Source organism: Podarcis muralis, chromosome 2 (genome assembly GCF_964188315.1).
Source record: "Podarcis muralis chromosome 2, rPodMur119.hap1.1, whole genome shotgun sequence".
Taxonomy (NCBI): domain Eukaryota; kingdom Metazoa; phylum Chordata; class Lepidosauria; order Squamata; family Lacertidae; genus Podarcis; species Podarcis muralis.
Genome location: NC_135656.1, coordinates 112,024,686 through 112,489,274, shown reverse-complemented (window position 1 = coordinate 112,489,274; position 464,589 = coordinate 112,024,686). Strand labels below are relative to the sequence as shown.

At 48.2% G+C, this 464,589-nt stretch overlaps 16 protein-coding genes, 1 long non-coding RNA gene, 2 other non-coding genes and 1 pseudogene across 41 annotated transcripts; 10 read left to right on the top strand and 10 right to left on the bottom strand.

The window, feature by feature from the left end:
• Nucleotides 1-5,641: 5,641 nt before the first annotated feature.
• Nucleotides 5,642-46,731, bottom strand: EHMT2 (euchromatic histone lysine methyltransferase 2). 4 transcript variants are annotated; one of them, XM_028719924.2, is made up of 28 exons: nucleotides 46,625-46,719; nucleotides 44,514-44,562; nucleotides 42,781-43,020; nucleotides 41,774-42,060; nucleotides 40,080-40,152; nucleotides 39,085-39,185; nucleotides 38,152-38,295; nucleotides 36,233-36,385; nucleotides 32,312-32,426; nucleotides 31,434-31,535; nucleotides 29,212-29,357; nucleotides 27,576-27,719; nucleotides 25,510-25,739; nucleotides 24,582-24,770; nucleotides 23,009-23,091; nucleotides 21,367-21,473; nucleotides 19,286-19,408; nucleotides 18,813-18,914; nucleotides 17,672-17,776; nucleotides 14,945-15,099; nucleotides 14,666-14,833; nucleotides 13,899-14,043; nucleotides 13,104-13,181; nucleotides 11,301-11,416; nucleotides 11,077-11,163; nucleotides 10,772-10,850; nucleotides 8,879-9,054; nucleotides 5,642-7,123 (listed from the first exon to the last, which is right to left on the bottom strand). In XM_028719924.2, the coding sequence occupies exons 1-28, from the start codon at nucleotides 46,652-46,654 to the stop codon at nucleotides 6,943-6,945; spliced, it is 3,708 nt and encodes a 1,235-aa protein (XP_028575757.2). In that variant the 5' UTR covers nucleotides 46,655-46,719; the 3' UTR covers nucleotides 5,642-6,942. The 4 variants fall into 4 exon arrangements, with proteins under 4 accessions (XP_028575757.2, XP_028575756.2, XP_028575758.2 ...); XM_028719923.2 differs by having other exon boundaries at nucleotides 21,367-21,494; nucleotides 46,625-46,718; XM_028719925.2 differs by lacking the exon at nucleotides 42,781-43,020 and having other exon boundaries at nucleotides 21,367-21,494; nucleotides 46,625-46,731.
• A 6,594-nt stretch (nucleotides 46,732-53,325) lies between these two features.
• On the bottom strand, nucleotides 53,326-64,172 carry ZBTB12 (zinc finger and BTB domain containing 12). Of its 2 annotated transcripts, none has more exons than XM_077922085.1 (3): nucleotides 63,881-64,172; nucleotides 59,515-60,106; nucleotides 53,326-58,200 (listed from the first exon to the last, which is right to left on the bottom strand). In XM_077922085.1, the coding sequence occupies exons 2-3, from the start codon at nucleotides 60,009-60,011 to the stop codon at nucleotides 57,183-57,185; spliced, it is 1,515 nt and encodes a 504-aa protein (XP_077778211.1). In that variant the 5' UTR covers nucleotides 60,012-60,106; nucleotides 63,881-64,172; the 3' UTR covers nucleotides 53,326-57,182. The 2 variants fall into 2 exon arrangements, with proteins under 2 accessions (XP_077778211.1, XP_077778215.1); XM_077922089.1 differs by lacking the exon at nucleotides 63,881-64,172 and adding an exon at nucleotides 63,761-63,842.
• LOC144326613 (uncharacterized) lies at nucleotides 53,326-241,323 on the bottom strand. The gene is made up of 2 exons (XR_013391630.1): nucleotides 241,283-241,323; nucleotides 53,326-54,086 (listed from the first exon to the last, which is right to left on the bottom strand). It is a non-coding gene; the product is annotated as an uncharacterized LOC144326613 (long non-coding RNA).
• On the top strand, nucleotides 72,496-157,331 carry CFB (complement factor B). Its single transcript, XM_077925261.1, has 36 exons — nucleotides 72,496-72,648; nucleotides 75,180-75,416; nucleotides 78,070-78,255; nucleotides 80,864-81,037; nucleotides 81,740-81,853; nucleotides 85,390-85,526; nucleotides 88,701-88,842; nucleotides 89,660-89,791; nucleotides 92,866-92,955; nucleotides 99,132-99,272; nucleotides 100,698-100,795; nucleotides 100,909-101,026; nucleotides 104,155-104,308; nucleotides 105,264-105,340; nucleotides 109,887-109,978; nucleotides 112,198-112,330; nucleotides 113,899-113,948; nucleotides 115,401-115,598; nucleotides 122,694-122,841; nucleotides 126,888-127,094; nucleotides 128,026-128,211; nucleotides 129,324-129,497; nucleotides 130,713-130,808; nucleotides 133,383-133,519; nucleotides 135,709-135,847; nucleotides 137,312-137,464; nucleotides 138,782-138,877; nucleotides 141,471-141,608; nucleotides 142,245-142,342; nucleotides 144,910-145,027; nucleotides 145,543-145,693; nucleotides 147,187-147,266; nucleotides 149,500-149,618; nucleotides 152,901-153,033; nucleotides 154,926-154,975; nucleotides 156,991-157,331. The coding sequence occupies exons 1-36, from the start codon at nucleotides 72,603-72,605 to the stop codon at nucleotides 157,171-157,173; spliced, it is 4,725 nt and encodes a 1,574-aa protein (XP_077781387.1). The 5' UTR covers nucleotides 72,496-72,602; the 3' UTR covers nucleotides 157,174-157,331.
• Nucleotides 158,310-175,061, bottom strand: NELFE (negative elongation factor complex member E). Its single transcript, XM_028719921.2, has 11 exons — nucleotides 174,921-175,061; nucleotides 172,904-173,000; nucleotides 171,444-171,516; nucleotides 171,193-171,338; nucleotides 170,066-170,140; nucleotides 168,730-168,764; nucleotides 164,947-165,179; nucleotides 162,660-162,804; nucleotides 160,909-160,963; nucleotides 158,861-158,963; nucleotides 158,310-158,493 (listed from the first exon to the last, which is right to left on the bottom strand). The coding sequence occupies exons 2-11, from the start codon at nucleotides 172,976-172,978 to the stop codon at nucleotides 158,420-158,422; spliced, it is 1,014 nt and encodes a 337-aa protein (XP_028575754.1). The 5' UTR covers nucleotides 172,979-173,000; nucleotides 174,921-175,061; the 3' UTR covers nucleotides 158,310-158,419.
• SKIC2 (SKI2 subunit of superkiller complex) lies at nucleotides 175,260-219,318 on the top strand. Its single transcript, XM_028719919.2, has 29 exons — nucleotides 175,260-175,575; nucleotides 177,571-177,692; nucleotides 179,010-179,119; nucleotides 179,325-179,442; nucleotides 181,238-181,352; nucleotides 182,351-182,425; nucleotides 183,454-183,507; nucleotides 184,773-184,990; nucleotides 186,118-186,267; nucleotides 186,729-186,874; nucleotides 187,822-187,968; nucleotides 188,849-188,933; nucleotides 189,591-189,697; nucleotides 192,651-192,797; nucleotides 193,975-194,074; nucleotides 195,666-195,878; nucleotides 197,633-197,743; nucleotides 199,019-199,130; nucleotides 201,440-201,558; nucleotides 203,171-203,308; nucleotides 205,791-205,928; nucleotides 207,738-207,842; nucleotides 209,833-209,995; nucleotides 211,896-212,022; nucleotides 214,067-214,277; nucleotides 215,378-215,488; nucleotides 217,062-217,280; nucleotides 217,417-217,557; nucleotides 218,998-219,318. Exons 1-29 carry the CDS (start codon nucleotides 175,557-175,559, stop codon nucleotides 219,196-219,198), a joined length of 3,822 nt encoding a protein of 1,273 aa, XP_028575752.2. The 5' UTR covers nucleotides 175,260-175,556; the 3' UTR covers nucleotides 219,199-219,318.
• LOC114593085 (U2 spliceosomal RNA) lies at nucleotides 196,138-196,254 on the top strand (annotated as a pseudogene).
• On the bottom strand, nucleotides 221,476-234,609 carry DXO (decapping exoribonuclease). Of its 2 annotated transcripts, none has more exons than XM_028719915.2 (7): nucleotides 234,389-234,609; nucleotides 230,950-231,344; nucleotides 228,960-229,189; nucleotides 226,496-226,715; nucleotides 223,520-223,655; nucleotides 222,922-223,016; nucleotides 221,476-221,862 (listed from the first exon to the last, which is right to left on the bottom strand). In XM_028719915.2, exons 1-7 carry the CDS (start codon nucleotides 234,401-234,403, stop codon nucleotides 221,721-221,723), a joined length of 1,233 nt encoding a protein of 410 aa, XP_028575748.2. In that variant the 5' UTR covers nucleotides 234,404-234,609; the 3' UTR covers nucleotides 221,476-221,720. The 2 variants fall into 2 exon arrangements, with proteins under 2 accessions (XP_028575748.2, XP_028575749.2); XM_028719916.2 differs by lacking the exon at nucleotides 234,389-234,609 and adding an exon at nucleotides 234,095-234,326.
• On the top strand, nucleotides 234,891-240,828 carry WHR1 (winged helix repair factor 1). 3 transcript variants are annotated; one of them, XM_028719918.2, is made up of 8 exons: nucleotides 234,891-235,040; nucleotides 236,704-236,805; nucleotides 236,989-237,131; nucleotides 237,454-237,549; nucleotides 237,640-237,779; nucleotides 238,947-239,044; nucleotides 239,160-239,307; nucleotides 240,287-240,828. In XM_028719918.2, exons 2-8 carry the CDS (start codon nucleotides 236,721-236,723, stop codon nucleotides 240,330-240,332), a joined length of 756 nt encoding a protein of 251 aa, XP_028575751.2. In that variant the 5' UTR covers nucleotides 234,891-235,040; nucleotides 236,704-236,720; the 3' UTR covers nucleotides 240,333-240,828. The 3 variants fall into 3 exon arrangements, with proteins under 3 accessions (XP_028575751.2, XP_077778894.1, XP_028575750.2); XM_028719917.2 differs by having other exon boundaries at nucleotides 234,892-235,040; nucleotides 236,986-237,131; XM_077922768.1 differs by lacking the exon at nucleotides 239,160-239,307 and having other exon boundaries at nucleotides 236,986-237,131.
• A 2,936-nt stretch (nucleotides 241,324-244,259) lies between the features above and the next one.
• On the top strand, nucleotides 244,260-261,094 carry NEU1 (neuraminidase 1). Its single transcript, XM_077922494.1, has 6 exons — nucleotides 244,260-244,515; nucleotides 252,617-252,809; nucleotides 255,124-255,386; nucleotides 256,679-256,864; nucleotides 257,949-258,168; nucleotides 260,388-261,094. The coding sequence occupies exons 1-6, from the start codon at nucleotides 244,390-244,392 to the stop codon at nucleotides 260,606-260,608; spliced, it is 1,209 nt and encodes a 402-aa protein (XP_077778620.1). The 5' UTR covers nucleotides 244,260-244,389; the 3' UTR covers nucleotides 260,609-261,094.
• Nucleotides 261,095-264,700: 3,606 nt separating this feature from the next.
• On the top strand, nucleotides 264,701-267,998 carry ATP6V1G2 (ATPase H+ transporting V1 subunit G2). The gene is made up of 3 exons (XM_028719914.2): nucleotides 264,701-264,898; nucleotides 265,160-265,260; nucleotides 266,303-267,998. The coding sequence occupies exons 1-3, from the start codon at nucleotides 264,817-264,819 to the stop codon at nucleotides 266,474-266,476; spliced, it is 357 nt and encodes a 118-aa protein (XP_028575747.1). The 5' UTR covers nucleotides 264,701-264,816; the 3' UTR covers nucleotides 266,477-267,998.
• A 3,351-nt stretch (nucleotides 267,999-271,349) lies between these two features.
• DDX39B (DExD-box helicase 39B) lies at nucleotides 271,350-282,717 on the top strand. 3 transcript variants are annotated; one of them, XM_077922440.1, is made up of 12 exons: nucleotides 271,350-271,481; nucleotides 272,572-272,687; nucleotides 274,801-275,031; nucleotides 275,162-275,289; nucleotides 275,451-275,543; nucleotides 276,100-276,283; nucleotides 277,086-277,204; nucleotides 278,937-279,068; nucleotides 279,476-279,585; nucleotides 280,474-280,618; nucleotides 281,147-281,294; nucleotides 281,876-282,717. In XM_077922440.1, the coding sequence occupies exons 3-12, from the start codon at nucleotides 274,821-274,823 to the stop codon at nucleotides 281,890-281,892; spliced, it is 1,287 nt and encodes a 428-aa protein (XP_077778566.1). In that variant the 5' UTR covers nucleotides 271,350-271,481; nucleotides 272,572-272,687; nucleotides 274,801-274,820; the 3' UTR covers nucleotides 281,893-282,717. The 3 variants fall into 3 exon arrangements, with proteins under 3 accessions (XP_077778566.1, XP_077778576.1, XP_077778570.1); XM_077922444.1 differs by lacking the exon at nucleotides 271,350-271,481 and adding an exon at nucleotides 271,500-271,582; XM_077922450.1 differs by lacking the exon at nucleotides 272,572-272,687 and having other exon boundaries at nucleotides 271,462-271,481.
• Nucleotides 280,705-280,770, top strand: LOC114593112 (small nucleolar RNA SNORD52). The gene has a single exon (XR_003705606.2). It is a non-coding gene; the product is annotated as a small nucleolar RNA SNORD52 (small nucleolar RNA).
• Nucleotides 282,718-289,071: 6,354 nt separating the features above from the next.
• On the top strand, nucleotides 289,072-300,656 carry C2H6orf47 (chromosome 2 C6orf47 homolog). The gene is made up of 2 exons (XM_028719908.2): nucleotides 289,072-289,470; nucleotides 294,148-300,656. The coding sequence occupies exon 2, from the start codon at nucleotides 294,753-294,755 to the stop codon at nucleotides 295,386-295,388; it is 636 nt and encodes a 211-aa protein (XP_028575741.2). The 5' UTR covers nucleotides 289,072-289,470; nucleotides 294,148-294,752; the 3' UTR covers nucleotides 295,389-300,656.
• Nucleotides 300,657-301,842: 1,186 nt separating this feature from the next.
• On the bottom strand, nucleotides 301,843-315,243 carry APOM (apolipoprotein M). Its single transcript, XM_028719904.2, has 7 exons — nucleotides 315,056-315,243; nucleotides 312,292-312,434; nucleotides 309,663-309,736; nucleotides 306,479-306,577; nucleotides 305,201-305,299; nucleotides 303,832-303,872; nucleotides 301,843-301,960 (listed from the first exon to the last, which is right to left on the bottom strand). The coding sequence occupies exons 1-6, from the start codon at nucleotides 315,164-315,166 to the stop codon at nucleotides 303,847-303,849; spliced, it is 552 nt and encodes a 183-aa protein (XP_028575737.2). The 5' UTR covers nucleotides 315,167-315,243; the 3' UTR covers nucleotides 301,843-301,960; nucleotides 303,832-303,846.
• A 4,192-nt stretch (nucleotides 315,244-319,435) lies between these two features.
• BAG6 (BAG cochaperone 6) lies at nucleotides 319,436-351,134 on the top strand. Of its 7 annotated transcripts, none has more exons than XM_077921021.1 (26): nucleotides 319,436-319,895; nucleotides 324,791-324,899; nucleotides 327,075-327,192; nucleotides 327,998-328,221; nucleotides 330,116-330,169; nucleotides 332,179-332,253; nucleotides 333,160-333,335; nucleotides 333,601-333,730; nucleotides 334,614-334,811; nucleotides 334,975-335,251; nucleotides 336,343-336,429; nucleotides 336,554-336,661; nucleotides 337,826-337,938; nucleotides 338,030-338,114; nucleotides 339,357-339,616; nucleotides 340,990-341,323; nucleotides 343,101-343,270; nucleotides 343,379-343,432; nucleotides 343,615-343,717; nucleotides 343,823-343,947; nucleotides 345,860-346,006; nucleotides 347,026-347,085; nucleotides 347,692-347,835; nucleotides 347,953-348,060; nucleotides 349,939-350,085; nucleotides 350,799-351,134. In XM_077921021.1, the coding sequence occupies exons 2-26, from the start codon at nucleotides 324,822-324,824 to the stop codon at nucleotides 350,895-350,897; spliced, it is 3,474 nt and encodes a 1,157-aa protein (XP_077777147.1). In that variant the 5' UTR covers nucleotides 319,436-319,895; nucleotides 324,791-324,821; the 3' UTR covers nucleotides 350,898-351,134. The 7 variants fall into 7 exon arrangements, with proteins under 7 accessions (XP_077777147.1, XP_077777139.1, XP_028575736.2 ...); XM_077921013.1 differs by having other exon boundaries at nucleotides 324,789-324,899; nucleotides 339,237-339,616; XM_028719903.2 differs by having other exon boundaries at nucleotides 319,437-319,895; nucleotides 327,998-328,188; nucleotides 339,237-339,616.
• Nucleotides 351,135-354,694: 3,560 nt separating this feature from the next.
• Nucleotides 354,695-396,050, bottom strand: PRRC2A (proline rich coiled-coil 2A). 7 transcript variants are annotated; one of them, XM_028719899.2, is made up of 32 exons: nucleotides 395,861-396,050; nucleotides 380,405-380,573; nucleotides 379,917-380,094; nucleotides 379,703-379,802; nucleotides 377,745-377,817; nucleotides 377,254-377,397; nucleotides 376,283-376,419; nucleotides 376,076-376,155; nucleotides 374,533-374,672; nucleotides 374,334-374,424; nucleotides 373,809-374,037; nucleotides 372,596-373,028; nucleotides 371,567-371,784; nucleotides 370,903-371,275; nucleotides 370,567-370,777; nucleotides 368,166-370,253; nucleotides 366,659-366,909; nucleotides 365,868-365,995; nucleotides 365,061-365,190; nucleotides 364,818-364,903; nucleotides 364,039-364,293; nucleotides 362,301-362,492; nucleotides 362,129-362,206; nucleotides 360,595-360,817; nucleotides 360,447-360,502; nucleotides 360,227-360,315; nucleotides 358,393-358,651; nucleotides 356,824-356,922; nucleotides 356,491-356,715; nucleotides 356,309-356,397; nucleotides 355,570-355,663; nucleotides 354,695-355,444 (listed from the first exon to the last, which is right to left on the bottom strand). In XM_028719899.2, exons 2-32 carry the CDS (start codon nucleotides 380,514-380,516, stop codon nucleotides 355,307-355,309), a joined length of 6,999 nt encoding a protein of 2,332 aa, XP_028575732.2. In that variant the 5' UTR covers nucleotides 380,517-380,573; nucleotides 395,861-396,050; the 3' UTR covers nucleotides 354,695-355,306. The 7 variants fall into 7 exon arrangements, with proteins under 7 accessions (XP_028575732.2, XP_077777021.1, XP_077777027.1 ...); XM_077920895.1 differs by having other exon boundaries at nucleotides 360,447-360,499; nucleotides 395,861-396,049; XM_077920901.1 differs by having other exon boundaries at nucleotides 360,595-360,757; nucleotides 395,861-396,049.
• Nucleotides 371,396-371,460, bottom strand: LOC114593111 (small nucleolar RNA SNORD52). The gene has a single exon (XR_003705605.1). It is a non-coding gene; the product is annotated as a small nucleolar RNA SNORD52 (small nucleolar RNA).
• A 1,688-nt stretch (nucleotides 396,051-397,738) lies between the features above and the next one.
• Nucleotides 397,739-411,528, bottom strand: AIF1 (allograft inflammatory factor 1). Its single transcript, XM_028719893.2, has 6 exons — nucleotides 411,311-411,528; nucleotides 408,275-408,336; nucleotides 404,309-404,375; nucleotides 401,146-401,187; nucleotides 400,114-400,276; nucleotides 397,739-398,074 (listed from the first exon to the last, which is right to left on the bottom strand). Exons 1-6 carry the CDS (start codon nucleotides 411,321-411,323, stop codon nucleotides 397,987-397,989), a joined length of 435 nt encoding a protein of 144 aa, XP_028575726.2. The 5' UTR covers nucleotides 411,324-411,528; the 3' UTR covers nucleotides 397,739-397,986.
• A 4,585-nt stretch (nucleotides 411,529-416,113) lies between these two features.
• Nucleotides 416,114-460,801, bottom strand: LOC114592058 (von Willebrand factor A domain-containing protein 7-like). 2 transcript variants are annotated; one of them, XM_077921125.1, is made up of 17 exons: nucleotides 460,413-460,800; nucleotides 458,272-458,394; nucleotides 454,016-454,195; nucleotides 452,848-452,923; nucleotides 449,291-449,379; nucleotides 446,324-446,488; nucleotides 444,274-444,483; nucleotides 441,875-442,013; nucleotides 440,485-440,621; nucleotides 433,925-434,203; nucleotides 427,502-427,717; nucleotides 424,413-424,585; nucleotides 422,394-422,508; nucleotides 421,358-421,562; nucleotides 420,872-420,953; nucleotides 419,475-419,698; nucleotides 416,114-416,806 (listed from the first exon to the last, which is right to left on the bottom strand). In XM_077921125.1, the coding sequence occupies exons 1-17, from the start codon at nucleotides 460,693-460,695 to the stop codon at nucleotides 416,701-416,703; spliced, it is 2,802 nt and encodes a 933-aa protein (XP_077777251.1). In that variant the 5' UTR covers nucleotides 460,696-460,800; the 3' UTR covers nucleotides 416,114-416,700. The 2 variants fall into 2 exon arrangements, with proteins under 2 accessions (XP_077777251.1, XP_077777256.1); XM_077921130.1 differs by lacking the exon at nucleotides 419,475-419,698 and having other exon boundaries at nucleotides 460,413-460,801.
• Nucleotides 460,802-464,589: the final 3,788 nt, after the last annotated feature.

Sequence of the window (464,589 nt, the reverse complement as noted above, 5' to 3'; positions counted from 1 at the left end):
AATCCCATGGACTGCAAGAAGATCAAACCTATCCATTCTGAAGGAAATCAGCCCTGAGTGCTCACTGGAAGGACAGATCCTGAAGCTGAGGCTCCAATACTTTGGCCACCTCATGAAGAAGAAGAAGAAGAAGAAGAAGAAGAAGAAGAAGAAGAAGAAGAAGAAGAAGAAGAAGAGTTTGGATTTGATATCCCGCCTTTCACTCCCTTTAAGGAGTCTCAAAGCGGCTAACATTCTCCTTTCCCTTCCTCCCCCACAACGAACACTCTGTGAGGTGAGTGGGGCTGAGGGACTTCAAAGAAGTGTGACTGGCCCAAGGTCACCCAGCAGCTGCATGTGGAGGAGCGGAGACGCGAACCCGGTTCCCCAGATTACGAGACTACCGCTCTTAACCACTACACCACACTGGCTCCCTGGAAAAGACCCTGATGTTGGGAAAGATGGAGGGCACAAGGAGAAGGTGCCGGCAGAGGACGAGATGGTTGGACAGTGTTCTCAAAGCTACCAGCATGAGTTTGACTAAACTGCGGGAGGCAGTGGAAGACAGGAGTGCCTGGCGTGCTCTGGTCCATGGGGTCACGAAGAGTTGGACATGACTAAACAACTAAACAACAACAACAACAACAATAATATGGGCACTGTCCATCTGACCTCAAATGGGAGTTCCAAAAATTGGGCCCATCCACACACAACTCCTGATGGATACAAGCCCTAATAGTGATTCCCCCGAAGGGCCACATAGCTCAGTCAGTAGAGCACGAGACTTTTAATCGTGGGGTCGTGGGTTCGAGCCCAATGTTGGGCGAAAGATTCCCGCCTGCATTGTAGGGGGTTGGACTAAATGACCCATGTGGTCCCTTCTATTAAAGCTTCCGTGATCAGGCAGGGATTAAAGGAATCGCTAAGTATCCCCGACCCTAGTTGTTAAAAGGCCATGCAAATCAACACAAGGACTTTGAACCTGGCCTGGTAGCATATGGGCAGTTGGTGCAAACTTTGGAGCATAACCTGAATTATGTGCAGACAACAGTCTGTCCGCATCAACAGTCTAGCTGTTTTGCACCCGTTGAAGCCTCTGGACAAAGCCCAAGAGTAGCTGCAGGTAGTTGTTCTTGTTGTTTAGTCATTTAGTTGTGTCCGACTCTTCATGACCCCATGGACCAGAGCACGCCAGGCACTCCTATCTTCCACTGCCTCCTGCCTCCCGCAGTTTAGTCAAACTCATACTGGTAGCTTCGAGAACACTATCCATCTTTTGTCCCTGGAAGCTCAGCGTGCCTTTTACTCAAGAGACACCCTTCTTGGGAGAAAAGCAATGACAAACCTAGACAGCATCTTAAAAAGCAGAGACATCACCTTGCCAACAAAGGTCCGTATAGTTGAAGCTATGGTTTTCCAAGTAGTGATGTATAGAAGTGAGAGCTGGACCATAAAGAAGGCTGATTGCTGAAGAATTGATGCTTTTGAATTATGGTGCTGGGGGAGACTCTTGAGAGTCCCATGGACTGCAAGAAGCTATCCATTCTGAATGAAATCAGCCCTGAGTGCTCACTGGAAGGACAGATCCTGAAGCTGAGGCTCCAATACTTTGGCCACCTCATGAGAAGAGAAGTCTCCCTGGAAAAGACCCTGATGTTGGGAAAGATGGAGGGCACAAGGAGAAGGGGACGACAGAGGACGAGATGGTTGGACAGTGTTCTCGAAGCTACCAGCATGAGTTTGACCAAACTGCGGGAGGCAGTGGAAGACAGGAGTGCCTGGTGTGCTCTGGTCCAGGGGGTCACGAAGAGTCAGACATGACTAAACGACTAAACAACAACAGGCACCATGTAGGAAGGGCTGGGCTAGCCTTTGTTCTGCAACCCAAGATGGCTGTCCATGTAGACTGCACTGAGCTAAATGGACCAGTGGCGTGACTCTGAAGAAGTCTAGCTTCTACAGTGCTTTTTCATATTGTCATCTTATGTTGTGAACCGTCCAGAGATCTACAGGGGATAGGGCAGCATGCAAATTTAATAAATAATACCAATACATTCTTATGAAGGGAATATGGAGTCAGCAACCTGTGAAAATGGCTCACAGCCACAGGTTCTACATATCAGAACACTAAATACCTGTGAGATCACGTACACATACATACACGTGGACCTGCTTCCCTGCAAATTTCCTTTCTTCCTCTGAGAGGCAGGTCTGGATTTTATTCTGTGAAGAGTCTACCTCTTTTATAACCTTTGCTATGTTTCTGTATCATTTGGAATATAGTGCTGTCATGCAATGGGTTGCTGGTTATATTGCTTTCGGCCTGCAATGGCATTGGAATGTACTGTATATTGTATCTGTCATTCATTGATACCTTTTAATGATTTACAGTTTGTTTCAGGATGACGACTTTGAAATGCCTAACGTACATATAATCAAATTATTTGCTAATCAAATTATTTGCTAAGTTGTATTACAATTTTAAATTATTTTGTGTTTGATTGCTAGTGTAATGATGTGCAGATTTTCATTTCTGATGTGTTGTGAAATGCTTTGAGCATATTTACATGCAAATGTGGGACGCAAATTCAAATAAATAAATCCAGCCAACATTTAGGGCTTATCTGGCCTCCCAGGCTGACACCGTACCTCGCCAGAGTGGTGCATGCTCTAGTTATCTCTCACTTGGACTACTGCAATACGCTCTACGTGGGGCTACCTTTGAAGGTGACCCGGAAACTACAACTAATCCAGAATGCAGCAGCTAGACTGGTGACTGGGAGCGGCCGCCGGGACCACATAACACTGGTCCTGAGAGATCTTCATTGGCTCCCAGTACGTTTCCAAGCACAATTCAAAGTGTTGGTGCTGACCTTTAAAGCCCTAAACGGCCTCGGTCCAGTATACCTGAAGGAGCGTCTCCACCCCCATCATTCTGCCCGGACGCTGAGGTCCAGCGCCGAGGGCCTTCTGGCGGTTCCCTCACTGCAAGAAGCCGAGTTACAGGGAACCAGGCAGAGGGCCTTCTCAGTAGTGGCGCCCACCCTGTGGAACGCCCTCCCATCAGATGTCAAGGAAATAAACTATCTTATTTTTAAAAGACATCTGAAGGCAGCCCTGTTTAAGGAAGTTTTTAATATTTAATGCTGTATTGTTTTTAACACTTGATTGGGAGCCGCCCCGAGTGGCTGGGGAAACTCAGCCAGATGGGAGGGGTATAAATAATAATAATAATAATAATAATAATAATAATAATAATAATAATAATGCACTGTGATGTACCTCAACCATTGTTTCTATAAATGGAGACACCGGCAAAGGCCTCTTTCTCCTCTCCCCCTACTCAAAACCACACAGACATGCAGAGCAAGAATGGCTTTAGCAAAGGCTTCCCTTCTAATTTTGCCCCTCACCTCTTCTCTGCCATTTAGCTCTGCCTTGGCTGGTGCCAGGACCAGCAGAGATGCTTCGTGTGAGAGCCAGTTCTTCCTGTCAAAGCCTCTCTTGCTCTTCCCGTTGTGGGATGGGGCTTTGAGGAGTCCTTTGCCCACCTCTAGCTTCCTGCAGGAGGGAGTCAGTGGACAGGGCCAATGCTTGCTGCCCCCTTTTCAAATGAAACTAGGGCCCTCTGTTAAAACTGGGTTGCAGGCACTCCACCTTGGCAGGCCAAAAAATGACGTCCTCTTCCGTCAACACAAGAGACCTAATGGATGAGGCTGCAAAGGCCTATCTAGACCAACAGCCCTCTCCCCAACTCGTGACTCCTAGCAACTAATTTGTTGTTTGTGTTGTTGTTTAGCCGTTTAGTCGTGTCCGACTCTTCGTGACCCCATGGACCAGAGCACGCCAGGCACCTCTGTCCTCCACTACTTCCCGCAGTTTGGTCAGACTCATGCTGGTAACCTCGAAAACACTATCCAACCATCTCGTCCTCTGTCATCCCCTTCTCCTTGTGCCCTCCATCTTTCCCAGCATCAGTGTCTTCTCCAGGGAGTCTTCTCTTCTCATGAGGTGGCCAAAGTACTGGAGCCTCAGCTTCACGATCTGTCCTTCCAGTGAGCACTCAGGGCTGATTTCCTTAAGAATGGATGCGTTTGATCTTCTTGCAGTCCATGGGACTCTCAAGAGTCTTCTCCAGCACCATAATTCAAAAGCATCAATTCTTCGGCGATCAGCCTTCTTGATGGTCCAGCTCTCACTTCCATACATCACTACTGGGAAAACCATGGCTTTAACTATACGGACCTTTGTTGGCAAGGTGACGTCTCTACTTCTCAAGATGCTGCAACTAATATTCAGAGGCAAACTGCTTTGAACAGTGGAGGGAGAAAATAGCATCTGTGACTAGTAGCCACTGACCGCCTGATCTGCCACAAATTTGTCTACTTGTAAAGCCATTCAGGCTAACGGATATTGCTACTGTCCATTCCATTATGTGCCGTGGGGGGGGGGAGTAGTTTCTTTTTATCTGCTTTGAACCTTCCAAACTTCTGCTTCATTGAAAGGCCCTGAGTTCTGGAATTGTAATAAAAAAATTAAGGTCTTATATATATTATATATATGTTGATAAATGTACCAACCAAGCACGTACATAGATATGTGGACCACATGTTTGGAGCAGCACAGGAAGACCGAACTGAAACCATTTTGAAACCAAACTGACCAAATGTTTTCTCTGCAAGGAGGGAGGGGGGTGAGGGAACCTTCCTATTGTCTCAGGAATTGGGAAATCACCATCTCAAAGGAAGGGCCAGACTACCAGGAAAGGCAATAAGATAAGGCATTATCAGATAACCTGGCAGACAGGAAAAACAACATTCAAATTTCTGTTGTAGACCGCCTTTCCTGTAATGTAGGTATGATGTTTGTGGGGGGTGGTCTTGGGTTACACCCCTTCTGTGATGTATGGAGAGGTGGTCTTGAGCTCCAGGGCAGGGAATTTTAAATGTCTATACAGTGGTACCTTGGGTTAAGTACTTAATTCGTTCCGGAGGTCTGTACTTAACCTGAAACTGTTTTTAACCTGAAGCACCACTTTAGCTAATGGGGCCTCCTGCTGCTGCCGCGCCGCCGAAGCCCGATTTCTGTTCTTAACCTGAAGCACAATTTCTGGCTTAGTGGAGTATGTAACCTGAAGCACATGTAACTTGAAGCATATGTAACCCGAGGTACCACTGTATAAGGGCAGGCACACCTGAGTTCTGGGTCCTCCTCCTTTCCTGTGTGTGAGGGGAGCACCCTGTTGCAACAGTTCAATAAAGATCAGGCTTACTAGCTGCTTTGCTTTTCAATATTCTCTGGTTGGCCTCTGTTATTTTCTCCAACCGATGGAGAACCTACGATGGACTCTATAAAAGGCTCTTGTGTCCCCCATAAGGGAAGATTTTGTTTATTACAGAATCCTCCAAGGAACTTTGAGGGATGGGTGGGGATCTTGCTGAGCTCCTGGGATTTTCAGAGGACGTCTGCAAGGTCGTGTAACTACACAGACAAGGCCCTGTCCTCCCCCCCCCCCTGCCAAAAAAAATAATAATAAAAAAAAAAATTCCAGAGAGGTACAAAAGACCTGCAAACTAGCATTCAGATGCCTCTTATCCACACAGTCCTCAGCCAGGAATGAGTTGAGAAGGGAAAAAACACACCATTGCGGCTTTGCTTTAAGTTTGTATCAAAAAATTGCCAGATGCCAACGTTTATTGGTTTTGATGGCCCCAGAAAATTACAGTTTAAAAAACAAAATTGTGAAAACCCATAGAAAAGAGAGAAGATAGAGAGGGAGAAAGAGAGAAAGATAAGGCTGGCCCCTCCAAACTGAATCAATGCTTCTGCTGTTCCAGAGGTTGAAAGGAGATACAGCTATGGGACCGTCACGGGCATCACCGAGCTTGGAAAAACCTCGGCTCCAGTTCGAAACTGAAACTTGTGTCACACGCACACAACACACGCACAAAAGGTAAACATTAACTTGGCCCCCAAAAGAGAAAAAGGCCACTAAAAAACACCCCTCCCTTCAGCTGACAAGGCGCATCAGACAGGAAGCAGGATAGGGACACGCACATACACCATCCCACCAGGAGGAGGCGTTATCTCTGAACGCAACCCTCAGGCTCCTCACTGCTTGATGTCGGCTTGTCCTCCATCAACAACCACACTGCAACATGGGGGTCTGATCCCCCAGAGTCTTTCCTCACAAACAGGCGCCTGTTTGGCGGGCCTGTCCGTGAGCCAGCGTCAGGCGAATATTTGCAGCGTGTGGTTGTTGAAGGAAGAAGACCACTGGCCCCAGGCGTAGGGCTCAGAGTGTGACCCCGCTTTGGTGCCTGCGCACAAGCAACGAGAGCACCCTGGCCCGGCACGAGAGGAAAGTCATGTGTTCAAAGGTTTCACCGGTTGGCAACGAAGGATGCAAAAGTGTGGGTGGCTCGGGAGTTATACTGGCCTGGCTATGTGCCCAAGGCCTCCAGGTGCGCACATGACCTTTGACCTCTGCCCTCTGTATGCCAAAGATGGGGAAGCTGCAGCCTCCCAGGCGTCGCTGGACCCCCAGGCCCCACAGCGAGAGATGCAACACAGCCATCTCTGGAAGGCCACCCATTGCTCTGTCCAAGGCGCTGGGCACTTTTCGGCCCTCCAGATGTGGCCGGACTACAACTCCCATCATCCCTTGCCATTGGCCATGCTGGCTGGGGCTGATGGGGGCTGTAGTCCAATTGTGTCTGGAAAGGTTCCGCACCAAGCACAGAGGCTCCCCTCGCTTTCACCTCCCTGGAACAGGAGACAGTTTTTCTCCTTCGCCAGCCGGACTGTTTCTTTCCAGGCAAACTCTTCCTCTTCGTGGAGGGGGTTGGGGGGAAAGGAGAAACTCCTGCGCTTCCATCTCGCTTGCCGTAGGAGAGCAGGCCGCAGCCGGCTGGAGAAGGAGGGGAGGGGTCCCGACGCCCGGGTCTGGCAGCTGGGCCCGGCTCAGGCCTGCGTGGCAGGGAGGTTGCTGCTGTCGGGCAGGCCGTCCTGGTGCGCCTCCAGGCGGGCGAGGCGGCTTTGCTCCAGGGCGATGGCCTCGGCCGAATGCTTGCACTTCTCTGAGCCGCACTGGCATGTAAAGTATTTGCTCTTGATGTCCCAGAAGCGGTCACCGTAGTCAAACCTGGGTGGCAGAGCAGGGGAAGAGGGAAAGGAGGAAGAAGAGGAGAAGAAGAAGAAGAGTTTGGATTTGATCTCCCGCTTCATCACTACCCTAAGGAGTCTCAAAGCGGCTAACAATCTCCTTTCCCTTCCTCCCCCACAACAAATACTCTGTGAGGTGAGTGGGGCTGAGAGACTTCAGAGAAGTGTGACTGGCCCAAGGTCACCCAGCAGCTGCATGTGGAGGAGCGGGGAAGCGAACCAGGTTCACCAGATTACGAGGCTACCGCTCTTAACCACTACACCACAGGGTGAAGCTTGGGTGGGGGCAGACAGGAGCCTCACCTCGTGACAGCAGGCACTGACTCTGCACTGGTGTATCCAAGTACAGTCATACCTCGGGTTACAGACGCTTCAGGTTGCGTTTTTTCGGGTTACGGAAGCGCCGAAACCCAGAAGTACCGGAACGGGTTACTTCCAGGTTTCGGCGGCCGCACATGCGCAGAAGTGCTAAATTGCGCTTTGCGCATAAGCGCTGAATCGCAACCCACGCATGCACAGACGCGCCGCTGCTGGTTGCGAATGTGCCTCCCGCACGGATCACATTGGCAACCCGAGCGTCCACTGTAGCTGGAAGCAAGGGGTTGCCAACCTTTTCGTGACAGCCGTGGACACGTTTGCAGGCCACAGAAATCAGCAACATGGGGGTGGTGTTAGCCACAGTGGCTACGTTCCACCTCGGTGGATGGAGGTGGAACATACCAAGTCGCCAAGTAGGGAGAGTGGGTACTATATATGTGCCAGGACTCCCCCTACTTGTGAGCCCTACCCGCTGGAATTGCCCCGGAGCTGCAATATAGGCTTGGGGAAAACCCACTCATATTGGCTAATGAAAGTTTCTTTCAAGCCTAATTCCAGAAGGGGGGATGGGGGACAATTTCGTGTAAGGTAAAGGTAAAGGGACCCCTGACCATTAGGTCCAGTCATGACCGACTCTGGGGTTGTGACGCTCATCTCGCTTTATTGGCCGAAGGAGCCGGCGTACAGCTTCCGGGTCATGTGCCCAGCATGACTAAGCCGCTTCTGGTGAACCAGAGCAGCGCACGGAAATGCCGTTTAACTTCCCGCCAGAGGGGTACCTATTTATTTACTTGCCACTTTGACGTGCTTTCGAACTGCTAGGTTGGCAGGAGCAGGAACCGAGCAACGGGAGCTCACCCCCTCGCGGGGATTCGAACTGCCGACCTTCTGATCAGCAAGTCCTAGGCTCTGTGGTTTAACCCACAGCGCCACCTGCGTCCCTTACAGGTGCCTGTAGAGGCCAGGAATAACCTCCAAAGGCACATGCATACCCATGGGTACCATGCTGAAAGTGGTGTGTGTGTGTGTGTGTCTGCATACCTGCATACTTTTGACACAGCTGCCATTGGTAGGTAGCCCTTGGAAGAGGTGGTCAACCCTCAGTCAGGCCCTTGTGCTAAAACAGGGTTAGAATGACTGATGGAGAGGGGAGGAACTGCTCTTCATCAAGGGAAACACAGCCAGAACCCCCACCGAGGTCGGCATTAACTGTTAACTCTTGACAACCTGTGCCTGAGCTCGTGTTTTCCTCTTCCCTCCTCTTCCTATTTCCTCATGTGTCGTATCTTCTTTTTTTTTAAGATTGTGAATCTGAGGGAAGGACTGTCTTGGTGCCGATTTTTTTTCTTGCAAGCCTTTTTTGGCTAAAGGGTGGAGGGGGGAAATGGCTCAATCAATGTCTCTTATCTCCACTGACCCTAGCTCTTCGCCGGTCTGAATGTCCCGGCTGCTGAAGAAGGCAATGCGGGGAAAACGCAGGTCTTGGTGAAGCATGAAGACCCGCACGGGGATGATGTTGGGGTCGCACAGGTGGTTGATGAAGCGGCTGACGTTCCCGTAATAACGTGCGTCGATGCAGTAAACCTCACCGTCCTGCAAGGTGTAGAGGGAGGGAGGGAGGGGAGATCAGACATAGGAGGAATCTGGGCAGTTTCCAGGGCCTTACGACCATCCAAGACCAAGGAGACCTTGGGCGTCCATGAGAAAGGGTGGGTGGGGACAGTGGCGTAGCGTGGGTTGTCAGCACCCGGGGCAAGGCAAGTAATTTGCGCCCCCTAACCTGTGGATTTGTGCCCCCTAGCCCTGTGGATTTGCGCCCCCTAACCCGTGGATTTGCGCCCCCTAACCCATGGATTTGCGCCCCCTAACTCCCAGATGTTGCAGCCGGTGCGGCCGGCCCCCCCCTGCACCCCCCATGCTACGCCACTGGGTGGGGAGTCCCTCTACCAATGAATTATAATCCCCAGATTCCTAGATTTTCTTTTTATTTTCTATTTATTTATTTATTATTTATTTATTTATTTATTATTTATTTATTTATACCCCGCCCATCTGGCTGAGTTTCCCCAGCCACTCTGGGCGGCTCCCAATCAAATGTTAAAAACAATACAGCATTAAATATTAAAAACTTCCCTAAACAGGGCTGCCTTCAGATGTCTTTTAAAGATAGGATAGCTGCTTATTTCCTTCACATCTGAAGGGAGGGCATTCCACAGGGCGGGTGCCACTACCGAGAAGGCCCTCTGCCTGGTTCCCTGTAACCTCACTTCTCGCAATGAGGGAACCACCAGAAGGCCCTTGGCACTGGATCTCAATGTCTGGGCTGAACGATGGGGCGTGGAGATGCTCAGACACTGAGCAGGTATACAGGACTGAGGCCGTTTTTAAGAAAAAAAAGGAAGTTTCTAGCATTTGTAGAAGCTGAGATCCAGGGCAAAATGTGCAAGCACTCGTCTTCTCATTTTGGGGGTGAGAAACTAGCCTGCTCCCCCACTCCAGTGTTTTATGCCACCACCTTCCTGGAAATTTCCTGCTGATGACCCTGAATAATATTTTTATTATTATTATTATTATTATTATTATTATTGTTGTTGTTGTTGTTGTTGTTGTTGTTGTTGTTGTTTTGTTGTTGTTGTTATTTATTATTGTTGTTGTTGTTGTTGTTGTTATTGTTGTTATTATTATTATTATTGTTGTTGTTGTTGTTGTTGTTGTTATTATTATTATTATTATTATTATTATTATTATTATTATTATTACTACTACTACTATTTTTAAACCCCCCCCCCACTCTGGGCAGCTCCCCACAGAATATTTAAACCACGATAAAACATCAAACATTAAAAGCTTCCCTGAACAGGGCTGCTTTCAGATGTCTTCCAAAAGTCAGGTAGTTATTTATTTCCTTGCCACTACGGAGAAGACCCTCTGCCTGGTTCCCTGTGACCCCACATCTTGCAGTGAGGGAATCCAGCTTGTAAGACCTAGCACTTTTAATTCCTAAACATTGACCAATTTAACTCAGGTTCACCCTGATCTGCTTCCCTGAGCTGGGGCCCTTCCTTTTTAAGAGAGGATCCCTCTCTTCAGGCACCCAACTCCCACCCAGGCAAACCAGGGACTCAGCTATATAGCTGCAAACAATGAGGCTTTAAGTGGTCTTTAAGTGCATTATGCAAATGTGACACTAGATGGCGATGGTGAGCTTATGAGAAATTCACTATATTTTTCAAAACTTTTTTTTTTTAAAGCATTTCCACAGTGTTTTTATGTGTGTCTAGATTCCACCCAGGAGCCTGGATAGTCTCACCTTATTGTCCAGATCAAACAGGTACGAGTCGTCTTCCCTGACATCAGCTTCTGCATCAGAAATCAGTTCCCCCACATACCTTCAGGCAGGAAAACGTGGGAGATGTGAGAGAGGGGCTTGCTGGGCAGCTGCTCCTTGAAGCAGGCAAAGTCTAGTACCGAAACCCCAAAGTTTGGAGAGGAGGGCCTCTCTGCCTCCCTCCCTCCTTCCCACCCACCCACCCATCACAACGCCTCTCCAGATGTAGCTGGAGCTTTGGGGACGGGGGAAAGGGAAAGACAAGCTTTCCTCCAGCACCAACTCACTCGCATATAAAGGTTCCTTGGGGAATCGTCTGCAATGCCCGGACACCCCATCCCATCTTGGCCGTGCGGTAGAGCTGCAGGCGGACCCTGAGGTGAAGGGAGAACAGAAGGGCACTGGTTTCCAGCAGGCTAGAGAGACATGCAGAGACTTGTGGTGGGGCCTGCATCCCCTTTCCATGGTTTTGGAGGTTCTGAACGCAGCAGCAGCAACAAAAAGAACTCACTTGATGCCGCTCTGCACCACGCGGTTCTTGCAGTTTCTCCAGCAGGTGCAGGCCTGGTTGCATTCGAAGATCAGGGGCGGCTCGATCTTGTTGAACTCTTGCAGCAAACGGCCATCCTGCAAGGGGGGGGGAGAACAGGAAGGAGAGGGTAAGGAAGTTATCGGGGCAGAGGAAGAAGAGTTTGGATTTGATCTCCCGCTTTATCACTACCCGAAGGAGTCTCAAAGCGGCTAACATTCTCCTTTCCCTTCCTCTCCCACAACAAACACCCTGTGAGGTGAGTGGGGCTGAGAGACTTCAAAGAAGTGTGACTGGCCCAAGGTCACCCAGCAGCTGCATGTGGAGGAGCGGGGAAGCGAACCCGGTTCACCAGATTACGAGTCTACCGCTCTTAACCACTACAGCACACTGGCTGCTGTTTCCCAATTGCCTTTCGAATCTATAGCCAGAGATTAAAATAGGGCTTGCCTGAGATGTTGAGATTTCCCTGTCAGCATGTGTGGACAAAATGTGCAAAATGGAAATTCTGCCCATAGGACAGTGGTCTGCTATCTTCAGGGAACTGTTTCCTGTTGACGTGTCTGCAGAGGAGCTCTGCAAGTACACCTTAAAACCCGTTTGCCCTGCAAAGGGTTCCCTGATGTTCTCCAGGGCCTGGTCATTTCACAGTGGCCAGGCACTGATCAGATGAGAGTTGACGCCAGGGACCCCCCTGGTGCACATCTGGCCCAATCTTGCCCACCCACTCCTGGCTCTGCCTACCAAAATCACCAGCACCCAGTTGACTTTTCCCATGGGTCAACAGACCTGCAAAGAAAAGGAAGGTTCCTCACCTTCGCCTTAGACCAGGGGTTGAGGAGCCTTTTTGGGCCAGAACTTTCTCTCACACTGCTGGCCAACATTTTGAAACAGGTGGGCAGGAGAAACCTACCTGTCACTCACCCGACACCATGACAAATCAGGTAGACAATCCTGCCCACCTGCCAAAGGTGATCCATGGGGGGGGGGGAGGGGTGCGCTTTGCTAGTGTGTTCCCCAAACTCCAAGTACCCAGGAGGGAAGAGTTTAATTTTACTCAATGTATATACATCACTTCCTACTATATAAATATATAAAAGTGATTCACAACCAAGGTAAACAAATATGATACACACACAATAACATTGTGAAGAACAGTTTTAACCATGTCACATCATAATATTGGTGCTGTTCAAATGAACAAGAAATTAAAAACCCTTTTAGCTGCTGCTAAAAGGCCTCTTGGCGCTGTGGGTTAAACCATAGAGCCTAGGGCTTGCCGATCAGAAGGTTGGCGGTTCGAATCCTTGTGACAGGGTGAGCTCCCATTGTTCGGTCCCTGCTCCTGCCAACCTAGCAGTTCGAAAGCATGTCAAAGTGCAAGCAGATAAATAGCTACCACTCCAGCAAGAAGGTAAATGGCGTTTCCGTGTGCTGCTCTGGTTTGCCAGAAGCGGCTTAGTCATGCTGGCCACATGACCCGGAAGCTGTACGCCGGCTCCCTCGGCCAATAAAGCGAGATGAGCGCCGCAACCCCAGAGTTGGCCACGACTGGACCTAATGGTCAGGGGTCCCTTTACCCTTTACCTTAAAAGGCCTCTTTGGGGAGAAAATTCCACAAATGAAGCTAAGCACCAAAGCCACCTTCCAGTTCAACCAAATGAAGACCATACCCCACTCTGACAAAAAAAAGGGGTGCCAGTTTATATACTCCAATTACTATGTTTCCTGACATTTCAATGTTTCCACCTTTCTGGAGCCACTTATACTCCCTCAGTCACTCACCTTGTCATACCAGCAGCGGATGCTGAGCTGCCCACATAAGCAGTTGCTGGAGGAACAGTCATCCTGGCAGGTGCAATGCTGGGAATGTGAAAAGACAAGGTGTGAGATGGATGCCACACAAGGGGAGAGAGAGGGAGAGGTACCAGCCCCCACCTGGGGCAAAGCCAGTGTGGTGTAGTGGTTAAGAGCAGTAGTCTCGTAATCTGGGGAACCGGGTTCACTTCCCCGCTCCTCCACATGCAGCTGCTGGGTGACCTTGGGCTAGTCACACTTCTCTGACGTCTCTCAGTCTCTCAGCCCCACTCACCTCACAGAGTGTTTGTTGTGGGGGAGGAAGGGAAAGGAGAATGTTAGCCGCTTTGAGACTCCTTCGGGTAGTGATAAAGCGGGATATCAAATCCAAACTCTACCTGCAGCCCACAGGCAGGCCAACCCAGGTGCACTGCCTTGCCAACTTGGGGAGGGAAAGGAGGAGGGTGGAGCCGGCACTACAAGAGGGGTTTTGCCACTGTGGCGCCTTTGAGATCTTCTTCCCCTGGGCTCCTGCAAAGCCTCCCCTGACCCCCCCCTCCTCCAACACTGGCCCCTTAAACACAAGGTACTGGGGACGGTTAACACTGGCCCCCTTAAGAAAGCAGATGTCCAATTCCAGATTAACACAGCGATAGCCTTTTCCGGCTCCTTGCTAAAAGTGTTTCGTTCTTTAAAACTGTCCCTTTTCGTCTCAGAAACTGTTTTCATTTTTGGAAGGAGGGCAGTGGCTACAAAGCCCAGGTTGCCAGGCAATGGAAGTACCTGCAAATGGGTGATGTTGCGGTCGATGTTCATGGTGGAAGTCTCACAGTTTTCCGAGATGTATTTGTAATCCTCTGGGCAGGGCTCGTCGTCCACGGAGTTGACACAGGGAATGGGGACGTTCTCGTAGCCACGGGCCACGTCCCTGGAAAGAGAGAGAGACAGCTTTAAAGGTATGTCGTGTGTGCAGCCAAAGTGATGTCTTTTTGAGTACAGTGGTACCTCAGGTTACATACGCTTCGGGTTACAGACTCCGCTAACCCAGAAATAGTGCTTCAGGTTAAGAACTTTGCTTCAGGATGAGAACAGAAATCGTGCTCTGGCGGCGTGGCGGCAGCAGGAGGCTAAAGTGGTGCTTCAAGTTGTGCGTTTTCAGGTTGCGTCCCGCAGTGACCCAGAAGTAACGGAAAAGGTTACTTCCAGGTTTCGCCGCTCACGCATGTACAGACACGCAAAATGATGTCACACGCATGCACAGAAGCGGCAAATCGCGACCCGTGCGTGCGCAGACGTGGGTTGCATTCTTTTCAGGTTGCGAATGGGCCTCCGGAACGGATCCCGTCCGCAACCAGAGGTACCACTGAAAATCAATAAAAACAACTGCTATAGCACACTCTCTCTCTCTACATTATTATTACTGGTGAGACAGAATGGATGCAATTCTCTGCTAGGTCCACACAGAGACAGCCACACAAGCACCACCTCGTCCAGCAGGGAGGAGTTGAGGCAGCCCCCTTCCCTCATGCAGACACGACCTCAAACCGCACCTGCTAATGATGCGCTCGGTGCGCACAGAGCGGTTCATAATCCCTTGGCGGATCTTGCGGTTCAGCTGCAAGGCAAACCACACCTCCGAGTTCTCCAAGGTCAGGTCCAAGGGAGTGTCCCCTTCTTTGTTCCGCACTTCAGTGTCGGCCCCCCGGGACAGAAAGAGGCTGCTCGGGGGGTAGGGGGGAAGGAAGAGAGGGTTAGAGCCGAAGGTGTCGTGGCGCCCAACCAGCTCCAACCCCCCATGCAATGCAGAAGAGAACCCTGGCCGGTCTTACAGGACACACTCGTGGTAGCTCTCCCGCGCAGCTATGTGCAGAGGCGTGTCTCCGTGGAAATTGACCGCGTGGAGGTCGCACTGGGCGTTCAGCAGGACTTCCGCAATCTCCGCGCTCCCCGTGAAGGAGGCCCAGTGCAGGCAAATGTTCTCTTCCTGGTTGGGAGAAGAGGGAAGGAGTTACAGGAGGATATGATTCTGTCTGGGGGGCGGGGTACTATTATTGCAAGGGAGGAAAAGCAGCATAAAGGAACATAGCAAAGAGAACACTACTAGGAGAGACTTTTGATCGTAGCTCTACGCGTTCAGCAGGAGTGCTGAGAGAATGGAGATTCCTTCTGCTGCTTTTTCAAGCTATAGTTTCTTGAGTTAAAAACAGTTTCTCTAAATTTTAAGAACGTGCATGCTTGCCTAACGTAAAGTAGATCAGTTGGGAGTCATTCTGGAGTGAATATTTTGAATAATTTATTTTATGTAACTGACAAGAATTAAAATCAGAAGTCCTTTTTATTTTTCTTCTATTTTTTGGTGTTCCTTTGGCATTTTCTTTTCTCTCTCTCTCTGGTTTTGTTTTTATTTAGACTGGTCTCTTTTATCTTCTTTTGTTATGAAAAAGCTTTAATAAAATCTTATTTTTGAAACGCATGGAGCTGCAATAAAAAGTCTTACAGCAGTGAGCTCCAGAGCCCAATTCTCCTCTTTGCTCTGTTTTACAAACAGCTACTAAGTCACGATGGATATGCATTTCTTCCATGCAGATTTATGCAAGCTGAACTGATTATTCCACTCGTTAGAAAGCAATGGGCTTCAGGGTCAAAACCACACGTGCAGCAGAAGGGGGTGACAGAACGTTGAGGTGACTGGATGGACTGTACCACTCAAGGCTTCAAGTGGGATGGGGGTCACATTTATGGAATGCTCACCCACATTAAAAACAACAGAAAACCAGCACATTAAGAGGTAGGATAGAACATTTCCAGTGCTTTCTATTGGCAGAGAGTTGTGTGCTTTTTAAAAACGTGAATGCACATTTTCTTTAAAAAAATAATATTATCTGATAAATTTGATAAGTGAAGGTCCTGTGTGAGTGTCTGGAGGCGGTTGGAGGATGGATGGCGGCTAACAGATTGAGGTTGAATCCTGACAAGACAGAAGTACTGTTTTTGGGGGACAGGAGATGGGCGGGTGTGGAGGATTCCCTGGTCCTGAATGGGGTAACTGTGCCCCTAAAGGACCAGGTGCGTAGCCTGGGAGTCATTTTGGACTCACAGCTGTCCATGGAGGCGCAGGTTAACTCTGTGTCCAGGGCAGCTGTCTACCAGCTCCACCTGGTACGCAGGCTAAGACCCTACCTGCCCGCGAACTGTCTCGCCAGAGTGGTGCATGCTCTAGTTATCTCACGCTTGGACTACTGCAACGCGCTCTACGTGGGGCTACCTTTGAAGGTGACCCGGAAACTGCAATTAATCCAGAATGCGGCAGCTAGACTGGTGACTGGGAGTGGCCGCCGGGACCATATAACACCGGTTCTGAGAGACCTGCATTGGCTCCCAGTACGTTTCCGAGCACGATTCAAAGTGTTGGTGCTGACCTTTAAAGCCCTAAACGGCCTCGGTCCTGTATACCTGAAGGAGCGTCTCCACCCCCATCATTCAGCCCGGACACTGAGATCCAGCGCCGAGGGCCTTCTGGCGGTTCCCTCATTGCGAGAAGTGAGGCTACAGGGAACCAGACAGAGGGCCTTCTCGGTAGTGGCGCCCGCCCTGTGGAACGCCCTCCCATTAGATGTCAAAGAGATAAATAATTACCTGATATTCAGAAGACATCTTAAGGCAGCCCTGTTCAGGGAAGTTTTTAATATGTAATGCTGTACTGTTTTTAACACTGATTGGGAGCCGCCCAGAGTGGCTGGGGAAACTCAGCCAGATGGGCGGGGTATAAATAATAAATTATTATTATTATTATTATGACTGGGAGCAGCCGCCGAGACCATATAACACCGGTCTTGAAAGACCTACACTGGCTCCCAGTACGTTTCCAAGCACAATTCAAAGTGTTGGTGCTGACCTTTAAAGCCCTAAACGGCCTTGGCCCAGTATACCTGAAGGAGCGTCTCCACCCCCATCATTCTGCCTGGACACTGAGGTCCAGCGCCGAGGGCCTTCTGGCGGTTTCCTCGCTGCGAGAAGCCAAGTTACAGGGAACCAGGCAGAGGGCCTTCTCGGTAGTGGCACCCGCCCTGTGGAACGCCCTCCCACCAGATGTCAAAGAGAAAAATAACTACCAGACTTTTAGAAGACATCTAAAGGCAGCCCTGTTTAGGGAAGCTTTTAATGTTGAATAGGTTATTGTATTTTAGTGTTTTGTTGGAAGCCACCCATAGTGGCTGGGGAAACCCAGCCAGATGGGCGGGTTATAAATAATAAACTATTATTATTACTACTGCCCTTCATCCAAAGGTATCAAGAGTGGTTCACAGCACAAAAATGAAAAATTAAAAACACAAAATACATGATACAATCACAAATAAAAACAAAACAACCCCATAACCCCTCTCCCCACCTGCGGGCCAAAGTGGTACAGTCCATTTGGCCCCCTCGTTTCTGAGCACGTGCAGACGCAACCTCTAGTTAATCTAGAGCAAGCCCCACCCCACTTTTCTTTTGAGCCAGCTTTGCAGGCCTGAGCTCATCCTGCACGGGAGCCAGGGGACCAAAAACTCACATACATTGTCAGTCAACGTGACGTCGGCTCCACGGGTGAGAAGCATGCGGATCACCTCAATGTGCTTATGCTCAGCAGCCCAGATAATGGGGGTCCAACCGCCGCTATCCTAAACAAGGGAAAAGAGAAAGAGAGGAAGCTTGTGTGATGGAAACAGAAGGCCTGTGGCTCAAAAGGCGGTTGTGTGCTATGGGAGAATTGCACTGCCTGCCAATTAGCTGCTGGGGCAAGTTCAAGGTCAAGGTCCCAGAGTGGGCATCTTGCAGACACCGTCCTATCAAGAGGACTTTCCCTTCACCTGCCCCTTGATTCTTTGAACTGGAAATGCTGGGAATTGGACCTCCAGTGCAAGAACAAACCAAATCTCTCCCAAATAAATAATTATAATGCCTATTATGACATGAGCCATTGCTTTAGACACTTACAGAACACCTTTATTCAGTGAGGGTGGCTACCCAAACATGATTTAGTTACCAATATTCATTTTGTTTGTTTTTAATTTAATTTTATTTTTTGTTCTCAACAATGATGGTTTTAGGCACATATGTCTCTTAAACTAGTTTGTGGATTTTATCCATGCTTTAGTTACAATTTCATTTCTGTACCGCATGAAGAGCTCTTTGACCAAGCAGTTTACAAACCACCTAAATAATTCATTTTAAGCATTGCTGTATTTCAGTGTGTGTTTTCCCAAAAAATGGTTGTAGAGCTGCTGTTTTCAATACAGTGGTACCTCGGGTTACATACGCTTCAAGTTACATATGCTTCAGGTTACAGACTCCGCTAACCCAGAAATAGTGCTTCAGGTGAAGAACTTTGCTTCAGGATGAGAACAGAAATTGTGCTCCGGCGGCGCAGCGGCAGCAGCAGGCCCCATTAGCTAAAGTGGTGCTTCAGGTTAAGAACAGTTTCAGGTTAAGTACGGACCTCCGGAACGTGTTAAGTACTTAACCCGAGGTACCACTGTAAATCGGTTTCAAATATTTTTGCTCCCTGATACACAGCTTCGACTACTTGCACGCAGATATGTGTGAGTGTGCAAGTGCCACAAAATAATAAACATGCACAAACCAAGATGTGGAGGGGAGGAGGGGGAACAATGCAAGTCCGCCCCAATACCCACTTGCAACGAGCCCCTTACTCACCTGGGCGTTGACGTCCACCTGCCCTGTGGAGAGCAGCAAGCTGACCATCTCCACGTTTCCATTCTTGGCAGCGTGATGGAGACAGGTAGAGCCATCATCCTCCTGCAGTGGCACCACCGGGATGATAAAAACCAGCAGAAATTTATTTATTGCGGTTTATTTATTCCTTCCTCCTGAAGGAGTCCGAGGTAGCAAACACATTGATTCAGTGGTACCAGTGGCACCGATCCCTCTCGCTCTCCTGGCTTCAGCGAAAGCAACGTGAAGCCATGGAACTTGCATTCGCTCCATAAGACGCACACACACTTCCCCTTACTTTTTAGGAGGGGGAAAGTGCGTCTTATAGAGCGAAAAATACGGTAAATGGCATCTCTGCCCCTACAATGAAACCCTCTCACAAACAGCCCAAATATCCCTCTAAGAGGGGTGCCTCCCCCACTCTCATCTACACAAATAGTAAGTCTCCTCTTGACCTTAGTGTAAACGCAGCCGCCCCTTTTGACCAGGTAACGCGCCAACTCCACATGGTTGTTTGCGACAGCCTCCATCAGCGGGGTCCGGCGTAACTTGTCCACCGTGTTTATATTGGCACCAGCCTGGGGGAAGAAGAAAAGTTAAACAGGGCTTGTATATTCCCCACTGTGCAAGCCCAAACCTAGCTCACATGTCACACTAAACAGTTTAAGGTAAAGGGACCCCTGACCATTAGGTCCAGTCGTGGCCAACTCTGGGGTTGCGGCGCTCATCTCGCTTTATTGGCCGAGGGAGCTGGCGTACAGCTTCCGGGTCATGTGGCCAGCATGACTAAGCCGCTTCTGGCGAACCAGAACAATCCACGGAAACGCCGTTTACCTTCCCGCTGGAGCGGTACCTATTTATCTACTTGCACTGGCGTGCTTTCAAACTGCTAGGTTGACAGGAGCAGGGACCGAGCAACGGGAGCTCACCCCGTCGCGGGGATTCGAACTGCCGACCTTCTGATCGGCAAGTCCTAGGCTCTGTGGTTTAACCCACAGCGCCACCCGCGTCCCTTCTAAACAGTTTAGCCAGACACTAAATTGACTAAGTCAACCAGGAGAGGCTCACCTAGTTCATAGGATAGGCCTAGTTTGTAGGAAAGGCCTAGTTTAATCAACCAACAAAGATAGGCCTAATTTGTATGTCATCAAGGCTGGGCAGAGATATTAGAAACAAGGGGAAGTTTGAGTGGCTGAAGGTGGCAGAGTTGGTGAAGGGAAGGCTAAAGAATATACGAAGAAAAAAGATTGGGAAGATAAGATGGGGCAAAACTGCAGACAGTTATATAGATCTAACGGATGGAATATTCTTGCCAATGACAGCTGGCCATGGAGTTTTGTTTGTTGTTACTTTTTGCAGTCATGATGTTTATTTCAGGGTGGGTAAAAATCAATGGTTTTAAATAAATAAAATCGACTTTTTTTTATTTATTTAAATCAGAATTTTTTATATTTAAATGGGATTTTAAAAATAAAATGCATTTGGAGGAAAAACCTTTCTAAAGATTGTTTTCTATTTAAGATACATTATAGTCCAAAGACTATTCATCAGGAAATAAGGATTTGTTTTAAGTTTTTCATGTGTGCTAAAACACAGTCTACGGTTGTTGTTGTTTTAAAAAATTGTTTAACCACATCAGTTAGCAAACACGGATACATATGCTATAATGTTATTGTTTCAGTTAAATAAATTGTTTAAATTGCTATTAAGGAAATGATTATTTTTCTCCTTCCAGCAGAAAAATTGTCCAGATATAAACAGTTAACTTATTAAACCTCACAATAATTTCATAATCATTGGTCCTTGTATTTTTAATAGTAAAACAAAATCAGTAATTTTTTATATAACTTTAAAAACTACTCTGAAAATTTATTATTTCAAAGATGAAACCTTCATCTGGTTGTAAATATTAAGACTGTACCAGCAGGAATGAGTCTTTCTGTTAAAAATTTTTTAAAATCAAGTCTTACTGACTAGTGATTTCAACCGTGATTTGAATCAATTTGATTTAAATCAAATCCACCCTGGTTTAATTTTCTTTCTTTCTTTCCTGTTCCAATTGCAAATTGTGGGGAATGGGGAGTTCAGGGCAAAGAGTTCAGCTTGTATTCAGGAGAGGATAGAAAGGCAGCAGAGGCCCAAATGTGTTGGTTTCTGTTTCCCTCACTGAGCAAGTGCTGGTAGTCACAGGACTATGTTTTCATTCCACAGTCCAGATACTGTTGGATTCCCAGGGGAAAGGGAGACGGGATGTGACGTTACTGGTTTCCTGTTTCCTTTGTACTGTCGTTTTGTTGTTGGAGTTGCTCTCTGCTTCTCACAGAGACAAGATGTCTATTTGTATGCTCTCTGCATAGCTTAGAAATAAAGCTTAGCAATGTAGCCATACCTGCCTCATCCTTCTGTTGCGGACTCTGGGTGTTTTATACTCTGCTGGGCTCAAGTGAAGATGAGCCGTATCAGCTCGGAGGACCGGAGCTGAATTTTACTAACAAAATGCACAAACACACGACACAAACACACACACGTGTCGCACCTGCAGCAGGACATGGCAGATTTCCAGGAAGCCCTTCTGCGCCGCGGCATGCAGTGGGAATCGCTTGCTCTGCTGCTCGCTCTGGAAATTGGGGTCCAAGCTGTCCACTGGAAAGGAAGGGCAGACGTCTGGGAGCCGAGAGAGATAAAGCAACTCGCTAAGCAGGACGCCTCAGGGCTACTTCCCAAGCGCATGCAGAAGCGGCTGTAAAAAGCAAGTCACCAACCTCCCTAACACGGATTTCACTCCTTGGGCATGAAGAGGCATTGAAAGACTGGGAAAGAAACCTGTCTTTTCACTGCTCCCTTCACAAGGCTCTCCTTGAAACCATCAGGGGTCTGTGCGCATTCCGTTTGAGAGCTCGCAAAACCCCAAGGGAACAGAGGAGGCTGCTTTATACAGAGTCAGACCATTGGGTCCACTGCCCACTAAGCTGCGGCCCTTCCCCATGCAAGAGGGGTTTTGCATGCACTCATGGGTCCCCAATGCTTGTGCCCTAGCCGTCTTCGTACGCTGCTTACTGAAGTTGATGGATGCCGAGACACAGTTTGCAAAAACACATACAGTGGTACCTCGGGTTACAGACGCTCCAGGTTACGCGTTTTCAGGTTGCGCACCGCGCCGAACCCGGAAGTACCGGAACGGGTTTCGGCGCTCGCACATGCACAGAAGCACCAAATCACGCTTTGCGCATAATAATAATTTATTATTTATACCCCACCCATCTGGCTGGGCTTCCCCAGCCACTCTGGGCAGCTTCCAACCAAATATTAAAATGCATCAAACATTAAAAGCTTCCCTAAACAGGGCTGCCTTCAGATGCAGAAGCACCGAATCGCGACCCGTGCATGCGCAGACGCGGTACTGTGGCTTGCGAACGTGCCTCCCGCACGAATCACGTTCGCAACCCGAGGTTCCAATGTAGAAACGTTTTAAAGCATGCAGCCCACAGCAGCATTCCCAAACCACCTCTTAGCCATATTATGACGATACTCTGTAGAATATTGGTTTCATACCAATGTAGAAACGTTTTAAAGCATGCAGCCCACAGCAGCATTCCCAAACCACCTCTTAGCCATATTATGACGATACTCTGTTAATTAATTAATTAATTAATTAATTAATTTTTATTTAATTTGTATATTGCCCTATACCCACAGGTCTCAGGGTGGTTACAACATAAAAACACAATATAAAAACACATAAGAAAAACAATAAACAACCCCAACACATTTTAAAAGGGCGTTGGCTATCAATCAGCCAAAGGCCTGGTTTAGGAGGAATGTTTTTGCCTGGCGCCTAAAGGTGTATAATGAAGGCACCAGGCGAGCTTCCCTGGGGAGAGCATTCCACAGACAGGGAGCCACTGCAGAAAAGGCACTGTTCTCATGTTGCCACCCTCCAGACCTCTTGTGGGGGGGGCACACGAAGAAGGGGCCTCCGATGATCTCAGGGTCCAGGCAGGTTCATATGGAAAGAGGTGGTCCGGGGGGTACTGAAGTCCTGAGCCATTAAAGGCTTTAGAGGTCAAAACCAGGACTTTTTTTCATTTTTTAAAGTAGGCTTGTTTTTGCCACTGGCCTCCCCATCTGAATGTCTACAACGCAGAGGATGAGAGAAAAGGATGCTCAGAGGAACTTACGCAACATCAGGACCACTTTCTGGAGCTCCCCTTGCTTGACTGAGAGATAGAGCTGGCGGGGGTGAAAACGCAGTTTCTTGCGCCTGAGAGAGATCACAAAGGAGCCAGTGTGTTGTGGCGGTTAGAGGGTCGGGCTACGGCCTGGGAGACCACGGTCTGAACCCCTACTTGGCCAGAAAGCTCACTGGGTGACGTTGGGCCAGTGACTTGTTCTCAGCTTAACCTACTTCACGGGGTTGTTGGGGGGGGTTAAATGATCCAGTGGAGAACCATGCAAGCCTCCTTGAGCTCCATGAAGAAAAAGGTGGGATATAAATGCAACCGATATATGACAAAATAAATAAGAGGAAGTTTTCTCGCTGGCCAATGCCTTTGCCTCATCTGCTTTACTGTAAAACCCCACGACACTGCTTGACGATAATAAATATTCACCAATATAATAAAAACAGTAATAAATGTAAAGGTAAAGGACCCCTGGACGGTTAAGGCCAGTCAAAGGCGACTATGGGGTTAATAATAATAAATAAATTTTTATTTATATTCCGCCCTCCCCAGCCAAGACCGGGCTCAGGGCGGCTAACAACCAATAATAAAAACAAGTTGATTAAAATACAATTTAAAAGATTAAGATACAGCATTAAAACAATTAGGGAGCACTCTCTTCATAGGAGGAGAAAGGAAAAAGAAAGAGGGGGAGGGAATCAAATGGGCTCCAAGCCAAAGGCCAGGCGGAACAACTCTATCTTACAGGCCCTGCGGAAAGAAATCAGATCCTGGAGGGCCCTGGTCTCATGAGGCAGAGTGTTCTACCAGGCCAGAGCCAGTGTTGAAAAGGCCCTGGCTCTGGTTGAAGCTAATCTAACTTCCTTAGGGCCCGGAACCTCTAGGGTGTTGCTATTTATGGACCTTGAGGCTCTCTGTGGGGAATACCGGGAGAGGTGGTCCCATAGGTACGAGGGTCCTAGGCCGTGAAGGACTTTAAAAGTCAAAACCAGCACCTTGAACCTGACCCTGTACTCCACCGGGAGCCAGTGCAGCTGGAAAAACACTGGGTGAATATGCTCCCATGGCAGAGACCCTGTGAGGAGCCGCGCTGCAGCATTCTGCACCCGCTGGAGTTTCTGGGACAGCTTCAAGGGCAGCCCTACATAGAGCGAAATACAGTAGTCAAGCCTGCAGGTGCTCATCTAGCTTCAGGCCGAGGGAGGGCACATGAACCAAATAATGGTGGCCTTTGTTCACAGACAGCTTTCCGAGTCATGTGGCCAGCATGATTAAACCGCTTCTGGCACAATGGAACAGCGTGATGGAAACCAGAGTGCACAGAAACGCCTTTTACGTTCCCGCCGGAGCGGTACCTATTTATCTACTTGGGCCGGCGTGCTTTCAAACTGCTAGGTTGGCAGAAGCTGGGACAGAGAAACAAGAGCTCACCCCGTCGTGGGGATTTGAACTGCCGACCTTCTGATCAGCAATCCCAAGAGGCTCAGTGGCTTAGATCCCAGCACCACCCATGTCCCAATAATGGCCAGTCTTGCTTCCATGAAAAGCAGAGAGAGAACGCTTCACTTACCGCTCGGATTCCTGTACCACCAGGGCCCGCTCCAATTGTTCCCGGCCAGGCCCTGGAGGCAGGCCCTGAGCGGACAGCACCGCCCCATTTGGTAGGGTCAGCCGTGGCCCCGCGCTGTCGATCCCTGGGCCGAGACCCGCCATATCGTCCTGCGGGGGCTCTACGCTTGAGCCCCCCCGCATCCGAGCACTGAGGAAAGGAGATTACACAGACCTGTGAAATAATCTTGTATACACTATACAGTGGTACATATGCTTCATGTTACATACGCTTCAGGTTACAGACTCAGCTAACCCAGAAATAGTACCTCGGGTTAAGAACTTTGCTTCAGGATGAAAACAGAAATCGTGCTCCGGCGGCACGGCGGCAGGAGGAGGCCCCATTAGCTAAAGTGGTGCTTGAGGTTAAGAACAGTTTCTGGTTAAGAACGGACCTCCAGAACAAATTAAGTTCTTAACCCGAGGTACCACTGTACATTTAAAGCGCAATGACACCCCTGTAACAGACTTGGTCCCCCCCCAAAAAAATTCTTGGGAACTGTAGTTTTCTATTGGTGCTATTAGGAGAACCCTCACAGAGCTCCAATTCCCAGAGTGGTTTAACAATCCCTCTTCCCTGGGAATCGTAGCTCTGCTACAATTATGCATTGTTTATGGTAAATATTTTTCTATTGTCTAATCTTTCTTTTTTCTTTCTTTTTCCTTCTTTTCTAAACACTGCTACAAATATGTAAATAATTATGTATATATGCATATGATTGAAATTGAGTTTTTTTACATTCTTATATTATTTAATAAAATTAATTAAAAAAATTAAAAATACAATTATGCATTTATTTCTCAACGTAAGTCACCAAGGAAAAGCCTGCACTATTCCTTTTCTGAGGAGCCAGTGGTCCTGGTTCCTAGCTGGCCAGCATTGGTCTCACCTGGGCTGGGTAGTGTCAGCACGGCCTGTGCTCTCAGAGGCTCCCTGGCCGTGAGAAGGTGGAATGGGGACAGGAGTGGAGGTGTCCGCCTTGGCTATTGTGATCTCCTGGGCCTCGGAAGCATCTTCCCCACAGTGCGGACAGAAGATCATGCCGTTCAGCTGCGACACGCAGGCCTTGTGGAAGCGATGGGCCACGCGGAAGTCAGGGTGGCACTCCAAAAAGGTGCCCTGGGGCAGGAAAACAGGCCATGAAGGTTCGGAAAAGGGGCAAGGGAAATTATTAATAATAATAATAATAATAATAATAATAATAATAATAATAATAAATTTTATTTCTACCCCGCCCTCCCCAGCCAAGACCGGGCTCAGGGCGGCTAACGCCAAATATAAAAACAATTGATTAGAATACAGCTTAAAAAACAAAATTAAAATACATTAAAACATTAAAATGCAGCCTCATTTCAAATGGAACTCAATCAAAAACTTTTGGGGGGATAAAAATGTCAAGTCTTCACCAAGGCCAACTATCCAGACTGGTCCTACGTGGGCCAGAAAAAAGCCAGGGAAGTCCCCAAATAGGAGTTCCAACACAGGAGGAGAAAGGAAAAAAGAAGGAGGGGGAGGGAATCAAGTTGATTCCAAGCCAAAAGCCAGGCAGAACAACTCTGTCTTACAGGCCCTGCCGAAAGAAATCAGATCCTGCAGGGCCCTGGTCTCATGAGGCAGAGCGTTCCACCAGGCCGGAGCCAGTGCTGAGAAGGCCCTGCTCTGGTTGAGGCTAATCTGACTTCCTTAGGGCCCGGGACCTCTAGGGTGTTGCTATTTATGGACCTTAAGGTCCTCTGTGGGGCATATCGGGAGAGAAGGGACCGTAGGTACGAGGGTCCTCAAGAAACTCTTGCGCTCAATGGCCGAGCTTTCAGAGGTGTCCCAGAGCCCTCTCCAGACAAAGGCATCAAACCAGGATGGGAAGCAAAGGCAACTGTCAAGCAGTAAGAAACCTCTCTGGGTTGACTGGGCCTGGTGTAAATATTGGAAGACTGGCCCTTCCTGCTGCAGTTCAGACCTGAGCCTCAACAACAGGCCTCAAGGGACCTTGGCCTGCCCCTGGTCTGGCTCCAAGTATTAAACTGCGGAACTCGCTGCCCCAAGATGCCAAGATGGGCACTCTAAGAAGATTAGATAAATTCATGGGAAGATAAGGCTGGATCAGTGACTAGCTATGGTAGTTCTACCTCCCCTGTCAAAGGCAGCATGCCTCTGAATATTATTATTGATTAAATTTGTATATCGCCCTATACCCATCGATCTCAGGGCGGTTCACAACATGAATACCTGTTGGTGGGACTCGCAAGTTGGGCACCTGCTTATAGTCTTCCCAGAGGCATCTGGTTGGCCGCTATGAAATCAGGATGCTGGCTTTGGCCTCATCCAGCTTCAGGGCTTTTCCTATGTTCTCATCTACACCTTTATTCCCTCAGCCCTAAAAAACAACAACTGCCAGCAACATTTATATTCCACGTTTCTTTCATCATGGGATTCTCAAAGGATCATCCATCTAGGCACAGATCAGACCCAGACCTGTTTAGCTTTGAGATCTGCAGGTCTGGGTGGTACACAAATTTAAATAATAATAATAATAATAATAATAATAATAATAATACATGTGGTGGCTTCATCTGCTTTGAGACCATACTACAGTGGTACCTCAGGTTACATATGCTTCAGGTTACAGACTCTGCTAACCCAGAAATAGTGCTTCAGGTTAAGCACTTTGCTTCAGGATGAGAACAGAAATCGTGTGGCGGCAGCAGGAGGCCCCATTAGCTAAAGTGGTGCTTCAGGTTAAGAACAGTTTCAGGTTAAGTACAGACCTCCGGAATGAATTAAGTACTTAACCTGAGGTACCACTGTATGTTTTTTCGCCAGGGCCCAGCACAGACAGGCGCAATCTGGAATCACAATCTTCCTCTCTGACGCCTCATGAGTTCTGGTGACGCCTCCCCAGTCGTGACTTGCTAGCAAGCCCTGCAAACCAAACACCCAAAGCTTTCCTTTCCTCACCGCAGTGCAGAAGTAGCCACACCCAGGGCAGCAGTGGTGCTTCACCATCCTGGCTCGGTGGGCCTCGCACAGGACCATCAGGGGAACGCGGCTAGAGGGACGCATCGTCTCCCGCTTCAAGATGCTGCTGCTGCAGCCGTTCAGCTGTGAATAAGCAAGCAAGATGGTCGCTCTCTTGCTCTCTCCGGCCTACGGCTCACAGTGAGGCAGGGCAGTACTGCTTTAGACTGCTCACATGCCCAAATGCTCCTCTCTCTCTCTCTCTCTCAATCAATCAATCAATCAATCTGCGTCTGTGTCTCTGTGTGCATGCACAACACCTATCAGAGACATTTTGTCACTCTTCTTCCATTTAACCTTCAGTCCCAGAGAGAGAGAGATGTCTCATGATAGGCTGAATCTGATGAATGACACGCACAGGTAATAACGATTATGATGGCGATAATAACAATAGTAATCACTTTCACCACCATCACTAGTAATTATTATGCTTAACCATTAGAACCTGGAACAAAATGTTGCAGTGTATCCTTTTCCTAACAGAGCACTCCCATTCAGGGTTCTAGACAGCTGTTTTTTTAATTACTGTATTTTTCGCTCTATAACACGCACCTGACCATAACACGCACATAGTTTTTAGAGGAGGAAAACAAGAAAAAAAATATTCTAAATGAAACAGTGGATGTATGATTTTTGTGGTTCATGCTGTGGCCACAGACATGTGATCTGACGGTGAGTTTGGGGTAGCCCAATGCAAAAATCCTGAGGATCCATGTGGATCCATGCTTTGTAACCACGTTTTTGCACCAATGCGGCCCCAGGCAACAGTGGGTGCGTGATTTTTTTGGTGTAAGATGTAGCCATGGACATGCTATGTGATCTGATGGTGAATTTGGGGTGACCCAGTGCCAAAATCCTGAGGATTCATGTGGATCCGTGCTTTACACTCGTGTAAGCGGCTCCTCTCCTCTCCCGCTTTGTTCCTTTAAAGAAGCAGGCTCTCTGTCTCTCCTCCCCACTCAGCGGCTCTTCTCCCACTTTGCTGTTTCAAAGTGAGCCACGGAGGAGTGAAGGAAGGGGAACCATGGATCTTCTGCTCACGACTGCAGCAGATCCCCCCCGCCTCCCACAGGCATTCCCTCCATAACACGCACAGACATTTCCCCTTACTTTCTAGGAGGAAAAAAGTGAGTGTTATGGTGCAAAAAATACGGTAATTAAAAGCATTCCTGGCCTGCTGGCCACTGGAAACAATTTCCTCCAGACAAGATCATTCCACTCTTCCACAAACACCCTCTTGGTTTTCTTTTGCTGCTGAATCTCTGCATTCTGTAACAACTGAGAATAAGTCGTCCTCACTGGGCTGCTGATGGATCTGTTTGTTTGTTCTGTCCCCTTAAGGTTTAGTTGTTTCTATCATCCATCTATCATCTATCTATCTATCTATCTATCTATCTATCTATCTATCTATATCTCGTCACCTGAGTGTGCTGCTAAAAGGAAAAACGATGATGCTTTATAATAAATGAAGGGCCTGCAATGGATCTCTGGGGTTGTAAAGGGACAAAAGGAGGAGGAGGCGGCCTCTAATATATGTTCAATAACAGCTTGCTCCAGATTCCCCCTCTTTTCTTACCTCTCCATCCGCACTCTCAGTTGCCATGCACTGATTTCCAGCTTGCTGGCTGAGGCGCTCAATGGTTGGAGCTTCCATGCGGCAGGAGCAGAGGGGCAACTCCTCAAAGCGCTCCGTCTCCAGAGAACTCGTCTCATTCGACACCCCTGTGGCGGGAAAGGAAAAGGGGAGGAAATAGGACGCGGAAATGGCTGCTTTTCACAAAACGAAACCCTGCCTCTATTGCATAGCCATCTCCCTTGATGCTGCAACCATCCCCCAGTCTCACAAGTTGCACCCAAAACCCTCCTCTACTAACCCTTTACAGAAATGGCGCTTGGCACTTGAGGCAGAAAACACTTTTAAGCTAGCTATTTATGTTCGTGGAGCGATCTTAATGCACGTGAGCCCCAAAGTTTTAAAATGGCATCTTCACTGCATTTAATCCAGAATGCGGCCGCTAGACTGGTGACTGGGAGTGGCCGCCGGGACCACATAACACCAGTTCTGAGAGATCTGCATTGGCTCCCAGTACGTTTCCAAGCACAATTCAAAGTGTTGGTGCTGACCTTTAAAGCTCTAAACGGCCTCGGTCCAGTATATCTGAAGGAGCGTCTCCACCCCCATCGTTCAGCCCGGACACTGAGATCCAGCGCCGAGGGCCTTCTGGCGGTTCCCTCATTGCGAGAAGTAAGGTTACAGGGAACCAGGCAGAGGGCCTTCTCGGTAGTGGCTCCTGCCCTGTGGAACGCCCTCCCAGCAGATGTCAAAGCAATAAACAACTCTTTTACTTTTAAAAGTCATCTGAAGGCAGCCCTCTTTAGGGAAGTTTTTAATGTTTGATGCTGTACTGTTTTTAATATTCAGTTGGAAGCCGCCTAGAGTGGCTGGGGAAACCCAGCCAGATGGGCGGGGTATAAATAATAAATTATTATTATTATTATTATTGCATTCCAATCAATTTAATCCTCTTAAATACTTAATATGTACATTACAGGAAATATAATACGGTTCTCGTTAAAAGGAGATGCAGCTTTAAAAATATTCAGAGGGCCTTCTCGGTAGTGGCGCCCGCCCTGTGGAACACCCTCCCATCAGATGTCAAGGAAATAAACAACTATCTGACTTTTAGAAGACACCTGAAGGCAGCCCTGTTTAGGGAAGTTTTCGATGTTTGATGTTTTATCGCATTATTATTATTATTATTATTATTATTATTCTGTTGGGAGTCATCCCGAGTGGCTGGGGAAACCCAGCCAGATGGGCAGGGTAATAATAATAATAATAATAATAATAATAATAATAATAATAATAATATATCCTTTTAACGTGAACTGTATTTGAATACCGCTTGGGGTGGGGTTTTTTTTAAAAAAAAGCCTCCTCAGTTTGTCAGAGTAACAGTACCAAGCTATAGAACAGAACAGTTCTCATTAAAAGGACAGACATCTTAAATAATTATATCTTTTTAACTTCATTTGAATTCTGCTTGGTTGTTGTTGTTTTTAAGTCTCCTCAGTTTGTGAAAATAACAGTATCAATACAAAAAAATGACAATTAGTGACTTTTCAAAATGAATCTTGAGGCAGAAGCAGTAAAATCCGACACCTGAGGCAAACCACCTCAACTTGCCTAACGGTAAAGAGCTTTGCCCTGATGTCTCCTATTTATAGCCAATGGATGTGAATAATATTCAAAGAATTTTTTAAAACAATTCTCCTTGCCTTCTATTCTGGGGCGACCTAAGCTGTCAAGATTGCTTTCAAAGACAAATTAAAACTAGTTGCACATAAACACAGAGCGACTAGACGAGTCAGTTTTAAAAAACTTGGGTATGGGTGTGCATGGAGACATCGCAACTCCGAAATGAAGTCTACTGGATATCCAGACTCTGGTTGGGTTGAGGAGCAAGGAGACTTCATTCTGCATTTGCTATCAGTGGTCAAGATCTTCCTGTCTCCTACTAAGAAGGGGCCTGTGGCCACCATCGCTTCCTGATCACCAGCCTGCCCAGTATTAAAAGAGGTTCTTTTAAACTGAGGCAAAGTCACGCAAGCTCCATCCACTGAGGACACAGGCATGAAGACTTCTCTTAGGTCAACCTCCTGCGGCCTTCAGATGTTTTGGACTACAACTCCCATCAGTCCCAGCGAGCGCAAGAGGTGAACAAGGAAGTAGTGAACAAGGCTTGCTCAAAGCCACCCAACCCACAAATTCATAGCTGGGTTTGGGTTTGGACGCACCGGCATTGTTGGGGGACAGCGCCCCCTGGTTGGGCAGCTCCAAGCAGCCAAGAGGCACCTCCGTGTACTCGCTCTGTGTGGTTGCTGGGCCACCATTCAGTCCTGGAGAGGGAGAAAGAGAAAAAGGAATGTCCGAAGGGAAGGGAAAACAACCATTCCAGCCTCTGCACTTCGTCTTTTTAAAAATTCATGCCAAATTCCACTGCAAGGATGTTGAACCTCACGGAGGCCCTACAAATATCGTTGGACTACGAATCCCATCATCCATTACCATTGGCCATGCTGCCTAGAACTTCTGGGAAATGGCGGTTTAACATCGTCTGGGGCTGCAGACAGAGCAGTACAGCTTCTGTCTGTAAGTGCTGTGAGGATACACTGGACGGGGCTGGCCAATATACAACACGCCACATCATGGGTTTTGTATTACTTAGCACTACAAGAGGGGGAAGTGGGGAAAGCTGTGGCCCTCCAGATGTTGTGAGATCACAGCTTCCATCGTCCCTGGCCATGCCGACTGGGGCTGATGGGAGTTGGAGTCCAGCAACATCTGGAGGTTCCCCAACCACGTCTTACTGGTACAGTGGTACCTCGGGTTTTGTACTTAATTCGTTCTGGGGGTCCGTTCTTAACCTGAGGTACCACTTTAGCTAATGGGGCCTCCTGCTGCTGCTGCATGATTTCTGTTCTCATCCTGAGGTAAAGTTCTTAACCTGAGGTACTATTTCTGGGTTAGCGGAGTCTGTAACCTGAAGCGTCCTTAACCTGAAGCGTCTGTAACCCGAGGTACCACTGTACTGCTCTCATTGTGGCTTCCTCTTCCCAACTTCCTCCCTCCCATCCCAGGTCTCGGCTCTGGAGCCATCAAGACAAGCAATCACCTCTGGCATCCTTGGGGTTTGGTTCTTTGCGCTTCCGTTTGCGCATCGGCTTGACCCAGGGGCTGTCGTTCCGCCACCGCTTCCTGGCCTTTCGTTTGGAGCTGGAGGCTGCGCTCTGGAGCAGGAAAAGGGGCAAGGTGAGAAAACGAAGTCTGAGGAAGATGCTGTCGTTCGATCGGAAGGCCTCAAGTTCCACCTCTGGCTTCTCCACTTAGGAACATATAAGGAGCTCCCTTATACTGAAGGACCAGGTGCGCAGCCTGGACTCACAGCTGTCCATGGAGGCACAGGTCAATTCTGTGTCCAGGGCGGCTGTCTACCAGCTCCTTCTGGTATGCAAGATGAGACCTTACCTGCCTGTGCACTGTGTCGCCAGAGTGGTGCATGCTCTGGTTATCTCTCGCTTGGACTACTGCAATGCGCTCTATGTGGGGCTACCTTTGAAGGTGACCCGGAAACTACAACTAATCCAGAATGCGGCAGCTAGACTGGTGACTGGGGGCGGCCGCCGAGACCACATAACACCGGTCTTGAAAGACCTACACTGGCTCCTAGTACGTTTCCGAGCACAATTCAAAGTGTTGGTGCTGACCTTTAAACGGCCTCAGTCCAGTATACCTGAAGAAGCGTCTCCACCCCAATCGTTCTACCCGGACACTAAGATCCAGCGCCGAGGGCCTTATTGCGGATCCCTCGCTGCGAGAAGCCAAGTTACAGGGAACTAGGTAAAGGGCCTTCTCGGTAGTGGCACCCACCCTGTGGAACGCCCTCCCACCAGATGTCAAAGAGAACAACAACTGCCAGACTTTTAGAAGACATCTGAAGGCAGCCATGTTTAGGGAAGCTTTTAATGCTTAACAGATTATTGTATTTTAATATTTTGGTGGAAGCAGCCTAGAGTGATGGAAAGAATACTTTTATTTATGAAAGTGATGATATATGGAAACCATCTCGACATGATGATTGGACGAACGGAAAAATTCACCCAGGATTATAACTGGTGTTTACTTGCTTAAGGAGATTATCAGAAGAGATCATAAAGAAAAAAAGAAAAATATACGAACAAGATGAGATGTGGAAACAGCAAGATAGGACTGGATAGGATTATGAACATTATTTGGACAGATTTGTGGATATTAACACAGCAGCAAGAAGATGATTGGAATCCCCTTCGGAACTTGAAATATGGGTCCCCCCAAGAAAGAATTTAAAATTCGGCTTTGTAATTCGGAATTTATGTGATGTGATTGGATTGGATTGGTCGGTTAATAAAAATTATTTTTTTTTAAAAAAAGGAAGCAGCCTAGAGTGGCTGGGGAAACCCAGTCAGATGGGCGGGGTACAAATAATTTTTTATTATTATTATTATTATTATTATTATTATTATTATTATTATTATTATTATGAGGCCACAATCACCCCACACGGTTGAAACTGAGTAACCCCAAAGAAGGCTCAGAGCCTGGGGAGCAGTGGTGAGACGACAATGAGTGGTCAGAGGGAGAAGATTGGGAGGAGGAGGTGTGGGAAGCTGAGGAGATCACAGGGCAAAGTGAGCAGGAAGAAGCTGAGGAAGAGAAAGTCCAGAATCAGAGGCGGAAGCTGAAGCAGGAGGCGAGGGGGGCCAAGAGGCAGAGCTGAGTCAGGCTGGTGAAGAAGTCAAAGCGTCTCCCCCTCCTGCTGCGACCAGTTCCCCTCCGCCTTGGTCTCCCAGGACCAGAAGAGGTATGAAGAGGGAGGAGCAGAGACAGGTGTGCAACAGAGTCCCAGATCGCTTGGGAAGGACCCAGGGGAGGAGGAGACTTAGGCAGCGGTGGGAAGGCAAGGACCTTCAGTCCCCACAACTGCCTCACAGGAGCAGACTTGCTGTACTCATTAGGCCTGGCACCCTTGAGCCGACCTTGTTTCTTCTAATAAAGAGTTAACTTCCTTTACATCCCGTGATTTATTGCTGGCTGGCTCCTGACAACTCTGATACCACTTTAAACAGCCGTGGCTTCTCCCAAGGAATCCTGGGAACTACAGTTTGTTAAAGGTGCTAAGAGTTGTTAGGAGACCTCCCCGCTATTCCCTTGTCCCAGAGAGGGTTAACAATCAATCAGGCTTGCATCAAGCAAGCCGACTGCATGTCTGTTCAGGGTTTAAGCTTCCACAGAGTTTCATGGGACTTACTCACAGGTAGGTACACACAGGACTGTAACTGGAAAAGGAGTGAAGAATGTGAATGCAGAAGAAAAAATTATAGAGGAAAGGGAAGAAAAATGGGGGGGGGGAGGCAAGAAGAGGTTAAAAAGAAAAACGAATGGAATGAAATGTACCGTATTTTCCCCTCTATAACACGCAGATTTTTTCTCCTAAAAAGGGAGGGGAAATGTCTGTGCGTGTTATTGAGCGAATGTGTGGGCCCTGGAGCCGACTGGGGCAAAAAAAATCAGGCAAAAATCAAATCGCGCCTCTCGGAGAAGGGAAGCCTGAAAAGAGGAAGCGGCTGCTTTCCTGCATTCTGCCTCAGGGTCTTACTGCCCACCCTCCTCTGTTTCCTTGCTGTGTTTGCTCAAACGGAACAAAGAGCAGGGAAAGCCCCTCCCCTCCAGGCAAGCAGAGGGGAAAGAGAGCGTCCTTCATTCTAATTCCTCTCCGTGAAAACATGCAGCAGGGAGAGAGAGAGAGCGCGCGAGCTGGCTGGCTTGGGTGGGTGAGTGGGGGAAAACTTTTGCCTTTCTTTCCTCCCTCCCGTTATACCCCTCTCCTGCATTCTTGGCCAGCTGCTTCTCTGCACACCCCTCTCAGTGCTCCTTTTCCCTTCTGTGTTTTTCCTTCCCTCCCCACTTAAAATGTGGTTACAAAGCATGGATCCACATGGATCCTCAGGATCTTTGCATTGGGTCAGCCCAAATTCACCATCAGAGCACATAGCATGTCCATGGCTACAGCCTGCCCCCCAAAAATCACGCACCCACTGTTGCCTGGGGCTGCAATGGTGCAAAAATGTGGTTAAAAACCATGGATCCACATGGATCCTCAGGATCTTTGCATTGGGCCACCCCAAATTCACCATCAGATCACATAGCATGTCCATGGCTACAGCCTGCCCCCCCAAAATCAAGCACCCACTGTTGCCTGGGGCTGCAATGGTGCAAAAATGTGGTTAAAAAGCATGGATCCACATGGATCCTCAGGATCTTTGCATTGGGTCATCCCAAATTCACCATCAGATCACATAGCATGTCCATGGCTACAGCCTGCCCCCCCAAAATCACGCACCCACTGTTGCCTGGGGCTGCAATGGTGCAAAAACGTGGTTACAAAGCATGAATCCACAGGGATTCTCAGGATTTTTGCATTGGGTCACCCCAAATTCACCATCAGATCACATGTCTGTGGCCACAGCATGAAGCAGAAAAATGATACATCCACTGTTTCATTCAGAATGTTTTTTCCCTTGTTTTCCTCCTCTAAAAACGATGTGCGTGTTATGGTCAGGTGCGTGTTATAGAGCGAAAAATACGGTATAGTGTGGGGGATGACAACAAGGGGGGAATAAAATTTAGAATGCAATGAAAGACATCTAAAGGCAGCCCTGTTTAGGGAAGCTTTTAATGTTTAATAGCTTATTGTATTTTAGTGTTTTGTTGGAAGACGCCCAGAGTGGCTGGGGTACCCAGCCAGATGGGCAGGGTATAAATAATAAATAATAAATTGTTATTATTATTATTATGAAAGAGAAAACAAGTTTCCCCTGCCCTTTAGCTGCCCAGAAGTTGTTGGACTACAACTCCCTTGATCCTTGACCATTAGCTCTCCTGGCTGGGGCTGATGGGAGTTGTAGTCCAAAACATCTGGAGGACACCTGGTTGAGGAAGACTGGTTAAAAGGAGAAAGAGAGAATTTAAAAACATGGAAAGGCAAGCCTCAACCTACCCTGTCAGAGAGGTTACCCGACTCTTCGTCTTCATCTTCTTCCTCGTCATCATCTTCGTCGTCCTCTTCCTCCTCCTCCTCTTCTTCCTCCTCTTCCTCTTCCTCCTCTTCTTCCTCCTCACTCATATGCTCTCCAGCAACATCTGCATCAGACTGTCAGCAAAAAAGGGGGGGTGCGACAGCGTGAATTAAGAAATCCATGCTTTTGACTCTGAACAGGAGACAGCTACAACAGTCAAGAGGGAGAAGGGCACATGTCATTCACTGTGGAAACAACTACAGGACGGGCTCACACAGCCCTAATGGTCCTTTGCTACCTTAGTCCTAGGAAAACCAGCGGTCAGTTTCTCAGGGCAAATATTCTGAACATTTGGGTGTCTTATGTGTATCCAGAAGGGGCATCCTTTTTCTGTGAAGCCACAGAGCATCTATACCTCAGGCAATCCAGACTTGGGATGAGGAACATTTCTCCACCAGAGGGCCAAATTCCCTTGCAGGCAAATTTCTTCGTCTTCTTTTTTTAGCAGGCAAATTTCTGAAGGCCGCCTGACCAGAGGGGCACGACCAGAGGCAAAAGTGATCAGAACAGATGTAGCTCTTAGACCAGGGTTTCCCAAACCTGGGTCTCCAGCTGTTTTTGGACTACAATTTTTGGTTTGGGGCCTTCTGGCGGTTCCCTCAGTGTGAGAAGTGAGGTTACAGGGAACCAGGCAGAGGGCCTTCTCGGTAGTGGCACCCGCCCTGTGGAACGCCCTCCCATCAGATGTCAAGGAAATAAACAACTATCTGACTTTTAGAAGACATCTGAAGGCAGCCCTGTTTAGGGAAATTTTAAATGTCTGATGTTTTATTGTGTTTTTAATATTCTGTTGGAAGCCACCCAGAGTGGCTGGGGAGGCCCGGCCAGACTGGTGGGGTATAAGTAACAAATTTACTATTACTACTATTGTTGTTGTTGTTGTTATTGTTGTTGCTGTTATTACACTTCTCAATGTCTCTGACCACTGATCCTGTCAGTCAGGGATGATGGGAGTTGTGCTCCAAAAACAGCGGGAAACCCAAGTTTGGGAAATCCTTCCTTATACAATAGGATACAGTCAAGCCACACAAAAGGCAGAGGCTTCTATAGTCAGGCACCTGCATCTCTCAGGTATTAAGGCCTGCAGCTGAGCGGAAGAGCATCTGCTTTGCATGCAGAAGGTGGCAGGTTCGATCCCCACCATCTCCCTGCCTGAAATCTCAGAAAGCTGCTGCCAGCCAGTGTAGGCAACACTGAGCTAAATGGGCTTCCTACGCCCTTATCTCTCCATTCAGATAAGCCAGAGTTCAAGGGCACATTCCAGCAAGGCAAGTGTTCAAAGAAGTAGCACAAAGTGGGTCTGGTGAAGGGCCTTACAGGGTGAGAGCCCTGAGGGACTCCATGAAGTGAGAACAGGACTAGATAAGCCTTTTGCCTGATGCGGCAAGGCTCTACTTATGTTCTTACCTACCACTCAGCCCTATGAAAGGTAAAAGGTAAAGGGCCCCTGGACGATTAAGTCCAGTCAAAGGCAACTATGGGGTTGCGGCACTCATCTTGCTTTCAGGCCGAAGGAGCCGGTGTTTGTCCACAGACAGCTTTCCAGGTCATGTGGCCAGGATAACTAAACCGCTCCTGGCCCAATGGGACACTGTGACGGAAACCAGAGCGCACGGAAACGCCGTTTACCTTCCTGCTGCAGTGGTACCTATTTATCTACTTGCACTGGTGTGCTTTCGAACTGTTAGGTTGGCAGGAGCTGGGACAGAACAACGGGAGGTACCCTGTCGCGCAGATTTGAACCGCCGACCTTCTGATCGGCAAGCCCAAGAGGTTCAGTGGTTTAAACCACAGCACCACTCGCCCTATGAGAGACAAGCCCCACCTTGCTTGGCATTACCTTGCTGTCGGAATCAACATGGCCGTCGACAGAGTAGCTGTCGTAGAAGAGGCTGAAGTCATCCCCCACCTCAGTCTCCCATTCCTGACTCCTCTCCTCCTGTGAGGCAGTCGCTGGAGCAGTCATCTCTTCTGTCACAGTGATCTGGGAAGGAAGAAATGTTTATGCGCTGGTGGTAATAGTTAGTCACTCGTTAACCATAGTGCTCAGAGCGGCTTATGCACGGCAAAAGCTCCGGAATACCAAATAAAAGCAACAGTTTAAAAGATACCACGGGTTACAAATTAGCAAGTTAAAAAAGGCAGGGACAAATTATAGAGGCCCACTCCACTCAGGCACCATAAAATAAAATAAAATAATAAAATAAAATAAAATAAAATAAAATAAATCTCCAGAACAAAACACAGTGGCCAGAAAAATCTTTCAGGAAGGGAATTCCAAAGGCTGGTTTCACAACCAAGGCCCCATCTGCAATATCTATTTAAAGCATGATTGTGCCATTTTAAACAGTCATGGCTTCCCCACCAAAATCATGGGAACTGTAGTTTGTTAAGGGTGCTGAGAATTCTTAGGGCGCCCTCTCCTCCCTTCACAGAGCTACGTTTCTCAGAGTTCCCTAAAGCACTCTGGGAGGGAACCGCAGGGTCTTCTCAGTGTGGGCCTCTGGCTGAAAAAGGTATCAAATCAATCGACTACGGGTGTGATCCTATGTACACAACAACTTGGGAGCAAGTCTCATTCAATTCAATGGGACTTTTGAGTAGTCATGAAAGGATTGCCCTGCAGATGCACCACAAATGGTCAGATTGACCAGCTAAGGTTTCTCTACTCTATAGATAGAGAGCCCCGATCGGAACCTGACATAATCTGAATGTTTATTTTTACAATGTATAAACCTTTGAAGAAAAGCAAAGAAGGGGAAAAGAGTCATACCTCAGTTGTGGCTCTGGGACTTGACCGCTGAAGAGAGAGGGGCATCCTCTTGTGTAGGGCATCAGCCATATAATCATATTTTCTACGCTTGGCAGGTTCCTCTTTGGAAGGAAAAGCAGAGGAAATGGAAATATAATTCTGACAGACTCCAGAAGCTTAGGATTACAATATCATCATTATTTAATATTAGTTCCTTTATCTTGCTCAGGGCGACGGAAAGTGCCTTATAACCCAAAATCCCCACATAGATTAAAGGTAAAGGGACCCCTGACCATTAGGTCCAGTCGCGGACGACTTTGGGGTTGCAGCACTCATCTCGCTTTACTGGCCGAGGGAGCCGGCGTACAGCTTCCGGGTCATGTGGCCAGCATGACTAAGCCGCTTCTGGCGAACCAGAGCAGCGCACGGAAATGCTGTTTACTTTCCCGCAAGAGCGGTACCTATTTATCTACTTGCACTTTGACGTGCTTTCGAACTGCTAGGTTGGCAGGAGCAGGGACAGAGCAACGGGAGCTCACCCCGTCGCAGGTATTCGAACCGCCGACCTTCTGATCGGCAAGTCCTAGGCTCTGTGGTTTAAGCCACAGCGCTACCCACGTCCCTTCCCACATAGATTAGGGTTGTCATATTTCCAACAGTGAAAATCTGGACAAAAGTTGTTGAGCTGCCATATGTCCAGACGTTCCTGGACATATGGCAACCCTACACATAGCTACATTAAAACCAAGAGGAAAGACAAATACATTTCACTCATCCTTCCCACTTCTAAAACGCCACAGATAGTTAAAGGCCAAAGGCCTGGTTACAGAGGAAAGGCCTGCCACCTAAAACTATATAACAATGCCACCAGACAAGCCTCCCTAGGAAGAGCATTCCACAAGCAGGGGGCCACCACAGAAAAGGCCCATGCTTGTGTTGCCACCCTCCAGAACTTGCAGTCGAAAATATCTGAAGAGCACCAGATAAATGTTGATTGACCATCGCCAAGACCATACCTGGTTCTTCAATGCTCCTGAGGTCATCGGAGACTCGGAAATGCAGCATCTCAGAGACTCGCTTTTCGGGGACCTTCGGAAAGAAAAGTTACACCCAAGATTAGGTTTTTTAATCTTTCTGCATTCGGCAACTTCACACAGGGTAGATTGGTATTTACAGGGCAATTGAAGAGAACAATGTTATTGGGTGACCCAATGTAAATGTGACTTGGATGACACTGTGGCTGTATTCAACTAACTTTTACTCTAATGGGCAACCTAAGAACCATAATGGACCATATAATGCTGTTCTTAAAGGATCTTCACTGGGTCCCTGTATGTTTCCGGGCACAATTCAAAGTGTTGGTGCAGCCTCAGTCCAGTACAGTGGTACCTCGGGTTACATACGCTTCAGGTTACATACGCTTCAGGTTACAGACTCCGCTAACCCAGAAATATTACCTCAGGTTAAGAATTTTGCTTCAGGATAAGAACAGAAATTGGGTGAACCTGAAACTGTTCTTAACCTGAAGCACCACTTTAGCTAATGGGGCCTCCTGCTGCTGCCGCGCCGCCAGAGCACGATTTCTGTTCTCATCCTGAAGCAAAGTTCTTAACCTGAGGTAATATTTCTGGGTTAGCGGAGTCTGTAACCTGAAGCATCTGTAACCCAAGGTAAAGGTAAAGGGACCCCTGACCATTAGGTCCAGTCGTGGCTGACTCTGGGGTTGCGGCGCTCATCTCGCTTTATTGGCCGAGGGAGCCGGCGTACAGCTTCCAGGTCATGTGGCCAGCATGACTAAGCCGCTTCTGGCGAACCAGAGCAGCGCACAGAAACGCAGTTTACCTTCCCGCCGGAGCGGTACCTATTTATCTACGTGCTTTCGAACTGCTAGGTTGACAGGAGCAGGGACCGAGCAACGGGAGCTCACCCCGTCACGGGGATTCGAACCGCCAACCTTCTGATCGGCAATCCTAGGCTCTGTGGTTTAACCCACAGCGCCACCCGCGTCCCTTGGAACCCGAGGTCCCACTGTATAAAAACCAGAATAAATCCTAAAAAACGCATCTCCAATACATGTAAACGGAGAGATCTAAACCCACCTTGCTAAACAGATGAGGAAGAAAGAGGTGACAAATAACTCGAACACCCGTTGGGTTAAGGGCCAAACGCTTGGGTATACATTGAGGTTTCTGTCTGGTAAAAAGCAGAGACATCACCTTGCCGACAAAGGCCCATATAGTTAAAGCTATCGTTTTCTCAGTAGCGATGTATGGAAGTGACAGATGGACCATAAAGAAGGCTGATCGCCAAAGAATGGATGCTTTTGAATTCTGGTGCTGGAGGAGACTCTTGAGAGTCCCATGGACTGCAAGAAGATCAAACACACCCATTCTTAAGGAAATCAGCCCTGAGTGCTCACTGGAAGGACAGATCCTGAAGCTGAGGCTCCAATACTTTGGCCACCTCATGAGAAGAGAAGACTCCCTGGAAAAGACCCTGATGCTGGGAAAGATGGAGGGCACAAGGAGAAGGGGACGACAGAGGACGAGATGGTTGGATAGTGTTCTCGAAGCTACCAGCATGAGTTTGACCAAACTGCGGGAAGCAGTGGAGGACAGAAGTGCCTGGCGTGCTCTGGTCCATGGGGTCACGAAGAGTCCGACATGACTAAACAATAACAACAAAGCAAGAAGGTAGCGGTGCTCCCTACCTGTCCACTGTTGGGTTTGGGCATGGTTTTCCGGGCCCGGTGAACCTTTGGCTTGGCCTCTTCCACGGTCGGGGCTGGAGGCTGAGCAGGGGCCGGTGTCGGGGCTGCGGCTTCTGCTGCGGGAGTCCCTGCATCCCCAGGAAGTCGCGACCCAGGCATACTCAGCAGACGCATGGCCAAGCTTTGGATAGACGTTGGTGACTTGCTAGTTCCGGTGAGGGACATCTTTGCCCGGCTGGTCCCACCTGCTTTGCTAGGCGACGATGGGAAGGTCTTGGCGGCGTGTCCTGAAACGGAGGAAGAGAAGCGAGCGGCCTTTAACCGTTTTGCTTGGTTTTATTCATTTATCTATCTATCAGATTTATATACGCTGCAAGGTCTCAGGGCGGTTCGCAAGACAAAAACACAAGACAAAAGCACAAACACACAGTCCAAACAGGGTCCCAACGAAAGAAAAACGGCTTATGAAGTTGATGGAATGGCTAGACTGCGAGAATTAAAAGAACAGAATGAAGAAAAGTTTCCCGAAGAACGGAAATATTTTGTAGAACATGTTAAAACGTACGCAGGGTGTGAAGTACAGGAGCAGATGAGATGTGGTAGTTTTATAATTCATAATTAACGTATAAATGGGTAAAACAGAAGCAACATAGAAGCATTTTAAGGGAGGAAAAGAAAAACATGGAACGGTGGGTGGGAAGTCAACAGAGATGAATGTTCTGGCGGTTGTTTGAAAGAATTTGAAAAATTTGAAAAGCTAATTTTAAATTTCGTTTTTAAAAAATAGCTAAAACAGAGTGCCTGGGGCAACCCACTCAGATGGGTGGGGTACAAGTCATAAACAGTAATAATAATAATAATAATAATAATAATAATAATAATAATAATGGCAGGCCTTGGGGGTTCTGAGGTCCTGAGCCATGCAAAAAGCTTTATGGCTCAAAACCAGCAGTTTAAAGCAGGTCCTGCTGCCACACACCCCAGCTCCCTGCTTCCTTCCACCTCACCTGGCAGGCCTTTATTCCCTGGACTAGGGCTGGTGTTTGGGCCAGCAGAGACACCCCCCGATTCGGGCGACATCCTGCCCATTTCCTTACTGCTCCCGGTCATCTGCGCTCGCGCTCCCTCTTCACCATTCCTGCTGGAGCCCAGCGGGTTATCTCCCGCTCCCCCCAAGCTACTTTTGGGTTTCCGAGGAGACAAGGACCCCGGAGAGGGATCGGGGCCATCTCTGGACGACACCACGCCTGGAGCAGGAGACACACACATACACACAGGCGCTTAGCTGAGCAGCAGAGAAACTGCCTCGCATGCAGAAAGAGTCCTTGCTTGGAGCGCTGCTGCCTGCCAGTGCAGACAATACGACATGCAGACAGTACTAGGTATAAGACAGCTCCATGCATTACAGTGGCACCTCGGGTTAAGTACTTAATTCGTTCTGGAGGTCTGTTCTTAACCTGAAACTGTTCTTAACCTGAAGCACCACTTTAGCTAATGGGGCCTCCTGCTGCCGCCGCGCTGCCGGAGCCCGATTTCTGTTCTTATCCTGAAGCACCATTTCTGGCTTAGTGGAGTGTGTAACCTGAAGCGTAAGTAACCCGAGGTACCACTGTATTCCAATGCCCTACCACCATAGCTCAGTGGCAGAGCAGCCACACTGCATGCAGATCATGTTATTTATCTACAGTGGAACCTTGGGTTAAGTACTTAATTCGTTCCGGAGGTCCGTTCTTAACCTGAAACTGTTCTTAAGCTGAAGCACCACTTTAGCTAATGGGGCCTCCCACTGCCGCCGTGCAATTTCTGTTCACATCCTGAAGCAAAGTTCTTAACCTGAGGTAATATTTCTGGTTTTGCGGAGTCTGTAACCTGAAGCGTATGTAACCCAAGGTACCACTGTATTCCTAAAAAATACTTGTCCACCGCATTTCGTTAAAATGTATCAGAGAGCCTGACAACCATGACACAATAAAACCGCGTGGAAATTTAAAACCACAGATCTTCAGCTGACTGTTCCAGAATGCTGCTCTCCTAGTTGTCTACAGAAGCTGGCAGCGTAGAAAATTTTTCAGCAAATGGATAAAGGTTAAAATAGAAGGAGACTGCTGAATTCCACCAGAGCAGGCTGACGACGCTAACCGTCACGTTAATGTCAAATGAGCCTCGCAATTTCAAGGGGAGGCCGACGCTGCTCTTGAATATGATCTCGGTGATCCAGCTGGGATCAGGTGGTCCCCAGGGTACCCTGGAGCAGTTCATAGCTTTGTAAATGAACACAAGGACCTTGATCCTTGCTCTCTACAGTGGCACCTCGGGTTAAGTACTTAATTCGTTCCGGAGGTCCGAACTTAACCTGAAACCGTTCTTAACCTGAAGAACCACTTTAGCTAATGGGGCCTCCCGCTGCCGCCGTGCCGCCAGAGCACGATTTCTGTTCTTATCCTGAAGCAAAGTTCTTAACCTGAAGCACTATTTCTGGGTTAGCGGAGTCTGTAACCTGAAGCGTATGTAACCCGAGGTACCACTGTATTTCAGTTCCTGGGGGAAAGACCCCTGCCCTGAACAGCTGCCAGTCAGCGTATAGAAAATATGGAGCTACATGGATCATACACAGTAGCTTCCTATGTCCCAAGCTCTAGGATGGCTCTGGGGTCAGCAGGCTTCAAATGTGGGTGGGCTGTTTGGAAGAAAACCAGGAGACCCCCCCCCCTCCCCAAGGCAGGCCGGCACAAAAACCTACCTATTTCGTCCGGTCTCACTTCCACCAGCGACGCCGCCCCTGTCGCAGCCTGGGAGGAGGGGGCGAAAGCAGAGATTAAAAACTCAGTCTGAATTCCATTTGATTAGTAACCCCGAGAACTGTAGTTTGTTAAGAGCGCTGAGGGTTGTTAAGAGAGCCTTATTCTCCTCAGAGAGCTACAAATCCCAGAGTTCTCTGGGGAAAGGGATTTGACTGTTAAAGCATGATGGGTATTATAATAAAAAACCTAATAGTAATAATAATACCTTTATTGTCAATGTACAACCTGCGTACGATGAAATTAACCGAAACTCCCTCCCCCACACACAAACACTCAATCTCGTGTGCTTGTCACACAACACACCAACCCCGAAAGTCAGTTGCACTATATTATTTTCCGTTCAGCAGCCTAACAGCCCACGGATAGAAACTGTTTTTTAGCCTGTTGGTACGACTGGTTATACTTCTATATCTCCTGCCCGAAAGTAGAAGATTAAAGAGGTGCTGGCCGGGGTGTGATTCGTCCCTGATCATTTTTCTCGCTCTCCTAAGGCATCGATCCCTTGCGATGTCATCTAGTGGGCTCAGGGGACAGCCCATGATATCACGATAAGAACGTGCGTTTGATTGTTTTAAACAAGGGTCCCTCCAGATTATGTACGATTATCTTTTTTTTTTTGCAAACATTTTATTAGTTTTTACAATATCAATGACAAACAAAAACATAAAACAAACAAAACATAACAAACATAAATCATAAACTTATTGAAAATAACAGTTATTTACTTTGTAAAACGACTTCCTCGTTTCCCCTTAGTTGAATTTCATTGCATATCCTTATAACGGTTTTCCAAATCCCAATTTTAATACCCTTTAAATTAAACATTAACATCTTTAAATCTTCTCCTCCTTGTATTAAACATATTATTTTATCAGTTAACATAAAATACAATCCTAAGCCCATTAAGTATCTGGATGCTATTTCCAGTTATTTTAGCTTAACAAATTTAGCTAAATAATCATTAAATTTCTTCCATTCTCAGATTATGTACGATTATCTGTGCTCATGATGGTTATATGTGATCTCACTTTCAATACTGTTTGTGGCTGCAAGTTTCAGGGCAGAGAATTTATTTTCCCATCTGTGCATGTCCCATAGCTTCCTGCTGAAACCCTGTAACTTTGCATTCCGCAAATGTTTCGGGGTTGTTTTGCTTTTGTCCTCATTTTGGTAGCAGTAAAGTTCACAGAGAGCCCTTCCAGGTGGCAACAATGATATAAGGGAAGCATTGCAGAGCGACTGATTAAATAAAACCATCTGTGTGGACAGTGCAGCGCAAATCCACACTGGATGTACTGTTGCTATATACTGGGAAGAAAATGTCCAGTCTGCAGGTTCCCTCACTTTCTCATGAAATAGGATCTCTCTGCGAAATTAAGCCCCCAACAAAGAGAGGACTGAATCTATCCAAACTCTTCAAGTTAGAGGGTTGGAGGAGAGGGGGGCGTTTGGGGGAGGATAGTTGGGATCTGTTTGAAAGCCACGAGTTGCAACGTGGGGTAGGTTGCAAATGCGGGCATAGGTCAGACGGGAAGGAAATAAGGGAGCATATGCCGAGAAGGGATGGCTCAGAAGTCAAAGAAGGACGAAAGCCCGTCCTTCCCGCCCCCGCCCCCCGACGGATCCCTACTCTCCTCTCCCCCGCCCCGAAATAATCCTTCCTCACCCTTTCCCTTCCTCGTTGAAAGAGAGAGACGGCGGCTGCTCCGAACCAGCGCGATCGCCCCCCACCTCCCCATTGCAAATCACGACCACTCCTCCCGGGATCGGATCGGGTGGGGAACGACGCCCCGCGCCCGCCACGCCGCGCTCCGGATCAATGCAACATTTGGGTTTTTTGCTTTTTTGCATTTCCGAATGTGAAGGAAGCCCCTCCCAGTTTGCAATGGGGAGCAAAAAAAAAAAAAAAAAAAAGGAGGCCACGAGTGATGGGAGGCCGGTGGCAATCGGAAAACCTTCCCGCTCTCCTGATATTTAGAAAGAAATATTTTTGCAAAGAACCCCCCCCCGCGCGCCCCCCGTCTCCCGCCCCGCCATCCGCGTCCCCAACCTGCGCGGGTCCCGCTCCCGCAGCCTCCATGGCCTCGCGCCGTAGCAGCAGCAGCAGCAGGAGAGCCGGCCCCGCACTGACGTCACGGGCGCGGGGAGAGTGAAAGGGGAGGGGGAGGGAACCCCTTAAAGGGGCAGCGCCTTCTCTCGGCTCAGCCCAGACAAAGAGGGAAGGAGGGAGGGAGGGGGCGATGGCGCGCAGATGAAGCCCCTGCCTCTCTCCACTCCATAGCTGTCAACTTACAGATTTGAAAATAAGGGATCGGCAGCCAAAACAAGGGATTTTGGCTTAGTTTATACAGAAATCCGGCACTGATGGAGCCATGCTGCTTTGGCTGCCAATGACTGTGTTTTGCAGGGGGGGTTGGACTAGATGATCCTAAGGGTCTACAACTCCCACCAAAGAAGAGGGGCAGACAAAACTGATGAACGACGTCGAGATGGCAAAGCTTACAGGCAGAATTAGAAACCAGGAAGAGGACTGCTTTAATAAAGAATGAGGAAAGTTTATAATTTAGTTGAAAAGCTGTCGTAAAGAAATACATACATTGGTAGGATTGACAGAAAACCTGTAGTAAAAATTTGAAGTATGGATGGACAAATGATTTATAAAAAGAGAGTTATGAAAGGGATGCAGAGGGGGAAATCATTACAGTGGTACCTCAGGTTACATACACTTCAGGTTACATATGCTTCAGGTTACAGACTCCGCTAACCCAGAAATAGTGCTTCAGGTTAAGAACTTTGCTTCAGGATGAGAACAGAAATCGTGCTCCGGCGGCGCGGTGGCAGCAGGAGGCCCCATTAGCTAAAGTGGTGCTTCAGGTTAAAAACAGTTTCAGGTTAAGAACGGACCTCCGGAACGAATTAAGTACTTAACCCGAGGTACCACTGTACATTAAGATGCTGCACTGGTTGGAGGGTATGCTAAGCAGCACGGACGTCTTGCAAGAGAGGGGCTGCCTGCCTGCCCGCCCGCCGCCACCCGTCTCCTCATGACGCGCTCCTGAGGGGGAAAAGGGAGAGACAGAGACACAGCAGCTCATGCGCACGCACGCTTTCGCACGGCGGAGGACCCCGAGCCGCTGCTTCCCTCCTGAGCCGGGCGAGCATGAACCTGGGAAATTTAAGGGACATCATCAATAAGGGACAGCAGCGGGACACAGCGCTGGGATAAGGGAGTTTCCCACCAAATAAGGAACGGTTGACAGCTATGCTCCTCTCACGGGAGGGATCTGAGGGTGGTGGGGTGCGGGGTTGTTATTTAAAAATATTCCGAACCAACCTTCATCATATTAGGCGAGGGGTTCCCAAGGGTCATCTAGTCCAACCCCCTGCAATGCAGGAATTTTATTTATTTTTTTTCACCCAACGTGGGGCTCGAACCCACGCTGGCCGTGAGATTAAGAATCTCTCCCACTACCGACATCGGGTGAAGCTGAATGTTGTAAGACGATTCAAGGCAGAGGAAAAGGAAGGACTTCTTTATGCAGCACATGGTGGATCTGTGGAACTCGCTGCCACAAGAGGGAATAAAACAGAATCGACAGCAAGGAATTGCAGAAACCCACACTGGGGCCATTAGCTTCTTAGGCCAACCCAAATGCTACTGTGCAATAGCTGACAGTGCTTAGCTTGTGTGTGGTTTTCCAGCAGCTATTCTGTTAATGTTGTTAGTATTGTTTTAGAGATTATGAACGCCGTACTGAGTTGTCAATCATAGGACTTTGCTGTAATTGCAATGTTTGGCTTATTTTTCAATTGCTGCTTTGTTTGTGGTGTTACACAGATTGCAACGGGTGCAACTGATGATTTATTCATTATTCAGTGTGGTACACTGGTTTGACATCAACTGATAGGAAGTGCCTACAGAGGGTGGTGAATACAGCACAATATATTATGGGCTGTCCCGTGAATCCGCTGGATGACATTGAGGGCCTCAGGAGAGTGAGGAAAATTCTCAGGGATGATTCATACCCTGGCCGGCACTTTCTTGATCTCCTGCCCTTGTGGGGCAGAAGATATAGAACAGGGGTCAGCAAACTTATTCAGCAGGGGGCTGGCCCACTGTCCCTCAGACCTTGTGGGGAGCCGGACTATATTTTGAAGAAAAATAATGGACAAATTCCTATGCCCCACAAATAACCCAGAGATGCATTTTAAATAAAAGCACACATCACATTCTAGTCATGTCAAAACACCAGGCAGGCCCCACAAATAACCCAGAGATGCATTTTAAATAAAAGGACACATTCTACTCATGTAAAAACACGCTGATTCCCGGACCACCCGCGGGCCAGATTTAGAAGGCGATTGGGGCGGATCCGGCCCCCGGGCCTTAGTTTGCCTCCCCATGATATAGAAGCATGAATAGTCGCACCAACAGGGTAAAGAACAGCTTCTATCCGTGGGCTGTTAGGCTGCTGAATGAGAAGATAATAACAGGGCAAATGACTTTTGGGTATGGTGGGTGTGCATCAGTAAACAGAGGAATTAAGACTAAGAGAGCTGAGTGGGGGGGTGCTCATGTAATTATACAAGTGACAATAAAGTATTTCAATTCAATTTCAATTACAATTTTACATGATTATGTTGTGTTTGTGACAGTCTATTATGTTTTATTATTTATTATGTTGTTATTTATTGTTTGTAAGCCGCTTTGGGATTCAACTGAAATGCAATAAATCAAACCAATTCTTCATCTGGGTACATAGTGAACAACAGCGGCGGAGGGGGGCGGGTTTGTAGAATGTTGGTTGATGTCTAACACTGCAATCAAGGCTACTGAATTCAATGGGATCTATCTACTCCCAGGTCAGTGGGATTATGATTTGCGTTCATTTTATATCAGCATAGGAACATAAAATGAGCCTGCTGGATTAGGCCAATGGATCCGTTCAGCATCCTGTTCTCACAGCGGTCAATCAAGATTCCTGTGAGAAACCTGTGGAACAATGAGGTGGGTTTCAGTTCTAATTTCAGAGACGGACAGCCCTTCAGATATTATTCCATTTACAGTGGTACCTCAGGTTAAGAACTTAATTCGTTCCGGAGGTCCGTTCTTAACCTGAAACTGTTCTTAACCTGAGGTACCACTTTAGCTAATGGGGCCTCTCGCTGCTGCCGCGCTGCCGGAGCACGATTTCTGTTCTCATCCTGAAGCAGAGTTCTTAACCTGAAGCACTATTTCTGGGTTAGCCGAGTCTGTAACCTGAAGCGTATGTAACCTGAGGTACCACTGTATATCCTCAGGGTGGCACACTGGGTTCTCCCCATTTTATCCTCACAATAACCCTGAGAGGTGGGTCAAGAGTGAGAGGCAGCGAGTGACATGCAGTAGACACACCATACAGATTCTCCTCGTCCTAATTTGTTTAGGGTTTTATAAGCCATTGTCGATGCCATGGATTTGGCTCCACTCTCCACATGCATTTAAAACACGATCATACCTCTTTCAACAGTCATGAAGGACCCTGGGAACTGCAGTTTGAGGGGGCTGGGAGTTGTAGCTCTGTCAGGTCAACACACCTAACAAGCTAGTTACCAAGGTTCTCCTTGATGGCTAAAGAGGTTGCTTTAAAGACTTGACATTTTCATCCCCAAAAAAGTTTTTGAGTTTCCATTGAAATGAGGCTGTATTTTAATGTTTTAATGTTGTATTTTAATCTTGTTTTAAAGTTGTATTTCAATCAAATTGTTTTTATATCGGGTGTTAGCCGCCCTGAGGCCGGTCTTGGCTGGGGAGGGCGGGGTATAAATAGAATTTATTATTATTATTTATTATTAAATGTATGGTGTGTGTGCAACCCAAATGACAGATTCATAGGAAGGGACCCAGGGGTCATCTAGTCCAACCCCCCTGCAATGCAGGAATCTGAACTCAAAGCATCCATGACAAATGCCCATCCAACCTCTGCTTCAAAACCTTCAAGGAAAGAGAGTCCACAGCCTCCCAAGGGAGTCCATCCCACGGAAAGTTATTCTTGACGTTTAGCCAGAATCTCCTATCTTGTAACATGAAGCCATTGATTCAGGTCCTTCCCTCCAGAACAGGAGAAAACAAGCTTGTTCCCTCTTCCACGTGACAGCCCTTGAGATATTTGAAGATGTCTTATCATATCTCCTCTCAGTCTCCTCTTTTCCAGGCAAAACATACCCAGCTCCTTCAACCATTCCTCACAAGGCCCTTGATCATCTTGGTTGCCCTCCTCTGCACACGTTCCAGCTTGTCAACATCCTTCCTAAATTGTGGTGCCCAGAACTGGACACAGTATTCTAGGTGTGGCCTGACCAAGGCAGAATATTAATGGTACTATTACTTCTCTTGAGCTGGGCACTGTGGTTCTGTCGATACAGCATTAGCTCTCTTTTTTATTTTATTTTTTGCTGCAGCAAATTGTTAGCCTGTGCAGTTCTCTCAAGACCAGAGCGATAACACTGCATTATCAGCTAGCATTTTGCACTAGCTGAAGCTTTCAAACCATTCTCAAGGGCAACCCCACATAAAAGTATGTTCTAGTAATCCAGTCAGGAGATTACCAGGGCATGATAGGCGCCTTTGTTAGGTCTGCCTTACGTCCGGACTTTCCAGAATTGACGTCTGGGGTGAATTTTGTGAAAGGCAGAGCTTCGTCTTGAATCTTAGGCAACTGAAAAACTGTGGGTTTTGGCTCAACAACTGGGGGGGGGGTCCTAAAAAAAGCTCAACAGGTTTCAGGGTGTCCTGGCTTTTACTTTTTGAAATGCGGCAACCCTAGAGGAATGACAACTTTATCTGGTGAACCAGCTGTAGCTATGAAAAAGACACTCCTTGATGCTGAAGTTGCTTGTGCCTCAGGTAACAGCAGTTTCAGACTACACACCTTTACTTTCAAGCGGAGGGCTATCCCCCCATCAAGAACTGGGTGTCCAACTCCTGGGTCACCAGTACAGAGCGCCTCCATTTTGAAGGATTCAGTTGTGGCCTACTGAATCTCACCCAGCCCATCAGCGCATTCAAGCACTGGTCTACTTTTGTCAAAGCCTTGCTTGATTTCAGCGATAGAGACAAAAGAGCTGGCATTATCCACAGGCTGGTGGCATCCAGCTCCAAAACCTCTGATGACCTCACCACACAGCTTCATGCAGATATTCAACAGCATGAGGGGCAAGATGGATGCTGGGTGAACCCCACAACTCAAGCACCATGGAGCTGAGCTGGCAGCAGTCCCCCCACCCATACCAGCTTCTCATACTGATCCTGCAGGTAACGGTGACATACCGTATTTTTCGCTCTATAAGACGCACCAGACCACAAGACGCACCTAGTTTTTGGAGGAGGAAAACAAGAAAAAAATATTCTGAATCTCAGAAGCCAGAACAGCAAGAGGGATCGCTGCGCAGTGAAAGCAGCAATCCCTCTTGCTGTTCTGGCTTCTGAGATAGCTGCGCAGCCTGCATTCACTCCATAAGATGCACACACATTTCCCCTTAATTTTTAGGAGGGAAAAAGTGAGTCTTATAGAGCAAAAAATACGGTAATTTTAACATGGTGCCTCCAAGTACTAGCAGCTGGAGTCAGTCCAACAAGAGACCAATAGTCCCTTTTGCAATACAGATCATCTGTCAGAGTGGCCGAGTTTATTTCAGTTCCAATCTACGGTAGTAACCAAACTGAAATGGACCGAGATTATCTATTTCCTCAAAGATTGTCTGAAGTTAAACAGCCACCACCTTCTCAGGAACCCGGCCTACGGAGGGGATATTTGCACCCAGGAGGTAGTTCGTCATTTTCTTTTGGGCCCAGGTGGATTTTTTAAAGAGTTGCCTCACTGCTGCCTCTTTACCGGCTGATAAAAGAAAGCCGCCCCATTCAGGCCCTGCTTATAAGCTTTCTACAGGAATTTGGCAGGGATAAATGCACCTTCTAATACAGTCGTACCCTGGATTCCAAAAGCCTTGCGGGTCAAATGTTTTGGCTCCTGAACGCCGCAAACCCAGAAGTGTTCCGGTTTGCAAACGTTCTTTGGAACCCGAACGTCCAACACGGCTTCCGCAGCTTCCAATTGGCTGCAGGAGCTTCCTGCAGCCAATCGGGAGCCGCACCTTGGTTTCCGAACGTTTTGGAAGTCAAACAGACTTCCGGAACAGATTCCATTTGACTTCCAAGGTACGACTGTACCTTATAGAATTGTAGAATTGAAAGGGAATCCAACCCCGCTTTTCTTCACATCTTTCCCAAGTCCCTCCTCCCTGACGCATACATACACCCTAGGTAAAGGGGTAAAGGGATCCCTGACCATTAGGTCCAGTCGCGGACGACTCTGGGGTTGCGACGCTCATCTCACTTTATTGGCCGAGGGAGCTGGTGTACAGCTTCCGGATCATGTGGCCAGCATGACTAAGCCGCTTCTGGCGAACCAGAGCAGTGCACGGAAACGGTGTTTACCTTCACTATTTATCTACTTGCACTTTGACGTGCTTTCGAACTGCTAGGTTGGCAGGAGCAGGGACCGAGCAACGGGAGCTCACCCTGTCGCGGAGATTCGAACCGCCGACCTTCTGATCGGCAAGTCCTAGGCTCTGTGGTTTAACTCACGGTGCCACCCACGTCCCTCTATACATACACCCTAATGCACCCTGAATTTAGTAATTTGTGCTTTTCGTCTTCTTTTTTACAATTAGGGCTTCCTGCCCTCCGCTGAAACAGGTAACAACAACAACAAAATTATAGTTTCTTTTATTGATTTATTTTTAGAAAAAAAAAGTTTTAATGAGAAAAAAGACACTAGTTAAGGGTCTTGGACATCAGAGCCATTACCACCTCAAGGAGATAATTCACCACCCCCCATTGCCTCTGGGACAGATTGAAGAACCGCTGAGTATCCCGTGTGCGCAACTTGGCATTTTGGTACCATGTACAGAATTCAGTGTCCTGAGAATTTCAGTTCCTGTTACGGGTTTCGAAAAAGGAAAGTTTCTAGTCCTTAGAGCTGTGACATGCTTGAAAGTGAACAGTGTTGCCGATACCTCAGAAACCAGAGCAGCAGTTTGGCAGGATTCCTTGTGGGAAGCGCTTAAGGATTCGGTATCGGGCTCCAGACCCAACAATCCCCACCCCAAGTTATTCATTAGCAGAATGAATGGTCAAATATAAGCAGTGATACCCATGCACATCCCATACAGGTTGCAAGATCCAGCTTTCCACGGCTCAGAATTTTGATATTATATATACACACACATGTGTGTATATAATTTAGCACAAAGCACATGCAGGGTGGAATAGTGCTCCCTAGAAGTGGAAACAAAGAATGGCCACATCTGAGTTGCAGAATATCTGCTTGGCAGTTCAATCTCAGGCATCTCCAGATAGGGAAAATAACATCCTCTGTCAACTTTCCTGGCAAACAAACAACAGTCAATGTTGATAGTACAGTGGTACCTCAGGTCAAGTACTTAATTCGTTCCAGAGGTCCGTTCTTAACCTGAAACTGTTCTTAACCTGAAGCACCACTTTAGCTAATGGGGCCTCCTGCTGCCGCCGCGCCACTAGAGCACGATTTCTGTTCTCATCCTGAAGCAAAGTTCTTAACCCGAGGTAATATTTCTGGGTTAGCGGAGTCTGTAACCTGAAGCGTATGTAACCTGAAGCGTATGTAACCCGAGGTACCACTGTATTGAGATTGGTGAACCAGGAGTCTCACTTGGTATAAGGCAACGTCCTATGTATTCAGGGCCAGCCCTACCGTTAGACAGTGAGGCAGCAAACTTCAGGTGTCAGGAAAAGCTAACAGGTTGTTATCAACTGACCTCATTACCGTTGGGTTTTTTTTACTGCCAAGGAGGAGGGAGATGCACGGGGGATGATTTTCAGCCTCAAAATGCCAAAATAACTTGGCTGGTGGCCTTGGGTATTATGTACCTTTATTTGGGGGTGAGGGGTAGCACCCTATGCTGCTTTGCCTCAGGCAGCAAAATGTATTGGCCTGGCCTTGGAAGGACACCTATAAATGTGCCTTGCTTGCCCTTTTCTGGACCAAATAACAGTATCTTTGCATTTATTTGGCACTTGTTCTTTCTTAGTATTCAGCATGACTCGCCTCCACAAAAGCTACCAGCCTGAAAAATGTTTTACTAGCCTGGCAGGGGCAGACTTTGGTCACCTTTCATAAAATTTGGCACCCCCAAGATGCATCTTCTCAGTTATGGATCTTCAGCTCGGTGCCCTGTGCAGGGGAACCACCTGCAATGCCCTAAAATTCAGGGGTCAGCAAACCTTTACAGCAGGGGGCCGGCCCACTGTCCCACAGACCTTGTGGGGGGCCGGACTATATTTTTTTTGGGGGGGAAATGAACAAATTCCTATGCCCCACAAATAACCCAGAGATGCATTTTAAATAAAAGGACACATTCTACTCATGTAAAAACACGCTGGTTCCGGGACCATCCGTGGGCCGGATTGAGAAGGCGATTGGGCCAAATCTGGCCCCCGGGCCTTAATTCGCCTACCCATGCCCTAAATCTTGAGACAGACAGCTCTGTTCCTCCCATTGCATTTTTATAAAGGACTCTTAGAAGGAGTAAGGAGGGATTCTGGCAACGCACTTGTATACGCAAGTCATTGTATCCCAATTTATGGCTCATGGGGGACAGCATGTAGTTGGCCACTGTGAGAGGAGGATGCGGAGGCAGATGGGTCATTGGTCTGATCCAGGAGGGATCTTTGTACGTTCCTAACTGGCTTCTTGATCAGATCCACTATTTTGCATCTGGCTCTGGTCAGTGGGCTTTGGGATCCTACCTCCTTTTTTAAAAAAGATCCCACAAGCCTCAAGTTTCCCCATCCCTGCATTAGCCAATACAGTCGTAACTTGGAAGTCGAATGGAATGCGTTCCGGAAGTCCGTTCGACTTCCAAATCGCAGCTTCTGATTGGCTGCAGGAAGCACCTGCAGCCAATCAGAAGCCGCGGAAGCCCCCATTGGACGTTCAGCTTCCAAAAATAGTTTGCAAACTTTGAATAGTCACTTCTGGGTTTCGATTGTTCGGGAGCCAAAACATTCGAGAACTAGGCTGTTTGAAAACTAAGGCACGGCTGTATCTCACATTGGGTTTCTAAAGGTTTCCTTCTTTGCAACGTTATGTCTATTCCCTGTGCTTTGAAAAAAGAAGTTGCGGTCAATCCACATTTTGCACCAAGGAAAGCAAGACCTTGTGACCTGAGCAGACTTATACAAAGTAAAGGGCTTCACTGGTTTATTTTTGTGTCAATCATTTTTTTGCTGCTGCTAATCGGAAGGAGCGAGGAGGTCTGCCCCGGAAGTCCCCTCTCTGATCAGAGGAAGTCCTGCCTCCTGGTGCTCTCCCAGCTTCCTGTCACTGCTGCTATCAGATTCCAAACATATGTTCACAGCCATAAAGACTAGTCACTTCCTTGTTTGTTTAAAGTATTGAACGTTGAGATTCCATACTTTCACGATGCAGAATATGCTCAAGCCATGCTATCCCGCCCCCCTCTGGCAGTTACTCACAGAATTACAGTGGTACCCCGGGTTAAGTACTTAATTCGTTCCAGAGGTCCGTTCTTAACCTGAAACTGTTCTTAACCTGAAGCACCACTTTAGCTAATGGGGCCTCCTGCTGCCGCCGCGCCGCTGGAGCACGATTTCTGTTCTCATCCTGAAGCAAAGTTCTTAACCCGAGGCACTATTTCTGCGTTAGCGGAGTCTATAACCTGAAGTGTCTGTAACCTGAAGCATATGTAACCCGACGTACCACTGTATTTGGATCAAAATGTGCCTCAAGACTAACCGGTTTCTGAAGTCAAACTACACAGTAGAGACTTTTGTGTGTGCGTGTGTAAGTGTGTAGGGGTCTGGCTCACGCGGCGAATTGACATGGGAAAACAAGATCACTGCCAACTTCCCTGTCACAGCTACGGTCACCGGGGGGCTTAGGGCCACATCTGGCTCCCCTCTGCAGGCTCCTGGGTGAATTTGCACCCACCCAGCTCTGTGTAGTTACTGGAGGACAAAGGGGGACAGGCTTAGGGCAGTGCTTTCTGTCTCTTGATGCAATTCACCCTCCCTACAGACACCGTGTTGTTTCTTCAATGGCCTTTTAAAGTAGTTCTTTGGCTGCTGAGATAGGTCCGGGCTATAAAAGAGGTAGTGGTTTCTGGTAACTGGGCACAAAGGACAGAGGGATGGGGCACTGCGGAAGAAGAGAACAGATCCAAACAATCCGGTATCCTCACAGCTCCCTCCCCTGACTAACTAGACCCCCTCCCCACACCTCCCAGACAACCCAGGAGCAAACGCTTCCCACGTGATTTACGCTTCTCTAATCCTCTATCCCTGCCCACCCTCATTCCCTTCCGAATAATCCAGGAATTCCATCCCTCTAGCAAACTAAGACACTAAACCTAGTCCCTACCCCAAAAAAACAACCCTCAAGGGGTTCCTGGCTCCCAGCCCCCACATTCTAACCGCTACACCCCCACTTCCCTCCCTTGGAGCTCAGGAGTCCCCTCCCTTTCCACTTCCTGCCGCCACGACTCCGCCTCTTCCTCTTCCTCCTCCCTCAGCGAATGAGGACGTTGATCTCGGTCACGTTGGCCTCCATGACGTTCTCGGCCGTGGTCTTCCCGTGCTGCTCCTTGAGGTGGCGCCGTATGGCGGGTTTGTGGGCGAAGCGGACGTCGCAGTAGGAGCAGCGGTACGGCCTCTCGCCGCTGTGGAGGTTCATGTGGTCGTGCAGCGTGGACTTCTGGGTGAAGCACTTGCCGCAGATGGTGCACGAGTGCGACTTGACGCCGCGGTGGACGTTCATGTGCCGGTTGAGGTTGCTGCTGTGGTTGAACTGCTTGCCGCAGCGGGGGCACATGAAGATGAAGTGGTGCGCCCGCATGTGGAAGACCAGCTTCTCCACCCCCTGGAACACCTCCTCGCACTTGGTGCAGCGGATTATCCGCGAGCCGCCGCCGCCACCCCCCGGCGTCCCCGAACCACCGCCTCTCCCTGCCGAAGGGAAGGTGGAGAAAGGCCGCCCGCTCAGTCCGGCCAGCACCAGCCCCATCCCTCCGCCGCTGCTCTGGCATTCTGCTGCAACGGCTGCCGCCTCGCTGGTCTCCTCCAAGTAGCCTCCGCCGGGGATGATGAGAAGGCCTTCGCCCTCAGCGTCCTCCGAGAGGCTGTAGGAAGCCTTCACCACCCCCTGCTGGGATTTCTCCGGTGTCGACTCTGGAGGGGAGCCCATGGCCTCCGCCACCGTCGAGTTGACCTGAGGTTCTTCCTGGTCTCCGGACGCGTCCTCGCTCCAGCCGGGTGGCGGAGAAGACTCTTTGCCCCAAGTTTGCTGGGGAGAAGGCTCTTTGCTCCAGCTCTGCTGAGGGGACATATCTTTGCTCCACGTGGTGCCGGCCTGCTGCTTCTTCTGCCGCTGCGCCACCTCCAGGGCGGACTCCACTTTCACAATGCAGATGTCGGAGACGGCGTCGTCGTCCCCGTAGTCGTCGTCTTGCTCCTCGTCCTCATCCTCTGCCTTCATCTCCAGATCTTCCTCCATCGGGAACTCCAGCTTGATGGGCCGCGGCATGGACCTGACAGCCACAAAGACACAAATTAGTGCAATGGTGACAGAGAATCATCACGAGGAATCCCTTATACAGTCGTACCTCGGAAGTCGAATGGAATCTGTTCCGGAATTCCATCCGACTTCCAAAACGTTCGGAAACCAAAGCACAGCTTCTGATTGGTTGCAGGTAGCTCCTGCAGCCAATCAGAAGCTGTGGAAGCCCCGTCGGACGTTCAGCTTCCAAAAATAGCTCGCAAACCGGAACACTCACTTCTGGGTTTGCGGCATTCGGGAGCCAAAACATTCCAGAACTAAGCTGTTTGAAAACCAAGGTACGAATGTACATGCATTGGACTGTTGGCTGATCTAGGCCAGGGTGGGGAACCTCTGGCCCTTCAGATGTTGCTGGGACTATTAACTCTCATCAGGCACAGTTTGCCAGGCATGGTACAGTCAGAGGGATTCGAGGCCAATGGTTCTGATTGGCTGCATTTCTCTTTTTAAAATCAATTTTTATCATGAATTTTCAACACAACAGGAAAGAAGCAAGAATAAACAAGAGAATAAAGAATGAGAAGAATAAAAAACAAACACCAGGACCTCTGTTGCAACTATATCTTAATCCTTATTCCACACACAGAAAAGTGAACCCTCCCAGCTCTTATCTGGGAGCTTCCCCCTCTTCTTCCAGCCTCACCACCTGGGAGAACCTCCCTAACCTGCCACTCACTCAGGGCCCTTCACCTTCCACTAATTGGCTGCATTTCTCCAAGGTCTTGGGCAGAGGACAATTCCCAGCACTAATTCTAGGTCAAGAAGTCAGGTCACTGAATGCAAAACCTCCCACACAGAAAAACCGTGCTCCACCGCTGAGCTACCGACCATCTCCCATATCTATAGGTTAGAATTAGCGCACTGGAAAACTTGCCCGCTTACTACTGGCGATCCTGAGGAGGTGAACAGGTGTTTGTTTAGTCAGAACATGTTAATTAGCTCAGATTAATTGAAAATTAAAGCAGATGGTGTGCTTCTTTCACTGGCTACCAGAAAATGGTGCTATTGCCTTACTTACCCAAAGCATTCCTTACTGCACATTTAAACAAACATTATCACTAAACCGCTTGCCTTGGTCACCTGTGGTGAGCAAGATATCACCTCCAGGCGACCAGGCGGGGAACCTTCCCCAAAAGTCGGGTTTTCTTTTTTATTTTATTTTATTTCTTCTTTCAGGAAGGAACTTGATTAAGGTGGGTAATGTGAGCTCAGGTGGACCGATTATTTTTGTGGACTTTTTTTGGGGGGGGGCAAGGATCAGATGAAAGCAGATTCTTCAGCAAACCTCTTGCGTGAATGTTCTTTGCGGGACGAGGTGGAGCAGCCCACTACGCTGGGGGACTTGGACCTCCGGTGGCCTCCGAACTTCACCGAGTCTTCCTTGAGGCTGATTTTGGGCTCGATGAACTGGGAGAGGGCATTCCGGCACTTCTCCACCACGTGCTCCATCTGCAGGTAGCTGGCGGCGGTCAGGTAGTTGACGATATCTCTGACGGCAAACTCCAGGGCGCCGGTGTAGCAGGAGAGGAGCAGGTCAGCCACGATCTTGGCGCTGTGCATAAGGGAGACCTGGAGCTCAGAGGAAGGGTTGAGGAGGAACTGGTCCCTCAGGAAAGGGGAGCAGGCAGCCAGGATGACCTTGTGGCCCCGGAACTTGAGGCTGTCAGCCACGATGGTGACATCGCAGAAGCGCTCCTCCGAGCGGAGCTGGTTCATGTTGCGAAGGGTGGCCGCCTCGTGGCCGGGGAGCTGGAAGCGAAGAAGCTCGACGCCAGATGCCATCAGTCCTCACGGGAAGGAGAAGAGGGTCAGGCTTTGCGTGGAGAGGGAAGGAAGATGCGGAAGAGGCAAGCCCAGGTGGGCAGGAGGCTGAGACACTGAAAACAAAGAGAGGGAAATGTAGTGCTGCAGTATTGAAGGATCAACAGCCTTTGGGCCGAGAGGCAATTAGGAACATTAGAAGAGCCCGCAGGATCAGGCCATTGGCCCTTCTAGTCCAGCATCCTGTTCTCGCAGTGGCTGAACAGATAATAATAATAGTAATAAATAATAAATTTTATTTATACCCCGCCCTCCCCAGTCAAGACGGCTCAGGGCCCCAGCTCAGGGCGGCTAACAACCAATAATAAAAACAAGTTTGAAATACAACTTAAAAAACAAGATTAAAATACAGTGGTACCTCAGGTTAAGTACTTAATTCGTTCCGGAGGTCCGTTCTTAACCTGAAACTGTTCTTAACCTGAAGCACCACTTTAGCTAATGGGGCCTCCCGCTGCTGCCGCGCCGCCGGAGCACGATTTCTGTTCTTATCCTGAAGCAAAGTTCTTAACCCGAAGTACTATTTCTGGGTTAGCGGAGTCTGTAACCTGAAGCGTATGTAACCTGAGGTACCGCTGTACAACATTAAAACATTAAAATGCAGCCTTATCACAGGAGGAGAAAGGAAAAAAGAAAGGGGGGGAGAGAATCAAATTGATTCCAAGCCAAAGGCCAGGCGGAACAACTCTGTCTTACAGGCCCTGCCGAAAGAAATCAGATCCCGCAGGGCCCTGGTCTCATGAGGCAGACGTTCCACCAGGCCGGAGCCAGTGTTGAGAAGGCCCTGGCCCTGGTTGAGGCTGATCTGACTGCCTTAGAGCCCGGGACCTCTAAGGTTTTGCTATATATGGACCTTAAGGTCCTCCGTGGGGCACACCGGGAGAGGCGGTCCCGTGGGAAACCAGCAAGAAAGACCTGAGCACAACAGTCACTCTCCCCTCCTGCAATTCCCAGCAACTGGCAGCAATTGATATCATGTTAACAAGGATAGCCAACAGGGTAACCTTCGGATGCTGTGGATACTCCAACTCCCATCAGCCTCAGCCAGGGTGGCCAACCATCAAGGATGATGGGAGTTGTAGTCTGGCAAGATCTGGAGAGAATGGTTACACACACCCTGATATATTGATATATTGTGAGGTACCTATACCAATAGGGACAAGGGTGGCACTGTGGGCTAAACCACAGAGCCTAGGACTTGCCGATCAGAAGGTTGGTGGTTCGAATCCCCGTGACGGGGTGAGCTCCCGTTGCTCAGTCCCTGCTCCTGCCAACCTAGCAGTTCGAAAGCACGTCAAAGTGCAAGTAGATAAATAGGTACCACTCCGGCGGGAAGGTAAACGGCGTTTCTGTGCGCTGCTCTGGTTCATCAGAAGCGGCTTAGTCATGCTGGCCACATGATCCGGAAGCTGTACACCGGCTCCCTCGGCCAATAAAGCGAAATGAGAGCCGCAACCCCAGAATCGGTCACGACTGGACCTAATGGTCAGGGGTCCCTTTACCTTTACCAATCAGGGAGCAAGGTTTGGGCAAAAGCCTGCTCCAGGCTACATCAGCCAAATGACAGCAATGGGTTTGGGGTGCAGCAGATCCTGGGCCAGCTCAGCTCCTGCCAGTGCTGTAGGACACCCTATTTTACGGCTTGCCGTGAGCAGCAGGTGGTTGGGAAGTTGGACAATTCTACAATCTGGAAAAGGCAGTACAACGGACCAAGATGCAGGCAACTCTTCAGATAACCTGGGTCCCAAACCATTTAGAGCTTTAAAGGGAACCACCAGCACTTTCAACTGGGCCTGGAAAGACCAGTACAGAATTTGTGCTATATGCTCCAATCGACTGGCCTGCCAAGCAGCCAGGTGATGCTTGAATTTTCAAGCCGCCTTTAATAGCAGCCTCGCGCAGAGCACATGAAGTAGTCTAATCTGGATTGCCAACAAAGGTCTGTATAGTAAAAGCTATGGTTTTCCCAGTAGTGATGTATGGAAGTAAGAGCTGGACCATAAAGAAGGCTGATTGCCGAAGAATTGATGCTTTTGAATTATGGTGCTGGAGGAGACTCTTGAGAGTCCCATGGACTGCAAGAAGATCAAACACAACCATTCTGAAGGAAATCAGACCTGAGCGCTCCCTGGAAGGACAGATCCTGAAGCTGAGGCTCCAATACTTTGGCCACCTCATGAGAAGAGAAGACTCGCTGGAAAAGACCCTGATGTTGGGAAAGATGGAGGGCACAAGGAGAAGGGGACGACAGAGGACGAGATGGTTGGACAGTGTTCTGGAAGCTACCAGCATGAGTTTGACCAAACTGCGGGAGGCAGTGGAAGACAGGAGTGCCTGGCGTGCTCTGGTCCATGGGGTCACAAAGAGTCAGACAGAACTAAATGACTAAACAACAACAATCTGGATGTAACCAGGGTGAAAACGAATGAGGCCAGATCTGTTTTCTCCAGATAACCTCTCAGCTAGCAAATCAGCTGAAGCTGACAAAAGAGGCAGTTCTGTATATGAAGATATTCATCATTTTCTTTAACTTCCTCTTTTGAGATAGGCGCACCAGTACAGTAACACCCATTTATCTGGCCTCCCTTTCCAAATCTTAGTTCACACGTTACACTGAAAAAGAGAGGCGCAGGTGTAGGTCTGTCGCCACTGTGATTTCGAAAACTTACGCTTACACTTCCATCTCATCTTTCAGCCTGTAAGATGGCTGAACCGTGTGTTCAGAGAGAGTTCATTTGCTGGGAACCAGCAGCTGAACCGGGCTTTCCAGCACATGAATGCATTGTGAAATAGATGCACGTGCAAGCAGAGAGATGCAATTAACTCCACAAATGTTGTTTTGAGAAAAATGCTGTTGGCTGCATTCAAGTTTTGCACAGAGAAAGCACGTGAGCGATTGGGGGGTTTAGAGAGAAAGTGATTAAACTCTATGAGGTTCGTTATGTGGGTGGGTGCGTTTCTCCAAAGCCGAGGCACCTGCAAGCAAACGCTGGGAAATCTCCTACATGCAACATGAAACGGCCTGCCAACCTTCCCCAACCGCCCCCCCCCCCAGCAGCTCTCCCATTCACACCCATCCAGCAAGCTAAGGCGACTGAGGCGCACCAACGCTGCTCCTTCCTTTGCACCCCGGTGGTGGTTTTTTGGCAAGGAATAAAGCTTCCCACGCTCCCGCGTGCGGCATCGCGCGATAATACAGTGGTACCTCGGGTTAAGTACTTAATTCGTTCCGGAGGTCCGTACTTAACCTGAAACTGTTCTTAACCTGAAGCACCACTTTAGCTCATGGGGCCTCCTGCTGCTGCCGCGCCGCCGGAGCACGATTTCTGTCCTCATCCTGAAGCAAAGTTCTTAACCTGAAGCACTATTTCTGAGTTAGCGGAGTCTGCAACCTGAAGCGTCTGTAACCTGAAGCGTCTGTAACCCGAGGTACCACTGTACAAGCAGCGCGTGCGTTTTCTCCTATTTAAAATTTCCCCAAAAAGAGAGAGAGAAAAGCGCCTTTCTGCAAGGTTTTCGAAACGCCCACCGCCCGCCCTTTTCACACACCCCCTTTGCTAGCAAGCAAGTGCAAAGGAGCTCTTTCTTTTTCTCTTTCACCCCCACCCCCGCCCCCTCTCACCCCTTTTTTTTGCAAGTCTTCCCCACTTCCCATTCACAGCCGGGAGCAGACAATACCATCCCCACCCTCCTCCTCCTCCTCTTTGGCTTACCCTCCTCTGCCCCCTTTTGCACACTCCTTTCTTCCTCGCGAGCAAGCGGCAAAGAGGCACCCTTGCCCCCCCCACCTCTGAGTTCCCCAGCCCCCCCTCCTTCCCCTTCCCCCTCCTCACCTTGCAGCCTTGCTCCCCCTCTCTTGGAGGAGAAGGGGTGGGCCCCGAATGGCCAAACAAGGAGGCACGAGCCAGAGAAAGGAATTAAAGGGGCCTCCTTAAAGGGCCAGGCGGCCGGGGAAAGGGGAGGAATATTCGTCCTCCACATAGGGAAGGGGAAAAAAATAAAAAAGCCAGTGAGGGGCGGCGTGTTGGGGGAGGGGAAGAAGCGAAAGAAACTACTTGGCTGCACGGTGGGACAAGTTGCTAATAATCCCCTGCGCGGGCGCTTTAAGAGAAGGGAGGGGGGAATCCTCGCCCTCTTCCCCTTTAAGGCCCGTGGCGTCATAAACGCGCGACGCCGCGAAAGGAGGCTGGCGGGAGGAGCGAGGTTCCGGCCGCCCCCCCAGTCACCTTGGCAACCAATCCCCGCCCTCCTCTGGAAACGGGAAGCTTCGCGGCTTCTCGGGAGCGGCGCTTGAGCCACGTTGCCGCCTCCTATAAGCGGCCCCGGATGCCGCTCCTCGCCCCGACGGGCTTTCGTTATAGTCTATCGCTTAGGAACTTCCGATAATGTTTTGCTTTTATTTTAGGGTTTGAGCAGTTTCTCAAAGCGCAAACTTATTCTTATTATTATTATTAGTAGTAGTATTGAATAATAATGATAATGATAATAATAGCTTGCATTGCGACTATGGCAAAAAGAGACAAAATTTACAGCCTGCTACACAATAAAAGAAAATTTCATGAAAATGTTGCACAGGTGGTACTTGACCCCCAGTAAATTAGCTAAGATCAGGGGTCAGCAAGCAAGTTATTTATTGTGTGTTAAAAAGATAACAAAGGTAAACAACACAATGGAAAGGGAAAATAGGATAGAAGAAGCTGCAATAAGGTGGTGAGAAATCACTGGTGAAAAAACATGGATATTGTTTGGATTATACACACGCACAATATATATGTTAAAATAGGGACTGGAATATATAACTGTAACTAATGAAAATCTACCAAAAAAGCATTAAAAAAATAATAGCTTGCTGTGTAACTAGTGAAAATCTAATAAAAAGCATTTTTAAAAAAATAGTAATAGTTTGCATTGCATCAGTGCTTGTCCTGAAGGAATTAGGGGCGAAAGGGTGGAAAGTCCCCTCAAATAATAGATCTTTTGATATGCCCAAGATGGAAACTTTGGAGACACTTGAATTTTAACAGCACATTACGCAAGATTCTCGGGAATGGATCTGTGTGCTGCAACATTTTCTTTTGCACTCGAGAAAGATAATTGAACGTTGCTGCATTACTTGTTGCAATTTAAAATAAATTCATGTTTTACCATTTTCATTACTTTTTTTCCTGACAAGGAGCCTGTTTCGGAAAATTGCAGTTAGCATTATTTATTTATTTTTAGTGGGGTGTAAGTAGTTAACCTGGTCTAGGACACAAAATAGCCTGGCACCAGCACAGGTTGGTGAGGAGAGAGAATTCTACCAGTGATCATTGAATTGTAGAGTTGGAAGGGACCCCCAGGGTCATCTAGTCCAACCCCCTGCAATGCAACATGGGGCTCAAACCCACAACCCTGAGATTAAGAGTCTCATGCTCTACCAACTGAGCCATGCTAGCAACTTATCCAACCCAATGGCCAAATCAGGAAGTCCTACAGCATCCCTGCTAGGTGTGACCTTCCAGGCTCTGCTTACAAACCTAGTGGAAGAAAGTCCACCACCAGCCTGCTTCTCATTGTTGAATAGCCCATACTGTCAGGAAGTTTAGTTGAAATCCTTTTTCTTTTGATTTCAACCCATTAGTTTGGGCCCTCACCCCAAGGGAACATAAAACAAATTTGCTCCATCGTTGTGCAACAGCCCTTCAGATATTTGAAGGTGACTCTCATATCGCCTGTTAATTGTCTCTTGTCCGGCCAAAGCAATGCCTGGCTCCTTCCATTTTCCCCCCTCTACTGGACATGTTGCAGTTTGTCAGTCTCCTTAAACTGCAATTCCTACAAGTGGACAAACTGTTCCAAGTGCCTCAATATGTAAATATTCCCAGAAATTACTATTTAGTAAGGAGGAGGAGGAGTTTTGATATCCCGCTTTATCACTACCCAAAGGAGTCTCAAAGCGGCTAACGTTCTCCTTTCCCTTCCTTCCCCACAACAAACACTCTGTGAGGTGAGTGGGGCTGAGAGACTTCAGAGAAGTTTGACTAGCCCAAGGTCACCCAGCAGCTGCATGTGGAGGAGCAGGGAAGCGAACCCGGTTCACCAGATTATGAGTCTACCACTCTTAAGCACTACACCACACTGGGGAAGTCTGGCTTCTTATGCTTGGTAAAGGTAAAGGTGTCAGAATCTCCGCTGGGCCAAGCCGATAAGGCCTCATCTTCCTCCCAGCTGAGCCTTTGAAATCGCCTCCGACGTGTTTAATGACCTGAGCCTTTGATAAGGCCTCAAGCACAATCTATCCAGCAGGGTTCCCAGCACAGGGAAGAGACGAGAGGTTTGGCTACATTGTAAAGAGTTTTATTTCTAAACTACGCAGAACAGAAAAGACATCCTCTCTCTATGAAAGCAGAGAGCAACCAAACAAAGGAACAAAGGAAACAGGAAACCACTAACGTCACATCCCGTCTCCCTTTCCCGTGAGACTGCAGGGTCTCTGGAATGTAAACAGAGTCCTGTGACTCCACGCAGCTGCTCAGTGAGAAACAGAAACCAACAAAAGGGACCCCTAACCATTAAGTCCAGCAACCCCAACTCTGGGGTTGCGGTGCTCATCTTGCTTTATTGGCTGAGGTACCCGGCGTACAGCTTCCGGGTCATGTGGCCAGCATGACTAAGCTGCTTTTGGCGAACCAGAGCAGCGCACTGGAACGTTTACCTTCCCGCCGGAGCGATACCTATTTATCTACTTGCACTTTGACGTGCTTTCGAACTGCTAGGTTGGCAGGAGCAGGGACCGAGCAATTGGAGCTCACCCCGTCACAGGGATTCGAACCGCCGACCTTCCAATCATCAAGTCCTAGGCTCTGTGGTTTAACCCACAGCGCCACCAAATAGTGGCTGTGTGCACGTGACACACCCCAAATAATCCTGCAAACTATGCCCCTCACAGAGCTACAATTCCCAGCACACTTAAACTTCAGTTCCTGTGTGCTTTAAATATATGGTGTGTGTTTAGTCATTGTGGAAAAGCTTACTGGCAACGACTCCTGAGCGACTCTCCCCTTCCTCAGGTCCAAGGTTTGATAGTCTTTTGCTTCCAAGTCAATTTCCCCTGCCTGGTCTTTCAGGGTCAATTTTGGGGGAGTCCTTGCACAGGGCCATTTGTCATGTGCCACAGCTCCTTGCTGGTTCGTGACCTGTTTCCAATTCTAATTAAAATGTAAAACAGTGGTATTGGATATCCCTGAATATACTTTGGTTGCAATAAGCCATTGACATCTTTCTTTCTTTCTTTCTTTCTTTCTTTCTTTCTTTCTTTCTTTCTTTCTTTCTTTCTCAATCAACACAGCTGAATTGTGAGCCTATCCGTCATTTATTTCTTTGTATCTTCATCTGAAGATCTCAGGGCATAAAATGCAGAATAAAACCACAAAGTACATTTAAAAGATGTCAACATCTCAAACTTTCATTTTTGCCTAACTAGAATGGGAAGGGCCAATGGTTTTACCCGGGTGGGAAGATCCTGGACCTTTGAAAGATTAGATATGCTGGGAAGGCTGGGACAGAGCCTTGACCCCTGCCTTAGTAAACTTGCAAAAATAACACAGATTTACGGGAAATCAAAGTGAGGGGGTTGTTTGCAGAGGGCATGTTTTGCCATCACAGCAGCATACCTCATGCCAGCTGCACAAGGCAAAAAGTGCCAGACTAGGCTGCCTTTAGGTACCAGTGTCTCCACACACACACATTCCTTGCTAGCAGCGTTGGTTCCAAGTTTTGGAGGAGCTTTGGGCAAGATAGCCTCCATATGGCTCCATCCCTGCCTCCTCACTGTAGCAAGTCCAGGGAGGCTCTTGCCACTAGGCTTTGGTTGTGGGTGGGCATTCAGCTCACCCACATGCCAACCCTTGATGCCAAGCTAACAGCAGCTTGGGGAGTGGTAATAATAATAATAATAATAATAATAATAATAATAATAATAATAATTTATACCCCGTCCTCCCTGGCCAGAGCCGGACTCGGGGCGGCTAACACCAGTAAAATTACAGTAAAAACATAATAGGGGGGAAAACCCAATTTAAAATACGTACAGTGGTACCTCAGGTTACATACCCTTCAGGTTACATACGCTTCAGGTTACAGACTCCGCTAACCCAGAAATAGTGTTTCAGGTTAAGAACTTTACTTCAGGATGAGAACAGAAATCGGGCTCTGGCAGCGCGGTGGCAGCAGGAGGCCCCATTAACTAAAGTGGTGCTTCAGGTTAAGAACAGTTTCAGGTTAAGTACGGACCTCCTGAACGAATTAAGTACTGTACTTAACCTGAGGTACCACTGTACAGGTTAAAATGCAATTTAAAATGCAGCATCATTTTTAAAGTAGCCCATAGATCAAAACCATAAGGGGAGGGAAACATAAGGGTCAGACTGAATCCAAACCAAAGGCCAGGCGGAACAGCTCTGTCTTTCAGGCCCTGCGGAAAGATGTCAAGTCCCATGGGCCCTGGTCTCTTGTTACAGAGCATTCCACAAAGTCGGGGCCAGTACTGAAAAGGCCCTGGCCCTAGTTGAGGCCAATCTAACCACCTTGCAACCTGGGACCTCCAAAATGTTGTCATTTGTGGACCTTAATGTCCTCCGCGGGGCATACCAGGAGAGGCAGTCCCATAGGGGGATAAGGGAGCCTGAGATCCGGAAAATTGCCTGGGGAGGATGTTAAACACCTCCTCCTTCAGCATCACTACCCTGGTCTATTTTTTATCCCCTGCTGTGTGATATTAGACTTTACAGAGGACAATCCTCTATTGTTGGAATGGCTGCCTGGTCTAAATCTCATTTAAAAACCCAAAGCCCTAAAGCTGCCCCTCAACAGCTTCTTCTCCTCTTCTTCTTTGGCGATCACTTGTATCCACGTAAGATTGTCTTCCATGAACACGGTTTTAACCGAGTGTCCGTAAATGACGGTGGAGGCCAATTCTCGATCCACACGTCCTTCCACAGTGGGGACCTAGGTTTCCGGACGGGAGTTGATCACAGTGAGGGTTTGCCAATCGTGCCTTCCTCCTAGCACGTTTCTCCGTTGTGTCCTGAGTTTGAGTGTCTTCAAACCCCATGACACCTTTGGTAGAGGTGTTCTCCAATTGGAGCACTCTCAGGCCAGTGTTTCCCAGTTGCTGGTGTTTATACCACTTTTTCCCTCCAACAGCAACTCCTAGACTGGAGAATGAACTGGCACAGAGATCACCTGGTTGTAGTCTTCTGCGTTAGGCTGAGTTGTACTGTATTTCTATCTAAATTACCATAAAAAGGTAAAGGGACCCCTGACCATTAGGTCCAGTCGCGGATGACTCTGGGGTTGTGGCGCTCATCTCGCTTTATTGGCTGAGGGAGCCGGCGTACAGCTTCCGGTCATGTGGCCAGCATGACTAAGCCGCTTCTGGCGAACCAGAGCAGTGCACGGAAACACTGTTTACCTTCCCACCAGAGTGGTATCTATTTATCTACTTGCACTGGTGTGCTTTCGAACTGCTAGGTTGGCAGGAGCAGGGACTGAGCAACGGGAGCTCACCCTGTTCCGGGGATTCGAACCACCAACCTTCCGATCGGCAAGCCCTAGGCTCTGTGGTTTAACCCACAGCGCCACCCGCGTCCCTCTAAATTACCATAAGGTAAAGGTAAAGGTACCCCTGCCCGTACGGGCCAGTCTTGACAGACTCCAGGGTTGTGCGCCCATCTCACTCAAGAGGCCGGGGGCCAGCGCTGTCCAGAGACACTTCCGGGTCACGTGGCCAGCGTGACAAAGCTGCATCTGGCGAGCCAGAGCCGCACACGGAAACACCATTTACCTTCCCGCTAGTAAGCGGTCCCTATTTATCTACTTGCACCCGGGAGTGCTTTCGAACTGCTAGGTTGGCAGGCGCTGGGACCGAACAATGGGAGCGCACCCTGCCGCGGGGATTCGAACCGCCGACCTTTCGATCGGCAAGCCCTAGGCGCTGAGGCTTTTACCCACAGCGCCACCCGCGTCCCAACTAAATTACCATAGTTATTCCTAAATTTCTAAATTTGCACACATATAGGGGACACCCAATTAAACTTTGCCACACATGGGACAAATAAGCATCACCGTGAGGAGGAATTGCGGATCAGCTATTTTTACTTATTGGACTTTCCATGGGCGTAGCCGGGGGGGGGCAGGGAGGGACAGCTGCCCCCCTCAAATCAATAAAAATACATTGGTAACTGAGGTTCTGCCCCCCCACAAAAGCCTGCCCCCCTAACAGAAATCCTGGCTTACACCCATAGGACTTTCCAAGTTAAGAGGGAAATTTGGTGTAAATTGTTTTGTGGGGGGAGCAGAAGTACAGGCCGCCATTTTAATACATATAGGTGAGTAGAACTGATTCCACAATAGACTTCTTTCAGTTATGTGCTGCCCCCAAGGAAGGGGAATCTCAGGCCCACTGAGGCAAATGCGGCCCTCCAGGCCCCTCTGTCTGGCCCTTGAGACACTCTGCAGACCATGCCCTCCTTGAGTGGTTTCGCCAGTCCAGAACGCATCCTTGAACTCTGGCAATGCCCATTGCTTGCCTGGACGGAGGACAGAGACGGAAGTGTATAGAACCAAGCCAAAGTAAAATTGACATTCGTTGCTCCTTCCGGTTTTCCTTCTGGACCCACCACCGCTGTCCTCTCTCCTGCTGTCCCTCAGAAAGGTTGTCCGGAACGGAATTCAACCCTTGAGGTGAAAATATTACTCAGCCCTGTGCCTGTTTGCTGGTCCAACTTTGACCACTAGGGTGTGATAACAGAACATTTGGAATATCCCTGCAGCAATCTGAAGAGAAACTGAGACTCCTGGGCTGCATACATACCGCACATCCCAACCCCAGCCCACCCATAATCCTGGCTACTGTAGTTTACCACTCACAGAGCTACAGTTCCCGGCACCCTTAACAAGGAAGTGGGCTGTGCTTTAAAGGTATGGAGTAGGCTGCTTCTGCAGTTTAACCCTGAACGCTTATTCACACTGAGCATGAGAGGAGCCCTGGGCTGGATCAGGCCAATGGCCCATCTAGTCCAGCATCCTTTTCTCACAGTGACCAACAGCATGCCTGTGGGAAACCCGCAAGCAGGTTTAAAACCCTCTTTTAAAACCACCCCAGTCACTGCATCCAGTGGCAGTGAGTTCCATAGTTCAACGATGCACAGCCCTTGATGAGATGCTCCGGTGCAGCAACAACCACTTTACCATGGGGGAGCCCTGTCTGCGTTGTGCTGGCCAGGGGAAGCCAACATTGGCCCCTCCAGGTATTACGGGACTGCAACTCCCTGACCACCCTCCCCCCTTGCACAAATTAGGGTTGCCATCGCTCCCCGTCTCTTTCAGCCAGGGTCCTGCATCTTCCAAAATGCTAACGCTGGCAGAAACAGAACAGGGCATGGCACCTTCGTCTCTGAACCATCCCACAGAAAAAGCTACACCTGTTGGATTTACACCTGTCAAGCACTTATTTAGGGGCACAGAAACACTGCTGCCAGGAGGAAAGAAGAGGACAATGCCTTTGCATTTAGGGCAACTGTATTCTGAAGGCAGCCCTGTATAGGGAAGTTTTTAATGTTTAATGCTTTATTATGCTTTCATATACGTTGGAAGCTTCCCAGAGTGGCTGGGGCAACCCAGTCAGAGGAATGGGATGCAAATAATAAAATTATTTTAGGGTTGCCATATTTCAAAAAGTGAAAATCCGAAGAGTTGTTGAACTTTTTTTGGACAAAATCTCAATGAACTCTGATTTTCCTGGGAATATCAGCGATTTCTGCCAGACCCTGTTTCTGAAGGCCGAATCCCAGCGATGTCTGACCCCAGTGTTTTTGTTTTTTCTTCTTACAAAATGTTTAGGGGTACTCTCATTATGACTCAAGAAAATCACCATTTTATAGTTCAAATCGGGGGAAACAAATACAGCAAATGGACAAAAGTACAAAGATTCACAAAATGTTTAGGGGTATGTGCACCCCTGCGTCCCTCCAGAAAAAAAGAGGCACTGTCTGACCCTATATATAACCTTGGCAACCCTATATCATAGCTGTCAACTTTTCCCTTTACTTGCGAGGAATCCTATTCGGAATAAGGGAATTTCCCTTTAAAAAAGGGAAACGTTGACAGCTATGCCTTATAATAATAACCTTGATGTTTTTGTGAGTTTGCGAATTATGGGCTTTAGCTACTATAGAAAATGTGCCGGCAGGTTTGCGCCTGTTTGTTTCCTGGCCTTGAGCGTCGTTAGGAACAGCAGCGGCATATAAGTATAAACCTGAAGGCGGCGATGGAGAACGAGGAAGAGGAATCGAGCCAACCCCAGGCATTGCGATCGCGGCCGGGAGTAGCAGCTTTCGGCGATCTTGCTCAATCCCCTTTCTCCTCACTCTGAAGGCGGGTCCGAAAGTGACCGGGACGTTTCCTGACAGCAACAGCAGCAGCAGGAGCGTTTGAGCACCAGCGGGGATTTCCCGATCTGCAGCGCTTGCCTGGGAGGCAGGAGGGGACGCCGGGCTCCTCGGACGCGGCTGCACCATGACGGCGCCTCGCCTCCTCGTCGCCCTCCTCGCCCTCTTGCCAGGTAGGGGGGGCACTGGCAATGGGGCGCGGGAGGGAGAAAGAGACGGGGGTCAGAGGCTGTCGCTCACCCCCCGCATTTCTGTCTTCTTTAAAAGAATTCCCCATTTTTTAAACCTGGGGTTTCCCCTAAAACATCTTTTTTATCCCATATGTCCTGATGTTCTTTCCTTTAAAAGCTCTCTTTCTCCAAAGGCTTAAAATATATTCCATGCTTTCACATTCTTTAACTGTTTTTGTTCATTGCGGTGCTTTAAAAAAGGTAAAGGGACCCCTGACCATTAGGTCCAGTCGTGCCTGACTCTGGGGTTGCAGCGCTCATCTCGCTTTATTGACCGAGGGAGCCGGCGTACAGCTTCCGGGTCATGTGGCCAGCATGACTAAGCCGCTTCTGGTGAACCAGAGCAGCGCACGGAAACGCCGTTTACCTTCCCGCTGGAGTGGTACCTATTTATCTACTTGCACTTTGACGTGCTTTTGAACTGCTAGGTTGGCAGGAGCAGGGACGGAGCAACGGGAGCTCACCCCATCGCGGGGATTCGAACCACCGACCTTCTGATCGGCAAGTCCTAGGCTCTGTGGTTTAACCCACAGCACCATCCATGTCCCACTGTGGTGCTTTAAGAGGCGATTAATAAATCAACAACAATAAAAGCTCTTTTCTCTTTCGAGCGTCTTTTATTCCTTGCTGCCCCTGCTTTTCGAATGGACTTTGGCTCCTTTTGGTTTCTCTTCCTTTTCCACTCTTTCTTTCTTTTTACAATGCAAATCTCCCTTTATTTGCTCTGAAGCCTCCCTCCCCCTGAATTCAATGGCACTTCGGTGGTGACTATACCTTTAAAGCTCATTCAAAGCACACTCTTTCCCTCAAAGAATTCTGGGCATCGTAATTCACCCCTGGCAGAGGTACAGTTGAATTCCCAGCAACCCTTAAATCAACAAACTACAGAGCCCATAATGCTTTGAGGGCAGAAATGTGCTTTGAAGTTATACCTGAAGGAGCGTCTCCACCCCCATCGTTCAGCCCAGACACTGAGGTCCTCCACCAAGGGTCTTCTGGAGGTTCCCTCACTTTGAGAAGTGAAGTTATAGGGAACCAAGCAGAGGGCCTTCTTGGTAGTGGCACCCGCCCTGTGGAACGCCCTCCCACCAGATGTCAAGGAGATAAAGAACTACATCTTATAGAAGACATCTGCAGGCAACCCTGTATCGGGAAGTTTTTAATGTTAGATGTTTTACTATGTTTTATATATGCTGAAAGCCACCCAGAGTGGGTGGGGTATAAATAATAAGATGATGATGATTGGTAGAATTAGATTTAGACAGTGTGCACACTATACATTTAAATCACATATCCTTCCCCAATGAATCCTGGGAACTGCAGTTTGTCCTTCACAGAACTACAATTCCCAGGACCCTTAATAAACTATAGACCCCAGGATTCTTTGGGGGGGGGATGTGCTTTAAATGTGTGGTGTGTGCACAGCCCAAGTCTGACCAGTAAATATGTTTCCTTTACTGAAAAGAGAGCCACAACAACAGGGCAACCCAAAAGTGGCACCGTCAATTCTTTTTTATTTGTTTGTTTTTGCAGATCATTTCAAATGCACTGTTCTAGGCGATCAAAAGTCTAGTACTGCCCGAATCGGCAAACTAATTTTTTCAGTACATCAAACTGTCAAAAAACCCCACAAACCCCTGTTGTTACTGGCATCTGTCTGTCTCGAGAGACGATAGAAGAGTGCACCATCGATTGGCAAACTAATATTCTTGGTACATCAAATTGTCAAAAAAACTAAAATTTGATACATAAACATGAAACTACTAAGCTTTTAAGGTCGAGTTAGCTTTGACAAAACAGGTGCCTCTTTTCCACTGTGGACAAAGTCCACAAAGATCTGGGAATGGTAGTCAATTAGGCTGGTCCTTGGGCTTGCTGATCAGAAGGTCGGCGGTTTGAATCCCCTCGACGGGGTGAGCTCCCGTTGCTCGGTCCCTGCTCCTCTCAACCTAGCAGTTTGAAAGCACGAAGTGCAAGTAGATCAATAGGTACCACTCCGGCGGGAAGGTAAACGGTGTTTCTGTGCGCTGCTCTGGTTCGCCAGAAGCGGCTTAGTCATGCTGGCCCCATGACCCGGAAGCTGTACGCCGGCTACCTCGGCCCGTAAAGCGAGATGAGTGCCGCAACCCCAGAGTCGGCCACAACTGGACCTAACAGTCAGGGGTCCCTTTACCTTATGCCTGTAGCAGAACTAGTGGCAAAATGTATTGAGCTGCACTTCACTTCTCTGCAGAATCACTTCTCTGAATGCTCCCTTCTGTCAAAACAATAGCAGGAATATCCCTATAAGCCTGGGGGACCTGTGTGTTTTGATCTGAGGCAGAGCTCTTCCTAACAGCTTTGTAGGCTGAAGCCCAACGCGAAAAATCAGCAGCAATACTGACTCCAGGTTCAAAGTGCGTCCTGACGGAGGGTCGGAATCCTAAAGCGGTTTTAAATCCAGGCAGCTGACGCCCATTTCCTATTCTTCACAGCTGTAGCTACACAAGAAGCGGCCCTCGATGCAACTCCATCGTGCCCGGAGTCTGTGTCTATCCGAGGTGGCACCGTGTCACTCTCAGATGGGTTTCGCCCAGGAAGCATCCTCACCTATTCCTGCCCAGATGGCAGCTATCCGTATCCAACCCGAAGCCGGATCTGCCAATCGGATGGGAAGTGGACTCCGATGCGTTCCCCAGGAAAAAGCCCCCTCAGCCAAGCACTGTGTCGAAGTAAGTGAGCGTTGCTGGCTACTTTGGGGTTTTCTGGAGGGCTTATGCAGTACAGTGGTACCTCAGATTACATACGCTTCAGGTTACAGACTCCGTTAACCCAGAAATAGTGCTTCAAGTTAAGAACTTTGCTTCAGGATGAGAACAGAAATCGTGCTCCGGCGGCGCGGCAGCAGCAGGAGGCCCCATTAGCTAAAGTGGTGCTTCAGGTTAAGAACAGTTTCAGGTTAAGAACGGACCTCTGGAACAAATTAAGTACTTAACCTGAGGTACCACTGTAATCAGATAGAAGTATGTGTTATTGCCTCTTACTGAGGGCTGCATTTCCTTGGACTTAATCTGCTGGGAACTGGGTGCTAGTGTATGGGGTTGGAGAAGGTGGCGGATCAGTCCAGAACCCAAATATAGGGACACCTCACATCTTATTTTTCACTATTATACCGCTTTAAACAGGCTCCCCACCCCAAAAAACCCCCTGGAACTGTCATTTGTTAAGGGTGTTTGGAATTGTAGCACTCTGTGAGAGGTAAACAACAGTTTCCAGGATGCTCTGGGGAAGCCATGACTGTTAAAGTCGCTTGAGCGAGAGATGGCATTTCCTGAGGTATCCCAGAATGCATCACCCAGGAATTGTCATGGGGCAAAGGGAGACACAGGCCCCACATTACTCCTTTTTGGAAGCGTTGGTGAAAGGAGAGGGGATATCTCCAGCGATCAGTGCCCATATTGTGATGTTGGTGTTGATGACGATGATCAATGCCAAAATCCAGCATCGCCTGAGCTTTGTGAGTGCAGCTTTCTCCTGACTGAAGTGCAGAGTGTTTGAGGACCGTGACATTCGCAGGGAAACCAAAATGCTTGTTTACAAAATTATTCTACTACCAACCTTACTGTATGCCTGTGAAACATAGACCACATATAAACGCCATCTCCAACTGCTTGAAAGATTCCATCAACGGTGTCTCCGAAAATTTGTACACATCACTTGGGAAGACAGGCGAACTAATACCAGTGTACTGGAAGAAGCAAAGATCACCAGTGTCGAAGCAATGATTCTTCAACTTCAGCTTCGTTGGATTGGTCATGTTGTTTGGATGCCTGATTACCATCTATTCCAAACTTAAGAATGGGAAGCGAAATATTGGCGGAAAACAAAATATTTAAAAATGTAGTACAGTGGTACCTCTGGTTACATACGCTTCAGGTTACAGACTCCACTAACCCAGAAATATTACCTCGGGTTAAGAACTTTGCTTCAGGATAAGAACAGAAATCGTGCAGCAGCGGCACAGCAGCAGCGGCAGGCCACATTAGCTAAAGTGGTGCTTCAGGTTAAGAACAGTTTCAGGTTAAGAACAGACCTCCAGAACGAATTAAGTACTTAACCAGAGGTACCACTGTATAAGCACTGATAACTGGGAAAGACTGGCCTGCGAGCGCTCTAATTGGAGAATAGCCTCGACGAAAGGTGTCATGGACTTCGAAGAACGCAGGGAGAAAGGAAGAAGCAAGCTGCGAGGAAGACATGTTTGGCAAACCCTCACCGTGATCAACTCCCGCTTGGAAACCTATGTCCATGCTGTGGAAGGACGTATGGATCCAGAATTGGCCTCCACAGTCACTTAAGGACATACCATTAAGACCGTGTTCATGGAAGACAATCTTACTTGGCTACAAGTGATCGTCAAAGAATAATAATAAATATGATGATGGCATCTGTCTGTCTTGGGAGACAATTCAGCACTAGCAAAATAGTGCTGTGTTGTTAAGAAAAAGAAAGGTTGAAGGGGGACACACACACACTGGTAATTTCCTCCTCCCCAAACAGAGAACAGAAGCGGACTCATAAAGTGCAGTTCACCACTAATCTCCCACTGTGTTGAAAAGGGAAGCAACAAAATGGGCATATCCTGAAAGAGGAAACTTGTAATTAATGCTGAATAGGACTTAAATACTGAGTACACATCATAGAAGGATCCTGGCTATGAAGAAGGGCTTTGCAGGAGCATGAAAGCTTGATACAGTGGTACCTCAGGTTACGAACTTAATTCGTTCTGGAGGTCCATTCTTAACCTGAAACTGTTCTTAACCTGAGGTACCACTTTAGCTAATGGGGCCTCCCGCTGCTGCCGCATGATTTCCATTCTCATCCTGAGGTAAAGTTCTTAACCCGAGGTACTATTTCTGGGTTAACAGATTCTGTAACCTGAAGCGTCTGTAACTTGAGGTACCACTGTACAGTCCTACCTCATGTTACGTCTGCTTCATGTTACATTCTTTCAGGTTACGTCCCGCGGCGACCCGGAAGTACCGGAAAGGGTTACTTCCGGGTTTCGCGCATGCGCAGAAGTGCAAAATGATGTCACGTGCATGCGCAGAAGCTGCAAATTGCAACCCGTGTGTGCGCAGATGCGCCATTGCGGGTCGCGTTCTTTTCATGTTGCAAACGGGCCTCCGGAACAGATCCCGTTCGCAACCAGAGGTACCACTGTATTAAGTATTGTGTGGAACAGCAGTTTTAATTCTGCTTCCTGGTAATTGCAAAAGGATAATTGACGCTAATGTGGACTCTGCCTGCTCTGGCATTATTTTGGATTCTGGGCCTCGACAGCCTTGTTCCATGTGCTCTGTCTTTGTCCTTCCTCGTTTGCAGAGATAAGCTGTCCTCCGCAGAGGTACTTTGAAAATGGCTCCTTTGGCCCACGGCGAAGCTTGCATCCTGTGGGTGCCGTCCTCAGCTTTGAGTGTTCGGATGGATACCAGCTCCTGGGTTCCTCCAGGCGGCACTGCCTGTCCAATGGACGCTGGAACGGAACTTCTCCAGTTTGTGACGATGGAGGTATATCCCTAAATACTCCTCTCCCACCTCGACCACACGCACACATGCACATGTACCATTCACACACCTTCTGCGCTAAATAGCCTAATTCAGTGTTTCCCAACCGGTGTTCCGCGGCACACTAGTGTGCCGCGAGACGTTGCCTGGTGTGCCGCGGGAAAAATTAAAAAATTCGAAAGATATCCGGAGAGGCGGCCTTCAGGCGAGTTTTAATTTTAATTTTCCTTCTCCCACTTAATGCCCCACGCTCGCCCGAGCAGCTTGCAGTCCTCGGTAACCACGGCGACCCGAGGGAGGGGAGGGAACAGGGAAGTCGAGGGCGGCGGCGAGCCGCGATGACGTCAGTGGGCCGCGCCGCCTCGCCCTGGCACGGTGTGAGAGCCCCGGCTAGTGGCGCGAGCTTCAGAATAAGTGGGATCCGCGTGCGCGAGACCGAGATCGCGGGTAAGGAGCTCAGCCCTGGGCAGGAGGAAGCGGGGCCGCGCGTGCGGGCCACATCCCCACAGAGAGCGAGCCTCCCCCGGCCCACCACTCCGGGCAGGTCCACTCGCATGAGGGGGCGGCGATGGCGACGGCCGGCAGCTTGCCTGCAATGCCACCCCTCGAGCAGGCGAGGAGCCCGGAGGCTACCAGATGCGAGTCCTCTTTCCCACCCTGCTCGGGAGTCCAGAGCACTTGGTCGCATTCAGGATCTAGAGTGGGGAAGCGGGGCTTGTGTCTGGGCTGGACACATTGGGCTGCCTGTGCCGCTCGACCTGCAGGGAGAAATCAGGGTGGGAGTCACGACCGTGAGGCAGGGCTGCCAAGTGTGGCAGAAGAGGACACGGCCGTCGCACCTGTCCTTAGGTAGGAGCTTCTTCCGTGTCGACCTGCTGCCCTAAAGTCTTGGCTTTTTTCTTGGCTTTTTGGCGGTTGGCACAGAAGGAAGGCAAGGGGGAGGGGAAAAATTGAAACTTACACTTTCGTGCGTCCCTCCCGGCGTGACGCTGCGCGCTGACGTCACGGGGCTGTAATGGTGGTGTGCCTCGAGATTTTTTTCATGAAACAAGTGTGCCTTTGCCCAAAAAAGGTTGGGAAACACTGGCCTAATTTATGCAAGTTGCAGAATTGAGCTTTGCACATATATATATATATATATACGCCTTGTTCATTTTGCGTCATTAGAGAACTGAATTAGTTCAGATGTTTGGGATTTTCTGTTTGCTTGGAATGCAGTGCCTTGGTTGCAGATATAAGTAGAAAAAAATGAAATATGGTGTACACACTGATGACCAAATTCTTCATTTCAAGTTCAAAAATCTGGCCCGGCCCAGCCCATCCACATGTTTTTGAGAGGTGCAAAGAACATTTCTCACGAGATGTATACTCCCTACTAGATGTCTTTAGGATGACAACACTAGGGTCAAGCTACATGTTACGTTTTTCACACCATTTGCCCTTGAGTACAATATATTTCTTTGACAAAAATCCAGTGACCCAGTTGGGAAGCCTAGCATGAATATAGGTGGGCTTTAACCCTTTGCCCCCTGCTATAGCCTCAATCCACACTGCCCCCCCCCCCCCGCGCCTTCTGTTTGTAGGCAGGGGTGCTCCTCTTGGAGCAAATGGACAATTCCCACCCCAAATGTGCAAATAGCCAGCATGGGGTCTCTCTCTGGATTGGGACCACAGTGGGTTAAAAAACCCTTTCTCCTACACAATAGGTAAAGGAACCCCTGGTCCAGTCGTGACTGACTCTGGGGTTGCGGCGCTCATCTCGCTTTATTGGCCGAAGGAGCCGGTGTACAGCTTCCGGGTCATGTGGCCAGCATGACCAAGCCGCTTCTGGCGAACCAGAGCAGCGCACGGAAACGCCATTTACCTTCCCGCTGGAGCAGTACCTATTTATCTACTTGCACTTTGATGTGCTTTCGAACTGCTAGGTTGGCATGAGCAGGGACCGAGCAATGGGAGCTCACCCCGTCGCGGGGATTCGAACTGCCGACCTTCTGATCGGCAAGTCCTAGGCTCTGTGGTTTAACCCACAGCGCCACCCACGTCCTACACAATGCTCCCCTGTAATAACTTTAGGGCAAACAGTGTGATTAACATAACAGGTAGTTTGGCTCATACAGTGGTGCCTCACAAGACGAAATTAATTCGTTCCGCGAGTTTTGTCGTCTTGCGATTTTTTTCGTCTTGCGAAGCACTGTGTCGGGAAAGTTTTGGAAAAGCCTCAAAAATCACCAAAGTCTTTAAAAACCTCAAAAAAGGCTACCACACCGCGTTCTATGAGTTGCTCCTCGAAGTCAAGTCGCAACTGTATTAACGGTGTTAAGAAAAAGGAAACAAACTTACAAGACATTTCCATCTTGCAAAGCAAGCCCATAGGGAAAATCGTCTTGCGAAGCAGCTCTAAAAACAAAAAACCCTTTCGTCTAGCGAGTTTTTTGTCTTGCGAGGCATTCGTCTTGCGAGGTACCACTGTAGTTGCTTTCGGGCCATGGAATTTGCTGCAATGTGCAGTTGGAGATGTGCTTTGCTTGTGGTTGGTGGTACTTGCCATATGATATATAACTCCACATATCCTGCGTTTCTGCCCTCATTTATGCACATGTCCTCTCTGCAGCGGGGCACTGCCCAAGCGTTGCCATCCCGCCAGGGGCAATTGCTACTGGGGGGCGCAACCATCTTGGTGACCGGGTCTCCTTCCAGTGTCAGAGTGGCCTGGACTTGGTGGGGTCTTCCCAGCGGGTCTGCACTCCAGAGGGTGAATGGTCAGGAGCTGAGCCAAGTTGTAGAGGTAAGCATCACAAACACACACACACCATCCTCTGTCTCCCCTGGCTTCCTGTATCCTTTTTCTCTTGCTCTTCTCTCATATGTCCCTTCCTTTAATCTTTTTCTTGTTTTGTTAAACCTTTAATGCTACCTAGTTTTTGGATATTCCCTCTGAAGTGTAGGTGGGATCCCCTAAGGCAAGACACAGCGATAACAGAAAGAACCTTTATTGAACTACATACCTGGAAAACAGGGGCAATGCAACTGCTTATATACATTTCTGAAAGCCAGGGCCACTCCCAACGTGATTGGCTGTCTAAACTCCCAAGCTGCGAATCAAGACTCAGAGTTTAAGGGCCAATGGCAGAGGCCCAAATCCTGAAATGTTTTGTGATTGGATATCATGTATCGAATCAGAACACAGGAGCTCAGAATCCTTAGTCCAGACAAACACAGACCACTGAATACATAGCAGCCTCCACTTCATCTTCCGCAGGGGAAGCCACAGGGGAGCTGCAGAAAGAATGTGGTTGGTCAAGGGAACTGTGGACTCGGAAAGGTTGAAAGCCACCGGTCTAATTCATTATAACGTGATTTCTATGCTCTTTCTATATCACTTACACTCCACCCCACCTCCCCTTGGGAGAACAAGTCTTGAGACCTTTGTTGACTTGTCTCATGGTGGCAGAAAGCACCCCCAAACCCTTTTTCTCTTTCCTTACAGCCCCCTATTCTTACGATAGGGCTGAAGACGTCAGAGCTGAATTTGGAGCCTCGTTTACTGAAGTTTTGAGCGACGTGTCTTCTTCTGGTCCTGACCCGTCTGAGACCACTGCAGGCGAGTCTGAGCCCCCATGTAGTTTCTGTAGGCCAAGCTGGGACTCGGAGCAGAGACAGAGAGTCACATATTATTTTAAAGGGGTGCTTTCCATGGGTTTATTTCCATCAGCCTTCTCAATCCTTCTTGGCTACTTTGTTAAGAATTGCAAGCTTGGTGGATTAGGGGAAAGTTGTGGGCATAATGTATCTTGATTTCAGTATGGCTTTTGACAAAGTTCCCCACGATATTCTCCCCATGATATACTTTGGTGTGAAACAGGTAGGAAGCCGTGTTGGTCTGACGCAGTAGAAATATATAAAATTAAAATTTAAAAAATTGTCCAGTAGCACCTTAGAGACCAAGTAAGTTTGTTATTGGTATGAGCTTTCGTGTGCATGCTACTGGACAATTTTTTAATTTTTTTTAAATATAGGTGAAACTTGGAAAATAATAATAATAATAATAATAATAATAATAATAATAATAATAATAATAATAATAATTTATTATTTGTACCCCGCCCATCTGGCTGGGTTTCCCCAGCCACTCTGGGCGGCTTCCAACAAAGATGAAAAATAAACTAAAATGTCACATATTAAAAACTTCCCTGAACAGGGCTGCCTTCAGATGTCTTCTGAATGTCAGGTAGTTGTTTATCGCTTTGACATCTGATGGGAGGGCGTTCCACAGGGCGGGCGCCACTACCGAGAAGGCCCTCTGCCTGGTTCCCTGTAACTTGGCCTCTCGCAGTGAGGGAACCACCAGAAGGCCCTCGGAACTGGACCTCAGTGTCCGGGCAGAACGATGGGGGAGGAGACGCTCCTTCAGATATACTGGACCGAGGCCGTTTAGGGCTTTAAAGGTCAGCACCAACACTTTGAATTGTGCTCGGAAACGTACTGGGAGCCAATGTAGGTCTTTCAAGACTGGTGTTATATGGTCTCGGTGGCCGCTCCCAGTCACCAGTCTAGCTGCTGCATTCTGGATTAGTTGTAGTTTCCAGGTCACCTTCAAAGGTAGCCCCACATAGAGTGCATTGCAGTAGTCCAAGCGGGAGATAATCAGAGCATGCACCACTCTGGTGAGACAGTCCGCAGGCAGATAGGGTCTCAGCCTACGTACCAGATGGAGCTGGTAAACAGCTGCCCTGGATACATGAAGAATATCATGAAGTTAATGAAGCACAGTGGAGCAACACCAGCTGATGACATGGCTCCCCAAATCTCTTTTCTGCTGAGAGCAGCTTTTGCATCTCATTTGGAAACCAAGGACCCAGAGTCTGGAGGAAGAATGGGGAGGCACACAATGCCAAATGGTTGAAGTCCAGTGTGAAGTTTCCACAGTCTGTGTTGATTTGGGGAGCCATGTCATCAGCTGGTGTTGGTCCACTATGCTTCATTAAGTCCAGGGTCAATGCAGCCGTCTACCAGAAAATTTTGGAGCACTTCATGCTTCCTTCCACAGATGAGCTTTATGGGGATGCTGACTTCATTTTCCAGCAGGACTTTGGCACCTGCCCACACTGCCAAAAGTACCAAAACCTGGTTCAGTGCCCATGGGATTACTGTTTTTGATTGGCCAGCAAACTCACCTGACCTGAACCCCATAGAGAATCTATGAGGCATTGCCAAAAGAAAGATGAGAGACATGAGACTGAGCAATGCAGAAGAGCTGAAGGCTGCTATTGAAGCATCCTAGTCTTCCATAACACCTCAGCAGTGCCACAGGCTGATAGCATCCATGCCATGCCGCATTGAGGCAGTAATTGATGCAAAAGGGGCCCAAACCAAGTACTGAGTACGTATGCATGCTTCTACTTCTCAGAGGTCCAATATTGCTCTATTTGCAGTCCTTGTTTTGCTGATTTCATTTAATATACTAATTTTCTGAGATTGTTAATTTGGGGTTTTCATCAGCTGTACATCACAATTATAACAAATAAAGGCTTGACATAATAATAATAATAATAATAATAATAATAATAATAATTTATTATTTGTACCCCGCCCATCTGGCTGGGTTTCCCTAGCCACTCTGGGCGGCTTCCAACAAAGATAAAAAATACACTGAAATGTCACATATTAAAAACTTCCCTTCAGATGTCTTCTGAATGTTAGGTAGTTGTTTATCGCTTTGACATCTGATGGGAGGGCGTTCCACAGGGCGGGTGCCACTACCGAGAAGGCCCTCTGCCTGGTTCCCTGTAACTTGGCCTCTCGCAGTGACTTGGCCTCTCGCTTTGCATGTCATGAGTCTATCTCATATATTAGTTTCACCTTTTAAGTTGAATTACTGAAATAAATGAACTTTTCCACGATATTCTAATTTCCCGAGTTTCACCTGTATATTTTTGGTGTGAAACGTCACCACTATGCTGATGACACGCAGCGGCATTCCTCCATTTCATCCAAGTCAGGAGAAGTTGTGCAGGTCTGATTTGTGCAATTGTACTCCAGCTGGCTTTATTTTTAGCAGAAAGCAAGCTAGAAACCTTCCGAATAAAAGAAACGTAGCATCATTTTATGGCGAGCCTCTGCTTGCGTCTGGGGTTCATTTTTGCCAGGAGAGGCATCATCAGGACTTCATTTGAATTTACGCCAGGCGCATTAACCCCAAACTTACTTTCAGGGCCAAACTGCAAATCCTATTACATGCATCTTTGCATTCTTACAGCTGTGTGTGTTTTAAAATATCAGCCATGGGAGCCCCAGATTCGGATCGAAACTACAGCTTGGAAAGAAGAGTAAACTCCCCTTTGCCAGGGCCATGGACCCCGTCTGGATAAGCGGGTCATAGCTGTCAACCGTCCCTTATTTGGCGGGAAAGTCCCTTATCCCAGCGCTGTGTCCCGCTGCTGTCCCTTATTGATGATGTCCCTTAAATTTCCCAGGTTTCAAAGGAAGCAGCTCCTCTCCCTCCCTCCCTCCCTGCCGGCCAGGGAGGAGGGAGGCTCCAACTGTGTTGCTTGGCTGCGTTGCGCACCCAATAAGGAGTCAAAGAACGACTTGGGGGTGGAGCTTGCATGCCTTGTGCCAATCAAATTGGCCGCGCTGCCTGGGTACTCGCCTTTGCTCAGCGCTTCCCAGCGGAGAGGAGACGGTGGTTTTCCTTGCTGCATCCCCTTTGCCGGGTTGCTGCGCTGTGGGAACCACCGCTTGAGGCTTCGTTTGGCTGCTGGCTGGGCTTTCTGCCTTTGGCTTGGAGGGGCTCAGAAGTCGAACATACCTGTGCCTGGGAAATCCCTTATTTTGGCTGCTGATCCCTTATTTTCGAGGCTGCAGGTCCCTTATTTTCAAATCTGTAAGTTGACAGCTATGAAGCGGGTTCTCGCAGCTGCTATTAAACAAAAACGAAAACCTACCAATGTGACGATGCATTTAAAGCATGTGTAGTTTGTCTCTCAGCTCAGGAATGCGAAATAATGTTGGCAGAGGGGGTGTTGTGTTTCTCATGTGAGAAGCTGCTTACAAACTGAATAAGCATAACCAACTGATCTGCGGTGAGGGGTTCCAAAATTTTTAATGGTTTTGATGGTTTCTCTTTCCCCATACTAGCTCCTTCATTAGGACGACGGCTTATTCTCTCCAAAGACAGCTTCCTATATGTCTACTTCCTTGTGGATGCATCTCACAGCGTAACTGAACCCAACTTCAACATCTCTAAGCAGTGTCTGGAGGTCATAATCACCAGGGTAGGTTTGTATGAATGCGACTTTGTACTTTAAAAAAAAAATCAGTTTTCAATTACAATAATCCAATAATAGCCTCATTATATCAATGCCAAATTAAAATTCCCAATATCAATCATTCAAATACCAAATTACCTAATTTAGGTGCTAGAATTGATGGTTTGATGATTTACTTTATTTCTGCATTCCAAAATCTTACTAATTTCAGTTACTTTCCTGTCATAATAGTGATCCCTTATACAACAGCTGCAATATTTATAACTTCTAATCGTATTGACTCATTTAATGATTTGTTTGTCTACAAGTGAAGATCTCATACATCCTTGTTCCTCCTGTGTGTGACATTTATTCTGTCCATGTTGTTTCTTCCTGTCCTTGAAAAATATTATGTCTATCTTTACTGGTTGTTGCTGCTATCCGTCATGCCTTGCGCGGAGCTGATATCCTGATTTATTCCAAAGGTTTCTCCCTCAGTCTCGTGCTTCTTTGCTTTTGCAACTTTTAATGATAGCTGCAAAAGTTTCGACTTTGTACTTTTAGGTCCATTTGCTAGTACAATGTTGATTTCTAGTTCCCCTCGAGCCCATTTACGCAGGGTGTGCATGCAAAGTATAATAATAATAATAATAATAATAATAATAATAATAATAATAATAATAATAATAATAGATGGTACTATCCTGTCAGAGCCTGTCTACTTCTTAATCTAATCATCAGAGGCCTTGTAGGCCAAGCCCACGTGGGAATTGGGCAAATCTGTCCGTTTCAATTTCTCTTAGCTTCACCCTGGTTTTAATTTCAGTTTTCCACATCAGCTTGTGGCATGTTAGTCGCCATGAAAAAGCTGTCAACGTTTTAGCGCCATTTCCGCCTAAACTTCACCTTTTTGCAACACAATTTCCCCCCGATGTCATTTTCACCGACAACACACGTTTTCCTCCACACGTACATACATTTGTGTACAGTGGTACCTCGGGTTAAGAACTTAATTCGTTCCGGAGGTCCGTACTTAACCTGAAACTGTTCTTAACCTGAAGCACCACTTTAGCTAACGGGGTCTCCCACTGCCACCGCGCCACCTCTGCGCGATTTCTGTTCTCATCCTGCAGCAAAGTTTTTAACCTGAAGCAATATTTCTGGGTTAGCCGAGTCTGTAACCTGAAGCGTATGTAACCTAAAGTGTATGTAACCCAAGGTAGCACTGTACTTGTCATTTAGCTGAAGAAGCACATTGGAAAAAAATGGGAAAAGTGTGGATTTGGGAAGATGGCGGTGTTTTAGAAAATGGGCAATGAGGTAGAGTCGCCTTTAAATGTTGATAGAATAAAATTTATCCCACACCCATAAGCCTACATTTAGTTTGGGCAATGGTGTTGCCAGAAAATGGGGGGGCTCGCTCAGGGCCAGACCCCCTTAATCTGAGTCACTGTTGCTGAAGACTAGGTTCCTTGGTCAGAGCAGGAAGGAAAGAGAAGGCAACCAGCCAAAAATACAAACTAGGCTGTTAAGCCTTTGGTTGTTTTATTTGTTGTGGCAAAGTTTCAGCCTCTCTAAAAGCAAAGAAAGGGCCTTCTCTGTTGCCACATCCAGACTTTGGATCTCATATACCTGGGAAGGTTGGCCTTGCCCTGTTTTGCTGACATTTTTCTGCAGCGTTAAGAACTTCCTACTTAAAATGCCCCTTTGGCATTTAGCAACTCTGCCTGCCCCTTTGTTATCACCATCTACTACCCTTATGTGCAATCCTTCTATTTTCCCTTCTATCTAGCTTTAATTAATATTGTGTGTGAGAGTTTTTGTTTTTTTTACTGCTGTTTGTTTTTACTCTGGTGTCTCTTATCTTGGGTTGTTTTTGTTTTTTTAAAAAACTGCTGTTTGCTTTTAACCTGTTTTACTGCTAGTTTCGATTCTGCTCCTCCTTTTATATATAGTTCCGTTTACACAGCGTTGTGTTTTACCGGGGTTTTTTTGTAAGCTGCCTTGAACTATGAGGGCAAGGCAGGGGTATGTAGTTTTTTAAAAAATAAATATCCAGTTCATTAAGAGTCTTCTTTCAAGGCACTCTGGGTAATGATAATCCTTTCATAACTACAATTTGTAGGCGTTCTGTTATGTACTGAGTTGAATAGGATCCAAAAGGCAGCAGTCTGATTGGTCCTACAACAATAGGATTCAGAATGCAGCAGTCTGATTGGTCCTAGAACAATAGGGTCCAGAATGCAGCAGTCTGATTGGTCCACAGGAACCACCCAATCCAGCTCCAGGTGGAAGTGAATCCGCAACCTGATTGGCCTATAGGTGAATCCCGGAATTAGCCAATCATGTGGGGCCCATTGTGTAAATAATGTATATAAAGCAGACATTCTGGGGGGACTTCCATTCCTCCTCACCATTATGAGCTGAATAAAGAGCATGAAATCCACTCTCGACTCAGAGTATATTTCAAGTTCCTTGAGAGGAAACTCCAGCAGTCATGTAAACCTGCCTTTATTTATATATTTACAAATATATAAATGTACACTGAGGTCCTCCGCCAAGGGTCTTCTGCTGGTTCCCTCATTGCGAGAAGCAAAGTTACAGGGAACCAGGCAGAAGGCCTTCTCGGTGGTGGCGCCCGCCCTGTGGAACACCCTCCCATCAGATGTCAAGGAGAGCAAAAACTATATAACTTTTCAAAGACATCTGCAGGCAGCCCTGTATTGGGAAGTTTTTAATGTTTGATGTTCTACCAAGTTTTATATATGCTGCAAGCCAGCCAGATGGGCGGAGTATAATTAATAAAATTATCATCATCATCATTATTATTACATTTATGCCATTATTCCTCCAAGGAGCTCAAGGGCTCAACCCCATTTTAGTTTGACACGCTAACCGCTACACCAGACCAGAAATGGTGGATTTTTCTCCAGAAGACAAGTAAAAAGATTCTCCCTGAAAGGAAATGAATATATATTATCAGTCACTGAAATACACTTTTGGTGGTAATTTAAGTTGTTTCAAGCTGTTTTTAATATTGTGTTTTCATTATTGCAACTCACCTCGGACCTTAGGCTGAAGGCCATGATAAAAATAATAATAATATCTTTAATCACATGAACCACATTTTTACCTCCTCTGCCCCTCTTTCTCCTTCTTCCTCTGTTTTCCTGTTTCTTCTTTCTTTCCTCCCCTTCCCAGATTGCCAGCTTTGATGTTCCCATCAGGTTCTCCGTCATCTCTTACGCCAGCCGGCCCAAGACCATCGTCGACATCCAGGACGATATAGCTGAAGATACAGAAATCGTTATTGAGAAGATTCAAGATGAGATGAACTACAAAGGTGCTGAGAGGGATTCCCACCCCCCGTTTTTGAGCAGCTGCGCATTAAAACGTGTTTTCTGAAACTCGGGGCCCAGCGAATGTGTCAGGTCTTTCTCACGGGGAGTAGAAATGTGTCTTCAAGGCACATGTGACTCAGGGCCGTCTTTAGCATAAGTGGCGCCAGGGGTGCAAAGATCCGTCCAGTGCCCTCAAATGTTCATCTTGCCGCTGCCTACTCCCGAGTAGTAATAAATGCTACTTTCACTGAGGGAAGCCTGGGGTGTGGAGTGAGGGAGGCATGGGAAGGAAGCTGCACGCCAGCCAGCCATATACAGTGGTACCTCGGGTTACAGACGCTTCAGGGTACAGACTCTGCTAACCCAGAAATAGTACCTCAGGTTAAGAACTTGGCTTCAGGATGAGAACAGAAATCGCGCAGCGGCGACGGCGGGAGGCCCCATTAGCTAAAGTGGTACCTCAGGTTAAGAACAGTTTCAGGTTAAGAACGGACGTCCAGAACGAATTAAGTTCTTAACCCGAGGTACCACTGGTGGCGCTGTGGGTTAAACCACAGAGCCTAGGACTTGCCGATCAGAAGGTCGGTGGTTCGAATCCCCACGACGGGATGAACTTCCCCGCTCCTCCACATGCAGCTGCTGGGTGACCTTGGGCCAGTCACACTTCTGTGAAGTCTCTCAGCCCCACTCACCTCACAGAGTGTTTGTTGTGGGGGAGGAAGGGAAAGGAGAATGTTAGCCGCATTGAGACTCCTTCGGGTAGCTATAAAGCGGGAGATCAAATCCAAACTCTTCCTCTTCTTCTTCATCCTCTTGCAGACCACGGCAACGCAACAGGAACCAACATTCAAGATGCCCTCGACTCCGTGTACCAGATGATGATTAATGAGAAGGAGTTTACCAAAGTGCCGTGGGACAAAATCCGTCACGCCATCATCCTGTTCACAGACGGTGAGGAGAAATGGGGAGATACCTTCTCCCTCCCTCCCCATAATAGGAGGACGGTTGCACAGAAACCAGAGAGTTCAGTCCCTCTACCTACCATGAGACTAGGACCCTTCAGGATTTATTTATTTATTTTTAAAAAGATTTTTATTAAAGTTTTCAAAATGTTACAAAAAGAAAAAATACAAAGTAGAAACAGTTAAAAACTATTCAATCTTTCCGTGTCTTATCTTTCATTCGCTTGTTCCCCAGACCTCCTCACACCTCCCTTTTTTGTATCCAGTTCAATTAGTTGGTTCAGCAAATCCTTTCCCTCTTTGTTTTTATCCTAATCTTTAATCTTAATATATTATAACTTTAGATTATCCCCTGTTAACAATCCATTTTTACACATCTTTATAACATTACTGCTGAAAACCACTTAACTTCAATCCAACTTCATTCTAACATTCATTAATTTTGCAGCATTTCTGTAAATAGTCTTTAAATTTCTTCCAATCTTCTTCCACCGACTCTTCTCCCTGGTCTCGGATTCTGCCGGTCATTTCCGCCAGTTCCATATAGTCCATCACCTTCATCTGCCATTCTTCCAGGGTTGGTAGATCTTGTGTCTTTCAATACTTTGCGATAAGTATTCTTGCTGCTGTTGTGGCATACCTAAAGAAAGTGGACCCTTCAGGATTTAACCTCCTTCCGTTGGGCCCGTAAGACAGCTATTCCACCTGGCCTTTAATTTGAATTCAGCCTGATCTTTTATTTCCCTTCTCTTCCCTCCCCTTTTATGAAGATTACCCGATCTGAGAACCCCACAGCTAATTCTCCCCTGGCCGCCTCACTGGCCCAAGTAGGACTAATTCAGCCAGCTAGCCCTGGGGATTATCTAATGCTTATTAGATGGATTTCCCCTAAATTCATTTCTGAACTTTGAATTTTATTGTTATTCATGTTTTTATACTGTGTTTTATGCTGCTTTTACAACTAAGCATTTTAAATTTGTTGTTAGCCGCCCTGAGCCCAGTTTTTTAATTGGGAAGGGTGGGGGATAAATAAAAAATTATTATTATTATTATTATTTCCTGCGAATAACTAGGTGATCATTGTGGCCCCAAGTAGAGACTAGGAAGAAACTGGATTCAGTTCACATTTAAAGGTGGATCTACCCAATTTGCAAATTTCTGAAACAATATGCAAACTGAGACACAACCATTTTGTGGTTCTGCAGCAGAGTAACTTGCTCACAGATGCATATACATGGCTAAAGTGTCATCTGTGTGCATGAATTGCAGAAAACAACCGTCCAAAAATGCATTATGCAAGGGGAAATGGCTCCGCAAAAGCTTGCATATTCCGCAAAACCTCACACAAAAACTGGGAGAAATTCTCACCAAAATGGTGAGGGGTTTTCGCAAGGACTATCAAAATGGCCGCTTGATGCGGAAATGTCGAGAACTGAAGTTAAGAAAAAATGAGAAACGGAGAGAAATCTCAGTGCACAGAGTCACCCATCCCTCCTAGCCTCCCCTACACCTGACTGCACCCCAGTGCCCCAGTTCATCACTGCCTCCGCAGTGGTGAAAGGCATAAAATGTGCAAATGGAGTCCCCCATCCTAGGACTGCAGCACGCATGGGAAGGGGAGGACCTCTAGCAAGGGCTCAATCCTTGGCACCTCAAGGTAAGATTGGGAATCTCCCTGCCTTCAAACCCTGGAGAGCTGTTGCCAGTCAGTGTAGACAATGCTGAAATAGATAGACTTGTGGCCTGGGTTGGGATAAGGCAGCTTCCTGCTCTCTGCTCCTGTCTGTAGCATTTCTAAAGGTCGGCATCACCATCTCTGTCCAGGAGCAGTGCTGCCCCTCTCTTCTCTTGATAGCCTATGTAGGACTGCATCTCCCTCCCTCCCTCCCTCCCCCTCCCCCTTTCTTTTAATTTAATTTCTTTATTTATCCCCTCTTTTCTTCTGCAAGGAGCTCCAGGTGGTGTTCACGGTCCACCCCTCCTCACTGAATCCCCACAACAATCCTGCAGTGATGTAGTGTGGTGAATCCAGTGTGGTGTAGTGGTTAAGAGCGGTAGCCTCGTAATCTGGGGAACCGGGTTCGCGTCCCCGCTCCTCCACATGCAGCTGCTGGGTGACCTTGGGCCAGTCACACTTCTCTGAAGTCTCTCAGCCCCACTCACCTCACAGAGTGTTTGTTGTGGGGGAGGAAGGGAAAGGAGAATGTTAGCCGCTTTGAGACTCCTTCGGGTAGTGATAAAGCGGGATATCGAATCCAAACTCCTCCTCCTCTGCAGAGTAGGCTAGGCTGAGAGGCTGTGACTAACTCCTATGGCAGGGTCAAACGAAGGCTAACCGACACCCGGGGCAGGACAAACCGCCGGCTGCGCACACAGTGTGCCGCTACGTAGGGCGCATGTGTGTCGTTGCTATGTACAGTGCATGTGTGCGACACCACGCATGCACTGTACATAGCGGTTTGCTGCCGGCACTGCCCAAGCGCCGTATGGACGTTGGCGGGATCTTCTGCTCACGGCTGCAGCTGCGAATGGAGGATCCTCTACATGTGGCTGCTGCAGCGCGATGGCTGTTCGCGCCGCCGCGCCCGGGGTGGCAGGACGAGCACCCCATGGGGTGCCTTCTTGTCACCCCCCCAGACATGGCACCCAGGGTGAACCGTCCCCCCCCCTTGCGACGCCACTGTCCCAAGGTCACCCTGTAAGCTTATGGCCAAGCAGAGATTTGAATCCTGCTCTTCCAGTTCCTAGTCTGACACACCACGCTGGCTTTCCTTCTGCATTTATTTAGAATGTACAGCTTCAGCCAGTGCCATAGCTGTCACACTTCCCTTTTTTTGCCGGAAATTCCCTTATTCCAGCGCCGTTTCCTGCTGCTATCCCGGACTGTTAGATATCCCGTAGACTGTCCCCAGGACAGGTGAGGCTGCTGATCCCTTATTTTCAAATTTGAAAGTTGACAGCTATGGACAGTGAACACTGGAGCCTTTTAATGATTTCTCGTCCAGCAGGTAATGTGGGAATCGCTGCCTGATTTTGTTTGTGTGGTTTTGTTTGTCCTCTTAGGGAAGTCCAATATGGGAGGTTCCCCCACAAAGGCCGTGCGCAGCATAGAAGACTTTTTGAACGTGAGAGCAAACAGGAAAGACTACCTGGGTAAGTCACATAAACCTACTTCACTTGAGTGGTGGTTAAAAGGAGGGTGCCCGGTCCACCTGATAAGATAGCACCTTGGCAGGCTGAAGCTCTTTTCCAGATCCCAAATGTCACGATGACAACGATGCTCCCTTTCCAATCAGTGCCTATCCGAGAGCAAGTGTGGTGTAGTGGTTAAGAGCGGTGGACTTGTAATCTGGTGAACCGGGTTCGCTTCCCTGCTCCTCCAGATGCAGCTGCTGGGTGACCTTGGGCCAGTCACACTTCTTTGAAGTCTCTCAGCCCCACTCACCTCACAGAGTGTTTGTTTTGGGGGAACAAAAAAAATTCCTTCCAGTAGCACCTTAAAGACCAACTAAGTTGGTTCTTGGTATGAGCTTTCGTGTGCATGCACACTTCTTCAGATACACTGAAACAGAAGTTGCCAGATCCTTCTATATAGTGAGAAGGTGGGGAGGGGTATTACTCAGAAGGGTGGTGGGAATGGGTGATTGGCAGATAGCTGTGATGAGCCTGTTGACGACTCTTAACGACTGCAATAGGTCTTACAGGAAAAAGCAAGGGGTGAGAAGGTGAAAAATGGCTTTGTCATGTATAATGAGATAAGAATCCAATGTCTTTGTTCAGACCAGGTCTCTCCATGGTTTTAAGTTTGGTAATGAGTTGCAATTCAGCAGCTTCTCTTTCCAGTCTATTTCTGAAATTCCTTTGTAGTAAAACAGCTACTTTGAGATCTTGTATAGAATGTCCTGGGAGATTGAAGTGTTCTCCTACTGGTTTCTCTGTCTTGTGATTCTTGATGTCAGATTTATGTCCATTTATTCTTTGGCGTAAGGTTTGGCCTGTTTGTCCAATATAGAGAGCTGAAGGACACTGTTGGCATTTGATGGCATACACAATGTTAGACGATGAGCAATTAAATAGTCCCGAGATGGTATGTGTGATGTTGTTGGGGCCAGTAATGGTGTTGTCCGGGTGTATGTGGCAGCAAAGTTGGCATCTGGGTTTATTGCAGGCTCTGGTGCCAGTGTCCGTGTTAAGTCTGGTTGTAGTATTATTGTGGGTTAGGAGTTGTTTAAGATTGGGTGGCTGTTTTGGGGGAGGAAGGGAAAGGAGGATGTGAGCCGCTTTGAGACTCCTTCGGGTAGTGATAAAGCGGGATATCAAATCCAAACTCTTCTTCTTCTCTTCTACTGCCTGCTCAAATTCCAAAACCTTTTATTCCGCAAGCGTTCTGGTTTAAGTTGCATGCACACCATCCATTTAAAGCATGTTTCACCCCACACCAGAACGCTGGGAACTTAGTTTACTTCACACAAATGCTTCCTGACAGTAAGAGCTTTTTGGCAGTGGAACAGACACCCATGAGAGGTTGTGGACTCTCCTTCCTTGGAGGTTTTTAAGCAGAGGTTGGAGGCCCATCTGTCATGGATGCTTTAGCTAAGATTCCGGCATTGCAGGGGGTTGGACTAGATGACCCCTGGGTCCCTTCCAGCTCTACGATTCTATTATTCCATTGCAGAGCTATAGTTTCCAGCACCCGTAACAAACTGCAGTTCCCAGCATTTTTTGTGGTGTGTGTAGAAATGTGCTTTAAATGTATGCTGTGTATGCAACCTCATTTTTGTCCTGATTTTATTGCACTCTAGCCCCTGCAGATATGCACTGGAGAAGCAACACAGAACTAATCATAAAGCAGAATAAATTCACCACCAATACACTAATAATAATAATAATAATAATAATAATAATAATAATAATAATAAATTGTATTTATACCCCGCCCTCCCCAGCCAGAGCCGGGCTCAGGGCGGCTAACACCAGTAAAATTACAGTAAAAACATAATAGGGGGGGGGAACCCAATTTAAAATACAGGTTAAAATGCAATTTAAAATGCAGCCTCATTTTAAAAGTAGCCCATAGATCAAAACCATAAGGGGAGGGAAACATAAGGGTCACACTGAGCCCAAACCGAAGGCCAGGCGGAACAGCTCTGTCTTGCAAGCCCTGTGGAAAGATGTCAAGTCCAGCAGGGCCCTAGTCTCTTGTGACAGAGTGTTCCACCAAGTTGGGGCCAGTATTGAAAAGGCCCTGGCCCTAGTTGAGACCAATCTAACCACCTTGCGACTTGGGACCTCCAAAGTGTTGTTATTTGTGGACCTTAGGGTCCTCCGTGGGGCATACCAGGAGAGGCGGTCCCGTAGGTACGAGGGTCCTAGGCTGCATAGGGCTTTAAAGGTCAAAACCAGCCCCTTAAACCTGACCCTGTACTCCACTGGGAGCCAGTGCAGGATATTGTGTCAAGATACACCCGCAGGAAAACACCCATCGTGCTATGCAGTGGTTGACAAACTCTCTACAGGCAACTCCCTGTTTGCACGGGACTTGTGTTAGGGTCATTGCATGAGTCATTCCGCAATATGGTTTCCTAATACTTATGATGTCCAAGCTGTGAACCTTAGTGCTTATGCAGCTAAAAAGAAGAAGAAGAAGAAGAAGTCACTATGACGACTCTCATTTTAAATACAGTGGTACCTCAGGTTACATACGCTTCAGGTTATAGACTCCGCTAACCCAGAAAAAGTGCTTCAGGTTAAGAACTTTGCTTCAGGATGAGAACAGAAATCATGCTCCATCGGCACGGCGGCAGCAGGAGGCCCCATTAGCTAAAGTGGTGCTTCAGGTTGAGAACAGTTTCCGGTTAAGAACGGACCTCCGGAACGAATTAAGTACTTAACCTGAGGTACCACTGTAGGCTATAGAAGCTGTGATATATTGCTGAGGCAGGCAGGAGAAGAGAAGAGGAAAGCAAGTCTTCAACCACCTTTCTGGAGGAGTCTATGTCTCCTCCAGAAGGTATAGTCAGAGACATTTTGGCAAATTTTAAAAAATCTACCCGGGCAGAAATTCTAACCTCTCAAAAAGAGGACATGTCCCAGAAAAAAAGAGGACACATGGCCACCCTAGTAACAGGGGTCATGGGGTGGGAGTCCCGGCCTAGAACATGCTCAGTGGCCCCAGAATGCTGACTTGCTGGGGGTTGGGTGTGTGTGATGAATGGAAGTGGCTTGAATCCTGCACTGCAGTACTTCACACTTGCACCATTTTGTAATAAGTCCGGCTTGTAAATGCTAATGTCAGAAGCGATGAATGAACCTGAAATAAAAAAAATTAAGGTCTTATATATATAGTGGTACCTCGAGTTACACACGCTTCAGGTTACATACGCTTCAGGTTACTGACTCCGCTAACCCAGAAATAGTGCTTCAGGTTAAGAACTTTGTTTCAGGATAAGAACAGATATCGTGTTCCGGCACGTCAGCAGCGAGAGGCCCCATTAGCTAAAGTGGTGCTTCAGGTTAAGAACAGTTTCAGGTTAAGAACGGACCTCCGGAACGAATTAAGTACCTAACCCGAGGTACCACTGTATAATAAATGTTCATAAAATGTACCAACCAAACACGCACATAGATATGTGGACCACATGTCTGGAGCAGCACAGGAAGACCGCTCTGAAACCATTTTGACTCCCAGACTGACCAAATGTTTTCTCTGCAAGGAGGGAGGGGGTGAGGGAACCTTCCCATTGTCTCAGGAATTGGGAAATCACCATCTCAAAGGAAGGGCCAGACTACCAGGAAAAGCAGTCAGATAAGGCATTATCAGATAACCTGGCAGACAGGAAAAACAACAACATTCAAATTTCTGTTGTAGACCGCCTTTTCTGTGATGTTTGGTATGATGTTTGTGGGTGGTGGTCTTGGGCTACACCCCTTCTGTGATGTATGTATGATGTATGGAGGGCTGGTCTTGAGCTCCAGGGCAGGGAATTAAAAATGTCTATATAAGGGCAGGCACACCTTGGTTCTGGGTCCTCCTCTGTTCTCCTGCGTGAGGGGGGAGCACCCTGTTGCAACAGTTCAATAAAGATCAGGCTTACTAGCTGCTTTGCTTCTCAATATTCTCTGGTTGGCCTCTGTTATTTTCTCCTACCGATAGAGAACCTAAAAAAGGACTCTATAAGGGCTCTTGTGTTCCCCATAAGGGAATAAGGGCAGATTTTTGTTTATTACAAACCAAATACAATGGTGCCCCAATTCCTTACTAATACACATTTCCGGTGTACTCTGCATCTCCCACGGAATCCTTACATATTTTTGAGGAGAAGTCGGGGTGCCAACTTGTGAAGGCCGAGCCCTTTTGGGCCCCCCAATATTTTGGATAGAGGGCCGGGGCCCCATATTGTCCCCAAAAATCAGGGGGTGGAGGAGGCTGAGTGCAGAGACAAGCGCAGTGTGGCTGCAGTGACCAGCTCCTTTTCTTCCTCCTGCCACTGAGGGGAAGAAACGTCAAAACCAGGGGTAGGCAAACTAAGGCCCCGGGGGCCGGATGCGGCCCAATCGCCTTCTCAATCTGGCCCGCGGACAGTCCAGGAATCAGTGTGTTTTTACATGAGTAGAATGTGTCCTTTTACTGTGGTACCTCGGATTAAGAACTTAATTCGTTCTGGAGGTCCGTTCTTAACCTGAAACCATTCTTAACCTGAAGCACCACTTTAGCTAATGGGGCCTCCCGCTGCTGCTGCTGCACCACTGCATGTGGTGTTCTCATCCTGAAGCAAAGTTCTTAACCCAAGGTGCTATTTCTGGGTTAGCGGAGTCTGTAACCTAAAGCGTCTGTAACCTGAAGCATCTGTAACCCTATCTACCACTGTATTTAAAATGCATCTCTGTGTTATTTGTGGGGCCTGCCTGGTGTTTTTACATGAGTAGAATGTGTGCTTTTATTTAAAATGCATCTCTGGGTTATTTGTGGGGCATAGGAATTTGTTCATTCCCCCCCCCCCAAAAAAAAATATAGTCCGGCCCACCACATGGTCTGAGGGACGGTGGGCCGGCCCATGGCTGAAAAAGGTTTCTGACCCCTGGTCAAAACAGCCCCACACTTATGGTGGCAGCAGAAGGCGCCACCGGCCATTGAAAGAGCGCTGCTGCTGCGTATGGCTCCAGCCCAACTCCTCCCGACATCACACAAGTGATGTCACACGCACCGCACCACACGCAACATTGCCCCCCTTCCACAATTGCCCTCGCCCACGCTCCTGGGATAAGTTGTTGAGCAGGGAGGAATCTGTCGTGCGGTTTTGGTTGGCATGCTTTCAGGAAAGCTTATCTGCCTGAATCCTGATTAGATTCTGAGGAAACCCAGCTGTGTTTCCTGAGAACACGCTTTAGAAAGAACCGCTAGAATGTTCCTGGTCCTCTGGAATTCCCCTCAACAAGGAAGTTTGAGGTGGCGCCGTGAGGGAAGGGAAATTAGGGCCGATGTCCAAGGGGCTTCACTCAGCAGAATGAGCTCAAGTATGTTGCCCATTGCAGCCTCAATGATACACATTGTCGTAAAGGCAGCAGAGAGCAGAAGACTGTTAAGTCCAGAGTCTAAAACGGCCTAACTGCACCACAGCTTGATGCCCAGGTTTAACAATACTTGGAAGGACAGTTGGCACATTATACGTAGTTACAATTAACTTACAAGGACAAGGATCTAGAGATCACGCAAAGGGTGGCCAAATTCTGTGCGACTGCCATAAAACTTAGGGAACAAGCTGTACTACCAAAATGATTTAGGTTTTAAATGACAATTTTAGGTTATATTTTAGTGATCAAGATTTAATATATATTTTTAATTGCTGCTATATCTGAATTGTCTCTGTTATACCCAACTGCAATTCAATGTATCCCTGTTGTGTTTTATGATTTTCCTGATATTGTAAGTGAGCCGGAACTGGTCTGTGACCGTAATAATAAAATTCAATTCGATACTTATGAATTGCCTTCTGAATCACCATCTCAAGGCGTATTACAAATAAAATCATAGAATCATAGATTTGTAGAGTTGGAAGGGACCCTGAAGATCATCCAGTCCAACCCCTGCAATGCAGGAATATGCAGCTGCCCCAGCTGGGGATCGAACCTGCAACCTTGGCATTATCAGCACCACGCACTAACCAACTGAGCCATCATCTGCGCTAATTAAAAACAGTTTAAAACACAAAAACAACTCGTGGCTGGTGGCATGAATTTTTGAGAGTTAAGCTCCACCGGTGATGGGATTTTGGACTTTGCTTCCGGGATGTTCAGCAATGCTTTCTGTCTCTTTCCCCTCTTTTGTTCAGATATCTATGCATTTGGAGTTGGAACGGTTGACGTAGATTGGAGCGCCATGAATGAGATAGCATCCAAAAAACCGGGCGAGAGGCACGCCTTCAAGTTGAATGACCTTAAGGAATTGAAGGCAGCCTTTGAAGATGTCCTGGGTGTGTATGTTCTCTGGCACTCAACAAAGATGGGGTCCAACCTTGGAAGCGAAACAGGGTCAGGCCTGGTTAATACTTAGGTGGGAGACTGCCTGGGGATGCCGGGTCTGCAGGCTTTAAACACTAAACAAAGGTACGGCCATTGAAAGAGGAAGGGCAGAGTGAGGAAGCATGCTGTGTTCGATGAGCATGCCCAGTGGTCAAACTTGTTTCCAAAGGCTACTGCAAACCCCAGTTCTTACCTCCTGGACCTCATGCTGAAGATATGCACACTTCCTAGCTTCCACATCTAAAGAACCCGTTCTCCTCCTGGTATTAAACAATGGGACATCACCCATTGTAATCCAAAAGTAGCCAGCTTCTGTATTCCTGGATTGCCACTTCCAGTCAGGCCCAGTGCCGGCATGTGACATCCTTGAGCAACCAATGAGCAGGGGTTAAAGCCTGCTCCGTTTTGCTGGATTCCATTCACACCCCTTCCTGGTGGAAGGACTTTGCCTGGAATTGCCTGCTAAAATGGAGAAGGGGGGCAAAAAACCTTTGCTTTAGCAGCACCTTGCCAGGTGCTTTGAAGTCCCAACTTCAGGATTTCAAAGCTCCTTTCTGCTGACTTCAGGTGATTGACAGGTGGCCGGCCCCATCCACCTGCCAGATTTAATCCAGAAAGGTTCACTCAGCCCTGGTGTGGACATTACTGAACTAAATGGACCTGGTGCTGTTGCTTGGTTTAAGTAGTTTCTGTGGGAATGTTGTAGGTAGCAGGAGAGGATATATTGATTAAATATTATGTTTCCTAACTCACGTTAGTGAGTTTATTCATACAGTAGAGTACATTCCCCTCTTTGCACAGCTGGAAGCTAGTTGCAGATTCGTTAGAATCTCTTAAGTTCTATTATTCCTGGTAAGACCCTTTTGATTCCCTCCTAAAAGAATAAAGACACAACAGTCTTCTTTTAAAAGTAATAATAAGCTTACTCACATTCAGTTCACAGTTGGATCCCTGAAGGCAGACTTTAGCTTATAGTTACAGAGACAGTGTGGCTTAGGTCCTCGTAAGGATGGGCCCATGTGCTGCTGACTGAGAGGCAGCAGTGCAGTCCATGAGGAGAAAAGGCATCAAAAGAGGAAGGTGGCTGCGTGACTGGACCTTTTGTGGGGTCTGGAAGGGTCACGGCCACCTACCTGGTCACACGCAAAGGAAGGATGCTCCAGACCAGGTGTAACAGGAAGTTCAAGTGGCTGGACCAACATTCCCCTGCGTGTCCACTCTAGGCAAACAGGAAATGTTGTATTTGACTGCTAATGTTACACCCCACAGTTTCCTATGCTATTATGAGAAAGTCTGAAAAAGCAGAGTAAGAAAATGAGGTGAGCATGTTGAAAATGACTGGGTTTTCTTTCTCCTTCCCTTTCCAATGCTCCCAGATCCCAGAGATCTTCATGATATATGTGGCTTGGCGAACAACTCTGACAGCGCTAGCTGGGAGCAGAAGAACCCATGGCACGTGCTCCTCCAATACAATGTGAGTAGAGGCTGCTCTCTGTCCACACACACACCCCTTTATGATATTGTTAATCCCTAACGCTGGGAGTGTCTGACCTGGATGAAACCAACCTTATCCACTCTTCATTGTAGACACTGACAGAACCTTCTTGTCGGGGCGCCCTGATTTCAAAGACATGGGTCTTAACGTCCGCTCACTGCTTCAGCAAATTCATCAACACAGCAGGATGGACCGTCATTCTGGAAAAAGGTGCAAAAGGAAAAGCAGAACGTGTTTTTAACTCTGCATTTCTGCTCTAGGGGAGCCATTGTGGTGTAGTGGTTAAGAGCGGTAGACTCGTAATCTGGTGAACTGGATTCGCTTCCCCACTCCTCCACATGCAGCTGCTGGGTGACCTTGGGCCAGTCACACTTCTCTGAAGTCTCTCAGCCCCACTCACCTCACAGAGTGTTTGTTGTGGGGGAGGAAGGGAAAGGAGAATGTGAGCCGCTTTGAGACTCCTTCGGGTAGTGATAAAGCGGGATATCAAATCCAAACTCCTCTTCTTCTTCTTCTCTGGAGACAGGGCCGGCCCTTCCATTAAAGGGCAGAGTGAGTGAGCCGTTTGGGGCAGCTGATTTGGGGTGGCGTCAAAGGGCAGCAGTTTGCTAGGTATTTAATTAATTATTGTTGTACTTTTGCTGCCAAGGAGGAGGAGAGGCACTCCTACCTGCCTCAGGTCTCAGTCTCAGGCAGCAAAAATGCAATTGGCTGGCTGTGTAAAGCAAGGAAGACCCCCTTGGCTTGTACAGAAAGAATCAAAACTCAGCCTATGAGAGTATGGTTGCTTTCAGCGTGCAAGGGTAGCAAGCAGGTGCGGCTGCCCCTAATGTGTATATATGTGTGTGTGTGTGTGTAGCTAGATATGTGGTAAGAATTCGATTTTACTTTTATAATTAATTTTACAACATACAAAAATTCAAAAAACTTGAAAAGCGAACAGCTGATCATATATATCTTATTTCGACTCCCTTCCCCTTCTTTCTGCAGTTCCTGGTTCTCATAATATTTTACTGCATTTCCAAATTAAACCAATTTATTATTTATCCGCAATGTTCCATATAGATTTTGAAAAGCGAACAGCTGATCATATATATCTTATTTTGACTCCCTTCCCCTTCTTTCTGCGGTTCCTGGTTCTCATAATATTTTACTGCATTTCCAAATTAAACCAATTTATTATTTATCCCCTATGTTCTGTATAGATTCTTTTTAACCACTGCATGTTTTCATATTAAGCCTGCTAACGTATTAATTTGTTTACAATAATTTTGTACATACTCTGTAAATGACTGGAAATATAAATGATTTCAAGAAATCATTTCTATAAATGATTTTAAGAAATCATTCTTTCTTAAAAACTCGATCACTTTGATTTCGTATTCTTCTGGTTGGTTTTGCCGGAATACCCCAAGAATTCAAATTCGACACCACCTTGCCTGTTACCCAGGCGAGAAACCACCTTTTAAATAATCCATGGAACCAAGGAACGTATTTTCAAGTCCAGCATCCGTTTAGGGACCCAATGTTTATTTCTATTGCAAGAAAATAAAGCTCAGCTCGTGTGCCAGTTAAGAAGAGCAAAAGCGTATACAGTGGTACTTCGGGTTACATACACTTCAGGTTACATACGCTTCAGTTTACAGACTCCGCTAACCCAGAAATAGAAAGAACTTTGCTTCAGGATGAGAACAGAAATCGTGCAGCAGCGGCGCAGCGACAGCAGGAGGCCCCATTAGCTAAAGTGGTGCTTCAGGTTAAGAACAGTTTCAGGTTAAGAACGGACCTCCGGAACGAATTAAGTACTTCACCCGAGGTACCACTGTATAGCACACAAAGTTAGTCATGAAACATTCTTAAACATAAAGCACTCCCTTTTTGTCTGTCAAGAAAGGTCACAGGTCATTAGGTAGAAAACATGTATGGCATCTTCCTGCTGTCAACTCCCCCCCCCCCATTACCTTGGGATTCCCACAAGTGCCTAGGTCATTTGACCATCTTTGGTCACGGATGACACATGTTGCTGTGGTAACCAAGCGTGTGAACAGACCTGTTTCCATTCTCTCTCTCTCTCTCACTCCTTCACCCCTTCCATTTGTCCCTGAGCCTACAGGAAGTCTCAAAAAGAGATTGGGCTCACATTCCAATGTTAACGAAAACAAGCTTGGAAAAACATTAGCAACGGCTGTTTGTACCACTTTCAAGGTTAGATAGGATTTCTTGTTTATGGCCTAGAGAGCACAGCGGTTGTAAGGTATAGTCACAGAGGAACTAGACATAAAACTACTCAGCGAAGCGTTCTATCGTTCTAACAGGTTAAATGCAATTCATATTTGAAACGTAATCAAATCAAAATCTACACCCTGGGTCTCTGATTCTTACATCAGATAGACGACTGTCCACATTCATGGTTCTTTAGGAATACAAGAGGATAGTACTCAGCGGACTTTGAATCTAAAACTCAACAGAAGCAAAGGGGAAATAGTAGAGGAGGTAAACGGGGAAAGAATATGTGGTTGTTTCTGTTATGCGTGCTACAGCTGTGATCCTATACCCAGAAGAAAGTCCCATCGATTGCTCTGTTGGCAGCAAGGCGTGGTAACTAGAGGACAACTGATCTGGTCGAAACCTGAACCACTTCAGGAAGATTTGAGACAGATCCAGATTGGATCAAGAAAGCTCTGGATTCAGTTCACATCAGGTCAAGAGCGATCTGGGGCTCAAAGTGCTCTCTGAGAAAGACAGGCAGGCAGGCTTGTCTCCAATGTGCGGCGATGATTTATTGCAACGCTCTATAAAGAAAAGGGACGCGGGTGGCGCTGTGGGTAAAACCTCAGCACCTAGGACTTGCCGATCGCATGGTCGGCAGTTCGAATCCCTGCGGCGGGGTGCGCTCCCGTCGTTCGGTCCCAGTGCCTGCCAACCTAGCAGTTCGAAAGCACCCCCGGGTGCAAGTAGATAAATAGGGACCGCTTACCGGCGGGAAGGTAAACGGCGTTCCGTGTGCTGCGCTGGCTCGCCAGATGCAGCTTTGTCACGCTGGCCATGTGACCCGGAAGTGTCTGTGGACAGCGCTGGCTCCCGGCCTATAGAGTGAGATGAGCGCACAACCCTAGAGTCTGGCAAGACTGGCCCATACGGGCAGGGGTACCTTTACCTTTACCTATAAAGAAAACACAATAGCAAAGAGGGGGTGGGGATGGGAAATGGAGTTCGCTCATATTCAAAATCAAGGCTACGGAATCTCACCCAATACTCTCCAGCCACGGCGTTGGGGAAGAGGGGCGTGCTTTGGGGTGAAGATAGACACTAAAGAGGTTTCACTCTTCTCTCCCTAGCTAGAGGAGGGACCAAACTGCGGATAAAGAGGCGGATCGACCACGAATTGTTCAACGTGAAAGCCAAGGTGGCTCAGGGGATCCAGGAATTCTACGACTATGATCTCTCCTTACTCGAGCTGGAGAAACCCGTGCAGTTTGGCGGGAGGATCAGGTAATGTGCCGTATCAGGGCAGATCAGGCAGACGAAGGGCTCCGTTACTGATTGGAAACAAAGCAGTGTGACCACCCAAAAACCACTTCAGGCACAAACAGTATTAAAAGCGGGAATCAGAGTTGTAGGGGACCCCCAAAGGCCACCTGGTCGTACCCTCTGCAGGATGATCAGTACTACAGAATTCCTGCTAGGCGGCCATCCAGCCTCTGCTTAAAAACCTTCACCAAAGGAGGGAATATAGAAGGAAGAGATGCAGTTCTGTTGTCCTTTAAGATCACATCCACACCATAGATGTCTAGCGGTCTTTGTGCAGTTTTAACAGTCATGGAGAATTCTGGGCATTGTAGTTTGTGAAGGGCGCCGGGAATTGTAGCTCTGTGAGCTTGGCACCCTTAAGAAGCTACAGTTCCCAGGATAAAGCATAAGAGTGCTTTAAATGTATGCTGTGGATGTGACCTAAGCCATGCTTAGGCTCTCAATCTTGTGGGGATCACAATCTCCCTGAACCAGTACTGTATTGTAGCTTGCATTTAAAAAGCAAGAGTTTACACTGAGTGACTAAGTGATCTCAGAACATAACCAGGATTACATTATTACAAGTTGATGCTCTCCTGGAAGATGATGATGATGATTTATTTATACCCCACCCATCTGGCTGGGTTTCCCCAGCCACTCAAGAACCCAAGTGTGTGGCCAATTCATGCTGAAGTCCAGCAAAGATCCCATCCTATAAAAAGTGCTGAGCAGTCTGCCAGAAATTGGCCCCTGGGTGCTATTTTTCCTATTTCTGCTTTGGCCAGTCATGGGGAAAGTTGGCCGGGAGGACCATGCCATCTCCACCGTTTTGATGTTGTCCTTGCTGGGGGTCCTTTCAGTCCCCCTCTCCCCCTTCCACATCTCTTTTGAGGGTTTAAGCTCCCAAGTCGGTGGCAAATATTTGTCTTCTCTGCAGGCCAATCTGTCTTCCTTGCACGGAAGGTGCCAACAGAGCCCTGAAGATGAAGCCAGGTGCCACATGCAAGGACCACGGTGAGTGTCTCCCCCAGCGGCTGCCCATTTGGGGGAAGAGTCAAGGCTCAGAGGTAAGGCTTGCCACTGTGAGAACAGGATGCTGGACTAGGTGGGCCATTGGCCAGATCTAGCAAGCCGTCTTATCTCCTTACTAGTTGGTCCCTTACCTTTCCCGCTCCGACCTGGCCACAGTGATCCATGCGACGGTCACCTCCAGGCTTGACTACTGTAATTCGCTCTACGCGGGGCTGCCCTTGAAGCTGTCCCAGAAACTCCAGCGGGTGCAGAATGCTGCAGTGAAGCTCCTCACGGGGTCTCTGCCATGGGAGCATATTCACCCAGTGCTTTTCAAACTGCACTGGCTCCCGGTAGAGTACAGGGTCAGATTTAAGGTGCTGCTTTTGAACTTTAAAGCCCTTCACAGCCTAGGACCCTCATACCTACAGGACCGCCGCTCCTGGTATGCTCCACGGAGAGCCTCAAAGTCCATAAATAGCAACACCCTAGTGGTCCCGGGCCCTAAGGAAGTTAGATTAGCCTTTTCAACACTGGCTCTGGCCTGGTGGAACACTCTGCCTCATGAGACCAGGGCCCTGCAGGATCTGATTTCTTTCCGCAGGGCCTGTAAGACAGAGTTGTTCCACCTGGCCTTTGGCTTGGAGCCAATTTGATTCCCTCCCCCTCTTTCTTTTTCCTTTCTCCTCCTGTGATGAGGCTGCATTTTAATATTTTAATGTTGTCTTTTAATCTTGTTTTTAAGTTGTATTCATTCAACTTGTTTTTATTATTGCTTGCTAGCTGCCCTGAGCCCGGCCTTGGCTGGGGAGGGCGGGGTATAAATAAAAATTATTATTATTATTACCGTATTTTTCGCCCTATAGGACGCACTTTTTCCCCTCCAAAAATGAAGGGGAAATGTGTGTGCGTCCTACAGGGCGAATGCAGGCTTTCGCTGAAGCCTGGAGAGCGAAAGGGGTCGATGCGCACCAACCCCTCTCGCTCTCCAGGCTTCAGGAGAGCCCCACCGCCAGCCCCACAAGCTCGGGGGACAGCGGGGATGCGGAATGCCACCATTCCGCTGTCCCCCGACCTGGTTTGGAGCCCTGCAAGCTCGGGGGACAGCGGGGAGGCGCAGTGCGCCATCCCACTGTCTCCCGATGTGGTTTGGAAGCTGGGGCGGACTTCCCCCGCCCCCAGCCCCACAAGCTCCCAGAGCGATTGCGAAGCTGCGTGCAGCTTCGGGATCGCTCTGGGACCCGTTCTGGAGGCTGGGGACAGGGGAAGCTTGGGCTTCCCCCGCCCCCAGCCCCGCAAGCTCCCAGAGCGGGCTTCGCGCAGCTCTCCGCAAGCTGTGGGAGCCCGGCGCGACTTCGCGCTGGCCTCCAACGGCTTGCGGAGAGCTGCCTGTTCTGGGGGCTGGGGTGGGGGAAGCTTGGACTTCTCCCGCCCCAGCCCCGTGCCGGGGGGGGGGGTAATTTTTTTCCCCTTTATTCCCCCCCCCCCAAATCTAGGTGCGTCCTATGGGCCGGTGCGTCCTATAGGGCGAAAAATACGGTATTATTACCAAGAGAACTGAACCATGGAGGAAGCAGCTATTGACACAGGTTGATAGCCCAGCTCCTCCCAACCACACAAACAATATAATAAAATAATAAATTTTTATTTATACCCTGCCCTTCCCGGTTCAAAAACCGGGCCCAGGGCAGCTAACAACAAATTTAAAACGCTTTAAAACACTTAATTATAAAGGCAGCATAAAATACAGTATGAAAACATGAATAACAATAAAAATCAAAAATCAAAAATCAATTAGATAATCCCCAGGGCTAGCTGGCTGAATTAGTCCTACTTGGGCTAGCGAAGAGACCAGGGGAGAATTAGCTGTGGGGTCTCAGAGTGGGTGATCTTCATAAAAGGGGAGGGGGAGGGTAGAGAAGGAAAATAAAAGATCAGGCTGAATTCAAATTAAAGGCCAGGCGGAATAGCTCTGTCTTACAGGCCCGACCAAAGGAGGTTAAATCCTGAAGGGCCCTGGTCTCATGGGACAGAGCATTCCACCAGGTCGGGGCCATCACTGAAAAGACCCTGGCCCTGGTGGAGGATAGTCGGACTTCCTTAGGGCCCAGGACCTCTAAACTATGGTTATTCATGGACCTTAAGGTCCTCTGCGGGGCATACCAGGAGAGGCGGTCCTGTAGATACGAGGGCCCTAAGCCACAAAGGGCTTTAAAGGTCAAGACCAGCACCTTGAATCTGACCCGATACTCCACCGGGAACCAGTGCAACTGGTAAAGTACTGGTTGAATATGCTCCCATGGCAGGGACCCCGTGAGGAGCCTCGCTGCAGCAATCTGCACCCGCTGGAGTTTGTGGGACAGTTTCAAGGGCAGCCCCGTGTAGAGCGAATTACAGTAGTCAAGCCTGGAGGCGCCCGTCACATGGATCACTGTGGCAAGGTCAGGGCAGGAAAGGGAAGGGACCAACTGCTTAATGCGGCGAAGGTGGAAAAATGTCGCCTTGACTGTTGCTGTAACATGCGCCTCCATGGAAAGGGAGGCGTCAAGGATTACACCCAAACTCTTAACAGAAGGCACTGGCACTAATTGGGCCCCCGCAAGAGAAGGGAGTTGGTCCCTCATCCCCATGCCATCCCAACCCAGCCAGAGGACCGCTGTCTTTGAAGGATTTAGTTTCAATCTGCTCCCATGAAACCATCAAACAATGAACAACCACGCCCAGTTTTGCAAAAACAGAAATGAGGAAGAGGCTGTGATCTCCTCTGCTGTTAAGTCAAGTTCCTCCTTCCACCAGCTGTTACCTTATGGGAGCCATGCTATGACGACTTTGGCTCTTTGATTGTATTCCGCCATTGTTTCCATCTCTCACCTGTTCATTAGAAGAACTTAGAGTTGATACCTGAGATTGCGGGTGGGGGAGAATTTCAATTCCGTTTGCACTTAAAGGCAAACTGACCTAACAGGCAACAATACGTGAACCAAGCACAGCTACGCTTCAAAATTTGCGCTTCTCTGGATTTTGCAAATGCAGTTCTACGGACAAGTCGTGTGTACAAGCGTTAATATGCTAGGGTGAAGCGTGTGCATATAAATGCATATGTTGGTGAAAAGGACATACAAAAATGCGTTAGATCAGGGGAAATTGCTTTGTGAAAATGTGTATATTAGAAATAACTGCATACAAAAAAATGGGTGAATTTGCACCAAAACTCAGGAATTTTCACAAGGACTTAAAATATCGCTAACTAATGTGGAGAACCAAACTTAAGATTGGGGAAAAAATGAGGAATTGAGAGCAACTGAAATGGACATATTTGCCCAGCCCTACTTGATGCTGCGTTTTTCCTCCTCCGCCGCGATCCCTTTTCCTTTTGTGTCGGAACTCTGCCTTACACAGAGTCAGACCATTGGTCCCTCTTGCTCAGCATTGTCAACCCTGATTGGCAGTGTCTCTTTAGGGTTTCGAAGTCTTCCCCAGCTGTAGCCGGTGTCACCGGGGATTGCACTCAAAACACACGCTCTTCCACTGAGCCCCCTCCTTTTCAGAGTGGCTCAAAAGCATCAGTATTGCACAGGAAAGATTCTTGCACATACTAGGGAAGTTAAGGTTTCTGCAATTACACTGAAAGTCACAAAGCAATCCCCTTTGTAAAAAGAATTGGGAGCTTTTGCAGTTTGGAAACGGGGGGGGGGGGGGTGCATTGAAAATTCCCAGAGTTCCCTGGGAAAAAGGACTGATTGCTAAACCACTCTAGGAATGGGGGGGGTGATAGGGGTCCCCTAACTACTTTCAGCATAACTACATTCCCCAGGATTCTTTGAGGAAAGCCACGAGTGTTTTAAGGTGGTATAATACTGCTTTACATCTGTGGTGCAGACGTGGCCTTTGATAACGCTGGTGTTACGTCCCATTGCCTGTCCTTGGATCCCAGGAGTTGCTCTCTTGCCTAACAATGCGCATGACCCACTTGATCTCTGCCATATACCGTATTTTCCGCTCTATAGGACGCACTTTTCCCCCTCCAGAAATTAAGGGGAAATGTGTGTGCGTCTTATGGAGCGAATGCAGGCTCCATGGCTTCAGCGATAGCAACACGAAGCCTCCAAAGTACAGTGGGAGCACTCCCGCCGCGCTCCGGAGGCTTCCCGTTGGATTTGCTAAAGCCTGGAGAGCGAGAGGGGTCGGTGCGCACCGATCCCTCTTGCTCTCCTGGCTTTGCTTCACTGGAGAGCCGCTGCGCAGCTTTCCATCTCTGCGCAGCGCCCCTTCAGCAAAGCGGGAGGAGAAATGGAAGGAGCTCCGTTTTTCCTGCCGCTTCGCTGAAGGGGCGCTGCGCAGAGAGGGAGAGAATTTTTTTTCTTGTTCTCCCCCTCTAAAACTAGGTGTGTCCTATGGTCAGGTGCGCCCTATAGAGCGAAAAATACGGAAATTTGATTCTAGGTCACCTTTCCCTCCTGTAACCAAGTAGGTGGCTGGGCCTCGCTCCCCAGGCAGAAAACTCAGGCGTTTTCAAGCACACAGTCACACAAACCTTCATACCTTGCAGAGCTGCAGTTGCTGAGTTTGGAGGAAGTGGATGCCCAGTTCATATCCTTGGACAACAAGAGGATGGGAGTTCAGATCAAGACAAGGAGAAGTGTAAGCATGGCATTTCCTGCCCATGGAATTCTGGGTAAAAAATGGAGATGGGAAAGCCAATTGAAGATGGGAAGTGTGAGCTGGGGGGAGGTGCATTATTTCTGAGGGTCTGGGTGTGTACACTCTTGAAGTATACTTCTAAAAGCAATATTTCAAGATTGATATGGTCACAGGCAGTTCACGCTGCTTCGACTCTGTCGAGAGCCAAGTTTCACAGCTGCTAGTGATGGCAGTATTGCAACACTCTTAGAACTTGATGTTTCTCAAAGAAAACTTTCAAACATTGCATCATACCGGACTTTTTGGGCATTAGGTCCAGCAGTGCAATCTGTCTGCCAAGAGCATTTTTTCTCCTAAAACTGAGGCTGCGTATGCACCATATTCATGTTTTTGGAAATTCTACATTTCTACATAGGTTTTATGGATTGCATCCTAGGTAGATTTTTATTATTTCAGCCTAATAATAATAATAATAATAATAATAATAATAATAAATTTTATTTATATCCCGCCCTCCCCAGCCGAAGCCGGGCTCAGGGCGGCTAACAACAATAAAATAATGCAACATTCTAAAAACATTTCATTATAAAAATTAATTAAAATCAAATTGATGGCAACCATTAAGCAAAAATTCTGTGCAGATTGCCAAAGGAGGGAGTCAGGCTGCGCCCTGACCAAAGGCCTGGTGGAACAGCTCTGTCTTGCAGGCCCTGCAGAAAGATGTCAAGTCCTGCAGGGCCCTAGTCTCTTGTGACAGAGCGTTCCACCAGACTGGAGCCGTAGCCGAGAAAGCCCTGGCTCTAGTTGAGGCCAGCTTAACCTCTCTGAGGCCTGGGACCTTCAGGATGTTTTCATTTGAAGGCCGTAAGTTCCTCTGTGGGACATACCAGGCACCAAAGATGATGATTAGAATGTCAAAAACTACAAACACGGGAGGCTGTTATCTGGGACCGTTTCAAGTTTGACTTTCCACGACAAAGAAATAAAGAAAGAAGCATAGAAGTATTTGCTTCCTGCTGTGCAGCCTCTCTGCATGATACTGCAGCAAGTGAGGCTAATGCAATCATTGCTGGAAGGGAAGTAGTGAGAGGGGTTTTTTCTTTCTGTCCAAAGCAGATGTTGCCGGGAGGCTGAATTCAGATCAGGTGTGGTTTATACAAAGAAGTTGAATTATGAAATGGGGGCAGAAAGAAATTCTGAATCAGAATCTCTTTTGGGAAGAGTAAAATTGGGCAAGCATATGGGAATAGAAAGTGAACACACTGTGCCGTAGAGCATGAAATTGTTCAGTCTTAATTATGAGAAAACCAATGGAAAATCTTAGCTTTCAACTGGAGGGAAATCCCTAGCAAGAATGCTTTAAGATCAGCCCAAGAAAGTACAGCATTTGTTGTTGTTTAGTCGTTTAGTCGTGTCTGACTCTTCGTGACCCCATGGACCAGAGCACGCCAGGCACTCCTGTCTTCCACACTGCCTCCCGCAGTTTGGTCAAACTCATGCTGGTAGCTTCAAGAACACTGTCCAACCATCTCGTCCTCTGTCGTCCCCTTCTCCTTGTGCGCTCCATCTTTCCCAACATCAGGGTCTTTTCCAGAGAGTCTTCTCTTCTCATGAGGTGGCCAAAGTATTGGAGCCTCAGCTTCAGGATCTGTCCTTCCAATGAGCACTCAGGGCTGATTTCCTTAAGAATGGATGCATTTGATCTTCTTGCAGTCCATGGGACTCTCAAGAGTCTCCTCCAGCACCAGAATTCAAAAGCATCAATTCTTTGGCGATCAGCCTTCTTTATGGCGGAGCTCTCACTTCCATACATCACTACTGGGAAAACCATAGGCAGGGATACTGGAGTGGCTCGCTGGTTGCTACTCTAGGTGGATCACGTTTGGTCAAAACTCTCCACTATGACCTGTCCATCTTGGGTGGCCCTGCTCATAGCTTCTCTGAGTTATTCAAGCCCCTTCGCCACGGCAAGGCTGTGATCCATGAAGGATCGTAAAAAGTACAGCATTACTATGAACTAAATTAATAATGTCTGTGTATGGATTTAATCTGGATTAATTCATCCAGAGTACTTCAGATAAGACCTGTCTCAAAGGAAGACGAGACAATTCATTGTCTCTTTGCTGATTGCATGCAGATTATCAAAGCACCGGAAGTGAACTATTATGGCCTGGGTAGCAATTCCGCCATTAAATCGATTCATTCATTGCTTCCCACAGCGCCCAACGTGCATTTCCGCAGCTCTTCAAGACAAGAAAATGTTTTCCGAAGGAACTGATGCCTCTGAAGTGGTGACAGACAGATTCCTGTGTAGTGGAGGAGGGAGAGCTGTCGAGGCTGCCACTTGCAAAGGTCATTTTGCTTACAGTGTGGTGTAGTGGTTAAGAGCAGTAGTCTCGTAATCTGGTGAATTGGGTTTGCTTCCCCGCTCCTCCACATGCAGCTGCTGGGTGACCTTGGGCCAGTCACACTTCTCTGAAGTCTCTCAGCCCCACTCACCTCACAGAGTGTTTGTTGTGGGGGAGGAAGGGAAAGGAGATTGTTAGCCGCTTTGAGACTCCTAAGGGTAGTGATAAAGCGAGATATCAAATCCAAACTCTTCTTCTTCTTCTCTACATGGGGAGGGTGAAGAATCCCTGGTTAAGCAGAGCAGGGAGAGAGTAAGGCCTCGTCCACACTTCTGCTTCTTCTGGGTACGAGGTTTCTCTTTTGCCTCACTGCTTTCCCTGGGATAACCCGCTGTTTACCCCACAGAATCATAACAAATGTCCATCAGGTTTTCTGCAGAAGACACAGGATGAGCAGAAATGTGGGGAACCCTTAAGAGAAGTTTTCAATAAGCTCCTTCATCTGAATCGGGGACTGGAAACCTCAGTCCAAATGTGGTCCTCCAAGCCTCTCTGTCTGGCACCCCTGGGCCACCGGTTTCCCACCCTACTTAAGAGCTTTTGCCTGACTGGAAAGTGTCCTTGAACTTTTGTTTGTCTGGATGGAGGAAAAAGTGTTGTAAGAGCAGAGGCGCCAGGTAGCCCCTAATATTGAGTGGGCGTGGGGCGCAGGCTGGCTTAGCTTTCTGCTAGGCTGCACCAGTCCCCATGGCGTCTTCCACACTGCACAGGCCAGGGCAGCCTTCTGTGACGTCATGTCCTTTGTGCGCACTGGACCCCCTCAACACTGAGGGCCTCTTCAAACAAATATCAAGGGGCCCAAGACACCTTGGCTCCCTACAGTTGGCACTATAGGGAGCATGAATGTGTAGAAGCTATCCCAATGTATAAAGGTTAAAATTTGCATCTGTTGCTCCACCCTCTTTTCCCTCTGGTCCCGTTTACCACTGAAATATGGCCCAAAAATATGGTCCAAAAGGTTGTCCAAGAGGGAATGTGGCTTTCAGGGTAAAAAAGGTTCCCCTGATCTTAATGAAGCTGGCAACCTTGGCTATGTGCATCCTTCGTAAGTACAGGATTCTCTTTCCAGTATTAGAATCCAGTAGCTGACATTGTGACAACTTCCATTCAAAGCAGAGATTCCCAAATCGTGTCCCACGAACCACGTGGCCTGCAAGCTTTATTCAGGTGGTCCATGGCGTTTTTGCGGTTGAATAGGGTTGCTATGCGTCCGAAATTTCCCAGACATAGCCGGGATTTGGCTGTTGGAGACAGTGTCTGGGCAGAAATCGCTTGGATGTCTGGGGAAATCTGGACATATGGCCCCCCATGTTGGAAGTGTGGATTTTGGCAAATTTCCTTAAGAATAGCTCAAAAGCTTCATTTCGGGGGCGGGGGGGGAGCTCAACAAAACTTTTAAAACTTTGGCTTTGTGAAATATGGCAACCCATATTTGAAGAAATGTGAACTTTCTCTTCTGTCTAGAGATAGTGGAGCTTCTGTCAGCTTTTAATCCTTTTGTCCTTTTTTCAGGTGAATCCGGAGGATCATTATTCGTGGAACGGAGGGAAAGACTCTTCCAAGTAAGTGAACCTCTAAATGTATCCCGACCCTGCCGTTTTTCTTGAGAGCTAGTGTGGGGGAGTGGTTTTAAAAATCTGACACACAATCCATCGCATAAGCTTTTCACTTGCGTGTCGAGACCCCGCAGCCACCCCCTCGTTGGAAATAACTCACACAAGGACACGGATATTAGGTTTATGTTATTGGGCAAATTTTGGCCACAACTTTATTTAAATTACAGAATGTGTGTGGTATTGGCTTAGGCATTGATTGGACCTGACTATATCTGACTCCTGCCCATTGTGCAGGAAGTCCAGTAAGGTAAGCCACCGGTAGGGGAAGCCCTGTCAATGCAAACCAAATCAAGCTCCCCCTGGTGTTCCCGTCGGGGTGGTGTCAAGGCCTTAGCCCCCCAGCCAGGCTATAGACTAGATCAAGACCCCTGGGTTCCTTTAACAGAATACCCTTAAGCATGGAGGGGCAGGTGATGGCCACACCTCCCCTCCCCCACACAAGGTCAAACAATGCCTAACCACAACCCTAACAAAGTTGTGACGATTGCTACGAGGTAGGCGAAAACCAAGTGGCCAGCGCCAATTTGCCATGTGGAAAAATTCCTACCAGGCCCCTCGGACAACCAAGGCGACCAACCAAAGTCCATAGCAAAGCCATTGCCTAACCTGCAAAATAGGGAGGTAGGGCGGGTGATTGAGGAAGCGAGCCAAAGAGGAAGTCCTCTGGCTCGCTCCTCCATTTAAATGGCCCTGGCCACGCCCCCCCAAGCCAGCGGATTGGCTGGCCAGGCTCTGACGTGGCCAGGGTCCCCCAGGCAACGGGGGACAAAGTCCCCCGCCCCCGGTGGGGAGTGGGTGGCCACGCGGTCCACTGCAACTCCTCCCCACTGGGAAGTGGAGCGGATTTTGCAGACTAGAGCCCACAGCAGCAGATGTAAATGTCTCTAACCCATGAAAGGTGTCAGAATCCAGCCTGACCACAACTTACTATCATTTACTTATTATTAGGGACCAGTAGCTTGCCTTTAAATATTTAAAAACCACACATTTTCAAGATGCTACACCACAATCTCATATCCCTTGTGTTTTGTAAAACTGCCGCTGAACCTTGCTTATTTGCTGCTTATTGTTTCTTGCTTGGGCCTAGAACACTGACATTTCGCTCGGGCACGGGTGCGAGTCTCCCTTTTAATCGGAGTCCCAATGGAAAACCGACATTTTCTCTCCCTCTCCACCTCACCTTGCTGACCTATCTCTTCCCTTCGCCCTGCCCCAATTGATTTAAGCAAGATCCAGAGATCTACCAAGAAATAGATCCCAGCCTACTTCCTGCCCGCCCCTTTCATAGGGGGCTGTTGTAGTGTTTTGGGTCGCAATAAGCTTTTGTATCTTTGCCACTGTGAATTGCATATTTGCCGTTCTGTCTTTTGACCCAGTTTGCTTCCCTCTCCTGATCAGGTGGGCGTGATCAGCTGGGGCACGTATAACCCTTGTGAAAAGAAGAGGAAGAAGAAGAAAGATGGGGAGACACGGGAAACAGTTCGGGATCCCCCTCCAGCGAACCATAATCCACGAGATTTCTACATTAGTCTCTTTGGTGTGCAGGACTGGCTGAGACTACACCTGGGCCAATCCTTGAGGTTTATCCCGAAGGAATGAGCCACCAAGACAAACTCACTGCTGCCCAGGAGTGTTTGCTAAGATGTCAGTCCCTGGGACGCTTATTATAAAATTATCTTGATTATGTGTGGTATGTTTGTGTTGTTTAAGCCCCTGGCTGTGGGATCAGAACTTAATTTGTGGCAGGGCTCATCAGTTTGTCGCCTTGAGTTGCGGATTCCATGGGCACTGCTATTTCACGTTCTTCTAAAAATAGATTAAACCAGTGATTCTTCATAGCACTTAATGCAATGCTCCTCGCCAGTGTTATTTTTCTAGAAAAAGAGGTGCCGGGACTCACCATGAACACCTCCCTTGTTCTCTTAGAATGGCAATGGTGCCCATCAGAGAAGTGCTGGAACTGAGTTCTGGCTGAAAAAAAGCCCTGCTCCTTGCCAATGTAAAAATCACCTCTTATGTTTAGTCAAGTAACAGTGGTACCTCGGGTTACATACGCTTCAGGTTACATACGCTTCAGGTTACAGACTCTGCTAACACAGAAATAGTACCTCAGGTTAAGAACTTTACCTCAGGATGAGAACAGAAATCGTGTGGCGGCAGTGGGAGGCCCCATTAGCTAAAGTGGTGCTTCAGGTTAAGAACAGTTTCAAGTTAAGAACGGACCTCCGGAACGAATTAAGTACTTAACCCGAGGTACCACTGTATTCTCACTCAGTAAAGAGCCCTTGAGCACACAACCCTAGAGTCTGGCAAGACTGGCCCATACGGGCAGGGGTACCTTTACCTTTAAAGAGCCCTTCCAATGTGAATTAAAATCTTCCTGCTTGTTTGTTCTGCCCCTTTTGTTGCTTCCTGTTGCATAGTACGGCGTCATTACTGATGAACAGCCTGCTTATTGTCCCTTGAATAGCGATTCTTATTTGTCCCTGATATCAGTTCTTGCTCTCACAATACATATTCCTGTGCATCCTTCAGTTACTGACTTCCTCTCATTTTTCCTCCTTTCATTGCTTATAAAGCAAAAACTTGGCTATATATTATAAAACTATTTCACTGTAGCACAACTAAAAAGAAAGAGATGGGAGGAGATCATAGTTCATAAATCGATGAATTAAGGGTTTATTTGTAAGTAATTCCATCGCCATGTTCCACAGGAAGCAATCCCAGGGACACGGGTGGCGCTGTGGGTTAAACCACAGAGCCTAGGACTTGCTGATCAGAAGGTCGGCGGTTCGAATCCCCGCGATGGGGTGAGCTCCGGTTGCTCGGTCCCTGCTCCTGCCAACCTAGCAGTTCGAAAGCACGTCAAAGTGCAAGTAGATAAATAGGTACCGCTCCAGCGGGAAGGTAAACGCCGTCTCCGTGCACTGCTCTGGTTCGCCAGTTGGTCACGACTGGACCTTTACCTTTACAGGAAGCAATAGAAGGGCCTGAATCTGCAAAGAGAGAGCTTTTAATTAAAGGGAATTGTAGCTCTGAAAACTCTCATTGCCAGTCCACTGTGGAAAATATTCCCACTTCTCCGCCCATTTCAGCTTGTTCAAGAGCAGTTGGAAAAGGCTTTATAGGTGATTTTCCTTACCCCAATGCAACACAATTAAACTGGTTAATATGGGGGGGGGTGCATATTACTATTTCCGTAACCTCCTTTGAGACAGACCAGCCTTGTATACCAGACTGGTACATCACTACTCCCCATTCCCTATGTTGAGATAATATGCTTATTATGTCTCTTATTATAAAGATAAAACCTTGAAGTGGCCCGTCTTAATAAAAACACATTTATAGCTTAGTAAAACAAGTCGTGTTCACAGCGAAAGCTGTTTTTCACACTAATACTTTCAGTATGTTCAAATGTGAACCAAACACTTTCCTGTATTATTTAGGTTTAGATAATATGTCCACATCGCTTCTATCCCCGACATGCTTCTTTAAAAAATAGCAGTTGTTTGTTTTTGATGTAGTTCTGTCAGATGTTGCTAAAATTATTTTGGTTTGAGTTTAAATAATAGTTGCAATGTATTTTGGTTGTTTGATTTCTCAAATCCGTTAATGAAGTTGGATATTTTGTGGAATGCGGTCTTGTTTTTCTTTAAAAAGTGAGAAACGTTAGAAACATTTCACTCATTTGAAGGGGGGGGAATGAACATAAATCAATTGCTCTTTCATGGTGAGGGGCTCATGCCTTTTGTTTGGTTCCCAATTCTAGTCTTGCTGATTCAAGTAATTCCGACTTAATTGGGGTTTCTCAACTCTGCATCAATAATCAATATTTTAGAATTGTAATGCTAGTATTTTATAAGGTTTTCATGCTATTAACCTTAATTCAAATAAAAGAAATTTATTTCCTGTGTGCCTGAAGACTAGGTTTTCTGTGTGCTTATATGAAGGGGGACTAATTCCCCACTTAACATGGCAGTAGTCGCAGAATTTCCTAAATCAACAATTAAAATACAACAGAAAGAGCTGCCCATAGATGAACAGCCGGCTGATTTGATACCTGATTTTATTTTATCATTTTATATGTGCCACCCAACCAGATGGGCAGGGTATTAAATATATATATATATATATTATTACTATCATCATTATCATTAGAATGAACTAAGGTGAAAAACTGAATTGTCAGGCTCAGTTTCTGCTATATAGAAATCAGCCTCAGACTTACCCACTGAACAAAATAACGTCTCGCCACTTTGTGCAAACAACCGCTGGAGTTGCAATTGACATTTTAAAAATATCACCAGAAAGCGGATCCGGGAGAAAAACAAACAGACCGGAGGACATCACAGAAAACACAGAAGCAGTCATAGGACCATAGGGAGTATACAGAGTCAGGCCATAGGTTCATACGACTCAGTATTGTCTACACTGACGTGAGGGAATATTTTTTAACTCTACCAAGTGATGCCAGGGATTGAATCGGGATATTCTGCATTCAGAGCCGATGGTCTACCACTGAGCCATTTGTTAAGTGTCAACTCCAGATCAAACTACAGTGGTACCTCAGGTTACATACACTTCAGGTTACATACGCTTCAGGTTACAGACTCTGCTAACCCAGAAATAGTGCTTCAGGTTAAAAACGTTGCTTCAGGATGAGAACAGAAATCGTGCTCCGGTGGTGCGGCAGCAGCAGGAGGCCCCATTAGCTAAAGTGGTGCTTCAGGTTAAGAACAGTTTCAGGTTAAGAATGGACCTCCGGAACGAATTAAGTACTTAACCCGAGGTACCACTGTAGTGTAAAAGCAGCCTTGGAATCTGCTTTCAGTGCCTGGGTGCACCTCTAATGTACGTGAAACCAAAAGAGTGAGGGCACCTCAGCATTCGCCATGCCAACCATTGCTGGGATCAGAGGTGAAGGCCCTCAAAGCCTGAGGCTATAGTTTGATGGCAGACTTACAGCCCTGGCAACTCTCATTTTAGAAGTAAAGCACCCCCAACACCTTGCCAGTGCTGGGATACACCCCACCACCACCACTGCAGCGCCACCTCCTTCCCCCTTCAGGTTTCCTCATCTTTCAATGCCTTCCTTTGATGATGTGGCTGTGGCAGGTAGGAGGGATTTGAAAGTGTGTGTGTGTCAAAAACTACACAGGATAGCAGAAGGTTATTAACCTCACTGTTCAAATATGCATGGGTATTTCGACTAAGACTAGGAATATTCGGGATACTAAAAGGTGTAAAGGACACCTGGACAGTTAAGTCCAGTCAAAGGCGACTGGGGTGGCATCGCTCATCTCATTTTCAGGCCGAGGGAGCCGGCATTTGTCCACAGACAGTTTTCCGGGTCATGTGGCCAGCAGGACTAAACCGCTTCTGGCGCAACGGAACACCGTAACGGAAACCAGAGCGCACGGAAATGGCGTTTACCTTCCTGCTGTGGCGGTATCTATTTATCCATTTGCACTGCAGTGCTTTCGAACTGCTAGGTTGACAGGAGCTGGGACGGAGCAACGGGAGCTCACTCCGTCGCAAGGATTTGAACCACCGACCTTCTGATCGGCAAGCCCAAGAGGCTCAGTGGTGTAGACCACATCGCCACCCCATAGCTGTCAACCTTCCCTTTTTTGCACGAAATTCCCTTATTCCAGAGCCGTTTCCCGCTGCTATCCCAGATTGTTAGATATCCCGTAGACTGCCCCCGGGACAGGTGAGGCTGCAGATCCCTTATTTTCAAGGCTGCTGATCCCTTATTTTCAAATCTGAAAGTCGACAGCTATGCGCCACCCACATCCCTCACTAAAAGGTGTAGGGCTACAGAGCAACGTATCTTCTGTCTCTCATTCTTAGAGACATTGTTGATTGCCATCACAAATTCATGGAATCAAAACAATTACAAACAAGACACACGCAGTAAGAAAAGTTCTTTAATGAGAGAGGTGTTGTTGTTTTTAAAAAAGAAACAATAATATTTATAATGGGAAAATCCCAAGGTAAAGTCTGCCCCTGCAAGCAATGTTTTCCATTACAAATAATCTTCTGCTATGTGGCCAGTAAAAATTCTGAGGGAAAATAGGATAACTTGCATCTAGCAGATGATAACATAAAATGGTGGGCCTCAGTGAGTACCTGTTATGCAGCAGAGGTGTTATGTATTGAAATTCTCACCCTGGTTACCTGGAGTATCATGTATATAGTTTTCACTCAGGTCCATGTCAGTTAATTTAGGCGGGAAACCCTGGGGTGTTGTTGTTACAATGTTGACAGCTGGCTGCCTATAAAAGCAGGCCAGCTGAGCTGTTTGCTGTTCAGTTCAGTTCCAGCTTACTATAAAGAACCACTTGCAGAAATCTCTGTGTCGTCTGTTATGTCCACCCACTACTTAATAAGAGACATGTTGCTGTTTCTGTGGATGAGGAAGTTGATTAAGAGCACCCTTCACGACTTGGGTATCAGTGGGTTTGAGTAGGAATAACACTGGATACAAGCCCACATGTTCTATAAGGTAAAGGTAAAGGTACCCCTGACCATTAGGTCCAGTCGTGACCGACTCTGGGGTTGTGGTGCTCATCTCGCTTTATTGGCTAAGGGAGCCGACGTAGAGCTTCCGGGTCATGTGGCCAGCATGACTTAGCCGCTTCTGGCGAACCAGAGCAGCGCACGGAAACGCCGTTTACCTTCCTGCCAGAGTGGTACCTATTTATCTACTTGCACTTTGACGTGCTTTCAATTTGCTAGGTTGGCAGGAGCAGGGACCGAGCAACGGGAGCTCACTCCGTCGCAGGGATTCGAACCGCCAACCTTCTGATCGGCAAGCCCTAGGCTCTGTGGTTTAACCCACAGCAGTGGGTAGATCTGGCATCAAATGCTATATTGAAGGAGGCTTGGATTCTCTAGGAGGGAAGTGGGTTTCGCACCGGTGGGATCAGGAAACCAGGATTTCTTTATAGCATTCTTGAGGGATTGTGGGGCTGGGATTCTGAACACCTGCTAGCCACAATGGTTATGCTCCACCTCTACTGTCAGAGGCAATATACCTCTGAAATTCCAGTTACTGGGAACCACCGTGCTGTTGCACCCAGGTCCACCTTGCAGGCTTCCCAGAGGTATCTTGTTGACCACTGTAAGAATAGGTAGCTGGACTAGGTGGGTCATTGGCCTGATCCAGGATGCGCCTCTTAAGTTCTTATGCACCTTCAGCAGCGGTTTGATGTGCAGCAGTTAGCAAGGACAGCGTTTCACTCTACACCAGGGTTTCCCAAACTTGGGTCTCTACCTGTTTTCAGACTACAATTCCCATCATCCCTGACCACAAGGATGGGAGTTGTAGTCCAAAAAAACAGCTAGAGACCCAGGTTTAGGAAACCCTGCTCTACGCAATGAAGAGCTGCTGTGCCTGCTAATTAACCTGCTATAAGCTCAACATGAAAAAAACGAAGATCATGGCCACTGGTCCCATCACCTCCTGGCAAGCGGAAGGGGAAGAAATGGAGGCAGTGAGAGATTTTACTTTCCTGGGCTCCATGATCACTCCAGATGGTAACAGCAGCCACAAAATTAAAAGACGCCTGCTTCTTGGGAGAAAAGCATCTTAAAAAGCAGAGACATCACCTTGCCGACAAAGGTCTGTATAGTTAAAGCTATGGTTTTCTCAGTAGTGATGTATGGAAGTGAGAGCTGGACCATATAGAAGGCTGATCGCCGAAGAATGGATGCTTTTGAATTATGGTGCTGGAGGAAACTCTTGAGAGTCCCATGGACTGCAAGAAGATCAAACCTATCCATTCTGAAGGAAATCAGCCTTGAGTGCTCACTGGAAGGACAGATCCTGAAGCTGAGGCTCCAATACTTTGGCTACCTCATGAGAAGAGAAGACTTCCTGGGAAAGACCCTGATGTTGGGAAAGATGGAGGGCACAAGGAGAAGGGGACAGCAGAGGACGAGATGGTTGGACAGTGTTCTTGAAGCTACCAGCATGAGTTTGACCAAACTGTGGGAGGCAGTGGAAGACAGGAGTGCCTGGCGTGCTCTGGTCCATGGGGTCACGAAGAGTCGGACACGACTAAACGACTAAACAACAACATTCTATTCATTTCTGACCTGGAGCAGGTCAGACTATATTTCCCCTCTTCTTGTGGCCACCTGGCAACCCTAGCAGAAATCTGGGAGTTACATATTTACCCTGATTCGAAAGAATCGAAACTCCACACCCATCGCTGCCCACTTCCTTCATGCAGCCGCTTAATAGAGATAGGCCTCTTTAGCAATCTTTTCCCATTCTTTTGCACCAAAAAAACGAGGAAGTTTAGAAGTGGGTAAATATTGCAGTGTCTGAAAATGCAAATACAGGGGGAGGAGCAGGAATTGGATCATGACGGTGGGGGGAAATCTCATCGCCTAGCAATGCTGGGGACCTGGCCTAACTCCAGCCCCCAGTAATCCCCTGGAATGTCCACATTCTGAAAGTCTCCTATTGTGTTCAAGCTGGGAATTCCCCTAGTTGGCTTTACTCCCTTCCTGACTTCAAGACGATTCTGGCTTTCCCCCATCTGGATTCCTGTCCACCTGCAGCCACAACATATTCTTGCCTCTCCCCGCCTTGGAGTTGCTTCATGGACTTTCCCCAAACTCAGCTGCTTTCTCGGGGTGGGGCTAGAGACCAGCATCTAGCAAGTGGATCTAGCCTAAAATTTCACAAGTAGCTGGACGGCAGCGGTGCTGCCCAAACAGAAGCTGCTAGGAGGCAGAAAGACAACAGACCAGGGAGAACCAGAAATGCAGGTTTTTTTGGACCAGCTGTTCTGCATTCTCATTGCCCTCGGGGCATTTTATACAGGTAAGCTGTCACAGCCAGGCACAAATTGCTTATGAGAGCTGTGAATTTCACACAGTGCCTAATTGTAGCCAGTGGTGCCTTGAGGCCAGAACTCCTTCAGCCTCAACCAAGAGACCTGTGGCACCTTAAAGACTAACGCATGTATTTATTTACGATGGTTAAGAATTGGGGGGGGGGGGTATTTGATTGAGTCATCATTTAAAGGCAAGGCTACCTAATTCAGAGTTTCTGAATATGCAACTAGAAACAGCCATCCTTCAGAATCGCGCTTCTCAAAATTTTGCAGTGTAAAATGTAACTACAGTGGTACCTCAGGTTAAGTACTTAATTCGTTCTGGAGGTCCGTACTTAACCTGAAACTGTTCTTAACCTGAAGCACCACTTTAGCTAATGGGGCCTCCTGCTGCCACCGCGCCACCAGAGCACGATTTCTGTTCTCATCCAGAAGCAAATTTCTTAACCTGAAGCACTATTTCTGGGTTAGCGGAGTCTGTAACCTGAAGCGTATGTAACCTGAGGTACCACTGTATACAAAAATGCATTAAGTCAGGGATAATTGATTTGTAAAATGGTGTACACAAAAAACGTGAGAGAGATGCATTAAAATGCTGATCAATTTTCATGGGGACTTTGAAAAACAAAATAACGACAGAAGCTTTGGTGGACTAAACACACTTTGTTGGATGCAGCTGGTGAGATGGACTTTAGTACTCAAAACTTCGTGACATCGTCATAGAGAAATGTGTTTATATGTTGGTTTTGCTGCTACGGACTAACACTGACCCTCTTACCTGGAAATTTCTCTTTGAGATAATGCCGTTCGGGATAATTCATTCAGGATATTTGCTTTGATACAGAGCAACTAAAAAGAATTCAAAGCCCTTTTTGAAATCCTATGATGAATGCTGATGCTAAATATTTGCCAGATATTTTCTGAATACTCATTTCCCCAATGTCGACAATTTATGTGATTTTTGAAAGTATTGAGTCTCTGGAAGCATTTGGTAGCTGGCGTTCAATGCTACTCATTATCCAGCAATTTGTCTGATTTCACATATGAAGCTTGGCAAAATAATCAAGGGGTTGTTGGGTGGAACGCTCAGATTTTGCATGTATTTAGCCTGTTTTTATTTTTGAAATTTGAATCCAAAGCTTCACACTTAAATTTTGAGGGGCAAAATTGGAAAAGCAGGAAATCTGCAAGCGTACATTTTAGCTCCACTCATGCCTCAGAGCCACTTCAAATGTTACAAAATTCCTGCAGGGGAGCATTTGGGTGTAGAAACTTGGAATGTAACCCACCTGTCTGGGATGATAAAATACCTGCCTGATTTATGTGTCTGTGTCCTGGGGAGGTTTGTACTCCGTGCATATTTGACACGCATTGTGAGTTGTAGTTTAATTCCTGCATCAAAGTGCTTTTGGCGTACGATTTTTGTAGCTTTTGCAGCAGGTTTACCAAAAATTCATAGAGGATCAGGTTACCAATGGCTTCCTAGCCACAATGGCTATGTTATACCTCCGCTGAATAGCAGTTGAATCACATGGAAAGAGGAGCTCTTGAACTCAGGACCTGCTTGTAGGCTTCCCAGAAGAAGCTGGTTGGTCACTGTGAGAACAGGAGGCTGGACCAGATGGGCCACTGGTTTGATCCAGCAAAGATTCCCTAATATTGTTATGTTTTGTCTTATGTTGTGGTCCAGTGAAGATTTCCTTTCAGCTGGGGCATAAAGAGACTACAGTGGTGCCCCGCAAGACGAATGCCTCGCAAGACGGAAAACCCGCTAGACGAAAGGGTTTTCCGTTTCTGAGCTGCTTTGGAGGCGATTTTCCCTACGGGCTTGCTTCGCAAGACGAAACGTCTTGCTAGTCTTGCGATTTCCCCCCCGCTCCCCCCCCCTTTTTCAAAGCCGCTAATAGCCTTTTAGCAGCTTAGCCGCTAATCCTTTAATAGCCGCTAAGCCGCTAAACCACTAATAGCACTAATCCGCTTAGCTGCTAATAGGGTTGCTTCGCAAGACGAAAAAACCGCTAGACGAAGAGAATCGCGGAACGGATTCTTTTCGTCTTGCGAGGCACCACTGTAGTTCTCATTGAGGCGATAAACTTATATGTGGCCACAGCACCTCAGATTGCAAGTGGAAGCTTAGATGCTTGAATTGGTAAAGGTAAAGGGACCCCTGACCATTAGGTCCAGTTGTGGCCGACTCTGGGGTTGCGGCGCTCATCTTGCTTTATTGGCCGAGGGAGCTGGCGTACAGCTTCCGGGCCATGTGGCCAGCATGACTAAGCCGCTTCTGGCGAACCAGAGCAGCGCACGGAAACGCCATTTACCTTCCCGCTGGAGCGGTATCTATTTATCTACTTGCACTTTGACGTGCTTTCGAACTGCTAGGTTGGCAGGAGCAGGGACCGAGCAACGGGAGCTCACACTGTTGCGGGGATTCGAACCGCTGACCTTCTGATCGGCAAGTCCTAGGCTCTGTGGTTTAACCCACAGCGCCACCTGCATCCCAGATGCTTGACTACTCTCCCATAAATGCAATTCCCTCCGTGGAAAATGCAAGATGTCAGGGAGAGAGGTTCTAGCTTAGGCTCTTTGCTGTTATGCTGCTTATCTGTGCACATGGATTCTGGAGTGGTGCAGCTTAGCCGTAAGGGTTACAAATGCCGTAAAAACCATGTTTCTTTTTTCGGCTTTACAATTTTAAAATAGAGAAGGTAGTTCCAGGCGATGTTTCGGCTTGGGGGCGGGATAACTGACTTCAGGAAATGTGTCTGTATAAACAGAGTCTTAGATTAGCCATTATACTAAATACACTAAACTGTACGGTCAGGGACCAAAAGCGGAGCTCTTGCGATTCTTGCGAATTTCCCAACGAGAAGAATAAATCAACATTGCACCATCTGAGTCTTTGTGTGCCTGCTTGCGTTTGGTAGATAGCAGAATGGTGAATTCAGATTTGGGAAGGGCAGGATCCTGTGGTTTCCTCAGCTATGAAGCATGCTGGGAGGCCGGGGACAAGGCCTGGGCCTGTTTCTCCTCACGTTCCCTCATGTATAGTGACTGATTGATCTAAAAAGCTGTCACCTCTTATATTTCCATATCATTTATGGTGTCTTATAAACTGGTGAGAATGTTGATGCTTATATATTTCCAGATGGAGGCAGCAACTATGTGTGTAGCTCCAAAGCTTTTGTGGCACCAGGGGAAAACCTCAAGGGCACCTTTGTGCCCATGGGCACCAGGTTGGCTCCCAGTATGTTTCCCAGCACAATTCAAAGTGTTGGCGCTGACCTTTAAAGCCCTAAATGGCCTCAGCCCAGTATACCTGAAGGAGCATCTCCACACCCATCGTTCAGCCCCATGAGGTCCAGCTCCGAGGGCCTTCTGGCAGTTCCCTCATTGCGAGAAGTGAGGTTACAGGGAAGCAGACAGAGGGCCTTCCTGGTAGTGGTCCCCACCCTGTGGAATGCCCTCCCATCAGATGTCAAGGAAATAAACATCTATCTGACTTTTAGAAGACATCTGAAGGCAGCCCTTATTAGGAAGCTTTTAATGTTTGATGTTTTATTGTATTATTATTATTATTATTATTATTATTATTATTATTATTATTATTATGTTGGGAGCCACCCAGAGTGGCTGGGGAAACCCAGCAAGATGGGTGGGGTATAAATAATAAATTTATTATTATTATTATTATTATTATTATTATTATTATTATTTATAGCAACCCCAGAAGCATAGCTGTCAACTTTTCCCTTTTCTTGCGAGGAATCCTATTCGGAATAAGGGAATTTCCCTTTAAAAAAGGGGAAAGTTGACAGGTATGCCCAGAAGTAAAATAATGGCAGATACCATAGGCAGGCTCCAAAGCACAATCTGGCCACTTATGTCTGTCTCTTTTTGGCATGTTAAGAAATCTCAGTCAGCTGGAGCAATGTCTGCACTTTGATGCGCACAAGCAGGTTGCGTGGGCTGTCAGTGGTGATCTGAACCTTTTCCTTCTTTTTAACTTTCTGCTTTTTTCCTTTTCCCTCAGATGCAGCTGATAATGCCTGTGACCCCCAAACCGCTGAGATTGCTGGGGGACAGTATACAGTACTGGAAAACGGCACTGTGCTGAAATATGAGTGCCCAGATGGGAAATACCCATACCCTACAGACTACCGGTTTTGCCAGTACGATGGGACATGGAGCCCCATGCAGAATGCACTGAAAAGCCGCGTCTCCAAGGCCAGTTGCCGAAGTACGATAGAGCGCTCAAATATGCCAATTTATTGTTAATCTAGACATTTGTAGGGCAAATGCATCATAGCTGGCTCTGTTCTCGCTTTCTGTTTTTGCCAGAGCTAGTCCTCCACAAATATTACCTTTATCTATTATTTTCATATGGTGAATATTAATCTTTGCCAACTGATCGGGGGACATAGACCTTGGCCTGCTCCTGTGTCTTTTAACAGCACCTGATTCTGCCAAACGCAGCAACGACAGGGAAACATTTCTCTGATGTGGAGATATGCATTGCAGCGCCTGCTAATATCTACAGTTCAAGCTGCAGTTAAAGACTTAGGACTGTAGGCTGCTATAAAAGTTGGCACATCTGATAAGATCTGGCGGCTCCTCCAAACAACTTATTTATTAAGCATTCCTCTTGGCTTGCTTGCACAAAGCTTACAGGGTGGTTAGAGTATATCCAGTCTTTATTGAGGTTTCATTCTGATTTGCTTACACATCTTCCCGTTTATCGCTTGTTTATCTCACAATCTTTAATACATTTCACCGTCACTTACCAAACTGCAAAAAGCCCACTTCTTTTAATAAGTGGATTTGTTGTGCTACAACAACAGAGCCTTTTGATCCACTTTGAATTGTGCAAACCTCAAGTTCTGGTATGTCCCTCCTGATGTCTGGAGGCACCCTTAGTTTTTACTGGTGTCCCGATGGCCTTTGACTTCGATGTAGCGCAACAGACGTCGCTGTGAGAATTGCAACTTGAGCATTCTCCAACTTTTCAAATAGCATTTGGGGCTGGAACAGCCTCAGAGGACCAGGACAGGATTAGCTTCATATGGCAGAATCTGAGGATTGTATGGGGGGTGGGGAGGAGATGTTTGATTGGTCAGAGGATGCAGACCAATTACTAGATCCTACTTACTGACATTTGCTATTCCTTCCAGACATCACCTGCTCCAGGCCTCTGGATTTCGAAAATGGCCTATATGAGCCCCGCCAGAGGTCCTACAATGTAGGCCAGGAACTGAGGTTTGAGTGCTACCAGGGTTACACACTGCGAGGGTCACGTAATCGCACCTGCCTCCCCAATGGGAAATGGAGTGGAGAGACAACCATATGCGATGATGGAGGTGAGTTTAGCGTGCATTTACTGGCAGGCTCTGCCAGTTTCTCCTTTTGGGGAGAGAGGGGTTTCATTTTTCTTCGCTTCCATCTTTCAATTCTATCCATCTGGCACCTTCTGTGTGGTCAGTCAAGACCTGAGTCACTATATGAAACCAATGCAACTTGCACAAACTCTGCTCCTCTACAAGGCGCAATTGGTAAGGTAAGCCCTTGCAAGAAAGTGAATCTCTAGATAGAGATCCTTGCAAAGAATGCAACTTTGCTGCAGGTCACACTATTTTTCACAAGAGGTCGACTGCAAATCTGTTTAAAAGCGTTCAGCTGCTTTTAGCTTTTATAATATTGAACAGTGGCCTGGCGGCACTGGCTTACTTTGCTGCATGCTGAATATGAGGATTCCTGAAATAACAGGCACTGTGAATAACTAGGGAAGGGGGAGTCTACATCTTTGGGAGAGTTTTGGGCATTGGCAGATAGCTGTTGCATGCATACAGCAGTTCCGAGACACAAAAACATGTTGTTGTTTAGTCGTTTAGTCATGTCCAACTCTTCGTGACCCCATGGAGCAGAGCACGCCAGGCACTCCTGTCTTCCACTGCCTCCCGCAGCTTGGTCAAACTCATGCTGGTAGCTTCGAGAACACTGTCCACCCATCTCGTCCTCTGTTGTCCCCTTCTCCTTGTGCCCTCCATCTTTCCCAACATCAGGGTCTTTTCCAGGAAGTCTTCTCTTCTCATGAGGTGGCTAAAGTATTGGAGCCTCAGCTTCAGGATCTGTCCTTCCAGTGAGCACTCAGGGCTGATTTCCTTCAGAATGGATAGGTTTGTTCTTCTTGCAGTCCATGGGACTCTCAAGAGTCTCCCCCAGCACCATAATTCAAAAGCATCAGTTCTTTGGCAATCAGCCTTCTTTATGGTCCAGCTCTCACTTCCATACATCACTACTGGGAAAACCATAGCTTTAACTATATGGACCTTTGTTGGCAAGGTGATGTCTCTGCTTTTTAAGATGCTGTCTAGGTTTGTTATTGCTTTTCTCCCAAGAAGCAGGCGTCTTTTAATTTCATGGCTGCTTTATAGCAACAGCTACATAACTGTGATTCTGTTCTCCTACCTAGCGGGCCACTGCCCCAACCCTGGCATCCCCATCGGTGCCCAAAAAGATGGCACCCAATATCGAATTGAAGATCGAGTCCACTACAGTTGTGACAGAGGACTCTCTTTTGTGGGATCCAAAGAGCGGATTTGCCAAGAATCAGGAGCCTGGAGTGGATCGGAACCGGAATGTAGAAGTGAGCTGGGGGAAAAATATGTGGTCTGGAATTGGAGGTTAAATCCTGGAGGAGTGGACCAAGAACTGTGACCAGGGATACCATACATCTGGAATTTCCAGGACAATGCTGGGATTTGGTTGCCAAAAGTCACATCCAGGCGGAATTTCCGTCAGCTGATTTAAATGTCTGGGAAAACCTGGACGTATGGCAACCTATTGTGGAAGTGTGGTTTTTTGCCGAATTTTTCAAAAAATAATAATCAAAAACTGGTATTTTGGGGGGAGATTTTGCAAAAACAAAACAAAACACCTCAACAACTGACCCAAAACAAAAGTTTCTACTTCCTGAAATATGGCAACCCAAGTTTACCAAAAATAAATTATCCTGGGGAATAACCAGCTTTCACTTCAGATTTGTTCATGCATTGAAGGTTGACATGGATCGCATGTAATGGCCAGTCATGAATGTGCTTCAGGCTCATGTGCTCTGACTTCCCTCTTACCCTCATGCAAGTCTAATTTCCTTCCTCCCTTCCTGGTTTTGAGCAAACTGTAGTTTACCATGAAACCCAAATCCAACAAACTGCAGTTTGCATCCACATCAGAACTGGAATCCCATTTCAAACTGTGTTTCTAGTTCCATTTTGCAAATGCAAGGGAATGATGTTTTGGGGTAACTATCAGTTGTCTGGGGACGCAGGTGGCGCTGTGGGTTAAACCACATAGCCTAGGACTTGCGGATCAGAAGGTCAGCGGTTTGAATCCTTGCAACGGGGTGAGCTCCCGTTGCTCTGTCCCTGCTCCTGCCAGCCTAGCAGTTTGAAAGCACGTCAAAGTGCAAGTAGATAAACAGGTACCACTCCGGCGGGAAGGTAAATGGCATTTCCGTGCGCTGCTCTGGTTCGCCAGAAGTGGCTTAGTCATGCTGACCACATGACCCGGAAGCTGTACGCCGGCTCCCTTGGCCAATAAAGTGAGATGAGCGCCACAACCCCAGAGTCGGTCACGACTGGACCTAATGGTCAGGGGTCCCTTTACCTTTACCTATCAGTTGTCTGATTCATGGGATGGGGTGGGGGGAAGCCAACCATATCTGGCGAGATCAGAGGCCCCCATCCTTTGACCTTCATCCTTTATATCAAGTTTGCTCAAGCTGGCTTCAGAATCTTCTTGCGCGAACAAGTTCTTAACACTCCAGATTGCTAATTCCCTGTCTCCCCCTTTTCCTCCCCAGACCCTTTCACCTTTGACACTCCAGAAGAGGTCTCCTCCAAGTTCATCTCATCCCTCACTGAAGTGGTCGAGTCTGCAGATTCCAACAGAAATATTTGTAAGTTTCTGGGAGCAAAGTGGGGTTTTGTGCAAGGATACCCATGGTCCAATTTGCAGGTGTGGGACAACCACATTGTGAGATGCTCCCCATTTTCCTGAGTGGCAAGATAACCCAGGAAGGGGCTACCAAATTTCCTTTGGAGCAAACCGCACTAGGAACATTGCTTATTTTTGAGATGGTACTCCTTTCCTCTAGGATTAGGTGTGTTTGCAATGGTTTCTTTTTGACAAATATATAAGCAGGGTGTGAGCTGAGCGAAGGCAAACAGCAGTACAGTCTTACCTCGGGTTACAGCCGCTTCAGGTTGCGTTTTTTTGGGTTGCGGACCGCCAAAACCCGGAAGTACTGGAATGGGTTACTTTCGGGTTTCAGCGGTTGTGCTTTGCACATGCGCAGAAGTGCCGAATCGCAACCCTCACGTGCACAGATGCGGGTTGCGAACGTGCATCCTGCACAGCTCACATTCGCAACCCGAGCATCCACTACTCCTGTGAGGCAGAAGATCCCACCTAGGGAGTGTTGTAGAATTCAACCAAAAAGGGGAAATGGGAGCAGAAATTTTCAATGTTTACTTACTTATCCTATGCCCTGAATGGAGCTCAATTCAGCCAACATGATCTTCTTGTTGTTGCTGCTGCTGCTGCTTTCAGTTTGGAAATGATACATTATTTATTTGGGGGTTTTATCCACTTGTATTGTGTTTCCTTTGCATTGAAACGAATGGGATGGAATAATATAATCACAATGTAACTTACTTAATTGACACAATTGTGTAATTAATTACGTAAGTTACCTCATTTCTTCACGGTGGACAGGAAGAGGAGTTGCAGCGGAACAAAAACAGTGATGCACATGGCAAATTCTTTCCCCCCTCTTTAATATTTCCCTGTACCTTTGCAAACCTTGGGAGTTATTATTGGGTGTGGATGGTGTTGCCTGACCCACGTAAGCAGCAACCCTAATGTCTGAAGGCTTACTATCCATTTAGGTTCTACTAAAGAGTAGGCCCATTGCCTCTCTCACCACCAAAGGAACACAAGTGAACAGCAGAGAACCTGCACAAGCAACGCTGACACAAAAACCCACATATCATAGCTGTCAACTTTTCCCTTTTCTTGTGAGGAATCCTATTCGGAATAAGTAATAATAATAATAATAATTTATTATTTGTACCCCGCCCATCTGGCTGGGTTTCCCCAGCCACTCTGGGCGGCTTCCATAGAAACCAAAAACCCCACTAAAATATCATACATTAAAAACTTCCCTGAACAGGGCTGCCTTAAGATGTCTTCTGAATGTCAGGTAGTTGTTTATCGTTTTGACATCTGATGGGAGGGCATTCCACAGGGCAGGCGCCACTACCGAAAAGGCCCTCTGCCTGGTTCCCTGTAGCTTTGCTTCTCGCAATGAGGGAACCGCCAGAAGGCCCTCGGAGCTGGACCTCGGCGTCCGGGCAGAACGATGGGGGTGGAGACGCTCCTTCAGGTATACTGGGCCGAGGCCATTTAGGGCTTTAAAGGTCAACACCAACACCAACACCAACACCAACACCAACAACCAATAAGGGAATTTCCCTTTAAAAAAAAGGGAAACGTTGACAGCTATGCCACATATATTAAGTAAAACAGAAACATCACCACCTGACCCACCCCTACTCATCTTTCCCCCCCTCCACCTCTTTCCCCCTATTCTTCCTAATGTCTCAACAAATGAAACTGATTTGTAAAAAAAAAAAAAAAGTTACATGGGGGGGGGAATACGAGAGAGAGATATTGCACATACCTTTGTAAATCAAGAAAATCTTTAATAAAAATACATTTTAAAAAAAGAGTAGGTAAAGGTAAAGGGACCCCTGACTATTAGGTCCAGTCGTGGCCGACTCTAGGGTTGTGGCGCTCATCTCGCTTTATTGGCTGAGGGAGCCAGCGTACAGCTTCCGGGTCATGTGGCCAGCATGACTAAGCCGCTTCTGGCGAACCAGAGCAGCGCACGGAAACGCCGTTTACCTTCCCGCCGGAGCGGTACCTATTTATCTACTTGCACTTTGACGTGCTTTCAAACTGCTACGTTGGCAGGAGCAGGGACCGAGCAACGGGAGCTCACCCCTTCACCGGGGATTCGAACCGCCAACCTTCTGATCGGCAAGCCCTAGGCTCTGTGGTTTAACCCACAGCGCCACCCGCATCCTCCCCCCCCCTAAAAAAGACTAGGCCCATTGAAATCCATGAACCTAAGTTAGCAGTGTCTATTATCCTCAATGGATTCCCTCTGAGTAGGACCAAGACAGCTCAGAGGAAACAAGGGGGACGACCTGCAACAAAATGTAGTCTGGAGTGCTGTTGTTCAGGATTTCAGTTACTTGTTTCTATTCTCCCTCCCTGCCTTTCCAGTTTTCTCTCTCTCACACACACACACACCCCTTGCATCAAACATTTGGCATCCCATGACCACTGAGCATGTTCAGTCCTCAGTGGGCTGTTTGGTTGGTTCCTTCCCACTAATTTTTTTTTGGGGGGGGGGTTGCTAACCTTTGCTGATACCTCCCCTCTTGTGTCTCTTTCCTCCCCACAGCTGCTACAGGGAAGCGTAAAATCAAGATTGAGGTTGATGGCTCAATGAATATCTACATTGTCCTTGACGCCTCCCGGAGTATTGGTCAGCCAACATTTCGCAAAGCTCGGGATGCAATCATCAAGTTCATCGAGAAGGTGTGGTAGGCTGAGAAACTTTCTGTGTTCTCCCTTTCCCCAAGAAGAGCAGCATGGGATCAGTGTAGAAGCAGAGGTCTGCTGTAAAGCCCCTACTCTATTGACTAGGATCATCATAAAAAGTTGTCAGATCTGGGTGGAAACCTTGGTGGGGAGCAAAGCTGAATGGGAAGGAGGAAGGGAACCAAGCTCCAGGCATCTGGGTTCTGAGTCTTGGAGGAGGAGCTGACAGTTAGTCCAAATAGGCCAAAAGTCAGAGTAGGTGAGTGGTTCGTAACAGGGGGGTGAGTTCCAGGGCAAAGGGCCCAGAAGAGGATATATAGTCAGTTGGAGAGAGGTTTGGAAGAGAGATTGTTACTGTTTTGTAGCAGCATTAGCACAATTGCAGTTGCTCCAAGCACATTAAAACTTGGTTAGATTTACATCTGCCCTCATCCACCTTTAAACAGACATATCCCATGAAAATACTTAGGCTAGAATAAATCACAGAACTTAGCTTTGCAAATAAGTGAAGATTTTACTCAGAGTTTTGGTAGTTATAGCAAACAAGCCTACATCCATTAGTAGTAAAAGTAAAGAATAAAAAGAGTTCCAAACAACATAAAAAGAAAGAACTTGGTTTCCTTAAAAAATAATCATGCAGAAGATGCAGGCAGTGAAAATCTATTTTAGAGAGATTCATTTATTTGCAGGATCAGTTGAGCTGGGAGCCATGCTGCAGCTCCAGTGTTTTTTTCCAGGAAAGGCTGAGGGAGAGAGAGGCAGATGCTTTCTCAAGAGACAATGCTCTTGTACTGAGGGGAGTAGCTTCTGAGGCTAGGGCTTTATAGGGCCGGGTGGGCAGGGATTGGCCATTGGGATCAGCTGACCAAGTAAGCACTCAGACATGCTGCTAATGCAAGCTAGATGATGCTCTCAATGCACAAATTTTAGTCTGCTAAACTTGCTGTGGTAACAGACATGGGGCAGGAAGGCAGACACTGGAATCTGACTGTTGGGATTTCCAGGAGAAGAAACCAGAATCCTGCCACCTTGCAAGCAGAACCCAACAGTTTGAGGAGGTGAACAGAGTGAGACCCTAGTAATTTCCAGGTTTGGAAGGAACGCAGCACAAAGTAACACCCCCTAACCCTGTAATTTCTACACTGAGGTAGAATATGGTTAACTGAGTTCATCCCTCCCTCTCCTGAAATGGTTTCTGGTTGTCCTCAGAGATGGAACTCACCACGAAAGCTGTCTGCCGACCTGAAGTGTGCAAAACAACAGCAAACCTATGGTTACGTGAAACATATTCAATAAACACACGAGACGTAACCGGCTGTACTTTTGAATAAAGTACTGTTCATTGTATCAAATTGTAGATTTCAACAGCTACTACTATGCTATAAGATCCACTGTCTTGTGATATCATATATGAGCTTGTACTACTGATGAGAGGGACGCGGGTGGCGCTGTGGGTTAAACCACAGAGCCTAGGACTTGCCGATCAGAAGGTCGGCGGTTCGAATCCCCGTGAGGGGGTGAGCTCCTGTTGCTCGGTCCCTGCTCCTGCCAACCTAGCAGTTCGAAAGCATGTCAAAGTGCAAGTAGATAAAGAGGTACCGCTCCAGCGGAAAGGTAAACGGCATTTCCGTGCGCTGCTCTGGTTCGCCAGAAGCGGCTTAGTCATGCTGGCCACATGACCCGGAAGCTGTCTGTGGACAAATGCCGGCTCCCTCGGCCAATAAAGCGAGATGAGCGCCGCAACCCCAGAGTCGGCCACGACTGGACCTAATGGTCAGGGGTCCCTTTACCTTTACCTTTACTACTGATGAAGCCCAGGACGGCGAAACAAGGCTAATATTCCGGAAATCCTTGTCTTAGACTCTGTGAAACTGTAACAACCTTTCATGTGGATTGTTGGACTTTATGAACAGACAGGTGGAATAGACACTTACACATATATGGACCTTATGCATGAACTGATTAGAGAATGAACTGATCCACTGGGTCTTCTGCTTTTTTAGTTGAACTTTATGAGCTACCTCTGTTGAAATCTACAATTAGATACAGTATACCTTATTTATTCAAAAGTATAGCCGGTTACGTCTTGTGTGTTTATTGACCTAAAGTGTGCAGCTTGAAAAAATAATAATAACTATTGCCATGAATGTTCCTCTTTCTCTTGACTCTCTGTCCTCTCAATATAGATATCCAGCTATGACACTTTCCCTCGCTACGGCATCGTCACCTTTGCCACCCACAGCAAAGAGGTTTTGAGTACGACCAACCCAAAGAGCAATGATGCCTCCTGGGTGATTGAACAGCTGGAGGCCCTGAAATATAATGGTAAGCTGCATTCCTGACCTCTGCTAGGGAGGTGGTTAGGGGGCTGGGCAAGAGAATTGGGGGGGGGTGCACTGTTGGAAGGTTTATATTATGTACTGAAGTTCTCACCCTGGGCCAGCAGGGGAATACTGTAGATAGTTCAGGTCCACATATGCAAATAAGGGATCGAAAGTGACGTTCAGTGATTGGATAGTTACAGAAAGTTGTTACAGTTACGTTGTACTGGAGCTCTATATAAGCAGGCTGGCTGAACCCTTCAGTTCAGTTCTGTTCTGGCTTGTGAATAAACAAGAGCTGTTTGAAGAATCGCTGTGTCGTCTGATATGTTCACCCACAACTTAACAGTTTACTGTACCTTTGGGGGACAAATAGCAGCCTGGAGGGGGAATATTTGGCAAGTGAATTTAGCAAATGACTCCAGAGTGCTTCAGCGTCCCACAACTGCTTTTCTATCAAAACAGAAGCAGCCTGTTTGACTGAATTTTGGCTCAGTTCACAAGGCAAACCTCAGTTCACAAGGCAAGGTTTGCGCTTCCGAGAAACACACACAAACCAAGGCACAGCCGCCCTTTGAAATTCATACTTCTCTAGGATAGCTCAGTTGGTAGAGCATAAGGTAAAGGGACCCCTGACCATTAGGTCCAGTCGTGACCGACTCTGGGATTGCGGCGCTCATCTCGCTTTACTGGCCGAGGGAGCCAGCGTACAGCTTGTGGGTCATGTGGCCAGCATGACTAAGCCGCTTCTGGCGAACCAGATTCATGCATGGAAATGCCGTTGACCTTGCCGCCGGAGTGGTACCTATTTATCTACTTGCACTTTAATGTGCTTTTGAACTGATAGGTTGGCAGGAGCAGGGACCGAGCAACGGGAGCTCACCCCGTCGCGGGGATTTGAACTGCCGACCTTCTGATTGGCAAGTCCTAGGCTCTGTGGTTTAACCGACAGCGCCACCCGTGTCCCTACGGCATAAGACGCTTATGCATAAGACACAGAGTTGTGGGTTTGAGTCCTACATTGGACAAGGATTCCTGCATTGCATGGACCAGATGACCCTTGTGGTCCTTTCCAACTCTACAATTCTATAAATAATCTCTGAATTTTGCAGTGCAGTTCTCTGGCCAAGTAGCATGTCCAATAGGTCATTTGCTAGGGCCAATTTTGCTTATAAATGCGTCTTTCTTCATGAAAACAATGTACAGCAATGCATTATAATGGGGGAAACGGCTTTGCAAAGAGAAAGTATGAATTTTTAGGGGATTTTCCATGAAGTGATGTGGAAACGTGGAAAACTGAAGCCTGGAAAAATGAGAAACCCAAATTGGCACATTTGCCCATCGCTAATTGTAGAGGCCTGGTTTTTCCCCCCTACAAGGAAGCCCCTGAGGCCTACTGAAGCTTTCCTCAGCTGTCCACCTAGTGGGTTGTTTGCCATGAGCTGAATCATTCTTCTTCTTCCTGCAGAACACAAGCTAAAGCCTGGAACCAACATTTACAAAGGTCTGGATGCTGTCTATAAGATGATGATCAACCAGCAAGAGGACCAACTGAGGGAGGGGTTGGATCCTGCTCCTATTGCCACCACCACCCGCCATGTTATCCTCCTCTTGACTGACGGTGAGACCGTAGGGAAGGGGGAATGTTACCTGCATCGCCACCTCTCCTCCTCCTTTTAAAAAGAATTATTAGAACAATGATTTCAGAAATTGCTTTGTTTATTTTGAATTTCTGTCCCATCCTTCCTCCCAAAGAAGCCCAGTTCCCAGCAAACACATACATGATAAAATGTCTTTTAAAAACAGTTCCGGTACAGGTGCAAGCTGGGAAATACCTCTACTTAAAAGGCTTGCTGCCTTTCCTTCTTTTTACCCATAATGGGTCCACAAAAATTGCCTCTGAGCATGTGTGCTATTCTATTCCTAGGTGACTGCAACATGAGTGGATGGCAAGGGGGCGGGGCGGGGGCTTACCCCAAATCCTGTCTTTGAGAAAATCTCTCTATCCAGGGACCAATGTTTTTGGCCTGTTTTTAAAGGATAAGGTAAGGGACGCAGGTGGTGCTGTGTGTCAAACCACAGAGCCTAGGGCTTGCCAATCAGAAGGTCGGCGGTTTGAATCCCCATGACGGGGTGAGCTCCCGTTGTTCGGTCCCTGCTCCTGCCAACCTAGCAGTTCGAAAGCACGTCAAAGTGCAAGTAGATAAGTAGGTACCGCTCCAGAGGGAAGGTAAACGGTGTTTCCGTGTGCTGCTCTGGTTCGCCAGAAGCGGCTTAGTCATGCTGACCACATGACCAGGAAGCTGTACGCCGGCTCCCTCGGCCAATAAAGTGAGATGAGCGCCACAACCCCAGAGTTGGTCACGACTGGACCTAATGGTCAGGGGTCCCTTTACCTTTACCTTTTAAGGGTAAGGTGTCCCCGATAATGTGCAAAGCATCTTTCCTCTCTGGAGAGACTGTTGGCCAAGACTCCCTTCAAAACGGTTCCAAACAATGGCATTTAGCAGAACTTCCAGCTTAACAGGGACCCTCTTCCTCTGAGTACAGTGGTACCTCAGGTTACATACGCTTCAGGTTACATATGCTTCAGGTTACAGACTTCGCTAACCCCGAAATAGTGCTTCAGGTTAAGAACTTTGCTTCAGGTTGAGAACAGAAATCATGCTCCTGCGGCGCGGCAGCAGCAGGAGGCCCCATTAGCTAAAGTGGTGCTTCAGGTTAAGAACAGTTTCAGGTTAAGTACAGACCTCCGGAACGAATTGTGGGCTTCCTAGGGGCCTGCCAGAAACACAAGACTGTTAAAAGTGGAGTTTTGTTTGCTCCAATGGGGCTCCCTTAATTATGGCCTTGTAGTCTTTCCCTCCCAAAGCTGGAGGGCATTCCAGTACCATCTCTTCTATGCTCACCAAATTCTCTCCCTTTCCCCTCGTCCCAGGAGACTACAACATGGGAGGGACCCCTGTTCCTGTCATTGGAAGAATCAAGGAGTTCCTCAATATTCCTGGCCAGCCCACTCGTAATGACTTCTTGGGTAAGACACGTCACGTAACAATGATGCATGCTGGGCTTTGGGGGGGGGGATGGGGGTGGGGACGGGAATAGTAAAGGGCTGTAATGACCTAGACCACCATTAGAGAATGGTTTCATAGAATTCCAGAGTTGCATGGCGAGTTCCTGCCTCCCCTCAGTGGAAATAAAAACACATGACACAATTATTTAGGTTAATGGGCAAAAAATGGCCACAACTTTATTGGTTACAGGTGATGAGCGGTATTGGCTTAGGCATTGGTGCTAACCGACTATCCGGCTTCAGCCAGCCTGCTTGAAGTCTGGGAAGGGTTAACCACCAGTAGGGGGAGTCCTATTGGCAAAAGCTATTTGGTGTTTCGCAACTTTCTGACTACTTGCAGGACCTTAGCCAGACCTAGCAGAGTAAACGCAGAATCCACGGAAGCAATTGGCAACTTGGCTGCAGACAGGATAGACAAAGCAGGAACCAGGACTTGTAGTTGGGTGTTTATTATATACAGTGGACTATTTACAGGAACAGAACACGGATCTTTTGCTAGCTCTCTCTGACACGACTCACAACTCCTACACTGACACACAGAACTCTGAACTTCTGAACTAACACATTCCAGTTAGTAGGCCATTAATTATGACTCCCTTGAGAGAGCTTGACCAATCAAAGAGCTCTCTCCATGTCTCTGTTATCACCAGGCAGACCTACTCCTTCAGATTGCCTTCTGGCTGTCTGCCAAACCTTAATTGACTCTGTGTGAGTAGCTGCACTTACACAGTTTCCCAACAAGAAGTCCTGCTGATGCACATCAACTAGGAGCTTCCCTGGGGTCACCGCTCAGGGCCGTGCCTTAGGCCCTCACCTCCATAGGCTTCGGACAGGGCCACGCCCCCCGGAATCCTTTATCGGGCTACCCTTCAATATGCGGGGCAGGTGATGGTGCTTCTTCCCCCCTCTCATCTACATAACAATACCCTTACCAATCCCTAACCGCCAATGCTGAAGAAGTTGTAACGATTAGCTACGAGGTAGGCGAAAAACCAAGTGGCTGGAGCCAATTTGCCAAGTGGAAAAATTCCTACCAGGCCCCTTAACGGCGACCAACTGAGGTCCATAGCAACGTCAGAAAGAAAAACCTAAAGGGCAGGAGGATGGGAAATCGGAGCAGCTGAAGCAGCCAAAAGAGGAAGATCCCCGACCCGCCAGCACTAAATAGTGCAGGCCACACCCCCAGGCCAGCCGATTGGCTGGCCAGGGGATGACGCGGTCGGGGATTCCCTCAATCGCACGGAGGCTGAGAGCCAGCCCCCCGCTCACGTGGAGGGGGCATGAAGCCCGCAACCCCGCCCCTCCAGCTTGGAAGTGGCTTTGTCCAACCTTGTCCAACCCCCTGCAATGCAGGAATCTTTAGCCCAATGTGGGGCTCAAACCCACGACCCAGAGATTAAGAATCTCATGCTCTACCGGCTGAGCCACTCACGGCTACTTTTCATCTTGACTCATTTTACCTTCCAAATCTACAATTCCAGGATATTTCATTCTTGCTATGATATATCTTGCCTGTACATTAGCTTCGGTCATTCCCACTACTAGCATTTAAGGTGATTTTTTTTTGTCAAGCAAATGTTTAGGCACCAAATGTGGATGGCAAGCTGCATTTATCCTGTATACCATATAAAACAATATAATGTAATAATAATAATAATAATAATAATAATAATAATAATAATAATAATAATTTATTTATTTATTTATGTATTTATACCCCGCCCATCTGGCTGGGCTTCCCCAGCCACTCTGGGCGGCTTCCAAAAAAATATTTAAATACTGTAATACACCAAACATTAAAAGCTTCCCTAAACAGGGCTGCCTTCAGATGTCTTCTAAAAGTCAGGTAGTTGTTTATCTCTTTGACATCTGGTGGGAGGGCGTTCCACAGGGTGGGTGCCACTATCGAGAAGGCCCTCTGCCTGGTTCCCTGTAGCTTTGCTTCTTGCAATAAGGGAACCGCTAGAAGGCCCTCGGAGCTGGACCTCAGTGTCCGGGTAGATTGATGGGGGTGGAGATGCTCCTTCAGATATACTGGACCAAGGCTGTATAACTGGGTGTGCATGTGTACACATATGTACACACACACACACACACACACACACACACAGCATAACAGTTGGCATAAATCAATTCACGGTCTACAGCACCACAAAGAGGGCAAGGCTGAAGAACACTGCTCTATGAATCCATGGAGCGACAATGTTTGGCGAGACGTTATCCCTTTGACTTGTTACCATGTGTCCTCGGCTGCATATGCTGGTTTTCACATGCGCAGGAGGAACAAATACTTTGCATCTGTAGTTCAGGGTCACAGTCCGCTAGGGGATGAATTTATACTTTTGCAAGGGGATCATAAGTCGTACTACGAAAAGGGCATAGAATCAAAGAGCCTGTCTTATTTCAGAGGTACTTATTCCATGAACTACTGTGGCACAGGAAGGCCTTTTGCCCTCTGTCGCATTCTGGTTGTTGTTGGTTTTTTCCTTTTCTTCATGTGGGAGCCTTAGAAATTCTTGACTCACCCTTGCCTTCCACCCCCACTTGTGCCTAGACGTTTACATCTTTGGTATCGGGTCCATGGTCGCCATAGAGAATGTGAACGCCTTGGCGTCTCAGAAGCCCGGCGAAAGGCACGTCTTCAAGCTCAAAGACTACGATGAAGTGCGGGATGCCTTTGAAGAAATGATTGGTAAGGCGAACCTCCATTTCAGGGATTTCGGCACTCCCCCGACTTGTCCTTCAACATTTCCTTTCCCAGAAATATCTGACTCTCAGCCTCCTCTCTATTCCTCATCCTTGGTATCTATGACACAGCAAAGATAAGTTCCTCAAAGGCCAACTAAAATGCCCATTTTCCACATCAGCTTTTCTCTCATTGCAGAGGATTCTGGGAAATGTTTGAGAGCAGCTACACGACACTGGCCACTCCTACAGGTCTTAGTGCTACTCAGCTTGAACAGAAAGTGCCATAACTGCCAGTAGCTTGAGTGGATTAGAACCATACGTGAAAAATATTAGCCATGATGGCTACATGAAACTAGGGAACTTGGCCTTCCAGAGAAGCACCTGGCTGGCTGTTGTAGAAAGCAGCATGTCAGGCCCTTGGCCTCATCCAGTACTTCTTGTGCCCTTTAGCAGCCCCTCAACACTGGCTCAATGTATAACCAAGAAACTGGTGCTCTCAGCTGCCTCCTCCTGTCACTCCCCGCCCACTTCCTTTCCCAGAGGAACCTAGGAGTCCTGACCCTTTTGGCTCCTTCTCAACCCATGAGGCCCCTCTCTCCTTTCCTGAGAAGCTGAAGGTGACATCCCTTTCTCTTTTCAGATGAGAGTCAGGTTCTGTCCATGTGTGGCTTGGCCAAGGAGCACACGCAAGCGAGGGACCAAGAGAAGAATCCCTGGCACGTCACAATCAGCATCCGGGTGAGAGCGGAACAAATGAGAAGGAGACAAGGGTTTTCTGCAGTAGCAATCTGATGGAGATCTGGTTCTTTAGTGGCGGTCTGGTGGATATCTGGTTTGGGTTCATGGCTTCTGGAGCCTCTCAGTAGACAGAGAATGTTCGACCCAAGCGTAGTGCCAGCTATGGCATCCCCTGGCACCCCCACCGCTAAGGAGGGTTCTTGTGAAACTTGCTGGGTGGAAGTATGGTGTGGTTGCTTAGCAACCACAGGGCCTGCTTTCTAGCCACCTCCTGCACAGCACCTCTTTGTCCAAATACAGCAGACCCTCCAAGTCCCCCTATTTTCCAGGGACAGTCCCTGATTTAGACGCCGTCCTGATATCTTATTTGATCCTGGAATGTCCCGCTTTTCCTTAGGCCATTCCTATTTTTGTTAGAGAAATGTTGGAGGGTATGTTAGGATGTCTCTAATTTCATCGGAGAAATGTTGGAGCGTATAGAATAAAAAGGTAAAGGACCCCTGACAGTTAACTCCAGTCGCGAACGACTCTGGGGTCGCGGCGCTCATCTCGCTTTACTGGCCGAGGGGGCTGACGTTTGTCCGCAGACAGTTTTTCTGGGTCATGTGGCCAGCATGACCAAGGTGCTTCTGGCAAAACCAGAGCAGCACACAGAAACGCCGTTTACCTTCCCGCCAGAGTGGTACCTATTTATCTACTTGCACTTTGACGTGCTTTTGAACTGCTAGGTTGGCAGGAGCAGGGACCGAGCAATGGGAGCTCACCCCATCGCGGGGATTTGAACCACCGACCTTCCGATCGGCAAGCCCAAGAGGCTCAGTGGTTTAGACCACAACACCACCCGCATCCCTCACAGCGCCCCCAAAGAATAGGATTTTTTTTATCCGAGAAGTGATGAAGGGGACGTCCCTATTTTCATCAGAGAAATGTCGGAGGGGATTCCTACAGTATTATGCAGAATGAGGTAATAGGAAGAGATGGTAGAATTCTGGACTGTACCACTTCAGACAGAACAGGGGTGAGGAATCTGTGGCCTAACCACGAGGAAACAACATAATATCCAAGCCCTAGCCTTGTGCAAGATACAGTGTGGTGGTGGTGGGGGTGCACCAGGATTCATTTTCACCCCAGGTGGGCATATAGAGCTCACGTTATCCAGCAAGCCAAGTCTAGGATTGCCACATATTTTCCATGGGGCTGGTCCTCTGTTCCTTAAACTGCTGACAGAAATTCAATAGCTATAGTTTCCCCATCCCTAAGATAGAGATCAGGTCCACCTGTTGAATTTTGGCCTTAAATGCTTTTTTCTTGGCTGGACTTGTGACAGCCTACTTGAAGTTGTCTACGGTTGCAATCCTGTGCACCCTTCCAGAAAATATAAGCTCCATGGAACCCAGTGGGAGTTGCTTCCACGTAAACATGCATAGGATTGTGCCATGGGTTGTCTGGGTGTTGCTCTTTTTTATTATTATTATTTCATTTGCTCAACACACAACAAAAAAAGGACAAAATGAACCATAGTGAAAGTACCATCAGTCGCGCCTTACATAGAGTGTTAATATAAGTTTCATAATCAATGAACTGTAATGGTCTCTTCTTTATAAACCCGACTTCCCATCTACTCCATAAATCAAATTACCGTATTTTCCGGCGTATAAGACGACTGGGCGTATAAGACGACCCCCCAACTTTTCCAGTTAAAATATAGAGTTTGGGATATACTCGCCATATAAGAATACCCCTCTTCCAACGCACACCAAATAAAAATTTTAAAAACCAGTCTCCAGTCCGGCTCGGAAATCTGCTCCACTTCCCAGTGGCCGCGGGCTTCTGGAGCCAATTTTCAAGCGTATTTCTGCTTCATCTAGAGAGTTTGGTGTCCTCTGATTTAATTTGCTGTCATTTTATCCTTTGGTGGGGAGTTGCTGCAGGAGCTGCTGCTGTAGCCGGCGTATAAGACGACCCCCGACTTTTGAGAAGATTTTCCTGGGTTAAAAAGTAGTCTTATATGCCAGAAAATACAGTACTATTCTTTACTGCCCATGCATGTTATTACTGTCATCTCACATCACATTCAAAATATGTTAAATCGAACGATATTGCTGGAGTTATTCAAATGCCACTACGGCTTCTAGGTCAGTATTATTAATTTTCAAATATATTTTAAATACTTCCCATCCCATTTTGAAATGAAATCTTTCCTTGGTTTGTTCTTTGATTTTTCGGATTAACTATCTAATTCAGCATAATCGATCATTTTATGGACCTCCTCTTGTCTTGAGGGAACTTTTCCACTTTCCCACATTGTAGCTATAAGAACCCTCGCTGCCACCGTTGCACAGAGAAAAATATCATTAATTTTTTTAGGAAAATCCCTATCAAATAATACCCAGTAAATATGCCTCTCAGTAAATATGTTAAAGGAGATTCTTAACATCTTTTCGAGTTCTAAATGGATATCTTCCCAGAACGTTTTGGTTTTATTGCATTGGCACCATACATGATAGAAGGATCCGTCTGGGTATTGTTCTTACCTGTCTGTTCTGCTTTCCTCTTTCAAATCAAAGCGCACTGGAAGGGGATTTGAACACTGCAAAGGAGCCCTTGTCTCCGAGTATTACGTCTTGACAGCGGCCCACTGCTTCACCATAGTTGACAGAGCTGAGGAGATCCAAGTCACGTTAGGTAAGCCAAATTCTCCCAAGCTGGGAAGGACCAGAGTTCCCAGAGAGGGGGTGTGTGAGAGGGAAAACGTGTTGTGGTTTCCTCTTGTGCCTTTTTTACAGGAACCGGGTGAGCAGAAATCAGAGGGCATGTTTTTGATCACTGAAATATACTCAGAGTCGAGAGTGGATTTCATGCTCTTTATTCAGCTCATAGTGGTGAGGAGGAATGAATGTCCCCTCAAAGTATCTGCTTTATATGCATTATTTACACAATGGGCTGCAAGTGATTAGTTAATTCCGGAATTCTCCTGTAGGCTAATCAGGTTGTGGATTCACTTCCATCTGGAGCCGGATTGGGTAGCTCCTGCAGACCAATCATACTGCTGCATTCTGAATCCTATTGTTCTAGGACCAATCAGACTGCTGCATTTTGGATCCTATTCAACTCAGTACATAACAATCACCTGGTGACAAGCACTGCAGGCAGAAGCGTTTACTGGAACTCTGCATTTAATTCTCACCTTCTCCGTCTAGGTGAGAATCAGCGCTTTGAAGTGGCTGCAGTCCGATCGCACCCATTGTACCAGATTGGGAAGCTAAAAGATCGTGGAATCCCTGAATTCTATGATTATGATGTCGCCCTGGTGAAACTCTCCAAAAAAGTCATACCCTCCGTTTCTGCAAGGTGAGGTGGAGAGGGAGAGAAAATGTCGGTTTTCCATTGGGACTCCGATTAAAAGGGAGACTCGCACCCGTGCCCGAGCGAAATGTCAGTGTTCTAGGCCCAAGCAAGAAACAATAAGCAGCAAATAAGCAAGGTTCAGCTGCAGTTTTACAAAACACAAGGGATATGAGATTGTGGTGTAGCATCTTGAAAATGTGTGGTTTTCAAATATTTAAAAGCAAGCTATTGCTCCTTAATAATAAGTAAATGATAGTAAGTTGTGGTCAGGCTGGATTCTGACACCTTTCATGGGTTAGAGACCTTTACATCTGCTGCTGTGGGCTCTAGTCTGCAAAATCCGCTCCACTTCCCAGTGGGGAGGAGTTGCGGTGGACTGCGTGGCCACCCACTCCTCACTGGGGGCGGGGGACTTTGTTAGAGCGGGTTAGAGCCCGGCCAGCCAATCCGCTGGCCGGGGGCATGGCCGGGGCCGTTAAAATGGAGGAGCGAGCCAGAGGACTTCCTCTTTGGCTCGCATCCTCAATCACCCGCCCTCCCTCCCTATTTTGCAGGTTAGGCTACGGCCTTGCTATGGACTTCGGTTGGTCACCTTGGTTGTCCGAGGGGCCTGGTAGGAATTTTTCCACTTGGCAAATTGGCGCTGGCCACTTGGTTTTCGCCTACCTCGTAGCAATCGTCACAACTTTGTTAGAGTTGCGGTTAGGCATTGTTTGACCTTGTGATGGGGGAGGGGAGGTGTGGCCATCACCTGCCCTCCATGCTTAAGGGTATTCCGTTAAAGGAATCCGGGGGTGTTGATCTAGTCTGAAGCCTGGCTGGGGGGCTAAGGCCTTGACACGACCCCGATGGGAACACCAGGGGGAGCTTGAGTTGGTTCGCATTGACAGGGCTCCCCCTACACCGGTGGCTTACCCTTACTGGACAATGGGCAGGAGTCAGATACAGTCAGGTCCAATCAATGCCTAAGCCAATACCGCTCACTTTCTGTAATTCAATAAGGTTGTGGCCAAAATATGCCCAATAACATAAACCTAATATCTGTGTCCTTGGGTGAGTTATTTTCAACGAGGGGGTGGCTGCGGGGTCTCGACACGCAACTTGGGCCATAATAATTTTCTCGTTGTTAAGCTTCTGCAGCCTTCCTTGCTGTTGTTATTTTGTAGTGAGGGAAATGCACTCTGCACCACCTCAGGAACACTTTTGTCTATTTGCACGTTATGGCTGATCCCCGACATTACCTGCCGATGTCCTATCAACTCTCTGAGGTCTGAGCTCTGGTGCAAATTTAATCCTTGGTTGTGAAGTGGGGTATGTCCCACGACGGGCAGGCATTTGGTTTTAGGGAAGAGGTGAGGCAGTGACCAAAGGGAAACAATAGGAAGCTTTTACACTGCCGGAGCAAACTGCTCCTGATAAGGAGGAAAGTTCTAGGTCCTTCTCCAGGGCTGGGGCCGGTGCTCTGCTAACTTTTCTCTGGTGATTCCTCTCCACAGGCCAATCTGCCTCCCATGTACGGCTGGGACCACCCGGGCTCTTAGGAAGCCCCACCCACAGACCACCTGCAGGAATCATGGTAAGAAGAGCTGGCTTGGTTGTGTGAATGGCCAACCTACTGCAGAGGTGCCACAGAGGTGGTACAAGCAGCAGACTTTGTGGCATGCCTAGCAAAGAGGGCGTGAGCTGGCTTCTGGGGGACAGAGTCAGACCTACACTTGTGTCTCTTTCTCCAGCACTGCATTGTTGTCTTCCCTCCAGCTCAGTAGACTAGAGCCAAACCCATCCTAATAACCCAGGGTTGTGTGTGCACACTTATAATGTAGTGTGGTACACACAGCAGAAGTGACCTGGAAACTGCAACTAATCCAGAATGCGGCAGCCAGACTGGTGACTGGGAGCGGCCGCTGAGACCACATAACACCGGTCCTGAAATACCTACATTGGCTCCCAGTACGTTTCCGACCACAATTCAAAGTGTAGGTGCTGACCTTTAAAGCCCTAAACGGCCTCGGTCCAGTATATCTGAAGGAGTGTCTCCACCCCCATCGTTCAGCCCAGACACTGAGGTCCAGCTCCAAGGGCCTTCTGGTGGTTCCCTCAGTGCGAGAAGTGAGGTTACAGGGAACCAGGCAGAGGGCCTTCTCGGTAGTGGCACCCGCCCTGTGGAACTCCCTCCCATCAGATGTCAAGGAAATAAACATCTGAAGGCAGCCCTGTATAGGAAAGTTTTTAATGTTTTATGGTTTATTGTTTTTTAATATTCTGTTCTGAACTGCCCAGAGCGGCTGGGGCAACCTAGCCACATGGGTGGGGTATAAATTATTACAGTGGTACCTCAGGTTACATACGCTGTAGGTTACATACGCCTCAGGTTTCAGACTCCGCTAACCCAGAAATAGTGCTTCAGTTTAAGAACTTTGCTTCAGGATGAGAACAGAAATCGTGTGGCAGCGACAGCAGGAGGCCCCATTAGCTAAAGTGTTGCTTCAGGTTAAGAACAGTTTCAGGTTAAGAACGGACATCCAGAACAAATTAAGTACAGTGGTGCCCCGCAAGACGAATGCCTCGCAAGACAAAAAACCCGCTAGACAAAAGGGTTTTCCGTTTTTGAGTTGCTTCGCAAGACAAATTTCCCTATGCGCTTGCTTCGCAAGACGAAAACGTCTTGCGAGTCTTGCGATTTTTTTCGCTCCCCCCCCTTTTTTCTAAGCCGCTAAGCCGCTAATAGCCTTTTAGCCGCTAAGCCTTTAATAGCCGCTAAACCGCTAATAGCGCTAATCCGCTAAGCTGTCAATGGGCTTGCTTCGCAAGACGAAAAAACCGCTAGACGAAGAGACTCGCGGAACGGATTATTTTCGTCTTGCGAGGCACCACTGTACTTACCTCGGGTTAAGTACTTACAGTGGTGCCCCGCAAGACGAAATTAATTCGTTCCGCAATTTTTGTCGTCTAGCGAATTTTTTGTCTTGCGAAGCACGAAATCCCATAGGAATGCATTGAAAATCAATTAATGCGTTCCTATGGTCAAAAAAAGTCCAAACAAAGCCAAATTTGGTACAACAACAGTTTATTAACTGCTCTTTAAAGTCACACATACTGTAAAGAGCAGTTCAAAAATTGAAGGGAAAATAAATTAACTTTATAAACAAAACATGTCTTTGTTTTTAGACAAAGAAAACAAAGTCGCGAGACGTTTTCGTCTTGCGAAGCAAGCCCATAGGGGAAATTCGTCTTGCGAGGCAAATCGAAAACGGAAAAACCTTTCGTCTTGCGAGTTTTTTGTCTTGCGAGGCATTCGTCTTGCGAGGTACCACTGTAATTTGTTCCGGAGGTCCTTTCTTAACCTGAAACTGTTCTTAACCTGAAGCACCACTTTAGCTAATGGGGCCTCCTGCTGCCGCTGCGCGATTTCTGTTCTCATCCTGAAGCAAGGTTCTTAACCCAAGGTACTATTTCTGGGTTAGCGGAATCTGTAACCTGAAGCATATGTAACCTGAAGCATATGTAACCTGAGGTACCACTATATTATTATTATTATTATTATTATATTCTGTCTCATCCTTGATTTGCCTGGACTTGTGGCAGACTTGCCCCAAAGGTTGGCCACCCATGATCCTGACCCTTGCCGGGTTCTCTCTCTTTTTCCCCTTTCCCCCACCCACCCACCCACCCACCCACCCACAGTTTCTAGCCTTCCCAGTATACCTCCATCATGTTAAGAGGAGCCCCACTGGATCAAGCCGCCGGGCCCATCTTCTCCTCTTTCAACAGCAGGACCCAACCTCTTTGTGCTCTTTTGTTTCCCCCAGAGGAATTGCTCCTGACCATTGGAAACGTCCCGTCGTTTTTTGTGACCGACTGTAAACACAAGGACCAACAGGCCAAGGGGCTGTTTCGCAGGACAGTGAAAATCAGGAATAGTGAAAAGGTGAGAAGGGAGAACTGCGCCAGGATACCCCTTTTTGACCACTAGCAATATTCAGGCGTCTTATAAAAAATATGCAAGAGCAGGAACCCAAGTGATGACTCTCATTTATCCTCAGTACAGAGGTAGCCAATGTTGTCCTCTCCAGACCTTGTTGGACTCCCAACTCCCATCAGCCGGCATAATGGTCGGGTGGTTGGAGTTGTGGTCCGCCAACATCAGGAAGCCACCAGATTGGCAACTCCTGCTGTAAGACTCTCCACTTCTGCCATGTGGAATTGCCTCCCTGGAGAGACTCATTGCTGCTTGCCTGTTTTATCTCAACAGGCTTCCTCTGGTTGCAATTTTTAATCGCTGCTGGTTTGCTACGCTTTGTTATTTTAGCCTTGAGTACGGATGTTTTTCTGGGACGCAGGAGGCGCTGTGGGTTAAACCACAGAGCCTAGGACTTGCTGATCAGAAGGTCGGCAGTTCGAATCCCCGCGATGGGGTGAGCTCCCGTTTCTCGGTCCCTGCTCCTGCCAACCTAGCAGTTCGAAAGCACGTCAAAGTGCAAGTAGATAAATAAGTACTGCTCCGGCGGGAAGGTAAATGGCGTTTCCGTGCGCTGCTTGGTTCGCCAGAAGCAGCTTAGACATGCTGGCCACATGACCCAGAAGCTGTACGCCGGCTCCCTCGGCCAACCCCAGAGTCGTCCACGACTGGACCTAATGGTCAGGGATCCCTTTACCTTTACCTTTACGGATGTTTTTGTTGATATTTTTGCTGGGCAAAAAAAGCAAAAAAGCAGCGCTGAGCTAGAGCACTTTGAAGCACAGACCCGTGCCTCGAGACACAAAAAGGATTAATGGACTATGCAGAATTGGATAAGATGACAGTAAGGATTTGAAACCGGAGGGATCAGAGATTCTCAGAAGACTGGAGTAAATATGTGAACTATTTAAAAAGCAACTGTAATCAACAGATTACGCTAGCAGGATTGCAATAAGTTTTGTAAGGAGGACTATGCGAAATATTGCAGAGACAATTTAGGGATAGAAATTATTCGTTAAGGATTAGTAAAAAGTAATAGTGAAATTAATGAAATGCAGATTAAGTGACAAAATTGAAAAATCTTCTGATGTAGTTGATGGAAGTCCAAAATATCGTATAAGATAAGAATATATGTTATATGATCTTTGGAAATTATATGCAAAATTTAATTAAAAATTATTTATAAAAAACACACACACAAAAAGGAGGTCTGGATGAGCCCTAAGCACCAGTGAGCAGAATTTAATTTTGCTTTCTCTCCAATGTGCTGGTTGCCTTTGGCCTTAAGAAAAAATTATTATGGAGAAACATAATGTAATCGGACTGTTGGTGGGGGAAAAGAAGCATAGTGAGAGCTGGGTGCTAGAGATAATTTGGTGTCCGGAGTCCTTGATGTCTCCTCTAGGTTGCTTCACTTTGTCCCCACTTCCACGTGCCTAGAAAGGAGGGCCCCAAGTGTTTCCCCCTTGCTCTGCTCCTTTGAGAGAAAACCTGCCCTTTAGCAAAAGATCGGGAAAACCCAAGTTGCCATTTGCTCTGGTTGAGCGCTAAAGAGCAGTTTCCTCCAAAGGAAAGCCGCAGGACCAGAGGAAATGTGGGAAAGCCCTTGGAATTTTAGCACCTACAATTCCTAATAGAAAAAGCATCTGGTTTTTTTAAAGATAAAAGTTATAACTTTTATAACTTTAAAATAATTTCAAGGGAGCAGAAAAGACTTTTAATATACCGTATTTTTTGCCCCATAGGGTGCACCGGCCCATAGGGCGCACCTGGGTTTTTTGGGGGGGGAATAAAAAAATTATTTCCCCCCCAGCTTCCCCCGACCCCAGCTCCCAGAACAGGCTGCTATCCGCAAACCGTGGGAGCCCGGCGCGATGTCGCGCCGGTCTCCCCAGGCTTGCGGAGAGCTGCCTGAAGCCCAGGGTGTGCTCCACTGCGCGCCCCAGGCTTCGGGAAGCAGGCAGCTCTCTGCAAGCCTAGGGAGCCCGGCGCGACTTCCCGCTGGGCTCCCACGGCTTGTGGATAGCTTCCTGAAGCCTGGAGAGCGAGAGGGGTTGGTGCGCACCGACCCCTCTCGCTCTCCAGGCTTCAGCGAAAGCCTGCATTCGCCCCATAGGACGCACACACATTTCCCCTTCATTTTTGGAGGGGGGAAGTGCATCCTATAGGGCGAAAAATACGGTATGTGACGACAGGTGCACGAATGTTGTTAGCCCAGGGATGGAAAGAAGATAAAGTTCCTACCAGAGAAGAATGGCTAATTAAATTGTTGGACTATGCCAAAATGGCAAAACCGACCGGAAAGCTCAGGAACTAGGAAGACCAAAACTTTAATAAGGAATGGGAAAAACTTTAAATTTACCTTGAAGACCACTGTAAGCAGTTGAAAACACTAGCAAGACTGCAGTAACACTTGTAAATGAAACAAGAACTATGGACATCGTGGAGTTATAAAAAACTTGAATTATTGAAAAAAGATGCAGTAGAAATAATAATAATAACCTTTCACTTATACTCTGCCCTTCCCGGTTCAGAAAACTGGGCTCAGGGCGGCTAACAACAAATTTAAAACACTTAATTGTAAAAGCAGCATAAAATACAGTATAAAAACATGAATAACAATAAAATTCAAACTTCAGAAATCAATTTAGGGGAAAATCCATCTAATAAGCATTAGATAGTCACCAGGGCTAGCTGGCTGAATTAGTCCTACTTGGGCCAGCGAGGAGGCCAGGGGAGAATTAGCTGTGGGGTCTCAGAGCAGGTGATCTTCATAAAAAGGGGGAGGGAAGAGAGGGAAATAAAAGATCAGGCTGAATTCAAATCAAAGGCCAGGAGGAATAGCTCTGTCTTACAGGCCCAGCGGAAGGAGGTTATATCCTGCAGGGCCCTAGTCTCATGAGACAGAGCATTCCACCAGGTCGGAGCCATCACTGAGAAGGCCCTGGCCCTGGTGGAGGATAGTCTGACTTCCTTAGGGCCCGGGACCTCTAAACTATGGTTGTTCATGGACCTTAAGGTCCTCTGCGGGGCAGACCAGGAGAGGCGGTCCTGTAAATACGAGGTAGAAAATGTTTAACAACAGAATGCAAGGAGGGGAAGCTGGGAAGTCCAGAGATTTGGAGGAATCTTATAACTGTGGGTGTGTTGTGGTATTATTTTAATTTTAAATTCGTAAAACCAAATAATTTTTGGGGGGGTGTGTGGATAAGCCCTACTAGCAGTAAACCCACCTTTCCTCCTCTCCCTCAGAAAATTGGTTGCGAAGAGGACGCCAAGAAAGCCTCCCAGTATGTGAACGTCACGGACGTCTCCCAGGTGGTGACTGAACGCTTCTTATGCACAGGGGGCGCTGACCCTGAAGTGGACCCCAACACTTGCAAAGGTGAGGAACAGCACCTCCTCCTAGGACACCCCAGGAACCACAGCCGGGGCTGCCTGTGCGGACTTGCTTCGAATTTCACACTAAGGCTGCGTTCGCAGAAAAATGCAGTGAATCGCTTTTAGGGGGACAGTTCAGGACTTGAACGTGCTTGCTTCTTTCCCCAGAGAGTAAAGTCCAGTAAGGATACCCCTCTAGTCGTCTGGGCTCTGCTTCCTCTTGCAGAAGTCGTCTTCTTCTTTGGCGATCACTCGTAGCCGAGTAAGATTGTCTTCCATAAACACGGTTTTAACAGTGAGTCCGTAAGTGACTGTGGAGGCCAATTCTGGATCCACACGTCCTTCCACAGTGGGGACATTGGTTTCCGGGTGGGAGTTGATCACGGTGTGGATTTGCCAAGCGTGCCTTCCTCTTAGCACGTTTCTCTCTTGCGTCCTGAGTTCGAGTGTCTTCAAAGCCCATGACCCCTTTGGTAAAGGCTGTTTTCCAACTGGAGCGCTCGCAGGCCAGTGTTTCACGGTTGTCAGTGTTTATACTATATATTTTTTTAAGATTTGCCTTGAGAGAGTCTTTGAACCTCTTTTGTTGACCACCAGCATTACGCTTTCCATTTTTAAGTTTGGAATAGAGTAGTTACTTTGGAAGACGATAATCAGGCATCTGCACAACATGACCAGTCTAACGAAGTTGATGTTGAAGAATCATTGCTTTGACACTGGTGATCTTTGCTTCTTCCAGTACGCTGGCATTAGTTCGCCTGTCTTCCCAGGTGATGTGTAAAACTGTTCATAGACACCGTTGATGGTCTTGCGGAAGCAGACAGCTGCCCATGTATATGTTGGGAGAAGCTGCCCCATTGCCCACGTTGAAGTAAGAGCACATGTCTAAAGCACCGTGACATCACTTAACACACTGGTGGCTTCTCCGGAACCCAAAGGGTGCTGAGAGTTACAATGAATCCTGTATTCTCCTCAGAGCGCTAAACTTCTCAGTGGTTTAAGTCAATCCTTTTTCCCAGTCACCCAGGGTGGCTGGGGTAACTCAGTCAGATGAGCGGCATATAAATAATAAATTACAGTGGTACCTCGGGTTAAGTACTTAATTCGTTCCGGAGGTCCGTTCTTAACCTGAAGCGTATGTAACCTGAAGCATATGTAACCCGAGGTACCACTGTATTGTGATTGCTTCATATAATGGAGCGGCATTTTTAGTGCTGCTTCATTTTCCCTTGTAAAATCCACCAGAGCATGTAGCATTGTGATATAGATTTTCTGTGGAGTATAAAAAAATCGGCAGATTTGCATGCACTTTTGTCATCAATAGATACAGCATCATGGATCTTGAAGTATTTGTGGAACTGGCAAAGATGTAGGATGGCTTTTGGAATAAGTTATAAAGTAGATGAGAATTTAGAGTTTTGAGGGGAAAGTGCTTCTGCTTCTACTGGAATTATAGAAAAGGGTTAGATATAAAGGGTTAATTTGAGAATGTTTTTTTAAATATAAAAGTATATACAGTGGTAACTCGGGTTAAGAACTTAATTCGTTCCGGAGGTCCGTTCTTAACCTGAAACTGTTCTTAACCTGAAGCACCACTTTAGCTAATGGGGCCTCCTGCTGCCGCCGCATGATTTCTGTTCTCACCCTGAAGCAAAGTTCTTAACCTGAGGTACTATTTCTGGGTTAGCGGAGTCTGTAACCTGAAGCCTCTGTAACCCGAGGTACCACTGTATTATTATTCCCAGGGGACTCTGGGAATTGTAGCTCTGGGAGGGGAGGAGGGTCTCCTTAACTACAGTCCCCTCATTGAGTAGAACTGGAACTCTGGTACATGTATATAGCTTCAGACTTGAACATCACACACCCTCTGATAATTCCCTTTCCTTTGGCTTCCAGGCGACTCTGGTGGTCCCCTCATCATTCCTAAAAGGCAACGTTATATCCAGGTAAGTGTGGACTCCAACCGGCACCAGGCTTCTCCGCTGGACCCCAAGCCATGATGCCACCACTTCCAAATGACATGCCAGTTCCCGGTGTTCTTTATAGGCACGGCTTTGTGTTCCCCAATTCTACAGCTGCACCACACAAGTGTGGCATTGGGGGGGGGGGCAGAAGAAAAGTAATCACAAGGCTTGGTTCTCTCCGATAGCACACTCTGAAGGTCAAAGCAAGCTGCACATTCAGCTGTTTCGCTTTATCCCATTAGTAGCCTTCCCTTTCTCCCAAAGGAACCCGCTGACGCCAAAGCAGTTAAAAGGCCTAAAAACAATTCCAATACAGATAAAAGGTAAAGGTAAAGGTACCCCTGCCCATACGGGCCAGTCTTGACAGACTCTAGGGTTGTGCGCCCATCTCACTTAAGAGGCCGGGGGCCAGCGCTGTCCGGAGACACTTCCGGGTCACGTGGCCAGCGTGACATCGCTGCTCTGGCAAGCCAGCACAGCACACGGAACGCCGTTTACCTTCCCGCTAGTAAGCGGTCCCTATTTATCTACTTGCACCCGGGGGTGCTTTCGAACTGCTAGGTTGGCAGGCGCTGGGACCGAACGACGGGAGCGCACCCCGCCGCGGGGATTCGAACCGCCGACCTTTCGATCGGCAAGTCCTAGGCGCTGAGGCTTTAACCCACAGCGCCACCCGCGTCCCAGCAATACAGATACAGAACAGCAAAGATCTTTGCTTAGAAGGCTTTCAGTGTGTGCTGAAAAGACAAGAGAGAGCTCCTGTCTAATACCGTACTGGCCCAAATATAAGCCACACTTCCCCCCCAAAATTCCGACTGTGAAAAGTTAAAGTGGGGCTTATATTTGTGGATATTTCGCCCCTCCCATTGCAAGAATCTCATGATGTTTTCAGAAAGGAGGGGGCGGAATCTGCTCATTGCTTCCTCCAGCCTGACTCTGTGGGAGTCTGAGTGTTATCTGTGTAAAGATAAGATGACTGCATAACGATCTAACACTCAAGCAGCCCAGAAGCCTTTAGTTCATAGTTTATTTTAGTTTGCAGTAGCTGTAAAAGAATAAAGTTAAGCTTCAGAGCTGTTGTTGGTGTGATTCATACTCTGCTGTGCTCTGCTGACTTTGGTGCTCACAGCTCTGAGTTGTGAGTCCGTTGGACTTGGACCTGCTCTCCCACAGTGGAAGGTCTCTGGAAGTGCTTCCCAGCTCGCCTGGCCCAGTCGAGGCAGAAGAGGTTGAGCCCAGTCGTTGGCACCGGGTCAAAGGCAAAGCCGACAATATTCGCAACATTACAAAAAGCCCAATATTGCTGCTGAAAGAGACATACAGTGAACCCCACTCTTAACTCCCGCTGGAGCCCTGGTGAGCGGGGGTGGCAAGTGGGCGGCCACTGGTGCTGCCACTTCACGCTTCCTGCGTGCTCCTCCACTATCATGGGGGGGGGTTCCCGCCCGCTGCCGAGAGAGGCAGCCGGGGGGCGCGTGCCGCCGGGGGCTGCCACGGGGAGAGGCGGCTGGGGGGTGAGTGCCGCCGGGGGCTGCCACGGCGGCGCTGCCATGCGATCCCCCTCTGCCTGCCTCGCCACTGTTAATGGAGTGGGGGGCACCCGCCTGGCACAGTGAGGCGAGCTATGCGCCCCCTGCAGAATGTCTCTTCTTGCCCAGCAACTGTTGCGGTGGCAGGTATTGTGTTTTTTTTCTGTCCCCCCCCCCTTGAATTTTAAAGGTGCGGCTTATATTCAGGCCAATACAGTGGTACCTCAGGTTAAGAACTTAATTCGTTCTAAAGGTCTGAAACTGTTCTTAACCTGAGGTACCACTTTAGCTAATGGGCCTCCCTCTGCCGCCGTGCAATTTCTGTTCTCATCCTGAGGTAAATTTCTTAACCCGAGGTAATTTTTCTGGGTTAGCGGAGTCTGTAACCTGAAGCGTCTGTAACCCGAGGTACCACTGTACGGTATGCCTGGTGGTCTCACTCCAGCCTCTTCTTTTCCCCCCCTGCAGGTGGGCGTGATCAGCTGGGGCGTGGTTGACGTTTGTAGAAACAGGAAACTGCCTGTCTGCGAAACTGGCAGTAATCGCCACGAGGGGTCCCCTGCCTATGCCAGGGATTTTCACATCAATCTCTTCAAGGTCTTGCCTTGGCTCAAGGAAGAGCTCCGGGACGAGGGACTGGATTTCCTGTAGACTCTTCTCCCCGATTCCCCCACCCTCCACCTCGTACCTGGGATGGTTTGTGTAAATAGAACGCATATCTTGAAATCCTGTAAAGTGAATGCAGTTTTAACAATTGTGTATTAAATTCCATTGTACGAAGAAAATGGATAAATAGCTCTCTTCTGTGATACTGGTGTCTTTCGGGTAGCTGTGAGTATTCCACCCCAGTTAGGAGTTGATATCCGGCGTAGACTTCAGCAATCTCACAATCCCAAGCTTCCATTTTCCCTCCCCCTTTCTCAAGTAAGTTTTTAGATCAAACAAAGAGATGAAATTGAAGACATCAAAACATGTTTTGTTTCCCTTTTTTAAAGGGAAATTCCCTTATTCCGAATAGGATTCCTCACAAGAAAAGGGGAAAGTTGCCGGCTATGCCGATAGGTCTTTGTTGTCGTTTAGTCGTATAGTCGTGTCCGACTCTTCATGACCCCATGGACCAGAGCACGCCAGGCACTCCTGTCTTCCACTGCCTCCCGCAGTTTGGTCAGACTCATGTTTGTGGCTTCGAGAACACTGTCCAACCATCTCGTCCTCTGTCGTCCCCTTCTCCTTGTGCCCTCCATCTTTCCCAACATCAGGATCTTTTCCAGGGAGTCCTTTCTTCTCATGAGGTGGCCAAAGTACTGGAGCCTCAGCTTCACAATCTGTCCTTCCAGTGAGCACTCAGGGCTAATTTCCTTAAGAATGGATGCGTTTGATTTTCTTGCAGTCCCTGGGACTCTCAAGAGTCTCCTCCAGCACCATAATTCAAAGGCATCAATTCTTCGGCGATCAGCCTTCTTTATGGTCCAGCTCTCACTTCCATACATCACTACCGGGAAAACCATGGCTTTAACTATACGTTTCCCTTTTTTTAAGGGAAACTCCCTTATTCCGAATAGGATTCCTCGCAAGAAAAGGGAAAAGTTGACGGCTATGCTGATAGGTCTACCCTACATAAATCTGCCTAATAATCTTTGAGCATCATCTAAGATGTGGCCATCATAATTGTTCTCTTACTACACCTTGCCTTCCTGATCCCGTGGCAAGGTGCATTATAGAACAAGGCTTTCCCCCCACGGGCTCAGGTGCATTTTGAGGTACAGACTTTGAGAGAAGCGATACGGTGCTTTTTCGAAGACACAGGCAATGTTTATTTCCACATCTTAACAACAACAACAAAAGCAAACATTTAAGAAACACCCCACCGCTCGAAATGGGGATTGTCCCACAGGCCTCAGAAGATGTCTTCGTTGTAAACGACCTGGGATCGCTTGTCCCGGTGAGAGCCTTTGGTGCTATTCTTCACAGCTGGGAAAGAGAGAGAAGGGAGGGACATCTAGGATCACAACAAGGCAAAGGTGACCAGCTTCTCTCATGCTACCCAGCTGAACCTCTGAAGACGATAAAAGAAGCAGATTCTGGGGCAACTGGTGGTGGACACCCAGGCCCCACAAACCCTTTTAAGCGAGTGGGATATATTATTGGCAGACTGAAAGTTGCTGGTTGCTTTCTCTGGGAATCTGACCCCACTTACCTCTCCGATTCCTCTCATCAAAACACAGGAGCTTGGGAGATCCCTGAGTTCCATATCCCCACCAAAACTCAAACCACTTCCCATCGTCTTGGAACTTGGTTCCTGCCTCCCCATTCCAGACCCCTCTCCTCCGGCACTTACCCAAAGACCCCCAGACCGATTTGCCGGTGGCTGCGTCCAGCATGGGCTGCTTGCGGGCAATGCTGACTTTCAGCTGCACATCCTCCACCACCTTTCCGTTGAGCTGTTAAGGAGGCAAGGGAGTGGGGTGCCTTAATCCATTTCTACGGAAATTGCTCCACGCCCCAGAGAGCCCTGAAGCACCGTAAAGATCAATAGAATAATAATAATAATAATAATAATAATAATAATAATAATAATAATAATAATAATAATTGATTTATACTCCGCCCATCTGGCTGAGTTTCCCCAGCCACTCTGGGCGGCTGCCAATCAAGTGTTAAAAACAGTACAGTGTTAAATATTAAAAACTTCCCTGAACAGGGCTGCCTTCAGATGTCTTTTAAAGATAGGATAGCTACTTATTCCCTTCACATCTGAAGGGAGGGTGTTCCACAGGGTGGGCGCCACTACCGAGAAGGCCCTCTGTCTGGTTCCCTGTAACCTCACTTCTCGCAATGAGGGAACCGCCAGAAGGCCCTCGGCGCTGGATCTGAACGATGGGGGTGGAGACGCTCCTTCAGGTATACAGGACCGAGGCCGTTTAGGGCTTTAAAGGTCAGCACTAACACTTGGAAATGTACTGGGACCCAATGCAGATCTCTCAGAACCGGTGTTATGTGGTCCCCGCGGCCACTCCCAGTCACCAGTCTAGCTGCCGCATTCTGGATTAATTGCAGTTTCCGGGTCACCTTCAAAGGTAGCCCCACATAGAGCGTGTTGCAGTAGTCCAAGCGAGAGATAACTAGAGCATGCACCACTCTGGCGAGACAGTCTGCGGGCAGGTAGAGTCTCAGCCTGCGTACCAGATGGAGTTGGTAGACAGCTGCCCTGGACACAAAATTAACCTGCGCCTCCATGGACAGCTGTGAGTCCAAAATGACTCCCAGGCTGCGCACCTGGTCTTTCAGGGGCACAGTTACCTCATTCAGGACCAGGGAATCCCCCACACCCGCCCGCCCCCTGTCCCCCAAAAACAGTACTTCTGTCTTGTCAGGATTCAACCTCAATCTGTTAGCTGCCATCCATCCTCCAACTGCCTCCAGACACTCACACAGGACCTTCACCGCCTTCACTGGTTCTGATTTAAAGGAGAGGTAGAGCTGGGTGTCATCTGCATACTGGGTGTCATGAACACCCAGCCCAAACCCCCTGATGATCTCTCCCAGCGGCTTCATATAGATATTAAAAAGCATAGGAGAGAGGATGGAAACCTGAGGCACCCCGCAAGTGAGAGCCCAGGGGTCTGAACACTCATCCCCCAACACCACTTTCTGGACATGGCCCAGGAGGAAGGAGCGGAACCACCGTATAACCATATAGAACCAAGAAGTCTGCCTCATCTTTGCCTCCTCCCCTGCCTCCAAGTCTCGCCCGCTCTCTGTCACAACCTCTTCCTGCTCACGAAACCCTGTTGCCTCTTCTGCTCCCGACACCTCCTCCTCCCAGTCCTCTCTCTCTTCTCCCTCTGATCACGTGTCATCGACCCACCACCAATCCCCAGGCTCTGAGCCTACGCTGTCTCCCATCACTCCTCTGTATCCAGGGCAGACTCATGAAAACCCATGGACTTAATTCTAATGACTAATGTTGGGTATCAGGGACTGGGGTGGTGACTGGACCTATGGTCAGGGGTCCCTTTACCTTTACTTTAATGTTGGGTATCATTATTATTATTATTTATTATTATTATTATTTATACCCCGCCCATCTGGCTGGGCTTCCCCAGCCACTCTGGGCGGCTTCCAAAAAAATAGTAAAATACCGTAACGCATCAAACATTAAAAGCTTCCCTAAACAGGGCTGCCTTCAGATGTCTTCTAAAAGTCTGGTAGTTGTTGTTCTCTTTGACATCTGGTGGGAGGGTGTTCCACAGGGCGGGCGCCACTACCGAGAAGGCCCTCTGCCTGGTTCCCTGTAACTTGACTTCTCGCAGTGAGGGAACCGCCAGAAGGCCCTCGGCGCTGGACATTTCAGGAAACTCGAAGGGGAATAGCAATGGCAGTTACCTCAGCAATGGCTTGGTCTGCAGACTCCATCTTCTCATAGGTGACAAAAGCACAGCTGAGGGTGGAGAGAGAAAAGGGTTAACGGCAGCTCTCTGGAGAAAGGCATTGTCTTCTTGGCTGTCTTACCTTACCAGCAGTGTCAGAAACTCAAATATGTAAGCTAGGCATCAAATGGCTCCTTAGCCAAGGTTGCGGTCACTGAAACAGAATGCCTAGCTGCCATTTTTTTGGCAGGACGGCTCTAACGTCTTTATTTTTCAAATGAGAGACGTGACTGCGATTCTCAGTTACACCTACGGTTAGTTCAGATGACAATCTTGATCTAGGCTGAGCTTTGAGAACTTAAAGAAGAAGATTCGCTTTATCCAGGGACAGTCCACATATATATTGGCCTATTCCTACCTATTTTTCTTAATGGTGACACGGTGACAGTAGTAGTTTTGGCAGGACAGGGGGCGGGCTGGTGTGGGGGACTCCCTGGTCCTGAATGGGGTAACTGTGCCCCTGAAGGACCAGGTGCACAGCCTGGGAGTCATTCTGGACTCACAGCTGTCCATGGAGGCACAGGTCAATTCTGTGTCCAGGGCAGCTGTCTACCAGCTCCATCTGGTATGCAAGCTGAGACCCTACCTGCCTGCGCACTATCTCACCAGAGTGATGCATGCTCTAGTTATCTCCCACTTGGACTACTGCAATGCGCTCTACGTGGGGCTACCGTGACCCGGAAACTGCAACTAATCCAGAATGCGGCAGCTAGACTGCTAACTGGGAGTGGCCGCCAAGACCACATAACACCGGTCCTGAAAGATCTACACTGGCTCCCGGTACGTTTCCGAGCACAATTCAAAGTGTTGGTGCTGACCTTTAAAGCCCTAAACGGCCTCGGCTCAGTATACCTGAAGGAGTGTCTGCACCCCCATCATTCAGCCACTGAGGTCCAGCTCCGAGGGCCTTCTGGCAGTTCCTTCACTGCGAGAAGTGAGGTTACAGGGAACGAGTCAGAGGGCCTTCTCGGTAGTGGCACTCACCCTGGGGAACGCCCTCCCATCAGATGTCAAGGAAATAAACTACTATCTGACTTTTAGAAGACACCTGAAGGCAGCCCTGTATAGGGAAGTTTTTAATGTTTTATGGTGTTTTAATATTCTGCTGGGAGCTGCCTAGAGTGGCTGGAGAAACCTGGCCAGATGGGCAGGGTATAAATAATTTATTATTATTAATTATTATTATTATTAACCATTCATAACTTAAGAATATTCTTCACAACCGTGAGCAGGGCAGTGAGGTGGGGTAAGTGAAGACAAGCAACAACATTTAAGTATAATATTGATCGCTGCTCCTGCACAGGCTACACAGAAAAGGCATTTTGGCTCCTGAAATTCATTCTGATTGTGCAGATAAAATATAACTGATACAGGATGTGGCATCAGTGCGAGAAAACAGTCCAGATCCAATGTTTCCCAGGAATGCAACTCCAGATGGTGGAGATGTCAGGCGCCAGCCTACCTGGTAATTCCAGGCATTGAACCTGCAACCTTCTGCATGCAAAGCACTGCTCTGCCCCCAATATATTAGTAGTAGTAGTAGTAGTAGTAGTACCCTCCCCATCTAACTGGGTTGTTCCAGTCCCCCTGGGTGGCTTTCCTGGTAGACGTCCATATGGGAATGAGGTGTTGTTTGCATGTTTCCCCCCGTAGATCTGGCCCAAGTTTGCCTCTTGGGCCAACCTTGCCTTCCTTCCCACCACTCACTTGCGGGGATTGTCCATGGAGAGATCAATGATGTTCCCGAAGGCCGAGAAAGCGGTGCGCAGCATGCTCTGCTTCATGTCCGCCCCGTAGACGTACACCGTGTTCCCTTTGCGCGGAGCACGTCGGTCGGGGAAAGAATCTGAACCTGGGTTAGGAAAGGAAGATTGACAGGTCAGAAAACACTCCTGTCGCCCCAAGGCCCTCTTAAACCTAGCCAAAAACCCTTTGAAACCTTGCCTACCCTTCCTGGGGACTCTATGTATCCTAGTTCACAACTGGCTCACGTGATACAGTGGTACCTCAGGTTACATACGCTTCAGGTTACATACGCTTCAGGTTACAGACTCCGCTAACCCAGAAATAGTACCTTGGGTTAAGAAATTTGCTTCAGGATGAGAACAGAAATGGCACGGCGGCAGCGGGAGGCCCCATTAGCTAAAGTGATACCTCAGGTTAAGAACGGTTTCAGGTTAAGAACGGAACTCCAGAACGATTTAAGTTCGTAACCAGAGGTACCATTGTATTCGAAGCCTGATGCCAGCCGCTCCGTGAGATCGTAATATCCAGGGCCACATCCACACCCTACATTTAAAGCTCTATGAGAGCACTTTGAACAGAAATGGCATCCCCCAAAGAATTCTGGGAGCTGTAGTTTCTTAAGGGTCGTTAGGGGGGTCGTTAAGAGGAGAGCGCAAAATATGGTCTGAAGCTCAATATAAAAAAAAAACGAAGATCATGGCCACTGGTCCCATCACATCCTGGCAAATAGAAGGGGAAGAAATGGAGGTAGTGAGAGATTTTACTTTCTTGGGCTCCAAGATCACTGCAGATGGTGACAGCAGCCACGAAATTAAAAGACGCCTGCTTCTTGGGAGGAAAGCAACGACACACCTAGACAGCATCTTAAAAACCAGAGACATCACCTTGCCAACAAAGGTCCATATAGTTAAAGCAGTGTTTCCCAACCTTTTTTGGGCAAAGGCACACTTGTTTGATGAAAAAAATCTTGAGGCACACCACCATTACAGCCCCGTGACGTCAGCGCGCAGCGTCACGCCGTGAGGGAAGGGCGCCGGGGCGCTGCTGCTGCTGCTGCCGCCGCTCCCGGCAGGCATGGGCCCAGCTGAGGCGGCGGCGGCTGTTGTGGTGGTGGCGGCGATAGCGGGCGGAGGAGGGGGCGGCGGCGGGGCCGAGGTGGCCGGCGGCGGCGGGGGAGGCGGCAGCGGGTGGAGCAGGAGGGCGGCCGAGGCTGGTGAGGGAGTAGGGTTGCCCGGGGCTTGAGGAGCCGTCGCCGGGAGTTGCTGCTGCTGCTGTTGTTGCTGCTGCTGCCCAGACATGCCGGCCTCCTCCTCGTCCGCTGTCTCGCGCTCCTCCCTTTTGCGCGCGCTGCCCCGCCGCCGCCCCATTGGCCGGGTCCTGTCAGCTGATCCTGTGTTATTTCCTGTGTGTGTGTGTGAGGGGAGAATGGAGAGAGAAACCTCGGCACCACCACCGCGGAGCCGCCCCCGACTCGACGCGGATCCTCGCCGCCGCCGCCCCGCCTCTCGCCGCCCGACTCGCCCGCCTCCCTCCCACGGCACACCAGGCAACGTCTCGCGGCACACTAGTGTGCCGCGGAATACCGGTTGGGAAACACTGAGTTAAAGCTATGGTTTTCCCAGTAGTGATGTATGGTAGTGAGAGCTGGACCATAAAGAAGGCTGATAATAATCACTTGCCTTAATAACAATTTATTTAACTAAAACAATATCATTATAGCATATGTATCCATGTTCGTTAACTGATGTGGTTAAACTTTTTTTTTTTAACTTAGACATGAAATCTTAAAACAAATCCTTATTTCCTGATGAATAGCCTTTGGGCTATAATGTAACTTAAATAGAAAACTATCTTTAGCAAGATTTTCCCTCCAAAAGCATTTTACAGTGGTACCTCAGGTTAAGTACTTAATTCATTCCGGAGGTCTGTTCTTAACCTGAAACTGTTCTTAACCTGAAGCACCACTTTTGCTAATGAGGCCTCCTGCTGCCGCCGCGCCACCGGAGCATGATTTCTGTTCTCATCCTGAGGTAAAGTTCTTAACCTGAGGTACTATTTCTGGGTTAGCGGAGTCTGTAATCTGAAGCATATGTAACCTGATGCGTATGTAACCTGAGGTACTATTGTATTTTTAAAATCCGATTTACATTTTTTTTAAAAAAACCATTTAAAATTTGAAAAATCTGATTTTATTTATTTATTTAAAAACCATTGATTTTTATCCACCCTGCCCCCAAAGAGTCCTTACGGCGGAAGCTGCCCTCTCTGTCTCGGTCCCTGTCTCGGTCACGATCCCGGTCCCTGTCCCGGTCTCGATCCCGGTCTCTGTCGCGCTCTCTGCTCCGGTCCCGGCTGCGATCACGGTCATAGTCCCACTCGAAATTGCGGAGGTTCTCCCCCTGGTCTGGCTCTTTGTCCGGATCCCTGCCCACTTCTGGATCCTTCTCTGGATCCCGCAGGCGATCGCTGGAGCTCACAAAGCTGGGAAAGAGCATGGAACGGGAGAGGCGTCATTTATACCCATTTTTCTTTCACTCTGAAGGCAGCATCTAAAGAACGTGCGCCGTCAAATCACAATTTCAATAATACAATGTGATTTGTAAACCGCAGGTTACTAGTAATAAATAATAATAATTTATTATTTATACCCCACCCATCTGGCTGGGTTTCCCCAGCCACTCTGGGCGGCTTCCAACAAAACACTAAAATACAATGACCTATTAAACATTTAAAGCTTCCCTAAACAGGGCTGCCTTCAGATGTCTTCTATAAGTTTGGTAGTTACCGTAAATTTCGCTCTATAACACGCAGATTTTTTCTCCTAAAAAGTAAGGTGAAATGTCTGTGCGTGTTATTGAGCGAATGTGTGGTCCCTGGAGCTGACTCTCCGGAGCTAAGGGGCAAAATAGGCAAAAATCAGGCAAAAATAAGATTGGGCGGGCGGGCGGAGGGAAGAGGGAAGGCGGAAGCTGTTGCTTTCCTGCATTCTGCCTCAGGGTCTTACTGCCCACCCGCTTCTGTTGCTGCGTTTGCTCAAACTCAACAAAGAGCAGGGAATCCCCTGCCCTCCTGGCAAGCAGAGGGTTAAGGAAATGATCGAGTCCTTCTAATTCTTTCCTAGTCACACTGCGTGCAGGCTCCAGCCCACCACCTCCTCCTCTCCGTGCTCTAGGGACTCGCAGGCAGCCGAAAAACACACAAGTGGGAGAGGGAGAGAGAGAGAGAGAGAGAGAGAGAGAGAGGGCTGGCTTGGGTGGGGTGGAGGGGACTTTTGCTTTACAATGGTAGGTTTCTCATTTCTTTTCCAAAAGCAGAGAGCCCTGCCCCCAGGCCCCCTCCAAATTACAGCTTCTCCAAGCAATGTACTGCTGGAGGGAGACAGTATCCTTGTTTGGAAGAGAAACCCTGCTTCCCTGCTCGTAAGTAACAGCAGGCTAGATTGCAGAGTGAGACATGGAAATCTCTGGATTTATATGCTGTATATCAAATATCTTAATCTATACTTTCTAAAGCGGCAGGTAAATCAGAATCTCCTGAGCCAGGAGGATTACAGCATCTCTCCTCTCCCCTTCATTAAAAGCCTAATACTCTTCTTTGAAGAAGTATAACGTGAGAATGTTTTTTATATATATATTTTTAAAGTTCATTTCCTCATTGTGTGCTATACACTGATAATTGCTGCCACAATAACAATTGATTGAAAATGGAATTTAGTCCCCCCCCCCCCATAGAGAGCTGTTCTTCAAACGTTTAGCCTTAATACAGTGGCTGATGTAATACCCTTCTGCTTCACTAGGCATTTTATATAGGGACATTAAAATTGATTTTCTACATCTTGGCAGATGAAAAAAAGTGTGTTACATGCCCTATTGCCCAAAAGTGTGCAAGCACAGAGCAAAGGTTGCAGTGACAGAGGTGGCCAAAAAAGAAATACCGCAAATAAAAAAGAAATCATACTTCGTATATCCTGTCTGTTTTATCCTTAATAGGGACTTTTATAAGCATGGATCCACAGGATCTTTGCATTGGGTCACCCCAAATTCACCATCAGATAACATAGCATGTCCATGGGTACAGCCTGCACCAAAAAAATCACGCACCCACTGTTGCCTAGGGTCGCAGTGGTGCAAAAACGTGGTTACAAAGCATGGATCCACATGGATCCTCAGGATTTTTGCATTGGGCTACTCCAAACTCACTGTCAGATCACATGTCTGTGGCCACAGCATGAACCACAAAAAGCATACATCCACTGTTTCATTTAGAATATTTTTTTTCTTGTTTTCCTCCTCTAAAAACTATGTGCGTGTTATGGTCTGGTGCGTGTTATAGAGCGAAAAATACGGTATTTTTCTCTTTGACATCTGGTGGGAGGGCATTCCACAGGGCGGGCGCCACTACCGAGAAGGCCCTCTGCCTGGTTCCCTGTAACTTGGCTTCTCGTAGCGAGGGAACCGCCAGAAGGCCCTCGGCACTGGACCTCAGTGTCCGGGTAGAACGATGGAGGTGGAGATTCTCCTTCAGGAATAATAATAATAATAATAATAATAATAATAATTATTATTATTATTATTTATTATTTGTACCCCGCCCATCTGGCTGGGTTTCCCCAGCCACTCTGGGCGGCTTCCAACAAAGATGAAAGATACACTAAAATGTCACATATTAAAAACTTCCCTGAACAGGGCTGCCTTCAGATGTCTTCTGAATGTCAGGTAGTTGTTTATCGCTTTGACATCTGATGGGAGGGCGTTCCACAGGGCGGGCGCCACTACCGAGAAGGCCCTCTGCCTGGTTCCCTGTAACTTGGCCTCTCGCAGTGAGGGAACCGCCAGAAAGCCCTCGGAGCTGGACCTCAGTGTCTGGGCAGAACGGTATACTGGACCAAGGCCGTTTAGGGCTTTAAAGGTCAGCACCAACACTTTGAATTGTGCTTGGAAACGTACTGGGAGCCAGTGTAGGTCTTTCAAGACTGGTGTTATATGATCTTGGCGGCCGCTTCCAGTCACCAAATACCAAACATTTCAAAACAGAGATATAGTCTCTTGTTACATCCGGTTCAGGTTACGTCTTTTCAGGTTGCATCCCGCGGCAGCCCGAAAGTACTGGAAAGGGTTACTTCTGGGTTTTGCTGCTCGCGCATGCACAGACGCTCAAAATGACATCACGCGCATGTGCAGAAGTGGTGACCCGCGCGTGCGCAGACATGGGTTGCGTTCCTTTCAGGTTGTGAACGAGGCTCCGGAACGGATCCCATTCGCAACCAGAGATACCACTGTAATCATTTTTAAAAACACATTTCGAAACCATCGCCAGTGCCAAAAATTACCTGCCCTTAATAAATAATTTGAAAATGCACTTTGAACCAGCACAACAAGCAACCTAAAAGCTGAGAAACCAGCAGCGTAATTAGTGAAATAATCCTTATTATGTGTCATTTGGGGACGTGGGTGGCGCTGTGGGTAAAAGCCTCAGCGCCTAGGGCTTGCCGATCGAAAGGTCGGCGGTTCGAATCCCCGCGGCGGGGTGCACTCCCGTTGCTCGGTCCCAACGCCTGCCAACCTAGCAGTTCGAAAGCACATCAGAGTGCAAGTATATAAATAGGGACCGCTTACTAGCGGGAAAGTAAACAGCGTTTCTGTGTGCGGCTCTGGCTCGCCAGAGCAGCGATGTCACGCTGGCCACGTGACCCGGAAGTGTCTCCGGACAGCGCTGGCCCCCGGCCTCTAGAGTGAGATGGGCGCACAACCCTAGAGTCTGTCAAGACTGGCCCGTATGGGCAGGGGTACCTTTACCTTTACCTATGTGTCATTTGAAACAAATAGATTTTCAAAGGCCTAAGCTGATAAGGCCATTTATCCCTTCAGAAGGGATCAACAGATCAGAGCAGGAGTGGGGAGCCTCATAATTATTAAACTGCCTCAACCCAAACACTGTTTGCTGGAGTTCTTTGGGATTTGGCCTGATCCTACAGGGCAAAACAAATATCGAAAGGTCAAATCATCTAGATTTTATTATGAACAGAACCAACCTTTCATAGAGAGACTTCCTCTGGGGACGCCGTGACTGAAACAAAACATTTTTTTTAAAAAAAGACATCAGACATCGTATTAAAATTAGCAGCTAGTAGCCCTGGGCTGAAACAAGAAACTTTGGGTAGCTAAAAACAAACACCCCTGCTCTCTCTTTTGCCACCTCAGAGATCTTTAGGGATCTGGTTCCCCCTTGTTTCATTGGTTCCACGATGTCACGTGGCAGCTACAAGCATGGATGACTGGCTGAACTGTGGCTTAACAGGGGTTGGAGTAGAGCTCATGGAGAGCTCAAAACAGTGTCCTTGCTTTCTTCAGCGTCGATCCCTTTGGCAACATCCTGGGGACGTGAGAACAGCCCTGCTGGATCAGACCAAATACCCCATCTAGCCCAACGATCTGCTCTCCCAGTCATAGCTGTCATCTTTCAGATTTGGAAAATAAGGGATCAGCAGCCTCACCTGTCCCGGGGACAGTCTACGGGATATCTAACAATCCGGAAACGGCGCTGGAATAAGGGAACTTCCCGCAAAAAAAGGGAAGGTTGACAGCTACGCTCCCAGTTGGCCAACCAATTGTCTAAGGCAGCTGTTCCCAATTCCCTAAGTATCCTGCAGCCCTTGTTTTTCAAAAGGCAAGCCATGGACCTCCTACTTTTGAAAATGTTGACATCTCTATGGTAGTTACTGTTCTGCGGGAACACTGGCCTAAGGGAAAATTGCAATCAGGATCTGAGCATGAGAGCACCTTCCTCTCCTGATATTTCCAGCAACTGGCAATCATACTGCCTCTGACGGTGTGGAAAGTAGAACCTGGAGGCAGGGAGCTTGATTTGAGCTCTCCTGGATACTTGTGGGTCTTCCAGTTGCAGCTCTGAGCATACTTGGACCACATGGCCCCCTCCCACTAAGAACAGCGGCTGGCATCCATCACAGAACCTTGGCCTCCTGTCTGAAGGTGTGCCCACAGCACCAGCAATTCCCATGGACCCATCCTTGCATGTTGGGGAAAAGGCTACAGCTCCATGGGAGAGCATGTTTTGCATGCAGACGGCCCCACGTCCGATCCTCCAGACTCCTTGCCTGAAACCCTGGCGAGCTGCTGCCAACCAGTGTGGACAATACTGAGCTAGGTGGGCCAACGGGTCTGCGTCAGTAAAAGGCCTCCATGTGCATCAGCTGAACATGGGAGCTCCATAAAGGATGCAGAAACAATTTAGGCTGCCCTGGGGCACCCCCATGAACCAGCGAAGGCGGGGGAGCAAGCAGGGTTGCCTAGTTCTCCACCAACCCACCCCATTTCCCTCGCTTAGCTGGGAACTCAAATGCCAGGTACCTCTTGAGAATCGTCGTCTGCAGAGATGCTGCGCTGAAAAGGTTGGAAAGTCGTGACTGGTCCTTTCTCGGGATCCTAAAGACAAGCAAGATGTTAAGGCCCTGCTGAGGACAACCCTGCTCCCCTTTCCCACAGTCTCTGTTAGGGCTGGGGGAATATATTGATATATCGTCCAAAACTGGTTTGAAGTCCGTATTGTGATATCGGTTCATAATTTTTGACCTTCTTTTTTTAAAAAACAACACTTTATTAAAGGTAGATAAGGACAAGATGAAATTATACAATTGAATATAAATATAGATGGGCAACGGCTATGTATAATGAATACTTATCTACTTTTAAAAATTTTCACCTATAATCTTTTTCTTTTACTTCTTTATTTTTTCTTTGTTCTTCCCCCCCTTTTTTCCTGATATCTTATCTTTCATTTCACTCCTTTACAGTGGTGCCCCGCAAGACGAATGCCTCGCAAGACGAAAAACTCGCTAGACGAAAGGGTTTTCCGTTTTTTGAGTCGTTCCGCAAGACGAATTTCCCTATGGGCTTGCTTTGCAAGACGAAACGCCTTGCGAGTTCTTGCGAGTTTGTTTCCTTTTTCTTAAAGCCGCTAAGCCGTTAATAGCCGCTAAGCCGTTAATAGCCGCTAATAGCCGCTAAGCCGCTAATAGCCGTGCTTCGCATGACGAAAAAACCGCAAGACGAAGAGACTCGCGGAATGGATTAATTTCGTCTTGCGAGGCACCACTGTATTGTGAATAGCATTTTATAGAGGTATAAATAAGTGTAAATATGAAAAGAAACAAAGTATTCTCTAATTGTTTTCCTTGGTTATATGTATTTTTTTTCTTTTGTATTTTCTTTTGTTGTAAATATGTATGTTTTCTAATTTGTACTTAATAAAAATTTAAAATTAGAAAAAAAAGGAATCATAATTTTTGACCTGGCAAAATATAACACAAACCATGATGTGTGCACGTGTGTGTGTGTGCGCGTGTGATGCAGAAAAACCGTGAAGACTGCCAATGCCTTTGTCTTATTTCAGACACTGTGATACGCTGGTGATATATCGCAACGTTGACAACCAGACATCCCCCAGCCCTAGTCTCCACCCACTTAGCTCCCCTTACTTTCAGCTTCCCTTCCAGCGTGCGAGAGCGCTTGAACCCCGAGTTCTTGTTTTCTGCTTTGATAGCACTGATGGCCCCCGTTTTCACGAGCATCTTGGCTTGCTCCGTGGCTGTGGCCGTGTCCACGACCGGCTGGTCAGAGATGGCTGCAAAGCGGGCGGAAGAAATGCAAGTGAGTGTCCCAAGTGTTGGCGGACCCAGGCGCACCCTACTCCACTCCACCCACCTCCCTTGGTGGAAGTCCGACTTACAGCGTTTAATTCCTCCCTGGCTGGCTTGGCTGGTTGAACTCTGCTGCTTCTTCAAGGCCATGAGGGCCTTTTTCTGGGGAGGAACAACAACAACCATATTTAACATGTCATCTCCAAACCTATTTCCCTCCCTTCCCTTCCTTTCAACCCCGTCTTCTTCTGTCGTCATCTACCAACAGGTGACCCTGTGGTTCTCAAGAAGTTGCTGGGCTACAACTCCAATTTATCCCAGAGGCATGTCTCATGAGACCAGGGCCCTGCGGGATCTGATTTCTTTCTGCAGGGCCTGTAAGACGGAGTTGTTCCGCCTGGCCTTTGGCTTAGAATCAATTTGATTCCCTCCCTCCCCCTCTTTCTTTTTTCCTTTCTCCTCCTGTGATGAGGCTGCATTTTAATGTTTTAATGTTGTATTTTAATCTTGTTTTTAAAGTTGTATTTCAATCAACTTGTTTTTATTATTGGTTGTTAGCCGCCCTGAGCCCGGTCTTGGCTGGGGAGGGTGGAGTATAAATAAAATTTATTATTATTATCATTATTATTACTATCAGGTTATCCACTGTGAGAACAGAATGCTGGACTAGATGGGCCCCGTGACACGCAAGAAGGAACAAGCTTGTTTTCTCCTGCTCTGGAGGGTAGGACTTGAACCAGTGGCTTCCAGCTACAAGAAAGGAGATTCTGACTGCACATCAGGAAAAAATTTCTGGCAGCAAGTGAAACAATCTCCCTTGGGAGGTTGTGGGCTCTCCTTCCTCTGAGGTTTTTAAGCAGAGGTTGGATGGCCATCTGTCATGCCTGTGTTTGTTTAGATTCCTACATAGATGACCCTGTTAAAATTCCTGCTCCATGATTGCAGTCACGGGATTGTTGTCTATCCCATGACGGTATGTGTTTTGACTCCACAGAGTGGGAAGTGACGGAGACAGGATGTTTGTGTTACTGTGTTCCGTGAAGTGGGACTGTTGTCCTTTGTTCTTTTTCTCTTTGCTGTCTGATGCTAGAGAGAGAGGGAGCCATGTTGCAGTGCTCCGTGTGTGTTTATATGTAAATAAAGTAGATTAGCCAAAATGCTGAGTTGCTGAGGTCTGTTACGCAACTGCGCAAACTCTGCGGATCCCTAAGTGTGCCGGTGTCGGTTGGCATCAGTCGCTGTGATGTTCGGGCAGAAGAAAGCTTTTGAAGCTCCCGAACGAAAGACCAGGAGGGAGAGAACATGCCAGTCGGGCATGTGTCTCTACCAGGGCCCTATTCGAGTGTAGGCTGAACTCCTGACAGACCATCTGACTCTACGATTCTATTATATGACCCAGAAACCTTCTTTCTATTCTTGTATCTGATTGTTGGCAACGCTAGCTGGGACTGGGAGGACCAAAGGCCTTGAACAGCCAACAACAGCTTGATTCGGCCTGGCCTGCCTAGGGTGGAATCTACCCCTCGGCATCGACAAAAAGGAGTCTGACCTTTTTCTTGAGTTTGGCAAACTTCTTCTGCAGAGCCTCCTCTTCATCTGTCAGTCCCGGGGGTAAGACAATCATGGCTGATAAGCAAAGTCACCGTCTGGAAAGGGAAGGCAACAAAATAGTCAGCGGCAGCTTGTGGGTTGGTCAACCAACCTGGGTCCATAGTGCAACATGGCTTCTTCCTCCAACACCTTTAATGGTTGTGGAGCAAAGGGGATGGCAGGTAGGGTCTCCATATCAGCAAGAAGAAATAACGCCACCTAAAAAGGTTCTGCTAAATCAGGCTGATAGATAGCCCATCTAGCCCAGAATTCTGATGAGCACCATGTGAAAACAGGATGTTGGACTAGATGGGCTGTCAGCTGATCCAGCAGGTTCACAATATTTTAAAAAAATATTTAAAACTGATAGCAGCCTAGAGAAAAGGGCAGGTCCAAAAAAAGTTGCATTTCAAGTGTCAAAAGCATGTGTGTCTTCAGCAGTCAGCAAAAACTGCATAACGAAGGCGCCAGTTTCACCTCTGGCGGGGAGGGAATCCCACACCTTATTCCAGCTGCCATATTCCACTAGAAGACAAATTTAAGTGCAGAAGTTGGGTCATGCCAACTACAGTGGTACCTTCAGGTTACAGACGCTTCAGGTTACAGACTCCGCTAACCCAGAAATAGTACCTGGGGTTAAGAACTTTGCTTTAGAATGAGAACAGAAATTGCGTGGCAGCGGGAGGCCCCATTAGCTAAAGTGGTAGCTCAGGTTCAGAACAGTTTCAGGTTAAGAACGGACCTCTGGAACGAATTAAGTTCTTAACCAGAGGTACCACTGTACAAGCACATTTGCAGCTTGGCTTTGCACGAATATCCCACCTTTGGCAGAGTCATAGCTACGGGAGGTGGCTAGCCAGGGTTTGCTTGCCCCAGGGTGAAGCTTCCAGAGGGGTGCCATTGATGCTCCCAGCCTGTGTGTGTGCGCGCGCATATGCACAGGTTGGTTCTTTTTTGCCAAACTAAGTCTTTGACCCAGGTGCCCCTGCCTTTGGTTTCTAGTGGCAGTAGACATTGGGTAAGCCTTACGTTTTGCAACAAGGAGAGGTTGCAGCCTCTGCATGCAAAAGGGTATCCCAATAAAGGGACCCAGTAAGAGTTGAAATAGGAACCCCTGGTGGGGGGGTTACCCCTTTGGCTCGGAGCCAATTTGATTCCCTCCCCCTCTCTCTTTTTCCTCCTGTGATGAGGCTGCATTTTAATATTTTAATGTTTCAATATTTTAATGCTGTATTTTAATCTTGTTTTTAAGTTGCATTCATTCAACTTGTTTTCATTATTACAAACGTTATAATAAAAACAAGTTGAATGAATGCAACTTAAAAACAAGATTAAAATACAGCATTAAAATATTGAAAGGTTTGTAGGTTTGCAAAAGGCTCTGTGAAAATAATATTAGAAATATTGTAAAAAAGGGAATAAGAGGGAGGAGGTTTTTAATAAAAGGCAATACTAGATTAAGAAATGCGGAAGAAGGACTAAAACGGAGGATTTGCAGAAGAGCTGAGGGAACTCCAAAAAATGTATTTGTGAAAAATTGTGGTATGTGTTTTTATATTTTTGTGTTGTAAAATGAATAAAAAATAATTTAAAAAAAACCCTTGTTTTTATTATTGCTTGTTAGCCGCCCAGAGCCCGGCCTTGGCTGGGGAGAGCAGGGTATAAATAAAAATTAATTATTATTATTATCATTATTATTATTATTATTATTATTATTATTTGTCGTCAGCCATAGCACTCTCACCCACCCACCCACCCCCAGGTTCGGTTGACCCTAAAAGGCACTCCCAGCAGAAGGGCTGGAGTTGAAAATGGTATACCCTATAACGCCTAAGCATCTGTAACCAATAAAAGTTGTGGCCTATTCGACCCTTTCTTCCCTTACACTCGTTTTCCTGCCTGCTTATTTACTGGGGAGACCTTGCAATGCAACGCACTTTGCACCAATCACATCCCTCCTCCGGCCTCCCACTCACCAGCTGCTCCCGCGTCCTCTCCCTGTCGCGCGAGCCTTCTCTCCCGGCACGCTCTAGACACGCCTCTGGGGACAAGCCACGCAGCGGGAGGAAGTCTCTACGTATATTTGCATAAGCCACCCGGCAACGCGAAGCCCATTGGCTGATTGGCGGCCGCGATGATAGGACAGCGCTCGCGCGTGTTTAAGGACCGATTTACATATCGGCAGCTCATTGGCTGAATTGCGCAGGCAGGGCGGAAACGTTCGAAACGCGAACACTTTGAGCATGCGTGCGACGCAGCGGCGAGACGTTTGCAATTTGCATGTCGCGCCGCCATTGGACAACAGTGAGCGGGCACCGCCTGCGTTGGAAATGGAACCAAGCGGACCCCGGCTGCTCTTCCAACGGCTGCTTCCGCTTTCTTCCAACCGGGCGTTCCGCCTCTGACTGGATTTCGACCAATCCCGTGTCAGCGTCGTCGCTCGCTTCCGCTTTTCAGCGGCTTCCGCCCGGCTGAGTAGCGACGAATCCTCCCTGGCTTTGGAGTCGCTATCTGCTGTGTGGCCGAAGCTTCCGCCCTCACCAGGTTGGGCTTGAAGGAGCATTTCCGGGTTAGGGGTTCGCCACGCCCCTGGGCGAGCTGTGGAAGTGGCGATGGAGATGGAGAGGATAGGTGAGAGAACTTTGGCAGCGCCTCCCCTTTGGAACTCCCTGCCACTTGAGATCAAACAGGCGCCTTCGAAGGGATCTTTTCGGAGGCTGCTGGAAACAGTTCTGTTTAGATCAAGCCTTGCCCAGATGCTTACAAAGCTGGAGCAATTTTAGCCTCTTTTTTTAGTATTTCAGCTTTCGTATGTTTTAAAGGAGGGTTGTGAATTTCCCCTCAATATTACTGTAAACCTGAAGAGAGTTGTTGTTTTTTAACAGTCAAGTGGTGTGTAATTTTTATGAAATGAATTGTTGGCATCCGTCTGTCTCAAGAGACAGTGGCGTGCATTCAAACCTCTGGAGAATCACAGCGCCCGCTGTGGCTGCAGAGACCGGGAACTCATAACTGCTACCTTCAACGTTGTTTTTGCTGCAATTGCAGCACCAAAGTGACCTCCCTGGGGCGCCAGCCTGGGCAGTGTGAATGGAGGTCCTGGGTTGCCCAGACGACAAGGCTCCCCCCCCCCCCGGCCTTACTGATGTGGTCTAAAGGAAAGTAGAGCAGAAAAATAAGTAATAAAATTAGCTTTGTGCTGTACACAGATTTAAAACAAAGATGGTTCTTTCCATGCAGCCTTACAACATAAAAAAGACACAGCACAGAAGGGGAAACTGAGCAAGCTCAGGCACCAGGTCTTGAAAGCTACATAGCCGACTGAAAATGGGGAAAAGTTGAGGGAAAGTAAAAATTAGTTCTATTTGCTCATGCTTATATAAGGCCACTATTAATTTACACATTTTTTTGAGAGAGAAAACAAAGAATATTTTAAGTAATGTGAATAAAGTAATAATGATCAATAAAACACAGATAAAAGCAAAGTTATGAAAATCTAGTTATCTAGTACGGACAATCTTCGTTTTGTGCCAGGGTTCCGTTCTTGACCCCTTTGTGCATTGGCAGAACAAGCATATGCCCATTTTGCTCAGTTCTGCCCCCTCCTGCCCTGGTCTGCCCCTTTTCATAATGCCTTTCACCCTGAGAGGTGCACTCCATTCATAGCTGTCAACGTTTCCCTTTTTTTCAGGGAAATCCCCTTATTCCAAATAGGATTCTTCGCAAGAAAAGGGAAAAGTTGACAGCTATGACTCCATTGTCTCTCAAGAGAGATAGATGCCAACAACAACAACAGATCACCAGGGATGTTTATAATAGGTCATAAAACAGTAAGCCAGACAATAAAACAGATAATAATAAGATACTATTATATGGTTTTGTTGAAATATTGTATGTCCTAATGGGCTTTTATTGCTGCGAGATGCTTCTCAGCTTGCTTGGAAAAGTGGCACACATATTTTGACCTTTGCATCAGTAAACTTTGCATTTCCTGGAAGTAATTTAAGCAAGTGGGACGCGGGTGGCGCTGTGGGTAAAAGCCTCAGCGCCTAGGACTTGCCAATCAAAAGGTCGGCGGTTCGAATCCCCGCGGCGGGGTATGCTCCCGCTGCTCGGTCCCAGCGCCTGCCAACCTAGCAGTTCGAAAGCACGTCAAAGTGCAAGTAGATAAATAGGGACCGCTTACTGGCGAGAAGGTAAACAGCATTCCGTGTGCTGCGCTGGCTCGCCAGATGCAGCTTTGTCACGCTGGCCACGTGACCCGGAAGTGTCTCCGGACAGCGCTGGCCCCCGGCCTCTTGAGTGAGATGGGCGCACAGCCCCAGAGTGTGGCAAGACTGGCCCGTACGGGCAGGGGTACCTTTACCTTTACCTTTAATTTAAGCAAAGGATGGATAGCCATAATTCAGGGTCCTGTAGTTGCATTCTTTTTTTGGGGGGGGTGAAAATATATTTATTGATATTTCATAATAATACGAAGTAATTAAGTTGCATTCGGCGCCAATGACCTCTGAGGTCCCTTTCAGCCTTACAGTTCTTTGAAAGTTACACTGGGGTCAGTGGGGGTAGCGACTGAAAATGGGATGGTGAATTTCAAAATGTCCTTATCTCCTTGTTCCCTGCTAGTCCTGCCCCCCAGGGGGCCTCTGGAGTTACCCCTCTCCATTCTGGAGGTTGGATGTGCCGGCCGTTTTGAGCTCATCACCCAAGAGGAAGGGCCTCATGGAGACAGATTCCCGCTAACCACGGTAAGCCCCTTTCCAACCCTGGAACGAGGGATGAATTTTCTTAATGGTAATACATCACCTTGCCAACAAAGGTCCGTATAGTTAAAGCCATGGTTTTCCCAGTAGTGATGTCTGGAAGTGAGAGCTGGACCATAAAGAAGGCTGATCGCCGAAGAATGGATGCTTTTGAATTATGGTGCTGGAGGAGACTCTGGAGAGTCCCATGGACTGCAAGAAGATCAAACCTATCCATTCTTAAGGAAATCAGCCCTGAGTGCTCACTGGAAGGACAGATCCTGAAGCTGAGGCTCCAATACTTTGGCCACCTCATGAGAAGAGAAGACTCCCTGGAGAAGACCCTGATGTTGGGAAAGATGGAGGGCACAAGGAGAAGGGGACGACAGAGGATGAGATGGTTGGACAGTGTTCTCAGAGCTACCAGCACGAGTTTGACCAAACTGCAGGAAGCAGTGGAAGACAGAAGTGCCTGGCGTGCTCTGGTCCATGGGGTCACGAAGAGTCGGACACGACTAAACAACAACAACAACAATAAGCAGCCACCAGCTGCACGTCTTGAAATTCTGGAAAACCATTAAAAAAATTTTTTTTAAGCAGCCACTGGCTCCTGCATGTGAGGCAGCCAAAGTAGGCCCAGGTCTGGTCAGTAACTGGATGAGTGGCCTCCTGGGAACCTCATGCTATGAATAAAAGTGGGATCCAAATGCAAGAAGTTGAATTCATAGAATTGTAGAATTATAGAGTTGGAGAGGACCCCCGAGGGTCATCTAGTCCAACCCCCTGCAATGCAGGAATCTCAGCTAGATCATACACGACAGGTGGCCATGCAACCTCTGCTTAAAAACCTCCAAAGGAGGAAAGTCCACAATCTCCCGAGGGAGACTGTTCCACTGTCAGAAAGCTCTTGCTGTCAGAAGGTTCTTCTTACGTTGAGTTGGAATCTCCCTTCTTGTAACTTGAATTCTAGCATTTTGGTTTGTTGCATTGTTTCCGCTCTTCGTTTCTTCATTTGCTCAGTGGAGGCTGGTCAATTACGGCAACCAACCAATCAAGTGAAACGTCAAACTTTTTTAAAAAAAAGTTTAATCCCCCTCCATATATACCTGTCTCTTTTCTCTCCCTCCTGCCCATCTTTTCAATGGCATTTTGTGACTTAAAACATCTGACCAGTCTTTGAGAGCATAATCGTGGTGGCTGCAAGGATACGACCTGTTTTACATCAGGATGTGACCCATTTGGGGACTGCAGGGTACCTTGGCTTCATAGACGCTGGTATCTAGGAATGACACCTGCACCTTTTTCCCCCATCCCACCTTGCAGCTGCCTCACGGGTTGCCCCCTCACGCTGAGGATCTGGCCTCTGAACTGGAGCAGCGCTTCCTCAGCAGCCCAGACTGGCTTCCCATCCACCACTTCGAAAGGTCTCACAGGTGGGGTTCTCGGCGGCCGCGGAGCCATCTCTCCCTTGTGTTAAACTGAGGTCTCTCCTTCCAGAAAGGAGCAAAAGAGGACACAGTTACTCGTGTGTTCTCTGGTTGGGGCGGCAGATTTGGTGGTGTGGGATCTGGGAATGTTATTGGTGGTGTTATTTTTTTCAAAAAACCCCCCAAAATCCTGCCTGCTTTCTCGAGGAAGGTTCTGGCCCCGCGAGAAAGACATCCAGTCGCTCTTTGAGGTGGACGTCACCCCCGTGCATTCGACGCTTCAGGCTGAGCGCAACCCCACCACAGGAGAGCTGCTGGGCTTCAGAGAGGTGAGGAATGGTCTTCCCCCCGGAATATCATTTTGTCAGGCAAGGGTGGGGAGTCGTAGGGCTAGGGACTCAATGTGGCCTTCCGGCACTCTCTGCCTGGCCTGCAGAACTTTCCCCACACCCCCTAACTAGCCCCACTTTGCACCACCCTGACTGTTTTCACCTGGCTGGAATTGGTTCTTAAACTCTTGCCCGCGAGAAGGCTAGAGAAGGGCATGTGAGCCATGTGTGAAAACTAGCCTGCTGTAGGAAGATCAAAGGCACACTCATTGCTCCACCCTCTTTTTTACCTGGCCCCAACCACTGCGTTGTCCTGAAGTGAGCGTGTCCCTTGGGCAGAAAGGGGTTTCCCGCCTTGTTGGGGCAGGTGGGTGGTTCAATATGCTTCAGCCAACCAGGGCTAACATACCTGGTGGAAGGCGGGTGTGGGTAGTTTGGGGAAAGCAGTCTTGCGGGCCAAATTGGGGACCTGTGCCAAGCCACATGTTCCCCCCACCCTTGTGCTAAATCTCTGGACACCTCCATGGTAGCAGCCAGGCTCTGGTACATGTCCCCTTCTGCTGCCCACCATGGCCCCCGGTTGCTCCAAGCAAGGATTGCAAGCTTTAACGACCGCTTGAGCATTTTGCTCCTCTTGCAGCTAGATACAGGCGCTGTGGTCTAAACCACTGAGCCTCTTGGGCTTGCCGATCAGAAGATCGGTGGTTCTAATCCCAGCGACAGGGTGAGCGCCCATTGCTTTGTCCCAGCTCCTGCCAACCTAGCAGTTCGAAAGCACACCAGTGCAAGTAGATAAATAGGTACCGCTGCAGCGGGAAGGTAAATGGCATTTTCATGCGCTCTGGTTTCCATCACGGTGTTCCATTGCGCCAGAAGCGGTTTAGTTTTGCTGGCCACATGACCCAGAAAGCTGTCTGTGGACAAACGGTGGCTCCCCCGGCCTGAAAAGCGAGATGAGCACCGCAACCCTATAGTCGCCTTTGACTGGACTTAACCATCCAGAGGTCCTTTACCTTTTACCTTTAACCCCCGCCCCCCATGACCGGGTATGTGCGGCACTGGGAAATAAATAGATAGATTCAAGTCAGGAAATGATGAGAGAGAGCTGGAGAGTCCTTGTGGCATCCTTGTGACGTCAGTGATGATGGAGGAAACCCCAATGAGACCAGAGGTGTAGCAGGGCTTTGTTTCAGTGGTTCAGCCTTCCCGCCAAACAGGTGACAAAAGCAGGAGAAAACCGGCATTTTAGGGGCTGTTTAGAGGGTGCTTCGTCATGGGTGGCGCTGTGGGTTAAACCACAGAGCCTAGGACTTGCCGATCAGAAGGTGAGCTCCCGTTGCTCAGTCCCTGCTCCTGCCAACCTAGCAGTTCGAAAGCACGTCAAAGTGCAAGTAGATAAATAGATACCACTCCAGCGGGAAGGTAAACAGCGTTTCCGTGCGCTGTTCTGGTTCGCAAGAAGCGGCTTAGTCATGCTGGCCACATGACCCGGAAGCTGTACGCCGGCTCCCTCGGCCAATAAAGCGAGATGAGCGCCGCAACCCCAGAGTCGGCCACGACGGGACCTAATGGTCAGGGGTCCCTTTACCTTTACCTCCCACCTAATGCCATTTTCACTTATGCGCATGGGGCCCCGGAACATAACCCTCTGCATAAGGGGGGGGGGGGGACACCTGTATACTTGCTGTCTTGAATTGAGAATACAGTCTATAGGAATTTAAAAACTGTTGGGAGAGCGGGGAACTAGCCGTGCACCTTTTGGTCTTGATTGACACCGCTCCCCCTTCCATTTCAGGCACTTGTGGACAACATGGGCTTATCGGCAAAAAATTCTCTTTCCTTCCAACGAGCACCCGGCCCTCCAGTCGAGGCTCTCCGAGGCAGCGCTACCAATTACCCCTTCTGGCCAGGTATGGGTCTCCTGTTCGCACTGCCTGGTCTGGGGAATTGGCGCTACAGTCTTACGCCAGGGCTTGGAATCTTGTTAGGACTCCAGCTCCCATCAGCCCCAGCCAGCAAGGCCAGTGGGTCAGAGATGATGGGAGGAGGGTCCGTCCCCCGTCCCCCCCGCATCATGATTTTTGCCAGCGCCTGCTCTTGTGGTTGTCAGGAGTTCAGCCTACACTCAGGTAGGACCCTGGCAGAGACACATGCACGACTGGCATGTTCTCTCCCTCCTGGTCTTTCGTTCGGGAGCTTCAAAAGCTTTCTTCAGCCCAAACATCACAGCAACCAATGCCAACAGACATCGACACACTTAGGGACCCGTAGATTGCGTAACAGACCTCAGCAACTCAACATTTTGGCCAATCTACTTTATTTACATAAAAACACACACGGAGCACTGCAACATGGCTCCCTCTCTCTCTAGCATCAGACAGCAAAGAGGAAAAGAACAAAGGACAATAGTCCCACTTCACGGAACACAGTAACACAAATATCCTGTCTCCATCACTTCCCACTCTGTGGAGTCAAAACATACACCGCCGTGTGATAGACGACAATCCTATGACTGCAACCACGGAGCAGGAATTCTAACAGTGATTCGCTATTCTGTGTAGGAGTCAGGAGAGAGCTGTGCCAGCAGACTTGACAGGAACTACAGGAATCGAGAGAAACATTGGCTGGTTTCCCCCGCATTTTGATTTTTGCATAGCACACACACACACACACACACACACACACACACAGTCATGATTTGCAGTATATTGCTGGGTGAAAAATTATGTAAGCACCATCACAATATGGACTTCAAACCAGTTTTTGGTGATATATCAATATATCACCCAGCCCTACTGTGCAATTCAGTTGCAGAATTCTGAGTCTTCTGACTGCAGAATTATTGCCATGCATGCAGCTTTGCTCTTAATTGTCCGCAGTGCATTGTTTTAACTCAACCTCTCTCTAGGTGGGATGGACGAACCCAGCCTTGAACAGATCAAGACTCAAGAAGACCAGGAAGAGGACATTGATTTTGAGAACGGTACTTGGCAATAGATGGTGCACCTTCTCTTAAGATCCCAGCCAGTTCTGGGTTGCTGTTGTTAATGCCATGTGTCCACTGCAGCAGCCTTGGTGAGGCTTGAAGACGTTGCCCTATTTATGTAGGGTGGGGAGATAAGGAGAGAACATGGTGGGCTATGGGGTTGCCTCTTCTTGAAATCACAACCGGGTGGCCTTTGATAGCAAAAAACATCACCCTAGTAAGGCTAGAAGGGACGCCGGTGGTGCTGTGGATTAAACCACAGAGCCTAGGACTTGCCGATCAGAAGGTTGGTGACGGGGGTGAGCTCACATTGCTCGGTCCCTGCTCCTGCCAACCTAGCAGTTCGAAAGCATGTCAAAGTGCAAGTAGATAAATAGGTACCACTCCGGCGGGAAGGTAAACAGCGTTTCCGTGCGCTGCTCTGGTTCGCCAGAAGTGGCTTAGTCATGCTGGCCACATGACTCGGAAGCTGTGACTCCCTCGGCCAATAAAGTGAGATGAGCGCCGCAACCCCAGAGTCGGTCACGACTGGACCTCATGGTGAGGGGTCCTTTATCTTTACTTTTAGTAAGGCTAGAGTGATGAAATAACAGGCACCGAGTGTGAATTATGATGTGTTGAAGTCGTTTTTTTAAGCCCACTCTTCAGATGGAAAGGCCAGCAGCACAGTTGACATCAATAAAAATAAGGACAATCCCTGCAGATTCTGGGACCTCTCTCCTCTCTCAGGGCTCACTGCTGATACGTGGCCTGGGCCTCTGAGCAGGTGCAGGGAAGCTGCCCTACGGTACCATGACTTTGGGACATTGTGGGAAATTTCAAAGGGTGGCTGGACACAGCTGTCCTTGACAGCTGCCTCTGCAGCCAGGTATCCCACTGGCATGAGGAGGTTAGGCCCATCAGAGGATCCTCTGACTGGGGCCTCCTCGTACCTCGGGCTGCCCCCTGCTTTGAGGCCACGGACCCTTCTCTTTCCTTCCGTCTTCAAGCCCGTGTCCCTTCCTGCTTTTTCTTTCTTCCCTCAGATTTGCTGACGGTCCCACCAGGCTGGAAGAAGGGAGTGGAGTTCACCAGACAAGGTAACCTCATTTCTGGTAGAGAGATGATTAGGACTGGTGAGGAGGCTGGCTTGGGGGCTGGGAGACAGTGTGGTGTAGTGGTTAGAACAAGGGCAGCTAGCATGGCGCTCTCTGGGTGTTGTTGGACTCCCAGTTCCCATCAGCCCCTTCTGGTATGGCCCAATGGTCAGAGATGATGATAACTGTTGTCTAGCAGCTTCTGTAAGGCTACCCTGGGGCAAGACCACCTCTCTCCATGTGAACCTACCCAGACCCTGAGAACATCAACTGAGGTCCTTTTTCGTGTGCCTCCTCCACATGAGGTCTGGAAGTTGGCAACATGAGGAAGGGCCTTTTCTGTGGTGGCTCCCTGGTGCCTTCATTATACACCTTTAGGCTCCAGGCGAAAATGTTCCTTTTCAACGAGGTCTCTGGCTAAACATCCTGTATATCCTTTTATACAAATTTGGGGAAGGGGTTTATTGTTTTGTTTTGTTTTTGTTATGTGTTTTATATTTATATACTGTATGCTGTGACGCGGGTGGCGCTGTGGGTAAAAGCCTCAGCGCCTAGGGCTTGCCGATCGAAAGGTCGGCGGTTCGAATCCCCGCGGCGGGGTGCGCTCCTGTTGCTCGGTCCCAGCGCCTGCCAACCTAGCAGTTCAAAAGCACCCCCGGGTGCAAGTAGATAAATAGGGACCGCTTACTAGCGGGAAGGTAAACGGCGTTTCCGTGTGCGGCTCTGGCTCGCCAGATGCAGCTTGTCACGCTGGCCACGTGACCCGGAAGTGTCTGCGGACAGCGCTGGCTCCCGGCCTCTAGAGTGAGATGGGCACACAACCCTAGAGTCTGTCAAGACTGGCCCGTACGGGCAGGGGTACCTTTACCTTTAGAGAACAGAGCCTTTACCTTTACCTTTACCTTTACCTTTACCTTATGCTGTGAACCACCCTGAGATCTTTGGATAAAGGGCGATATACAAAGAAACATAAGCAATAAGAGCATTGAGCTAGGACCTTGGAGATCTGGGTTCAAATCCCCCATCTGCCTTGGAGCTTGGCCCAGTCACTGTCTCTGCCCTAACATGAGCTGAAAGACCATAGCAAGCCTTGTAGAGAGGTTTGAAACACACATTTCCACAGCATATTTTCAACTGAGCCAGTTGCAAACTCTTCCTTGGATCACTGAGCCCAAAAGCTGCTCTCTCCACGCCTGCCCTCCTGCCCTCAAAGGGGATTCCTAAGTGGAGAAACCTATCTTGCTTGTGTGTGTCACCCCCCACTTCAGAGCTCAAGGCCTCCCCAGGGTTGCTGAACTTGACCCACCTGCTGGGGGCCCTGGACACCTTTGAGCTGGGAGCCTCCAGCGACGAAGAAGAGAAGGAGAAGGCTGAGGAAGGGAGGAAGAGGACGAAGAAGGGGAAAGGGGCGAAGGCAGAGGAGGCGCCCCCGGCAGAACCAGCGCCGCTGCAGAGGGCAAGCAGCCTGGAGGAGCTGGTGCTTAAGGTAGGGCCACCTGCGTGCAGAGAGGGTGAGGCGTTCTCAAAGTAAAGGAAGGATTGAACTCTGATTAATAAGAATACACACAGAGGCTTGAACCAGCAAGACTCTGGGAAGGGTGCGTATAATAATCTGTCTCTCCACCCCCTGGCCCAGGTCATTTTATTCACAAAAGAACTTCTTACAGAGAGTTTGTAAGAACCAATCAGATTTCTTCTGAGCCTTTCAACAAACTCCACGTGAGGACAAAGTCAGATCAAAAGAAATTCTTTTAACTACACAGACACAGGAGTAAACAGGAGAGGATGGAAGGATGGCAAGGAGATAGGCATCCTTATCACCTTCTGGTTCGCCAGAAGCGGCTTAGTCATGCTGGCCACATGACCCGGAAGCTGTACGCCGGCTCCCTCAGCCAATAAAGCGAGATGAGCACCGCAACCCCAGAGTCGGTCACGACTGGACCTGATGGTCAGGGGTCCCTTTACCTTTAAGATCAACATCCTGAGATTAACATATCGGAAAGGCTACTTCAAAGAAGCTGCCCACTATCTTTCACAGCCCAGGATGCATGCCTGGTGAAGCAGCTGGCAACTGGGCTGTGTACGTGACTCGTCAAGCAGAGAGAAAAGGACAGTAGAGGAAATGGCCAGAGATGCAGAGGGTTGTGGGATTTGATCAGAAATTATTGTCAATGAAACCCAGTCAACGCCATGCTTTCACATGGCTTGATGCATATTTTATAATTCCTCATAGTAGTCCCACCTGACCCCACACTCTGAATATTTGCACTCCTACAGAGGGACGGAAGGATCTTGGGGCGATGTTGGCAGGTGCCCAAGCAGGTGGCAGGTGGGTTTCTCTGTCTATAGAGGTGAGGGAAGACTGGCGGAAGATGCGGCAGGCTTCTGGCCTGGGAAAGAACTGCGAAGGGCGCTGCCCCCCAGGAGCCAAAGCTGCTCTAGCCAAATTCAGACAAAAGGAAGGACAAGGCTACTAGATATGGTGGCTCTGACTAGAACCAGCATTGGTACACAACCCTCCCTTTTTATTGGGTCTGTGGGTGGGTGGCGGATTCCCTTTCCCCATCCCTGGCTTCCTTTACGCTGCCTGTCTCCTCTTTGCCTTCCTCTCAGGAGGTGACGCCCACCCCTAAATCAGCCCCACAGGCCGCCCCGGCCCCTGCTGTGGCTTCCGAGCCCCCCAAAGAGCAGTGGGCCATCCCAGTGGATGTCAGCTCTCCCGTGGACGACTTCTACAAGCGAATTCCTGATCCAGCTTTCAAGGTACGATGGCAGCTCAGAGGGCCGAGTGGGGAGAGGAAAGGTAGGGGTTAATAATAATAATAATAGTAATAATAATAAATTTATTATTTATACCCCGCCCATCTGGCTGAGTTTCCCCAGCCACTCTGGGCAGCTCCCAATCAAGTGTTAAAAACAATACAGCATTACATATTAAAAACTTCCCTAAACAGGGCTGCCTTCAGATGTCTTTTAAAGAGAAGATAGCTGCTTATTTCCTTCACATCTGAAGGGAGGGCATTCCACAGGGCGGGTGCCACTACCGAGAAGGCCCTCTGCCTGGTTCCCTGTAACCTCACTTCTCGCAATGAGGGAACCACCAGAAGGCCCTCAGCGTTGGATCTCAGTGTCCGGGCTGAACGATGGGGGGTGGGGCCAAGGACTGATGACGCTAAACTTCATCCCCCTGTGTGACTTCCTCTCTCTTTCTCCCCACTCCTCAGTGGCCTTTTGAGCCAGACGTTTTCCAGAAGCAGGCGATTCTCCACTTGGAGAAGCACGACTCTGTGTTTGTGGCTGCCCACACCTCTGCCGGAAAGACCGTGGTGGCGGAATATGCCATTGCTCTGTCCCAGAAGCACATGACACGGTGAGAGTGCATGTTATGAATGATAATAATTAACATTTGTACCCCACCGTTCCTCCAAGAAGCTCAAGGAGGAGAAGTATGTAGTTTTCCTCACAACAACCCTGTGAGGTAGGTCAGGTGGAGAGGTAGCGACTGGCCCGTGGTTGCTCAGCGAGCTCCATGGCAGAGGGGGGATTTGAACCCTGGTCTCCCAGGTCGTAGTCTTGACACTAACCACTATACCACAGTAGCTCTTACAGTGTTTAGCTGCCCTCCATGCCCAAATGAACACTGTTATGTAAAATACAGTGGTACCTCAGGTTAAGAACTTAATTCGTTCCAGAGGTCTGTTCTTAACCTGAAACTGTTCTTAACCTGAAGCACCACTTTAGCTAATGGGGCCTCCTGCTGCCGCTGTGCCGCTGGAGCACAATTTCTGTTCTCATCCTGAAGCAAAGTTCTTAACCTGAAGCACTATTTGTGGGTTAGCGGAGTCTGTAACCTGAAGCGTATGTAACCTGAAGCGTGTGTAACCCGAGGTACCACTGTATTGAACCTGCTAGGGTTGAGCCTGTGAGGCCTTGGTCAGATAAGAACTAGGACGACAAAATATCCGTTTTTATTGACTCATGTATGGAGGGAAAATAGTAAAACAGACTCCTGTCCCAAGCAATTGCCTATGATTACCTAGTAAAAGTAAAGGTAAAGGGACCCCTGATCATTAGGTCCAGTTGTGGACGACTCTGGGGTTGCGGCACTCATCTCGCTTTATTGGCTGAGGGAGCCAGCGTACAGCTTCCGGGTCATGTGGCCAGCATGACTAAGCCGCTTCTGGCGAACCAGAGCAGCGCACGGAAACGCCGTTTACCTTCCCGTCGGAATGGTACCTATTGGGTATGCTGGAGTCCAGAGTCCCCTCCTTTTGAACTTCTAAAACTCTTTATTTTCTTCCCTGGCTCTTTCTGCAGCACCATCTACACTTCTCCAATCAAAGCTCTTTCCAACCAGAAGTTTCGGGATTTCAAGAACACCTTTGGGGACGTGGGGTTGTTGACGGGGGACGTTCAGCTCCATCCGGATGCCTCGTGCCTCATCATGACGACGGAGATCCTTCGGTGAGGATTTGGGGTATAAATGGGGAGGGGTTTCTAAATGTGCCCCGAAATGCTGGCAATCCTTGGTTTAAAAGGAGCTCTTGGAAAAGACAAATGTCACTCTTTAAATCTATCCTATTATTCTTATTATTTATTCTTATTTATTCTTATTGTTTATTATTATTATTTATTATTTATACCCCGCCCATCTGGCTGGGTTTCTCCAGCCACTCTGGGCGGCTTCCAACAAAATATTAAAATACAGTGGTCTGTTAAACATTAAAAGCTTCCCTAAACAGGGCTGCCTTCAGATGTCTTCTAAAAGTCTGGTAGTTGTTGTTCTCTTTGACATCTGGTGAAAGGGCATTCCACAGGGCGAGTGCCACTGTCGAGAAGGCCCTCTGCCTGGTTCCCTGTAACTTGGCTTCTCTCAGCGAGGGAACCACCAGAAGGGCCTCGGCGCTGGACCTCAGCGTCCGGGCAGAACGATGGGGGTGGAGACGCTCCTTCAGGTATACTGGACCGAGGCCGTTTAGGGCTTTAAAGGTCAGCACCAACACTTTGAATTGTGCTCGGAAACATATGATTACCATTGTCATTAAATATCAACCATTTTCTGCCTTTTTCTAATGGTGCCCAAAATATGGTCCGTGGAATGAGCTTCCCTCGGGAGGCTGTGGACTCTCCTTCCTTGGAGATTTTTAAGCGGAGGTTGCATGGTCGTTCATCAGGGATGCTTGAGTTGAGATTCTTGCATTGCAGGTGGTTGGACCCCCTCGGGGGGTCCTTTCCAATGCTACCATTCTATGATTCTACGGTCCGGCCAGCCCTTGTTCTGCTGTTGATCAGGGTAAAGAGTCCCGGCCTTACAATATCCCCTTCTCTTTCCAAAAACCCTCAGGTCAATGCTCTATAATGGCTCAGATGTCCTCAGAGACTTGGAGTGGGTGATCTTTGACGAGGTGCATTACATCAACGACTCAGAGGTGAGGAAATGTGCACACCAAGGGGAGCAGGGCTTGGATCCGCCACGTATCAAGTCGAGGCAGTATTGTCTGCACAGGCTGGCAGCAGCTTTCCCGGGTCTTAGATCTTTCCTAGCCCTGCCTGCAGATGCCAGGAACTGAACCTGAGACCTGCTACCAGGGACTGCATTCTGCATGCCAATCAGAGCCTACAGCACCTCTCCCCATCCGCAGCCTTCCTAGAAACATAGGTAGCTGCCTTGTTCTTCCGGATCATGTGGCCAGCATGACTAAGCCGCTTCTGGCGAACCAGAGCAGCGCATGGAAACGCTGTTTACCTTCCCGCCAGAGCGGTACCTATTTATCTACTTGCACTTTGACGTGCTTTCGAACTGCTAGGTGGGCAGGAGCTGGGGCAGAGCAATGGGAGCTCACCCCGTCACGGGGATTCAAACCGCCGACCTTCTGATCGGCAAGTCCTAGGCTGTGTGGTTTAACCCACAGCACCACCCGCGTCCCACTCTGAACTGGTACAGTCCAGAATAGAGATGGTGAAGGCCTGGACGAAACCTGGGAAAATGGGGGGAGGGGGGAATCTTGTTGTTGTACTCAGGTCCTTCTGGCGGCCATGGGCCTGACATAGCAGAGGTCTTCTTAATTTCTTCCGTTCCCTTGCAGCGTGGGGTTGTCTGGGAGGAGGTTCTCATCATGCTGCCAGACCACGTGAACATAATTTTGCTGAGTGCCACCGTCCCCAACACCCTGGAGTTTGCTGACTGGATAGGGTAAGAAGTGGTGCAGTCGGAAATGAAAATCGTGGTGCTGCGATTCCTGCGTTTCAGGGGGTTGGACTAGATGGCCCTTGGGGGTCCCTTCCAACTCTGCAGTTCTATGGTTCTAGGAAGAGGGAGGGATGAGGGATGGAGGGGACTGGGCTGGGGAGGGAATAAAGGAGCATAGTGCTTTTATGGGATGTGAAAACCCTAATGAACTGCCAATTAAAGAATAGTAATAATAAATAATAATAAAATTTCATTTATACCCCGCCGTTCCCGGTTCAGAAAACCGGGCTCAGGGCAGCTAACAACAAATTTAAAACACTTAATTGTGATACAACAAAAAACAGCATAAAACTTGAATAACAATAAATTCAGAATTCAAAAATCAATTTAGGGGGGAAATCCATCCAATAAACATTAGATGATCACCAGGGCTAGCTGGCTAAATTAGTCCTATCTGGGCCAGCGAGGAGACCGGGGGAGAATTAGCTGTGGGATCCCAGAGCGGGTAATCTTCATAAAAAGGGGAGGGGGAGGGAAGGAAGGGGACTAAAAGATCAGGCTAAGTTCAAATTGAAAGCCAGGCGGAATAGCTCTGTCTTACAGGCTGCGGAAGAAAGTTAAGTCCTGCAGGGCCCTGGCCTCATGGGACAGAGCATTCCACCAGGTCGGAGCCATCACTGAAAAGGCCCTGGCCCTGGTGGAGGATAATCTGACTTAGGGCCTGGGACCTCTAAATTATGATTATTCATGGACTTTAAGGTCCTCTGCGGGGCATACCAGGAGAGTAAAGGTAAAGAGACCCCTGACCATTAGGTCCAGTCGTGGCCGACTCTGGGGTTGCGGCGCTCATCTCGTTTTATTGGCCAAGGGAGCCGGCATACAGCTTCCGGGTCATGTGGCCAGCAGGACTAAGCTGCTTCTGGCGAACCAGAACAGCGCACAGAAACGCCATTGACCTTCCCGCTGGAGCGGTACCAATTGATCTACTTGCACTTTGACGTGCTTTTGAGCTGCTAGGTGGGCAGGAGCTGGGACTGAGCAACGGGAGCTCACCCCATCGCGGGGATTTGAACCGACGACCTTCTGATCGGCAAGTCCTAGGCTCTGTGGTTTAACCCACAGCGCCACCCGCGTCCCTATACCAGGAGAGGCGATCCCGTAAGTAGTAAGTGCTACAGCCAATGTCATGTTTGGTTGGGCGCAGAGGATTGGTGGGAGGGAGCAGCTGGGGAACCCCCAAAGGAAGAAGGCTCAGAGGCCGGGGAGTGGTGGTGGGACGACAACACTTGGCAGAAGGCGAAGAGGGACAAGACTGAGAGGATGGTTGGGAGCTGAAGAGGTAAGAGGGCTTGGTGTGAGCTAGGAGAGTTGTGGCGGAGAGAAGCCCAGAATCAAGCACAGAAGCTGAAACAGGAGAGGAGGGGGCCAAGAGGCAGAGATGAGGCAGGCTGCTGACGAGGCTCAGGTGTCTCCCCTTCCTACTACAACAAGCTCCCCTCCCCACTGGTGTCCCAGGACCAGAAGAGGCATGAAAAGGGCGGAGGAGACGTTGGCGACATGCAGTCTCAGATTGCTTGGGGAGAACCCTAAAGAGGGGAGACATAGGCAGCTGTGGGGAAGCGGAGCCCTGTAGTCTCAGCAACTGCTTCATAGGGGCAAGACCTACCAAAGATGATAAGACCTACCAAAGATGAGAGCCAGTGTGGTGTAGTGGTTAAGAGCGGTAGTCTCGTAATCTGGGGAACCAGGTTCGTGTCTCCGCTCCTCCACATGCAGCTGCTGAGTTACCTTGGGCTAGTCACACTTCTCTGAAGTCTCTCAGCCCCACTCACCTCACAGAGTGTTTGTTGTGGGGGAGGAAGGGAAAGGAGAATGTTAGCTGCTTTGAGACTCCTTAGAGGGAGTGAAAGGCGGGGCATCAACTTCAGCAGCAGCAGCAGCAGCCTAGGGACTTTTCACAGGCCCCACCCCCTCACCAGGTCCCACCCTTGATGGGAGCGGCTCCACACCCTCCTTAAGTGCTTCTCGCTGGCTGGGATGTGGCCTTAAACTCTGTCAATAATAATAATAATAATAATTTTTATTTATACCCCGCCCTCCCCAGCCAAGGCTGGGCTCAGGGCGGCTAACAAGCAATAATAAAAACAAGTTGAATGAATACAACTTAAAGACAAAATTAAAATACAACATTAAAATATTAAAATGTAGCCTCAGCGCAGGAGGAGAAAGGAAAAAGAAAGAGGGGGAGGGAATCAAATGGGCTCCAAGCCAAAGGCCAGGCGGAACAACTCTGTCTTACAGGCCCTGCGGAAAGAAATCAGATCCTGCAGGGCCCTGGTCTCATGAGGCAAAGCGTTCCACCAGTGTTGAAAAGGCCCTGGCTCTGGTTGAAGCTAATCTGACTTCCTTAGGGCCCGGGACCACTAGGGTATTGCTATTTATGGACCTTGAGGCTCTCTGTGGGGAATACCGGGAGAGGTGGTCCCGTAGGTACGAGGGTCCTAGGCCGTGAAGGACTTTATAGGTCAAAACCAGCACCTTAAATCTGACCCTATACTCCACCGGGAGCCAGTGCAGCTGGAAAAGCACTGGGTGAATATGCTCCCATGGCAGAGACCCCGTGAGGAGCCTCGCTGCAGCATTCTGCACCTGCTGGAGTTTCTGGGACAGCTCTTGCTTGCCTGTATGGAAGACAGAGAGGGGTGTCTGTGAGCACATCTAGAAGCCAGCTGATTGTACAAATGCAAAATTTGTTGCCCCGCCCACCCCTGGCTTGCCTGTCTCCCATTGGAAGGTGGCCCAGAAGGGATAAAGAAGGGCTCCTCCCCCTTGCAGTACCATCATATCTATCACGCCAGCATCTGCCGTGTAGAGGTGTGCCTTGGGTGAGCTGGGGGAAACAGGAGAGTCCGCAAGCCTGCAACTCAGCCATGCTGGGCGTCCTTCTTCTTTGCAGGAGGATCAAGAGGAAGAAAATCTACGTGATCAGCACCCTGAAGCGCCCCGTCCCGCTGGAACATTACCTGTACACAGGCAACAGCCAGAAAACGCAGAACGAGCTCTTCCTGCTGGTCGACGCCCGCGGCACGTTCCTGACCAAGGGGTGAGGCCCGATGCGCTGGCAGAGCATCTCAGCGGTTGGTGGGAGGCCAAATGGCAGCCCCCACCCCACCTTGGTGGCCAAAAGTGTAATAAGCCCAATAATTGCACTTTAATGGTGCCCCAGATCTTTTCTCCAGAAGCAACTCACTTAGTCCATCTAAATGGCAGGGGCATGGCCTTGTAAAACAGTTAGGGCAGGGAAGGGAAGCTGGTGTGGCCGACGGCTGAGGATGATGGGAGTTGTAGTCCAGGAAGGTCAGGAGGGCATGGCATTGGCTACCGCTGGCATCAGGTTGGCTTGTTAACCATGCCTTAGGTTTACTCCAACCCCGGCCCAAGACACACTCTTCCTGCCTGAGACAAGCCGAAAATGGCACCCCATCCCCTTTCCTCCTTTTTTCTCTTTTTTTACTTGTAGTCCGTGGAATAATGTCTTATCCACCCTTTGCTTACGTACATAAAGTGAGAAATATTATTATTATTATTAATAATAATAATAATAATAATAATAATGGATCAGACTCTTACTGTCCAACCAGATTCCTATTGGTATCTTGGATACCTGAGCACAAAAGCCGCTTTCCCCACTTGCGAGTCCCAACAACTCTGGTATTTTACCCTTGATGTTGGCTTGTGATATATAGCCATCATGATGAGTAGCCATTGGTAGCTGTGGCTGCTCTCCATTAGTTTGTCCAAAACCCCTAAACTTTGTGTGCTTTATGAATGAATCCTTCCTTTGGCTGGCCTGAACCCTCCATGGGGCCGGCCCTGCCAGTGGGCCGAGTGAAGCAGTTGCCTCAAGCGGCAGATGCTCAGGGATGGTTGGGGGAATAGTGGCAAGGCATCGGAAGGGCAGAGCTGGCATGTGCCACTCACAGCCTGTCCTGAGCGAACTTGCTCCCCATGGATGTGGTGGGGTGGGGAATGCTGTCCTGTTGCCAATATTGAAGTAAAATTCAGGATTGAGCTATGGAACTGGGAGTGGCGGCCATCTTGTCCTTTGCCTCAGGCAGCAAAAAAAAGTTGACCGTCCAATGCTCAGCTCCACTAGATGGCTTGGAGTATTTCTGAGAGAAAAAAACCTCCGTCTCCTTTCCCCAACACCATGTGTAACTTTATACGCCTTGGTCGTGTTTCCTCTCGCCCCTTTCTCCCCGTCCAAACGAATCCTCCAGGTATTACGATGCTGTGGATGCCAAGAAGGAGCGGGCCAGCAAGCATTCCCAGACCTTCGGGGCCAAGCAGCCCATGCACCCAGGGGCTGGGGCAGGCCAGGTACGCTGGGCCAGGTTCATTGCAGACCTGGGAGGGAGGGGGTTTGATGCTGGCCTGTTGGGAATCTGTGTACGTGCAGCAACTCACACAGAGTCAATTAAGGTTTGGCAGACAGCCAGAAGGCAATCTGAAGGAGTAAGTCTGCCTGGTGATAACAGAGACATGGAGACAGCTCCCTGATTGGTCAAGCTCTCTCAAGGGAGTGATAATTAATGGCCTACTAACTGGAATGTGTGAGTTCAGAGGTTCAGAGTTCTGCGTGTCAGTGTAGGAGTTGTGAGTCGTGTCAGAGAGAGCTAGCATAAGATCCGTGTTCTGTTCCTGTAAATAGTCCACTGTATATAATAAACACCCAACTACAAGTTCCTGGTTCCTGCTTCGTCTATCCTGTCTGCAGCCAAGTTGCCAATTGCTTCCATGGATTCTGCGTTTACTCTGCTAGGTCTGGCTAAGGTCCTGCAACTAGTCAGAAAGTTGCGAAACACCAAATAGGTCCCCCCCCCCCCCGCCCGGCATCAATAAATACATAAAATGACCCAGTGCTGCTGTGTGTTGTAACGAGAAGGGCAAAGGAGAATGGGTTCATTAGGACCTAATGTCACCACTTCCCCTTTGGCATAGCTTTTTTAAAACAAGGGTGGGGGCGCCTTTGGGCGTGTGGGATCCTTGATAGGTGAGTGTGGCCTATGGGCAATAGACTTTGGGCACAATATAGAATATGATGCATGGGTCAAACTTTGGAATGAGAATTTAAAATTTACTGCATGCTCTACTTTAAAAGAGAACGTAATGAAAATGGTTTATCACTGGTATCTTACTCCCACCAAACTAGCAAAAATGGATAGGATGAGTAGCAAAATCTGTTGGAAATGTAAAGAAAAAGACAGTGATTTTTACCACATGTGGTGGACATGTGACAAAATGAAAGAGTTTTGGGAATTGATCTATAATGAATTAAAAAAGATGTTTAAATATACTTTCCCAAAAAAGCCTGAAGAACTACTACTAGGTTTGATAGGAGAGGATATTAAGACGGCGGACCAAAGATTATATTTGTATGCTACGACAGCAGCCAGAGTTCTGATAGCCTAAAAATGGAAAACACAGGAGATACCGACTGTAAAGGAGTGGCAGACAAAGTTGGTCGAGTACGCGGAACTAGCAAAACTGACCCATAGGATTCGCAGACAGGAGGAGACAAAGTACCAAAAAGAATGGAGTAAATTTATGGTCTATATAAGTGAGAACTGTAGAAATTTGAAGACGTTAGCAGGACTGAAATAAATCTTATGTCATGGTTTAGTCTTTTACTAATGAAACTGTGAATTAAAGATTGGAATCAGAAAACCTGCGGAAGGGAAGGAGGGAAGTCAGTGGCTCTATGGAGCACAAAATAAGATACATGTAAAAAGACTTGACATTTTTGTTTGTTGATGTTGGTGTATTTAAAATGAAAACTTAATAAAAAACATATTTTTTTTTTTAAAAAAAGATAGGTGAGTGTGGCCATGGTGGCGGAGGCTGATGGGACTTGTAGTCCAGGATGTCGGCCTAGGCCCCAAGCCAAGTTAACCTGTGGCGTTCCCCTCAGGACAAGAACATCTGGCTCTCCCTCATCGACATGCTGCGCAAGAAGGACCAGCTCCCCGTGGTGGCCTTCACCTTCTCCCGCAACCGCTGCGACGACAACGCCTCCATGCTCACCACCGTCAACCTGACCACAACGAATGAGAAGAGCGAGATCCACGTCTTCTTCCAGAAGTGCATCTCCCGCCTGAAGGGCACAGACCGCCAGCTGCCTCAGGTCAGAGAGTGGGGCAGCGAGTGGTTGGCTTCTCGGCGAGACGCACAGGGCGCTGGGCCTCTTGGCATGAAGGTGTCTCTTCAGTTTTAGGGTTGCTCAGGGGAACCAGGCCTCCAAACAGCTTCGCTGCCCAGGGAGGAAAAGCCATGCCTTGGAACAACTTGACTGCTAGATAGCGGTGTCAGTAGTATTTATTCATTGCCTTCCACATGTGTCCCAAGTAGATGTACAATATAGAATTTTTAAAAGCTGGTTTCATATTGCTTCTTGGCTTTTTGGCTAAGATCAAGTGTAGCACCTGTTCTTATCAGTTTAATATCTGATATGTCATCTGAGAACTATACAGTGGTACCTTGGTTGTTGAACTTAATCCGTTCCAGGAGTCTGTTCAACTCCCGAAACCATTCGAAAACCAAGGTGCACTCAATCAGAAGCTACAGAAGCCACATCGGACGTTCGGCTTCCAAAACACGTTCACAAACCAGAACACTGACTTCCAGGTTTGCGGCATTCAGGAGCCGATTTATTCAACGACTAAGCCATTCGGAAACCAAGGTACCACTGTTTATTAAACGGATCTTTGGTGCCGGGAGATGGAATAGGGGCTTGCCCCATCCACTCCATACATCAGCCAGGTATTGCAGTACCTCCAAGAACTGTGCTCTTCCCTTCTTGGGAGAAAGTTACTTCTTGAAACATAATAATGAAAAAGAGCCTTTTAACAACAACAGTACAAAAAATGATGGGAAGTTGTGTTTAAAACACACACATACGCAAAATTGACACCTATAGCAGAGACCTATTGAGAAAGCTTGTTGGAACGAAAATGTTTTCTTTCCAGAAAATGCAGATAGTGAATGCCTGCTGTTATGTCAAGAGGCTGTCCCGTCTCATCAGGACTGCAAGGCAGAGTAGAGCATTGTGGCCTCTTTGTGTTAAGAGCGGCTTAACACAAAGGGACTGGGTGTGGAAAACATGGCTTCCAAGAGGTGGAGTAGATAGGTTGCATCCAATTCAGTTCCTCTCAGGGTAGAGCCATTGAAATGAAGAAACCAAAGTGAGCCATCGCCCTTAATTTCACCGGCTCTTCTCTGAGTAGAACTAACATTGGAGACCACCCTTTGTCTTTGCCAGCGTGAGGCACAGGGTATTATTATTTTGTTTTATTATTTTATTATTTTGTTACGGGCTTTATACGTTAGTACAGTGGTACATCGGGTTACAGGTGCTTCAGGTTACAGACACTTCAGGTTACAGACTCCGCTAACCCAGAAATAGTACCTCAGGTTAAGAACTTTGCTTCAGGATGAGAACAGAAATCACACAGTGGCGGCGAGGGGCAGCGGGAGGCCCCATTAGCTAAAGTGGTACCTCAGGTTAAGAACAGTTTCAGGTTAAGAACGGACCTCCAGAACGAATTAAGTTCTTAACCCGAGGTACCACTGTACCAGCACCTTGGACTTGGCCCAGTAGCAGATTGGCAGCAGATTGGAGTGGATTTCAACAGCCACCGCCCCTCCAAGGCCTGGGTTAAGACTTCAAAATGGCCGCCACTCCCAAGTTGTCTCGCAAGCCTAAGCATCAACATGGCCGCCAGAGTTGTATAGACGTTATTTCCAATGAGTTTCTTGACAGCCTCTTTCAGTAGAGAAATCCAAGATGGTGACGAGCTTCCTGGAAGCAATAGGGAAGGGGCTGCTGGGCTTTGTCTTTTTTTTAACAGCGTTTTAACAGCCCAGTTGCTGTTCTTCCAGGTCCTTCATATGGTGGATCTCTTGAAGCGAGGCATTGGGGTGCACCACAGTGGCATCCTGCCCATCCTAAAGGAAGTGGTGGAGATGCTGTTCAGCAAAGGCCTCGTCAAGGTGAGTCCTCTGAGCTTATACTTTGGAGAGGCACCGCCGTGTGGCTGTTAAGAGTGCTAGACTCAGACTGGGGTCACATCCGCACTCTTATGCCGCTTTTAGCAGTCATGGCTTCCCCCCAAAGAATCCCAGGAGCTGTAGTTTGTGGAGGGTGTGGCTCTGTGAGCGAGTCTCCCAACAACGCTCTGCACCCTTAACATTTCCCAGGATTCTTTGGGGGGGGGGGAAGCCATGACGGTTTAAAGTGTGGATGTGACCTGAAGTGGACACAGGTTCCTGTTCCCGCTTGGCACGAGCGTCTCCACCCCCATCATCTAGCCCGGACACTGAGGTCCATCTCCAAGGGCCTTCTGGTGGTTCCCTCACTGTGAGAAGTGAAGCTACAGGGAATCATGCAGAGGGCCTTCTCAGTGGTGGCGCCTGCCCTGTGGAACGCCCTCCCACCAGATGTCAAGGAAATAAACAACTATCTGACTTTTAGAAGACACCTGAAGGCAGCTCTGTATTGGGAATTTTTTAATGTCTGATGTTTTATTGTGTTTTTAATATTCTGTTGGGAGCTGCCCAAAGTGACTGGAGAAACCCAGCCAGATGGGTGGGGCAATAATAATAATAATAATAATAATAATAATAATAATAATAATAATAATGCCCACAAGGTGAGGATGAAAGGGCGGAGACCTCCTACGTGCTACCTTGAGTTCCTTGGAGGAAAACCGAGATGAAAATGTAAAAAATAATAATTAAAAGAAACTGAACGGTTGGGGGTGGGGGTGGATATTTCACCCCTCCCGTTGCAAGAATCTCCTGACAATGTTTTCAGAAAGGAGGGGGCGGAATCTGCTCATTGCTTCTTCTGCTCCAGCCTGACTCTGTGGGAGTCTGAGTGTTCTCTGTGTAGAGATAAGATGGCTGCTTCAGCAGCTGTAACATTCATGCAGTCCAGTGTTTAGTTTCTAGTTTATTTTTCAGTTTGCAGTAGCTGTAAAAGAATAAAGAATTTATGCTTCAGAGCCGTTGTTCGTGCGATTCATACTCTGCTGTGCTCTGCTGGCTTTGGTGCTCACAGCTCAAAGTTGTGAGTCCGTTGCACTTAGACCTGCTTCTCTGCAGCGGAAGGTCTCTGGAAGTGCTTTCCCAGCTCGCGTGGCCCAGTCGGGGCTGAAGAGGCTGAGCCCAGTCATTGGCACCGGCTCAAAGGCGGAGCCGACAGTGGGCGGGGGACAAACATAAGGAGCAACTTGACAACATTTTCCTCCATTGTTCTTGATTCAGATCCTCTTTGCCACTGAGACTTTCGCCATGGGAGTGAACATGCCGGCAAGGACTGTGGTCTTTGATTCGATCCGCAAACACGACGGCACAAACTTCCGGGATCTGGTGCCAGGTAACAGGGATAGCGGAGGGAGGGCAGGCAACTTTTCCCTGGCCTTAATGCTTGCTTTCCTTCCATATTTAATCATTTCCTTGCCCCCCCCCCCCGTTCCTCTGTGGGTTTTTCTACCCACGTTTTATTCTCTAGCTTCTTAAAGAATTGTAGAGTTGGAAGGCACCCTGAGGGTCATCTGGCCAGACTTCACCTGGAGTACTGTGTCCAGTTCTGGGCACCACAGTTCAAGAAGGACACTGACAAACTGGAACGTGTCCAGAGGAGGGCAACCAAAATGGTCAAAGGCCTGGAAACGATGCCTTATGAGGAACGGCTAAGGGAGCTGGGCATGTTTAGCCTGGAGAAGAGGAGGTTAAGGGGTGATATGATAGCCATGTTCAAATATGTAAAAGGATGTCACATAGAGGAGGGAGAAAGGCTGTTTTCTGCTGCTCCAGAGAAGCGGACACGGAGCAATGGATCCAAACTACAAGAAAGAAGATTCCACCTAAACATTAGGAAGAACTTCCTGACAGTAAGAGCTGTTCGACAGTGGAATTTGCTGCCAAGGAGTGTGGTGGAGTCTCCTTCTTTGGAGGTCTTTAAGCAGAGGCTTGACAACCATATGTCAGGAGTGCTCTGATGGTGTTTCCTGCTTGGCAGGGGGTTGGACTCGATGGCCCTTGTGGTCTATTCCAACTCTATGATTCTGTGATTCTATGATCCAACCCTCTACAATGCAGGAATCTCAACTGAAGCATCCAGAACAGCTGGCCACCCAACCTCTGCTTAAAAACCTCCAGTGAAGGAGAGTTTCCAAGGGAGTCTGTTCCACTGTTGAACAAGCTCTTCTTCTTTTTTAAAATCATTTTTATTTATTTTCCAATAAAAAACATCCAATTAATATCAATCCAATCATAATGCTCCCAATTAAAATAAAAAACTAAAATAAAAAAAGACCAAATTATAATTATTAATTTTTCGAGCTCCCCACGGTCTGGATCTCTGAAGCATATCTCCACATCTCAGTCCTGCCTCTCCTCGTTGTTTCCATATTTTCCACATCTCAATTTTGACGCTTTATAATTCCGTTCCCTGAGTCCACGATTCGCAATCGTGTCAAACATCATATACTTTCATCCGTCGAATACTGCTTTGTTAGTACAGTGGTACCTCGGGTTACATACGCTTCAGGTTACGTATGCTTCGGGTTACAGACTCCGCTAACCCAGAAATAGTACCTCAGGTTAAGAACTTTACCTCAGGATGAGAACAGAAATGGTGCGGCGGCAGCAGAAGGCCCCATTAGCTAAAGTGGTGCTTCAGGTTAAGAACAGTTTCAGCTTAAGAACAGACCTCCGGAACGAATTAAGTTCTTAACCCGAGGTACCACTTTATATATTTTTCCAACTGTCTTTTTCTCAGCGCAGCTTCATCTGACTCCATTCCAATCTGGGATGAACACGCTCTTCTTGATAGCTTTCATGGTGGACACCCAAGCAGCGATAGCTTGGCTGTATTGCTGCAGGAGAAAGAGGAGTGAGGCCAGATGTGTGGTGGCTGCTCATATTCCTTTCTGGCCAAATGTTAAGACTGGGGATGTGCGTGCAATGTTGTTCCTCCCCTCCTGCAATAAATTACAAAGCTCCCAGCTGCAGGTCTCACCTTACAAGCGGCAAGCCTAGTTGCAGCAGCAAGATACGGACATGGTGCTGCTCAGTGATTCACCTGGTAGCAAGCTGCCATTCACCCCAGGTGCTGAGGCAGGAACTGTTGTCCGCCTGGATAGATTCCTAGTTGGCAACCATTACTTACTGAAGAGCCCCTTTTGACCGCAGTGCCAACCATCTAATGACAGGAGCTCGTCCTACTCTCGAGTAGGACCCTGGTAGAGACACATGCCCGACTGGCATGTTATCTCCCTCCTGGTTGTTCATTCAGGAGCCTCAAAAGCTTCCTTCTGCCTGAACATCACAGCGACCGATGCCAACCGACACTGGCACACTTAGGGATCTGCAGAGTCTGCGCAATTTGTGTGACAGACCTCAGCAACTCAGCATTTTGGCTAATCTACTTTATTTACATATAAACACACACAGAGCACTGCAACATGGCTCCCTCTCTCTCTAGCATCAGACAGCAAAGAGAAAAAGAGCAAAGGACAATAGTCCCACTTCACGGAACACAGTAACACAAACATCCTGTCTCCGTCACTTCCCACTCTGTGGAGTCAAAACATATACCGTCATGGGGTAGACAACAATCCCATGACTGCAATCACGGAGCAGGAATTCTAACATCGAAGTGCATGTTTCTTTCTCGCACAGCTGAGTACATCCAGATGGCAGGCCGAGCTGGACGCCGAGGTCTCGACACCACGGGGATGGTGATCATCTTGTGCAAAAACCAAGCACCTGAGATGGCTGATCTTCACCGGATGATGTTGGTGAGTTAGGCACACAAATGCACACAAACCGTTTCCCATCCCTGTTGCACCAGATTATTCTGCAATGGGGTGTCCTTTAAAGTGTCAGGGCTGAAATAACGTATTGTAAGAGCTTTCCTTCTGGGTCAAGCCTAAATGTAATCCAGAGCTTGCAAGGAGGGCAGGACCACCAGAATCTCTTTGGTCTTGGCAACTGGTATTTCGAGGCTTCTGACCTTAGAAGTTGCTCTCAGTCAAAACTACCTTACAGGGTTCTTGTGAGGATCAAATGGGGAGGAGGAGGAGGACTATGTGCTCCTCCTTGACCTCCTTGGAGGAAAGGGTGAGATATAAATGCAATAAGTAAATACAGTGGTACCTCGGGTTACATACGCTTCAGGTTACATACGCTTCAGGTTACAGACTCCGCAAACCTAGTAATAGTGCTCCAGGTTAAGAACTTTGCTTCAGGATAAGAACAGAAATCGTGCTCTGGCGGCGCGGCGGCAGCAGGAGGCCCCATTAGCTAAAGTGGTGCTTCAGGTTAAGAACAGTTTCAGGTTAAGAACGGACCTCCGGAACAAATTTAGTACTTAACCTGAGGTACCACTGTAGTTTATTTAGCACAATCCATTTTTAAAAGCCATTTCTATGCTTGTGTGAATTTTCTGCGAGGTGAGTAAATCTGTATTGCTTTCACTCTGCGTAAATTCTGCCGATTTTTACCATTTGGCATACCAAGACCGATTTGAGTCTTCTCGCAATCATCCTCATTTAGCCAAAGTTTATGCACAACACAAGGGACGCGGGTGGCGCTGAGGGTTAAACCACAGAGCCTCGGACTTGCTGATCAGAAGGTTGGTGGTTCGAATCCCCGCGACGGTCCCTGCTCCTGCCAACCTAGCAGTTCAAAAGCACGTCAAAGTGCAAGTAGATAAATAGGTACCGTTCCAGTGGGAAGGTAAATGGCGTTTCCATGCGCTGCTCTGGTTCGCCAGAAGTGGCTTAGTCATGTTGGCCACATGACCCGGAAGCTGTACGCCGGCTCCCTCGTCCAGTAAACCGAGATGAGCACTGCAACCCCAGAGTCGGCCACGACTGGACCTAATGGTCAGGGGTTTCTTTTCCTTTTCCTTTACCTATGCACAACACAAGAGAAAGAAATTGGCATCAGTGTCTTGCTCTTGTGCCCTAGAAGCATCGGCCAGCCATCTCTCTCTAGCTTTGGAGATAGTAGCAGGCATTGCTTCCATTCAGCCATAAGAGCTAGAAACTTGGTTTCTGCTCTTAAACAGATTCTCCAGAAGCTGAATTCACTTCTCCCAGTGCCATTTTCTGTGCACCTGCAAAACCGCAATGGAGACACAGCCAGATGGATTTCTACAGCCAGATGGGCAGGGTAGAAATAATAAATTATTATTATTATTAATTTTATTATTACTGCTTGTTGGTATATAGGTTTCCTAGAAGGGCCTTAAGGTCATGAAGAAGAACCCTGTAGCTGGTTCAGGCAAATGCCCCGCCTGGTCCAGCAAGGCAGAGGCCCCCGATGCGAAACCTGTGAAAGCAGAGGCATTTGGGGAAAACAGCTTTGCTGCCTTCCTCTCCCAGCTCTCCTCCTCTGTCCCTCCAGGGCAAACCCACCCAGTTGCAGTCCCAGTTCCGCCTCACCTACACCATGATCCTCAACCTGCTGAGAGTAGAAGCCCTTCGCGTGGAGGACATGATGAAGAGGAGCTTCTCCGAGTTCCACACCCGGAAGGACAGCAAGGTAGGTCTCTGGAGAGAGCGGGTGTCAGAAGCGAGCCGGCAGCTAGTCACACCACGCCGTGCAAGTTGGAGTTAAATCTTTATTAACAAAATTATGTTCCGCACAGGAGTGTCAAGCCTAATGAGCACAGTAACTCATCTCTAGTAGGTCTTGCTCTCATCAAACAGGTGCTGGGACTGAAGGACCCCACAGCTGCCTAAGTGGCCACCCCCACCCCAGTTTATTTCCCAGCAATCTGAGACTTTGCCTGTGCATCACCAATCTCTCCTCTGCCCTTTTCATGCCTCTACTTGTTCTGGGAGACAAGCATGGAGGGGAGACACCCGTGCCTCTTCCCCAGCCAGACTCATTGCGCACACCCCTCCTCTCCAGCCTCTACTGATTCTGGACTTCTCTCTGCCGCAGACTCCTCTCAGCTCACGAAGCCTTGTTACCCCTTTAGCTTCCAACCCGCCTCTTCCCAGTCTGCGCCCTCTTCTCTGCCTGACCACGCATGGTTGTCCCACCACCACCACCACTCCCTGGGCACTGTGCCACCTTCTTCCCTTCAGGGTTCCCCAGCTGGGGTCTCCCACCATTCCTCTGTGGCCAACCAGTATGTGGCTCCCTGGGGAAAAGAAGAAAGGGCAGGTGTCGTAACCAGATCTGACTTGAGGACACTTGGAAAGTCCAGGGCATGAGTTGGGCAGCAGCCAGAACTCCTGTCATGTAAGGATCTTAAACACTGTTGTAAACAAAAATTGCCCTTTTCCCTTATGGGGGACACAAGAGCCCATATAGAGTCCTTAAGTGGGTTCCCTATTGGTAGGAGAAAATAACAGAGGCCAACCAGAGAATATTGAGAAGCAAAGCAGCTAGTAAGCCTGATCTTTATTGATCTGTTGCAACAGTGTCCTCACTCACCAGACGAAGGAGGGAGGAGGAACCCAGAACAATGGTGCACAAGGTCTTACAAAGACTTTTGAAATTGCCACCCTGTAGATCAAGACCAAGGGACGCGGGTGGCGCTGTGGGTTAAAGCCTCAGTGCCTAGAACTTGCCGATCGAAAGGTCGGCGGTTCGAATCCCCGCGGCGGGGTGAGCTCCCGTTGCTCGGTCCCAGCGCCTGCCAACCTAGCAGTTCGAAAGCACCTTCGGGTGCAAGTAGATAAATAGGGACCGCTTACTAGCGGGAAGGTAAACGGCGTTCCGTGTGCTGTGCTGGCTCACCAGATGCAGCTTGTCACGCTGGCCACGTGACCCGGAAGTGTCTGTGGACAGCGCTGGCCCCCGGCCTATAGAGTGAGATGGGCGCACAACCCTAGAGTCTGTCAAGACTGGCCCGTATGGGCAGGGGTACCTTTACCTTTACCTTAGATCAAGACCACCCCCAGAAACATCATACATACATCACAGAAGGGGTGTAACCTAAGACCACCTCCCAGATACCTACATCACAGAAAAGGCAGTCTAAAACAGAAATTTGAATGTTGTTTTTCCTATTTGCCAGGTTATCTGCTTGCCTTTCCTGATTGTCTTTCCTGATAGTCTGTCACCCATTAAAATGCTGATTACTCAATTCCTGAGACAATGGGAAGGCTCCCTGACCCCCCTCCCTCCTTGCAGGGAAAACATTTGGTCAGTTTGGGAATCAAAATGGTTCCAGGTCGGTCTTCCTGTGCTGATCTATGTACGTGCTTGGTTGGTACACTTATGAACACTACCATGTATTTAAGACCTCAAAATTCCTATCACAACACACACAAACACACACACACACCTTACAGGTCCAAGGCTGTATGGGAGAAGCAAAGGAATAAGAGGGGAATTGTAGATCAGGGCTAGGAATTTATGCCTCCCTGGATGTTTCTGGACAACTCCCATAATTCCTGGTCAGCTATCCTGGCTGATGGGAGGCTTGGGAGTCCAATAACGTTTGCAGGGCTGCAGGCTCCCCTTCCATGTTTGATGGAGGTCAGCATGCAAATATGTAAGAAGCCAAATAATAATAATAAATTTTATTTATACCCCGCCCTCCCTGGCCAGAGCTAGGCTCAGGGCGGCTAACACCAATAAAATCACAGTAAAAACATAATAGGGGGGAAAGAGGGGGGGGGGGGACAAATTTAAAATACAGGTTAAAATGCAATTTAAAATTCAGCCTCATTTTAAAGTAGCTGATAAATCAAGACCATAATGGGAGGCAAACATAAGGGTCAGACTGAGTCGGGAACGTGGGGAAGAAACAGCTGATTGAAGATCAGCATGGTGTACACATGAGAATTTTAGAAGTGGATCAGGCAATTAGTCCATTTAGCCCAGTGTTGTCTGCCTGCTGCCAGGGAATTAAGCTAGAAGCATTCTGTTTGCCAAGAACGCGTCCTCCGCTAACCTGCGGGTGCTGTCTGTCCAGGCTCCCTTATGTCTTGCGCGCCCCCTCTCTCTAGGAGAGTCTGGGGCTTTCCCTCTTCACATCACCTTCCCTGACCCCCTTCCCTCCTAGGTCCACGAACACAGGATTGGCCAGCTGAGCTGCATCTTGGCCAACATGGAAGCCTCAGATCTGTCAGGACAGCTTGGCGACTTAGAGGAGTATTATCACGTGGTCCGAGAGCTACAGGAGACCCGGGAACTCGTACAGGTGCCGATTTCGGGGGGGGGGGAGATCTGGGGAATGGTGGTGCAGAGCTCTGCCCTCTCGGAGAGTGGCTGTAGTTTTGGAGTTGACTGACCCATGGGCTAGACAGTATCGCCCAGTGCCTCTAGGTGGCGCTGTTGGTGCGTCTGCCCAAGGTAGAGTGCTCAGGCTGCAGCGTTCTCCATGAGACGCTCTGGGATAGGATGGCTTGCTTTGTTCAATGAGAGGGATCAGCTGTGGGCATTCAGGCAGCCTCATGCCCTGGCTCTCATTGGAACAGGAAGGGAAAGAAGAATGTGTTGGTGCTTCTCGACTTGGAGTTTTCGAGTCTCATCTAGGAGGAGAGACACTTGAGGATCAGGAGGTGTTGACAAGAGGGATAATCTCTTCCCCCTTTTTTCAGGAGGCACAAGCTTAAACCTGCGCACAAGGCTGTAGTGTGAGTGCTCACTGTGCCAGCCATGTCAGCCAGGCCCTTCTCAAGATACTCCATTCCGTTTCTCCTCTCCCACCTGAGTTTTCTCCCATCCACCCCAAAATGCCCACAGTCTGCCAGTATTCCATGGCTACAGAGCGTTCTTGGTCTCCATTGGGCTGTTTTGGGTCTTGTGGGTGTCCCTATGAAGGTTTGTTTGCTTGTTTTTACTAAAGTCCCTTTGTTCTTCAAACAAACCCGAAGCCTGATATAATAATTTTTATTTATTTATACATACATACATACATACATACATACATACATACCCTGCCCATCTGGCTGGGTTTCCCCAGCCACTCTGGGCGGCTTCCACTGAATATTAAAAACAATACAGCATCAGACATTAAAAACTTTCGTAAACAGGGCCGCCTTCAGTTGTCTTTTAAAAGTAAAATAGTTGTTTATTGCCTTGACATCTGCTGGGAGGGCGTTCCACAGGGTAGGCGCCACTACCGAGAAGGCCCTCTGCCTGGTTCCCTGTAACCTCGCAGCGAGGGAACCGCCAGAAGGCCCTCAGCGCTGGACCTCAGTGTCTCCCTCTTTGGCATAAACAATGCCATGTAAGCAACGGCTCTTACACCTGGACATGGGGAAATAGAGAGAACAACCCGTGGGAACTTTGCCCCCTTTGCCAAAAGGGCCCAAAGAAGAATGGCAACTTAAGCTGATGAAATACGCCCAGCTTGCAGACTTAACGTATGGAATAAGAGAACAAGAAGAACGTATGGTGAAAGAAGATTGGAAAATGTTTACTGAATATATGGGGGGAAATTGTGTACACTTGAAAATGATGGCAGCATTAAGGTAAATTCAACAGTGTAAATAAGTTTTGATGGCTGTAACAATGGTTTAGTTCATGTAAAGTATGCAGGGGTTTATCGTATGCAAAATGAACCACAGAAAGAGAAGGGAAGTCACTGATAATGTAAGGTTGCTTAAATGAGTATTTTAAATTGTAAAACAGAAAATCTAATTATATATATATATAATTGAAATGAAGTTGCTGTTGCACATTCACCTCCACAACCAAGAAGACTACAGTTTGCTTCTGTTCTGAACGTTCGCCAAAGGTCTCAAGATTTAAAAGCATCTTGAGGCGAGAGGGACCATGGGTTGCCTTCCTCTGACTTCGCTTATGTCTATAGGAAGGAGAAAGACTTTTTGGAGCAGGGAGGGGTTTGGATCCAGCATCTTTCCTGCTCCTCAAAGTTGTGGATACAGGACTGGCTACTTTGGAAGAAAACTTGGAAGCAGAGCACGAGATCTTTCTGTTTTAGAATTCCAGTTAAGTGTGCTGTTTGCGTGTGTCCCATCCTCTAGCTGTTTCTCACTTTCAGAGGCGAGTCATGGAGTCAATGAACGGACTGAAGGCCCTTTCCGTGGGACGGGTGATCGTGGTGAAAAATCAAGAGCACCGAAATGCCCTGGGGGTGATCTTGCAGGTAAGTGGGGGGGGGGGGTTCTTCAGCTCCATGTGCTAAAGCACCCCAAATTCAGTGCTCACAGGTGTAGACTGATCGATTTAATAACATTTCTTTACCGCTTGATTGTAAAAACAAAAAACAAAAACCCACCTCTAAGCTTTTTACAAGAAGAAAGATAAATGAGACATGCTGTTGTGTATAGGTTGGTTGGTTTGTTTTGCTCATGGATAGATTTGGGCTTGGAAAAGTCAAGGATCTGAAGATGATATGTAGGGCATTGAGACTCATGACTGAGTCTTGTTCAGTCCCTGCACCCAAAAGCCTAGACTTTTTGTTTCTGGGACTTGAATAACCCTGGCATGTAAATTGTCTCTTCAAGCATGAGAACTAGATTCTTGGTTTTCCATACAGAAGCTGTTCTCTATCGCTCAAGCAATTCATTCTCTCTCTCTCTCTCTCTCTCTCTCACACACACACACACACACACACACACACATATATATAAAGGTAAAGGTACCCCTGCCCGTACGGGCCAGTCTTGCCAGACTCTGGGGTTGTGCGCCCATCTCACTCAAGAGGCCAGGGGCCAGCGCTGTCCGAAGACACTTCCAGGTCACGTGGCCAGCATGACATCGCTGCTCTGGCGAGCCAGAGCTGCACACGGAAACGCTGTTTACCTTCCCGCTAGAAAGCGGTCCCTATTTATCTACTTGCACCCGGGGGTGCTTTCGAACTGCTAGGTTGGCAGGCACTGGGACCGAACGACGGGAGCGCACCCCGCCGCGGGGATTCGAACCGCCGACCTTTCGATTGGCAAGCCCTAGGCGCTGAGGCTTTTTACCCACAGCGCCACCTGCGTCCCACCTCACACACATATATATACACATACGTATATATAGAGAGAGAGAGAGAGAGTTAGGAAGACTTATAGACCACTTAATCATAAAACTCTCTAAGAAGTGCAAGCATAAGAAAATTGTTGATAAAATGCTGCTAAAATCCCCAAAACTGTTCAGAAAAGTATATGCAAGACAAAATCAACAAAACCTTTAAATCATAGACTAAATTGTATGTCTGTGTAGGCTTGCTGTAATAATAATTTTTTTAAAGTTTTCAGCAGGTATCTAAACAACACAGTGCCTACAGATGGATTGACAAATTCACTAAGGCAGGATCTAACTTTCTTTAACAGAAGAGGAAGGAAGCAACACTGAGCTATTTAGAGGGGGGGGGGGCAATTTCCAGTTGGGGACTCAATGTTAGCTGGTATTAGGACCAGCCCAAATGTCACAAAAGTTCTCCAAAACTCTTCCAGCAGAATTTGGAGGTGAGGCGGCTAGAAAGCTGGTTTGATGCTGAAGTCAGTCTGCATTTAATCAGCATTGTGGTAGAACATGGGTAGGGAAACTAAGGCCCGGGGGCGATATCCGACCCAATCACCTTCTCAATCTGGCCCGTGGACGGTCCAGGAATCAGCATGTATTTACATGAGTAGAATGTGTCCTTTTATTTAAAATGCATCTCTGGGTTATTTGTGGGGCATAGGAATTTGTTCATTCCCCCCCCCCCATATAGTCCGGCCCCCCACAAGGTCCGAGGACAGTGGACTGGCCCCCTACTGAAAAAGTTTGCTGACCCCTGTGGTAGAATAAAAGAAGAGGAGACTATAGGGATGAGGAATCAGTGTTGCTGCTGGACTACAGTTCCCATCATTCCCAACTGTTGGCCATGCTAGTTGGGACTGATGGGTGATGGAGTCTAACAGCATTTGTAGCTTTCCTCCACGGATCTCCTTAGCACTCTGCAGAACTTGGGCCGCATTTAAGCTACCTTAAGCGGTGTCAGATCTGATGCAGTTGCTCTCTGTCTCTGGCCCACTTTTGCCAAGGGATGCACTACCTCAATTGTGACGGCCCCATGGATGGTTGTTTAGGCTGGAGGCCGGACGAGGAAAAGGTAGCCTGTTTACTCCCCTTTGCAAATCACGTTCCCGGGCTCTTGACTTCAGGTTTCCTCTGACGCGGCCAACCGATCCTTCAGCACTTTGGTGATGTGCGAGAAAAAGCTGTCAGAGGGGGACGCGGCTGCTTGCAAGGAGGCCAGTCTCCCTTCCCCTCCAGAGGTGCCTCTTCCTGATGACCTTCTGCACACCAAGCTCTTCCTTCCAGAGGGTAAGGCGAAATAGGGGTTGATTTTTGGGGAAACGAGGTTTGTGGTTTTATATTACAGGGCAGATTCTGCATCTTCTTTTTTTTACTAAGAACCCTGAGACATCACCTTGCCAACAAAGGTCCATATAGTTAAAGCTATGGTTTTCCCAGTAGCGATGTATGGAAGTGAGAGCTGGGCCATAAAGAAGGCTGATCGCCGAAGAATTGATGCTATTGAATTATGGTGCTGGAGGAGACTCTTGAGAGTCCCATGGACTGCAAGAAGATCAAACCTCTCCATTCTGAAGGAAATCAGCCCTGAGTGCTCACGGGAAGGACAGATCCTGAAGCTGAGGCTCCAATACTTTGGCCAGAAGAGAAGACTCCCTGGAAAAGACCCTGATGTTGGGAAAGATGGAGGGCCCAAGGAGAAGGGGACGACAGAGGACGAGATGGTTGGATAGTGTTTTCGAAGCTACCAGCATGAGTCTGACCAAACTGCGGGAGGCAGTGGAAGACAGGAGTGCCTGGCGTGCTCTGGTCCATGGGGTCACAAAGAGTCGGACACGACTAAACGACTAAACAACAACAACAATACCAGAACTAAATTTGCAGCTGTTTCACACACAAGATCACTCCTGGTCTTCCCCTTACCCATAGCAGATTTCTTCATCTCAGCAGCCTAACTTACAAGGAAGGGAAAACCTTTTGTTGTCGCTGCTAAAAAAATAAGATAACACAGAGGGAGTTGTAAATCCTTGCTGATCTACTGCAAGTTTCCCAGACTAGATCCTGATCTCCTTTTTGCTGACCTTTAAATAAGAGGGGTGGGAGCCAAGCATCATTTTTGCCTGTTGTGAACAGATCTGCTTGCGTTCCCACAAGGAACTCAAAGTGAGATGGATGAATGAATGAATTTTATTATTTCGGTCACAGACCAGTTCCAGCCCACATACAATATCAAGAAAGTCATAAAACACGATAGGGATACATTTGAAATTGCAGTTAGGTATAGCAGGGACAATACAGATATAGCAACAGTTTAAATATATATAAATTAAAACTTAGTCACTAACATGTAACCTAAAATTATCATTTAAAACCTTAATCATTATGATAGCACAGCTTGTTCCCTAAGTTTTATGGCAATCGCACAGAATTTGTCTACCCTTAATGTGATCTCAGGGTCCTTGTCCTCTACCAGGGATTTTAGACATTGAAGTTCGGATTCATTTGGAGAGTTTTGCATAGCAGGGGTAATAAATACCGAGCGTGAGATAACATTCCAAGTTGTGTGTGCAGCTTAAGCATTCCAAATACCATATTTTTTGCTCTATAAGACGCACTTTTTCCCTCCTAAAAAGTAAGGGGAAATGTGTGTGCGCCTTATGGAGCAAATGCAGGCTGCGCAGCTATCCCAGAAGCCAGAACAGCTGAGCACAGCCTCTTCCGGGCAGGGGGAGCCTTCATCCCACTGCCCGGGAGAGGCTGTGCGTGGCTGTCCCAGAAGCCAGAACAGCAAGAGGCTATCCCAGAAGCCAGATCCCTCTTGCTGTTCTGGCTTCTGGGATTCAGAATATTTTTTTTCTTGTTTTCCTCATCCAAAATCTAGGTACGTCTTATCGTCTGGTGCGTCTTATAGAGCAAAAAATACAGTAACTCTTTTCAAACTAGCAGGAGAAAAGGAGGAGGGCTTGATAGGAGGAGACAGCCTTTTTCAAATGTCACTGGCAATAATTTAGTTCAAGAGAACCAGAAACTTGTTTTTTAAAAGAAGTTGGCTAGGACATAAGCAATGCATCTAGGAATCCATAATTGTGCAAATGGTTGGTTTTGGCCCTGTGTTCTGGGTTGGGACAGCCGATGGAGGCTTGCAATATATGTATGTATATATTTATATATATTTCTCCACCCCACGCAGGGCCTTGCGGACATACTATAAAGAAACTGGGCCCATCAGACATTTTCGGTATCACAAACAAAACTCTGCGGGTCAATGCTGAGCGCATCCTGGAAGATTTCAAGAAGCGCCAGATGCCCAGGTTCAGGTGAGACAGGAGCCCGGCCAGCGGGTGAGGAGGGTGGGAGCTGGAGGTCAGCAACACCTGGATTGCTGCAGGTTCCCCATCCCTTGTGTCTAAGGTGATAATGCACAGTGTTGGAGGGTGGCAGAGAGTGAGTCCTCGCAGCTGTAGCAGAACTGCGTAAAGTACTTTGGGTGGGTGCGGGGGGCAGAAATAGGAGAGCTTGTTGCTCTCCAGGAAGCGTCTCGTGTCTCCTCATCTTCCCCTGCCCACCCTCCTCCCACACTTCCAAATCTCATGATCTGGCCTCAGGAGAAGAGGCAGAGACATCCATCCCTCTACAGTCTGTGTTTTGAGTCTGGATGTCAGAAGCTTTGGCCCAGCCCTCTGCATTCTAGCCCTACAAGGACAAAGTGTTCCTTACACATAACAGTGCCTTTAAACAAAACAAAAAAATGCATTTTTGTGGTTATTTTTAATTTTTTTTAAAGAATATGTTTTATTCCTTTTTTGCATATGCTATTATTATTATTTTATGATTTTCACTTTTTATACATTTACAATCATTTTAACATTTCAAAACGCGACTTCCTTCCCCCTCTTTCTGCGGTTCCTTAAATTTATTTTTTATATTTTCTGCATACAGTGGTACCTTGGTTCTCGAACGTAATCCATTCTGGGAGTCCGTTTTATTCCCGAAACTGTTTGAAAACCAAAGCCTAGTTTCCAGTTGGCTTCAGAAGCTTCCTGCAGCCAATCGGAAGACGCGTAAGTCGCGTCGGACGTTCGGCTTCTGAAAAACGTTCACAAAGCGGAACACTCACTTCTGGTTCATTCAGGAACCAAGGTGCCACTGTGTCCCAAATTAACTTAATTTACTCATTTATTCATCTGCTTTAAATACATACTCTTATAAAAACTGCAGGTTAATTTTTTCGCACACGACAAACACGAGACAGCAAAAATACCAGCTGGCCTATCATTTATTGGAAAGTTTGTGCTTTTACGTATTGTATTTTTATGATGTGTAAGCTGCCCTGAGATCTTCAGCTAAAAGGGCAGTAGTGTATGCAGATTTAATTTATTGATTGATTACAGGTAATGGCAGCTATGGCAACCCTCATGCTGCCGCTCACAGGACAGGGGACTTATAAGCCCACGTTAGTGGTTCATGCTCAGGTTTTATTTTTATGTATATTGGGGGGGGGGGGCGAGGGGAAGGAAGAGCAAACTGGACATTTATGGGGAGGCCCTTAGACCATAAGAGCTCCAGAGACACTCGGTGGGTTTAGTGTTTGTTGCAACAAGGAGAGATCAGGCAGAATAATATGTTCCATGCCTTCCCCCCCCTCTCTCTTTTGTTGGAATAATGGAGACAACAGGAGGTTGGATGCAGATGAGCTGTGGAGAAGCACACTGGCAAGCATGCTCCAAACAAGCTGCCGGCTAGCTCTGTAGAGGCTCCTTTTATTAGCAGATGTCAACAATTGGAAACCATAGTGAAACCACCCCAAACTTTACGTATTTCCATCTAAGCACATTTCCAGCATTAGGAAATACACGTGTCAGCAGGTGCTTCCCTAAAATGTTCCCCCCAATACAGTGGTACCTCGGGTTACATACGCTTCAGGTTACATACGCTTCAGCTTACAGACTCCGCTAACCCAGAAATAGTACCTCAGGTTAAAAACTTTGCTTCAGGATGAGAACAGAAATCGTGCTCCGGTGGTGCAGCGGCAGCGGGAGGCCCCATTAGCTAAAGTGGTGCTTCCGGTTAAGAACAGTTTCAGGTTAAGAACGGACCTCCGGAACGAATTAAGTACTTAACCCGAGGTATCACTGTACTTGATTACGTCTGCATTCCCGGTCATGCTCCAGCCAAGCGATATGTCCAACAAAAAAATTGTGAGAGGACAAAAGATCAGGGGGGAAACCCTGTTTTTTTTAGCTAAGAAGGCAAAAGGTCAGGGAGAGCAGGCGTAACGCTCCTTGACACACAGTTGCATGTCCGGTGCAAGGTTTGTCTTCACAAAGCGGAGCGTTACCTCCACACTCTCTCTCCCTGCAGGAACGATCCGCCTGGGCCATCAGCTGCCACAGCCACCCAGGAGCTGCTGCGCTTGGCCGAGGGCTCTCCTGAGGGCCCCCCCCTCTTGGATCCTGTGAACGACCTTCAGCTGAAGGACCTGGAGGTGGTGGAAGGGGTGGTGAAGGCACGTCGCCTGGAGGAAGCGCTGCTGGAGTTCCAGTGCGTGCACAGCCCCTGTTTCCACACGGAGGTCAGTCGCGGAGTCGGGGCAGGAGCGGGAACCAATGGAGCAGGGCTGGGGTGGCAGGAAGGGGGAGGTTAAGGCGGCCCCTGACCCTCCCCAGTCCCCAAGGATGCCGCGTCTTCCAGGATTCCACACGAGCGCAGGAGAAACATGGCATGTGGCCATAGGCGCAGAAATAAAGGGTGTGTGTGCAAGAACTTCTAGTCTTTGTGATCGCAAAGAGCTTGGGAATATCTTCTCGCTTTTCTTGGAATGCAGGCAGGCGGTAAATGAAGTCCGTGGAGGAATCATAGAATCGTATACAGTGGTGCCTACATACGCTTCAGGTTACATACGCTTCAGATTACAGGCTCCGCTAACCCAGAAATAGTACCTCAGGTTAAGAACTTTGCTTCAGGATGAGAACAGAAATTGTGCTCCAGCGGCACGGCAGCAGCAGGAGGCCCCATTAGCTAAAGTGGTGCTTCAGGTTAAGAACAGTTTCAGGTTAAGAACGGACTTCCGGAACGAATTAAGTTCTTAACCCAAGGTACCACTGTAAAGGATTTCAAAATGGGGGGGGGGGGAGGAGAGAGAGTACCTCAACCCCAGTTCAACTTGCATCATTTTCACAAATCCCAGGAATACCTCAGTTGGTAGAACATGAGACTCTTGATTTCAGGGTTGTGGGTTCGAGTCCCACGTTGGGCAAAAGATTCTTGCATTGCAGAGGGTCAGGCTAGATGACCCTCAGGGTCTCTTCCAATTCTGTGATTCTTAAGCCACAGAACGTGGGAGAGTGGGCAGAGCCCAGCATGGTTTTCTTTCATTTCTTTTTTAAAAAAAGAACTGCAGCAGACAACCGCAGCGCTGCACACACGGTTCTTGAGCTCTTTTTCTCTGCCCACATCCAGAGGCAGCGAAGAAACGGAGGTGGGGAGGATGCTTGGCCTTCTAAGTGCGGCAAGACTACAACTCCCAGCCCGTCTGAGTGTTGGCTATGTCAGCAGGGGGCTGATGGGAATTGGAGTCCCAGCGGCAGCAATGCAAGTGCCATAAGTTCCCTTTCCCAGCATTAGATGAGGCTTGATCTCCTCTCTCTCTCTCTGTTTCCTCTTCCCTTCTAGTTTGTGCGATTCAGGGAGCGCCAGCAGGTGTTGGATGAGCTGGAACAGCTGCGCTTCCTGCTCTCTGACCAGTCCCTCCTGCTGCTACCCGAGTATCACCAGCGGGTCCAGGTAAGAGCTTCTCTCTCATGGAGGCTCCAAGAAGGATGCGATCACGATAATCTTTATTGTCATTGTCCCATACAGAACAACGAAATTGAAAATATAAATAAAAATCTACATAAGACATTCAGAAACCAACAAGCCTGCTGTCAGGGGCTCAGGGGCAGAGCCACAGGGGAAAGAGGAATTGGAGAGCGAAGGGGAAGAATCTGAGGGGAGCTTAGGAGGGTATGACAGTGACCCGAGAGATTCCATGAGTCTCTCCAGTGAATCAGAAGATTCCCAGAAAGAGGCGCCCAGGGTCAGGGCAAGGGGGGCCAGCGGTGAGTCCCCAAGCGGCAGCTGGAGATCAGGGCCAGCTTCCCCGCCAGAGCGTAAGGGGGGGGAAGAAGCCCACAGATCAGAACCAGCGTCTTCTCCAGCAGGGAGAGAGAGTGAGGCAGAACTGACCACGCCTCCGTCGGAGAGTGGAGGGGCGGAGCGGAGGTCAGTTCCAACCAGCCCCCCCCGAAGGGGGAAGCAGTGACAGGAGCAGTGTAGCCGTTAGGAGGAAAGTGGCTGGCTGGGCGCGCGCGCCAAGTTCAAATGTGCAGGCGCGTGGGTCAGCAGAAAATCCGGATTGGGAGCCAGGTCCCAAAGCCCGCCAGAGACAGGGGGAGGAGTCAGAGGAATCAGCCTCCGAAGAGTCCAGGAAGGGTGGGGCCCCAGAGGGCAGGAGGACCCAGAGGAGAAAAGAGCAGAGGTAGAAGAGGAAGAGGTGGAGCAAAGCTCGGGTGTTAAACTGGTGTAGGGGCGGGGAAGAGTCAGACGGAGCTTCGACGGTCTAGAGTTACAGACGTAGGGTTGCGCGCCACGGATGTAAAACCAACAATGAACTGCAATAAAGACTTTTGTATATAAAGAGACACTGGCGTTGGTCCTTTGTGAGCTGGGACCTGAGGCACCCCTGACACCTGCTATCCCAGCTACCCCAACCTTGTTAGCCCCCTACATCTCGCTTTATTGGCCGAGGGAGCCGGCGTACAGCTTCCGGGTCATGTGACCAGCATGACTAAGCCGCTTCTGGCGAACCAGAGCAGCGCACGGAAACGCCCTTTACCTTCCCGCCGGAGCGGTACCTATTAATCTAATTGCACTTTGAGGTGCTTTCAAACTGCTAGTTTGGCAGGAGAAGGGGCCGAGCAATGGGAGCTCACCCCGTCGTGGGGATTCGAACCGCTGACCTTCTGATCGGCAAGTCCTAGGCTCTGTGGTTTAACCCACAGCGCCACTCCTTACACAGCGTTTAAAACCAAAATCGCATTTGGATAGAAACTGTTTCTCAGGCGGCTAGTCCTCGTCTTTATAACCCTGTACCTTCTTCCAGAAGGCAGAAGCTGAAAGAGATCATTTCCGGGGTGCACACTATCTCTGCAGCTTTCTTATAGCACCTGGAAGCATAGATTTGATGCAAGGACTTCCACCAGTGACTCAGAGATGCCCCTGGTTGTGTTCAAAATAGATGGGGGGGTGTCTGCCCCACCCTGTGCTGCTGTTTCCTCCTCCCCCCCTCGGTCACCTTGTGCCCCGACTGCCCCCCCAGGTCCTGCGCTCCCTGGGCTACATCAACGAAGGCGGTGCCGTGGAGCTGAAAGGCAGCGTGGCCCGCCAGATCAGCAACCACGAGCTGCTGCTCACCCAGCTGCTGCTGGACAACGCCCTGACGGACCTGCGGCCCGAGGAGATTGTGGCCTTGCTCAGCTGCACCGTCTGCCAGGTCCGCACCAGGGTGGAGCCCCAGCTGCCCTCCGTCCTGCAAAAGGTGAGCCGGGGGGGAAGGGGCAGCGGGGAGGAGAAGCCGCAGCCCCATAGAGCCAGCCAGGGGCGTGGACGTAAATGTGGGGGCCTGGCAGCAGCTCCCAGAGTCCGGCTCTCATGACCCACACTTCCCCCTACAGGGCATAGAGCACATCCGGTCGGTGGCCGAGGAGATCGCCCTGCTGCAGCGCAAGTGCGGCCTCCAGGAGTCAGTGGAGGACTTTGTGGAGCAGTACAAATTTGGGCTGGTGGAGGTGGTCTACGAATGGGCCCGCGGCATGGTAAGGCGTCAGCCTCTGTCCCCAACCACCTGAGAGCACCTGGCAGGGGTTTGAGGCAAAGTGAATATTAATGCAGGGCAAGAGGAGGGAGCCTGTGGCCAGAGGAGGTGGCTGTGGTGGTTTTATTAATTGGATTTTATTTTAATTCATGAATAGTCTTCCACATGAGTCTTAGTGCGATTTAAAAATACAATGGTACCTTGGTGGTCGAATGCCTTTGTTGTCAAACAAATCGGCTCCCAAACACCGCAAACCTGGAAGTGAGCGTTCCGGTTTGCAAACGTTTTTTGGAAGCTGAACATTCAACACTGCTTCTGATTGAGGTTCAGGGAGCTCCTGCAGCCAATCGGAAGCGGCGCCTTGGTTCTTGAACGGAATCCCGGAACGAATTAAGTTGGAAGATCAAGGTTCCACTTTATACAACCAACTAAAAATGGTCTCTTAAAAACAGTTCAAAGATTTAAAACTGACTTCCAGTTAATCTCACTGTACTTTGTCTATCCATTACTTTATACCACACAGTTACACATTTCTTATATAATTTCTTTTTACCTCCCTACAAACTTATAGTTATACAATACAGGGATCAGTCTAATTCTGCCAAGATGTTTCCTTTTATTCCATAGCTTTCTAAATATTCTTTAAAGATTCTCCAATCCTTACAGACTTTTTGTTTTGGTTGGCCAAACTAAAGAGCTTTGCCAGCATCAACAGACTACAACCAAGGCAGAGACCGTTTCACCCAGCTATAAGATTATGGCTCCCACCATTGGTCATGCTGGCTGTGGCTGATGGGAGTTGTAGTCCAACAAACCTTCGGAGGCCTACAGGGTTCGCCAGCCCTTACAGATGAATTTATTGCTGTTGCTGTTTATTATATTTATTACCCACCCTTCACCAGCAGGGCTCAGGGCGGGTTACGGCAACTAAAAATTCAGAGAGTTTAAAAATATATATATAATCACAAGGATTGGGTGAACCCTGAATGCCAACATGGTGCCTAGGCCCTGGGAGGAGGGGTGTGGCAAATGCACTGCGGACAACCTGCTGCTTCAGAAGACAGAAAGTACAAATCCAGCTCTTGTTCCATCTGCTTCCCAGCCAACCATTTGAACCTGGAGGTGAGAAGGAACATCCCTCCCATAGCTCAGTGCTTTGCATGCAGAACATCCCCGGTACAATCCGCCATCTCTAGGTCAGGGCTAGAAGAAACCCCCTGTAATCCCAGGGAGCCACTGCTGAGTCATAAGCTAGATCAGGGGTCTGCAAACTATGGCCCCATGAATTCGTTCATATTTTTTTTCAAAATCTAGTCCGGCCCCCCACAAGGTCTGAGGGACAGGGGACCGGCCCCCTGCTGAAAAAGTTTGCTGCCCCCTGCAGTAGGCTAACCCCCTGCAAGGCAAGAGCCGCAACTTCCTTCCTTTCCTCCCTCGCCAGCCGTTTGCCGAGATCGCCCGCCTGACAGACGTGCAGGAAGGGATCATCGTCCGCTGCATCCAGCGCCTGGACGAGACCTGCCGAGAGATGCGCAACGCGGCCCGCGTCACCGGGGAGCCGACGCTCCACGCCAAGATGGAGGCCGCCTCCAACATGATCAAGAGGGACATCGTCTTTGCTGCCAGCCTCTATACCCAGTGAGGGAGGGGGGGCACCTTCGGCTCTTCCCACCCCCCTCAAAATGCAGCTCTCTGTTCCTGGTGTCTGAAAAGTTGTAATGCGTCTTGCAGGTATATGCAATAAAATATTATTTTTTGCTGACTTAAGGGGAGTGGGTAATTTCCTTCTGACACATGCGAAGGGTGAGGCTGTGTTGGGTTAGGGTCTGTTGATGACAGAGGCCCTTCCAGAGCACAGGTGACTCTCAACTTGCACAGAGGCTGCATTCTGGGGATCGCTCCCAACAGAATATTTAAAACACGATAAAACATCAAAGATTAAATACTTCCCTAAACAGGGTTGCCTTCAGATGTCTTCTAAAAGGTAGTAGTTTATTTCCTTGACATCCACAGGGCGGGTGCCACCACCGAGAAGGCCCTCTGCCTGGTTCCCTGCAACCTCGCTTCTCGCAGTGAGGGAACTGTCAGAAGGCCCTTGGCGCTGGACCTCAGTGTCCGGGCTGAACGATGGGGGTGGAAACGCTCCTTCAGGTATACTGGGCCGAGGCCATTTAGGGCAGGCATAGGCAAACTCAGCCCTCCAGATGTTTTGCGACTACAACTCCCATCATCCCTAGCTAACAGGACCAGTGGTCAGGGATGATGGGAATTGCAGTCCCAAAACATCTGGAGGGCCGGGTATCCCTATGCCTGATTTAGGGCTTTAAAGGTCAGACTAAAGCCAAAATCACATACAGTCAAAACACATTGGGTTCAAGGGTGGGTGGGATTGCCAAATTCTTTTTTTCCAGACGCCCAACCCCTTCTATCCATCTATCTTTTTTTAAAAAATTGCCAAAGCTGAATGCACACGTTAAATGCGTGGAAGATGTGAGTTTCCTGCTCTTCCTCTTCCTGGGCTTCCATGGCTATCAGGTCCCAGGTGGCTTATAAAAAGGCCACAGCTCTGTTTCTTCCCAACACCAACCAAAAAACAGAAGTTCCTCATTTAGGGAAAATGCAATGAATAATTTCAAAGAGAGAGAGAATACAGCTTCAGGATGTGGGGCTTCGTAATAACCTGGCTTGGCGGCAGCACTTCATTTTATTTTTTAAAGGATCTCTACCTTGCAAAGTCTGTTGCAAGCTCCCATCAGATGTCAAGGAAATAAAAAACTCTCTGACATATGAAGGCAGCCCTGTTTAGGGAAGTTTGGTGGGACGCGGGTGTTGTTGGTGGGACACAGGTGGCTCTGTGGTTTAACCCACAGCTTCCCAATCAGAAGGTCAGTGGTTCGAATCCCTGTGACGGGGTGAGCTCCCGTTGTTTGGTCCCTGCTCCTGCCCACCTAGCAGTTCAAACGCACGTCAAAGTGCAAGTAGATAAAGAGGTACCACTCCGGCGGGAAGGTAAACGGCGTTTCTGTGCGCTGCTCTGGTTTGCCAGAAGCGGCTAAGTCATGCTGGCCACATGACCTGGAAGCTGTACGCCGGCTCCCTCGGCCAATAAAGCGAGATGAGCGCCGCAACCCCAGAGTGGGTCACGACTGGACCTAATGGTCAGGGGTCCCTTTACCTAATATTCTGTTGGGAGCCACCCAGAGTGGCTGGGGAATAAATTATTTTTATTATATTATTATTATTGTTACTACAAGCTGGACAGCACTCAAAAAAGGTGGATGTGATTTGAGGCTGCATTAACAGAAGCGAGTGCTTCACTCTTATCCTGCACTACTCAGACCTTGTCTGGAGCCTCATTGGGTCCACTGCTGGAGATGCTACTTTAAAAAAGGAGGATGTGGACAAGTTGGGTTCATGGGAGGGCAATAAAGACAATTTTATGGACAGGAAGCCCTGTGAGAAAAGGTTGAAGGGCATGTTTAACCTGGAGAAGGCTGAGGGGGAAGAAGGAATACTGCTTTTTAAATATCTGAAGACTGTTGTGTGGAACCAGGCAAAGGCTTCTTCCCTTATGTGAGCTGCCACGGATCAAACCTACTTACAGTGGTACCTCGGGTTAAGAAGTTAATTCGTTCTGGAGGTCCGTTCTTAACCTGAAGCTGTTCTTAACCTGAGGTACCACTTTAGCTAATGGGTTCTCCTGCTGCCACGATGCAATTTCTGTTCTCACCCTGAAGCAAAGTTCTTAACCCGAGTTACTATTTCTGGGTTAGCAGAGTCTGTAACCTGAAGCGTCTGTAACCCAAGATACCACTGTATTGACAAACCACCTCCCTCTATCCCCGCTATCCTTAAAGAAGCCCTTGCCGATAAACCAGAGAGAGGCGCAATCCCCTTCACTAAGCACTGCTAGGAGACGTTTGTGTTTACGATAATAGTTTATTGCCCTGTCCCTCCTTCACTGTGATGATGGGGGGGGGGTGTAGGGAGCCCTCCCAGGCATGTCCCTGACTTTCTGAGCGCCAGGTGCCAGCCTCCTTCTGTCTGCTGTGTGTGTGTGTGTGTGTGTGTGTGTGTGTGTGTGTGTGTGTGTTTAACCGCCCACCCTGCGTTGCCCACTCAAGATACACCAAAAATCCAGCTTCTCCCTCCAGCTGCGGCCCATCAGTCTGGGATGTGGGGAGTCGAGGGCTTCTCGCTGCTCAGCGCCTCCACGTACCAGTCGGGCAGGAAGGTGTGCTCGGAGTCCCGGTGCACCGTGAAGGAGACAGGGTGGCCCGGCTCCCAGGCAAAGAGGTGGACTAACCTGGACAAAGGAGAAAACAGCAGGTACAACGTGAGGTTCCTCAGAAAGGGAGACTAATAATAAATTTTTATTTATACCCCGCCCTTCCCTGTTCAAAAACCGGGCTCAGGGCGGCTAACAACAAATTTAAAACACTTAATTGTCAAAGCAGCATAAAATACAGTGTAAAAACTTGAATACAGTGGTACCTCGGGTTAAGTACTTAATTCGTTCTGGAGGTCCGTTCTTAACCTGAAACTTTTCTTAACCTGAAGCACCACTTTAGCTAATGGGGCCTCCCGCTGCTGCTGCACGATTTCTGTTCTCATCCTGAAGCAAAGTTCTTAACCTGAGGTACTATTTCTGGGTTAGCGGAGTCTGTAACCTGAAGCGAATGTAACCTGAAGCGTATGTAACCCGAGGTACCACTGTAACAATATAATTCAAAGTTCAGAAATCAATTTAGGGGAAATCCATCTAATAAGCATTAGATAATCACCCGGGCTAGCTGGCTGAATTGGTCCTACTTGGGCCAGCGAGGAGGCCAGGGGAGAATTAGCTGTGGGATCCCAGAGTGGGTAATCTTCATAAAAGGGGAGGGGGAGGGAAGAGAAGGGAAATACAGTCATACTTTGGACTGAATGCGCTTCGGGTTGAGCTCGTTCGAGTTGCGCTCCGCGGCAACCTGGAAGTAACGGAGCGCATTACTTCCGGGTTTCGCCGCTTGCGCATGCGCAAACGCTCAAAATGACATCACACACATGCGCAGAAGCGGCAAAAGGTGACGTGCGCATGCACAGACGTGCCATCGCTAGTTACGTTTGCTTCTAGATGCGAACGAGGCTCCGGAACGGATCCCATTCATATCTAGAGGTACCACTGTAAAAGATCAGGCTGAATTCAAATTAAAGGCCAGGCAGAATAGCCAAGAAGTTGCTCTCCCTTGCTAGGAGCCCCACGTTCACTCTAGTCTTCCCATTTCGTTTTCCTCCTCTACTTAACCGGCCGTCATCAGCCTGCTCCCCGTAAAGGTGTTTGGATTGCAAACTCCCACTGGCCTCGGCCACCATGACTACTTACTTCGGATTGTCTTCGGTCACCACTTTCTTCACAAAGCCGAGGAACGCCGCGCAAAAGTTCATGCACACCGCCGGCTTCCAGCAGCCCGGGTCCTCCTGCCCAGGAGGAAGAAGGGAGGTTATTTTAGGGATGATACAACCTGGGACTGCCTTAGGCAGAGTCTGGCTCATTGGTCCATCTAGTTCAGCCTTCCTCAAACACAGCTCTGGTGCTGAAAGCCAATGCCTGAGAGGAACAGGTGTGTGTGTTTTCAGTTCTGAAGTGCGCACCTGACCACCTGTGCTTCCGTACCTAAACTACTGTTTTGCCCCAGCGTACCTTGGGAGTTCTGGTGAACAAGCAATTCATCAAGCCTGAAGTCTGCCGGCTGACTGGCTCTTCCAGCAACCTCTGTGGAAGATGCACTTTCACTCTGAGCACAGCTTCACAGGGGTTCCCTGTAACCACCGATCACCTGTTGAACCCTTATAGAGAGCCGCTCTGGAGGAAGAATTAGTGCACCAACACCCACCCACCCCTTTTCCCTTGGAGCTGGGAGAGGTTAGGACGAAAGGGGGGAATCTAAGATCTCAGCCTGGCTGGACTGGGCTGGACTCACCCTAATGAGCTGGAATATCTTCATCGTCTCAAACGTCTCCAGTTCCACGATGGAGCCATCTGGCCCCCGGTACCCGGCCACGATCCGAGACACTCCGGGCAGAAAAGACTGAGCCCACCACTTGATCATCTTGTGCCTGGGAGGAAGAGAGAAGCTGGCTCATTCATTCCCTCTGCCCGACGTCCGCTTTGGCTGCCCTCCCTGAGATCTGACGAGTGCTTGGCCGTCTTCCTCCCCAAGTACTGATTCTATGCTCAGAGACAGACATGAGGCCTATCTTGGGGTGGGGTTGCGTCCAACAAAGTCAACAACTTCCTTCCCTTTGCCTCATGTGCCACACCCCCCCCCCCAAAAAAAAATCGGTTCTGGGGATTTCCCCCCAACCTCTTAAAGTGGATGGAGGGGGGAGGAGAGGTTTTTTTGGGGGGGGGGGAGGAAGTCCTGCTGCAAAGGCGGAAGTTCTTTGTAGGATACAACCCCTTAAGGCCCGCCAGATGTTGCTGGACTCCAGCTCCCATCAGCCCCATGCACAATGGCCAATGGCCAGGGATGGCAGGAGTTGTAGTCCAGTAACACCTAGCAGGCCACTGGTTCCTTGCTCATTTAGGCCATCATCCTATTAAGGCTGGGTGATATATTGTCCCAAACCGGTTTGAAGTCCATATTGTGCTATCGGCTTCATAATTTTGGACCTGGCAATATATTGCGAATCATGGTTGTGTTGTGCAAGAATCAAGAAGAAGGGAAAACTGTGAAGCCAGACAGTGCCTCTACATAGCTCCATTCGTACAACAGACATCATGATATATACCTGGTGATATATCTGGGCAGCTGCTAACAGAATATTAAAAACACGATAAAACATCAAACATTAAAAACTTCTCTAAACAGGGCTGCCTTGAGATGCCTTCTAAAAGTCAGATAGTTGTCTATTTCCTTGACATCTGATGGGAGGGCGTTCTACAGGGCGGGTGCCACTACTGAGAAGGCCCTCTGTCTGGTTCCCTGTAACCTCGCAGTGAGGGAACCACTAGAAGGCCCTCAGTGCTGGACCTCAGTGTCCGAGCAGAACGATGGGGGTGGAGACGCTCCTTCAGGTATACTGATCCGAGGCCACTTAGGGCTTTAAAGTCCAGCACCAACACTTTGAATTGTGCTCAGAAACATACTGGGAGCCAATGTAGATCTTTCAAGACCAGTGTTATATGGTCTCAGCAGCTGCTCCCAGTCACAGTCTAGCTGCCGCATTCTGGATTAGCTGTAGTTTCTGGGTCACCTTCAAAGGTAGCCCCACATAGAGCGCATTGCAGCAGTCCAAGCGAGAGATAACCAGAGCATGCACCACTCTGGCGTGACAGTCCACAGGTAGGTAGGGTCTCAGCCTGCGTACCAGATGGAGCTGGTAGACAGCTGCCCTGGACACAGAATTGACCTGCGCCTCCATGGACAGCTGTGAGTCCAAAATGACTCCCAGGCTGCGCACCTGGTCCTTCAGGGGCACAGTTACCCCATTCAGGACCAGGGAGTCTTCCACATCTGCCCGCCTCCTGTCCCCCCAAAACAGGACTTCTGTCTTGTCAGGATTCAACCTCAATCTGTTAGCTGCCATCTATCCTCCAACCGCCTCCAGACACTCACACAGGACCTTCACTGGTTCTGATTTGAAAGAGAGGTAGAGCTGGGTATCATCTGCATACTGAAGGACACCCAGCCCAAACCCCCTGACTGTGTTATATGGTCTTGGTGGCCACTCCGAGATACCACCCAGACCTACCTCCTTTTCCCCAGCACGGTCAGGCAGCTGCCTGCATGAAGGCTGCAAGACCGGCCCTCTGCTAACAACAAAGAGTAAGAGATCCAGTCCCCTGACTGAGAAAGTGGTTAAAACTTGGAAGACATCTTCCAGGGTAGGAAGTTACTAAGGGTGAGAGAGCCATCAGCAAGCACACATTTTTTAAAAATCCTAGTAGGATCCCCTGCACTTTGTTGTAGAGACAGGCTGGGACTCTCATGCACCTTATTCTGAGTCTTAGAAAGAGGAGTTGAGAAATGGTAGATTTGCATTCCGGAAAAATGGCCTGGGTGGCATTATGGCTAGGCTGGTTGAAGGCAGAAGCCTGTTTAAGGCGAGGGTGGAGAATCCCTGAACTTCCAGGCGATACCAAACTCCAACTTCCATCAGAACCTAGGCAGCATGGACAATAGTCATGACTACTGTAATTCGCTCTACACGGGGCTGCCCTTGAAGCTGTCCCAGAAACTCCAGTGGGTGCAGAATGCTGCAGCGAGGCTCCTCACGGGGTCTCTGCCATGGGAGCATATTCACCCAGTGCTTTTCCAGCTGCACTGGCTCCCGGTGGAGTACAGGGTCAGATTTAAGGTGCTGGTTTTGACCTTTAAAGCCCTTCACGGCCTAGGACCATTGTACCTACGGGACCGCCTCTCCTGGTATGCCCCATGGAGGACCTTAAGGTCCATATATAGCAACACCCTAGAGGTCCCGGGCCCTAAGGAAGTCAGATTAGCCTCAACCGGAGCCAGGGCCTTCTCAACACTGGCTCTGGCCTGGTGGAACACTCTGCCTCATGAGACCAGGGCCCTGCAGGATCTGATTTCTTTCCGCAGGGCCTGTGAGACAGAGTTGTTCCACCTGGCCTTTAGCTTAGAATCAGTTTGATTCCCTCCCCCTCTTTCTTTTTCCTTTCTCCTCCTGTGAAGAGGCTGCATCCTAATGTTTTAATGTTGTATTCTAATCTTTTTTAAATTGTATTTTAATCAACTTGTTTTTATTATTGGTTGTTAGCCGCCCTGAGCCCGGGCTTGGCTGGGGAGGGTGGGGTATAAATAAAAAATTATGATGATGATGATGGGAGTTGTAGTTCTGGAACGCCTTTGCAGTACCTGGGGTTTTGTTTTTTTGTGGAAAGGGAGAAGACTCCATAGTTTCCCTGTTTTCCATCTCCCCGCCCACCTCACCTGTAAAAACTCTTCCTCTGAGCTGGGCTATGCATGACTTTGCTGGTCTTCAGCTCCACGTAACAGCTTGGAGGGTCAGGCCAGGGGCTCCGGGGGTCCGTGCAGTCCACCTCTCCCGAGAACAGCAGCGAGTGGGTTCCCAGGCGGGTCCGGATCACGATGCAGAAAGCCTCGTTTGTGTTCACCACCCCCGTCGGATCCGGAGTCCCGTCTGGAGTATCTGGAGCAGAAGAAGAAGAAGAGTTTGGATTTGATCTCCCGCTTTATCACTACCCTAAGGAGCCTCAAAGCGGCTAACAATCTCCTTTCCCTTCCTCTCCCACAACAAACACTCTGTGAGGTGAGTGAGGCTGAGAGACTTCAGAGAAGTGTGACCGGCCCAAGGTCACCCAGCAGCTGCATGTGGAGGAGCGGGGAAGCGAACCCGGTTCACCAGATTACGAGACTACCGCTCTTAACCACTACACCACACTGGCTCTCACAAGGAGACATTTACTCCCATCTTCGCATTCGAGAAAGGGGAAAAAACTCCCTAGCGAAAGACACAGCACACAACTTCCGACACCTCAACAGGTTAGAAGTATATTTTAAGCTCATTAATTGGTTCTTGGATTTGTTCAGGGCCGCGTAACCCTTTTGAGGACCGCGCTTGAGAGTGAGTGTTCTCCAGAGGCAAAAGAGGCACAAAGTGTCTGATCTTTTAAAGCCATCCAAGTTGGCAGCCATCACTGCATCTTGCAACAGTGAGTTCCATAGTTCAAGTATGCGCTAAAGAACTCCTTTCCTTTGTTTATCCTGAGTCTCTCACCCTTAGGCTTAAAGGGGATGAACCTGAAGATCTGATTATTATGAAAAAGGCACATCCACTTTTCCAACCCAGGCAGCCTTTTTCTACCCGTCTTATGCCCCCTACTGCAACTTATTATCTAATACTTATTAACCCTGAATTGATTTTTGAATTTTGAATTTGTTTGTTATTCATGTTTTTATACTGTGTTTTATGCTGCTTTTACAATTAAGTGTTTTAAATTTGTTGTTGGCCACCTTGAGCCCGGTTTTTGAACCGGGAAGAGCGGGGTATAAATAAAATTTTTATTATATTATTATTATTATTATTATTATTATTATTATTATTATTATTATTATTATTCAACTTTACTCTAAAACAGTGGTTCTCAAAGGGTATGGCAGCAGAGGATAATAATAATAATAACAATAATAATAATAATAATAATAATAATAATAATAATAAAAAAATTTATTTATATCCCGCCCTCCCCAGCCGAAGCCAGGCTCAGGGCGGCTAACAACAATAAAACAGTACAAAAGTACAGCATAAACAACACTCTAAAATCATTCATTATAAAATTAATGGTAAGCATGGTGGGGAAATTCAAGGACCATCAAACATTTAAACATTTCAATGTAGTACAGTATAGAAATAATCGTTTTTATTTGCAAAATATGGATATCGCTTCAAAATGAGAGCATAAATTGAAGCCGAGGACAATCCTAGCTGTGTTTTCCAATGTATTTCTTAATCGCTTAAAAATTTGCCGTGGCACGAGCAAATTTCTATTCTGAAAGTGTGGCCCAGAGGGAAAATGTTTAAGAACCGCGGCCCGAAACTGAAAAGCTCTGATTTTGATTCATTTATTACATCTCTATCCTCCACGGGGCTCAAGACGGCGTACGTGGTTATCTCCATTTCATCCTCCCAACATCCCTGTAAGGTAGGCCGAGACAGAGTGACTTGCCCCAGGGTCACCTCACGAGTTTTGTGGCCGAGTGGGGGCTTGAACCCTGGTCTCTCAGATCCTAGTCCAACATGCTAACCACTACACCACACTGGCTCTCAATAGTGAGATCAACATCGCTGCCCAGAACCGAGCCGTATGGTCAGACCAGGGTTTAGAGCATAGCTGTCAACTTACAGATTTGAAAATAAGGGGCCAGCAGCCTCGAAAATAAGGGATCAGCAGCCAAAATATGGGATTTTCCAGGCACAGGTATGTTCAGCTTCTGAGCCCCTCCGAGCCAAAGGCAGAAAGCCCAGCCAGCAGCTCAAACGAAGCCTCAAGCGGTGGTTCCCACAGCGCAGCAACCCGGCAAAGGGGATGCAGCAAGGAAAACCACCGTCGCCTCTCCGCTGGGAAGCGCTGAGCAAAGGCGAGTCCCCAGGCAACGCGGCCGATTTGATCGGCACAAGGCATGCGAGCTCCACCCCCAGTCGTTCTTAGACTCCTTACTGGGTGAGCAACGCAGCCAAGAAACACAGTTGGAGCCTCCCTCCTCCCTGGCCGGCAGGGAGGGAGGGAGAGGAGCTGCTTCCTTTGAAACCCGGGAAATTTAAGGGACATCATCAATAAGGGACAGCAGCGGGACACGGCGCTGGGATAAGGGACTTTCCCACCAAATAAGGGATGGTTGACAGCTATGTTTTAGAGGCCTCTGGCATCCTTACCAGAGCACATGTACTGCTCAAACTTGTAGCCCATGTACATGAGCTCCTTCAGCAGGTCCGTGCGCTGCTCCCGCTGCCTCCGGGCGGCCTCCGTCTCGACTTCGCTGATGTACAGAGTCCCGCGGAAGAGGCTCACCGCCAGCAGCCAACCGTCCTGATTTTCGTAGGGCGTGGTCAGCACTTTGGTGAGATGCCCCCGCCACGTCACAAAGTCAGCATTCAGCGGCCGCCTGCAAAGCGGGGAGAGAAAAAACCGTTAAAAAGAGCAAAGCACGAGCTGCTGGGGCCGTTCCTCTGTATTCTAAGGCCGCCAAAGTCAATCTCTGGTAAAAGCAGGGATCACCAACGCAGCCCTAATGGGCACATAGGAACCTGCAGACACCTCTCTGCATATGGTTTTAAAAAGACACCTGAAGGCTGCCCTGCTCAAAGAAGTTTTCAGCGTGTGCTGTCGTATCATGCTTTTACTAATTTTTTTGTTGGGAGCCACTGGGGCAACCCAGGCAGATGGGTGACAATAGGGACGTGGGTGGCGCTGTGGTCTAAACCACTGAGCCTCTTGGGGCTTGCTGATTGAAGGTTCGAATCCCTGCGATGGAGTGAGCTCCCGTTGCTCTGTCCCAGCTTCTGCCAACCTAGCAGTTCAAAAGCACGCCAGTACAGACTATGAAAAGCACTAGAGATACGAGATGATCAGAGCCCCCCCCCCGAACTTGAAGCATGGGAAGTCCCAATAAAATTTTTATAATTTGGCAGAATATTTGGAATATTTGATATGTATATGTATAATTTGGAATATTTAATGTGATTTGATTGGATTGTTGAAATGGAAAACTTAATAAAAATAGTTTTTTTAAAAAAGCACACCAGTACAAGTAGATAAATAGGTACCGCTGTGGCGGAAAGATAAATGGCATTTCCATGCGCTCTGGTTTCCGTCACGGTGTCCTGTTGCACCAGACTTAGTCATTCTGGCCACATGACCCGGAAGCTGTACGCCGGCTCCCTCGGCCTGAAAGCAAGATGAGCGCCGCAACCCCAGAGTCACCTTTGACTGGACTTAACCATCCAGGGGTCCTTTACCTTTTTAATCTTGTTTTTACTATTTTTTTGTTGGGACTCACCCAGAGTGGCTGGGGCAACCCAGTCAGATGGGTGGCATTTATTATTATTATTATTATTATTATTATTATTATTATTATTATTATTATTATTATAATATGGATAGTGGCGACACAGGAATGGGCCTTTTCTGCAGCGGCTCCCCATTTGCAGAGTGCTCTCCCCAGGGAGGCTCACCTGGTGTCTTCCTTGCACACCTTTAGGCACCAGGTAAAACACAGAGGGAAAGATCATCGCTCAATGAGGCAGCGCTCGCATTACAAGCGCATGGTCCCCAGTCCGAACGTCGACCTCCCGATTTAAAAGGACCAAGTGGATTGGCCCTAGATCCTGGGGAGCCATTTCCACTCAAGGCAAGGCAATGCCATATTAGATGGTCTGACTCATGTGTGGGTTTTTAAAAAAACAACACAAAACAAAACACCCCTGTTTTTTATTATTTGTGCTTTTATATTGCATTTTTATGCTGTGAACCGCCCAGAGATCTATGGATAATCATAAATATTAATAATAATTTATTATTTATACCCTGCCCATCTGGCCGAGTTTCCCCAGCCACTCCGGGCGGCTCCCAATCGAGTGTTAAAAACAACACAGCCTTAAATATTAAAAACTTCCCTAAACAGGGCTGCCTTCAGATGTCTTTTAAAGAGAAGATAGCTGCTTATTTCGTTGAAGGGCAAATTTAATAAATAAAAATAAATAAAATAAGCAGCAGCTTCCTAGCAACATAGCAGAGCACTGCCGGAATGGCAGAGGCAAAACATAGTCCATATGTATATACTAGCTCCCGATAACCTGATGCTCCATTAACCCTTCCTTTCTCTTATGCGGGGAGAGACAGACCGAGAATCGTGCCCTTCCTCACCCTTTGTCCTCAGTCTGCAGCTGCTTCCGGTTCTGGGTGATCCACCTCAGCAAGTGCTCCAGCCCCTCGCGGACGGTCTCATCCTGCTTCACATAGCGGTCGCGGTAGCCGTCGCGCAGGTCGAAGCCGGGGGAGGGGCCCTCGACAGGGGGCGGGGCATAGTAGCGCAGGCGGCGAGCGTCCCCGTGGTAACAGCGCTGGGCGTCCAGGGAAAAGTGTCCCAGCTGAGCCGGCCGCCGGTAAAAGGGGAAAGGGGCATCGTAGCGAGACGGCGTGACGGGAAGAGTGAGGGGAGCCTTGGCGTCGCTCTTCTGGCGCTTGGCGCTGCAGTCTCTAGGAGCGTCGTCCTCCCGGTCATGAGTCCTGGTAGCGTCGATAGCGGTCTTCATCAGGGACTGCAATCGACAAGGGAAAGAGATAGTAAAACACTCCGAAAAAGACGCCCTTGCGTGGTCAGATAACCTTTCTTTAATGCTCTGCTTACCCCTCTCAACAAGAACATGCGCTCATCCTTCAGCACTTATAAGTCGCACCCACAAACAGTGCGTTTGGGAATCCCCTTTCTGCTCTCAAGGCACATATTAAATGGTCAGGGGAGAAGGGGACTTTCAAACTGTGGGGCTTTTGCTATTCAATTCACAGAGTTGCCAAGTTGGAAGGGACCATGAGGATCATCTACCGTATTTTTCGCTCTATAAGACGCACTTTTTCCCTCCTAAAAAGTACAGTGGTACCTCGGGATGCGAACGGGGTCCGTTCCGGAGCACCATTCGCATCCTGAATGCAACGTAAGACATGACGGTGCATCTGCACGTCACGTTTTGCCGCTTCTGCGCATGCGCGTGATGTCATTTTGAGCGTCTGTGCATGCCCGAGCGGCGAAACCCGGAAGTAACGCGCTCCGTTACTTCCGGGTTGCCGCGGAGTGCAACTCGAACGCGCTCAACCCGAAGCACATTCAACCCAAGGTATGACTGTAAGGGGAAATATGTGTGTGTCTTATGGAGCAAATGCAGGCAGCGCAGCTATCCCAGAAGCCAGAACAGCAAGAGGGATCGCTGCGCAGCGATCCCTCTCGCTGTTCTGGCTTCTGGGATTTTTCTTGTTTTCCTCCTCCAAAAACTATGGTCTGGTGTGTCTTAGAGAGTGAAAAATACGGTAGCTCAGACTTTCCCAAACTTGTGTCTGCAACTCCCATCATCCTTAGCTAGCAAGACCAGTGGTCATGTCCCACCTGCTGGACTGTAGGAATCTTTTCCCCAACATGGGACTCAAACTCTGAGATTAAAGAGTCTCATGAGCTATCAAATATGCGCGCATGCGCACGCGCACACTCACGCACAGGTATTCTCCTAAGGAGCTTTTTATTAAATGCTTCACTTTTTATTTTTTATTTTCAAATTCTTACATTATGCCTTTCAAGGCAAAGCCCACCCACAGCAGCTTACAAAAATAAAAGCTAACACTATTTTACATACATGTCCACTGGAAACCGGGGGGGGGGGGGACAAGATTCACAGAAATAAAAACAGACTCTGAGTTCCAACAACAGGGAGCGAACTCAGCCTCGTTATATCATAGAATCACAGAGTTGGAAGGGATCCCCCAGGGTCATCTAGCCTGACCCCCTGCAATGCAGCAATCTTTTGCCCAACATGGGGCTCAAATCCATGACCCTGAGACAGAGTGGATAGCTCTGTCGGTAGACCAGGGGACTCTGTCTCAGGGTCCCTGTGGGAACATCTCTGATGCCCTTACAACAATCCTTTCTGGCAGGCCAGTCGCAATGCTGGGCTGCTTTATAAGGGGCGCTTTCTCCCAGTAGCAGAGAAGTATCGTTTGATAAGCAGGAAATAAGCAGCTATCTTATTTTTAAACGACATCTGAAGGCAGCTCTGTTTAGGGAAGTTTTTAATATTTATTGCTGTATTGTTTTTAACACTCGATTGGGAGTGGCTGGGGAAACTCAGCCAGATGAGCAAGGTATAAATATATTATTATTATTATTATTATTATTATTATTATTATTATTATTATTATTACAGTGGTACCTGGGGTTAAGTTCTTAATTCGTTCCAGAGGTCCGTTCTTAACCTGAAACTGTTCTTAACCTGAAGCACCACTTTAGCTAGGCCTCCTGCTGCCGCCGTGCCGCCGGAGCATCCTGCGGCCATTCTGTTCTCATCCTGAAGCAAAGTTCTTAACCCGAGGTAATATTTTTGGGTTAGTGGAGTCTGTAACCTGAACCATCTGTGTTTGTAACCCAAGGTAAGGTAAAGGGACTACCTGACCATTAGGTCCAGTCATGGCCGACTCTGGAGTTGCTGCGCTCATCTCACTTTATTGGCCAAGGGAGCCGGCGTACAGCTTCCGGGTCATGTTGCCAGCATGACTAAGCCGCTTCTGGCGAACCAGAGCAGTGCACAGAAATGCCCTTTACCTTCCCACTGGAGCAGTTCCTATTTATCTACTTGCACTTTGACGTGCTTTCGAACTGCTAGGTTGGCAGGAGCAGGGACTGAGCAACAGCTCACCCCGTCGCGGGGATTTGAACCGCCGACCTTCTGATCGGCAAGCCCTAGGCTCTGTGGTTTAACCCACAGCGCAACCCGAGGTACCACTGTATTATTATTATTAGATAAGGCTGTCAATTAGATCCTGAAGCTGAGGCTCCAATACTTTGGCCACCTCATGAGAAGAGAAGACTCCCTGGAAAAGACCCTGATGTTGGGAAAGATGGAGGGCACAAGGAGAAGGGGACGGCAGAGGATGAGATGGTTGGACAGTGTTCTTGAAGCTACCAGCATGAGTTTGACTAAACTGCGGGAGGCAGTGGAAGACAGGAGTGCCTGGCGGGCTCTGGTCCAGGGGGTCACGAAGAGTTGGACACGACTAAACGACTAAACAACAACAACAACAAGGCTGTTGATGGATGCTGATGGTCATGCAGCCACTCCTCCATCCAGGTCAGGAACTGCCTGCAACACGGACTTGTTGAACCCCCGGACCTCCTTGCATGCAAATCAGACGCGAAGGCTTGGCGGTGCAGCCAGCAACCCAAGCGGAGGCTGCTTCCGTCCCTCGTTTCCCGCCATTTCTTCTTTCCCATTCAAGTTTCCACCATATCCTCCGAATGTCAGCTCACCTCTCCTCCTCCTTCTTCCCCGCAGTCTTCAGCCGCAAAACCTAGGCGCGCTCCCCCCGGGAGAATGCGCGCGGCACATTCAGGCGCTCATGCACACGCACTTTCCTCTTGTGCAAGGGACCCAGGAGTCCTGGTCACACCAGCACCCACTTGGGGGAGATGCCCAAAGATGCTTTTGGACCTCTCCCTCTCCCTCCTCCTCTTGCAGCCAATCAGTCAGGGAAAGACACCCCCCCCCTCCATAAATAAATAAATCAGCCTTTCATTTTGAGCCCTCCCGGCTCCCGTACTTACCTTCTGTGACGTCATCGCAGGACACTGCCGATTCGCGCTGCCGCGGAGAGAGAGGAAGGGACGCAGCTCGCGCGTCTCCTTTGTGTCACCAGCCAAACAAGACCCGGGCGCCCGACATCTTGCTCAAAACAATCGCTGCGTTCCGTTCCTTCGGCTCGTAAGGCCGCGCGGCGATGGCGTCATCACAGGGCGCCAGTCGGGAGGCGAAGTCAACGCCCTTCCCATTTCCTGCCCACACACACACACATACACAAAACACCCCAGGAGGTGCCACGCAAAGCGCGGCCGGCAGGTGGCGATCGCGGCCCGCCTCCTGCGGATAAAGCAGTTTTCCTTCCCATGTCCAAAATGGCCGCCAGTTCGGCTTCGTTCCCTGTTTCTCGATGGAGATGGCGGCTTTAGGCCAGCGTCGGTCAGAGGTAGCTTCGTCCCGACCGGAATAAAGATGGCGGGCAGCCGGCGAGCGTGTCAAAGGGGCGGGGTTGGAGGGAGTGACGTCATCTTCCGGAGGCGGCCAGCAAGGAGCTTTGCGGACTCGGGTGGGGACTTGGAGTGGCTTGTTTTGGAGAGGAAGCGGCAGCTGCGGCGGCGTCATCAGAGGCAGCTCTGGTCGGAAGCGGGGACTGGCAGGCGAGACTACGAGGGTCTCTTTGTGAGTCGGGGGCGCTTTAAATGGAGGAGGGGATCCAGGGGGTGGGAAAGAAGGACTCAAGGAAATCAATTGGCATCACTAACTTAGAGCTATTTGGTTCAATGGGTCTCCTCTTGAGCGGGTCTTGGATGCAACTCGTGGCGTTTCAGAAGATTTTGCTTCCATAATTCGCTAGTCTATTTACATCTTCACTTTTGAAACTACAGTACAGTGGTACCTCGGGTTACATACGCCTCAGGTTACATACGCTTCAGGTCACAGACTCCGCTAACCCAGATATATTACCTCGGGTTAAGAACTTTGCTTCAGGATGAGAACAGAAATTGCGCAGTGAGAACAGACCTCCAGAACGAATTAAGTACGTAACCAGAGGTACCACTGTACTTTTCCTCTTATGCAAGAGGAGTGGGTTTGCACAATAATAATAATGTGTTTGTGGGGGCGGTGTTTCTGGGTTGTTGTTTTTTAAATGTGTTTTGGTTTCCCATTTTGTGTTTTTATGTTGTGAACTGCCCTGTGATACAGCTACTACTAATAAAGTGGACTCTGCTCCCAAGAAAGCAATTGTGTTGTAATAAATTTATCCAAGGTTATCACAGAATATCGTGTTTTCAAAACAGACAGATGTGCCATGGAAATACATTATCTTTTAAAGATATTTGTAAATTTTGATAATAACGTTTTTAAAAAGAAAATATTAATTGTTTGGTTGTGGCATTAGCTTGCATGGGGCAGAGCCTGCTTTGCTGTAGCCCTCTAACTGGGTTGGTGTGTGGGGATACACACACATACAGTACTGATGAAGGGGGGAGGGGAAACTGATGCTACAGGTGGGTACTGTTAATATAAAGCCATTTATCACACTGCATACAGAGAAGACGACAATAACATTCAAAGGCAAAATTGAAGCCAGATGATGAAGCCAGGCTAGAAAAAGCAGAAACCTGAATCACTCATATGCAAAGCATACAGCATCCAGTTGGATGAGCAGACTATTTGATCAGCATAGGTGTGATCCACACCCAACTTGTTTTACTTCCCCTGTGCTTTTGAAGTTGCTTGACATGCAGATATTAAGCAACTGAAGTTCTTCAGGGCATGGCAGGGAAGTGATGAGGGGAGAGCTTTGCCTCCTTAATTTCCGCATGCCAGCCAGTACTTAATAATACAGGAGACAGGGCCTGCCAGTATGAATGCCGTCAGCCTTATACTGAGGTGCCAGGGCAGTGAAAGTTGTGGATTGTGTGCAATCTGCAGCATCAAGGGTGTTCTGAGGACAATAGGATTGTGAGATATTGACCAGAATGAACGCCGAGGGACCTTCTGGGGTGGATTAGAGATGGGGGTTGTAGCTCATTGCAGAGCACCCAGAAAGATATTGGAAGAAGGGGAGGACCATTATGACTAAAAGGCTGAGAAGGAGGAAGACACTGGTCTCTGAAATGGCCCTCAGTATTGAAGGGGGGTGAGGCTGGGGAATGAAGGCTAGCAAGGGTCTGTGGCAGGTGTGAGGAACCTGTGGCCCTCTAAATGTTGCTGGACTACAACTTCCATCATCCCTGGGCTGTGGCTGATGGAAGTTGTAGTTCCACAGCATCTAGAAGACCAGAGAGTTCTGCACACCTGGAGCAGGTAGCATAATGACTCTGCCTCCCATCTTTAGCCCTCACCTCCAGCCCCATGAAGCGGAAGCATCAGCTCATCTCGGATACATTCCAGGCGAAAAAACGACGACTGGTTCTCGGATCGGAGCCTCTCGAACAGGGTAAGAATGGAGGAATAAGTGTTGTGTGGTGAGGCGTCAGAGTTCTCTCTCTGCATGGGGAGGTGCGTGTGAGAGGACTTATGGGGGGATGATGAGTGAGAGGTGAGTGCCATCAGTTCTGGATGGCATGAGGCAGAGTGCTGCAGAAATATGCCAGCTTCTTATGTTCCCCCCCTCCAGAAGGCCCCGAGGCAGTAGAATCTGCACTCCAGTTCTTGGCCTCTCTCTTCCCCCGCAAATTATTTGAAGATTTTCTGCCACCCTTGATTCTGAGACACCAGATCTACAGCCTCGTCAAAGACCGAACGACCGTCGACAGGCACTTGGTAGGTGATTCCTTCCTCAGTTCAGAGGTCAGGTAGAGGAATCTGGAGGGCTGAATTTGCCCCCCACTCCCCCGGACCTGAGGTTCCCCAGGATATGGGGTGTTTGAAGAACCAAAGGATCCTATGGGAAACCTATAAACCACCTCCTCCTCTCATGCACACATGCACACACCCTACCATGATTTCAATAAAATGAGGTGTGTGTCTATAGATAGACAAATCTCTCTTCCTTCTGCCTCCAATTCTCCACCTTCAGAGTTTGCATTGAAATAGACTGGTTAAAATAAATAAAACCTCCTCCTCCCTCTGTGTCTTTCTCCAGAGCCAGCTGAAAGATGAGGGCCGGATCCGGATGTTCCAGCATGGTTTCGATGCAGACACTTTCGTTGTGGCGTTCACAGACAACTATAAATCTAAGGTCTTGTGTCTTTTGTGTGTGTGTGTATGTGGTGAGTTGAGGGGCAGTGCAGAAGCAGGGGAGAGATTGTGACGGCTCTTTCTCCCACAGGTGCTAGAGTTTACGTCTGGGAAGGACTTTGACAGGACTGTTAGGAAATTCCTGGATTCTGTCCTCAGCTCCTGCCCTGACATCAGTTTCGACAAAAGAAGGATGCTGAGAGAGTTTGGCTTCAGTGATGCGGAAATCACGTGAGTAAAGTTTTCCCCAGAGTGGAATCAGAGTAGAGGGTGTTCTGAGGGCCGGGTATGAAGCTCGGGCTTCCTCTTTGAGGTTTTGCTGTGTCCGGGTATAATGAATCTTAGTAAATCAATTGAATTCGTTCTGATTGGTTTAAATCTGCATAATTTTGTATGGAGTTCAACAACCCAGTTCCCTGGGGGCAAGGGGAAGTATTCTGTGACATGACTGCACATGCCAAAGCAGGCACTCTTTAAGAATATAGTAATGTACTGTTTATAAGCTCCTGCCAACCTAGCAGTTCGAAAGCACGTCAAAGTGCAAGTAGATAAATAGGTACCGCTCCAGCGGGAAGGTAAACGGCATTTCCGTGCGCTGCTCTGGTTCGCCAGAAGCGGCTTAGTCATGCTGGCCACATGACCCGGAAGCTGTACGCCGGCTCCCTCGGCCAATAAAGCGAGATAAGCGCCGCAACCCCAGTGTCGGCCACGACTGGACCTAATGGTCAGGGGTCACTTTACCTTTTACTGTTTATAAGAGCATAAGACTCTTAATCTCAGGGTTGTGGGTTCGAGTTACACACTGGGTAGAAAGATTCCCGTAATGCAGGAGGTTAGATGAAACGACCCTTGGGGTCCCTTCCAAGTGTACAGTTCTATGACTACAATTGTACAAACAAAAACAAAAGCCCTCAAAGCTGTTTACAAAAAGAATAACACAAAGGGCTTGGACCATCATACCTGACTGTTAACTTGCATGGAGATTGTTGAGTAACAGGTAGTGACTTGCCCAGAGCTGAGATCCAGGCATCTCAGAAGAAGAAACAGTGGCTCATACCGGGATCCTCAGACACACTTAGTGGTGCGGTTTGGTTATTTTGAACTCTGGACTTCGTTGTCTTACATCTCCTGGCCTCTCCATAATGGGAAGTATGTTACTTCAAAAGGCAGTAAGCCAGCTCTGCTGCGTTTGGAGACACTCCTTCTCATTTTACTGAACAGGACCCTGGACCTTTTCCCTGAAGTCCTGTCTTGATAGCACCACTGAGCAACACTTTCCTTAGACTCCCGTTATCTCTGGCTTTCCACAGTCCCAGAAGCGGCTGCATCTTGGTACAAAAGGGGCAAGTCGTAATGGGGGGATTACATTTCTCTCCCATTCCTGTGTTTCATGTTCAGGCAGCTGGTGAATGCCGGAGTCCTGACTGTCCGTGACGCAGGGAGCTGGTGGCTGGCAGTGCCTGGAGCAGGTCGTTTTGTCAAATGCTTCATCAAAGGTTAGTTCACTTCCCCGCCCCGCATGTGGAATCCCTTGCTCCAGGCAAAAGCTGGGACACCTCTGACAGCAGCAACCTAGTGATCTGTGTTGTGTGTGTCTCTCGGTCTTCCCAGGGAGGAAAGCTGTGCTGAGCATGATCCAGAAGGCCAAATACAAGGAGGTTTTGCTGTCTGACCTGCAGAACCGCCGAGCTCCAAGCGCCGTGAAGCTGGGCCTTCCTTACCACATCCACGACCTTATTGGAGCTCAGCTGGTTGACTGGTACTAGATTTCTGCTCTCGCTCCCACCTGTGAAAAACCAAATGTTGCCTTGGATTTCAGCCTGTTGCTGTTAAGTTTGATCCTTGCCCTTGGGCCGCCAACTAAGGCTATAATCCTACATACCGGGGAGTGGGTCATTTTCTGGGCTGGTGACTTGGATCCCAACCTCTCTTACCCCCAGGGGCCCACCTGCCAATCACCTGATGTCATCAGAGGGGGTCTCCGTCATCAGCAGGGACAGCAAGCCCTGCTTGCAAAGGAATGCTTGGGAGCTGCTTTCACTTGGGAGCAGATTTGCTCTTCTGCAGCTGCGTCCTTACCTGGTTACAGGGAATCAGGCAGAGGGCATTCTCGGTAGTGGCACCCGCCCTGTGGAACACCCTCCCTCCAGATGTCAAAGAGAAAAACAACTACCAGACTTTTAGAAGACATCTGAAGGTAGACTTGTATACCCATGTAGTATCTGAAACCAAAGGGGCACATTGGTTGCCAGATGTGAAATACATGGGTGTTATTTTCATCTCTCCTATCCCACTAGAATATGGGTGGCGCTGTGGGTTAAACCACAGAACCTAGGGCTTGCCGATCAGAAGGTCGGAGGTTCGAATCCCCGCGACGGGGTGAGCTCCCGTTGCTCAGTCCCTGCTCCTGCCAACCTAGCAGTTCAAAAGCACGTCAGAGGGAAGGTAAACGACGTTTCCGTGCGCTGCTCTGGTTCGCCAGAAGCGGCTTAGTCATGCTGGCCACATGACCCGGAAGCTGTACGCCGGCTCCCTCGGCCAGTAAAGCGAGATAAGCGCCGCAACCCCAGAGTCGTTTGCTACTGGACTTAACGGTCAGGGGTCCCTTTACCTTTTTACCCCACTAGAACGGGATGCTAGACTTGATGGGCCCTGGCCTGATCCAGCTGGGGCTCTTCTTATGCTTTTCTTATTCTGTCCTGCTTTTAACCTGACCACCTCATTCTCGCTTCCTCTAGCGTGCCCACGACCTCCGGCACCCTCCTCCGACTGGCTGATGATTAAGGACGTGCCACTTGTCTGCCACCAAACCAACAGCTGTGCCTAAAATGAATGGATGCTGCTTAGGGCTCTCGCCACGGGAGACAGGATGCCTACCTGAGCCACCAGCATCGTTGTGAACAAACAGCACCTTTTCCAGCAAAAAACAATTTTTTAATTATTATTTATGAAACAGATTTATATTTTGCACTTAATATGGGCCCAATGTGCGAGAGCATCTTAGCAGGACCCCTGACTGACATGATGTGACTGACGGGAGGCCGTGGATAAGAGAGGAGGGAACCGTTTGTGCAATCTCTTGGCTTGATCTCTGGATGCCGGACGACCGTCAGAAACCTGCGCATCTAAGAACAGCCAGGGCCAAGATGTTCCCACAAGGAATTCATTCCTGGCAGTGTGTGTGTGGCCGTGTATGTATGAGTGTTGATTTCTTAGATGACACCAGTGTCTTAAAAAATTACATTGGAGCTTGATTAAAAGCATTTCTTCTTGGCTCGCCGATATGTTCTGAAGACAATACGTTTTGGGGACAAGATGCTGGCTAAACAGGGATGCATCTCACAACAGCTTAGTTCTACTTTGTTCTTTGGTGATCGCTCGTAGCCAAGTAAGATTGTGTTCCATAAACACAGTCTTAACAGTGAGTCTGTGAGTGACTGTGGAGGCCAATTCTGGATCCACACGTCCTTCCACAGTGGGGACATAGGTTTCTGGGCGGGAGTTGATCACGGTGTGGATTTGCCAAGCGTGCCTTCCTCTTAGCGCGTTTCTCCCTTGCGTCCTGAGTTTGAGTGTCTTCAAAGCCCATGACCCCTTTGGTAAAGGCTGTTCTCCAACTGGAGCACTCACAGGCTGGTGTTTCCCATTTGTCAGTGTTGTCAGTACAGTGGTACCTCGGGTTAAGTACTTAATTCGTTCCGGAGGTCCGTTCTTAACCTGAAACTGTTCTTAACCTGAAGCACCACTTTAGCTAATGGGGCCTCCTGCTGCTGCCGTGCCGCCTGAGCACAATTTCTGTTCTCATCCTGAAGCAAAGTTCTTAACCCGAGGTACTATTTCTGGGTTAGCGGAGTCTGTAACCTGAAGCGTATGTAACCTGAAGTGTATGTAACCCGAGGTACTACATTTTTTTTAGATTTGCCTTGACAGCGTCTTTGAACCTCTTTTGTGGACTACCAGCATTACGCTTTCCATTTTTAAGTTCAGAATAGAGCAGTGTCTTTGGAAGACAATAATCAGGCATCCGTCCAACATGACCAGTCCAACAAAGTTGATGTTGAGGAATAATTGCTTTGACACTGGTGATCTTTGCTTCTTCCAGTACCCTGGAATTAGTTCACTTTGTACAGTGCAAGCAGCTATCCCTTCTGCCCAGAGGAGCCCAAGAACTTCTGTCAGGCAGGAAGTGGTCTCCTGTTTGGTCAGACGACTTGTCTTTTGAGCCCAGTATTTATATACTCACTCTCCCCTGCAATGGACTAGATGCCTCTTGGGTCCCTTCCAACTCTATGATTCTGTTGGTGGCTCTCTAGCCCGCCAGTGGAAGGTCTTCCACTTCACAACGGACCTGCTCCTTGTAGGGGGAGATGCCACTGCCCAAATCTGGGGTGTTCAGCCTGTACCCTGTAACCAAGCTAAAATAAGACTTTTCACACATGGAAACCGACCCCAAAACTCTGTCTGATTAGATGTTCCGCCTGGTCCCTTCTGCTTCAACGTAGATTGTGTCTCTCTTTGCATATCTACAGCACATACATACGGAATCAGGATTCAAAATGACCTTAACAGATGGGGCAACTGGGACCAAACTAAGAAAATGAATGTCAATAGGAAGAAGAAGAAGAGTTTGGATTTGATATCCTGCTTTATCACTACCCAAAGGAGTCTCAAAGCGGCTAACATTCTCCTTTCCCTTCCTCCCCCACAACAAACACTCTGTGAGGTGAGTGGGGCTGAGAGACTTCAGAGAAGTGTGACTGGCCCAAGGTCACCCAGCAGCTGCATGTGGAGGAGCGGAGATGCGAACCCGGTTCCCCAGATTACGAGACAACCGCTCTTAACCACTACACCACAAATAGGTTCTGCACCTAGGCAGGAAGAACCAGCTGCACAAATATAAGATGAGGAACACGTGGATGGCCAGTAGTGCATGTGAAAAGGATCTATGGGCCTTGGTGGAGCACAAGCTCAACATGAGTCGAGATGCAGCAGCAAAAAAAGCCAATGGCATTCTGGGCTGCATCAACCAAATTACAGCGTCCAGATCGAGGGGATAAAGGCAATTATATTCCAGGAACATTTGCAGCGCCACATGTTCCTGTCTTTACGGCCTGATCCTACACATGTTTTATACCATGGGTAGGCAAACTAGAGCCCGGGGGCCGGATCCAGACCAATCGCCTTCTAAATCCGGCCTGTGGACGGTTCAGGAATCAGCGTGTTTTTACAGAAGTAGAATGTGTCCATTTAATAAAAATGCATCTCTGGGTTATTTGTGGGGCATAGGAATTTGTTCACCCCCCCAAAAAAAAATATAGTCCAGCCCCCCACAAGGTCTGAGGGACAGTGGACCGGCCCCTGGCTGAAAAAATTTGCTGACCCCTGTTTTATATTCAGAAGTACCACAAATTCAGCTGGTAATTCCAAACAGAAATGCAGGCAAGAATGCCACCTTGATTTTCTGATTACAATATGCTGTTGTATTTAAGAGTCTTGCTGCATCAGGTTCAAGGGCGGGTCCTACTCTGGAAACTGATCTCTAGTAACAGCTGTCCAGAATGAATTCGGGAAGCATGCAGGCCAGGTGCAAAGGAAACTTGCCTCCTGTGCTGTCTGCGCTGGCCATCAGAGGTATACTGGAGCTGGAGCTGGAGGTTCCACTTAGCCGTCAGACCTAATATGTTGTTGTTTAGTCGTGTCCGACTGTTCATGACCCCATGGACCAGAGCATGCCAGGCACTCCTGTCTTCCATTGCCTCCCACAGTTTGGTCAAACTCATGCTGGTAGCTTCAAGAACACTATCCAACCATCTTGTCCTCTGTTGTCCCCTTCTCCTTGTGCCTTCCATCTTTCCCAGCATCAGGGTCTTTGCCAGGGAGTCTTCTCTTCTCATGAGGTGGCCAAAGTATTGGAGCCTCAGCTTCACGATCTGTCCTTCCAGTGAGCACTCAGGGCTGATTTCCTTCAGAATGGATAGGTTGGATCTTCTTGCAGTCCATGGGACTCTCAAGAGTCTCCTCCAGCACCAGAATTCAAAAGCACCAATTATTGGGCGATCAGCCTTCTTTATGGTCCAGCTCTCACTTCCATACATCACTACTGGGAAAACCATAGCTTTAAGTATACGGACCTTTGTTGGCAAGGTGATGTTTCTACTTTTTAAGATGCTGTCTAGGTTTGTCATTGCTTTTCTCCCAAGAAGCAGGCGTCTTTTAATTTTGGGACTGCTGTTCACCATCTGCAGTGACCATGGATCCCAAGAAAGTAAAATCTCTCACTGCCTCCATTTCTTCCCCTTCTATTTGCCAGGAGGTGATGGGCCCAGTGGCCATGATCCTAGTTTGTTTGTTTTTTAACTTCACACCTAATATAGCTGCCCGCAATGAATATGCTTCCTTTCCCCTTAACCGCAAACCATTTCTCAGAACATGCATTTGGGACGTTTCGGTTCCTCGATCCTCTCCCGCACCGCCTCGCTTGAGCTCACTTCCTCTCCTTTTAGTCCTGTCCCTTTAAGAAGCCGGCAAGTGGGCGGAGCTAGAATCCCTATTTTTTTTTTTTAATAAATATGTTTGTTTTCTGAAAAAGTAGAATGGGCGTCTCTAACTTGGCTTCCCTCCCTATCTCTACGGTATTTAAGGTCATGGCATGGTCACGTGCTGCCTTTGAAGCCGGCCTTCCGCGTTCCATTCTCCAAAGCCAGCCAATCAGAGGGCGGCTGGCGGCCCGGGAGTTCCCTCGGCTTGCTACTGTTTAAACCCAACATTCGGTCCCAGCGGCGCCCTTAAAGGGGAAGCGGCCCTGGTGGATGCGGAAGAGGGGATCCTGACGGCCGAAGCAATGGGTTCTAGACGTGATCCCTGGAGGAGATCCCACCCTTGGGCCAGGCCGGGTTTCTGCCTACGGCCGCTGCTGTTTCTGGGGCTCTGCTGCTGGGAAACGCGCGGGGTGGCCACCCCTGATCAGGTACGATTGGAAATGTCCCGGGGGGGTGTCTTTGTTTTGTCCTCCCCCCAATCTGCTCCCCAGCCTCATTGCCCCACAGAACTGGAAGGTTTAGCTGGGGCAAGTCGTTGGGCCCTCAGACCCACTGAACCCAACCGGTCCGGCCACGTATTGTGCCTCTCTCCTTTCCCCCCGGTCCGGACCGGATGGAAATCTTTGAAGGCCCTAAACACTTAAAAAAAAAAAAAAAGATTATGGTGTGTCTCCACCCTATATGGAAATAAAAAATAAAATAAAATCAGTGCCAGAAACGGGGGAGGGGGAAATGTGGAGTATAAGGAAGTTCTGATTTCCCACCCTCCTGCTACTTCAATGCCTTTTCTGAAATATCAAGTGTCTAATTCTTTCCAAAAGAAATATATATATATATATATATATATATATATATATATATATATATAGCATGCCCCTGCTTTGCTGATGCCCTAAGCACATGCTTATTCTGCCTTTTGGGTAGTGGTGGTGGTTGTCAAATATTTATTTATCCCCTGCCTTTTCCCCCGATGGAGACTCAGGATGACTTACAGATAAAATAAGAACAGCTAAAATCATAAAGGGGCGGCGGCAATACTTTAAAACAATTAATAGAATTAAAACTCTGTGTATTAGTTTTCTGCGGTGGTTCCCCATTTTTGGAATGCTTTTCCCAAGGATGCCTTTATTATGAAAACATTCCTGTAGAACCAGGCCTTTGGATAATTAAACAACCTATGGCCTTTTTTGTTTGTTTGTTACTATGTTCTGCATTTCCAAGTTTTTATATTGTAAACGGCCCGGTGATCCTTGAATGTGATCTGTTGCGTTGAGATTCCTGCATTGCAGGGGATTGGACTGAATGACCATCTGTGTCCCTTCCAGCTCTCCAGTTCTATGATTATTAAAAACATTAAAAACATTCAGACGATCAGAATAAAAACAGCACAGCGGCAGCCCCCTCCCCCCAATTAACAGCAGTCAGTAGTCCAGCTCTTCCCCCTGCATATAGCCAGTTAAGGTGAAAGCAACAGCCGGGACTGTAATGGCATCTTTGTGTCCCTCAATATTGGACTTAGATTCCCCACCCCTGAATCAAGACATTTGATGGTGCCAGATGCTATCTACGGTATTTTTGTTTCCGCATTTATAAACCGTGTTTCCTCCCAGGAGCTCAAAGCAGCATACAGTGGTACCTCGGGTTACATACGCTTCAGGTTACAGACTCCGCTAACCCAGAAATAGTGCTTCAGGTTAAGAACTTTGCTTCAGGATGAGAACAGAAATTGGGCTCCGGCGGCAGGAGGCCCCATTAGCTAAAGTGGTGCTTCAGGTTAAGAACAGTTTCAGGTTAAGAAAGGACCTCCGGAACGAATTAAGTACTTAACCCGAGGTACCACTGTACACGGTTCTTCTCCTGCTGTCCCTCCCCTAAGTTTATCTTGCAAAGTAGGCTAGGCTGAGAGAGAGTGACTCGATAAACACACAAGACGTAACCGGCTGTGTTCTTAGATAAATAAGGTATACTGTTCCTTGTATCAAATCATAAATTTCAACAGAAGTAACTCATAAATTTCAACAAACGAACAAAGCAGAAGACCCAGTGGATCACATCATTCTCTAGTCAGTTCATACATAAGGTCCATCAGTGTAATAGTGTCTATTCCACCTGTCTGTTCACAAGGTCCAAACAATCCACATGAAAGGTTGTTACAGTTCCACAGAATCCTTTCGCAGAGTCGAAAGACAAGGATTTCCGGAATATTGGCCTTGTTTCGCCATCCTGGGCTTCATTGGTAGTTAAAGCTCATATGTGATATTACAGGACAGTGGATCTTATGGCATAGTAGTAGCTGCGGTCTTATGAACTGGGTTCCACACAGTCACAAAAACAAATTAACCGAAAAAGCTTCAAAAACAAAAACACAAAATAAATTGCGAAAACAAAAGCGCAAAACTTAGTCCGTTCCGGATGTCCGTTTGACTTCCGAAATGTTCGAAAACCAAGGCGCAGCTTCTGATTGGTGCAGGTGCCCCGGAAACAATAGCTGACAGCCACATTGGACATTCGGCTTCTGAGAAATGTTCGAAAACCAGAACACTTACTTCCTGGTTTTTTCAGGGGTATAAGTAATAAATTATTATTATTATTATTATTATTATTATTATTATTATTATTATTTCTGGTGCCTTCTCAGGAGAAGGCAGCAGGCGGTTTCTCCCTGGTTGCACCTCTTGGCAATGTGGCTGTTCTGCTTGCCCTCCTCCTCAATTTGTCAACATACCTGCCCTTCCTTCCTATGTTTTGTGGGAGGGAAATGTCGAGCTGACCCCAGCCTTGGCTGCACTGCTCCCCAGGTACGTTGGCAGTCTTCTGAAGTGCCAAACAGATGTCAGAGCAGTGCCACGTAGATGTTCCCAGTTACTGCAACTTTTAAACAAGCTGTGGCTTAGCAATGAGACTGGGGTGGGCAGATTTCCAAAATTAAAACCTAAACAAACAACACACCGTTGCTGCAGACTTTGTCGTTCCTCTTCCCCTGCTTTCTCGGCAACAAATAGGATATGAGTCTGCAACAAAATGTTGCTGTATACGGAGTGCTTCTCTTCAGGGTTCCACACGCAACGGCCCTGTCTGCACTAGACACTCAAACCAGTATCATACCACTTTAAACTGTCATGGCTTCCCTCAAGGAATTCTGGGAAGTGTAGTTCATTAAGAGGGACGTGGGTGGCGCCGTGGGTTAAACCACAGAGCCTAGGACTTGCCGATCAGAAGTTCGGCGGTTCGAATCCCCGTGACGGGGTGAGCTCTGGTTGCTTGGTCCCTGCTCCTGTCAACCTAGCAGTTCGAAAGCACGTCAAAGTGCAAGTAGATAAATAGGTACCGCTCTGGCGGGAAGGTAAACAGCGTTTCCGTGCGCTGCTCTGGTTCGCCAGAAGCGGCTTAGTCATGCTGGCCCCATGACCCGGAAGCTGTACGCCGGCTCCCTCGGCCAATATAGCGAGATGAGCGCTGCAACCCCAGAGTTGGCCACGACTGGACCTAATGGTCAGGGGTCCCTTTACCTTTACCTTTATACCATAAACCGCCCTTTGATCCACAGATGAAGGGACTGCCTATGAATTTAGTTAATTAATGAATTAGCATAATGCACATCTCAGTTCCAGTGACTTTTGCATGAGAACGGTTAACCGCGTGCCTAGCTTGGCAGCCCAGCAGATCGGGATCACAGACAAGAATCTGGGCTGTGAAATCAAATCACTCTTATGTGCCGCTTGCCTTATCAGGCTTCTGTCAAAGAAAGCTATTCAGCCAAGGCACAAAGCATTGAGGAATAACTTGTTTATGCCAGTTAGATTTAATGTGGCTTAAAAAATTGGAATTCGAGTGTGCTATCATAAGGCAATAGGCGTGGGAATGGGGATGAATAACTTTTTTAAAAAAAACATATTGGAAGGCAAATTCTGTCCTTCAACGAAGCATGGAAGCCCTTCTGTGTTTTCTGGGGTGGTCAATACCTTTGTTGTAAACATACAAAAACTTGGTTAGGATCCAGCCACAGTAAAGGATCTGATTTCTTTCCGCAGGGCCTGTAAGACAGAGTTGTTCCGCCTGGCCTTTGGCTTGGAATCAACAAGATCCCCTCCCCCTCTTTCCTTTTTCTTTTCTCTTCCTGTGATGGAACTCCTATTTGGGGACTTCCCTGGCTTTTTTCTGGCCCACGTAGGACCAGTCTGGATAGTTGGCCTTGGTGAAGATTTGACGTTTTCATCCCCCAAAAGTTTTTGATTTGAGTTTCTACTGAAATGAGGCAGTTGTATTTTAATCTTGTTTTTAAGTTGCATGTTAACCAATTGTTTTTATACCTGGTGTTAGCCGCCCTGAGCCCGGTCTTGGATGGGGAGGGCGGGGTATAAATAAAATGTATTATTATTATATCATTAAAGCATTTTGAAGCCCCACTGATGCCGAACAGGAAAATCACGGGTTTAACTTGCTCCTATCAGCAACCGCAGGATGCACATGTGCTGAGTGTTGGCTAGACATCTCATCGAAATATCTGGAGCTGTCTTATACAAAGAGTCAGACCATTGTTCCATGTAACTCAGTATTTCCTACTCGGACTGGCAGCAGCTCTCCAGGGTTTCAGGCAGGGAGTCTGAGCCTGGACTGAACCTGAGACCTTCTGCACACCATCACTACCCGGAAGCTACAGCTCCTCCCGCCTAATGCTGCCCTTTCAGATTTCCCAGAAGGGAAATCAGAGGGCAGGGCTGCAAAACGGCAATATTTTCAAGGTTCAAAGGTCCGTCTGTCAAGAAGGCAGTTCTGCACGTGCTGCAGAGGGAGGCGAAGGGCAGAGCGGGCTCACCAGCCTGGGAAAGAGAACTCTAGCCCTTGTAAAAAACAAAAATCTGCCCTTATTCCCTTATGGGGAACACAAGAGCCCTTATAGAGTCCTTTGTGTGTTTTTTTTTAAAAGATATTTATTAGAGTTTAACAGATACAGAAAAAAGAAAAGCACACAATAAAAAATTACAAAGTTTCAAAAATAAATGAAAAAAGAAAAAATACATTTAAAAAACAACAACGTCAACAGTACATCAAAACATTAAAAAAGAAAAAAGAAAAACATTTAAGAGGCAAAAACATTTAAAAAAGCAAAAAAGCAACCAGTATTTTCATGTCCTTATCTTTCATTTACTTATTTCCTTGACTTCCTCACACCTCCCTTTTTTGTATTCTAGTTCAATTAGTTGTTTCAGCAAGTCCTTTCCCTCTTTCTCAAATTTAGCTCCATAATTTGTCTTAATGCAATTTAGCTTTGCATTTTACACCTTTACCCATTATCAATCTATACTTACTTAATTCTTTATAGCATTTCTGCTAAAGCCATATAACTTCATTCCAGCATCCTTCTAGCATTCATTAATTTTACAATGTTTCTGTAAATATACTTTAAATTTTTTCCAATCTTCTTCCACCAACTCTTCTCCCTGGTCTCGGATTCTGCCAGTCATTTCCGCCAGTTCCATGTAGTCCATCAGCTTCATCTGCCATCCCTTATAGAGTCCTTTGTAGGTTCTCCATCGGTCGGAGAAAATAACAGAGGCCAACCAGAGACTATTGAGAAGCAAAGCAGCTTGTAAGCTTGATCTTGATTGAACTGTTGCAACAGGGTGCTCCCCTCACACGCAGGAAAGGAGAACAACCCCGAACCAAGGTGTGCACACCCTTATATAGACATTTTAAATTGCCCGCCCTGGAGTCCAAGACCACCCCCAGAAACATCATACATACATCACAGAAAGGGCAGTCTACAACAGAAATCTGAGTGCCTTGTTTATCTCCTGTCTGGCAGGCTACCTGTTAATGGTCACTTGATTGGATACCCTGGGGAGCCTGGCCAGTCTTTTGTCATGACAAATACTTAGTTCCTGAGCCAGGTCACAGGCTACCTCTATTCATACACAGACATACCCTTAAGACAGGATTTGTGAAGGAGGAGACAATGGGGAGGCTTTTCCATTTTCCTTCGGCCTTGCAGAGAAATATTTGAGGTCCATTTGGGAGGGACAAAATGGTTTCAGGACTTTTTCTGTGAGCTTTCAGGCATGTGGTTCATATATGCAGTTATGAACATTTATCTTTAAATTTTTTATTTCACCCTAAACCTCCACTCCCCTTCATGGATCACTGCCTTCACCTTGCCAACAAAGGTCCGTATAGTAAAAGCTATGGTTTTCGAAGTAGTGATGTATGGAAGTGAGAGCTGGACCGTAAAGAAGGCTGATCGCCGAAGAATTGATGCTTTTGAATTCTGGTGCTGGAGGAGACTCTTGAGAGTCCCATGGACTGCAAGAAGATTCAACCTCTCCATTCTGAAGGAAATCAGCCCTGAGTGCTCACTGGAAGGACAGCTCCTGAAGCTGAGGCTCCAATACTTTGGCCACCTCATGAGAAGAGAAGACTCCCTGGAAAAGACCCTGATGTTGGGAAAGATGGAGGGCACAAGGAGAAGGGGACGACAGAGGACGAGATGGGTGGACAGTGTTCTCGAAGCTACCAGCATGAGTCTGACCAAACTGCGGGAGGCAGTGGAAGACAGAAGTGCCTGGCATGCTCTGGTCCATGGGGTCACGAAGAGTCGGACACGACTAAACGACAACATCAAAACCTCCACTGCCTTGTGGGAGATCTTTGGGAGAAGAAAAGACTTAAGGAGTAAACCTTACACAAATCCAGAGGGGAGGCGCCTTGTACGCCTCCTTCCAGCAACTCCTGCAGCTAAGCGTCTTGCTTTCCTTTCCTTTGGACCACATCAGCGAGGCCGAGAGCTGGGTCTTGTCCTGTGGGCAGCCCAGGACCTCCATACTTGTGCCCAGGGAGGTCCCTTTGGTCCTGGGAATGTAGTGGTTTGACTTCACCCCCGGAGGCACACTCCATTGTGTCTTGAGACAGATGAATGCCCTCGCTCTCTGCTCCTCCCTTGAAAAGCATGTCAGGGGAACAGGCTTATCAAGAACTCTCTCCCCTGACATTGAACTTGACACCTTCCAGGTTCAGGCAGGGAAGAGGCCGATTTAGTCAAAGGACACACACACACACACAGAGACGTGGGCTCACTTGGAGCGTGACAATCAAGGACGCAGAGCGCTTGCCTCCTAGCTTCACTGCCGATGACTCATCGGCACCTCTGATCACATGCCTGGCAGAAAACAGCAATTGTGGGGTGGAAAATAGCAGGGAAATGGCACAGGAAGTGTCAGAAGGCGTGGAAAGCTTCACATTTGCTAGCACACTGTACCCTCGGCTAAAGCAAGTGGTGCTTTGCTCTACATTTTAAAACGTGCGTTGATGTTGTAATAGATAATAAAAATAAATTTTATTTATACCCCACCCTCCCCAGCCAAGACCAGGCTCTACATTTTAAAATGTGCATTGATGTTATAATAGATAATAATAATAAAAAAAATTTATACCCTGCCCTCCCCAGCCCTCAGGGCGGCTAACACCAATTGATTAACATACACCTTAAAAACTAGATTAAAATACAACATTAAAATGCAGCCTCATTTCAGTAGAAACTCAAATCAATATATATATATATATATATATATATATCCATGGATATATATCCATCGGTAGTATTCCTAATAGAAAAAGTTCTGGGGTTTTTTTAGAAATGTAAATTTGAATAATTTTTTAAAATTTGCTGTAAACAAATTCTCGCTTTGATTGGGCAAATCTTACATGGGTCAAAAGCTGCGCCGTGCACCGAGCCCTCGCTTTTGCAAATGGCTGTGTTGTTGTGTGGTAGGAATTTTGAGGTCTTAGGTATATGGTAATGTTCATAAGCGTACCAACCAAGCACATACATAGATCAGCACAGGAAGACCGACCGGGAACCATTTTGATTCCTAAACGGAGCAAATGTTTTCTCTGCAAGGTCAGAGTGGGAAACCACCCCATTGTCTCTTTCCTCACAAATCCTGTCTTAAGGGTATGTCTGTGTTTGAATAGGGTGTGAGCCTGTGACCTGGCCCAGGAACTAAGTATTTGTATCATTACAAAAGACTGGCCAGGCTCCCCAGGCAATCCAATCAAGTAACCTGCCAGACAGGAGATAAACAACATTCAAATGCTCTGTTTTAGACCGCCTTTTCTGTGATGTAGGTGTGATGTATCTGAGGGGTGGTCTTAGGTTACACCCCTTCTGTGATGTATGTATGATGTTTCTGGGGGTGGTCTTGATCTACAGGGTGGCAATTTCAAAAGTCTTTATAAGGCCTTGCGCGCCATTGTTCTGGGTTCCTCCTCCTCTCCTGCAGGTGAGGGGAGCACCCTGTTGCAACAGATCAATAAAGATCAGGCTTACTAGCTGCTTTGCTTCTCAATATTCTCTGGTTGGCCTCTGTCATGTTCTCCTACCAATAGGGAACCTATGTAAGGACTCTATACGGGCTCTTGGATACCCCATAAGGGAAAAGGGCAATTTTTGTATACAACAGTCGGTTCTTGCAGGGGACGTTGGAAAAGCCTGTTCTCCCTCGAAAGTCCCTTCTGCGTTTTGTGTCTCGGCAGGTGAAGCCCATGATCACGATGGAGCAGCTCCTATGGGTGAGCGGCAGCGTCATTGGGGAGGTGAACACCTTCAGAGTCCCCCTCATCGCGGCGACGCCACAGGGCACCCTCTTAGCCTTCTCCGAAGCCAGGAAGCACTCTGCCTCCGACACCGGGGCAAAGTTTATAGCCCTCCGCAGGTCGCTGGACAAAGGTTTGAGGGGAGCAAGGCCTGTGGGGAGGGGGTTGGAAGAAAAGGGTGTCCGCAGACCCCTGAGGAGCTGAAAGTGCTGCAGCACAATTTCAGGGGTGGGTTCCTTAGTCTTTTGTGTGTGTTTTAAGGGAAGCCACCTGCTTTTAATTTTTTTTGAAAACATTACTGCATTTATATCCCACTTTTTCCCTCCAAAAACAGCATAACCAGTGCTCCCCTCCTCTGTTAATCGTTGTTGTTGTTGTTCTTGTTGTTACAGTGGATACTTGGGTTACATTACCTTCGGGTAACGTAACTTTCGGGTTGCGAACCTGGCAAACCCAGACGTGTATACTTCCGAGTTTCGCTGTGCATGCGAAGAAGAAGAAGAAGAAGAACAACAACAACAACAACAAGAAGAAGAACAAGAACAAAACAACACAACAACAACAACAACAACAACAACAACAACAACAACAACAACAACAACAACAACAACAACTTATTTATACCCCGCCCATCTGGCTGGGTTTCCCCAGCCACTCTGGGCGGCTTCCAACAGAGTATTAAAATACAATAACCTATTAAACATTAAAAGCTTCCCTAAACGGGGCTGCCTTCAGATGTCTTCTAAATGTCAGGTAGCTGTTGTTCTCTTTGACATCTGGTGGGAGGGCGTTCCACAGGGCAGGCGCCACTACCGAGAAGGCCCTCTGCCTGGTTCCCTGTAACTTGGTTTCTCGCAGCGAGGGAACCGCCAGAATGGCGCTGGACCTCAGTGTCCGGGCAAAAGCGCTCTATTGCGCTGCGCATGTGCAGAAGCGGCGTCGCATATTGTGGACTTTTCAGGGTACATAAGGACCCCCAGAATGAATTAAGTTCATATCCGGAGGGTGCACTGTATTATTTTATCTATTGAATTCATATACCGCCCTATACCTGGGGGTTTCAGGGCGGTTCACAGAATAAAATCAAGATATAAAACTACAAAATACATAATAAAAATGAAAACAACAACCCAATAGCCCCCCCCCCCAAGAAAAAAACATTTTACAAGGGCATAGGATGTCAATCAAATCAAACAAAGGTTAGAAAAGAACGTTTTTGCCTGGCGCCTAAAGGTGTATAATGAAGGCACCAGGCAAACTTCCCTTGGGAGAGCGTTCCACAGATGGGGAGCCACTGCAGAGAAGGCCCCGTTGTGTTGCCACCCTCTGGACCTCTCAAGAAGGAGGCACATGAAGAAAGGCCTCAGATGATGATTGCAGGGTCCAGGTAGGTTCATATGGAAAGAGGCGGTCCTTGAGGTATTGCGGTCCTGAACCATTTAAGACTTTATAGGTCAAAATTAGCACTTTGAATTGGGCCTGGAAACTAATTGGTAGCCAGTGCAGTCGAACCAGGATCAGTATACCTGAAGGAGCATCTCCACCCCCATCGTTCTGCCCGGACGCTGAGGGCCTTCTGGCGGTTCCCTCACTGCGAGAAGCCAAGTTACAGGGAACCAGGCAGAGGGCCTTCTCGGTAGTGGCACCCACCCTGTGGAACGCCTTCCCACCAGATGTCAAAGAGAAGAACAACTACCAGACTTTTAGAAGGTATCTGAAGACAGCCCTGTTTAGGGAAGCTTTTAATGTTTAACAGACCACTGTATTTTACTATTTTGTTGGAATCCGCCCAGAGTGGCTGGGGAGACCCAACCAGATGGGCAGGGTATAAATAATATATTATTATTATTATTATTATTATTATTATTATTATTATTATTATTTATTTGCTCAAACCGTCTTGCTCCCTACAATGACCCTGTGAGGTAGGTTAAGAGGCAGCGACTGGCTCAAGGTCACCCAGTGAGCTTCATAGCAAAGCGGGGATTCGAACCCTGATCTCCCAGGTCCTCAGAGTCACAGCCTCTTAACCCACCTCACAGGGTCGTTGTAAGGATTAGTGGGGGGACGGTGAACCATGTACTCCTTGGAGAAACAGCTGGGATATAAATGCAGCAAATAAGCCCTTCTGCTTAGCTGCTTAAGAAAGCTGGAGGGCCAAGCCGGATGGAGAAATCAGAGATCTCCACATGGTCACAATTGGGCCTACGTTTGTCGCTAAATGCGCTCGGCTAATTTCTAGCACTGCTGTGAAAGCTTATGCCAGTGTCTGCCAACCTGGCGCCGCTCAGGGGCTTTGCACTACAACTCCCACCAGCACCCAGCCTGCACGGAAACTTCTGGAAGGCGCCAAGTTAGCGAAGGCAGGCTCACGCCTCACGTCTGCCAGAGTCTTGTGCGGCGCCTCAGGCGTGTTTCTCATAATAATGCTGGCCTGTCTCTTCCAGGCGCTACCTGGACGCCGACTTCCTTCATAGTTGACGACGGTTCCCTTCAGGATGGCCTCAACTTGGGGGCGGTGGTGGTGGACTCTGAACAGGACATGGTGTTCCTGGTTTATACGCTCTGCGCTCACTACAACAAATGCCCCACGGCCAGCACCATGATCATTCGCAGCCGCGACGACGGCGTCACCTGGAGCATCCCCCGAAACCTCTCTGAGGACATTGGCACAACCATGTTTGCCCCGGGACCAGGCTATGGCATTCAGGTAAGCGGCCTTTAAAGCCCTAAACGGCCTCTTCCCAGTATACCTGAAGGAGCGTCTCCACCCAAGTTGTTCTGCCCAGACACCGAGGTCCAACTCTGAGGGCCTTCTGGCGGTTCCCTCACTGAGAGAAGTGAAATTACAGGGAACCAGGCAGAGGGCCTTCTTGGTGGTGGCACCCTCCCATCAGATGTCAAGGAAATAAACATCTATCTGACTTTTAGAAGCCATCTAGGAAAATTTTTGAGGGACGCGGGTGGCGCTGTGGGTAAAAGCCTCAGCGCCTAGGGCTTGCCGATCGAAAGGTCGGCGGTTCGAATCCCCGCGGCGGGGTGCGCTCCCGTTGTTCGGTCCCAACGCCCGCCAACCTAGCAGTTCGAAAGCACTCCCGGGTGCAAGTAGATAAATAGGGACCGCTTACTAGCGGGAAGGTAAATGGCGTTTCCATGTGCTGCGCTGGCTCGCCAGAGCAGCAATGTCACGCTGGCCACGTGACCCAGAAGTGTCTCCGGACAGCGCTGGCCCCCGGCCTCTTGAGTGAGATGGGCGCACAACCCTAGAGTCTGTCAAGACTGGCCCATACGGGCAGGGGTACCTTTACCTTTAGGAAAGTTTTTAAGGTTTGATGTCTCACTGTTTTTAAGGTTTGATGTCTCATTGCGCATGCGCAACCGCCAAAACCCAGAAGTAACCTGTTCCTGTACTTCTGGGTTTCGGCGGGTCCGTAACCCGAAAAAATGCAACCTGAAGCATCTGTAACCCGAGGTATGACTGTAGTTAGTTAGTTAGTTAGTTAGTTAGTTAGTTAGTTAGTTAGTTTAGTTTAGTTTAATAACCATGGTTGTGTGTCTTCCATGATTCGACAGGTACGGAGTGTGCTTTATCCAACAGTTTAATTTAGGCTGTAAACCACGTTGAGATTTTCCCTTTTTTTAAAAAAAAAAGTACACACTGGCACAGAGACAATTTAAATTAATTAAATAAATACTAAATGTTCAACTTCTGGAGAATCTCAACTTCCGTTTAACAAAAGGGCAAGTTCCTGGACCTCATTGCTGCTGGAGATATGCTCAACAGCCCATGGCAAGGCTTGCTAAAATCTTAGGAGCCTGGAAGGTGGCAGGGGTTGGGTCAGTTTGTGGCTACGTGTTGCTGCTTCCACTCAGCGCTACCGCTGGTAGCCAGGAAACAAGGCTATAGAAACCTCATCCAGAGGGCTGAAGCAGTGCCGTGTGCATGCAAGGATAACGGCAGGGAATGGGCCTAACTCCCACTCGGTCACCTCTGCCTTTCAGAAACGTTATGAGCCCAAGAAGGGGCGTTTGATCGTTTGTGGCCACGGGACGCTTTTGCGGGACGGGATCTCGTGCCTCCTCAGCGACGACCACGGCTTAAACTGGCGATACGGGCGGCAGCCCTTGCATGGGATACCTTATGGCAAGGTGAAGCTGCCCAGCGACTTCAATCCCGATGAGTGCCAGGTGGGTGTGATCCTAAACTTGAGGGGTTGCTACAATCCTGCAAGCAGCAGGGAAGAAACAAGCAGCGTTGTTTGGAAGCCCTGGCTGTGGTAAACAGAATCGTGGAATTGTATAGTTGGAAGGGACCCCCAGAGTCATCTAGTCCCAACCCCCTGGAAAAAGCCTGGAATCGATTCACAACCACAATAAAAGTGTGGCAACATACCTTCTCTCAGTGTTCTCTTTCCAAAGCTAAGCATATCCAGTTTTAGCATCTGTTTTTAATATGTTAGACAGTGTGAAGGAAGCGTTCCTAAGAACCTTCCCTGGAGATCTTTGGATAAAGGGTGGTATGTAAAATGGCGTATAAATAAAGTAATTAATTAATAATTACTGCAATGCGCTCTATGTAGGGCTACCTTTGAAGGTGGCCCGGAAACTACAACTAATCCAGAAAGCGGCAGCTAGACTGGTGACTGGGAGCAGCTGCCGAGACCACATAACACCGGTCTTGAAAGACCTACATTGGCTCCCAGTACATTTCCGAGCACAATTCAAAGTGTTGGTGCTGACCTTTAAACGGCCTCAGTCCAGTATACCTGAAGAAGCGTCTCCACCCCAATCGTTCTACCCGGACACTAAGATCCAGCGCCGAGGGCCTTATTGCGGATCCCTCGCTGCGAGAAGCCAAGTTACAGGGAACCAGGCAGAGCGCCTTCTTGGTAGTGGCACCCGCCCTGTGGAACGCCCTCCCACCAGATGTCAAAGAGAACAACAACTACCAGACTTTTAGAAGGCATCTGAAGGCAGCCCTGTTTAGGGAAGCTTTTAATGTTTGATGGACTACTGTATTTTAATATTTTGTTGGAAGCTGCCCAGAATGGCTGGAGAAACCCAGCCAGATGGGCGGGGAATAAATTAATAATAATAATAATAATAATAATAATAATAATAATAATAATAATAATAAAAAATTAATAATAAATTATTAATAGGGGAGTGGAGCACTTGGAACAGAGCCCTCAGAACAGAGCTAGGAAACGTTCTGATACCCTTCAAAATCTGCCCCCTTCTCACCTTCCCTCCTCAAATTACCTCCTTGCAGCCCTACGAACTTCCTGACGGCTCCGTGGTGATCAACGCCAGGAACCAGAACTTTTACCACTGCAGTTGCCGCATTGTGATTCGCAGCTACGACGCCTGCGACACCCTCCCTCTGGAGAACGTGACGTTTGATGACACCTTGGTGGACCCTGCAGTGGCTGCCGGAGCCCTTGTCAAATCCGGCCTTGTCTTCTTCAGCAACCCGGCCCATGAAAAGCGCCGTGAGTGAGGGGGAATCTGTGTGTCACAGGGGGAGAATGGGCTCCATGTGGCTGGAAGAGGGGTGGCTTCCGGCAGACAACACGGCAGACTCAGTTCCTGGGCCGGGACAAATGTTTCCAGCCTCTGCTACAAAGCTGGTGATGCAACTAGGCCTCCCAGGTTGAGTCTCTTGGGCTTGCCAATCAGAAGGTCGGCGGTTCGAATCCCCGTGATGGAGTGACCTCCCGTTGCTCAGTCCCAGCTCCTGTCCACCTAGCAGTTTGAAAGCACGTCAAAGTGCAAGTAGATAAAATAGGTACAGGTGAGGCAGGAAGGTAAACGGCATTTCTGGTTTCCGTCACGGTGTCCTGTTGCGCCAGAATCAGTTTAGTCCTGCTGGCCACGTGACCCGGAAAGCTGTCTGTGGACAAACGCCGGCTCCCTCGGCCTGAAGGTGGAGATGAGCACTGCAACCCCATAGTCGCCTTTGACTGGGCTTAACCGACCTTTACGTTTACCTTCTAACTGCTGCACTTCTAAATTGAAGAATCCTCTTTGTTGTAAGGTGTTGCCAAAGAGAGAGGAAAGAATGCAAGGTGTGAAAGAGCCAAGAAAACAAAAGCCACCGCAGCCCTTTTATTATTGTTATTTGTATACCGCACTTCATCCGTAGATCTCAGGGCGGTTCACAATGTAAAATCACAATACAGTGGTACCTCAGGTTAAGAACTTAATTCATTCTGGAGGTCCATTCTTCACCTGAAACCATTCTTAAACTGAGGTACCACTTTAGCTAATGGGGCCTCCCACTGCCGCCTCACGATTTCTGTTCTCATCCTGAGGTAAAGTTCTTAACCTGAGGTACTATTCTGGGTTAGTGGAGTCTGTAACCTGAAGCATCTGTAACCTGAGGTACCACTGTATAAAAAACACAAAATACAAAAACAAAACAACTAATCCCCCCCCCCCCCATTCCCGGAACACATTTAAAAGGTCACTTGATTTTTGCCATGCATTTTTTAAAAAAATCAAATCATTATTTTTATTTTTGATTATTTTTATTCAGTGGATTTCCAATAATAAAAATAATTTTATTATTTGTATACTGCCCATCTGTCTGGGTTGCCCCGGCTACTCTGGGCAGCTCCCAACAGAATATTAAGAACCCGATAAAACCAAAGCCATTTCACTGCAATGGTATGTTTTGTGTGTTCAGTTAACTTGTTGTGTAGTTGAATAGCTGCTATCATTGCAGTGCCGTCAGCGTGCACATGTTACTTTGCTCCTTTAGTTTTTCATAAAGAGTTAGGTGCCTGACTCCAAGGCACTTGAAATCTAATATAAGGAGGAACATAATGAAGGGTAGGACAGGAGTGAGGAAATCTTACTGTAGCACGGCCAATACATTCTTGTATTGTTTATACATTTTATGCCTTAGTATTGGCTGTGATTGTGGTTAAACAAAATAGCTCTGTGTGTTCTCCCATATAGCTTGGAGCAGGGTTTCCCAAACTTGGGTCTCCAGCTGTTGTTGGACTACAGCTCCCATCATCCCTAGCTATCAGGAATGATGGGAACTGTAGTCCAAAAAACAGCTGCAAACCCAAATTTGGGACACCTTGGCTTGGAGAGCTCAAGCCTTCCAACCTCATGGGAATAAGAGGTTGAGGGCCTGTCGTGTGAGAGGTTGTTTACTGGCATGCTTTACTTTTGTTTATTATATATTTTGTGTCTTCCTTTTGTATTTTTATGTTGCGAACTGCCCTGTGATCTCTAGATGAAGAGTGTCGTACAAACATAATGGATAAATAAGCAAAAGAATGATGATAATAATAAATAACTTGTTATTTGTGCCCTGCCAACCAGGCTGGGTTTCCCCAGCCATTCTGGGCAGCTCCCAACAGAATATTAAAAACATTAAAAACTTCCCTAAACAGGGCTGCCTTCAGATGCCTTCTAAAAGTCAGATGCTTGTTTTTTTCTTGACATCTGATGGGAGGGCGTTCCACAGGGCGGGTGCCACCACCGAAAAGGCCCTCTGCCTGGTTCCCTGTAACCTCACTTCTCGTAGTGAGGGAACCGCCAGAAGGCCCTCGGCGCTGGACCTCAGTGTCCGGGCTGAATGATGGGGGTGGAGATCCTCCTTCAGGTATACAAAATCAGCCCGAGGCCTGGTTGAGGAGTTACTTTTTTGTCAGGTGAACACGACCTTACGTTCTCTTTCTCCCCTCTGGCCTAGGGGTGAACATGACGCTACGTTGGAGCTTCACCAACGGTTCTTCGTGGTGGAAGGAGCCCCTGCAGATCTGGAGCGGCGCCAGCGGTTATTCCTCGATGACTTCCCTGGACGGGGCTGCCCCGGAAGATGCTCACAGCCTCTTCATCATTTACGAGAAGGGGCGCCTCCAATCCACTGAAAGCGTCTCCGTGGTCAAGATCAGCATCAACGGGGAGCTCTGACCGCACTTTCGGGCCCTCGGCCGTCCCCTCTCCCCATGTGCCTTGTAGTCACACTTGAAGCTCTGCGACTGCTGGGTTAGGATAGAAGGGAATTTGTGGGGAGAAATCAGCAACATTGGGTGGGAGGGCTCGGGGCAGCGATTCGAAGGGCATTTGGCAGAAAAATACTCTCTACAAGACTTCCTAGTGGGCAGTACAGGCCCAAGCCATTCCTTTCCCCACAGTGACATTGGGGCTGCCGTTCTACCTCAGAAACACTCCTGATTTCAGATGCTGCTATTGAATTTCTGGGCGGGTGGAGGTTGCAAAGGCGAGGGGTGGGGATGGGGTGGGTTGGAGAGAGGAAGACTTGATGACGACGAAAGTAGACTGATGAAGAAGCACATGGTTAATATACATTGGTTTGTTTTCTAAGTGGGATCAAGCGGAAAGAGGAAAGCCGGGAAGTTTTGAGACAAATTAATAAATTAATTGATGCACCTTTAACCTATCGTCTCCGTCAAATTTTAAAAACTTGTTTCTAGTGAGAAGGAGCACCCAAAAACTGGATGTAAACGGCCAGGCAGATACCCCTGGAAAGTTCATAAGCTGGCCACTTCTTGTTGTTCATCCCCAGCATCCATAACTTGAAACCTGGGCCTCCCATTTATCCATCGGAACATACAGTGGTACCTTGGTTTACAACCATAATCCGTGCCGGAGGTCTGGTTGTAAACCAAAACAGGTTGTAACCCAAGGCGTGCTTTCGCCAATGGGGCCTCCAAAAAAGGGGGTGGGTTGTAATCCCCCCCCCCCAAAAAAAATGGGTTGTAATCCAAAAAAAAGGACACGCACTTCCAGGTTTGACGTGGTTGTAATTGGAAATGGTTGTAATCCGAAACGGTTGCAAACCAAGGTAAAGGTAAAGGGACCCCTGACCATTAGGTCCACTCGTGACTGACTCTGGGGTTGTGGCGCTCATCTCGCTTTATTGGCCGAGGGAGCCGGCGTACAGCTTCCGGGTCATGTGGCCAGCATGACTAAGCCGCTTCTGGCGAACCAGAGCAGTGCACAGAAATGCCATTTACCTTCCCGCCGGAGCGGTACCTATTTATCTACTTGCACTGATGTGCTTTCAAACTGCTAGGTTGGCAGGAGCTGGGGCAGAGCAACGGGAGCTCACCCCGTCACGGGGATTTGAACTGCGGACCTTCTGATCGGCAAGTCCTAGGCTCTGTGGTTGAACCCACAACCAAGGTACCACTGTATAATAAAACAGAGCAATCAATCCGTTCTGTGGTAAACTGCCTCTGACCATGGAACCTCGTGGTGTATGGCCACAGAAAGACCGATAGATACGTTTATCGAGTCTAATCCCTTTACAAAAGCCATCTAAGCTACATTGCCAAGATCAAACCAGCATGACATAGCACCTGGTGTTATTTTACTGATGATGTCAATTACAGGGCCTCCGTACAGCAGGCTGGCACTCCTCACTATCCCTTGAAGCAGGTAAATGTGTAACCTTGCCTGCAGAACAGGTAAGGGGAGGTATGGCAGGGTAGTTAAGCATTAACTGTTTCCTGAGCTCTTTTCAAGAATCTTGATTTACGTCATCGAGGCCGATTCCTGGAACAAAGGCAACAAGCCAACCAGAACACACTGTCCTCCGGGTGCCTCACGCTTTAATCAGCAGCTATGTCGATTTTAAAGTTTTAACTGATTTTACCGAATCAGCTAGTTTTAACCGGTTGAATTGCCGTGAAGCACACTTGCATTTTTTAAATTTTTGTTTTGTTTTGGTGTACAGTGGTACCTCCGGTTACGTACTTAATTCGTTCCGGAGGTCCGTTCTTAACCTAAAGCACCACTGTTCTTAACCTGAAGCACCACTTTAGCTAATGGGGCTTCCCACTGCCACCGCGCCGCTGCCGTGTGATTTCTGTTCTCATCCTGAAGCAAAGTTCTTAACCCAAGGTACTATTTCTGGGTTAGTGGAGTCTGTAATCTGAAGCGTATGTAACCCGAGGTACCACTGTATTAATATAACAAGACATTGTGGACGTCCAACAATTCTGAATAATTCAGTACAGAGGAACTGGAAGTGCTTCCATAATTATGGTAAACTATGGAACTCATTTCCACAGGACATAGCCATGGCCACAAACCTGGGCGGCTTTCAAAGAGGATTACCAAATTGTTTATTAAATAGAAATGGGCACCTACAATTCTGATACCTTGCTGAAAACCTTTCGGTTTTGCCACCTGGTTGTTTTAGAGGAGTCGTTTGGTTCTGTGTTGTTCCTTTGTCCTGCGTTTTATGATTTTATAACTGAACGACGTTTTCATTTTTTATTGGACGCCGCCATTAATAGATTTACGAGCTGGCAGTTTATGAGTACTCTTAAGAAATAAATACAATAAATAAACTTTTCTATCGGACTTCCTTCTGATCCTACAACTTAAGTGGATGAGCAGGCAGCGTTGGGCAAAGGTCAGTCTTGCAGTCCTCGGAGATGACGAGGCGGCAGTTTCAGGCGCCCTGTTTATCGAGACTGCGCCTTTCTCGATTTGTGCTTCAGCAGGCGCTGTGGGTTAAACCACAGAGCCTAGGACTTGCCGATCAGAAGGTCGACAGTTCGAATCCCCGTGAGCTCCCGTTGCTCGGTCCCTGCTCCTGCCAACCTAGCAGTTCGAAAGCACATCAAAGTGCAAGTAGATAAATAGGTACCGCTCCATCGGGAAGGTAAACGGCGTTTCCGTGCGCTGCTCTGGTTCGCCAGAAGCGGCTTAGTCATGCTGGCCACATGACCCGGAAGCTGTACGCCGGCTCCCTCGGCCAGTAAAGCGAGATGAGCGCCGCAACCCCAGAGTCGGTCACGACTGGACCTAATGGTCAGGGGTCCCTTTACCTTTACCTAGCAGAGATCTAGGTTGCTCTCTTAAGGAGACAAGGCAATGGTGCTTTATTTGATGGATTGATTTCATACTATCACACCCTTTCTTTCCTCAAGGGAGCACCAAGCAAAGTGCAAGCTGCTCTCCTCCTTTTAAGTTCACAGCAACCCAGCAAGGCAGGAGAGGCAGAGTGGCAGTGACCAGCCAAGGCCCCCTAGTGAGCTTTTTGGCAGTGCAGGGATCTGACGCTGGCTCTCCCTGCTCCGGCAAGCTGCCTAAGGTGGGGGTTGCTTCCAAATAACCTGTTTGTCAACCACACCCCACCCAATTTGTTGGTACAAGGTTTGCGAGGAAGTTAGGCAACATCAGATATTTATCTGGCATTCCTTCTGATTTGCTTGTGAAGAGGTCACATCAAGGCATGTGTCAAGGGTTGGGATAGATGACCCACAGGGTCCCTTCCAACCTTGCAATTCTGTGACTCATCCCACACTTCCCACTGCAATTGCCCTTGGCTTTCCTCACTGCAAAAAAAGTCTGATATTTTAGTTTGTGGTGCGAAACCTCCCAACTGACTATAATTGCACAAACTTGAATTGACCGGGAACATGATTGAATCCCGCTCAAAAATAGTAACCAACAATAATAATAATAATAATAATAATAATAATAATAATAATAATAATTTATTATTTATACCCTGCCCATCTGGCTGAGTTTCCCCAGCCACTCTGGGCGGCTCATAATCGAGTGTTAAAAACAATACAGCATTAAATACATTGGTACCTCGGGTTAAGTACTTAATTAGGTCTGTACTTGAAACTGTTCTTAACATGAAGCACCACTTTAGCTAATGGGGTTTTGTGCCGCACCACCAGAGCACGATTTCTGTTCTCATCCTGAAGCAAAGTCCTTAACCTGAAGCACTATTTCTGGGTTAGCGGAGTCTGTAACCTGAAGCATATGTAACCTGAAGCATATGTAACCTGAGGTATCACTGTATTAAAAACTTCCCTAAACAGGGCTGCCTTCAGATGTCTTTTAAAGATAAGATAGCTGCTTATTTCCTTCACATCTGAAGGGAGGGTGTTCCACTACTTCAGGGCTGGATCTCAGAAGCGTGAATGTGTGTGCATTCCGATATAAAAGCACGCGAGAGAAGTCCTTGCAATTTGGCCATCTGTAGCAGTTAAGGACTGCAGAGCGCCAGCAGGACGGCACAGAAAGAGGAGGGCACTAGGACCTTGCGCTGCCTCGCTTGGGTGTTGTGGTACCCAGTTCAGCGGATGCAAGAAGATCAGCTGTTTTGGGAGCATCATTGCTAGGGAACCATGGCCAGCCAGACGCAGGGAATCCAGCAGCTGCTGCAGGCTGAGAAGAGGGCTGCCGAAAAGGTGGCAGAGGCTCGGAAACGTGAGAGGGGGCTTCTGTTTTATGGGGGGGGGGGAGATGGGGGGGTTGAGGAGGACCAGAATGCCTGAGTTCTCTGATAAAGGATTGCTGTGCAGTCATCACAGAGGGGAATGAACTAGAATTTTTTTTTGGGGGGGGGCTTTGGATCCATTCCCCAGTTTCCTTCTCTTGCCGGGGCAACCCTAAAAAAACAGGCCTGGAGAGGCAGGTAATGTTCTTTCCACCTGACCTTCAATGTCTGTCTCGCCACCTCCATCCCAGGGAAGGCCCGGAGGCTGAAGCAGGCCAAGGAAGAAGCTCAGGCTGAAATCGAGCAATACCGCTTGGAGCGTGAGAAAGAGTTCCAGCAGAAGCAGCAGGCGGTAAGATTTCTTGAGGGGTTTTGTTTTTATGGGTGGGGGGAATTGAGAATGGAGGATGAGTCACGGGAGGAGGAGGCAGATGGGAAGAACAGCGTCGGAGGGGTGGGGAAGCGATTCCAAATGGTCTAGGGTAACCTTCGTGTTTCCCCTCCCACTTAAAATTGGGAATTTGGGGAGCAGGCAAGGGTTATTTTTAGGAAAGGGAAGAATTCAGGGCAGCCCCTGTCCTAAGGTGGTACAGATGAGGCAGGTTTGAAGGAGGTAGGATGAGCTGTTTACCTCCTAAGAGGCCGCTGCACAGGCAAAATGGATGGCTGTGGGAGAGGGAAGAGAATGGTTTACTACTTGTGCTAGATGTAGTGACAGAGCATTGGCTCTGCATGCAGAAGGTGCCTGGTTCAATTCCTGTCATCTCCAGGCAGGGTGGGGAAGAGACTCCTGCCCCAAATCCTAGACAGCCTCTGCCAGCCTGTGTGGATGATACAGAGCTAATGGACCAAGGGTGTAAGGCAGCTCCCTATGTAAAAGAGGATTGGGTAGCCCATTTAGGGTTGTTTTCCAGACCTCCGTATGGCAGAGATGGATTAGGGCAGGGATGGATTAGGATGGGATGGGTTAAACCACAGAGCCTAGGACTTGCTGATCAGAAGGTCGGCAGTTCGAATCCCCGCGATGGGGTGAGCTCCCATTGCTTGGTCCCTGCTCCTGCCAACCTAGCAGTCTGAAAGCACATCAAGTACAAGTAGATAAATAGGTACCGCTCTGGCGGGAAGGTAAACGGCGTTTCCGTGTGCTGCTCTGGTTCGCCAGAAGCGGCTTAGTCATGCTGGCCACATGACCCGAAGCTGTACGCCGGCTCCCTCGGCCAATAAAGCGAGATGAGCGCCGCAACCCCAGAGTCGGCCATGACTGGACCTAATAGTCAGGGGTCCCTTTACCTTTACCTTTATGACATCAAGATAGACTTCACTACTTACCTGTACCTTCCTTCAGGTGCTATCATAATTCATAACTTTGTTGTCTCTCTCTCTCCCATCCACAGGCTCTGGGCTCGCAAGGGAACCTGTCCGCTGAGGTGGAAGCCCAAACCCGCAAGAAATTGCAGGCGATGCAGGGAGGACAGGCCCGGGGCAAGGATCGAGTCCTGCGACAGCTTCTCACCATTGTTTGGGACGTGCGACCCCAAATACACCCCAATTACCGCACAGCTGCCTAGTTGACCCATCGGCCCAGCCTGCAGTTGCCATCGAGGGGACCTTACTGACCAGCATCAAACATATATAATGTCCCTGATTCCTAAAAGCAGTGGTGCAGTTAAATAATTTTATCTCGGCCCTTAACGGTGTTTCGGGAACTATTTAGATGATGATGATTTCACCTTAATAACAATAATAATAATTGTTACTCTGGGCAGCTTCCAACACATATAAGAACATAATAAAACATCAGATATTTAAAAACTTCCCTTTACAGGGCTGCCTTCAGATGTCTTCTAAAGGTTGTACAGTTACTGATCTCCTTGACATCTGATGAGAAGACGTTCCACAGGGTGGGTGCCACTACCGAGAAGGCCCTCTGCCTGGTTCTTAGGCATATGACTTTAAAGCATGTGATATCCCCCAAATAATCCTAGAAACTGAGGTTTGTTCATGGTGCCGGGAATTGTAGCTCTGTGAGGGGTAAACTGCAGTTCCCAGGATTCTTGGGGGGGTGTGTGTCATGTGCCTTCACTCAAAATATGGTAAGCCAAACTCTGGTGAGCGGAGCACAGAACTTCTTCCCTAGAATCCTACTCTGACAGCACCACTGCCTCAAGTTCTAACTTTACATGCTCCCTAGGACCTCTGTTCCTCCCAATCTCCAGCACATTTCAGCTTCCTGTGCTCCTATAATCCCCCACCAATAATTTTTTTAATACTTCTATCATATCTCATATCTAAGGCTGAAAATAGCACACGATAGTTATCACCATTCCAGACTGAAACAGCAAGCTGGTGGCAGGAAAATTTACTCAGTTTTATGGATGCTCTCAACCTTTTATCAGCAAGAGTAAGGAAGATTTTTCAAACTGGGGGCCATGTTTTCTTGTGGGCAACGTTCTGGGGCAAAACTGGGCAGAGCAACAGACTTTTCGCCTTCGTACAATAGGCTGCATTTCCGCCACAAAAAACAGAGGTTTCTACAGAGCTACACATCTCTCTAAACAGGCAAACAATAGGCACAGCCAAGGGCAAATTCCAGTCAGGCAAAAACACTCACGGATGGAGCAAAGCAAAAGAGAGAGTGTGGCTTGGAAAAAAACCCTGAGACCCATATAGGGAAGTGTGGAGGGCCTGAGGTTCCACACCCCTGCTCTAGAAAAGCTTTATTTTGTCTCCGCATAGTTCCCTGTTTCTCTGCTCCCACAATATTTTTTTTTAAGGGCAGTAAGGTCCCCTTAGCTGAGTCCTACAAAATGGGTCCACCACTTTCCACATCGCAGTTCTCGGTTCCTCTCTCTGTTTTGCTGCACCCCGTGGCATGAAGGGGTGTGTCGAGAAAACTGGGGCGAAAGCGTTCTTGGGAGTGCCCCCTCGCTTCCTGCTGGTGTCTGTATGTGTGCCGAAACTGTAGCTCCACATTTTTGTTCTGCTAGTGACTCCTCCCTGGTTCCACCCTCCCCACAAATGTACAACTGGACATTTCAATAGTCACTTCCAAACATTATTAATAAAGAGTGTCATTACGGTTGAAATGGATTGTTGTTGTTGTTTAGTTGTTTAGTCGTGTCCGACTCTTCGTGACCCCATGGACCAGAGCACACCAGGCACTTCTGTCTTCCACTGCCTCCCGCAGTTTGGTCAAACTCATGTTTGTAGCTTCGAGAACACTGTCCAACCATCTCGTCCTCTGTCGTCCCCTTCTCCTTGTGCCCTCCATCTTTCCCAACATCAGGGTCTTTTCCAGGGAGTCTTCTCTTCTCATGAGGTGGCCAAAGTATTGGAGCCTCAGCTTCACGATCTGTCCTTCCAGTGAGCACTCATTCGTCCATGGAGTTTTCTTGGCAGGAATACTGGAGTGGCTTGCCAGTTCCTGCTCCAGGTGGATCACGTTTGGTCAAAACTCTCCACCTTGACCTGTCCATCTTGGGTGCCCTGCTTGGCATAGTTCATAGCTTCTCTGAGTTATTCAAGCCCCTTCGCCACGGCAAGGCAGTGATCCATGAAGGGGTGAATTGGATTTAAAAGTGCTTATTATACATCTGTGGAGCGAGACCCCCTGGTATCTGAGGGAGATGGGTCAGTGTCAGCAGGTGAAATAATGTGACTAGTATTTGTTTTAAAAAAAAATTTTTATTATTTATACGGCTTGGTACCTGCTCTTCAATATAAGGTTTCATGGGCAGGTTACAATAGTCATCCAGACTTATTTGAGGGTAAAGAAGGTGCTTTCAAGGTGCCTTCAAGGTACAATGTGCACACAGCCCATATCAGAGAGATAAGTCACTGGCTATAGGGGCAAGACAAGAGTCATATCCTATCGCCTTAATAGCTCAAGTACAGGGTTGTACCCTAAAGCTGCAGCCCTAAACCTGGGAACATATCCCATTCAATTAACGTAAGATAATTCACTATGTAAGACAACAACAACAACAACAACAAATTTTATTTATACCCCGCCCTCCCCAGCCAAGATGCGGCTAACACCAAATATAAAGGCTACTCAGGGCGGCTAACACCAAATATAAAAACAATTGATTGAAATACAGCTTAAAAAACAAGATTAAAATACAACATTAAAACATAAAAATGCAGCCTCATTTCAGTGGAAACTCAATCAAAAAATTTTGGGGGATAAAAACATCAAGTCTTCACCAAGGCTAACTATCCAGACTGGTCTTACACGGGCCAGAAAAAAGCCAGGGAAGTCCCCGGATAGGAGTTCCAACACAGAAGGAGAAAGGAAAAATGATAACCCCTCATAATCATCCCAATATTAAAAGTGTGTAGTCTACTGTGATATTTAAACCCGGAATACTAATCCAGCATAATACCATGACGCTATGGGAATAGGGAGAGAAGCATTGTGGGAGCTATTTCAGCGGGATCTGTCCTGAGTTGTATTCACTCCCATCCAGTTTTTAACATGTGTCCCCTACAATAGCGTAGGCTAAAAGCGAACCGCATGGACGACACTTTATGAAGAAGCAAAAGTCTTTATATACAGAACTTCGGAAGTCGCAGAAACAAGACTTTAGACGTGTCTCCATCCAGACGGCAAGAGAGAGTCTAAAAGAAGCGGGTTTCAAGAGAAAATAATTGGTTTCATCTCAGGAACGAAGCATGCAATCTTCACGTTAATGAAAGAAAGCAGGCCGCGTGGAGAACACCACGTGGAGTTATGGGAGCTGGAAGTCTGCGAGGGCCCCTGCTCTTAAATCTTCCTTATTCCAAACTTCCAAAAGAAATAAGCAGACTAATCTGGGGCAGAACCAAGAATGCAATGTGCTTTGAAGTCCCACCCAGGAGAATGAGGTCATAACCAGGGGGCTTGTTGCACCCGCTTGATGCTAATGCTTCCTCGCCTTTCTATGCATGCAAGGTAGAAACTACCCCTCCCATTGTTATTGGGCTAGATCTCCTTTCAGCCCTGATCACTGCCCATGCTGGCTGGGGCTTGTGAGAATTGAAGCCCCATAACATTTGAAGGGCACCCTAGCTGGTTCTCCCTGGTGTAGACAATGCTGAGTTGAAGGGGTCCACAGCCTTGATTCTGTATATTTAAGGCAACATTTTAAAATAAGGTGAACATAGGGAAGAATGTGACAGTTTATGTTGTAAACACCAATTGATGTATAAATTGGGCTTTGGCTTTTGCAGCCCAACTCCCCATGGGACTCTGAGTCCCCTAAGTCCATGATCGGTCAGAAAAGAATGGATGGAGGCATGATCCAGTGGAAAGCAAGGCAGATATTTATTTATTTTTCTGTTGCAACAGAGTTCCCTCTCCTTCCAAGGAGGGAGAGACCCTGAGAGACCCTCTGCAGGAACCTTTAAAGACTTTTGACATTGCCCAACTCATTAATCAAAGACCACCCCAAAATAATCATACATACATCATAGGAGGCGGTCTACAGCAGAAATCCTGTCTGCCAGGATACCTGATAATGGTCACTGATTGCATTACCTGGGCAACCTGGACATTTTTTGTGTGATGGTTAATACTTTAGTTCCTGAGTCCAGGTCACAGACTCATCCTATTCATACACAAATGCGCCGTTTAGACAGGATTTGTAAGCAAAAAAACAATGGGAAGGCTTTCCCTATTTGCCTCCCTTACGGGTAGGCAAGCTAAGGCCCGGGGGCCAGATCCAGCCCAATCGCCTTCTAAATCCGGCCCGCGGACTGTCTGGGAATCAGCGTGTTTTTACATGAGTAGAATGTGTGTCTTTTTATTTAAAATGCATCTCTGGGTTATTTGTGGGGCCTGCCTGGTGTTTTTACATGAGTAGAATGTGTGCTTTGATTTAAAATGCATCTCTGGGTTATCTGTGGGGCATAGGAATTATTCCCCCCCCCCCCCAACATATAGTTCGGCCGCCCACAAGGTCTGAGGGACAGTGGACAGAAAAAGTCTGCAGGCCCCTGGTAGAGGAATATTTGAGGTCACTGGGCGAGTCAAAGTGGCTTCAGGATTGCTCTCCCATACTAGTTCAGACACATGGGTTATATATATTTCGATATGTGTGTATTTATGAATATTTATTCTATATTTGAGACCTTAGAATTCTTATAACACTGCGAAAGGTTGAAACTAAAGAAGGCGCCCGTGTGGGAAAGTCTTTTGTTACTACTTGTTTCCTCTTGCGATCTTAACAGTTTGCACGGCAGGTATGCAACTCAGCAGGGTGCAGATTCCCAGCAAGTTAGGGGGGGGGAACTGCTCCAGTTGAATTTCTGCCCCGTTGCTGCTGTGAAACAAAATGGAAGGCAAGCCTCTCGGCGAAAAGAAACGAGCAGCCTTTCATTTGAATGTTCACAACCCCAAGAAGATCTGTTTGAAATTAACCAATTTCTAGTCAGGCTCTCAATTAGACAAGCCCCGCGAGAAACCCGCGGGGTCCTCGCGACAGATTCCCACCCGGGGCTTCCGGTGACCTCCTTCCCCTTTACCGGAAGCTGCGCACTTTCTGCTGTGGTCGCTGTTCAGCGTAGCTCTTCGACTCCTCCCCTTCGTAAAAGGTAAGGTGCTCCCCGACAATCGCGCCTCCATCCGCCCTCGGTTGTGCCATCCGCCCCATATCAGGGTGGATATCGTTTCTCCAGGCATTTTTCTACCGATGGTTCGTTTTTTGGGGGGCCGCTTGCCCGTCTGGACCTCCAAAAATTGAGTCGGGAGTGGGCGGGGGGGGGTGCCTTATCCCCTGCCATTGCAATGCTAAGTAGTAGAATTTAAGATGGCGCCCTTTTTCTTTTGCGCGCTGCTCCCCGTGAGCTGTTCGTAATCGGGAAACATCCTCCTTGTGGCGTTAACTAGGCCTCCCAAGCGTGGTCCTTTGGATAGAGAGACCCCTTGTGCCTTCCCTTTTAGCTCAGAATTAGAAACTAGAAATACAGAGGGTTTTAATTCTGGTGTGTCTACCCGCTCCCCCCCCCCGCCCCCCGTTTCCAAACGGCCTTTTCTTAATAGCGCACTGTACATGATGAGAGACGATTATGGGGTAATTGTGGGGAGGGGGAAATTGCATCTAGAGAAGAGACGGGTGGGATCCCATTCCTCACATAACGGGGTTTTGAGATGCAGCCGCAAACGTGCCGCTTTAGCGGATCCTTGCTGGGGGATTTATTCATGCAGTTCGTGCGGGTTTGAAGATTAAATATTCTAGGGGTCTTTCTTTCCCATGTTTGCTATTTGGGGAGGGTGCAGGTTTAGGTGGTCTGATCTTCACTGGGTGTAATGAGACGAGTTGCAATGGAACAGAATAAAATGCAGAGCAATGAATGGCCAGTGAGGCAGGAGATCCAAGCTATTTTTCTTTTTTAAGATTACGTTTTGGACCGAAACGTATGCAATGGATTGTTTTGGGAGCGTGATTTTAGTGCAGTTTGCCCTACTTGCACTAGGAAGCTGCAACCCTCCATAACTTTTTTTAGTTCATCCTTTGTATGGTCTGAACAGGGCCAAGTGGGTGTAATATCTTTAGGGATCGTACCCACGTGGAGCGTATTCTCCTCGTTGCTACAGGAGAACACTAAATTGCTGTTGCAGGAGAGGGTTTCTCTGGGAATTTAATGTGCTGGAATACAGAGGTTTTCTTTTTCTATTTTTAAGGTGGATTTTGTAGGATAAAAGAAGAAAAAGCTGCTGTTGTGCAGGAAAGGCGTGAGGAAAGAGTCAACAAGAAATTCCATTAAAAAAAAAATAACACCCATTCTGACTCAGTGCTGGTGAGTGAGATTTATCTAGGAGGGTTTTTAGGTGGCTGTTCTTGAATCTCTTCTTTTGGTGCTGCAACTATGCTTCAGGCAGCACCTCAAGAATGGGACTTCTCTTAGGAGTTGTAAATTTCAGTTTCCTGGTGCCATTCTCTTTTGTCCTGTAACTGGTGCCGTATATGATACGTGGATCTGAGAATCCTAATATCTTAGAAAGCTCCTGCATTGATTTGGAAGTGGAGAATTGTGGATGTGTGCCTGGCTGCCTCATTTTCTTGCCCATCTCTCTCTCTCTCTCTCCCCCCCCCCCCCCCCCCCGCTTAGAGATGAAGTGAGGATGCTCATCTTTAGCTGCATGTGTTTTCAGGATGCCCAACATGTCTGTTATGAGCATAAATGTAAAGCTGCAAAGCCATCTGCATGGAGGCATGTTTTCATGGGCTTAGGTGATGAGGAGGAATTGTTGGGGTAACTAGCTTTTTCAGGGCATAGTGAGCTTAGGATTGTTGCTGTCCAGATGCAACGCATGCAACTTTTAGGGGGTCCCACTTGCACCCCTTATACACACTTTTCCAAAACCTGCCAGAGGAATAGCCATATTGCTCTGTTGCAGAAATAGCAAGAAAGTATACTATTGTGGCACCATAAAGGTAAAGGTACCCCTGCCCGTACGGGCCAGTCTTGACAGACTCTAGGGTTGTGCGCTCATCTCACTCTAGAGGCCGGGAGCCAGCGCTGTCCGCAGACACTTCCGGGTCACGTGGCCAGCGTGACGAAGCTGCAGCTGGCGAGCCAGTGCAGCACACGGAACGCCGTTTACCTTCCCGCTAGTAAGCGGTTCCTGTTTATCTGCTTGCACCCGGGGGTGCTTTCGAACTGCTAGGTTGGCAGGCGCTGGGACCGAGTAACGGGCGTGCACTCTGCTGCGGGGATTCGAACCACCAACCATACGATCGGCAAGCCCTAGGCGCTGAGGTTTTACCCACAGCGCCACCCGCGTCCCTATCGTGGCACCATAAACACTGGTAAATTAAGTGTGCCATGGGTGTTTGTGGTACATGAAAACGTATCAGTAATTTTTATGCATGTCATAAAAATTGGGGGTAGGGGATGTGCCACCCTCCAGGTGTTGCTAGACTACAACTCCCATCATTCCTGACCCTTGGCCATCCTTCTTGGAGCTGATGGAAAGTGGAGTCTCGGCAACATTTGGAGAGCTGCAGAGCCCCTGTAACTGACTTGAAGTGCTGCTCAGAGGATTTGCCTTTCTTCTCTAGTACTTCATGCATGTTCTTTATGAACAATCTGGCCCTCATAAAGGAGGCTCATGTTAAGTAAAATCATAGGAGGCCAATGTGAGTCTTATCCTCATTCCCTTTAGAATGCAAATTATTCTAGTTGTGACAGACCAAAGTACTTTTCTAAGAGATTCTGATTTAATGTGGTATAAGATTAGAGCTATACGCATCATTAGCTATTTTTAAAAAATAAAATCTCGGAGGTATGGTGTTATCCACAGTGTCTTGCGAGAACTGAAATATTCTGCTGGTTTCTAAATGTTGCCTTTTTCTTGTTTTAAGTGCAACAGTGATAAAAAGGGCAGATAAAAATACTTGCATACGTGCAGCTGTAATAATAATATAAGAAAAGATGGTGGCAAAGGAACAGACAAGTGTACAGCAGGAATCTTTCAATTTTTGATGTCAGGTTTCTGCCCATTTATTATTTTGTGTAGAGAACATCCTTTCTGCCCTGTGCAGGCAGCAGAAGGATCTACATAACCAATGGAAGAACATTTGTAATCTTCCAGGACACATTGCCGCTGACCTAAAAGTTGAATTATTCAGCAAAGAAACTTCAAAGGGGGACTTTGCTCTGAACCTGTAAATCTGGTTGTGTTTGTTGAGGCCTGAAGCGAGGCAAGGGCTTCCTCAAACAATACAGGTGTTAATTAACATAAGCTTTAAGTAGCAAGGTTGTGCTTTCACCAACCAAGCTATTGTGAATGATAACTGCACTTTACTTGCTTACCTTCAACCTTTATAATTGTCAGTCTGTTACCTCTTATATTGTTTGGCCGTACTATTTATGCACTTTTATGCTAAGTCTTCGTTTCGTTTTTTAGAGAGAGAGAGAGGCATCACCATGACTGAGAACGATGTTGACAATGAACTTCTGGATTACGAAGATGATGAGGTCGAAAATCAGGCAGCTGGAGATGGGGTGGACGTCCCAACTAAGAAAGATGTCAAGGGGTCCTATGTCTCCATCCACAGTTCTGGCTTCCGGGATTTCCTGTTAAAACCAGAGCTGCTGCGTGCCATTGTTGATTGTGGCTTTGAACACCCCTCTGAAGGTGAGCCCGGGTGCCTTGTCTGGTGGGGATATTTCAGAAAGTTAGCAAAGGAGGGCTTGAATGTAAGTGCTTCTGAGATCCCTGACCTGCCAGGAGGTATTCATTGTACTTTTTCATGTTCTCCATGCAGTGCAACACGAGTGTATCCCACAGGCCATCTTGGGCATGGATGTCCTGTGCCAGGCCAAATCTGGCATGGGCAAGACTGCCGTCTTCGTTCTTGCTACACTACAGCAGTTGGAGCCAGTCACTGGTCAGGTATGTTTCAGAAAGGAAAGCAGTTTTTCAAAATGGTGGATGGGTGTTGAGGAGGGAGCCTGATAACCTGCCAGCTTAAACAGACCTGAATGAGAGTCTGCTAGAGTGACGGAAGTAATCAGCAGGGGCTTCTTAAAACACATTTCCTCCCTCCTTCACAGGTGTCGGTGCTGGTGATGTGTCACACCCGTGAGTTGGCCTTCCAGATCAGCAAGGAGTATGAGCGCTTCTCCAAGTACATGCCCAGTGTCAAGGTGAGAGACGAAGGGCTGCCACAGCTGTTGTCCCTGCTCAAGTCCATGTACAATGTTTTGAGAGCCAATGTGGTGTAGTGGTTAAGAGCGGTAGCCTCGTAATCTGGTGAACCGGGTTCGCGTCTCTGCTCCTCCACATGCAGCTGCCGGGTGACCTTGGGCCAGTCACACGTCTCTGAAGTCTCTCAGCCCCACTCACCTCACAGAGTGTTGGTTGTGGGGGAGGAAGGGAAAGGAGAATGTTAGCCGCTTTGAGACTCCTTAGGGTGGTGATAAAGTGGGATATCAAATCCAAACTCTCCTCTTCTTCTTTGCCTGCATGGGAGTGAACAGTAGAGAGTAAGAGAGTGGTGGGAGAGGTTTGGACGATTTCCTGGCTTTGGGGATGAAACTAACACTGGAGGCAGATTCCGTCAAGTTACTTATTTGACAGCGTTTGCATCCTGCCTACGCCCTGTTTTCATTTGTTTTTACCCATTTCTGCACCCTTGGGGCTTTTGTCTCTCCTGGCTGCCGGCCTTTATTTGAGAGTTCCCTCTCTTTCCCTCCCTCCCAGGTGGCGGTGTTCTTTGGGGGCCTGTCCATCAAGAAGGACGAAGAGGTGCTGAAGAAGAACTGCCCCCACATTGTGGTGGGGACCCCGGGCCGCATCCTGGCCTTGGCCCGCAACAAGAGCCTCAACCTCAAGCACATCAAGCACTTCATCCTGGACGAATGTGACAAGATGCTTGAGCAGCTTGGTGAGGGGCTGTGTGCATGTGATCCGTGGGGGTTGGGCTTAGTAGTTGGACAGCAAGGAAGGTAATGCTTGGGTCAGCAGAATGTCCATGCTTCTTTGAAGCTGTGTTTTCCAGAACTAGAGGGAGAATGCTAACTATTTCTGAGCACGTTGGGTTAGATCCCGGGCTGTTCCTTTTTTGTGGAAGGGGCTGTTCATTTCAGTGGAGGCTCCTGCTGAAGGAAGCTAGGGAAGTGCTTTGGCTAATGCTTCCATTACTGCTCTGTATGGAGGGAGGACTGCTGGGGGAAGGGGGAATCGCTGCAAACTGTCTTGCCTCCCCCTTCTTCCAGCAAAGCATTGCGTGAGTGTAACGCTACAGTGTGCAAGTCAGGAGCCAATCCAGAGAATGTACAAACAGCACGAGATTTATTTCCCCCCCTGCTTGTCAGGCCGGTGGCCCCTACTGTGTGTGAGAGAAATTGAACTTGAGGCAGCTTATAATCAGATACAGATTATATCAGATACAGATTTACGATACAGATCGTAAAGCAGTAGTATAGTTATTGGCCAGTTGAAGCAACAGAAGATAGACAGGCAGACAGTAACGTATGGGTATATACCCCTTAAAAAGTTGCCCATACTCTTAGCAGGAATGCTCAGTCCTCTGAAAAAGAGCACCATAAGAGCTATTAAGTGTTTGTGAGACTGGAATAACTTCCTTACGTGGACATGGTCTGGCAGTGGAGGAGAGGAGACCTATTGGATTCCTGGAGTGTCACAGAGAGCCATTTCTAACCCTCTGGTCCTTTTCTTCCCCGCAGATATGCGCCGGGACGTCCAGGAGATCTTCCGCATGACCCCGCATGAAAAGCAGGTCATGATGTTCAGTGCCACACTCAGCAAGGAAATCCGCCCTGTGTGCCGCAAATTCATGCAAGACGTAATTAAACCCCTTCTACCTTCTTTATCCACCTGGCCGGCCGGCCAGCCTCCCTTCCTCCCCGTCCAGGGAAGGAGCAGGGGGCCAGAGCTTAGACCGCCGCCACCACTGCCTACAGCACCCTGGGCTGCATCGCTGCTGCCCACCGGCTACCCCAGTCCCCCTAAGGCACTTGTAGGGCACATACCTTCCGGAAGATCATTCGGGTTACGCTAGCCAGCCGCATATTTGCACACACGAACGAGAGGCCTCTCCCAAAAGGGCTAGAGAGCACCCGCACACCATGACCATCCTCTGCCCAGCTGGCACACACAACCTAGAGAGTGTCCACGTTAGCGATGGAGGGGATCCATTCCAGAAGGATCCTCTTCCCGCCTCCACACTTGGCGGGTGGCGCAGAATACACGGCGCCCCCCTGCTCTTTATCCTGTATTCCCTGCACTCCCTTCAGCGTGGGATCCACCTGCTGGTCAGCACCGTGTTCCGAAGATCCTGGCCCACACACACCCACGTTCAGAAGATCCTGGCCCCTTCACACCCAGGCAAGTGTAGTTTTCTTGGCTCCTCACCCCCATGCATTACGCTCGGGTACACACGCACCGGCAGCACGCACGCACACAATCCTGCCCTCCTTGCCCTGTCCTGCCCTGCCCACTCACTGGCTGGCACTCTGGAGACCTGCGGCGAAGGACGTCCCGAGGGATCCAAGGGACCGGCAGCAGCCAGTGGAGCAGACGTGCCTGGCGACCTGGAGGAGAAGTTTTATCCTTTTTTTGTTCTGAACTGGGAAAAGCGTGCTGTTTTATTTTCTATTACCCCTTTCTTCTCTGTCCCCCCACCCCACCCCCGTGCCGTGTGGGAAAGGGATTGTCTTGAGGGTCCTCACTGCTGGGGGGGAGAGGGAAGGAAACTGCTTCCCCTGTCCTCCCCAGCAAAAAAAGAGCCGTCAAATCATGGCTGGAGGTAGCGACAGTCGGAATGCCAAATTAATCTTGAAATGAATAGGATTTGTGGGTCTGTAGGGTCAGGTGGAAAGATGAGTTTCTGGAAGGGAATGGGCCATGTGGAATCTGCTTCCCATGTGTATTTCGCTGGCCCTTGGTTCCAAGCACCAGAGTTTGGGTAACTAGATAGTTGGAAATTGCAGGGGATGTGGTACGTGACTGGACCCGGAGCCCCTGCTTGCTATTAGGAAGAAGCCTGTGAGGGATGCGCAAAGCCAGAATGGTTTAGGTGGTTGAAATTGCTCAGCATGCACTGACTTCTTTCCTGTGCTGTTGCTTTTCCTTTTTTTTTAACACTGTGGGGATTGGGAGGAAATCGTAAAGGAAGGCATTTGAGTCTTGTGTTTCATTTCATACCCTGCCTAATCTTGAAAGTGGCTAATGTTTTAGTGCTTTGTAAAGGAGGAGAATCTTAAGAGGTGGCAGTGTTAGCCTTTCCCCCAGAATGCTTTGCAGGGAATGTTGATTGGCTGAGCCGGGAGAAGTGTCTCCCAGGATCCTTCGGATGGAAGCTTTTGGCTTCTTAAGATTTATTGAAAGCGGAAGGGGGGGTGGGGTGTCCATTTTTCTGATCTTTCCTAAGGGAACGTAGGGCCGTGGGCGTGTATGCGGCGAGGGAAGCTGTTCCTGTGCCCGTTTTGTGCTTCTTGTCCACCCCGACCCACCCCCTCCCTCCGAGCCCAGGTCAGCCTTGCCCTGGTCTAACCGGCCCTGGGTTTGCTCCTCAGCCCATGGAGATCTTCGTGGATGACGAGACCAAGCTGACGCTGCATGGTCTGCAGCAGTACTATGTCAAACTGAAAGACAACGAGAAGAACCGGAAGCTCTTTGACCTGCTTGATGTGCTGGAGTTCAACCAGGTGCCTTCTGGAAGTAGACCCTGCCCCAGGGTCAGGGTGTCTCGATGTGGGAGGGACCAGAACTTGAAATGTCCAGTCCACCTTTAAAGATTAAGAGGGTTGACTTGGTAGAATGTGGGGAGCCTGCTTCTGCTTCCGATCCTTTTCCTGGCTAGATGCTTGATCTGAGTCTCACAGGCTGAAATTAAAAGCTTAATGTTGGCCCGCATGACGACCACAAAGCCTTGGGGATAACCTGCTGGTGGAGAAGTTGGGTTCTGCCTTCACGGCTTCCTATGAGTGCAGGCTCCATGCCCGCTCCAACCGTTTTCGAGAGGGGACTTGGCAGGAGGCCAAACCGACATCCCTTCGCTATCAAGGGGCAGCTGTGAATAGGTGTAGGATTGACACGTCGCTTTCCCATCTAGGTGGTGATCTTCGTGAAGTCCGTGCAGCGCTGCATCGCGTTGGCTCAGCTGCTGGTGGAGCAGAACTTCCCGGCCATCGCCATCCACAGGGGTATGCCCCAGGAAGAGAGGTGAGAAGGGGACAGAACTGTGACGCAGGGGGTTGCGGGTCGAGATGCAGGTGGCTCATTTGCTGTGATGAGTTTGCTTCAGAGAGTCTCTGACTCTTTCGGTGATGCTTTTCTAAGCCCTGAGCAATGGTCACTGCGCTACGTTGCTGAGACATAGATAAAAGTTCCTCCTCTTGTAGTTCGTTGGCAGGAGATGATGTTTAACGAGTGGGGTCCGGGACAAGAAAACACCTTTAATGCGAATCATCTGGGTAAAGTTGATGCAGACATCCACTTTCTTGGCATCTGAATCAGCTTTGGGATGGGGTGGGTACAGAGAAACATCTTCTTGCGCTTGACATTTTGGAGCGCCTTACATTTAGCAAGATCCTAGTTTGGGTCAACATGAACTTAAATGCCTAGTCTTGGGAGTGGCTAGGGGACAAAACTTTTCATAGGCTGATGAGGAGCTAAAAGTCTAGTTTGTAACCAGGGAATGTGAGCCTTGTAAGGGCAGTCACATCTGGTGGGTTAAAACACAGGCTGTGTGGGAGTTGTGTTTTCTCTACGGTGGCTGTCTTACTGCTTGGTTCGCTTCCTCCTCTCAGTCACTCCAGAAGGCAGGACTGTTTGCATTAAGCAAGCATTGAGTCCTCTGTGAGAGAGCACCCTCCTTCAGTTGTTTGTCCTGCTTGCTTCAGGAGAGAGGTGGAAGCATAGCTCCTGTTTGGCCTAGGCCGTTTGTGTGCGTCTTTGTCTTGTTTTTTTGTTTTGCCTCCTATTTGAAAGGGTAGTTTTGTCTGGTAGGGTAGAACAAAGGGGTGGGAGTTGTCTTTCTGGTGTTCTACTAAGAGGTGGGGTTTCTAGGGGGCCTAGAGATATTAATCACTTATTTTCCTGGCCTCGCAGGTTGTCTCGATACCAGCAATTCAAAGATTTCCAGCGCCGTATCTTGGTGGCCACCAATCTCTTTGGTCGTGGCATGGACATTGAGCGGGTCAACATTGCTTTCAATTATGATATGCCAGAGGATTCGGACACCTATCTGCACCGGGTGAGTGTGGGGCTAGCGAGAAAGTAGATTCCAAACCTCAGCTTTGAGGCCCAAGTTCAAAAGGATAGAAAAGTCCAAGGTGGTGTTGCGCTGATGAGTTTGCTCAGACTAGAGTCTCTGACTAGTTTTGATGTCTCTTCAAGCCCTGAGCAACACCCGTGGCAAAGGTGGGCTTTTACGTGCCCCGGTGCCTCTTGCTTTCAGTACGTGACCTTGGAGAGAACAGCCTCCTTTTGGGGAAGTACAGTGGTACCTCGGGTTACATACACTTCAGGTTACAGACTCCGCTAACCCAGAAATAGTGCTTCAGGTTAAGAACTTTGCTTCAGGATGAGAACAGAAATCGTGCTCCGGCGGCGCAACTGCAGCAGGAGGCCCCATTAGCTAAAGTGGTGCTTCAGGTTAAGAACAGTTTCAGGTTAAGAACGGAGCTCCAGAACGAATTAAGTACTTAACCCGAGGTACCAGTGTACCGGGAAATACTTCCACAGGCACTTGGGCCCATTTTCTCCTCTGTGGCTTCCGCAGGTGGCTCGTGCTGGGCGCTTTGGCACGAAGGGTCTGGCGATAACTTTTGTGTCGGATGAGAATGATGCGAAGATCCTGAATGAAGTGCAGGACCGCTTCGAGGTGAACATCAGCGAGCTCCCTGATGAGATTGACATCTCTTCCTACAGTAAGTGCATCCCGAGACCTTTGATGGCGGTTGGAATGAGGAGGGGAGATTTAGAGTGCCGGAAGAGCTTGTTATTGGAGGCCAAGCAGGAAATTTGAGACCTGAAGGGGGAGGTATAAGTTGACTGAATGCTGGGAAGCTGCTTTATGCCATTACTCCATTTAGCTTAGTATTGTCCACACCTATTGGATACATTTTTCAGGCATAGGCCATTTCCAGCCTTGGTGGTGTACATGCCAGGGATTGAACCTTTGAACCAGGTGCTTTGGTGTTCTGAGGGCTCTCCACTTCAATCTAAATTTGAGGAATAGGATGAGCCGTATGAGAGGGCAAGGAACAATTGGAGGAAAAAATGCCCTATGAACTGAGATTCTGGAAGTCACTGTGAACAGACCGCTGGCTCAGTGGGAGTTGCTATTTGCCATGTAGAATTGGGGAGGGAAGTACTTAGTTTGGTAATGGTGGACACTTTCTGCAGAAGACAGAAAAATGCTGGAAAGGTTGTTCAGAAACATTAGAATTGAATGGGCAGCCTAAGCTTGTTTGTTGTGTTCTGCCTAACGTGTTTTGTCTCTTTTCAGTTGAACAGACCCGATAAAGGGGGCTTTGCCTCTTCATGTTGCCCTTGGTTTAAATTCCTGACCTCCTCCGCTTCCCTGGAGCTTCACGTTTTTAATTTCATCTGATGGAGAATGAGGTGACCGACAAGTCTGGGACACTCAAACCACACCCCACTCCTGCGGCACGGATAGAGGAGCATCTATCACCGGGCTGTGCGAAGTGGGGAGTTGGGGCTGACATCAACAGATATCCTGCACTCCCTCAGGGCAAAAGTCTCATTGCTCAACTTGGCACTCAGATGACAAAGAAGTTTCTGCTGCTGGAGCCTCCACATGAGACCTCCTTTCAGATGGACCTCCACTGCCTGCCTGCCAACAAGATTTTGGGACTCCACCTATTGCTCTGTCCCCGCCCCTCCACCCATACATCAATACTACCAGTGATCTGCCTCTGTGATGATGGGAAGTACGAAAGGGGAGCTTAGTTGGGGGTGCTCTGTGATACATGACATTTAAAAGTACATTTTGTTTTATAGGGAGGGGGGAATTCCTTGGATGGGGAACTAAAAACACAAACATTTTTTCGTATGCCCGTTCATCATTTTTTAAAAAGACTGTTTTCCGTATATGTGTGTGTGTGTGTTATGTATGCCCTATCACTTTTTAATTTTGTCTGCATGTTAAAATTAATCCCCCTGTTTAAAGTTGATATTTCTTGGCAGGTAAACTAGTAGTGAAAGATTGATAATGTTTTAGTTGTGGCTTGTTCTCTCTTCCCCGTCCCCCTTTGAGACCCTATTATTTTTTGGTAATAAAGGAGCCCAGCTCTTATGGGTGTTGAATTAAACTAGTCTTGTGAGTAACCTTTCGCTGGTGTGGCTTCATTCTTTAGGATAGGACCATCTCTTGCACGGGGTGTAGACTCTCTTGTGTGTCTGTGAGAGAGAGAGAGAACTGTTTTCTTGGAAAGATACACATGCACACTGAATGTGTGAGACATTATCTGAAAGAATTCTTAAATTTCACAGGACAGCTCACAGAATAAGTTAAAAAATAAATATACAATATTTTCCCGTGTATAACACGTCCCTATTTTGGGGGACTCCAAATTAAGAAATTTTTTTGGGGGGGATTGTTGTTTAGCTTTTGGGGTGGAGATTAGCTCAGAGTTAAACATACTTTTTAAATAACAATCCCTTGTTTTACACACGGAAAAGTACAGCAAATGAAGCAGGACAAAATACTAGGTTTTGTCTAATCGGTTGCTTAATATACTCTGTGCTGGAAGGCCTGTGTGCTGAAAGCGAACTTAATTGACACTAGATCGACCTTACATTGTAAGCTCCCGAAAGCTAAGCTGGGCACAGAAGAGATGAAGGGCTTGCCCTCTAGCCCCCCACCCCACCTAGATTGAAATGTCAGTTACTGGTTGCCAGTGCCAACCAGCTTATTAGTGCTTAAATACCGTATATATTAGAGTATAAGTCGACCCGAATATAAGCCGAGGCACCTAATTTTACCACAAAAAACTGGGAAAACTTGTTGACTCGAGTATAAGCCAGTTCACCAAACCACAAACTGCCTGGTGGGCCGGAGTGCATGTGTACGTGCGCATGCGCGCACAGCAGAAGGGGCTTCTGCTCCTGTCCCCCTGCCTACCTAGGATGCTGCCTAGAGGAAGAACAAGCAGCCCCAAAGGGTTGCTTCCGGGCTGCTCATTCCTCCTCCGCCGCCGACAGCGGAGGAGGAGGAAGGAGCAGCCTGAAAGGACCCTCACTCGAGTATAAGCCAAGAGGGACATTTTCAGCATAAAAAAGGGGGGACAGTAGGTGCAATCATAAAGTCATGGCTTAATTTTGATTTGATACGTGTAAGGCTTCACATCCTAAATAAACACAAAAAAATTGTAAACGCTGCAAGGTAAGGAATTGGTTAGATTCTCATGTCATTGGCTTAAACGCGTCTACAGTGGTGCCTCGCAAGACGAAATTAATTCGTTCCACGAGTTTTGTCGTCTTGCGAAGCACGGTGTCGGAAAAGTTTTGGAAAAGCTTCAAAAATCACCAAAGTCTTCAAAAACCTCAAAAAAGGCTACCACACCGCGTGCTATGAGTTGCTCCTCGAAGTCAAGTCGCAACTGTATTAACGGTGTTAAGAAAAAGGAAACAAACTTGCAAGACGTTTCCGTCTTGCGAAGCAAGCCCATAGGGAAAATCGTCTTGCGAAGCAGCTCAAAAAACCCTTTCGTCTAGCGAGTTTTTTGTCTTGCGAGGCATTCGTCTTGCGAGGTACCACTGTACTTAATTCCTTCAGTTTCTAAAAGGTGCTGCAAAATTCCAGTAACAGCATCAAAAGGAAAGGGAGAGTATCCCAGATGGGTTTTCCTTCCAACCTCATTGTGTGTTGCTTGAAGTTAGCATTTCGCTGCTTTTCTCCATTCCCCTACTACTGACTTAACCAAAAGACGAATCTGCCCCTTTCCAAACCATTACGGAGCAGACTCCACAGAAACAAATACATTCACCGAACATTTAATCCCCAAACTGCTTCCCCCCAAAATTTTTTTTATTCATTTTATAACACAAAAAACAAACAGAAAAGACAATACAAATTCTTGTCATATCCTTATTTTTCTAGTTACATCACAGCTATCTGCCAATCACCCATTCCCAGCACCCTTCTGAGTAATACCCCTCCCCACCTTCTCACTATATAGAAGGATCTGGCAACTTCTGTTTCAGTGTATCTGAAGAAGTGTGCATGCACACGAAAGCTCATACCAAGAACTAACTTAGTTGGTCTTTAAGGTGCTACTGGAAGGAATTTTTTTTGTTTTGACTTATTTTTCTAAACATTTTTAAGTGGGCTTCCTCAAGTCCACCTATCTGATTTTCATTATACTTCATCTTTAGTAGTTTACATATACAGTGGTGCCTCGCAAGACGAAATTAATTTGTTCCGCGAGTTTTTTCATCTTGCAATTTTTTCGTCTTGCGAAGCACGGTGTCGGAAAAGTTTTGGAAAAGCTTCAAAAATCACCAAAGTCTTCAAAAACCTCAAAAAAGGCTACCACACCGCGTGCTATGAGTTGCTCCTCGAAGTCAAGTCGCAACTGTATTAACGGTTTAAAGAAAAAGGAAACAAACTTGCAAGATGTTTCCGTCTTGCGAAGCAAGCCCATAGGGAAAATCGTCTTGCGAAGCAACTCAAAAAACCAAAAACCCTTTCGTCTAGCGAGTTTTTTGTCTTGCGAGGCATTCGTCTTGCGAGGTACCACTGTACTTAATTCCTTCAGTTTCTAAAAGCTGCTGCAAAATTCCAGTAACAGCATCAAAAGGAAAGGGAGAGTATACCAGATGGGTTTTCCTTCCAACCTCATTGTGTGTTGCTTGAAGTTAGCATTTCGCTGCTTTTCTCCATTCCCCTACTACTGACTTAACCAAAAGACGAATCTACCCCTTTCCAAACCATTGCGGAGCAGACTCCACAGAAACAAATACATTCACCGAACATTTAATCCCCCAAACTGCTTCCCCCCAAAAACATTTTTTTATTCATTTTATAACACAAAAAACAAACAGAAAAGACAATACAAACAAATTCTTGTCATATCCTTATTTTTCTAAACATTGTTAAGTGGGCTTCCTCAAGTCCACCTATCTGATTTTCATTATACTTCATCTTTAGTAGTTTACATATATCATAATTTCCAAACTGCTGCTTTCACACTCGGCCATCCTTGTTTCCTTCTCCAAGTGAGAACCTGAGGGTGTACCCCACTTTTGGCTGTGGTCCTCCACAGTTTGAACAACCCGCATAGGAACTGCAAATCAGGTGTCGTTTTTAAAGGGGATATTATTTGCTTGCTGAGCATAAAAGTCCCAGGGAGACTGGCCCCCTCTGGAATTTGCCAGAACTATCCAATGGCCAGTTCAGGCCTGCAGACAAAGCTGTTAAAAGGTGATTATTACAGGGGGTTGTCTTAATTACAGTAACACAGCTCTGCTTAGGCTGGGAAAGGTCTCAAGGTAGGCGGTTACCATAGCAACAGAATCGCGCGCCCCTTCCCTCCCCAAAAAAAGCATGCACAGTGACTGCAAGGCCCCCTATTCATTTCTATGCTGACTTAACAAGTGCCTGAAAAAAGGCCACTGGGGTTATTAAAACAGCTCTTCATGCGTTAATACCCTGAAATATCTTACTCGTCCCTTGTGATCCCACCCCCAGTTAAAACTATTTAATAGGGGACAATATACCATCTCTGATCCCTGAGGGAAGAGAGTTGGGATCCTGTAAAAACAATTCTTTGCAGCTCTTGTATCTGTTCATTGGGCTTCTGGGTTAACAGACTGAATTGGTAAAGGATCTCCTTTTGATATTCCTACAGAGGTGTGCTTTTAAGAATAAAATCTTTTATCTGTCTCAGAACAGAGTCTTTCCCCTCCTTTTTTGCCCATTTGTCATCTTTTATTCAGCTATGTACGTCCAATAGGTGGCTACCGAAAACACAAACATGTGTTTTATTTATATAAAACATTTATACCCTGCTTCTCTGCCCCCTTGAGGAAGTTAACAATCTGACATGCCTTTCTGATAAAATTAATAGACCATAAAGAACACTCACACTGTAGAAATGGATTAGTAGCTGCATTAAAGCAGCACTTGCCAGAAGCACGAGGAAATGAACTAGTTCTGACATGGCACTTAAAAGGTACGATAAGAGTTCATGCATATTTTCTGGCTGGTTTTAGCAGAACCCAGCAGACTTTTTAAAAAATAAAATAAAATGGGTGCCATAAATCCTCGATAGGTGCCTGGCTATTTGTTCCAAAGTGACTTCTTTCAAAATAAATAGGCTATTGTAAACGAAGCTTACTCAAAAGTCAATGCCACTATGCTTAGAACTGCAGCCTCCGAGTGATTAATATATGAACAATTATGGCAGGCACAAGGGAACCCATGACCCTCCAGATCCCATAAATCTCAGCTAATGGGGCCAGCCCAAGACATTTTGGTACCTGAGGACAACCACAAAATGGCACCCCTTCCCCACCAGGGAAGAAGGAATGAGTGAACAAAGGGAGAAATAGTGATCTACATTGGGATCTGCTGCCCCTTTGGATCCTGATGTCCGAGGCAGTCATCTCACCTTGCCTAATGGGTGGGCCAGCCCTGTCAGCCAGCATGGCTTAGCAACATCTGGGAGGCCAGGGGTTCACAATCTGTGCCTCAAATTGTAAGGTTTAAAGAGACAGAAGCTCTTTTGGCATGGCAACTCTATCATCAGTCCAGCTTCTCCTCCTAGGCGAACCCATGACTTTTGGCTCCTAACCTTGCTATTTTCCTGGGGGAATGGACTCTTTTCATGACATAAGAAAAGGTCTGCTGGATCAGGCCAAAGGCTTACCTAGTCTAGCATTGTGTTCCCAACAGTACTGTAATCAAATAGATGCCTAAAGGAAGACTGCAAGCAGGAACCAGAAAACAATGTGGGATAACCAGCCTCATACAGCCAACAATGCTTAAGTCTAATTAATGCATGAAGGGGTTAAGACCATAGAGTAAACTGTCCTGCCAGGCTTAGCTAGGTCACTCCCACTTGCCTTGGGAGGAAGGTAATCAAGACTATTGTTCACCTTCAATCTGCCAGGTAAGCTCAAAAGGTGAGCATGTCCTAGCTGGTTGCTGCGGCTCAGACCGCATGGCTCTTACAAGCCACTCTTTGAGTTCCTGTACCTCTAATGTTGGTGCTGGAGGAGACTCCTGAGAGTCCCATGGACTGCAAGAAGATCAAACCTATCCAATTCTGAAGGAAATCAGCCCTGAGTGCTCACTGGAAGGACAGATCCTGAAGCTGAGGCTCCAAAATTTTGGCCACCTCATGAGAAGAGAAGACTCCCTGGAAAAGACCCTGATGTTGGGAAAGATGGAGGGCACAAGGAGAAGTGGACGACATGGTTGGACAGTGTTCTCGAAGCTACCAGCATGAGTTTGACCAAACTGCAGGAGGCAGTGGAAGACAGGAGTGCCTGGCGTGCTCTGGTCCAGGGGGTCATGAAGAGTCAGACACGACTAAACAACTAAACAACAACAACACCTCTAATTTAGGAACTTTCACCACTGTCACTAATCCAAGCTTTACTTGGTAGGGGTTATTTTATTGTATTTTTATTTTGTATCTGAACTACCATGACATCTACAGATAAAGGGTGGTATACCAATTTAAGAAATAATAAAGACTTCTACTGCCATGGTCCTAGCTCTTAGGCGAACCCTGGCTCCCACCCAGCCCTTTCTTAGGAGAACCCAGGAGTCCTGGCTTCCACTAGCCCCTTCCTAAAACTTATGCACCTCCAGCTCTTGCTCCTCTCCACCTCAACCCAACCACATTACTACTACTACTACTACAGCCTAATCCCGTGGTTCCACAACGTGGAGCACACGCCCCACAGGCGGGCAATTTGATTTTTAAGGGGAGCAATTCGAGAACGAGCTATTAACAGTTAATGGCCTTTTAGGCTTCCTCCACGTAAACAGTTCACTTTTTGAATAATAAGAATTGTATGCCAAACTGGGGGGAATCAGAATTTTAGAGATGCTTAGGTGGGACATGGCTAAAAAAAAAAAGTTTGGGAACCACAGGCCTAATCCTTTTGAAACCCGAAACTTTTGTTTTTTTTTGTAGGATTCCTCCTATACCTGACCATGGGTAGGCAAACTAAGGCCCAGGGGCCGAATCCGGCCCAATTGGCTTCTAAATCCGGCCTGGGAATCAGCGTGTTTTTACATGAGTAGAATATGTGCTTTGATTTAAAATGCACCTCTGGGTTATTTGTGGGGCATAGAAATTCGTGCATTTTTTTCTTCAAAATATAGTCCGGCCCCCCACAAGGTCTGAGGGACAGTGGACTGGCCCCCTGCAGAAAAAGTTTGCTGACCCCTGCCTGAGACTGTAATTTCAACACCCCACTTCACACTGCCTCTGATACTGTTGCGTTGACTAACAGCAATGAATGAAACCATAATGACCCTCGCGCCCTCGCAGGGAACCCAGGAGTCCGGGCTGCGCCAGCTCCCAGCCCCTCCCGCTCCCTCCGGCACCCAGTCCGCCCTTCCAGTTCTCCCACTTCCTCCACCCCCCAGGCAGCCCCTCCTTCCCAGTTGACCCCTCCCTAGAGGCTCCTCCCGCCTTTGGGGTGGCGCTTCTCCCTAATCCAGTCCTACCAGAAAATCCCAAGGAAGAGGCTTCTCTCTTTCTCCCCCCCCCCTCTCCCCGCGTCTCCTTCCCCCCTCCTTCTCCATCTAGGGCTGGGCTAGTCTCTCCCCTTCCTTCTCTCCCTTTGCTCGGCGGGGCCAAAGATCCTCGGGAAAGTCCCTCTTTTGCTGGAGTTTGGACACACACAAATATATATATATATATTTAAAAAAACAAGGTAGGGGATATTAAAAAGAAGAGCACTGCTACCTTCCAGGGGAGGTGGAGGAAAGGAATGAAATCAAACCGCCCTACTCTGCAAGATAAAAAGCTGAAATCGGAAGGGAAGGAGAAAGAAATCCGTAGGGAGGGGAAATGGAAAAAGTTGCTACGGAGGCATCGCTTCTCTGGATCTCACCCGGTACGTGCTAAACGCGTGTGTGTGTGGAAGGGGGGGGGGCGCGTGTTGCAGCGCTGCGGTCTCTCCGGCAAGCGGGTTGTGGATATTCCTGGAGGGGTTTATTTTGGGGGGTGGGGGGTGATCGGGAGATCGGCCCTAATTAGGATCGTTGGGTGCAGTCGCTTAGGGAGGGGGGTGTACAGATTCTCTGGGGAGGGAGGAATCTTTGAGTTAAGGGAGCAGCTCTTGGGGGGGAATTTGCTTTTTTTTTTGGTGTGTGTGGCTGCATCGATTAGGATTCAAGTGAGGGTTTGCAAGGATTCTTTAATTTAGAAGGGAGGGGGAGTATTGTTATTTTTTGCAATAAAGGCCTAAGAAGGCAGTTCCCTCCGCCGGGAATCTGATGAAGCCTATAAATAGACCAGATGTTGGTTGACAACCCCCAACACACACGGTTTGAAACATTGCAGAGTTAAATGTGTTGTGAGAGATATCTCGAAATGCCTTATATAAAATCCCAATTATTGCACAGCACTGCAGAAGATAGCCCTGCAGACACACACACATTGATTGCTTTAAGAACTTAAAAGCATTCGATACAGGATGCTTCTATAAGGAGACTATTATGCTATAAATGTACACATGTTGAGGCACCTTTTTCCGGTTGAGGCACCTTTTCCGATTAGTCTCGCAAAAGTCATGCTTGCCGCACACTCCAGAGCTGGAGAGAGCAAATGACATATAAGGCCAAAAATATTCCGCGCCGTGAGGCTCCCGCTCTTAATAACCGACAGCTCCTCAGGCACAATCCCCTCTGAGCCGAATAAAACCAGACTGGTGGGAATGGGATCTCCCAACCAGAGCATATGGCGCCATAATTACACCTAGACCAGACTCCCAGCCCAATCTGAAAGTGGCTCACGAGGAATCCCAAGCGCATCCTCGCTTCCTGTTTCACACAAATATCACCACAGCAGAAAGTGCAGCCTTGCCATTTCATTAACACACAGAGACGCATGTTTTGAGGTAGGCTGTTTCTGCATATGCGTGCAAAAGGTTTGATTCGTCAAGCTACGCCTTTCCCGGTGCCTGAAGTATTTTGTGCTTGTGGGTTTTATGATTGTTTCGTTCATTCTCATTTTCTGCAAAGGGTTGTTGCGTCCCTTGCTAGCCCTATCCGGAGCAGGTCCATCGAAACCGTTGGCCCTACGTTTAGCCACGATCGTTCATTTCAGTACAGTGGTACCTCGGGTTACAGACGCTTCAGGTTACATAGGCTTCAGGTTACAGACTCCCCTAACCCAGAAATAGTACCTTGGGTTAAGAACTTTGCCTCAGGTTGAGAACAGAAATTGTGCTCTGGTGGCGCGGCAGCAGCAGAAGGCCCCATTAGCTAAAGTGGTGCTTCAGGTTAAGAACAGTTTCAAGTTAAGAACGGACCTCCGGAACGAATTAAGTACTTAACCCGAGGTACCACTGTAGTTAGGGATGCGGGTGGCGCTGTGGGTTAAACCACAGAGCCTAGGACTTGCCAATCAGAAGGTTGGCGGTTCGAATCCCCGCGACGGGGTGAGCTCCCGTTGCTCAGTCCCTGCTCCTGCCATCCTAGCAGTTCAAAAGCCCGTCAAAGTGCAAGTAGATAAATAGGTACCGCTCTGGCGGGAAGGTAAACAGCGTTTCCGTGCGCTGCTCTGGTTCGCCAGAAGCAGCTTAGTCATGCTGTACGCCGGCTCCCTCGGCCAATAAAGCGAGATGAGCACCACAACCCCAGAGTCAGCCCCACTACTGGACCTAATGGTCAGGGGTCCCTTTACCTTTACCACTGTAGTTCCAACTCTTGACTTGGGCTAGAGGGGCCACAACCCCATTAACATATGTAAAATCAGTGTAATAAGACAACTGAGATAAAAGGTGAACAAGCAGAGCCAACAGCCATTATAATAAGCAGAATACAGGAGAAAATCAAGGCTTTCCAAAGTAATTTTTTAAAAAGAAAGCAAGCTGCTGTATATCGGACATGGATTGGCTAGAAAATCTGGCGGTGCGTGAAAGTCATGCCCTTTGCCTCAGCCTCAAGCACGAGTTGTGGTTATTCAGTGGTGAACAGAAAAGCACTCTGAACATGCTCAGAGGCATTCTCTTTCATTGGTAGCTCTTCTGAGGTGCTCTGGGACACTCTTGGTAAACCCCTAGCAGTGGCGAACTTTGGGCTCTAACATTTCCACGGCACCCTGTATGACACCCAAATTCCCCCCCCCATCTCTTTTGTCATTGTTGCGGCGCCCTCTCGAATCAGTGCCCAGTGTGGGTGAACCAGTCTGGCTCCCCTAAATTCACCTCTAACCCCTAGTTTCATACAAGCAGTTGGATTATGGGAAACTTAGAGTGGTATATATGTTCTGTCCTGCCCCCCCAACAACAGGTAATTCAGGGGTAGCTGATGTGTTTAACTCTTGATGCCATTGAACTCCAGCTCCCATAATCCCTTTCTGTGGGCCACACTGCCTGGGCCTGATGGGAGTTGTGGTCCAAAATACCTATCTGGAGGGCCGCCATGTTTGTTCATGCACTAAGGGGGAGCCTTCCCCAGATTGGTTCCTTCCAGGTATTTTGGACTACAACTCCCATCAGCCCCAGCCAAGTTGGGGAAGTCACTTTCCTGAGAGTTTAAATGAGGTTTTTGTTCGTCTTGAGGGCTCCTTGTTGGCATATTTCTCCCTGCAGCAGCAGCAGAAATGCATAGACGATTATAGAAACAGGTTTCGGCTTGGTGTTGCAAAATATCTTATCTATTACGCCATGCAGATCTTGTTTTGTGGCTACAGATGGTGGGTATCCATCTGCTTGTTTTCAACTAATTGCACATTTTGGATTCATGCCACCCAAAAGAGATTATTGGGGGGGGGGGGGGCGGAGAGAGCAGAGAGAAACTAAGATAGGTCAACCTAAAATAGGGGAAATCAAAATTCTGGAGGTATAAAACCCCTTTTCATAGTTTTGCAATTAAATTCCAAAGCAATCAAGGGATTGGGGGTGGCTGATAGAATGCAATTGTATTCTGAGACAGAAAGAGAGATTAGGGTCAGTGTATACAAGCAGCAGATTCGAGTGATGTAAAGGGATTTTCGGTTTTTTTGGAGCGTACCACTGCAGGAAATTAGGTCTGAGTGCTTCCCCAGCAGAAAATCTTCCTGGTAGATGTACAAATACAGAGAAGGTGAGCTTGAACGGTTTCCCAACATGCTGCTTTTTTACATGTAGGAACACGCACACAGTGCTTTCAAGATTCGTCCCCCCTACCTGCAGTCTGAAGTAGTCGAATCCAGGATAATAATTTGATTTTAAACTGGCCCTTAATCACTGCCTTGCCTTCAAAAGCTCACTTGGGCAAAGGACTGCATTTTGGTCTTGCTTTGCCACAGTTGCCCATGCTCTGGTTACACCTCCAAGTTGGATTATTGCAGTGTGCTGCACCTGAAGACAGTTTGGAAGCTGTAACTGATATATCCAGTTGTATAATGAAGGCGCCAGGTGAGCCTCCCTGAGGAGAGCATCACCCAAACGGGGAGCCGCTGCAGAAAAGACCCCATTCTTGTGTTACCACCCTCCGGACCTCTCACAGAGGAGGCACGTGAAGAAGGGCCTCAGATGATAAATGAGGAGAGTCTGGATTGTTTCATATGGAGAGAGGTGGACCTTGAGGCATTGTGGTTCCGTTTTAAGGTTTTATAGGTCCAAACCAGCACTTGGAATGGGGTCTGTGTAAAGCCCTAAATGATGTGGGGCCCAAATATCTGAAGGAACGCCTCTCTCTATAACTGAGCCTACCTGGTTGTTATGGTCAACAGAAGAGGTCCTTCTCAGGGTTCCATCACCAAATAAAGCCTTCTCAGAAGTAGAAGCCCATCTTCAGAATTACCTCCTCTCTAAAGTATGTCTAGTTCTGATACTGCTTAAAGATACACTTCTCTCTTGAGGCCTTTGGGAGTTCTTGGGCATTGTGCTGGCCATGCTGTTGCTGTTTTTCACTGCTTGCTGTTCAATTGCATTCTTTTAAAGTTTTAGCTGCTCTTTTATTATTTGTATTCAACACTTTGTTTTGTGATTTGTGTAGCCTGCCCTGGGAGCCTGTGGTGAAGGGTGAGGATACAAACCTGATCAATGAAACAATAATTTTATTATTGGATAAAATCAGTATTGAGAATTGGTGAGAATCAGTGTTTTGGGAACTGATCATGTGATCAGTTTTTTGGTTTTTGTTTTAAATGATAATTTCCCTAGAGAAACTACTAGGGAACATAGTGTGGTATATTCAGTTACATTTCACTTAGTTTTACTCATCGTAGGCCTATTGAAGTGAATGGCTCTAAGTTACTCATCTTATTTTCACTGAGTAAACTTAGTTGACAATAACCCACAGTTAATATCAGGGCCTTGTCAGTACTTGGGGGTCCGAAACATTTCCTGCCAGCTAGACGGAAAATCTTCATGAGGTATGAGAATTAAAGTTTATTCGCCTTTTAGTCTTCTGTTTTCAGCATTTAAAACCATGTTCACACTTTCAACACGCCCATGGGTCATTATTACCACCATTTTTCAAGATAAGAAGTAGGTTAAATCAGAAATCTCTCCTTAATTGCCATCCTGTCCTAACTGCGGTCAGTTTGCTGACTGAAAATTTCTTGCTTTGTTTCATAGGAGTGAAAGATCCCATCTTTGATTTGAGGCGGCATGATGCGAGTCTTTGGAGCCCCTGAACTAATAAGAAGCTGAGATTTTTTATTTTATTTTGGGAGGCACAAATACATCCTTTTGGAAACAGGGAACTGAACCCACCATGCCCGTTTGGGGAACCGGACCTGCATGTCCTAAGATGGCTGGTTTGCCAGGAGTGTTGAAAAAATCAGTGTGATGTGGCAGGAAGCTCAACTTCCCTCTGTGTGAGCAAACCGTTCTCCAACATATGTATTTGCTTGGACACTGGAGATTCGTGTTCTCGGCAGCCAGCATCTAGGACAGCTCCAAGCCCGGAAGAGCCAAGATTTATGGATAACCCACACTTGTGGTTTCCTTGAAGACTGAGCCACCAGCCTTGGCAATCTGAAGCAGCTAGGAGGAGCGGAAAATGCCATGCTAGGCCGCATTCTTCGTGGCAGGGAGCTGATCTTCGCGAGCCTCGGTTCCCAAGTAAACTTTGGTTGCTCTGGGTATATAGCTCCCAGACCTGCTCTTTAGTTTGTTTACATATATTCATCTATATTATAATAATATATCTATATTATCGTGCATCCTCTCCCTGCGCCATGTTCCTCAGCAGAGCCAAGTCATGGCTCCCTGGACTGCCTTGGCGACGAGGAAAGGCGAAAGATGTGAAAAAGGATGAGGAGGAATTGCAGGGGGAGCTTGAGGAAAACACGGCGCCCCTGAAACCAAGATGGTGGAGCGGCCGACGCCTCTTGGGCGCTATTGGCTGGGGCCAAAGTTCCGCTGCTGGAGAGAGCTCCCTATTGGCCAGGATACCTCAGCACCTCTCGCCGCCGAAAGCATCCGTCGAATCGCCAGAGCACTTGCACATCTGCTTCAACTTCACCCGCCATCTCTTTGACCTGTGCGTGGTGACTTTGCTCTGTGCCTCGTCCCCGGCCTTCCGGCTGGTTTTGGATATCCTGGGATTCGGGGGCCCTCTGAAGGTCTGGCTCCACGGCTTTGCCTGCTTCTTAGTCACCGCTTACGGGATGTACTTGGCCCTGTGGCTGGTGCAGGAGTACCTGGTGCAGTTTGCCTGCCTCTACGGCTTCCTGCAGACCCTGGTCTTGTGCGTCAGTATCCAGGCCGGTGGGTCTGAGCCCCCAGAGGAGAAAGAGTCCATCGACTCCGACCCAGCCAAGGAAGAGGAACTGTCGGCAGCTGGCACAGGCAAGCAGTCGCCGCCGCTATAAGGAGGAAGACTCTGTTAGCCCGCCTCCTGCGGCTGTTCGGGGTAGAATTGGGTCATGGAAGCCAAAGAGCGCAGCTGATGTGGTCCCCATTTAGGATGGCTGGACAGACACGCACAAAAGAGGAGGGAAGAGAGAGTGTTGTGCAGCGGGTGTATGTTTGCAAAAAAACATATGTATGTGTGTATGTCCCGTCCCCCGCGCAGGTGGTTCCAATGCCCATTTGTGAATGGCTTTTTGGGGAGCAAAGGGAGGGGAACACCATCACAACTATGACCACCCAGAGGGGCCTTGGAGAAATCATGGGGCACGAGGGTGGGGGGAGTTGGGTGCACTCCACATCCAAACCAGTCTGAGCCTGGTTTTCCTGTCTTGCCGGCCCCCAGTGGATCTTGGGAACCAGATTTGGTGGGAAGGTGAGAGGACTCGAGGGTTCATTGACAGGGTCATGGACATGCCTCTGTAGAGCATGTTTGGCTGGCAGTTTTGAAGAAGCGTTGATGGGGTGGTCCGCACATACCCAGTTCCTATAATCTGCAAAGACTGGTGATTTCATCAGTCAGTGGGGTCCTCTTAACATTTTAGCAGAGGCGTCCCTAGACCCAGTTTAGGGGTCCCTAAACCCAGTTGAGAGTTGTCTAGAATGGACACTGGGAGCTGTGCTTTGATCTTGAACAGCAAGCAAGTGCAGCTTTCTGCTCTGGTGGCCTAGCAGGTGAGGGCAAGAGGCTTTGGACAATCACTTTGGAGGGTGGAAGGGAGAGGGCAGGGGAAATGATCTGGGAAGGGCCAGTAGATGCCACATTGCATCTTCTTGCCCCCGTCTCAGGCTGGGGCGAGTGGGTACTAGGGATGAAGAACCTCCTATCTTAACTGGGACCAGAGAGTAGATTTATCTGAGGATAGGGAGGGGTGGATTTGAGAACTAAGGGTCAGTTCCTATGAGAGAGACCTATTGTACCTGCACAAGAGGATTCAAAGGAGCCAATGGGAGGGCTGGGGTTTGGCAGGAAGTGTTCTAATTGGTATGACATCTAATCTAGGGGAGAAAGACTCCAGAAAGTCATGAAAGCCTCCCACAACTTAGAGCAGGGGTACCCATCATGGCACCTTCCAGAGATGGTTGGACTACAGTTCCCATCATCCCTGGTTATTGGCTGGTCTTGCTGGGGCTGAAGGGAGTTGGAGTTCAGGATCTTCTGGAGGGCACTATCAGGAAATATGTAAAACTACTGAGGAGGAATCTGGATGGGGGTGGACTACTGAGGACTCCCTGTTAGAAACGGACTGCCTCCCCCTAGCTTATTCTGAAGGGGCAAGGTGGCTGTTTAGAAAGTTGATCTTCCCCTCCATCCCAAACCTCAGGGATAAGCAGTTCTGAGCCGAGAATTTCAGCTAGATCCCACCTGCTCCTCACCAGCATCTAGAACTTTTTCCAGCAGCAGGAGAGTCTAGCTCTTTGCCCTGTTTTCTTGATACTCACCCCCAAACAACTTCAGCAATATTGAGATTTTATGCTACCAGATCAGCTTGCAATGTGGGCAACGTGTTGCCCAAAGGATCTGGGTGTGATTGAGAGAGGATCTCAGCACGCCTCTCAGCGGCCCAGGTGTGCTTGAGCCGCACAGGGATACAAATCTCTACCTTTACCACACACCTGCACCTGAGGTGTGCCCTATTGCCTCGCAAGAGGGTGACCCAAGTTTCCCAGAATATTAATGTTCACCTGCAGGCAGCTTGGTTACCTGTTCAGGCTTGCATTTGGGGCTGCCAGCCATAGGCCAAACCAGCCTCTCTTCCAAGGTCCTGTTTGTGTTTTTCTTGCCAGGGGATGGGAAGTTTATATTGCGCCATGCTTGCCGCTGGAACTAGGGACCACCAGAATGGATGTGGCAGTTGTGTTCGTAGGAACATTATTCCTTCCCTCAAAGTGGGGAGGCTCATTTCTGGCAAGGCCTCCACATTCCTAGGTCAGCACATCTTTCCAGATCAGCTCAACACTCTTCATTCTTCAGTTCTGTTGTGATCATGTATGTCTGTTGTGGTCTCCTAAAACAAACGCCACCTTCTTGTGTGGAATCCATCCTATGGTGTAGCTACGTGAGGTCCACAGTCAGGTCCTTTCCAAGTTATACACCTTACATTTCTGTCTCTCCCTGCCCCCTTCTTCCCTTCAAGATCCACGGTCTCTGATGCATGCCCAGAATGCCCCCAAACCAGATGTTCTCACTGAGTGGTCCCCACTCCTTCCACAAACACAAATACAGTTTAACCTCTCCTCTGCACACTCCTCTGTTAGCCACAAGCAGTGATGTATAAAATATGCCTTGATTTTGAGTCTCTGGAACCTAGACCATATCCCCCTCTTTTTCATTAATCCCTTTTGTGATGTCCCCTTTCTCCGCTAGATCATCCCTCTCCCTCTAGCTCCTTGAGATCCACTTGATCTCCATGTTGTGATAGACAAGAAAGTGGCAAATCGGATCATTCATTTTTAAAAAAATGGTTGCAGGAAATAATTCTACATTGCAACCACATTCAGAGCAAGCTGCAATCTCATTTTCAGCAGAAACGCTCCCATTTCATCTAGGAAACGTCCTCGGGATTCAAGGCCTTTTCCAAAAATGCACAACCCTTTCTGCAAAAGCTTTCTCATACTCATTTCCTTCTCTGAATATTGTCTAATACCCATGTGATATCTTTCAAGTGAAACCCCTCTCTTGTCCAAATAGAGCCAGAACGTCCCATGCCATCTGCCTCGAGCGAGAATAAAAAACTTAAGCGTTCCGGTTCTGAGGCAGAAAGAATGCCTTCTCTATCCTTTCAAACTTCTGGCCTGCCACTGCGGGTGCCAGCAAACACTGCTTTTGTGGTGTGCATTCCTGTTCCAGGAAGAAGGGCAGGGCTTTGGCCTCCCAAATGCTGTCGGAATCCCAACTCCCATCAGCCCTAGTCGGAACGGTCAGTAATTAGGAATGATAGGAGTTGTAGTCCAGAGGGCCACAGGTCCCCCACTCCTGAATCAGAGATAGGAACTGAGAGGAAACGGTTCCCTTTGCCCAGGGTCATGCGCTAGATCTTTGTCTCTCTGGGTGCCAGATCTGAAGTGCACACCCTTTTAATTTCTCCCTCACGTTCACCTATGAGCCTCTTCCCCTCTTGCTAAGGGACAAGTAGAAGGCCATCACAATGGCCATCGCTCTTTGTTGCTCCCTAACTCTGAGGAAAGTGGTCCGGAGGGGAGGCCCTCTGAGGCAAACAGCAGCTAGCCCCTTCCACAGTTAGAACACATCACATTGGTCTCCTATCCAAGTACAGTTTTTCACCTGGCGTTCCAGAGAGCAGTGAGAGGGAAAGGTGCTTTGGATAATGTCCCCACCTTAATCTCAGGGCCCTTGTAGCTGACTAACTAGGCTGACCACTAGCATCAGTCATGGATGTGACACTTCTGTGATACTATGGCCTCGAGGGACTCCTAAAAACCCCATCTTGTGATGTATAGCTGTGGTACTGAAGTGTCTACTTTTGTCCTTCGGCCCATTTTCTCCAAGTTTACTTGAAGCTGTAGAGCCACCAGCGCAGTTGTGTCCTAGCAGCGGAATTAGCTGTTTCCTCAAATTGATTGACTTGACTACAGCCCATTGGGGTAGGTCTATATTGTTGTGGTTTTTTTAATTCAGTCCAGAACGGTGCAAGTCAGTCTAAAACGAAACCCACCAGCATAAACATCCTTCCTTAGCACAAAGTCTTACAGAATTCTTCCGTTTGTGCGTCTGGTTGTTGTTAATACTACAACTCCCATCGTCCCTGACTGTGACCTGGGAATGATGGGAACTGTAGTCCAACAACATCTGGAAGGCCACAGGTTCCCCATCCTTGTGGGCCAAAGCCATCGTTCCACCCACTGGAATGTCACTGTTATTCCTGGAAGAGGGCTAATCTAGACAACGGACTATTGGGGCTGGATCTAGAGAGCTCTCTATACCTCAGAAACAGGCAGAACAGGATTTCTGACACTTGTACAACTGATTAGGAACCCATCTTGTTTTTGAAAGGAAAGGGGAGAGGGGAGTCAAGAAAATATTTTGAAACGACTGAGTCTTCTAATGGGTGACTCCCCAAAACATTTGAAGGCAGAACTTCCTTGGCAAAACTATCCTTGAATGTGAATTTGTGGCAACTTTCTTGGGTAGAGGCAGGTAGTATTCTGGTATCTGTTGATTTCCCAACACAACTGCACCCCCCAAAAAAAACCCTCATTCTTTCCTCAACCAAACTGAGCCGGAGTTGGGGGTGATAAGGATTCCGTGAGGCCATTTTTGAGAACGAGCAACTCGAGGAAGGGTTAAAGCCTTCCACCTGCCTCCCCTGAAAGTGTCCTGTCTGCACACGTGCCAAAAGGAACAGACGAAGCTGGAAACCCTTGGTTTTTTCCACATAATGTGACGTTCCACCCTCTTAGTAGTGACTGACTTCTTATGTTGGTTTCAATGCAAAGCAGTGCTCTTAAAAAACAAAAAAACCTCGCCGTCTCGCTTACTGGGATTACCAGAGTGCTTATTTGGGAAACCTAGTAATTCCTCAGCAAATTTATATTGCGTACGAATCAATCTCAAGATGAGGGGTGTGAGTGGTGTCACACATACTAGCCAGTAGCCGCCTGCGATGTTCCTGCTGAAACATAATGCACCTGTATCATCGCACTGCTGGCTGTGCTATTCTGTGTTGGAGGGAGGGAGACGCTAGAATTATAATAGGCTCCATCCTGAGGCAGAATTGTTATGAAAACTGTGAGGAGTTTGCCAGTGAAGGGAAGATCAAGAGAAAATAATAATAATTGTGTGTGCTTCATGAACAGCAACAGGAGGCTGGGTGCCTCTGTGTCTCCACAAAACGGTACATCTCTGCAATCCCTTGAAAGCCAAAATATACCTCTTCCCTGTCCTGTTTGGTCATGCACCACTCTAGATGCTCCCCGGTGCCTGAGAAAGTGTGTTGCCGTTTGTGATTTTGGAAGCATAGTGGTTATTTTCTTCATTGGGTGGGGTGGGGTGGGGACCAAATTACCCTGTTTTACTTGGGAACGCATTGGTTGTGTATAGGGGGCGGCTGCAGGCGGGAGAACTGCATAAACTAACCTGTGTATCTATATCCTGACTGCTGTTTCAACAGTTTAAAACACTGTTGATTTGGATTCGTTTATTTTTCCAACCTGTGTTAATATATCTATATATCTATATATTTAAATAAAAGGGAAACTTCAAAGAACAATGCGAGGCTCTGCGATTCTCGGTTGCAACCGGAGCGACCTACAGCTGTGCGTGTTGCTAGTTCTCATGATAACTGGATAAAGCCTGGACAGCAATCAGGCAATTTTTACTGGAGGAGAGGGAAGAAAGGGGTTCATCATTCCTCTGGAGGCTGCCAGTGCTCGTCAGCAAATACCCCCTGCACTGTGGGTCCCTGCCTTCCCCCCCACCTCCTGCTTTCGGCTGGGCTTGCTTTCACTTTTCATAGCTCAGCTGGGAGGCAAAATAATTTACAGGACCCACAAACTTCATTCATTAACACTGTGTGTGGTGGAACGTGGCAGCTCATACATCATGCGAAATATTCATGTCGATTTTTAATTGCATTTTTATTGCTTTTTTATTTTCTTGTTTTGTTTTGTATTTTATTGTATGGAATTGTATGCAATAAAATACTATAGCAGGGTGGCGGGGTGAAAATACTTTTGGCCGAATTCCTTTGTGGGGACCATGCTAGTAGTGGGTGACGCCAGACAAAATATGGGAGGAGCAACTGATGTGACTAATCACAGAATCATAGAGCTGGAAGGAACCACAGGGATCATTTAGTCCAACCTCCTGCAGTGCAGGAATATTTTTGCCCAACATGGGGGCTCGAACCCTGCCAATTAAGTCTTGTGCTCTGCCAACTGAGCTATCCTTCACTGCTTGGTGGAGTTTGCTGCATTCTCCCTCCCCCCCCCTTTTTTTAAAGAACCGGTGTATAGCTTCCGGATCATGTGGCCAGCATGACTAACCAGAGCAGCGCACGGAAACGCTGTTTTCCTTCCCGCCAGAGCGGTACCTATTTATCTACTTGCCCTTTGACGTGCTTTCGAACTGCTAGGTTGGCAGGAGCAGGGACCGAGCAACGGGAGCTCACCCCGTTGCGGGGATTCGAACCGCCGACCTTCTGATCGGCAAGTCCTAGGCTCTGTGGTTTAACCCACAGCGCCACCCGCGTCCTGTGTTTGCTGCATTCTAGCCACACAAAAGTTGGGTTTCTATCCACACACACACACCTACACACAAGCACACACCTCTCCATGCAGACAAGCAAGAGGCGTTACCGCAGTTCAGGGACACATTCCAGCCAGGCAGAAGCACTTGAGGAAGTGCGTGGTCTGAGGAGAATCCCAGAGGCCGGACACAGAGACCTGGAAGTCCACTTTTGGCTCAAAGGAATTTTATTCAACACCACAAGACGTGTAAAACCACCCGCATCCCCAGTGAGTGAGGCAAACGAACTTCTGTATACGGTTAAGTCCAGGCGCAGCGGGTCCAAAGCTGAGGTGAAAACAAGAAAGGAAGGAATGAGGAGGGTTGGTACTGAAAGAATCTGAGGTTTCCTATTTCATTGGTTTCGTGAGCAACTGGGGAACTGGATCTGGTAAGTAGATACCAGAAAGCAAAATTGCCTGTCGGTGACTCCCGGCGTCTGTTACGAGATCAGGAGCGCCCTGGAGGCTTGTTGTACAATCCTTTTTCTGCTGGGCTTTGTATGCAAATCTCCCCTCCTCTGCCTTTTCCAACCTAACCATGGTGCAGCGTTAAACGTGTACTGACACAAATGTTTTGAGTCTCATCTAGTAGCCATTGATTGCTTCATCCTTCATGAATTCGTCTACTCCTCTTTCACAACCACCCTGAGTCACTGCCCGTCATCACTACTTCCTGTGGGAGCGGAATGCCTTTCTTTTGCCTGAAGCTTGCGAGATTCAGCTTCAGTTGATGAGACCGGGTTCCGGCAGTATTGAGAGATGGAGAAAAACCGTTCTGCCCCCATGCTCTTCATAATTTTGAACACTTCTACTGACTGAGCTCTGGCCCTTTTGCTAAGGCCCTCCTGGTTTCCCCTGCGTGAACTTGAGGCTGTGACCCAGAGAACAACACACCCTGGAGAAGAATTCACAACGCAACCCTGCATTCCAGAGGCAGGCTGATATCGCTGAGCCACAGACGTTCGCCTGCAAGCTGGGGAAGGGCTGTAGCTCAGTGACAACACAGCTGCCCTGCATGCAGAAGGTCCCAGGTTCAGTCCCCAGCATCTCCAGGCCAGGACTATGATTGTCTCCTGCCTGAAACCCTGAAAAGCCAGAGCCAGCCAGTGAGCTAGCTTGGCCGGTTGTCTGAATGAGGCATCTTCCTTTGGGTGGCACTGAACTAAGTTCCACTCAAGAGTAGCGCCATTAAAATTAATGAACGTGAGCAAATTGGGTCTACTAATTCCCATTCTAGACAGCATCTTAAAAAGCAGAGACATCATCTTGCCAACAAAGGTCCGTATAGTTAAAGCTATGGTTTTCCCAATAGTGATGTATGGAAGTGAGAGCTGGACCATAAAGAAGGCTGATCGCCGAAGAATTGATGCTTTTGAATTATGGTGCTGGAGAACACTCTTGAGAGTCCCATGGACTGCAAGAAGATCAAACCTATCCATTTTTAAGGAAATCAGCCCTGAGTGCTTTTGGTGTGAAAAAGAAATACAGTTGTATCTTGGATGTCGAAAGGACTCCGTTCCGGAAGTCCGTTCAACTTCCAAAATGTTTGGAAACCAAGGCGTGGCTTCCAATTGGCTGCAGGAAGCTCCTGGGTTTGTGGTGTTTGGGAGCCAAAACGTTCGAGTTGCAAGGCGTTCAGCTTCCAAGGCATGACTGTAATGGCATTTGGGTTTGAATGCTGAAGAGAATGTTTACTTATAAAAAGTAGTTGTGCTGAGTGTTATATTGGAGAAGATGAGTTGAATATTGTTTATATATAGCTGACAGATGAAGAACCAGAAGTGCTTTAGTATTTTAACCTTATTTATTTATTTTCTCTCTCTTTTAATCCTTCTCCCTCCTTCCCCCCCCCCTCTCTCTTTCTTTTCCCCTTCTTTTCCTCTGGATCTATATTTTAATTTTACCTAGATCAACGTATTAGTTTGGCCAAAAAATATATTTGATCACCATCTTTGTATCTCTCTTTATAAAATCTAATAAAATTTACTCTAAGAAGAAAAAAGTGAGCTAGAAGCCAACGCTGATCTATAGGATCAGGGACATTTCTTTACTATTAGGCACCCTAAGGTTTGACTCAAACCACAGGGAGATGGTGATTTTAGGATGGTAGGGAAGTTAAATATGTATTTGGGTTGGGGACAGGATGGCTTATCTTACCCAAGGAGTTTGAGGTCAAAATGCTTGGAATTCACAGGCACCTGAAAGAGAGAAAGAGAGAAGGCCAATGAGGATTAGTACACAAACGTTTGCAAAGTTAGTTCTGACTCTGGTCTTTGGAATCCAGAAGTGAATTTTGAGTCTGCAGGGCAGAACGAGGGATGGGAATGTGAAGTTGTTTTCATAGCCGGGTGTGTCACGGGCAAGATATCTTGCTCTCCTCTATCTCTGGGATGTTGTAGCTGAGCTATAATGACAAGATATCACTTTGCTTAGGGCAAGTGTGGGGTACACAATCTTGATTTTGGGGTGCTTTGGAAACAGCTTCTGTAGAAAGGAGCAGTCACATCTGACTAAGGTTGACTAGGTGCCCTACATTGCAAAGGACAGCCCTCTGTTAGGAATAGTCCTCCATCGGAAGAGCTCTCCAGTCCAAATCCAGTTTGGAGGTGCAAAAGAAAGAAGCATGGGGAGGGGGCTTGGAAGTTGCCCATCGGCTGTTACCACCTGGGGAACAGACTGAGTGGTCTTCCCCACCGTGGTGAGAGACATGTTGTACGGTACTGCTATCTAAATCCTAATAATTATTTCCAAGTTTGCATCAATCCATATTCAGTGGTACCTTGGTTCTCAAACGCTGAAAACCTGGAAGAAAGTGTTCCAGTTTCCGAACATTTTTCAGAAACCGAACGTCCGATGCAGCTGTTGGCTATTGTTTCCAGAGCACCTACACAAATCAGAAGCTGCGCCTTGGTTTGCGAACATTTCAGAAGTCAAACGGACTTCCAGAACGGATTATCTTTGGCGCTTTTTTTTTAAACTATTTATTTTGCGTTTTTGAGTCTTTTTTGTTTAATTTGTTTTTGCCACTGGGTGGAGCCCAGTTCAGCTACTTATTGGTTGTGTGACTGCGGAAATGGATAAAAACCCCCGGCCCAAACAATGACTGTCATTTAATTTTAATTTTTATCATCTACAATACTGTCTTATTTATTTTGTAGTACAGTACATTGATTATTGCTTTCATTTTATGGGTCAACGGTCTCGTTAGATAGTAAAATAGTTTAATTGTTAAATTGCTGTTTTTGGGGGGTTATTTTTAAAAGCCCTGAACGGATTAATCCATTTTGCATTGCTTTTTATGAGAAAGCGTGCTTTGGTTTAGGAACGCTTTGGTTTTTGGAACGGACTTCCGGAACGGATTAAGTTTGAGAACCAAGGTACCACTGTATAAGTGAACCTATCTGTGTTTTCTTTTGTCCTCTTTTTGGGGTGATGTATATGTGGCCACCCTCCATCTGAGAGATGCTAAAAGCGGAAAAGCTGCAACAACAGGTAAAGCATTACCCAGTTCACTAGTAATACCTACCTTGGGTCCTGGGTATAAGCAGGAATTCGTTCATGTCAAGGCAGGAAGCTTTGCCTTTGAAATCAGAAATACAGCCCTCAGCAGGGTGGAGGACTCGGGCTGGGGAGAGAGGACGAGCGCAGCTCAAATGCAAGGACATTTTAATTCCAAGATTCGTTACCCTAACCCATGGGTAGGCAAACTAAGGCCCGGGGGCCAGATTTGGCCCAATCGCCTTCTAAATCCGGCCCGCGGACAGTCCAGGAATCAGCATGTTTTTACATGAGTGGAATGTGTGCTTTTATTTAAAATGCATCTCTGGGTTAGACTTGTCTGAAAGATCAGCGAGCCTCTTCAGCAAAGGATCAACGGTGTCTCTACAAATGTCAGCATAAAAAGGACTTTTAAAAAATACCGTATTTTTCGCTCCATAAGACACACTTTTTTCCTCCTAAAAAGTAAGGTGAAATGTGTGTGCGTCTTATGGAGCGAATGCAGGCGGGAGGCTCTTGCTGTAGCCGTGCTCTCTTTAAAGAGAGCGTGTGTGTGGCTCTTGCTGGATTTTCCGCAAGGTGGGAGAAGGGACTGACGGGATGCCCTCTGTCCTTTCCCCCACCTCCCGGAAAAGCCAGCTCCCTTGTAAGGGCTCCCTTTCGTCTCTCATCCCGCTTTGCTGGGAAGCCAGCAGAAAAGGCACTCCACAGCTATCGCTCTTGCTCTGCTGGCTTCAGCGAGAGCTGCGCAGCTTGCTCTGCTGGCTTCTCGGAGAAGTGGGCGGAGGGACGGAAGGGTTTAAAGCAAGAAAAGCGAGAGCCGCTTACATGCTCTGTGCAGAATATTTTTTTTATCTTGCTTTCCCCCTCTAAAAACTAGGTGCATATTATGGTCAGGTGCGTCTTATGGAGCGAAAAATACGGTATGTGTTTGGGGCTTCCTATTTCCCCTAATGGGCAGGCGCAAAGTCTCTTCTATAGGAGACTTCCAGAACCGGTGAGGGCAAGGCTGAGCTTCTAGCAAGAGTGAAAGCCCTTCTTGCGTTTCTGGATGCGAGGAAATAGAGATATGTTGCTGGAGTGGCTATGTATCTCCCGTTTTCTATGATTTTATAATCGGGGACCCTCATCTCTGGGTTATTTGTAGGGCATAGGAATTCGATCATTCCCCCCCCAAAAAAATATAGTCCGGCCCCCCACAAGGTCTGAGGGACAGTGGAGCGGCCCCCTGCTGAAAAAGTTTGCTGACCCCAGCTCTAACCCAATTAAGCTCCCCAGCTCAGACATCTGTGGATGAGGGACTCACAATAGAGAAGGATCCTCTGGTAGTCTCGGTCTGTTTCCTGGACAATGATAGAGTCGGGGCACTTGCCAGAGAACAGCTCTGTCCTCATGTGAGGGCGGCCTGGAGTGGGGAAGTCGGAGAGAAAGAAACATGTTCATAGGTCAAGAGAGATGGGACACACAGATTTCCATGGTGCAGCCTTCCCAGGACTATACCACTTCAGAACGTGGGTGAGAAAAAGAACCTATTTACTCAAGTCGAGGTACATGCCAAACAAATTCAAGCAACTGAATGCAGAGGTAAATTGAGGGTGGCGCTATGGGTTAAACCACAGAGCCTAGGACTTGCCAATCTGAAGGTCAGCGGTTCAAATCCAAGTGACGGGGTGAGCTCCCGTTTCTCAGTCCCTGCTCCTGCCAACCTAGCAGTTTGAAAGCACGTCAAAGTGCAAGTAGATAAATAGGTACCACTCCGGCGGGAAGGTAAACGGTGTTTCCGTGCGCTAGTCTGGTTCACCAGAAGCGGCTTAGTCATGCTGGCCACATGACCTGGAAGCTGAACGCCGGCTCCCTCGACCAATAAAGCAAGATGAGCGCCGCAAACCCAGAGTTGTCCACGACTGGACCTAATGGTCAGGGTCCCTTTACCTTTACCTTTATCAATATCCTGGAAGCCCAACTCACGTTGAGATAGTTCACTTTGCAGGGAGGCAGAGCATGCAGACAGTGAAGCAGGACTGCTCAGTCTGGCTTTGCACCCTAGTTCCCTGTGGGTAACTGGGGCACGTAGCCAAACGCAGAAGGATTTAATGCCACCCCAGGCCTAGTAAAACTAAAGGTTAAAGTGACCCCTGGCCATTAGGTCCAGTTGTGGACGACTCTGGGGTTGCGGCGCTCATCTCGCTTTATTGACTGAGGGAGCCAGCGTACAGCTTCTGGGTCATGTGGCCAGCATGACTAAGCCGCTTCTGGTGAACCAGAGCAGCGCACGGAAACGCCGTTTACCTTCCCGCAGGAGCGGTACCTATTTATCTACTTGCACTTTGATGTGCTAGGTTGGCAGGAGCAGGGGCCAAGCAACGGGAGCTCACCCCGTCGCGGGGATTCGAACCGCCGACCTTCTGATTGGCAAGTCCTAGGCTCTGTGGTTTAACCCACAGCGCCACCCAAATGCAGCAGGATTTAATGCCACCTCAGTCCCAGTAGGGATATACAAAAACAGAAAACCTGGGGCACAGGGTTCAAACATGGTATTGGGATATACCCAACGTTCAAAACTCCCATTGTTCTAGGTGCATTTTGGATGGAGAATTTCATTAGTGCGAGCAGTTTCTGAGCTCTGGGTGTGGTACTGCGCCTATTAAAACTGCAGAGTGGAAGGAAAGGAGGACCTTTTCCTGCCTCCCCATGTCAAGCTACTCTCTGCGGACTGGAGAAGAGACCCTCTTAAGAATATTAGGGGGGTGGGCAGGGGAAGGACTAGACCATGTGAAAACGAATACAGTAGTGCCTCGCAAGACGAAATTAATCCGTTCCGCGAGTCTCTTCGTCTTGCGGTTTTTTCGTTTTGCGAAGCACGGCTTAGTGGCTTAGCGGCTATTAGCGGCTTAGCGGCTATTAGCGGCTTAGCGGCTATTAGCGGCTTAGCGGCTATTAATGGCTTAGCGGCTATTAACGGCTTAGCGGCTTTAAGAAAAAGGAAACAAACTCGCAAGAACTCGCAAGACGTTTCCTCTTGTGAAGCAAGCCCATAGGGAAATTCGTCTTGCGGAACAACTAAAAAAATGGAAAACCCTTTCGTCTAGCGAGTATTTCGTCTTGCGAGGCATTCGTCTTGCGGGGCACCACTGTAGAATATTTTAGCGCAGTCCACTCATTTTCAGCTTTGTATTCTTGTTATTAAAAAAAGTGTGCCTAGACAGTCCGTTGCTGCGCCCATTACCTAGGTTTAAGGTGCCGTTTAGCTCCTAGCTTTCATTTCTCATTTGCTAACACTGGCTATACCATGCTATTTTTCTGAACTGGGGCTGGCCCGAGACATTTTGCTGCAGGAGGAGATGGACAAGATGACATTCTCCTCCCATTACCACACAGAGAAGCTGGCTGGACTTGCGGATTAGTCTTAGGTCTACACGGGCAGTGTCTAAACAAAGTTTACCAAACAAACAACTAGTTTTGTTGAGATTGTTGCTACCAAAAATACTTTGTAGACTGGAGCGACTTTCCCCCCCGAAACATGGGAGGTTGGGGAGCGGCATCTATTTCTAATACCGTTTGTTTAAACTACATTTGATATTTGTCTGGCAGTGCAGTATAACTACACAAAAAATGCACCTATGCTGGATGCATTCAAACACTTCCATTAGATGCAACCCTGTGCCTAAAGAAGAAACCAAAGCGCACTATGTGCTACTTGGGAGGAGGGTTATTTGACATGTGTAAGTTGGAGAACAAAGAGCATCAAAGTGGGGCTGCTGTGGTCTCTGTGGGACAGAAACCAAAACCTCTCCACCTACTGTATTTTTCGCTCTATAAGACGCACCAGACCACAAGACGCACCTAGTTTTTGGAGGAGGAAAACAAGAAAGAAAAAATTCTGAATCTCAGAAGCCAGAACAGCAAGAGGGATCGCTGCGCAGTGAAAGCAGCAATCCCTCTTGCTGTTCTGGCTTCTGGGATAGCTGCGCAGCCTGCATTCGCTCCATAAGATGCACACACATTTCCCTTTACTTTTTAGGAGGGAAAAAGTGAGTCTTATAGAGCAAAAAATATGGTAATTGAAACATGGATTTCTGCTCTTACTGCTTTAGCTCCTGGTCTCTGCTAGCTGACAAGTGAATGTTTTATTTTCAGAGGGCGATTGTAAGAAGTTCTCCTTCCACTGTAGAATTTTCTTAAGAGTTTAACTTAATCCCCGTGAACAGGAACGTTACCACTTTCAAAACGCAAAAGGACTTGAACAGCAAATAACTAAAAGGACTACCTCGGAAAAACAACAACACGGGCAGTGTCTTCAGTGGCTCCTGAGGTATGCAGTCGGCAGGCCACATGACACTCGCAGTCCTGCCCCCTAAACACCTTGCGGCTGCTTCTCCCTACCTGCAACGCTCCTCCCTCTGCCTGCTGAGAGGGCCAGTCCTGTTCTGAGCTCAGCTTTGAGAGTGGGCTTATCAAAGGGGCCATTAGAAAAGGAAGTTCTGCCTTACCTTCTGTAGCCAGATCAGCACTCTGCTCCTTAAGTAAGTAAATCCATGATCTGGGAACACATTGGCCTGTCTTCCTGAGAGAGAGAGAGAGAGAGAGAGAGAGAGAGAGAGAGAGAGAGAGATGGATAGATGGCTAAACAGCCAAATGTAATGCATTCTTTGAGGTAGGTTTTGTAAGGCAGGGCATCAGAGACAACTGAGAGGCCTTGGGGGGCCCCTCTTAACATGTTACCTCTTAATTTATTTTTAAATCCTGCATATTTTTCAATATCACTCCAACAATACACTCAATTAAATACCAGGATTTCTCATAGCTACAACATGCATCTTTGGCAAAGTACCCATCTAGATTTTCCCTTGAAAAAAAGTGATTTGGACAGATGGAAGAAAAGGGCTATGGAAGGACAGTGATACGGCTCCCCACCCCCACCCCCCACAGAGAAGAAGAAGAAGAAGAAGAAGAAGAAGAAGAATTTATACCCTGCCCGTCTGGCTGGGTTTCCCCAGCCACTCTGGGCAGCTTCCAACAAAATATTAAAATACAGTAGTCCATCAAATATTAAAAGCTTCCCTAAACAGGGTTGCCTTCAGATGCCTTCTAGAAGTCTGGTAGTTGTTGTTCTCTTTGACATCTGGTGGGAGGGCATTCGCCACTACCGAGAAGGCCCTCTGTCTGGTTCTCTGTAACTTGGCTTCTCGCAGTGAGGGAACCACCAGAAGGCCCTCGGTGCTGGACCTCAGTGTCCAGGCAGAATGATGGGGGTGGAGACGCTCCTTCAGGTATACTGGGCCGAGGCCGTTTAGGGCTTTAAAGGTCAGCACCAACACTTTGAATTGTGCTCGGAAACGTACTGGGAGCCAATGTAGGTCTTTCAAGACCGGTGTTAAGTGGTCTTGGCGGCCGCGCCCAGTCACCAGTCTAGCTGCTGCTTTCTGGATTAGTTGTAGTTTCCGGGTCACCTTCAAAGGTAGCCCCACGTAGAGTGCATTGCAGTAGTCCAAGCGAGAGATAACCAGAGCATGCACCACTCTGGCGAGACAGTCTATGGGCAGGTAGGGTCTCAGCCTGCGTACCAGATGGAGCTGGAAAACAACTGCCCTGGACACAGAATTGACCTGCGCCTCCATGGACAGCTGCGAGTACAGAATGACTCCCAGACTGCACACCTTCAGGCGCACAGCAGAAGGCATGTGGGCGATGCATGTCCAGAAAACATAGGAGATTAGCCAACAACAGCAAAGGCAGGCATCTCCAGAGTGGCAGTGGGGCCTTGGCAAATGCCCAATGATGCCAACTCCTGGTGTTGGTTCTTCCATTGTAAGCACCAGCGCAAGGACCTGGCCTTTTTTGGTGTGACCTCCTCCCAGTATTCTTCTGCAAGGACTGGGGGTGTCTACTGTTAATTTAAAACTTAGGGTGCACACACATTGGGGAAACATACTCCACAGAAAACCAATCTGTCGCCTTTCAAAATTTAGGAAATATTCCCTGAGAAAATTACGCTTCATTTGAGTTCATTTGAGCAATCCCGAGGCCATTTCCTCTCATCTTGGGAAACCTTTTCCAATATTTTCTTTCACTTGCAGATCCTGCAAATCGGTCTGGCAAGTATTTGTTAAAGGCAAAGCAGACCTGTCAAAAGAGAATCTACTGTGTATCAGTAGGTATTTACCATTTGGGAGAAACAGCCCTGACTAGCCAGGAAACAATAGCCAGCAAACATTCTCAGGTACCTTGACAGACAGGAGATGAGTTACACACGCAAATTTCTGTTGTAGACCCACCTCCTTCTGTGATGCTTGTGTGCTGCTTTTGGCTGGTTTTTGGCTAAGAGATTGGGCAATTTCTAAAGCCTTTAAAAGTTCTTGTACATCTTGTTCTGGGTCCTTGCCTCCTTGCAAAGCGGGGCGGAGGCACTGTTGCAACAGAAAAATAAATATCTTCCTTGCTCAGAGTGGTTCCTGCTTCCATCCATTTCTCTCTGACTGATAACGGACTTAGGTAAAGGTAAAGGGACCCCTGACCATTAGGTCCAGTCGTGGCCGACTCTGGGGTTGTGGCGCTCATCTCGCTTTATTGGCCAAGGGAGCCGGCGTACAGCTTCCGGGTCATGTAGCCAGCAGGACTAAGCTGCTTCTGGCGAACCAGAGCAGCGCACGGAAATGCTGTTTACCTTCCCAACGGAGTGGTACCTATTTATCTACTTGCACTTTGATGTGCTTTCAAACTGCTAGGTTGGCAGGAGCAGGGACCGAGCAACAGGATTCGATTCTCTGACCGATAACGGACTTAGGGGACACTGAATCCTTTGAGGGGAGTTGGAGTGTAAAAGCCAACTCCAATTTTTTCTACAACACTACCAACTTGGGGGATCCTCTCCTACAAAATCTCTGAACTCCCCCTCCCCTCAAGGTATCCACAGAGCAGGTGGGGAGTCCTACATAGAGAGTCCCATTTGGATCTTTTGCCTTGTCGAAACATCTCGAGTTCTGTGCTCTGCACATGCTTGAGAAACACTCTTCTTTGTTATTTCCCTACACCGGCCCTGGAGAGCCTTTGCTCAGCCTGGGTTCCCTGGGAAAGTAGTGTGTTTTGCGGGGAAAGGGCCAAAGGGGAAAAGGAACTCACAGTCGGATGGCAGCTTCCAGTTGCAACTGCTCTGGGCTGCTGGTTTGTGTCATGCTGAAGATGCTGCTGTCAGTGCTGGCGAACGTCTCCAGTGAGGAAGGTGATGCCGCAGCTGCTGCAATGAAGAACCACCTGCCGATATACTGCAAAGGGGAGAACTGAGTCACACCTGGGGACAAAGCAGGGCCAGCACACCCATGAGGCAAGGTGAGGCAGCTGCCTCAGGTGGCAGGATCCACAGGGGCAGCAGATTCAGCCTCCAAGGAATGCGTCACCTGCTTCTTCTGCAGTGACATGACCTTTAATTCTCACTTCAACCATTGGATAAGGTTGGTTTGATTCCCACACCTTGTTTTCAGTACAGTAGTACCTCGGGTTACAGACGCTTTAGGTTACAGACGCTTCAGGTTACAGACTCCGCTAACCCAGAAATAGTACCTCGGGTTAAGAATTTTGCTTCAGGATGAGAACAGAAATCATGTGGTGGTGGCAGCGGGAGGCCCCATTAGCTAAAGTGGTGCTTCAGGTTAAGAACAGTTTCAGGTTAAGAACGGATCTCCAGAATGAATTAAGTTCTTAACCCGAGGTACCACTGTATAGATCTTTACTTCCCCCTTATTCCCAAAGTAGAAATTAATTTCTCCCTTGTTCTTGGTGTAGACCTTCACTCATCCCTTCTTCCCTAGCTGCGGGTGGGGGCACATTTTGTGGTTCGCCTCAGATGCCAAAATGTCTTGGCCTTGGGCCAAACTACATGTTACATGCAAAAAGCGTGTCTTTTAACTTGGGCGGCTCTTTCCCAAGGTGTACCCAACCTTCTTGGGCCCAGGGCACATTTCAAAACCTAGAATCATAGAATCATAGAGTTGGAAGAGACCACAAGGGCCATTGAGTCCAACCCCCTGCCAAGCAGGAAACACCATCAGAGCACTCCTGACATATGGTTGTCAAGCCTCTGCTTAAAGACCTCCAAAGACGGAGACTCCACCACACTCCTTGGCAGCAAATTCCACTGTCGAACAGCTCTTACTGTCAGGAAGTTCTTCCTAATGTTTAGGTGGAATCTTCTTTCTTGTAGTTTGGATCCATTGCTCCGTGTCCGCTTCTCTGGAGCAGCAGAAAACAACCTTTCTCCCTCCTCTATATGACATCCTTTTAGATATTTGAACATGGCTATCATATCACCCATTAACCTCCTCTTCTCCAGGCTAAACATGCCCAGCTCCCTTAGCCGTTCCTCATAAGGCATCGTTTCCAGACCTGATAATGTATAACGGGCACCACAAAATACCCATTTCACAGAAGAAGAAAATGGTGATGCTAAGAACCCCCACCTACATGGCCATGGCCACTGTTATGCCTACTCAGAGGAGAGCCATTAAAATAGGGTTGCCATATTTCAAAAAGTGAAAATCTGGATACAAAAGTTGTTGAGCTCCCCCCCCCCAATGACGTTTTTTAGCTATTTTTTTAAAAGGAAATTTGGCAAAAAATCAACACTTCCGACATGGGTTGCCATACGCCTGGTTCTTCCCGAACATTTTACTGATTTTCAGAAATTCCGTCTGGACAAATCTCAGATATGTCCGGGAAATTCTGGACATATGACAGCCTTACATTAAAATTAATGGCTATGCCTAACTTAGGCACATTAATTTTAATGGGTCTACTCTGAGTAAAAGTTAGTTGGCTATACATCATAAATGCAGGAAACAGCCACATCACAAACAAAGCCCCAAAGGGCCCCCCCAAAAAAAACCTGATTAAAATAATGAAAAAGCAAAGGACAGGGGGTGGAATTAAACATGACACTCATTGATGTACGTGTGTACAGAATGAGGTCTGCTTGCACAATGAGACTTTCTTCCCCTTTCCACCTCCTGCGAGACCCCTGAAACCAATGTCAGGTCTCAACTTTCAGCAGCAATGCCTAAATTCGCCATCCCCCACCTCTTGCCTTCCATCCTACACAATGGTTGCAGTGCCCCTGAGGCTCCGCACCAGCACGACCAAAGCTGTTGCACTTCCTTAAATCCACCTGTGATAAACCTCCTCTACTGGGGGTGGGGGGATAAAAAAATACAGTGGTACCTTGGTTCTTGAACATAATCCGTTCCGGAAGTCCATTCAACTCCCGAAACGTTCGAAAACCAAAGCGTGGCTTCCGATTGGTATAAGAGCACCGGAAACAATAGCTGATAGCCGCATCAGACCTTTGGGTTCTGAAAAACGTTTGAAAACCGGAACACTTACTTCCAGGTTTTCAGTGTTCGAGAACCAAGATTCCACTGTGATGGAAAAATAATAGTAGGATTAATAGTGATAATAATCATGTGCATTTTGTCTCCCCACCCCCCAAATGCTGGATGAAGGTCTCCTCATTCTTCAAGGGTTCTACCTGCTTGAACACAGAAGCATTTTAATAATGGGCGGCTCCCAATTGAGTGTTAAAAACAATACAGCATTAAATATTAAAAACTTCCCTAAACAGGGCTGCCTTCAGATGTCTTTTAAAGATAGGATAGCTGCTTATTTCCTTCACATCTGAAGGGAGGGTGTTCCACAGGGCGGGCGCCACTACCAAGAAGGCCCTCTGCCTGGTTCCCTGTAACCTCACTTCTTGCAATGAGGGAACCGCCAGAAGGCCCTTGGAGCTGGACTTCAGTGTCCGGGCTGAACGATGGGGGTGGAGACGCTCCTTCAGGACATTTAAGAGGCTTCCACCTGCTGTCAACCCCAGCTGCCCTCCATCGGCTTCAACTACCTGATCTCGGTTCAGCTCGCTGGCATGCAGCTTCGCGGGACCATCACACAAGGAGAGAGCGTCCACAAGGACCCCGTAGAAGTAGAAGAGATAGCACCACAGACCCTCCATTGCGGGAATGGCAGGCACTTGGAGAATCCACCTCTGCAGGGAACATCCTGCAAGGCTCACCTTTGCCCCCTGCCTGTTAAATGTTTAGCTCTCTGGGGTCTAGAGTCCAGCCTGGGCTGCCCTGTGCCTCACAGCAGAGGCAGAGATTGAAATCCAGAAAGACCCTACCAAGCATAACCAGGGGCCCTGAGAGCAAACAAAGGAAGCAGTGTTTCTGATGATGGGGATGTTATTGCGGGAAAACAGAGATAATCATTACCCGATGGAATGCCTCTTCCCATATCTCCCTTTGTGTGGTCCCAACAGCAGGGGTGGCCTGTTACAGGGCGAAGCAGGAGAAGGTCTTCTCTGTGGTAGCCCCCCATTTGTGGAACTCCCTCTTTCCCTGACTTTTGTTTTTTTTTAGATGGCAGCTTAAACACATATTTTCACATAGCAGTTTGGGAATAGGTCTGTAAGTGGGCAGAGGAATTCAAATGCTCACTGCTGATTTCTTGTCTTGGTCCGATGAGGATTAATTAATTGTTTCATTTTTTTATACAGTGTTCACTACTCTGAAGAGTACTCTATAATTATAGCCAAGTAAGCACATATTTGATATCAAATAGGGATTTTCTCTAGATTAATTTGGCCACTCCAGTGACCCTGTTAAATTTCATTGATTTGAAAGGGAGGATAGTTTTCTCCTGCTGTGTGCGGTTTGATCCACAAATATAGCTGGCCAGTTAATATCAGGTGCATTTTAGCTTGTCTTCCCCTACCTACCTGTGGGACGTGGGTGGCACTGTGGGTTAAACCACAGAACCTAGGACTTGCAGATCAGAAGGTCAGCGGTTCAAATCCCCGTGACGGGGTGAGCTCCCGTTGCTCGGTCCCTGCTCCTGCCAACGTGAAAGCACGTCAAAGGGCAAGTAGATAAATAGGTACAGCTCCGGAGGGAAGGCAAACGGCGTTTCCATGCGCTGCTCTGGTTCGCCAGAAGCGGCTTAGTCATGCTGGCCACATGACCTGGAAGCTGTACGCCAGCTCCCTTGGCCAGTAAAGCGAGATGAGCGCCGCAACCCCAGAGTCGGCCTCGACTGGATCTAATGGTCCCTTTACCTTTACCTTTTACCCCTGCCTGCCTGCTCAGTTCCTGAGCTCATGAATCCTCTGCCTCCCAAGCACCCTTGTCCTTCTGCTCTTTCTTTTGCCAACCATACAGTATAATTAATATGCCCCGAGGGTTCCTATGCATTAAGCACAATAAGCGATGAGACCAACAAATGTGAATAATGTAATGGACTCCAAAGAACAAACATGTAAAAAAATGACTGAATAGTAACATTGCAGAACAACGAGCTATAGATCTTTTTCGACCTTACATCTTTTTCAAATATGTCCTAGTCAGTCCTAAGTTCCCGAGAAATGTTTTCCAAACAGTCTCCTTTGGGGAATGTGTCTATATAATTCCTCTTGTGCATCGGTGGCTGATAAGAATTCTGTTAGCTAAGCTATTTTCTCTCTGGAAAGTTTTAAAACTCCTCCTGAATGTTAATAATGGGGCAGCCAGATACATTTCATCAGAAAGGGTATTCCACAAATAGGGAAAGGTCATCATCAACCGGGAATATATATGGTCCTATTAGAGATACAGTGGTACCTCGGGTTACATACGCTTCAGGTTACCGACTCCGCTAACCCAGAAATAGTGCTTCAGGTTAAGAACTTTGCTTCAGGACGAGAACAAAAATCGTGCTCTGGCGGCGCGGCAGCAGCAGGAGGCCCCATTAGCTAAAGTGGTGCTTCAGGTTAAGAACAGTTTCAGGTTAAGTACGGACCTCCGGAACGAATTAAGTACTTAACATAAGGTACTACTGTACAGTCATACCTCGGGCTAAATATGCTTCAGGTTGAGCGTTTTCAGGTTACGCTCTGCGGCAACCCGGGAGTAACGGAGTGCGATACTTCCAGGTTTCGCCGCTCGTGCATGCACAGATGCTCAAAATGACGTCATGCGCATGCGCATAAGTGGCAAAACGCGACCCACGCACGTGCAAAAGCGCCGTCGCGTCTTATGTTCTATTCAGGATGCGAACAGGGCTCCAGAACGGATCCCGTTCGCATCCCGAGGTACCACTGTATATTGTTCTGCAATACAAAGATGGCTCAATATATTATGCTGCCTGAGGCAAAGGACAAAACGATGCCTGTGCCTTCATGTACAAAGTTAGAAACATGGCAACACCCTCCACAGCACTTGAGGGTAGCAGACAAGCTTAGTGCAGGCTACATTACGCATACAGTGGTACCTTGGGTTACATACGATTCAGGTTACAGACTCCACAAACCCAGAAATAGTGCTTCAGGTTAAGAACTTTGCTTCAGGATGAGAACAGAAATTGTGCTCCGGCGGTATGGCGGCAGCGGGAGGCCCCATTAGCTAAAGTGGTGCTTCAGGTTAAGAACAGTTTCAGGTTAAGAACGGACCTCCGGAACGAATTAAGTACTTAACCCGAGGTGCCACTGTACAGATGTATTACAACATGTAGCTGCTTCCTGCATCTGCCACCTCAGGGCCTAATGAGTTTCAGGCTGTAAACTGAGGGTACATATTGACTCAGTGTATCATGACATGAGAACAGCTCGGCCAATAGCAAGGGTGGGTGGATTAAAAATGTGATTGACAGGCAACACCCACGCCTTGCTGTGGGAAACAGTGTAGACCGGATTGCATAGGCAAAAACTGGCAGTGATTTGGAGAGAATATGGGCTGTGCCTCATAAGTTATTACTTGTTATTCAAATTAATTTATTTGGGTTTCAACCCATGTACATTTCAAATCTGAGTACAGCAAGTGTTGAGGTCAAGCCTTATTAATACACACACACACACACACACACACACACACAGAAACCATGTTTACAGCTGCAAACTTTGCTCCATTCTTCAGTAATTGAGAGCAGAAAGTGGCTAAGGGCTGCCTAATAATAATAATAATATTTAATAATTATTCTTGTATTAGTTACCTAAGGCAGGTAAGTTTCTAGGCGACTTAGGAAGTTTAGGCAAAACTTTTTTTAGCCTTCAGTATGTTTCACGTACATTATATTGTAATTCTTACCACAACCCTGTAAGGTAGATCATTTTTCTCTCCATATTGCAAATGGGGTGCTGAGAGAATAGTTGTCTGTCTTAGGGCCCCCCGCCTTGAGTTGGTGGCTGATGGGAACTGAGGGATTGCTCATTTGTAGACCAGATCCCGTCATTACATGCATACATACAGACATCCTAATCTTACACGACTGGGTGAAATACCGGTGCAACTTTTCATAGCATACAAATGCGGATAACCTCATTTGTTGAAAACAGCTGTTGAAGCCTGCATGGGGGAAGGAAGAGAGAGGTGTTTTTGCAATATTATATTGCCTCAGGCTGGGTGGGGATCCCTATACTTTTTTATTTAAAAATATTTATTTATTTAATTAAAACAGTTTTAGTGACTGTGACAACTAAATCAGTTTCAAATTTGCAATATGGCTATTAAAAACAAGGTAGGCATGCCACAACTAGCCAACTGAAGGCATGGATGCTGTCAGAAGATTTCCTCAAATGCCTGGGCACATAACCAGGTCTTCAGGAAACTGTATCCTAGAGGGGAGTTCCAAAACTGGGGCACCACCACCGAGAAGGCCCCCCCCCCCAAATTGCCTCAGCTAAAGATGATGCCTCCAAGAGATGCCTCCCCTAAAGACATTCATCTTATCCCAATGACAAAGGATATTGGTGCTTTCCATTGGTTATTATGGGATAATATGCAAGTTCTGCCTGTGTGCGCGCCCCATATTTGGACTTCCTACATTCACACACAGGAGAATTCCAATCATATCTAGGCAGAAGTAATTCCCAAGTGAATTTAACGAGGCTTGCTCCTAGGTAAATGGGATTTTGTTCAGGTTGGAAACTGTTGCTAGGAAACAGGGTAAACAAAAATGGCGGCGACAGGATTGGTTTTCGGGTTACAAGGGGAGCATGCCCTAAACAAACATGGCGGACAACGCAGCTTTCCCGTGCCTGTAACCAACATGGCGGGCAAACTGGCTTCACCAAAGGGTGTTTGTCCTGCGCCAACTTCAAACTCCGCAGAGCGCTTCACTTCCTTTTGTTACCTTTCACGGCCGGGCGCTTGATGAGGCGGAAGCTGCGTCATAAGGCTAACGTAATGACGTCAGGAGAGCAGGGCGCAGGCGTGAGTTTATTAAGCTCCTCCCACTTCGCTCTTTTAAGCATTTATTTAGGAACAATAAAGCTTCCGTTCGTATACGGGGAATTGTTTTAAAGCACATCCCGACCCAAATTATGGAATGAGGGAACCAGACCCGTGAAGGCGGTCATGGAGACCGCTCGCGAGTAAAGCAAAGCAGGCACTCTTGATAGCCAGCTATACGCCGGGAACGGAAGAGCGAGACGTAAATAGTCCTGTCGGGGCGCTCGCGCATGCGCTGTAGCGAGTAGCCGGGGAACGCGACGGCGCAGGAGGAAGGAGACGCTCCAGGCGCGAGGCCGGCGGCGGTTTCGTCACCAACGGCCGCTTCAGAGCTTTGTAGACCCGGAGGGGTGTGGCGGAGGCAGAAAGGAATTTCGTGAGAGGGAACAAGAAGCGGGAAGATTCCGGTAATCCCGTAAACCGCCCCCCTCCTTTCCCTCTGGTCGCCGAGGGAAGCGGAAGTGCCGCCATCTTGGGAGAGAGGCAAGTGAGTTGCGTAGAGCTAGAAAGGGTAGAGCTATATAGAAGCTGCGGCAAAAAGCCTTCGCGTAATGGCGTTGCTTAGCCACTTGGCATCTCTGTTCTGACGGCGCCTGTATCATTACTATTATTTGCGTAAGAGTGAAAAGCCGGCTCATTAATTTAGAGACGATCGTGGCGGGGGGGGGGCTCGTCTTCATTCCTTCCCCCATTCCTATCTCTATGGTGCGTCAGTGGCTCGACTTCTGGACGGTCGTTTGTTTGACCGGAAGTGTCCTTGCATTTGAGCGGAAGTAGGATTTTTGTGCTGGAATTGGCTCCCTCTCGGACGTGAAGCGGAAAGGACGGAGGGCAGGTTTGAAAAATAAATCTGTGGTTCAGCGTGTGTGTGTGTATAGAGAGAGAGGGGGGGCGAGGAGGAGGAAAAAGAAGAAGAAGGGAGGATGTTTCTGCTTCCTATGGCTGGCAAGCTCTGGGAGGTGGCACGAGGATACATAATTGCCAGGTCTCCTGAGGACCAGATCCTGCGACCTGCATGTGTTTGGATCCTTGGGGCTGTGAGGTGAAGCAAGGGATAGTTCTGTGAGGATAGACTCCGTTGATGTCGGTTCCGTCGCAAGCTAATGGAGAAAAGGCACTCAAGCCAGGTAGAAATCAGCCTGGTTTCTTGAACCAGGCTCCTTTCTCTGCGACGTCACACAATCCTCTGAGAAAGCCGGCCAAGAAACTTCAGGTCAAGCCCTGAGATCTGACATCTCTTTTAGCTTATTGTGCTGGTGTATGTAAGCAAGGGATGGCGGGGAGGGGTTCTGCTGCTGTGAGGCTTTCCCTGTACAGTAAGTGGCTGGATCACATGCTTTCCTTTGCTAACGGTGATATCAGCTGGTGGCGTTCTAGGTTCCCTTTGTAAATTGCCTTGTACGTGCCACAGCCCAGCACCTTTTGAAAGAAGGTGACTAGTTTGGGTTTGGCTCCCCATCTAGTAGCTACAAGAACTCTGTAACTTTTAGGAGCAAAGACTGCCAGGTTTCATGAGCCTGAAAGCAAATAAAAGTTGAAGGTAGGCATATATGGGTGAGCAAGTACCCAAATGCTTTGTAAGCTTCTTTGGGAGATGGATGAAAATGCTTAAATAAATAAAATAGCGGCTAGCCGTGTTCAAGTTGTAGGAGAGACTTGCCAATTTCTGTTTTGTACCCTAGAGGACAGTTAGCAGTTTTGTTATCAATCTTTGGTTGGGGGCGTTGGATAAAATTAAGTTCCTAAATTGAACTTCTACTTGTTTGTAAAATGCTGTTTTTAATGCATGTTACTTATCTTTAACCCTAATTACTTAGATTGTGAGATTGTTGACAACAAAAACATCTCTCTTGGAAAGCTTGCTGTAACATGCTCTGAGTCCACATGATAGAATATGCATAAGTCTGATAAATAAAACAGCTCAGGGAGGTAGAGATGAAGTGAGGAAAGGTCAAAGCTCTCTTGCTAGGATCTCAGGATAAGTTAAGAGACTGTGACTTGCACTATTATTATTATTTGATTTATTGCCTGCCTTTTACCACGAGGTCCCAATTTAAAAGTACATGAAAACAGTTAATACAGATTACAATCATGAGAATAGGGTTGGTCCTAAAATATTTATCTTAGGTGCACATAAGGCTATGCACATAATACTGTGATCTTCATGGCTGAGCAGGGATTTGAACCTAATCCTTCCTGGAAGAGGGATTGTTGCTCGTGAAATGCTATGTAAATGGTACAGAAAGGAAAGCGAAAGGCTAAAGGAGTCTGAGTGGGAAACATTATCAGTCTTTGGAAACCCAAAGTTAGCACCATGTTAGGCAGAATCAAGGCTGAACACCCCCAATCCTAGTCATGCTTATACAGCAGTAAGGCCATTGATTTCAATGTACTTCCAAATGAATGTGCTTAGAGAGCCAGTGTGGTGCAGTGGTTAAGAGCTGTAGACTCGTAATCTGGTGAACCAGGTTCGCGTCTCCACTCCTCCACATGCAGCTGCTGGGTGACCTTGGGCCAGTCACACTTCTCTGAAGTCTCTCAGCCCCACTCACCTCACAGAGTGTTTGTTGTGGGGGAGGAAGGGAAAGGAGATTGTTAGCCGCTTTGAGACTTCTTAGGGTAGTGATAAAGCGGGATATCAAATCCAAACTCTTCTTCTTCTTCTTCTTAGTTGCAGTCTTCATTTGCTGCCCCCCCCCCCCCCGTGGTCAATGGGTTTCTTACGCTTCCTCATAGGAATTCATAACATTTCTTGTTTCTTTGGATGAAAGATGGTATAGAAATTTTATAAACACGTAAAAAATTAGAATTTCTTCTAGGTCACCAGAGAAGGAACCAAATTGATGTGTTCTTTCTTTTAGGTCACAAATGTCTAACATACTCATATGTGGACTGGTGGGTTGGTAGCATTGTGGACTCCTGTAAAGCTTGTACAGTGGTACCTTGGGTTACATATGCTTCAGTTTACATACGCATCAGGTTACAGACTCTGCTAACCCAGAAATAGTGCTTCAGATTAAGAACTTTGCTTCCGGATGAGAACAGAAATTGTGCTCCGGCGGCGCAACTGCAGCAGGAGGCCCCATTAGCTAAAGTGGTGCTTCAGGTTAAGAACAGTTTCAGGTTAAGTACGGACCTCCGGAACGAATTAAGTACTTAACCTGAGGTACCACTGTACAGGTGTTAGTTGTACCCACTGCCTCCTGAAGAAGAGAGATGGACTTTCAGCACAGTCTTGTACATGTTAACACAGTGGAACCTAGCGCAGGAGGGTTAGAAACACACTGCAACTTTTGAGGGACATTTCTTCCTTTTCAGTCCCAAGGCATGCAGTAAAACAGGCTTCTTCAACGTCGGCCCTCCAGATGTTTTGAGACTACAATTCTCATCATCCCTGACCACTGGTCCTGCTAGCTGGGGATCATGGGAGTTGTAGTCCAAAAACATCTGGAGGGCCGAGGTTGAGGAAGCCTGAAATAAAACTTTTTTAAAAAAAATATTTTATTGCAATTTTTAAATAAGAGAAATTCACCAAATATATAACAAACACAGATATTATATATAAAAAAAGGAAATAACAAATCACAACCTTTCACACATTTTTTCAAAATCTTCTGGACTTCCTCACGTCTCCCTTTCCTGCGTTCTCCGAACAAAAATTATATTCCGCAATTTATTGCCTTATTTCAGATCTTATGTTCTAAATCTAGTGTGTTATACCTCTAGCTTTAAATATTTCCATCAAATACTTAACTACTTAGTTTAGGTATAACCTTAGTTCAAATCTCATCTTTATGGTTCAACTTATTCTCATACATTTCTCATCTAGACTGCTGATGCCAAGTTCCTTCCCTTCATGCACTTTCTTAACATTCAAACAATTTATAAAGTCTTTGTAGGTAATCTTTAAACTTCTTCCACTCCTCTTCCACCTCCTCCTTTCCCAGGTCTCGAATTCTGCCAGTCATCTCAGCCAACTCCATATAATCTATCAGTTGCGTTTGCCATTCTTCCAGTGTGGGCAAATCTTGTGTCTTCCAATGCTTTGCGATGAGTATTCTTGCTGCTGTTGTTGCATACATAAAAAAGGTTCTATCCTTCTTTAACACCTTCTGGTCGACAATGCCCAGAAGGAAGGCCTCTGGTTTCTTAGGGAAGGTATACTTAAATACCTTTTTTAGTTCATTATAGATCATTTCCCAGAAGGTCTTCACTCTCGGGCAGGGAAGCCTGCAATAAAACTTGAGAGTGGTTAATGCTTGTCAAGCTTGGAATTTTGCACTTTATACTTTGTATGTCGTTCCACGTGCTATTGTTGCAGAGAATGCAAGTGATGATCATGTTTTGGTAGACATGGAAACAAAATACTTAGAACGCAGAGTGCACGTACCTTTTGTTAAGCCGGTCAAGACATATGTATCAGTAATAAGTAAGCCAGTAGGGGTGAGCGGTGTCACAAAAGGAAGGGGAAAGACAACAGAACATACAGATTCCTTGTGGTATAAACATTTGTGGACTAGAGCCCAGCTAATCAGAGTCATGAAGGGTTATCCTTGGAAAGGGAGATATGCATACGTGGGTGTACAGCCAAAGGTATTTGGTCTGACATTTTGTATGTGTGTGCAAAGTTCAAATGTAGCACAAAGTAGAGCAAGCAGAGCTTTGCTTAGAAATGCTAGAGGCTCTACTTCTTGCTGTCTGCCAGTTAAGGGTATGCTATACAGTGGTACCTCGGGTTACATACGCTTCAGGTTACTGACTCCACTAACCCAGAAATATTACCTCGGGTTAAGAACTTTGCTTCAGGATCAGAACACAAATCGTGCTCCGGCGGCGCGGTGGCAGCAGGAGGCCCCATTAGCTAAAGTGGTGCTTCAGGTTAAGAAGAGTTTCAGGTTAAGAATGGACCTCCGAAACAAATTAAGTACTTAACCAGAGGTGCCACTGTATATGTGACAAAATGACATTGGTCCCTTGGTTCTCAAACGCCCTACCCCATGGACCACTTGAAAACTGCTGAGGGTCTTGATGGACCACTTAATGGTTGTAGCAGTTGTAATACACTGCTAGATGCTGAGAGATTTTTAATCGTATTTTTATTGCTTCTTTTATTTACATTGTCTTACAATGTGAAATCACTTTATCTTCCTTTTTTTTACATATAAACTGACTATTATACATACTTAATGTTATATAGCCAGCATTGTTCTTTGTGGATATTTTTGTATATTACCTTAAAAAAAACACACCCAACAGCTGAAGATATATTCGGGAAAGCCACCCCTTCCTAAGTCTATTTTGTTTCTGATGCCTTCACAATTGTACTTCTTTAGTTACAGTGGCCAAGAATCAGATTGCTATGTTTCCCCTTCTTGCAGGAGTAGCTAAGGAAGAATTTGAGGCGGCGTCATGGCGGAGCCAGAGAACCTTGAGGTGATGGTTAAAACCTTGGACTCTCAGACAAGGACTTTCACAGTGGAAGAAGAGGTGAGAAGGCCTTAGCCGGGGTTGCAGCCAGAAGGTGGGAGGGTAGTGAGGGGTAACTACAGTGGTACCTCTTGTTACAGACGCTTCAGGTTACAGACTCCACTAACCCAGAAATTGTACCTCGGGTTAAGAACTTTGCTTCAGGATGAGAACAGAAATCGCGCGGTGGCAGCAGGAGGCCCCATTAGCTAAAGTGGTACCTCAGGTTAAGAACAGTTTCAGGTTAAGAATGGACCTCCAGAACAAATTAAGTTCTTAACCCGAGGTACCACTGTACTAGGTTTTGGGTTCTGTCTGTTGAATCCATATATCGCTCGCTCCCCGCTAGAAAAAGCCTTGAAGCGATTCGCAATCACAATAAAAGTGCGTGGCATTTTGAAACAGAGGCAAACTCAGTCCTTCTGCACGAAAATCTGCTCGAAGTTACCCCCGATGCCCATTTAAGCTGTGTCATTTAGGGGAGCAAAGTCATAGAATTGGAATCAGGTTGAGAACGGACCTCCAGAATGAATTAAGTTCTTAACCTGAGGTACCACTGTATTAAGGTGCTCTGGTGTAACTGTGGCAGGACATTTGTATCTATTGGGTGGTGGGGTCTGGAGGGCTCATGCCTTGGAGGAACAACTAAGGATCCCTAGGCCCAGTTGCTGACCCAGATGGCAGGGGCTGGTAGGTAGGAAAACACTAGCCAGGTGGCCTCTGGAAAATTAAAAAGAGGGGTGTAGATAGTCTGGCATTGTCCAGCTGTTGTCACACATGCAGTATGGTGAAAAATCCTGTCTCGTTCAACCCACAAGCGATGGCATCAAACTTTTTGATTAATTTTTAGCGACCCATTTCACATTGCATTCTTCCTTTCCAAAATGCCCATCTCAAGCTCAGTTCCAGTAGTTTTTATCCTGTGGCAGGGCCATATCCAATGCCACAGCACTGCTGATGCAACTGGTTTCCATGAGCACAGCAGAAGTTCTTCTGCTGTCTCCTCCAGCCCCTCGCACATCTTCATAATCAGCGGGGGACCGGGGTATCCTCTGCAGCAGATTTGGGGTGTGTGTGCATATAGGGGAGAATGAGCACAAGTCCTGTTGCTCCTGTGGAACTCTACTGGTATGGCGTTGGATCATTGAGGGTACCGTATTTTGCGCCCCATAGGGCGCACCGCCCCATAAGACGCACCTAGTTTTTTGGGGGGGAAATAAAGAAAAAAAATTAAGAAAAAAATTTTTATTTCCCCCCCAGGCGTGGGGCTGGCGCGGGGGAAGCCCGAGCTTCCCCCGACCCAAGCCCCCAGAACAGGCTGCTGCTTGCAAGCCCCGCAGGACCTCCCGCTGGGCGCGGGAGGCTTGCGGACACCTTCCCGAAGCACGGGGCGTCCTCTGGAGGGCGCCCTGTGCTTCGGGATGCAGGCTGCCGCCCCAAGCCTTGCGAGCCCCACGGGACCTCCCGCTGGGCGCGGGAGGCTTGCGGACACCTTCCCGAAGCACGGGGCGTCCTCTGGAGGGCGCCCTGTGCTTCGGGATGCAGGCTGCCGCCCCAAGCCTTGCGAGCCCCACGGGACCTCCCGCTGGGCGCGGGAGGCTTGCGGACACCTTCCCGAAGCACGGGGCGTCCTCTGGAGGGCGCCCTGTGCTTCGGGATGCAGGCTGCCGCCCCAAGCCTTGCGAGCCCCACGGGACCTCCCGCTGGGCGCGGGAGGCTTGCGGACACCTTCCCGAAGCACGGGGCGTCCTCCGGAGGACGCCCCGTGCTTCGGATGCAGGCTGCCGCCCCAAGCCTCATGCGCCTGGTGGGAACTCCCCTGGGCTCGCAAGGCTTGCGGATAGCTTCCTGAAGCCTGGAGAGCGAGAGGGGTCGGTGCACATCAATGCCCCTCGCTCTCCAGGCTTCAGTGAAAGCCTGCATTCGCCCCATAGGACGCACACACATTTCCCCTTCATTTTTGGAGGGGAAAAAGTGCGTCCTATAGGGCGAAAAATACGGTAATTGAATAGGGGTTTTTTTTGCCACTCATGTAGCAACAGTGTGCTAGTGCTGTACAGAAGTTGTATATTCTCTGGAGGGTTTGTTATTTATTTGACTAATACTGACATGGAGCAGAGGCCTAGGACTGATGAGCAGTGGGGCTAGAGGGTTGCCCTGCTACGTCTTCTCAGTGCAGTTGTTTCTGCTTTGTAGATCACCGTGAAGGAGTTTAAGGAGCACATTGCAGGTTCAGTCAGTATCCCCTCGGAAAAGCAGCGCCTCATCTATCAAGGGAGAGTCCTTCAGGATGACAAGAAGTTGAAAGAATACAGTGAGTGGAAATTCCAGTGGGGGGTTGAGGGGGAGGGCCTGAGGAGTTCTTGCCTGGGGCGGGGAGGGGGGCATGGATAAAATGTTAAGTTGTGAGGGGCACTGAAAAGTGCTGGCTCCTGCCGTCCCTCCCCAGAAAAGGCCCTTGAGCAAGCTCAGCATTGAATAGGAACATTGTATAATTTCCTTGTTTCATAATTACTTCTGAGGGCTCTCATAATTGCTGGCTGACCTAATATGTGCTACTGTTAATCACACTGCGCAACCGAGCCCCCAAATTTAAAAAGAAACACATGTAAAATTGCCTGAGGAGGCTGCAATTTTTAAACGGGGAAGGAGGTGCTTAGGTGTTTTCCCTCTCAATACCTCCTCCCGTGCTTTGTTGTTTTGCCTAGCAGGTTTCCATGCATGTTTTTATCTTCATAAACACACATCTGAAATGTGGGCCTGGATGAGGGCAGAACAGTCTGAGAGTAGATAATGACAAGCAGAAAATGACTGGCGGAAGAGAGGGTTAGGCACCCTCTCTGCCACTTCTCTGCTTAAAATACACCCAGCGAAAGTTCTTTTCATTTAAAAAAGGGAGCTTTCTGAGCTTTTCCTATGTACATTTCCCCGCTATGTGCATCTTTTACCCCTGAAGAGAGCTGCTTCTCAAAGAGCGTGAGTATGCCAGTCCATGCTGATACCCTTTTTGAAACCCAAGACCCGCTCTCTGACTCCTCAACTTTGGAGGGTTGCCGGGAGGACAAAAGGCGGTTGCCCTTGTGACAAAACCTTCACGCTTGTCCCCTCTTCCGTGCCAGATGTCGGGGGCAAGGTCATCCACCTGGTGGAGCGTGCGCCTCCTCAGACACAGTCGCCCTCCTTGGGGGGCCCTTCTGGAGCCGGCTCGTCCTCCGTCCCTCACAACGGAGCAGGCCCCCGGGTGACGGGCCCAACTGTGCACGACCGCAATGCCAACAGCTACGTCATGGTGGGAACCTTCAACTTACCAGTAAGCATTATGGACCCGCAGCCACCCACGCAAGTGAGTTTTAGCCAGAGGGTGCTGCACTGCAGGGGAAGGGGGAGTGTTGTGCCTCCCCGTAATGCTTTTAGTGCTTCTCTCCCCCCCCCCCACAATAAAAAGGGGAGGAATTTGCTGGTGTTAACGCTACGTGGGGGGGGGGGGCAAACACGGTGGTGGGGGCTTAGTTGCTGGGTGCTCTTGCATGCAGTCAGTGGCAGAGGGCGCTGTGCTGTACCTGAGCTGTTTTTCTTAACCCCAGACACTTTGTGATGCAACAGGAGGGAATGCATCCTTCTGCCTGGTCCTCTTGCCCTTTTGCAAGCAGCTGATGAGGGAGGGGGCAAGGGACAGGATCAGCAAGGGAACTGCTTAGAGTAGCCATGGCAACACTTTCTCCTGCTGCTTGGGAGAGACCTCTAAAGGTCTGGTATTCGGAATGAGAAGCGGCGACCTTACCTATACGTCTCTACAGGGTCTCATCGGGGACAAATTCCTATCTGGCTTTGCACCTTTCATTGTATTCCCACAGCAGCTGACTTGTTGGCTTTTGTGGGCAGCATGCATGACCTCAGCCGGACTTGCAGGGGACGCAGGGAGGGTGGTGGTTTTGGCCAGTGGTGGCAGGATAGTGGCCACCCATGAAGCAAGGCAAGGGCCACTTCTGAAATTACGCGTGCTTGTTAGTGCACTTCAAACGGTGGTGTGCTGGCCGGCTGGCGAATGAGGTCTTTCAAAATGATTTATAACTTGGATCGGTGCCTCACAGCATGGTCCTAAGCTTCAGAAACACTCCCTTTTGAGGCTTACTTCCAGGTAAGTGTGCACTGGATTGCAGCCTAAGTGCACGCCTTTCAAAACATGCACACAAACACACGTATAGGAATGAACCAGTTTTGGTCAGGCTTGCATCTGCTTCCCTCTGACCGTCTTTGTGCAGCTTGGGATAACGCTGCAGCTTGCACAACCTGTGAACTCACAAGGGCCCAGAGATTGCAGAACATGTGCTTTTGCCCCCAGGTTCAGCTCCCTGAGAATCCCAGTTTCCTTCTTAACAAAACACACATTTCTAGCACTTAGGGCTGTGACAGTGAAGTTTAAAAGCGCCTGGTGAACTCTGAGAAGCCAAGGGGTAGCTGAGTCAGATGGGCAGTTTGCAGGCAGGGTTTGGTTGGTGTTCTCCAGACCTCAGTGCTGGTTCCTGTGCCTAGCAAAGAAAGTCACAATTTCCAGTGCCTGCCTTCTGTGGTGCAGAATCTGGATTGCCGGGGCAGAGCACTTACAGTGGTGGCTCGCAAGACGAAATTAATCCGTTCTGCGAGTCTCTTCGCCTTGCGGTTTTTTCATCTTGCGAAGCACGGCTATTAGCGGCTTAGCGGCTATTAACGGCTTAGCGGCTTTAAGAAAAAGGAAACAAACTCGCAAGAACTTGCAAGACATTTCGTCTTGCGAAGCAAGCCCATAGGGAAATTCATCTTGCGGAACGACTCAAAAAACGGAAAACCCTTTCGTCTAGCGAGTTTTTCGTCTTGCGAGGCATTCGTCTTGCGGGGCACCACTGTATTTTAGCACATGGAGGCTTGGAAGTAATGTTTGAATATGGTTTAGCAGTGTGTCTTGACCAAGCTTGTCTCGTGAAAAATCAGACTCCAGTCTCGGTGCAGCCAGCACTATGGGGCAGTATCTTTCAAGTGCTGTGTAATGTCAGAAGAGACCCTGAGGGCTGGGGGGGAAGCCGTGGTTTGATGGCGGTATTGTTTTCTCCTGGATTTCCTTGCCTTTCTTTCTGCTCCATTTTGTTATTTCTCTCTTCTCTTCCATCCTCTCCCCCCACTCCTATATTTTTTGTTTGTTTCTTTAATTTCCTCCCCCTCTGTCTCTTCCTTTTCTCTCCCCCCAACCCCGCTTCCCAAAGAGCGATGGATCGTCTGTGGATGTTCATATAAATATGGACCAGGCTCCCATACAGGTACAAGTGGGGTGGGAAGACGGGGACTTCCTGACTTAAGGTTGTACATATTCTGTCGGGGGTGTGTGTGTGTGTGCGCACGTGTGTGTTTGCGTAACAACAATGATTTATTTCAGTAGCATCTTGGTGATGTTTGATTTTGGGTGTGTGTGTGTTTAATTTTCCATGAAATGTAATTTTTCCATGGTGATGTAAATCGATTTGTCCTTTTTTATAACTAATTTGGGCGCCTTCCCAAAATTTGGGGGAGTCCTAAATTGTTGTTTGGGTTCACGCTTTGACTGTTGGTGCGATGCAGCTGTGACCTGGTCAGTTGACAGCCAGCCTCTTATTTCACCGTAGCCAAATATTATGATTTCAAGACTGCCCTTGTGTAAGTGGCAAGCTGCCTATAGATCCAGACATTGCTGCCCTAGGTGGCCAGGCTGAGGGCAAAGGTGCCAGGAAGCAGCCCAGGCTTTGAACAAGGAATGTAGCATTACCTTAATAAAGGATAGGCTTTGCTGGGGACACTTTGTTCTAAACTTCTTCCTCATTGAAACATTGGAACTCTGGACATGGTCTGGGGCTTACCCTTAGATGCCAGATTTTTTATGAACAGAGGATGTCACCTCACAAGAGCCCAGCAGGACTTCAGAGCTGGTTCCCTAGTGAGCATGACTCTTGCTAAATTCATGTTTGAAATCTGTGGTTCTTACTTCACTAGTCATGAGACAGTCTGGGGCTTCCTCTATCAGGGATATTTTCCTGTGTGAAGGCCATTCAGCTGCCTGGCTCCCACCATCCGTTTTCGCTAGACGCTTCCACTGGCAGCACATCCAAAGGATGTTGTGTCCCAAATCTGTGGGTTCGGTGTTCTTGGCAGCCCGTTTGTGGTGACTCCCAGGAGAATCCCAAAATGAACTTCCGAGGGCGTTCTAAGTCTTTAAATATTGCTGTTACCAAAACAACAACAACAACAACCCGTGCCTGAAATCTGCATAATGCTACGGAAACTACTGGGTGCCTGTCGCTGCCGTTCGGACCATGAAGTTAAAACTGCAACAAAAAGAAGTAAAGCATGAACGGTCATGAATTTCTTCCGTGTTGAAGAAATCACATTTCAGGCGCCTCTTGCAAGAAAAGAAGATAAACTCATTCATGTGCTTCCTAAAGGCTTATCAGAAGGAGGAGCCGGTTAGATGTCTCTAGGGGAAGGATTTCAAAGGGTCAGCATCACAACTGAGAAATCGCTGGCCCTCCCACTTCCCACGACATTGCTAGCAGCGTTGCCTATCCCTGAAGTTAGACTTGGCAGTTGCTGGCACGGGAATGGGCTGCAGCTGACTGGTAGAGCATCTCCTTGGCACGCAGAACTTTCCAGTTTCATGGCATCACGTGTTAGAACAGAGCTGGGAAGCTGGTAGCCTTCCAGGTGTTCTTGAACCCCAGTTCCATTAGCCCCAACCAGCCTGCCCAATGGTCAGGGGTGAGAGGAGTTGTGGTCCAGTAACACTGGAGGGCCAGAAGTTCCCCATCCCTGAGTTACAAGGCCCGGGAAGCAGATAATGTGCAAGACCTTCTTGCTGTGACACCAAGGAGATTTACTTCTGGGCAGGCTAGGCAATATTGGGCTTGGTTGGGGCCTGTCATAAGACGCCTCTCTCTCTGTTCTATGAAGGGGATCTCCGAGGTTCAGGAGGGTGGCAGTTTGGGGGAAACCGGGGCGTAGGTTGGGTGAATCCAATCTGACTACTGGTGGTTGACTACACACATTCTGGCTCTTGAACCCTGTTTTGGTCTGGCCCTCTGAGTTCACCCCCCCTTTTTTTTTTTTGCTTTGAGCAGAAGACGGAATAGGAGGGGCATGGCATTTGGTCTTAAATGAGCCCATTTTCCTTTATGGCATGAGCTCTGTAAGGGGGCTGGAGGGGGATTATGGTTCTGATTCAGAGAAGTGGGGAAAAGGGACTCTGGCAAGGTGAGCCCCTTCGTTTGATTGGGGTCCCTCTCCTCTCCTCTCGTTCCAGAGTGAGCCTCGAGTCCGCCTTGTTATGGCCCAGCATATGCTTCGGGACGTCCAGGGCATTCTGAACCGACTAGAGGTGAGCCGGCCTTTGAAACTTTTTTTGGGGGAGGGGGTGTATGCAGACAGGAATATATCAATGCCCTGTTAAAGCTTGATGGAGAGGCAGTTGTTAAGATAATAATAATAATAATAATAATAAAATAAGTAGATTATCTGTTATGTTTTTATTATTGTGCTCTGTAATGTGTTTTTAATGTACACCTCCCTGGGATCTTTTGACAATGGGCGGTATGTAAATTGAATTAATAATAATAATAGCAACAACAACTTAGAAGTGGGGCAGGGACACCTCCTTCTGGGCTTCAGCCACCACGTACTCCTCCTTTTCTTTTCTTTTTTTTAACCTTATTCCAAAACCAAAAAAGAATTACAAACATCAAATTCAAAATCCATATTTGTTTTGTAACATAAGCCTATTACATAGTTGACTAGATTAAAATATACCTAATTGCTATAGACTTCCCTTTGCAACGTAAATTAGAAATGCAGCGTAATTAGAAATATTATATTAGAAATGTTTATAAATTCCCCTATACCCCCCACTCCCCTTCACCCATCCGTGATCTCAGTATTTCTTTTCATTTCTTCCATCTTGTTGTGTTGTTGTAGTTTAATAATTATTCAGTTGATTCTTTTATTATTTCCCCTGCACGTTTTACACATTATCTATTGACATTCCAGTTCCAGAACCATATTTTTTCATGTATTCCTTCACTCCATCCCACTCTTTAATTATTCTCTGATTTGAACGGCCTCTAACGATTGCCGTCAATTTTGCCATTTCCACAAACTCACAGAGCTTGCTTTGCCATTCTAATAATGATAGTATTTTCTCCCCCTTCCAATTCTTTGCGATCAATATTCTGGCCGCTGCTGTTGCGTAAAGGAATACATTTTCCTCACGTGCTCCTCCTTTTCTTAGGGCCGCACCAATGGCCAAGTTGCATCGGGACCCGAGGAGACGGCGTCTGCCAGCCCCACCGAACGGGAGCCCATGGAGGGAGCCGAGTCTGAGCCTCCCAGTGAGCCCACACCAGCGGAGGAGACGCCCCCATCGGGGGCCGAGCCGCCCCCTACCGCTGAGGCTGCTGCGCCCAAGTGAGCAGCTGATATACAGGGCAGGGAGGGCGAATGGGGTCCCGGCTGGCTTCTGTGGCCTGGCATTCAAAGGGGGGAGCTGCTGTGTGGTGGTGGAGGGGGTCGCCGAAACAAGAGGGTGGCTGGTGCAAAAGGGTTACAAAAGGGGGGCATCTGAGGAGGAGGGTGGAGTGGAGTAGATGGGTGAGCTCAGAAGCTTCTGCCAGATGATCACCATCGAGGAGGCCTGAGCATCATCTGAGCACCCTTTCTCTCTTCCCCACAGCCACCCGTCCCCAGGCGAGTACGTGGAGGTCTTAGGGGAGCTCCGCGGGGTGGAGAGCAGGCTCCAGCCCTTCCTCCAGAGATACGAGGAGATCCTTGGAACGGCCAGCACTGCAGACTACAACAATAACGTAAGGGCGAACTCAGAGGTGTGCGTCGCGGCATCCCAGACCAGGGAGCAGTGATTGGAGTCTTGTTCTGTTTTCACGTGGGGGGTTGGGTATGTCCCCCACACCCAACGCTTTTCTATGCAGTGTGTTACTCACACGGCAAACGCTGGGACTCAAATCTGGGTTTGGGAGCTGCTTGTCTTCCAAATCCTGAGCGGTGGAGGCTTGTTGAGAAATGTTAGGGCGTTTTGTATGTTTCTGGGCTGGACCCGCAGGAAGTTCTGGGGCTGAATTTTGGCGAGGGTTGGGCCGTCTGCCCCCTATCCCCGCGGTTGAGACAATGGACGATTATCTTTCATATGTTTCTGGGACAGGCTTGTTTGTTGGGAAGGGGAGCGAGTAGTGGGGGAGGCGGCTAGCTTGGCGTGCTGCGCTGTGCCTTGCTGTGTAGATATCAGAAGTGAAGAATACAGCAAGCCAGCTTCACTCCATCAGAGTGCCTGGGGCTTTCCGCCACTGTTCCAAGAAGGGGGCCACCCAGCCCCACTGGTGACCGTTCTTGCATGGGGTTTCCAATTAGAGAACCAGCCAGTTCCGCACCTGGTTTGCTTCAGCAGGGCTGCAGAGTTAGGTCCTTGCACCCCATTCACCAGGCCACCGTCCTGGTCGTTTTTAAGGTGCCCTTCTCGAAAGCTGAGCTCTGTTCCTCGTGAGCCTCTACCTGCCCCACTTCCAGTTTTCCTTCTAGCCTATTATATTACAAGGGGTTCCTGTCCTGCCCTTTGTAGGTTTCAGCTGGGAGGTGGGATTTGGCCTGGGTGTGGATGGGGTTGGCAGAGACTCCTGCTGGAATCCGAAGCCTGTGGCCGCTCACTGTCTTTCTACTTCCTTTTGCGCTTGGCAGACGGAGGGCCGCGAAGAGGACCAGCGCATCATCAACCTGGTGGGGGAGTCTCTGCGCCTCCTGGGGAACACCTTTGTGGCGCTCTCCGACCTGCGCTGCAACCTCTCCTGCAGCGCCCCCCGCCACCTCCACGTGGTGCGGCCCATGTCCCACTACACAGCCCCCATGGTGCTGCAGCAGGCTGCCATTCCCATTCAGGTGAGTGCCCTGCTTGTGGGTGGGCGCTTGGTGGCAGCAGCGGCGGCGGCGCTTTTGCCTTCCCTGCTTGAGGCATCGATTGCAGGCTGGCTTGCCAGCTCAGCGAGGGAGAGCAGAAAGGAGCAGCGGCGCCTGCAGCCTGCTCTCTCACTCTCTCTTCCAGATCAACGTTGGAACCACAGTCACCATGACAGGCAACGGCGCTCGGGGGGCCCCGGCCGGCTCAGAAGGCTCCGCTGCTTCCCCGGCTGCCCCCGCCGCCCAGCCCCGCACTTCCAGCCCCGTCGAGGCCGGGCAGCCACCCGAAGGGCCGCCCCCTTCGTCTTCCCCGGTGGTCACCCCGACTCAGACTCAGGCCTCCCAGACAGGCCACCCCCGCGTGATCCGCATCTCTCACCAGACAGTCGAGCCGGTGGTCATGATGCACATGAACATTCAGGGTAAGGGCTGGCCTGGTTCCTTCTTGGGGAGCCGAAAGGGGGGGAGAGAGATGGATTGTGGGGCACTGGAGAAGGGGGGAGGGCAAAGAGCCTTTCTTTTTCTGGGGTATGCTGGCTCCTTTCTGGCATTGGCTTATCAGCTCATTTGTAATAATAATAATAATAATAATAATAATAATAATAATAATAATAATAATAATAATAATACAGTGGTGCCTCGCAAGACGAAATTAATTCGTTCCGCAAGTTTTTTCTTCTTGCGAGTTTTTCGTCTTGCGAAGCATGGTTTCCCATAGGAATGCATGGAAAATCAATCAATGCGTTCCTATGGAAACCGACTTCAGACCAGGTCCGGGGACAGTCTGTCCCCCGACCTCTTCTGAAGGCTGGGGGGGGGGGACAAGGGCTTTTCTTCCCACCCCCAGCATTTTAAAAAACCCCGGGACAGCGGAGGACTTCTCCGCTGTCCCGGAGATTTCCCTATGGGCTTTCGTCTTGCGAAGGAAGCCCATAGGGAAATTCGTTTTGCGAAGCGCCTCCAAAACGGAAAACCCTTTCGTCTAGCGGGTTTTCCGTCTTGCGAGGCATTTGTCTTGCGGGGCACCACTGTATAATTATTTACTATTTATACCCCGCCCATCTGGCTGGGTTTCCCCAGCCACTCTGGGCGGCTTCCAACAGAATATTAAAATACACTAACCTATAAGACATTAAAAGCACATAAAAATGTGCCCAGGTGTAGAAGGGTGCCCAGGGCTTTGCAGTGTACTGGTCTGGCCTGGGGGGGTGGGGTTAGGCCCAGAGGTCTCTGATTGGCTGAGTTCTGCGTAGGTAGCAAGGAGGGAAAGAACCCAGGAGAAAAGGGGGAGCAGAAGAAGAGAGAAAGTGGGGACTCGAGGGGGAGCGATGCCGCAGATCTCTCCTAACAAAGGCGACACACACACACACACACACACACACACACACACACACACAGATAGAATAGGTTTGCATGTGGGATCCTGTGCCGTTCAGTTTCTCTGGGAGGAGGCGGGGGAGTCTGTGACACTTGTTGACGTTTTAAGTTCTGCTTGCCTCTCTCATCCTTCAAGACTCAGGTTCCCCGATGGGTGGGAGTGGCTCAGCCGGAGTGCCACCCACAGGACCCGCCGGACCCCCTGGGCACCCCCAAGGAATGGGTAAGGAGGGAGAACGGAGGCTGGGGTGGGGGGAGAGAGAGGGGTTTGTATGAGATTGCACATCGTGACTGTGGGCTGTTGGTGACTGTGGGCTGTTTTTTGTGTGTTCTCTCCCACCCCCAAGGTGGCACTGCTCACATGCCGCTCCCCAGCCTCCCGCCAGAGTTTATGCAGGCTGTCGCCCATCAGATCACCCAGCAGGCCATGGCAGCGGCCGCATCAGCGGCAACAGGTAACGGCACAGGAGGGCGCTGAAACACAGCAGAGGATCCTGTTTTGGGGGTGGGAACGGTTGATTCTTTCCCTCCCCTTCCGTGTTGTTGTCAGTACGCAGGAAGCTGCCTTAGGCTGAACCAGATCGCTGGCCCATCGAAGCCCTTGTTGCCTACACTTGACTCTCATCAAAAATTTACATGTCACTGCCATAGCATACCGTATTTTTCGCTCTATAAGACGCACCAGACCGCAAGGCGCACCTAGTTTTTGGAGGAGGAAAACAAGAAAAAAAAAATATTATGAATCTCAGAAGCCAGAACAGCAAGAGGGATCACTGCGCGGTGAAAGAAGCAATCCCTCTTGCTGTTCTGGCTTCTGGGATAGCTGTGCAGCCTGCATTCGCTCCATAAGACGCACACACATCCCCCCTTACTTTTTAGGAGGGAAAAAGTGAGTCTTATAGAGCAAAAAATACGGTAATTGCTACATGGGACGTGTCGTCTTTATACAATAATGTACATTTGGACACAGTAAAATCTCTAATCCAAGAATTGCTAGTTGATCATAATCAGTCTTCTCCACCAGTGCATTTTTTATTTTTATTTTCCCCCAAAATTTTTTATTCATTTTATAACACAAATAAAGTACACAAACAGAAAAACAAACAATACAAATGATTGTCATAGCCTTGTTTTGCTAAACATTGTTAAGTGGGCTTCCCCAAGTCCCACCTATCTGATTTTCATTTTACTACCAGTGCATTTTTTAATGGAGATTCTAGATTTAGTTCTATGGAATAATTTCTTCAGGTTTGGTTCGAAGTACAAGGTGTAGCTATGGGCTCGAAATGTGCTCCCAGTGTGGCTAATATCTTTATGTGGAACTGTAACAACCCTTCTTGTGGATTATTGGACTCTATGAACAGACAGGTGGAATAGATACTTACACATGTATGGATCTTATGCATGAACTGATCCACTGGGTCTTCTGCTGTTTTCGTTGAACCTTATGAGACTTCCGTTGAATTCTACAATTTGATACAGTGAATATTATACCTTATTTATTCAAAAGTACAGCCAGTTACGTCTTGTGTGTTTATTGAGTACACTTGAGTGGCAGCAGCTCTAGGGCCCTGATTTTCAACGGGGCGGACTTCTACCTGCCTTTTCTTGTTCCCTAGGCCAGCAGGTCCCCAGTTTCCAGTCGGCTCCGACGCGTGTCGTGATCGCCAGGCCCTCTGCTCCGTCTGTGCGGCCCACACACCCTGGGTCACCCCAGGCACCGGGACAAGGGGTGAGGACTAGGGTGCAGGGAGCATCTTTTCCGAGAGGGGATCGCTGTTCCCCGCCGGCCGTCTTCTACCGAATCTCTTTCTCTTTTCCAGGGCCCTGGCCTCGGAGGGAATGCTTCCTTGGCCCAGATGATCAGCGGGCTGGTGGGGCAGCTCCTCATGCAGCCGGTGATAGTTGGTAGGTGGCAAGGGGCAGAGGGAAGGGGAAGTGTGGGGTGACATTTTCGTCGTGTTTGGAATGGAAACGTGGGTGGGTCGTCTTGCAGTGCTCACTTAATGGGAGTTGGACCTCATCAGTACATAACTCTTCTTCTGGAATGGTTAATGGCGTAGGGGATTGTGTGTGACACAGAGAGAATGAGAGAGGGGGGGGGCAGGGTGCTGACTTTGTCCAATGAAGGTTTGCATGCAAGCAGCACTATTTTGTTTTCATTGTGCAATCCTACATTAGGATTTCAAACTCTTTCAGACTTTTTATTGGTGGCAACAATAAATACATCTATTCATTTAAAAAAATACATGCAAACAGTGATTTCAAGATGTGCTGGTAATTGCAAATCTCAGACCCAAGAGTGATAGCCAAGGACCATGTGTTGTTCAGGCTATGAAAATTTAAATTCCGAAACAAAAAAAGCTGAATTCTGCAACCTGTATGAATTCTGCAATTCAGACACTTCCATAATTCTGTTTTTGCTGGTAATTGGGAGGAGAGGAAAAAAGAGAACTGTATCTCAAGGGTGTTGGAAAGGATGAGTGTTTTGCTATTTTCCCCACAGGCTTCTGCCCAAGTGCCTTTTCCAAAGCCTCACTTGTGGTTTTTTTTACAAACTGATTAAAAAACAGTGTCTGTAGGAGAAAAATCTGATGGGGAGAGCCCCACCTCCAGTTCCTGTAAGCCCTATTCAGCTCCTCTATTTCCCATGATTAGGCAAGGTTTCCTACGCACTTCCAAGCAGAGCTTTGCATTCTGTCTCCAGAGGAGTAGACATTCCCTACTTGTTCTCTGTTCCTGAAAGCCCTATGTAGCATAAGAGCAGCCTTGGCACTCGTGAATCCTGGCTGTTTCTGCTGTGAGATGGTGTGGTCTCTGTAGGCCTACCCACATGGGTTTGGCTTCGCTCTACCCTGTTTTGGAAAACAGATACAGCACTCCAGCTGTGGTTGGTGTGTGGTGCAAGCTAGCCAGAAGGAAACTTTTAAAATCAGGAGTTTGTGATGGATCTGTCTTCCTCTTTCTCAAATGCTCCCATGCCCTTGCCTGGTCACTGACGTAGCAGACCTCTTCGTTTTTCCTTCCTAGCTCAGGGCAGCGGGACTTCACCTTCTTCTTCGTCCTCCTCCTCCTCCTCCTCCTCCACCTCTTCCTCTGTCAGCGCCCAAGCCACCTTCAGCACCAGCAATTCTGCCTCCCCTCCCACAGCCTCGGCCAGCGCTGGCACCACCAACACCGCCACCACCGCTGCAGGGGGCAGCTCGGCCGGTGCCCCGGGAGGGCCCATCCCCTCCGGCCAACCCCCCACGGCGGCCGCCGCGGAGCTCCAGTTCTCTCAGCTGCTGGGGAACATCCTGGGGGCAGCCGGCTCCAGCATGGCCGGTGTGGCCGGCCTGGGTTCCCCCACCATCACCGTGGCAATGCCTGGCGTCCCGGCTTTCCTGCAAGGCATGACAGACTTCCTCCAGGTAAGCTTGGTTCCAGCCTCGCTTCATTCCCTGGAGTGGCGGTTTCAGCAGGGGGCAGGGGGCGGTGGCAGCAGATCAGCCCCTCTTCCATGCTTCCACTCAGGGGAGGAAGGGTCTGCCGGCATCCTTTCAGGAGATGCAGTGCTACCTCAGGTTACAGACTCCACTAACCCAGAAATAATACCTCGGGTTAAGAACTTTACCTCAGGATGAGAACAGAAATCGCTCGGCGGCAGCGGGAGGCCCCATTAGCTAAAGTGGTACCTCAGGTTAAGAACAGTTTCAGGTTAAGAACGGACCTCCGGAACGAATTAAGGTCTTAACCCGAGGTACCACTGTACTGGGTTTTGGGTTCTGTCTGTTGAATCCATATATCACACCCTGCTAGAAAAAGCCTTGAAGCGATTCGCAACCACAATAAAAGTGTGTGGCAAACTCAGTCCTTCTGCACGAAAATCTGCTGCAAGTTACCCCCGGCGCTCATTTAAGCTGTGTAATTTAAGGGAGCAAAGTCATAGAATTGGAAGGAACCCCAAAGTTCATCAAGTCCAATCCCTTGCAGTGCAGGAATCTCAGCTAAAGCATCCAGGACAGATGGCCATTCAACCTCTGCTTAAAAACCTCCAAGGAAGGAGAACCCATAACCTCCCGAGGGAGACTGCTCCAGTGTCGAACAGCTCTTGCTGTCGGAAATTTTCTCCTGATGTTTTCTCGGAATCTCCTTCCTTGTAACTTGAAGCCCTTGGTTTGAGTCCTACCCTCCAGAGCAGGAGAAAACTAAGCTTGCTCCCTCTTCCATGTGACAGCCCTTGAGATACTTGAAGATGGCTATCGTATCTCCTTTAAAGGCTGGCGGGTGGCGCTGTGGGTTAAACCACAGAGCCTAGGGCTTGCCGATCAGAAGGTCGGCGGTTCAAATCCCCGCGACGGGGTGAGCTCCCTTTGCTCGGTCCCTGCTCCTGCCAACCTAGCAGTTCGAAAGCACGTCAAAAGTGCAAGTAGATAAATAGGTACCGCCCTGGCGGGAAAGTAAACGGCGTTTCTGTGTGCTGCTCTGGTTCGCCAGAAGCGGCTTAGTCATGCTGGCCACATTACTCGGAAAAACTGCAGACAAACCTTGCTCCCTCGGCCAGTAAAGCGAGATGAGCGCCGCAACCCCCGAGTCGGCCACGACTAGACCTAATGGTCAGGGGCCCCTTTACCTTCACCTTTATCCAAAGCCCTTGCTTGATGTGCTTCGGGTCACCCAGAGACCTGCCATCTTTCGGCCCCAGCCCTGCCTTCACTTTGACCTTCATCTGCTGGCCTGGAAGCCTTTGCATGCCTTTCCCCAGCACCCTTCCGGGCTCACTCCCCCCCCCTTCTCTCCGCAGGCGACGCAGATGGGGGCGGCTCCTCCCCACCCTCCGGAGCAGGCCCCGCCTCCCCCGCAGCCAGCGGCCTCCCCGCCACCACCTCCTCCCCCGCCCTCAGCTCCCCAGAGCGGCATGGAGCCACCTTTGGGGGGCAGCAGCAGCAATGTCCGTGGCGGCGCCTCGGCAGACTCCCTGCCGCCCGAATTCTTCACCAGCGTGGTACAAGGGGTGCTGTCGTCCATGATGGGGTCGCTCAGCGCCCAGCAGGGCAGCACCGAGAGCATCGCGGACTTCATCCAGCGCCTGAGCGGCACCAGCAACATCTTTGAGCCAGGCACAGAAGGGGCCCTGGGTAAGGAAGGTCTTGGATGTGCCCCCTTTGCACTGTGGGGGGGACGCTGCTGGTTAATAATAACAAGAACAACAACAGCCGGTTTGAAGTCCACATTGTGCTATCGGCTTCATAATTTTGGACCTGGCAATATTTTGTGAATCGTGGTGTGTGTTGTGCGAAAATCTCAAAGCAGGGAAAACTGTGAAGCCAGACAGTGCCTCTACATAGCTCCATCCTTATAACAGACATCGTGATATATACCTCAGTGTTTAGCTGGTGATATATCGTGATGTTGAAAACCAGATAATTTTTTGTTTATACCCCACCCATCTGGCTGGGTTTCCCCAGACACTCTGGGTGGCTCCCAACAGAATATTAAAAACACGATAAAACATCAAACTTTAAAAGCTTCCCCAAACAGGGCTGCCTTCAGATATCTTCTAAAAGTCAGATAGTTGTTTATTTCCTTGACATTGATGGGAGGGTATTCCACAGGGCGGGCGCCACTACCAAGAAGGCCCTTTGCCTGGTTCCCTGTAACCTCACTTCTTGCAGGGAGGGAACTGCCAGAAGGCCCTCGGAGCTGGACCTCAGTGTCCGGGCTAAACGATGGAGGTGGAGATGCTCCTTCAGGTATACTGGACCGAGGCTGTTTAGGGCTTTAAAGGTCAGCACCAACACTTTGAATTGTGCTCGGAAACCTACTGGTTTAGAGAAGGCTGCCCCCTGCCCCCTGAATAATTCAAAGACTCCTCCTGTTTTCTGGCGTCCTGGTTGCCCGAGTTGGGAGAGGCAGGCTGACCCTTTTGATCTCTCTGGTCACTACCCTCTCTAGAACCCCTTGCAAACCTTGCTCCTCCTTTTTCTTGGGTGTCTGTTGCCCACAACTTCCCACAGTCTGGACCAGCGTTTCCCAAACTTGGTTCTCCAGCTGTTTTTGGACTGCCATTCCCATCATCCCCAACCACTGGTCTTGCTTGCTCGGGATGATGGGAAACACTGGTCTGGACTTTTGGGCCCTGGCTCTGCCACCGTTGCCCAAGGAGGAGAAGGTGGAGGGGGGCGGATTCCTTTTTCAGCTTCACTTCCCCTCTCTGCATGGCAGCTCTGCTTCATCCTGAGGCAAAGGGATAATTGTTTGCCTTAGGCCTTGGGGTATGCAAACTAAGGCCCGGGGGCCAGATTTGGCCCAATCGCCTTCTAAATCCGGCCTGCGGACGATCCGGGAATCAGTGTGTTTTTCCATGAGTAGAATGTGTCTTTATTTAAAATGCATCTCTGGGTTATTTGTGGGGCCTGCCTGGTGTTTTTACACGAGTAGAAGGTGTGCTTTTATCTAAAATGCATCACTGGGTTATTAGTGGGGCATAGGAATTCATTCATTTTTTTCTTCTTTTCAAAATGTACTCCGGCCTCCCACAAGGTCTGAGGGACAGTAAGCCAGCCCCCAGCTGAAAAGATTTGCTGACCCCTGCCTTAGGCTGACTGAGAACAAGCTCATGGCTGAAACGGGACAAGCTGGGTTGCAGCTCTGCCTCTTGGCCACTCTCCTGCCTGAGCTCCTTGCCAGCAATAGCCCATAGAAGTGTCTTTTGCTAGAGGGTCGGCCTTTCCCAGCTGACATTGCTCCCTTCCCTCCAGCAGTGAGGCTCTTTCTCCCTGGGGAAATCCCAAGGAAGTAGTCGATATCTCCTTCTGTTCTCTCTCTCTCCTGGGGTTTCCAGCCACTGCTTCTTCCTCCCGTCCCATTCGGGTTAAGCAGAAGGTCAGCTTGCAAGGTTTGTGTCCCTTCTAGGCTTCTTTGGAGACCTGCTCTCCCTCATCTGCCAGAACTTCTCCATGGTCGACATGGTGATGCTTCTGCACGGGCAGTTCCAGCCCCTCCAGCGGATCCAGCCCCAGCTCAGCCGCTTCTTCCGGGAGGAGTACCTGCATGGCCAGGAGCCCACTGAGCGCAACGTTCGGGTGAGTGGACCTGCCCCTAGTTCCAAGCGCAACCTCCCCTCCTTCCCCACCTTGAGTCCATTCCTGTGCTGCTTGCTAACAGTTCCCTCTCTCTTCCGGCTTTTCCAGATGGCCACGTACAATTTGATCAACGGCTTGGAGGAGTACATTCGCGAGAGTTTTGTAAGTTCCACTTCCTCCTGCTGAAAAAGTTTGCTGACCCCTGGTCTAGCCTCCACAATGGTAGGCAGCCAACATGTGACAAGAGCAGACGCAGGCGGAAACGGCTTCTTGCTGCCCGAAAGCTATATAACCCCGACTTCCCCCTTCCCCCTCGTCTCTGATGCCTCCCATTTCCCCCCTAGGCCTCCGTCCGAGTTCAAGATGGCGTTGACATCACCCGCACCAACCTGGAGTTCCTGCAGGAACAGTTCAACCGCATTGCAATGCACATCCTCCACTGCGCTGGTAAGGGAATGAATGGGCTGAGTTCTGGGAGCTTTCTTCAGGGGGCTGCTTCTCCTCCTGCTCCTTCCCCACCCCCTCCAGCATCCATCTCCTCTCTCCTTCCAGATAATACCTTTGGGTATCGGCTGCTGGAGTTGTGCAACCAGGGCCTCTTCGAGTGCCTGGCGCTGAACCTCTACTGCTTGCGCGGGGAGCAGGGAGCCCTGACTGCTGTCATCAACGACCGCATTGTGAGTGATGAGTTGTGCTCCGCTGACGTTTCCCATCTTCAGGGGATGTAGGGCTGATGCAGGGCAGTTTTGGGGAGGTACTGGAGCCAACGGAAGAGTTGTGAGAAAAGGAAGCCTGCGAGTTGTGGCGTCCCCCGATGATAGCGTCAGAATCCCATGGGCAGAGCTGCGTGCTGGAAGTCCCGTTTGGAATTCTGCAAGCATAAGTTACCGTATTTTTCGCCCTATAGGACGCACTTTTTCCCCTCCAAAAATGAAGGGGAAATCTGTGTGCGTCCTATGGGGCGAATACAGGCTTTCGCTGAAGCTTGGAGAGCGAGAGGGGTCGGTGCGCACCGACCCCTCTCGCTCTCCAGGCTTCATGAAGCTATCAGCAAGCCTGGGGAGCCTGCGGGAGTTCCCGCAGGGCTCCCTAGGCTGCGGACAGCAGCCTGCCGCCTGGCGCGCAGGGCGCCCTGAAGCAGAGCCCCCCACGCGCCGGGCAGATATCCGCAGCCTGGGGAGCCCTGCAGGAGTTTCCGCAGGGCTCCCTAGGCTGCAGATAGCAGCCTGCTGCATGGAGCGCGGGGCACACTGAAGCAGAGCGCCCCGCGCTTTGGGCAGACATCGGCCAGCCCCACAAGCTCGGGGGACAGCGGGGAGGCGCAGCGCCGCCATACCGCCGTTCCCTGACCTGGTTTGGTTTCCCTGACCTGGTTTTTTTGGGGAAATAAAGGGAAATTTTTTCCCCTTTATTCCCCCCCCAAAAAACTAGGTGCGTCCTATGGGACAGAGCGTCTTATGGGATGAAAAATATGGTAATATGGATGTGCCCAGGGGTGAGACTGTTGAAGTAGGGTGTGGGAAACATGGTCAAGCAACTAGCTTCCACACTGTGCTCCTGGCGAATGGAAGGCCCTATAAAGCCCTTCACTGTTCAAAGTGTGTCTGTTTCACCTTTCCTGACGTCTGCCCAATGATAATGACCTCGTTAAAAATGGTGCAGAAAAATTGGAGAATGAAACCGATTGAATGAAGTATGGAAGTCAACCATCCCAATTTATCTCGTAAGGTAGGCTGACCTGACAGGGAGCAGCTGAACCAGAGTCCCACCGGTGCGCTTTGTAACTGAGTGGGAATTATAGGTAACAATCCCAGTCTCCCCAGTCAGAGTCCAGCATACTTTGTTGTGTACAGTGGTAACTCGGGTTACAGACGCTTCAGGTTACAAATTCTGCTAACCCAGAAATAGTACCTTGGGTTAAGAACTTTGCTTCAGGATGAGAACAGAAATCGCACAGCGGCAGTGGGAGTCCCCATTAGCTAAAGTGGTACCTCAGGTTAAGAACAGTTTCAGGTTAAGAACGGACCTCCAGAACGAATTAAGTTCTTAACCCGAGGTACCACTGTATTGCACGGGGCTTCAGCTAATGCAGTACAGTGGTACCTCGGGTTACAAACACTTCGGGTTACAAACTCCGCTAACCCAGAGATATTACCTTGGGTTAAGAACTTTGCCCCAGGATGAGAACAGAAATTGCGCGGCATCAGCGGGAAGCCCCATTAGCGAAAGCACACCTCAGGTTAAGAACGGACCTCTGGAACGAATTAAGTTCATAATCCGAGGTATGACTGTATCCGAGTTGTGTTGGTCATGAAGTACCTTAGGAAAACAAATGGAAGATCTCAGCTGGTCTCCCACTTTCTTCAGCCCTAAGGACTCTTTTCATTGAAACAGTTAAATTTGTGAGTTGTATATTGCCAACTCACTTTACTTGTCCCAAAGGACTTGTTGCCCTGGCTAATTTCGAGGTTGTGTCAATGAATCGGAAGGACGCCGTCTCGTTCACTGACGGCTGCTGGCTCGGAATGGGAGTTTGCGGTCCTGACAGCCTTGTGTCTCTCTCTCTTTCTTGGCCCGCCTGGGCGGCAGAGGCGGATGTCGGCAGACATGAACCCCTCCTTGGTGAGCTGGCTCACCACCATGATGAGCATGCGCCTGCAGGTCATCTTGGAGCACATGCCCGTCACAGAGGATCAAATACTACAGTATGTCCGCAGGATGGGCGACCCCCCACAGGTAAGACTCCTGAAATTGGATAGAGAAGCGCGAGTGGAATCGGGCACTAAACCCTAGTTTCCTGTACCTTTTGGGAGGCTCCTCTGTTGTTGAGGAGACGCTGGACCAGGTCTCTGAGTGTTGAGCATTTTGGCCCATAACCCCATTACTGTCCCACAATCCACAATTTCAGTTGCAGTGAGGACATTGCAGTTACGGGGCATAATTATTAATAATATTAATATTTTCTTGATACCCCGCCCTCCCCAGCCAGAGCCAGGCTCAGGGTGGCTAACACCAATAAAATTACAATAAAACGTAATAGGGGGGAAACAAAAAAAAACAACCCAGTTTATTAAAATACAGCTTAAAATACAATTTAAAATGCAGCCTCATTTTAATAGTAGCCCATAAATCAAAACCATAAGGGGAGGGAAACATAAGGGTCAGACTGAGTCCAAACCGAAGGCCAGGCGGAACAGCTCTGTCTTGCAGGCCCTGTGGAAAGATGTCAAGTCCCGCAGGGCCTAGTCTCTTGTGACAGAGCGTTCCAAGTCGGGGCCAGTACTGAAAAGGCCCTGGCCTTAGTTGAGACCAATCTAACCACCTTGCGACTTGGGACCTCCAAAGTGTTGCTATTTGTGGACCTTAAGGTCCTCCGTGGGGCATATCAGGAAAGGCGGTTCTGTAGGGTCCTAGGCCGCATAGGGCTTTAAAGGTCAAAACCAGCACCTTAAACCTGACCCTGTACTCCACCGGGGGCCAGTGCACAGCCGAGACATTCCATGCAAAACCCAAGGAGAGAGCAGTTGCGGGGTGCTGTTTGCCGTCTCTCTCGCCTTCTTCATTTTTCATTTGGCTAAGATTTGGTAGGGCCTCCAGGAGCCAGATCAGATTGTTTTGTGGACCACATCCCGGTGGGACTTGTTTGTTGGGAGATCAGAGGGGAGGCGTGTGGGGAGACCGTGGCTCTATTGTGGGTGCTGGGTATCACCTCCAAGGCCTCTGAATGCACTCTCTCTCTTCTCTCATCCTCTCAGCCTGTACCAGAAGAGCCGATGGAGCTTCAGGCTGCAGAGCAGCCTTCTGAAACCCTGCAGGTATGGAGTGGGAGCCAGGGTCAGGGTGCTGTGGAGCTGGGAGAGGGTATGGTTCCCAGGGTCTTCTGGTGGTTCCCTCACTGTGAGAAGTGAGGTTACAGGGAGCCAGGCAGAGGGCCTTCTTGGTGGTGGCGCCCACCCTGTGGAATGCCCTCAGTGAGACTTTTAGAAGACACCTGAAGGCAGCCCTGTACAGGGAAGTTATTAATAGTTGGTGTTTTATTATGCCTTTTTGCTGCTGCCTGGAGTGGCTGGGGAAAACCAGTAGGATGGACGGCATATAAATAAAATAATATACAAAGCCCTTAGCATGTGCTGCTGCCAGTGATCCTTGTAAGAACCCTGAGAGATAGGAGTGTTCCCATATAGCAGGTGGAAGGACTGAGGCTGCCTCCCTCCCCCGACCTCCTAGGCTCAGTCTGTGTGTCTGAACCCCTGTGCAACTTGCTGGTATATGGGGGAAAACTTAATTATTGATTCTGAAGCTGCCCCCACCCAGTGCTGCCCACTGTCTGACTTTGGGGCCAAGCCCCTTTTCCGCCTGAAACACCGGCAGACACACCCTGCTTGGGCCCCACTCCCATTCTCTCCTCCCTTTCCTCGCAGCGAGACAGCGCCGCATCCCCAGCCCCAGCCACAACGGCCGAGGAGGCCATGCCCCAGCAGCACGGGGAGCCGGAGCACGAGGAGCCGCAGCAAGGGGAGCCGCCCGCCCCCGACGCAGAGCCCTGGGCAGCTGCCGTGCCCCCTGTGAGTGGTCTGGGGCGGAAGCGGGCGGCGACCAGGGGGAGGGCAGGGAGAAAGAACTCTCTGGAGTTGCTAACGGGTCCCCCAATGCTTTCCTCTTCCCTCCTCCTCGTCCGCAAGGAGTGGGTGCCCATCATCCGGGAGGACATCCAGAGCCAGCGCAAGCTGAAGCAGCAGCCCCCCCTCAGCGACGCCTACCTGAGTGGCATGCCGGCCAAGCGGCGCAAGGTGAGAAGGCCCTTCTGCCCTCGGCAGGATTTGCTTCACTCGGGTTGCCCCACGGAAATGACAAAGGCGGCCCAGCCCCTCTTAAACAGCGTGTTCTCCTCGCGTGGTCAACCCCAGGGGCTTAAAGCAGCACTTTCTGCATGGGAGAGGGCTGAACTGAATGGTCCTTTGGGTCCCTTCCAACTCTGCAAGTCCACGACTCCATTTCCCTGGACGGGATCTTCTTCTTCTTCTTTGGCGACCACTCGTAGCCGAGTACGATTGTCTTGTCAGGAGCTTATCCTACACTTGAGTAGGACCCTGGCAGAGACACATGCCCGACTGGCATATTCTCTCTCCTGGTTGATCGTTCGGGAGCTTCAAAAGCTTTCTTCAGCCCGAACATCACAGCAACCGATGGCAACCGACACCGGCACACTTAGGGACCCGCAGAGTCTTCGCAGCTTGCGTAACAGACCTCAGCGACTCAGCATTTTGGCTAATCTACTTTATTTACATATAAACACACACGGAGCGCTGCAACATGGCTCCCTCTCTCTCTAGCATCAGACAGCAAAGAAAAAAACAAAACAAAGGACAATAGTCCCACTTCAGGGAACACAGTCACACAAACATCCTGTCTCCATTACTTCCCACTTTGTGGAGTCAAAACATACACTGTCATGTGAAAGACAACAATCCCATGACTGCAGTCATGGAGCAGGAATTCTAACATGTCTTCCACTAACAAAGTCTTAACAGTGAGTCTGTAAGTGACTGTAGAGGCCAATTCTGGATCCACACGTCCTTCCACAGTGGGGACATAGGTTTGCAGATGGGAGTTGTTCACGGTGTGGATTTGCCAAGCGTGCCTTCCTCTTAGCACATTTCTCCCTTTTGTCCTGAGTTCGAGTGTCTTCACAGCCCATGACACCTCTGGTAAAGGCTGTTCTCCAACTGGAGCGCTCGCAGGCCAGTGTTTCCCAGTTGTCGGTGTTTATACTACATTTTTTTAGATTTGCCTTGAGTGTCTTTAAACCTCTTTTGTTTTGATGGGATTCAGGGACGCCTTGCTTGTGGGTGGTGAATTTTTCACTCCGACTCTGGTGGGCAATCTTCACCAATGGGAAGTGTAGAGTGGAGGCAGATTTAAATCAGACTTGAGCTCCTTCTGGTTTGGGAGACATGACATGCCCCTAGTTCATTGCAGATGTTCTGGGCTTTTGTTTTGAGAAACTCCTTACTTCTTTCCCCCTTCTGTCTCCTTTTAGTCCTCTCCCTTGTGTGATGCCCACTCAACACCCCTTCCCTTGGGAATTCTAACTTCTTCTTTCATGATGTTACTGTGTTACGTATTTTTCTGTGGTTTTCCTAAGCTGCCCTGTGATTCTCTGAGGAAGGGCAGTAAAGAAATTCAAGGAGTAAATAAATGATGGAAAGGAAATGGTATCACTAATAAAGATGCAAAATCCTCCCTTCCTCTAGTAGATGTGACGATTGAAAGCAAGCAAAAGTTTTGGAAGTCAACTTTCTCAACCCCCAGCTTTGAGCAAGGGCTAATGCTTGCTTCCATAATTTCAGCACATCCCAGACCTGGATGTTTACAACTAGACTCACAATAGTGATGCAGGGCTCTTATTGGCTCTGGCCTCTAGTCATGTGAGCTTTCATTCATTCTTGCTTCAGAGCTGGAGAGGGTTGCCTTGTGGGAACTTCCCCTACTGCTTTGGGTGTGTGTAGCAGGGTTGACCCACTGCTGAAGGAAGTCTCTGTGCGAATCTCCGCTGTGCTTTTTGGCTGATTGCATAACGCAGGCAGATTCCGCTCCGGCTTACCTGCCGCTCCAGCACCTTAGCGCAAGCGCAGAACCCTTAACTTGTCTCTTCCTTCTCTTGGAAGACTATGCAGGGGGATGGTCCCCAGCTCCTTCTGTCCGAGGCAGTCAACAAAGCGGCCAAAGTAGCAGGCGTGAAACCTCTGACGAGCGCCGAGAGCCTGAGCAGAGACCTGGCAGAGCCAGCGCTGCAGGAGGGCTACCGACAGCAGGTGAGCATGGGGATCTGTTGGTGGGTGGGTGGGTGGGGCCTTAGTTTCTGCTTTTATACCCCAATGGGGGCTGTATGACACCTACTGTATTTTTCGCTCCATAGGGTGCACCGGGCCATAGGGCGCACCTAGTTTTTAGGGGGGGAGAATAAAGAATTTTTTTTTTTATGCATCCCGCTTGCTGTGTTGGGTTCCTCTTTAGCCGTGCGCAACCTCTCCAGCTGGGAGAGGCTGCGCGCGACTTTGGCAGAAGCCCAAGATTCCCCCAACCGCAGCCCCCAGAACAGGTCCGGGAGTGGCGGTAAGGTTGCTCCCGGAGCTTGCGGGGCTGGGGGCACGCTCCAAAGGCTTGCGGATAGCTGCCTGAAGCCCGGGGAGCGAGAGGGGTCGGTGCACACCGACCCCTCTCGCTCTCCAGGCTTCAGCGATGTGTGTGTGTCCTGTGGAGCGAATGCAGGCTCCTTGGCTTCAGCGAAAGCAACGCGAAGCCTCCGGAGCGCGGAGGGAGCGCTCCCTCTGCCCTTCGGAGGCTTCGCATTTCTATCGCTGAAGCCAAGGAGCCTGCATTCGCTCCATAGGACACACACACATTTCCCCTTCATTTTTGGAGAGGAAAAAGTGTGTCCTCTAGAGCGAAAAATACGGTATCTGCCCAGGCGATTTGGGGCAGCTGGACTCCTGCCCCTCACTCTCCTTTTTCTTCTCTCTTTCAGCTGAAATCTGATCTGCAGAAGCGGCTGCAAGCTGATCCCAGCTTCACCCCGCAGAGGTTCCCAAATGCCCAGCAAGCCTTTGTGGCCGAGGACTTGTAACGGTCACTGCCCCCAAACCCTCATGGATAGGGAGACCCTCTCTCTGGGGCTCACCTCTTTGTCCTTTTTTGTGCACGATGCAGACAGCCACTCCCTTCTCAGGCCAAATATTTAAGTTCCTTCCCAACTTACGTCCCCCCCTTCCCAACCCCGTCTTCTGGTTGCTGTGACCTTTCTCCCCCAGCGGAGTGCTCGAAGTTGCTGCTGAATCAGTAAATAAAGCCACTTGTCCAGGGACCGGTGGTGCTTGTGTGTTTTCAAAATGCTCTTATGGCTGGTGGGATATTGAGTTGCTTCGTGGCCCGGCGACTGCAGCCAAGTCCATCAATCTCGCATTAAAGGATGAATTGATCAAAACCGGCAATTTAAGTCGCCAAGGAAGAGGCCGATTTAAATCTTTACCATTGATATCGCTTCAACAGCAGTGTTAATAATATACAAGTAAAATTAACTAAAGAGGTTTTTTTTAAAAAACACTATTTTGTTCTTAACAACCAAACCTTACATCTCATATGTATATTGTGTGTATATATATATTTACATGCTTTCCTTTTTTTTTAAAAAAAAAAAACCTAGAAAGGGAATCGCTTTACACTATTCCCAAATAGACGCTTCCTTCTAACTATCACCTATGGCAGTTTGCAAGGTTCACAAATTGCTAAGACTTGTATGCGAGTCCCTTTGCATTCTCCCATGTAGGAGACGACACAATTGTCCTTTCTTCTTTCTGCGCCGCTTGGCCCAGCGCTACCCTCCCTCAGTAAGGCATCGAATAAAAATGAAGTTCTTTTTAGGCGGAATATAAACATTCCTGAGTGAAGTTGTCAGATTGGTTACGATACGGCTTTTACACCTTAACACTGATTCAGGTGAAAGATAAAAACTTGTAGGGCTAACAAGAGTGTGGTTTGAACACTTTTATGACTAAGGCACCGGGGACGTGGGTGGCGCTGTGGGTAAAAACCTCAGCGCCTAGGGCTTGCCGATCGAAAGGTCGGCGGTTCGAATTCCCGCGGCGGGGTCCCGCTGCTCGGTCCCAGCGCCTGCCAACCTAGCAGTTCGAAAGCACCTCCGGGTGCAAGTAGATAAATAGGGACCGCTTTCTAGCGGGAAGGTAAACGGCGTTTCCGTGTGCTGCGCTGGCTCGCCAGATGCAGCTTTGTCACGCTGGCCACGTGACCCGGAAGTGTCTCTGGACAGCGCTGGCCCCCGGCCTCTTAAGTGAGATGGGCGCACAACCTTAGAGTCTGTCAAGACTGGCCCGTATGGGCAGGGGTACCTTTACCTTTATGTCTAAGGCAGCGGGGTATAGCGGTTAATGTGTTGGACTATGGTAGGAAAGATCAGGGTTCGCATCCCTACTGAGCCACCATGTGGCCCGTTACCGTCTCACATACCCTGTCTCAGGGTGAGGAGAGAGCCATGTACGTCACCCTCAGCTCCTTGGGGGAAAAGGTGGGATACTGCCAGAGGATGAGTGTTGCATTTCTACGCTGGGGGTGGACAGGCACCAATTCCCTTTGCACCCAACTTGTGCCAAACTTCTGGCAATACTGGGGTACTAGGTTACTTCTCAAACAACTATTGTTTTAAGATAGCCTTTTTTCAAAAAAAGTAAACCTCATTTCCATTTAAATCAGATTTTTAAAAACCTTTCCCTTTAAAACTCACAGCAAAGTAGTACAGTGGTACCTCTGGTTACGTACTTAATTCGTTCTGGCGGTCCGTTCTTAACCTGAAACTGTTCTAACCTGAAGCACCACTTTAACGAATGGGGCCTCCCACTGCCGCTGCGCTGCCATTGTGTGATTTCTGTTCTCACCCTGAAGCAAAGTTCTTAACCCGAGGTACTATCTCTGGGTTAGCGGAGTCTGTAACCTGAAGCGTCTGTAACCCAAGGTACCACTCTATGTTGAACTTGTTTTTGTGCCTCAAGTCTTGTGCGTGGTCTAAACGTGGCAGTGAGGAACCGAAGAGAACTTGTAAGAACTTAAGAAGAGCCTGCTGGAATAGGCCCATCTGGTTCAGTTGGAGGTTTTTAAAGAAAAGCTGCCTCCAAGCAGATAATATTAATGTAGTATGAGGGGAAAGTATGGATAAAAGCAGTATATGTGAAAAATAGCACAGAAAAAGGGAAACGTACTTAACACACATTTTTGTATTGGGGAAAATGCATACAAGAACGTGTATTGGGGAAGAATCTGCACAAGAATGCTGCCAATTTTTTTTTTATAAAGACCTCTTTTTTAAAAAGCAAGCAGCAAACTGATGCCGCAACGTGAAAAACGGGCTATAAGACTGGATTTTCTTCTTCAACCAACATCCCTGCAGTTTCCTTCTCTTCGGGAATAGATGCTTAAGTGCCAAATGTTGTTGCCCAGCACAGCTGATTCCGCCAACCAATGTAGGCCATCTGTCAATCGATCACTTGTTGCCCGTGAACCAATGGAACTGGTCTTCCTTTTGTAGGCGTGGCTGGAGAATGTGCCTGCAACAGATCCTTTGACGTTCAGTCCAGCTGCTCCTGTTCTTCCCTCGCTCTGTTGCAGAGGCATGCTCATTGCCTGGAGGTTCTTATAGGAGCCTTTGAAGAGCCCAGGTGTGCTGCTCTTCTCTAGTGGCTGGTACCGAGGCATTTGGTTGTCCTGGCAGGAGGGGCACTTTAGCCGGACTGGTGCCCACTGAGAGCCTTAATACTTTAGAGCAGGCATAGGCAAACTCGACCCTCCAGATGTTTTGGGACTACAACTCCCATCATCCCTGACCACTGGTCCTGTTAGTTAGGGATCATGGGAGTTGTAGTCCCAAAACATCTGGAGGGCCGAGTTTGCCTATGCCTGCTTTAGATCCACCATCCACATTGCAGCAAGAATAGGTGCTGCACAACTGATTTAATCCAGGGTACAGTGGTACCTCGCAAGACGAATGCCTCGCAAGACAAAAAACTTGCTAGACGAAAGGGTTTTTTGTTTTTTGAGCTGCTTCGCAAGACGATTTTCCCTATGGGCTTGCTTTGCAAGACGGAAACGTCTTGCAAGTTTGTTTCCTTTTTCTTAACACCGTTAATACAGTTGCGACTTGACTTCGAGGAGCAACTCATAGCATGTGGTGTGGTAGCCTTTTTTGAGGTTTTTGAAGACTTTGGTGATTTTTGAAGCTTTTCCAAAACTTTCCCGACACCGTGCTTCGCAAGACGAAAAAAATCGCAAGACGACAAAACTCGCGGAACGAATTAATTTCGTCTTGCGAGGCACCACTGTATAAGAATCACTGCAAAGCATGTGTTTATCAGGAAGGTACACAACACAATGCTTTTTTTTTTAAAGGCTAGGTGTGTGGGTGATGGGAAATAACCGTCCTTGGAAGTTACCTTTTTCTAGCAGCACAACTAAGTAGACCTTTATTTTAAGCACTACAGAAATGGAGGAGGGCCTAATGTGCAAAATTTCTAGAGAATGGTTTTGAAGGCTTCTGTGTTGCAATTTCGATTCTCCCCCCCCCCCCCGCCACCAGTAGGGATTGGGAGAATGGAAGCGCTCAAGCAGCAGAGCTGCCTACAAGGGGTGGTAAGCAGTTTCTATATAACCTTTTGTGCCTCTGATAATATGGAAGCAGTCACTACCAGCGCTTTGCCAAGACAACATTTTTCACAAAGCACCGTCCCGGGCACCTGTAATTTCTAAAATCCCCATGATACAGAGAACTAATTCTTTCCCCTGACCAGGCTTCATTTTCCATGGAGTGGAAAGTTTTCGCACGCTGAGGACGTCGGCAGGTAAGATGACAATCCAAAAAACTCACAGTCTGACTTTTTATTTTATTGGTTTTTTTAAACAACTTTTTTGGTTTTATTTATTAAACAAACCAGCTCGACCACCTTTTTAAAAACTCAATGCTTCCTATTTCAAACTCGGGGGAGCAAATAGGAGAGGAGACAGGCTCCCAGTCTCACCTCCCCCCGCCCCCATAAATAGAAGAGGGAAGAGGAGAGACCCCCCCGACACGTTCATATTTATATATATTTACACTCCAAACCTCAGAGCTGCTCCCCCCTCAGATCAAAGGGCAAAAGAGCCCCCTACCAGAAAAATAAACTCAGGTGAAACCAAAGGAAATAAGCAAAAATACATTCAGCAGGGAGCCTCCCAAAATCCTGATCCTTGCCCCCCTCCCAAATTACACTCTGAGCACCCACTAAGTGTCTAACACCCCTACTCCAAGGGGCAAATTCCAGTGTCACCCCCCCCATACAAACAGAAAAGGAGTTTAAGGAGACACCCCGTATTCAGGATACACCAAAAGGGGGGAGGAGAGGAACAAACCCCTGCAAACAGCCCTCCCGCGATCTTGGGGAGGAGAGGGGGGAGGAAGTTAACAGAATCGAAAAGGGGAGGGTTCGGCATCCTGGGCTAGTGGTGGCCGGAGAGACTGGGGTCTTGCTTGTCAGTGTGGGAGCGCACGTCTGGCTCAAGGCGGCGGGCTGGCGTGCCGTCACGCGGTGGAGCGGCTCGCTCCCAAGAGCGGGGGTTCCAGCGCAGGACGTCCGACTGGGGAGCAGAAGACACACAGCCGATGAGAGGAGGAAGGTCGCTGCGTTCCTGAAACCCCCACCCAAATAATTGCCTTAAAAAGCGGGCTCCGTTTCTCAATCCCGATCCCACCAAGTCCTCACCTGCTGGTAGACCTCAAAGCGCTGGGCACGGAAGATACCACCGTAGGCAGAACCAGGGGACTTCAGCCTGGCACCAAAGCCTCCAGAGAAAGGCCTGAGGGGAGAGGAAAAGTCTCCGTGACGAGGCAGCCAAAGGGGCCATTTCACTTCTCTCTCGCTGCCCAGGAACCATCTTCCGACACTTACTACTTTTAACGGAAATGATACTTCTGAGAACTTGCAAAGAGAAGGCACCAGTAACAGGAAGATGCTTTAGGGAAAGGCCTTTCTATGCTTCCTGGCTGACTCAAGGCAATGTGGGTCCACTCCACAAAATGTGAGGTGGGTCCAGTCGTCGTCCTTTTATGAGTCTGCTACATATTAACTGGGCGCCAGCACCCCCAGGCAGCATTGGGGGGGCAGTCTTGATAAATGGAGACCTTACAGCATGGGTAGGCAAACTAAGGCCTGGGGGCCAGATCCGGCCCAATCGCCTTCTCAATCTGGCCTGCGGACGGTCCGAGAATCAGCGTGTTTTTACATGAGTAGGATGTCCCCTTTTATTTAAAAAGCATCTCTGGGTTATTTGTGGGGCATAGGAATTTGTTCATTTTTTCTTCAAAATATAGTCCGGCCCCCCCACAAGGTCTGAGGGACAGTGGACCGGTCCCCTGCTGAAAAAGTTTGCTGAACCCTGCCTTAGTCTGTTTCCAGGACATTTCCTCTGTCTCCAAAGCTCTGCCCCACACAGAACACTCACCTGCCCCCAGAGGGGGGCCGGGCCCCTGGAGACCCCAGGCCATTGAGTTTCCTGTAATCTTGTAGCGGCTTCATTTCCAGAGCGTGGAGCTGGCGGGGAGGAAAAAAACCCTACATCAGAACCAGCGGGTGGGGAGGCCTTTCCCACGGAGCAGAGTCCAGCCCACCAGCCCTCTTCCTTACCTCGCTACGGCCCACTCCGCCGTGAGGAAAGGCTCGCACGGCTGGAGAGACGAGGCGCCCGGCTAGCTGCCCGGGCGCCCGCAGAGCCTGGGTGGCCACGGACACCAGGGGCATGGGGGGAGGTGGCGGCTGCGGAGGGGCAGGGGCAGAAGGTGGCGCTTGCTGCAAGGAGCCAAAGTTCACCACGGGGGGCAGCTGGGGCGGCTCCACCACGGGCAACAGGACCTGGGGCAGGACAGAGGGGACGGAGAGAGAGAAAGACAGGGGCTGCATTACAATCCTGGGACAGTTTTGGTCCAGGAGCTGGGCTGAAGGAGATGGCGCTTCGCTCACCTGCTGGCCAGGGCCTGGAGCAGTCAGGAAGTTGCTCTGGCTGCCTTGCCCCAGGGCGGCTGGGTAGAACTCGGAGGGGGATGCAAGTTCTTGGCGCACCTGCAAGGGAGAAGGAACACGATGATGGCAACTCCCAACACAGTCCATTTCTTGAAGGGCCAGAGGAGGAGGCCCACTTTGATTGCATCAAAGGTTTCTGAATGCAAGCTCGACATCGGAGCCTTCCTGGATCAGTTCCAAGGTCCACCATAAAGCCGATGGCTCTAGAAAACCGACAAGCAGGGTGTCACGAGGCTAGCTGGCAGCAAATCACACAAGAGTGATTTTTATCAGAAGAACAGGATCTGCTGAAGAGTGCCAGGCCCGCAAGCACAGCAACTCTCTTCTCTTGCTCCTAGGGAGCAGTTATGGAGACTACAGGTCCTTGCCTTCCCACAGCTCCCTAAGTGTCCTCTTTCCCTGGGTCCTTCCCAAGCAAACTGAGACTACGTCGACACATCTGCCTCTGCTCCTCCCTCTTCATACCCCTTCTGATTCTGGGAGACCAACGGGTCTGTTGTAGAATTAGGGGAAGATCCTCCTGGCTTCACCTCTCTGCCTCTCCTTCTTTGGGTTCTGGAGCTCTCTGCGCCAACAATTCTCTCTGCTCCCTGTTACCTCTTCAACACTCCTCTTCCCAGTCTTCTCCCTCCGACCACTCATTGTTGTCCCACTACCACTCCCTGAGCTCTGAGCCTTCTTCCTTTGAGGGTCCCCCAGCTGGGGCCTCCCGTCAATCCTCTACATCCAACCAGTCCATGACACAGGACCCAAGGGCAGGAACGTTCTCCTGTTCGTGATCCGCAGCAACCAGTATTTAGAAGCATGCGGTCCACGATCCTCAGTAACTGGCAACACTCCTCACATCTGTGGCTCTGGAGCTTCAGAGCGAGCCAAATGAAAAGAACGCTTGGCTCCTAGGCACAAAGCTACTTACCTATGGAGAGTAAGGTAAAGGTAAAGGGACCCCTGACAATTAGGTCCAGTCGTGGCCGACTCTGGGGTTGCGGTGCTCATCTCGCTTTATTGGCCTAGGGAGCCGGCGTACAGCTTCCGGGTCATGTGGCCAGCATGTGCTCCTGGCGAACCAGAGCAGCGCACGGAAACGCCGTTTACCTTCCCACCGGAGTGGTACCTATTTATCTACTTGCACTTTGACGTGCTTTCGAACTGCTAGGTTGGCAGGAGCAGGGACTGAGCAACAGGAGCTCACCCCGTCGCGGGGATTCGAACCGCCGACCTTCTGATCAGCAAGCCCTAGGCTCTGTGGTTTAACCCACAGCGCCACCCGCGTCCCAAGCTGCCTACTATTATAGACACAGCGTGAGAGGAGAGCTCCTGGCTTCCTAAAACGTGACCCTGCTCCCTGAAATCACCATTGCCCTGCTCTCTCTCCCAGCTCCCACCCATTTGTGCCACATCATAAACTCTTCCTCTCCAACCTGCCTCCAGAAATCCGGGTTTCCTCTGCACCCCCAATTCCCAGAAGACCTGCCCTTCAGTTAATTCGCCCACCACGACGCCTAGTACCTGAAGCAGGGCTTGCTCTGGAGCCAGCTGGCTGCTGCAGAAGGCTGAGCTGTAGATGAAGGAAGGAGGGGGAGCCTGGTACAGCAGGCCTGTGGCTGGCAGCTTGGGAAGCTCCGCTGCCTGCAGGGCCGATATCTCCACGTACTGCCCCTTGAGGGCCACCCCCGAAAGCAAGGCGGAGCTGGGCAAGACAGCGCCCCCGGCCGTCTGAGCAGGAGAAGTGGGGGCTGGGCTGGGCTGGAGGTACAGGTGCTGGGACCTAGTGAAGGAAGAAAGCCACAGGTTAGAATCAGAGATGGAAGTCCAGCCCCTGCAATGCAGGGATTCGCTGCTGAAGAATCCTTGACAGGTAGCCGCCCAATCTCTGCTTAAAAACCTCCAACAAAGGAAGGAGGAGGAGTTTGGATTTGATATCCCGCTTTATCACTGCCTGAAGGAGTCTCAAAGCGGCCAACAATCTCCTTTCCCTTCCTCCCCCACAAAAAACACTCTGTGCGGTGAGTGGGACTGAGAGACTTCAGAGAAGTGTGACTGGCCCAAGGTCACCCAGCAGCTGCATGTGGAGAAGCAGGGAAGCGAACCCGGTTCCCCAGATTATGAGTCCACCGCTCTTGACCACTACACCACACTGGCTCCTAAGTCCACCCCCTTCCCAAGGAGGAAGATGTTGGCCTGATGAACCTCTGAAGCCGCCCGATTTGGTGTCACCCAGCTGGCCTAGTGCATATACTGTGACCTGCAACGACCTTTCCAGCCTGCTAGCTGAGCTGCCTTCAGTCTTACCATAGAATTGCAGAGTTGGAAGGGACTCCCAACTGCAATGCAGGAATCTCAACTAGTTTATACATGACTAAAGAATCCCTGCAGACAGCCATCCAACCTCTGCTTCAAAACCTCCAAGGAGGGTCCACCTCTTGTGGCAGTCTGTTCCACTGTCAAACAACTCCTACTGCCAAAAAGTTCTTCCTGATGTTTAGTCGGAATCTCCCCTTTCCTGTAACCTTAGTCCACTGGTTCAGGTCCCACCCCCCTGAAGCAGCAGAAAACAAGCTTGCTTCATGTTCCACGTGGTGGCCCGCACGAAGATGGGTACAGTATCACCTTTGTGGACCAGATTCAAAGTGCTTCTCACAAAAGACAGGGTGGGAATGCATGCCATGCTGCAGAGGGTCTGAGGTGTCTCCCTGCCCGCAGACTGTCTCGCCAGAGTGGTGCATGCTCTGGTTCTCTCTCGCTTGGACTACTGCAATGTGCTCTACGTGGGGCTACCTTTGAAGGTGACCCGGAAATTGCAATTAATCCAGAATGTGGCAGCTAGACTGGTGACTGGGAGCAGCCGCCGAGACCACATAACACTGATCCTGAGAGATCTGCATTGGCTCCCAGTACGTTTCCAAGCACAATTCAAAGTGTTGGTGCTGACCTTTAAAGCCCTAAATGGCCTCGGTCCTGTATACCTGAAGGAGCGTCTCCACCCCCATCATTCTGCCCGGACACTGAGGTCCAGCGCCGAGGGCCTTCTGGCGGTTCCCTCACTGCGAGAAGTGAGGTTACAGGAAATCAGACAGAGGGCCTTCTCGGTAGTGGCGCCCGCCCTGTGGAACATGCTCCCTTCAGATGTCAAGGAAATAAGCAGCTATCTTATTTTTAAAAGACACCTGAAGGCAGCCCTGTTTAGGGAAGTTTTTAATATTTAATGCTATATTGTTTTTAACACTCAAATGGGAGTGGCTGGGAAACTCAGCCAGATGGGCGGGGTATAAATAATAAATAATAATTATTATTATCCCTGCCACAAGGGGAGCTCAGAGCCCCATATGCTCCCTGCCCTTACCTGTAGGTGTGCAGAGAAGGGGTGCTCGGTCGGTAGCTGCTGCCCCCGCTCGCGCCATGAAGCTGGGACTCCAGCTGGGCAGTTTGGACCTGCAGAAAGAGGATGCAAGGAACCTTTCAGAGGAGGTGGGAAAGCTAAAACCATTCCTCCTGAGCTGTGCCAGAGGCCCCACAGCAACACAAATTGGCCCCTCCTCTGCCCAATCTGCCAAGGTAGGTACCTGGTTCCCGTAAAACAGCTCCGGGTACAGCCGCTGACCCTGGCCCCTCTCACCTGCTGGGAGGAAGAAGCACAGTCAACCACTGCTCTGGCTGGGAGCCGCATAACGTGAGCAATCTTCCCTTTCCGTTCCAAATGCCCCTCCATACCTGAGAACACGGAAGTGTCTGCTGGGAGGCCGTGCAGGCAAGATGCTGGGGCTACGGGGAACGGCCGGGCCTCGCAGCCGCGACCAGGAGGCGCCTCGGGGGAAGCTCGGTGGCTGGGAGGGGCCGGCGGAAGCAGCTCCCACTCCCTGGGGGCCGAGGTCAGCTGCGGAGAGGGAGGAGGTAGGGGAGTCATTGGAGGCAACCAAGGCTCTAGGCTTCCTTTCTAAACGGACCAAATGTTTATTTCCCTCGTACAGATTTAAACTCTACCTTGCCATGTGCAAACATGTACTAATAGAGAAATCATATTAACAGTTGAACCCCCTGCACTGCAATGATAGTAAATCTGGCAAAATATATTCCCTATCACCCAGGTCTAACAGCTGCATTTTTAACCTGCAGAGGTTTTGGGGGAAACTGCCAAGGGCAATCCTATGCACAACAGGTTGCAGAAATCAAGCCCCAATATCGCTTGTACATCAGTATTTTTTCTGATTTTATCTTCTGTGGAATAGTAAAGGTAAAGGTACCCCTGCCCGTACGGGCCAGTCTTGCCAGACTCTAGGGTTGTGCACTCATCTCACTCTAGAGGCCGGGAGCCAGCGAGGTCTGCAGACACTTCCGGGTCACGTGGCAGCGTGACGAAGCTGCATCTGGAGAGCCAGCGCAGCACACGGAACGCCGTTTACCTTCCCGCTGGTAAGCGGTCCCTATTTATCTACTTGCACCCGGAGGTGCTTTCTGCTAGGTTGGCAGGTGCTGGGACCGAATGACGGGAGTGCACCCCGCCGCGGGGATTCGAACCGCCAACCATGCGATCAGCAAGTCCTAGGCGCTGAGGTTTTACCCACAGCGCCACCCGCGTCCCCTGTTCTGTGGAATACGTGGTTTAAAAAGGTGCATGCTGTAACCTGCCCTGACACCTTAGGGTGAGGGGATAATAGATAGATAAAACTTTATTCGCATTAGCCAACGGCCACAGCAACATAAAACAAGCAATATATACAATTAAAAAGACAACAACGGGTTAAAAGGGCAATCAAATGACCAAGATTATCGTTCAGATAGTGGCCCTTAATCTCACTGCACCCTCGATAAACCTAGCAACCTTTGCGGTTGTCTGATCATTTTGATCTGATAAAAGAAAGAACAATGTGGCCGCAGATGGGCGGCCTGGGAAGGTAAGTAAGGGTGGGGTAATGATCTCATTCCTCAGATTAGGGTTAGGGTGAGGGGAAGGGGAATATTAGTAATATGCAGCGGACTGATGGGGAGCAACAGCAAGGGGGGAGAGATCTCTCCCTGCTCCCATCCAGGAATCTGGCCAAGACTGGCCTTTCAAAAGAGAACCCAGTTTAATCCAGATTTTGCATCTTGATCCAAGAGACATGCAGAAACTGCAACAGGCCCCACAGCTGGAATGCAAGGTCACCCCGTGCCCAGCTTGCAAAGCCAAGCCCTCCAAGCTGAACTCAAGCGGGTGGGAAGAGAGGAGGGAGCCCCAAATCAGTGCTGGCACGGCTTCCCTACTTACCCCCTCGGCAAGTCCCTGGTGCAGCTCTTCTTTGTCTGGCTTCGGCCCTTCGTTCACCATGAAGCGAAGGTCAGCATCCTGAAGGGGGCAAAAACCAGGGGGAGGGGGTTGGAATCTGAATCTGGGACTTGGACGAGAAGGGACCGCAAAGCACATGCATCTTGGCACTTACCTTGTCGCTAGCGCCAAACTGGATGGGTGGGCAGGCCCCGGGGGACTCGAGCTGGGGGTTTGGCTCGGACGTCATCGCACCCAGACCCTCTGCGCTGTTGTCTTTTGCTTTCTCCACTCGCTGGGAACGCTCTGTGCCAATAGCACCAGGGGGAGGGTGGTCCCGGGGCAGCGGCTCAGGGGAGCTGCTCACCTGTCGCAGGAGGAGGAGGAGGGGTGGTGAAACTCATGGGCCCTTTGAGACCATGGAGGTGGCAAACAGTTTAGCCGGAGGGCAGTATCCAGGCTCCCTTTCCAGAGGTGTTTTTTTTTTGGGGGGGTGGGGTGGGCGGGTTGAGGGGAAGTGCCGCGGCTGTTACTTCACATTTATTTAGCACCAACTGGTGCTTGCAGCTGAAGTGAAAGCACTTAAAAAACAACAACATATATTTATGAGTGCAAAGACAGGCATGAAGGTATGTAAGGGGGAGAATTATGCCTGGTACTATTTTCAAAATCAGTGCAGGATTTCAGGGGGTGGAAGCTTACATTCCATGCCTGGATTATTGCCAGTTCCCCAAGATTAGAATATGTGAAAATCATTTATGTATATAACGGAATTCAATCTGGTGAAAAGCCTGGGCTAGTTTTGCTTGGATAAAATTTTAAGTGCAGAGACTTGCACGTCCTTCAATTATGCTACCCCTCCTGAATATACCGTATTTTTCGCTCTATAAGACGCACCAGACCACAAGACGCACCTAGTTTTTGGAGGAGGAAAACAAGAAAAAAATATTCTGAATCTCAGAAGCCAGAACAGCAAGAGGGATCGCTGCGCAGTGAAAGCAGCAATCCCTCTTGCTGTTCTGGCTTCTGGGATAGCTGCACAGCCTGCATTCGCTCGATAAGACGCACACACATTTCCCCTTACTTTTTAGGAGGGGAAAAGTGAGTCTTGCAGAGAAAAAATACGGTACTTTCAGAAAGAGGAAGGGAAGTTGCCTGAAAGAATCCCAAAGCAAGAAGAACTTGGGATGCACGGTCCGTGTTAGCTACAAACGCAGCCCACACCAAGATTCCTTGAAACCACCAACATGTGGACTCCTTTCTAGCAAGAAGAGGGCAGGGGAAGCTGTTCTGGAAAAGTGGAGCAGGATGCAGCTGTTGTGGCTGTTAAGGGGTGATGCTTTCTTTGCTGCTAAAAGGATCTTTGTAAGGTGGGAATCCTCCTAAAAGCCTTGCCGTTCTCACAGATCCCCATTTGTAATGCCGAACCGAGGCAGAGGACCAAGTCCTAACTGGAGCAAAAATAACAAGAAGAGCTCAAGAGAGAAATGAGGTGGCTGAGTCAGGAGAACAGGCGATTTCAGAAGCCCAATCAGGATGGCAGATTCAACTGTGGCAATCACGGGAAGGGCAGTGGAAGAGCCAAAAGAGGACACCTCAGTCTGCGCAACACACACACACACACCAGAAACCTTTGGGAGAGCTGTTTCAGTAAAACAGGGTGGGGTGGAACCAATCCAGTAAAGGAAACCATTAAGGCAGTAGTGGCCAAGCTCGGCCCTCCAGATGTTTTGGGACTACAATTCCCACCGTCCCTGACCACTGGTCCTGTTAGCTAGGGATGATGGGAGTCGTAGTCCCAAAACAGCTGGAGGGCCGAGTTTGGCCACCGCTGCATTAAGGAAACCAATGCAGCTGCATGCTTTATATCAGTGCTGACTGAAGATGTGGCGACACCCCAGTTACTTGTGTACCTTCTTCTCCTTCAGCAGACTGGAGTCTCTGGTTGGCGGGGGCCGCCTCCTCTGCTCTTTAGGCTCTGCTCCCTCCGGTCCAGCTGAAGCAGCAGCGGCTGCATCCTCGGTGCTTTTGCCGATGGCTCCGCTGCGCTTGGCCCCAGCATCTGGTGTGGCCTTCAGACCCCCGTCGGGAGAGCTGCGCTGACTGCAGGTGGCCGAGGAGACCTGTGAGTCGCTGCTGAGGTCCACCCCGCTGTCAGACAGGCTCATCTGGGCAAGGGGCAAGGCAGAGTCAGGAAACAGGGTTAGGGGACAGAAAATAATAATAATTTATTATTTATACCCCGCCCACCTGGCTGAGTTTCCCCAGCCAATCAAGTGTTAAAAACAATACAGCATTAAATATTAAAAACTTCCCTAAACAGGGCTGCCTCCAGATGTCTTTTAAAAATAAGATAGCTGCTTATTTCCTTGACATCTGATGGGAGGGCGTTCCACAGGGCGGGTGCCACTACCGAGAAGGCCCTCTGTCTGATTTCCTGTAACCTCACTTCTCGCAGTGAGGGAACCGCCAGAAGGCCCTCGGGGCTGGACCTCAGTGTCTGGGCTGAACGATGGGGGTGGAGACACTCCTTCAGGTATACAGCACCGATGTCGTTTAGGGCTTTAAAGGTCAGCACCAACACTTTGAATTGTGCTCGGAAAGCTCCCTCATCGGCAAAGTCCGGCTCCGCCCTGGAAAGGGAGCCTCTGCAGAGCATGCGCCTGATCCATCCCATCTCAACGGACCTCACCTCCGTACTAGCAACCTCTTCAAAGGCATTCAGAGGGTCGATCCAGGGCTCCACAGAGGCAGGGCGGTAGCTCTTTCGGGAGGAGTCTGATGAAAGAAAACACAGGGGCACCTCTGAGCCAGGAATGTTTGCTCTCTCTTCCCTGATCCCAAAAGCTGCTCCCTCTCGCTGCCAGTTCTGATTTCCCAGCCTGCCCCAGGAGCATGGCCTTTCCTTCTTCTCCGCATGCTTGCAGTAACTCACTGGAATTCAGCTGGTTCCAGATCTGTGGGGCGAGCCCCTCGGACACTGGAACACTCCTGCTACGAGGTTCGCCAGGGGTCTCCTCTTTGGGGGCCGAGAAGCCAGGGCCACTGGGGAAGGGAATGGGGTCCTGAGAGAGACAGGGGACAGACACAGACGTGAGACCTTGAGAAGCTGAGCAGCCTTCCTTAAAATTTTTTTTTTTAAAATTACTGAATGATTTTATGTTACAAAAAAATTACAACCATACTACCACAAAGTATAATTGAGAAATAAAAATTACATGCATCAATATTTTGTTTGTTATTTACCGTCTTATTTCCTCCCAAACATTCCATACAAAACACACAAACATAAAGAAAAATAGAAAATAATAATAAGGATAATAATGAAAATAAATATTTTGACTTCCTGTCAAGTCCCTTCACATATGTTTTATCTTATAACTGAATGTACACAAAACAATAAACCTTTCTATATAAACTTTCCAATACATTCAGAAAACATAATAAATCCTTAATTGTTATCCACCTCCTTTTACTTCGTCACTCGAATGCTAGCACAGAGTCAAAACTATTATCTTCTATAACCATCCCATTTTCCCGCAAATTTTTGCTTTGGGTTTCCTCTGAGTTTGCTAGTCAATTAAGCCATCTCCACAAATTCCTCTAATTTAATTTGCCAATCTGTTATTTTTGGAGCCTCCTGATCTTTCCAGCCCTTGGCCACGAGTATTTGAACTGCTGCAGTTGCAACCTTCCTTCTGCTTCATGCCACGCGATTACATAAAAAGAGAAAAGCGCTTACCTGCTGGAGCAGGTCTTGCTTCCGGGGCCTTTCCCGGCGCTTTGCAGAAAAGCCACCCAATGCACCGGACTCCTTCACTGGGGCACTGCTGGAGAGAAGCAGCTGGTTCTTGTCCAGGAAGCAAGAGTCTGAATTGGGGGGATGGAAAAAAAACAGCAAAATGGGATTGCAGTGGGGAAGGAGCAGGCATCTCAGAAGCACTTGGAAATGCAGTTCAACAAAACCTGCCAAAGCCAATTAGCAGCCGATCTTAGAATCATAGAGTTGGAAGGAACCCTAACCCACTGCAATGCAGGAATTTCAACATGCAGCCCCCCATCCAATCTGAAACCGTACTGGGCCCTGCTTAGCTTTGGAAATGTAAGACCGTATTGTGCATTGGGAGAACCGATGCAGCACTCGTTAGCTTCTAGAAAGTCCCTTGTGGGGGATTGGGGAGAGGGACGGGCATCTTGAAATAACTACAGCCCCCTGGAGCAATGGAAGAGCTGATTAACGCACTGGTCATGTGTCCCATCACGCTTGTCAACTGAACCAAGTAAGATAATGACCAATGGGCAAATTACCGTCTTTTCCCATGTATAAGACTAGGTACCCCCCCCAAAATGCCAAAAAATTGGGGGCGTCTTATACACGGATACATCTCCCCCCATTTTCTTAAATCGGAGTCCCCCAAAATAAGGGACGTCTAATAGACAGAAAAGATACGGTAATTGATCGCCAAGAATGAATTTAGTCACTTCCAAGAAATCCAGATCCCCTGGTTACTAAGCAGAGACTCTGCCCATTACCTGCGCTGCCACTGTTCCTACTCTCGAAGCGTCGCAGTGGGAGGGCAGAGGAGTTGCTGCCTCCAGGCCCCAGGAAGGGAGGCTGGGCAGGGCCAGGGGAGGCTGGCTTTGTGTGGCGGCTGCCCAGTTCAGCCAGAGCCTGCTGGATGCCAGCTGGGTCGCTGTGGATGACGCGGTCCAAACGATACACTGTGCTGGTGGTGGGTGCTGGGGGAAGGCTCAGGCCTGGAGAGTGGTCATCGGTGTTCCGGCTAGAGGAGGAGGAAACATTATGGCAGCGGACCGGGGATTTCCTTGGCTGTTTCTCCCTCCCTCTCCATCAACAAGTCATCTTCAAAATTCCCGGTTTTTGATGGCGAGCATTTCTCTTACGTAATTTATGTAGGACTGCCCCGTCTTCTGTCTGTTCCCAACTTCCCATGGTCAAACTAGATTCCTTCCTCTGTTATTTACCACTAAGGGGCTGAAGATTTGTTAACTTTTGTGGCAAAATGAGAGTGGGGCATAACGTTCCACAAATATGCTTTAAAAGTATACTACTGGAGAAGGGAAACAAGGGACAGAATTCATGTAAGTTTTTGCACGCACAGAATGAGGCCCACTCATGTGTCGTGACTCCCCAACCCCTAAATCTGCTCTGGAGGTTTGGAGGAACAGGAAAGTTAGGCGGAGGAAAGTCACATTGCAGAGGTGGACTTTGTTGGGTGAAATAATACCTCACATAGCACTCTATGTGGGGCTGCCCTTGAGACTGACCCAGAAACTCCAGCGGATGCAGAATGCCGCGGTGAGACTCCTTATGGGGTCCTCGCTGCAGGATCACATTCACCCAGTGCTATACCAGCTGCACTGGCTCCCGGTGAAGTAGAGGATTAGATTTAAGGTGCTGGCTTTAACCTTTAAAGCCTGATACGGCCTAGGACCCTCGTACCTACGGGACCGCCTCTCCTGGTATGTCCCACAGAGGACATTATGGTCTTCAAATAAAAACATCTTGGAGATCCTGGGCCACAGGGAGGTTAGGCTGGCCTCAACTAGAGCCAGGGCTTTTTCGGCCGTGGCCCCGATCTGGTGAAACGCTCTGTCACAGAGACTAGGGCCCTGCGGGACTTGACATCTTTCTGCAGGGCCTGCGAGACAGAGCTGTTCCACCAGGCCTTTGGCCAAGGCACAGTCTGACCTCCTCTTTTGGTAATTCTTCACAGAACTCTAGCCCAATGGTTGCCATTAATTTGACCCTGAACTGATTTTAGAATGAATTGATTTTAGAATGTATTTCAATTGACTGTGATTTTATGTAAACTTTGCTATTTTTACTGTTGTTAGCCGCTCTGAGCCTGGCTTTGGCTGGGGAGGGCGGGATATAAATAAATTATTATTATTAATTATTATTATTATTAGCCAAATGCCACCCGTGTTTCCTTTTCAATCTTTTTTCTCTTTACCTCTCTGCCATTCCAGTTTTGTCTACCAATTCCCTGCCCCCCTCCATCCTTCGAGTACTTGCCTGCGATTCTTGGGAGAGGGCCAGCTCCTCTTGTCCCCTCCGCTGCGCCCGCCACCACTTCCTCCGCGGCCAGCCTTGCCTCCTCCTCCTGGGCCGGGGTTGGAGCGTCGGTTCTGCCGGTCCATGCCAGGCCTCTGGCTGGAGAAGCTGCGTTTGGACATCTCCTTCCTCTGGGCTAAGCTGAGCTCGTTGTTGGAGGGCCGCCCGCCCACTGAAGGGGCCCCAGAGCAGCCACCTTTGAGGAAGGCGGTGGGGGGAGGCCCGCCAGGAGCCGGTTCCTTCTCCCCACCGCCCCGGCGCTCCGTGAAGTCGCTGCTCTCCGAAGCCGTCTCCCACTCCTCATTCGCCTGGTCCGAGTTCTGGTTGGACAAGTCGGGAGATTTTGTGCCAGCCACGCGCCGGGCAGCCGATTCCTCGGGGAGCGGGGCGGCAGGGGCCGGGGAAAACGGTTGGCCGGCCCTCTGCTCGCCGTTGAGTCGGGCCGCGTTCTCGCGCTCCTGCTTCAGCCTCCGGAACCGGGGCGGCTTGTCCTGCTGCTGCGAACGCCCGTGGCGCCGGCGGCGGGGTGGCCGGTCAAAGCCACGGTCCGAGCCAGGGCCAAGAGGTGGCGGAGGTGGCTGCTGCTTTAAGGGGGCCTGGAAACCACCGGATTCTTCTGGGGCCATTGCCGGAGGGCCTGACGGCGCCTTCTCTTTGCCCGACGGCTCCAGAACCGCCTCTTGCTGCTTCTCGGGCTTTTTATTGGGCTGGGGCTTGGAAGGAGGGCTCCACCCCCCAGGGGGCGCCCGGCCACCACCTCGGCCCCGGCGTGAGGGAACGCCGCGAGGGGTGAAGACACGCCCGCCACGGGTGCCAGGGTCCGAGAGGCGCGGAGGCAGCTTGTCGGCAAAGCGAGGCAAGCCAGGGTGCTGGGAGGAGGGGGCCATGGCAGAAGTCACAGGAGGGGCCCGGCTGCGATGGCTGGGGCCCGGCTCCTTGGTCACCTCCTTGTCCGAGTGGGCCACATCGCTGGCGCTCTCGTGTGTCTCACTGCCCGTCTCGGAGCCCCGCTGGCGCCGCCGCTTGGGGATCTCTTCGTACTCCGAGCCTTCGCTGCGTGTCTCGCTGGCGTTGCGCGGGCGGAAGTTGGAGCCTGGCCCGGCCGCCTTGCCCACGCCGTCATCCAGCCGGTAGAAGGGTTCGCGGTAGCTGCGGAACTCCCGGCTTCTCCCGCGCCCCCCTCTCCCGCGCCCGCTATAGGCACCCCGGAAACCTCGCCCTCGGGCAAAGTACTCTCCTCGGCCCCTGGCCCGCCCCCGGCCGGCGTAGCCGCCACGCTCGTAGGGGGGCTCCCGGCGCCGGCGGCTTGGCGACAGTGTGCCAGTGTGCTGCTGCTCTTTGGGTGGCATCACAGTTCCGCCATTCACCACCGGCTTGGCCTTGTTCTCCTTGCCCGCTTTCGGAGGCTCTTTAGGGAGCTCGGGTTTGCTGCCTGCCGCCTCGGCCCCCTCTTTGGCCTTCCCAGCGGAGCGCATCTCCTCGCTTTCGTCTTTTGCCTCCTTAGGGGGAGGCGGCGGCTTCTTGATGGGCCCGGCTCGCCGTGGGGCCTTGTCCCCGGAAACCTCCTCGATCCTCCGGCTGCTGCCGGGACGGGGCCCCCAGCGCGTCTCCGTCTTGGATTCGCGCCGCGGCTGCTTGTGGAATTCGTGCTGCTGCCGCGGGGGCTTCTCTATCCGCCGCAGGACCTCCTCTTTGACCAGAGGCTCCTCCTTGGGCTGCTCCGAGGGAGGCTTCTTAGCCACCACTGGTCGAATGACGGGAGGCTCAACCGTCTTGATCTCTTCTGGGGGGTCACGGTGCAGCAACTGGGGCTCCTCCTCGCTCTTGCGGGGCAGCTGGACCGGCGGCTCAGGGCGCCCGTTTCTGCTCACCTCTGTGGGTGCCGTCAGAGCCATGGTGGCCTGCCAAGGGGGACCCGCTCGCGGTGGCTCATCCACTGGGAAGCGGTGCATTGAGGCAGGGTTGCCGTTTTCGGAGAAACCCTGGTAGTTCCCCATGTAGGGCTGGGGAGTGATGGCCTCACGCAGGCGAACCGGAGGGGTCTCGCTCCTAAAGGAAGGAAAGCAAGGGTGATTGAAAGGTCCTCTATTCTGACAACCCCAAGCAGTGTCAGCTGTCACTCCAAACTGCCACAAGTGGCAGGAGAGCCTCAACCGCTAGGGATAGGACACAAGACCATGGGCCCATCTCACTGACATTACTGCAGTCAAGAAACTGTAAGGCCCCCAACTCCATGACTTGCTAGTGGTTCCAATAACAAAAGGAAGGCCTTCAAAACAAACATGGGACAACCTCAGCCTCCCCCCGCTGCGACATCTTGCTCCCAGCCAACCCAACAGACTCCCTCCAGACATCCGCTCACCTTAAGCCCTTCTCTTCCTCTTCCTGCTGCCGAAGGGATGCCGTTTGAGACCTCGAGTCTGCACCGGAAGGGGCATTGGTGAAGACATCTCCAGCCCAGGCCAGCTTGGGATCAACCGGCGGAGTGCCACGCTCTCGGAGGATCGAAGGATGGCGTTCAAACTGCTCTGAACTGGAGCCCCCGCTGTCTGATCGCTCACGGGGCAGGAGACCTGAGGGGTGAACAGGAGACACACCCGTTGCGAGTCAGGCCAACCGGCTCCGACAGTCTTCTAAAAGGCTGCCTGCTCAACTGCACTTGGACAAGCCTGGACTTCTTTTCTTCAGCTCTACTTACCGGAAGGATGGACCCCAGGGGGGTAGAAGTCTATGGGGGGCCGCCCTTGCATCACACGTGGGTCCATGTAAGGCGGAATCATCATCCAGCGAGGATCAAAGTTCATCTGCGGCATGGGGGGCGGCCTTCCAATGGAGCCGGGGTACATGCCTTTGGGCGGGGCCTGCTGTGCTGGAGGCGGGGCTGGGGGTTGCTGCTGCCCTGCCGGCCCAGGCTGAGCATGGACGCTGCCTGAGGGGCCCATGGCAGCCAGAGGAGCCCCTGTTGCCTGCTGCTGGGAAGAGGAAGCCATTGGGGACTGGACTTGGCTGTGTTGTTGTTGCTGCTGCTGCTGCTGTTGCTGCCATTGCTGCTGCTGCTTCAGTAACTGCTCCTGAAAAGGGGGTTGGGGGGCAAAGAAGAGAGAGGGCTCTTTCAGTGACCTCAACAGCACACTAATGAGAGACCCTCACTTCCTGCGACACGTGTGCCGTTGGATAGAGAAGTTATGAGTTGCTCAGGTAGCTGCGAGGACATCAGGGGGTGTCAGAGACTCTAGTCTAAAGACTCATCACTGCAACGGAACCTCAGCCAAGTTGCTTCCTTATATTGGCCCCACCCCAACTACCCCTTCCCCTGTTAGGAGCAAGTGCCCAGCCCAGGCGCCTGCCTCCACCCCCTGTACCTGCTGCTGCCGCTGGAATCGTGGAGGCAATGACTTCTGGTACTTGGAATAGCTGAGGGTCTGAGCCGGAGGCGGCTGGCGGACCTGAAGGACCGTCTCGGCTTTGGGCTCCACCTTGGCTGGGGCGGGAGCGGCTGGGAGAGCAGGACCAGGCAAGGTGGGTGGCTCTTCCCGCACTTCGGGGACTTCCTTGGGAGGCGGAGCCACAGCGGGCTCAGCTGTAGTAGACATGCACGAGACACACACAAAAGAAAGGCAGGCTTTGTGAGGCAGCAGGCGGACTCTGGGTTCAACCTTGCCGATCTCTGGAGCCCGGGGTGGGGAGCCTGCAGCCCTTCACAGGGAAGCTGGGACTCTCAATTTCTGGCCTGGCCTATGGTCAAGGATGATGGCAGCTCAGAGTTGAGCATCGCATGAGGGGGCCACAGATCCCCAAAGCCCTGTATACACCACCCACCAAATCAGCAGGCAAGACGGCATGCTGCACGGACCTTGTTGCCAGGGATGCTGCCTGACGCCAGGTCAGGCCTTTGGGCCACCTAGCTTCTCCCAGACTCACTCCCAGGTGAAATCTTGGGAGAGCCACTGCCAATACAGTACTGAACTAGGTGGACCCAATGGTAAGAACTCAGGATGAAGACGACGACACAGCTTCCTATGTCCCTATGACTCAAATGACAGCAACATCACCTGACAGCTTGCCATGTGTATAATGGCCACTGCAACACACAGCACTGGGCTCCTTTGGGGCGGGATGGCAATGTAGATATTCAATAAATAAATAAAATGGGAGATTTGTACCATCAGCCAAGAATCATTTGGCCATGAGAAACACAATGTGGCATGTCTGCAGGCAGATCAGGCCAAGTTGCCTTCCTGTTTTCCTTTTATTGCGTGCTTTGGGCTTTCCCCCTCTCATTTCTTGTTGTCGTTTTATTGTACTTTTCAATCAAATGATTTTTCACTTTGGTTGCTAACTACGTTAGAATATATCTATACAAGAACACCGAAAATAAAAGCCAAGTTTACCAGCGCCGGAGGAGTCCAAGCTGCTCCTGCCACAGCTGCTCGCGACAGCACTGTGAGGTTTGCTGGCCAGCACGGGCTCCTCTTTCTCCCTCTTCTCCTCAGGGGCGACTGGGGCAGCCGGCGGATTGGGGGGCACAGGGGTGGGAGCTGGAGGGGGAGGGGGAGGAGGAGCAGCAGCCACAATGACGGGAGGCGGCGGCTCCTTGGGAGGCTCGGGCTTCAAGCGCTTGTCGGGAGCTCCAAACTTCTCATCCAGGCGCTTGAGCTTCTCGGCGCAAGCCGCCCGCCGCTCCTCTTGCATGCGCCGCTCCTCCTCTTCCCGCCGGCGTCTGGCCCGCTCCACCGCGGCAGAGATCTCCGAGGAGGACTGCTTCCGCCGCTGGCGCCAAGCTTCGTCCTCGTCTTCTGGGGGGAGCGGCCGCAGTGAGCGGTCCTGGATGGCAGAGAGACAGAATTCCTTGCTCAAAGCTGTGCCGCTGGACGGAAACCTGAGCTGGAAGCTAAACTCCCAAAGACCCTCGAGGAGAGCAGAGTTTGTCCCTGCTCACACCCGTGTTCCCTCACTAAGAAGCCCAAAGGCCCAAATCCAAGTATCGAAACATCCACATGGAAGCTGCTCTGTTCCCTCACGGCTTCACCCCTTCAATAACTCAGCGTGGAAGTTCTAGTTAAAGCTGAGAGAGAGTGGGCTAATGCCAAGTGCCACCCAAATGCCTATTCTATTTTAGCCGAAAAGCAGATCATAAATCAAATTAACGATGCCAACGTGCATTGTTCCGGCTAAGGAAGTTTTCTATTTTTACAAAAGGAGGAGTGTAAGAGTTTGGATTTGATATCCCGCTTTATCACTACCCTAAGGAGTCTCAAAGCGGCTGACAATCTCCTTTCCCTTCCTCCCCCACAACAAACACTCTGTGAGGTGAGTGGGGCTGAGAGACTTCACAGAAGTGTGACTGGCCCAAGGTCACCCAGCAGCTGCATGTGGAGGAGCGGAGACGTGAACCCGGTTCACCAGATTATGAGTCTACCGCTCTTAACCACTACACCACACTGACATTTGTTTTACTGGTTTACCTGGAAACCCAATGCAATCTAATGTACGCCCCTTGAATGAGGAGACCTGAGCCTGGGTTCTCCACACTTTGGCCCGCCTGAATAGCAGCTGCCAACCGCAGGCGCTCTCAAGCAGGATTTGCAGCCTGCATAGACTCACCGGGAAGTCATTGGGTTGCCCCCAGTTGCCCCGGTTGGGGGGTGGCGGCGGCGGAGGTGGCGGTGCCCGGACTGCAGCAGCAGGTGGCGGCGGTTCTTTGACACCTTCTGGGGGACGTGCGTTTTCGGTCCAGGCTGCTTTGACGAGGGGTTGATCCTCTTTTGGAGTTCCTGCCTTCTTGGTGTCTGTGCCCGACGACTGGCTTTCCGGGCCGGAAGCCTCATCATTGCTTGGGGACAGAGGTGAAGAGAGAGGTGTCAAATGGGGCCACTTAGATCCTGCACCCTCTACTCGGAGCAGGCGGAGGGGCAGGGAGCAAGGAGGGCGCATGCGCAGGTATTTTTGTGATGTAGCTGCAGCCAGGCAAGAATGGCTTTTCTGTAAGGTGATCCCATGTGGCTCTGGGCTGCAGCTCAGCAGCAGACACCTGGGGGGGGGGGGTTACCTGTCTCACAAAACCAACATGCTTTGTGCCAGCTGCATGGGACAGACTCGGTTATTGGCCATACCACCGCCTAATCTTACCGGTTCTCAGTGGTTTCTTCATCAGACTCTTTCCCGTCCTCTTCATCGCTGAATTTCAGCTTCTCAGTGTAGTCCACTTCTTCGTGGGCTCCTGTGGGAGACAAATAGGATGTCTTTCGATTGACAGATCCAATAAGAAGAAACGCTTTCAAGAGTCCCGGCTCCGGTGGGTAGCTCTGTGGTTAGGCTCTTTCATTACCTGCCCAGCCTTCATCATTCTCCTGGTCCAGCTCATCAAATTCTTTCAGGTCATCCTGCTTGAGGACGGGGGGCCGGCTCACAGGCTCTGACACGCGCGCCGCAGGCTGCGAAGGGCGGGGTCCTGGAAGCCGCTGGAACCTGGAGATGGAGATCAACAGAAATGTCACACCTCTGACTTTCCTTGCTGCTGATCTAAATAATAATGTTCCCTTAACCCCAACAGAGCAGTGCAGTGTAGCACTCCAGGTGGTGAAGGACAGAAACGTCACACCTGACTTTTCTTGCTGATGATCTAAATAATAACGTTGCTCTAACCCCAGCAGAGCAGTGCAGTGTAGCACTCCAGGCGCTGAAGGACCAAAACTCCCACCATTCCTCATCACCAGCCATGCCAGGAAATGCTGGAGAACTAGAGATTCCCTGCCCCTGCAACTAAGGGGACCAAAGGATCAAGTACTACGAAGAAGTATCTGCCTTCCCTTGTGTAACAGCCAGTCTTTTCCTACATGGAGTCAGAGGGCAGGCATGAAGATTAGGGTTTTGTGGTGCACCGGCCTCTAGGCCATATTTGTATCCCACGCTACAGAGAAATCAGGAGACATTTGCATTCCACTGATTCAGTGTCTGCTTCTGATGGTGCAACAGGAAGCCTATAGAGGAATTCTCTTCCATGTGGGAGCAGAGAAGGGAATGGGGTGCCCCTCTATATCCTCCACTATTTCACAGATGCCACTTCCTGCTCCCTCCACTTTCTGATTGATCTGCTCGGCCCAAAGAGACTCCAACCACACACCTTCCCTTCGTTGTCCGCATGTTCAATTACAAGCTTAGTTCTCAAATGCTTTGGCTCCCAAACGCTGCAAATCTGGAAGTGAGTGTTCCGGTCTGTGAACTATTTTTGGAAGCTGAACATCTGATGGGGCTTCCGAATGTTTTGGAAGTCGAATGGACTTCCGGAACGGATTCTGTTTGACTTCCAAGGTACAGTGGTGCCTCGCAAGACGAAATTAATTCGTTCCGCGAGTTTTGTTGTCTTGCGATTTTTTTCGTCTTGCGAAGCACGGTGTCGGGAAAGTTTCGGAAAAGCTTCAAAAATCACTAAAGTCTTCAAAAACCTCAAAAAAGGCTACCACACCGCGTGCTATGAGTTGCTCCTCGAAGTCAAGTCGCAACTGTATTAACGGTGTTAAGAAAAAGGAAACAAACTTGCAAGACGTTTCCGTCTTGCGAAGCAAGCTCATAGGGAAAATCGTCTTGCGAAGCAGCTCAAAAAACAAAAAACCCTTTCGTCTAGCAAGTTTTTTGTCTTGTGAGGCATTCGTCTTGCGAGGTACCACTGTACGAGTGTACAAGGAACCCAAAACATCTGGCTCTAGTTACGCAGAGTTGACCGCAATCTCCTGCACTTCCCCTCACTTGCTCCTGTTCCTTGTCCTCTATATACTTTCTCCTTCTGCCACAAAGATCACTTGCCATTATCACATTTTTAAAAAAACAAAAAAAACAAAAAAAAAAAAACAAAAAAAAAAACAACCCCTTACCTCTGCGCCTCTGGTGTGGGGTAGCGGTAAGGTCCCTGCGGCCCATATGGAGGCGGGAACGGGAGGTACGGGGGATACATCTGAGATGGGGTAGGCGAGAAATTGGTTACTGGAGGGTTCCCCCTCTCTCTTCTGTTTCCCCTGCCCTCAAACAAGGAAGCAGGTGGCCAAAGTCACTCAGCACCTCCTCTTCTGCAATATACTTACAAATGGCGGCATCATCCCCCGGTAGGGAGGGAACTGAGGCGGGATGTTGGGCTGCAGGCCAACTCCAGCCCGTCCGTCCTCGGACACCAGCTCCCCGTCAGTGCCCCGCCCACCTCCGTCCCGCCAACTGGTAGCGTCTGCAAGAGATTGGGCAGAAGAGAAGTTAAGAACGTAAGATGTGTCTTGCTGGGTCAGGCCAGTGGCCAACATCCTGCTCTTACAGGGGCCAACCAGATAATATAACGCCCATGGAAATCCTGAAAGCAGAATCTGGGTGCCCCCCCCCCGCAAGCAACTGGCATTCAGAGGCAGACTGCCTCCAACAGAGGAGTCTACCTCCATGTGGCCATTGTGGCTAGTAGCCTTGCCCCCCACCCATTTTTAATTATGTGATACGTGAAGAGGGGCTTTGTTTTGTCTGTCCTCCCCCCCAGGACTGCTTCTCCTGGTATGCCCCGCGGAGGACCTTAAGGTCCACAAATGACAACATTTTGGAGGTCCCAGTTCGCAAGGTAGTTAGAATGGTCTCAACTAGGGCCAGGGCCTTTTCAGTACTGGCCCCGACTTGGTGGAACGCTCTGTCACAAGAGACCAGGGCCCTGCGGGACTTGACATCTTTCCGCAGGGCCTGCAGGACAGAGCTGTTCCGCCTGGCCTTTGGTTTGGACTCAGTCTCCCCTTATGGTTTTGATGAGGCTGCATTTTAAATTGCATTTTAACCTGTACGTATTTTAAATTGGGTTTTCCCCCCTATTATGTTTTTACTGTAACTTTACTGTGGTTAGCTGCCCTGAGCCTGGCTCTGGTCGGGGAGGTCGGGGTATAAATAAATATTATTTTTATTAGCTTCATTAGATGTCCCCATGTGAAGGAGAAAATCTTCTGGCAATGGTTGATAATGACAATGCTCCCCCCACTCCCAGCTTGCTCTGGGGCCCAGAAGCAACGGACGCTTGAGCAAAACCACTCACTCTGGGGGCGGAGGTTTGGTCCGGGCCCATACGACGCATCGGTAGTGTCCTTTTCTTTGCCAGCTTTGTCCTGGTCGCCAGCCGCCTGCAGGGTCGGAAATTCCTCGCGAGAGAATCGCGACAGTAGGCTTGATCCCTTTCCACCTTGACATCAAAGAAAGAAAGCCCAGGCGGGTCCTTTACAAGGGTCTCTAACACATCTGGAGCGATGGCAGCACACCAGAGTGCACCAGGGGTTGGGCCTTTTTGTTGGTGGCCCCATATCTCTGGAATACCCTTCTCCAGGGAAATACACGTGCGGCTTTCTCTGCTGGTCTTTCCAAGAAGTTTGATGTTGCAATGTTTTAGGAGGGGCAGCGGAAAATACAGATGCTAATATAATTTTTTTAATAATAAAATAAATGGTGGTGGGAGCTGAAACATACTGATTCTCCTCTCTCCAAAAGTCTGAGGTCCTAGCTTCACACAAAATTAGTTGGAAGACAGCTTACCATCTCCTTGCGCTCCATGGGTAACGCTGGCCTGCGCCCAGGACTTTGCCCCGCTTGCTACTGTAGGGGGATTCTGGAACAAGAGGAGGGGTGGGAGGTCAAAACCGACTGACCTTCTTGCCAGCTTCCTTTTGTCAAGCGATCTCCAAAACTGACACAATCTAAAGGTTCACGTCGATTCATTAAGAAAAAACCCACAAATCTCACGGTTAAATCAACCCAGGCAAAGGTAAAGGTAAAGGGACCCCTGACCATTAGGTCCAGTCGTGGCTGACTCTGGGGTTGCGGTGCTCATCTCGCTTTATTGGCCAAGGGAGCCGGCGTACAGCTTCTGGGTCATGGGGCCAGCATGACTAAGCCGCTTTTGGAAACCAGAGCAGTGCACGGAAACGCCGTTTGCCTTTCCGCCGGAGCGGTACCTATTTATCTACTTGCACTTTGACATGCTTTCGAACTGCTAGGTTGGCAGGAGCAGGGACCGAGCAACGGGAGCTCACCCCGTTGTGGGGATTCGAACCACCGACCTTCTGATCGGCAAGCCCTAGGCTCTGTGGTTTTAACCCACAGCGCCACCCGCGTCCCACAAATCAACCCAAGCATGGCTCAAATGCCTTTAGAATAGGGGCAGCCAACACAGTGCCCTCCAGAATGTCTATCATCCTGAAATATTTACAGTGATGGTTAGGGCTGATGAGAGCTGGAGCCAAACAGCATCTGGGGGCACACTGACTTCTCCTGTTCTAGTAAGTAGCAAGGTTGGCTAGGGAGTTATGGGGCAGCCCTGCCCCTTGCTGTGCAGTTGTTAACATGGGTTTTGTTTTGATATAGCGCTAGACTATGGTTTAAAGCAGGGCTGGGGCTGGATCAGTCCTGTCTGCTCTGACTCAACTGAAGTCTGGTTTCATCTGGCCTGCAGTGATGCAGCCACACTACAAGGAGAAAAGAGTCTGGCAGGCACGCTCAAGCCCCGAGGCCAAGCCATGTCTCAGCTGCCACACTCAGTGGCTGGGCCTCTAAGCTGACTTGCAAATGTGCCTGGTCTCACTCTCCCCAAGAGAAAGGAGGACAAGGCAGACAGCAACCCGGGAAAGAAGCAGAGTTTCCCAACCCCTGGATTAATGAGCAGGCCTTGGACTCATGAGCAACCTTCTCCTCTTCTATTGTGCCCACAACTGAGGCTAGCAGCTTTTGTTATACACAGTTACCCACTATGCCCAAACCCAGACAAACTGTGATTAGTCTTAGCAATGTTTTAGGGAAACAAGGCAACTTCAAACAGTCTCATGATTCTAGCTTGTTTTCATAAGGCACGGGTAATGTTAGATCTGCACCCAAAACTGTGACTAACGCTTCTTCTCACTAAGCTTGAACACTCAACTGCAGGCTTCCAGAATCTCATGAGAGCCGTGCTGGAGGAGGAGAAGGAAGCACGTGAGCCAGACGCTTGGGCATGTAAGGCTAAGCCATAGTTTAACACAATGTCCCAAACAGTCACAGAGTGAGTGACAATAAAGCCCAACTTTCTGCAAAAGCTTTGATGCCAGGGAAAAAACCAAAAACTATGCAAAATGTGGACCGTCAGTTAGGAACTATAGCACATCCATGCCAGAACCTGCAACTGTTTGCTCTGGAAGCAGGAGAAAAGCTGTCTCTAAGAGGAAAGGTGGGAGGTGATTCTTAGCTAGTCCTGAAAGAGTCCTTCTTCTGATAAGCTCCTGCCTCCTGGTAGAAGGAGGACTGCACCCATGCATGGACTGAATGGCGATTGAATAGGGAGAGAACTGGTGCTTCTGCTGGGGCCAAACAGAGGGGAGAAGGGACTGGAGCTAGGAAACCGTGGCTCTTTCCAGAAAAAGTGTTAGGATCTGTTAGGCTGGAAGCTGATACACACAACTGTCCAGAAGAGGAAAGCTTCTGATTGGGAGCCTTCAGCACCCCAGTTCTTGCCCTGGATTTACCTCGGGGGCTGTTGGGGGTCGTTTCGGTGGGTTTGAGGCAGACGTCTGTGAAGCCGGCGGCGACTGCGATTCCGGCGGCTGAGCTGTCGAGGCATCGGTACTGGAGACGGAAGGAAGGAAGACTCCCGTTGAAGGAAAGGTTGGTGGAGAACGTGCCTTCCTCCTCCCCACCACCCGGACAAGCAGTGTCTGCGCCCCTCTGGCTCCCTCTTACCTCTTTGGGTCTGGCTGTTCCTGCTTGCTTGCCCATCCTGTCCCGTCTTTCGGCACTAGTGAGACGTTGGGGTCATTGCCTTTGTTCTCCGCTTTTAAGCTTGGCAGGTTTGCAGGGGGTGGCATGCGCCGGGCAATGGCAACTTTACCGAGACTCTGCAAGCCATGGCGGGGAGTAACTGCAGGGGAAGGAGGAGGCGGGGTCAGGCACAGTCCTTGGGACCCTCTTGAAAGCTCTGCCCCCCCCAGCAAAGCTTCCCTTACCGACCCCACCCCTCCCATGAACTGCTGCAACTACCGAGAGCTTTCTTGCCAAGTCCCAAATTGGTAGTTTCAGACAAGGAGGGAGCAGCTGCTCAGGGCGCTGCGAGTGCCATCAAGGGGGCATCAGAGACTAAGCACGTTCATCATGGCAACTGCCTCCTCCTTTGAGAATAGTACTCAGAAGAAAATACTTGCCCCCCCCCCCAAACATAGAGGTCATTTTACCTGTGGGTTTCTGTGTTTCTAAGGATTTGCCCTTGTATGTATCAAACAAGTTGAGTGACGAATACTTTTTTCCATCCTTCCCCTTTGCTGTTTGCCCCAAACGATCTGACATTGCGCTGTAAGGTCATTGAGTACGATGGTTCCTCCTGGCTCCCTGCGAAACGTGCCACTGTTGGGAAGAGGTTTGGGGAGAGTAAGAGGACGAAAGCTCAATAGTCCCAACTCCATCCTTCCCTATCGATCGACAGCCACTTCTTTTCATAGCCAAGTGACAACAAGCTCTTTCCTGTACAGACCCAACACGTTATCCGGAGCAAGCATGGGGAGAGGCACTTCTATTTCAGAGCAGCCCATTCAAGTGGAGTAGAGACATCTCCTATGGTCACAAAGAGGAGCACCCAGGCTGGACTGAGAAGTGCAACTGGGCGGGGTGACCACCCCATGAACGCCAGCCCCCCGATCTCTTTTGCACTGTATCTTTTAGATTGCTAGCCTAAAGACACAGACAGATTTACTAGTGGTCATTGTGAGCCACCTGGGAACCTTTTCCAGGTGAAAAGGAGAGTGGAAGTACTTTAAATAAATACTTCCCTGGGTCAAACATTCCATGAAGCCAGGAATGCCTTCAAGAAGGCAACGCCCCACACTTTCAACTGCAACACCTGACAGCAAACACAGGATGGGGCTCCATGCTCCCCAGTTTTACAGGAGCTCAGGTAACCCCACCCCATTTACTTATTTTCAGATATTTCAAAACTGCCTTTCAAGTCTAGTCTCCCGAGGACAACATGCAACAAACAATATACTACCCCATTAAAAAGGTTTTTTTTAAAAGCCACAGCCCTGTCATCCACATATCATGTTAAAGCAACCAGTTCAAAATACTCAGCTACAGAAAAATGTAATTTAAAACATAACTAAGCCCAGCAAACCTAAGATAAAGACAATGAAAAACCACCAGCAGCATATAGAATACCACCTTTGAGTTAAAAACCAGAGAAGAGATACATTTTCAGACGTCTGTCTCTTGGGAGGGAATTCTTACAAGGTAGGAGCCACCACTGAGAAGGCCCTCCTCTCTCTAGCACCTGCTAGCCTAAGTCACCTGGGAGGCTGGCCAATGAGCAGGACCTTCAAAGCTTATTGAAGAACAGCTTACTCCCTTATCAAAACCACAATCACATTTACAAGCTAAAGGAACTGTTGCTATGGACTTTGTTTAAATTCACTGAGCTATCCCCTTGAGTTCCAATTAAAAAGCCAAGTACTATTCAACCTCTTGAATACCGACGACACATATCTGCATAACATTGCTGGCGACAAACTAATCACAGTTGTTAAATCTGTGTTTCATAACTGTTAACTAATTTCAATTTTTTTTTGCAATTGACCTAAGTCTCTTTCCATCACAGTTCACCTGGACAAATATATCTGAACAGCCAACCCCATCCATAAATAGGATTAGCAACATCTGTCAGGGATTGTTTAGGATTAAATGAGTCCCTTTCCACCCAACACATACACACCCATGATTATTTAACAGGACTCTCACTTTTCCCCTTGAAGCTCCTACACAGCTAAGCAGAGGAACTAGAGAGACAGAGCTGCATGTTACAGTGTCGTTAAGAGTGTCGCACACCTTCCCAAAGGTTCAACATCACAAGGCAGGTTCCAGGCATGGAATTTATGTAGCTTATGACTCTAAACAGGGGTCAGGAGAGAGAACAGTGATTTCATCCTATCACACCTTAACCTACATAGAATACTTGCCTCAGAAGTGAAATATTTCCCCTATGCTGTCTCATTGAACTTATGTTCAGCTTGTGGGCTTCCTAAACACACCTGGTTGGTCACTGAGGCAAAAAGGATGCTGGACTAGGGCTCTTCCTATGTTACTCAATAGAGAAACAGGCTTTGATTCACTGCTTTTGTTAAGAGGGCCATGTACTGAGTTTAAAAATCCCCAAAACCTAAAATTTAACAAAATGCCATTTTCAGGGTTCTTTTGTTTCCCCCAGCAGCAAACCTGAATCTTTTTAAAAATAGTAATACACAGTGCTGTACTTTACAAACTTATTTTCCCACATCCCCCAAATGGTAACAAATCATTTTAAGCAATACAACATCAGAACATGCCCTTAGCTTGCTCTTCAGAGTGAAGTTGAGAGGAACCGACAAATGAACTGAATGCAAGATCTCAGTGACGGGCACAAGGTTGGGGGCAAGCAAGGACAGGAGCTTGCCTGGGATATTGAAAGGCTTCCACTTTTACCGGGAAGAAGGCAGCAATAAAACCAGTCCTACAACAGCTCTGATGGTGGAACACACACTCTGCAAGGACAATGGAAAAAGGGCAAGGAAGAAATTGGGAGTAATGAAGCTGCCTGATTTAGTGTCCAACTGTTAATCCAGATGGCCTAGTACACATACTGTGACCTGCAACAACCTTTCCAGCCTGCTACCTAAGCTGAATTCAGCCTTAACAAGGAATCATAGAATGGAGAGTTCGACTGACCGCCTGCAATGCAGGAATCTCAACTAGATTATACATGGCAGATCACAGCTAATGAATCCCTGACACTCAGCCATCCAACCTCTGATTAAAAACCTCCAAGGAAGGAGAGTGTGCCACCTTCTGAGGGAGTCCGTTCCACTGACAAGCAGTTTTTACTGTGAGAAAGTTCTTTCTGATGTGTAGCTGGAATCTCCTTGAAGCCATTGTTGGGATCCTACCCTCCAGAGCAGAATAAAACAAGCCTGTACCATCCTCCATATGACAGCCCTTTAGATATTTGAAGATGGCTATCATTTCTCCTCCCTTCCAGGCTAAACATACCCAACTCCCTCAATCGTTCCTCACAAGGCTCGGTTTCCAGACCCTTGATCATCTTGGTTGCCCTCCTCTGCACACGTTCCAGCTTGTCAACATCCTTCTTAAAGTGTGGTACCCAGAACTGAACACAGTACTCCAGGTGTGGTCTGACCAAAGCAGAAGAGAGCAGAAGTTGCCTTCTACAGTGGGCTTATCCACACTTACCTTTCCCCCCTGTTCTTTCCAGGCACAGGTCTGTGCTTAAAAACTCTGTGTCTGAGTGCTGGGAATTGTTTTTGGATGGGGGGGGGAGCATTCCACGCAAAAACCCGCTCTTTAGTGCTCAATCAGAGCAAACATCAATTTGGGTTTTCCATGGATTGCAGTTTGCTCCGATTGAGCTTTAAAGAGCAGGTTTTTGAGGGGAAAAGCTCTGGCAGCCAAGTGCTCAGACCTAGAGCTCTAAAGTGCAGACCGTGCCTGAAATTTAAGAAGAGAAGAGAAGAAGAGTTTGGATTTGATATCCCGCTTTATCACTACCCAAAGGAGTCTCAAAGCGGCTAACATTCTCCTTTCCCTTCCTCCCCCACAACAAACACTCTGTGAGGTGAGTGGGGCTGAGAGACTTCAGAGAAGTGTGACTAGCCCAAGGTCACCCAGCAGCTGCATGTGGAAGAGCGGAGACACGAACCCTGTTCACCAGATTACGAGTCTACCGCTCTTAACTACTACATCACACTGGCTAAGCCCAGATTCAAGCCATTATAGGTTCTCCAGCCCTTCATTGTCTACTTTGCCTAACAGCAGGCAGGTCTATCACAGCCTGCGCCCTGAGATGATTTAACAGGAGATGCCAGGCCTGAGCAGGGGACCTTTGGCATGACAGGGAGGGCTGGGGAGACTGAGGGGAAGGAGAATTTGGGATGATACACAAGCAAGGGCAAGTGGGAGAGGCAGCTGGTGCGAACACAGGGGTGGCGTGTGCGCACGCATCCTTTCAGTTCTTTACAACAAACCAGCAAGGTTTGAGATGAGTTGTTCCATTAAGCTGCAGCTCCATCTCCTTCGAAGGGCATCTGAAACAAACCACAGGAAGCCATGTTCTTTCAGCCTCTAATGTCTAAATCAGATTTCATAGTTTGCAAGGCCAGAACGTCTACCCTGATAACAGAACAAAGAGAGATGACCAAGCTCTTCAAGAAGTCCTTGATGGGAAAGATCCCCACATCCTTCATAAGCTGCACAATGACACCATTAGGAAACTATGTCTAAATTTAAGTGATTGACTGTGGGGAGGGGGTAAGCAGCTTCTAACCCACAAAGCCATTATTCTTCAGTTACTGGAGCAAATCCTGCATTTACAACGGAGTGTGGTCTGGCAGCCTTTTGGAACTGCATGTATTTTTGGCCCACCGCCCTCCCTTTTGCATGACATGCCATCATATGAGCGATGTCGTAGTTGCACAAAGTGGGCGGGTAAGATTCACGACAGATCTGTTCGAACAAGTGGAAAGATTGTTGGCAACCATGTGGCACAATTTACTGTATTATGTATTGCTGTGTTTTTATGCATGCGTTTTGGCCATAAGGCGCTGCCCTGATTTTGTGAAGAGAGGTGAGAGGTAATTGGTCAGTCAGATTTTTACTGATTAGAGCAAAAGGCCATAACCGGTACAGTTTAGTCAAAATATTATAAAGACGCCAAAGGGAGGTGCTCCCTTGACCCTGGCAGGTTTTGGTTCAGCTTACCTTAGGAACCTGTGGATTCCTGTTTCCCGCTATAGGATCATCATACAAGACTCTGCTCTGGAATCCTAGCCTTTGGTGGTAAGGCTGGCAAATAGGAGGAGCAGGGCCATTTTTTAGCGCTCACTCTATGGAACGTGGCTCCTAGGATGGCCATTCCAGACCCAATAAATTGTGGCTTTTAGAAAATAATTTGTGGCCTCTAGACTTTGGAATTACTGGTTGACTTCCTTGATTTTTTAAAAATCTCTCTTCACTGGTTGATACTACTGTGGCCTTTTAAAAAGTAACAATAGTGCTTTAAAACTGGGATGCTGTGCATTTCTAGATCTGTGCCACATGCATCTGCTATTAAATGCCTTGAGGACCACTTAAGGTCAGGATGGTGTGATTTTTTAAAAAATTATTTTTCCAATCAAATTGAAAATACGTAAAGCTAGCTGGCAACTACCGGCTGCTAGTTTGGGCTTTGCTTACCTTTGCAACTGAACTGAAAGCAAACAAAACCACTCCCAGAAGAAAAAGCATAATTAATCAACATGGAAGCAGCTGCAGTCAGTGGCTGCAAGTGTAAGGTAGTCTCAGCTTCGCTTGCTGCTAATCCCAAATTTGTGGAATGTTTTCTAGGTTGGCATAGGTAACAGGAATCCCATCAATGAACCCTAAACCACCACGATGGCAGAAACACATTAAACAACATTTGCAGGGTCTGCAAGCAAAGGCCAAATGGGCTTCTGTACCTGGGAGGTTCTTATTTCTCCTTCCTGATCTCTAGTTCCAAGCTGGATGAAACTTTGGGGGCCAAAACAATCAAAAACCTCTCAACTTCTATATATCAAGTTATTGGATGGCTTGGCAGTTTGGAAGCATCCACTTGGCATCGCAAAAGGGCTCTTTTGCGTCCCACAACCCCTAGTCCTTTACTCCAAATTTCCCTACAACGTCTATACAGGAGTACCTCTGGATGCAAACGGGATCTGTTCCAGAGCCCCATTCGCAACATGAGCAGAACGCAACCCGTGTCTGCGCGTGTCGCGATTCGCCGCTTTCGCACATGCGCGTGACATCATTTTGAGCATCTGCGCAAGCGGCGAAGCCTGGAAATAATGCGCTGTGTTATGCGGAGCGTAACCTGAAAACGCTCGACCTGAAGCACATTTAACCCGAGGTATGACTGTACTGGGACGCGGGTGGCGCTGTGGGTAAAAGCCTCAGCGCCTAGGGCTTGCCGATCCAAAGGCCGGCGGTTCGAATCCCCGCGGCGGGGTGCGCTCCCGTTGTGCGGTCCCAGCGCCTGCCAACCTAGCAGTTCGAAAGCACCCCCGGGTGCAAGTAGATAAATAGGGACCGCTTACTAGCGGGAAGGTAAACGGCGTTTCCGTGTGCTGCGCTGGGTTGCCAGAGCAGCTTTGTCACGCTGGCCACGTGACCCGGAAGTGTCTCCGGACAGCGCTGGCCCCCGGCCTCTTAAGTGAGATGGGCGCACAACCCTAGAGTCTGTCAAGACTGGCCCGTACGGGCAGGGGTACCTTTACCTTTAGACTGTACTACTTGCCATATTGTGCCCGCTACTATTGTAGGAATAACTGCTTTTCACAAGAATGAAAACCATGCAAGCGGAGCGGAAGTCACCAATTTAGAGAAAGAACAATGGCTAATGTTCCACCCCACTCTTACAACCCCATCACACTGTAGTGTGACTGAGGAAGAGACTCTAAGGCGGTCAATGCAGATAGCAGCAGGGCAAATTCTCAGTGTCTCCCATCAAGTTCTATGAAACTAGCCAGGCGTGGGTCCAGCTGCGGCCAAGTGGAGATCTCTGGATGCCAGGTAGGCAACTGGGGAAAGCAAAATGTTGTTTAGAGAAGGATCTGAAATATTTTCCTCAAAGAGTGAATTTGTTTTATTCTGGATTGTTTTGTTTGATGTTGAATGTGTTATAAAACCACTTTGAGATTTGTTCTTTATGTATAAAGCGACATAGAAATGAAATTAATAAAAAAACCCACACAAAAAAGGGACTTAAGACATCCCACTGTGGTGACTGTAACCTAGATTTAAGGTGCCATTTGGCAATTACCCGAGTTATATACCTGAGTTTCTGTTCCCCAACCTGCCAATCTTGGGTGATTTTATTTAGCTTATATCAAACACACAGAACTGCATGTTTTGAGTGTCAGGAGGTAGGCAGGAAAACAAATGCGCCACTGCAAAGGTTGGCAAAGATTTAAAATGTCGTAAGAGGAGCATTTGCATCTTGAAATGTGAAGTCATGCAAGCTGTGGTTAACTCAAAATACAGTTTGTGTTGGGAATAAATTAACTTTTTTTTTTTAAAAAACCCTCAGCATTTCAACACCACCCTTACCTTGGAATTTTGGTTTGGCTGAGGTTAAGATGGCCTTGCCGGTGACTAGTTACATATTAGCAATCAAAATCGGGGCTCAATTCTGAAAAGTTACATTTGAAAAGATGCAAAATTGCAATTGTCGCAGAGGAAAATACATGTCCCTAATCAGAGTATCACACGGCTTCCCACTTAACTCCCTAAAAACCTGGAGTCATGAAACATGCTTTACTGTACAGTGATACCTCTGGTTGCGAACGGCACATGCGTGAGTGGCGAAATCCGGAAGTAACCCGTTCCGTTACTTCCGGGTCACTGTGGGACGTATCCTGAAAGAACGTAACCTGAACTGAATGTAACAAGAGGTATGACTGTATTAAAGGTAAAGGTAAAGGGACCCCTGACCATTAGGTCCAGTCGTGGCCGACTCTGGGGTTGCGGCGCTCATCTCGCTTTATTGGCCAAGGGAGCTGGCGTTTGTCCGCAGACAGCTTCCGGGTCATGTGGCCAGCATGACTAAGCCACTTCTGGCGAACCAGAGCAGCGCACGGAAACACCGTTTACCTTCCCACCGGAGCGGTACCTATTTATCTACTTGCACTTGACGTGCTTTCGAACTGCTAGGTGGGCAGGAGCAGGGACCGAGCAACGGGAGCTCACCCCGTCGCGGGGATTCGAACCGCCGACCTTCTGATCGGCAAGTCCTAGGCTCTGTGGTTTAACCCACAGCGCCACCCGCGTCCCTGTATTATGACTGTATTAGAGATTTGCAAACTTCTAAATGCCCTCCCCCCCAAACCAGCAAAAAAACCACCCCATTTTCCCTCAAAAATTGGAAAATAAATTATTTGCTTTATGAATGATGAATTTTTCTTAAAGACTAGGTGTTGATATATTTAGCCCCCCCCTCCCCCCCACAATTTCTAAAATTGTAACAGGAAGACTTTTATGCAAGCCCATGTATAGTATCAGATTAGTGCAATCCCTGTACACTGAGGACAAGCAAGTCCTGAGTTTACAACTGAGATTACAACTCTCAAATGCAAGAGCAAGATTCATTTCTGCTCTTGGAGGCCACACCCTTTGTCACAAGAAAAGGAAGGCGGATTCAATGCCCTCTCTGTCTGTGGCCTTCCTCTTGTTGGTGGATCTTCTTGACTAGGCTCCAAAGAACTAGGAATGGGAGGAAGTACAGGGAACTAGAACTTTGCTGGCATCCCATTCACGCTGCTGCACATCTGTTGGATCCATGATCCAAAGGCAGAAATGTTAAGCGAGGAAAGCATTGCTCCTGCGCTTGCCTCGATTACAAAACAAGCATCACACTTAGGACTCAGTGTTGGAAAGGTATTTTCAAACACTGCAGGTATTTGACCAAGGAATGCTGTCTGGGATTCTGCCAAGCATACCTCTCCTGCCACATGGTGGCAAGGTCTTTACACAACCCAACTCCCTTGCTTCCTACCCACTTCAGATTCACCCAGCTTCTGCAGCATGTGAAAGAAACTGGTCTATTTTTGGAAGTACTCACACCAAATCAAGAAATAAACTGACATGTGATAAGGGGAGAAGTTTGTTTCAATCTGGGCAAACCTTCCCTTTCTAGAACTGCAAGAGAAATATGATGACAAATATGAAACAACAGAAACCTATAGAGCTAGCTTAGAAAAAGAGAATGATTAAATTTCATGTAGCGTTCATCTGAGTTTTGTTTCCCCTTCCTCCTTTTCTTAGCTACTATTATTTCTGCTTGACATTGGGGAAGACTGGAGAAGACATAATTTTCAGATTAATTATCTGTTTTACTGTAATGTTGGTTGCTTCAGTGTGTGTGTGTGTGTGTGTGTGTGTTATGCCTTCTCCTCCCAAACTGGCAAAACCAAAGAGATGCTGGACTTCTTACTGAACTGCAGCTTACATCTCCATTTATAACCAAAATTTAAAATAAAAAGGAATTTGTAATTACAATGGTACCTTGGTTCTCGAATGGCTTGGATCCTGAACGCTGCAAACCAGGAAGTAAGTGTTCTGGTTTGCGAATGTTTTTTGGAAGCCGAACATCCGACCCAGCTTCCGATTTGAGTGCAGGAAGCTCCTGCAGCCAATCGAAAGCCGTGCCTTGGTTTTCGAACGGTTCCGGGAGTTGAACAGACTCCCGGAACGGATTAAGTTTGACAACCAGGGTACCTCTGTATTGTCAGAATGAACTACTTTTAATATACCACACAGGATGCCAAACCAGGTTACACAAAATGCATTTTGTCTTCCACACCCATTCAGGCTTACTGTGTGGTCTCATTCCTGGAGAAAGATGCAACTCTCACTGAGCACATGAGCCAGGGTTTTGATGTGTAGGATGCAGAGGAGAAAACCAAGCCCTATGAGGAATGGTTAAGGGAGCTGGGTACGTTTAGCTCAGAAGAAAACTGAGAGGTAATAGAACAGGGATGTCGCATGAGAAGATGGAGCAAACTTGTTTTCTGCTGCTGCGAGGACCCAAACCAATGGATTCAAACTATAAGAAAGAAGATTCCAACTAAACATTAGGAAGAACCTTCTGATGTTAAGAGCTGTTTGACAGTAGAACAGACTCCCACAGGTGGTGGTGGACTCTGCTTCGTTGGAGCTTTTTAAACATAGGTTGGGTGGCTTTTCCTCAGGAATTCTTTAGCTGCAATTCCTGCATTGCAGAGGGGTGGAAGAATGACCCTTAGGGTCCCCGGCTCTATAATTCTATGTTCCTAAAGGAATAAAGTTCTTTCAATATGTATAGGGTACCATAATATAGAAGCATTACACTTTTTCAATTTGTCCAAAAAAAATCCCAGTCCCTTCACCCCAAAAATGGTTTTTTCTATGGTTTCTACATTTACAGAAATTTTACCACTCTAAACACATCAGTGGCTATTTGCAACTAAGATCTGTCCCAGTTTAGTACTAGGCCCGAGACTAGATATACTGAAGGAGTACAGTGGTACTTCTGGTTATGTACTTAATTCATTCCAGAGGTCCGTTCTTAACCTGAAACCGTTCTTAACCTGAGGTACCACTTTAGCTAATGGGGCCTCCCACTGCCACCGCCACACAATTTCTCTTCTCATCCTGAGGTAAAGTTCTTAACCCAAGGCACTACTTCCGGATTAGAGGAGTCTGTAACCCAAAGTGTTTGTAACCTGAGGTACCACTTTGGTGAACCCCATTCATTTCCCTTGTTTATGAGAATGAGCTGAGTTGCGCACTTTTCCTATTACTGCACATGTGAGGGGAGAAGCTTCCAGGCCTGGTTGATGGCAAACCAACACCCAACTATGGTTTGGTGGCATGTCAAAATACAGCCTGCAAGCAGAATTACACATGCGAACATGGCTAATCAAAGGCGCTTTCAGAGTAACCATCTGGGTCTAACTAGCTTTTCCTTCACACTGCAAACAACAGGGTTTGGATCAATTCAGTGTATTACAGCTCAAGTAGACACATCAGCTGCTTTTATGGTATATGAGGAGGTTATTTGGTTTCAGAAAGTTTTAAAAGCCTATCACACACTTGGCATGTGGTCCATGAAGAACCAACTCAACCTCTTTATCATAGAACTTAGGGGACATATAATCATAGAGTTGTAGAGTTGGAATGCACTGGTGCATTAACATATCAGCCACCTGCTCTATTAACAATAAGCCTTAATGCTGCTGGGTTTTAATTGTGTTTTTATCTTTTTGCCAATCACAGCAAGAAACAGCTGATGGGCACATTACAGCATGTAATAGCTTATTGTAACCACAAACTGAAGGAACTTCACAACCACATTGATTATCAGAGAAAGAGCTAGCTCCCATGAATTTATGGGAAAACTCATGAAGATGTATGGTAATGCTACTCAAACACACCACCCAAGCCATGTGGTATTACACTATACTTAAGCAGCTCCTACACCTACCCAATACTGCAGGGTAAAAATGGAAGGGCGAGTGGGTCTAACACACACTCAACTTCCTGGCCACTAGATACCAAAACTACCATCAAAAAGTGAATTCTGCACCTAATGAAGACCAATGTTTTACCTACACACATCAAAACCACCACCCCACCCCAAATATAACCTAAAAAATTACTTTGTAGGACATCAAACATTATCAAGTCAGTTTGCAAATGAAAATTAACACCAAGACTACTGATGGATTATATCTTTTGACTCATCATTTTTACAGAATGAGTAATATTTGCTATGATGTACACCTCTTGCTTTTTATGTGTCAATCCTAAAAATGTAACTCAGCTACAGGAAAAGGGGAGGGGGAGTCTTTGACACATTGTGTTAATAGATATACTGAGGAATACATTTAAGATTCCAGTGGCGGTTAATCCATTACAAGGCACATGTCACAGTTAAGGCCTCCTAACATCTAAATCATAATTATACTTAATTACAAGCCCTATCTGTAAAGTGTCATCTTGAAAGAATAAAGGCTCGAAAGAGCACTGTACTATCATCAGACTACTGGGGGCACTATCAATAAAGACTGCCACTCTATTGGTCACCTACAATCATATTCATTTATAAACACTCCCGCAGAACTCACCATACTGAGAAATCTTCCCTTCCACAATTTATTGTTTTATTTAAAGATGACAATGTGAATCCAAGATGCTTCATAAAACAAAACAACAAAATTTGGGTGTAAAAAAATATATGAAAATTTTAATCAAACATCATGCAATGTTTAAAGTCAATTTATGCCAACCGATGCTGTAAAAAGATGTTCTGGCTATAATTCAATTTTGTGTACACAGCCTGTCAGGCAATCAGCAATCACACTCCATCAAGTATTCAGGGAAGAGGGAGGCTCTAAAGGTACCCCCCCCTCAGCTTCTTCTGTCAAAACAGCTATTCAGCATTATTGTCTGATATCCAACCATAGTTGGATTAGGCCAGGGACCACTTGCACAGCACCCACATGACCATGCAGGTGCCCATTAGATGGATCAGGGCAATTGTGTTTGCAAATGACTTACAGATATAAAAAACAAAATGTATGAATTTGTATGAGCACATTACCTTATAAAGTATCCAGTACTGCACATCTATGAAGAACATTTGGACCACTTCACTTGCCTTATGCTAAAAAGCAGAGGATTCTGACCATAGATAGGATAGGTTACTACTCTTCTGTTATCAGAGTTAAGATAATCATGAATTGATGTTATTTTAGTAGGATTTTCTTTTAATGAACTCTTCTGCATTGCCTTTTGAAGAGACATTTAGTATAATACCACCGCCCTCTTTGTACTTTCACTACATAATGCATAGCTAAGATGTCCAATTCCCTCAGCACTGCACAACCAGATATAATGGCACCTGAGCAAAAACAAGCCAATAGCAGTTTTAAAAATAGCACACCCTACTAGTTGCAGCTGATTTTTTTATTTAATTAATTTATACGGTCTTTCTGGAATCTAGATTGCCAACCCCATTCTGCTAGGATTGCATCCCATCCTTCTGAGCACTGGCTGTTCTTTTATTGTAAATCCACACGTTTAAAACGAGTTTATACATCCACACATTTAATAATTCTAGACATTAAAACCTCAATAAAAGGGTTTTAAAAACTGGCTGATGAGAGGGAAAAGGAAGAAACACCCTCCCCCCCACATGCACCAAAAAAACCCCCCTCAAAGCCACCCAAAAACTGAATCAGCAACCATTAATTATTAATACAGTATATTCAATTTATCTGCAGAATCCCAAAGCTGCATTAGAGAGGAATAGCTTTCTAAAGTCAAAGAAGACACTCCTAGTTTGAAACCATGTTAACGAAGAAAAAACACTATGTGCTCAATTAGCAAACATAAATCTGAAATTAGGAGTAATTGCCATGGGGAAAAAACCAACCCCCCCTAAATTCCATCACCGGAACAGGGAAGCACCAGATGAGACAGTCCTCCTCGAACAACCATTTTATAAAAAGGGTGGTTCTGAATCAAGCAGAGAAACAAATAGGCATCACTTCAGCAACCCCTCCCCCTTGCATTTAGCACCCCAAAATGAACATGGAAAAACTGGGATCTAAGCCTATGGGAGAACTGAAGGGGGGGGGGGGGAGGCACTCTCACTCTTCCTCACAACCAGCACCAGCGACCCTGTAAATCTGCATGAAAGGGCTTAATATTTAGGGCACAGTCAAAGAGCAAATTTGCTTGTCTTGAAATGCGAAACCTGGCAATTAGATTTCATTTCTAACCCTTTCCTCAGAATCGCCATGCTCTCTTTTTTTGTGCACGGGTAAACCTGGCAAGGACCCAGTTAAGACACTCATTAAAAAGCTGCCTTGGCTTTGGCTACCTAATTTTTTCTCGGGGGTTTGTGTGTTGTGCCTTTTGGTGGGAGGGGGGAAAGAGGACCCCCTTCTTGCTGCATAAACACACCCATTATTTTTAAAACCACCCCATTTTGAGACTTGTGGTTCTGAAATGAAAGGGAGCCATATTAGCTCACTTTTTTTTGTGTGTGTCACCATACACCCTTTACAAATCACTATCACCCCACCCTCTCGCCACAATGCTGGGAAATTTGAACTCCACTTTTAAGCTAAATTAATTCCGGCTGTTCGGTTAAAAATACCAAAAAGGGAGGGGGGGGATATATACAACAAGAAGCCATTAATCTTTCTTAACCACACAAGTCATGAGGACTTCTTTTCCTTCCAATCCACTGTGTTTGAGCGTGCTAGAAGAAACAAGGCTTTAGATGAACAAGCACTCTCCCTTTTCCCAAAGGCACACCCCTGGTCTCAATACTACCTTCAAAGAGAGGTATTCATTACCCCCAAACAGATAAGATTTTCTATTTAAATGACACCCAACTACTGATATTGCCACTGTAGTCCTACCATGTCTAGATTTTCAACGATACCCCCAAACCATCATAAAAGCTGCCTGCTTAACAGGTTTTGCTTTTTCAAGTGCAGCTGCAACAAAACGGGTTTTTATAACTCAGCGGTTCATCTCGCAATTAACACGGCTGTAACTTCATGACTACCTCAATATCGCCCTTATTTAGGGTATCTTCTCAATCCCACGGGGTACTAGCGTAGGCAACGAAGACGATGATTTAGCTGCTCTCTTCAAATAGTAGTGCTGCTGCCTTTAACCCATTCTCTCTTTTTTTTAAAAAGGCCACACCTCCTGTCCCCTACTCCACCCCTCCCTTCCGACATTTGGATTTTTCCTGGGGAGAAAAATGTTTTAATACATTACAGCAAACCTGAAGGCAGAGGCTGACTTAAATTAATGATATAGCTTATATACAGCTGCAAACCTCAAGAGCCTTACAATATCATGCTCTAAACACACACCAGTTTCTATCAAACCACATCTCCCTTTCCTCCCCAAAACATTTGGATGCTTCTAATGCTTTCTTATTTTAAAGAAACTCCTTTATGTATAAAAAATTGGATTTCAATCAACTTCACCTCCTCATTCCAATAGTGCCACACATCTCAAATGTCGGTACTATACTGTAGGTATGCTGGGGTACGAAAGTGTACCCACCACCACCCTGTGGTATTTTAGACCACACAAAAAAAAATCAAAATAGAAGTTAATATGAAATATAGAGGGAGAAATGCAAAGGGATAAAGGAATGGCTGGATTCAGCCTCAAATTTCTGTGCTCTCTCTCTCTCATACACACACAAAAACCAGCCCTTTATCCCCTGAAATATCCATTTAGATTTCATCATAGGTTCTAAAGGGGAAATATTTTAGAGGCATCAGATAAAATGTTGTGTGTGGTGCTGGGGGAGGGAAAAAGGAAACCCCAGCACCCCCAAATACAGCCTCAATACTTAAGACCACCATAGAGATGGATACTAGGCGATTATCTGGGCCTTATAATCCCCCCCCCCCGCATTAAAAAAGCCCCACCTGCTCCAGAACCATCTTGGCCCTTTGTATTTCCACGCCTCACTCAAGGCCCTCTTCAAATTTAAGATAAATCGCACCCCCCCCACCCCACAAAAAACACCAGGTGTGTCTGGTAATGGAGGGTGGGGGGGTCACAACTGAACTCCACCTGAAGCCTCAAACCCCCAAAGGCCTGTTAGCGCCCCCTCGTCAATGGCACCCCACCAACCCGCAGGTTCCGCCGTCGTGTGAACAGCCAAGCCCGGGTTGCGGGGGGGGGGGGTCCAAGGCGAGAGTCAGGAAGAGAGAGGACCCTCTTCACTCTCCCCTTTGTAGGCGGCTCTACCCCGGGGGAGGGCAGCCATTGGGAGCCCGACTGCCCTCCAGTGGGGCAAATACCAGCCAGGAGCCACAAGGGCAGCGCTTTGGGGAGGGCACGGCTGCCCATGGGGAGCGGGGAGAGGGGCCTGAGGGGCGGATGGACGCGGATTCAGCTGCGGGGAGAGCGGCCGAGGAGGATGAAGTAAGGGACAAGATGGCGGAGGCCTGAGCGCTCTACCGGCTCGAGCCGACTTATCCTCTTCCCTCGCACCAGCGCCGCCCTGCGAGCGCTCAAGCGGAGGGTTACCGGGGGCGAACCAGGCCGATACCCACCTCGTCTGATCGGGCTCGGTCCGCTCTATCCGGATACGAGCTTCCCGGGGGCGGAAGGGAAATCTAGGCGGAGGATGGAGGCGGATTACGCTGTCCCCCCCTCCCCCTTGCTTTGTAATTTGTCCAAGGCCCGATGTGGCAGCCTCGGCGTCTAAGCACCGACTAAACGGCCATCCGGGTCCCAGGCCCCGGCGGCGGCGGCGAAGCCACGCCCCCACACGCTGCACGGGAGGCGGGGCTAAGGGGGCAAAACCCCGAAGGAAGGGAGTTCGAAAACAGAGAAGCGGGCGGGCGGGGGTTCGAGGGAGTTCAACGGGCAGGTGTTGCAAAGGGAGTCTGGCAATTCGGCGTAATCCGTGCAATAGCGGGGCAGCTCCTGATCTGTGGAATTGGCTCCTTTCCCTCACTCCTTGCAAAGCAGAAAGTGGTTGTATTTATTTTAATAAGGGCGATTGGAGGTTTGAATTCCAGCAACGCGTTGCAAAAGCAAACCGACCAGAGTGGCAGTGATCCTGGATGTAATCTTAAACGGTGCTTAGGAGCTGGTTGAATATATATGGGTGTGCAGTTTTAAGTGTGCAAAACATTTCTTTTTTCACCAGGCCTTTGGTTCTTAATTATCTGTGGCCTCCTTGAGTGGGTGAGATGGTTTAATCCTGATTTTTTTTTTTTTTTTTAGGATTACATTTCATATTTCTCCTTACCACTTTGTTTTTCTTTTATGCTATCTATTATGTATGTATGTGTGTGTGTGTTTATATAATAATAATAATAATAATAATAATTTTATTATTTATACCCTGCCTATCTGGCTGAGTTTCCCAGCCACTCTGGGTGGCTCCCAATCAAGTGTTAAAATCAATACAGCATTAAATATTAAAAACTTCCCTGAACACGGCTGCCTTCAGATGTCTTTTAAAGATAGGATAGCTGCTTATTTCCTTCACATCTGAAAGGAGGTCATTCCAGAAGGCCCTCTGTCTGGTTCCCTGTAACCTCACTTCTCGCAGTGATGGAACTGCCAGAAGGCCCTTGGCGCTGGACCTCAGCGTCCGGGCAGAACGACGGGGGTGGAGACGCTCCTTCAGATATACTGGACCGAGGCCGTTTAGGGCTTTAAAGGTCAGCACCAACACTTTGAATTGTGCTCGGAAATGTATATTGTATGTTGCTTTGAGAGACCTTGGTTTTTTTTTAAAGAAAGTGACCAATCAGTTTAACAAATAAAATACACAAAAAGGCGAAAGATTTGAGAAGCCAGAGTAAAAAATAAAACAAAATGTTCCAGGGTTTTCAAGAGCAGATTTGGGGATAGCACAGGGTGCATGATGGGGGAGGAGAGGGTGGGGGGGTAATCAAATTGTGCACTAGTCCCATTATTTATCAGAATCCTTCCAGAAATATGCCTGGGGCTGATGGGAATTGGATATTTGGAGGGCACCCAATTGGCAAAGACTGGTGCACAGGATTGCAATTTTCAGCCTAGGGCTATACCCAAGGGTGAGAAAGCTGTTGGCCTTCACGAAGTCGCTGGATTGCAGTTCTTGGGGATGATGGGAAATGAAGTCCAACAAGACCTGGGAAAGTAGCACAGGAACATCAATTGTGCTATGCCAGGTATAGGCAAACTCCCGCCCTCCAGATGTTTGGGACTACAATACCCATCATCCCTGACCACTGGTCCTGTTAGCTAGGGATGATGGGAATTGTAGTCCCAAACATCTGGAGGGCCGGAGTTTGCCTATGCCTGTGCTATGCACACAGCGGGAATAAGCTTACTTCTGAGTAAACATGAACGAGACTACATTGCAAACACTATCATTATTGGCATTACGATCAGCAGTCGTTACTGAGGAATTTAGTATGTATATATATATATATATATATATATATTTTAATGGAGAGAGTAAAAAGTAGAACAACAAATACGACATTACAATGAAAATACCTTCTCCCCCACCCCACCACGCAATGAGGCAGAGTTCTGCCGTGGGAGGACTCCAGAAATACTATTTCAAACGAACCCCTTATTCTAGGACATTTTCCAAAAGAAAGGCTCTCCTGTTTACGAAGAGCTCCAGGAACAGCTTGGAGGCCGGAGCCAACCATGTAGTTAAAGGTATTTTTTAAGGAAGATCTGCAATTATTTTTTTGGGCGGGGGTCCGGCTGGCTTTTCATCCTTCTCTTTGGCTTTTTCTTCATACATCAGAATTCTGCAGAAATAAGAAGGAAATATGAATTCACAAGAGATGCCCCTTCTTAAATCAGACAAGTGGCCATTTAAGAAAATAAAACGAGCTCTGTTGGACCAGATAATCCCCCCGCCCAATCCATCAGGTGTGTCATGTAATGGAGGGGGGGTCACAACTGAACTCCACCTGAGGATAATAGAGTCTGAGGCCGGAAAACTGTTCTAGGATTGGGGGTTATTCTAGATTTCATCATTGGGGTCCACCCCTAGGCTGCTTTTCATATCTAATATGGGATTCTGCATATATAAGGACTGCTAAAGTGCTCAGGCCAGGCCCTTTAAGTTAACGGCTCAAGCTCACTGTTAAATTTTGGCTTGATTATGTTAACTTTGGGCCAAAGGGGGAACCACAGAGAGACTCAACAGCTGGAGTTTCCAGTGCGGGGAGCAAAAACAACTGTGACACCTTAAAAGACAAACCAAATTTATTATACCACAAGCTTTCATGAACTTTGTCAGACGCACAAAGTTAAATCTTAGATGACAGGTATTTAAAGGAGAACACTGGAAGGTGGAAGTTGAACCTTAACGAGATGCAAAAAAAATACAGTCAGCGATAATTAGAGCTTAAATGTATGTTGAAGAGACAGGCCTTTAAACCTTTTATAGCAGCAGGCTGCTGAGGTGGTTGTATTAACATCGGTAGTGGGGCAGAGTCATCACTTGTAAGTTAAATTGAGAGAAAGGGTTTTTTTTTTAGCATGTTGCATGTCTTAATTAGATTACCAACGCCAGGATATCTGCCTGCTTCTTGCAAATGGTTCTATAGGTGCATCTGATGAAGGGGGCATGAGTCTATGAAAGCTTACACCAAGTTATTAAGGTACCACAAGACTTTTTGGTTGTTTGAATAGCTGAAGTCGAGTTCACCAGGGAGCAGTGGCTGTGAAGGAGTTGGTAGTCTTGAACTAGGCTGGGAAGAGACACAGAGACTTGACTTGCTCTCTGTGCTGAATCCAAAGCTATACAGTGGTACTTCAGGTTAAGTACTTAATTCGTTCTGGAGGTCCATTCTTAACCTGAAACTGTTCTTAACCTGAAGCACCACTTTAGCTAATGGGGCCTCCAGCTGCCGCCACACGATTTCTGTTCTCATCCTGAAGGAAAGTTCTTAACCCGAGGTACTATTTCTGGGTTAGCGGAGTATGTAACCTGAAGCGTATGTAACCTGAGGTACCACTGTATAGCTCAGGGCCTCTCCTAGAAATCTAATGGGGGGAGCAAGATTTATTGGAGAGTTAACATTGTGAGCCCTTCCACTTTATGCTCAGTGTCCAATAGTGAAAGTAGAACATAGTCGTCATGTTTACTAAAATATCACACGTTAAAAACTTCCCTGAACAGGGCTGCCTTAAGATGTCTTCTGAGTGTCAGGTAGTTTATCGCTTTGACATCTGGTGGGAGGGCGTTCCACAGGGCGGGCGCCACTACCGAGAAGGCCCTCTGCCTGGTTCCCTGTAGCTTTGCTTCTCACAATGAGGGAACCGCCAGAAGGCCCTCGGCGCTGGACCTCAGTGTCTGGGCAGAACGATGGGGGTGAAGACGCTCCTTCAGGTATACTGGACCGAGGCCGTTTAGGGCTTTAAAGGTCAGCACCAACACTTTGAATTGTGCTCGGAAACGTACTGGGAGCCAATGTAGGTCTTTCAAGACCGGTGTTATATGGTCTCGGCGGCCGCCCCCAGTCACCAGTCTAGCTGCCGCATTCCGGATTAGTTATAGTTTCCAAGTCACCTTCAAAGGTAGCCCCACGTAGAGTGCATTGCAGTAGTCCAAGTGGGAGATAACCAGCTTGTTCTTGGTTTTGTTTTTATTGTGTAGTTTGTGTTTTTATATTGTGTTTTTTATGTGGCGAACTGCCCTGAGACCTCTAGGTATAGGACGGTATACAAATTTAATTTAATAATGATGATGACGATGGTGTAAGGAAATCAAACCCAAGTTTTGCGTGGGCAAAAATCTGATATCTTTGAGACCGGGCTGTGCGTTAATGGTACTTACATTTTAAGGATAGCTGATCGCTTGCCCAGCATCATACGGACAAAGTCCCGGTAGCAGATGGTTTCGCTCATACCTCCAGTCACCTCAGTGATCATCTTCTTTAGCTCCAGGTGGGTCTTGGCTGCGCCCAGTTTTTCTAGCATGCGCTTCAAGGCCATGATATCTTGGGGGAAGGGAGACAGCAAACCTGTATAGCTAAAGCCAATTTGAATCCCTCCCTCCCTCTCTTTCTTTTTTCTTTTCCTTCTTCTCCTGCAATGAGGCTACATTTTAATATTTTAATGTTCCATTATTTTAATGTTGTATTTTATTTTTGTTTTTAAGTTGTAATCATTCTTCTTGTTTTTATTATTGCTTGTAAGCCGCTCTGAGCCCGGCCTTGGCTGGGGAGGGCGGGGTATAAATAAATTATTATTATTATTATTATTATTATTATTATTATTATTATTATTAAGTGGACTGCCATAGAGTGCGCTAAAATAATAATATAACAATAATTTATTATTTATACCCCACCCATCTGGCTGGGTTTCCCCAGCCACTCTTCCAACAAAAGATTAAAAATACATTAAAACTGTTATGTACTGAGTTGAATAGGATCCAAAAGGCAGCAGTCTGATTGGTCCTAGAACAATAGGATTCAGAATGCAGCAGCCTGATTGGTCCTAGAACAATAGGCTCCAGAATGCAGCAGTCTGATTGGTCCACAGGAGCCACCCAATCCAGCTCCAGGTGGAAGTGAATCCGCGACCTGATTGGCCTACAGGAGAATCCCGGAATTAGCCAATCACGTGGGGCCCATTGTGTAAATAATGTATATAAAGCAGACATTCTGGGGGAACTTCCATTCCTCCTCACCACTATGATCTGAATAAAGAGCATGAAATCTACTCTCGACTCCGAGTATATTTCAAAAACATTAAAAATGCTGCAGATAAAGAAGATTAATGAACTAGGGAGCGGGAATGTCTGTGGTGCGGAAATTTGTGCATACGCAACTACGAAGCCATGCTATGAACACAATTCACCCACCTATATCTCCTTGTGCATTGAGATCAAAGTCCATGTATTTCTCTGAGTGGGGGAAAGAAAAAAACAAAACAAACAAGTTAACGTAAGTGCGCAATAGCCGCCTTGCTAAATTGGACTCAAAGTTTGTCCAAAGTTTGTTGACGACTCTTAACGACTGCAATAGGTCTTACAGGAAAAAGCAAGGGGTGAGAAGGTGAAAAATGGCTTTGTCATGTATAATGAGATAAGAATCCAATGTCTTTGTTCAGACCAGGTCTCTCCATGGTTTTAAGTTTGGTAATGAGTTGCAATTCAGCAGCTTCTCTTTTCCAGACATGACAAAGCCATTTTTCACCTTCTCACCCCTTGCTTTTTCCTGTAAGACCTATTGCAGTCGTTAAGAGTCGTCAACAGGCTCATCACAGCTACCTGCCAATCACCCATTCCCACCACCCTTCTGAGTAATACCCCTCCCCACCTTCTCACTATATAGAAGGATCTGGCAACTTCTGTTTCAGTGTATCTGAAGAAGTGTGCATGCACACGAAAGCTCATACCAAGAACTAACTTAGTTGGTCTTTAAGGTGCTACTGGAAGGAATTTTTTTGTTTTGACTATGGCAGACCAACACGGCTACCTATCTGTAACTGGATTTATTGTGATGGTTTGCTTTAAATTTCTGATTATTCTGTTGTCATACCTAGGGTTACAGATGCTTCAGGTTGCGTTTTTTCAGGTTACGGACCCGCTGAAACCCGGAAGTACCAGAACGGGTTACTTCCGGGTTTCAGGGGTTGCACATGTGCAGAAGCACTAAATGGATGGAACGGAACACAGTGCTATAGCCAGAACGGTCAGCTCTCAATTGGTTCTGTTCAGTGATTTCGCTCGGTGTTTCAGCTCAGTGATTCAGCTCAGCTCAGAGGGTGGCTGCATCTGGCTGTGCTCTGATGTCCATCAATCCCACCTTCATCGCCAGTGTTAAGTTATGGGTGAACATATCAGACGATGCAGCGATTCTTCAAACAGCTCTTGTTTATTCACAGGCCAGAACAGAACTGAACTGAAGGGTTCAGCCAGCCTGCTTATATGGAGCTCCACTACAACGCAACAGTAACCATTTTCTGTAACTATCCAATCACTGAACGTCACTTTCAATCCCTTATTTGCATATGTGGACCTGAGTGAAAACTATCTACAGTATCCCCCTGCTGGCCCAGGGTGAAAACTTCAGTACATAACACCAGGGAACTCTGGGAATTGTATCTCTGTGTGGAATTGGGGTGGTGGTGGTTCCCAAACAACTCTCGGCATCTTTAGCAAACTACCATTCCCAGAGTTCTTTGGGGCAAGCCATGACGGTTTAAAGCGGCGTGACATTGCTTTACATGTACGGTGCAGATGGAATCTGTTGTAAACAAAAATTGCCCTTCTCCCTTATGGGGTATCCAAGAGCCCATATGGAGTCCTTACATAGGTTCCCTATTGGTAGGAGAAGACAACAGAGGCCAACCAGAGAATATTGAGAAGCAAAGCAGCTAGTAAGCTTGTTCTTTATTGATCTGTTGCAACAGGGTGCTCCCATCACCCGCAGGAGAGGAGGAGGAAAATTCCTATCACTAAACCACATACAGTGGAACCTCGGTTTTCAAACGTAATCTGTTCCAGAAGACCGTTTGACTTCCGAAATGTTTGAAATTTGAAGGGCTGTCGCCAATTTCAGTGGGGGAGAAAAGAGGAACGCGCTTCGGAAGCCGTTTGAGTTCCGAAAAACATTCAAAAACCGGAATACTTCTGGGTTTTCGCATTCGGGAGCCGAAACACTCAGCAACGGAGCCGTTCGAGAACCGAGGTTTGACTGAAATGGAAGAAGGAAGTCTAAAAGCCCTTGCTGCCTCCATGGAAGGAAAGCTCAACACTGCCTTACAAGGCGCTGAACAGTTCATATGATTGAGACATTAATTTCTCCTCCGGCTACAGTGATGTAGCTCCTGCCAAAGTTCAGCCCTCCTGCCCCATCCAAAGGACTCCTCTGAGAGTGCTAGGGGCTTGTGCATGGGTAGGCAAACTAAGGCCTGGGGGCCAGATTCGGCCCAATTGCCTTCTAAATCCGGCCAGCGGATGGTCCGGGAATCAGCGTGTTTTTACATTAGTAGAATGTGTCCTTTTATTTAAAATGCATCCCCCCCATATAGTCTGCCCCCCCAAGGTCTGAGGGACAGTGGACCGGCCACCTGCTGAAAAAGTTTGCTGACCCCTGGGCTTGGGAATCAGCAAACAGGCCTGGGGTCTGCATTCTTTTTTATTTTCTTTTAAAATATATTTCTTAGTTTGGGCAGCTGGCTGGCAGCTGGCTGGTTACGAAACAAACAAGCAAAACCAGTTTGCCACCCAGATTTTGCATCATTATAAAATATTTTCTTTTGTTTACAAAAGTATGTGTGTTGTCTCTTTCTTCAGGTTGTGTTTTCTACGTATCAGTTACATTTGTTGTGAGACGTTGGGTGTTATATGCAGGAGGGGGAAAAAAGAAACCAAATGGGCATTGTGCAGTTTTGCATTTTGGGGGGGGGGGAAGGGGGGCGGGACTTGCTTAAATCATTCTGCCACCATGACTAGATGACCCCAGAGTTAAATGGGAGTTCGTTTATGTTGCCCTGATGCTGAATGTATTTACAGTGGTAACTAGGGTTAAGAACTTAATTCGTTCTGGAGGTCCGTTCTTAACCTGAAACTGTTCCTAACCTGAGGTACCACTTTAGCTAATGGGGCCTCCCGCTGCCGCTGTGCTATTTCCGTTCTCATTCTGAAGCAAAATTCTTAACCCAAAGTACTATTTTTGGGTTAGCAGAGTCTGTAACCTGAAGCATCTGTAACCTGAGGTACCACTGTACTTTGGAATAAGCACCATGTTGTCATAGAAAGGAATATTGGTTGGGTACATGTTCAGAATAGGCCCATTAATATTTGCAGACCTAAATTAGTCATGTCTATTATCATAAAATTGTAGCGTTGCAGGGTACCCCGATGGTCATCTAGTCCAACCCCTTGCCATGCAGAGGCTAGAATTAGATGCAGCTCAAAAGTATTTTTTTGTTATCCATTTCTGCAACAACATGGGGCTTATTCCCCCCCCTCCCACACCCCCTCCCGCAACCTCAAGTCCTCCATGGTTGGCACTCACTCTTAAATATTGCTAATTTGTCAGGTAGGTCTTCATCAGTGCTGTATTTGGGGTCATCCATAAATTCCTGTAGAAAGGCAGGGGAGAAATATTGATTAGGGTATGAACAGATCCAAGAAGGTCCATTCAAAAAGGTAAAAAAAGGACGCCTGGATGGTTAAGTCCAGTCAAAGGCGACTATGGGGTTGTGGCGCTCATCTTGCTTTTCTGGCTGAGGGAGCCGGTGTTTGTCCACAGACAGCTTTCTGGGTCATGTGGCCAGCATGACTAATCCGCTTCTGGCGCAATGGAACACTGACGGAAACCAGAAACGCCATTTACTTTCCCGCCAGAGTGGTACCTATTTATCTACTTGCACTGGCGTGCTTTCGAACTGCTAGGTTGGCAGGAGCTGGGACAGAGCAATGGGAGCTCACTCTGTTGCGGGGAATCGAACCGCCAACCTTCCGATTGACAAGCCCAAGAGGCCCAGTAGTTCAGACCACAGCGCCACTCGCTCCCAGTGCTACCTAGTGACTGAAGTAGGTAATGTCACGAGGCACACCAGCTGCCAGGGAAAAAGGGAGTCGCCCCTTCAAAAGAGCAGGAAACATCAAGCCAGCTGAAGGGTGGGGGATGAACCTTAGAGAGCCACTGCCAGTCAGTGCAGACCACCCTTTGTCAACCCCGGGTCCCCAGATGTTGTTGGCAATGTTAGAAATTCCTCAGGCGTGTTTTTGCAACTGGCTCAGGTACAGTTTGCGACCGTGCGGAAATTTCTGGGTGCCAGGTTTGCAACTGATTCCTCCTGGAAGACTGGCTTATTTAAGACTTTACTGCAGTGTAAGAGCTCAGCTTTGACTGTGTCGACCACAGCAAACTATGGCAAGTTCTTAAAGAAATGGGAGTGCCTGATCACCTCATCTGTCTCCTGAGAAATCTCTATGTGGGACAAGAAGCTACAGTTAGAACTGGATATGGAACAACTGATTGGTTCAAAATTGGGAAAGGAGTACGACAAGGCTGTATAATGTCTCCCTGCTTATTTAACTTATATGCAGAATTCATCATGCGAAAGGCTGGGCTGGATGAATCCCAAGGCGGAATTAAGATCACCGGAAGAAATATCAACAACCTCAGATATGCGGATGACACAACCTTGATGGCAAAAAGTGAGGAGGAATTAAAGAACCTTTTAATGAGGATGAAAGACGAGAGCGCAAAATATGGTCTGAAGCTCAACATCAAAAAAACAAAGATCAAGGCCACTGGGCTCATCACCTCCTGGCAAATAGAAGGGGAAGAGTGAGAGATTTTACTTTCTTGGGCTCCATGATCACTGCAGATGGTGACAGCAGCCACGAAATTAAAAGACGCCTGCTTCTTGGGAGAAAAGCAATGACAAACCTAGACAGCATCTTAAAAAGCAGAGGCATCACCTTGCCAACAAAGGTCCGTATAGTTAAAGCTATGGTTTTCCCAGTAGTGATGTATGGAAGTGAGAGCTGGACCATAAAGAAGGCTGATCGCCGAAGAATTGATGCTTTTGAATTATGTGCTGGAGGAGACTCTTGAGAGTCCCATGGACTGCAAGAAGATCAAACCTCTCCATTCTTAAGGAAATCAGCCCTGAGTGCTCATTGGAAGGACAGATCCTGAAGCTGAGACTCCAATACTTTGGCCAGCTCATGAGAAGAGAAGACTCCCTGGAAAAGACCCTGATGTTGGGAAAGATGGAGGGCATAAGGAGAAGGGGACGACAGAGGACAAGATGGTTGGACAGTGTTCTCGAAGCTACGAACATGAGTCTGACCAAACTGCGGGAGGCAGTGGAAGACAGGAGTGCCTGCCGTGCTCTGGTCCATGGGCTCACGAAGAGTCGGACACGACTAAACGACTCAACAACAACAAGAGCTCAGCTTCCTCCTGGATTTAGTTTTGCACACCAGGCATGCATGCTGTGAAGCTAATCCGTCCGTCAGCCTCACTCCTCCCCTCATGTTTCAGATGCCTGCTTATTTCAGATAATTTATCAGGAAACCTATTGTCTTTGTCCATGGAGTTTTCTTGGCAAGGATACTGGAGTGGCTTGCCGGTTCCTCCTCCAGGTGGATCACGTTTGGTCGAAACTCTCCACTATGACCTGTTCATCTTGTGTGCCCTGCTCGGTGTAGTTCATAGCTTCTCTGAGTTCTTCAAGCCCCTTCGCCACGGCAAGGCAGTGATCCATGAAGAATTGATGCTTTTGAATTATGGTGCTGGAGAAGACTCTTGAGAGTCCCATGGACTGCAAGAAAATCAAACGCATCCATTCTTAAGGAAATCAGCCCTGAGTGCTCACTGAAAGGACAGATCGTGAAGCTGAGGCTCCAGTACTTTGGCCACCTCATGAGAAGAGAAGACTCCCTGGAGAAGACACTGATGCTGGGAAAGATGGAGGGCACAAGGAGAAGGGGGCGACAGAGGACGAGATGGTTGGATAGTGTTTTCGAGGTTACCAGCATGAGTCTGACCAAACTGCGGGAAGTAGTGAAGGACAGAGGTGCCTGGCGTGCTCTGGTCCATGGGGTCACGAAGAGTCGGATACGACTAAACGACTAAACAACAACAACAAACAGGAAACCTGCCTTCTGTCAAGTCAGAGCGTTTGTCCACCTAGCTTAGCATTCTTGCACTGACTGGCAGCAGTGGCTGTCTAGGGCATCAGATGGGGATCTTTCTCAGTCTCACCTGATGCGCCAGGGCTGGAACCACACACCTTCCCCATGCAAAGCATGTATTCTGCCACTCAGCTTTCCCTTCCCCTCAACTTTAACGACTCCCTGTATGCCTTGCTTACTTGCTCATTCATCCTTTTAACTTATTTGAGAGGATGGGGAACCAAAAACCTTTTTTTAAAGCAGCTGTAAAACTGCTCTGGCTACTGGACTCTCTGCGGGTCCACATGCAAATTATGGTGACGTCACATGTACTAGCCAGTCAGTGCTATCCACAGTCGCCTTCTTCTACAAAGCTGTGGAACCATTTGTCAAAGAGCTTGACTCTGGGGTGGGGAATCTCAGGCCTGGACCCTGAATGCAACCTTCCAAGCCTCTTCATCTGGGCTCCAGTATTCTCCCCACACCACACCCCCTCTCCTAGTCCAAGCCCCTTTGCTGTCTCTGCCTTGCATCCTCATTGTGGGGTTTTTGTGTGTGGCTTGGCTGGAATGCATCCTTGGAATCTGATAATGTCTTGTCTGTTTGCCTGGATGGGAGAAATTGTATAAAGGTAACAATGACATTGGTTGCTCCACCATAGCTGTCAACTTACAGATTTGAAAATAAGGGACCAGCAGCCTCAAAAATAAGGGATCAGCAGTCAAAATAAAGGATTTTCCAAGCACAGGTATGTTCAACTCCTGAGCGCCTCCGAGCCAAAGGCAGAAAGCCCAGCCAGCAGCCAAACAAAGCCTCAAGCCTCAAGGAAAACCACCATCACTTCTCCGCTGGGAAGCGCTGAGCAAAGGCGAGTCCCCAGGCAATGCGGCCAATTTGATTGGCACAAGGCATACAAGCTTCACCCCCCAGTTGTTCTTAGACTTCTTATTGGGTGAGTAATGCAGCCAAGCAACACAGTTGGCGCCTCCCTCCTCCCTGGCTGGCAGGGAGGGAGGGAGGGAGAGGAGCTGCTTCCTTTGAAACCCGGGAAATTTAAGGGACATCATCAATAAGGGACAGCAGCTGGACACAGCGCTGGGATAAGGGACTGTCCCGCCAAATAAGGGACGGTTGACAGCTATGTGCTCCACCCACCTTTGCCTCTGGCCCTACCCACCACTTGCATCTGGCCCTGCAGAAGTTTGTTCAGAAGGGAATGTGGCCCCTGGCCTTAAACACCCCCCCACCCCTGCTGGAGAAGATAAGGCACGTGAAGGGCTGTGTGCAGCGAAGCAGCTTCCAGACTGGCTCGAGCCTCCTCACCCGCAGTGCTAAGAAACCGCCTTACCTTGTTGAGGGTGTCCAGGAATTCCTCCTGCTGGGCTTTTAACACTGCAAACGCTTTTCCTCCTAGGAGGCAGAGAAGAGGGTTAATGGTTGCCATTAATGTCCTGGTTTTCAGGTGTAAAAGTGGTGTTTGTGTGATATTGTTGAATCAGCAAAATGTCGGGGAAAACCCGGATGTATGGCAATGCGATGGGAAAAAAGCAGCGGAAAAGCTAAAATCACTATTTTGGGGGGAGTCCCCCCCAAAAAAAGCTCAATAATTTTTCTGAAACAGAAAAGTTTCCAGTGGACATCTCGAAGAGAACAGTGATGGCGCTGGCCTAATCTCGCTATGGCCGTTGAATGTCTCTGGGGTCTCCCAGTTTCTGCCATTTCCTCTTTCCGACACAATTTCCTGACTTGCATGTGTGCTGGTGGTTATGTGTTTCAATTTCTGTAGACTGCTTTGCTTTTGGTTCGCAGTGTCGTTTGGCTAACCAAAGAGGAACCTAGCCCAAATTTCCTGACTCGGTTTTTTTGTTCCCTGCCTTCCTCCAGTTGCAAAGGGGAAATGGAATAGGTAAACAGCAGCAGCAGCAGCAGCAGCTACCAAATTGAGGCATCACAGCTGTGGTGGGGAAAGTGAGGGGGGGACATTTACAAAGCTGGGGGATGGGAGCACCAGTTTAGGGTACACTCTAAGGTAGGGGTAGCTCATGTGAGGACTCCAAATCCCATCCCCCCCAATCACCGGCCATGCTGATGATGGAACTTCCCTCCCACAGTTTTTTCTTTAGTCACACCAACTCCAGACATTTAAAGCATACAGTGGTACCTCGGGTTAAGTACTTAATTCATTCCGGAGGTCCATATTTAACCTGAAACTGTTCTTAACCTGAAGCACCACTTTAGCTAATGGGGCCTCCTGCTGCTGCCACGCCACCGGAGCACGATTTCTGTTCTCATCCTGAGGCAAAGTTCTTAACCTGAAGCACTATTTCTGGGTTAGCGGAGTCTGTAACCTGAAGCGTATGTAACCCGAGGTACGACTGTAAGTTTTTATGCAGAGGTTGTCATGGGTGATGCAGCAGAGATGAGAAAGTGTTTGGATTTGATACCCCGCTTTATTCACTACCCTAATGAGTCTTAAAGCGGCTAACAACCTCCTTTCCCTTCCTCCCCCACAACAAACACTCTGTGAGGTGAGTGAGGCTGTGAGACTTCAGAGAAGTGTGACTAGCCCAAGGCAGCTGCATGTGGAGGAGCGGGGAATCGAACCCGGTTCACCAGATTACGAGTCCACCGCTCTTAACCACTACACCACACTGGCTCCCTCACAACCCACTTCCTTCCGATTAGAAAAGGGAAGCTGTGGATGAGCAGAGGTGTGTGCAGTTCGGGCAGCCCTTGCGCATGCGCAGATGACAACACATGCACAAGTGACAGCTTCAGTGCGTTGGAGTTCCAAGTATGGAAACATGAGGCAATGGGGACCGGGGGAAAACTTCCCCTCTGCACAGCAACGTAAGTATCAGGGAGGGGGAGAATTCAGATCAGGAAAATGGCATGTTGGCAAGGTTTAAGTCAACCCCCACCCCCAGTTGCTAGGACCAGATTTAGGTTCCCACCTCAACTGCATTTGCCCTTGAAAAATTAAATACTGGAGATCTGATTGTGACCATCTTGTCTAGTGCCAAGGAAAAAGAAAGTGTGAACAACTCTTAAAAATACTCCTTGACTGTCTTTCAGGGAGTGAATCCAGATTAAAACCAGTGGAAGATTTAAGGAGCCAATTCACAAACCTGTTACAGTATCATCAATTACATGATATGTTTAAACTAGATAAGAAAAATGGGTTTCCGGACCAAATCTGAATGAGATTTATTACAGAATAAGGATAAACTATATTGTCTGAAATGTATAAATTGTAAAGACAGGACGAGCTGGTAAAAGCTTCAATGATACACTGGGCAATGGACATAGGGCATAATATAGCTCTAAACCTTTGGAAGAATGATTTGAAATTTACTGCATGCTACTGCATGCTGGAAGAAAATTACATGAAAATTACATGAAAATGATTCATAGATGGTATTTAACCCTGAGCAGACTGGCTAAGAAATATAAAATAGAATCAGATTTGTGTTGGAAATGTAAAGAAATGGAGGTGACTTTTTTTTCCATATGTGGTGGGCGGGTAAAAAGGTTAAAGGAAATGATTTATAATGAGATTAAAAAAATGCTTCAGACAACTTTCCCCAAAAGACCAGAGGCATTTTTGCTAGGAATCGTTCAGACAGAGGCTCCCAGGTCCCAGAAAAACCTATTTTTGTATGCAACAGCGAAGGCCCAAGTTTTGTTAACCCAAAAGATATTTATATTCCTCCATGGATGTACCCAGTTCTCTCTCACGTCTCCCCCAGTTTTATTTTCACCACAGCTCTGTGAGGACGCAGGTGGTATTAGTCTGTCTCCCGTAGTTTCCCAGCGTGGTAGGGTAGGCCGGACTTTGCCAACCTGGTGCCCTCATGACGTTTTGGACCACAACTCACTTCAGCCAGCTTAGCCAACGGTCAGGGGACGATAGGAGTCGTAGTACAAAGTCTGGAGGGCACCAGGTTGACGAAGGCTGTGTGCACACCATGCGCCTAAAGCACATTCCCACCCCCTCCAAAGGATCCTGGGAACTGTAGCTCCGCGAAAGGTCAACTATAGTTCCCAGGATTCTTTGGGAGGGGTGGGAAAGTGCTTTAAAGGTATGATGCAGCTGCAGGTTGGGCAACCCAGCTGCAATCTCCTTCGCAGGCTGCTGCCCCGCTCCTTCTCCCTGACCGTATTTCCAGATTCCCTCTTGCCCTGCCTTGGGTGCCTCTGCTGGTTATATGCTCCTCTCTGCTTTATGGTCGCTAACATTTCCTGCATCCAAACCTCTCTCTTTCCATAATAGTCTCCACCTTTGGATACACCACAAGCCTCCCATCTTCCTGCACCCCGGACAGTTACGATCTCTTTCCCAGTGCCCTTTCCGGACTGAGACGGTTTCCTCAGCAGCCGATACCTTGGGGGTCCATGGCTTTGCCTTTTCCTCAGAGGGTTCCCCTCGACAACGTCTCTGCTGAACTGATGTCTCGCCTCCTCAGCTGCTCCCTCCTGCTCCTTCTCTGTGTGCCTATAGATATTTCAGTCTGTAATATATATGGGGAGGCGACTTCCTTTTTTGCTCTGAGAAACCACACAGCTCATTGACACTCGCACAGACCATGTGGAGAAGGAGAGAGGAAAGGTTTTCTGAGAGGGCTTGCGCTGCAAAGTGGGAGGCCTGAGAGAGAGAGAGAGAGAGGAAGTTGCAGGCTGCCCTTCAGCAAAAGGAAGTTGGGGGCTGAAACACAGTGGGGGTTGGTCCTCGGGCGCCGCGTTGTCGACCTTTGCTGCCATGGGTCTTCGGCTGCTTGCCGTTTTGAGTTGCACGCCTGACAGTTCGCACCTTTTGTGTCTCGCTGGTGCGGCTAGAGGTTGTCAGCGTGGTTCCCATGGGTGCAGTGGCACCCTCTGCCCCCCCCCATCCGCTTCCTTGGCCACAAACCGGGGCCGCCTTTACCTCCCTTGAAAAGGACACGCAGCTGGCAGATTAAGTTGGAAGAGTGATGCCCTTTCCCACGCCTTCTTTCAGCTCTGTGTGCTTTTTTTGTGTGGCTCAGGTTAGTTGTAAACAAAAAATTGCCCTTTTCCCTTATGGGGTATCCAAGAGCCCATATAGAGTCCTTACATAGGTTCCCTATTGGTAGGAGAAAATAACAGAGGCCAACCAGAGAATATTGAGAAGCAAAGCAGCTAGTAAGCCTGATCTTTATTGATCTGTTGCAACAGGGTCCTCAACTCGCCACACAAAGGAGGGAGGAATAACCCAGAACAATGGCGCACAAGGCCTTATAAAGACTTTTGAAACTGCCACCCTGTAGATCAAGACCACCCCCAGAAACATCATACATACATCACAGAAGGGGTGTAACCTAAGACCACCCCCCAGATACATCACACCTACATCACAGAAAAGGCGGTCTAAAACAGAAATTTGAATGTTGTTTTTCTCCTGTCATTGTTTATCTCCTGTCTGGCAGGTTACTTGATTGGATTGCCTGGGGAGCCTGGCCAGTCTTTTGTAATGGAAGCTGTAGGCTGGCTCCCTCGTCCAGTAAAGCGAGATGAGCGGCGCAACCCCAGAGTTGTCTGCGACTGGACCTAATGGTCAGGGGCCCCTTTACCTTTCTAATGAAACATTATTGTGAAATGTTTTTAATTATTTTATTTTACTTTGGTTGCAAATTGCACTGGCTCTCCCTTTTAGTGGGAAGCAATATTTAAAATTTAATAAACATAGTGTAGTCAACACCATCAACTCCAGTCAACATGAAAAGAAACTTTAAAAAAGATTATGAATATTTGAGGCTGCAGTCGCTGGAGGCTTTCCTGAACGGTTGAGAAGCACCAGTGTGTGCTGTTCACCAGACCTCTGCATCCTCTCAAGCGTAGCTCACCAGCCCTGTGTTTGGGGCCTACCAAGTGATTCGAAGAGAGGGGAAGAAACAGGGAGAAATTTAAATTACCTAATTAGCAGTCCCCGAAGCAACAGAAAACTCAAATGGGGCTCTTTTTGAAGTTCACACTTCCCCAAATTTTGTGATGCACTTCTCCTACCAAATAACATGCACAAAATTCCAAACTAGTTACAGGAAGGTAGCCGTGTTGGCCTGCTGTGGTTGAAACAAACAAACAAACAAAATTCCTTCCAGTAGCACCTTAGAGACCAACAAAGTTAGTTAGCTCATACAAATAACTCACTTAGTTGGTCTCTAAGGTGCTACTGGAAAAAATTCCAAACATCAAACATTCGGAAAATGTGTGTTAAAATGCATATATTTGTGGGGAAATGCGTTCTATTAGGGACGGCTAGCTTGAGCTATGGTTTTCCCAGTAGTGATGTATGGAAATGAGAGCTGGACCATAAAGAAGGCTGATCGCCAAAAATTGATGCTTTTGAATTATGGTGCTGGAGGAGACTCTTGAGAGTCCCATGGACTGCAAGGAGATCCAACCTCTCCATTCTTCAGGAAATCAGCCCTGAGTGCTCACTGCAAGGACAGATCGTGAAGCTGAGGCTCCAATACTTTGGCCACCTCCTGAGAAGAGAAGACTCCCTGGAAAAGATCCTGATGTTGGGAAAGATGGAGGGCACAAGGAGAAGGGGACGACAGAGGACGAGATGGTTGGATAGTGTTCTTGAAGCTACCAGCATGAGTTTGACCAAACTGTGGGAGGCAGTGGAAGACAGGAGTGCCTGACGTGCTCTGCTCCATGGGGTCACAAAGAGTCGGACACGACTAAATGACTACACAACAACAGCATGAGGCAAAACTGCTTTCAAAAGACTGCCTATTAGGAAATGCGCAGATTAAAATGCTGACTTGCAGACTCATCAGGAAATGAGAAATGAACTGAAAATGAGAAATGAGAAGCATGAAAATGAGAAGCAAAATTTACGTTCCTGGGGTTGCGACCATGTTTGGCAGGTCATCTGCAGGACTTGATCTCCTTCCGCAGGGCCTGTAAGACAGAGCTATTCCACCTGGCCTTCAATTTGAACTAGCTTGATCCTCTATTCCCTTTTCCCTTTCCTCTTCTATGAAGAAACCCTTTCTGTGACCCCACATTTAAATTCTTCCCTGGTCTCCTTGCTGGCCCTAGTAGGACCAACTTGGCCAGTTAGCCCTGGTGATCATTTGATGTCTATTGACTGGGTACCCCGCCCCCAAATGACCCCTGAATTTTTGAATTTTATTGATATTGATGCTGCATTTTATGTTGTATTCTATGCTGTTTTATGCTGTTTTTAAGTTGCATTTTAATCAATGTTTTATATTTGCTGTTAGCTGCCCTGAGCCCGCTTTTTAAACCGGGAAGGGCGGGGTGTAAATAAAAATTTATTATTATTATCTGTGATTTTCAAAAAGTTGGTTGGTCTTCAATAAGAGCTGTATTTCCCAACATGGAGATGCGGTTCTGAGGTAAACAACAACAACTCTACCTGCTAAACTGAAAGTAGCAGCCTTAGTAATAACCCTCACAGTCAGGAAAAGTGAATTTCATCCTATTTTAACCACAGCCTGCATCAGGTTTACTACTGTTGAAATAAACAGACCTGTCTTAACCATGTTCATTAATTTTTGTGGGTCTTCTCCGAGTAAAACTTAGTTGAATACTACCCAATCTTTTCAGAATAACCCCCAAGCCTTAGGAGAGAAAACCAACCACATTAAATACGTGATAATTTTCTGCAATGGTACCCAAAAGCCCCCTCCTGCTTGACTGAGATTTCCCCAGTCTGCCAATTTCATGGTGTGCTGTTGCCAGTGGCGTAGCGTGGGGGGTGCAGGGGGGGCCGGCCGCACCGGGCGCAACATCTGGGGTTAGGGCAAATCCACAGGTTAGGGGGCGCAAATCCACGGGTTAGGGGGCGCAAATCCACGGGTTAGGGGGCGCAAATTACTTGCCTTGCCCCGGGTGCTGACAACCCATGCTACGCCACTGGCTGTTGCTGACCTGAACAGCGCAGCTTCTTTATGTAAAGTATATTCTGGTGAATCATTAAACATGGAAAAGCCCCATAATGTTTGGTCTGGTTGAATTACGGGTTGTCTCATCACAATCCTGGTTTTGCATGAAGTCAGGGCGGTGTAGCAGAGAAGGGCTTATCGGCACTTATTTTCCTCTGCTCTTTCCAGGCATGGCCCATGATTTAAAGCTCCATGTCCAAGTGCCTCGGCCTTTTCTCTGGCGCTCTCCTCACGGAAACCCGTTCTTTAAAGCTCCCGAAAACCCATTCCTTAAAGCTCAATTTGAGCAAACGTCAATCCACGGAAAACCCGAACTGACATTTGCTCTGATTCAGCTTTAAAGAGTGGGTTTTTGTGGGGAAAGATTGCCTGGAAAGAGTGGAGCAAAAGGTAAGGGTGGATAAGCCCCTAAAGTAAAGGCAGATTGTGGCCGTGGGAGCAAAAAAGGTGAGACTCTGAGAGGGGAAAAATGGTGGTTTAAAGCAATGGCAGAAGTTTGAATAAAGCAGTGATGGAGGGGAACTGAGAGGAAAATCCACGGTTTTAAACAACAGCAGAGATTTAAGAAAACTACTACAGTGGTACCTCGAGTTAAGAACTTAATTCGTTCCGGAGGTCCGTTCTTAACCTGAAACTGTTCTTAACCTGAAACACCACTTTAGCTAATGGGGCCTCCCGTTGCTGCCACGCCGCTGCCATGCGATTTCTGTTCTCATCCTGAAGCAAAGTTCTTAACCCGAGGTACTATTTCTGGGTTAGCGGAGTCTGTAACCTGAAGCATCTGTAACCTGAAGTGTCTGTAACCCGAGGTACCACTGTACAGTCAAATCGCGCATCCCAAATGCCTCAGTTTTGGAACATTTCAGTTCCCGAATGCCGAAAACCCGAAAATAAATGCTCTGATTTTTGAACGCTTTTTGAAAGCTGAACATCGGACACTGCTTCTGCTCGAGTGCAGGAAGCTCCTGTGGCCAATTGGAAGCCACGTCTTGGTTGTCGAACATTTTGGAAGCTGAACGGATTATGTTTGACAACCAAGGTTTGACTGTACTAACAGCCACTATCCTGCCCTTTCATTGTTCCTCCCTTCTTGCTATACTCAAACGTCTCTCTCTTCCTTTCCTTAGCTGCCTTGTGTGAGGGAGATGATGGATGCAGGGCCCTTAAATACCCCACAGTACCTCCATGCAATGCATTTTACTCCCGGCGCTTTGTATTGCCTTCAACATGAAGTTCCAGATTCAATGTAGTCGTTTAGAACAGGTATTTTATTTGTTAAGTTGTGGGTGAACATATCAGACGACACAGCGATTCTTCAAACAGCTCCAGTCTATTCAGAGGCCAGAACAGAACTGACTGAAGGGCTCAGTCAGCCTGCTTATATAGAGCTCCAGTACAATGTTACTGTAGCAACTTTCTAAAACTATCCAATCACTGAACGTCACTTTCGATCCTTCATTTGCATAACTATCTACAGTATCCCCCTGCTGGCCCAGGGTAAGAACTTCAGTACATAACATTATTAACAAGCAAACACCCGTATATGTACAACACCCACCAGCCGAACTTAACCTTCTCTAAGCTGACCTGCTTGCTTGAGTCTGTTTGTCTCAAAGGCACAGTAGCGTTTATGATTGTGGTGTGTGTGTGTGTGTGTTGCAGAATGGGAGGGGGGCGAGGATGGAAACGGGGAATGTGTGTGTGTGCAAGGGAGAGTTGCAAAAAGCAGGGCGGAAAGGTGGGAGGGAGGGGAAAACGAGACGAAGGTGAAAATGGGGGTACAAAGGGGGTTGCAAAAAGGGGGGGAGTAGGGGGCCTGGGAGTGTTGTCCGCTTTTCTAGGCTGCTGCAGGATGCGTCTGTCTGCAGTCTACAGTTAGAGCATCTGTGTTTCCGTTTTCATCACCGATCAGAACCTCTGCATAAGGAGTGCAGCAATTGGACCTAAAAAGGAGGACAAAGTTATAATTGTGTCAAGAACATATTACAGAATAAAACATTAGTTTGCAGCAGGGGCATGTGGTTACTTTTATGATGACTTCTTTTGGTTTATTTATTTTTTTACTGAACACTTTGTTCTTTCACTGGATTTCCATGTGAACCAGTCTCAAGCTATTCTTACTCTTCTGCAGAACCAATTGGACACCCTCCCTTCTCTCCCTCCCCTCTCTCTAGTCTTGGGTGGGAGGGAGTGAACTGGGGGGGGGGAGAGGGAGTTTGAGCCGCCATTCTGTCCTCTGCCTGGACCACCTCCATTTGGGGGGTGGGTTGGACCCTTGCTTTTCAATCTACATCTGCACAGCTGCATTTAGCTTTGAAAGCACCCCCTCCCCCCAAAAAAAGTCTTCAGTTTATATGGGTTGGGAGGAAAATTTGTGATTGTGGGAGGAATGTGATAGCTGTATACACTCTGCGTCTGGAAGTGAATTGGTAGAAGAAGAGGAGTTTGGATTTGATATCCTGCTTTATCACTACCCGAAGGAGTTTCAAAGCGGCTAATATTCTCCTTTCCCTTCCTCCCCCACAACAAACACTCTGTGAGGTGAGTGGGGCTGAGAGACGTCAAAGAAGTGTGACTGGCCCAAGGTCACCCAGCAGCTGCATGTGGAGGAGCGGGGAAGCGAACCCGGTTCACCAGATTACGAGTCCACCGCTCTTAACCACTACACCACAGTGGCTCTCTCTATGTTAACTAGCATGGGGGGAAATAAGAGGTTGGAGCCCTGGAAACAACTGGAGGGAGAAAATCTCTCCCCTCTCCCAATGAGCTTTGTGGATAACAGGACAATACTCAATACAGTGGTACCTCGGGTTACAAACACTTCGGGTTATAGACTCCGCTGACCCAGAAGTAGTACCTCAGGTTAAGAACTTTGCTTCAGGGTGAGAACAGACATCGCACAGCGGCAGTGGGAGGCCCCATTAGCTAAAGTGGTACCTCAGGTTAAGAACAGTTTCAGGTTAAGAACGGACCTCTGGAATGAATTAAGTTCGTAACCAGAGGTATCTCTGTATGTATCATTGCTGTTCAGTTTCCCCAAATTAAGCTCAAGAGGGCGCTCTTGGACAGCTAGAGATCTGTTTGCACTTCCTAGACATCTGACAACCTAAGAAAAAAACTGTGTATGTAGATTGCCTTCAGTGCTGATTCTGTTGTATTCACATATGATGGAAATAATGGCCAGTAGTTGTTCCTGTCAGGGGTTGAACCTCTAGTAGCTTCCCATGAGAACAAACTGAGGCCGCTGGTTTGTCGTTTGCATCTTTCTGTCTTGGGAGAAAACGGAAGAGTGTGCCTTCAGGGGTAAAGTCCATTATTATTATTATTATTATTATTATTATTATTATTATTATTATTACCCATTCATTGCTTTTTACAAAATACCCCAAAGCAACTTAGAAAATGGTAAAATGCAGAACAAATTCCCCAAATGCTTAAAATTCTGCAACACAGAATAAACTCTGAGAATAATAAAAGTGAGAAAGAATTGATGGAATGAAGGCTCAGCCACTCTTCTGTTTCCCCGCAGAAAACCTGACTGATGTTTGTTCCGATTCAGCAGTAAACAGCAGGTTTTCCTGGGGAAAGTGGGGGGGCGAGAGAACAACCTCTCAGACTCGTGCCTAGAAATCATGGGGCGAGTGTTAAGCGTGGATGAGCCTTGAGTCTCTCTCCACTAAAAAGCAAACACCGAATGAGGCCAGTTTCACACCACATCATGCTTAAATTGAGACCCAAAAGCCTGTTTGTACCTGGCACCTAAAGGCTGGCAATGCTGGAGACAGGTGACCTCTTCAGGGGAGGGCATTCGATTAGCAGGGAGTCAACACTTAAAAGGCCCTGCCTTTTAAGACACTAGTGCGTAATTAGTTAAGGAGACCACCTGATTATGGTCTGGAGTGCCGGGACCTCACATCCAGTTGTCTTCTGTCCCTGTTCTTCACCATCAACTCTGTTAGCAGGAGGACCAGAGAATCACTCCCTGGTCTCAAGGACCCTGCTTTAGGTGTGTGCTCTCTGACACTACATAAGCAGAAGAGATTTTTCACATAAAACATTCTGCAAGTGGCTTATTGGGTCCCCCCTCCCCCTTCATTTGGGGGTTATCTGCGTAGGAAATAAACTGAAGCTATCGCTGTGGGTTAAACCACAGAGCCTAGGACTTGCCGATCAGAAGGTTGGTGGTTCGAATCCCCGTGAAGGGGTGAGCTCCCGTTGCTCGGTCCCTGCTCCTGCCAACCTAGTAGTTTGAAAGCACGTCAAAGTGCAAGTAGATAAATAGGTACCACACATGCGGGAAGGTAAACGGCATTTCCGTGCGCTGCTCTGGTTCGCCAGAAGCGGCTTAGTAAGCTGGCCACATGACCTGGAAGCTGTACGCCGGCTCCCTTGGCCAATAAAGCGAGATGAGCACCTCAACCCCAGAGTTGGCCACGACTGGACCTAATGGTCAGGGTCCCTTTACCTTTACCTTTATCCTCAGGGAACAGGAATGGGGCCTCCTCCTTCGATGCAAATATGTAAAGGCTCAATAATCTAACATCAAAGTGAATCAGGATGGGAAATGTTGTATTAACAGGTCATCAGGAGGAGCCCCATGGACATACATACCAATAGTGACAAATGACCTCCTTGCTGCCACCAGCCCCCTGTGGGTTGCAAGATAGTTGAGATCCCTCTGGTGTGGCACGGACAGTGACAGCACTTTGAGCATCCTTAGCAGCAAAGCTCATGTACCAAAGGCGCTGAGAGCAGGTATGTCTGTGCTGCATGCTGCCTGCACAAGGCATGTTAAAGTCTAGGAGGACGTGGAATGGTGAGATCTGGTCTGTTTCCTGTTTGGGTAGAGAACATGTTGGTTGGTAAATACCAAAGAGTATCCACCAGTAAGGGACGCAGGTGGCGCTGTGGGTTAAACTACAGAGCCTAGGGCTTGCCAATCAGAAGGTCAGCGGTTCAAATCCCCGCGACGGGGTGAACTCCCGTTGCTTGGTCCCTGCTCCTGCCAACCTAGCAGTTCAAAAGCACGTCAAAGTGCAAGTAGATAAATAGGTACTGCTCTGGCAGAAAGGTAAAGGGCGTTTCCGTGCGCTGCTCCGGTTCGCCAGAAGCGGCTTAGTCATGCAGGCCAACATGACCCGGAAGCTGTACGCCGGCTCCCTCGGCCAGTAAAGCGAGATGAGCGCCGCAACCCCAGTCGGCCACGACTGGACCTAATGGTCAGGGGTCCCTTTACCTTTACCCACCAGTAAATGCCACCATCAACTAGGGCAGGTGCTTAATTTTATCCAGCATGGTATTCTCCAGATATTTTAGACTGCAGCTCCCATAACTCCTCACTTTTGGCCATGCTGGCTGTGGGTGATGGGAATTGTAGCCCACAAAATCAGAAGGGCTACCCTGAGCTAGAGACTCAGTCCGTTTTCGTCAGTTTCACATGCTGTTCATTCATCAATCTGCCAAGCCCAATTTCCACACGAAGGGTTTTCCAAACGACAATGGAAATTTGTACTGAAATACATAGGTGTTCATCTATATTTTATCTCCATGCATTCATTTCTAAACATACCTCATCGCCAAATATACATTAAATACTTTTCTGAGCCAAGAATTGTGTGATAGAGTTCAGATAAACTAGCACCATGAACGGGGCCTGGTAGAGAATGAACAGATAACGTTAAGAAGAGTAAGAGTTTGGATTTGATATCCCACTTTATCACTACCCTAAGGAGTCTCAAAGCGGCTAACAATCCCCCCCCACCAACAAACACTCTGTGAGGTGAGTGGAGCTGACAGACTTCAGAGAAGTGTGACTGGCCCAAGGTCACCCAGCAGCTGCATGTGGAGGAGCAGGGAATCGAACCCGGTTCACCAGATTACGAGTCTACTGCTCTTAACCACTACACCACACTGATGACACAGTGATTAATGGAGTGTTCCTTCAGTTGGGATTCAGTATATGGATATTAGCAGTGGCCATGAAAAATCAACGTGGAGTGAAAACTCACCAGGGCAGTTTCAGGAACAACCATGATGGGCAATTTCAAGTAGTTTTGAGCTGCCGAGCTTTGAGCTGTGAACGTTGCAGTGCTGAAAGAACATCCAGTGATTATGAACTGTTTATATCGGGGGGGGGGGTATAAATGAGAAGGGACAGTTTAGCATCTATACTTTGTTGCCCTCAGCAATCCAGCTTAGCTGTGCTGCATCATCGTATCCTACTAGTATGTCATCTGGATCCACCAGTTCCTAATTCTTCGCTCAGAAAATATTGGAGTCTTGGTACCATCTTCCTCTGCTCCCCCTTCTTAGGGCTGTGAATGTGCACTGTCTGAAACCTTCAAGAGCCTCAGAACCTGACACCTCAGAACCTGACACCTTCAGAACCTCAGAACCTGACACCTCCTCTCTCTCCTCAATCCACATGTACACTCCTATCATCTCCCAGACCTCTCAAGACTTTCAATCCTACAATTTGGGCAATGCCATCCTACCTGGAGGTAAAGCTGTCACTCCCTAAAGCTGCTGTGAAGGTTGCATTGAGTAGGACGCTCTCTCCTGGGTTTAGGAATTTTTTGGGTGGTGTAAAGCTGCTCAGGAGACCCTGGTCATCCCAGACTTCAAAAGAGAATGAAGCCCCTTGCCCCTTGTTCACCACCATGACAGAGACCTCCAGGCTCTCACCTGGCAACATTGCATCTGGAGAAATAGGAAGACATGCTCGTAATTGTTAAGTATAATGGTGTAATTGACATTGAAATGGAAAATGCCTGTATGTATATAGCTGAAGGTTTAACTGGAAAATTCCATTGGGCAATGTTGAAGCTAAGAAGAGCTCTCTGAGAGCCTAGGTGGGTTAATAATTAACTGTTGATGTTCTCTGTTAGCTCTCACTTGGTGTTTAGTTTTAGGTCATGTGAGAGAGGTATTCAGTTGCAAATCGCCACTTTGGGGCGTTGGCCGTTGAGTTTTTCTCTGGAAGCCACAGAGAACAAAAGATGTGGTCTCCCGAAGAGAAAACAGCTCCGGGCTAATGGAGTCTGTGTGGTGAGAGACAGACTTCTGGTTTTAGGTCTGTTTGGAATTATTTCATTATTTTAAGAAGGTGGAACCTATGCTGGACGTGCACATGATATTATACAACTAATCTGAATGTATCGTTATTTGTTTTTTTGTTTGTTTTGAAGCAAGTTCTGTCTATTAAAGCTTCTGAATCTTATTTATGGGCCTGGACCATTTTTATTCAAAGAGGAGTCAGTTTTTATGCATCCTACTGCTTCAATCTGAGCAATATTAATATCTGCAATAGTAATATAGACAGCTATCAGCATTTGGGTGGTGGTAGTGGCAAGGAAACACCACCGCTGGTGGTAGCAGCGAGGAAGCACCTGGGGTGTGTGCATGTTGCAGATTGCTTTGGATCTATTCTGCTTTATTATAGGTCCTGTGATGCTTCTCCAGCGTTACCACATTCTATCTGCTGCTGGCTTGTTCCATCGCAATGGGAAAGGGGGAGAGAACCACACTCACTCTCTTGGTTTGGCAGTGGCACAATCTGCACGGACTCTGTGCTGATGGGATAGCTGGTGACTCGTGAAAAGGGAAGGTTCCCGGGAGACAGGCCTTCCACAGTCAGCAGGGTAGTCTAAAAGATAATGGAGAAAGAACAACTGCTATTGATCTTTTACAGCACAGCTGTGGAATCTGTGGCCTTCCAGAAGTTCTTGGACTACATCTCGCCTCACCCTTGACTTTGGAGCCATGTTGGCTGGGGCTGATGGGAGTTGTAGTCCGGTAGCATCTGGAGGGTTCTCCCATTCCTGCTTTTCTCTGATGATGATGAATTCAATTTATATACCGCCCTTTGTCAAAAGATCCCAGGGTGGTGTGCAACATTAGAGAACCCATTTTTATAGAACGGAAATGGTTTATTGAATATTTGCAAACAAATTGTAAACAGTTAAGAACATTGGCAAAATAATAACCTGTGGTTTTATAAGAGTATGCATTTTGAGGAGATGAATAAATGAACAAATTAAGTTGGATATACAGAAAATATTAAAAAATAAATTTAAGGAACCACAGAAAGAGGGGGAAGGAAGTCAAGTTCTGAAATGTGAAAATGGCTGTAAAATTATTGAAATGTATAAACCTGAAATTCATAAGCAAAATATTTTAAAAAGAACCCATTTTATGGAGCATCAATAATAAAACATAATAACAGACAGCATAATTATAAAATATTTATAATAACAACCACCCCCTCAGCTTTAACAGGCCATAGATTGTTTAATGGCTGAAGGCCTGGGTAAAGAGGAATGTTTTTGCCTGGTGCCTGAAGACAAGGAATGAAGGTGCCAGGCAAGGCTCTCTGGGGAGAGCATTCAACAGTCAGGGAGCCACCACAGAAAAGGCCTGTTGTCATGTTGCCATAGTCTGAACCTGCTGCGGCCTGCGAACATCTGAAGTGAGCAAGTGTCAGGAGCAAGGAGGAGGAGGAGCAACTGCTTCTCCTTGGCCCCCACTCCCTCTCAGTAACGGAACGGATTGGGGTCCAGGAAGGGGTGGCCCAATACATTTTGCTTCTTGAGGCAAAGGGCAAGATGGTGACTCCCTCCATATAGAAAAGCCCAACAGATTGGCAGGTAAAACTTACTTCAACACGGGCCACAGAACAGTGTCCTGCACTGCCCCTGAGGGTAGCAGGCTAGTTCATGTATTTATCCGTCTGTTACATTTCTGTCCTGCCCTTACTTCCAAAGAAGCCCAGAGCAGGAAATGGCAGAAAATAAATAAGAAAAAGCAAATCAATCACCTATCCTATTTTACCCTCACAACATCCCTGTGAGGTAAATTAGGTTGAGAGAGAATGCTCCAGGTCACCCCATGAGTTTCACAGCTGAGCAGGGATCATGAACCCTGGTCTCCCAGGCCCTAGTCCAACGCTCTAACCATTACACCACCTTGTCTCAAAGACATCTTAAAACATTTCAAGACAGTCACATATCCTCACAGCTAATGATTTCAGGGTTGCTGAGAACTGAACCTTCCAACTGTCAAATTTCAGTGTCCATAGGTGGGTGCCCACAATGCGGGACTCTACTGGAAGTCGTGTCAGACCCCGACACAACCTCCCAGATGACGTCCGAAGCCCTGCAAAGCCTCGGAACACGACTTCTGGTAGAAACCGGAAGTCACGTTGGAGGTCTTGCAAGGCCTGGGACATGGCCTCCGAGACCTGGCAATGTCTCGGAAGCGACATCCGAGACCCTCTAAATGTGGTAGAAACCGGAAGTGGTGTGAGTGGTCTCGGAAATGAGGCCCTGGAAGCATCGCCACGCTGCCGATGCAACATGGTGTCACGACATCATGATGTCACGTTACGTCATGGGCACCATTGGGCGCCCATAACCTGGAGCCCAAGTCAGCGCTTCTGTCAGTGTCTGTAGCAGTGTTGCCTAGGCAAAGAACTTCAGGCCTGGAGGGCTGTGATCAGACCCTGGGCTGGAGATCCCTGCTTTAGCTAAAAACATGGGAGAGAGAACTTACTGGGTTATCTAAGGAAACGGGGGCAATCGCCCAGGGGCTTTCAAGGGCATCAAAGGCTTGTTTCAGAGAGATGGAATCTATGGGCTTCCCTGATCCAGAGATAGGGACCAGGCGCTGGATCCTAGCACCTTTAGTATCTTCCATCAGCCTCAGGGACACAGTGTAATTTGAGCCTGCAACAAAAATGCAGAAAGTCAGTTTAGTTTCACTGGAGATCTTCTGGTCTTTCTTACTCCGCTATCAATGCAATGTCCCCACTGAGTTTGGATTTGATATCCCGCTTTATCACTACCCGAAGGAGTCTCAAAGCGGCTAACATTCTCCTTTCCCTTCCTCCCCCCCAACAAACACTCTGTGAGGTGAGTGAGGCTGAGAGACTTCAAAGTAGTGTGACTAGCCTAAGGTCACCCAGCAGCTGCATGTGGAGGAGCGGAGACGCGAACCCGGTTCACCAGATTACAAGACTACTGCTCTTAACCACTATACCACACTGGCTGGGTTTCCCCTCTTGGGACTTATAGTTGCATCCTGAGCTAATTGGGGTACAGTGGTACCTCAGGTTAAGAATTTAATTCATTCTGGAGGTCCGTTCTTAACCTGAAACTGTTCTTAACCTGAGGTACCACTTTAGCTAATGGGGCCTTCCACTGCCGCCGCACGATTTCTGTTCTCATCCTGAGGTAAAGTTCTTAACCTGAGGTACTATTTCTGGGTTAGCAGAGTCTGTAACCTGGAGTGTCTGTAACCTGAGGTACCACTGTATTTTTCACAGTCTGGAAAGCAGAATTTTCTTTACTGGATATCATGTGTGGTTGGTTTGTACTTCATCTCTGTTGTAGCTTCATGTGCAGCAACAGCAGAGATTTTAGACTACCCTCTTGGCTGGTCTCCTGTGGCGAGTAAGACCAAGATAGCAGGTGATCAGGCTCAGAAGCTTTTGTCAACTGAATGAAAGTAGAAAAGGCCACAGCTCAGTGGTAGATGTTCTGCCTCAAATACAGAAGGATTCATCCCTGGCATCACTGCTTTTCCAACTACATTGGCTCCTGGTGGAGTACAGGGTCAGGTTTAAGGTGCTGGTTTTGACCTTTAAAGCCCTTCACGGCCTAGGACCCTCGTACCTATGGGACCACCTCTCCTGGTATGCCCCACGGAGGACCTTAAGGTCCATATATAGCAACACCCTAGAGGTCCCAGGCCCTAAGGAAGTTAGATTAGCTTCAACCAGAGCCAGGGCCTTCTCAACACTCAGGAACACTCTGTCTCTTGAGACCAGGGCCCTGCGGGATCTGATCTCTTTCCGCAGGGCCTGCAAGACAGAGTTGTTCCACCTGGCCTTTGGCTTAGAATCAGTTTGATTCCCTCCCCCTCTTTCTTTTTCCTTTCTCCTCCTATGAAGAGATTGCACCCTAATGTTTTAATGTTGTATCTTAATCTTTTAAATTGTATTTTAATCAACTTGTTTTTATTATTGGTTGTTAGCCACCCTGAGCCCGGTCTTGGCTGGGGAGGGCGGGGTATAAATAAAAATTTATTATTGTTGTTGTTGTTGTTGTTATTGTTATTATTATAATAGGTTAAGATCAAAAGTTAAGATAAATGAAAGAAGGTAAAGATTTGCTGAAACGATTATATAAATGGGAATACAAAAAGGGGAGGTGTGAGGAAGTCAAGAAAATAAGCAAATGAGTCTATAAATATTGAAAACTGGATTTGTTTTTTAAACTTTTTTCTTTTTAGCTATTTCGTCTTTTTTGTATTTTGTATGTATTTCCTATTTGTATTTTTTCTATTTTTTCTTTTAGCTCTTCTATATTTTCTATGTTTTTTCTTTAACATTGTAATTCTCTGTTCTTATTTTTTCTATTTTGCAAATTTATGTCTTTCTTTGAAAAAAGCTTAATAAATATCTTATAAAAAAATAAAAAAATATTGTTGTTGTTGTTGTTGTTGTTGTTGTTGTTATTATTATTATTATTATTATTATTATTATTATCTTCAGTTGGAAGGTGATGGGAAAGGCCCTTGTGCCAAACCAGGGATGATTAAGGAATTTGACCTTTGTGAAGTCCAATGTGAAGCACACAGGAACAGCCTTCCTGGATCAGGCCAAGGGCCCACCTGGTCCACTGTACTGTTCTCACAGTGGCTAACCAGAGGCCCACGGGAAGCTTGCAAGCAGAACCTGAGCACGACAGCCGCTCTCCCCTCCTGCGGTATCTAGCAAATGATGATCGTCTGCATCTTTTGGACTAAATGTTAGTATTTCATGCAGCCCGTGCTGCAGATGAGATTGTTGCCTGTCTGGGACAAGTCTGGGAAAGGAAGAACATCTTATCTCTTCTGCTGCGGGTACTGTTTCACTGTACTTTTGCGTTTATTTCTGTCTGTTTCGTTCTCTCGGAGCTGGAGAGAACGGACGCCATTACTCCTTTGTCTGTATATAGTGTGTAAATAAATAGTAGATTAGATCTACGATGTCTCACACTTCTTGCTGTGTAACGCTAGAAGTATAGTGTGCATACATCATTTGATTTATGTCGCTGGAGTGCCCTGGAGAAGAAGGGAGATACCTTTTCCAGTGTTGCGCACATCGGAGGACGCTCGGAGTTCTGGGGGCCTGCAGGAACCCCCAGGGCGTTTTTCCAACACTAAAATATAGATCAGAAGCTAGTTTGCAGGATTCTTGATAGGCTCCAATGCATTATCAAAATGTATACAGTGGTACCTCGGGTTACATACGCTTCAGGTTACAGATTCCGCTAACCCAGAAATAGTGCTTCAGGTTAAGAACTTTGCTTCAGGATGAGAACAGAAATCGTGCTCCGGTGGCGCAGCAGCAGCAGGAGGCCCCATTAGCTAAAGTGGTGCTTCAAGTTAAGAAGAGTTTCAGGTTAAGAACGGACCTCTCGAACGAATTAAGTATTTAACCCGAGGTACCACTGTATTTTGAGAGAAAATACATCATCCAGTAATTCTCTGTACAACTCTTGGAAAAGGATAGGTGCTTTTTTAAGTCTTTAAAAAACACCAGCAACGCCAGATACTCCTGCCCTCAGTGTGGGTTCTTCACATCCCAGAAAACTTACCTTCCACAGGTTTTCCCTGCACCGGAAGCACGTACTCTTTCTGCTTCTGCACAATCTGGTAGGAAAAGTCAAGCAAACTCTTGCCTCCGATTTCCACCTCGTAGGAACCCCTGGGAGAGACAGTCATGGTCCACATGCCCCGTTCAGGAATGGGGGACACCTTCACAATCTTGTGGCTGGCTGTGTTGATCACTGTGTGAGTGGATGGTGAGGCACCTGCCACAGGATGACACAAAGACAAACAAGGTTGCAGGAGATGGAGTGATGCCTGGCCCTCAGAGCTCTCCCCAGCCACGGGGGGCACCAGGGGGCGCATTGGAAGATGGCCGACAATAACATCTCTCCGACCCACACGAGGTAATTAAGAGGCTGTTATGGGAGTATGCAGCTTCCCTTGCCCCCCCAAGGGAATGGGGGGGACTGCCTTGCCTGCTGTGCCCATAATTCACCCCCAGATTCGAAAGAATGGGGTGAGGGCACTAGGCACAAAGCCCTTGGGTGGAGTCGGCTCTCCCAGACACTGTCTCTGAATCGCGCACTGATTTGCATCAGCTCGAAATATATAATTGGAAATAGAAGCAAATGCACATACTTCAAGTGAAGATCGGGAGTAAAGACTGCTGATTAATGGGATCTCTGTGAGCGGAACGACGGGCTGGACAATAAATCAAGTGAAGACTCCTCATTAAAAGATCGGTATGTCGGAGCGAAACAGAAAGGGGAGGGAGGAAAAACTTTTCTTTTTTTGTCTTGTGTGAGTACCCAATAATCCTCCCTCCCAGAGGAGGGAAATTACTAATCACAAGCAGGAGATTAAGAACTGTGTGGAAATAAATTACTGATCAAAGAGAGGACTGGTGGGAATGTCTGATGGAAAGAAAGCTTTGTGACGCAGTTTCAAATGGAGATTTGTTAAGACAGGCCTGCTCACAGGAGGATGAGGGGAGGAGGACCATGGTCATTGGAATGTCAATGTATGGTTATCAGAATGTGGATTTGACCTGGCAGGGCACCCTGAGATACAGTTTCGCAGGCCTGTGGAAATCAACAGACAGACTGTGGGAATGTTCTTTTTGGAGGTGTGGAAATGGCGTCTGTCCTTTATGTGATATGGCTCTTGGAGAGTGTAAATGTGGGATTTGGAACTTAACAGGTTAAGTTTTACCCATGATGCCACGGCATTCTGACATCAGTTTTCGAAGGTGGGAGGAGCTGGGAGGAGTCGAGTTCAGTTCTCTCTGTGCTCTGAGAGAGAGAGGCATGCTTTTGCAATGGCTGCCAGCAGTGATGGCTGAAACGTTCCAATAAAAGCTGTAAATAGACAAACCTGCCTCTGTGTGTTTGTCTGGAAGCTAAGCTAAGGACGTAAGGCTGTTTTACATCGCTGTGCTTCAACTCTGCTACTGGCGTGACTGGACGAAAGAGCGAAGGAGCAGAGGTGCGCGGAGGAAGTGTGCCGGACCTGCCGGGCTGCCATAAATCGCTAATTGTGGACCAATAAATCAATTAGCGGGGGTCGCGCCAGACCAATAAATCGTGTTATTGCACAGGTTATGGGAGGTCAGCCAATGCTCGTAAAACAGTCGTAAAACAGCTTCAGGAGGGCTTTGAAGCTGGGATCTGAGAAACGGAGCTGGCCGGATGTCGGAGGCTGCTTACAGTGAGTCTCGCCTGATGTTTGCGTCTAAAAGCACAGAAGCAGCTGGGAGCTGAAAAGCAGCTGAGAAATCGTTTCTCCGGACGGGTGCTGGATAAGCTGTAAGTAGGCTTGGGCCCCTTGGGAGAACGGGAGAAGATGGCAGAGAGCCAGGATATACCAGTGGAAAAGCTCACTCTAAAGAGTTGGGCAACCTGGAGGCAAAGAATAAAGGGGTGGTTCCTGGTCCATGGGCTTTGGGAAGCAAGCCAGTGGGAGCCACTACCACCAACCCCCAGCGCTAAAGCGGCTGGACACGTTGCAGGCTGTGATGCTGCGTTGCCGGAAGATAGCCAGCAGAAAATGCAAAGAGAGCTGGAGATGCTCAAGGCATGTGTTGATGCTTCACTGAGACCCCACCTAGAGGGTGTGAAATCAGCGTGGGCGGCCTGGAATGTGCTGAAAGGTGTGTGCGAAGTTTCAGCGGGAGGCCAGGGCCCTGCAGACGCTGGACTAGAAGCCCCTATTCCCCAATCAGCCTCAAGGAGCGCTGGTGCGCAGATCAGGGGGGGCAGGAGTTCCAAAGGCAAGTTTGAAAAACTTTCCACTTGTGCTGAAGCGGAGAGCAGCTTCAGGGGGGGCGAGGCTGGTGGGAGGCGCCGTTCCAGAAGAAGGAAGGCCAGGCCAGCTGGGAGCCCCGGGCAGTGTTTTTCCACTGGAGTTCGTCGATGCTACGTGTGCAATTCGGCGCAACATCTGAGTGGCAGTTGCCCCCACCGGAGCAGAGAGCCGGGGCAGGATGTTCACACTTCCCATGGGAACCAGGCGGGTTTCCATGGCAACAGGCCTGGGAAGGCAGGCAGGCGGGGAACAGAGCCAGGTGGCCGTGGTAAACAACGGGAAGAGTCTTATCAAGTCTCTGCGAGCATGGCGTTGTTTGAAGGCAGCTGTGTGGAAAATTCCGAGCTCAGCTTTGTTATTGACTCTGCAGCTAACCGCAACATGGTTCCAGAGACCCCTGCAGTCGAGATGTGGAATTGCAAGGCAGTTCCAAAGGGACAAACTGTGCTTTTTGCAAATGGGCAGAAAAAGAATGTAACATGTCTTGTTGACTTACATGTGTTTGTTTTACAGGAATCGATGGAATTTTGTACCGTTCCTGGGATGCACCACTGTCTTTTATCTGTGCCTTATTTGTTGAAAAAGGGGTTTAAGGTTTGTTTCGAAGATGCTGTCTGCACAATCTCCAAAGGAGGGAGGATATTTGCCAAGGTTGAAAAGGGGCAAAATGATCTCTTTGTTCTTAAAACACCTCTGGAGGGTGAGGGGAAGGTTGGGAAAGCACAGGCTTTACGTGCAAAAATCAACAACCACGAGCAATGTGCTCATGCGTGGCATGCTAAAACAGCTCATGGTTCTCTAGAAGAACTGCAGGTGCTGCCTGAGGTTTCCAAAGGTTGTAAAATTACAGAATGTGGATATGCTGTAAGTTGTGAAACCTGCAGGCTGGCAAAGGTAAAAGGATGCAGTTATCCAAAGGTGAAGAGGGTAACCGCAAAACCTTTTGAACTGGTCCACATAGATTTGTGGGGTCCTGTAAGGGAAGCAAGTCTGGGAGGTGCAAGGTTTCTCCTGACGGTGCAGGATAATTTTACCCAGAACACTTGGACCCATGGTCTCAAATCCAAAGATGATGCAGCACAGCTGATCAAAAGATGGATTGAGGAGGTGGAACAAAGATTTTCCACCAGAGTACAAACGGTGACCAGTGATAGGGGAGCTCAATTTACAGGGTCTGCTTTGCAGAAATTCTTTCACAAGAAAGGGATACGTCACACAGTGACTTCACCCAATCAGAAAGGGGTGGCAGAGCTGAGAAGGGAGGCTCTGGTTCAGGCCGCACAGGTGATGCTGGCAGATGCTGGGTTACCTCCAAGGTTTTGGCTGGAGGCAATCAAGTATGTGGGCTTCACCTGGAATCGTACCTACAATTCACTGGTAGGTGACACACCTTTTGGGTTGTTGCATGGCAGGAAACCCCAGGTTCATTTTTTGCGAATGTTTGGTGCAAGTGCGTCTGTGCCGGTACCTGCTGCTTTGCAGGGGCCAGATGGATCCAAGTTCCAGAAAATGATCTTCTGCGGGTATGAGCCAGCAGCACGTGCATGGAGGTTTGCATATCCTTCAGGTGATCAGAGTAAGGTGCTGATCAGTAAACGCGCTGAGTTCTATGAGCAGGATAAAAGGTCAAAAACTGCTGTCCAGCGTGATCTGCTCTCAGAATGTCTGTATGATTCTGAGGAGGAAAGGGAAGCAGAGGCTGATCCCGATGATGAGGACCAGGTCCAGGATCAGAGTTCAGAATCCGATGATGACGATCAGGTCACTGAACAAAGTCAGGAGCAGGATGAGGTTTCGGTAGCTTCTCCACAAGATGTTAAGAGAGCACCCAAAAGCGAGCCTAGTTCTCCTGTGAGTGTAATGGAGAGGATTCGAAAACGCTTTAAGTCAGAGGGGGAATCCCGTGATGCTGAGGACACACCTTCTGGTGGCGGTGAGTCAGAAGTAACACCTGAGTTTGTGCCTAGAAGGTCCAGTCGCGCAACAAAGGGTGTTCCACCTGAAAGATATCAGGCCACAAGTGCGTGGATAAATTTCGCACAGTGTGATTCTGAGAGTGTTGAAGGGGTTCAACGGGTGCCTGGGAAAAATGCTGGAAAGAGGCACAAGGCAAAGGGAAAGGTGTTGGACTCAAAAGGGTCTTGTCAGAATGTGCGGCAAGGGGGGATGTGGGATTTGGAACTTAACAGGTTAAGTTTTACCCATGATGCCACGGCATTCTGACATCAGTTTTCGAAGGTGGGAGGAGCTGGGAGGAGTCGAGTTCAGTTCTCTCTGTGCTCTGAGAGAGAGAGGCATGCTTTTGCAATGGCTGCCAGCAGTGATGGCTGAAACGTTCCAATAAAAGCTGTAAATAGACAAACCTGCCTCTGTGTGTTTGTCTGGAAGCTAAGCTAAGGACGTAAGGCTGTTTTACATCGCTGTGCTTCAACTCTGCTACTGGCGTGACTGGACGAAAGAGCGAAGGAGCAGAGGTGCGCGGAGGAAGTGTGCCGGACCTGCCGGGCTGCCATAAATCGCTAATTGTGGACCAATAAATCAATTAGCGGGGGTCGCGCCAGACCAATAAATCGTGTTATTGCACAGTAAAATCCACACAGGATATGTTTGTTTTCAACCCACGTGTGAAGATTATCAGAGATCACAAAGAAAGGAATATATAACAACAAGAAGATGACGAAAATAACAAAGAGACTATCTGGACAGAACTGGACAGAACTGTGTAATTAAAGCAGCAACAAGAGTGATGTTTGGATCCCTTTCGGAGCTCGAAGTATGGGTACCCCCAATAAAATTTCAGAGCTCTCCCCAGCCACTCCCTTCTCTTCAGACAACAGCCCTCACTGCCCCTGCTTTGGTCTGGTTGGAAGATAGGGAGGCATGTATGATTGACTAGGCTGCTGTATGAAGGTAACATTTCCACTCATTGCTCCACACACTATTGTTATGTAGGCCTTTGAAGATTGCTGTCCATAGCTGTCAACTTACAGTTTTGAAAATAAGGGACCAGAAGCCCCGAAAATAAGGGATCAGCAGCCAAAATAAGGGATTTTCCAAGCACAGGTATGTTCAACTTCTGAGCCCCTCTGAGCCAAAGGCAGAAAGCCCAGCCAGCAGCCAAACGAAGCCTCAAGCGGTGGTTCCCACAGCACAGCAACCCGGCAAAAGGGATGCAGCAAGGAAAACCACCGTCACCTCTCCACTGGGAAGCGCTGAGCAATGGTGAGTCCCCAGGCAACGCGGCCGACTTGATCGGCACAAGGCATGCAAGCTCCACACCCCAGTCGTTCTTAGACTCCTTATTGGGTGAGCAACGCAGCCAGGCAACACAGTTGGAGCCTCCCTCCTCCCTGGCCGGCAGGGAGGGAGGGAGGGAGGGAGAGGAGCTGCTTCCTTTGAAACCCGGGAAATTTAAGGGACATCATCAATAAGGGACAACAGTGGGACATGGCGCTGGGATAGGGGACTTTCCTGCCAAATAAGGGATGGTTGACAGCTATGTTGCTGACTAGTTGGACACAGAGGAATGTTGGGAAGAACCAGTCAGGTAAGAAGGCTCAGAGCCCGGGGAGAGGTGGTGGGACCATGATGAGTGGTTCAGAGGGAGAAGATTGGGAAGAGGCGGTGTCGGAAGCTGAGGAGGTAACAGGGATTAGTGAGCTGGGAGAGTCTGTGGCAGAGAGAAGCCCAGAATCAGAGGCAGAAACTGAGGCAGGAGAGGAGGAAGGCAGAGAGCCAGAGATGAGTCTGGCTGGGGAAGAGGCACAGGTGTCTCCCCATCCTGCTGCAACAAACTCCCCTCCCCACTGGTCTCCCAGACCCAGGAGAGGCATGAAAAGAGCAGAGGAGAGATTGGTGACTTGCAGGCGCAGTCTCCGATTGCTTCTTGGGGGGCAAGACCTACCGGAGGTGAGTTGCTATGCTCATTAGGTCTGACACTCCTGTTTTTGCTAATAAAGAGTTAACTCTAACTTGCCTGGTGTGATTTACTGCTGGCTTGCTTATGACAGTAGCTTAGAAGGGCAACCCTCTGGCTGCAAAAGGTTCCCCATTCATCATGTAGAGGGTGGTGACTTACACAGGAATCAGAATTCTAGCCCCTGCCCCCAGTTATACACCTGCAGGAAAGCTCGCTGCTTCATCCTCTGCATTACAACAAATCGTACCTGAAGGCTGCAGCAGAAAAACGGTGAATCCTGAGGCGCTTAAGCTCTTGACGGAGACAGTGATTTCTGTGAGGGTCTCATCCACAGGGAAAGAGAGCTGAGATCCATCCAAGTGCTTATGGACCACTTTGACAGGGGCAGCATTCAGAGACAGCTCCATGATGCCCAAGACCCGGCCAAGTTCACCTTTGGTGGTCTTCACATAGAAGCCTCCGGAATATGCAGCTAGTTGTTCATAGATGTTAGCATAACCTCTCCGGGAAGCCTCCTTGGCAGCACCTGTGGAGAGGAAGGATGGAGTTTTGTCTTGAAACCTGGTCTCCTCCCTTTCTCTGTTCACATCAGTGTGGGAATGTTCAGGGATGCAGGAGAGGATATACAATGGTGCCCCGCAAGACGAATGCCTCGCAAGACGAAAAACCCGCAAGACGAAAGGGTTTTCCGTTGCGGAGGTGCTTCGCAAGACGAATTTCCCTATGGGCTTGCTTCGCAAGACGAAAACGTCTTGCGAGTCTCACCATTCCCCCCGCTCCCCCCCTTTTTCAAAGCCACTAAGCCGTTAATAGCCTTTTAGCAGCTTAGCCGCTAAGCCTTTAATAGCCGCTAAGCCGCTAAGCCGCTAAATCGCTAATAGCGCTAATCCGCTTAGCCGCTAATGGGGTTGCTTCGCAAGACGAAAAAAACGCTAGACGAAGAGAATCACGGAACGGATTCTTTTCGTCTTGCGATGCACCACTGTATTGTTTGATTATAGCTTTTCCAACTTGTGTAAACAAGTTCACAATTTACCAGAGTAACATTCCCCTTTTTAAACTCACAGTGGATGTGTTTGCTCAGGCTCACTAAAGCCTCTTTAATAACTGTTTTGGTATTTCCCCCTTATTCCCTCATAAAAGATAAGACATGACACAGTCTTCTGTAAAAGTATAAAAAGAGTTTACTCACTCACATTCTGTTCACAATTGGATCCCAGAAGGCAGACTTATCTTAGAACAGTAACGTATACCTGGAAACTATCTCATCCTCTCTTTGTCCTCTCTTGGCTGGAGGTCAAGAGAGCATCTTTGGCTAAGCAGATGTTGCTTTTTCAATGCATGTAGTCAAAGAGAGAGAGATGGCTGCCCTGCCCTGTGCTTTTGTCGTTAACTGCACAGGTGAGGCCACGCCCACCTCTAGTCACATGCAGAGGAAGTCTGTCCCAGCCCAGAAGGAAACAGGAAGTTTACCTGCTGGCTGGACAAACATTCCTCCCCATGTGTAAACATGTTCACTCTAGGAATGTTGTACTTGACTGTTCTTGTGTTTCACATCCCACAAGCAGGAAAGGCAAACCACAGCTTTTGGCAGCAGTTGCTTATAATAATTACACAATATAAGATGGGTCTGGTTCTGAATGATCTCTCAAAGGTCCTGCCTAAATTTTGTGACACTGGTTGTAGAAAGAGGCCACTAAGGAAAGTCAAACCAACTGGACCTCGACTGATTGTCATGGTTCCTATGTACTGCCCCGTTGTTGGAGGCAATATGCGTCTGAATGCCAGCTGCTGGGAATCGCAATAGGTAATAAAGGTACTCTTGCTTGTGTGCTTCCAATAGGCATCTGGTTGGTCAGTGTGAGAGCAGGATGCTACCCTAGATGGGCCATATGCATGACCCAGCAGCACAGACAGCTCTTGTCTCCTCATGAGTCCAGCAGATTCTCCTTGGCTGCAAGGCTGGGCTTTTGCACAACTGAAAAGATGGTCAGGTTCAAGAGATCTGTTGTCACCGGAGCAAATAGTTGGGGAACCTTCTGGAAGAGGGCAGGCTTTCCCTTCCTTTGCTCTCCCCTGTGGGAGGGGATATCACTGAGATGTCTGTGTGGGCACAAAAGAGGGCAACAGACAGGGATTCCTGGCACTGAGTCTGGAGAGAGACATAAGACTTCATTTGTAGCACCCTAGAAATGGGATAAATGCAAGAAAGCAAAGTGGCTGTCCAACAGAGCCTTATATTTAGAGCTATGGTTTTCCCAGTAGTGATGTACGGAAGTGACAGCTGGACCATAAAGAAGGCTGATCACCGAAGAATTGATGCTTTTGAATTATGGTGCTGGAGGAGACTCTTGAGAGTCCCATGGACTGCAAGAAGATCAAACCTCTCCATTCTGAAGGAAATCAGCCCTGAGTGCTCCCTGGAAGGACAGATCCTGAAGCTGAGGCTCCAATACTTTGGCCAGCTCATGAGAAGAGAAGACTCCCTGGGAAAGACCCTGATGTTGGGAAAGATGGGGGGCACAAGGAGAAGGGGATGACAGAGGACGAGATGGTTGGACAGTGTTCTCGAAGCTACCAGCATGAATCTGACCAAACTGCGGGAGGCAGTGGAAGACAGGAGTGCCTGGCGTGCTCTGGTCCACGGGGTCATGAAGAGTAGGACATGACTAAACGACTAAACAACAAAAGAAATGGGATGCAGGTGGTGCTGTGGTCTAAACCACAGAGCCTAGGGCTTGCCGATCGGAAGGTCGGCAGTTCGAATCCCTGCGACGGAGTGAGCTCCCATTGTTTGGTCCCAGCTCCTGCCAACCTAGCAGTTTTAAAGCAAGCAGTGCAAGTAGATAAATAGGTACCGCTATGGTGGGAAGGTAAACGGCGTTTCCATGCGCTGCTCTCGTTCGCCAGAAGCGGCTTAGTCATGCTGGCCACATGACTTGGAAGCTGTCTGCAAACAAACGCCGGCTCCCTCGGCCTTTAAAGCAAGATGAGCGCACAACCCCAGAGTCCATGACTGGACCTGCCAGGGGTACCTTTACCTTTACTAGAAACCTAATGGGAGAGCAGGATCTGTTGTTATGTGAATGCACTGAACCTTTGCATTATATGCTCAGCCAGCATGTGTAAAGAAGCAAACAAACCACACAAACAATCCCAATTAGCCTCATTCAAAGGAAACCAACCCAGGGTATGCTGTGGAACTCCTTAAATCTCAGTGTTCAGATTGCATTGTGCATGAGCATGACACTATATATCAATCACTTCATGCTATAATCCTCTAGATGGCGACCAATGCAACAGAAAACAAGAAAAATTAAAAACACATCCAGGCTCACTTCCAGACAACTTGGGATGCTCCCACATTCCTTACTGCAAGCAGTCTATTATTATTATTATTATTATTATTATTATTATTATTATTATTATTATTATTATTTGGCACCAGAGCATCAAATCCACTTAAGTGTACAGATTCTGAACTACAGTGGTGCCCCGCAAGACGAATGCCTCGCAAGACGGAAATCCCGCTAGACGAAAGGGTTTTCCGTTTTGGAGGTGCTTCGCAAAACGAATTTCCTATGGGCTTGCTTCGCAAGACGAAAATGTCTTGCGAGTTCCTGCAGGGTTTTTTTCCTCCCCCCCCTTTTCCCCAAGCCGCTAAGCCGCTTATCAGCTGATCTGCTAAGCAGCTTAACAGCTGATCCACTAAGCCGCTAAGCCGCTTAACAGCTGATCGCTAAGCCGCTTATCAGCTGATCCGCTAAGCCGCTTATCAGCTGATCCGCTAAGCCGCTTATCAGCTGATCTGCTAAGCCGCTAAGCCGCTTATCAGCTGATCCGCTAAGCCGCTTATCAGCTGATCCGCTAAACCCGCTAAGCCCGCTAAGCCGCTCATAGCGCTAATCCGCTAAGCCGCTAAATCCGAAAAACCGCAAGATGAAGAGACTCGCGGAACGGATTCTTTTCGTCTTGCGAGGCACCACTGTAGTTGGCATCCCTCCCACCAAAAAAAAACAAACAAAAAAAAAAAACACAAAAGGAAAAAAAAGCAGGCATATGGAAGTGGTCCAAGATACAAACAAACCATAATGATAAACCAACAACAATGACAGAAACAATTGGCAGCTCTGGCACAATACAGTGGTTCCTTGGTTCTCGAACATAATCTGTTCCAGAAGTCCGTTTGACTTCCAAAACATTCAAAAACCAAGGTGTGGCTTCCGATTAGCGCAGGTGCCCCTGAAACAATAGCCGACAACCACATCGGATGTTCGGCTTCTGAAAATTTTTTGCAAACCGGAACACTTACTTCCAGGTTTGTGGTGTTCGGAAGCCAATTTGTTTGTCAACTAAGCCGTTCGAGAACCAAGGTTCCGCTGTGTTGCAAAAGGACCAAAAAAACAAAACAGAACGTGCATGCTTTGCATGCGAAAGGCCTGAAATTCAGTCCCTGGGATGTCCAGGCAGGGCTCCTCTGGAAGTCCTGGAAAGCTGCTCTCAGTCAGTGAAGACACCCCTGAGTCAGGTGGACCAGTGACCCGACTCTGCATAAGGCTGCTTCCACATATTCCTGTATATGAAGCCCTGGCTCACTTGGAGGACATGCAGAAATTTTCGTTCCTCCACCTCACTCTGGTTGCTCTAGCATGGTTGGGAAAACTGTGGCCCTCCAGATGTTGCTGGTCTGCAGCTCCCATCAATCCTGATCATTGTCCCTGCTGGCTGAAGCTGCGGGATCTGGAGTCGAGCAAGATCTGCAGGGCCACAGATCTTGCGATAGAAAAAAAGAATAACATCTTCAACATGCCCCTGCCTTATCCATGCTTCATATATTACGGAGGCAGCATGGGACTGGATCACACAGATGGTCTTGTATTGAACAAATTTCCCCATAGCCATTACAGACCAGGAATTCCATGCAGGCAAGTCAGTGGGAAGATGAAGGAGGGGCCGATCTCTCCAATCCTCTTCCACCTGCCCGCTTGGTTTCAGTGCTGACTACAAAGGAAGAGAAAAACACCCCTCCTGTTCTGCCCTTTCACCAGCCTATCTGGGATGAGCCCCCCCACCCTTTAAAGAGCAGTAACTTTGGGTTAAACCACAGAGCCTAGCGCTTGCTGATCAGAAGGTCAGTGGGTCGAATCTCCGCGACGGGGTGAGCTCCCGTTGCTCGGTCCCTGCTCCTGCCAACCTAGCAGTTCGAAAGCACGTCAAAGTGCAAGTAGATAAATAGGTACCACTCCGGCAGGAAGGTAAACAGCATTTCTGTGCGCTGCTCTGGTTCGCCAAAAGCGGCTTCGTCATGCTGGCCACATGACCCGGAAGCTGTACGCCGGCTCCCTCGGCCAGTAAAGCGAGATGAGCACTGCAACCCCAGAGTCAGCCACAACTGGACCTAATGGTCAGGAGTCCCTTTACCTAACTTTTGTGGCCTGATCACAAAGGAGTGGTCCCCACTTCACTAACATGGCTGTTGGGCCACAGACAACCTCATTTTCTCCCCCATTTTCTGTTCATATTGTGGATATTTCACCCCTCCTGTTGTGAGAACCTCATGATGTTTTCAGAAAGGAGGGGGCGGAAACTGCTCATCGCTTCTTCCACTCCAGCCTGCCTCTGTGGGAGTCTGAGTGTTATCTGTGTAGAGATAAGATGGCTGCATAAGAAACTGTAACACTCATGCAGTCCAGAGGCCTCCGTTAGTCTTTAGTTAATTTTGGTTTGCAGTAGCTGTAATAGAATAAAGAAGTTACGCTTCAGAGCCGTCGTTCGTGTGATTCATACTCTGCTGTGCTCTGCTGGCTTTGGTGCTCACGGCTCAAAGTTGCATGTCAAGGTCCCCAAGCCACCCCAAAAAACTCACACATCACACGTAATTTTTGTTTAAGGTTTTTGGCATAATATTGGCCACAACTTAATTAAAATACAAAAAATGTGAGTGGTTGCTTAGGCATTGGTTGCGACTATCTGCCCCCAGTGGGGACAGACTGACATTTCGCAAGCTTGCGAAAGGCAGAAAAGGGGAATACATTTTGGGGATAGCGACGGAGCAAGGAACCTGCCCTCAGCCCTCCCCAAATGCAACCAGGGGCTCTTGCATGGCCCTAGCCCCTTGACAGGGTTCGGACAAAAGCAATGGTGAGCCCCTATATTCCTTTAACGGAATACCCTTGCAGCAGCAGCATTAGAGGGGCAGGCACAGCCAAGCCATGCCCCTCAACCAACCAAACCATAAACCAATGCCTAACCGCAACCTTACAAGTTGTGACGATTTGCTACGCAGTAGGCAAAAACCAAATGGCACCAGCCAATCAGCCACATGGACAAAATTCCTACCGGGCCCCTGCCCCAAGAGCAGACGACCCCATGACAGGCATAGCAAGGCCAAAGCGAACAACCCTAACTATAGGGAGGGAGAGACGGGCAATCCGATGCACGGGCGAAAAGAGGAAGCTCTACGCCTTGTGCAGGGAGTTTTAACATTTCTGGCTGTCAATCACAAAATGGCAACATTAACTTCTTCCCAACAACAAGGGAAGCCCAATCACAACAGGGGCCAATGACCAATTAGCCCGCCCCACAACTTTGGAGTGTCTTGTTGGCCCCCACCGCAACAAGTGCTCTCCATGAAGGAGAACATGCTTTGTGAGTCCGTTGCACTTAGACTTGCTCTTCAGCAGTGGAAGGTCCCTGGAAGTGCTTCCCAGCTCGTGTGGCCCAGTCGGGGCAGAAGAGGTTGAGCCCAGTCGTTGGCACCGGCTCAAAGGCGAAGCTGATACATATTACTTGCCAGGATTTACGTACCTCTGCGTTTCCGGCTGGAACAATAACCCGTGAGAGCAAAGTTCACCACAGACTTAGAGGAATCAATCAGGACGGTGACTTTATCTTTCAGGTATTCGTCTTTAGCTCCAGCATCAGTAAAGATGAAGATCTCAGACCTGGAGAAGATGAAAAGGGATCTTATGGAAGAGGGTTGAACAAGCTAACAGTATGCTGTATAGGGAGGCGAGCAATTTGTGGGATAAGTCGCCTCATACAACCAACATGCTGAAGTCTAATAAATGTATGAAGGGGTTAACACCATAGTGTAAGCTGCCCTGCCAGGCTTACCTGGGCCATTCCTCCTAACCTTGTGAGAAACGGTTATCAAGCCTTGGTTCTTCCCATGCCACCATGTGAATACTACCAGTAAGGAGGCCTAAGCTGGATGCTTCAAGCTGGACTACTGTAATGCGCTCTACGTGGGGCTACCTTTGAAGGTGACCCAGAAACTACAACTAATCCAGAATGTGGCAGCTAGACTGGTGACTGGGAGTGGCCACTGAGACCATATAACACTGGTTCTAAAAGACCTACATTGGCTCCCAGTATGTTTCCGAGCACAATTCAAAGTGTTGGTGATGACCTTTAAAGCCCTAAACGGCCTCGGCCCAATATACCTGAAGGAGCATCTCCACCCCCATCGTTCTGCCCTGACACTGAGGTCCAGCGCTGAGGGCCTTCTGTCGGTTCCCTCCCTGCGAGAAGTGAGGTTACAGGGAACCAGGCAGAGGGCCTTCTCGGTAGTGGCACCTGCCCTGTGGAACGCCCTCCCATCAGATGTCAAACAGAACAACAACTACCAGACTTTTAGAAGACACCTGAAGGCAGTGGCGTAGCGTAGGGGGTGCAGGGGGGGCCGGCCGCACCGGGCGCAACATCTGGGGTTAGGGCAAATCCACGGGTTAGGGGGCGCAAATCCACGGGTTAGGGGGCGCAAATCCATGGGTTAGGGGGCGCAAATTACTTGCCTTGCCCCGGGTGCTGACAACCCACGCTACGCCACTGCCTGAAGGCAGCCCTATTTAGGGAAGTTTTTAATGCTTAATGTTTTATTGTGTTTTTAATATTCTGTTGGGAGCCGCCCAGAGTGGGCGGGGTATAAATAATACCATTATTATTATTATTATTATTATTATTATTATTATTATTATTATACCATGTGGCTTAATCAAGCCATCAGTGTTTCTGTACAAATAATTCAGAAACGTTTACCACTTTGGAACCTAAGTTTGGAAAGAAAGAAAACCAAGGCCTGAAGGATTTAAGAGAGCACCAGACTTCTGGGTTCTCAAGCCAAGGTGGTAGTAGGACTGGAGGAAGAAGGGTAACAAGAGGACTTGTTTCAGGAATAAGGGAAGGAAGGGCAGACCGTGGCAAGCTGTGCTCCAAAGCCAACTTCAGACCGCTTAGTGCCAACTCTGGGCAGTCACCACCGCCATCAGCTTTGAGCTTAGAGATGAAGGACTTAAACTCATCCACATCATGAGTCTCTTGGACTGGGCCAACACCTGCAGGGATACACAAATGAGAGTGACAGAGTTGTGAAGACATGAACCAAACGCTGCAGATACAGACATACCCCAAGCCAGGGGTAGCCAATATTACACCCTCCACGTTGGACTACAATTCCCACCAGCCCTGACCATTTGCTGTGCTGGCTAGGACTGATGGGAGTTGTAGTCTAAAAATATCTGGAGAGCACCAAGTTGGCTATCCCTGCTCTCTAGTACAGTGGTGCCCCGCAAGATGAATGCCTCGCAAGATGGAAAACCCGCTAGACGAAAGGGTTTTCCGTTTTGGAGGTGCTTCGCAAAACGAATTTCCTATGGGCTTGCTTCGCAAGACGAAAATGTCTTGCAAGTTCCTGCAGGGTTTTTTTCCCCTCCCCCCCTTTTCCCAAGCTGCTAAGCCACTTATCAGCTGATCCGCTAAGCCGCTTAACAGCTGATGGCTAAGCCGCTTATCAGCTGATCCACTAAGCCGCTTAACAGCTGATCCGCTAAGCCGCTTATCAGCTGATCCGCTAAGCCGCTAAGCCGCTTATCAGCTGATCCGCTAAGCCCGCTAAGCCACTAATAGCGCTAATCCTCTAAGCCGCTAATGGGCTTGCTTCGCAAGACGAAAAAACCGCAAGACGAAGAGACTCGCGGAACGGATTCTTTTCGTCTTGCGAGGCACCACTGTATTTTATTTATTCAGTTCACTTTCTATCCTTCCCCTTTATGGGAGCATGGGGTCAATAACATTTTAATAACGAAACAAAATACAGTGGACGCTCGGGTTGCGAACGTGATCCATGCGGGATGCACGTTCGCAACCCACAGCATTTGCAACCTGTGTCTGTGCACGCACAGGTTGCGATTCGGTGCTTCTGTGCATGCATAAAGCGCGATTCAGTGCTTCTGCGCATGCACAACCACCGAAACCTGTAAGTAACCAGTTCCGCTATTTCGGGGTTTCGGCGGTCCGTAACCTGAAAAAACGCAACCTGAAGCAGCTGTAACCCGAGGTATGACTGTATACATTAAAAATACCTGTCACAATTATGGTGCAATTCAGGGGCATATTAGTAGTGCTGCACCCCCTTCTATCTATGAGCAGTGATAGAAGCAAAAGCTGAAAGGAAGAAGCTTCTACTTCAGTTGTCATGAAAAGCCTCAATGCATTTAGGAAGTCTGCACTGGACAGCCTGGGGTTGGAGCTATTATTATTATTATTAAAAACCGTGCCACAAAACAATTCTGAGGAACAGGAGAGCAACACAGAAAACGTTTGATTACAGGGTAACTTCACATTTGATCTGTACTGCTTTGTACCACTTTTGATTGCTGTCTTTCGATGTCATGGTTGTTTTTAGAATACTTCTCATTGTTCTGTTCGCAAGCTGTCCTGAATTTTTTATTTATTTATAGAAGGACAGCATATCAGTTATTCAAATCTATCATTCCCTGGGTTCCTTCAAGACGACGTTTGGGATATAAATGCAGCCGCCGCCACCAGCTATGACCCTTCCCTTCTCGTTGCACTCCAACTCCCATCAGCACCCCAGCCACCAGGGGCCAGTGGTGAGGGATGATGGGAGTTGTAGTCTCTGATAAAACCTGGAGGGTCACAGTTCCTGTGGGCCATCACACACTATTTGGATTCACTGTGAAGAGTGAGCAAAAAGGATGGCAATTCCAGATCAAGCATAGCTGTCAACCGTCCCTTATTTGGCGGGAAAGACCCTTATCCCAGCGCCGTGTCCCGCTGCTGTCCCTTATTGATGATGTCCCTTAAATTTCCTGGGTTTCAAAGGAAGCAGCTCCTCTCCCTCCCTCCCTGCCGGCCAGGGAGGAGGCAGGCTCCAACTGTGTTGCTTGGCTGCGTTGCTCACCCAATAAGGAGTCTAAGAATGACTGGGGGGGGGGTGGAGCTTGCATGCCTTGTGCCGATCAAATTGGCCGCGTTGTCTGGGGACTCGCCTTTGCTCAGCGCTTCCCAGCGGAGAGGTGACGGTGGTTTTCCTTGCTGCATCCCTTTTGCCGGGTTGCTGCGCTGTGGGAACCACCGCTTGAGGCTTCGTTTGGCTGCTGGCTGGGCTTTCTGCCTTTGGCTCAGAGGGGCTCAGAAGTTGAACATACCTGTGCTCTGAAAATCTCTTATTTTGGCTGCTGATCCCTTATTTTCGAGGCTGCTGATCCCTTATTTTCAAATCTGTAAGCTGATAGCTATGAAACCAAGTGGACTCATTTGGGAGAAATAAACTCTTTCGCTTTGCATCCTCACCTGGATCATTGAACGGAACAAGAATGTAGTTAAAGGGTGCGTCTGGGGAGCTGGAATACTTTCGGATGAGCTCAATGCAGGTGGTTTGGGCTTGTTTTATGTCATTTGACATGCTGCCGGTTGTGTCTATTACAAAGGTGAGTGAATAGCCTTCCAGGCTGAAAAACTTCTTAAAGGTATCGCTGCCCACCTTGTCCAGGAGGCCGTACCCTAGTGAAATGCAGAGTGAAAACAGGTTATGTCTAGAGCTGGTTTTCAACATCGTGATATATCGGCAGCAAAATATCTGAAATAAGGGTGGAGCTATGTAGAGACATTGGCTATTTTTTGTATAGCACACACACACAAACACAAACACAAACACAGTAGGGCTGGGCAAGGTATGGATGCATTGTCAAAAATCGGTTTGAAGTCCACATCATGGTTTCATAATATTCAACATGGCGATACTTCGCAAATCACAATGTTTGTGTGTGCGCTATGTAGAAAATAAAACCCCATGATGTGGGAAAAACCGTGAGGCCAGTCACCACTTCCCTCATGATTCCTTCTGTCCCTTGTTCCTCTGTACTATAAAAGAACAGTTGTAACAATATGTTAAAGGTAAGTAAAAACGTATAGGGATGTGGGTGGTGCTGTGGTCTAAGCCACAGAGCCTAGGGCTTGCTGATCAGAAGGTTGGCGGTTCGAATCCCCGCGACGGGGTGAGCTCCCTTTGCTCAGTCCCTGCTCCTGCCAACCTAGCATTTCGAAAGCACGTCAAAGTGCAAGTAGATAAATAGGTACCGCTCCTGCGGAAAAGTACCGTATTTTTTGCTCTATAAGACTCACTTTTTCCCTCCTAAAAAGTAAGGGGAAATGTGTGTGCATCTTATGGAGCAAATGCATGCTGTGCAGCTATCACAGAAGCCGGAACAGCAAGAGGGATTGTTGCTTTCACTGCGTGGCGATCCCTCTTGCTGTTCTGGCTTCTGAGATTCAGAATATATTTTTTCTTGTTTTCCTCCTCCAAAAACTAGGTGCGTCTTGTGGTCTGGTGCGTCTTATAGAGCGAAAAATACGGTAAATGGTGTTTCCTTTCGCTGCTCTGGTTTCGCCAGAAGCGGCTTAGTCCTGCTGGCCACATGACCCGGAAAAAACTGTCTGTGGACAAATGTTGGCTCCCTTGGCCAGTAAAGTGAGATGAACACTGCAACCCCAGAGTCGTCCACAACTGGACTTAACTGTCAGGGGTCCTTTACCTTTACCTTTTTAAAAAATGTATCAGTTTAAACCCCTAAGTAGTAGCTATTGCCAGGACATTACAGTCATGCCTTGGCTCCCAAATGCCTTGGGAGTCGAACGTTCCGGCTCCTGAACAATCGGAAACCGGAAGTGAGTGTTCTGGTTTTCGAATGTTATTTTGGAAGCCGAATGTCCGACAGGGCTTCTGTGGCTTCCGATTGTCTGCAGCAGCTTCCGTGTTTTGGAAGTCGAACCGTCTTCTGGAACGGATTCTGTTCGACTTTCATGATACGACTGTACCCTGTTCGTCTCTATGTAAGTTACATCCTTATTTCAGGCATCGTGATGTTTGTTCACCTTTTAATCATTGCTAACTATGGCTTAAGGTGACATGCAAAACGGGCCAATTTACCTTAAAAAAATCCGACCCAGGATAAAATCCCTAAAGCATAAAAACAAGGGCAACACATAAGGACAGAAACACAACACAACACCTGAAGAAAACAACCACCAAAAACCACAGGAGCTAAAACCATGCTACAAGGACTAAAATAACAGCAAGATCATAAGTGGCCTGGAAGATAGAAAAAAAGTATGAGCTTTGTGCTGAAAAGACAACAATGTGGGCACTGGCGGAGGAAGGGGGTGGGGGGAGCGCACCGCCCCTGGCAGCGCAATCCTGGTGGGGTGCCATCATGGCTGCCCCCCCTGGGTGCCACGCCCCCAAGATGCATGCCAGCCACGCCCCCGACTGCTCTCCGCTCCCTGGTGCTGGAACTCTGCCACTAAATGTGGGTTTGCCTATGGTTTTGACTGTGAACCATACCATCTCCTACAAAGAAGTCCCTTGTGGCTTGTATGGCTAGTTCGGCTGCTTGTTGATGCAGCTGATGATGTGGGGAGAGGCGGGGGTCATTTGTCTCCTTGTTGATCCCCCCCGTGGGAGAGAAATATTGCAGCGGATCGTTTCTTCCACCATGTCCACATTTGCCTGCAAAGAGAATACAGGAAATAATAATAAGCTGGACTGGATCAGAGCAATGTTGCATCTATGTACGTCAGGCATACACACACACACACACACACACACACACACACACACACTTATAATATTTTTATTATATTTTATATTATTTTATTGTATTATATTAAGTTTATACATATACAGTGGTACTTCGGGTTACATACGCTTCAGGTTACAGACTCCACTAACCCAGAAATAGTACCTCGGGTTAAGAACTTTGCTTCAGGATGAGAAGAGAAATCATGCTCTGGTGGCGCGGCGGCAGCAGGAGGCCCCATTAGCTAAAGTGGTGCTTCAGGTTAAGAACAGCTTCAGGTTAAGAACGGACCTCCGGAAGTTCTTAACCCAATGTACCACTGTGTGTGTGTGTGTGTGTGTGTGTGTGTGTGTGTGTAATACAATAAAAACAAATCCACAATAAATCTTTAAAATCCAAACAAATATAAAATGCAAATATAAGACCACTAAAATATGTCTCTGTATGTTGATACTATTAATGGATAATGAATTAATGAATTTTAATCTGCTTTTTATTATCAATTCAGGTAGGAAGCCATGTTGGTCTGATGCAGACAAAATAAATAAAAAAAAAATAAAAAGTTGTCCAGTAGCACCTTAGAAGCCAACTAAGTTTGTTCTGGGTATTGTGCATGCACACTTCTTCAGATACCAAAGAAGTGTGCATGCACACGAAAGCTTATACCCAGAACAAACTTAGTTGGTCTCTAAGGTGCTACTGGACATTTTTAAAAACAATTTATTATCAAGTTTCTGTAAATTTGTGGCTCTTCTTAGAAATGACCCCCCCAACCTATGACCCCAATATTACAGGGGCTAAGGTAATCTGGAATTTGCCCGTCTGGTTTCCAGTACAGTGGTACCTCGGATTACATACGCTTCAGGTTACGGACTCCGCTAACCCAGAAATATTACCTCATGTTAAGAACTTTGCTTCAGAGAGGGAGATAAATTGAAATTGCAGAGTTTTGAAAAACTAAAAAATAAAGTGCGAGACTGGCTTCATTATTATCAAATAATGGAGGTATTCAATGTGGACAAGAAAATTGGCTTCCAGGTGGAAAAATCAAAATTAGAAACAGAACTGTTAGACCCCAAAACTAAGATTTTGTCAAGACCTTTGCTGACCTTTAAAGCCCTAAACGGCCTCGGTCCAGTATACCTGAAGGAGCGTCTCCACCTCCATCGTTCTACCCGGACACTGAGGTCCAGCACCGAGGGCCTTCTGGCGGTTCCCTCACTGCGAGAAGCCAAGTTACAGGGAACCAGGCAGAGGGCCTTCTCGGTAGTGGCGCCCTCCCTGTGGAACGCCCTCCCACCAGATGTCAAAGAGAACAACAACTACCAGACTTTTAGAAGACATCTGAAGGCAGCCCTGTTTAGGGAAGCTTTTAATGTTTGATGTATCACAGTATTTTAATATTCTTTTGGAAGCCGCCCAGAGTGGCTGGGGAAACCCAGCCAGATGGGCGGGGTATAAATAATAAATTATAATTATAATAAAGAATGTATAACTTGCTGTTGAAATAGAATACTCAGGATGAAACAGTGAAATCTGCTATGATTAAATGGGCACAAGATGTTGGACATAATATTATGATGGCTGACTGGGAACAGTTATGGACCACAGGTATGAAATTCACGCCATGTAATGCCTTAAGAGAGAATATTATGAAAATGATATACAGGTGGTACATGACATCAGTCAAGCTTGCAAAAATCTATCATTTGCCCGATAATAAGTGTTGGAAATGTAAGGAAATTGAAGGTACATTTTTTCACCTTTGGTGGACGTGCCCAAGGATTAAGGCTTTCTGGGAGATGATATATAATGAAATGAAAAAGGTATTTAAATATACCTTCCTGAAGAAACCAGAGGCTTTTCTCCTGGGCATGGTCAACCAATTGGTGCCAAAGAAGAACAGAACTTTCTTTATGTATGCTACAACAGCAGCGAGAATACTTATTGCAAAGTATTGGAAGACACAAGATTTACCCACACTGGAAGAATGGCAGATGAAAGTGATGGACTATATGGAACTGGCGGAGATGACTGGCAGAATCCGAGACCAGGGAGAAGAGTTGGTGGAAGAAGATTGGAAGAAATTTAAAGACTATTTACAGAAATATTGCAAAATTAATGAATGTTAGAATGATGTTGGAATGAAGTTAAGTGGTTTTAGCAGTAACGTTATCCAGGTTTATGTAAAAATGGATTGTTAATAGATGGGAATTTGAAGTAAAAATATACTAAGAAAAAGGATTAGGATAAGAACAAAGAAGGAAAGGATTTGCTGAATTAATTAATTGATTTGGGATGCAAAAAAGGGAGGTGTGAGGAGGTCCGGGAAACAAGTGAATGAAAGTTAAGATATGGAAATGCTGATTTGTTTTTAATTGTTATTCTATTTTTTCTGTTTTTTGTATCTTATTTTTTCTTTTTTCATTTTTCTTTCTTTTGTATTATTGTAAAACTTTAATAAATATTATTACATATATATATAAAAGAACTTTGCTTCAGGATGAGAACAGAAATTGCACGGCGGCAGCAGGAGGCCCCATTAGCTAAAGTGGTGCTTCAGGTTAAGAACAGTTTCAGGTTAAGAACGGACCTCTGGAACGAATTAAGTACGTAACCAGAGGTACCACTGTACAGTACTAGAGCTATCGTGCATGTGTTAAAATAAAGCAAAAAAGGGAGACAACTGGCAACAAAACAAAATAAACTCCAGCAATGATCTCTGGCCTTACCTTTGGGTTTGGACGTGCACTGTCCGGCTTTGTATCCACTTGTGAGCAGGTCATTCACCACGATGTTTCCATCACACGAGAACTGGCCTCTGTTAAGCAATGCGGAAGTTGGTAAATGTATTGCTTTTTGATTACTGGTAATTTACTTGAGAGGAGGGGAAGGCTGCTCAGCACTATGACCAGTCAACCCAAACCACATTTAATATGCTTTCTAAAGATTAATAAAATCACCATCATCATCTAACCAACCAGACCAAGGGCTGTGCACTAGGATTCATTTTTCCAAATACTGTATTTTCTGGCATATAAGACTACTTCCCCCCCTTTCTTTTTTTTAAAATACTTTTATTTTGCTTTGAACAAGTACATCTAAATATAGACAACCAAAATTACAAAGGAAAATTCCTTAATAATAATGAAAAAAAACTAAAAAAACTACAAAAAATATCGAAGTACATGACACAGAACATAACCAACTATGGGAAAGATAAAAGAAAAGAAAAAGAAAAAAGAAAAAGGAAGATGAACCAAAGCAGGAAAGCTTATCTATTGTACACTTACGTCAAGCTCACAACAGATCATTATTCTTATCAATTCTCTCTATCTGCATTCCAAAGGAATCCCTCATCTTGGTATCAGGGAGCATTTCTCTATGTGGTATCATTCTAAACATAACCAGGTCTTTCTTCAAAACAAAAAAAATTCCTTCCAGTAGCACCTTAAAGACCAACTAAGTTAGTTCTTGGTATGAGCTTTCGTGTGCATGCACACTTCTTCAGATACACTGAAACAGAAGTTGCCAGATCCTTCTATATAGTGAGAAGGTGGGGAGGGGTATTACTCAGAGGGGGGTGGGAATGGGTGATTGGCAGATAGCTGTGATGAGCCTGTTGACGACTCTTAACGACTGCAATAGGTCTTACAAGAAAAAGCAAGGGGTGAGAAGGTGAAAAATGGCTTTGTCATGTATAATGAGATAAGAATCCAATGTCTTTGTTCAGACCAGGTCTCTCCATGGTTTTAAGTTTGGTAATGAGTTGCAATTCAGCAGCTTCTCTTTCCAGTCTATTTCTGAAATTCCTTTGTAGTAAAACAGCTACTTTGAGATCTTGTATAGAATGTCCTGGGAGATTGAAGTGTTCTCCTACTGGTTTCTCTGTCTTGTGATTCTTGATGTCAGATTTATGTCCGTTTATTCTTTGGCGTAAGGTTTGGCCTGTTTGTCCAATATAGAGAGCTGAAGGACACTGTTGGCATTTGATGGCATACACAATGTTAGACGATGAGCAATTAAATAGTCCCGAGATGGTATGTGTGATGTTGTTGGGGCCAGTAATGGTGTTGTCCGGGTGTATGTGGCAGCAAAGTTGGCATCTGGGTTTATTGCAGGCTCTGGTGCCAGTGTCCGTGTTGTAGATATGTTTGTTGGTCAGTGTCCAACTGACCGACAAACATATCTACATGCCTCTAGCTACCATCCCAAACATACCAAACAGTCCATTGTATATAGCCAGGCACTACGTTACAGCCGTATCTGTTCCAATTCTACAGACAGAGACTCTCACCTAAGAGATCTACAGCAAACCTTTTTAGAACTAAAATACCCAGCAGATGAAGTTAGACAACAGATCAACAGAGCCAGACTGATACCCAGAGAGAACTTGCTGCAAGACAGACCCAAAAAAAGAAAATAACAGAACACCTCTAGTCATCATATACAGCTCCCAAGTTAAAACAGTACAACGCATCATCAGAGATCTACAACCTCTCCTGGACAATGACAGTTCTCTTTCTCAAGCTCTGGGAGGAAGACCTTTCATTGCCTACAGACAGCCACCCAATCTTAAACAACTCCTAACCCACAATAATACTACAACCAGACTTAACACGGACACTGGCACCAGAGCCTGCAATAAACCCAGATGCCAACTTTGCTGCCAAAATTGGCCCCAGAAGCCCCGCCCCCAATCACCAGCAACAGAATGACCCTAACCGCTCCTGGTAGTACACCACGTGGTCCAAAATGGCGGCCTCGCGTTGCCCCAGCAACTAGACACATGGCCGCTGCCTCAGCCCAAGCAGCCTCCGCAGTAACAGAAAAGGAAAGGCTCACAACAAAGGCAGGGAACCAACAAAAAGAATTAAGCACACCCCTGACCACTGGGAAGTGGAGCGGATTTCCGAGCCGGACTGGAGACTGTTTTTTTTTAAAAAAAATTATTTGGTGTGTGTTGGAAGAGGGGTAGTCTTATACGGTGAGTATATCCCAAACTCTATATTTTAACTGGAAAAGTTGGGGGTCGTCTTATACGCCCAGTCGTCTTATACTCTGGAAAATTTGGTACTAAATAGTTGAGAGAAGGTATATGCCAGTGTTTTTGGCAGGGATGGGGAAGTTGTGATCCTTAGACTTTGTTGGATTAAACTCCCATCATTCTTGACCATTGGCCTTGCTGCCTGGAGCTGGCAGGAGTTGGAGTCTTAATAGCAGATAAAAAATTTCAGGAAGTTTTGAAGCCATTGGGGGGGGGGGGCACAATTTTTCCTGTTTCCCCCAAGAAAAAACACACCACAATTTTCAGGGGGAAAAATACAATACTTTAAAAAAAGCCCTCTTGACACTGTTGGCATAGATCAGGCTTCCTCAACTTCAGCCCTCCAGATGTTTTTGGCCTACAACTCCCATGATCCCTAGCTAGCAGGACCAGTGGTCAGGGATGATGGGAATTGTAGTGTCAAAACATTGAGGAAGCCTGGGCAAGATGACCTTTGGTGTCCCTTCCATCTCTACAATTCTATCATTCTATGACACGGCAAAAGTCATTTTGTAACTTTAGGAGCATGAGACGCATTAAGTATAACTTGGTTTTACCATATGTCTGGAAGATTAAAAAGTAGAGTTTATTTAGACAATAGTTACGAATTGAATTCATCCGCTTTACTTTTGGGTACAAACGTGTAAGGAACGTAGCATCTCTTTGGGTTTGAGGAGCATAAACAGAGGAGTTTCTGCGCTTAGAAACACAGCACAAAAGGAAGGATGGATGAGCCCTCTCTCAGTGGGAGACCACAAAAGAAAGGAGGAAAAAATTTAAGGTGCCACGGAGTTACACAGAGAGTAATGCTCCTTTGTTGCCACCAGCTCATGCACCAACAGTAGAACCCACCTCCATCCCACCAGTTCCCAGTAAGCCTGAAATAGAGTCCTGTAGTGATTTCATGCTCTTTATTGCAGCTTGTAGAACAGTGATGGAATTTCCCCCCCAAACCTCAGGCTTTTATATACATTATTTACACAATGAGTCCCATCTGATTGGCTGATTCTGCTTCCCTCCTGGAGCCTGATTGGTCTTCTCCTGCAAGCCTATCAGTTGTTGCATTCTACGAACCTACCAGCCTAATAGGCTGATTAAATCCCTCCTGGAGCCTGATTGGTCTTCTCCTGCGAGCCAATCAGTTGTATCATTCTAGGATCCTACCTGCCTATTGTTCTAGGATCCAAGCTTAGTACATAGCAAAGCCCATGGAAGGAGGTGAGGGGAGAACATGAGACTTACCCATGGAGCCTTTTGCAGTTGTCACAGGTCTTCTTAGAAGCAGGAGCAACAGGGAAAACAGGACTGGCTGGGTTTACTGTAGAACACACAGGAAGGGGGAAAGATGCTGTTTTAGCAGAGACATCACTTTGCCAACAAAGGTCCGTATAGTTAAAGCTATGGTTTTCCCAGTAGTGTTGTATAGAAGTTAGAGCTGGACCATAAAGAAGGCTGATCACCGAAGAATTGATGCTTTTGAATTATGGTGCTGGAGGAGACTCCTGAGAGTCCCATGGCCTGCAAGAAGATCAAACCTCTCCATTCTTAAGGAAATCAGCCCTGCGTCTTCACTGGAAGGACACATCCTGAAGCTGAGGCTCCAATACTTTGGCCACCTCATGAGAAGAGAAGACTCCATGGAAAAGACCCTGATCTTGGGAAAGATGGAGGGCACAAGAAGAAGGGGACGACAGAGGACGAGATGGTTGGACAGTGTTCTTGAAGCTACCAGCATGAGTTTGACCAAACTGCGGGAGGCAGTGGAAGACAGGAGTGCCTGGCGTGCTCTGGTCCATGGGGTCATGAGGAGTCGGACACGACTAAACGACAACAACAACAACGAACTTCTCTTAAAGCTGTAATTCAGCAGCTCAGACAGATTTATCACGATTCTGTAAACTGATTTGAGACCACAAGTGGAAAAAGCAGGCTATATGTTTTTAAAATTTGCTCAGTAAAAAATGCAAAAGGTTCTTTGGATCCCTTGACTGATTCCCACTGACTAGTTGGAATGAATTTGTCTAACTCTGTAGGATGGTCAAACTGGGCAGGGTCAAACAACAGCATTAAGGATTGCAGAGAGAGAGAGAGAGAGAGAGAGAGAGAGAGAGAAAGAAATTTTACCATGATTGGAATAATTTAATTTTTGGAAGGTTCAGTATCATCAGCTTCTTTTGAGCCTTCTAAATTGTCTTAGATTTAATCTAAGGTTACCAGATTTTTTTCAATGAATCCGGGGACACTTTTCAACTTCAATGGATTTTGTATAGGGACTGATTTGTAAATCCGGGGACTGTCCCCGGGAAACGGGGACGTCTGGTAACCTTAAATTTTAATCAACAGATTTTATGACGATTTCCATCTGAAATCAACATCCAGCTGATATCTTTGCATCGCCATTGGGACTTACACAGGTGTTCGTAAGGTTTGGTTTTTCCCAGCTCAACCCAGTTGGTGTTACTGTAGAATTTCTGGAGGATGTGAAGAGCTTTTCCAGCGCTTCGGCGAGCTGATTCCAAAGCTGACGAGCTCACGGGGACTTTCAGGCTGGCCAGCATAGAGTTCTGCAGGTTTCGAAGTTGGCTTATACCTGGCAATCAGAAGAATTTTAAGAGAGATTAAAATAAAAGATCAGAATTTGTTTATGTATGCCACAGCCGCCGCAAGAATCCTACTGGCCCAAAAATGGAAAATACAAGATTTACCAACCATCCAGGAGTGGCAGGTGAAGATGACAGATCCGGGACCAAGAGGACCAGAGATACAATAACAATTGGAGTAAATTTATTGAACAGCAAAAGCTTAAAGACACTAGCAGGACTGGAATAATCCCTTCAATGTAAAATAGTAGAGTTATGACAATAATATACGCAATAAGTATGTGACGTATATACCAGCTGCTGAGAGGGAGGGAAGTCAAGACTCAGCAGAGTCAAAAGGATTATACTGTGATAATAAGGATTGTTGGAAAAAGGATTTTATACACACACACACACACACACACACACACACACACACATTATTCGGAAAAAAGAAAAATGCTTTAAATCAACATTAAATAAAAAGAAATAAAATAGAAGAATTTTAAAGCCCCAATTTCTCCTGTGTTTCCTGAAGTTGCATTCATTCAACTTGTTTTTATTATTGCTTGTTAGCCGCCCTGAGCCCGGCCTTGGCTGGGGAGGGTGGGGCATAAATAAAAATTATTATTATTATTATTATTATTATTATTATTATTATTAAACCCGAGAAACACCAGATTCCCAATGGGATGCTGTTCCCTCTTCCCTGGAACCTCTAACTCCAGGGATGGTGACGTTGTGGCCTTCAAATGCTGCTGAGATTCCAATTTCCCTCACCTCTGAGCGCTGTCTGTTCTTGCAGGGGCCTGATGGGTGGTAGAGGCCAACAACCTTTGACGGGCCACAGGATACCCCTCCCTGTTTCGATGCAAGATTGGAGGTATGCTTGGTTGTAGGCTTGGTGATTTGTAATTTCAACGGTTCTGGCATCTGGGTGGGTCAAGAGGCTGTAGGTTTGGGGGCAGGGTCTCCGTCGGTCAGTGGGAGCAGAACTACAGTGGTACCTCTAGATACGAACGGGATCTGTTCCGGAGCCCTGTTCACATCTAGAGGTAAACGTAACTAGCGATGGTGCGTTTGCGTGCGTGTGCGTCACGTCATTTTTGAGCGTCTGCGCATGCGCAAGCGGCAAAACCCGGAAGTAACGCGCTCTGTTACTTCCGGGTTGCCGAGGAGCGCAACTCGAACACGCTCAACTCGAAGCATATTTAACCCGAGGTATGACTGTAATCACAAAAGCTTCAGTCCCAGGGCTGGACTAAGGTGCCAAGGCTGACGTGTGACATTTTGCTATCGAGTTAGTAGGCAAGATGGTTTCAAAACCCACCAGGCTGGCAGCTGAATTACAGTGGTACCTTGGGTTACAGAGGCTTCAGGTTACAGACGCTTCAGGTTACAGACTCCGCTAACCCAGAAATAGTACCTTGGGTTAAGAACTTTACCTCAGGATGAGAACAGAAATCACTCGGCGGCAGTGGGAGGTACCCATAACTTGGTACCTCAAGTTAAGAACGGTTTCAGGTTAAGAACGGACCTCCAGAACAAATTAAGTTCTTAACCCGAGGCACCACTGTACTTCACATCTGGTGAAGAAACCTCCTCTGCACCTCACGGGCTTCCATGGCAGGCCTCGTGGCACATGCCTTAATAATAATAATAATAATAATAATAATAATAATAATAATAATAATAAATTTTATTTATATCCCGCCCTCCCCAGCTGAAGCCGGGCTCAGGGCGGCTAACAACACTAAAACAGTGCAACATTATAAATACATTATAAAAATTAATTAAAATACAAATTGCACCCCAGTCCTCAGTATCTGCTGCCCAAAGTGGCCGCCTCCCTCTGGGAACTGTAGCACCATGAGAGGAATATGGATCTCTTAACAACTCCCAGCAGCTGTAGCAAACTACAGTTCCCAGCATTCTTTGTGGGAGGGGGGCAAGCCGTGACTGCGAAGATGGCATAATAGTGCTTTAGCTGTATGTTGTGGATAAGGCCCAACAGTCGGTGGACTCAGAACCAATGCCAGGTTCTCCCTGCTGACGGGACCTAACTCAAAGGCTTCAGCTGCCCGCTTTCATCGCCATTGGACACCACCTCGTTTGGCTTGCCTAACATTCATTGCACACTTTCTCTCTCTTTCCCACCTGCCTCTTCACTCCATTCCTTTCTTCTGACCTGCTGCTGTGTTTGACAACCCCAAACACTTCCTGTACACTTCCTGTCCTCGTCCATACAGCTTCCCTCTTTTTTCTCTGCCTCTTCCTTGGGTTACAGACGCTTCAGGTTACAGATGCTTCAGGTTACAGACTCCGCTAACCCAGAAATAGTACCTCGGGTTAAGAACTTTGCTTCAGGGTGAGAACAGAAATTGCGCAGCAGCGCTGCGGTAGTAGCGGGAGACCCCATTAGCTAAAGTGGTGCTTCAGGTTAAGAACAGTTTCAGGTTAAGAACGGACCTCCAGAACAAATTAAGTTCTTAACCCGAGGTACCACTGTATGTATTATTCGTATGGTACCGTAAGGTGCATTGCAATGCATTTGATGGGGGCCCGTCTTTCTTCATTCTGGTCTGGTGAAGTCAGTTTAACTGTCACTGGGGGTCTTAACTGACAGACAAGGAGGGGCTGGAGATAGTACTCTCAGTATGCAAAAAGATGGAATAACTGCTTATTCTGATTGGTGGTTTCCAGATTTACAATCACCTCCTCTTTGTTGTCTACTGCTATTATGCTTAGGTTCAGCTTTAGATATGGCAATCGCTGTGGGTAAAAGCCTCAGTGCCTAGGACTTGCTGATCGAAAGGTCGGCGGTTCGAATCCCCGCGGCGGGGTGCGCTCCCGTTGCTCGGTCCCAGCGCCTGCCAACCTAGCAGTTCGAAAACACCCCCCGGGGCAAGTAGATAAATAGGGACCACTTACTGGCGGGAAGGTAAACGGTGTTTCCTGGCTCGCCAGATGCAGCTTGTCACGCTGGCCACGTGACCCGGAAAGTGTCTCCGGACAGCGCTGGCCCCTGGCCTCTTAAGTGAGATGGGCGCACAACCCTAGAGTCTGTCAAGACTGCCCCGTACGGGCAGGGGTACCTTTACCTTTACCTTTACCTTTACCTTGCCACAAAGGGACTGGGCAATCTGATCATCAGCAAACGTAACAAAGCCGAAAGCTGTAAAGGGTTTTGGGATGAAGACACCAACCAATTCTCCACACGGGGAAGAAATGGACAGAGCTCATCTGCAGTCAGGTCTTTGGTGCGAAATGACCTTAATAGATTGGAGAACTGGGCCCAAGCTAACAAAATGAAGCCCAACAGGGACAAATGTAAGGTTCTGCGCTTAGGCAGGAAGAACCAGATGCACAAATATAAGATGTGGGACACCTGGCTTTTGTAAAGAACTAGGGGTCTTGGTGGACAACAAGCTTAATATGAGTCAACAGTGCGATTCAGGAGCAATCAAAAGCTAACGCTCTTCTAGGCTGCATCAACAGAAGTATAGTGTCCAGATCAAGGGAAGTAATAGTCCCACTCTATTCTGCCTTGGTCAGACCACACCTGGAATACTGTGTCCAATTCTGGGCACCACCATTTAAGAAGAATGTTAAATTGGAACATGTGCAGAGGAGGGCAACTAAGATGGTCAAGGGTCTGGAAACCAAGCCTTATGAGGAGCGGTTGAAGGAGCTGGGAATGTTTAGCCTGGAAAAGAGGAGACTCAACTCAAGGGCTGTCCCATGCAAGAGGGACAACGTTTATTTTTTCCTGCTCTGGTGGGTAGGACTTGACATTAAGCGCTGTTCGGCAGTGGAACAGTCTCCTTCGGGAGGTGGTTGGCCAGCTTGGGTAGGTGGGCAGGGCCATGCACCTGTCAATCACCTGCCAAAGTCTGGGGATGGGGAGAGGGGTCTGCTTTGCCAGTGTGTTCCCTGCAGGAAACACATGGGAGAAGCAGGACCCAGAAGGATAGAACGTCCTGCTCGTTGGCAAAGGGTTCAGTCCTGCTCTCTGTGGGGATCTGCTCTCCCAACACATCGCCCCAAACATCGCTCCGTGCACCTTCGCCCCACAAAAGCCTCTTACTTTGGACAATCTTTTCGCAGTAGAAGAAGTAGCTATTGTCCTTCTTGTGGTCGGTTTCCACTTGATTGTTTGCGTCGACAAGTTCCTGCATGGCTTTGAGTAACCGACTGGGAGAGACGTCAGCTGTGCAAGAAAAAAGGGGAAGGTCCCATTACTTGGGAACCACACAAATCTGCACATGAAAATGCAGCTGCTTTTTGAAGTGGTCCTGACCCCCCAGGCACTTACATGCGCAAGCAGAGGTGGATATGCTCTGCTCCCTGAACTGCATGTGGACCTCAGCCTAATGTGATGGGAATACCAAGGAATGGAGGGGATGCGGGTGGCGCTGTGGGTTAAACCACAGAGCCTAGGACTTGCCGATCAGAAGGTTGGTGGTTCGAATCCCCATGACAGGGTGAGCTCCTGTTGCTCGGTCCCTGCTCCTGCCAACCTAGCAGTTTGAAAGCACGTCAAAGTGCAAGAAGATAAATTGGTACCGCTCTGGCAGGAAGGTAAACGGTGTTTCCGTGCGCTGCTCTGGTTTGCCAGAAGCGGCTTAGTCATGCTGGCCACATGACCCGGAAGCTGTACGCTGGCTCCCTTGGCCAATAAAGCGAGATGAGCGCCGCAACCCCAGAGTCAGTCACGACTGGACCTAATGGTCAGGGGTCCCTTAACCTTTACTTTTACCAAGGAATGGGGGGTGGGAAATAAGGGAAAGGAGGTGGCAGAGATAAAGAAAAGGGGATGGCATGGAGAAAGAAAAACAGAAGGGCAAAAAGGGTGACACAGAGAGAACAAGAAGGGGAGAAACAGAGGAAACTGGGTGAGGGAAAAGATGAGCTTGGCAGCATGCAGACCAGACAGATAAGATAATAAAGTGACCCCTGCTTTAAGGTTTGAGAGTGGGAAAAAGGATAGGATGAGAAGGATGGGGACATTATAGGCACTCACACAGCCTTCTAGTAATAGTAATAGAAATAATTTCTTAACATATACCTTGCCCATCTGACAGGGTTTCCCCAGTCACTCTGGGAGGCTTTCAACAGAATGCAAAAAAACACAGTGAAACATTAGATACAGTGGTACCTCGGGTTACAGACACTTCAGGTTACAGACGCTTCAGGTTACAGACTCCGCTAACCCAGAAATAGTACCTTGGGTTAAGAACTTTACCTCAGGATGAGAACAGAAATCGCATGGCAGCAGCGGGAGGCCCCATTAGCTAAAGTGGTACCTCAGGTTAAGAACAGTTTTAGGTTAAGAACGGACCTCCGGAACGAATTAAATTCTTAACCCGAGGTACCACTGTGTTAAAATCTTTATGATACAGGGCTGCCTTCAGGTGTCTTCAGAAAGTTGTATAATTGTTCATCTCCTTGACATCTGGCGGGAGGATAATAGGATAGATCCATATGCCCAAATCTCCCTTAAGATAAATGGGGTTTAGTGACTACTTAGGGGTGGGAAGCTGACAACCAGGATTTTTTTAGATCTCTAGGGTGGGTGGAGGGACATGGGTGGTGCTGTGGGTTAAACCACAGAGCCTAGGACTTGCCAATCAGAAGATCGGCAGTTCGAATCCCCGTGACGGGGTGAGCTCCCAGTGCTTGGTCCCTGCTCCTGCCAACCTAGCAGTTCGAAAGCACATCAAAGTGCAAGTAGATAAATAGGTACCACTCCGGTGGGAAGGTAAACGGCGTTTCCGTGCACTGCTCTGGTTCTCCAGAAGTGGCTTAGTCATGCTGGCCACATGACTCGGAAGCTGTGACTCCCTCGGCCAATAAAGCGAGATGAGCGCCGCAACCCCAGAGTCGGACACGACTGGACCTAATGGTCAGGGTTCCCTTTACCTTTAGGATGGGTAGGTTTTTAAGAATAAAGGCTCAGACTGGCAGCCATGACTCCCAGGTCTGTTACCAGGGGCCAGGAGGTCTACTGCATTAAAGCAGTCCGCAAGGACTCCTGGGCTCTGTCAGCTGGCATAGACGGGAGCAATGAGACCAAGCATTTGTGGATCCAAGTCTCCTGGTTCTGCTGGGAAGCAAATGAGGTCAAATTCCTAGCAAAACTGCGCAGGGTCAATCCTCTGCAAAAGCCATGAGATCTAGTTGCCTCGGGCAAAGAGAAGTCTTCACGCCCATGCCTTCTGAGCTTACCTTTATAGAAGGCCTTGAAGAGCCGAGTAGCATCCAAAGGCTTCATATTTTCCAGCTCTCCTGGGGCCACAGGTGTTTTCCCAGGCAACGGGTTCCTCTCCATGTAACGGGCGACAGCCTGCAGCACCCCTGCTGTCGTGATGTCAGCATCTGTGAAGACTGCCGGATCTATACCCCCCGATTCGTGGTTGGGGAGGAATCCGCTCACGTTGTCCAGGCAGAAGAGCAGGGAGAGCAGCAACATGCTTTGAAGCTGGGTGGAGGGGGAGAGAAGGGAACACATCTTCTGCAGATGTTCTGCAGTGTGCTCCTCACTCTGCTTGTTAAATAGCCGAGCCTGCACAGAAACCTCTTATCTATTCAGCCCACTCCCTCCTACTTATTGGCAGACAGATAGGATTTCTGGGGAAAACCTGACTCCCAACTCCCAGCTGGGGAAGGGCTCTAGTTCAATGGGTCTGGACCTCTGGGTCAAGCTGAGTATGCAACATATCTTAGGTTCCATCCCCAGCATGCCTAGATAAGGCTGGAAAACAACTCCAGCTGATGCCCTGGAAAACCCTTGCCAGTCTCTTCTGAGCCAGATGAGTCAATAAGGCAGCTTCCTGTGTTTATTGATCAACCACCGTTCACCACAACCTCCCAGATAGAAAAGGGAGAGGTGCCACAATGATCCACAATGAGAGCCAGTGTGGTGTAGTGGTTAAGAGCAGTAGTCTCGTAATCTGGGGAACCGGTTTCGCGTCTCCGCTCCTCCACATGCAGCTGCTGGGTGACCTTGGGCCAGTCACACTTCTCTGAAGTCTCTCAGCCCCACTCACCTCACAGGGTGTTTCTTGTGGGGGAGGAAGGGAAAGGAGAATGTGAGCCACTTTGAGACTCCTTAGGGTAGTGATAAAGCGGGATATCAAATCCAAACTCCTCCTCCTCCTCCTCCTTCCTTCCTCTCCTCCCTCCCTTCCTTCCTTCCTTCCTTCCTTTTATTTCCTATGAATAAATATAACAGGACTATCAAATGTTATGACTTTATTTGCATTGCTGTTCTTCTTACAGGTTAAACAATGGCAAGGAATTCTGGGTGCAATGCTGCTTATACACTTGGTTTTTCGCCTACCTCATAGCAAATTGTCACAACTTCTTTGGCATTGGCAGTTAGGCATTGGTAAGGGTATTGTTATGTAGATGAAGGGGAGAGGAAGTGCCATCACCTCCCCCACAGGTCGAAGGGTAGTCCAGTAAAGCATTCCGGGGGGCGTGGCCCTGTCCGAAGCCTATGGAGGTGAGGGCCTAAGGCACGCCCCCGAGCGGTGACCCCGGCGGACTTCCTAGTTGATGTGCATCAGCAGGTCTCCCCCGATTGGTGTTAACCCTTCCCGGTCTTCAAGCAATCAGGCTGAAGCCGGATAGTCGATAGGACCAATGCCTAAGCCAATACCGCTCTTGCCTGTAACCAATAAAGTTGTGGCCATTTTTTGCCCATTAACCTAATTAACGGTGTCTTGTGTCTTTATTTCCATCAGGGGGAGGCAGGAACTTGCCACGCAATGTTTGCCTGTGCAAAGTTTGAAGGGATGAGACTTCACTTACGCCTTTGCAGAAAAAATTCTTTCAGGCATTTGTTTTTTTAAAAAAATATTTTATTAAGGATTTTCTTGTTTTACAGAAGTGTAGTGCCTCGTTGTTGTTTTTTTCATGTAACATTTTTACAAATCCGTTTCATTTGTTTAGGCATTAGGGGGAAAAGAAAAGAAAAAAAGAAAAAGAAAAAAGAAAGGGGGGGGGTGGAGAGAGGGAAGATGGATGGGGGTGGGGTCGGGTGGCGGTGTTTCTATTATGTTTAATGTATGTAGAGTTTGGTGTCAGCGTTGCTTGTGTTGGTCACTTGTGTTCCTTTGGTGGTGAGAGAGGTTGGGGTTGGCCTAGGGTGTGGTTGTTTGCTTGTGATTGGCTGTGGTGATCTTTGTTTTCGTGTGTGAGTGAGGTGGGTGGGTGTTTTGGATCAGGTTAGCCATATTGATTTGTATGCTGTCTTTCAGGCGTATTTCAAGCTCTAAATCTACCCTCTGGGTTCTGCCCCTGGGGACAAACCACACATTAGGTTTAATGCCTTGTTTGCTGCTGTCCCTTTAACAAATTGCAGGCAAGGGGGGAAATCCCAATTCCTGCGAACTGCAGCTCTGAATACCACCAGTCCCTTGTGCCTGTAGTTCTTTCATTTAGGAAAACAAACACGATTGCATAGCAGTGTGTGCCTTAATCAGAATGTGTGGCTTGGGCCCTGCTTAGTGTGAAACGCCCTTCACCTGCAGATATTTTGGCCCGTACAAGAGGCCAAATCCATGCAGGTCTTCAGCCAAGTCAGTTCTTCGGAAAAAGATGTTTACAGCAAAGTGAGTTCAAGATTAAGGTCATGTCCACACAGGAACGGGCAACTTTATCAGTTTCAGTTTCTTATTTTTCCAATCATAAGTTCAACTCTCCCCATTTCCACATGACCATGTAATTATTATAATTTTTAAAGTCATCAGTATTGTAGTTTGGTTTTTCCTAATGTATGCCTTTTCGTACGTACTTTTGCTTAATTTACACACTTTTTTTGCAAAGCACTTTTCCCTGATATAAATCATTTTTGTCTGTTATTTTCATAAATTTATGCATTTCTAAGCACACTTTGCCCTATTATATGTATTTTGGTAAACATTACATGGCCAGTAGCGTAGGTAGCCGGGGGCAGGGTGGGGAGGTGTTATGAGAAAAAAACCTGCTCCTTTTCCCTTATGGGGTACCAAAGAGCCCATATAGAGTCCTTTTGTAGGTTCTCTATTGGTAGGAGAAAATAACAGAGGCCAACCAGAGAATATTTAGAAGCAAAGCAGCTAGTAAGACTGATCTTTATTAAAGCTGTTGCAACAGGGTGCTCCCCTCACACACAGGAGAGAGGAGGAGGACCCAGAGCCATGCGTGCAAGCCCTTAAATTGCCCACCCTGGAGTCCAAGAACAGCCCCAGAAACATCATACATACATCACAGAAAAGGCGGTCTACAACAGAAATCTGAGTGCCTTGTTTATCTCCTGTCTGGCAAGTTACCTGGTTGCATTATCTGGGTTTTGGCCACTCTTTTGTTTTATAACTACTTAATTCCTGAATCTAGGCCACAGGCCACAGGCTCACGCCCTGTTCATATCTTGAATGTGCCCTTAAGACAGGATTTGTGAGGAAAGAGACAATGGGGAGGTTTCCCACTTTGACCTTGCAGAGAAATATTTGAGGTCAATTTGTTCAGAACCTTTTATGTGGGGTTTCAGACATGTGGTTTATAAATACAGTTATGAACATTTATTTATTTTTTATATATGGCCTTAAAATTCTTATAACAGCGGTCCGTGTCAGATGGGGGAGGGGGCTTGTAGGCTGCCATGGGGGTCTACGTTGACTGCTGCACCTTGAGTGCTTTGTTTCTGGGCAGCAGGGGAGCTTGTGTACAGCACTGCATCTCCTTGGCTGTAGGGCTGCCCTCAAAAAGCTCAACAACACTTTCCCTAAAAGAACAGTCAGTTTTGGTCTGCTGGCGGAGGTTGCTGCGTGGCTGGAGAACCACATTGCAAAATCTGGAGAATTTAGAGAAAGGTTTTCCTCCCTCTCATAATGCCCAAAGAAGCTGAATGCTTGGAGATTCGGGCCACACGAAAGGAAGTGCTTCTTCACACGGGGCATCGTTAACCAGGAAACACCGGCCTGCGAGCGTTGCAATTGGAGAACAGCCTTTACCAAAGGTGTCATGGGCTTTGAAGACACTCAAACTCAGGACGAAAGGGAGAAACATGCTAAGAGGAAGTCACGCTTGGCAAACCCTCACCGTGATCAACTCCTGCCCGGAAACCTAGGTCCATAGCTGTCAACCGTCCCTTATTTGGCAGGAAACTCCCTTATCCCAGCGCTGTTTCCTGCTGCTGTCCCGGATTGATGATGTCCCTTAAATTTCCCGGGTTTCAAAGGAAGCAGCTCCTCTCCCTCCTTCCCTGCCGGCCAGGGAGGAGGGAGGCTCTAACTGTGTTGCTTGGCTGCGTTGCTCACCCAATAAGGAGTCTAAGAATAATAATAATAATAATAATAATAATAATAATAATAATAATAATAATAATTTATTTATACCCCGCCCATCTGGCTGAGTTTCC

Coding starts and splice junctions, on each gene's coding strand:
- EHMT2 (XM_028719923.2), bottom strand. CDS start 46,654: ATGGAGGCTGCGGGAGCGGGACCCGCGCAG. Junction 14,044..14,665: donor ACCGAGCGCATCATTAGCAG/GTGCGGTTTGAG, acceptor CTCTCTTTCCAG/GGACGTGGCCCGTGGCTACG. Junction 10,851..11,076: donor CAAGGAACCTTTATATGCGA/GTGAGTTGGTGC, acceptor TCCTGCCTGAAG/GTATGTGGGGGAACTGATTT.
- ZBTB12 (XM_077922085.1), bottom strand. CDS start 60,011: ATGGCATCTGGCGTCGAGCTTCTTCGCTTCCAGCTCCCCGGCCACGAG. Junction 58,201..59,514: donor AAAGAACATTCACGCAAGAG/GTTTGCTGAAGA, acceptor TGTGGCTGTCAG/GTCCATGCCGCGGCCCATCA.
- CFB (XM_077925261.1), top strand. CDS start 72,603: ATGACGGCGCCTCGCCTCCTCGTCGCCCTCCTCGCCCTCTTGCCAG. Junction 78,256..80,863: donor TCCAGTTTGTGACGATGGAG/GTATATCCCTAA, acceptor TCCTCTCTGCAG/CGGGGCACTGCCCAAGCGTT. Junction 138,878..141,470: donor CACTCGTAATGACTTCTTGG/GTAAGACACGTC, acceptor ACTTGTGCCTAG/ACGTTTACATCTTTGGTATC.
- NELFE (XM_028719921.2), bottom strand. CDS start 172,978: ATGATTGTCTTACCCCCGGGACTGACAGATGAAGAGGAGGCTCTGCAG. Junction 170,141..171,192: donor CGCTGGAAGGGAAGCTGAAA/GTAAGGGGAGCT, acceptor GCTTGTCTTTAG/GATCCCGAGAAAGGACCAGT. Junction 158,494..158,860: donor ATCGGTCTGGGGGTCTTTGG/GTAAGTGCCGGA, acceptor TCTCTTTCCCAG/CTGTGAAGAATAGCACCAAA.
- SKIC2 (XM_028719919.2), top strand. Junction 192,798..193,974: donor GGCACGTTCCTGACCAAGGG/GTGAGGCCCGAT, acceptor CGAATCCTCCAG/GTATTACGATGCTGTGGATG. Junction 207,843..209,832: donor CCCTGGGGGTGATCTTGCAG/GTAAGTGGGGGG, acceptor TCTTGACTTCAG/GTTTCCTCTGACGCGGCCAA.
- DXO (XM_028719915.2), bottom strand. Junction 223,656..226,495: donor CAGAGGAAGAGTTTTTACAG/GTGAGGTGGGCG, acceptor TCTTCCTCCCAG/GCACAAGATGATCAAGTGGT. Junction 223,017..223,519: donor AGATATTCCAGCTCATTAGG/GTGAGTCCAGCC, acceptor CCTCCTGGGCAG/GAGGACCCGGGCTGCTGGAA.
- WHR1 (XM_028719917.2), top strand. CDS start 236,721: ATGAAGCGGAAGCATCAGCTCATCTCGGATACATTCCAGGCGAAAAAA. Junction 237,780..238,946: donor TTCAGTGATGCGGAAATCAC/GTGAGTAAAGTT, acceptor TTTCATGTTCAG/GCAGCTGGTGAATGCCGGAG. Junction 239,308..240,286: donor GGAGCTCAGCTGGTTGACTG/GTACTAGATTTC, acceptor CGCTTCCTCTAG/CGTGCCCACGACCTCCGGCA.
- NEU1 (XM_077922494.1), top strand. CDS start 244,390: ATGGGTTCTAGACGTGATCCCTGGAGGAGATCCCACCCTTGGGCCAGG. Junction 244,516..252,616: donor GGGTGGCCACCCCTGATCAG/GTACGATTGGAA, acceptor GTGTCTCGGCAG/GTGAAGCCCATGATCACGAT. Junction 252,810..255,123: donor CCGCAGGTCGCTGGACAAAG/GTTTGAGGGGAG, acceptor TGTCTCTTCCAG/GCGCTACCTGGACGCCGACT.
- ATP6V1G2 (XM_028719914.2), top strand. CDS start 264,817: ATGGCCAGCCAGACGCAGGGAATCCAGCAGCTGCTGCAGGCTGAGAAG. Junction 264,899..265,159: donor GGTGGCAGAGGCTCGGAAAC/GTGAGAGGGGGC, acceptor CCTCCATCCCAG/GGAAGGCCCGGAGGCTGAAG. Junction 265,261..266,302: donor TCCAGCAGAAGCAGCAGGCG/GTAAGATTTCTT, acceptor TCCCATCCACAG/GCTCTGGGCTCGCAAGGGAA.
- DDX39B (XM_077922440.1), top strand. CDS start 274,821: ATGACTGAGAACGATGTTGACAATGAACTTCTGGATTACGAAGATGAT. Junction 275,032..275,161: donor CTTTGAACACCCCTCTGAAG/GTGAGCCCGGGT, acceptor TTCTCCATGCAG/TGCAACACGAGTGTATCCCA. Junction 277,205..278,936: donor GCCGCAAATTCATGCAAGAC/GTAATTAAACCC, acceptor TTTGCTCCTCAG/CCCATGGAGATCTTCGTGGA.
- C2H6orf47 (XM_028719908.2), top strand. CDS start 294,753: ATGTTCCTCAGCAGAGCCAAGTCATGGCTCCCTGGACTGCCTTGGCGA.
- APOM (XM_028719904.2), bottom strand. CDS start 315,166: ATGGAGGGTCTGTGGTGCTATCTCTTCTACTTCTACGGGGTCCTTGTG. Junction 309,737..312,291: donor CTGGAAGCTGCCATCCGACT/GTGAGTTCCTTT, acceptor TCTCTCTCTCAG/GAAGACAGGCCAATGTGTTC. Junction 306,578..309,662: donor TGCTGATCTGGCTACAGAAG/GTAAGGCAGAAC, acceptor TCCCCACTCCAG/GCCGCCCTCACATGAGGACA.
- BAG6 (XM_077921013.1), top strand. CDS start 324,822: ATGGCGGAGCCAGAGAACCTTGAGGTGATGGTTAAAACCTTGGACTCT. Junction 328,222..330,115: donor ACCCGCAGCCACCCACGCAA/GTGAGTTTTAGC, acceptor CGCTTCCCAAAG/AGCGATGGATCGTCTGTGGA. Junction 333,731..334,613: donor CTGCAGACTACAACAATAAC/GTAAGGGCGAAC, acceptor TGCGCTTGGCAG/ACGGAGGGCCGCGAAGAGGA.
- PRRC2A (XM_028719899.2), bottom strand. CDS start 380,516: ATGTCAGATCGTTTGGGGCAAACAGCAAAGGGGAAGGATGGAAAAAAG. Junction 379,803..379,916: donor GAACAGCCAGACCCAAAGAG/GTAAGAGGGAGC, acceptor TTCCGTCTCCAG/TACCGATGCCTCGACAGCTC. Junction 374,673..376,075: donor CCCACACCAGAGGCGCAGAG/GTAAGGGGTTGT, acceptor CTCCATCTCCAG/GTTCCAGCGGCTTCCAGGAC.
- AIF1 (XM_028719893.2), bottom strand. Junction 400,277..401,145: donor CAATGCACAAGGAGATATAG/GTGGGTGAATTG, acceptor CCTTCCCCCAAG/ATATCATGGCCTTGAAGCGC. Junction 398,075..400,113: donor CGATCAGCTATCCTTAAAAT/GTAAGTACCATT, acceptor TTATTTCTGCAG/AATTCTGATGTATGAAGAAA.
- LOC114592058 (XM_077921125.1), bottom strand. CDS start 460,695: ATGTGTTCCCTTCTCTCCCCCTCCACCCAGCTTCAAAGCATGTTGCTG. Junction 446,489..449,290: donor GTGCACGTCCAAACCCAAAG/GTAAGGCCAGAG, acceptor TTCTCTTTGCAG/GCAAATGTGGACATGGTGGA. Junction 427,718..433,924: donor TTTTCTGCTGCAGCCTTCAG/GTACGATTTGTT, acceptor ATCCTGTGGCAG/GTGCCTCACCATCCACTCAC.